At 41.8% G+C, this 576,716-nt stretch overlaps 4 protein-coding genes, 1 long non-coding RNA gene and 1 pseudogene across 7 annotated transcripts; 3 read left to right on the forward strand and 3 right to left on the reverse strand.

The window, feature by feature from the left end:
- Positions 1–15,921: 15,921 nt before the first annotated feature.
- Positions 15,922–64,528, reverse strand: dctn2 (dynactin 2 (p50)). Of its 3 annotated transcripts, XM_034166136.1 has the most exons (16): positions 64,340–64,528; positions 63,981–64,049; positions 55,892–55,900; positions 40,272–40,277; positions 39,522–39,618; positions 39,164–39,225; positions 37,339–37,437; positions 36,256–36,416; positions 29,839–29,989; positions 29,540–29,605; positions 26,364–26,402; positions 26,106–26,183; positions 24,609–24,680; positions 24,144–24,246; positions 17,904–17,995; positions 15,922–16,645 (listed from the first exon to the last, which is right to left on the reverse strand). In XM_034166136.1, exons 1-16 carry the CDS (start codon positions 64,373–64,375, stop codon positions 16,559–16,561), a joined length of 1,227 nt encoding a protein of 408 aa, XP_034022027.1. In that variant the 5' UTR covers positions 64,376–64,528; the 3' UTR covers positions 15,922–16,558. The 3 variants fall into 3 exon arrangements, with proteins under 3 accessions (XP_034022027.1, XP_034022028.1, XP_034022029.1); XM_034166137.1 differs by lacking the exon at positions 55,892–55,900 and having other exon boundaries at positions 64,340–64,527; XM_034166138.1 differs by lacking the exons at positions 40,272–40,277; positions 55,892–55,900.
- A 2,418-nt stretch (positions 64,529–66,946) lies between these two features.
- Positions 66,947–388,210, forward strand: kif5ab (kinesin family member 5A, b). The gene is given in 31 exon segments (XM_034166139.1): positions 66,947–67,346; positions 150,784–150,841; positions 150,844–150,869; position 151,919; positions 176,172–176,245; positions 176,589–176,693; positions 177,059–177,107; positions 194,444–194,499; positions 201,759–201,846; positions 206,174–206,298; positions 219,142–219,246; positions 228,145–228,293; positions 236,441–236,589; positions 247,780–247,988; positions 257,016–257,084; positions 257,773–257,979; positions 290,110–290,256; positions 292,880–293,068; positions 302,717–302,834; positions 314,946–315,010; positions 317,084–317,193; positions 322,625–322,726; positions 325,975–326,035; positions 328,289–328,360; positions 328,533–328,634; positions 345,415–345,631; positions 371,855–372,119; positions 374,199–374,260; positions 384,830–384,857; positions 385,336–385,454; positions 388,108–388,210. Coding segments are annotated over 30 exon segments (3,243 nt in total). The 5' UTR covers positions 66,947–67,217; the 3' UTR covers positions 385,442–385,454; positions 388,108–388,210.
- LOC117506618 lies at positions 239,866–248,231 on the reverse strand. Its single transcript, XR_004559517.1, has 3 exons — positions 248,217–248,231; positions 244,462–244,466; positions 239,866–239,977 (listed from the first exon to the last, which is right to left on the reverse strand). It is a non-coding gene; the product is annotated as an uncharacterized LOC117506618 (long non-coding RNA).
- A 35,830-nt stretch (positions 388,211–424,040) lies between the features above and the next one.
- Positions 424,041–467,493, forward strand: soat2 (sterol O-acyltransferase 2). Its single transcript, XM_034166140.1, has 15 exons — positions 424,041–424,166; positions 425,600–425,658; positions 428,366–428,502; positions 428,639–428,683; positions 428,837–428,944; positions 436,381–436,663; positions 444,868–444,943; positions 445,293–445,377; positions 446,663–446,708; positions 446,806–446,938; positions 447,488–447,585; positions 450,865–450,963; positions 455,601–455,736; positions 456,861–457,006; positions 466,317–467,493. The coding sequence occupies exons 1-15, from the start codon at positions 424,097–424,099 to the stop codon at positions 466,371–466,373; spliced, it is 1,578 nt and encodes a 525-aa protein (XP_034022031.1). The 5' UTR covers positions 424,041–424,096; the 3' UTR covers positions 466,374–467,493.
- A 2,333-nt stretch (positions 467,494–469,826) lies between these two features.
- Positions 469,827–498,333, reverse strand: igsf8 (immunoglobulin superfamily, member 8). The gene is made up of 9 exons (XM_034166142.1): positions 497,926–498,333; positions 491,722–492,102; positions 489,494–489,955; positions 478,871–479,049; positions 477,543–477,795; positions 476,659–477,117; positions 473,928–474,166; positions 472,512–473,882; positions 469,827–471,444 (listed from the first exon to the last, which is right to left on the reverse strand). Exons 1-7 carry the CDS (start codon positions 497,966–497,968, stop codon positions 474,039–474,041), a joined length of 1,905 nt encoding a protein of 634 aa, XP_034022033.1. The 5' UTR covers positions 497,969–498,333; the 3' UTR covers positions 469,827–471,444; positions 472,512–473,882; positions 473,928–474,038.
- A 4,678-nt stretch (positions 498,334–503,011) lies between these two features.
- On the forward strand, positions 503,012–504,384 carry LOC117507747 (annotated as a pseudogene).
- The last annotated feature ends 72,332 nt before the right edge of the window (positions 504,385–576,716 follow it).

A 576,716-nucleotide genomic window follows, 5' to 3' on the forward strand; every position in this document is an offset into this window, starting at 1 on the left:
CTCCCTATGTCAATAAAGCAGCCAGATTCTGCAGAGACTTTCAAGTCCAGATTTAAGACGTACTTATTTTCCCTTTCATATGGCTAGCATATTGACTATTACAGTTGTAAGCAAATGTTTGGCACCCCTGATGATTTTCCTTTATAAATCATTGGTTGTTTGTGGATCAGCAAATGCAGTTAAATATATCATATAGCAGACAAACAGTGATATTTAAGAAGTGAAATGAAGTTTATAGGATTTACAGAATGTGTGCAATAATTCTTTAAACAAAATTAGGCAGGTGCATAAATTTGGGCACCCCAACAGAAAAAATACATCAATGTTTAGTAGATCCTCCTTTTGCAGAAGTAACAGCCTCTAAACGCTTCCTATAGCTTCCAATCATAGTCTGGATTCTGGATGAAGGTATTTTGGACCATTCTTCTTTACAAAACATCTCAGGTTTGTTGCCAAGGGTGCATACTTATGTACATGTGATTTCTTAATTTTTATTTTAATAAATTTGCAAAAAAAAAAAAAAAACTTTTTCATGTTGTTCTTATGGGGTGTTGTGAGTAGAATTTTGAGGGAAAAATTAATTTACTCCATTTTGGAATAAGGCTGTAACATAAGATATTGAAAAAGTGAAGTGCTGCAAATACTTTCTGGATGCACTGTAAGCTCTGTAAATATTAGTAAATTGTTTTTTACTTTCCTTATCAGGGCAAAATCATGCTAATGCCTAAGTAGAGGTGAGATTTAGTGTGGATCCTAGTAGCAGTCCAGATTTTGTGGATCATGTTCCCCAAGAGATTTGTGTATTATGTCTTGAGAAATTCATGAAAATTTAGAAAAATGCCTTATCTCTCAATATCAAAGAAAGCACAGTGGAAGGGCGGGGGTTTCCTGGTTCTGTGCCATTAATTGGATTCACTCCAAACATTAATAGTTGTTTGGTGGCTCATACCAATCCTTCCACTACGTTTCATGAAAATTGGTTCAGTAGTTTTTGTGTACTGTACTGTGCAAATGTTTTAGGCACATTTAATGCACCATAAAAGCAATAAAACTGATGAGAATCTGATAAATATAAATGTGAAAGATATGAAAATTGGACACTATTCACATGGGATTTTTCGGTGTGTAAGTCACACCAGACTATAAGTTGCAGGACCTCAAAAACTATTTTAAGAAAAACATAACTTAAAGTATGACTAATTGTGTTTTGCAATCATTTTAATTATGCACGATCATTTGCAATTGTGTTTGTGTGGTATTCTACTGACTACACTTACAAAAAATTATTATTAGGGAATTTAAAAAATATATATCACTAACATATTCACTTTTGTGGGAACTGATTTTGTGTTGACATGTCAATAATAAAAAAGGGGGTAGAGTGGTGGGGGTATCAAATGCTGTAACTTTGGGGTGCTTAAAACTTTTGCACAGTATTGTAATCCTGCAAAAAGAAAACAAAGACAGTTACCTCCTTGGTGGATGAGTGGAGTTTTGTTTTCAATTATTTCCCGTAGTTTTTCTGTAATTGTTGTATGGCTCTTGCCTTACAATATAAAGCGCCTTGGGGCGACTGTTTGTTGTGACTTGGCGCTATATAAATAAATAAATAAATTTGATTTGATATTCTGTTTGTTAGCTTACAAGCTATAGTTACGTTGCGCTAGATGAATTGTTTTCGGTTTAGATTGAGTCAGATTTATTTTCAGTCAGTTTTAGATTGTTTCAGGTAGGTTTTCCTGGAGCTGCACTCACTTTGGTTTTGACTAGGTTGGCTTTGTGTTTTTGTTGTTGTTTTACAACACAGATATTGTTTATTCAAGTATGGCAGTGGTAGGTCCATGACCTATACGGGATCTAGGCGCTCCCGCCATCACGAGCCTCCCAGCTGACTGGGTTATAGCAGTGGGTAGATGGGACTCATTAGCTCTGTTAAGGCGGTCCACCTAGGGGAAGAAAAACCCTGATGTTAAACCCCCAGCCTGGGTTACTGCCCCCGTGCCTCCGAGGAAGGTTCTTTAGCCAGAGGCTAGGAGAAGGTCACTCTGATGTAAAACCTACAGCCTGGTGGTCGCCACAGCCGTCTTAGCTTGTCTGTGCCAATGTGGAGTGCCACCTTGCCTAAAGAGTGGAATTGGTGTGCTGATCCCCACTTTAAGCAATGAGCGCAGGCGGGAAGGAAAGCCCTGCAGCGATGGGAAGAGGCGAAAACAGCAGGTGCATGATGACACTGGGAGCTGCAGTCTCGATCCTGCATGCAGGCGGCTCAGGAGCTATGGTCATTTGATTGCTGACCCGAGACAACAGCATCATCCGGCAGGGCCCTGGGTGACCAAGCAGCCCTGTTTAGGGATAGCCCTGCTTGCTCCACATGGAGACAGACCTAGAAAAGGTGGTCTAAACATGGCTTGTCTCACTAGACCCGGTTGGCTCACTGCTGCCAACGGGCATCACTACACGTGGTGCGAAAAGAAAAAGAACCTGAAAATTGCGTGCTGGAATGTACACACAATGATGGACTCAGACAATAGCGATCGTCCTCGAAGATGCTCAGCCTTAGTCGCCAAAGAGCTAGCAAGGCTTGACATAGACATTGCTGCACTCAGCGAGGTGCGCTTTGCAGACCAAGGTCACTCACCGAGGAAGGCACAGGCTACACACTGTTCTGGTCAGGGAAGGCTAAAGAAGATCGTCGACTCTCAGGGGTCGGGTTCATGATTAAGAGCGCCATAGCACATAGGTTACACAGTTTGCCAGTTGGACATTCTGACCGACTCATGTCACTCCGGCTCCCCATCAACAACAAGGATTTTGCCACTATTGTTAGTGTGTATGCCCCAACCATGCAGGCCGACATTGGAGTTAAGGAGGCTTTCTATAGCGATCTGCACAACCTTCTACAGCGCGTCGACACCCAGGACAAGCTCCTCATCATGGGAGATTTCAACGCCAGAGTGGGCCGCGACTCTGATGTATGGAAGGACGTGCTAGGGAAACATGGCATAGGCAACTGTAACGACAATGGCCACCTGCTGCTGGAGTTCTGCTCTGCACATGACTTGACGATCACCAACAGCCTGTTCCAACAGAAAGAGAGATTCAAAGCAACCTGGAGACACCCATGCTCCAAACACCAGCACCTTCTGGACTACGTTCTGACGCGACAGTGTATTAGAAGAGATGTACTACATACCAGGGTGATGCCTAGCGCGGATTGCTATACGGATCATCGCTTGGTCCGTTCCAAGATTGCTTTCACTTTCAAGCCCCCTCCTAAGAAGAAAGGCCCACAGTTTAAGAAGCTACAAGTCCACAAGCTGCAAGACATAGACACAAAAATGGAGTTCCAGGCCAAACTAGAGGAGAGACTGGGTGGAGAAGAAGGCCTGCCTGACAACCCTGAACAACAGTGGATGAGATTAAAGACCATCCTTCAGGAGACGGCTGCAGAAGTAGTGGGCTTCTCAGCCAGGAAAAATAAAGACTGGTTTGATGAGTCTGATGCACAGATCCAGGAACTACTAGAAAAGAAACGTGCATGCCACAAGACTCTTTTAGCTAAACCTGATGACAGCTTACAGAAATGCCTGCTCCACACTGCAAAGCAAGCTCCGCATACTGCAGAACGACTGGTGGCTAGCTTTTGCGGAGAAGACACAACAACATGCCGATGCCGGAGACATGCGGTCCTTTTATGAAGCCCTTAAGACCATCCATGGGCCAGCACATCAAGTGCAAGCACCCCTGCGCTCCTCAGACGGCTCCACCCTTCTGACAGACAAGGAAACCATTATGCAGCGTTGGTCATAACACTTTGAAAACCTCTTCAGTGACAAGCGCACTGTGCAACAGTCATCAGTCGAGAAGATTCCCCAGGTGGAGGTGAAATGGGAACTTGATGACCCCCCAACACTTGAAAAGATCCGAAAGGCCACCACGCAGCTGAATCCAGGGACGTCTCCTGGCATAGATGGCATCCCAGCAGAGGTGTACCAAAATGGAGGTGAGGCAGTCCTCGACAAGCTTCAGATTCTCTTCTCCAGTTGCTGGGAAAAGGAAATGGTTCCACATGACCTTCGGGATGCGGTCATTGTCTCCCTGTACAAGAACAAGGGCGACAAGTCTGACTGTTCTAATTACCGGGGCATCACTCTCCTCTCAATAGCAGGTAAGATTTTGGCTTGAGGGCTGCTCAACAGGCTTACCCCTACCATAGCGAATAAAAATACTCCCGAGAGTCAGTGCGGATTTCGGGCCAACAGGGGAACCACCGACATGATCTTCGTCCTGAGACAGATCCAGCAGAAGTGCAGAAAACAGAACATGGCCCTTTTATGCAGCCTTCATAGACCTAACCAAGGCTTTTGACACGGTCAGTCGTGAGGGTTTGTGAAAGATTCTTGCACGCCTTGGCTGCCCTCCAAAGCTCCTCACCATCATCCGCCAGCTGCATGAAGGCCAGGTGGGACAAGTGAAGTATAACGGGACTCTGTCCGGCAGCTTCCCCATCTCAAATGGCGTCAAACAAGGTTGCATCCTCGCGCACACTCTGTTCTCCATCTTCTTCAGCATGATACTTCGTGAGGCCAAAGAAGACTTGACAGACGGCATCTATATCTGCTTCAGAACCGACGGAAGTCTGTTTAACTTGCGGTGCCTTCTGTCCCACACTAAGATCACAGAACAGCTAATCATGGAGCTGCTCTTCGCAGATGACTGCGCCCTCGTCGCCCATATGGAGCAAGCCTTGCAGCACATTGTCAACTGTTTTGCTGAAGCAGCAAGAGCCTTCGGCCTCACCATCACCCTGAGAAAGACAGAAGTGCTATATCAACCGGTCCCCCATACAGCATATACCCCACCCCAAATCAACATCGAGGGTACCAGCCTGAATGCAGTAGAGCACTTCACGTATCTCGGTAGTGTTATCTCAAACGACGCATCTATTGCCAAGGACCTAGACAGTCGCCTTGCCAAGGCTAGCAGTTCTTTTGGTCGACTCTCAAAGAAAGTCTGGCAGAATCATGCACTGCGCCTTACCACAAAAGTGCAGGTCTACAGAGCCATTGTGGTCCTTACCCTCCTGTATGGAGCTGAAACCTGGGTTCTGTATCGCCAGCAGATCAGATTACTGGAACGCTTTCATCAGCGTTGTCTCCGAAACATCTTCGGGATCAAGTGGCAGGACTACGTCTCAAATGAGGACATCCTTACCAGAGCCAAATTGCCCAGCATGGAGTCTATTATACTCAAACAACAGCTTCGTTGGGCAGGTCACCTAGCCAGGATGGATGATACACGCATGCCGAAATTAATTCTCTTTGGCGAGCTCAAGGAAGGGAGACGAAACCAAGGGGCCCCCAAAAAGCGCTATAAGGACCAGCTGAAGAAACAGCTCTCCCTTGCAGGCATTCATCATCAGTCATGGCAGCATCTAGCTACAGATAGACTTAGCTGGCGTTCCAGAATCAAATCCGCCAGCCTGAAGTTTGAGGCAGAAAGAAGTGAGGCCTCACGCCAGAAGCGTCAAAGACAGAAAGAGCGGGCAGCAGCACAAGCCTAGCCTACTCAAGTGTTCATTTGCCCCAAGTGTAACAGGTCTTGTGCATCCCGCATTGGACTTTTCAGCCACCAGAGGGCTTGTAGAAAATAAACTTTAAAAAAAAAAAAAAAAAAAAGAAGGCCTTCCCACTATCCTCGCAAGCGAGGAAACTGCCAACAACAACAATTTCCCGTAGTGGACTTTTGATGTTTTTCCTGTTCGGTCAGTGATGACTGGAGCTTATTGTATGTTGCTAAATTTTTAATTGTGGTTATCTTTTGTATATGTAGTTTATTTTTTTTAAAATCTGTATTCAGGGATGTTTTACTACTTGTACATGCTTTAACATTTCTGAGATGAAATGTTTCTGTGGGGAGTCTTAACAGATGGTACAACCCCCGTCTTGGAGGCCAAAAATAGGAGGACAAATGCAGGATAACATGATACAGTACACTGTATGTGTCTGCTCATCTGGGGCATTCCCTTCTAAGTCAGAGCTCTGGATCTCATTCCCTGGAAGTCACATTGATCCATCCCGTCCAAGTCGGGCTGTCTTAGAGCTGTGGTCTCAGGACCAGTCAGTGAAACTGGAAAGCCACTTTATTTATTTATTTTGCTTTTGATCTAAAACAAAGCTGTGATGCAGAAGTATAAACGGGATGACTGTAGTTTGAATATCAGAGCTAAGAAACGGTCATCAGTCCAGTCTGAAGTTTAAGTTATTGCCAAGTCAACCTTCTGATAGTGCTTAGTCCGCAGTTAAACTCATACAAGGGGTCCGTGCCTGTCGACTTCTCAAAATATCTTCCTGTTCCCAGATGTTCTCACCAACCTGACATCAGGCCACATGGTTGTGCTCCATCTTATTTGGCTGAGTTGGTTCAGCTGTATGTGCTGGTGTTCTGTCAAGATGAGCTGCTCCATTGAGTTGATATTCCCGTAGCGTAAATCGACAGTTACGTGTGCCGAGTTGAGCTCCCCGTCATCTAACGACAATATTTTGCTTTAAAGTGTGTACATGCAAGTCTTGACTTTTTTAAATCGAAAAGACACTTATTACTGTATTGTTACAAAACTTACCTGGGTTTTCTTCGGCAGTGGAGCTCATCTCAACAGGTGACTATGTCTTGTTGAGATGAATGCTACTGCCATGGGTTAAAGCAATAAATTTTCATCTGACTGAAAAAAGAATGCAAAACTTGAACATAAAGGTACATTAAAAGGGTAGTGGGGGTGGGGTGTAGTCTTGATTCTGAGGGGTCTGGGGGTGCTCCCCCAGAACATTTTTTTAAAGACCAAGTCAAATTTTGTGTATTCTGTTGAATTTTAATGGGTATGAAGCCCTCTGAAACAAATAAAACTCACTTCAATCTCTGAAGTAAAAACACGGTATTGATTATGGGGGGTCTGGGGGTACTCCCCCACAAATTTTCTAAAAGAGCAAGTTAAATTTTGTATATTCTGGTGAATTTTAATGGGTACGAAGCCCTCTGAAACAAAGAAAACTCACTTCAAACTATGGGGGTCTGGGGGATCTCCCACAGAATTTTTTTTTTTTTTTTTTTTTTTTTTTAAAGAGCAACTCAAATTTTGTACAGTAGTGTTCAGAATAATAGTCTAGGTTTTGAGTATATTTGTTATATTGGAAACAAGGTACCAGTAGATTCAGTAGAGTCTCACAAATCCAACAAGACCAAGCATTCATGATATGCACACTCTTAAGGCTGTGAAATTGGTCTATTAGTAAAAAAAAAAAAAAAAAAAAAAAAAGTAGAAAAGGGATGTTCACAATAATAGTAGTGTGGCATTCAGTCAGTGAGTTTGTCAATTTTGTGGAACAAACAGGTGTGAATCAGGTGTCCTCTATTTAAGGATGATGCCAGCACCTGTTGAACATGCTTTTCTCTTTTAAAGCCTGAGGAAAATGGGATGTTCAAGACTTTGTTCAGAAGAACACTGTAGTTTGATTAAAAAGTTGATTGGAGAGGGGAAAACCTATATGCAGGTGCAAAATATTATAGGCTGTTCATCTACAATGATCCCCAATGCTTTAAAATGGACAAAAAAAAAAAAAAAAAAAAAACAGACGCGTGGAAGAAACTGGAAAACAACCATCAAAAGGGATAGAAGAATAACCAGAATGGCAAAGGCTCACCCATTGATCAGCTCCAGGATGATCAAAGAATCTGGAGTTACCTGTAAGTGCTGTGACAGAAGACGCCTGTGTGAAGCTAATTTATTTGCAAGAATCCCCCGCAAAGTCCCTCTGTTAAATAAAAGACGTGCAGAAGAGGTTACAATTTGCCAAAGAACACATCAGCTGGCCTAAAGAGAAATGGAGGAATGTTTTGTGGACTGATGAGAGTAAAATTGTTCTTTTTGGGTCCAAGGGCCGCAGAGAGTTTGTGAGACGACCCCCAAACTCTGAATTCAAGCCACAGTTCACAGTGAAGACTGAAGCATGGTGGTACAAGCATCATGATATGGGCATGTTTCTCCTACTATGGTGTTGGGCTTATATATCACATACCAGGTATCATGGATCAGTTTGGATATGTCAAAATACTTGAAGAGGTCATGTTGCCTTATGCTGAAGAGGACATGCCCTTGAAATGGGTGGATGATTCTTTAACTACAGGCACTATTGGCCTTGTAAATGTAATTTCCACCACACCATTGCCTTACAATATAAAGCGCCTTGGGGCAACTGTTTGTTGTGATTTGGCGCTATATACATGTGCTCTGATGTCACTGTTTATCTCCATAGAAACTACCCAATCTTTCATACAAACTGTTTAAAGGGACATTACAGTGTTGTGGTGGAAATTACGGCCAATAGTGTGGGACAACTACATTTTGTTTAAAAAAAATCACAACAGTTGTATGACATTGAATACCCCCAATTATGTTTTGATTATTTTACTGATATTTTATTCAGAGATATTTTAAAACATTAGAAAAAACGTTTTCTCACCAATTCATCTTTATCATGAAGATCAAAAGTCTGGGGTGTGGGACAAGCACAAAACGACAATATTTGCATATAATGATGCTGAAAAAAGGTGAAAAAGTCATCATAGACTACTAGAACAAATTTCTTAAAACACTTTCATTGTAAGGATAACTATAAAAGTGTGAAATTTCCCCTTTTTCTGTTTTTCATACAATATGATCAAAGGACATATACTCAACAAAATATAAACGCAACACTTTTGGTTTTGCTCCCATTTTGTATGAGATGAACTCAAAGATCTAAAACTTTTTCCACATACACAATATCACCATTTCCCTCAAATATTGTTCACAAACCAGTCTAAATCTGTGATAGTGAGCACTTCTCCTTTGCTGAGATAATCCATCCCACCTCACAGGTGTGCCATACCAAGATGCTGATTAGACACCATGATTAGTGCACAGGTGTGCCTTAGACTGCCCACAATAAAAGGCCACTCTTGAAAGGTGCAGTTTTATCACACAGCACAATGCACAGATGTCGCAAGATTTGAGGGAGCGTGCGATTTGACATGCTGACAGCAGGAATGTCAACCAGAGCTGTTGCTCGTGTATTGAATGTTCATTTCTCTACCATAAGCCGTCTCCAAAGGCGTTTTCAGAGAATTTGGCAGTACATCCAACCAGCCTCACAACTGCAGACCACGTGTAACCACACCAGCCCAGGACCTCCACATCCAGCATGTTCACCTCAAGATCGTCTGAGACCAGCCACTCGGACAGCTGCTGAAACAATCGGTTTGCATAACCAAAGAATTTCTGCACAAACTGTCAGAAACCGTCTCAGGGAAGCTCATCTGCATGCTCATCATCCTCATCGGGGTCTCGACCTGACTCCAGTTCGTCGTCGTAACCGACTTTGAGTGGGCAAATGCTCACATTCGCTGGCGTTTGGCACGTTGGAGAGGTGTTCTCTTCACGGATGAATCCTGGTTCACACTGTTCAGGGCAGATGGCAGACAGCGTGTGTGGCGTCGTGTGGGTGAGCGGTTTTCTGATGTCAATATTGTGGATCGAGTGGCCCATGGTGGCGGTGGGGTTATGGTATGGGCAGGTGTCTGTTATGGACGAAGAACACAGGTGCATTTTATTGATGGCATTTTGAATGCACAGAGATACCGTGATGAGATCCTGAGGCCCATTGTTGTGCCAACATCCAAGAACATCACCTCATGTTGCAGCAGCATAATGCACAGCCCCATGTTGCAAGGATCTGTACACAATTCTTGGAAGTTGATAATGTCCCAGTTCTTGCATGGCCGGCATACTCACCGGACATGTCACCCATTGAGCATGTTTGGGATGCTCTGGACCGGCGTATACGACAGCGTGTACCAGTTCCTGCCAATATCCAGCAACTTCGCACAGCCATTGAAGAGGAGTGGACCAACATTCCACAGGCCACAATTGACAACCTGATCAACTCTATGCGAAGGAGATGTGTTGCACTGCATGAGGCAATGGTGGTCACACCAGATACTGACTGGTATCCCCCCCAATAAAACAAAACTGCACCTTTCAGAGTGGCCTTTTATTGTGTGCAGTCTAAGGCACACCTGTGCACTAATCATGGTGTCTAATCAGCATCTTGATATGGCACACCTGTGAGGTGGGATGGATTATCTCAGTAAAGGAGAAGTGCTCACTATCACAGATTTAGACTGGTTTGTGAACAATATTTGAGGGAAATGGTGATATTGTATATGTGGAAAAAGTTTTAGATCTTTGAGTTCATCTCATACAAAATGGGAGCAAAACCAAAAGTGTTGCGTTTATATTTTTGTTGAGTGTAAGTGCCCGTAGTCTAAGAATCACCCAGGTGTTTCAACAAGACAATGACCCCAAGCACACTAGTAAACGAGCAAAATCTTGGTTCCAAACCAACAAAATTAATGCCTCGCAGATGTGAAAAAATCATGAAAAACTGTGGTTATACAATTAAATACTAGTTTAGTGATTCACAGGATTGCTAAAAAAGCAGTTTGAACATAGTAGTTTTGAGTTTGTAGCGTCAACAGCAGATGCTACTATTATTGTGAACACCCCCTTTTCTACTTTTTTTTTTACTAATAGCCCAATTTCAATCAATCAATCAATCAATCAATCAATTTTATTTATATAGCACCAAATCACAACAAAGTTGCCCCAAGACGCTTTATATTGTAAGGCAAGGCCATACAATAATTACGTAAAAACCCCAACGGTCAAAACGACCCCCTGTGAGCAAGCACTTGGCGACAGTGGGAAGGAAAAACTCCCTTTTAACAGGAAGAAACCTCCAGCAGAACCAGGCTCAGGGAGGGGCAGTCTTCTGCTGGGACTGGTTGGGGCTGAGGGAGAGAACCAGGAAAAAGACATGCTGTGGAGGGGAGCAGAGATCAATCACTAATGATTAAATGCAGAGTGGTGCATACAGAGCAAAAAGAGAAACACTCAGTGCATCATGGGAACCCCCCAGCAGTCTAAGTCTATAGCAGCATAACTAAGGGATGGTTCAGGGTCACCTGATCCAGCCCTAACTATAAGCTTTAGCAAAAAGGAAAGTTTTAAGCCTAATCTTAAAAGTAGAGAGGGTGTCTGTCTCCCTGATCCGAATTGGGAGTTGGTTCCACAGGAGAGGAGCCTGAAAGCTGAAGGCTCTGCCTCCCATTCTACTCTTACAAACCCTAGGAACTACAAGTAAGCCTGCAGTCTGAGAGCGAAGCGCTCTATTGGGGTGATATGGTACTATGAGGTCCCTAAGATAAGATGGGACCTGATTATTCAAAACCTTATAAGTAAGAAGAAGAATTTTAAATTCTATTCTAGAATTAACAGGAAGCCAATGAAGAGAGGCCAATATGGGTGAGATATGCTCTCTCCTTCTAGTCCCCGTTAGTACTCTAGCTGCAGCATTTTGAATTAACTGAAGGCTTTTCAGGGAACTTTTAGGACAACCTGATAATAATGAATTACAATAGTCCAGCCTAGAGGAAATAAATGCATGAATTAGTTTTTCAGCATCACTCTGAGACAAGACCTTTCTAATTTTAGAGATATTGCGTAAATGCAAAAAAGCAGTCCTACATATTTGTTTAATATGCGCTTTGAATGACATATCCTGATCAAAAATGACTCCAAGATTTCTCACAGTATTACTAGAGGTCAGGGTAATGCCATCCAGAGTAAGGATCTGGTTAGACACCATGTTTCTAAGATTTGTGGGGCCAAGTACAATAACTTCAGTTTTATCTGAGTTTAAAAGCAGGAAATTAGAGGTCATCCATGTCTTTATGTCTGTAAGACAATCCTGCAGTTTAGCTAAATGGTGTGTGTCGTCTGGCTTCATGGATAGATAAAGCTGGGTATCATCTGCGTAACAATGAAAATTTAAGCAATGCCGTCTAATAATACTGCCTAAGGGAAGCATGTATAAAGTGAATAAAATTGGTCCTAGCACAGAACCTTGTGGAACTCCATAATTAACCTTAGTCTGTGAAGAAGATTCCCCATTTACATGAAGAAATTGTAATCTATTAGATAAATATGATTCAAACCACCGCAGCGCAGTGCCTTTAATACCTATGGCATGCTCTAATCTCTGTAATAAAATTTTATGGTCAACAGTATCAAAAGCAGCACTGAGGTCTAACAGAACAAGCACAGAGATGAGTCCACTGTCTGCGGCCATAAGAAGATCATTTGTAACCTTCATTAATGCTGTTTCTGTACTATGATGAATTCTAAAACCTGACTGAAACTCTTCAAATAGACCATTCCTCTGCAGATGATCAGTTAGCTGATTTACAACTACCCTTTCAAGAATTTTTGAGAGAAAAGGAAGGTTGGAGATTAGCTAAGATAGCTGTGTCAAGTGATGGCTTTTTAAGTAATGGTTTAATTACTGCCACCTTAAAAGCCTGTGGTACATAGCCAACTAATAAAGATAGATTGATCATATTTAAGATCGAAGCATTAAATAATGGTAGGGCTTCCTTGAGCAGCCTGGTAGGAATGGGGTCTAATAGACATGTTGATGGTTTGGATGAAGTAACTAATGAAAATAACTCAGACAGAACAATCTGAGAGAAAGAGTCTAACCAAATACTGGCATCACTGAAAGCAGCCAAAGATAACGATACGTCTTTGGGATGGTTATGAGTAATTTTTTCTTTAATAGTTAAAATTTTATTAGCAAAGAAAGTCATGAAGTCATTACTAGTTAAAGGAATACTCGGCTCAATAGAGCTCTGACTCTTTGTCAGCCTGGCTACAGTGCTGAAAAGAAATCTGGGGTTGTTCTTATTTTCTTCAATTAGTGATGAGTAGTAAGATGTCCTAGCTTTACGTAGGGCTTTTTTATAGAGCAACAGACTCTCTTTCCAGGCTAAGTGAAGATCTTCTAAATTAGTGAGACGCCATTTCCTCTCCAACTTACGGGTTATCTGCTTTAAGCTGCGAGTTTGTGAGTTATACCACGGAGTCAGGCATTTCTGATTTAAAGCTCTCTTTTTCAGAGGAACTACAGCATCCAAAGTTGTCTTCAATGAGGATGTAAAACTACTGATGAGATACTCTATCTCACTTACAGAGTTTAGGTAGCTACTCTGCACTGTTTTGGTATATGGCATTAGAGAACATAAAGAAGGAATCATATCCTTAAACCTAGTTACAGCGCTTTCTGAAAGACTTCTAGTGTAATGAAACTTATTCCCCACTGCTGGGTAGTCCATCAGAGTAAATGTAAATGTTATTAAGAAATGATCAGACAGAAGGGAGTTTTCAGGGAATACTGTTAAGTCTTCAATTTCCATACCATAAGTCAGAACAAGATCTAAGATATGATTAAAGTGGTGGGTGGACTCATTTACATTTTGAGCAAAGCCAATTGAGTCTAATAATAGATTAAATGCAGTGTTGAGGCTGTCATTCTCAGCATCTGTGTGGATGTTAAAATCGCCCACTATAATTATCTTATCTGAGCTAAGCACTAAGTCAGACAAAAGGTCTGAAAATTCACAGAGAAACTCACAGTAATGACCAGGAGGACGATAGATAAATAAAACTGGTTTTTGGGACTTCCAATTTGGATGGACAAGACTAAGAGTCAAGCTTTCAAATGAATTAAAGCTCTGTCTGGGTTTTTGATTAATTAATAAGCTGGAATGGAAGATTGCTGCTAATCCTCCGCCTCTGCCCGTGCTACGAGCATTCTGGCAGTTAGTGCGACTCGGGGGTGTTGACTCATTTAAACTAACATATTCATCCTGCTGTAACCAGGTTTCTGTAAGGCAGAATAAATCAATATGTTGATCAATTATTATATCATTTACTAACAGGGACTTAGACGAGAGAGACCTAACGTTTAATAGACCACATTTAACTGTTTTAGTCTGTGGTGCAGACTAAAACAGTGCTGTATTATTTTTTCTTTTTGAATTTTTATGCTTAAATACATTTTTGCTGGTTATTGGTGGTCTGGGAGCAGGCACCGTCTCTACGGGGATGGGGTAATGAGGGGATGGCAGGGGGAGAGAAGCTGCAGAGAGGTGTGTAAGACTACAACTCTGCCTCCTGGTCCCAACCCTGGATAGTCACGGTTTGGAGGATTTAAGAAAATTGGCCAGATTTCTAGAAATGAGAGCTGCTCCATCCAAAGTGGGATAGATGCCGTCTCTCCTAACAAGACCAGGTTTTCCCCAGAAGCTTTGCCAATTATTTATGAAGCGCACCTCATTTTTTGGACACCACTCAGACAGCCAGCAATTCAAGGAGAACATGCGGCTAAACATGTCACTCCCGGTCCGATTGGGGAGGGGCCCAGAGAAAACTACAGAGTCGGACATTGTTTTTGCAAAGTTACACACCGATTCAATGTTAATTTTAGTGACCTCCGATTGGCGTAACCGGGTGTCATTACTGCCGACGTGAATTACAATCTTACAATTACAATCTTTCATAGCCTTAAGAGTGTGCATATCATGAATGCTTGGTCTTGTTGGATTTGAGAATCTACTGGTACCTTGTTTCCCATGTAACAATAAGAAATATACTCAAAACCTGGATTATTCTTTTTAGTCACATAGCACTACTATTATTCTGAACACTACTGTATATTCTGGTGAATTTTAATGAGTATGAAGCCCACTGAAACAAATAAAGTCACTTGAAGTAAAAACACACTATTGATTTTGGGTGGTTTGGGGTTGCTCCCCCAGAAATGTTTTAAAAGAGCAAGTCAAATTTAGTATATTCTGGTGAATTTTAATGGGTATGAAGTCCTCTGAAACAGACAACTCACTTCAAACTGTCAAGTAAAAATTCTTTGTCTTCTGTAATATTTTGATCTGTTCTAATCTGGTGAATGCACCAAATGGGTGCTGTGTTGCTGGCTGTACAGTCAATAAAATACAAAATTAGGGCCTACTGCACATCTCACTTGTGCTGAGCTCAGCCACCGAAGAAAAGTAGAAAACCAAAGTAGAAAAGTTTTGTCTTTACATAAAAATGCAGTATTTTTTCTTTTCAATGTTAAAAAGTAGAGCCTTGCATGTACACACGCTGTCTTTAAAGCAGAATATTGTCGTTAGATGACATGGAGCTCATTGCTACGGGGAGATATGCAATTGCACAATAGAGGTAGATAAACTCGATGGGGGGAGGTTCAATCAGGTGTAGAGAGCATACGCAGTTGCGTGGTAGATATCCTCTCTACGGCTAGATCATTTCATAGGAACACCAACATGTGCCCTGTGATCATGGAGCGCTGGCCTGCTCTGTATAGACAATGTTGGGGGAGCAGTGTTTTTGATTCATGTGTTAGTTTTACCAGCTGATGTTTTAAATCAAGGTTTGTTTTTTTTAAACTGCAGACATGACTTTTCTCTTCACAGCTACCACCAATCACTGACAGACACTTTTGTACCATTTCCATTTTAATTGCTGTAGTTCATTTGTAGTCTTTCAAATTGCATTTTGTGAAACACTTTGATTAGAAAATGCTGTACATATTAAAGAAACTGATACTTTAAAAAAGAAAGATTTCTACTTTGGCTCAAATTATGTGGTAATCATTTATAATTTTAAAAGGGAATAATTGTTAAAAAGCTGCAGTCATTTCTAATCAGGTTTTTGACTGAATGCTGTGTAAAATGGCTCTTGTGTTCAAGATCATCTTTGGATAGTTAATACTTTGACATGGAACATGTTCAGAACTGCTGTTTAAGGCTTAACATACTCTGCTGCCACCTAGTGTTCATAAATGAGGCAGTTTATACATTTTCTATAAAACAAGTATGAGCTTTATAGGCCATAGGATGTTAAACACACATACAAAAAAAACCTCTTTTGGATCAAGTGGGATCAGATAGACCTGAACTACTTCCAGCACATTTAAACTTTTTGTTGTAGCCACACAGACAAATGTGTAAGAAGGAAGCAGGACCATTTGTTTTTGTTTTATTCATGGGTTTCCATAACCACAGATGAGGTGTACAGTTGTCTTGTTAGCATTGACTTAAGCAGAATAAAAGTCTGTCTGTGGCCTCAGTCGTAATATTTATAGGTACAAGTGACTGAGTGTGAACAAACAATAAGGTACAGACATATTTACAGAGTTCCCCCCTCCCTGAACACAAGACGACAATATTTTTGTACACGGTTGACGACGCCCTGAATGCATCATGAAGCAAACGTTACTGCTCCATGTGTACAGTGAAAATTGAGGAATAGTGTCAGATACCGAAGGGAACAATTTATTTAACAATTATAAAATCCAGTCAAACGGTTTCTTAGAGGACACGATTACACATGTGGACAAATGAGTTGTGTTTTTCTGTGTGATGTGAGAAAAAAGTAAGAAGAAAAGATGGTGGACAAGAACATTTGGTCTCATTTTTGTGATATTTCAGCTTTCCTTATTTCTAACATCCCACTTTATGAAAAAGGCAGAAGTGGAAGACGTGAGCTCCCTGTCCCACTTCTGTCTGTCCATGTTCTGTCGTCGACTGGTCGAGATTCAACAGTTTATTTGGAGAGCTTCTTCATCCTCTGATCCAGTGCAGCAAAGTTTTCTTCTACCGCCACCAGGTTTTCCTTCATCGTCTGCTGCACCTGGAAGACGAGTAACACCCAGAATGTGAGCAAATCTACAGAAAGTCAATCAAAACAGTTTGAGCTGCACACGCTTGCCTTCTTCTTGGTTTTAGGTGTATACACACCCTGTAAAATGCAGTGTGATTAAACAAGTCCAAAGCCTTGAGGTAATTAACGTAACTCACCTAATTAAAAGACATAAAATGAGGGCAAACTCATTAAAATGTGGTAATCTCTGATGGACCACATCCATCCAAAAAACAAACCAATTTGTCTCCATATTGTCTGCCACTTGCTGGATGGGTCATTGATTAGGAGCAGGTGTGTGAGTGAGACTTGCACACAAATGTACATCAGAAATAAACTCATCTGATTTCAGTGATTGTTCTAAAAATCAAATACTGCCATGTCTCAAAAAAAAAAAAAAATACAAACCTGCAGACAGACTTTGTGTGAATATAGTCCACACTCAAGCCTTCTTCCTCTCTGACAAATGCTGTTAGAAAGTAATGAGATGAGTATTAAGAATGAAATTAGCTTGTTGGTTTTTCATTTGTAGGTATGGCAGCCACCAACAAGGTTTTCGGAAAAGTACTTCATATTTATTTAACTCCACAACTTTGTCCATTCAAGTAAAAGCTTTGAAGTGAGATGACAGACTTGATGTTGAGTCTTAAGCAGAACTGAGTGTAAAAATAAAATTGAATAGAGGACACTGCAAATGAGTGAAATGGAGCAATTCTGTATGTACAACTTTCAACTAGTCACATAGTGTTTTCAAATTTCCCCCATTCATTCAGTGGCTGATTTAACAGCAGATACATAAAACAATTGTGCGTTTTATGGTAAAACCATATAATTTAAAACAAATTACAATATCATGCCAAGCCAATTTTATGACAATGATCTTCAGCACTGCAGGAAAAGTTTTATTCTGCAAGGTTTGCAATAATTATGGTCTAAAAAAAAAACTGTTGGAATTACTGGAACTGAGCTGCAGTATGAACAGCTCATGTTGCAACAGGTCACTGACCCCTGCTCCTGGAGATCTGTGCACTTTATTTTGCCAAGTCAGGAGTCCTGAGCCAATCAAGAGCTAGTTAATGTCAGAACTGACTAATCAGCTGTGGTTGCAGCAGCAGCTACATGTCAAACATGCAGGGCAGGTGATGTCCAGAAGCAGGAAGTGACTTATAAGAGTCCAGCTTCGAGTGGATTCACCAGTTAAAGAATGTGCAGTCTGTAGTTGGGGGGGTCTGAGGAGTGAAGCGGCTACCTGTGTGAGCAGGGTGCTGTTGTCCTTCAGAGAGTTGTTGATCATCTGCTGAGTGGTGTCCAGGTGAGTCAACAGCTGGCCAAACTGCATTGCTGCAAGAAGGGGAGAAAAATGACCATTACTCAGACACTTTCAGTGCCTTTGAACCTTTCAGACCGCACGCGCCAGACGTTGGCAGTTAATGCGCATCAGATGCGTTTGGGGGGGGGATTTCTACATCACACTGACTTTTTCCAAAGCCCGAGAAAGCTGAGTGATCGCCATCTTGGATTTGCATCTGTAGAACCACAAAAAAGCTTTAGATATAAAAAAAAAAAACAGCATTAGAGCAAGTTTCCCATCATCCTGCTGGGAAAAGCTTTTTTCAGCTACTTTCCAGAGTGACGCTGAGGACCGATGACTTGGTGGGTTTTGATCAAACCGCAACAGCGTGCAGAGCTGCATGGAGAAGCAGGAGTTCAGGCCTGATTCTGGGGCAGAGGAAGACACAGAGCCATGGTGATGGAGCAGACCCACTAAATCCAAAATTCCTCACTTTTGGATGTATACAGACACCCAGTTTGACAAATGGAGTTTAGTTCTACAGCTTAGTCGGAGGTGAGACTAATTTAAAAATAAAACGTGATGTTACTGCAGTGCTGAAGGTTTAATGCTCGGCTAACGTTAGTGTAGCCTTTTAGCACAGTTAAGCTGAGTGAATGCTTTAATTTGTAAATGGTTCAGTCTATTTTTATTTTTACCAAATAAAGCTACAGCTTTTTTGTTACTGCTGAGACCACAAAAAGCTCAACTTTAAATAACTTATTTTGCGCTTTTTTTTTTCTTTTCTTTTTTTTAAACTGTTTAGTGTTTCTTTATGTTTTAAGAAATATTTTTTATTTATCCCACAGTCAGGAACATTTTCTGGGCAGGCAACCAAAATTCAGACACACTTCAAAAACTTCCAGTGACGAGCTGAACACCATGAAGTCCAGCCAGAAGAAAACATCTCTGCTCTTCAAAATGGGAGAGAAGTGTCAACAACTCCAGCAGAGGTCAAAGCTGCAGAAGACACCATCTGGTTAAATGTTCCGAGAGTCCAGCAAACAGACACCTGCTTCCACACTTCTAAATAAAACAAAGGCTCTTTAAACAGCAATTACAGCCCGTAAAGCAATCACCAAAAAGTGGATGAGCTCCCACGCTCCATCTTTAGAGGACTGGCACAGGATTGTTTACGGACTATTCACAATGGAACGAATTACATTTTCCAGGAGATTACAATCGGACAAATTCGAAGAGGTTTGGAGCAAATGGAGGAGTTACATTTCTGCCAGGCATCCTGAATTTGTATGACACTCTGTATTCTCATTTTTAATTGAATGTTTTGAATGTTTTTTTAAGTACACCCCTGCATGTTCTTTGCTCTATGTTCTAAAAATTTTTTTGTGTGCATCTCTAAAAATATTTTGTTAAACTTAAAAAAAATAAAATAAATAAATAGCAATTACTTTGTTTTTTAAAAAGCAGTTTCATTTTATATTTTAACATTAAATGAATGGATCATGAAAAATGTCCAGAAAGTCAAAGTTCTGTCAAAAGGCATTTGCACAGGTAGAAGAAGCCCCGCCCCATTGTGCACAATCATGACTTTAAAGGGGAACAGAAATACCGACGGATTATTTATAGCATGAATAAACATCAAAAAATGTGTTCTTTTGATAGTTCAAGAAACACTAAAGACCATAAAACATCTACAGAAAACCTTGTTTTAGTCACGGTTAGGCGGGTGACGTCACTTTTTTTTTGGGGGGGGGGGGGGGGATGAGCCTCGTTCTGAGATTCCCTGCCAGAGGCACCAACAAAGAGGATATATATGACTACTAGAGTCCGCACTCCCAATGCTGCCCACTAAACGTGAATATCCCTTCATACACAGCAACATGACGCCTCCTAACAGGCAAAATATTGACAAAGTTGCTGGATGTTAATGCATTTTCAATGGGGATTCGCGACTCGACACACTCAGGAAAAACTTAAAATATGTGTTAAAATGCCATTCTGACCTGGACATCGAGCCAGTAAAATTTATTTACATTCCATTGTCATGTCAGGAAAGTACTAAACTTACTGACAAACATTCCCAAATATTAGTGTTGAAAGTTACACGGATCTGCGCTGTTAAGCTGTGCTGAAGTGAGCTGCTGCTGCTGTTTTCAGCACAGCACAGCTCCTAAAACCATTACGAAACATATATATATATTTTTACCCAATTATCCTTTATTGACCGATTTTCATTCATAAAGTCAGTGGTGTGTGTGCACATCTCTGTGTGTGAGTGGTGTCTGTGTCCTCGGACGACACAGGCATGGACAGGAAACATGCAGCTGTTTATCAACCAAATGTCACGGACAAAGTGACAAGAATAACCAAAACCACTTATTTATGGAAGGAAATATTTTCTCCCTTGTTCCTCCGTTTGGGGCTTTTGCCAACATGCGCAGCTTTCTGGCATATTCCACCTGTTTCTTGACGAGACTAATAGAACTTCAGTGAGCGAGTTCAGTAAACTGCCCGGAACATCCCAACCAGTGACACCAACCGAAGTGCCCTCCACTGACTTCAGCCAATGGCGATTTATGTGTCAATTTAGAGGCAAATTTGATTCAAATAATATCTACACTGCACTCAAACATTCTGCAAGTGTATGAATAACAATTTTTTACCAAGGAATGCACAAATCACAAATTCTGACCTAAGTACAAGTTGTAATGACTCAATTAAAAAAAATGAGGTTTAACGTCACATTAAGAAATCCTACTTTACAGTCACACTGTAGTCATTGTTAAATCATCTGCTGCATTTATAATAAACATGTATTTATTTAAAGTGTGTTTCCATGCTATTTTAAATCTCTAAAAATAAATGTCAAAGTATGTTAAACAAGAAATCATCTCATATGAAACAAGGTAAGTCGGTTTTAATTTACAGACGTAGAAAGGTTTCTAAAGAATCGTATTTTTTACTATTTTAATTACAAGTGTTCTAAGTGTTGTAAGAAACCTTTTTTACAGTAATCAGAATTTAAGTTTGAGGTAAAAAAAAACATCTGCAAGGATTTTCTTCAGAAAACTGCTGTGTATAAATGAGCAGTTTCTGTCACTGATCTGTATATAACTGTTTTATACAGATCAGTGGTTTCTGCACTGACATTTTCCATGTTTTGGTCTCTGTTCTATTGAACAGCGCAAAGCTATGTCACAGCTGCGAAAGTTGGACTGTGCTGAACTTTGACCGCGGCAGCTTGACTACAAGTGGCAAGGTGTGCTCCCGGTGAAGCAGCGCTTTTAGCTCGGCTCACTGAAAATAATGCTTTTTAGTCCGTTCTGCAACACTTCTAACGCCCTTGACACTTCCGGTGTGAAAGGCCCATTACACAACGGTCCAGACAAGGAGTCTGTCCTAACTGGAGAAACAGGCCTTGAAAAACCTTTTCACTTGTCTGTCTTTAGAAGTTGAAGAAAGCTCAGGTGGGGAAAAAAGAAAAATAATTTCACAGGACAAACTATTGAGTGAGGACGACATTAGCTGCAGACTGTGACAGACTGGTGCAAAGAGGAAGCAGGGTGATAAACGACCTCTCAGCTCTCAGATGAATTATCGATATAATCCATTATTGCCAAGGTGCCGCTTTCATGAGCTCCATAATAAAAAGATGATAATGCGATATATCATGCATATCTTTGCCCCCAAGGGGCTGTTTAATAGTACTGCAAGATTGAGTCTAATTCTATTACCACTTTCAATCTCTTGGTCGCCCTTTATTACAATGGAAATGCACGGTTTAGGCAAATTCCTTTATCCTCTTCAATCCTTTTTTTTTTGGCTTCGTTGTCAGCTTCATGCACAGATATTTTGGATGTACATCTTTCAGACTCAACATTACTTAGCATATTGCACAAACGCATGAACCAGGGTCGCGCTCTGGCACGGTCTACATAGTCAATCTTTTAATAAGACTCTCCACCTCCATGGACATACACACATCTTCCCCCTTCCCTTCTTTATCGACTTAAATTCCCTCCCTGTGTAGGATAAGGTCACAGCACATCTCTGTTCTGGTTATTTCAAGGCTTTTCAACTTTCACACCAAAGAGTAGGACATAAATGATCAAAGTTCTCACTTGATGTGTTGGAATTTGTTTCGTAAGAAATTTTACATTTGCAATATTGGCCAATTAACAATGCTCCACTTTGCTATTATCAGGTAAAATCAGACAGTATGAGACAATAAATCTTGGTTTCACTCCTTGTGAATCAGAGCTAGCTCTTTCTCCATGTGGATCTGTTTACAATTACTGAAAATAATTTACCCAGCAACTGCAGAGATTTGCAAAAGCGTTGTCACCAGATGTAATTTCTGTACTCGTCGGGTCCCACATTTCAGAGGTCGTGTCAGCAATCTTCCTCCAAATACTACAAATTTCTTCCATGTCCTGCCTTTCCACGGAACACATTTATAAGTGTTCCTGGATTAAGTGACAACTGTGCACACTGGGACATTTGCATTTAAGCCATGAGACATTGATCCAGCAGTTGTCTCTCAATTACATGTAAATTTTAAACACTGATTACAATCCAAAATGCAGAAGACCAGAACAAAACAGATTTATACTGTGCGATCATATCCAGGTGTTCAATGACTTCCTGGTCATCAGTGGAGTGAAACTATCAAACCTGTTGAGAGAATCACTTTATCTCTGCTAAAGGAGCAGGGTTAGTGTCTCTAGGTACTCGGCTTTTGTGATTGAGACACACCTGGGAAGAGCTAGACAGCAGTGTTTGGTGATGCTGATATCTTGGCAGGACAGTGAAGGTCCAAGTCTTCAGGATCCTGTTGCTTCCAGGTTTAGTGTATGGTGATGAGAATTTGACAGTAACCAGTGACCTAAAGTGAAGGCTAGATGTCTTTGGTACTCTCCGAAGGATACTTTGGTTCTGCTAGAATGACTTTGTGCCAAGCGAGCAGTTACTTAGGGAGATTAAGATGAGAAGTATCACTTGCTGTACAGTAGTGTTCAGATTAATAGTAGTGCTATGTGACTAAAAAGATTAAACCAGGTTTTGAGTATATTTCTTATTGTTACATGGGAAACAAGGTACCAGTAGATTCTCACAAATCCAACAAGACCAAGCATTCATGATATGCACACTCTTAAGGCTATGAAATTGGGCTATTAGTAAAAAAAAGTAGAAAAGGGGGTGTTAATAATAGTAGTATCTGCTGTTGATGCTACAAACTCAAAACTATTATGTTCAAACTGCTTTTTTAGCAATCCTGTGAATCACTAAACTAGCATTTAGTTGTATAACCACAGTTTTTCATGATTTCTTCACATCTGCGAGGCATTAAATTTGGTTGGTTTGGAACCAAGATTTTGCTCATTTACTACAACCCCTGGCAATAATTATGGAATCACCGGCCTCGGAGGATGTTCATTCAGTTGTTTAATTTTGTAGAAAAAAAAAAAAAAGCAGATCACAGACATGACACAAAACTCAAGTCATTTCAAATGGCAACTTTCTGGCTTTAAGAAACACTATAAGAAATTAGGAAAAATAATTGTGGCAGTCAGTAACTGTTACTTTTTAGACCAAGCAGAGGGAAAAATATGGAATCACTCAATTCTGAGGAATAAATTATGGAATCACCCTGTAAATTTTCATCCCCAAAACTAACACCTGCATCAAATCAGATCTGCTCATTAGTCTGCATATAAAAAGGAAATGAGTGAGTCCATATTTTTTTCCCTCTGCTTGGTCTAAAAAGTAACCGTTACTGACTGCCACAATTTTTTTTCTTGATTTCTTATAGTGTTTCTTAAAGCCAGAAAGTTGCCATTTGAAATGACTTTAGTTTTGTGTCATGTCTGTGATTTACTTTTTTTTCTACAAAATTAAACAACTGAATGAACATCCTCCAAGGCCGGTGATTCCATAATTTTTGCCAGGGGTTGTACAATATCACTTTTTGTGAAATTGCTTGTCACCTTCAATTGATAAAAAACAAACAAAAAAAACAGCCATTTTATCCTCATTCTGTGTCAGAAGAGTTCGGTATTTGATGGGAGGTCTAGAGAATAAACACGGAGCGAGTTTCCCAAATCAGTGACTATTTTATTCACTCGTACACACCAGAAGAGAATACTACAAGAAGCAACATGATTTTCAACGCAAGTGAAGAAAGAAGGCTCATCTTACCTTGTTCATGCAAGTCTTTGACGGCGACGAGCCTCTGCACCACTTGAGGTACAGAAGTGGCCATGGCATCCCACTTCTGCACCATGTCGTAAAGCTGTGACACCTGATGGACAAACATACAAGTCCATTTGTGAGAACATCCCCCATCTTCAAACCATTCCAAGGCCCAGGGAAGCCCCCGTCATCTTAATATGATGTTGCACTGATTCGTTCAACACCCAGAAGCCAGACTCTTTCTCTGGAGAATATTTGAATCATCCCTAAATTAACATTCAAGTAAAAATGAGCGTGCAAGACTTACGACAGCTTCTCTGAGACTAACAGATGCAGTTTGCATCACTTCTGACGAACAGTGTTTCAGCTGCTGAGAACAGAACAATCTGGCTTTTGACCCCAGGTGGTGGTTTTCAATCACAATACTTAAAGGCACAGCAACAAGGTGCACAAATTAATTAAATTACTCACCTTGTTTTGTGTATCCGCGTCCTCAATGGCTGCTTTGTGTTTAGCAATCTCATTCATCTTCCCAAGAACACTCTAAATATACAAAAAAAAATAAACCCCCATACATTAACATGTGCTACTATATTAGATGCAACTACATTGAAAAATGCTTAAAAGTAAGTTGCCTTAATATACAATTAATCCAATGTCACCTTTTAATTTTTTCCATATAGAAAAAATGTTGACAATGATAATATAAATCAATGCTTTACTTTATACAACTTAGTGCAGCAGATACCTGAAACAATCCTTCAAATGGTGATGCAAGCACATTATTTGTCTGATCATAAAGATTCCAAAAAGGTACAGTTTGGACTATCTGTGAATGAATGTTATGGAGTAAAAACATTCAACAAACAATCGACACTGTTTGACCTTTATTTTGGAGACCAAGCACTCAACAGTCAAAACTATCCTATTAGCTCAACCAATAATTTGCATCATTTTTTTACCAAAATTGTAGTAACTAACTTTTGACCCCTGTACAAACTGAAATTGACCTTTGTCACCATTCTTGCCGTTTTTACCCCATAACATTTAGTCATAGATAGCTGAAATTATACCTTTTTGGAATCTTTAGCTTCAGACAAATAATGTGGTACAGTTTTCAATATGACTGGAGCATTTTTAAATTTGACCCCTGTGTAATTCTTCAATTGGCCCCTCCCTGGCCGCCTACTGAAAATTGAAGTGGCTACTCTGTTTTTTCAGAAGAGTAACATCTAACATAACGCTAGTAAGTAACTTTTTTTTTTTTGCCTCCTTGCTCTCGGCCGAGACGGTCGCATTTTTCTCTAATCCTAAGGAGTATTTGTGTCGAATTAGGTGCTTGCATCACCGTTTGAAGGATTCCTCTGTAAATATTCTGCTATCTGCTGCACTAACTGTTCCACCATTTAAACAATTTGAAGAAGCCACATCCGAGGCAGGTATGTCTGTTAGTGAGACATCATGGACAAAATATGCAAGTCCGGTAATAAGTAAGAGACATTTCATGAAAATGAACGAGGACTGATCTTACAGAACTGCTTACTGAACTGTTAATAGTTAATTAAAAGAGCTATTCAGCTAAAGGTCGCAAAGGACACCAGGTTAGAACAATTCTGGCACTTTGTTGTTGCGATTCATTTTTTTAATCATCACAGACTAATGTAACTAAAGTTAAACAGCAGAAAAAAGTGCTTGCCTACCGATGCTTTTAAGGTATGAAACTGGTGTTGCAAAACGGCAAGTTAGAAAGCTATGAGATGTGTAACAAGAATTTGTAACTTCAAGTGCCTAAGACATTTGCATAAAACTCTGTGACATACTGCTGTGATAGTGCAACAAGGTTTTCTAGTGCACTGCACATAGAAAGAATCACTGCTGTGACAAGAGCTAATGTGGGTCTGAAGAAATAAAGCGAGTTCTTCATTTTTAATCTGCTTCATTTGCCTCACTGTATCAGGTATCAGTTACCTGTAATCTGGCCTCTACTTGATCCAGAGTTGCGGAATCTAGTGCACTGACCCTCGCCTGCAGGACCTCTATGGTCTCCTGATGCAAGCAAGAACATGCACACATGTATTAGGTAAATGCAAACAACACGTGCACATAAAAACAAACACCGGCAATGAACCTTGCCGTATGACCCACCTCTCAGGCTGCACGCCAAAACAAAGTTTGCAACAGACACAGATGCTAAACTGAGTGGAAAGCATGTAGCTGACTACTTACCATCAAACTAGTTCCATGTAACCCAGCAGTCAGAGGACCCTGCAACACAAAGTGAGAAATTAAAACAAGAGGGTTTTTTTTAAGCAACCAATCCTGAGTGCTCTACTCATCTTTGATGATTGCTTTGTTTGCAAGAAACAATTTTTAAAATAAATAAATCAATGAGATATCTGTACTCCAGATAAAAATCCACCATACACTCAAAGTAGCAATGAAATACAAAATGTCTGGGTATTTGACAATTATCAATGCTGGTACTGATTCTGCTTATAAGCCTGATTCTTTATGGATTCCTGATCCCGTTTCTGCATGGACAACTCGAGGCCTATACAGGTTTCCAGCATCAACTCAGAAGTTTTCCTTGTTGCTATAAGTAGAGTTTGACATCATGATGCATGAGCCTTTGCAATGCAGAATGGTCAGAAAAACAACAGGAAGTAGTAACATCTGAAGAACATAATTCTGATGAATTTCAATATATACTAAAAAGGTTCGTAACTAGAACTGGTTCTCGATCTCCTGCTACTATACCAGTTTATATCAACATTGCACCGGTCTTAGAATAAAATACAGGTCAGTTTCTTTAGCATGGATGGAGTGAGAGGTAAATAATGCTCATATTAATTCAACAACATGAGCAGTGATATACAGTGCATCCAAGAAGTATTCACAGCACTTCACTTTTCTACATTTTATGTTATAGCCTTATTCCAAAATGGATGAAATTCATCCCCCCCAATTTCTACACCACAATGACAATGTGCAAAAAGTTGTATTTATTTTAATGCAAATGTATTATTTATTAAAAATAAAATAAAAAAAACCCTAAGAATTCGCATGTACATAATTACGTATTCACAGTCTCAACACTGAGCTCAGGTGCATCCCGTTTCCACTGATCATCTATGAGATGTTTCTACAGCTTAACTGGAGTCCACCTGGGGTAAAGTCAGTTGACTGGAAATTATTTGGAAAGGCACACACCTGTCTACATATAAGGTCCCACAGTTGACAGTGCATGTCAGAGCACAAACCAAGCATGAAGTCAAAGGAATTGTCTGTAGACTTCAGACAGGATTGTCTCGAGACATAAATCTGGGGAAGGGTACAGAAACATTTCTTCAGTTTTGAAGATCTCAATGAGCTCAGTGGCTTCCATCATCCATAAATGGAAGAAGTTCAGGGGAGAAGGGCCTCAGCCAGGGAGGCAACCAAGAACCTGGTGGTCACTGTCAGCGCTCCAGTATTCCTCTGTTGAGAGAAGAGAACCTTCCAGAAGGACAACCATTCTGCAGCAATCCACCAATCAGGCCTGTATGGTAGAGTGGCAAAAACATCCCCACAGCATGATGCTGCCACCACCATGCTTCACTGTAGGGATGTTTTTCAGCAGTAGGAACTGGGAGACTAGTCAGGATTGAGGGAACGATGAACGCAGCAAAGTAAAGAGACATCCTGGATAAAAACCTGCTCCAGAGCTCTCTTGACCTCAGACTGGGGAGAAGGTTCATCTTTCAGCTGGACAATGACCCTAAGGACACAGCCAAGATATCAAAGAAGTGGCTTCAGGACAACTCTGTGAATGTCCTTGAGTGGTCCAGCCAGAGCCCAGACCTGAATCTGAACATCTCTGGAGAGATCTGAAAATGGCTGTGCATCGACACTCCCCATCCAACCTGATGGAGCTGGAGAAGTGCTGCAAAGAGGAATGCGCAAAACTGCTCAAAGATAGGTGCGTCAAGCTTGTGGCATCATATTCAATAAGCCTTGGGGCTGTAATTGCTGCCAAAGGTGCATCAACAAAGTATTGAGCAAAGGATGTGAATAACTATGTAGAACATATTTCTTTGTTTTTAGTAAATTTGAAAAAATTCCTAAAATCACTTTCATGTTGCGATTAGTGGGTGTTGCGAGTAGATTTTAAGGGACAAAAAAAAAAATTTACTCCATTTTGGAATAAGGCTGTAACAATGTGGAAAAAGTGAAGTGCTGTGAATACTTTCTGAATGCACTGGAAGTTGTTCGTCATTACAAAAAGCATGAATGCGTTAATAACGACAGCATGCATTCTTACACTTCAGCAAGATGTGTTTAAATCTTATTTACAGCTCTCCTGCCGGGGTTTATCGATATGTGTAAGTTTCATTTTATAGCAATTTTTTTCCAAACACAGGATCTCTCTCATATAACACAACTGTCAAAGATGAGACAAACACTCAGAGGCTTAAGTGCCAACAATGTTTTATGAATAAGCTTCGAAAATTGTTTTTTAAAAATTGTAAGCTGTAAGGATGTCTTTCTTATAACTTAGCATCATCTAGAGCAGGGGTTTTCAAAGTGTGGGAGAGTGAGCTCCCCCTCAGAGAACAAATGAATAGCCCCCCCGACTAACATACACACAATTTCAACGTCTTTTTGTTTTTCTAATTATTCTTTTACAGAAACACATTTATGTGTTTTTAAGGAATTGATAATGCATTTACACATTTTACAGCCTTTTACAGCCATTTTAAACATTTTTTAAATAACTTTCTATTGTTTCTCACATTTTACACCATTTTCAAACATTTTAAATATTTTTAAAAACTTTCTATTCTTACCTTTTGCCATAGTTTAAACATTGTTTAACATTTCTGTTTTTAAATGTCTTTGACTAACATTTTAACATAAATAATAATAATTAAACTTTTATACATATTTAAGCTCATCTAGTCTCACCTTTTTAGTGTGAGTAATATTTTAACATAAATAATAAACTTTTATACATATTCAAGCTCATCTAGTCTCACCTTTTTAGTGTGAGTAATGAGTCTGGGTCTTTGACGCATACAGGGGCTGACGTGGGGACGCACTGTGGAGAGTAGCAAACGAAGATCGTCCTCTACTTTATTCTTTTTTGGTTGCCCCAAACTTGTCCTCTCGCTGGTAGATTTACACACTAAAAATGTATCCATTATGCTTTTGGCATGTTAGCTAACAATGTTTCCTTTTTCCTTTCCCCCCCCTTCTTCTGTTATTGGTTAACAGAGGAGGTGTATGTTTACAGTTATCTTTGTGCACTGTTACACTGTAAAGGAAATGATAAATTCTTACCGTAACTTCAAAGAAATACAAAAGAATATGAATTAAAGAGAAACATACGAAAGAGTATACGAGGGTAAAAACAGTGTGTACACCTGCTTGTCTGATGCTGAGCCAAAAGTGCTCTCCAGCTCAGCCAGGCGCTTTTCTAACTCCGCCATCTATGGAGAAAGAACACCACACATGGTTGCCAATGACAACAGTATCCCTTCCAGATTCAAACACCATGCATCTTTCTGGCTTTTCTTCTCTTTTAATAGCAACAAACATTCTGAAACTCCTCATGAGCCAGAACACAAAACGCATCTCGCAGTGTGTGTTGCTGAAACATTTGTTCATTTTGACAGTACATTCCTTCAATGCGTGCCTGCCCCCACCTTCCTTACTGCTTTACCTTGGCAGACTCATTGAATTTTTCCTGCTCTGGTCTGCTGTGCAGCTCGTATAGTACCACTCCATCTGGGCCCTTAGCTGATGCTGCCTGCTTGTCTCCTGCAGCGCTGCTGCGGCTGCCCTTGGCCACCTCCAGCTGAGTGAGCAGACGCCTGAGAGGAGAAAAGAGAGACCAGAATTATAATTTCAACATTGATGTCATCCCCTATGAGCTGCCATGTCTGAACTCCTCCCCTCTCTTTGCTTTTTTAACTTTTTGCTTTGTTTTTAACACTCTGTTGCAAACAAGAAACTCAAGGTGAGCTTGGATCTTTTGTTGTTAGAGGAAATTGTGCAAACTTTTTCTCGCCAGTGTCACTGCCTGTTTTTCTCTCCAGACATCCTAAGCCTTCTTCCAAACTTTTCACTTGTGATTTGACATGTCCCTACAGTAAGCTTCTATTCTCGCCATGGCTTCTCATGTAATCCTCTACCTTATATAATCCTCTTCCGTCTCCAGAGGCCTTGTTCGTGAAATCCATACCAATATTTGCTGACACAAATGCTGCAAATGGTAGGAGAAATAAATACAAGCTATTGATCTAATTACGCACACATCCTTGAATGTACAACTTACATTTGCTGAAATATTTCGAATATCAATAGTCACTCTTTAGTAGGCTCTTTTTATACCAAATGCACTTACGGTAAATTGACTCATGTCCAGCCAAGACTTAACAGGTTATAATTCCTGTATTCATCTAGGCCGTTACGCCTGCATGGGCATCGTATAACAATACTAGGATCGGTGTTCTGTCGAGTTGAGCTCCCCATCATCCAACGAAAATATTCTGCTTTAAAGACAGCGTGTATGTGCAAGTCTTTGCTTTTTTCCAATTGAAAAGATACTTATTACTGTATTTTTATGTAAGACAAAACTTCCTGGGTTTTCTTTGGTGGGGAAGCTCAACTCAACGGGTGAGGTGTCACGTCAGGAGCTCCACCGTGCAACTCTCTAAAGCCCGTTTAACACCGGGCTTCCATACAGTTGCGTTGTGATGCTTATGGAATATGCTGGAAAATTACGCAGCTTTGGCGTAGTTTCTGTATGTGATTGTGTGTTCCTAGTCTTGCTTTCAGTTGCTTACTGCCACGTATGTAACCCTCGCTGTCCACTCCTGCCTTTTTTTTGACAGTGTGGAAGGAAATGCGCTCCATTCTCAAAACGGTACATGAAAGGTAGAGAGAGACCTTGCGCTCAGATGGGAAACGTTTAGCTCCAGACGCTACAGACTAACACAAAGATGGATTTGATACACTGGAAAAAGTCAGAAGACGTTATTTCCAGGAGTTAATGGACTATTAACATGCCACAATCGTGACAGAACTAGAGGAGGAGAAAAGCAAAGCAGAGCTGCTTTTGGCGGCCACGTGCACGTCTGCCGTGAGGACAGTGGACATGTCCTCTCATTGCCGATCGGTCCCTGAGGAGCGGACACTGGACATGTCCTCTGAACGTGGAAGCTTGGCCTCATCTCTTCTTCTATGGTTTTGAAGCTTCACTGCCAGCAAAGTCCAGCGGGATGACTAAACTCTATCAATCCAGGTATGTACTGATAAAAGGACTTTTCGCCCTGGTATGTAGAACTGCAGAGGCTCAGTGTACAGTAATGCAGTGTTGTGTAGATTTACAAACAGTTGTGGAGTGTTGTGTAGACTTGCTTAAAAACTGCGTACGTATTTAATTTTTTGCATCCACCTCACGCAGCCCTCAGCATACTGCTGTGTAAGGAGCAAAAACTCGATGTAGAGCTGCTTAAACTGGGCATAGAGCTGCTCAACTCAGCTTCGTCAGTACGCCGCAATACACTCTTAACCCAGATTTTGTTTTAACTTAAATTTCCGAGTTATCATTAATTATTCTTTCATGTTTTGTAAAAAAACATTCTCATTACTAAACTAAATTAGTTGATTGCACTATTCAACTGAAATTTTCGGTGCAATGATCATGTTAAGCAGAGTTAACTTTTTGTCTCAAGTTTCTGTAAGGGAGGGGAGGGGCCCATTTTAAATTCTACCTAGCAACCATGTCAAGTGTGAAGACTCCACTCATCCTGCTGCTTCTGCTCTGGCTTGCTGTGCTCAATTCAAAACTGTGGATTTTGAGAGCAACACATAACTTTCTGGTCAAAAGACGGTTCATTGAAAATAGCTTAGTGTTTAAGTGCTGCTGCTTCTTTTTTTTCTCTCCGCTGTACGCAGTGTACACTTGGCTGTGGGTTTTGAAAGAAACACTGACTTAAAGAAAGTGGAATGTAGGCTTCAAGTTAGTTATTTGTTGATAAGTTTCTGGAAATTAGTTTCGCCCAAAGAGTGGTCCAGTGAGAACACGTTAGCTAAACTGAAGTTATTTTTTGGCAATATAACTCATCATTTGGTGTGCTATTACTAAATCAAACACATTTCAACTGTTGCTTTTTTTAACATTCACTTAATTTTTTTGTTTAGGTTTAGTTAATGTATTAAATACTTTTTAAACAAAATTGTAGAACTTACAACTGTGGAACCAGCTCCCAATTCAGATCAGGGAGACAGACACCCTCTCTACTTTTAAGATTAGGCTTAAAACTTTCCTTTTTGCTAAAGCTTATAGTTAGGGCTGGATCAGGTGACCCTAAACCATCCCTTAGTTATGCTGCTATAGACGTAGACTGCTGGGGGGTTCCCATGATGCACCGTTTCTTTCTCCTTTTGCTCTGTATGCACCACTCTGCATTTAATCATTAGTGATCGATCTCTGCTCCCCTCCACAGCATGTCTTTTTCCTGGTTCTCTCCCTCAGCCCCAACCAGTCCCAGCAGAAGACTGCCCCTCCCTGAGCCTGGTTCTGCTGGAGGTTTCTTCCTGTTAAAAGGGAGTTTTCCTTCCCACTGTAGCCAAGTGCTTGCTCACAGGGGGTCGTTTTGACTGTTGGGGTTTTACATAATTATTGTATGGCCTTGCCTTACAATATAAAGCGCCTTGGGGCAACTGTTTGTTGTGATTTGGCGCTATATAAAAAAAATTGATTGACTGATTGATTGTTGCCTTTTTTTAGTAAACATTTGTCACATTTTTTACAGTACAGTTTTAATGCATTTTTTCCTGTTTTTACTTGTCTTTTGGTTGACAAGGTGTTCATGAGGTGTTCCTTCGTCATATTTTTTTTAAATAAAAGTCTTTGGAACATTTAAATGTATTGTAGCAATCGCCGGGCCGGTTTCTAAGACTGTGAACTGTTATGCTGCAGTGCATCATTGGAGTACAGGGTTTTGAGAGTTTTAAGTGTTGTTAATGTGTTTCATGTTAGTTTAACAGTGTGGTTAGTGTTACTGATTTATTGTGTTCAGTAGTTCAGTTGAGTTAGTCAAGTTTAGTTAAGTGTCTGTTGCCACCATAAGTGGAAAGTGTATTGCGTTTGATGCTTTCCACCATTTTCTGTGTTGTTGGGGTTGCAAATAAAACGGCACCTCCTTGCGGCAGAGTGCAGAAAAGCTCAGAGCGTCTTGTTCTTCCACACCACTCGCCACAGTATTCTTTAATTCCTTCCCTTCCATACACTTTTGTTGAAACAATGCATTATAATCTCAAAATAAAGATGGAGTAAATTAAATTACAAGAGAAGACATTACTTATATTAAGAAATTGTTTTAACTATTGATTAATAATGTTTATTATGTTATTTGTTATATGTTTACGTATGTTTAACTTAAAATAGTTATTTTATACACCAATGAGAAACCATTTATGTGAAGTAATGATTTTGAGTAGCAACTACTACTGTGATTTGTTAATACAACTTAACCTGATTAGTTTTAGCTTGTGTAAAAACTAAAGCGGTTTAAGGCAACGGGTTTCCACGCAATTTTCTAGTAAACTCAACTAATTCAGGTTAAGAGTGTACGCAAGTCTACATTGGCCCTGGTGTGAAAGGGGCTTTACCATCCTCTACCGCTCGCCACTGCTCAGAATCTGCAGTGGTCTCTCTCAGTTGGGCCTACCATTCATCCTACCATCCCTGGTTCTCTAGACCAGGCACCTAAGTGACTCTACTCTTCTATTTTACTCTTCCTTTTTAGATATACCTTAGTATACTAGCATAGTTCCACCTTAGAAATGGAATATAATATATACCTTACTGAATTTTCATGATTATTTACCCTCTCACTGATGCATGCGTGTGGCTTCATGCCATGTTGGATGTCTTCTTGTTTACATGTGGGAACCTCAAAAGTAGTCCGGCAGCCTTCCCACAAGCTCATCTTGAAGTGATGACCTGGCAGTCAGAAACTGCGGGCAGTGTGGGGACTTTATACGCATCACTATACTTCGATATGCATCATATGTAAAAATAAATAAATTATAACAACTGATAAAAGATTCTACAAGTATCAAAATTTGATATTACAATATCTTGTGATTTTTGTTTGCTTTTGTAACACCAGAACCATGGGGAAGACTTCGGTATATCAGGTATATCAGTATATCAATGCATCCAGCCACAGCATATCATGCAAGGAACTCTTTTAGCTTAGCAACCTCTGAGCACAGCAGCTAGCCGAGGGACTCGGCAGCACGGCTAAGAGTGACCACTGCGGCATTCCGCCTCTATGCATTTCAACCTTTAAACATGCCAGTGAAGACTTGCTCCCAGTGCATCTACTAAGTATTGTTTGAGTTACTGTGGTCTCAAGGTCAATCACTTAATCCTCATTAATGTGCCAATTTATCAACAGAACTCCCCCAAAATCTAATAAGGTCAATATGATCTAAACTCAAGTGACAACTATTCATTGTTGAGTTATTGTGTTCAGAAGAATGTTTCTAAGTCCCCACATACAATGCAAAAATCCTTAAAACTGTGCATTCACTGACTTGTTGGGTTTTACAGTTAGATAGGAGTAAAAGATTTAGTGAGCCTTTATGTAAAAACTACACAATTTGCATCACCAGTTTCAAGCACACTAAAAACAACTGCACTTGCCGTTCTGCATTTCTTTGCAGTTTTGCATATTTATTTTATGGTTAAATGATGTAAAATTCTAAATGGAGGCTTCAGGTTTCATCTCCCTTTCTCAGTCATGTTTCCATCAACTCGTGTGCTTCACAAAACTTTTTACACATAACTACAAGGTTTATGAAAACATTTGACAACAGTTCCATCATTTTGCTCTTCATTTGGGGACAGTAACAGGCACAGTAACATTTATTCCTTTACTTTGATTTCCACTATTTCATACAGATTCAATCCATGTCTTGGTTTTGCCCACTTCCTCCCTTTGGTGACTGTCACAACTTGACAGGCTGTGCCATCGGATTTCAGAGGGCAAAGCAGTAGTTCTCAATCCGGATCCACAGGGAATCCCAGCCCAAACATCAGTCACTGTTCTACTGACACCTGACTGGCCAAGCCCGATGACTGCAAACTCTTGATTCTCTGAATGCACGTGAATGATCCAATTAGTGGAAGGTACGAGGTCTGTTAGAAAAGTATCCAACCTTTTTTTTTTTTTCAAAAACCTGATGGATTTGAATCACGTGTGCTTGCATGAGCCAACCTTGAACCTTCGTGCGCATGCGTGAATTTTTTCACACCTGTCGACTGCGTCATTTGCTTGTAAGCAGCCTTTGTGTGAGGATGGGTGGAGTCTCTCGTCGGATTTTCTTTGCAAGGAAAATGGCGGAACAACTGGAGCAGCGCGACTGCATCAAATTTGGCCAGAAACTGGGCGACAGCCAGGTGGAAACCATTCGGATTATTCAGACGGCTTTCAGTGACAATCCTATGGGCATCACACAGAAAAGGAGCGGTACAACCGGTTTAAAGACGTCCGCACAACGGTGGAGAGCAAGCCGCGCTCTGGGCGGCCATCAACATGCTGAAATGACCAGATCATTTCCAAAGTGAACGCTGTGGTGATGCGGGATCGTCGTGTGACTATCCGAGAAATTGCGGAAGAGGTGGACATCAGCACTTTTTTGGCACATTCCACTGTGACAGAAGATTTGGCCATGAAAAGAGTTGCAGCGAAATTCATGCCGATGGCTTCGGCACAAAGCTGCTGACGGAGCAAACGCGCCTCCGTGTTGAAGTCTCACAGGACATGCTGGACTTCGAAAAATGATGCCCACCTCTTCCACCATTCGGAAGATTCAGACGGCTTTCAGTGGATTTTCAGTCATGTGACTATCCAAGAAATTGTGGAAGAGGTGTGCATGTCACAGCATGTCCTGTGAGACTTCAACACGGTGGCGCTTTTGCTCCATTAGCAGCTGCTGCAACTTTTTTCATGGCCAAATTTTCTGTCCCAGTGGAATGTGCTGAAAATGTGCTGATGTCCACCTCTTCCGCAATTTCTTGGATTTCTTGGAATCTATTGTCCACTGTCTTCTAGCTTACCTGGCCAAAGCCCCGTCTGGGTCTGCCAGGTTGATGTGTGCCTGTGGCCCCAGCAGTGAGTCGAGATGAGATGACACCAGCTGCTGTTTAAGCTGGGCTGCCTGCTGGGCAAGTACCACAGGTGTCAGCCGCTCCTCGGCATTGCTTTCCTTTGTGGCAGCCTGGAGACAGAGAACAAAGAAGCCTTCGAAAAAGTTCTTGAATGTAAAGGCAACAATTTGGCTTTGATAAAGCAACAATGTACACTTTAAAATAAGACCATATGTTATTATGAACAAATTCTGGCTGTAATTTGATTTTTTTTTTTTTCCATGCAAGAAGATAAAACTCATACTGACATTTCTAAATGTGATTTTATGATGTAACTGCACTGTTATCAGTTATAACATTGATTTACTTACACAGTCTGATCTCTATGTGACACGATGGGATAACATGATTAAACTATCCCCTTTTCATTTAATCTCTTTCCTATCTAGGTGGTTGATGTTTTTACCCATCATGCATTACTTTTTTCCCCTCGCTACAATCTGCCTCAAATGAGAACAAGTCACTTGTTGCAGGGCTTTTGCTCCATGGAGGCAGTTCAAAGTTTAAATTTAAACAATTTATCAAAGAATCATGTGGCTCCCTACAGTGTAGCTTGCCAGCATGACCTGCATTAACTCATAACTCACATATGCTGTTAGAAAACCCGCAGATTCACAGGCTGAATCACAAATGACAATGATAATAGCTTTATTTCAAATTTACTGTCAAGATATTTAAAACTGCAGTGTCCACACCACATTAAACTTCAATTAGAATATCACCTCTACAATATAAATGTGTGAAATGAATGTTAACATTTGCAACTGAATTTGTTCCAAAAAGAAGGAAAAGAGTTAAAGTCTCCCTAATACATAAATGGGAGTAACATCAAGCAGTGAAGGAAAACTACCTCAAGAGGAAGAACAAAAACTACTGGCTGAGTGCAGCAGACAGCATAAAGGCTGAACAATTGTATAATTAAAGAGTTCTGTGGTCAGCATGTGTAGAACTGCTGACACCTCAATATGTGCTTTTGTGTTGGTGTTTGTGCACCTGAATGGCGTCCACCTCCTGCGTCAGTTCCTGAATCTCATTCACCAGTCGCTGGTACTTCTGTTGGGGTGTTTCCTTCACACCACAGCCTTCCCCCAACTTCAAATAAAACAAACAAATAAATAAACCCAGCGTGTGAAGGAATCCATCAATGTTACAGCAAAATCTGACAGAACAGGGGTGATTTCATACTTTCACCCAACCTTACACACGAACCCAAACAGCATCACAAAGACATACATACATACATATAAAACCCCCCCAACTGAATCAAGTTCATAAAACCATGAAAACAGACACGATATACAATATAATTTATAAAGCGTGGGTGTACATGAGGGTGGTCCTCTACAGTATGCCAAAAAATGACTTTATGGTGCTTCCCTACAAAATTGTTCATCTTGATGAGAAAATGTTTTGTGCAAAATTTTATTTCGATATGACTATTCTAACCACTGCCACACGCGGGGTGGAAATTGCAGTGGTTGAACATATTAGTGCAAACCGGTGTCCCGTCGAGATGAGGTGTGTCGCGCTACTGTGCATGTGTGCGCATATCGCTCTACCCCAGACTTGAAGACGTCACCCGTCGAGATGAGGTGCCTCGCGCAACTGCACATGTGGAGATGATGTAACTCGCTCGACGTGCAACTGCGCATGCGCATTGTGTTTTTTTTTTTTGTTTTTTCCGTCAAAGTTTTTTTTTTTTTATTAATTGTATTCGGTGTATTTATAGCCTAATAAGTAAAACATTTTCTGTATTTTACGTTAGGAGCATAAATGTATGGATATGTATATTTTAGCTAACTCCAGGTTAAAGATACTTATTGTTTTATAGTGAGTAGATTTTATACATTACTACGTTTGGATGAACAATTTATACATTTACTTGCCCATCAAAATAACCAAACTTCGTCAAGTAATTTTTTTCAGTGCACACATATGCAGTTACGCGAGGAACCTCATCTCGACGATGCACCTCCACTCGACAGAACACCGGCAATAGTAATGTACCTGTTCACAAATTAAATACAAACAACAATCGCTTCTCCTTTAACTGACCATACAGGAGAGATAAAGTATTACATGTCACTGTCCACCTATTTGGTGAAAACAAACAGTCATGGGGAGTGGAGTTTGGTTCAGATTTTCTTCGCCTCCGGGAACTGAGGTCAATGCCACTCAACAACTTGCAGCAGGTTGTTGCTGCTGTTCATCCTTCATTAGGATCTAATTGTGATCCTGGATAAGTAAAACTCCGCACTCAGCAAAATCATTGACAGCAGCAATGCTATCCAGGACCTGCTGTGAAGACTGGAATGACAGGTCGTCCTCCCACTCTGAGGGGTCCTTGATGAAGAAGTCCATGTTGATGGTCAATGCCTCAAAAAATGTGACCTGAGGCAAATGGAACAAAATCGGCCACTTGCACTAATGCATCCAGTCCAAAACTCAAAAAATTTCACTCGCACGTCACAAAAAACAGGGGTTGGGCGGCAGTGGTTATTTTTCAAATCTAATGAAATTTCACCCAATTTATTTTTTCCCCTAAAGGAACCAAAAAATGAAGAAGCACCTTGAAAAAGTTAAGGTTTGTTTTTCGGGACCACCCTAGTGTACACATTATTAAAAGGGCACATCCAGGAACTTGAAAAGAATTAGACTGTGATTTGGGGTGTTTTTTGGGGGGAGGGGGGCAGAGCATCTTTGGGCTTTGGTGGAGGTTTGAAATATATGGTTTTTTCTTCTTCTTAAAATGTAAAGTACTGGATTTTAGTGGGCTAAAAAAAAAAAAAAAAAAAAAAAAAAAAAAAACTGGACTCACAATTTCATATTCTCCTGACTCATATCCCACTCGTCTGCTTTTGCTGATTCTGTCTGAAAAGTCTGAGAAAAACAGGAAGAGATTGTTAGGAAACAAGAAAATTAACGATGTAAACATTTATCAATACAGGGATCAGTCTGACCACAGGGTGATATTAGGGGTGGAATGATTGCCAAAAGATCAATTTTGTTATGTCCATGGGAAACCTTTGCATAAATGACTTTGTAATATTGTATAGTTCTGCTTAACAGTCACAAAATGTGTTTATGTCCTAAATCTTCATTGTTGCTGAAGGCGATTACACCCTCCTGTGTTACCTTGAAAACATAAAGGGATTCATCAGTCTTTATAAACTGACCAAGTCCTTTGGTGCTGACGTGCTTGTCTTTGAACTTGTCATAGGCGGCGTTGGGATTGACCACAATCCTCTCCACGCTGTCACTGCACAGCTCCTCCTGTCATTCAAACACCAAGATGAAATTTGAGATTAAGACAGACAGAAAAAGGCATCCGAGAGTATGAAGGTGCACAGACTTAAAAATGAGACACACTGAGCCAAATGTGAAATATGTTGAGATGTTAAAGGTTTGAGAGGAAAAACTTGTTCACTGATTTGGAAATAAGTATGATTTAAACAGTATATTATGTGGTTGACTCAACAGGTGAATTATTGCATTAAAAAGTCAGACACCTTCAGGTATTAAAACCATTAGATTAATTTTTCATTAATCAGGAAAATTTGCAATAGTCTGACAGACAATATTTGGACCAAATGACCTTGATATCATTTAGAAGATCAGACAAAAGACAGAAAAGCAAAATTAATAATATGATGGCCATGGTTTGAAACAAGCTCGATTATAAATGTGTAATTTGTGTGATAAGAGTCTGCTACGTTAAAAAAAAAGAAAATTATATTATGTGAAAAAAGGAAAAAAGCAGCAGCAGGCCACTATGCAGGTTTTCTAAAGGAGGATTCTTTGATTAGTGATATCTGGAAGCACACAGAACCGTGATCATTTAGCCAAGACTTGGTAATGATCATCCAGACAGACCAACAACAACAACAGTTGTACAGATGGAGGAGGAAAGTTAGTTAGGCTCTTACCAGCTCCTTGAGTTTCCAAAGAGAGTTAAAGAAAGTAACAGAGGAGCAGAGGGAGAGAAAAAAAAAGTGGGGGAGAAGAGAGAGACAATACAGATTAATGTGGTTATCACATGCCATGCACACAAGAACAGGTGACCAGGGTCGGGGAAAGAGTAGAAAGAAAGCAGTGTTCTGAGGGCGGCTGCTGCAGGCGCAGAGGACACTGCTCAGACAGTTTATGATGTCTGCACTCCTTTCTCTCTTCCCCAGTTCAGAGTGCTCCATTAAGTCACTCTCTGCACATTATAACGCTCCTTTGACAGGCAGAGTTGACCTCACAGCACTGTATGGATGAACTGGAGTCAGATTTAATAATAAAAAAAAATAAATAAATAAAAAAAATCTATGAGTCAGACTGGGGTAGGGTGGGGTGGAAGGAGGGATATCAGGATGTTTAAGGTACTGAACTGAAGACAGGAAACAAAAAAGTCCATCCAAGTGTTAAATGTCAGAAGTCATTCAACATGCAATTTGTCATGGATGAAGATACTGTGAGGCCAATGAAACACACCTCAAGTTAAACATAGGGATGTCCTGTTTCAATCCAAAGTATAGCTTCTGGAACCAAATTGCAGTCGAAGTGTGTAGACTTCAAGAACTGCCATATCAAAATCTTCACAGTTCAAGTGTCAAAGAGGTGCTCTGTTAAATTCAGTGGCCAGCAATTCACAACAGCTTTTACTGAATAAAGTAAAATTACAGAGGGTAGCAAAGCGAGAGGCAGAGCTGCTTCAAGCATCAATAACAGCTATTGGGTTTGTAAAAAAAAATCAATAAGATATCTATTAAAATACATGGGGGGAAAAACAGAAAGAAAAACAAAAATAAAACAGTTCTGTTGTCCAAAACACATTTTGCCAATATGACCCAGGTGTTGAACCACTTTATGAAACTGCCATAACATCAGTCCAGAGTATGCAATTGTAGACACACACACACAAAAACAACCCTACAGAATCATCTAGAAGGATATTCACCCAGACAGTGCAGGCATAGACATTAACGCTTGTCCGATTGTCCGGGACAAGTGTAAAATGTGATCGGACAAGCAATATGCTCTAATCGTTGTCCGACCGGACAAGTGGCATTTTTTTGGGGTCAAAACGTTCAAATTCTTTATTTTCATCAATCGGAACCAAAATACCTGACCACTGCCTTTTTGTTTTTTATTTATATCCCGTCTTGTCTTGCACCTCGCGCAAAAGTCTTTGTTTTTTCCCCGCCACTCTCCACGCAGCGGACAATCGGAAAACATGATATCAATGTGTGTGCGAGACCACTGTATGGAGTGTGTGTTCGTAGTAGAGGCTGACATTTTTTCGGGAATCCCACGGGATGGGAGTCAACTTTGCTATTTATCACGTGATTGGGAAGATACAGGATTAAAAATTCACGGGAGCGAGAACCAAGGTTTTAGGCAGCGAACCATCCTGCCGTCATTTGAGCAGTCAATTTTCGAAAAAGACGCCGAAAAAAATAGCGGGCGGCTTTGCTTAGAGCCGTCTAAAATTAGGATTGGGTCTGATCGCTGCAGCCATCTGTGTGTGTGAGTGTGTGTGTGTGTGCGTGCGAGTCGGCTGGCCGCAAGGAGGGAGAGGAGGGGGTGCGCTGAAGTGAAAAACTAAACTGTGGCGCTGCCTTTATTTCTCTCTGGACTGTTCTGACAGTACGTCTTGTTCACACCGTGTGCACGTGTCAGTGACAGTTATACTGAAATTATGATATGAAATAAATTGGTCAAAATTCCTTAAAATGAGAATATATAAATGAACAGAATAAAAATCACACACACACGTGTTTAAAAAAAAACCTGATGTGGAGAAAGTCTGCAGTGATGTTCAGTAGCAGAAATCACAAAGCAGCTGAGAACTCTGAACTTTAACAGGCTGTTATTTTACAAAGATATTTTAGATGGCTTAATGTAGTTGTTTAATGTTCAAGCACAAAAGGTGACTGAGGAGGAGAAAAGAGGAAATTAACTCTAGTCAATAAAAATACAAGCTGCTCAAAATTATCAGGCTGCAGCTTTGCGTTTCATTTATTTCAAAGTAAGTTACTGCTTATTATTTTCAAAAATCACGAGTCAAATCAGTCTGCATTGTTAAGTTTTTCCTGCACATTTGTGTATTTTTTCCTTCTTTGCAAGAGTTTGGTTTTTGTGTTTGTTTTACTAAAAAGTTTTAAAAAAACAATAAAATGTTTACACTTTTCCTCATAGCAGTTCTTTAATTTCAGAAATGGAACAGAAACAACCAAAAAAAAAAAAGTAGGGACTGTATGTAAAATGAAGATTTAAAAATGCTGTTATATTCCCAGTTTGCACTCACACCCACAGAAGCCAAACATTCTTCCAGAGTTCTGTCTTGGTGGCTTCCCTCACTTGTCTTCTTCCAGCATGGACATTTAGTTTTTGACAACTGCCTACCTGACACAGATTTACCATAAAGTACCACACTGTTTGTATTTCTGAATGATTGATATAAATTAAGTCTAAGAAATATTCAGTGAGTTGGAAATGTTCATGTTCCATTAACAATAAACTGCCCTGTCCCAACCTTTTTTCTTGGAAAATGCTGCAGGCCTCAATTGTAGGAATGGATATATATTAACAAAAAATAAATAAATAAAAATAAAGCTGACCTCACAAAACATGAAATATGTTGGTTTCATACAGTCTGCAGTTACAGAAATAGAAGACAAAGTAAATGTCAGGATCATTACATGTCCATCACCACCACCACATTTTGAAAAACTGAGACCACAGGCCATGCATTATTTATATTTTGTGTCTTTTAGCGACTTTTTTTTTTTTTTTGGATTAAGGCAATAAGTGCCTCCCTGTATTACCACAGATGAATTGTTTCTGTTGCTACATCTGAAATAAAACTGCAAGATTTTACCACCTACACAGGAGAGTGACAGTATTAACCTTTTCATGAAGTGATTTGTCACAGCAAAGTAGATGTGATAAATATTTAATCTGAATCTCAGTCCCAGAAAATGTTGAAATGTAATGATTTTTCTATTTCAGCTGCAATTCTTATGTTGGAATATTAAAGGTAAAGTACATACAAACAAAAGAAGTATGACAGGTTTTTATTAAGTGACAAGTCAGAGCAAAGTACATGTGATAAATATTTAATTTGAATCTCACTCACGGGTTGTCCGGACAACCAGCTTTTCCTATAGGACAAGTAAACTGCCAGGGTTACTTGGCCTATGGACAAGTACACTAAAAAGCTTAATGTCAATGCCTGCAGTGACACTGAGTATGACAGCATGATTAAAGGGGAACAGAAATGCTTTGAGAATTTGTGCATTCCTTGGTAAAAATTAAGTGTTATTTATACACTTGCAGAATGTTGGAGTGCAGTGTAGATATTATTTGAATCAAATTTGCCTCTAAATTGACACGTAAATCGCCATTGCCTGAAGTCAGTGGATGGCACTTTGGCTGATGTCACTGGTTGGGATGTTCCGGGCAGTTTACTGAACTCACTCACTGAAGTTCTATTGGTCTCATCAACAAACAGGTGGAATATGCTGGAAAGCTGTGCATGTTGGCAAAAGCCCCAAACGGAGGAACAAGGGAGAAAATATTTCCTTCCATAAGTAAGTGGTTTTGGTTATTCTTGTCACTTTGTCCGTGACATTTGGTTGATAAACAGGTGTATGTTTCCTGCCCGTGCATGTGTCTTCTGAGGACACAGACACCACTCACACACAGATGTGCACACACACACACCACTGACTTCATCAATGAAACTCGGTCAATAAAGGATAATTGTGTGTGTGTATATATATATGTGTGTGTGTGTGTGTGTGTTTCGTAATGGTTTTAGGAGCCAGACTATGCTGAAAACAGCAGCAGCAGCTGGTTCAGCCCAGCAGCGTAGCTTAACAGCGCAGATCCGTGTAACTTTCAACACTACAACCCTTGGCAAAAATTATGGAATCACCGGCCTCGGAGGATGTTCATTCAGTTGTTTAATTTTGTAGAAAAAAAGCAGATCACATACATGACACAAAACTAGTCATTTCAAATGGCAACTTTCTGGCTTTAAGAAACACTATAAGAAATCAGGAAAATAAATTGTGGCAGTCAGTAATGGTTACTTTTTTAGACCAAGCAGAGGGAAAAAAAAAAATGGAATCACTCAATTCTGAAGAAAAAATTATGGAATCATGAAAAACAAAAGAACGCTCCAACACATCACTAGTATTTTGTTGCACCACCTCTGGCTTTTATAACAGCTTGCAGTCTCTGAGGCATGGACTTAATGAGTGACAAACAGTACTCTTCATCAATCTGGCTCCAACTTTCTCTGATTGCTGTTGCCAGATTAGCTTTGCAGGTTGGAGCCTTGTCATGGACCATTTTCTTCAACTTCCACCAAAGATTTTCAGTTGGATTAAGATCCGGACTATTTGCAGGCCATGACATTGACCTTGTGTGTCTTTTTGCAAGGAATGTTTTCACAGTTTTTGCTCTATGGCAAGATGCATTATCATCTTGAAAAATGATATCATCCCCAAACATCCTTTCAATTGATGGGATAAGTGTCCAAAATATCAACATAAACTTGTGCATTTATTGATGATGTAATGACAGCCATCTCCCCAGTGCCTTTACCTGACATGCAGCCCCATATCATCAATGACTGTGGAAATTTACGTTCTCTTCAGGCAGTCATCTTTATAAATCTCATTGGAACGGCACCAAACAAAAGTTCCAGCATCATCACCTTGCCCAATGTAGATTCGAGATTCATCACTGAATGTGACTTTCATCCAGAGTCCACGATCGCTTTTCCTTAGCCCATTGTAACCTTGTTTTTTTTTCTGTTTAGGTGTTAATGATGGCTTTTGTTTAGCTTTTCTGTATGTAAATCCCATTTCCTTTAGGTGGTTTCTTACAGTTCGGTCACAGACGGTGACTCCAGTTTCCTCCCATTCGTTCCTCATTTGTTTTGTTGTGCATTTTTGAGACATATTGCTTTAAGTTTCCTGTCTTGACACTTTGATGTCTTCCTTGGTCTACCAGTATGTTTGCCTTTAACAACCTTCCCATGTTTGTATTTGGTCCAGAGTTTAGACACAGCTGACTGTGAACAACCAACATCTTTTGCAACATTGCGTGATGATTTACCCTCTTTTAAGAGTTTGATAATCCTCTCCTTTGTTTCAATTGACATCTCTCGTGTTGGAGCCATGATTCATGTCAGTCCACTTGGTGCAACAGCTCTCCAAGGTGTGACAACTCCTTTTTAGATGCAGACTAACGAGCAGATCTGATTTGATGCAGGTGTTAGTTTTGGGGATGAAAATTTACAGGGTGATTCCATAATTTATTCCTCAGAATTGAGTGAGTCCATATTTTTTTCCCTCTGCTTGGTCTAAAAAAGTAACCGTTACTGACTGCCACAATTATTTTTCTTGATTTCTTATAGTGTTTCTTAAAGCCAGAAAGTTGCCATTTGAAATGACTTTAGTTTTGTGTCATGTCTGTGATCTGCTTTTTTCTACAAAATTAAACAACTGAATGAACATCCTCCGAGGCTGGTGATTCCATAATTATTGCCAGGGGTTGTAATATTTCGGAATGTGTGGGTGTCAGACTAAGTTTAGCACTTTCCTGACATGATTTAATGTTAATTAACTTTACTGGCTCGATATCCAGGTCAGAACAGTGTTAACCCCAAAACGTGAATCTGAGCTGCAAATCGTGAACTATCCGCAAACTGTTACTTGCAAAACGTGGATACTGAAAAAAAAAAAAATCTCGCAAAACGTCAACGTGGGTCTCGCAAAACATGAACGTGGGTCTCGCAAAACGTGAACATCGTTCATGATATATATATATACACTATGTTTTTTTCAGTTTAGGTAGTTTATGGGTTTCAGTTTATGGATCAATTACTGCAGGAAATCTTGAACACAAACCCTATCACCACAAAAATTGTTATATATTTTTTTTGGCGGGGGTCACTACAGCCAGTGAGGTGATCCGAGCAGCTCTCAATGGTGAGGAGTTTGACTGGGACGGTCCACTTGTCAAACTCACCTCTGGTAAACAGCTCAATAATCTTAAGAGAAGCAGTGTAGGAAAACAAACAAACACTAGTTTCTAACCTCAAGAAGGTAGACAACGAGCCACAACCTTATTTTTATCCATATGAGCCATCATCAGAGCTGGAAAAATAATACTGATCTGAACAAGCAGGCGGCAGAAAAACTGAAGTGTAGGGACCATCTACAAAATGCAAAAATGAAGAGACACCAGAAAAATATACAATAATTTCAGGTGTAGTGTCACTGAATTCAGTGAACACACTGATCTCCTGCCAAATGTACTACAGCACTCAGTTTGGAAAAATGTGCTAAAAGTTGAATTTTAGTGAATTTGTGAATTTTACTGTTCATTTTATGACTTAAACTTAATGATTAAAAAAAAAAAAAAAAAAAATCACTGTTAGGAGGTGTCGTGTCACTGTCCGTGAAGGGACGTTCATGTTTAGTGGGCAGCATTGGGAGTGCGGACTCTAATAGTCACATATCCTCTTTGTTTGTGCATCTGGCAGGGAACCTGAGAACGAGGCTCATCTTCTCCCCAACCAGTGACGTCACCTGCCTGACCTGCATAAATAGCGGCAGCCGCTCGATGTCAAAGCCTCTCAGACCATGACTAAAACAAGGTTTTCTGTAGATGTTTTATGGTCTTTAGTGTTTCTTGAACTATCAAAAGAACACATTTTTTGTGTTTATTCATGCTATAAATAAACCGGCTGCATTTTGGTTCCCCTTTAAAGTGCCGGAGCCACAGGAGTAACTGTCACAGTGTTCAACTCAAAACAGCAGCAAGGACTTCTCAGAACTGAAAGTAGACTCATGACTGAATCTGAGACGCCTCTCTGACTATCTGGTGTTCAATAAGTGCAAGCCAAGCAATGCAATATGTACAATGCTCTATGGATTTACTGTAAGAGATTTAGTTTAATAGATTTTGCAGTGTCCAGAGACGCCAGGCTTTTGCAGAAAATAATTTAAAAAAAAATGGAGTAGCATACTTGAAGTAAAATTAGTAATATTTCACTGCCACACACACACTGCATCCAGTAGTCACAGCGCTTCAACTTTTCCACATTTTGTTATGTTACAGCTTTATTCTGAAATGGACTAAGTTCATTTTCCCCCTGAAAATTCAGAAGTACATCTATGCTCTCCAGGAGAAAAGGAGGAAAGTGTCTCCAAAAAGTCCACCAGGAGGTTAAAGCTGCAGAGGAGACCTTCTAGTTAAATGTTCTGAGAATTCAGCTCAGCTGTCGTCTCTGAAAACTCACCTGCTACTACGCTTCTCAACAAAAGCTCTTTAAAGAGCAACTACTTTATTATTTGAAAAAGCTGTTTCCTTTTATATTTTAACAGTAAATGAATGAATCATTAAACATGTCCATGAAGTCAAAGTTCAGTCAGCTCTGTCACGACCTGAATCAAACACTTGAGAAAGCGCCACTTTAATAATGCAAGCAAAATCAGCCAGGATGAGACGATTTACCCAGACTGACTTCATATATGAGTAAAAAGGAAAAGTGCCACTGACCGTCCTGAAAGCATGTATTCAGAGCAGGAGTGCCATCTAGTATTCAAGGGATGAAACTTCAGCCTCTGAACCAACAGTAAATAAATGTTATTTCATTCTTTCACCAAAACATCAAATCTAAGCTCGCATCTTAGATGTACCTTCGGGCAAATTGTATTTGCAGTTTTGAGATCTGCACATTAAATGTATTCAAAATTACATCATATATGTTTTTGTTTTTTTTTTTTGTTGTTTTTATTTATTTATTTTGATCAATTTACCTTTGCGAAAGGACCTGGCAGGGGTGGTGGACAAGTGGTTAATGCGCTTGGTTTCAGTTCAGAAGGTTCTGGGTTCAAATCCCACCCCTGTCACATTTCTCCATGTAATGTGGAGTTGCGTCAGGAAGGGCATCCGGCGTAAAACCTGTGCCAATTCAACATGCAGATCCACCTTGGATTTCCTGTGGCGACTGCAGGTGCAAACAAGGGAGCAGCCGAAGGGACTTACTTTACCTTTGCGAAAGGACCCATTCAGAAACACATGATTTTTAAACTTAGGTTTATATTGCGATATATACTGTTACCGTGAAGGTATTCAATTTATACCGTGATATGAATTTCAGGCCATATTGCCGACCCCTAGTCACATTCATATTTTAGTAATTACTCTGCCCTAATTACAACATTAAAAGCAATGACATAGTCAATGAGGACATAATTAAATGTTGGAATAACTAAATTTTAAAAAATGATATCATGAGGTGTATGTCACATTTAGAAATCCTATTTAACAGACACACTGCAGTCATTGTGACATCATCTCCTGTTGTGTTTAAAATACAGGGCGAACACAAGAACACTCCTTGGTTTCAAATATTTCTAATATCAAAAGTGACATGAATAATTTTGCAATTTTGTTATCTACAGTTGCAGAAACTCTTTTCTCTTGCAGATTCTTCTGCAAAATTATTCACGTCACTTTTGATATTATATATATATATATATATTATATATATAAAATATTTGAAACCAAGGAGTGTTTGTGTGTTCACCCTGTAAATATTTATGATATATTTTTCCTGGTTGAAATGCAAACATGAATGAATGAATCTACCAGACTTAAAAATGTTGTACACATTATTTTTCATAGTATTTTATTTGTCTAAAAATAAATGTTCAAGGTTCCTTATAATATTAATCAAGAAATAATCTCATCTGAAACAACAGAGTTATGGTTTTAATTTACAGATGAACATTAAATATTTATAAAGAATCTTGTTTTCCCTCAAACTATTTTAATTAAGTGCTCTAATGTAAAACATTCTTTAACTTCAAAATGTACAGCAATCATAAATTAATCTTGAAGTAAAAATAAAAATGGAATTTTTTTTAGAAAACTACTGTGTATAAATAAGCAGTTCTGATGTTCCTCTGACATTTCTACACTCGTCTTCCATGTTTTGGCCTGATGTCTCGTTTCTTTTGGCTTTAAAGTAAAGCTATAACAAAGATACAAACAAACAAAAACAACTCAAAATGTAGGAAATAGTGCTTCAGAGGGTTATAAAATTCAAAAATTTCCAGGTGGGTATGAGACCCACTTAAAGTACTCACGCCTGCAGCACTCACCACGATTGTCCACCCCTTGATTGTGAAAACATCCTGGTGAGAACCCTGATTATTTATTTTATCGTTGTATTTGTATGATGTGTGCTTTTTTTACAGTTCTGTAAAAACAAACAAAAAAAAGAGTCATAAAATAAATTTAAATAAATTTCAGCAACCTGCTGGACCTTTTCAATAACCTTTCACCTAAAGCCATAGGGTTGAAAATCTGAAACAACAGAAATTATATACTCAGCATGTAACATTATTCCTTTGATCAATCTTATTGGAGGGAATTTGATCGTTGTTCCATTGCTTTTCTCACGATTCAATTAGATTCCGATTCTTGGGGTGACGATTCAATTCAGAATCGATTTTTGATTGAAAGAGCTCTGAGAAATAGTTATAGTACTTAAAAAATGTTTATGTTTAAGAAAATGCAGCTTTACAAGGTTAATCAAGGATTCTAAAGATGTAAATTTACTTATCCATTTTGCTCATTCAGAGTTGCCTGGCGGTTTAGTGAAGTGATGCTCAGTGGACATGTGGGTCTGGCACGCTGAATAATCGTGAGATGTCTGCTTTACAAGGAATCACTCCGTGTGGCTGCAAACCAATGAATTTAAGCAAAATTACCAGAGAAAATAGAGTGAACACCCTAAACTTGAAAATTGGCATGATGGTGCTGAGATTATAACAAGATGGTGCCGTGTCATTATTCCATTGCTTAGCGAGAGCCCTGTAGGCTCGAGTCAATTCATACATGGCTGAGATCTATAACTTGCTTTGGCTCGACTGTCCCATCCCACCAAACATTTTAAGTTAAAAGACAAAAAACAGCATTTCTTATTATTTAATAAATACATCAGGACATCCCTAGTTTGAAGTCCTACAGTTTATGTCAGAATACTATCGTTAAATGTAGTGGAGGGCGCGCACATCCAAGACAAAAACATCAGCAGGTGCCAAATAAAAAAAAAACGTACGTGGAAGAGGGAAGGATCTGCACACTGCTTGTAAAAGACTTAATTTATTGGGAGTAGCAACGTTTCGATCATAGATCTTCTTCAGGCATCTTACAAAAGTTAAAAAACAGAATAAGTAGAGAAGGCCTGCACAGCTGATTGGCAGTTAAGTAATCAGCTGATAGTCAGCTGTTCTAATTAGGCCTGACAAGCAATTGTCATGCCACATTCACACCGGGCGCGATCAGCCGCTACAAATTCGCGGGGGTCGTGTGGCGACGGACGTGCCTCCTTCGCCCGATGTGTCGCTCTGCTTGGGTGGACTTTCGCTGCGAAAATTCGCTCCAATGCATCATCAAATAGGAGGTGCTTCCATTCCGCTTGGCGTCAAGTCATCATGGCGGACCTTGATCACACGGAGCGAGCTGTTGTGGAAAGCTCCCAATACAGGGAGTGTCATTATTTGCTGCAGGAGCTGTGTCTGGATGACGGCCGCTGCAGGACCCAGTCTGAGGACCTCCTGTCCCGTTCACGCGCACACATGTAAACAATTAAAAAGAAAAAAAAAAAAACTCCGCTTCTTGCTGCAGTTCGCTCTTCCCCCCAAAAAACTGTCATAATTGTGTTTAGAAACCAGTCACCATTTGTTTTATTATACATCTGTGTAGTTAATAAAATATTCTTCAGAGACGATTCGCTGCGCGCGCATGTAAAAAAAAAAAAAAAAGAAAGAAAAACTCCGCTCCCCCTCCTGCGGGGCTGCTACTCACTCTTTCCCCCAAAAAAACTCTGTCATAATTGTGTTTAGAAACCAGTCACCATTTGCTTTATTATACATCTGTGTAGGTAATAAGTAAAATAATCTCCACGGATGATTCCCGCACGCGCGCACGTAAAATAAAAAAAGAAACAAACTCCTCTCCCACTGCTGTGGTGCTGCTGCTCGCTCCAAAAACATAATTGTGAAATAAAGGACAAAAGAGACATAAGTCCTGCTCACAGGCTGCTACCAGAGACAGGACATGTTCACATCTTCAGTCAAACTCCAGACATCTCCACGTCACTACATATTCAGTCCCTGATTGGTCATTGCAGCGCGAAGAGACGAAAAAGTTAAGATTTTTCAACTTGGGGAGGAGGGCAACGCGACGTGATGCGACGCAATATCACGCAATATCACGCTACAAACATGCTAATCGCTCAAAATCGCTTCACTCGCATCGCTTCACTCGCATCCATCGCGTTGCGCTGCGTGACATGGCGCCAAAACGCGTCGTTCCATAGGGATTACATGGCAACCTGTGGCTGCAATCGCTCGTGTCGCGCCCGGTGTGAACGCAGCAATAGAGATAAACAATCCTGATAAAAAATTAAACACATACAGCAAAGGAAACAAAAACAAAAGCAAAAACAGCAACATTTTTAAACAAGTATAAGCACAATATAATAATCATAGGTAGTCACAAAAAAGGTTTTAAATCAAAATCCAAATTGAGGCCTTTAGGTGACAAGGTATTGAGGTAAAATATATAAAATGCCTCGTTCCTTAGAACAATACTGTTGATATCCCCTCCCCTTCTTGGGACTTTTACATGCTCAATCCCAATGTATCTCAACGAGGAGAGATAGTGTTTCATGGAGTTGAAGTGCACCGCGACAGGGTTTTTTTCATCACAAGTTCTTATACTGCTCCTATGTTCTGAAATCCGACTATTTAGACACCGAGTGGTTTTTCCTATGTATGCCAAACCACAAGGGCATTTAATCATATAAATAACATTTTTACTGTTACAGGAAATAGTGCCTTTGATATCAATCTTTTTTCCTGAATGTGGATGGGTGAAGTAATGACACGTAGAAGTAAAATTACATTGTGCACAGTTGCCACACTTGTAGTTGCCAGATGGAATAACGGATAAAAAGTGTGAAGGTTGCTCAGGTGGCAAATCGGCTCTAACAATTTGATCTCTTATATTTGGAGCGCGTTTGTACACAATGTGTGGAGGATCATTGAAAACCATTTTTAAATTGGGGTCAGATTTCAAAATGTGCCAATGCTGTTGAGCGATGTCTTTAAATGAGTTTCCCAAGGGGGAGAATTGTATTACACAAATTGGCCTATGACTATCAGAATTGACTCTTCTCATTTTAAGGCATTCATTTTGGTTGACAATTTTAAACTGCTCTACAGCATTTTGCACCCAGTCTTCTTGATATTGTCTGTCTCTAAATCTTTTCACCATGTCATCACTATGTTTGGCATAGGATTCTTCTGAACTGCATATACGATGCACCCTGTTGAGTTGGCTAATTGGAAGGCTCTTTTAGGGTGGTTGGATGGAAGCTTTTGCCATGCAGGATGGTATTCCTGTCTGTAGGTTTTCTATACAAGTCTGTCGACAATTTGTCTTGTTCTTGTATAATTAAAATGTCCAAAAAATTGATTTGTAGGTCATCATAATTGACTGTGAATTTGAGGTGGCTACTACTAACATTGAGAAAATTCACAAAATCAAATAGTTCATTTGAAGTACCTGACCACAGCAGAAAAATATCAATATACCTTCGCCAGAGGCCAATATAATGGAAAAAACATTATGTGACCTATTAAATACAAATTCATGTTCAAAGAAACCAACATATAGCGAGGCATAGTTTGGGGCCATGGTGCTACCCATAGCTGTGCCCTTCACCTGTAAATAGTGAGCATCTTTGTACATAAAGGCATTTTTTGCAAGAACCAACTTAGTCAATTCTTTAATGCAGGTGATGCTAGGTTTCATATCCAAATGTAAAGGTCGTAGATAGAAATCAACTGCTTCAATACCTCCCTCATGTGGTATATATGTGTAAAGTGATTCCACATCAAGTGTCACCAGTAACATATTTTTCACAGAGAAATCAATTGATTGTAAAACATTGATCATATCAATTGTGTCTTTTACAAATGATGGTAACATATTGACATGTGGTTTTAAAAAGAAATCAACAAATGTGGAATTTTTTTCAGTTAAAGACCCAATACCAGATATGATGGGTCTGCCTGGTGGTTGTTCAAGGTTTTTATGGATTTTGGGTAATGTATATATCACTGGTCTAATAGGATGGTCAATCTTCATGAAATCAAACTTTTTTTGTGATATCACCACTTTCCAAGAAGTTGGACAAGTGACTGGATAATTTTTTTTTTTTTTTTATTCTTCAGTAGGGTCTGAGTCAAGTTTTTGATAAAACAGCTGGTTGAAAAGCTGTCGGTTGACTTCATGGTCATAATCACACAAATCCATTACAACTATAGATCCACCTTTGTCTGCTGGTTTAACAATGATTCCTGAATCTCTTAAGTTCCAATAAGGCCTCTCTTTCATCCCTTGGTAAATTATTATGAACTTTATATTTTCATTTTTTAGTTAAGAGCTATAAAACATCTCTTTTCACTAAGCGACAATAGGTGTCTAAAGAAGCATTTCTGTTTTTTGGAGGAACCAAAGTTGATTTCAACTTTTATGTTTTAAGGCACAGCTATGGGTAGCACCATGGACCCCAAACTATGCCTCGTTATATGTTGGTTTCTTTGAACATGAATTTGTATTTAACAGGTCACAATGTTTTTTTCCATTATATTGGCCTCTGGCGAAGGTATATTGATGATATTTTTCTGCTGTGGTCAGGTACTTCAAATTAACTATTTGATTTTGTGAATTTTCTCAATGTTAGTAGTAGCCACCTCAAATTCACAGTCAATTATGATGACCTACAAATCAATTTTTTGGACATTTTAATTATACAAGAACAAGAAATTGTCAACAGACTTGTATAGAAAACCTACAGACAGGAATACCATCCTGCATGGCAAAAGCTTCCATCCAACCACATTAAAAAAGAACCTTCCAATTAGCCAACTCAACAGGGTGCGTCGTATATGCAGTTCAGAAGAATCCTATGCTAAACATAGTGATGACATGGTGAAAAGATTTACAGACAGACAATATCAAGAAGACTGGGTGCAAAATGCTGTAGAGCGGTTTAAAAATGTCAACCAAAATGAATGCCTTAAAATGAGAAGAGTCAATTCTGATAGTCATAGGCCAATTTGTGTAATACAATTCTCACCCTTGGGAAACTCATTTAAAGACATCGCTCAACAGCATTGGCACATTTTGAAATCTGACCCCAATTTAAAAATGGTTTTCAATGATCCTCCACACATTGTGTACAAATGCGCTCCAAATATAAGAGATCAAATTGTTAGAGCCGATTTGCCACTTGAGCAACCTTCACACTTTTTATCCGTTATTCCATCTGGCAACTACAAGTGTGGCAACTGTGCACAATGCAATTTTACTTCTACGTGTCATTACTTCACCCATCCACATTCAGGAAAAAAGATTGATATCAAAGACACTATTTCCTGTAACAGTAGAAATGTTATTTATATGATTAAATGGCCTTGTGGTTTGGCATACATAGGAAAAGCCACTCGGTGTCTAAAAACTCGGATTTCAGAACACAGGAGCAGTATAAGAACTTGTGATGAAAAAACCCTGTCGCGGTGCACTTCAATTCCATGAAACACAATCTCTCCTCGTTGAGATACACTGGGATTGAACATGTAAAAGTCCCAAGAAGGGGAGGGGATATCAACAGTATTCTTCTAAGAAGAGAGGCATTTTATATATTTTACCTCAATACCTTGTCACCTAAAGGACTCAATTTGGATTTTGATTTAAAACCTTTTTTGTGACTACCTATGATTATTATATTGTGCTTATACTTGTTTAAAAATGTTGCCGTTTTTGCTTTTGTTTCCTTTGCTGTATGTGTTTAATTTTTTATCAGGATTGTTTATCTCTAACAATTGCGTGTCAGGCCTAATTAGAACAGCTGACTATCAGCTGATTACTTAACTGCCAATCAGCTGTGCAGGCCTTCTCTACTTATTCTGTTTTTTAACTTTTGTAAGATGCCTGAAGATCTATGATCGAAATGTTGCTACTCCCAATAAATTAAGTCTTTTACAAGCAGTGTCCAGAATACTATGGTTAGTCATGAAACAGCTATTAGAACACATTGAGAAGCTATCAAGAGGAAAATGTTTTTTTCCTTGTCAATACCACACAGCCAATTCTTCACCTTTTTGTCAAGATCTGAACCAATGAAAGGGAATGAAAATGTTCTTTAAAACATATGGATTTTGCTACACCTTCAAAAGGTTTAGGCTGCACAAACAGGACAGAAGTCAATCCCTTGCACTTTAAAATGATCAAATAGCTATGAATTAAATGTTGCAAAAAAAAAAAAAAAGGGAAGCCCACTGCATCAGTCCATTCTCATTTCATCCCTATCAACAGCAGGGAGCGTGGAAAATATTAAAAACATGCAAAAAAGCATGACAATAAGCTCAGAGAGCAACAACGGAGCCAGTCTTACTTGTATAAACTAGTTCCGGGAGGGAAGCAGAAGTCAAAATAAGGACAAGGATAAGAGAAGCATGAACGTGGAAACACGGAAGTGAAAAGTTGATTAGGGTTCACTGCGATTGTCAGTAAACAGCTAAGATGGGTTTAATAGTAAATTTACATCAACATCCAAGTTTTTAATGGTCTTAAAAATGCACCAATTTCCATAAAGACACTAAACTGAAGTGATATCAAAATTACAGCCCTCAATAGCAGCAGTTACCCTGCATCCAAGGCTGCTTGAGCTTGGACATGTATCAAGCAACAGCAACAGCCCCCCCATCCCTTCTCCAGCAAGCAAGCAATACTTTTTTTTTTTTCTTTTAGGTCAATGAGTTATTTCACATGGGTCTTTATAACTAAACCTCATTGGTTATTAATTTGAGATATCGGTGACCAAGGAAATCTGAGGTTCTGGAAAATAGTCTCAGTCTACTCAAACCCATCAGGGGTATCAATTTAAATGTCAACATAGCCCAGTAAACAGTACAGGCACTGTCATTAGCTTGAATATATGCTTGTTTTAAGTAAGACATTCTGCATCACAAACACAATAATAGGAATTAGGGTGATGTTCGTCTGATAAACCTAGTATATGATGCAGAATAAAGTCACTCCTGTGTACTCATTCAGGTAACTGACAACAGAAGCACATGAGTAATAGCTGAACTGTCAGCTCAGCAAAAACAAACAAATGATGAATGGGAGCAAGAGCTCAAATTATGTTTAACAAATTGAATCTGATCTGAGTCATACTGCCAAGTAAAAGTACTTTCAGATAACAGCTCAACTTTTTTTTTGTTGTTGGTGTCACGACCCAATTTAATTGAATGAACAGGAAGAGAATTGCATTAATCTTTATTTGTGATTGCACAGTGGTGGAACAAGTGCTGGAAACTTGCGCAGTTCCCACAGATAACTTAGTTGATGAAGAAGAAAAAAAAAAAAAACTTACAGGAAAATCTATACAAACTGGTTTGAAACAGTCTGTAGTAACAAGCATAAATGAAGTGTTCAGTCAAAAAGTGATACTCCTTAGAACCATTGTGTGATAGGATTGAAACTGTCAGGATGCAGATTAGAATGTTTGATTTGAAGACAAATGTATGTATGCAAAAACAAAATGCTACACTAACAACTGCAAAGCCTGTCGTCATAGCGATACTGATTCACTGGGGAAAATATACTCTACTTCATAACAGCAACATGGGCCTGAATTTGTATATGTTCAAGGTCAAATCAGAAGTTGCACATTTTAAGCCCCTGTATAACAGATGTTTATTGTCATTGCATTTCTGCAATGAAATTCTGGTGGCACTTTCCAAACAGCTATTAAAACACACACATATACACACAAAACAACAGCTTTAAAAACAAACAGCTTTACAAGATGACAGACATCCTTAAATACAAAAAGGCAGCTTAATATTCAAGTACTAAGAAAAAGTGTGACAGTGCAAAAACGTAGTGTGCTTAATGCTTAGTGAGGTAGGAAAATTTAGATATATAAAGGATTTCCTATCCATGTCAAATAGTAACCACAGGCATATCTGACACTGTTTAGCCTCTTTAAACAATCAACCTTGATCAACCTTGTGTCCTTCAAGATGACTCAGGGATAAATGTGATGGTATGGTTTCTATTCGTGTTGAAGAGTGACTATAAGTCTTTCGTCTCTAAGTCATGGGTCACTAGCCTCATAACTTTGTCCCATTTGCACTGGGCTAAAATTTTGACCTTGCACTGGGACCTTGACCTTTCACCCTGAAAGGTTGATAGTTCATGATCATCTCTGGGTGGGATTTGAGGTACAAAATTTGAGTAAAATTCCTCAAGTGAGCTATTTTGTTTAAGGGGACACAGACAAACACGGACACAGGGAAAAACAAACCTTCCCGTGATGGCTAGCAGTGGTCAACATAAACTGTACAGCATTGTTATAATTAGGTTGAGAAGAAATGAGTCAATTAACAGAAAATTGTTACCCATTTTGATAAACTGTTTCAGTTATTAGTCAAGAAAAAGTGCTGGGGTTTGAGTTACTGCAGCTTCTGCAAATGTGAGGATTTGCTGTTCAACTATATCTTGTTTTCCATTTAAACAAGATATTTCCTATTTTTCAGTGGCTTTAAAAGGTTCTTAAACCAAGAGTATGGAAAAGCGTCAATTTTCATTTAACTAAATTAGATAGTTAATCCGGCTGAACCTTGATTTGAATCACCAACAATTATGGTTTTTCAGATGCCAAAAAATAATTATCGTACAAAAATTCCAAAACGATCACATGGGAGAGGAGGAGGGCATACTACTGCACATTCAAATATAGGTAGACATCAAAGAATAGAGTAGCAAGAAACAACACTGATGCATTTTAGACAATAGCCACTGGCGGTGCTGTGGAAACGCTGCCGCCATCTTGGACTGCTGATGGTAACATCAGCATTCACGACAGTGTAATTTAATGGCTGGATCATTAATGGGGTTTATTTTCATACTGAAGACACGACGGATAGCCATGGTGAACGCTGGGATGGTTGTTACTAATAAAATGACAGAAAAGACTTTCAGCTCTTAAAATAAGTGATTTAATTCCTGCTTCGTGGCGGCAGAGAAACGCACCCGAAGGAAACATCGAGGAACTTCTTTAAAAACTATGGGGTTATTCACACGCAACTCTAAGATAACAAATTACAGTACATCCAGATGTCTAAAGTCGTTAAGGTTTCATCAAGATGTGATTTTTAACTCAGAAACAATGGCGACAGGTATGATTTAAAAAAAAAAAAAGTTCCTTTACGCTGCGTACTGCTGTCACGTCTGCTTCACATGATGCAAACTTCGCTTTTGTTCATTAAAAAAAAAAATTGCAATACAGGATCTAACAGCAATTCTTCCTGTCTGCTGGCCAGAGATTTGTTTAGAATGGAAATAGAGACATTAACAGTGTCGGTTTTGGACAGAAATATGAACCACAGTTCAGAAAACTTGTACTCCAATGACCAACGTGAAGCAAAGCGAATGCAAACTAAAGCATAATATTCCAAAGTCAGCTCTGATTTCTAAGGAAGTTTCATACTGCTGTCAATACATCAGATCATCATTTTATGGATGTGTACATTTTGCAAAAACAGTTTGGTTTGACTGTGGCGTTGGGGACTCATATGTTATGAATGTGTTAAGGCTACTCAGGTATTAATGTACTTATTTTACTTATTCAAAGTACAAGGAAAAGACAAAAAAAAGTTCACCTCTGCAACAGCTGCGGTGATCTTGGCTTCTTTAGTCAGCCACATCATGTTGTCTGACCACAGACTGTACATGTCTGACAGGTTTAAAACAGCCCAACACGGCAGTGGCAGAACAAAGTCATGGGGGAATCTGTTGCTATGGGGCGTTCCATCAAGTGCCGCCTTTTGGTACTATATTCTCCTTGCAGACGTGCCACAGCTACAAACCCTGGCAAAAATGATGGAATCACCGGCCTCGGAGGATGTTCATTCAGTTGTTTAATTTTGTAGAAAAAAAGCAGATCACAGACATGACACAAAACTAAAGTCATTTCAAATGGCAACTTTCTGGCTTTAAGAAACACTATAAGAAATCAAGAAAAAAAATTGTGGCAGTCAGCAACGGTTACTTTTTTAGACCAAGCAGAGGGAAAAAATATGGACTCACTCAATTCTGAGGAATCAATTATGGAATCACCCTGTAAATTTTCATCCCCAAAACTAACACCTGCATCAAATCAGATCTGCTCGTTAGTCTGCATCTAAAAAGGAGTGATCACACCTTGTTGAGCTGTTGCACCAAGTGGACTGACATGAATCATGGCTCCAACACGAGACATGTCAATTGAAACAAAGGAGAGGATTACAAACTCTTAAAAGAGGGTAAATCACCAAGCAATGTTGCAAAAGATGTTGGTTGTTCACAGTCAGCTGTGTCTACGAGGTCTGTCCATAAAGTATAGGTCCTTTTTATTTTTTTCAAAAACTATATGGATTTCATTCATATGTTTTTATGTCAGACATGCTTGAACCCTTGTGCGCATGCGTGAGTTTTTCCACGCCTGTCGGTGACGTCATTCGCCTGTGAGCACTCCTTGTGGGAGGAGTCGTCCAGCCCCTCGTCGGAATTCCTTTGTCTGAGAAGTTGCTGAGAGACTGGCGCTTTGTTTGATCAAAATTTTTTCTAAACCTGTGAGACACATCGAAGTGGACACGGTTCGAAAAATTAAGCTGGTTTTCAGTGAAAATTTTAACGGCTGATGAGAGATTTTGAGGAAAAACACCTCTGTTGGAAGCCTTAAGGACAAGTTGGAACATGTCCAGCTGTTAAACAATTTCTCATATACTCACTCCACTGAAAGCCATCAAAAGCCGCCTGGATTTTACAAATGGTTATCAACACGGAGGTGTTTTTCCTGTGTCCGCACGTCTTTCATTAAAAAAAATCTCCTTTAACAGTGGAATATCCGGATAAAATGTTGAAACCGACTTCTTCTGAAACTTCTCTGTTCTCTCACGACGTCCTGGATCAATAGAGCCTGAAATGTGGAGGTTTTCAGCTTGAAACAGGCTGACGACAGCGCCTGAGAGCGCTGAGCGACGTCTCGCACTGTGGGAAGTCCTTAAAGCGACAGTATCACCTCAAAATCTCTCATCAGCCGTTAAAATTTTCACTGAAAACCAGCTTAATTTTTCGAGCCATGTCCACTTCGATGTGTCTCACAGGTTTAGAAAAAATTTTGATCAAACAAAGCGCCAGTCTCTCAGCAACTTCTCAGACAAAGGAATTCCGACGAGGGGCTGGACGACTCCTCCCACAAGGAGTGCTCACAGGGGAATGACGTCACCGACAGGCGTGGAAAAACTCACGCATGCGCACGAGGGTTCATGCATGTCTGACGTAAAAACATATGAATGAAATCCATATAGTTTTTGAAAAAAATAAAAAGGACCTATACTTTATGGACAGCCCTCGTAAACTCTGGACCAAATACAAACAACATAGGAAGGTTGTTAAAGGCAAACATACTGGTAGACCAAGGAAGGCATCAAAGCGTCAAGACAGAAAACTTAAAGCAATATGTCTCAAAAATCGAAAATGCACAACAAAACAAATGAGGAACGAATGGGAGGAAACTGGAGTCAACATCTGTGACCAAACTGTAAGAAACTGCCTAAAGGAAATGGGATTTACATACAGAAAAGCTAAACGAAAGCCATCATTAACACCTAAACAGAAAAAACAAGGTCACAATGGGCTAAAGAAAAGCAATCGTGGACTGTGGATGACTGGATGAAAGTCATTCAGTGATGAATCTCGAATCTGCATTGGGCAAGGTGATGATGCTGGAACTTTTGTTTGGTGCCGTTCCAATGAGATTTATAAAGATGACTGCCTGAAGAGAACATGTAAATTTCCACAGTCATTGATGATATGGGGCTGCATGTCAGGCAAAGGCACTGGGGAGATGGCTGTCATTACATCATCAATAAATGCACAAGTTTACGTTGATATTTTGGACACTTTTCTTATCCCATCAATTGAAAGGATGTATGGGGATGATGAAATCATTTTTCAAGATGATAATGCACTGTGAAAACATTCCTTGCAAAAAGACACATAGGGCCAATGTCATGGCCTGCAAACAGTCCGGATCTTAATCCAACTGAAAATCTTTGGTGGAAGTTGAAGAAAATGGTCCATGACAAGGCTCCAACCTGCAAAGCTGATCTGGCAACAACAATCAGAGAAAGTTGGAGCCAGATTGATGAAGAGTACTGTTTGTCACTCATTAAGTCCATGCCTCAGAGACTGCAAGCTGTTATAAAAGCCAGAGGTGGTACAACAAAATACTAGTGATGTGTTGGCGCGTTCTTTTGTTTTTCATGATTCCATAATTTTTTCCTCAGAATTGAGTGATTCCATATTTTTTTCCCTCTCCTTGGTCTAAAAAAGTAACCGTTAGACTGCCACAATTTTTTTTTTCCTGATTTCTTATAGTGTTTCTTAAAGCCAGGAAGTTGTCATTTGAAATGACTTTAGTTTTGTGTCATGTCTGCGATCTGCTTTTTTCTACAAAATTAAACAACTCATTGAACATCTTCTGAGGCCGGTGATTCCATAATTTTTGCCAGGGGTTGTATTCTTGCAAGCAAATGTTGAAGCTTGAATCTGACTTCACATGATGAGCGTGGCTGTCTCACAAGATCTCAGGTGGGATGACTTGATAGAGGGCAATTTTGGGTCAGAGCACCCCTTCCTCTGCCCCAATGTTTAAGTGGGGTTGATGTATGGAAGCAATGTGGCCCACAACTAAGAATTCTTAAAGTTCAGTGTTCTGCACAATGCAACATGCATACTCAGCAGCAAACAGATGGCTCAAATCAAAATCAGCTCTACCCCGGCAACTCTAGCAGCCCACCAAATTGTACATTTGTGGTCAAATTCTAACCAGACTTCATTTGAGATGACCATTTTCCAAGGTCAGGTCTGGGAACATGTGCTGGTGCCGCATCCACCATACAATAGAATGGTCTTGGATGGCAACTAGCCAGGTAGATCATCAAGCCATCCCCACCTCCAGAAAGTAACCATCTATCTGACACAACCTGGTGATAAGTGGGTCAACTCTGCCTTGGTAGATATCGGGGCACCCATCTCCCTTGTACAGCCTTATGTCCTTCCAGGTACCACTGGTCCACTGTCAGCATCTAACAGCAACCAACATACACCCAGTTGATGACTGTGACCAGGGTGGCCTGAAAAGAACGGAAACTGGGGATGGTCTACAAAGTTCTGGCTCACAACATCCAAGACACATACATCATGGGACTGGACTTGTTGATCTGTGTCAATGTGCCACAGGCAACTATTACCCTCTGCACTGAGACCGTGATTCTCCAGTGTAGGCATAGGAGCATGATTGGGCAAAAGGGAAAACACACTTGTTAAGACCAGAGGAGGGGTGCTGACTACCAGCTCAATAATGAAGACAGACTGTCCTCAGCTTAAGGCACCGTCAGCATTAGTGGCCTTGATGCAGAGCGATATCACCAAGAAAGCATCTCCGTGATGATAATATGTACATTTTTGCAGCTAGAGATGAGTATGGTTGGTGGACCAGGCTGGCTGGTCTAACACAGAGACTTTGTTTGACACAGCCCTTCTGGTTGCAGCCTCACTGGCTGGTCTCCTTTTCTGCTGAAATTAGTTTCAAAGACATGTTCTAAGAACTATAAACTATATAGTCCATGGATCAATCAGGTTTTCATTACCACTTAAGGGGACTAAACTACACAATCCATCTTCAGTATAATACAGGTAAGTCCCTTTGGCATCTTCCTTGTTTTTCCCCTCTCTGGTCACCACAGCAAATCCGAGGTGGATGTGTATGTTGATTTGGCACAAGTTTTACACTGGATGCCCTGCCTGATGCACTGCCATAGTGGAGAATGAGCAGGGGGTGGGGCTTGAACCGGGAACCATCCACACTGTAAACAAGTACACTTAACCAATTGGCCACTACCCCAACCTCAGTATAACATGACCTGCATAAAAATACAGGATAGCCTTCCCAAAAGTTAAAGTTGCTCCAAATTTAGTAAAATATGATGCAAATGTGACAGATTTAGAAAAGAATAGTTTGCATTATCAATTCTGCTTAGTCATCACATTCTGGGGTAACAAATCTGTTGACCTTGTTTGACCATTACTTTGCAGTCCATGCATTCAACACAGTCAAAACTATTCTATTTATTATCCCTATTAGCGCAATCTATAATCAGTTTGCATCACTTTGTAGCCAAAATTTGAGCAACTTTGACTTTTCACCCCTCTACGAGCGGAATTTGACATTTGTCACAATTTTTTCTGTTTTTAACCCATAACATTTTATTTGTAAAGGGACAGTCAAAGCAGGCTTGGAACTCACGGATTAATTATTTTTCAAAATGTTAAATGAGTGGTTACACTGTAGGTGTTCGGCTAAATCTAATATAAACACCGTTGGTTGCTGGCTAGCTAGTATTACATTAGCATTACTTCCCACTTACCGACTCAAACTGAGCCTGGTCATCTTCTGGCAGGTCACCGGTCTCATACACGTCTGGCTCGTTAAAAGCCTTAAAGGTAAATAAGATAAGTAACCATATTAACGTTAACAATCGACTGGCCAACGCCCCGGTTCACTTCGCAGCAACTACACACATTTAGCTAGCAGCTGTTCCTACAACATCACAACGTAACAAGGCTTTAGCGAAAGTGTTAGCACACAAAATAAAACTATTCACTGTACAATTCTCACTCGTGTTCCATCTTTAAACTACAAGTGCACGAGAATGTTGCTAAAGTTAGCGTTAGCTGTTACTGCTTAAAGCTAACTGCTAATTTTCTGCTTCTCTGAATAACTTACAATTCCAGGTAAATTTGCGTATTTAGGATCAGCCATTGCCACCAACAGATCTGTGGGAGGGGAAAAAAATTAACAATAATCCGTGAAATGTTTAATTTATGTACAAAGAATGAGAAATCTAACAACAGCTAAGATGAGCCAGCACTCTCACAGCCGGCGGATGGTCGGCTATCTTAATTTGACAGGGTGCGTTAGATTTCTAACACAAAGGAAGGGCGGTAGTGGCCAGCAGCACCGACGTGTCAATGAAACAGAGCTGAGCGGCCTACTAAGATGAACAAATCAAGCGCCCCGACAAAGCAGGGTAATCCACGCATGCGTTCTACGTAATTCGTCTGACTTGTTTCATTAATAATAATAATAACAATAATAATAATAAAAGACCACAGAGCAAAAAAAAAAACAAAAAAAAAAAAAAAAAACACACAATTAAGTTTTACACACAATACTTTTAGTAACTAAACAACAGTTTACCGTTGTTCGATTTTCATGAACAAGATGCTTGAATTGGCAGTAACTGACCACAGAGTGGCGCTAAAGGTCCGAGCAAAACACTCAATAAATAGTCTAGCTCAAGAATGTAAATTGATATGATGAGTCACTCTGTCGCAAAAAAGGCCAACCTTTCTGAAACTGGTTACGTTTCTGAGTTATTATTATTATTATTACTACTATTATTATTCGATTCATTTATTTAATTCATGAATGAATCTCATCATCTTCAACCGCTTTTCCACGACCCAAACCCGGAAAAGCGGTTGAAGATGAGATTCATTCATTCATTCATTTTCTCAGGGGTGGTGGCCAAATAATAAAGGCGCTTGGTTTCAGGGCAGAAGTTTCTCGGTTCCAAACCCACCCCTGCCGGTTTCTCTATGTAATGTGGAGTTGCGTCAGGAAGGGCATCCGGGGTAAAACTTGTGCCAATTCAACATGCAAATCCACATCAGATCTGCTGTGGTGACCCCAAGTGAAAAACAAGGGAGCAGCTGAAGGGACTTACTTTCATTCATTCATTTTCAGCTGCTTATCTGGGTCCGGGTAACTGTGGCAGCAGAGCAAGCAGCTCAGGTCACTCTTCCCTATCCTCAGCCAAGTCCTGTAACTCTTCCCGGGGGATCCCAAGGCTTTCCCAAACCAGCTGGGAAGTATAATTTCTCCAACGTGTCTTGGGTCTTCCATGGTTCACCACCATATTGTAGAGGAGGGGTTTGTGCGCTCCAGTGATCATGGGAGCTGTGTTGTGTGGAGCATTAGCTCCTGGTAGGGCCACCCTTGGCAAATTGGTATAAGGTGAGGAGACAGACAAAGGGTGATCTTTATGACAGACACAAATAGGGATGGAGTCCATATGGAGTCACCTCGCCCAGATCAGGGAAACCAGGGCCTCGTCCTGGTGCCAGGCCTGTTGGGGGAGGGGGGTGGGGTGGCTCACAGGCAAGTTAAGGTGGATCTACCACAGTAGGACTTGGTTGGGCTCAGCCAGACTAAACAACACATTGCCTTCTCCATGTGGGCTCACTGCCTGCAGGGAGACCATAGAGGGTCTGGTGCGCTCTTCTTTTGGCAGTGAACAAGGGGAAATGCCCACACAGCCAGACACTCAGTTATAATAATAATTATTTATTTATTTATTTATTTTACAGAAGGCAAGTATATCCATGGAAGTGATATTTGCATGCTTAAAATGTGACTTGCAATATTCTATCCAATAAATCTAAACATTTTGCAATGATATTCTATTTCCCGAATGTTATTTTGTTATATTAAAAAAGAAGAAAAAAAGGAAAAAAGTGACAATTCAAAGTTTTTTGTTAAACCAAAACTATTTCCACAATATTCCAAAATGTCCCGATGGTCATCTCACATCCACTTTTGTTTATGGTTCAAACCCTTCGTGAGAGTTCCAACCACTGTTTAATAAAGCTGTCAAAAATAGAATCTGCTATATGGGACAGTACATTTGCAGACGAAGCTCATTGTATTTTCTAATTCAAAAAAAGTTTGCATTATTGCATGAAATAGTCTATCATAATTTGACATTTTTCTTAAATTCAAAATGTAAACGATAGCACCACTACCTGGTGTAAAATAATACTGATAATAATAATAATAATAAACATCATTTTATGCACTTATGTGTATGTGTGCATGTTTTGCTTCAGTACTTTACAGACCAAGTGAAGTCACTGAGAGAACCCCTTTTTTTTAAATTCCAAGAGCACAGTGGATATATTCACATTAAAGATAGTGTTAAATCAACTCTATCATAGGGTTACATAAATTCAGTTATTATTAGTTGCCATGGTGAATAGTCTGTCTCAGTGCACACAAAAATGACCTTACTAAAATGGTGCTGTCAGCGTCCCTGCACGTGATTCCACCTAAAAACTGTGATGTAGTTAAACCTGATGGTGCCACAACTTGGTCGGCGGAGTTTGGTAGCCGGGAAACGAGTTGGAGTTGGAGCTCTTCTTGCAGCTTGCGGCGCTCAGTGGTGCTGATGAGAGAGTCGCTCCTTAGCCACGCCCCGCCTCCAGTGAGGGAGCAGTGATGACTGATGCAAAGCATGCTTCTGCACAGCCTGCAGCCTGCCGACTGGACTCCCCCCGTTACAACTCTCACTCTGCTCTCAGCCGTTCAGCTGCATCTCTTTTTCCTCTTTTTTTAATTTTATTTTTACCTTTCTTTGTGTAAAACACGTCCACTCTGCCAGTCTCGTTGTGCATGTGGGCATAGCCTGAGCCTGCAACCAAGTGGTCTACAGGACAACGTGGTTTATCATAATTTTTTTTTAAATTATTATTATTATTTTTAATTATTTACTTGTAGAATTTCTTCCTTTTCTTTTGGAAGCACATCCATTATTTCCTCTACAATGGCTGATGCAAATGCAGAATGCAATATCAAGGTGCTGTGTCGGTTTCGCCCGCTCAACCAGTCCGAAATGATCCGTGGAGATAAGTTCATCCCAGTATTTCAAGGAGAAGACACCGTCATCCTCTCGGTAAGTTATTTTATTTACTGCTGTCATCATCTTTTTTTTTTTTTTTTATCTTGCCGTGCAGCTCATGTGAGCTGTCACGTCTCATCTCACGCATCACATACAGTCTCCTGGCGGGGATCAAAGTTGCTAAGAATAGCTCAGATCAATACGATAGTAAGAGTGACATGCTGCATAATTAGCTTTCCCAAATCTTTCACTCTAGGCTCAACCTTAGAAGAAAAAGGAGGGACTACATTCCTGAACACATCTGGAACAAACACTCTTGTGTATTTTTAGATCAGTTGCTTGCATGATTCCTGAATAAAATTCAGTGTAAGATCAATCAACTCAGAGAGTATGAGTTTTGCCAGCACAGTGGTAAAATAAGAACTTAAAAAGTCATCGGCTTTTGAGATAGCATGTGGTGGCTTAGACCCCACCTTCATAATTCCTACCTCATTAATTGCTGCTTTGCTACTGATGATCTGCTGGATCTTGATGTGTTTCCTGTCTTAATATTATTCAGGATTGATGGTTTTTTTTTTTGTTTTTTTTTTGCTTTTATGCATGGCTACATCACAGGTCATTCATATGCAATGACATTCATCATTATGCATTTCAGCTCGTTGGATTGTGTTTGGCTTTTTGTATAATATCAGCGATGAAAATGTACCAGCTGTGAAAATATAATTGTGATGACTACTTGCCCAGAGCTGAGGTTAACCGTGTGATTTCTGCAGTGACATTTGTATCACAAACCGCTGCAGGTGCATTCTAAATGCAAATATTCCAATCGTGCAGATGCACATAAAAAAATCAAGGCCAAGTTTATCCATTTAGATGCAAAAAATATAGAGATGTGCACAGATCCTTGCATCCAGAGATGGCCACGCAGGCGCCCACAACAGCATGCATGAACCCCCACACACATGCATTATCAGAGAGAGAGAGACAGAGACACACACACACTCACACACACAAAGAGACAGATAGCGAGAGAAAGCGAACATGAGGGGCCCACAAAAATATCCATTTAGCCAGAGGGTGCACTCAACTGAGGTTGAAGACAGCAGAAAATCCCTATGGTCTTTCACTGTTGTAACACAACCACACATGCACATTGAGATGCATGAAGGTGGGCTGTTTATGCTCTGCATGGATGTCTGGCATCTCGTCTTGTACCATCTAGCAGCAGGATGCCTTCCGCAAGCAAACCAAATGCTCATTATAGCATTATTTTGATGCTGTTTGGGGTTAGCAGTTTGGTTTTATAACAGCTTGAGGCCGCTCGTGTGTGGCAATTTAGACGTATCCTGGGTGTATTTATTCAAAAGCACAACCAGAGAATGACAAATTCAAATGTTTCTTCTTGTGGATGGTGAATGTATTTGTGTTTATTGCCTACATTTTGCTCAAAAAGCCAAGAGCCAGTTTTAGAAAACTCAGAAGGTTGGGTCTGATGTCTAAAAGAACCCATTAAATCTCTGGGGAAGACAACAAACCAAATCGTAAGCAGATAATCTTTTAAGTGATAGAAACAAGTCAATGTAATCTCAATCACAAATGTATTTGTTTGGCTCCTTATTCGTGCAGTGTTTCAAACCTGCTTCACTAAATTAGACAAACCAAAGTACAGCTACAGTCAAAAACGAATCTCTGGAGAGCTGCAATGAATAACTTTGCAATGCTGCAACATCTACTCCACATACGGTGCCCATGACATAAATATCAACTTTTCACTGCCAAGCACTGCTGAGATGAAGCCATAACTCTAAAACAGAGCTGCTCTCATAAAACTTGCAAAGACTGCAGGAAATCACCTGCTGCACCATCTACTCCACATGATGTACTATGAGCTATCCATTGGTTAGCTTCCAGGTTTTGGCACAAACCCAAATGTGCACACAGGTGCAACATCTACTCCACATGATGATGACATAGTGATGATGTAAATATGAACTGTACACTGCCCAGCACTGGGGAGATATTGTCATAACTCTAACAAATGCAAATATAATAATGAAACATGCTGTAATATTGTGCTCCACATGAAGTACTATGATGTGAACATGAAATTTGCATGGATGTGATTGAAATACTCTCCCTTCTCCCTCTGACTTTGTCCTTTTCCCCCATTTAGCTCATTCATGTCAATGTTTCTGTGAAGGCTCTCAGTTGTCCAGGTGGTTTCCATAGTAGAGAAGCTTGAATCTTCATCTGGACTGGGTTGCTTGACGCAAGGATGTTTTTCTTCAAATCTCAGAAGCTTCCGCAGCTAAATTTCTTGCTCTGGTAGTCTGACTTCTGTCTTGACTCTTGTAGAGAAGAATAACAGAAGCCACAAAAGCTGGAGTTTTAAACCTAACCAGACCCCTCCTACCGAGAGGCAGACTGCTATAGGCTAGTGACTTAACAATTGCTCTAATTAGCACCTATTGTGCTCTAGTTAGCACTCTCCTAATGACAAGGTAGCTGTCTCACCTAACGATGGGACTGACGCCTCTCCTGACGGCTCCCTGATGACGTGAATGACTGATTACCACTACAGCTTTTGTGGCTTCTGTTATTCTTCTCTACAAGAGTCAAGACAGAAGTCAGACTACCAGAGCAAGAAATTTAGCTGAGGAAGCTTCTACGATTTGAAGCAAAATGTCCTCACGTCAAGCAAGCCAGTCCAGTCGAAATTCAAGCTTCTCTACCATTCATGTCAATGTGCAATGCAGTGTGGATTCTCTGACAACTCTAGATGTGAACTAAGCTGTAATGTTATCTCCAAACTGACAAAACGATACACTAAATATGTGGATTTGTGTGTGTGTGTGTGTGTGTGTGTGTGTGTGTGTGTGTGTGTGTGTGTGTGTGTGTGTGTGGGTGGGTGGGTGGGAGCTCTACCATTTTGCAAATTTTTTGACACATAGCCACTGTGGCAGTGTGACAGTAGATGAAATCAATATTACATTCAAATGGTTCTGTCATCTGGACTAACCAATCCAGCCATAGTGGATAGCACAAGAAACAGCTATAACCCCCAATGAAAAAAGTTGGGATAATATGGGGAAAAAACAAACAAACTGAGTTTTTACATTTACACTGACTTCTGTTTCATTTAAGTTAGTAGTATGAGCCACAGATATTTTGTGTTATGTCTCATCAACTTCATTTCATTTCTTAATATACATCCAATCCTGCATTTAAGGCAAGTGACATATTTGAAAAATGTTGGGACAAGGGCAATTTAGGATGAGTAATGAGGCAATAATAATAATAACAATAATAATGCTATTTCAAAGAAGTTATGTCAACAGGTGATTGTAATCATGATTTAGTACAAAAGCAGTATCCACAAAAGTCTGAGTCTTTGAGGAGCTAAGATGGGCTAAGGATCTCCAGTTTGTCAACACATGCCTGATAAAATTATTGAAGTGCTTAAAAACAACATTTGGGAAGGGATTTGCATATTTTTACACTGCATAATATCATTAAATGATTCAAGAAATCAGGAGGAAGCATCAAGAAGTATCATTCATCAATAGCTGATATAACATATGAGCAAGGGATTACTTTGGGAAACCTTTTCAGGCAGACTCAAGCATGACGAGATAATGTCTGCATACGAAGTCCATAGTCCCTGGACATAAAAGAAAATGGCCATAAAGGCTGTTTTGAACTTTGACAGAAGTATTTTCAGTGAAATTTTCATGTCAGTTCATACAGAGTGACCTTCTTAAACTGATTTGGGATGAAATGATTCATAGAAGTAGAGAGACTGGAATGCTAACTCAAGATCTCGTTCCATTGAGTTCTGTTTGTGAGCTTGTGACCCCAAGATTTCAGCCACTCAGCCACGAGACTTGATCCGTCTCGGCCAGCTTGCACTCGGCCGAGACGGATGCATTTTTCTCTTCTCCCTCCCTCCTTATCTTTCCTGCTTCTGTGGCGTGTTGTCTGTGAGGCTGTAGCTTTGCTCTTCTGGAAAACGACAAAAATGGATCTGTTAAAGTGGTCTCTGAACGCAATTGACACTATTTTTTCTACAAGACATTCGGGGGCGGAGGACCCGACCTGTCCTGCCGGGACGCATGTGATGGGTTACGTGATGGACTCGTGGAGGAGATGGCAGGTCATGTGCCTTTACATGCTTTCTGTGGAGGACGTCGAAGATGTGTACATATTCGGCTTGGTGGTGACCGGCTTTCTGATGTGTGGAGCGGGCACTATGCTGGTTTACCGGAAAATCAAGAAAGTGGAAGCAGCTTTGATTGGTCCTTCCAGGCTGCCCTACATGATTGATTCGATTGGGAAGGCAGTGGCTGCGCAGTCGGCGGGGGTTAACCGCATGTTGGAAAACATCTCGAGCAGGATTGCAGCCCTGGAAACCCACTCTGACCGTCTGTGAAGACCACATTCTACATTCAGATGCATTGAGAGCCACTCTGCTCTCAGAACTGTGGAATCTTTTAGGCGTCTGCTAATCTGGCTATTCATTTGGCTTCCCCAAATACAGCTGCACTTCAAGGTCGCTGTGATAAAGCCTCCTCAGAAGATCAACACTTAAGCCTCGCTCCCTGGTCTTCCCCCCTCCCCTCAGCTTCTCCAGCTCTGACGTTGACTGTGTTAGGACTGTTCAGGACTGCTCAGACTGCGCAGGGCTGCCCCCTCCCCCTCCAGGATTGTCGGACAAGGCCGTTGACGGCGCCAAACAGGCTGCCTCCGGAGTTTTCTGATAAACTGGACCTTTTCAAATCTCGGTTGTCGTCCTGTGTCCTTGTTTTTGTCTGTGTGATTATTGTTTTTCTGTGATGGGGATTTTTTTCCTCATTGCCGCTGTGTAATGCAGCGGCTATGAGGGTTTTTTTTCTCCTTTTCCCTCGTGTTTTGCTTTCATATATATGTTTTATGTACCGGGCCGGCCTATGTGTTGTGTGTTGTGTTTTTGTTGTTTGCTATGGGTCGGTGTTGGTTTGCTCAGCCCTGCTGTTGACCAAGGCAGGGATGTACATCTGGAGCTGGTCCCCGGGCGCCTAATGGTGACTTCTGCTCCTACTGGCAATTAGGATGGGTTAAATGCAGTAGACACATTTCATTGTGCAGGGAACATGTTCTTCTGTGCATATGACAATAAAATTTCTTTGAATCCTTGAATCCTTGAATAATTTTTTCTGGTCGTCTGCCAGCAATACACCAGATGCGCTTTTAAAGCACAGTTTCTGCACGTTTTCTTGCATTTTCTGCCGTGGGTTCAGCAAGTTATCCCCTTGAAGTATGTTCAAATGTAGCTTGAATGAAGTTCTTATTGATTTTAAATCGTATTCAGGACAAAAACATGCTAATATTATTGATAAGAGCATGCAGACTGTCAGGAACTGTGGAGGAAAATCACAGTCAATAATCATTAATTACTCATAAAACATGTATAAAAATACAATAAAAGCACACATCATTCGTCATTTAAAAAGCATCATAGTAAACATTTTAGAAAATACGTTTATCTACTTGTTGATTTTAACCATTTCACGCTCCTGCTATGAGACAGTGATTGTGGCGCAGTGGTAAAGTTTGTGGGTTCAAATTCTGAGTGGCATTTTTTAAACCAGGGTTATTTAACGGTGGGGTTCTGTATTGCGTCTTCTTTTATGTATTATTTATATCAACCCAGTGATCTTCGCTAATTATATAGCTGGTTTTTATTTATTTTCCTCCACATCAGCAGCGTGATGTGATGCAGCTTGTCCCACAGTGTGAGCAGCTGCAGCAGCTGCTGTAATTTGACCAAATTCGCACTATGTGTGAATTCCAATTCCAGTAAAAGTCATCAAACACCATCATAAAATCATCAATCAATAAAAATCAAACACCGTAAAATAATCACAATATTTCTTTAAAGGAATAACACTTGGAGCATTTACCACATGATGAGGGAGGGTGTTCAACAAAGTTACAACTCTTTTTTGAAAAAAAATATTTGTTGAGTCATATCTGCACCTTTGCACCTCAAAAATGCAAGAGTGACCTCTCAAACATGAATAAACTCTATTTTGGAATATATATACGAGGTCTATCAGAAAAGTATCCTACCTTTTTATTTAAAAAAAAAACTAGATGGATTTGAATGACGTGCGATTACACCAATCATGCTTGAACCCTCGTGCGCATGCGTGAGTTTATACACGCGTGTCGGTGACGTCATTTCCCTGTGGGCAGGCCTTGAGTGAGATGTGGTCCCGCCCTCTCGGCTGAATTCCTTTGTTTCACACGCTGCTCGAGACGGCGCGCGTTACTTTATCAACATTTTTTCTGGACCTGTGAGGAATATCCGAGTGGACACTATTCGAGAAATTAAGCTGGTTTTCGGTGAAAAGTTTAACGGCTGATGAGAGATTATGGGGTGTTTCTGTCGCTGTAAGGACTTCCCACGGAGCGGGACGTCGCGCTTCCAGGCGCCGTCGTCGGCCTGTTTCGACCTGAAAACATCCTAATTTAAGGCTTAATTCACCCAGGATGCCGTGAGAGAACAGAGAAGATTCAGAAGAGGCCGGCATGAGGACTTTATGCGGATATTCCACTGTTTAAGGACATTTTTTAATGAAAGACGTGCGCGCAAATTTGCCGAGTCGTTTCCGTGACGACTCGATGAATCTGTGTGCGCCGCAACAGGAAAAACACCTCCGTGTTGAAAACCATTTGTAAAATTCAGGCGGCTTTTGATGGCTTTCAACAAGTGAGTAACTGAGAAATTGTTTAACAGCTTGGGCATGTTCCAACTTGCCCATTAAGGTTTCCAACGGAGGTGTTTTTCCTCTCGCGACCCCCCGTGGTCGGGTCCGGCCCGACACGCGACTCTGCCCGCACGTTCTCTCATTACAAAATGTCCGTTAACAATGGAATGTCCGAATAAACTCCTCATGCCGACTTCTTCTGAAAGTTCTCTGTTCTCTGACGAATTCCAGGGTCAACAGAGCCTGAAATGTGGAAGTTTTCAACTTGAAACGGCGAGACGCTGCCGCCTCGGAGCGCAGATCGCCGTCAGGCACCGTGGGCCGTCCTTACGGCGACACTACCAGACCAAAATCTCTCATCAGCCGTTAAAATTTTTACCGAAAACCAGCTGAATTTATCGAATGGTGTCCACTCAGTTGTGCCTTACAGTTTTGAAAAAAATTTTGATCAAACAAAGCAGCAGTCTCTGAGCCATTCCTAAACAATGAAAAAATCGACGAGAAGGTGGGCCACTCCTCACTCAAAGACTGCCCACAGGCGAATGACGTAACCGACAGGCGTGAAAAAACTCTCGCATGCCCACGAGGGTTCAAGCATGTCTGATGTAATCACACGTGATTCAAATCCATATGGTTTTTGAAAAAAAATAATAAGGTTGGATACTTTTCTAATAGACCTCGTATATATATATATATATATATATATATATATATATATATATATATATATATATATATGTATGTGCGTGTGTGTGTATTCCGGGTATTCCGGGGTTGGGGATTTTAGTCAGTCCAACGACATCTTGCAGAGATGTGTGGGATATCCAGCCCAGTCTCACGTTTTTTTTTTCGTGCTCCCGTGACAAATAAGTCAAAATTTCGTGACTGGGTTTTTTTTTTTAACTCACTATTCCTACCCCTACTCCTACCCCTGACTCTAACCTTAACCATAACCTAATCTTACTCTTCCCCCCCACCCTAACCATAACCACCCCGACTCCCCCGTGTCACTTTTATTTTCGTGCAGCCATCATGGAATGAATTAGAATTAATTCGTGCTGCCATGACGAAAATGAGGTGCTTTTTGTCACAATATCACAAATCAATAGATTAATGTATATTTCGTGCTGCTGAATCACGGCTTGCCGTGACACCAGGTTGGGATATTAGAAGGTTGCAGGCCTCACTGCAGCAATTTCTATTTTTTTTCCCCGCAGGAGAAATATTGGCAGACATCAATCTTGAAGATTGATATTGTTCCAGAAGAACCACCCTCTTTTGCTGAACAACAATACTCATTGTTAAGAACAATTCACATTTTCCTTACCTAGCTGACCTAATTAAACCCTATGTACCGGCCCGGGCTTTGCGTTCTCAGGGTGCAGGACTACTTTGTGTCCCTTGGGTTAATAAATAGTCTACGGGTCACAGAGCTTTCTCTTCTCGTGCCCCTGTTCTGTGGAATGATCTCCCTGCATTAATAAAACAGTCAGATTCTGTAGAGACTTTCAAGTCCAGACTTAAGACACGCTTATTTTCCCTTTCGTATGGCTAGCATACTGGCATAGTATGTTTCTATGCTTTTTACTCTTTTAATTCATTTTATTAGGAAGTGTTTTTGTAATTTGTGTCTGCATTTGTATCGGTAGCATTGCCCAAGCAGAGGGTCACCCTTTGAGTCTGGTCTGCTTGAGGTTTCTTCCTCAAATCATCAGAGGGAGTTTTTCCTTACCACTGTCACCTGTGTGCTTGCTCTTGGGGTTGGTAAGGTTAGACCTTGCTTGTGTTAAGCCCCTTGAGGCAACTTGGTTGTGATTTGGCACTATATAAAATTAAATAAATTGAAATTTTATTTTCAGTCATAAATTATTTCAATATCACTGAGGAATCACACAGTCAATACTCATTTATTTATCATTTATTTCAGTCCACACAAATCAAAGAAAATATGAGAGGCATCATGGAGGACCTGACACCTGCCTTCAGTTTCTATCAAGCTGCCAAAACTGAAAAAATCACCAGCAAGGTTTTATGATTTAAATTGACATAAAAGTTTTGTAGTTTCAGAATTGTGCATACTATCAGAGAAGCATCTGAGTCGTTGCATCATCAAGACGTCCAGGATATCTGGGATCAACTGTGAGGCCTCACAGGCGGCATTCTACCAGACGGCGGCTGACAGGATGACGCAGGTGACCGCCGTCACAGAAGACCACCAGCTGACCACATGGCTGGCACTGCGGGTGTTGGATGCTGTTGGATGCTAAGTCGAGGAGTTCGCAGTCTAGCAATGTGGCCAGCCATGTTGGGCGGATCTCAAGCCACACTTTGTTCCCTCAGATAAATCAGTATTTAGAGTAAAACAGAAATCATCAGTATTTAGAGAACTGATTGAGTTCATTTTGTAAAATCAATATTAACACAGAAAGGTGAATGTATCAATGATACACGGATGGAACAATGAAACATAAAGGCATATTTCCATTGTGGTCCATGTGAGGCTAAAACCTGACAACACTGAGGAGCTCGATTAAACACAGATTGCAAAGACATTATAGTCTCATCAATCAGTGTAAGTAGCAATAGGTGTATAGTTTATATATAATCATTTACACTGTGACACCAATGAAGTACAAATTTAGCAGAGAACAATAAGATCTGAATAAATTCAAATAAATAGCAACTGTATCCCTGTAGAAGTGTAGACGACAAATTTAGTTTCAGACAAGGAAAACAACAATAAATAACACCGAGATTCAGACTATAAAATAATGAACTAGAAGATAAGCTAGTCTTTTGGACCAGAAATCACATTAAAAAAAAATTAAAATGGCTGAATAAAATTAGCTGACTGAATAAAATTGACTTTAACTGTCTTAAAACTTGCCTTGTTTCTAATCGACTGCAAGATCTATATTTTACATAAGATATATTTGATCTGAATGGTTCCTGACATGTGGGATACATGGGTTAGATCTTGATCTTTGTTTCCAAACCGTCCATCCATCCATCCATTTTCTTCTGCTTTATCCGGAGTCGGGTCGCGGGGGCAGCAGCTCAAGCAAAGCCGCCCAGACCTCCCGATCCACACACACCTCCCCCAGCTCCTCCGGGGGAACCCCAAGGCGTTCCCAAGCCAGCCGAGAGATGTAATCCTTCCAGCATGTCCTGGGTCTTCCCCGGGGCCTCCTCCCAATGAGACGTGCCCGGAACACCTCTCCAGCGAGGCGTCCAGGGGGCATCCGGAAAAGATGCCCGAGCCACCTGAACTGACTCCTTTCGACATGGAGGAGCAGCGGCTCGACTCCGAGCATGGCCTCGGATTTGGAGGTGCTGATCTTCATCCCGGACGCCTCACACTCGGCTGCAAACCGCCCCAGTGCACGCTGAAGGTCCTGATTTGACGAAGCCAACAGAACCACATCGTCCGCAAACAGCAGAGACGAGATTCTGTGGTTCCCAAACCAGACCCCCTCTACACCCTGGCTGCGCCTAGAAATTCTGTCCATAAAAATAATGAACAGAACCGGTGACAAAGGGCAGCCCTGGCGGAGGCCAACGTGCACTGGAAACAGGTTTGACTTACTACCGGCAATGCGAACCAAGCTCCTGCTGCGGTCGCACAGGGACCGGATAGCCCTTAGCAAAGGACCCCAGACCCCGTACTCCCGGAGCACTCCCCACAGGGTGCCCCGAGGGACACGGTCGAACGCCTTCTCCAGATCCACAAAACACATGTGGACTGGTTGGGCGAACTCCCATGAACCCTCGAGCACCCGATGGAGCGTGTAGAGCTGGTCCAGTGTGCTGCGACCAGGACCAGGACGAAAACCACACTGCTCCTCCTGAATCCGAGGTTCGACTATTGGTCGAATTCTCCTCTCCAGTACTCTGGAATAGACCTTACTGGGGAGGCTGAGGAGTGTGATCCCCCTATAGTTGGAACACACCCTCCGGTCCCCCTTCTTAAACAGAGGTACCACCACCCCGGTCTGCCAATCCAGAGGCACTGTCCCCAATCGCCATGCGATGTTGCAGAGGCGTGTCAGCCAAGACAGTCCCACAACATCCAGAGACTTAAGGTACTCAGGATGGACTTCATCCACCCCAGGAGCCTTGCCACTGAGGAGCTTTCTAACCACCTCGGTGACTTCTGCCTGGGTAATGGATGAGTCCGCCTCTGGGTCCCCCGTCTCTGCCTCCTCTTCGGAAGACGTGACGATGGGATTGAGGAGATCCTCGAAGTACTCCTTCCACCGCCCAACAACATCCCCAGTCAGGGTCAACAGCTCCCCACCTGCACCGTAAACAGTGCCGGTGGAGAGCTGCTTCCGCCTCCTGAGGCGTTGGACGGTTTGCCAGAATCTCTTCGAGGCCGACCGATAGTCCTCCTCCATAGCCTCCCCGAACTCCTCCCAGATCCAAGTTTTTGCCTCTGCGACCGCATGGGCTGTGGCATGCCTGGCCTGCCGGTACCTGTCAGCTGCCTCTGGGGTCCCACCTACCAACAAAGATAAGTAGGACTCCTTCTTCAGCTTGACGGCATCCCTTACTTCCAGTGTCCACCACTGTGTTCGGGGATTGCCGCAGCGACAGGCACCAGAGACCTTGCGACCACAGCTACGAGCGGCCGCATCAACAATGGAGGTGGAGAACATGGTCCACTCGGACTCCATGTCTCCAACCTCCCCCGGGATCTGGGAGAAGCTCTCCCGGAGGTGGGAGTTGAAGACCTCCCTGACAGAGGGTTCCACCAGTTGTTCCCAGGAGACCCTCACGATACATTTGGGCCTGCCAGGTCTGACCGGCTTCCTCCCCTCCCAGCGGATCCAACTCACCACCAGGTGGTGATCGGTCGACAGCTTTGCCCCCTCAAACTGTGACTAGCACAGAAGTCCAACAACTGAACACCACTCGGGTTCAGATCGGGGAGGCCGTGCTTCCCGATCACCCCCCTCCAGGTCTCACTGTCGCCGCCCACGTGGGCGTTGAAATCCTCCAGGAGAACAATGGAGTCCCCAGTCGGAGCGCTATCTAGTACCCCTCCCAGGGACTCCAGGAAGGTCGGGTACTCTGCACTGCTGCTCGGCCCGTAGGCCGAGACAACGGTGAGAGACCTGTCCCTGACCCGAAGGTGTAGGGACGCGACCCTCTCGTTCACCGGAGTGAACTCCAACACATGCCGATTGAGCTGGGGAGCATTCCACATCCCAACAGCCAGGGGCTGTGAGCATGGACCGGGCCGCCGGGCCACCTGCCCTCGACCGCCACCCAATCCTCTCTGCAGGTGGTGAACCCACAGGAGGGCGGGCCCATGTTGCTCCTTCAGGCTGAGCCCGGCCGGGCCCCATGGGCTAAGGCCCGACCACCAGGCGCTCGCGCGCGAGCCCCAACCCCAGGCCTGGCTCCAGGGTGGGACCCCGGCTCCGCCATATCAGGCGACGTCTCGGTCCTTGATCTTTCACTGGTCATGGAGGTTCTGAGCTGCCCTTAGTCTGACCTGTCACCTAGGACCTGTTTGCCTTGGGAGACCCTACAGGGAGCACAAAGCCCCCGACAACATAGCTCCTAGCATCATCCGGGTATGCAAACTCCCCCACCACGATAAGGTGGCAGCTAGAGGGGGAGAGGTTTGTTTCCAAACCTTCACAGCAATAACAGCACAACACCGGTGAAGCATTTTCATTTTGAGAGCAGAGTGACTTTGTGAGCAATAATTGTGGCAGCTACAAAATGTAAGGCTCTGTAAATTATTCCAAATAATTGATCAAAATATATATTTATCTTTAACTTTATTTTATGATGTTTGATATTGTCAATTCCCAGCTGAATACTGGAGTTTATACTACCTGCGAATGAAGCTCTGGCTGCAGAGCAAAAGACCGGAAGTAAACAACCCAAACTCCTCTCGCGCATGCGCAGCACAACCACAGCCCCCGAGATCAGAAGTTGGCATTCCATCTCTCTATTTCTATGAATAATTGTATCCCTTTCAGGCTACAGTGTTTCCAGTTTGAGTTCCATTTCCAAAGCAGCCTCAGATCAGTTCAAACTTCAAGTGACATCATACAAGCCAATTAAGGAAACTCTCTCTGCGTTTTTGTTCTCAGTGTTTCTGTCATGCAATCAACAAGAAGAGCCTTCAAATCTGACGTGTGGAAATAAGCGCTTTTTTCTGTTCTCATTTTATATTGCTATCAATTTCTCTCTCTTTACTTTCTCTTTATTCAGACAGATTCAATCATAAACGTGTGCAGGCTGCAGCTCTGCAAATGCTTGGGATGATGAGGGAGGCGTAAAGTGTGCAAATGTATTCTGAGTGTGTATTTTCCGTCTGTAGCAGTAGTAGTGGGATTTTCTCACAGGACATTTTATGTATATAAAATATGTCTCCTGAGAGTGGAAGTGTTGCAGTCGTCAAATGCGATCAGGATTAAAATGAACAGGCTGACAGGGAAGCAGCCATGCTGCAGGTCCCCTGTAGCGACAGCTAAACATTCACATTGTGATGGTTGAGTCACATTTGGGCAGCGGCGATGGCCGTGCGTTTGTCTGGCAGTGAGCGGGTCCTTCCAGAACTTGTATGCTGACAGGGATGATGATGATTTGAGCTGTTGAGTGATGGTTTGGTTCCAACTGGGTGACAAGCAGCAAGAGAGATTAAAGAGAGGAGGTCAGCTTGTGCTCTCGCTGTAGTCTTAAGACATCCTCGAGGTGTCGGACTGCCGAGCTCCACTGTATGTTTAAATTCAGAAACTTGTTCTTCTGGAACCCACGTGGACTTGAATAGGCATGCTTGAATATATGTGCATGAACTAATCAAGCACCTGAAATAACTGTCTTTTGCACACACAGTAGATGTTTTTAAAATTTCTCTCACAACAGAACTCTGCATTCTGCTCATCATTCACTGTGTGCATAAAGGTGCACACCATAATGTGTGCACTGTGTTCTGCAGCTCTTCTGCAATATGTTTCTGCATTACGTTCATATGGTGCTGCATTATAGTGATGAGGAAAGAGTGCATCATATCATCATATAGTGAGTAGCCGTCTATACATAGATAGATAGACAGATAGATAGATAGATTTATTTTCATTACAAGTGCAATGAAATTTCTTCCCACACAATCACCTCAGACAAAAATACAATTAATCCACAATTATTACAAGTTGAACGTTATAATGGCACACATCAGAATTAGAATGCCCATACATATACATTTGATTGTTTATGTGCAAATTGAGGCATTGTGGGGGGGGGCATAGCAGTGGCCTGCACAACCGCGAGCTTGGGGGGAGCAGCAGGGTGGAGGCAAGGGGGAGTGGTAGAGGTGGGGGGGGGAGAGATGGGGCGTGCGTCATGTGTGCAGATGAGTTGAGCTTGTATCAGTCAGATGAATTTGTATCAGTTTCTGTCACTGTGTGCATAATTTCTGGAGTTGCCTTGACAACACCAGACTGACTGTTGGGGAAGGCAGAAGATAAAAGGGCAGCCGAATGGTTCACCAAGGCTGTAGAAATTATTCTGGAGGAAAACAGCAGTGCCATGTTTAGGGTTGAAATGCTGCCTTAGCAACAACTTTAACTTAACTTGGCCATGTCTCACCAATTTGTTTTGAATTGGAAGTGGCTATTCGTACATAGCCATATTAATAATTCCAAATTCAAATCGTACATAGCACAGCTGTCATGATGAGATTTAGGGGTTATTGTTATTGTGTGAGTGGCATAAATTTTTTAATTAACCAGGGTTATTTAACCCTCTGGGGTCCGAGGGCATTTTTTGGACAGTTCACTCACCTGGCATAAATGTTTTATTATTGCTGTTAACAAATCTCTCTGCATCCCACAATCAAGTTTTATGTGTCTTTTTCTTCAGGACAACCTGTGCTTTCAGAATATATGTTTTTGTTGTGTTTTATAAGTGTAATAAAGGTTTACAATCAAAAATAGGCAAGGAAAAAATAAAGCGAAAAATCATTTTTCACACACATTTATTCAAAACACACAGCAAACTATAATAAACAACTGTTTTGATACTTTATAAAGGTAATTTGAGGTCTTGTGTGAAAGACTGAACAACAAAAAGGTTCAAACAATAAACACAAATGCACATTTTGAACAATATATACAAAATGGTCTATGCGTTTTGTTGTCCATTGATATGGTAAACAGTGCTTTACGCAGAGAAAGCAACAGAGTTATCCAGTAACATTCACATGCAAACTAGTGGAGCAATCCTGATAGTTACACACTCTTTGTTTGAGCACCTGAGATTGTCATCAGAGGCTCTCCGTCTGCTCCTGCTTTCACTGATCGCTGTGCCTAATGGCACAGGGCGCACTGAGTATGTACTCATTGGAGCACCCAGGGGGCTAATCAAACAGGCCAACTAGTAACACATCACTCCTGAAAACGATCTTTGGCTTTTCATGTGAGGTAAATCTGCCCTACGATTGGATTTTGGAAAACCATGTGACGGTGAACCAATTCCGATTGGACACTCACATTGTGCACGTCATCACACAGCTTCTATGAGGAGTACAAAGATGGCCGATGGCTGGCTCAAAAGTCCGCAGAGTTAACTTTTCAGCAAAAAAAAAAAAAAAAAGTAATTTTCTATCTCATATCATTCAAAAGTTATTTATACTTTAGTAAAGCTTGGTCTTAGCCGTCATATACGACGGCGTCGGCCCCAGAGGGTTAACCGCAGGGTTCTGTATTGCATCCCCTATTATGTATTATTTATATCAACCCAGTGATATTCACTAATTATACAGCTGGCTTTTATTTAATTGCTCTCCACATCAGCGGCGCGATGTGGTGTACCACATCCCAGCTGCTCACACTGTGTTCCTGCTCACACGGCACCGTCGCGTACGCGATGCCATTGCAGCAAGTTTGTTCACACCTGTCCGTCAGCTCGATGCTTTTGTGGTTTGCTCATACGAGCTGTTCCGCCGTGATTCACCCTAATTTGTACTTATTCGTACGATGTGTATGATGGGCCTTTAACGTAATTTAGTTATCTACATATTGTTAATTCTACCTGGTTCCTGTCCCTTAAAAAATACAAAGTCAAACTATTCCTCAAACTGATTTCTTCAAAGTCATGTTGAAAAACAGGCCTGGGTTCCCAGAGATGTAGCCCACACAGGGGCTCCATCTTGAACAAAGCCAACAAGTAAGTAAGTCCCTTCGGCTGCTCCCTTGTTTGCACTCGCGGTCGCACAGCAAATCCAAGGTGGATCTGCATATTGAATTGGCACATGTTTTACGCCGGATGCCCTTCCTGACGCAACTCCACATTACATGGAGAAATGTGGCAGGGGTGGGATTTGAACCTGGAACCTTCTGCACTGAAACCAAGCGCATTAACCACTTGGCCACCACCCCTGCCTGAACAAAGCCAACAAGTAGTTTTAAAAGACAATGTAGGCGGTACAGTGGGTGGGTTTTATTCCCACAACACCTAACCTTATTGGCTCACATAGACAGAGGGGAAACCCCGCCCTAGTCTTCAGCCTACAGTTGTTTGGTACCTGGTGGAACTCAACTCCTTTGTTTGCTGGACAATCTGATCAGATAAAACCAGTTCAGACCAGCTGACATGCATACTCAAACAGATCACTAAAACTCACTAAAAAATATATCCATTTAATAAAGCACAGCAAATACTTGATATATTAAAAGGATCAACATGTAGATGTACATAGCCTCAAGATCACGTGACTTATATTGACCACTGAGAGAGACACTATGCATCAATAGAGTTTCACTATACAACTACAGCTACATACGGAGAGCCACTGCCTTTTGGATGAATTGTGTTGAAGATGCAACAATATGTTGCATATTGTTGCTGTTGCTTTTGATTAATCTTTCAGATGATAACTGACAGCTTAATGACAAACTACAACTCATGGACAGCTAGTCAGCTAACTACAGCTAGTCAGCTAACTACCTGCAGTAGAGACAGCTAGCTGAGATCATTAGCTACCTAACTCATAGATAGATAAATGGTAAATGGACTGAATTTTTCCATCTGCATCAGAGCGCTTTACAATTATTCCTCACATTCACCCTGATGTCAGGGTGCTGTCATACAAGGCGCTCACTACACACTGGGAGCAATAGGGGATTAAAGTGATTTTCCAGTTAGGCGGGGATTTGAACCCATGATCTTCTGGACTCAAGCCCAACACCTTAACCACTAGACTATCACCTCCCGTGATTGATAGATAGATAGATAGATAGATAGATAGATAGATAGATAGATAGATAGATAGATAGATAGATAGATAGATAGATAGATAGATAGATAGATAGATAGATAGATAGATAGATAGATAGATAGATAGATAGATAGATAGATAGATAGATAGATTTATATAATACTGGTTTGTGAAACTAATGAATATTGAAGACTATTAGTAATCATTAGTCTTTTCATGCTTAGTGAAAAGACTAAAACTCAGAGCTTAGTGTCTTAATTAATAAATTGGCTCACAGCAGGAAAAATGTAACTTTTAATTGGTTTTAGCAGGCATTACTTGAGTGCAAGCTGGTTGTTTGGGCAAAGGATCAAGTACAGAGGACTCCATTGAGTCACACATGACCTCAGTCACTTCAGCTTGGATTGGAATTGAACATGAGGGTTGGCGACTCCCCTTCAGTGCTAGTGTTTGTCGGTATACCTCTATGGTGCATCTGCCTGACAGTAGATTGCAGAAACAATGCACAGTAAGCATTTAAAAAAAGTATATGATACTTGTATCAATAGCTCAAGCACAGCTAAATTGCTTCAGTGGCACTGAGCAAAATCACCCATTTAAAGGTGATATTAGAAATAGAGAAAATGTGTTTATACACTTTTCTCAATCAGGCATGAACATTTTCTCACTTTTCTCTCGTGTGTAAACACTCTCAAAGTTCAAACCTTAGTAGGAAAATAATACCAAACTGTTTTCAGGCCCAAACATTTGTTTGAGAAATAAAAAAAGATTTCCTATAAATAATTATGATGGCATTTAGAACTAACAAATTAATTTTAACGATCAACGAACAAGGTTGGACACATAAGAAATTATTAATAGTGACTGACTAGTATGTCACAGATCGCGCCTCTGCGTCCTGATGCTGCGCCTTTTTCCACTCACACCTGGCTGCAGGTGTCTGTTTCCGTGTGACGAACACAGTTAAGAGTAGTTGTTGGTGCTCTTTTTTCTTCTGGGCAACAAGATTCTTATAAACAGATACGCAGAACACAGAACACTGTTAAAAAAAAGGCATGCAAAATTGGACTAAAAACTCCGCAAGACTCTGAGGTCACGACAGGTGAACTGCGTTATAGCGAGGGACCACTTTTTACATGTCAAGAATTCTTGACATGTGGATATTTGCTCGCTCAATTAATAAGACACGCCTAATCTGTCAGATTTCTTTATTTTTTAAATGTATTTCTGTATTTATTTTATTGTGACAACCGAATGGAGACGACAAAACCTGATTGCAGCACGGGCGAATTAAGGGAATGACGAAACTACAGTTGTTATTATCAATTTCATTGTCTAAAACGATCACACCACATGAAGTTGAGCTCAGCGCTGCTCTGGCTCCAGGCTCGACGTCTGGAGAAAAAGGCGAGCAGCGCTGTCTTTGCAGTAACGCTGTGGCCACGGATCGTGCTCCGTAACAATCCCGCAACAGCGGGATTTGTATTGATTATTATGTAGTATAATCAGGAAAGTGTTATTTATGTAACATATGCATTGATTTGTATAATGGCACTGTTTATCATGTTGATCATCTTCATTTTTATGTGGATTCCAGCGCTGGTTCATTTTGGTGTATAATTTACGCCACCTCTTGACCTGGTGTATATTTTCAGCGCAGCGTACGCCAACGACCACATTGATAAATGCCAAGTAGCGCAGCCATTTTGGCGTACACCCCATATACGCTCAAATATCGCCGTACGCAACATTGATACATGAGGCTCAATGTGTGTGAGAACATAAATCGTGTGCTATGAACTTTTACACCGTGCGGTTCTGTGGTACAGTTTGAGCTGTAGCCGAGTACAGTGATTGAAAATATATCAGCCCAGCTTCAGGGCCAATACTGCCATGAACACTACTGGCCAGTAGATGACAGTAGAGACCTTGAAAACTTGCCAAAACAAAATTCCAGATAATCCGTGTCTGATACATTTAAGACGCGTGGAATTTAATAAATGCAGACACAATAACAACATCTATAAACCCAGAGAATATATTCACGAGAGTTTTAGGCACTAGAGTTTAATGCTGTTGTCCATAGAGCCTGATCAGAGTGTTTCAAATGCATTTCTCATGTCGTGAACGTACTGAGATTACCCTATCCTACCCATAATGCACTGCTGGGCACAGCATATATCCACACTAAAACCTTAAAAATTAACACATTACTTTAAAACTAAAACATATATCTGATATTTTCACTTTATAAAACTTTAGACATGACATTAATTTAAATAACTTGTCCAAAATTAGTTTGGTTAAAAAGTTGAACCATAAGTTAAAAATGTATGCCTCTGGATGACTTGGGTGATATTGCCCTCGCATTAGTATGGGGTTAAAAGAAATTCTTTTTTTTTTTTTTTTTTTTTTTTGTGGGACCAGTTTGGCCGAAGGTCAGATGTTACGACTACAAAGTTGATCATCGATCTCCGGCTCAGAGCGTCCTGGTGCCACGTGCACTTATGGACACCCTTGTGCTCGAACATGGTGTTTGTGATGGACAAACTGTGGCTAGCACAGAAGTCCAACAACTGAAAACCACTCGGGTTCAGATCGGGGAGGCCGTGCTTCCTGATCACCCCCCTCCAGGTCTCACGGTCGCCGCCCACGTGGGCGTTGAAGTCCCCCAGGAGAACAATGGAGTCCCCAGCTGGAACACTATCTAGTACCCCTCCCAGGGACTCCAAGAGGGCCGGGTACTCTGCACTGCTGCTCGGCCAGTAGGCCGAGACAACAGTGAGAGACCTGTCCCCGACCTGAAGGCGTAGGGATGCGACCCTCTCGTTCACGGGGTGAACTCTAACACATGGTGACTGAGCTGGGGAGCAATGAGCAATGCTTCCCCCACCCACCGCCTCTCCCCATGGGCAATGCCAGAAAAGTGGAGCACCCAGTCCCTCTCCAGGAGTTGGGTACCAGAGCCAAAGCTGTGCATGGAGGTGAGCCCAACTATCTCTATTTGGTACCTCTCAACCTCCCTCACAAGCTCAGGCTCCTTCCCCCCCAGCGAGGTGACATTCCACGTCCTGACAGCCAGAGGCTGTGAGGGCGGACCGGGCCGCCGGGCCACCTGCCCTCGACTGGCACCCAGTCCTCTCTGCACCCGACCCCCATGGCCCCCTCTGCAGGTGGTGAACCCATAGGAGGGCGGGCCCACGTTGCTCTTTCGGGCTGGGCCCGGCCGGCCTGTGCAAATTTCAGTGTTACAGTATCAGTTTTGACACCCCAAGTGAATTTCCTAGATTCGATAAGAGAATAAATTGGCTAATTTGGTTGAGAGGGGTTTAGATTGACTGCCGATCAGATAATGCTGAGATTGCTCCTAATAGCATTGGAAGTTGTGTTATTCACGCTCTCTGTTTTTGTGCAAAAGTTAGCTGAGACTTGAATTTGTTTTCACAAACATTTCCTTTAAACTTGACCAAGTAATGTTTACGACCACTTGGGTGGTTCCACACAAACCATTGTTCAGGGAAACATGAAGGGTTTCACAACAGCTTGTTAACCTCCGACTTTTCTGATGAGTCATATCCGTGACATTATGGGGTAAATCACTACAAATCCGATCCTGTGGAAAGCTGTCATTCTTTTCCAGGTGAGGTGAGGAATTATGTTGGGGAAACTTTGTCAGGTACGACAACACAGAGTTACATTTACAAATGCAATTTAAATCTTTACTGTAGACATAAGAAGCCCTATGTTAACCTTGTGCTGAAGCGGCATCAACTTCTAAGGGCTCAGAGGCGTCTAGGTTGGACCATCACACAGTGGAAACATGTATTTGTTAGATGAATCAGTATTCAAGATCTTTATTGGAAGAAATGATCGTTGTGTGTGTTCCAGCCCTAACATGAAGAGGAAAACCAGATTGTTTTCAGCAACAAGTCAGAAAGCCAGGATCAGGGTTTGTGTTTGTGCTCTTGGCAAACATAGTTTACGCTTCTATGATGGCAGCATTAATGCAGACATAACAGCATATGTTGTCTTCAACAGTGTTGCCACAGTTACTTTGAAAAAGTAATCCAATTACTGATTACTGATTACTCCTTGAAAAAGTAACTTAGTTACTTTACTGATTACTCAGTTGGAAAAGTAACTAAGTTAGATTACTAGTTACTTTTTTAGTTACTTTCCCCAGCTGCCGACAACAACCCCCTGCCATCTCAACATGACAATAATACTTGTTTTGCCAAAACTCACTTTATAGTCACGCTTTCTTGACTTCAATGAAAATAAATACTTGTTTTATAAAAAGTAAAATAAAGACCTCTTTCTTGACCTCATATTTAACTGTTGACATCACTGTAACAGTAAAACTTGAAATTTCTAACCTACATTGTTTATAAATGTAACTATTAAATTTTTTCTAACATTTAAATTCTCTCTAAACATTTTACTTGTTGAAATTATTATTTTAAGTAGTAGTAGTAGTAGTTGTAGTAAAAAAAAAAACGGCTTCAAAACTGGACCTTTAATCTAGGGGTGTTGTGGGGGGGCACATCCCTGCTCCACGCCCCCATTCCATCTGGATTCGCCCCTGCCTTGGCGTTTGGGCACAAAGAATGGATAACATTTATTTACGCAGGAAACATGACCAGATTTACAGGTAAGAAAGTTTTATTGTGTTTTCACATCATGTGGTCCTCAGAAAGAGAGTTTAGGTGTATTTGAGTGGAAAATAGTGTTAGTTGTTGACGTGCCTGACGCGTGGCGGAGGACCAGCTGTTTTTAGCAGCAGATATGGAGCGGCTCAGAGAAAAAAAAAAAAGCATAAAAATGTCTTTGTAAAGCTCAGTGCATTTGTGCTGTTGTCACTGCTTTAAGAGGTGAGGACAAGTTGTAGCTGTTGCCCGAGAGCTGCTGCAAAAAACCGTGGATGAAAAGCTCACAGCTCACTTAAAGTGGGCAGTTCAGTCTTCCTGCCCACGGACCACGTTTAATGCTGCTATCGACCCACAATGCAAAAACAATAGTAACACACAGTGACTTGGAGAAGTAACTTTAATCTGATTACTGATTTGGAAAGATTAACGCGTTAGATTACTCGTTACTAAAAAAAGTGGTCAGATGAGAGTAACGAGTTAAGTCACTCCCTCATTCCTGCAAGTGTGAAAGTGACGATCTCTATTAAGTAGCAAAGGTGAGTTAGCCTTTCAGTGTCATTGGTTCTAGAGTGGGAAAATACTTACTTACTTGGGTAGAAAATGTCAGTGTGTTATGTCTTGCTGTTTAATTGCTGCACGCATTTATCTCTGACGCGAAAATTTGCTTGTTGTGGATCACTGAAGCAGTAGCCTCGTGTTAGTACTTGTGAGCCATGTGTACGAGGTCTATTAGAAAAGTATCCGACCTTATTATTTTTTTCAAAAACCATATGGATTTGAATCACGTGTGATTACATCAGACATGCTTGAACCCTCGTGGGCATGCAAGAGTTTTTTCACGCCTGTCGGTTACGTCATTCACCTGTGGGCAGGCTTTGAGTGAGGAATGGCCCACCCTCTCGTCGATTTTTTCATTGTTTAGGAATGGCTCAGAGACTGCTGCTTTGTTTGATCAAAACTTTTTCAAAACTGTAAGGCATAACTGAGTGGACACCATTCGATAAATTCAGCTGGTTTTCGGTAAAGATTTTAACGGCTGATGAGAGATTTTGGTCTGTAAGTGTCGCTTTAAGGATGGCCCACGGCGCCTGACGGCAATCTGTGCTCCGAGGCGGCGTCGTCTCGCTGTTTCAAGCTGAAAACTTCCACATTTCAGGCTCTGTTCACCCAGGTCGTCAGAGAACAGAGAAGTTTCAGAAGAAGTCGGCATGAGGAGTTTATGCGGACATTCCACTGTTAAAGGAGATTTTGTAATGAAAGAACGTGCGGGCAGATTCGCATGTCAGGCCGTACCCGACCGCGGGGGGTCGCGACAGGAAAAACACCTCCATTGGAAACCTTAACGGACAAGTTGGAACATGCCCAGCTGTTAAACAATTTCTCAGATACTCACTTGTTGAAAGCCATCAAAAGCCGCCTGAATTTTACAAATGGTTTTCAACACGGAGGTGTTTTTCCTGTCGCGGTGCAGACGGATTTGCGGCGTCATCACGGAACCGACTCGGGGAATTTGCCCGCACGTTCTTTCATTACAAAATCTCCTTTAACAGTGGAATGTCCACATAAACTCCTCATGCCGACTTTTTCTGAAATTTCTCTGTTCTCTGACGACGTCCTGGGTGAACAGAGCCTTAAATTAGGAAGTTTTCAGCTCGAAACAGCCAGACGGACGCCACCTCCGACCGTGCCGCGCCGATCCGCTTTGTGGGCTGTCCTTAAAGCGAAAGAAACTCCACAATCTCTCATCAGCCGTTAAACTTTTCACAGAGAACCAGCTGAATTTCTTGAATAGTGTCCACTCGGATATCCTTCACAGGTCCTGAAAAAATTTTAATAAAGCAACGCGCGCCGTCTCCAACAGCGTCTCAGACAAAGGATTTCAGCCGAGAGGGCTGGACCAGTGCTCACTCAAAGCCTGCCCACAGGCGGATGACGTCACCTACACGCGTGAAAAAACTCACACATGCGCACGAGGGTTCAAGCATGTCTGGTGTAATCACACGTGATTCAAATCCATATAGTTGTTTTTTTTTATAAAACTGCTGGTTAGTTTTCTAATAAACCTCGTACTTTGGGGGGTCATCTCAACATCACGAATGGGCATGAATGTGAGGGCTTTTACTTTTTAACTCGGGACCTCCACACTTCATTTTTTGCTCGTAAAAACATATAACAGTGCCTTTCGAAACTAAGTAAATTCTCATTTAATAAGTAGAATTTATATCATTTTGTGTTCAAAACACATTCTCAGGCACAGTGTATATCATTCTGCATTAGAAGGGCTCCAGCCAGATGCCAGGAATGCCCCCAAAGTGACACAGAGTGTTGTGATCCAGAACCGGCAAAGTGATCCATTTCCGTCAAATATTTGCACCACACATAATGTGGCTTCACACTTTAAGTAGAAGGACTACCCCATCCAGACTTTTTCAGCTAGATAACATCCAAATACCCAATAAAGGACATTCAGTTGCATTATGGCTCCGTATAGTGGGACTTTAAAAAAGGTGATCCGGAACTGGGCAAATGACTGTATGATTTTATATTATAATAGCCAAGTGGTCTCGTGTGAATGTATGCATGTGTGTGTATGGCTTTGATCATGCAGAAACTGGGGAGAGCTGACATTTGACTTTTGGTATGCTTATGGATTTTGGGTCAAGGATGAACGCTGTGAAAACAGAAAGTTGATAGGACAAATATTTTTGGAGAAATTAACAATTTTAGCTAACCAATAAACAATGGATGTTGTGCTACAATGTATTATGGGAGTTTGGGGTTTGGGGGTTTTAAATGTTGTTATTGTGGTTCATGTTAGTTTAACAGTGTTATTAGTGTTATTGATTTATTGTTTTGTTTATTTAGCCTTAAACAAAACACATCAGTTTTTACATCAAATCTGATGACACCTTACTGAATCAGTACAGATTCAGCTACAATTTGGTGTTAGTTGTGCATCTCTAGCTTCATTTGTCATCTCACACTGACACATTTTCTATTTTCCCTATATTTTTGCATATTCTGGATCACCAGATCCGGAATCCGGATCCAATCATCACCAAACTTTGTTGTTTGACAGAACATTTGACTATATTACACCCTATTTTTTTCAAGCCTTTCTGCCTTGTTTTTGTGGAATTAGAAACTAGAATGTCAAAATTCCCCCATCCCACAATGGTAAAGAATCCTTTAAAAAATTCCTGGATCCGGATCGTGATCCGGATCACCACTAAAATTTAATCATTTGTTCCTCTTGTCATTTCCAACCACTCCACAAAATTTCAGCAAAATCCATTCAAAACTTTTTGAGTTATCCTGCTGACAAACAGACAAACAAACAAACAAACGCAACCGAAAACATAACCTCCTTGGCGGAGGTAATAATGCACTACAACACTCACTCATTCACTCTTCTGCTGTCCAAACCCTACACTGTTACCATAGTAAGTCCTTTCGGCTGCTCCCTTGTTTTTCACTTGGGGTTACCACAGCACATCCGATTTGAATCTGCATGTTGATTTGGCAGAAGTTTTATGTCGTGTGTCCTTCCTCATGCAATTCCACATTACACAGAGAAGTGTGGCAGGGGTGCAGTTTGAACCGGCAACCTTCTGCACTGAAACCAAGTGCACTAACCACTTGTCCTCCACCCCTGCACACACTGTGACCATATCAGGGAACAAGAGCAAACAGAGATTTCTGACATCTGCCAATCTGGATCTGGATCACCTCCAAAATGCAGTGGAGTCTTCCATGCCCTCATATCTATGTGTGGTGCAAATTTGGTGAGATTCCGTGAAGTCATTTTGAAGTAATCCTTCAAAGCCTATATAAAGGGAAATCTTGATCCAGAATCTGCATCCAGATCTGGAACACCTCCAAAATTTTGTGGAGTCTTCCATGCCCTCATATCTGTGATGCAAATTTGGTGAGAAACCGTGAAGTCGTTTTGAAGTAATCCTTCAAAGCCTATATAAAGTGAAACGTGATCCAGAATCCAGATCCGGATCCAGATCACCTCCAAAATGCAGTGGAGTCTTCCATGGCCTAATGTCTATCTGTGGTTCAAATTTAGTGAGAATCCATGAAGTCATTTTGAAGTAATCCTTCAAAGCCTATATAAAGTGAAACTTAATCCAGAATCCAGATCCGGATCACCTCCAAAATTTAACGGTGTCTTCCATGGCCTAATATTTATCTGTGGTGAAGATTTCATCAAAATCCGTGCAGTACTTTTTGATGTAATGTTGCTAACAGACAAACAGACAGACAAATAAATAAACGCCCATGATTTTATTACATCCTTGGCGGATGTAAAAATAATAATAAAAAAAAAAGTAAAAAAAAAAAATAAAAAAAAAAATCACACTTTGCTGTGGGTTGTATTGGCTGTATTTTAAAAGCAATTAATTTCACTGCTTTAAATTTGCACTGACCTTCATGTCATCATTATATGGAACCTATTGATTCTTTTCATTGATCATAAGACTCAACATGTTTGCTGTACAATTGGCTCGTCCATTAGTGTCCACATAACATGTTAAGACTGAAGAACTATTGATTGTCTATTTAACACGCACCATTTATTATTCCATAGATTTCTTCTCTCGTGTCCTTATGAGTCTGCTGTGGAATGTGAAAGGCTGCTGTATTCATGGCAGTGAACTCTACCTCAATGACACTTTAAGTAGGAACAGACGATGAGGGCGGCAGTATAAGAGGGAGTTCACGGACACAGCACATTCTGCACCAGAGCTTCCAGTTTGCTCCTTCCTCTATCTCTTTCTGCAGACAGCTCTCATGACATCTATGAAAATGAAGAGCTGCTGTTGCAGAAAATGGTCATGGACTATTAATAAAAATGAGCTGATTATTCATCCATAACCACTTAGATTGCAGGATGTCTGTATGTTTTCTGATGGAAGCTGTCCTCCTGGTGTGAGGGCAAAAACACTTTCCCCTTCTAGGCCCTTCTTGATTATGCAACAAGATGCATATCGTGCAATGCCGTCTACCTGTCTTGTACTTTTTGTTATTTATAGCTCTACTGGAGCTGTTTTTCCTCAAGGATATTTCTCTGTTGTGGTTTTAACTGTGTGTAAACCAAAGGGAATCAGAATGGTGGTTCCAAGGGGCCCCCTCATGCACACTTCGGTCTTCTAATTCTATCACCACAGTGCACAACCCATAGCCAATTAAACAGTGTAATGGGATTGCTGTGTGGGGTCAAGATCTGCCCTCATTTCTCTTCCGTTGGATGCCACCATGAGAGCAGCTACCACTTGGGAGCAGACCTCACTGTATTTTTATTTTTTTCTCCATCTCACCATATTTCAAGGTGTAATGGTTCTGCTGATTTGGCAGCAGCTCCCGAAGATGTGAGCGAAACTCAGCCTCTTCTCCTGACTCATTACAGTAGTTTCAGCTTGGAGCTGATTTTAGTGGTACTGGGTGGAGTGAGGAGTAGAGGGTTCATTAAGGGAACCAAGTCACTTTGGTGATTCAACAGGAAAAAAAAAAAAAAAAAAAAAAATTATAATCAGTGCTGCCCTAGTTTTAAAGGTGACCAGTCTGCTTTTAGGTAGATTAAATATAGGGGTGATTCTTTAACTACGGGCACTACTGGCCTTGTAAATGTAATTTCCACCACACCATTGCCTTACAATATAAAGCGCCTTGGGGCAACTGTGTGTTGTGAAAGTGTCGTGACACGGACCCACAACAGGGGGCGTTAATGAACGGACAATGGATAAGCCAAAAAGTAACAATTTAATGTTGTGAATCACACAACGATGTACAGACAATAACAATACAGTGACTGTCAATCATACACCAGGTGACGTGTGGGCAGGCTCAACGATAAATGACGCCTGGCGAGAGAAAAGCCGGATCCACACAGCTTCCACCGCCAACGGAGCTGAAGAACACCGGAGCCGCCAAGCCCTGCGCCCCAGGTGGCCGCTGTCTTCAGCAGTCAGACCCGGTACTGCTGGCAGAGAACAGAGACAGTCCAGATGAGTGTGAGGTCGCACACTCAGTAATCCCACAGTCTGTATTCAGTAAGGGAGGGAGAACCTCCACCTCCAATCACACACTCGTGCAGCTCCTGTCTAACCACTTATCTGATTGGAGTGTGAAGCGAAGCCGTCGCTGATCACACCAAACGCCAATCCCACAGATAAGGCAAACACCACAGGATAATGGCTGCAAAAGAAGTTCAGATTATTACTCAACGTTTTGAGTCAGCAGAGAAAATTACCTGATAGGTAGTTGATTTCTCGGCGGGGAGGTGGAGTCGCAGTCCGGCCTTTATGGAGATGGTGATGAGTTGACTGAGTGACAGCTGGTGCTGATGAAGAGTGACAGCTGTCACTCCCAGTGGCTCTGGCGCCCTCTCGTGCTTGAAGCCCGCACTCCAAGCAGGGCGCCATCTGGTGGTGGTGGGCCAGCAGTACCTCCTCTTCAGCGGCCCACACAACTCTGTGTTGTGATTTGGCGCTATATACATGTGCTCTGATGTCACTGTTTATCTCCATAGAAACTACCCAAACAATCTTTCATACAAACTGTAAAGGGACATTACAGTGTTGTGGTGGAAATTACGACAATAGTGTGGGACAACTACATTTTGTTTAAAAAAAATCACAACAGTTGTATGACATTGAATACCCCAATTATGTTTTGATTATTTTACTGATATTGTATTCAGAGATATTTTAAAATATTAGAACGTTTCTTTACCATTCATTTTTATCATTGAAGATCAAAAGTCTGGGTGTGGGACAAGCACAAAACGGCAATATTTGCATATAATGATGCTGAAAAAAGGTGAAAAAGTCATCATAGACTACTAGAACAAATTTCTTAACACACTTTCATTGTAACGATAACTATAAAAGTGTGAAATTTCCCCTTTTTTCTGTTTTTCATACAATATGATCAAAGGACATAATAAGTGCCCGTAGTCTAAGAATCACCCATAGATGAAATATACTTCAGACAACTTTACTGATCCCAAAAAAGGGCAATTATGTTTACACTCCAATTACCTCAGACAAGATACAGCAATTAATCCACAATTATTACTTGTTTACCGTAATAATGGCACACATCAAAATTAAAGACAACACATATACATTTGACATTGTTTATGTGCACTAAACTTGAAGCAGTCCGTCATCCGAATGGAGGCAAAGTGGGTGAAGGCCGCTGCAACTATAAGTCGCGCCGCCAGGCAAGCTTGAGAGAGGACGAGGCCTGCCGCAGGGAGGGAGGGGCAGAGAGTGATAAGAGGAGCATGCTTTGGTCCATGTGTAAGTCTGTCAGTTTGTTGTCCTTGTGGGTTGAGATAAGAATGGAGCCAAATAATCTCACCAGAGCCTGGATAAATTCCACTGGAGGAAAAACAGTGGGCAATTGACCTTGATGCTAGATAGCCTGTAGTGTTGCAGCCGAGCAGTGAAAAACACTTTTTATAGTTCCCCACACTCAGCCAAATCCCAATTATAAATTAAGAATATTCCTAACTTTGAATTAAGAATATTCACCGGCCTCCGAAACCTTCAGCTTCAGAAATATAGCATTTGTTCTCCTAGAAAATATGATATCTACCAAGATTTCATTCTGAAACGGATTCCATACTCCTGTGGAGAAGTGGAAAAACACTTCCACTTGTAGTGCAGCAGAGAAATCTTGTAAATGGTGATACAAGCACCAAATTCGTCACAAATACTCCTTAGACATTACTCTTTTGAGGAAACCGATTGACCACTTGAATTTTCAATAGGTAGCCAGGTAGGGACCATTTGAAGAATTACACAGGGATCAAAATTAGAAGATGCTCCAATCATATTGAAAACTATACCACATAATTTGTCTGATCATAAAGATTCCAAAAAAGTATAGTTTGGACTACCTATGACTGAATGCTATTGAGTTATGGGGTAAAAACAGTGAGAAAGGTTTCAGTTTGTACAGGGGTCAAAAGTTAAAGTTGCTCCAGTTTTTGTAAAAAGTGATGCAAATTATTAGTTGAGTTAACAGGGTTTTAAAAAGGAATAGTTTGGACCATGTGTCATGCTTAGTTATCACATTACGGGTAGAATCCAATGGACGTTGGCCTTGTTTGACCTTTACTTCGGAGACCAAGCATTCAGCACAGTCAAAACTATTCCATTTATTAATCGTATTAGCTCAACCAATAACCTGCACCATTTTTCACCAAAATTGGAGCAACTTTAACTTTTGACAACCCTCTACAAACTGAAATTGACTTTTGTCACCATTCTTCAATTTCCGTTTAATTTCAATTTATTTCATTTATATAGTGCCAAAGCACAAGAAAGCTGCCTCAAGGCGCTTCACACGAGTAAGGTAAACCTTACCAAACCCCTAGAGCAAGCACACAAGTGACAGTGGTAAGGGAAACTTCCTGTGATGATTTGAGGAAAAAACCTCAAGCAGACCAGACTCAAAGGGGTGACCCTCTGCTTGGGCCATTCTTGCTGTTTTTACCCCATAACTCCATAACATTCAGTCACTGATAGTCCAAACTATACGTTTTTGGAATGTTTATGATCAGACAAGTAATGTGGTGTAGTTTTCAATTTGACTTTGATTTGCTTTTCAACTACTAGTGTCCTTCTTGGTTGCAAGTTTTCCCGCATGATCAAGATAGTAAGTGATAAATGTACTGCATTTATATTCCTACTTATGACAATTCACAACGTTAGACTCAGTTAAGTGCCTCTTCTGCTACCTCTGTCCCTCACAGGACATCTTGATGGTAGTGTAGATACATTGATCTCGCAGTGTTTATGGCAGCAGGTGTATCTTCATGGTCATATATAATTTATCCAAATCGTTCTTAAAGTTGTTAATACTGATATGACAATGTTGGGTGAGTTGTTCCAGGTGTCTGAGCTTCAAACTGAAAAGGTGTGTTTGCACAGATTGGTCCTTTGCCTGGAATTCACAACTTTCAAATGGCTCTATAGCTCTTTTATGTTCAAAGCACTTTGCAGTGATGGCTCACATTCACCCATATCAATGTCAGGGCGCTGCCATGCGAATCGCTTGGAGATTAAGGACCTTACCAAAGGACCCTGAGTGATAGGAATTTGAATCAAGGATCCTTTGGTTTCAAGCCCATTGCTTTAACCACTTAACCACCACATCCAATCTGTTGTAGCCACAGAGCATCATCAATCCATTACAATATATATTATGAATAATTACCTTTGAGAGGATTCCAAATGCATTCTCCAACGCGCAACGTGGACGAGACAACTTGCAGCTTTAAACAATTTCTGATACTATGAGTGAATGGTTTCATCAGCCAAGTTCTAAATGCGTCATGCGGCACAAAATGTATTTTATTTTATTTCAGTGTTGAAAGTTTCCACGGATCTGATATGTTCCAGCTTCCAAATTCTGCTGACATGAAGGCACAATATGGTACAATCCAAACTGGGCACACAGGCCACATTAACTAATTCCATACGGTCCGCATTAATTAAATCCATTTTTGTATTGCACTGAATATATTCAGTTTTGAATAAAATTCCATTCAGGGTGGTTTCTGAATTTGGTACACAGGCATAATGCTTTACACCAGTTTATTGCCCAAAAGTCATTGAAAAAGTAACAAGAATAACCAAAACTACTGTCACCCTTCTTCTTCCGTTTGTGGCATTGCCAACATTTGCAGCATTCCAGTGCTTTCCACGTGTTTCTTGACGAGATTCTTTGAGCGTCTGAGTGTGCTGCCCACTGAGTTGCCCTGATCCAAAATGGTGACCATGCCTCCTTGCCAGAACACGTCTTAATGCAACTGCGGACTCTAGTTCTCATATACGGCTCTGTGGTTGTAGACAACAAACACATATAGGTTGTGTTTGGTAACACCATGTTGTAGAACCAAAACAGTGTGTAACATTGGTAAATAAGGGATCCTTAACCCCTACGTAAGGATGGTTTCACAGGGAAACATTTGTACTCAGACACAATGAACTGATAGCTGGAGAAAATACGCATAGTGGAAAGTGACTGAAGGTGAGCAGTAACACACATTAACTGCCATTTCTTCTTTATTTTTACTCAGTGGGCACACATGCCAGGGTTAGATAAGTGTCTGCCAGTTCATCAACACTTGTTCCACTCACCTCTGTCATTTTCTGACAGATGTGGGCTAATGTCCTTATTAATCTTGCCATGGATGCTGCCCCGGGCATCTGCGGGTAGTACGTCATACGCCACATGCTCACACATGTGTATGCATAAAACCCCTGAGAATGTGGAGCAGTATTAGCGGGATAACGCAGTAGTATAGAGGGGGGAAGGGTGCCCCTAACCTCTATACGCCTGTGACTCTTTGATTTATTAATCACAGCTTATTGGCGCATGAGCGCTGGAGAACCCTCGTGAATAAACCAAATTTCCTGCATCATTTCAGATGGAGTGTAATTACCCAGACTTTTTTTTTTTTTAAATAAACCCAGCTGAGTTTTATTTATTATTGCATTATTCATTACATAACAGGTGCCTGGAAACTTTGCAAAACATAAATCATGGTCAGATTTTAATCTTTGCATGACTTAGGATCCCAACCCAGACTTTTAAAATGACTTCTGGTCTCTATGATGTATTTTCTTTGTGTGTCCCTGTAGCCTCTTTTACAGTTTCTCTGACCTCCAACAGTTTCTAATTAATTCTGTTTTATGCAAATTTTAATAACATTGCCTTTTTTTTTTCCTGGAGGTCTTTTACAATTGAAATTATCTTGCTGCATGGCTGTCATTAGTTGGAGCTGAATTCCAAAGAAAATCTCATAACCTTTTCGTTCATTTTTGCAGTATGTTAAAACCACTTCTCTGCACCTTTTATTGCTTTGATCCTTTATAGTCTCACTGACTTGGTTCAGAGAAAAGTTTCCTTATGTTGATGTATTTCCCAGGTTTCTAATCTTGCTCCTGTCATGCTTTAGCGTTCATTCACTGCCACATGTGGTCATTAATAGGGTTTATAGTCATGGTGCCATGTAGCTTGTCGGCACAGTTGGCGGATTACTGTGTGCAGCTTCCTCTGGCACTGTGTTTGAGGATTAGCCACAGTGTGAAATGCTGGATCTGGATTTAACTGGAACAATAGTCATGGCCACACAAAATTAATTTAACTTGCTGACACAGAATTACAGATGTCTGTAGTTGTTGCATTATGCATTGTCTCAATGGAACTTTGCTTCTTGCCCAAATCCAATCAATACAGTTGACTCGTGTTTATGCACTAATTGAATTACTGGAATAATGGATCGATGGTGCAGTTAAGAGCAGCTTTCAAATTATACTTTTACTTTCATGCTGCAAGGTGCATTTTTGATGAATGGCTTTTTTCCTCTTACAAGTACTAATAGGTACAGGCATCCCTTATTCTTAGAGTTTAGAAAGAGAGAGAGAGACTTTCTGAGCAGAAATGTTGTAAATCCGAGAAATAAACTGTTATTTTCTTTTTCTTTCTTTTGTTTTTTTTACAGTGGGCAAAATAAGTATTGAACACATCACCATTTTTCTCAGTAAACATATTTCTAAAGGTGTTATTGACATAAAATTTTCACCAAATGTCGGTTAAGAACACAAGTAATCCAAACATATGAAGAAATCAAACCATAGATGTCCATAAATTATGCGTAATAATGTGAAATGACACAGGAAAAAAGTGTTGAACACCTGAAGAAGGTGGTGGTGGAGGTGCAAAAGGCATGGAAAGCCAAGATACCATCTGAAATCTATCAGCAATTAGAAAGCAGTCCTGCCTCTTGTCAGTGCAAATTAATATTGACTATTTCAGTCCCAACTGATGGCCTATAAAAGAGTGACTCTTTACCAAGGTGTCACATAAGAGCAGTGGTGGGCACAGTTCCGATAATCAATAATTATCGAAGATAATGTTGTCATTATCAGATTATCTTTTCAGATATTTTGAAAACCATTATCAGACTAATTATCTTCCGATAAAATATTTGTCCGATAATTTTTAGACCGTTAACGTGGTAAACAAAGCTGAGCAGCTACAAACACTTACAAAATTTAAAATCAGTTGAGCACCTACCTGTTAAATGTTTTGTAGCAGATGTGTAGTTCTGTCCTCTGCAAACAGATGAGAACTGCTTCTAGAAGAAACCGCTCTATCCTCTGCAGACAAAGGAGAACTGGCCACCAAAAAAAAAAAAGCTCATTTCTTTTAACCCCATACTGCTATGTGGGCAATATTCATTTTTAACTTATGGTTCAAATTTTAACCAAACTAATTTTGGACAAGTTATTTAAATTAACGTCACGTCTGAAGTTTTATAAAGTGAAAATATCAGATATATGTTTTAGTAATGCGCTAATTTTTAAGGTTTTAGTGTGGACATGCTGTGTCCCAGGTACATTATGGGTATCTCAGTACGTTCACGACATGAGAAATGCATTTGAGACACTCTGATTAGGCTCCACGGACAACAGCATTAAACTCTAGTGCCTAAAATTCTCATGAATATATTCTCTTGGTTTATAGACGTTGTTATTGTGTTTGCGTTTATTAAATTCCACGCATCTTGAATGTCGCAGACACAGATTATCTGGAATTTTGTTTTGGCATGTTTTCAAGGTCTCTACTGCCATTTACTGGCCAGTAGTGTTCATTTCAGTATTCGCCCTGAAGCTGGGCTGATATTTTCAATCACTGTACTCGGTTCCAGCTCAAACTGTATTTCAGAACCGCACAGTGTAAAAGTTCAGAGTGCCCGATTTATGTTCTCACACACATTGTATTTTCAAAAACCACACGTTGGACTCGTGTTTCCAGAAGAAAAATGTAAACAGAAGCTTTTTTTTCAAACTTAATTTACAAAAACTCTCGATGGGAGACATCAAAGTTAAAAAAAAAAAATACAAGACAGGACTGCGGTGTTTGCACATGCACAGTGCGAGAGGTTGGATGCTTGTAGCGCTTCAGCAGCAGGATACCCTCACGAAAAAACATACTAATGCAAAACATACTAATGGCATTGGTTCCGAAGGATTTCTAAACTTCTTAGTGTTTCAGTGAGCACTGTTGGGGCCATAATCCGGAAGTGGAAAGAACATTATTTTACCATAAACCAGCCACTACAAGGTACTCCTCGCATGATTTCTGACAGAGGTGTGAAAAGAATTATCAGAAGAGTTGTCTAATTGCCAAGGACCACTTGTGGAGAGCTTCAGAAAGACCTAGAATTAACAGGTACAATTGTTTCAAAGAAAACAATAAGTAAATTCTGGGAGAAGATATTTTGGTGATTTTGGATATTCAGGTGAGGCCAAAATCAAATCCTTTGGATGCCATAATACACACCATAAATGGCACTGCACATCACACCAAAAACAGCATACAAAGAGTGAAGTTTGGAGGTGGGAACATCACGGTATCGGGGTGTTTTTCAGCATACGGCACTGGCAAACGTCCAACCCAGTCTCACGGCAAGTCATGATTCAGCAGCACGAAATATACGTTAATGTATTGGTTTGTGATATTGTGACGAAAAGCGCCTCATTTTCGTCACGGCAGCACAAATTTATTCTAATTCATTCCGTGATGGCTGGACGAAATTAAAAATGAAGCGTTGGTCGGGTGGTTATGGTTAGGGTTGGGGGAAGGAGTAGGGTTAGTAAGAGAGTAAACAAAAAAAAAAAAAAAACGTCACGAAAATTTGACTCATTTTGTGACAGGAGCACGAAAAAAAATGTGAGACTGGGCTGCAAACTCATATACTTGAAGAAAGGATGAATGGAAAAACGTACCGAGACATTCTTGATGAAAATCTGCTGCCATCTACCAGGATGTTGAAGATGAAACAAGGGCAGACATTTCAGCAAGACAACGATTCCAAACACACAGCCAAGGAAACTCTCAACTGATTTCAGAGAATGAAAATAAAGCTGCTAGAATGACCCAGCCAATCAAATGACTTGAATCAATTAGAAAATCTAGATAGAATGAATGAATGAATGAATGAATAGAGCCTTTATTGTCACTCACTGTACATATACATACATACAATGAAATCAGATAGATAGACAGATAGAGTTCTTTATTGTCATTATGCATACACATGACAAAATTCCTTTCGGAAGCTCTCGACAATCAAAGGCTTAAAAACTAAAATATGTGGAAAAGTATATATATATATATATATATATATATATATATATATATATATATGTGTGTGTGTGTGTGTAAACAATATGTGCAAATTGAAGATTGAGCGTTGGCAATAGTAGCAGCAGTGTAAAATGCAGTGCAGTACAGAAAGCATCTGCGGGTGGAGGGGTTGAGTGTCTGTAAGGGAGTGATGTGGAGGTATGTGTGTGTGTGCGCAGGCGGAGGTATGGTGCTTAAGTGACTACAGGAGAAGGATGTGTGGAAATGTGTGTGAGTGTGTGCAGCGGGAAGATGGATTTCACAGCACTGGGGAAGAAACTGTCTCTCAGTCTTGTGGGCTGAGTTCTTATGTACCTATACCATTTCCCCGATGGAAGAGGTACAAAGTCTGTTGCCTGGGTGGGTGGGATCCGTTGCAATTCACCCGGCCATCCCCTGGTCCCAGCCATCATATATTGCGTCCACATCGGGGAGAGGACCTCCCACAGTCCCCTGAGCTGTTCTCACCACCTGGGCCAAGTTCTTCCTCTCCTGTGCCATTCAGCTCCCATATCACCCTAGGGCACTCTGAGAAAGGATGCTCTCTATTGTGGCCCTATAAAAGTTTGCGAGCAGCTGAGAGGAAAGTCCAGGCCATGAGGAAGAAAAGTCTTTGCTGGGCAGGATGTGTGCAGAGACCAGGTCAGGTCAGATGTGATGTGAATGCACAAGAACCTGATGTCCACTCACTCTACCGCCTGGACCTCCTGTAATCCACAATGACCTGCTTGGTCTTACAGGTGTTCAGAACCAACTTATTGGCTGAGCAGCCCCGCAGACTTCTTACGCACCCTAGGGACACAAAGTAGTCCTGCACCCTGAGAACGCAAAGCCCGGGCCGGTACATAAGGTTTAATTAGGTCAGCTAGGTAGGGAGGTGCTAGTCCGTGAACAATTTTATAGACTAGTAGCAGAACCTTAAAATATGATCTCACTGGGACAGGAAGCCAGTGAAGGGATACCAAAATGGGTGTAATGTGATCGAACTTTCTGCTTCGTGTCAAAAGTCTGGCAGCAGCATTTTGAACCAATTAGAGACCCCTAATGCTAGACTGCGGTAAACCAGAAAATAAAACATTGCAGTAGTCCAATCTTGAAGAGATAAACGCATGAATCAGGGTCTCAGCATCAGCCATAGACAAGATGGGCCAAATCTTCACTATATTTCGCAAGTGGAAGAAAGCAGTCCTCGTAATATTTCTAATGTAGAGGCCAAAGGACAACGTAGGATCAACAATTATTTCATGTGAACAGCACCTTGAGAAATATAAAAATGCTGACATGTTGAATACTTTACCCGCTGTATGTCTAGCTCTCTCAGCCAGGGCTTCCCAATGTGGGGTCTGTGGGCCAAGTTTGGTCTTCACTCAGTTTGTTTTGGCTCTCCAGGGCAACTGACAGTTCTGCGCAAATTAATAAATTACTGTTAAGAAGATAAAACACTAAGTGTATTTATTATTTTTATGTTTGTTTTAGATTTAGAATGTCAATTTTCTGAAACACATAATGCAATTAATTGTAATTCACACATCAGCATTTACGTTTGGCTCATGGCCTTCCATCCAGATAAACTTTGACCATTCAATGGACAGATCTTGGGCATGCCTGCTCAAATTGCTAAAATTATATGTAGCTTCAAATTAGTTTTTTTTTTTTTTTTGTCACTTTCTTTCTTTTCCATAGCCTAGGTCTGGTGGCCACCAAGGCCACCACTGCTTGTTTGGTAAAAGCTAAAATCCAGGCAATTTATATTTGTGATAATGTGACATGTGTTAAAAAATGTTGATTGGATTACTTCACAAATTCAATGCAATATTCAGAAATAGGTGGTGTGATATTTTTAATGCACACTGCTGCTGATACATAATATTTCTCCTGTATTAAAAGCTAAAACTTTGTTTGGCTTCGTTCCCTGAAATCCAGAAGCAACATGAGCAGGAAACAAATCTGGTATAAATTAACATTGGCTCGATTAAATTATAAGCCATTTGAGCTGAAAGCAGGTGCTTTTGTCTAATGACTTAGAAACTGGAAGATTTTAGTGATGCCCTTTGACAGAATATACTCTCTTTGAGACAGTTGATGGCTAATAGCTGGACTGAACTGTCTCAGGCAGCAGTCAAGTGAAGTTATTTTTTCCTCCAGGAAAAGGTTAATGATGTTAGTTCCTGCTAGAAACACATCTTTCTCAGTGTTCACTTCTGTCTTGTAGTATTAATAAAATAACTGAAACAATTATCTGTCTGTTTGTCATCAACATCATAACCTTTATTTAAATTCTTGGAATAAAATTGAAGGCTGGGCCTCATTTAAAATGTCTTTCATCTTGCTAGGTAGTTAACTGTCTCAGCTAAATTACTACCTCGACTGCACGCTGCTCAGCGTGTCGCTCTCTTTGGAGCGACATCTCTGCTATTTTGGCGTTGTGGGATAGCTCGCCCACAGACTGAGCCCCTCGGACTACTTTCGCCTAACCCAGTATTCGGTTGTTTGCAAATTGGCGCTAAATTTGCTGACATGCGAAGATGCTGCTGAATGAGTGTGAGTATTTTGGCAAATTTCTAAAAATAAAAGTCTAAAAAATTGCATGTACATGAGTATTCACACCATTTACTCAATATGTTGTTGATGCACATTTGGCTGCAATTACAGCTTCACGTCTTCTTGAATATGATGCCTCAAGCTTGTCACACCTATCTTTGAGCAGTTTTGCCCAGGTGGGATGGGGAGCATTGGCGCACAGCCATTTTCAGATCTCTCCAGAGGTGTTCAATCAGATTCAGGTCTGGGCTCTGGCCGGACCACTCAAGGACATTCACAGAGTTGTCCTGAAGCCACTTCTATGATATCTTGGCTGTGTGCTTAGGGTCAGTGTCCTGCTGAAAGATGAACCGCCACCCCAGTCTGAGGTCAAGAGTGCATGTAGCAGGTTTTCATCCAGGATGTCTCTGTACATTGATGCATTCATCTTTTCCTCAATCCTGACTAGTCTCCCAGTTCCTGCCAATGAAAAACATCCCCACGGCATGATGCTGCCACCACCATGCTTCACCGTAGGGATGGTGCCTATGTCTTCCAAACATGACACCTGGCATTCACGCCCAAGAGTTCAATCTTTGTCTCATCAGACCAGAGAATTTTGTTTCTCATTGTCTGAGATCCTTCAGGTGCCTTTTGGCAAACTCCAGGTTGGCTGCCATGTGTCTTTTACTAAGGAGTGGCTTCTGTCTGGTCACTCTACCATACAGGCCTGATTGGTGGATTGCTGCAGAGATGGTTGTCCTTCTAGAAGGTTCTCCTCTCTCCACAGAGGAATGCTGAAGCTCTGAGGGAATGCTGCTTGGGACTCCAGCAAGGGCTGTCGCATCTCCTCCTCTCTCCTCTCTCTTCCTCTCTCTCTGCTCCAACCTTCAAAGTCCCTACGTCACCGGACTGTGACGTAGGGACTGTAACTAGGTTTAAGGATATGATTCCTTCTTTATGTTCTCTAATGTCATATACCAACACAGAGCAGAGTAGCTACCTAAACTCTGTAAGGGAGTTAGAGTATCTTGTCAATAGTTTTACATCCTCATTGAAGACAACTTTGGATGCTGTAGCTCCTCTGAAAAAGAGAGCTTTAAATCAGAAGTGTCTGACTCCGTGGTATAACTCACAAACTCGTAGCTTAAAGCAGATAACCCGTAAGTTGGAGAGGAAATGGCGTCTCACTAATTTAGAAGATCTTCACTTAGCCTGGAAAAAGAGTTTGTTGCTCTATAAGAAAGCCCTTCGTGAAGCTAGGACATCTTTCTACTCATCACTAATTGAAGAAAATAAGAACAACCCCAGGTTTCTTTTCAGCACTGTAGCCAGGCTGACAAAGAGTCAGAGCTCTATTGAGCTGAGTATTCCATTAACTTTAACTAGTAATGACTTCATGACTTTCTTTGCTAACAAAATTTTGACTATTAGAGAAAAAATTACTCATAACCATCCCAAAGATGTATCGTTATCTTTGGCTGCTTTCAGTGATGCCGGTATTTGGTTAGACTCTTTCTCTCCGATTGTTCTGTCTGAGTTATTTTCATTAGTTACTTCATCCAAACCATCAACATGCTTATTAGACCCCATTCCTGCCAGGCTACTCAAGGAAGTCCTACCATTATTTAATGCTTCAATCTTAAATATGATCAATCTATCTTTGTTAGTTGGTTATGTACCACAGGCCTTTAAGGTGGCAGTAATTAAACCATTACTTAAAAAGCCATCACTTGACCCAGCTATCTTAGCTAATTATAGGCCAATCTCCAACCTTCCTTTTCTCTCAAAGATTCTTGAGAGGGTAGTTGTAAAACAGCTAACTGATCACCTGCAGAGGAATGGTCTATTTGAAGAGTTTCAGTCAGGTTTTAGAATTCATCATAGTACAGAAACAGCATTAGTGAAGGTTACAAATGATCTTCTTATGGCTTCGGACAGTGGACTTATCTCTGTGCTTGTTCTGTTGGACCTCAGTGCTGCTTTTGATACTGTTGACCATAAAATTTTATTACAGAGATTAGAGCATGTCATAGGTATTAAAGGCATTGCGCTGCGGTGGTTTGAATCATATTTGTCTAATAGATTACAGTTTGTTCATGTAAATGGGGAATCTTCTTCACAGACTAAAGTTAATTATGGAGTTCCACAAGGTTCTGTGCTAGGACCAATTTTATTCACTTTATACATGCTTCCCTTGGGCAGTATTATTAGACGGTATTGCTTAAATTTTCATTGTTACGCAGATGATACCCAGCTTTATCTATCCATGAAGCCAGAGGATACTCACCAATTAGCTAAACTGCAGGATTGTCTTACAGACATAAAGACATGGATGACCTCTAATTTCCTGCTTTTAAACTCAGATAAAACTGAAGTTATTGTACTTGGCCCCACAAATCTTAGAAGCATGGTGTCTAACCAGATCGTTACTCTGGATGGCATTTCCCTGATCTCTGGTAATACTGTGAGAAATCTTGGAGTTATTTTTGATCAGGATATGTCATTCAAAGCGCATATTAAACAAATATGTAGGACTGCCTTTTTGCATTTACGCAATATCTCTAAAATCAGAAAGGTCTTGTCTCAGAGTGATGCTGAAAAACTAATTCATGCATTTGTTTCCTCTAGGCTGGACTATTGTAATTCATTATTATCAGGTTGTCCTAAAAGTTCCCTAAAAAGCCTTCAGTTGGTTCAGAATGCTGCAGCTAGAGTACTGACGGGGACTAGCAGGAGAGAGCATATCTCACCCGTGTTGGCCTCCCTTCATTGGCTTCCTGTTAATGCTAGAATAGAATTTAAAATTCTTCTTCTTACTTATAAGGTTTTGAATAATCAGGTCCCATCTTATCTTAGGGACCTCATAGTACCATATTACCCCATTAGAGCGCTTCGCTCTCAGACTGCGGGCTTACTTGTAGTTCCTAGGGTTTGTAAGAGTAGAATGGGAGGCAGAGCCTTCAGCTTTCAGGCTCCTCTCCTGTGGAACCAGCTCCCAATTCAGATCAGGGAGACAGATACCCTCTCTACTTTTAAGATTAGGCTTAAAACTTTCCTTTTCGCTAAGGCTTATAGTTAGGGCTGGATCGGGTGACCCTGGACCATCCCTTGGTTATGTTGCTTTAGACGTAGACTGTGTTTCATAATTATTGTATGGCCTTGCCTTGCAATGTGGAGCGCCTTGGGGCAACTGTTTGTTGTGATTTGGCGCTATACAAGAAAAAAGTTGATTGAAGTTGATTGATATATTGGATTAACCATGGAATTGATCAGCTGGTCTCTGAACGCTACTGACACAATTATTTTCAACAAGGAAATTAGGGCTGGGGGACCCTGTGTGCCCAGATGGAACCTACATTGTGGGCTATGTTCTCGACGCCTGGGAGAAATGGCGTGTTGAGTGCTTGGCACCACTCTCTGTGGAGGATGTCGAAGATTTATTTATATTTGGTTTGATCATGGGAGGGCTGGTACTTATTGGTTTATGTGCTGCCCTGACCTACCGGAGAATTGGCAAGACAGCTGCTACCAGAACCATGACCCCTCACCTGCCCATCATGATTAATGAGTTAGGCAAACTGCGTTCACCCTGAAACTCAGACATAAGTTGGATAACATCTCGGAGCAAATGTACGCCTTGCAAAGGAAGACGTTGGAGACCAGGGAATACTCATAAATTGGATTTGGTTGGTTAGAGGAGCTGCAAATGTGCTTTCTCTGCTCAACCCTAAACATGGCAGGCTTATCAGCCTACGAAGGTCAAAACGCCCCGCTGTTGTCCTCCAGAAGAATTTCTACAGCCTTGGTGAACCATTTGGCTGCCCTCTTACCTTCTGCCTTCCCCGACAGTCAGTCTGGTGTTGTCAAGGCAACTCCAGACATTATGCACGCACTGACATAAACTGATACAAGCTCATCTGACTGATACAAGCTCATCTCATCTGCACACATGACGCACGCCCCCCCCACCTCTACCACTCCCCCTTGCCTCCACCCTGCCGCTCCCCCCGAGCTCGCAGCTGTGCAGAACACTGCTATGCCCCCCATTCACATTGCCTCAATTTGGATGATGGACTGTCTTAAAGTTTAGTGCACATAAACAATCAAATGTATATGTATGGTTGTTATCATTCTGATGTGTGCCATTATTATGTTGAACTTGTAATAATTGTGTATTAATTGTATTTTTGTCTGAGGTGACTGAATTTACCCCAGGTGGACTCCAGTTAAGGTGTAGAAACATCTCAAGGATCATCAGTGGAAACAGGATGCACCTGAGCTCATTTTTGATGTTTGTGGAAAGGGCTGTGAGTACTTTAAAGCAGGGGTGGGCAATCATGTGCCATGAAGGGCCGAAGCACTGCAGGTTTTCCTTGCTACCAATCACCTCAGCAGGTGATTTCATTAATGTTCAGGTGTCTCAGCAGGTGATTTCATTGATAACCAGGTGTTTATGTTCAAAGGAGAGGCTCATCAGAAACCCACCTGCTGAGGTGATTGGTTGCAAGGAAAACCTGCAGTGTCTCGGCCCTTGTTGCCCACCCCTGCTTTAAAGCCTTTAAAAAAAAACTTTCTTTCACATTGTCATTATGGGGTTTTGTGTGTAGAATATTGAGGAAAAAAAAAAAGAATTTTATCCATTTTGGAATAAGGCTGTAGCATAAAAAAGTGGAAAAGTGAAGTGCTGTGAATACTTTCTGGATGCACTGTACATGGACATTGTGAATTATTTATTATTTTCATGGAGCCCCATCAGAGGACTTGAAACATCCATGTTAAATACTGTTCATACCAAAGTTAACTTGCTTTGTTTTAATAACGGTCATTGTTAAATCTTAAATGTGGGAGTTGTCCACATTCTGTTCGGCTTTAACAATCTTTAATTAACAGCGCCATGGAGCTCCGACAGGTTTAAAACAGTTAAAAATGTTTGATTCATGATGTTTTTCATCCAGATTTTATTGTTCAATGGACAGATTTAAAAATTAAATGGTCTTAGATCCAATAAGTTAATTATTAAAGGGGTCATATTGTGCCAAAGCATATTTTTCATTCTCACAGTTTTTTCACAAGCTTTGTCCTGATTCTTTATCACCTTCAGCAATCTATTGTAATGCGAGTCCGTTTCTCTGTCGGACTGATTGCAGCACCACAATAATTCACCATGAATGCATTTGAATGCTAAGCGTTTATACCGGCAATTGATGTCGATATAAACAGAAGTAATAGTGGAGTACCGCAAAGATGGCCGACTTTCAGGTTCATGACCTCACGGAAAACACTCTATTGTCTTGAAGACTCAACAATATGTCCCATTTCTTTTGATTAATCTTTCAGTCAATAATCAACAGATTAATCTAAATTTAAAATAATGGTTAGCTTCAGCTCAACGACAGCTAGATAGCTAACTACAGCTGAGGCATACTCTCAAGAGCTCTACTAGCTTAGCTTATGGCAAGCTAAAAGTCTACACTTCAGTTTTCGCTGAACTTCTATACCATTTTTGTATATTCTGTGTTAGTACGCACCCGCGGCCAACGTGCTTGATGAATTCCTGAGCAAAACGTAGTTCCCAGATAATTGTGATATGAGGTCTGTTAGAAAAGTATCGGACCTTTTTATTTTTTCAAAAACCTGATGGATTTGAATCACGTGTGCTTGCATGAGCCAACCTTGAACCTTTGTGCGCATGCGTGATTTTTTTCACGCCTGTCGGTTGCGTCATTTGCTTGTAAGCAGCCTTTGTGTGAGGATGGGTGTAGTCTCTCATCGTTTTTTCTTTGCAAGGAAATGGCGGAATGACTGGAGCAGCGCGACTGCATCAAATTTTGCCACAAACTGGGCGATAGCCAGTTGGAAACCATTCAGACTATTCAGATGGCTTTCGGTGACGATCCTCTAGGCATCACACAGATTAAGGAGCGGTACAACCAGTTTAAAGACGGCCGCACAACAGTGGAGAGCGCGCCACGCTCCGATCGGCATCAACACGCTGAAACGACCGGATCATTTCCAAAGTGAACGCTGTGATGATGTGGGACCGTCGTGTGATTATCCGAGAAATTGCGGAAGAGGTGGACATCAGCACTTTTTCGGCACATTCCACTGTGACAGAAGATTTTGCCATGAAAAGAGTGGCGGCGAAATTCATTGGCACGAAGCTGATGGTGCAGCAATAGCGCCTCCATGTTGAAGTCTCACAAGACATGTTGTAACATGCCCAGCTCGTCAACCATTCGGAAGATTCAGACAACTTTCAGTGGCTTTTCAGTCGTGTGACTATCCGAGAAATTGTGGACAATCTGGACATGTCAGGGCATCTTCAAACCAGTTGTACCGCTCCTTAATCTGTGTGATGCCCAGAGGATCTTCACCGAAAGCCATCTGAATAATCTGAATGGTTTCCACCTGGCTATTGCCCAGTTTGTGGCAAAATTTGATGCATTCACGCTGCTCCAGTCGTTCCGCCATTTCCTTGCAAAGAAAAAACAACGAGAGACTCCACCCATCCTCACACAAAGGCTGCTTACAAGCAAATGACGCAACCGACAAGTGTGAAAAAAATCACGCATGCACACGAAGGTTCAAGGTTGGCTCATGCAAGCACACGTGATTCAAATCCATCAGGTCTTTGAAAAAAATAAAAGGGTCCGATACTTTTGTAACAGACCTCATATTTGGCACAAGAACTCATGTGTTCTCATGTGTTTTTATGCCTAAATGATCGTAATTGTCATTATGGGGTGTTGTGAGTAGAATTCACTCACTGATCTTCAACCACTTACTTCAATTAAGGGTCATGGGGGGGGGGGGGGGGAGCTGGAGCCCATGCCAGCAGTCATAGGGCATGAGGCAAGTTACATCCTGGACAGACTACTGTTTACTCACCAATACTGCCAAGATAGCCAAAACCGCTGGCACAGCCATAATTCTGACATCAGTGAAAACACTGTATTCACAGAGTGGTTGCTTTTCAAAGCAAATTGGCATGATAACGTCAAGTTAGGTTAAAGCTTTTGCCAAGTTAAGCTAAAGTTTTTGCTAAGGCAACGTGCTTAGTTTTACTCTATCTATCTATCTATCTATCTATCTATCTATCTATCTATCTATCTATCTATCATCAAGCACATATCGAGCTAGCTAGCTAACTAGCACTGTAATGTAGTTAGCTATGTAGCTGTCTTTGAGCTGCAATCCTTGTGTTCATTTTTAATGAATCTGTCAATTATTATCTAAAATATGAATTTAAAGCAACATGACTTGTTTAGTCTTCAAGACAATTCACAAGTCCAAGTTCTTTCTTCAGTCTTGAGAAAACTGGTGTGGCAATGCCATGTTAGCTTGACCTTATTGCAAATTAAGCAACTTCTCGGACCCGGCGCCACGAGGGGGCGTTTGGGGGCGATGCCCCCTCACGTCATCAACCTCGCCCCCTCTGATGTTAGAGTTATCAAAAAATAAAAATGAAAAAGAAAGAAAAAGAAATACTTGAAAATATAGCAAAATATTAGTTATTCAATAATATCACGTATCTAATAAATAAACCAAATTAATTAACTAAAGTAATTAATTTTAAAACAAACGGATATGGCATGTGTCTGTGATCAAGCGATTTGATAGGTTGAGGGTTGCGCTTGTCAGTGCGGCACAGAGCTAGCTCGATTTATTCAAGCAGTGTCAAGGGCCTTTCACACTGCAAACTTCAGCCACTGAACTATATACTGACGGTATATAGTATATAGTCAGTATGCGAATAGTTCAGTGGCTTCAGCGTGACGCTTTAATGCTTCGTAACGCCAGGCCGGTGCGTTTCCAATGTGTCATGATGTCAGACGCGTCGCTTCGGAAGCGGCAAGGGGGCACAGATTGCGGCCACGTCACACTCTGGCTGTTTCCACAACCTGAAAAAAGTTCTGTTCTCATAATCAGTCAGTCTGTCTTTTTCTGTCATGGTGCCCTCAAGTGACAGTTCTCTCTCTCTCTCTCTCTCTCTCTCTCTCTCTCTCTGCTGTAATACATATACAGTGCAATGTGATACTCTTTGCAGCATTTCTTTTTTGTTGTTGTCAGCTTTGAAACAAAACCCAGACTTCACTTCCCTTGCTCACACTTCTTCCCTTTTCCCTCACTCTTTCTCTTCATGAATTATGCAGACTATTTCACTGTAATGGCAGACTAATTGCTGTAATTCTGTGTGTCTATCGTCTATAAACATTTTGATCCTGGAAAACAAGTGAAATTATTAAGTAACAGTTAAAGCTGCAGTGTGTATAACTTATTTGTTTATTTTTTTTTAAGTACAAATGATATATTGAACTCATAAACATCTGTCCATTTGTATTTATGTAAGACCTAAATAGATCTGTCATTTGATTGGTGGTTTGTATGTCACGTGATATTGCCGTTTTGTTCCATTTACCGTAGAAGTTTGGTTCTATTTACCATGAAATTTTGGTTTTCTATGTTTTGTACCATTGCATGCTGCGATGGCGCTTAGTTTAAAAACAAATATGGCGGGGTTTGTTTCGGTGACGGACGATGATTTGAATGAGCTGCGCTTCGTTGAATGGAACATGAAATATTCTTACATTACATTCATAAACATTCATTATTTGTATAATAATTACTTGCAACAATAGCTTCATATATTCCCATAAACTTAGAATGAGCCCTTCATATTTATATGGAAGGCCCCCTCACGGAGGCCGCCATGCTGCACTGACATGCTGATGTACAGCAGTGCTTCAGGGGTGTGCATCTTTTGAACTGATCTGATTTATTCTGCAATAACATATTAAGTCCCTTCAGCTGTTGTCTATTTTTTTTTTTCATTCGGGGCTGCCACAGCAGATCCAAAGTTAATCCTCCTGCGTGCAAGGCAGGCTGGAAACTTCCATTGTGCTCCTCAATAAGAAAAACATTAAATACATTTGTCCAGGTCACACGGATGGGAGTCCTGAAGCCCGCTGCAAGTGCATGCATGGCCAGGCCTGCAGCACAGACTTGCTTGGCCATTTCCAGAAGTGCTGTTCCTCTCCGGTCATCTCCATTTTCCCAGGGCAGCTCGTGCATCTCTCCCATGAGAGATACTCATTTTTGTCTCCAGTCACTCACAATGTACAGTAGTTATCAGGTTTGGTTGACAGGTCAGGCAGGATGCAAATGCAGGACGCAGGTACACAGCTGTGTGGCGTAAAATCGTTTACTCGATTTTCAGGCTGAGGTCGGTACACAGAAAAGCAGTCCAAACAGAGCAACAGGACCAATAGCATCAGGCTAAAGGCGTGGTCAAGGTACATAAGCAGGTAGTCAAAAAAGACAAAGAGGCAATCAGAGCAAGGCAAAAATTCATGAACAATGCTGGAAAGAGGCACTAGGCACATCGATCTGGCCAAGGACAAAAGCAAACTGTGAGACTTATAAAGCACCCAGGTGATTAACTGCAAATCAAGAACAGGTGTGTGGAGAAGCTCCCAGAACCGGGGTGTGGCCAGACAGAGAGAAACACCCACCACCAAGAGCCCAGAGAGGAAGGCAAGAAACAACAGGACAGAGAAAACCCAAGCAGAAAGATAGAACAGAGACAGAGCAAGAGACAGACAGAACACAAACACAACCCACAAAACCAGGAATCTGACAGTAGTTTCATCCCTTGTCAACAGTGTTGCTACAGTTACTTTGAAAAGTTACTTTATTAGATACTTTTGTAGTTACTTTATATAGTTATTTCATTAGCAGCTTTCTGCAGTTACTTTATTAGCAGCTGCCAACAACTTGTAACTAATAAGTAATGTAACTAACAACGTAGCTAGTAACCTAACTTGGTTGCTCTTAAGATTGAGCGATCAGCAAAGTAACTATTAGTTGAGCTGATTGCTCAATCTTAAAAATAACCAAGTTAGATTGCTAGTTACTTTATTAGTTACATTACTTATTAGTTACAAGTGTCGGTAGCTGCTAATGAGGTAAATGTATAAAGTAACTGTAAAATGTAACTGTGTGAAGTAACTAATAAAGTAACTTTTCAAAGTAACTGTTGCAACACTGTTTGTCAACCCCTCTCTCACAAAGTTGTCTCACAATTCTCGCATGTTCTGAGTTGCAGAACATGCAGTTGTCGTGACAGTTCTGTGAATATATGGCGAGGGCCTTTGCCACCCCGTCAGCTTTGAAATGTTCAAAATTCAGGTGTGAAGGAGCAACGCCCTGTGATTAAAGTGAGAGGGCAGCAACACCCAGTGAACATTGTGCAAATTCTTGCTAATTCACTCGCAAATGGAATTTACAATTTGTCGCAGCCCAGTGAGACAGAACCCTTTCTTTCTTCACTAACTGATTTACCGGGAACATGTTTGCCTCTGAGGCACTGTGCCAGCAGTCTGTGCATCGTCTTGTCAACAAACAGAATTAGGAAATACAGTAGTGTTCAGTGATACTGTCTGAATGGCACTTTTGGAAAAGTGAAAGTTTCAAGAGCATTTTTGTGAGAAGGACTGTAGTGGTGGTGGTGGTGGTGAGGTGATGCTGAGGCTGATTGAGATGTTCCGACAGACATTCTGCTACCACTGCAGATGAGCCAGGGAACAAAAGTGAACAGCATTCTGTCTGCCTGTCAGTAAAGCAGTGTGGAGGAGGAACGGGAACACATACCTAATCTACGTATCGTTCATCCACAGCTGTATTTAAATATTCAGCTATACATCTTCTCCCAATGACAGTAGGAGAAAAGGTGTGAAAATTCATGGGGTAGCAGCATGTGACATGGTCTATAATCCTGCTTGTATACAAGCTATAATATGTACATCTCTGTTGCAATTGAAAAGGATTATTCTGCCTCAGTAAGGTTTATTTTATTATTTTATTTACCATGTAATCACCATGTGGAAAAGGTGCCATTTTAATGTTAGACTGGGTGTTTTAGATTACAAAGTATGCCTACGTACAACTATTCAGAAGTGGGTGTATTCTACAGCTCCTTCCAGAGATGCTTTATGCCAAAAGCCAGTTTATGTCTACAGTGTCATGATTAGAGGTATGAGGAACTTTTATCTTAAAGCAATAAACTTATAAAATGTATCACTGTCAAGGGCCTTGGACTGCACCAAACCCAGGGCCATTCTTGTACAGGAACACTGGAGGACCATTTAAATGATCTAATTTTGGATTTTTTTAAATAATAAAAATGACTGGAACCTCATGGATTGAATGCTGGCTCATATTTGGATTGCATATAGACCTCCAGCATATAACTGAAATGCAATATCTATTAATAATTTTGGGAACAAATTAGCACTGGTATAGGCACAACACCTACATCCTTTGTCTTGTGTTTTGTGCTGTTTTAGTCTAATTTTCAACACTTATTCCTTTGGTGTTTCAAGTATTTGATAATGTTCTGGATCAAATTAAAAAAGAAATGAATGAAATATTATAATAAACAATAATGAAATTAAATCCCTTGTTTTCTACAATATATCAATCTGCTCACCAGGTTTGATCAGCATGCTCTCACAATGTTTTGAGTTAAATGTTAAGTGGGAGTATGGAGTGAGGGGGTCCCTTCTCAGGGCCCTCCAATCTCTGTACTCGCAAAGCGAGAGCTGTGTTTGGATGCTCGGCAGTAAGTCGGACTCGTTCCCAGTGGAGGTTGGCTTCCGCCAGGGCTGCGCTTTGTCACCAATCCTGTTTGTGATATTCATGGACAGGATATCGAGGCGTAGTTGGGGGGACGAGGGTTTTCGGTTTGGTGGGCTCGCGGTCTCATCACTTTTTTTTGCAGATGATGTGGTCCTGTTGGCTTCATCGGCCGGTGACCTCCAAGACTCACTGAAGCAGTTTGCAGCCGAGTGTGAAGCGGCTGGGGTGAGGATCAGCACCTCTAAATCTGAGGCCATGGTTCTCAGCAGGAAACCGATGGATTGCCTGCTCTGGGTAGGGAATGTAGCCTTACCCCAAGTGAAGGAGGTCAAGTACCTCGGGGTCTTGTTCACGAGTGAGGGGACAATGGAGCGTGAGATTGGCCAGAGAATCATCGCAGCAGGGGCGGTATTGCATTCGCTCTACCGTACTGTTGTGACGAAAAGGGAGCTGACCCAAAAGGCGAAGCTCTCGATCTAGTGGTCAGTCTTTGTTCCTACTCTCACCTATAGTCATGAGTGTTGGGTCATGACCGAAAGAACTAGATTGTGGGTACAAGCAGCCGAAATGGGCTTCCTCAGGTGGGTTGCTGGTGTCTCCCTTAGAGACATAAGTTCGGTCATCCATGGGAGGCTCGGAGTAGAGTCGCTGCTCCTTCGCATTGAAAGGAGCCAGCTGAAATGGTTCGGGCATCTGGTAAGGATGCCTCCTGGGCACCTCCCAAAGAAGGTGTTTCAGGCACATCGATCTGGGAGGAGACCCCGGGGAAGACCCAGGACTAGGTGGAGAGATAATATCTCCACACTGGCCTGGGAACACCTCGGGATCCCACAGTCAGAGAAGGTCAGTGTGGCACAGGAAAGGGAAGTCTGGGGTCCCCTGCCACGACCTGAACCCGGAAAAGCGGTTGAAGATGAGTGATGAGTGTTGTTGTGTGCCAAACATTTTTCTGGATCTGAATTCCAGATACAGAAGAAAGAGTGGAAGCAGCCGGTCTGGTCTGTGTCAGCCTGATCCCGTCAGATCTCAGAAGCTAAGCAGAGCAGGATCTGGTTAGTACTTGGATGGGAGACCTCTTTGGAACACCAGCGGCTGTGTGTGTTTCTCCAGGTAACGCTGGAGTTGCATCAGGAAGGGTATCCGGCATAAAACTTGTGCCAATTACCAATACGGATGTGGTTGTATCTGCTGTGGCGACCCCGAACAAAAAAACGGGAGCAGCCGAATGAACAACAACATGCTGGATAACTTCCAAAACGGAATCACTTATTTGTAAGAACATTATCTATAAACTCACCAAATTTCCATTCATTACTTTTTGAGTGATTCTGCTAACAGACAAATGCCAGTGAAAACATTATCTTCTTTGCAGAGGTAATAAAATGACTATGTAAAGTAGGTAGGATCCAGATAATAAATGTATGAGTCCATATTTGTTCACAAACAAGCATAAACTGCTCAATTTTAAGACAGCATGTTAAGTAGATAAACTAGAAGGGAGCTACATTGTTGAGATGCTTTAACAAGCTAGCTAGCATGGAGAGATAATCCACATCTTTAGTCATATTACTATTAAAAACATAGACAGGCTACAAATACTAGGATAGTACCTCCATAATGACACTGAAAAAAGTGTAAGAAGTTTGTGAGCACTGGCTCATGTTTGGTTGAGAAAGAGTTGCATAAAGATGGCGATGACAACTAGCCAAATGATAAATTAACAGCTCCATGGAAGAAGTGTCTTTGCTGTGTCCAGTTTTGTCTTACACCTGACTGCAAATGATATCAATCCACTATTAGCTTTGATAGGGCAGAATTTTACACAATCACATGATGTGCTATGTCAAGCTAATATGACGGCTATCAGTGCGGCTTAGAACTTAACTAGCTTGTATATAGCACAGCTACAGTGTTGCCATCCACCGATTTACTAAATAGGGCCGAGCTGTACAAAAGGCCTGCCCTGAGTGGAACGCGGCCCCTGCCATCTTGAAAGGTTGAAGCACTGCGGCGGTCTCGCGCTGTTAGTGGAAAATGCATGCTTTGCACTTGTAATCACTGTTGACTTCTCCGCTATTTACAAGATGTGTAAAGTTGTGCTTAGGTCAATTCAGATACATAGATTTGATTTCTGAAATCAGATTTATCATAACTGTTTATCGTTTTTCCCTATAAGGCTGTGAATGGAGCGTAAAGTGGAGCTCCTGTCAATAGAAAACTCATCAGTCATCTCTCTGGCTGATTCCTCTTTTTTTCCTTTCTGTGCTTTGACAGCGAAGGATTAAATGTCTGCAGAAGAAATAATGGCCTCTTGCAGAGGAATAATAAAAGATGTATTAAGTATACAAATAGAAAACAGATAACATCAAGGATTACACTTTATACTACAGAATAATTTCTTTCTTTAACTTCATTCACTACAGAGTAGTTTCTACATAGTAGGAACAGTGATGTAAAAAACGTACTGAATCGCGATAAGTGTATTCATCGATGAATGTGATGGGGTTTCGACACGATTAATCGATTAATCGAATTAGCAGGGAATTTTTAAAAAATGTGCCAAGAAACAATTTTTCTCTCCTTCCATCACTTTATTTAACAACAGAACATTATTTTAAAACTTTAAATATTTGAAAATCAACAAATGGTCAAATGTCTCTTGGCTGTTGAAATATAAAATAATAAAGAATAAAAGTTTATAATAAAGAACAAAAATAATTATTCCAAATGGCATTGCTTTATCAAAGTGCTGAGTTGCCATAAAACAACATTGAAACATATAAGGGTGATTCTTAGACTACGGGCACTTATTATGTCCTTTGATCATATTGTATGAAAAACAGAAAAAAGGGGAAATTTCACACTTTTATAGTTATCTTTACAATGAAAGTGTGTTAAGAAATTTGTTCTAGTAGTCTATGATGACTTTTTCACCTTTTTTCAGCATCATTATATGCAAATATTGCTGTTTTGTGCTTGTCCCACACCCAGACTTTTGATCTTCAATGATAAAAATGAATGGTAAAGAAACATTTTTTGTAATGTTTTAAAATATCTCTGAATAAAATATCAGTAAAATAATCAAAACATAATTGGGGTATTCAATGTCATACAACTGTTGTGATTTTTTTAAACAAAATGTAGTTGTCCCACACTATTGCCGTAATTTCCACCACAACACTGTAATGTCCCTTTAAACAGTTTGTATGAAAGATTGTTTGGGTAGTTTCTATGGAGATAAACAGTGACATCAGAGCACATGTATATAGCGCCAAATCACAACAAACAGTTGCCCCAAGGCGCTTTATATTGTAAGGCAATGGTGTGGTGGAAATTACATTTACAAGGCCAATAGTGCCCGTAGTTAAAGAATCACCCATAAATGTTATAAAAATATATGGTGAAAAAAGAGGTATTTTTGTTGCTGCAAATGAGCAATTAGCATAACCACTTAACCATAAAACCTAAATCAAAAACTGTAGCCTGACTAATTATATGTGCAACATTCTCTGTATAACTTGTAAACTATATGGTCATTTCACAATGACACATGTGACTCATGTCTCTTTCTCTAAAATTGTATTGTAGCATTATTTGTTATTATTACTATTATTATTGTTGCTATTATTATTAATATATACATAAAAATAAATAAAAAATATTATAATTTGTAATACATTTGACTCTTTTATGACAACAAACGCTGAGCCATTAATTATTATACAGAAAACAAATCACAAACATGCTGAAATGCCAGCAGCTTAATGCTAACTTTAACATTGAAAATGCCATAGACATGCTAACGCATTAGCATTGGCGTTAGCATAAAATACATCTATCAACTGTTTCAGAAGACCATAACAGGTCAGTTTAACATATAAAAGGTAAATATTCCTCACAGACATATGCTCTTTAGGGTTTTGGTGGGGAAAAAGTAAGATAAAGCGAAATAAAACAAATGAAACCAACGAAGCAGCAGCTCGAAGAACTCCTTCATTGGTTCAAGATTCAAAGCAAAGCTTGGTTGATTATATGGAAGAAACAAAACATTTGCGGTAAAACAAAGTTATTTAGCAAGTAACTGATGACTAAATTAGTTGACAACTATTTTAATAATTGATTTTAATCGATTAACTCAGTTGTTTCAGCTCTAGTGTATACTGTATTTTGATATTATGAAACTTGTCATGTTTAGCTAATATGACAACCATGACTATTTTGGACACACCTTGCTTGTCAACATGTGACAGTCATCAGAATAAGCTGTAATTTTTAAATGAGCTTCACTTGACTGTTGGGTAAAGGATTGGGCACTCGTGGGTCTTGTGCTGCGCAGTGTGTTCTACAGATCCACTTATGCAGGTTTCAGGTGGATGTAAACCTCAGCGGTGTATGTTAGCGTTGAATCTGCCCGCACCTGTATGGGACCGGCTCAGTGTGACCCATTCTCTGTGGTGAGGACCTGTGCCTGGTGGTGATGCTGTCTAGGGTGAAAGTAAATTGAGAATGAGTTGAGTTCTCAATGCTTGGACAATGTCAAAATTCGAACCGCTCAGTGTCGCTGCATGGTGGGAAAGGGGTGGTGAGGCGGCAGGGGTTTGTGGCCCAAACTTTTTGAACTTCATGTGGTGGGCCCTGGTAACTGTCGTTTTGACAGGCGATTGACAGCACTCAGAGCCACAGCAGCAACAGCAATGTGGAGGATTAATAGAACTAAGCAGAGATGCATATTTCAGTGATGGAACATGGTAAAACGATCAGTATCATAGGTGTTCGTAAGACAGCATGAAAGAAATCAGTTGTCTTCACAAATACAGTAAATGTGTATTTTATTTGGAGGTATATCTAATATAATGTTTCATCCATCCATGTGTTCATAAGACATCCTGAAGGATAATATAGATATTATAGAGAGATATAGTTAATGTAGATGAGGAGGCCATCATGCAGCACTGGATTTATTTGAGACATCCGCTGTCCTTATCAGTGTTATTTGAAAAATGATGGAAAAATGCTACCTTTATTTTTAGGATATTGTCTTAAACACTGCAGCATGTTTTGTCACATTAATCACTCATTGTGTAATCAGCACATTAAACAATGAAAAGCATCAGAGGGATGATGCGTACCCTGTGTGTGTGCCTGCTGATGTGCTGTAAGAGTACAAGGTCTGTCCAAAAAGTAACAGACCTTTTTATTTTTTTTCAAAAACTATATGGATTTGAATCACGTGTGATTACATCAGCCAAGCTTGAACCTTCGTGCGCATGCGTGAGTTTTTTCACGCCTGTCGGTTGCGTCATTCGCCTGTGGGCAGGCTTTGAGTGAGCAGTGGTCCACCCCTCCCGTCGGATTTCTTTTGTCTGAGAACTTGCTGAGAGACTGCTGCTTTGCTCCATGAAATTTTTTTCAGAAACTGTTAGAGACAGGCAGTTGGAAACCATTCGAAAGATTCAGTTCGATTTCGGTGAAGATTCTGTCGGCGTCACACGGATTATGGACTGTTAAAACCTTTTTAAAGACGGCCCACAGCGGCGGAGGGAGCGCGGCGCACCGAGCGGCCATCGACAGGCTGGATCGACCAGATAATTTCTAAACTGAACGCTGTGTTGATCCGGGACATCATGTGACTACCACAGAAATGGCAACAGAGCTGGACATAGCACTTTTGCGGCACATTCCACTGTTACAGGAGATTTTGTAATGAAAGACGTGCGGAGGATTTTGCGTGTCGGCACGGAGCAGCTCAGGACGCGCATATTAGGCATTTCAAGATGTCATAGTGCTTGTACCAAGACCACTAAGCAAGATTACTAAACAGGAACTCTGGTATTTTCCAACACTTGCTGTATTGTTAGATCTTTTGAGGTTCATGTTTTCACTGAGGACAAAAAAATTTTACCTGGTGCAATTGTAATGGTTAGAGGTTTGGGTGGGACCGAACCATTGCAGCCAATGGACCCAAATGCAGAGTGCTGGACACGGAGAAGACTACAAAGGAAAATATATTTATTTATAATAAAGTAAATAATAATAAAGTGTGTCTGCCTGTGTGACTTGAGCAGCAAGCTGAGATACCAAAGTGTCGGAGCGCGAGACCTGAGCTGAAAGAGTCTGGACTTGGGTTCCCATGGCATCCATGGTTTGCTGAATCTTTCCCAGGAATTGTCCTTGATGATTGAGTGCCTGATGGATGGGCTCTCCGTCTGGGTCCATCTTATGGCCAGATACTTCTGTTATGGTTAGAGGTTCACGTAGGACTGAACTGTTGCAGGCAATGGACCCAAATGCAGGGAGCTGGACACGGAGAAGTCTACAAAGGAAAATATATTTATTTATAAAAAATATATTTTATGCATGTACATGCAAAATCAAAATAAGACAGTTTTATAATATTTCATTGATGCTGTGGTTTGTTTTATACTTTCTCCATAAGGTGTTGTACTGTTATAATAACAAAAAATGTCATTCAGTAATAACATACAAAGGGGAAATGAAATCCACACATCACACGACCACGATGTGACAGGTTTAATATAATGTAGTTTATGTTTATATGAAAAACATTTCCGACCAGATAGCAAATGTCATCCAATCATTATTGTTCTTTCCCTCATTAAATAAAATAAATACATCTTACATGTTTGAACAGTTATTATGTCCACCAAGGATATAATAAAATCATTTATTAATTTATTTGCCTGTCTGTCTTTTAGCAAGATTATGTCAAAACTACTGCACGGATTTTGACAAAGATTTTCACCACAGATACATATTAGACCACGTAAGATTCCATGAAATTCTGAATGTGATCCAGATCCATATCTGGATTCTGGATCAAGTTTTATTTTAAATAGGAAAAACTATTTCATGGAGTCTCACCAAATTTTCACCAGGGACACTAGGTCATCGAAGACACCATTAAATTTTGGAGGTGATGTGGATCTGGATCCAGATTCTGGATCAAGTTTTCAGTTTATATAGGCTTTGAAGGGTTACTTTAAAAATACTTCACAGATTCTCACCAAATTTGCACCACAGATAGATATTTGGGCACAGAAGACTCCATTAAATTTTGGAAGGGATCTGGATTGGTGGAGGTCAGAAATCTCTTTTTGCTCTTGTTATCCTTGGTGTGTCATGATCTGGACTTTTTGCTGTGCTTTTCTGTTTTACCATGTTTAGGTACTAGTTTGTTTAAGCTTAGTTTAGGTTTCTGTGTTTCTTTATGTGTGATTTCTCTCGCTGGGTTTTTCTTGCTTGGGCTTTGTCTGTCCTTATCTCTCTTGTCTGGGCCACACCCTGTTCTGGATCTTTCCACACACCTGTTTCTAATCTGCAGCTCCATTTATTCTATTTCCTCTTCTATTTAAGCTCCACTGGTTGCACTAGTTCCCCGCCAGATTGTTGTGCCTTGTGCCTACGCTTCCAGCTCTGATTTCTGTGTTTCCTAGTCCTGGTACCACGTTGTGTTTTGACCACCTGCCTGTTTATACCGACCACACCTTATACCTGATGTTTTGGATTTGTTTGCTTATCTTGGACTGCCTTGCTGTGTACCGGACACCACTGAATATTTCAGTAAACGTTTTTACAAACCAGAGGTGTTTCATTAAGTCCTGCAATTGTGTCCAGACGTCTCTGTCTGTCAAACCTGATCTGCTGTATGGGAAATGCCTATTTGAAAGTCAAAATGCCGGCAGTCTGAGTGCTACTTGTATGCCAGTATACCGGCTTTTATTGTTTGAGGTTTCTGCTCACCACTCTACTTAGTAAGGAGGCTCTTTGGACCCCGGGGACCCACATTAACCAGATTGAGAGGTCTCATATGTCCACAGTGTCTTAAACTGTGTGTACTGGCAGATCTTCATCTAAATTCAGCTTCTGCTGCAGCCTTCAAGCTTTAATCTTTTCTTTTGTCATGTCCACTTTCTATTTTTCTTTCACTCGATTGTTTTGTTGGTCATCCACTTCTTGGTGTTGCCTGTTTCAACCTGCTAGTTTTTCGTGCTCTTCATGATGATTACTGCTTTCAGCCCTATTGGCGTGTAACCTGTCTTGCTTTTGTTTGGCTGAGTTTTCTCTCTCTTTTTTGAAATTCTTTGCCTTCCCTCGAAGGCTTGTACAGCTTCTGTCTGTCTGCCTGCCTGCTGCATGCCTCTTTGTCTCCTTCAGACAGCAGCAGATTGCAAGCTGGACAGGGCGTGTGGGTGTTTGACATCACACACAAAGCACACAGCCACGAACGTTGTCTGCATGCTTCGACGTAATTAGATATATTATGTGCACTCATGCACGCAAACACATAGGCACACTCGTCACGCTCCCACTTCTGGTGCTGCACGTTGCTATGCACAAATTTAACCCCCTACCACCCGCCTCATTTTGGCTTGTCAGTATCTCACAAATAAAAAGTGAAATTTCCCATCGATGGGATATACAGGCTTAGAAGGGGTTTTAATGGAAAGGCCGCTGTTAAACGGTGCAAGTAGACAAGAAACTATACCTGGACAAACTGACATGCAGAAGGATTTGGAGACATATATAGAATGTTTGTACATCACATTTATGCCACACAGCAGTGGATTAGCACTTTAATTGTGGAACCAGTGGAACAAAAGATTGGCAAAGGGCTATTTTTCATCCATCTTATGTAATAGACTTATTTAATTCAGCCCAGTGAAGACCACGTCATGTTTCTTAGCTCCCTATCTCCCTCTTTGTGTTTCAGTGTGTTTTGCATGTGCACACGGCGTAGCATAACAAATGCATCATTGGGAATAGATTCAGCCCTAATCACTTCTAATGAAGCGGCTGTTTGTACCTGCAGTGGTGATTACAGCACTTGAAGGATGAATGCTAAACTGTTCTTATTAGGAAATGCAAGAGAAAGACACATTTGAAGGGGGTCTGTTTGGATATATTTTAGGTCAAGGTACAGCTGTAATGTGGGAGGGTCTCGTCCAACAGTGGTCTTTTCCACTGCAGTTCATGAGATTGGCAGCAATAGAGCTGGTGCATTTTTGCTTTCAGTGAGTTTATACACATAAATGACTAGCGGTGGTAACTAGGTAATTTTGCAAACTCTGGGTGTTGAGAAAATCTTCGAGATTTTCTTGGCATCCTGAAACACAAACTCGAATTGAAATGAATGATGTTCAGTGCTGAGCAAATAAACTGGTAAGTGACTAAATTAGCCTAATGTATAAAAAGTTTAGAGCCATAGTCATCACCTTAAACTACAACCCATGTATTCTTTATTTAGCTTGACACCTTTGGTGACAATGATTTAGTTACTCATTAGTATGTCATTGTTACAGAACCCTGGACTGGCCAAAGAGAGGAAAAAATATATTAATCAAAGCCACATTTTTCTGTGGCACGTGCGCAAGATACACCTCATGTACGTTTTGATTAATTCCTTCCAACATTTTAATTAACTCATACACGAGATACTACAGTTCACATGCTTTAATATGTTTTACCATATTGTGTGTATAAGATACGATTCATTCATGTATTTTGAGAAGTTTGTTCCCACGCTTTAATAAAGTTGTTCCCATGTTTTAATTAACTCATATGCACAGGACACAATTTGTTCCCATGTTAAGGTTACTTTGTTCTCAGTCTTTAGTTAATTTGTTTCCTTGTTTTGACGAGTGTTTGTCTGTCTATACACTCAAAAACTGGTACATTGGATGAACTCAATTCAATTATGTGCAGGATTTCCATTTAATAAATATATGTAGCCCCAACTCAAATAAACACATCCATGCAAGATAATTTTATTTAATTTAGTTGGGATTACATATATTTATTATATGGAAATCCTGCCCATAATTGAATTGAGTTCATCCAATGAGCCATTTGTTTGTGTGATACACTCAAAATACTGACTCATTGGATTGGATTACAGCTAATAAATATATGTCGTCCAAACTCAATAAATGTAATTTTATTGAGTTGGGACTATATATATTTATTAGCTGGAAATGCTGCACATAATTGAATCGAGTTCATCCATACAGCTATTTTTTGAGTGTATGTGGCCCTGTGATAGACTGGACCAGGATGTACCCTGTCATTCCTCCAATGACTGCTGGGATAGGCTCCAGCTCCCACGTTACTCTTAATTGGGGTAGAATATGGATGGATAGAAGGATGGATGGATGGATGGATAGATGTAACATGAATGAAGCGAATGAATGTTTTGAATAATTCCTACCAATTTTTTAATTAACTCATGCAAACAAGATACAATTCATTCCTATGCTTTAATATGCTTTACTATATTGTGTGCATAAGATACAATTTGTTCTTGCATTTTGATAACTTTGTCCCCAATCTTTATACCCCCATCACACGTAGCCAGAATCACGCAGAACGTCAGAAAGATGAATCGGTGCACATCCAAAAAGTGTTGGATTTCAGTTCCAAAACGTTCTAACAGCCATCTGAGAGACTCCACATAGTTGGTCAAAATCGGCCGGCGGCCCCAAGTGGGATGCACATGTTCAAAACCCTATGGGCACCGTCGACATGGGACACCTAACCGATGGTGGTCTGAGCGCCATCTGACCACAATTTACATATTCTGAAGATGGCATAAACAGGACCTGAAATGATTTGAGCGCATATGAGGGAACCTCGAGATGGATCGGGCATGGCAAAGCCTGCCGGCATGACCTGCACATGCCACTTATTCACTTATAATGTCCACCTCCACTATCTGTCCTCCCCAGAGCGTGAAGGAACCATTGATCATTGATATGTATGTGGCACGCAGCCATCCATGTGCAGGGAATGTGAACACAGCGCGAACAAAGCGAAAGCACCATGTTTGCTGCGGGTCAATGTGTCGCATAGCACACGGTGCTGCAGATCTGGACAGGTTGGGCAGCTGCGCCTCTCTGTGGTGAGCAGTAATTGCATGCCTCAGGCTCGGTGCTGCATGGCTCTCACGCTGTAATAAATGATTGCCTTCTAACTCTGTAGGAAATATGACATGGAACTGTTGTGCCAGGCCATTACAGAATTAATAATCATGAACTGCACCTCCAACAGCGGTCCAGGAGTGTTTCACAGTGTGGACGTGGAGCCTGACCGCAGCCTATGGTTAAAATCCTCTCACCCAAAATAAAAAAAATACATCCCATCTGATAATCCAACCATTGTGGTGTCCAGAGTTGAGTTTTGCTCCTGAAGTGACCAAAAAAGAAAAAAGAAATTAAAGTTTGCTGGAAAGGTGCTGTGTCTGACGCATGGGACAGCATGGCACAATGCCACCAAATTTTCAACGAAGCTGTCCAGTGGCACTAAGCATGTTCGCCCTGGCCTGGCTCATGCAGCGTTATGCATACACACACACACACGGCTGAGTGATAATTGCAGGCCCACACGTGTGCGCGGAGCGCAAGTGCACGTGAGGAACTCAGCGCTCCAGTACCATGTTTGCCATCCAGACGTTTGGACATCGCAGTCTTCAGCGCCTTTTATGGCCATCTTACAGCAGTCTGTGTCATCTACCTGTTGTCTACATGTGCTTTGGATGCCATTGTGCAGGTGTGGACGAGGTGATCCGGATGCGTTCTGACACGGCTGACCACGCCTCTGTTCCTGCGTCGGATTATGGCAATATTTGCTGTGTTGGGCATGGTTCCTGCACATTCCTGCTATGTGTTTCCCGCACAAATACCATACCCATCCAGAAATGGGTGTGGTATTTGTGCTGGAGACCCTCCTGTCTTATGCACCAACAGCATTTCCTGTATATTCGTTTTGTGAATTGTTCTGTAATTTGTGTCTGTAACATGGCCCAAGCAGAGGATCACCCCTTTGAGTCTGGTCTGCTTGAGGTTTCTTCCCCCGAGGGAGTTTTTCCTTACCACTCTTGCTCTGGGGGTTAGTAATGTTAGACCTTACTTGTGTGAAGCGCCTTGAGGCAACTCTGTTGTGATTTGGTGCTATATAAATGAAAATAAATTGAAAATTGAAAAAATGTGTGATGGGGGGCTTTAATGATCTGTTCCCATGTTATGGTTAATTTGTTACCACTATTTAAGTAATTAGTTTCCACACTTTATTTTTACTAATTCCTGTGTTTAATTAGCCCTGTGACAGATTGGCGTCCTGTCCTGGGTGTACCCCGCCTCGTGCTCTATGACTGCTGTGAAAGGCTCCAGCCCCCCCCCCCCCCCCCCCCCGCGACCCTTGATTGGACTAAGCGGTTGTTGATAACAAGTGTGTGAGAGTGTGTGTGTGTGTTTAATTAACGTTTGTGCATGAGATACCAGTTGTTCCCACACTTAGTTTCATTTGTTCCTATGTATTGATTGAGTTTTTCCCAGTCATTCATCCACATTAGATCACACAAAAACTGCAGTCAAGTGTCTCATTGATGGCAGCAGGGAAGTCCACATTAAGAAAGCTGCTGACCATATGACTTTAATTTCACAAGACAAAATTAAATGTTGCCAGATTCTCATTTAGGAACCTTTTATGGTTGGAGCCTGAGTTATGTTGAACCCCTATAGTGGACAGCCAGGACACAAAGGGATGAGTTCCAAAAATCCAAGGTGCTTTAATTATCCACAAGGGTGAGCAAAACCAACACAAACAGGTGCAGGGAAGTTACAACAAAAATAACAAGTCCAACACTAACTCAGGGTGGAAGGAGACCAGGTGGTGTGATGGACCAAAAGTAACTAAAAAGAGATGACAATAAGATGTGCAATAACCAAACGGTACTTACAATCACAATGAACAATGGGGGGAGCGAGAGCAAAGAACGCCATCTAACATGAGCGAAACAAAACCTAACATACAGTTAATTGACCCGCAAGGGACAGACCAAATGGAAGTGACTTAAATGCAGTAATACAAATGAGACACAGGTGCAAACTAACAACAGACAGGAAGTGACAAGGACACATGAGAACCACAGGAACTAAACTAACAAACTACAAAACACAATGGCAAAGAAAAGCATCATAATTAATGATAAACTCAGACTAACCAAGAGACAAAACAAAGAACTGTGGAAAGGTGACAAAATCACAGAACCCAGTAAACAGACACTGATTAACCCAACCTCAAAGACAAGAAGAACCAAGGACAGAGGAAATAAAGACACAACAGGAGCAAGAACGTAGAGACGTAAGGACGAGAACCAAAGAGGGTAAGGGTGCACAGACAGCAGACAGAACACAAAGGAGACTGGCCACAGGAGACACGCCCACATACACACACACACTGAAATGGGACACACATGAATGACAGACTCTGAAGAGATCATACACACCAGACCCACACAACAAAGACACACAAACACCAGACAGATAGATGTGACCCAGAGGCGCGCACTCCCATACACGGAACTCCACAAGACTCAAGCACGAAGCAGGAAGACAGACACATGATCACACATACACCGGAGAGACACAGCCCAGGGGTGCACATACAACACATGAACCACGGGTGAACCATACACACAAAAACCACACGGGGCGTGGCAAGAGGCAAAACACATACAGACAAGGACACATCCAAAACACACAAAAAAAAAACCACAAACAGGGACACCAGAGTGCACACACATTATTATTTATTTGTTTGTTTGTTTTTTAAATGATTTGATACGATGTTTGTGCGGTGACTCACCAATTGTAGTCCATTTTACTGGGGCTCAGCCCTATAGCTCCTTGTTGTCTTTTGAGTCATTAGTTGTGATCACTGGATGCTACACGTATGTGGTTGCTTAACTGCAACATTTCTGTCTCTGCATGCTTGACAATTCCTTGTTATGCTTTTGTTTTCATCTCATTGTTTTGTTATTGTTAGTATGGCCAAAGCAGATGGTCACCCCACTGAGTCTGCTCTGTTTGAGCTTTCTTCCTATAATCCAAAAACCGCCTGAGGGAGTTTTGAGGGACTGTTGCCGATGTGCTTGCTCAGAGCGTGGGTGTGGTTTAAACGTAGCTCGTTGTCTGGTGCTTCACGGCAACATATTGTGTTGTGATTTAGAACTGTAAACATTAATTGAGTTGAACAGAAAATTCAGTGAGCTTCTCCTTTGTCACTTGGGGTCGCCACAACAGATCCAATTAAAACCTCACCGCCTGCCTTTCCTCTCTTCCCCAACTCTCCATGGTTTTGTTTTCGACAAAGTCAGTGAACGCAATCCGTTGAGCCATACCAAAAAAGCAGCAATACACAATATCCTTATAACAACAGCAAGTACACCAGGTCTGCATCAGTTTTGCACGCTTCTTTCATCTTTCAGCTCTGGCCATTCCGAGAAAGCCCGATTGAGGTTGACTCGTGAGTAACCCCTTTCTCAGTCACATGGTCTTTTTTCTCATCCTCGCTTGTTTTAATCAAGGAAGAGAAGGTGGAGGTGATGGTCTAGTGGTTAAGGCATTGGGCTTGAGACCAGAAGATCCTCTGGAAAATCCTGACTGGAAAATCACTAAGGGCCCTTGGGCAAGGTCTTAATCCCTGAGTTGCTCCTGTTGTGTAGTGAGCGCCTTGTATGGCAGCACCCTCACATCAGGGTGAATGTGAGGCAGTATTTGTAAAGCGCTTTGAGCGTCTGATGCAGATGGAAAAGCGCTATATAAATGCAGTCCATTTATTTGTTTTAACAACGTTTTTTTGCTTTTGTTCTGCCATGATGATGAACATGTAACAAATGAAGCCTTTGTTTTTGTTACCTCCACCAATTATTGGACCCATTATTCAAGCGCCTGGTAGCTACAAGCACAGGACAGGCTATTTTGGACAGGCTCAGCCCTCTTGCACATTACAATCCCACCTGCTTTGTGCGCCGGACGCTGTATATAAAATAATTATTTTGTAGCGGATTAATCATTTTCTGTCAGAGCTTAACAGTTGAAAACACCTCTGATCGCTTCTGGAATCACAGAGGACTGTTTCATCTGGACCCTTTTTTTCTGCTCTCTGTCTCATGCGCTGAGGTGGAGAACATATTTGGAACAGCTTAAAGGTGAGTATCTGTAATGTTTTTATTGTAATAGCTTGGTAAAACAGTTGCATGTTCAGCCCTTCTTAATAAACAGCTGTAAAAGTATGTTTTGATAATTAAAATTTTGTTAATGGATCAGATGATCTGCTGTGTGTGCGCTCTGAGGCAATGACTCGCACTCAAGACGAGCATTATGCAAACGTGAGCGTGCAAAGACACATTTTGGAGACAATAACGGACGAACACAAAGTTAAAAATTGGATCACCGGTGAGCTGTGGAAAAAATATAGCCAGCAAGAAGAAAGCGCCTTTAATGACTCTGGAACACAGGTGAACTGCAGCCTGGCGCATGGATGCGCACACAGGCTGGACTGTGCAGGAGCATCTTTTTTGGACTGTGTTTAAAAAAATGTGACAACATCTTGAATGGATGCTGTGAATTGAAAACCCAAACTTTAAAGGGACCAAGTGTGAGAGGGCTGGAGGTTTGGACCAAACCCATGCCTAAACGTGCACCGTTGCGTTACATGGTGCTACATGGATCAAATGAATTGTTCTGTGAATTGTTCTGTAATTTATGTCTGTAGCATGGCCCAAGCAGAGGCTCACCCCTTTGAGTCTGGTCTGCTTGAGGTTTCTTCCTGAGAGGGAGTTTTTCCTTACAACTGCTGCTCTGGGTAAGGTTAGACCTTACTTGTGTGAAGCGCCTTGAGGCAACTCTGTTGTGATTTGGTGCTATATAAAGTAAAATAAATTGAAATTGATATGTGGCTTGACGTGGATCATATGCGGCGACACGAGCCATTCGAGGCTGGATGGGGCTCAAGTGACAGGTCTGCCATGGCTCACTAGAGGCTGATACCTGGCACATGTGAGGTACAGAGAAGCACATAGATGCACCTTAGTAGCGGATACGTGATAGCTTAAAACATAGATCATTCTTCAAATAATCGCTGACACACTCATGCGTGGTTCATTATTCATGGCTTATTATTTGGTGGGACCAAGGCTTTACTCTGTATCCTTTATTGACTGACAAAGTTTGATCTGGATCTGATCCAGAGTACAGATTTTGTGGTCATTTAAATTTTACATTCAAAACCCCATTTAATGTATGTTTTACATTGTATCTTAATTAAATATGCCCCAGTTGCTCTCATATTTGAAAGTGACGTGCAGCCCGGCACTCACTATCATCTGACAAAGATTGATCTGGATTGTGGATTTTGTGGACATTTGAATTTAATATTGAAAAGCCTATTTGGTGTACATTTATATCTTTTGGTGTACTTTATGTCTCAGCCCAGTCACGTTTTTTTTTTTTTTTTTTTTGCCCTCCCGTCACGAAATGAGTCAAATGTTTCATGACAGGGTTTTTTTTTTAACTCACTATTCCTAACCCTGCTCCTACCCCCAACCCTAACCTTAACCTAACCATAACCATGTTCTCTGTTATTTGTCATCATAAGGTCAAAGCATCACATTCAAGACTGTACAAGACAAGTTCAAATTAATAAAAAAAAAAAAAACAGGTTATAAAGTTTCTCTGTGGTGTAGTTTGTGGTAAAATCAGCCCAGTCTGACGTTTTTTTTTTTTTTCATGCTCCCGTCACGAAATGAGTCAAATTTTCGTGACAGGGTTTTATTTTAACTCACTATTCCTAACCCTACTCCTACCCCCAACCCTAACCTTAACCATAACCTAATCCTACTCCTTCCCCCTACCCTAAGCATAAACTCCCCCCCCGCTTCACTTTTAATTTTGTGCAGCCATCATGGAATGAATTAGAATGAATTTGTGCTGCTGACGAAAATGAGGCGCTTTTCGTCACAATATCACAAGCCAATAGATTAATGTATATTTTGTGCTGCTGAGTCACGACTTGCTGTGAGACTGTGTTGTATATCTCTATCAAAAGTACCTCAGTCACTCTCATGTGTGACAATGAGGTGAAAACTGGCACTCCTAATGAATAGGGTCAGCACTTTGCAAACTCCACACAGAAACACCACAGGTGGGAATCAAACCCATGACCTTCTTGCTATGAGGCAACAGTGCTAACCACTTACCACCGTGCTGCCAGTCACTCACAAACTGCAAAATTAAAGTAAAAATGTTGCATAGTTCCCCTTGATTTATACCTTTATTTTCTTTCTAGGAAATGAATGTCAGAATTTCTGTATGTAAATCTCCACTGGCCTGAAAAAAGATAATTTAAAAAACATTTTCATTGTCAGATAAAAAAAGAAAAATTAATTCATAAAAATACCAAAATGCAAAAAGTGTTCAGAGCCTTTTTGCTGCCCCAGTTCTTATATTCATAGTCATCTAAAAACTAACTGAGAAATGCAAAGCATTACAATCGAATATGACTTGAAACATAGCACAATAAATACGAAGCAAAACGGAGCATAAAAATGTTTGAGCTGCACAACAAATGTAGGTCGACACCAAAGCCTTGAAATGAAGGTGTTACTGAAATTAATAATTCATTTATAATATAATGCATCTATGTGCACTTGGATTTTATGTCAAACTTCTTGTTTGCTGTTAAAAAAAACAGCAGTCAGATCTCAAGTAGATGATACTTGTGAAGACATACTGGTGCTTTAAATTATCCACAGATGTGGCTTTTTGCTGAGGTCCCAAACCTGTGTATCGAGGAGGGAAAAACATTTTCAACTATTATATATATAAATAAGAAATGGTCACACTGCAGCTGTCCTCGTGGGAGGAGCGTTTCTCAGAAATAAAAATGTGCGACACGGAGCTGTGTCAGTGGCAGCCTGTTGCAGCAGTAGCAGCATTTCTCAGAGGAATGTCCAATTTCTGTCCCTTTTCTTATCGAAACAGTTTTATGCACAAGCACTTTTATTAATTTCTGTTCTCATTCCATAGTACTACTCAGAATAATAACATAAATAATGATGTGATGTCTTTTAAACCCAGCAGGAAAATCTACCCTTGTGTGTGTGTATTTTTTTTTTTTAACAGGGGTGGGAACAGCACACTTGTAGCCTGTATGGATTTAATGCCTTTCTTATGTAAGGTGCCAATCTGATTTCTGCACGCTACGCCACCCTTCAGACCATGAATGCAGAATATGAAACTGCTGGTGCACAATTAGTAATCCCATCTTTTTGACATCAAGATCACAAAGGCAGCAATAAATCCTATTGTCACTCATCAGACAGAGCGCCCTTTTTGACTCTGCAGACATCCTGCAGGTCTGTTCCAGACACGGGTGGCTGAGTCCTGCTCCCTGGATACGGTGGTCGGAATCCAAAATGTATTGCACGCATAGTTCTGCACACATTCACAGTTCAAAGACTTTTAGTCTCGCTGCAACCCCGAGGGCAGAAAAACACAGTTTTGTAATAAAGTGGTGTGTAGATTTGCTTGTGCATTGACTCCACGTGCATAGTCAGGTCCATAATAGTTGGACAGTGGTGTGTTAGATGGAATGTTCCATGTCCCCTGTCCTCAGACTACTTTCCGTGCAACTCTGACACATGCCCAAAAATGTCATCATTTGCGTACAGTCTAAACTGATAAAACTAAGGTCTTTGTATCTCTGTCTGGGACAGCGCCATGAAATGTTCTGTTCTTTGCTTTCATGCTGACACAAACACATACATCACAAAGTTTTGATATAACACATACCACTCAGGTAACATGATCACGACAACCCACTTACAATGTCAAATGCAACACTCTTTAACCAATCACATAGCCCACTGATCCACAAGGCAGGGCAAGGCCTGCCCACCTCGGGGTGGGCCAAGTTCAGGCTTAAAGAACAGGCTAACCTTAATGTTGAGGCTCTTGTCCTCAATGGTGCACATGATGTTCCCAGTGTTGTCTTAGCTGACTCTGTTCTTCAGTGAAGGCATCTTTTCAATACATTTGTTTTTGAAGTTCGTCTCCTGTCACTCTTTTGAGTCTTTGGGTTCGCTCACCGCGTAAAACTACCGGGATCCCCTACAGATGCAATGTTTGTGCTTTTGCCCATGTACATAACCATAACTTTAATTCAAAGGCTTAAACAAAAATATCACACTACCCAATTAGTAATTACAATAATTTATTTACACATTCTCTCTGTTTCCAGAGGCCATAAGTACTTGGACAAACTAAATATAACAATCATTGTTAATACAAATCATTGTTTTTACAGCCAGTTTTGTTTCAACAAGTCGGGGGATGAATACATAAACATCTCTAAGTCACTGAGTATGTTAAAACGCATGGTCCTGTCTGTAAATCTGTCTGGAGTAGACCTTTTTCCAAAACTGAGTGATGATGCAATAACGAATGCTAGTGAGGGAAGCCCCAAGACACTCATGACAACTCAGAAAGATTCTCTTAAAAACAAAATGAGAAATTACACTTTTCCATATGGCAAAGGTTGACTCAAGCTTAGATTTCACCTGTGTTATTGTATGAAATCCTTCTGCATGAATGATTTATTGTCATGATATATAGTACAATGAAGTTTCAACTTCTCTCATTCACTAAAAGCACTTATAAAATAACCTTCAACAAGTAAATAAAAAAGTACTGAAAACCTGATTAAAGAAATTCCATACAAAGCAAAATACATATTTGAAAAGGGTTTTTTTTTTTTTTAACGCAGACAACAGGATTTTCTTAAAAAGAAGACCTGAACATTCAGCTACAGTTTGCCAGAAGGTATATTGAGATGCAAGCCTAGATGTGATGTTTTGGTGAAAGAAAATCCTCCTCTGTACCACTTCATCATGAAGCTGTATAACTGGAGATACAAAATGCAAAACATGCATTGTCACAAGTTCTCCAATCACATCCACAGAAGCCTGTAACTTCTTCTGGGTTGTCTGGGTGTCTTGGTGACTTTCCTCACTCTTCTCCTTCTTGCACAGTCACTCAGTTTTTAAGAACTGTCTACTCCACACAGATTTGCCATATAGTGCTATACTATTTGTATTTCTTCATAATTGATGTAAATAAAGTCCAAGACATATTCGGTGACTTGGAAATGTTCATGTATCCATCCTCTGACTTGGCTGAAGAAAACTGGCAATAAAGCTGATTATTTACAGGTATTATACCAAAGCGTTCCATTACTTACGCAACCCATCATCTTGGCTTTTATTTTTAATTTATTTATATCAGGTTATAGAGATTTGCTTTCAGTTTGAGTTGATTGAAGATCATTTTAGAAGTTTTATATTTTTTCATTTTTGTGTGTTTGAAAATTGCATAAACAAATTATAAAATATGTGAATTACCAAGTTCCAGTACTTTTGGAGGGCACTGTAACTGTCCTGAATTTGTCTGCCTGATGGCAGTAGCTTAAACAAGGAGTTGCCAGGGTGTGGAGAGTCCCTCTATGTACTACTGGCCTTCTTCTTCTTCACACTGCTGGAGTAGAGTTTATCCAGCTCTGGGAGTTCCAACTCCACTCTGCTCTGAGCCGTCCTGATCACTCGCAGCAGATCTTTTTCCTGCTTTGCTGTGCAGCTAGCACACCACACAGTAATACTAAAATAAGTGGTGAGTATGCTCTCGATGGTACACTTGTAGAAGTTCAGCAACAGCTGCTGAGGGAGCTGGGCCTGCCTGAGTTACTGTCCGGCATGTAGTGTTAACTGTCTATTCCACAAAGTGAAGTCAAGTTTAGTAAACTTTTCCTTACCAAAAAAACAACAACAAACAAAAAAACAAACAGTCACTGGATTCTACAACCCTACCCAACACCCAGTCCATACAACCAGGGCAGATCCAGGATTTTGTAACCGGGGGGAATTTGCAAGTGAGTAAGGTGTGACTAAGGGGGTGGGGGGATCTGGGAATGCCTCCCTAAATCTTTGAATTTTTAGGTGACATTTCCTGCAGTTTGGTGCATATTTTACCCAACCTGGTCCTCACGGCAAGTTGTGATTCAGCAGCACGAATATACATTAATCTATTGGTTCGTGATTTGTGATGAAAAGCGCCTCATTTTCTTCACAGCAGCACAAATTCATTCTAATTCATTCCGTGATGTGCTGCACAAAATTAAAAGTGAAGCTGGGTGGTTATGGTTAGGATGGGGGAAGGAGTAGGGTCAGGTTATGATTAAGGTTAGGGTTTGGGGTAGGAGTAGACTTAGTATAGTGAGTTAAAATAAAACCCTGTCTCGAAAATTTGACTCATTTCGTGACGGGAGCATGAAAAAAAAACGTGAGACTGGGCCTGAATTTTACCACAAACTACACCACAGAGAAACTTTATAACCTGTTTTTTTTTTATTAATTTGAACTTGTCTTGTACAATCTTGAATGTGATGCTATGACCTTATGATGACAATACAGAGAACATCTGAAAATGTCCTGTGGCTAAAAAGTGAACACCTTGGCTACACCTTGCTGATCTGTGGTCTGATACAAATGTATTCAGCTGAGTCACTTGTTGTTTTTTGGTCCCCCTGGATCTGCCCGTGCATGCAAGCACTGAACAGTATTGGAGCCACAACTCATCCCTGATGAACGGCAGTTTTCACAGGGAAAAATGTAGAGTCTCTGCCTTTGCTCTGTACACCTGATTGTCCAGTCAAGTGTGAACCACCAAATATTGGTGAGATCACAAAGGTCATTAAACAGCTGAGGGCGGGAAAAGCTACAGGGCTCTGTGGCATTGGAGCTGAGCTCCTCCAGGCTGGTGGAGATGCTGTTCTTCTGGTATTGCAAATAGTCTTTGTTTCAACCTGTGAGATGACTATCATTCCTATAGATTGGAAGGAAGGACTTGTTGCCCCAATCTGGAAAGGGTGATCACATGGATTATACAACGATAGGGGTACTGCACTGCTCTCTGTGCTGGTGAAGGTGCTTGCAAGGATTATCTTATAGATTCAATCCCAGTTTACTTGATGCTCAACAAAACCCAAGAAGTCAACCCTGACCTCAGTGGTGTTTCTTCGCAGACGAGGTTGATTTTTGCAAACCGTTGAATTCAGCTGAACAGACTGCTCTCTGGGACATCCTGAGAATTTGTGGGACCCCCAAGAAGTTACTGGACATCATTGGCACCCTATACACAGATACAGTGGTGTTTGGAGTGGCCTTCTACCATGATCACTAATGTCTGTAAAATGCATGAACAAAAGGAGACTAAATGATTTATTTCTGTAAAATGTTTTCATAGGTGTCACAGTAACTGGGTGACAGTGATGTGATTAACTCAGGTACCGTGTCAGACTAAAGTAAGCAGAGGTCTAATGCACTGCAAGTTCATATTATTACTCCATTAGTGAATCTACCCTTAATGCAAGTGCTATAATTATTACGTCCACCAAGGATGTAATAAATCATCTGCATTTATTTATTTATTTATTTATTTGTCTGTCTGACTGTTAGCACGATTACGTCTAAACTACTGCACAGATTTGTTGAAATTTTGACCACAGATACATATTAGGCCATAGAAGAATCCATGAGATTTTGGAGGTGATCTGGATCCGATCCGGATCAAGTTTCAATTTATATATTGTTTGGATTACTGTTAGCAGGATTACGCCAAAACTACTGCACGGATTTTGACGAACTTTTCAGCACAGATACATATTAGGACATGGAAGATTCTGTTAAATGTTGGAGGTGATCTAGATCAGGATCCGGATTCTGGATCAAGATATCCCTTTATATAGGCTTTGAAGGATTCTGTCAAAATTACTTCTGGTATTCTCAAGACTCCATGAGATTTTGGAGGTGATGTGGATCCAGATTCTGGATAATGTTTCACTTTATATATGGTTTGAAGGATTACTGTTAGCAGGATTACGTCAAAACTACTGCACAGATTTTGACAAAATTTTTAACAGATACATATTAGGACATGGAAGACTCCGTTAAATTTTGGAGGTGGTCTAGATCGGGATCCGGATTCTGGATCAAGATATCCTTTTATATAGGCTTTGAGGATTACATCAAAACTACTTCATGTATCTCACCAAATTTGTACCACAGATAGATTATTAGGGCATGGAAGACTGCACTGAATTTGGGAGGTGATCTGGATTCCGAATTGAATACTCAAAAATCTCTGATTGCTTCTGTATTTATTATTATTATATCAGAAAGTCTTTAAAGTCTTCCTCGAAAGATACTATATAGGATCATGGATCTTTCTGAAGAAGAGAGGAGCTGATGATCAGATGAGGGTCTGTCATCTCTGTTTTCTATTCTTCAAAAATATTTTCACAGCTGCAGTGAAGGAATGCAGATCCGTCTATGGAAACAGTCTTGATAGAACTACTCACGAGGCGTATAATCACTGCACTGCGCTCTACTCTTTCATTTTGCGACCCCCCCAAAAGGTTCAAGACTGCTGCCAAATGCCATGAAAGTTCAAAACCTCAGTCAATCAACTGTGAAAAAAAAAAATGAGAAAAAGCAAAGAGAAATGGTGACAGGCATGAAAGTGAAGCAGTTTCTGGGGATTTCTGCAGAATTTGTGTTTCAAGTGATGCACACATGCACACGCTAATACTGCAGAGTGCCATTAGAGTCAACAGCAGTGATGTGTTTCAGTTAAACCAGATGAGTAATTGGCATTTTAGGACACCATGTTGTACATGCATATCTGTTTACAGTATCTTATGGCCGTCTGATGATTAGCTGTTTGGATTATATGTTGGCTTTTTCACTAACAGCCTGTTAGCGGCAATAATGACTGTTTGGTAGCTGAGTTCCATTTTAACCTTTTATATGTTCGTTGAATGAGAGAGAACTTCAGTTAAAGATGTTTCATTGAGTAACAGACCTCAGATCTGCTTCAACCACAATAATCAGCCTCCTTGATTTGTGTGTGTGTGTGTGTGTTGAGATTGTCTGAAAACACAGGTCATCCACTTCAGTTACCTTTTTGCTCCTCAGCACTATTCTTCCACGCCATCTCTCTTCTTCATCCCTCGCTTCTCTGCTCAAGTCCCAGAACACGGCTTCTAATGTCTTCACCGCAGAGGTCATCTCTCACTCTCTTCTTTTCTTCCTGTCTCTCTGGGTCACAAAGTGTTTTTGAGGAGAACACCACGGTGCACTGCATTTATTTGAGAAATCCACTGCCTTACCAACATTATTTAAGGACACAAAGTGATACACTCAAATGATATTGACATTTTTTGCAAGATATTGGATGTCTATCAATCACCACAGCATGTTTTGTCATATATTAATCAGTCAGTGCATTAAACAATGAAAGGCATTGGAGGGATGATGCATACTCTGGGGTGCACTTACTGCTGAGCTGTAAGAGTATATCGGACATTTCAAGATGTAGGAGGAATGCTTATACCAAGACCGGTTGTTCAGACTGTTAAAAGTAATTTTCAACCTCGGCTCTATCTTTTAGATGTTTTGGGGTTCATCCATCCATTTTGTTCCGCTTCATCCGGGGTCGGGTCGCGGGGGCAGCAGCTCATGCAAAGCCGCCCAGACCTTTGAGATTCATGTTTTCAAAAACAGTATAGTACTGATTGAACACAAACACTGTCATGGGCTAACCAGCTCATAATGTAACTAGCAAACTGAAAAGCACTCACAGTAAAGGGTCCTTGGTCAGTAGACCACATTAAAAATGCATTAGCAATGTCTGGTAGTGTAGACTGGATCCCCACAGAGATAAAGTAGCATGTTACCTGTAAATGTAAAAAAAACAAACAAAAAAAAACAATTTTTTAAACTCAACCGATGATGCAATTAGCTGCTTATCTTAGCCTTGAGGTCATCCACCCAGTCCTTACAAGTCAGTTGTTGATGAGGGCTGAGTCTTGCATAGTGCAGTCAAGCCTTTAATCTTGCCATGCTGGTTGCAGATAGTCCAGGAAATGCTTTGGTGATGGGTGATGGCATCACAAAAATGCAATGACGTTTCATGACAGTATCAACAAAAAAAGTGAGACTTGGTTCCTTTGGATCACATCTGGAGATAGCCAAGCTTGACCTCGACTTTGACCAATCTACTCACAATTCCATTAAGTGGAGACACTCACTTAAGGAATATTTCTGTCACATTTGATGAAATTTGCTTACCCATTCTGAGTTTACAATACCCATAGCTCACACATGTACAGTGAGGAAAATAGTATTTGAACACCCTGCGGTTTGCAAGTTCTCACCACTTAGAAATCATGGAGGGGTCTGAAATTTTCATCTTAGGCGCATGTACACTGTGAGAGACATAATCTAAAAAAAAAAAAGAAAAAAAAATCCGGAAATCACAATATATGATTTCTTAATGATTTATTTGTATGTTACTGCTGCAAATAAGTATTTGAACACCTACCAACCAGCAAGAATTCTGGCTCACACAGACCTGTTAATTTTTCTTTAAGAAGCACTCTTTACCTGTATTAATTGCACCTGATTGAACTTGTTACCTGTATAAAAGACACCTGTTCACACAATCAATCACACTCTAACCGTCCACCATAGTCTAGACCAGTGATCTCAACCGGGGTGCCGCGGCACCCTAAGGTGCCGTGATCGATCGTCAGGGGTTGCCGTGGGCAATTATCAAATATCCCCATTATCGGGTTGTATGTGCGTGTAATAGTGTGGCAGATGGTGTAATGCTCTTTTATTCCAGTAGATGGCAGCAAAGCGCGCAGTAGCGCTGAGCCGTGTGCCGACGAGGCGTGATCGCCATTTAATTCCGTGCAATTAGTGATTTGTGTGCATAGAAGTTCACTTAGTCTCGTTAAGAAACAGGAGGAATATGCCGGAAAGCTGCGCATGTGGCAAAGTCACCACCGGAGGAACAAGGGAGACAATATTTCCTTCCAATAATAAGTGGTTTTGGGTTATTGTTGTCACTTTGTCCGTGATATTTGGATGATAAACAGCTGTAGTCTCCTGCCGTACCGTGTCGCCCGATGACACGGATCATTACTTTCACTTATGTCTAGTTGATATTTTCCACTGCTAGACCAATGTCTAGTTAAAATTATTGTCATTAGTGACTAAAAATTGTTGGACAAGACTGGGGAGTTTTTTTTTTTTTTTGCACCTTAAAATAATGAGATTAATGACCCGCGCTGTGCTGCCACACACACAGAGATGTGCACACGCACACACCACTGACTTCATGAATGAAACTCGGTCAATAAAGGATAATTGTGTAAAAATATATATATATAAAGTATTGTAATGGTTTTAGGAGCCGCGCTGCGTTGAACAGCAGCTGTAGCTCAGCCGAGCAGCGTAGCTTAACAGCACAGATCCGTTGTAACTTTCAACACTAATATTTGAGAATGTGTGTCAGAGTAAGTTTAATACTTTCCTGACATAATTTAATGTAATTTAATTTTACTGGCTCAATATCCAGGACAAATGGCATTTTAACACGTATTTGCGAGCATTTTTCTGAGTGTGTTCAGTCGCGAATCTCCATTGAAAATGCATTAACATCCGGGTACTTCGTCAATATTTTGCCCGGTTAGGAGACATCATGTCGCTGTCCATGAAGGGACGTTTTCGTTTAGTGTGCAGCAATGGGACTGCGCCCTCTAGTTCTTATATACAGCTCCATGACTATAGTATACTGTGTTACGTCATATCTGTACCGCACGTGTTGCTAACGTGCTAAGGCACCGTGTAGAAACAGTCGAGTTAGTGGTGCGTGACACGTGACACATGAGAGTGGTGTGCCGCAGGATTTTGTAAATATAAAAAGGGTGCCGCGGCTCAAAAAAAGGTTGAAAATCACTGGTCTAGACCAAAGAGCTGTCTAAGGACACCAGGGACAAAACTGTAGACCTGCACAAGGCCGGGATGACTACAGGACAAGAGGCAAGCAGCTTGGTAGAAGACAACTGTTATATGATTTATTAGAAAATGGAAGAAACACAAGATGACCTGTCAATCTCCCTCATCTGGGATTCCCATGCAAGATCTCACTTTTGTGGGGTAAGGATGATTTTGAGAAAGCTCAGAACTACACAGGAGGACCTGGTCAATGACCTGAAGAGAGCTGGGACCACAGTCACAAAGATTACATTAGTAACACATGATGCTGTGCTCAAGCCAGCACATGTCCAGGACCGTTTGAAGCTCACCAGTGACCATCTGGATGATCCAGAGGAGGCATGGGAGAAGGTCATGTGGTCGGATGAGACCAGAATAGAGCTTTTTGGAATCAACTCCACTTACCATGTTTAGAGGATGAGAACAACCCCAAGAAAACCATCCCAACCATGAAGCATGGGGGTGGAAACATCATACTCTGGGGGGTGCTCTTCTGCAAAGGGGACAGGACGACTGCACCATATTGAAGGGAGGATGGATGGGGTCATGTATTGCGGGACTTTGGCAAACAATCTCCTTCCCTCAGTAAGAGCATTGAAGATGGCTGGGTCTTCCAGCATGACTGTGACCCCACACACACAGCCAGGGCAACTAAGGAGGGGCTCCGTAAGAAGCATTTCAAGGTCCTGGAGTGGCCTGGCCAGTCTCCAAACCTGAACTCAATACAAAATCTTTGGCGGGAGCTGAAACTCCAAACCTGGCTGATCTAGAGAAGATCTGTATGGAGGAGTGGACCAAAATCCCTGCTGCAGTGTGTGAAAACCTGGTGAAAAACTACAGGAAACCTTTGACCTCTGTAATTGCAGACAAAGGCTACTGTACTAAATATTAACACTGATTTTCACAGGTGTTCAAATACTTATTTGCAGCAGTAACATACAAATAAATTATTTAAAAAAAAAAATCATACATTGTGATTTCCGGATTATTTTTTTTTTTTAGATTATGTCTCTCACAGTGGACATGCACCTAAGATGAAAATTTCAGACCCCTCCATGATTTCTAAGTGGGAGAACTTGCAAAATCGCAGGGTGTTCAAATACTTATTTTTGTCACTGTACATCTGTCAAGCCATTGACATTTCCCACCCTCAGGTGCACATTCTTGTGGTTTCTTCTTCTTTTTCTTTGTCTACATATTTATCACACATTTCTGCATGATCTAAGGTTTCATTGTGACCCAAAGCAGGGAAAAGGAACAAACCCAGTGATGTTTTGGTTAACAGAATCTGGACTACAGACTGAGATCTGCCTCTTGCATCGGTGGTCTCTGACCGCTCATATTACGTTTACATTTATACTGATGCGATGCGTTTAGTGGAGTAACAACCTTGCCTATTACTGTGGTGACGCATTAAACCCTCAACTATGACTTAACTCGTGTCAAGACTGCCTGATATTTTAGCTTCAAGTTTGAAGAATGTTCAATCAGTAGACAGTCTTGCGGATATCTTAAATTCAGTGCTCAAACTACACTTGATAAGACTGCGCCTCCTTTATTAAGGCCATGACTTCCCAAGGCACAGCCGCCTTGGTTCAGTGGTACTTGCGTGACTCAGGAAGAAGACTAGAGGTTTAGAACGGAAATGGTGTAGCTCCAAATTAGAGGTGTTCCACCTTGCATGGCGTGATGCTATCTCAGATTATAAGCATGCACTACTGGCTACAAAGCGGACCTATTATTCTGATTTGATCAATAAAACCAACATAACTCAAAGTTTTTTGTTTGACACAGTAGCAATTCATTCATGGACAACAACCTGTTTAGTCACCTCAGCACAGGACTTCTTGGATTATTTATTTAGTTAATTAATTAAACAGGTTGAGCATATCTCAGCACGCCTTGGCCCAGCCACTACACCCTGCTATTGAGGTAGATGCTACCACTGAGGTGTTAACTAGATTTACAGAACTTGATAGTATCTCACTAGGTGCGCTGATGAAACTCGTAATGCCTACAAAAAGCACAACCTGTTTATTTGATCCCATTCCAACAAAACTGTTTCAGGACCTGTGGCCCACTCTTGGGCCAACTGTGCTGGAAATTATTAATCTCTCACTAACTTCTGGATCTGTTCCTAAATGTTTAAAATCTGCAGTGATTAAACCATTACTAAGAAATCTAAACTTGACCACAGTGTATTGAAAAATTATAGGCCATTATCAAATCTATCATTTTGTTCTAAAATTCTGGAAAAACTGGTTTCACAGCAGCTCATGGACCACCTTACTGAGAATAATCTTTTTGAGCCACTGCAATCTGCTGTTAGAAAATATCATTCCACAGAGATGGCTCTCATTAAAAGTAGTGAATGACCTTCTGCGAACAATGACTCTGACACCACTACGGTTTTGTACTGTTAGATCTTAGTGCTGCGTTTGATGCCGCTGATCATCATATTTTACTCGATAGGTTGGAGAATCATTTGGGATTACTGGAAGTGCCCTTGTGTGGTTGACGTCATACCTCTCCAGTCGTTCTCACTGTGTTTGTATATAACACTACCTCTAACCTTAGTGACATGAAATTTGGGGTTCCACAGAGATCCATGTCAGGCCCCCTGCTTTTCCTCCCTTTATTTAGATCCCTTGGGTATATACTAAGGCACTTTGGGATTGACTTTCATTGTTATGCTGATGATACTCAGTTGTACATACCGATAACTGCTGGTAATCTCATTCACATAAAATCTTTAGAAGATTGCCTTGCAGCAGTGAGAAGCTGGATGTCAGGTAACATTCTACTTTTAAACTGTGATAAGACTGAAATGATGGTTCTTGGTCCAGCGAGACATCGGCATCAATTTGACCAGCTAGCGCTTAGCTTAGGTTTGTGTGTTATACATCATACGGACAAAGTGAGAAAGCTTGGGGTAATTCTTGATCCTACATTGTCCCTTGACCTCCACATTAGAGACATTATGAGGACTGCTTTCTTCCATTTGCAAAAGATAGTGAAGATTTGTCCCATCCTGTCTATGACTGATGGTGAGACTCTGATACATGCATTTACTGTATCCCTTCTAGATTGGACTATTGCGATGCTCTATTTCTGGTTTACCGCAGTCCACCATTAGGGGTCTTCAATTGGTTCAAAATGGTGCTGCCAGACTTTTGAAATGAAGTGGAAGGTTTGACCACATTACACCCCTTCTAGCATCCCTTCATTGGCTTCCTGTCCTCTCTGAGGTCAGATTTTAAGGTGCTATTACTGCGGTGAATAAAAAGTCTGCTGGTCATAGAGCCTTTTCCTTATCATGCCCCGGTTCTGTGGAATAATCTGCCTGCGCAGATACGGCAGTCGGACTGTGGATATGTTTCAGTCTAGATTGAAGACCCATCGTTTTTCCCTGTTTTATTGTTAGTATTTTATGTTATTGTGTATTTTTATTCTTTTTACTTTTTTATGTTTTTATTCGCTTATTGTGCTTTTTAATCTTTTACTTCAGTTTGTTCTGTTTTTTTCAAGTTGTGCTGTGTGAAGCACCTTAAGGCAACCCCGTCGTGAATTGGCGTTATATAAATTAATAAATTTTGTAATTTAGTAATAATGTAATCACCCTCCAAATCCTGCATAATCTTTAAACTTGTCTGATATCACACTGTCCTGTGGATTGAAAACTATTCTGAACACAACAAATTGAATACTGTCCATCACAAGGTATGAATACTAAGTAATCAAGTATATGTCTAGAATCACCAAAACATGCAATTACTTGTATAGAGATTTTTATTGAGATGCTCTTGAACAACATTAAGTTCACCTTATTTTCTCTCAAACATGCCCACATTGCCTGGAATCGAGATGTGATTATTTTTTTTCCTCTAACACCACACCAGACCATGGCCTGGATTGTCTACAAGAAATCCTATGACTCAGCGCACCACATACGAATACTGAATCGCTTTGCCGATGTACAAAGTCAACAAGGCACTGACAGGATTCCTCAGGACTTCAATAACACTAGAGGAACTAGAACCTAAGGCCATCACACATGTGGCCATCAGGCTCAACACATACCAGGTCATGCACTGTCGCCACTGCTGTATCTGCATAGGACTGAACCCCCTGACCAGAGCATCATATGGCTGGATATGGATACAGGTTCAGGAGTGGGGTGACCATCAGCCACTTCCTCTACATATACTCAACAAAATATAAACGCAACACTTTGGTTTTGCTCCCATTTTGTATGAGATGAACTCAAAGATCTAAAACTTTTTCTACATACACAATATCACCATTTCCCTCAAATATTGTTCACAAAACCAGTTGAAATCTGTGATAGTGAGCACTTCTCCTTTGCTGAGATAATCCATCCCACCTCACAGGTGTGCCATACCAAGATGCTGATTAGACACCATGATTAGTGCACAGGTGTGCCTTAGACTGCCCACAATAAAAGGCCACTCTGAAAGGTGCAGTTTTGTTTATTGGGGGGGGATACCAGTCAGTATCTGGTGTGACCACCATTTGCCTCATGCAGTGCAACACATCTCCTTCGCATCATCCGTGAAGAGAACACCTCTCCAACGTGCCAAACGCCAGCGAATGTGAGCATTTGCACACTCAAGTCGGTTACGACGACAAACTGGAGTCAGGTCGAGACCCCGATGAGGACGACGAGCATGCAGATGAGCTTCCCTGAGACGGTTTCTGACAGTTTGTGCAGAAATTCTTTGGTTATGCAAACCGATTGTTTCAGCAGCTGTCCGAGTGGCTGGTCTCAGACGATCTTGGAGGTGAACATGCTGGATGTGGAGGTCCTGGGCTGGTGTGGTTACACGTGGTCTGCGGTTGTGAGGCTGGTTGGATGTACTGCCAAATTCTCTGAAACGACTTTGGAGACGGCTTATGGTAGAGACATGAACATTCAATACACGAGCAACATCTCTGGTTGACATTCCTGCTGTCAGCATGCCAACTGCACGCTCCCTCAAATCTTGCGACATCTGTGGCATTGTGCGTGTGATAAAACTGCACCTTTCAGAGTGGCCTTTTATTGTGGGCAGTCTAAGGCACACCTGTGCACTAATCATGGTGTCTAATCAGCATCTTGGTATGGCACACCTGTGAGGTGGGATGGATTTTCTCAGCAAAGGAGAAGTGCTCACTATCACAGATTTAGACTGGTTTGTGAACAATATTTGAGAGAAATGGTGATATTGTGTATGTGAAAAAAGATTTAGATCTTTGAGTTCATCTCATACAAAATGGGAGCAAAACCAAAAGTGTTGCGTTTATATTTTTGTTGAGTATAGATGACATCAAGCTGTATGCCAAGAGTGAGCGATACCTCAATTTAAATACCTTGGTATCCCACAGTTCAATGGTAGCCATGTGGATGAGCCAGGAGGACGGTCCACGAGCAAGTACCTCCACCGAGCAAGGGAGGTATGAAGAACCAGTTCAATGGTAGAAATTATGTCAAAGCCATCAATATTTATGTCCTACCATCAAATATCCTGGTGGAATAATGAGCTAGAAAAAGGAAGAAACATATGCCACCAATGACAAGACACATAAGTTCCTCACAATGCACTGAAAATTCCACCAGAAGTCCAACACCTTGAGACTGTGTAATCAGTGAAAAGAAGTTGGCTGGGGACTAATAAGTGTCAAAACCAACATCCATGAGTGCGATAAAAAGCTGGCGTCCAGGGACAAATCACTAAGTGAGTATCTCCAACAGCAGTAGACAGAGGGTGGTGAGGAGAGGGAGGAGACATCATGGATGACCAGACCCCTCTAGGAGCCATGTCACCAGCAGACACAGGGGGTGTGCTGATAATCAAGAACCCCTACCAATGGCTAGTAAAGGCTGTGCTGAAGGACAGCACAGAGGCTCATGGCAGCACAAGAACAGACCCTGGGCACTAGGTCCATAGAGACAGGGGTCTACCATAGCAGAGAGTACCCGAGGTGCAGGATGTGCAGTGTTGCCCCAGAGACAGTCCTGCACAAAGTTGTAGGGTGTAAGATGGAAGCTGGGACAGCACTGAGAAGCACAACCAAGTAGCTTGGATGGTGTAGGAGCATCTGTAAGTACAACAGTCCAAATGAGGTTGATAACAGCAGAGCTAAGGTGTAGAACGTCAAGTTCCAGACAGAAAAACACATGTTGGCCGGCCAACCAGCCATAGTGGTGGTTGACAAGGAGCAGAAAAGGGCAGTTGTAATAGATGTGACTATTCAAGTGGAAGCAAAATTGTGGTTTTTGCTTTATATCCTGTTCCATCCCTTAAATCCCACCACAGTTTAACCTGACAGATAAATGAGTGGTGTTGATCTAACATAGTGTTCTCATACTAATTATCAACATTTTGCAAGTAGAAAAGCAACTGATGGCTCTAATAGAAGTTGTTGTTTTGAAGATGGGGTGCCGTTTATTGCTGCAAAATTTGCAACATGTTTATGAATAAAACACAGTGTCCCTAAAGTGTGTTCGCCAAAAGCAAAAAGTGCTGCATAATTTATACATAGTAAGAAATCATGAAGTGTGAAGTCAGGAAGTCCTCTCTGTCTACACTCCATGTGAGCTGCCTCAGTGGCTCCCTGGGTGCGTATTTTTACAGCAATAAGCCACTCGGAAGATGAGTGCTGACAGTATAATAATAATAATAATGTCCTCCTCTAACCTGTGCTGTGTTTGTGTTGGTCTTCATAGGGGAAGTCCTATGTGTTTGACCAGGTGTTCCACGCTAACGCCACCCAGGAACAGATCTACATGCCTGTGCCAAGCAGATTGTTAAGGTCAGTCACACAGTTTGTCTTACAGACATCTAAAATGTAGGACAGACAGAAAGATTAAGGGCCTCATTTACTAAGCGACAGACAGGTATAGTAATTCTAAAATGTTGCACATTGGTTGGTGAACATTTTGTGGGTGATTCACTAAGAAAAAGTGCACAAATGATAGTGGGTTGCAGCATAGACACCACTATGTAAGCACATATTTGCTGTGGGGTGGATTTTTGGAACAGTTTGGAGCTGGAGCTCAAACAGAGCACCAATATGAATAATTAAAAAAAATGTACAAAAAAATCTATCTTAAGTGGTTATAATGTTCACTAATGTATTCAAAATGGTAATAACAAACTGACGTGTACCAGTACTGGGGATTAATTGTGATTATTTTCGTATTACCGTTCGCAGTCTGACAGAAATGTTTTATTTTTAAAATTGACCTGGTATAAACAGGTTAGGGCATTTAAAAGCTAGATAGCTTCAGCCTTGACCTTTTTCACTCAGCTACATGTTTTCTTCAGTATATTCAGTATTTTATGTATTTTCCATTTTTTGTTATTGCATGAGTTTGCTGATTGAAATAAATAAAATAAGTCAAAAACAAATCAAATCATATCTTAATGACCATAAGCGCAAAATGAAATTCAATCAGCCACTGACAGGTGTGCCCAAAATAAGACAAACACTTATTTTAGCTGACAGTGTTATTCATTGGATATTTACCAAATCAAAAATGAATGTACCTTGAAAATGGTTTGTCTGTTATTTCATGGGAGGTGCAAGGTGTATGGCATAAGCCCGGATTCAGCACAATTTCATGAAAAGCATCCCCTATAAATAAATATTATTTTGATTTTATTCAGTGAGCTTATGAGTGAGTGTTGCCCTGCTGTGAACAGACTCTAAACAGACTCCATGTCGTGTCCATTCCTTGTGTGTGTATTAGTGATGGATATCTGCAAACATTGTGGGTAATCCATGGGTTGTTGCATGCCAAGTGATAAAAAATAACATTCTGATTAATTGTGGGTAGGTTGTGGGATGAATGAAAGAAGGGTGCCACAGTAGGCCACTGTGGTGCGGATGTTGGTGGTTGACACAAGTGTATACTGTAGCTGACAGCTCGGTGGACAGCTTGGGGCGGCGGGTTTGGATGATGTCCTGATCTGCAGATCTCTATGAATGTATACTTTCCTTTCATTGTAAAAAGGCCACTATAAATTAATATTTAATGTGATGTTTTCTGTGTTAAAGAAGATTACTGAATGAAAATAAAGAAATGCATACTCAAAATAGTTCATGGGAAATGACTTTGAATCAGTTTATGCATATGTTACCACCCTGCTTTCAAATGTGCAAAATAGAGAGACTGTCACCGGCCTTTTAAATTTCTTTTCGACTTGTGTCTGTGGGCCTGTACTACATTAACTTATTTGCATGTTTTCCTCTCACTATGTTGCATGCTCGGATAGACACACCCCTAATTGCAGATTCATTAAGGCATACATATTGACACAATGTGCTATTTTGCTCATTGGAAAGGCACAATCCACCATGTTTTATTAGGTCAGGTTGTGCATTTGTTTGTGGGTGGTATGGAGTTTGCAGATGTTTTTATAGTACATGCAAACTTTTAGTAAATCAGTCCCTAACAGAAGAAGCCGGTGCAATTAGCTACCATATCACTCAATTATCTTCTGGATTCTCACATGATCTATAAGCTGTCAGTGTCTCAATTCACATGTGTATTTCTACAGTAATGGGAGAGATATCAGATGTATGATGATGAATTTACTTATTAAACATTGCAAATATATAAAGTGTAACCTAAGCTCAGTGCAGTATAACTAATGTTATCTGATTACATTCAGTTACTTTACTATCACCTCAGGCCAAATAAAAAAAGGCAAGCGAATACCAGTATGACATGTGCTGAGATGAATTCTGCATCAGCCATCAATCATCACCAAGCATAGATCAATTTAAAGAAGAAAATAAGAGGCTAAATTGCACTGTGATGGTTGCCTTTTCTGCATTAAAAACAAAATAATGACAAAGCATCCATGCACTGGAAGCATAATACTTTAGGTTTAATGGAGTCGGTCCATGAGTAGGTCCTCAAAATTTCTATGAGCAACTCCATAAAAACTACTGCATCTTTAGCTCAGACGTTTTGGGTTCAGACTGTAAAGATTGGAGCACAAACTGGGACTGAGTCACAGAGAACCCTCACGACCAGACTCTGGGATGTGTAAAAACGCTGGTTAGGTTATTCTTACACGGGTTCGGTACACTGAAATCAGTCCAGGAAGGCAACAGTGTCTACAGGGCAATCCAAAAGGGAGACAAGAGGCAGAAGCAAAAGTTAATACTACCCCCAATCTCAATTCTCTTTTGTACCCCTTCCCCTTCCCCGTGGCCCTACCCCTACCCCTACCCCTTTAAAACAAGGGGTAAGGTGAAGGGGTATGCCTCTAGCCCTATGAATTGAGACACCCCTCCACCTTAGGAGAAAAAAAAATCTGCCTGTGTCAAACTGCCGTCTTCACTGTTTAACATGGCAACCGAAATGCAACTTGTTGCAGTAGCCTGTTGCTCTTTTATTTTCTCGCCTTTCTGCGTAAATGCAAAGAAATAGAAGAAGTCGCAGATTTCTTTGACGCTGTTGGGGAAAGTGTAGTGACACCGACCCACAACAGGGGGCGCAAATGAACGGTCAATAGATGAGCCAAAAGGTAACAATTTAATGTTGTGAATGTGCACAACGATTATACAGACAATCACAGAATCTGATAGCAGTCAATACACAAAGGTGACGTGTGGGCAGGCTCGAGGATAGAAGACGTCTGTCCTGAGAAGAGCCGGAACCACACGATTTCCACCGCCACAGAACCCGGTGAATACTGGAGCCGCGAAGTCCCGAATTCCCAGGTGATCACCGTCCCCGACTGTCGGATCTGGTACTGCTGGCGAGGAGCACAAACAGTGAGATGTGGGTGTGTGCACACCCAGTAACAAACAGTCAGAAGGTGGAAAGTCACCTCCACCCTCTAATCACACACTCGTGCAGCTCCTGTTAAACCACTTATCTGGATTGGGTGTGAAGCGCAGCCGTCGCTGTCACACCAAACGCCAATCCAGCTGATAAGGCACACCACAGGAAAACGGCTGCAAAAGAGTTCAGACTATTATTTAAGTTTAAGTCAGCAGAGAAATTACCTTCACAGGTAAATGATATCTCGGCAGCGAGGTGGAGATGACGTCCGGCTTTTATGGAGTGGATTGATGAAGTGGAGATGGGTGACAGCTGTCATGAGTTGATGAGTGACAGCTGTCAACCCCGGCTGTGTCCATGGCGGCAGCGCCCTCTCGTGCCTGAAGCCCGCACTTCAGGCAGGGCGCCCTCTGGTGGTGGGCCAGCAGTACCACCAATACTGAAACCCCCGGCCCTTACGACGGACGTCCAGGAGCCTGCGCACTGTCCACGCAGGCTCCCCGTCGATGATCCGGGCAGGAGGCGGCGCCGGTCCAGGAGTGCAGAGGGTGGAGGTGTGGTATGGCTTGACACGTGAGACATGAAAGACCGGGTGGATCCGCAGTGAAGCTGAAGCTACCAGCTTCACTGCGGCCGGACTGAGGACTTTGAGGATCTGGAATGGTCCAATGTAACGTTCCTTCAACTTAGGGGAGTCCACTTGTAAAGGGATGTCCTTCGTTGATAGCCATACCTCCTTCCCGGGCTGGTAAGCAGGGGCCGGGGAATGCCGGTGGTCCTGCATGGCCTTAGCCCTCGTCCGGGCCTTCAACAAGGCAGAGCGGGCGGTACCCACACCTGTCGGCATCTTCGCAGGTGGGCCTTGACCGAGGGGCACACCGACCTCTCCCTCCACCACGGGGAACAGTGGGGGCTGATATCCCAGACACACTTTGAACGGGGAGAGGCCGGTGGCAGAGGACACCTGGCTGTCATGGGCGTACTCGATCCAGGCCAGATGGTCACTCTAGGCCGCCGGGTGCGCGGACGTGACGCAGCGGAGAGCCTGTTCAAGTTCTGGTTGGCCCGCTCTGCCTGTCCATTCGTCTGAGGATGATACCTGGACGAGAGGCTCACGCTGGCCCCCAGTTCCCTGCAGAAACTCCTCCACACCTGTGAGGAGAACTGAGGACCACAGTCCGAGACGATGTCCGCTGGTATCCCATGCAGACGCACGACGTGGCGTACCAGGAGGTCTGCTTTCTCCTGGGCCGTTGGGAGCTTTGGGAGGGCCACGAAGTGGGCCGCCTTGGAGAAAAGGTCCACTATCGTGAAGATGGTCGTCATGCCCTGGGACGGTGGGAGACCCGTGACAAAGTCCAGGCCAATGTGGGACCAGGGGCGATGAGGCACCGGTAGAGGCTGCAGAAGTCCTTGTGTTTTCGAGTGGTCTGCCTTGCCCCTGGCACAGGTGGTACAGGCCTGGACATACTCCCGGACGTCGGCCTCCATAGACGCCCACCAGAAGCGCTGCCGGAACAACTGCCACGGGTCCTTCGCACCCCCGATGACAGGAGAGCTTGGAACCGTGACAGAAGTCCAAGACCGCAGCTCTGGCCTCTGGTGGGATGTATAAACAGTTCTTCGGACCGGTTCCTGGGTCCGGGCTCCGTGCCAGGGCCTCCCGGACGGTCTTCTCCACATCCCAGGTGAGGGTGGCCACGATAGTGGACTCAGGTGGATCCGACAGCTCCATCTTGACTTCATCTTCGTGTACCCGGGACAAGGCATTCCGAGCTCTGGTTCTTGGTCCCGGGGCGATAGGTTGATCCGGAAGTCAAAACGCCCGAAGACAGTGACCAGCGGGCTTGCCTGGGGTTCAGCCGCTTGGCGGTCCTGATATACTCCAGGTTCCGATGGTCAGTGAAAACCGTGAACGGCACAGACGCTCCCTCCAACAGGTGTCTCCACTCCTCAAGAGCCTCTTTCACCGCAAGGAGTTCTTGATTGCCAACGTCATAGTTCCGTTCAGCTGGGGTCAACCTGCGAGAAAAGTAGGCACACGGGTGAAGAACCTTATCGGTCTCTCCACTCTGGGATAGCACGGCTCCTATCCCTGAGTCAGAGGCGTCCACTTCAACCACAAACTGGCGGCTAGGGTCGGGCTGCACCAGAACTGGTGCAGACGAGAACCGGCGTTTCAACTCCTTGAACGCGGCTTCGCACCGATCCTACCAGGTGAAGGGGACTTTTGGAGAGGTCAGGGCTGTCAGGGGGCTAACTACCTGACTGTAGCCCTTAATGAACCTCCTGTAGAAATTTGCAAAGCCAAAGAACTGTTGCAGCTTCCTACGGCTTGTTGGTTGGGGCCAATCTCTCACCGCTGCAACCTTGGCCGGAGCAGGGGCGACGGAGTTGGAGGAGATGATGAACCCCAGGAAGGACAAAGAGGTGCGGTGAAACTCACACTTCTCGCCCTTCACAAACAGCCGGTTCTCCAACAACCGCTGCAGGACCTGACGTACATGCTGGACATGAGTCTCAGGGTCCGGGGAAAAGATGAGTATGTCATCCAGATATACGAAGACGAATCGGTGCAGGAAGTCCCGCAAGACGTCGTTTACCGATGCTTGGAACGTCGCAGGGGCGTTGGTGAGTCCGAACGGCATGACCAGGTACTCAAAATGACCTAATGGGGTGTTGAATGCCGTCTTCCATTCGTCTCCCTTCCGGATCCGAACGAGGTGGTACGCATTCCTAAGGTCCAGCTTGGTGAAAATTTGGGCTCCATGCAGGGGCGTGAACACTGAATCCAACAGGGGTAAAGGGTATCGATTACGAACCGTTATGTCGTTCAGCCCCCTGTAATCAATGCATGGACGGAGTCCACCATCTTTCTTGCCCACAAAAAAGAAACCTGCACCCATCGGGGAGGTGGAATTCCGGTTCAGCCCGGCAGCTAATGAGTCCCGGATGTAGGTCTCCATTGATTCGCGCTCAGGACGTGAGAGATTGTACAGCCTGCTGGACGGGAACTCAACGCCCGGGACCAAATCAATGGCACAATCGTACGGACGGTGCGGGGGAAGGGTGAGCGCCAGATCCTTGCTGAAGACGTCAGCAAGATCGTGGTACTCAACCGGCACCGCCGTCAGATTGGGAGGGACTTTAACCTCCTCATTAGTATTTACACCGGGAGGAACCGAGGATCCTAAACAATTCCGGTGGCAGGTTTCGCTCCACTGAGCCACAACCCCAGACGGCCAATCAATCCGGGGATTGTGTTTAATCATCCATGGGAAGCCCAAAATCACGCGGGAGGTAGAAGGAGTTACAAAAAACTCAATCTCCTCCCGGTGATTCCGAGACACTACCAGGGTTACAGGTAGTGTCTTGTGGGTGATAAAAGGGAGAAGAGTGCCATCTAGTGCTCGCACCTTCACTGGCGAAGAAAGCGCCACCAGAGGGAGCCCTACCTCCCTTGCCCATCTGCTATCCAGCAGATTCCCTTCTGACCCCATGTCCACCAGTGCTGGGGCTTGAAGGGTTAAATCCCCGCTCAGGATTGTAACTGGGAGTCGTGTTGAAAGATGTGTATGACCCATGTGAATGTTCTGACCCCCCCTCAGCCCAGTCTCTAAGGGCGGGCGTTTGTGTTTTGACCGTTTGAGGCAGTCTCTCTGCTGATGCTCACTCGAGCCGCAGACAAAGCACTCCCCGCGGACCAGCCTCCTCTGTCTGAATGTGGCCCTGCTCGTGTTCCTAGCATCGTCAGCAGGGGGAGCTGTAGCCACACGGAGCGCTGTGGCTGTGGAGCGTGGGGATGTTGGCTCCCTTTCGGACCCGGGAGGAAGAGGGACGGCTTGTGCCTGACCACGCCCTTCGCCTCGCTCTCGTCTGCGTTCTTCTAACCGATTGTCCAATCATATAACCAAATCGATAAGCTCAGCCAAATCCCGCGGTTCCTCCTTACCCACCAGGTGCTCCTTCAGGACCGACGACAGTCCGTTTATGAAGGCGGCGCGGAGCGCAGTCATATTCCAGCTGGATCTCGCAGCCGTGATGCGGAAGTCGACTGCATATTCGGCTGCGCTCCAGCGCCCCTGTCTCATTGACAGCAGCACGGTAGACGCGGTTTCGCCTCTGTTAGGGTGATCAAAAACAGTTCTGAGCTCCCTCACAAACCCAGTTTAAGAGGCAAGGAGCCATGAACTTTGTTCCCAAAGCACTGTAGCCCAAGCGCGTGCCTCACCTCGAAGCAAATTAATCACGTAAGCCACCTTACTGGCGTCAGACGCGTACATCACGGGACATTGTGCAAAGACGAGCGAACACTGCATAAGAAAGTCCGCGCATGTCTCCACACAACCTCCGTACGGCTCTGGGGGGCTTATGTATGCTTCAGGGGATGGTGGGGGGGTTCGTTGAATGACCAGTGGAATGTCTGTATTCGGTACCGGGTCGGCAGGAGGAGGAGCTGCAGCAGCGCCCTGAGCGCGCGCTTCCACCTGCGCGGTGAGAGCCTCCATCCTGCGATTAAGGATGATGTGTTGCTCGGTCATCAGGTCCATCCGAGCGGTAAAGGCGGTGAGGATGTGCTGCAACTCACCAATCACGCCTCCAGCCGACGCCTGTGCACCCTGCTCTTCCATTGGCTGTCCAACAGATGGTTGGTGTTCAGGGCTCTTGTTTGTTTACAAAATACACACGTGTTACAGACCTTGAAATCCAACAGCAACAATCCTTTATCATGATTTTCTCCATTGTGAGATATAAAAGTGTCTTATCGTAGCATTCGTGTGTATGTGCATTATAACACCTCAGCGCACGAGTGACGTTACGATATTCTTCAGAACGACAATATACACAACATGCAGCCAGCAGCATACATGTTGCTGTCATAGACAACTGCCTGTAAAGTTTTTTGGCAAGTTATAACTTTCTAAACAGCGTAATTTGGAATGAAAGCCGCTTCATTTGTGCGGCTCTATGGCGCCATGTTTGTTTTTTCGGAGACAGCAGTAAGCTCCTCCTACCCCTCCAAACGGAGTGTGCATCCAGATTCACTCCAAACGGAGGGGTTTGTAACCCTCCGCCTACCCCTCCGCCTTGCTACTAAAAGAGAATTGAGACACCCCTCTGTCTCTTGTGCCCGCACAAAACGGAGGGGAAGGGGTAGGGGGAAGGGCCAAGGGGTAGAATTGAGACTCAGCCTTAAATTCAGTACGACATTTACAAGGATTACAAAACACAAAGAGAGCAAAACTGGTCAAAACCAGGAAAACACAAGGAAGTAATGAAGTAATGAAGGAAGGAATGAATGGGAGAAGGCTTGCACAGAGCAAAGACAATCTGGCATGTGTAAACAAGAAACAGGTTTAAATACACAGGGGGACTGAAAGATAAATGCAGGGGTAATTAAAAAAAAGAGTAAGTGTGGGAGAAAACCAGAATGTTTTAAGTGACGAAAAGAAACAAGGATAGAAAATGACCAAAAATAAAAGCGGAAACTAAAAAGAAATCCTCACACTGACTGATAGATACAGGTAAGGACTGGTGAACCTCCCATTTTGGGCCATGTTGGCATCTTTTGATATGTACAATGACCATATAATAAAGCAAAGACAAATTGTTGGGAAAGTGTAATGACACGGACCCACAACAGGGGCGTAAATGAACGGACAATAGATGAGTCAAAAATACAACACTTTACTGTTGTGAAATGTGCACAACGAAATACAGACAAATGCAGAACTTGGTTCACAATCAAAATATACAAAGTGACGTGTGGGTAGGCTCGAGGATAGGAGACGTCCGTCTCGAGTAGAACCGGATCCCACACGATTTCCACTGCCACCGAACCCGAAGGATACTGGAGCCGCCAAGTCGAGTCCCCAGGTGGTCACCGTCTCCGACTGTCGGATCTGGTACTGCTGGCAGGAAGCAGAAGACAGAAGTAATGAGTGTGTGAAAAAACACACCCAGTAAACAGTCAGCAAGTTCTTCTTGTATTAGTCGGGTGGGAAAGACACCTCCACCTCAAGTACACAGTTTATGCACAGTCTGTATTCCTACTTATTGAAGTTCGGAGTGAGGAGTGAAGTGCGTCACTCCTCCACCATCCGCGAACCCAGCCTCCAGCTGAAAGTAGCGATCAAGACACCTGCAAACAGTTCAACACACACGAAAACAAGTAACGTGCGTCAACACAACAATGGCTGAGAATTTGCCGTGAAGGTAGATGATATCTCGGCGACGAGGTGGAGATGTCGTCCGGCTTTTGTGTGTGTGGGTGATGACCAGGTGATTGGTGACAGCTGTCACCCAGGCTGTTCCTGTGAGGCGGCAGCGCCCTCTCGTGCCTGAAGCCCGCACTTCAGGCAGGGCGCCTTTTGGTAGTGGGCCAGCAGTACCTCCTCTTCAGCGGCCCACACAACACAAATAGGCCAATCAAGTTACTTGTGAAGCCCGGTTGCTAATTGCAAGGTCCTTGTTGCCATAAGGTCACTGTTGCTTGTATTGGAAGATGTGAAGCTTTAATCAAAATCTCAATACCATGAATATTTACAGTAGCAACTGTTACACCACACTGTAAAATCTTATTTAATTGAACTCAAACAATTTGAGCAGGTAGCTCAGTCGGATAGATGTTGGGCTACTGATATGTAGATGGGGGTTGGACAACCAGTCACATTACCAATGCGTGTCCTTTGATAAAACACTTCATCTGTGTTGTCTCAGTCCATCCAGCTGTAAATAAGTAATGGCCGGGGATGGTCACAGACTCTCATCTGCTACATACTTTGGAATCTGAAGATAAGCACCAGCACCAATGGGCCTCAGGGTCTATATAGAACTCAAGAGAAACAATTTGAGGAAACACATTACCACAAACCATCCATCCACACATGGAATACATTTTGATAAAAGTAAGCCCTTTGGTCTGCTCCCTTGTTTTCACTCGGGGTCACCACAGCAGATCCACTGTGGGCTTGCATGCTGATTTAACATAAGTTTTATGCCTGATGCCCTTCCTGACGCAACTCCACATTATATGGAGAAATGTGGCAGGGGTGGGGTTTGAACCAAGAATCTTCTGCACTGTATCCAAGAGCACTAACCACTTGGCCGCCACCTCCGCAATGGGATGCATTTTTTGTATGTTTTGTAAATCTGGTACATGTAATCTGTTACTCTGCCTTAGTGATTGTGAACCTGGCATGTCCAGAAGAAATAAGTCCTATGTAGGCCCTGAGGCCCACTGGTGCCTGTGCTTATCTCCGGATTCTCAAGTGAATGAGAGTCTGTGGCTCCTCCTGGATGCAGGGCTTGACAATAAGGCAATTTATGCACTGGCCCACAGGGCCAGTAGAATCTGAAAGTTACTGGCCCGGATGAAAATATCACTGGCCCATACTTTCACGCCTGTGCCGAACCGGGGGGTAACCAATAAGAATTTTTTAAATCAACACTCAGACATTAGAATTGGGTTTCCTTAATGTAAAAACACTTGAAAACAAACAAAATTCTTATACTACATGATAAAAACCTTAAAGTGAGTAAACTTTGAAAAAAATGTGGCAGGTAACTGATAGGAATTTTTTCAACACTCAGACATTAATACAAAAATAAATTTATTTCTTGATCATTTACAAAATTAATATGTTAAATTTCATAAACCAAGTTCCCTTGCTAATGTTGTCACCGTGGGGTTTCCACAAGGGCATACTGATTAGACTTTTAAACTGGCGTATGAAATCATACCACATTGTCTACCAGGACATGGTATATTTATACTTACTTGTTAGCATATTCTGGCATGACCCTACAAGTTCCACAGAAGACAACCTCACTCTCCTCATCACGCTCCAGCCATGGCCGTCTTTTCTTCCAGGACGTTTGCCAAGTTTTCCTCACCCTTTTCTTCTCATATTCAGCATCAGCAGCCTTCCTCTTCTGTGCTTGTTTTGAGGGTGATAGCTGTTCTTTCCTTTGCTTTCCTGGTTTCTGCCCAGGGACAGGAGGTTTCAAGAAATTCATAATATTCACTGCGCTCGATCTTGCTTAAGCGAAAATGACGTGTCGATGTTGAAGCGAAATTTGCGCCACATCAGAAGATGCGCCTGCAGACGAAGTTTGTCTGCACTTCGGCAATGTTCCCAACATTGCGAAGTGGTGCAACATGTCCTGTCTCTGGTAGCAGCCTGTGAGCAGGACGTATGTCTCTTTTGTCCTTTATTTCACAACTATGACAAGAGTTTTTGGAGGAGCAGCAGCCCCACAGCAGCAGGAGCGGAGTTTCTTTTTCTTTTTTTTTTTAATTGTTTACATGTGCGCGCGTGAACGGGACAGTTGGTCCTCAAGTTGGGTCCTGCAGAGGCAGAAGGACCGCTGAAAGCAGCCATCATCCAGACGCAGCTCCTGCAGCAAATAATGATACTGCCTGAATTGGGAACGTCTCATGACGCTTGTCAGCTTTCCACAACAACTCGCTCCATGTGATCAAGGTCCGTCATGTTAACTTGACTGACAACCGGAGCCGGCGAGCTGAATGGAAGCTCCTCCTATTTGATGACGCACCGGGACGAATTTTCACAGCAAAAGCAGAGCGACACACCGGGTGAAGGAGGCGCGTCCGTTGCCACGCGACCCCCGCGAATTTGTAGCATCTGATCGCGACCGGTGTGAACGCGGCATTAGACTAATAAATCTGCCCAAAGCGATTTTAATTCTTACTGGCCCATACGGACCAGTGAAATATGAACTTCACTGGTCCGTGGTGGCCCGGAACATGTAAAAAAGGCCGCCGGGCCATCGGACCAGTGCTATTGTCGAGCCCAGGGATGGGACATCAGTCTGACGCAGGTTACTTCCCCAGCCGAGTGCCAGCACCCATTAATAGCTGGGTGGACTCAGACCATGTAGATTAAATGTCTTGTCCAAGGACACAAACAGATAACAGGAGTGAGAGTCGAACCCAGGACTACATATTCGAAAGCCGGCTCATTATCAATCAATCAATCAATTTTTTTTATATAGCGCCAAATCACAACAAACAGTTGCCCCAAGGCGCTTTATATTGTAAGGCAAGGCCATACAATAATTATGTAAAACCCCAACGGTCAAAACGACCCCCTGTGAGCAAGCACTTGGCTACAGTGGGAAGGAAAAACTCCCTTTTAACAGGAAGAAACCTCCAGCAGAACCAGGCTCAGGGAGGGGCAGTCTTCTGCTGGGACTGGTTGGGGCTGAGGGAGAGAACCAGGAAAAAGACATGCTGTGGAGGGGAGCAGAGATCGATCACTAATGATTAAATGCAGAGTGGTGCATACAGAGCAAAAAGAGAAAGAAACAGTGCATCATGGGAACCCCCCAGCAGTCTACGTCTATAGCAGCATAACTAAGGGATGGTTCAGGGTCACCTGATCCAGCCCTAACTATAAGCTTTAGCAAAAAGGAAAGTTTTAAGCCTAATCTTAAAAGTAGAGAGGGTGTCTGTCTCCCTGATCTGAATTGGGAGCTGGTTCCACAGGAGAGGAGCCTGAAAGCTGAAGGCTCTGCCTCCCATTCTACTCTTACAAACCCTAGGAACTACAAGTAAGCCTGCAGTCTGAGAGCGAAGCGCTCTATTGGGGTGATATGGTACTACGAGGTCCCTAAGATAAGATGGGACCTGATTATTCAAAACCTTATAAGTAAGAAGAAGAATTTTAAATTCTATTCTAGAATTAACAGGAAGCCAATGAAGAGAGGCCAATATAGGTGAGATATGCTCTCTCCTTCTAGTCCCCGTCAGTACTCTAGCTGCAGCATTTTGAATTAACTGAAGGCTTTTTAGGGAACTTTTAGGACAACCTGATAATAATGAATTACAATAGTCCAGCCTAGAGGAAATAAATGCATGAATTAGTTTTTCAGCATCACTCTGAGACAAGACCTTTCTGATTTTAGAGATATTGCGTAAATGCAAAAAAGCAGTCCTACATATTTGTTTAATATGCGCTTTGAATGACATATCCTGATCAAAAATGACTCCAAGATTTCTCACAGTATTACTAGAGGTCAGGGTAATGCCATCCAGAGTAAGGATCTGGTTAGACACCATGTTTCTAAGATTTGTGGGGCCAAGTACAATAACTTCAGTTTTATCTGAGTTTAAAAGCAGGAAATTAGAGGTCATCCATGTCTTTATGTCTGTAAGACAATCCTGCAGTTTAGCTAATTGGTGTGTGTCCTCTGGCTTCATGGATAGATAAAGCTGGGTATCATCTGCGTAACAATGAAAATTTAAGCAATACCGTCTAATAATACTGCCTAAGGGAAGCATATATAAAGTGAATAAAATTGGTCCTAGCACAGAACCTTGTGGAACTCCATAATTAACTTTAGTCTGTGAAGAAGATTCCCCATTTACATGAACAAATTGTAATCTATTAGACAAGTATGATTCAAACCACCGCAGCGCAGTGCCTTTAATACCTATGGCATGCTCTAATCTCTGTAATAAAATTTTATGGTCAACAGTATCAAAAGCAGCACTGAGGTCTAACAGAACAAGCACAGAGATGAGTCCACTGTCCAAGGCCATAAGAAGATCATTTGTAACCTTCACTAATGCTGTTTCTGTACTATGATGAATTCTAAAACCTGACTGAAACTCTTCAAATAGACCATTCCTCTGCAGATGATCAGTTAGCTGTTTTACAACTACCCTTTCAAGAATTTTTGAGAGAAAAGGAAGGTTGGAGATTGGCCTATAATTAGCTAAGATAGCTGGGTCAAGTGATGGCTTTTTAAGTAATGGTTTAATTACTGCCACCTTAAAAGCCTGTGGTACATAGCCAACTAACAAAGATAGATTGATCATATTTAAGATCGAAGCATTAAATAATGGTAGGGCTTCCTTGAGCAGCCTGGTAGGAATGGGGTCTAATAAACATGTTGATGGTTTGGATGAAGTAACTAATGAAAATAACTCAGACAGAACAATCGGAGAGAAAGAGTCTAACCAAATACCGGCATCACTGAAAGCAGCCAAAGATAACGATACGTCTTTGGGATGGTTATGAGTAATTTTTTCTCTAATAGTTAAAATTTTGTTAGCAAAGAAAGTCATGAAGTCATTACTAGTTAAAGTTAATGGAATACTCAGCTCAATAGAGCTCTGACTCTTTGTCAGCCTGGCTACAGTGCTGAAAAGAAACCTGGGGTTGTTCTTATTTTCTTCAATTAGTGATGAGTAGAAAGATGTCCTAGCTTTACGGAGGGCTTTTTTATAGAGCAACAGACTCTTTTTCCAGGCTAAGTGAAGATCTTCTAAATTAGTGAGACGCCATTTCCTCTCCAACTTACGGGTTATCTGCTTTAAGCTACGAGTTTGTGAGTTATACCACGGAGTCAGACACTTCTGATTTAAAGCTCTCTTTTTCAGAGGAGCTACAGCATCCAAAGTTGTCTTCAATGAGGATGTAAAACTATTGACGAGATACTCTATCTCCCTTACAGAGTTTAGGTAGCTACTCTGCACTGTGTTGTTATATGGCATTAGAGAACATAAAGAAGGAATCATATCCTTAAACCTAGTTACAGCGCTTTCTGAAAGACTTCTAGTGTAATGAAACTTATTCCCTACTGCTGGGTAGTCCATCAGAGTAAATGTAAATGTTATTAAGAAATGATCAGACAGAAGGGAGTTTTCAGGGAATACTGTTAAGTCTTCTATTTCCATACCATAAGTCAGAACAAGATCTAAGATATGATTAAAGTGGTGGGTGGACTCATTTACTTTTTGAGCAAAGCCAATAGAGTCTAATAATAGATTAAATGCAGTGTTGAGGCTGTCATTCTCAGCATCTGTGTGGATGTTAAAATCGCCCACTATAATTATCTTATCTGAGCTAAGCACTAAGTCAGACAAAAGGTCTGAAAATTCACAGAGAAACTCACAGTAACGACCAGGTGGACGATAGATAATAACAAATAAAACTGGTTTTTGGGACTTCCAATTTGGATGGACAAGACTAAGAGACAAGCTTTCAAATGAATTAAAGCTCTGTCTGGGTTTTTGATTAATTAATAAGCTGGAATGGAAGATTGCTGCTAATCCTCCGCCCCGGCCCGTGCTACGAGCATTCTGACAGTTAGTGTGACTCGGGGGTGTTGACTCATTTAAACTAACATATTCATCCTGCTGTAACCAGGTTTCTGTTAGGCAGAATAAATCAATATGTTGATCAATTATTATATCATTTACCAACAGGGACTTAGAAGAGAGAGACCTAATGTTTAATAGACCACATTTAACTGTTTTAGTCTGTGGTGCAGTTGAAGGTACTATATTATTTTTTCTTTTTGAATTTTTATGCTTAAATAGATTTTTGCTGGTTATTGGTAGTCTGGGAGCAGGCACCGTCTCTACGGGGATGGGGTAATGAGGGGATGGCAGGGGGAGAGAAGCTGCAGAGAGGTGTGTAAGACTACAACTCTGCTTCCTGGTCCCAACCCTGGATAGTCACGGTTTGGAGGATTTAAGAAAATTGGCCAGATTTCTAGAAATGAGAGCTGCTCCATCCAAAGTGGGATGGATGCCGTCTCTCCTAACAAGACCAGGTTTTCCCCAGAAGCTTTGCCAATTATCTATGAAGCCCACCTCATTTTTTGGACACCACTCAGACAGCCAGCAATTCAAGGAGAACATGCGGCTAAACATGTCACTCCCGGTCCGATTGGGGAGGGGCCCAGAGAAAACTACAGAGTCCGACATTGTTTTTTGCAAAGTTACACACCGATTTAATGTTAATTTTAGTGACCTCCGATTGGCGTAACCGGGTGTCATTACTGCCGACGTGAATTACAATCTTACCAAATTTACGCTTAGCCTTAGCCAGCAGTTTCAAATTTCCTTCAATGTCGCCTGCTCTGGCCCCCGGAAGACAATTGACTATGGTTGCTGGTGTCGCTAACTTCACATTTCTCAAAACAGAGTCGCCAATAACCAGAGTTTGATCCTCGGCGGGTGTGTCGTCGAGTGGGGAAAAACGGTTAGAGATGTGAACGGGTTGGCGGTGTACACGGGGCTTCTGTTTAGGGCTACGCTTCCTCCTCACAGTCACCCAGTCAGCCTGCTTTCCCGGCTGCTCGGGATCTGCCAGGGGGGAACTAACGGCGGCTAAGCTACCTTGGTCCGCACCGACTACAGGGGCCTGGCTAGCTGTAGAATTTTCCACGGTGCGGAGCCGAGTCTCCAATTCGCCCAGCCTGGCCTCCAAAGCTACGAATAAGCTACACTTATTACAAGTACCATTACTGCTAAAGGAGGCCGAGGAATAACTAAACATTTCACACCCAGAGCAGAAAAGTGCGGGAGAGACAGGAGAAGCCGCCATGCTAAATCGGCTAAGAGCTAGTAGCTACGCTAAGCTAGCGGATTCCTAAAAACACGCAAAGTGAATAATGTGTAAATAATTTATAGGTGATTCAGCAGAAGGAGTGCTTTAGTTAAGGCACGTAAAGATTACACTGGGAAACAAATCGTAATCTAGATAACTAGATCAATCTAACTGCGCAGAGTAAACAGCTAACAGATACAGAAAAACACCGCTGTGCTCCGGAACAGGAAGTGATACAATACCGCAGTGAGAGCCAACCACCATTATCCACTTAACTACCTGCTCTACATGTCCAGAAGGCATAGATTAAATTAAACCAATTGCTCTCATTTTTTGCTTTCATCTAAAAGTATTTCTCTATATCTGTCAGCTTCAATTTATGTCACCTTCAAAGAAATTGGAACTCTCTACATAAGTTGCAGACAAAGCATGAAAAAAGACTTGATTTGAAGGCAGACTGTGAGCTTATCATGTAGGCTAAGGAAAGAGAGGATGAAAAGAAAAGACAAACAGCACACGGCTTGAAATTTTCATGGTTGGGGCTCAAGTAAAGTAAAAAAAAAAAGAGAAGCGAGATTTAAAATATGTCAAGGGAAACAGCAAGGCCAGAGAGGTCTACAGCAAAGAGATGGCACTTTTTCTCTGTTTTCTTGCTGTCGGATTCCACCTCCCCTGACTTTTCCTTTCTCACCCTGCTTTTGCTCTGACAATTTTCTTCTGTGGAGCATTCCGCTGACTTTATTTTCTGTTCCAGCTAGACACTTTATTCAGTCGCACTGTTTTGGACTCGCTATCACGAGGACCAACCTGTTCTCTCAGGAGACAGGCGAAAACATGTTGCTGAGCTGACATCTGCTATCACCAGAAGGTGCACGTAGAGGACGCCCGCATGAGTGAAACCCTGTTTTGTTGTTGTCGTTTTTTGTTGTTGTTGCTGAGCACCCTAGTGATTAGTCTGTGGTCGGTTAACCACTGTACTTTTCTTCATTCATGCTTGACTTTTGACTTTTACCACAGCAGGTCAACAATTCAGCTTTTGGTGAAGTACGTGTATTTCATTGGGTCTCCCATCAGATACATGGAGAGAATAGTGTTTATTCACGGTTGATAAAATGCTGCATGTGACTTGTCAGAGCAGATGCTGTTTGTTGGATGCAACTGCAGAAGTCATTCAGCATCAAGCCAAGCTTAAACACACATACTTGTCAGTGCAGACAGGTTTTAAGAGGTAGAGCCTGACATGTTTTCAGTGCAAATGTCAGAGATGTTTATCTCTGTCTGGCCAACTGCCTACCTTTGTGTATTTTTGTTTACAGGTCTGTATGTAGGGGTACTCGAGTTAAACCCTTGAATTGACATTGGACTTGAGTAAAGCAGCTCTCACACTTGGCTGAGTTTGGTGGAGTTTTATGTAGTAATGACATGACTTACAGCTCGGCGCACCTTTTCTGATTTCCCTAGGCAGCTCTTGCCTGACTGCATTGGGCGTGAACTCCTCCCAAGCAGACACATCGATTTGGCAAAAGTTGGGAAAAGTGTTTTTTCAAGCCTTTGGTCAGACTTCTCATGCCTCGGCCTGTCCAAAGCTCAGCTCAGGAGGACCCGGGGCAGACTTATTGCATGTCGGTGTAACTGTGTGAACTTGCTTTACATTCCCCACGAGCTTGTCCTCAACTATTGATATTTTGGGTTAACTTGTTCCATATTTGGCATGAAAATATGAAAATTGGATGCTGAGTTACACCTAGCTGTCAAACACTTGGGAGAATCCTGTGTTACAGCTGGCCAGGTGTAAGAGTTGCAAAACAATGAAAACTTATTTTCAGGTAGATTTTGGGTTTTGCTCTTTGGGCACAATGTCTTCAGATCCCTGATCAAAAGTGCACCAGTCCTGTTGTTACAAGAAAGAACATAGAGCCAGTGCAGTGAAATTCATCAAAGGTTTCTCTAAAAGGCCTTTCACACCAAGCATGCAGTCTTGGCGCGCATTGCTCTAAAATCCATTATTTTCATTGAGAAGCATCGCGCAAGCGCCACATCACAGTGCGATGTGTAAAAACCAAGCTTGCACAACACTCCGCTGGAGTGTGCACCGCTGCTTAACAACAAACCCACCGCATTCAAAGTTCAACTCAATCCAGCTTTCACTGCTGCACGCTGTGGCGTAGCTTTGCACATCCAAAAGAAAGGAGGCATCAGACCAAAAAATGGAAGACGACAAAGTGCAGAAACGTGTACCAGAGGAACATCAGAACTGCTAATTCATACAAAGTCAAAGTCAAAGTGTCTTTATTTGTCTCCCTAAGGAGAAATTTGCCTTGGACAGAGTCTGCTACACAACAACACATCCAGTACATAGCACCCATACATTAAAAACAACAACACAGTAAGTCAAAGGATAAAATATAAATACACATTATTAATGTCTTTGTGCAAATTCCGCAATACATACCCTTAAGCTATCTTCCCTGAACTATCTGCTGATTTATGAGCTTCACTGATAATGGAATGAATGAATATTTATATCGATTATATTTACAAAGAGGAACCCTGTACCTCCTTCCTGAGTTAAGTATATTCAGAGTGCACAACATGAGACTCATCTGTTAAAATATTGTCAGCACATCTGAGAACTGCCTGTTCAAACAACTCTTGGGGAGTTACAGGTACCACCATACCCATGATTTTGCCAGCTATCTTAATCAGATTTAATATTTGAGTTTTTGATTTAACTGTTAAATTACAAAACCAGCTAGTAATACCATACCGTAACACGGACTCAATCGTTGCTCTGTAGAAAATCAGCATAATATTCCTACATACACCAAACAGTCGGAGTTGACGAAGAAAGTGCAAAAGCTGGTGGATTCGGGCACAAACGCTTGACACTTGCATGTGCCAGCTTAAGTTATTATTGATATAAACCCCCAGATATTTACACGAATCCACGTGTTCAATGTTACGTCCATGTATGGTGACCACACTACGGTCTCCAACAGCCCGAGGGTCCACCAACTTCTCCACTGTTTTATTAACATTAATCTGCAATTGATGGACATCACACCAGTTCACAAACCTGTCCACTCCAGATTTGTGACAACTTGAATTAGTACTAGTGTTCAGCAGACTGAGTATTACAGTGTCATCTGAAAATTTAACAACATACTGGTTTGGCTGATAGCTGATGCAGTCATTGGTATACAGTGTAAATAAAAAAGGTGAACTAACACAGCCCTGAGGGGCACCAGTGCTACTTAATGCAATATCAGAGCAGACAGAATTGACCTTCACCTGCTGTGACCTGTTTGTCAAAAAAGAATACCACTGAATTAAAAAAGGGTTCACATTCAACTGAATCATTTTTTGAAGAAGGATATGTGACCGGATACAGTTAAAAGCAGAACTAAAATCAATAAAAACTAATTTGGCATATGCAGAGGAACTCTCAAGATGCTTTAAAACCAAGTTCATTATAGTTAAAATGGCATCACTCGTACTCCGCTTCCTTTTGTACGCAAACTGATACTGATCCAAGTGTGGCTCCACCTCTACAGTAAGCTCCTGAATTAACAGTTTCTCCAATGCTTTCATTACATTAGAGGTTAGGGCCACTGGCTGAAAATCATTATTCACTTGGGGGCATGGTTTCTTGGAAACTAGAATAATAACTGATCTCTTCCAAAGCTCAGGTACTGAGTAAATATCAATAGAGAGCTGGAAGAGTTGATGCCAAGCTGGAGTGAGCTCCTCTGCAAATGTTTTTAAAAGAAAAGCAGACATATTGTCTGGCCCTGTAGCTTTATTAGTGTACATTGATTTAAAAACTTGAGTAACTGATTGTGAGTCAATTAAAATTCTGTCCTCATGCAAATTACACCTAATCTCTTTTAAAATTGGCAGGGATACACAGGAGTTTTCTAAAGAAAATCCTTACAAATGTTCTTAACCTCAAGATTAATTTCTGAATACTGTACATTTTGAAGTTAAAAACATTTCTTACATTAGAAAACTATTAATTATAATAGCTTTATGTAAATAGTAGAGAAGCCTGACTCTTCGACTGGACTGGGTTGCTTGATGAGAGGACGCTTCGCTTCTAATCGCAGATGCTTCCTCAGCTAAAATTCTTGCTCTGGTAGCCTGACTTCTGCCTTGACTGTTGTAGAGAAGAATAACAGAAGCCAGCAATGCTGGAGTTTAAACCTAACCAGACCCCTCCTACCGAGAGGCAGACTGCTATTGGCTAGTGACTAATAATTGCTCTAATTAGCACTTATTGTGCTCTAGTTAACACCCTCTTAATGATACGGCAACTGTCCCTCCTATCAATGGGACTGATGCCTCTCCTGACAACGTGAATGACTCATTACCATGAACAAAAGACTGAAACTGCTTTGACCTGAGTACCCCAATGTAAACAGGGGACAAAGCGTGTCTCAGACCCCCTCCCCGGTTAAGGCTGGGTTTCAACTGTTTCACATACAATGCTTCCTTCACTCTCCTCTCAAACCATTTCTTTTCTCTGGCTAAGATTTTAACTTCCTTGTCCTCAAACGTGTGGTTAGTGTCTTTAAGGTGGAGATGAACTGCAGACTGAGGTCCACCGGTGCCTTCTCTGCGGTCCCGATCACCCCGAGCTTGTGTTCAAGGGGTGATCAGGACTCTTCAACACAGAGACCTACAGGTGTCCACAACTACAGAGGGAAGGGATAAAGAACAACATGTCCAGAAAGCCCTCACAGTATGTGGTTACCCACGATGGTCCCTGTATAAAGTGCAGAAGTCCCAAAGAACAAAGAGACCAGACAGACAGGAGATGGAGCCAAGAAGAAGAGGAGTGTCTCTCCCTTATTTAGCAAAAGTAGGGGAAAAACTACAGAGGATCTTCAGACAACACAAAATCCCAATTTACTTTAAATGTGTTAACACCTTGAGACAGAAATTAGTTCACGCTAAGGGCAGGATTCCTAGTTACAAACAAAGCAATGTAGTGTATTCTATCAGATGTCAGGAAAACTGTAACGAACACTACATAGGTGAGACTAAGCAGCCGTTGCACAAAAGGCTATACCAGCACTGCTGACATGTATATGACAATACACGTCAGCGTATTGTCATATACATAACAGGAACAAACATCGCCCATTACTCATGCAGGGGTCCTGACGGGAAACAGGAACAAACATTGCCCATTACCTATGCAGTGTTCCTGACAGGAAAACACCAAAGGGGCCAAGACACTGTGATATGCGCTTTGTACATCTCAGCATGTTATTATGTGGGAACACACTCTAACCACAAGTTAGAGTGTGTTCCCTTGATATGGTGAATTATGTCCACAATGTCCATTACGTGTTGAATGTCCGCCACATACACCCCCCCCCCCCCCCCCCCCCCCCCCCCCCCCCCCCCCCCCCAGAATTCACTATAAGCAAAAACATTAAATACATCAGGGGCGCAGGCGAATAATCCAGCTGCAATGACGACTCCGTAGCAGAGCATTGGAGGCACTGTGGCATAAGGAAACCACAGGCCTCCCCCATGGGGGCCCGGGCCAAGTAGGAGGGCTCCCCTGTCGTGGAGAACGGGAAAGCTCTATGAGTCTGTCCAGATCCAGGTGGACTGGCTTGAGGCGGCCCAGTGAAATGTGCTCGGCTTTACTGCCTATGTCAGCCACAAAGTTTTTGTTGTCCATCTTCAATACACGAAACGGACCATCATAGGGAGACTGCAGTGGTCCCCTGTGAGCATCATGTCGAATACAGACGTATTCCATTGACTGCAGGTGTGAGGCAGTGTAGGAAATCAGAAGACCATGCTGTGAAGTAGGCACAGGTGTGAAATGCCTAACCTTATCCTGAAGCTCAGTCCGTTGGTGGGCAGCCAACCAGGGCATGGTGGTGTCAGGAATGAAATCTCGAACACGCAGTGATTAGCCATAAACCAACTCTGCCTGTGAGGACTGGAAGTCCTCTTTAGGGGTAGTTTGTAGGCCCAGCATGACCCACAAGACTCTGTCCACCCAACCACCATCTGTTAAGCTGGCCTGCAGAGAGGCCTTTATAGAGCAATGAAAGTGCTCACACAGTCCATTAGCTTGGGGGTGATATGCCATGGTCCCGTGGAGCTTCACACCCAGACTGTCTGCAATTGCATTCCAGACCTCACAAGAGAGGTCAGATGGAGTGCAAATTGGGTGACCCACGTGCCGATGAACACCCCGGCCATCTCAGTCGCTGCTGCAGCCATCAATGGACCAGCCTCCAGCCACTGGGTAGTCCTATCTATCATTGTAAGCAGGTGTATGAAACCCAAAGAAGGGTAGGGGTCCCGCGAGGTCCACATTAATGTGATTGAATCTCCACTCAGGTACAGGGAACTGAGCTAGGGGAGTTTTGGAGTGGTGGTGGATCCTGGAGTGTTGACAGTCATTACAGGAGTCCACCCAGTCTCTAACATCCTTCTTGAGCCTGTGTCAGACAACCTTGGCTGCCACCAATTTTTGTGATGCTTTTCTTCCTGGGTGGGAAAGGCCGTGCACCTCCTCAAAAACATGTCACTTCCATGTGGCGGGGATGGTGGGCCACGGCTGTCCTGTGGAGATGTCACAGAGCAGCCTGGTACCACCCTCACCAAAAGCAATGTCTGTCAGCTGCAGTCCAGTGGCCGTAGACCTGAGTGCCTGCACCTCTGGGTTGGTAGTCTGATCAGCTGCCATGAAGGCGTAGTCCAGCCCAAAGTGGACTGTGGCTCCAAAAGCTCGAGAGAGGCAGTCCGTGATGAATTTCGTGTTGCCCAAAACATACGGTATGTCTGTGGTGAACTCTGCGATATAAGAGAGCTGTTGCTTTTGGCAGGGTTCAGACACTTTAGCCATGGCAAAAGTCAGCGGTTTGTGATCGATGAAAGTTGTAAACTGCCCTGCAGCAGTGTGTGGAAGTGTCGAAGGGTGAGGTAAAGGGCAAGTGGCTTGCAGACAAAAGTGCTATACTTGCGCTCACTCGGCATAACTAAAGAGCGAGGGGTTGCCAGGCACTGTTCACCCACTGATTGTGCACTGCGCCCACAGCATAGTCCAATGCATCTGTGGTGATGGCTATGGGGGCCTCCGGCGATGGATGAGCCAACAATGTCGCGGCAGCTAAGGCAGATCTGCCATCTGTGAATGCTGTGTCTCTCTCAGAGGACCAATCCACCAGGTGCTTGGGTGCTTTCCCCCTCAGGGCCTCATACGGGGGCACATAATTACAGTGGCTTTGGGAGTAAAGCAGTAAAAGTTCACCATTCCTAAAAACTCCTGCAGGGCCTGTGCCATGACTGGCCATAGAAAAGTTAAGACCATGTCCACCTTAGACCAGAGTGGCACAGCCCCGTCCTTGGTGGCTCTGTGTCCCAGGAAGTCAATCGTGGTCAAACCTAACTGGCACTTAGCTGGATTGATGATCAGCCCATGCAGGCTGAGGCATTCAAACTGTATCTGCAGGTGGGACAAGTGTTCCGTTTGGGAGGAACTGGCCACGAGGATGTCGTCCAGGTATACAAACAGGAGGTCACGTAGCACAGAGTCCATGAGGCGCTGGAAGGACTAAATAGAAAATGTTCACTCAGCTCGACTGAGAGATTGATTTTGCAGCTGAAGCTAAGCTAACTTTAGCCAATAAAATTTAAGAGTTCAGAGGTGCACTAATATCACATTTTGTTTTCAGAATACTCACTCACCTCAGACAAATTTGCAGAAGCTCCGTTGCTCAAACTAGGTTTGTGTATATATCCAAAAGTGAAGAATTTCTGATTGAGTGTGTCTGTTCGATCACACCAGCTAATGTCTCTCTCTCTCTCTGACCAGTTCTGTGGGTCTCTGGTTGGGCCAGCCACTTCAGCTCTGTCCAGCTGCTTTAGCTCTGCCCGGCCTCTCTCCGAACAGTCGCTGAAAAAGCTCCTCCCAACAGGATGATGTCCGTCACTCGTTCTTCTGTGTTTTGCTCCTAATCTTGTGGTTATGACTTGCAAACTGAGTTTTTTGCTTTTTCCTGTCGCACATCCATGATAACGATTCTCAGGGTTGTTCACCAGATGCTTTAAGAGCCAGATACTGATGTAGAGACCCATTGTTATAGTATGCAAGGAAATTAAGGACAAGGAAAGCAGTTTAGTTCGATCGGGACAATGGCCTGGGTCACACATTGGTGTGAATGTGAGTTTCAGTTGTTAGATGAGACCATAGTCTCCTGAGATATTAGTCTTTATCTGGCCATTTATCACCATTCCTCTTTTTATTGTGTGTATGTGTATGTCTGACTGATTACAATCCACAGTTGTTGAAAAACTACCATAATGTAAAAGTCCTTTTTTCACATTTTCTCCTTGCACACATTTGCAGAATTAAATACAGCCTGATTTAAAGATCAAAGTAATATATTTTCAATGTCAGCTCTTACAGTTGAGTAAAAAAATCTTCCAATAACAAAGCCTATCTCACTATAACAGTTTATCAAGCAACTGGTTCATTTTATGAAAAGCTTCAATTGCCTCATTTCTGCCATTGCCATCTATGGGTGGAATACACCTACACAGGAAATTTTCCAGTGTTAAATTAACACTACATAGAGTGCATGTGGTCCCATTGAAAATAATATTAACTCTATTAAAATGTTTAATAGTATGATAACAGTTGATTTAGTACAGTGTGAATGGGATCCATGTGCACTCTTACTTCAGTTTTTAATCTAAATTTATTGTGTAGGGAGAATCTTAAACCCAAAATACATTCCACCCAGCTCCACCTATGGTCACAGTGTGCAGTGAAAGTGAAACCTCTCTGGAGACAAAACCACACAACAATGCAAATTTAAATTGAGTGACTCTTTGCTGTTGCCACGGGTGAAGGTGGATATTTTATTGGGTTCTTTGGTTAATTTTTTCTTTTTCTGTTCGTATCCTTTACAGATGTACTTGGTGGATACAACGGGACAATCTTTGCCTATGGACAGACGTCCTCTGGGAAAACGCACACTATGGAGGTATAGTACTAATAAATAATACAAACGTAAAGGCACTTGGTGCAGTGCAAACACTCACACATATATATGTGTAGATGGCATTTATTTTTAATAGCTTTTATCCCCTCCTCTGCTCTCTCTGACTGTACATCTTCCTCCGTCACTGTCACTGCCCTCTATCTCTCCCTCACAGCCTTTTTGTGGAAACAAAGAGCTTTTAGAAATCACCCAGGGAAATGACCCAGCTCCATTTCAAGTCAAAAGCCTCTTCAGTCTTCTCTCTTTACACTTGCCGTTTTTTTTTTCTCCGCTTAATTCACCCCAAGGTCCACCTTCATGCTCTTATCTCTTTTCTTTCATGTAGGGAAACCTTCACGACCGACAGGGAATGGGCATCATTCCTCGGATCGCAGAGGACATTTTTGAACATATATTTGCTATGGATGAGAACTTGGAGTTCCACATAAAGGTGGGTGTGTACCGCCAGAACGTGCATTCATGTGCGCACATGCACCATAATTCATATAGTGAAAATTTTATGTGGGTCTTTAAACAAATTCCCCTCATATGGATTGTCTGAGACGTTAGCCTCCATAAATCACTGATAAACAAACCACAATAATCCTGTAATATTTATTACACCCTCTGCTTTTCTTTTTACACCACGGACCTTTAATAGAGGATGGTACTGGACCCGCAGGAAAATAGATTATGACATCATTTTACAGATTTGTGCAATCAGCAGATGATTTTTCTTTACTTGTCAACCCCACATTCCCACCCACACCTCTGTGAATAAATTGTACATTTTTGTCATTTCTTTCTCTCCTGCAGGTTTCTTATTTTGAGATTTATATGGATAAAATCCGGGACCTGCTGGACGGTATGTTAATGCACATGACAATGTGATGATGCCACATTTTTATTCAAACATTGGGATCTGTCTTGATGATGTCTACGGTATATTGTCTAAAGTGGAAATTCACATAAAAGGTTTCAAAGATCTGACCAGGTAATATTTGCACCTTGTGTGTAATTTATATGATATACTGCATATACGACCATGAAGAAAGTTCTTTACCACTGTCGCTAAAAGCAGCTATATTTGTTTAGCAACATAGAATTTCTCATAGCATTTTGCTACTGGGCTAATAGGTAGCGCTAATCCAGATGAACCCAGATCGCCTATAGAGCTCTTTCTCAACACCAAAGTCAATGTGTGAAGCTTGTGTCCTTTCTGTCCTGCTTTATGGGAGAGAAACGAGAACATCATATGTCAGTCAAGAGAGACATTTAACTCTTCCCATCTCAGATGTCTTCATAAAATCGCCAAAGTCAGCTGGCAGGACAAAATCCCTGATGTAAAAATCCTGGATATGTGAGGTTCATGTAATCTATTGACCACTCTAATGCTGCGTTCACACCGGGCGTGACGCGAGTGACGGCGGCGACAGGTTGCCATGTAATCCCTATGGAAGGACGCACTGTTGCACCACAAAAGTTTAAGCCACGCAATGCGACGCGATGGATGCGAATGAAGCGACGCGAATGAAGCGATTGGTGCGTTTGTGGCGCGATATCGCGTCATGTCGCCCTCCTCCCCAAGTTGAAAAATCTGAACTTTTTCGTCTTGTCGCGCCGCGATTACCAATCAGGGACTGGATATGTAGTGACGTGGAGATGTCTGGAGTTTGACTGAGTTGGATGTGAACATGTCCTGTCTCTGGTCGCCAGCCTGTGAGCAGGACTTATGTCCCTTTTGTCCTTTATTTCACAATTATGACAGTTTTTGGGCAAAGAGCAAGCAGCAGCCCCACAGCAGCGGCAGCGGAGAGTTTTTTTTCCTTTCACTTGTGCGCGCGAGCGACTCATCCGTGACGATTATTTTATTTATTAACTACACAGATGTATAATAAAACAAATGGTGACTGGTTTATAAACACAGTTAAGACAGAGATCGAGCAGCAGCACCGCAGCAGGGGCAGCGGACAGTTTTTAATTATTTACATGTGCGCGTGTGAACAGGACAGGAGGTCCTCAAACTGGGTCCTGCAGAGGCGGAAGGACCACTGAAGAAGCAGCTCCTGCAGCAAATAATGAAACTCCCCGTGAGGATGTTGTGAACCCAGGGACGGCGCCGTTGGTGACGTTTGTCAGCTTTCCACAACAATTAAGAGCACAGCAACTCACTCCGTGTGATCAAGGTCCGCCATGTTAACTTGACTGACAACCGGAGCCGGCGAGCGGAATGGAAGCTCCTCCAATTTGATGACGCACTGGGGCGAATTTTCACAGCGAAAGCAGAGCGACACACCGGGCGATGGTGGCGCGTCCGTTGCCATGCGACTGATGCGAATTTGTGGCGTCACGTCGCGCCTGGTGTGAACGCGGCATAAGAAGACGTTGTCTGTGCTGAATATGCCATGTCTACCGCATGGATGATTCATGTATCCCAAAATCAGTTCTTTTTGGTGAACTGAGTGATGTTAAATGTCCCTTGGGTCGTCCTCTACTGCATTTCAAGAACGTCATGAAGAGAGACATGAAGGACTTTGACATCTCTCTGTCTAGTTTTTGAGGAAATTGCTGCAGACAGACCTGCATGGAGATATGCCATCCATGGTGGCAGTCTCATCTCGTCAGGCAATTTCGCCGAGCTCCGCCACCGTCAGCATATTGCCAGAGTGTCTCGGTGCCAACAGCGACTACAAAACGTATGACAGCTCTTCACTACTAGCATAAATTTGATGTCAAGGCCAAGTCAAGTCAACCCAGATACAGTATTCAAATTAATTTACAATTTTAAACAGAATTTCAAAAAAATCACACAGTCAATCTGAAATTCAAATTTTAATCTAAGACTAGTGGACTAGGAGGAATAACAGGAAGACAGAGGTCGGGAATGAGAGAAACAGTAGTAGCCAGTAAACCAGTATTGATCAGTATGCCTGGTATTTATGTTGTGTATTTGTATTTAAATTTATATTTACAAACTATTTTTCTTTTTTTCACTTTTGATTCTGTGTGCTTCTTACCCTGTGTGCTGCTATACAATGCTGCTAGAACCTCAGTTTCCCTGAGGGAGTCTTCCCAAGGGATAATAAAGTTCTACTGAATCTAATCTAATCTAATCTAATCTAGTGTTGTGTACTGGCACATTCTGATACTGCAGTAACCAGAGTTACCTGCAGAGGTGCTCAGGGCCAGTATATAAGGTTGTGACTGTGAGCAGCCACATGCAGAAGTAGGTGGTGCTGAGCAGTGTGGAGACTTGTTGCTGATTTAAACGGTAATAAAGTTTGTCGTGTTCCTCTGCAAAGTCGTCAGCTTCCTTGGCAACTATTCGAACAACATCTGTGACACAATAACTAGGTCTGTACTACTGTTTTTTTTAACTAAGCTTTCTCTGAGATAACATTATTTTGATTTTTTTCAATCTAAGATAATTATCAGTCACTACAATGTAAGGTTGGACAATCATTAGTTGACTAGCTGGGTATCATTAGTCATCGACTAGTTGACTAGTCGGCGACTAAATTTGACTTTGAACGAATTAAGCCAATTTTGAATCTTCATGGTGAAACTCAAATATGACATTTATTTAAACAAATATAAGCACAAAATCACAAATAAAACAAACAGCATTAGAATGAAGACAATACCTGCATTCATTTACTAGGCATAGACGACCCGTTTGAGCCGACTAACTCACCTGCCAAGGTTCACACAGTTTCTCTTCACTGAGTGAAGGCAGTGGTGGCTGCTCCAGCAGGTCTGTTCTTTTAAGGGTTAAATGAACTAATATTAATGAATTATCAATTAATACATTGCTTTCGACTAGTCAGCCAATAAAAAATAGTCGTCTTAACGACATTTTTCATCACATTCATGCTGCTTGAGATCTGTCCAGTGGACAAACAAATGCAAGGATGACGACCAGTGTGTGTATTTGCGTTGTACCATTCTAACTATAAAAAGAGAATAATTGATCAATCTTTTTCAGGAAGAAGGTTTCTTTGTAAAGTAGGAAGCACAACAGCATAATTAAATCATCAAATGCATACAAGATACACAAAAAGCAAAGTTGGAAGGTTAGAACATGTTAATGACTATGTACTTTATTTTTCAAGCCCAAAATAGATTTTGATGCACTTTGTATTATTCACTGGGCACTGCAGCAAATCTGTTTAGTTTAACGAAATATCAGGGTTTTTTCAGTCATTTGTTGAGCCTCCAGCGAGGTTTGCGAGACTACGTTAATCACACTTTGTTTGCGTGTATATCCGTCTGTGTCTCTCTGTGTCTGTGTGTCTTTTTCTGTGTGTGTGTGTATCCGTCTGTGTGTCTTTCTCTGTGTGTGTGTATCCGTCTGTGTGTCTTTCTCTGTGTGTGTGTATCCGTCTGTGTCTCTTTGTGTCTCTGTGTCTTTCTCTGTGTGTGTGTATCCGTCTGTGTCTCTGTCTCTTTCTCTGTGTGTATGTATCCGTCTGTGTCTCTTTCTCTGTGTGTATGTATCCGTCTGTGTCTCTTTCTCTGTGTGTATGTATCCGTCTGTGTCTCTTTCTCTGTGTGTATGTATCCGTCTGTGTCTCTTTCTCTGTGTGTATGTATCCGTCTGTGTCTCTTTCTCTGTGTGTATGTATCCGTCTGTGTCTCTTTCTCTGTGTGTATGTATCCGTCTGTGTCTCTTTCTCTGTGTGTATGTATCCGTCTGTGTCTCTTTCTCTGTGTGTATGTATCCGTCTGTGTCTCTTTCTCTGTGTGTATGTATCCGTCTGTGTCTCTTTCTCTGTGTGTATGTATCCGTCTGTGTCTCTTTCTCTGTGTGTATGTATCCGTCTGTGTCTCTTTGTGTCTCTGTGTGTCTTTCTCTGTGTGTATGTATCTGTCTGTGTCTCTTTGTGTTGCTGCCTGTGTGTTTCTGTGTATCTCTGTATGTGGTATCTGTGTGTGTGTGTCTCTCTCTCTCTCTCTGTATGTCCCTGTGGGCCTCTCTGTGTCTCTGTCTGTGTGTATGTGTCTCTCTCTCTCTGTCTGTTTCTGTGTTTCAGTCTGTATGTCCCTGTGGACCTTTGTGTGTGTGTGTGTGTGTGTGTATATCTCTGTCTGTTTCTGTCTCTATGTCCCTGTGTGTCTCTGTGCATCTAATATCTCAGGACATGCTTGGCTGATTTAATTTATATTGCACAACCCCAATTCCAGTGAAGTTGGGACATTGTGTAAAATGTAAATAAAAACAGAACACAATGATTTGCAAATCCTATTCAACCTATATTCAACTGAATACACCACAAAGACAAGATATTTAATGTTCAAACTGATAAACTTTGTTTTTGTGCAAATACGAGGTCTGTTAGAAAAGTATCCGACCTTATTATTTTTTTCAAAAACCATATGGATTTGAATCATGTGTGATTACATCAGACATGCTTGAACCCTCGTGGGCATGCAAGAGTTTTTTCACGCCTGTCGGTTATGTCATTCGGCTGTGGGCAGTCTTTGAGTGAGGAGTGGCCCACCCTCTCGTCGATTTTTTCATTGTTTAGGAATGGCTCAGAGACTGCTGCTTTGTTTGATAAAAATTTTTTCAAAAGCTGTAAGGCACAACTGAGTGGACACCATTCGATAAATTCAGCTGGTTTTCGGTAAAAATTTTAACGGCTGATGAGAGATTTTGGTCTGGTAGTGTCGCTTTAAGGATGGCCCACGGCGCCTGACGGCGATCTGCGCTTCGAGGCGGCGTCGTCTCGCCGTTTCAAGTTGAAAACTTCAACATTTCAGGCTCTGTTGACCCAGGAAGTCGTCAGAGAACAGAGAACTTTCAGAAGAAGTCGGCACGAGGAGTTTATTCGGACATTCCATTGTTAACGGACATTTTGTAATGAAAGAACGTGCGGGCAGAGTCGCATGTCGGGCCAGACCCGACCGCGGGAGGTCGCGACAGGAAAAACACCTCCGTTGGAAACCTTAACGGGCAAGTTTTTAAATGCCCAAGCTGTTAAACAATTTCTCAGTTACTCACTTGTTGAAAGCCATCAAAAGCCGCCTGAATTTTACAAATGGTTTTCAACATGGAGGTGTTTTTCCTGTCACGGCGCACACAGATTCGCCGAGTCGTTTGCGCGCACGTCTTTCATTACAAAATGTCCTTAAACAGTGGAATGTCCGCATAAAGTCCTCATGCCGGCCTCTTCTGAATCTTCTCTGTTCTCTCACGACGTCCTGGGTGAATTAAGCCTTAAATTAGGATGTTTTCAGCTCGAAACAGGCTGACGACGGCGCCTGGAAGCGCTGTGCGACGTCCCGCTCCGTGGGAAGTCCTTACAGCGACAGAAACACCCCATAATCTCTCATCAGCCGTTAAACTTTTCACTGAAAACCAGCTAAATTTCTCGAATAGTGTCCACTCGGATATTCCTCACAGGTCCAGAAAAAATTTTGATAAAGCAACGCACGCCGTCTCGAGCAGCATGTGAAACAAAGGAATTCAGCCGAGAGGGCGGGACCACATCTCACTCAAGGCCTGCCCACAGGGAAATGATGTCACGGACACGCGTGAAAAAACTCACGCATGCGCACGAGGGTTCAAGCATGATTGGTGTAATCGAACATCATTCAAATCCATATAGTTAAAAAAAAAATAAAAGTGTCTGTTTCTTATCTAATACACCTCGTATTTGCTCATTTTGAAATGGAATCCTGCAACACGTTTCAAAAAAGCTGGGACAGTGGTATGTTTACCACTGTGTTACATCACCTTTCCTTCTAACAACACTCAATAAGTGTTTGGGAACTGAGGACACTAATTGTTGAAGCTTTGTAGGTGGAATTCTTTCCCATTCTTGCTTGATGTATGACTTCAGTTGTTCAACAGTCCGGGGTCTCCGTTGCCATATTTTGCGCGTCATAATGCACCACACATTTTCAATGGGCGACAGGTCTGGACTGCAGGCAGGCCAGTCTAGTACCCGCACTCTTTTACTACAAAGCCACGTTGTTGTAACATGTGCAGAATGTGGCAATTGTCTCACTGAAATAAGCAGGGACGTCCCTGTAAAAGACGTTGCTTGGATGGCAGCATGTGTTGCTCCAAAACCTGGATGTATCGTTCAGCATTGATGGTGCCATCACAGATGTGTAAGTTGCCCATGCCATGGGCACTAACACACCCCCATACCATCACAGATGCTGGCTTTTGAACTTTGCGCTGGTAACAATCTGGATGGTCTTTTTCCTCTTTTGTCTGGAGGACACGACGTCCATGATTTCCAAAAACAATTTGAAATGTGGACTCATCAGACCACAGCACACTTTTCCACTTTGCGTCTGTCCATTTCAAATGAGCTCGGGCCCAGAGAAGGCGGTGGCGTTTCTGAATGTTGTTGATGTTTGGCTTTCCCTTTGCATGGTAGAGTTTTAACTTGCACTTGTAGATGTAGTGACGAACTTTGTTAACTGACAATGGTTTTCTTAAGTGTTCCTGACTCCACGCGGTAAGATCCTTTACACAATGATGTCAGTTTTTAATGCAGTGCCGTCTGAGGGATCGAAGGTCATGGGCATTTAATGTTGGTTTTCAGCCTTGCTGCTTACGTGTCGAAAGTTCTCCAGATTCTCTGAATCTTCTGATTATATTATGGACTGTAGATGATGGAATCCCTAAATTCCTTGCATTTGAACGTTGAGAAACATTGTTCTTAAACTGCTGGACTATTTTTTCTTGAAGTTGTTCACAAAGTGGTGATCTTAGCTTGTGAACGACTGAGCCTTTTGGGTATACTCTTTTTATACCCAACCATGACACTCACCAATTAACCTGTTCACCTGTGGAATGTTCCAAACAGGTGTTCTTTGAGCATTCATCAACTTTCCCAGTCTTTTGTTGCCCCGTCCCAGCTTTTTTGAAACATGTTGCAGGCATCCATTTCAAAATGAGCAAATATTTGCACCAAAAAAAAAAAAAGCCTATCAGTTTGAACACTAAATATCTTGTCTTTGTGGTGTATTCAACTGAATATAGGTTGAAGAGGATGAGCAAATCATTGTATTCTGTTTTTATTTACATTTCACACAACCTCCCAACTTCATTGGAATTGGGGTTGTACATGTGACTTGCTAGTGATAACATTTCGGCATGACATTAATATGAAGGTCAACGTTCACAGTCAATAAAGGTCAGTTAATAGTCTGGAAGTTACATTTTTTTGCAATAACTTTGAAACTACAAGAAGTACAAAATGATTCAAAGTGTATGTGTGTGTGCATTCGCGTGTGTGTTTTTGTGTGTATGTATGATGCAGGGCCGGCCCAAGACTTTATGGGGCCTTAAGCAGAATTTCATTTGGGAGCCCCCCTACCATCACCTCAGCACCAGATGCCTCATTATTCCATAGACTACACTGTTATGTGTGTAACGTACCCACAATCATTAGCATTATTTGTAATTATCTTACATCATACAGGTGTCATTCTTGTTTTTAACCTTAAAGGGGTAGCAAACTCATAAATATGTTTTAATTAACTTCTACATACAGAGTGATGTATAAGTATGGCTCATTAATTTAACTATTTGAAAGTAATATCAGCAGGCAGGAGACTGCATTTATAGTAAACACGTTAAATAGTTTAATTTCTCTCAGATGTGCAATGGTGTGCAAAATGTTCAATATCCAAATACAAAATAGAATCAAATGAAATTCACCTTATCTTACAGAAAAATAAATCTAAATTGTAATCAAAATTAAATACTTAAATAATAAATACAATACTTAAATAATCTCCAAAATGAACATAGAAATCCACAAAATAACAGCAATGTTTGTGCATAGCAATGCACAAACATTGCACTGGGGGCTATTGCTTTAACTTTGGCCTGCAAACCACTGAGAGCTGAGCTACTTTTCCCCACCTTTTGCACCAAATTAATCTGAGGAGTTGATCTGCCCTGCTGTTTAACTAAGTTTTTCTTCGTAAGGAAGACTATCAAATGGCTTCGCCAAAATCCGGTCCACAACATTCAAATTGTCTGCCTTTATGCAATAAATAAATATGAAAAAAAAAAACAGCCCACATCATTGCAAGAAGTGATAACCTGTTTTGATCACCAGTCTTCGGAGTGAGATTGCATCAGAATTTTGGCTCTCTGTTGGGACTGTTTACACAGAGACTGCTACCTGCTGCTTTGGACTTGAATTAACAGTCTTTTTCAAGACTTTTTTACTTTTTTTTTTTTTACTTTTTTACTGTGCTCCAACGCCTAAGGAAGACCTCTAACGGTCGAAACATCGCGACGGAGCACTTTTATCAGCTAACTTTCATCAGCGTTGGCAAGCTAACTAGCTTGCTAACGCTTTCGTTTTTATTTTTTTAATTTTTTATATTTTATTTTAGCACTGTTGTCGTGCGTTATCTGTGCTGCTCCACAGCGTGTTTAGTCGATTTTATTTTATTTTAGCACCGTTGTCGTGCGTTCGCTGTTGTCGTGCGTTGCCTGTGCTGCTTCATGGCCTGTTTGGTGCCTTGATTGGGGCACTCCTTCTGCTGAATCACCTCTAAATTATTTACACATTATTCACTTTGTGTGTTTTTAGGAATCCGCTAGGTTGCGTAGCTACTAGCTCTTAGCCGATTTAGCATGGCGGCTTCTCCTGTCTCTCCCGTACTTTTCTGCTCTGGGTGTGAAATGTTTAGTTATTCCTCGGCCTCCTTTAGCAGTAACGGTACTTGTAATAAGTGCAGCTTATTCGTAGCTTTGGAGGCCAGGCTGGGCGAATTGGAGACTCGGCTCCGCACCGTGGAAAATTCTACAGCTAGCCAGGCCCCTGTAGTCGGTGCGAACCAAGGTAGCTTAGCCGCCGTTAGTTCCCCCCTGGCAGATCCCGGGCAGTCGGGAAAGCAGGCTGACTGGGTGACTGTGAGGAGGAAGCGTAGCCCTAAACAGAAGCCCCGTGTACACCGTCAACCCGTTCACATCTCTAACCGTTTTTCCCCACTCGACGATACACTCGCCGAGGATCAAACTCTGGTTATTGGCGACTCTGTTTTGAGAAATGTGAAGTTAGCGACACCAGCAACCATTGTCAATTGTCTTCCGGGGGCCAAAGCAGGCGACATCGAAGGACATTTGAAATTGCTGGCTAAGGCTAAGCGTAAATTTGGTAAGATTGTAATTCACGTCGGCAGTAATGACACTCGGTTACGCCAATCGGAGGTCACTAAAATTAACATTAAATCGGTGTGTAACTTTGCAAAAACAATGTCGGACTCTGTTGTTTTCTCTGGGCCCCTCCCCAATCAGACCGGGAGTGACATGTTTAGCCGCATGTTCTCCTTGAATTGCTGGCTGTCTGAGTGGTGTCCAAAAAATGAGGTGGGCTTCATTGATAATTGGCAAAGCTTCTGGGGAAAACCTGGTCTTGTTAGGAGAGACGGCATCCATCCCACTTTAGATGGAGCAGCTCTCATTTCTAGAAATCTGGCCAATTTTCTTGGATCCTCCAAACTGTGACTGTCCAGCGTTGGGACCAGGAGGCAGAGCTGTGGTCTTATACACCTCTCTGCAGCTTCTCTCCCCCTGCCATCCCCTCATTACCCCATCCCCGTAGAGACGGTGCCTGCTCCCAGACCACCAATAACCAGCAAAAATCTATTTAAGCATAAAAATTCAAAAAGAAAAAATAATATAGCACCTTCAATTGCACCACAGACTAAAACAGTTAAATGTGGTCTATTAAACATTAGGTCTCTCTCTTCTAAGTCCCTGTTGGTAAATGATATAATAATTGATCAACGTATTGATTTATTCTGCCTAACAGAAACCTGGTTACAGCAGGATGAATATGTTAGTTTAAATGAGTCAACACCCCCGAGTCACACTAACTGTCAGAATGCTCGTAGCACGGGCCGTGGCGGAGGATTAGCAGCAATCTTCCATTCCAGCTTATTAATTAATCAAAAACCTAGACAGAGCTTTAATTCATTTGAAAGCTTGTCTCTTAGTCTTGTCCATCCAAATTGGAAGTCCCAAAAACCAGTTTTATTTGTTATTATCTATCGTCCACCTGGTCGTTACTGTGAGTTTCTCTGTGAATTTTCAGACCTTTTGTCTGACTTAGTGCTTAGCTCAGATAAGATAATTATAGTGGGCGATTTTAACATCCACACAGATGCTGAGAATGACAGCCTCAACACTGCATTTAATCTATTATTAGACTCTATCGGCTTTGCTCAAAAAGTAAATGAGTCCACCCACCACTTTAATCATATCTTAGATCTTGTTCTGACTTATGGTATGGAAATAGAAGACTTAACAGTATTCCCTGAAAACTCCCTTCTGTCTGATCATTTTTTAATAACATTTACCCTGATGGACTACCCTGCAGTGGGGAATAAGTTTCATTACACTAGAAGTCTTTCAGAAAGCGCTGTAACTAGGTTTAAGGATATGATTCCTTCTTTATGTTCTCTAATGTCATATACCAACACAGAGCAGAGTAGCTACCTAAACTCTGTAAGGGAGTTAGAGTATCTCGTCAATAGTTTTATATTCTCTTTGAAGACAACTTTGGATGCTGTAGCTCCTCTGAAAAAGAGAGCTTTAAATCAGAAGTGTCTGACTCCGTGGTATAACTCACAAACTCGTAGCTTAAAGCAGATAACCCGTAAGTTGGAGAGGAAATGGCGTCTCACTAATTTAGAAGATCTTCACTTAGCCTGGAAAAAGAGTTTGTTGCTCTATAAAAAAGCCCTCCGTAAAGCTAGGACATCTTTCTACTCATCACTAATTGAAGAAAATAAGAATAACCTCAGGTTTCTTTTCAGCACTGTAGCCAGGCTGACAAAGAGTCAGAGCTCTATTGAGCTGAGTATTCCATTAACTTTAACTAGTAATGACTTCATGACTTTCTTTGCTAACAAAATTTTGACTATTATCAATCAATCAATCAATCAACTTTTTTCTTGTATAGCGCCAAATCACAACAAACAGTTACTCATAACCATCCCAAAGATGTATCGTTATCTTTGGCTGCTTTCAGTGATGCCGGTATTTGGTTAGACTCTTTCTCTCCGATTGTTCTGTCTGAGTTATTTTCATTAGTTACTTCATCCAAACCATCAACATGTTTATTAGACCCCATTCCTGCCAGGCTGCTCAAGGAAGTCCTACCATTATTTAATGCTTCAATCTTAAATATGATCAATCTATCTTTGTTAGTTGGTTATGTACCACAGGCCTTTAAGGTGGCAGTAATTAAACCATTACTTAAAAAGCCATCACTTGACCCAGCTATCTTAGCTAATTATAGGCAAATCTCCAACCTTCCTTTTCTCTCAAAGATTCTTGAGAGGGTAGTTGTAAAACAGCTAACTGATCACCTGCAGAGGAATGGTCTATTTGAAGAGTTTCAGTCAGGTTTTAGAATTCATCATAGTACAGAAACAGCATTAGTGAAGGTTACAAATGATCTTCTTATGGCTTCGGACAGTGGACTTATCTCTGTGCTTGTTCTGTTGGACCTCAGTGCTGCTTTTGATACTGTTGACCATAAAATTTTATTACAGAGATTAAAGCATGTCATAGGTATTAAAGGCACTGCGCTGCGGTGGTTTGAATCATATTTGTCTAATAGATTACAGTTTGTTCATGTAAATGGGGAATCTTCTTCACAGACTAAAGTTAATTATGGAGTTCCACAAGGTTCTGTGCTAGGACCAATTTTATTCACTTTATACATGCTTCCCTTAGGCAGTATTATTAGACGGTATTGCTTAAATTTTCATTGTTACGCAGATGATACCCAGCTTTATCTATCCATGAAGCCAGAGGATACACACCAATTAGCTAAACTGCAGGATTGTCTTACAGACATAAAGACATGGATGACCTCTAATTTCCTGCTTTTAAACTCAGATAAAACTGAAGTTATTGTACTTGGCCCCACAAATCTTAGAAGCATGGTGTCTAACCAGATCGTTACTCTGGATGGCATTTCCCTGATCTCTAGTAATACTGTGAGAAATCTTGGAGTCATTTTTGATCAGGATATGTCATTCAAAGCGCATATTAAACAAATATGTAGGACTGCCTTTTTGCATTTACGCAATACCTCTAAAATCAGAAAGGTCTTGTCTCAGAGTGATGCTGAAAAACTAATTCATGCATTTATTTCCTCTAGGCTGGACTATTGTAATTCATTATTATCAGGTTGTCCTAAAAGTTCCCTAAAAAGCCTTCAGTTGGTTCAGAATGCTGCAGCTAGAGTACTGACGGGGACTAGCAGGAGAGAGCATATCTCACCCATGTTGGCCTCTCTTCATTGGCTTCCTGTTAATTCTAGAATAGAATTTAAAATTCTTCTTCTTACTTATAAGGTTTTGAATAATCAGGTCCCATCTTATCTTAGGGACCTCGTAGTACCATATTACCCCATTAGAGCGCTTCGCTCTCAGACTGCGGGCTTACTTGTAGTTCCTAGGGTTTGTAAGAGTAGAATGGGAGGCAGAGCCTTCAGCTTTCAGGCTCCTCTCCTGTGGAACCAGCTCCCAATTCAGATCAGGGAGACAGATACCCTCTCTACTTTTAAGATTAGGCTTAAAACTTTCCTTTTCGCTAAGGCTTATAGTTAGGGCTGGATCGGGTGACCCTGGACCATCCCTTGGTTATGCTGCTTTAGACGTAGATTGTGGGGGGGTTCCCATGATGCACTGTTTCTTTCTCTTTTTGCTCCGTATGCATCACTCTGCATTTAATCATTAGTGATCGATCTCTGCCCCCCTTCACGGCATGTCTTTTTCCTGGTTTTTTCCCTCAGCCCCAACCAGTCTCAGCAGAAGACTGCCCCTCCCTGAGCCTGGTTCTGCTGGAGGTTTCTTCCTGTTAAAAGGGAGTTTTTCCTTCCCACTGTGGCCAAGTGCTTGCTCATAGGGGGTCGTTTTGACCGTTGGGGTTTTTCATAATTATTGTATGGCCTTGCCTTACAATATGGAGCGCCTTGGGGCAACTGTTTGTTGTGATTTGGCGCTATATAAGAAAAAAGTTGATTGATTGATTATGTGCAGCTTGCTACCTAGCTAGCTCGCTAGCTGGGACTGGAGCGAGGCTAGTGTGAAGTTTGTCCGCCTGTGAGTGCTTTGTGACGGTGGAGGAGCTCAGCAGCACCCGCTGCTCGGTAGGGACAGAAACTGCAGCAGAAGTCAGTCTCCAAACACAAGCAACTACAAAAATAAAACAAAAAAAACACCAGAAATAGAAGCTCGATTTGTCACTAGTCGTTTTTAACAAAGAAAATGCCGCTAAAAGGATTATGAAAATCTCTGGTTCAATGCTCCCACGGATGTTTACACCAAAAGATCGCTGATTCGCTCATTTCGCTGTCAATCAAAAAGGGATTCAGCCTCAGCCAGATCATCCAATTATCATGCAGAAGCTGAGCGTCCGGGCCAGCCCACTGCCCCATAGACCCGCAGACACGCCGAGCGTCCGATGGGCGGGATAAAGCCCAGCATTTATCCAGTGACTCGTCTCGTTTCGCTGCATGCTTTGTGTCGTTAAAGCACTGTGAAGCTGCTGGTTTGAGTGAGAGAAAAGCCGCGTCGTTACCAGTGATAAGAAGCTGATTCTGAACAAAAGTTGAGCGCGTTGTAGCGCATATTTAGTCAGTGACATGTACACACAACAGTATATATTTGATTACTTATTTTTTGACATTTTAGGGGAAGCTGAGCTTCCCTTGCAGTCTTAAAGCATTCGCCTCTGACTTTAAGACACCTAAAGCATTTTACACTAAACGAACGGAGCATTTCGCAAATAATGACAACAAAAATTGTAATATTGCAAACCTACCTTTGTCTTCTTGTTTTTTTCTCGTCTTCCAACTTCTTTCTTCTTTTCTCCGCTCCAGAGGGATAATTTCTTTTCTGAGACATGACTTGCACTCACTTCCTTCCTCACGATTAGTCATCGACCACCTGACCCAAGCGGTGCATCTAAATTTGTCCAACGGTGGCAGCAGCCAACAGGAGGCATCAATTAACCTAGTATTGGTATTTTGTCAAAATGAATTAATTTTTTTCGGGTGTAATACAATTTCGTTTAAATTATTAAATATTATTTTAATTTCATGTATATATTTGCTTTTTTATCACAACGTCTCGGTGCTCTCGGGACCCCCTGGTGGCGTGGAGGCCCTAAGCGACCTCGTAGTTGCCGTATGCCTTGGGCCGGCTCTGGTATGATGGAGGCCAGCAGGAGTTGCTGTATAATAGCAGTCAATGGGCCTCACTCCTCTGACAGCCAAAGGACACTCTGGTCACACAGGCCAGAGGCCAGGTTTTTGGCTGACTGGTCAGAGTTTACACCTCCCATAGCTGAGATCATGAGTTTGCCGCCCAAGGGGAGTGAGTGGGAGGAGTAGCAACAGAGACAATGCACACGAGACAGAGGACAGCCGCTACACACGAGTAAACACAACACCACCTGGCAACACGTGACATTAAATTGTTTTTAATCACATTTTCTGCAATAAATTTGGAAACAGAGAGCTACAAAGATTATCTCAAGTGCATATGAATCATATATGATTTCCGCCCACCCCCACCACCTTTTCCCCCAGTAACCCTGCGACTCGAAGAGCTGGAAAAAGTGCATATAAATCAGAAAATAGAATGTCATATTATAACGTACGAGGTCCGACCTTTTTATTTTTTTCAAAAACCATATGGATTTGAATCACGTGTGATTGCATCAGCCAAGCTTGAACCTTCGTGCGCATACGTGAGTTTTTTCACGCTTGTCGGTTGCGTCATTCGCCTGTGAGCAGGCTTTGTGTGAGCAGTGGTCCACCCCTCTCGGCGGATTTTTATTGCAAATAAAATGTCTGAACGATTTGGAGCTTTGCTGCATCAAATTTTTCCAGAAACTGTGAGAGATCTCCAGATGGACACCATTCGGAAAATTCAGATGGCTTTCAGGGACGATTTTATGGGGATTACACAGATTAAGGAGTGTTCCAGCCAGTTTAAAGACTGCCCACAGTGTCTGAGAGCGCGGCGCGCTCCGAGCGCCGATTGACAGGCTGAATCAACCAGATCATTTCCAACGTGAAGGCTTTGTTGATCCGGGACGTCATCTGACTTACACAACAATGGCAGAAGACGTGGACATCAGTACTTTTTTGGCACATTCTACTGTTACAGGAGTTTTTTTCATGAAAAGAGGAGCAGAGGGATGCCCCACCGTGCCGCTCATGGCGCGGCACAAAACCACCTCCGTGTTGGTCTCACAGGACGGCTTTCAGACAGCTTTTCAGTCGTGTGACTATCCGAGAAATTGTGCATGAGCTGGACATGCCCCAACATGTCCTGTGAGGCTTCATCACGGCGTTGCTTTGCGCCATGCAGACCAACACGGAGGTGGTTTTGTGCCGCGCCATGAGCAGCACGGTGGCACATCCCTCCGCTCCTCTTTCCATTAAAAATCTCCTGTAACAGTAGAATGTGCTGAAAAAGTACTGATGTCCACGTCTCCTGCCATTGTTGTGAAAGTCAGACGACGTCCCAGATCAACAAAGCCTTCATGCTGGAAATGATCTGGTTGTTTCAGCCTGTTGATCGGCGCTCGGAGCGCGCCGCGGTTTCAGACGCTGTGGGCGGTCTTTAAACTGGCTGGAGCACTCCTTAATCTGTGTAATCCCCATAAAATCGTCCCTGAAAGCCATCTGAATTTTCAGAATGGTGTCCACCTGGAGGTCTCTCACAGTTTCTGGAAAAATTTGATACAGCAAAGCTCCAAATCGTTCAGACATTTTATTCACAATAAAAATCCGACGAGAGGGGTGGACCACTGCTCACACAAAGCGTGCTCACAGGCGAATGACGCAACCGACAGGCGTAAAAAAACTCACGCATGCGCACAAAGGTTCAAGCTTGGCTGATGCAATCACACGTGATTCAAATCCATATGGTTTTTGAAAAAAATAAAAAGGTCCGATACTTTTCTAACAGACCTCGTATATGTGACATCATGATGATGTCATCATATTGTTATAATATATCACAGAATGCACTTCTGCAGCCTCGTGTCTCAAAATCTTCAGTAGAAAGTTGGAACACTCCCTTGTACACCAACCCCATTAGTAATGCACTGAGTAATATGTTGGCAGAACTTCATCTTTGATTAGTGGCTTATACAGTAAAGTTTGCTGGTTTTGCACGTACAAACAGGACAGCAGTGCAGTGTGCAGCATTATCACTGAGATATAAAGCTGAGGAATTGATGGATAGGCTGAAGGCAGGGTTTTTATTATAAGATCTTTAATGGTACCAGAGACAATGGTGAAAGTCTCTATCTGTATGCAGGCAGAGACGTCCACAGCAGCGGAGGAAGCTTTAGGCTACGAGCATAAAAAAAAGTGCAAACAACAAGGCAAATAAATGGAGGCAGCACAGTGAACAACACTTTGGGGATATCTGCAAAGATGACTATGCAGGGTGACAAAAGAAAACTTTCCCCAAAGAAACTAATGCAATCATGCAGAGTTTAATTATCTTTTGCAATATAAGACATTTAAATGTGAAATGACTAATTCAGGCCCTGGCATATTTAATTAATTTAATTAGCTTATAATGCGCCAAATCACAGCAAAAACCGTCTCAAGGCGCCTTACATAAAACAAGTCAACATAAAATTGAATAAATAATTAAAAATGAATAAAAAAAATTCATATACATAAATAAAAATAGAAGTAAAAGAATAAAACAAATAAAAATAAAAACTATCCATAAGAAAGAGACTAAAAATAGGTTTTGAGTCCTGACCTAAAAATGTCCACGGACTCAGACTGCCTCACGGTTGCAGGAACACTGTTCCACAGGGTGGGTGCACGATACGAAAAGGCTCTTTGACCTGCTGACTTCTTCTTCACCCTGGGAACACAGAGAAGTCCTACATCCTGTGACCGCAAAGCCTGAGCCGGCACTTAGAGTTCCGGCCAGCAAGTGATTTAAGCCAGCAAGTGCCCAAAATCAAGTGTGTATTCACAAAGGTGACTTTCCCCAATAATCATTTCATTAAAAACATTTGGTGCTTGATGTTTTTCAGCCTTTCATTAAGCTGGGACAACAGGAATGGCCTGCACTCTACTCTGGTTATACTCATGTTCACATGCGTGCACATGCAGATTTTTAACATGACACCGATCTTTATTTCTCTTTTCATCCTAGTTACAAAAATCAACCTGTCAGTGCACGAAGACAAATACAGAGTGCCCTATGTGAAGGTAAGTCATCAGTTTGACATGATTTTATGAGGCAGCGTGCTGGTTTCTCTCTTTATTATGCACAGTAGCATCATATTATGTGTGAATGTCACAATAAAACAGATTAAATTTGCTATTTTGATAATTGATTGATTACACTATGTAACAATTTTTGTTCCTGGCTTCTAAGTGTTATATTTCAACTGCTTATGTCTAAAGTCTATGGAAAAATGACTACATTCAGCACAAACTTTGATTTTTTTTTTTTTTTAACGTTCTAGAAAGTTCTAAAAGTTTCTTGAAATTTCTAGATAATTCTGGAAACTTCTAGAAAATTCTGGACAGTTCTAGCAGTTAAAGAATATTCTAGAAGACTACTCAGTAGTAGTGAAGGCGAATCGAGAATATTCTTGTAAACAGACAAATTTCAAAATATCATTGTCCTGATCACAGAAGCAAAGTTTCTGTGGAATAACAGCTAATTTCTATTTATTTAAGGCATAACAGGTTAGGAAAACACACTGTGTACCCAGGAACAAAACAAAAATAAAAATTTGTTACATAGTGTTATTTATATATTTTATTCTCAACAAATACCAAATTTTGGCTTTTTCCAGCTTCCTATACACCATGATTTCTCTAATTGTTTCAAATATAATTGGCAAAGTACTGAAGAGTCACCGCTCATCTGTTGAAAAGGTGCAGGATTTAGTAGAGACTTAAAAGTAAAAAGGAAAAAAGGGGAAAAAAAACTGCACACTTCAGGTCTGTGCAAAATAGCTTTACTGAAGCTGCAAGCTTTCAGTCTGTAAGACCTTCATCAGGCAGAGTGCATGTTACAAACAGTGCTTGGAGTTAATACACTTGGCATAATTTCCTGTCAACATCACCCCCTCTGTTTAGGGTTACTTGTTCTATACCCCGGAATCTAAGGGAAGAAAGAGGGTGTGACAGATCATTAAAATGCCAGGCAACAGGATAGTTTTCATCTTTTCTCCTAATGGAGCTCTTATATTCACTTATTCTTTGTTTTAGAGGGCGGGTGGTTTTACCAATGTAAATTTTGTCACCTGGGCATGTTAACATATAGATAACATTTTTCCTATTGCATGTGATTATTCCCCTGATTCCAAAACCTTTACCGGTTCTAGGGTGCTTAAAGGTATTTGTTTTCACTGAATTATGACAATGAGCACAATTTTCACAGGGATAATTCCCTTCTTTGATAGGAGTTAACAGTGTTTGTTTTGGAGGGGGTAAGATCTTAGCTCTAATCAATTTATTACGGAGGTTTGGCCAACCATTCTTGTTCTTGTTCTCCAACGAGAACTCTTTTGGATATATACATTAGATGCACTACAACCATCAGGTCTAAACGAGGATTTTGACATGTGTGTTTATATAATTCTGAAGTATTGATTTAATTCTGAACTGTTTGTGCTTTGTTTTATGATGGCCGATGCCTGATGTGTACACAGCATGGACTTGTTCCTTTTTTCCCTGTTTGTATGTTTCATGTCTGTCTTTCACTACATTTCCCATGATGCTCTACTGACTCAGAGTGCTTTACCACTGATTACAGGTACCACTAATCAAGTATATTAACTCCAAGCACTGTTTGTAACATGTACTCTGCCTGATGAAGGACTTACAGACTGAAAGCTTGCAGCTTCAGTAAAGCTATTTTGCACAGACCTGAAGTGTGCAGATTTTTTTGCTTTTTCACATATAATTGGCAAAATAATTCACCAATGAAAGACATCAAAGGGCTGATGCAAACCATGCACACTCTGCGCACTGTGATATATATATATATATCGATGTCTGATCATTCATACCAATCTATCACAAATATTTTGTTGATCCAAACAAACTTTAGATCATCTGTCTTGCCCTACTGGTTGTGGAGACATACAGCTGCAACACGCACATTGAAGTTTGTGGTGACATTGTCACACATCTCAAGAGGGAATCTCTGAATTTCTTTTTCATCCCTCTTGAGACGTGTGGCAATGTCATCACAAACTTCAAAGTGCGTGTTGCAGCTGTAATCCAAAGAAGAGGAGCGTGGATTGAACATGTCATCAATTACTGAACTGTGTGGAAAACAAGAGACAAAGTGGGAAAACTTTGGTATCAAATGTTAATTTGATGCTTCTGTTACAAGTCTGTAAATAAAATTTTCGAATAAGTTCTCATTTCAAAAACCTGTGTACGATCAAAAAGTGGTAACATTTTATTGGCCCACCCTGTATGTGGCTAAAAAATTTTTTCGCACTGTTTGTTGACCTTGAACTTGAACATTGTCCAATCCTCTCCTAAATTTAATCATCTCGAGATATTTGTGCAAGCAATATACCCTTCAAGTTTGGCAAAAAAAACATCCAGCTATCTTTTTTAGTTATCTTGTGTACATACACACACACACACACACACACACACACACACACACACACACACACACGCACGCGTGCAGCAGCAGCAGCTCTACTCAGAGTCCCTCTCAGATATTCAAGCTTCTCACCCTGTTCCAGAGTATCTTATTTCTGCCACTTGTATCTGTGACATTGTTCTTTTGGTATTTGCTCAGGATTAGAACATGAATCGACTGGTAAATCAAGAGTTTCACATTCTGACTCAGCTCTTTTTTCACCATGATGTCCAGTGTCCGCAAAACATCACACACAGCCACAATTTGTCTATCGATCTTGTGCTCCAACTTACTTAATTCATGGTTTGAAGCTGTAAATATGTGTTAAAGTAATTTCTTAGTAACTTAAAATAAAGCGACATGTATATTAATATGCATATGTCGCGGACATGAATGAGCGAAGCTCGTCAGCATCTCACCATGTCATTTAGGTCCTTCAGACTTTGAGTAAGGGAGCACTAGCATGGCAAAAACCTTTCAGCTGCTGTGCACCCCCCAGACCCCCTGCCTTTTTAAGCATTTTTCTTTATTTGCCTCTCACATGCCTGGAAAAGCTCCTCGCCATCTAACCATGTCATATAGGTCCTTCAGACTTTTTTCCTACCTACCATCCCTGGTTCTCAAGACCAGGCACCTAAGTGGCACAATTCTCTTTTTTTTTTTCTCTCTTTAAAGATATTTAGGTGTGCCTTAGTAAACACTAGTAGAGTTCCACTTTAGATTTGGAATGTATAATAGAAGATATACCTTACTGAATTTTCATATCAATATGATATACAATATGACTATGATTTGACACAAAGTGCAGCAACAGTGAAAATTAAACATTCTTAAACAAAACAGTAATAATATCACACTCATTTTGCACTCATCATAAGGTTAGGATACTGTGCCCTCCAAAAGTATTGGAACACTTGGAATTTCACACATTTAAATTTGTTTATGCCATTTTAAAAATACTAGAAATACAACCCCCCCCCCCCCCCCCCAAAAAAAAAACAATTAAAAATTCTAAAATTATCTTCCTCAAACTCAAACTGAAAGCAAATCTCTAAAACTTGATAAAACCTGTAAATAATAATCAGGTTTTTTTTTGCCAGTTTTCTTTAGACAAGTCAGGGGATGGAAACATGAACATCAGTTATGAAGAAATACAAAGTTTCTTTCACCAAAACATCAAATCTAGGCTTTCATCTCAAATGTACTTTCTGTCAAATTGTAGCTGAACTTTCAGGTCTTCTTTTAAAGAAAATTCTCCTCTACACCACTTCATCAAGAAGCTGGATTTTATATTTTTAATTAATTTATATCAAGTTGTAGAGATTTGCTTTCAGTTTGAGTTAAGGAAGATAATTTTAGAAAAAAATGTATTTGAAATAGCCAATACCAAGCAAATACTAAGTGTTCCAATACTTCTGAGGGCAACTGAGAAACACTGAGAAGCAGCATCTTACTTTTTATATATAGTGCAGCAGATAAGAGAATATTTAGAGTGGAATCCTGCAAATGGTGATACAAACATCAAGTTTGGCACAAATAATCCATAGACATGAACTCTTTAAAAAAAAAAAACTGATTGGCCACTTGAATTTTCAAGAGGCAGCCAGGTAGGGGTCAATTGAAGAATTACACATGGGTGTAAATCAGGGGTGGGCAACTTGTTCCAGAAAGGGCCACTGATTAAAATCACTTTGAGCAGATGGAATCAGTTAATGAGTGAAATCACCTGGTGGAATCAGTGGCTGCAAAGAAAACCTGCACTCTCTTGGCCCTTTCTGGAACAAGTTACCCACCCCTGGTCTAAATTAAAAGCTGCTCCAATCATATAGAAAACTACACCACATTATTTGCCTGATCATAAAGATTCCAAAAAAGGTATAGTTTGGACAATCTGTAACTGAATGTTCTGGAGTTATGAGGTAAAAACAGCAAGAATGGTAACAAAGGTCAGTTTCAGATTGTACAGGGGTCAAAAGTTAAAGTTGCTCCATTAATTTTGCTCCAGCTGTATTTATGCTGAATTTGATGCTTGTATCACCATTTGAAGGATTGTTTCAGTTATCTGCTGCACTAATAAGCACACATGAACAAGCTGCTGTCTTAGTTTAAAAATGTGTACATAAGTCAACTCAATTAAAGGAGAAATGCTGCTTTTAACAACCTGGACCTCATTTCTGTCTTAAAATATGGCCATTTACTCACCAATATAAGTTTGGTGTGATTAGAAGTCCATAGTTTAAACGACATGTTCAGTTCAAATCTGGAGCAAACATTTTTCTTCTTCTAAGGTGGATTAGAACTTTTTGTGGTACACAGCACAAACTACTGGACAGGAGGAACCCAGCAGTCAATGTGACTCACTGATTTCAAAATGCAGCTCTTTCAACTAGACGTGTGGTGCCGTGACATGTCAATCATCTGTGTCCAATCAGATTTCAGGAAAGTCCAGTGAAACCCCTGCCTTCTCTCTAGCTCCACCCATGCCAGGAAGTGTTCAACATCGGACATTTCCTGTTTCACTGTGACTGATAAATTGGCACTTCCTGTTGAGTGTGCGCTTGCCACTGAGTTCCCGCAAGATTCCATGGGATCTCGTCTGTCAATCCAGGAAGTGTTTGAAATTTGAGCATTTCCTGTTTCACTGTGACTGAGAATTCGGCACTTCCTGTTTGAGTGTGAGCTTGCCACTGAGTTCCCGCGAGATTCCATGGGATCTCGTCTGTCAATCCAGGAAGTGTTTGACATTTGAACATTTCCTGTTTTACTGTGGATTTGAAAATTGGCACTTCCTGTTTAGGATGCCCTGTACCATGAGCGAGCTTCTCGCTTCGCTCATATAAATATGTATGTATGGATATCTGTGTTGACTCCGTGTAGTTTATGCCAATATGACACTACGGTCAGGTCAGGTCAGGTATGGGAGCATGCACTGATGTTATGTGTCACTGCAGCCGCTACACTATGGAACTGCCCAAAGGTTTCTCAATATGATCATGAAAATCAATACAGCCAAGTTAGACCCAGAAACACAAAGCCCTCCCCATCAACAGGGTGAAACAGCTTTGTTTTTGCACCAACTCATTTCACCATCTACTTTGGCACGATGCTCAAGCAGGTTACAGAAGAGCCTGATGTTGCAGAGGATATCTACATCAGGCATCACACTGACTGACTGTACGTTCACAAGACTCCACTCTGGAGTAACTGATGTAGGAACTCCTCTTTGCTGATAATACTGACTTTGTTATTAAATCATTTTAATAAATTGTAAATAATAGTAAATATTTCATTCAAAAGTGATGAGGGCACATGGAGATATCCAACCTCCGCAAGCACAGAATTTGACATTTTGACCGACTTGAGTATCATCTATACACTTGCACCTTCATTATCTTACATTAATGTCAAATGGCACAGTACTGGGCCTGCTAATGGAATCATGTCATGCATAACCTAGGTTGGGATGTTGATGGTGCAGTCCAGAAATGCCTCAAATATAAGTGCTACTTCAGCAAAAAGTAACATTTTGCAGCTTCCCCTATAGGCAGCAACCTCACCAGCCTGCATAAAGTTTGCAAATTTTCAGTACTTCCATCATAGATTGACACCAATCAAGATGAACCACCATATATAATATTAGGATGTTTCTCTCTACTCACAGACCTTCCAGCGCAAAAAAAAACAAAAAAAAAAAAACAAAGAGAGAGAGAGATCTGGCAGATCTAAGATGGTCATGTCCGGTGCCCTCCAAAACCATTGGAACATTGAATATGTATAGAGGAAGATTTTTATTAAAAAGAAGACCTAAAAGTTCAGCTATAATTTGCCAGAAGGTACATCTGAAATACAAGCTGATATTTAATGTTTTGGTGAAAGAAAATCCTCCTCTGTACCACTTCATCATGGAGCTGTATAACTGGGGATACAAATTACAAAACATGCACTATGCACAATTTTTCCAATCACAGCCACATAAGACTTCTTCTTGGTTGTCTGGGTGTCTTGGTGGCTTTCCTCACTTGTCTCCTTGCACAGTCACTCAGTTTTTGAGAACTGTCTACTCCATGCAGATTTACCATAGAGTGCCATACTGTGTGTATTTCTTCATAACTGATGTAAATAAAGTCCAAGACATATCCAGTGACTTGGAAATGTTCATGTATCCATCCCCTGACTTGTCTTAAGAAAACTGACAATAAAACTGATTATTTGCGGGTATTATACCAAAGCATTCCATTAATTATGCAACACATTTTGGCTTTTATATTTTTACTTAATATATATCAAGGTGTAGAGATTTGCTTTCAGTTTGAGTTTAGGGAAGATAATTTTAGAAATTTGTATTTTTTTTTTTATTTCTTGGATTTGAAATGGCATAAATAAATTAAAATGTGTGAAATACCAAGTGTTCCAATACTTTTGGAGGGCACTGTATCACCCACTACTTTTTCTTTAAAAATTTGCCTTTAAATTACCAATGGGGCAGGTGACCTCCAACAGCAGGGTTGATGATCTCCAGGAGCAGGGTTTAGTGAATGCTGGTATAGATCCATTGCACTGTCAACCATCTTGCATGGCTCTGAACTGTGGGCCAACTATTGACTTCTTGAAGACTTCCATACAACATGTCCAACATCCGCTGGAGTGACTCTTTGACCAACACTGAAGTCCTGAAATAGGCAGAGGCCATCTGCCATGTACCTGTGATGGGCAGGGAATGTGCCTATAATAGAGGAACTACATACAGCAGTAAACTATCCACTGGTCACCATAACAGACAGACATGTGCCTTTCTATTTGTTGTAATATTTGTTTTTGCTGCATGATTGAATGCATGTACTTCATGCAGGGATGCACTGAACGTTTTGTCACGAGTCCTGAAGAAGTGATGGATGTGATAGACGAAGGCAAAGCCAACCGCCATGTTGCTGTCACCAGTAAGTCACTTTTGAAATCCCTGCTGCTCTGACACAATGTCATGCTCATTTTTTCTACAGCAAAATGAAAGTTTTGAGGGTTAGTCTTGCACAAGGAGGTATTCGCCCTATTGACGTATCCCATAATCCCTTGTGCACCGCTGCAGAGTGGCTGCAGTCAAACAACATAGAAAATCCACATAATGACAATTGTAAATGAGTAGTAATTTTTTTATGCTTTTCGTCACGTTAGTAAGAGACTGCTGCATGATACCCTGAAAACTTGCTAAAACAATTATAACAAATAATCCGTGTCTGCTACGTTTAATCTGCATGGAATTTAATAAACGCAAACTGAATTTCAGACATATTATATATATTAGTCTGGAACAAAGAGGACTAACAGTGTTGTAAAGAACAATAATCAAGATGTTAAAGAGCAAACTTCACTTTCCTCCAGAACGACATGAACAGGAAGCGAGTGTAGCTCACAGCAGCTCCCATTGAAAATAACGGAGAGACAGCCTGTGATCTCACGTTTACATAAAAGAAACGCAATAACAACGTCTATAAACCCAGATAATATATTCACGAGAGTTTTAGGCACAATATAAAAATAGTTTTATGTTGCGATGTTAATCAGGCCCGGATCCAGACCGGTTTTGACCGATGCAGTTGCATCGGTCAAATTTTTTTATGCATCGTTCGTCATTGGTAAAAAAAAAAAACTTGAATATTCCCGAATAGTGCCGAACGTGTCCCCGCGGTGAACACAGGTGGTTTTCATGTCAACCTATAGTCCGTAAATTATACGTATTTTTCTGAGTTTCAGAGTCATACAGACGTTCAAATAAAGTCGGATATTCAGGGTTTGCTCTGTAATCAACTGTTTCTGCAGCGCGACTCCACTTTGAAGCCGTGAACCACTGAAGCAATGCTTCGATCCACTAGCTCATTGGTTCTTTTATTCACTGCTTTTCCGAAACGGCAAGTCCGCTTCTTAACCCCTCTCAAAGCCATTAAAATACTGTGAGTCACTTTTGTGTGTATTAAAGTCACTAACTGGGACTCTTGTCTTGCAGTCAAGAAACGAGAATCATCCTCCGTTCCGATGTCACAGCTCCAAACGCTGCGCGGCTCTCTGCTGAGACAGAGTCCGGTCGGAATTAATAGCTTCAAAACGAATTGCCGCTTTAAATAAAATGACACCTCTTTCCAAACGTTGTAATACAGACAAGAAACTACAATCGACTAAAACGTTTTTTTCCTCCAAAAATGAGACGTGCTGTATTTCTTTCTAAATTACATCCTGAAGTGAAGCACAACAGCTGTAAGAGCTCAGCTCAGATATATGGAAACACATTTATGACAAAAATGTCTGAAAGGAAATGCTTTTGACAAAAACTACAGATTTTGTTTATTCCTATTTATGTCCAGAGATCAAGGATCCACCATGTAGAGTTTATTATGTCCAAAGTTTAAGGATCCAGTGACAATTTTATATTTATTTACTTTAAGACTCAATAAAATGTTCAATTTCAATTCAATCATCTTATAAAGTGCCAAATCACAACAAAATCTAAATATACTAAAACAAATACATCACAATTGTACACATATCACAATTGTGATATGTGTACAAATGTGATGTATTTGTCATGGACATGATGACTATTGTTACCTGCTGGACTGTTTCTAATTTTGATTGGTATCAATGGAAAATGTCTTCTGTGAACTGTCTGTATCTCAATATATTATTATTAAGAATACGAGGTCTCTTAGATAATAAACCGACCCTTTTTTTTTTAACTATATGGATTTGAATGACATGCGATTACACCAATCATGCTTGAACCCTCGTGCGCATGCGTGAGTTTTTTCACGCGTGTCGGTGACGTCATTTCCCTGTGGGCAGGCCTTGAGTGAGATGTGGTCCCGCCCTCTCGGCTGAATTCCTTTGTTTCACACGCTGCTCGAGACGGCGCGCGTTGCTTTATCAAAATTTTTTCTGGACCTGTGAGGAATATCCGAGTGGACACTATTCGAGAAATTAAGCTGGTTTTCTGTGAAAAGACTCGTATAGCTTTGTGCGTACCTAGCAGTGTAAACATAAATGTCAGCAGGTAGTTACGGCCGCTAATAACGTTTGTGTCGAACACGTGTCCTCACGGAAAACAGCAAACCCTAGCCGGTCATGCTGAGTACAAAATATGCTGTCGTCGGCCTGTTTCGAGCTGAAAACATCCTAATTTAAGGCTTAATTCACCCAGGACGTCGTGAGAGAACAGAGAAGATTCAGAAGAGGCCGGCATGAGGAATTTATGCGGACATTCCACTGTTTAAGGACATTTTTTTAATGAAAGACGTACGCACAAATTCGCCGAGTCGTTTCCGTGACGACTCGGCAAATCTGTGTGCGCCGCGACAGGAAAAACACCTCCGTGTTGAAAACCATTTGTAGAATTCAGGCGGCTTTTAATGGCTTTCAACAAGTGAGTAACTGAGAAATTGTTTAACAGCTTGGGCATGTTCCAACTTGCCCGTTAAGATTTCCAACGGAGGTGTTTTTCCTGCCGCGACCCCCCGCGGTCGGGTCCAGCCCGACATGCGACTCTGCCCGCACGTTCTTTCATTACAAAATGACCGTTAACAATGGAATGTCCGAATAAACTCCTCATGCCGACTTCTTCTGAAAGTTCTCTGTTCTCTGACGACTTACTGCGTCAACAGAGCCTGAAATGTGGAAGTTTTCAACTTGAAACGGCGAGACGCTGCCGCCTCGAAGCGCAGATCGCCGTCAGGCGCCGTGGACCGTCCTTAAAGCGACACTACCAGACCAAAATCTCTCATCAGCCGTTAACATTTTTACCGAAAACCAGCTGAATTTATCGAATGGTGTCCACTCAGTTGTGCCTTACAGTTTTGAAAAAATTTTGATCAAACAAAGCAACAGTCTCTGAGCCATTCCTAAACAATGAAAAAAATCGACGAGCGGGTGGACGACTCCTCACTCAAAGACTGCCCACAGGCGAATGACGTAACCGACAGGCGTGAAAAAACTCGCATGCCCACGAGGGTTCAAGCATGTCTGATGTAATCACACGTGATTCAAATCCATATGGTTTTTGAAAAAAATAATAAGGTCGGATACTTTTCTAATAGACCTCGTATATGCAGTCATATTTTTATTGATTTTATCAATTGAAAAATCATCTATAGATGCAGGTATAATTGATTGATAATTGGTCTATTAGAAAAGTATCCGACCTTATTATTTTTTTCAAAAACCATATGGATTTGAATCACATGTGATTACATCAGACATGCTTGAACCCTCGTGGGCATGCGAGAGTTTTTTCACGCCTGTCGGTTACGTCAGTAAGTCATCAGAGAACAGATAACTTTCAGAAGAAGTCGGCATGAGTAGTTTATTCGGACATTCCATTGTTAACGGACATTTTGTAATGAAAGAACGTGCGGGCAGAGTCGCATGTCGGGCCGGACCCGACCGCAGGGGGTCGCGACAGGAAAAACACCTCCGTTGGAAACCTTAACGGGCAAGTTGGAACATGCCCAAGCTGTTAAACAATTTCTCAGTTACTCACTTGTTGAAAGCCATCAAAAGCCGCCTGAATTTTACAAATGGTTTTCAACACGGAGGTGTTTTTCAAGTCGTGGCACACACAGATTTGCCGAGTCGTCACAGAAACGACTCGGCAAATTTGCGCGCACGTCTTTCATTAAAAAAATGTCCTTAAACAGTGGAATGTCCGCATAAAGTTCTCATGCCGGCCTCTTCTGAATCTTCTCTGTTCTCTCACGATGTCCTGGGTGAATTAAGCCTTGAATTAGGATGTTTTCAGGTTGAAACAGGCCGACGACGGTGCCTGGAAGCGCTGCACGACGTCCTGCTCCGTGGGAAGTCCTTACACCGACAGAAAGCTTAATTTCTCGAATAGTGTCCACTCGGATAGTCCTCACAGGTCCAGAAAAATTTTGATAAAGCAACGCGCGCCGTCTCGAGCAACGAATAAAAGAATGAAGATTATTGAATAACAAGACGCGTGCAATTTTTATTTTATCATTGGGCAAAAATGCATCTGTCAGATTTTCACTCTGGATCCAGACCTGTTAATGGTGTTGTCCGTGTGCAGTGGTTAAAGTGCAGCGTGATCAGAGCATCTCAATGCAGTTCTCAATGTTACTGAGATCTCGCAGCGTGGCGACCTCTCCGAGGTTTTGCGGGATTTGAAACGTCAATAGGGTGAATAAAATATCTGGATATACATTTGTGAGGAAGAAAACTCAGTAATATTTTAAAGTCTCATCTCCCCTCGGCATTCTCCAGATATGAATGAGCACAGCTCCCGCAGTCACAGCATCTTCCTGATAAACATTAAGCAGGAAAATGTGGAGACCGAGCAGAAGCTTTGTGGGAAACTCTACCTGGTCGACTTAGCAGGTAGCGAGAAGGTAGGAGGAATTGTGCGAAAACATTGAAAGATGCACTCTACAATGCTGTCATCATATTACATTGTTTGAATGGAGATTGTATGTTCATTTATGTTTTGCTTCATCAAGGACAGCAGGGGGAATAAATTTCCTTAAGGGGGAACTTCACAAATTGTACATGTGAGATGTTGTTCATTAGCCATGAGGAGCACCATTTAGCCTATAAAACCAGCTGTATGATGTATTTTGTAGCTCCAGAGGGAGGATTGTCAAGTCCAAGAACATACTGCCTTAATGATGTCACCAAGGCTATGTTTGTGCTTGATGATTAAAAATCTACACAAGAAAGGTTTAGGTTTAACTAAGCTATTACACTCCTGAACACAAATTGTAAAATTTCACAATGCAGAAGAACATAAACTGAGTTTTTGGTGAGATTCACATGAAACTGTCTTCTGTGAAAGCTCAGAATATTATATATGTGTACGCTACGTTTGAGCTAGCTTGAGCATTGCCTTTCTGCCAGGTTAATTATGGGATGCTGGTAGCGCAAATCTCACAGTGGAAACACATGCAGTAAAACATAACATTCATTAAATTTAAGAGGTGCGCATATTTTGTACTCAGCATGACCGGCTAGGGTTTGCTGTTTTCCGTGAGGACACGTGTTCGACACAAACGTTATTAGCGGCCGTAACTACCTGCTGACATTTATGTTTACACTGCTAGGTACGCACAAAGCTATACGAGTCTTTATTTTATTCAGAAGTTAGTTAATTTGGTATGCATTAAGCTTTTTCTTTAGTTTGTTTTTCATATTCAGTTAACAATCCAGTTTGTAAATTTTAATGTTTGATGAGGTTAGCTTTATATTCAGTCAACAGTTATGCTAGCATGATATTGTGATTTCTATTCAGTATTTTTTTTCTCAGCTAACTTTATATTCAGATAACTTTGATTAAGTAAATTTCATATTCAGTCAATGATTACGTTATCTTGATATTGTGTTTTAAATTCAGTCAGGGTTTTTTGGTTGTTTAGTAAATTTTATATCAGATAATTTTGGACTGGTTTAGATTTATATTCTGTTCATGCTGGATTATATTTGCTTTATATTCAGTCAACAATTATACTATCCTGATATTGTGATTTCTAGTCAGTATTTTTATTTATTTTTTGCTCAGTTAACTTTATATTCAGATAACATTGATTAAGTTAACTTTATAGTCAATCAACAATTACGTTATCTTGATACTGTGTTTTAAATTCAGCAAGGGTTTTTTTGGTTTAGTAAATTTTATATCAGATCATTTTGGACTGATTTATATTTATATTCTGTTAATGATGGATTATGTTAGCTTTATATTCAGTTAACATTTAAATTAGATTATGGTGTTTTATATTCAGTATAGTATACGTATGTTTACAGAATTTTGGACTAATTTAACTTGATATTCAGTCAGCTTTTTGGTACCTTGATTAGGGTTGAAACGATTAGTCGAGTAACTCGAATAATTCCATTACAAAAAATGTTTGAGGCAAATTATGTGCATCGAAGCGTCATTTAACGTTGTAGTACATATGCCAGGCCTGTGTGCGGCGCTGTAACATCCCCAGAAAAACAAACAAAAAAAGACTAGAGCATGCATAAGCCGCGTAAGCGCTAATCAAATGAGCACAATAGCTACATCTTTGCAACACGACACATAGAGTGAAATAGTCTTTTAGGAGAAAAACGGTCCACGCTGATCATCTGAAATAGCTTACTGCGCATTTAAAGCGAAGCAGTGTGTTTGTCTGTTTTTTTTTTTTTTTAAACACCGTTTCATCTGCTGCCTGCTCTCCGCTCTACGTTGGGAGTGGCGATTCGCGCGGCGGCCGGTGGCTACCTCTCTCTGCCCGGTGTGAGCGGCTCATCACTACCCTCAAAACTCCGTCCCGGCCACACTGACAAACAGTCTCTAGAAGAAGTCCACTCTTCCTTCTGTGTTTTGCTCAGACTCACACTAATTGTTTTGCTTTTTTTTTTTTTTTTTTGCTTTTTTGGGCAACACACAATGCTTCACAAAGACAGTAACTCTAATAATAATAATAAATACTGACTGCGAGGCTTGCTTGTTCAACCTCCAGCTGAAATGCATTGGCTGAATCATAAAGAGGGATAAAAAAAATCACACAGGGACCCAGTTCACCAACTTTAAAAAAGATAAAATAAAAAACTTATATGTTACAAGTTGGGGAAAACAAAAAAGAGCATTTCAGCAAAATGTCAAGACTTTGGCCCAACTTTGGCTGAGCTCGATCCTGACACCAGGAAAGATCCAAAACTTGTAAAGATGTGAAAAATAAATGATTACCCAGGAAAACAGAAAGGGATACATTAAATTTGACAATCTCCATGATGATGCAGCGACATTGTGCCATTGCTTAGGGAGAGCCCTGGACTGTTAATGTTGTTAAAAACACAAAAGTATTAATCACGAGAATAATCGATAGAATACTCGATTACTAAAATAATCGATAGCTGCAGCCCTAACCTTGATATTTTGCTTTATATTCAGTTAGTTTTTGTGCAGTTAATTTTATGTTGCATTAATGTTGCATTAGGTTAGCTTCATGCGCTGTCAACTATTATGTAGGCTTGTGCGTTATTCATTCATTCATTTTCTGCCACTTCAGTGTTGTAGTGGCAGCAGACTAAACAATATTTTGCTTTATATTAATATTTTTTGTTGTTGTTATTAACTCAGATAATTCAAGATTCAGATAATTTTGGATCAACACAGCTTTATATTCATGCAGCTTTTTGTTTACCTTGTTAATCTATTCAATTAACCATTTGTACAGTTAATTTTATATTTAGTCAATAATAGATTAGGTTAGCTTCAAATTCAGTCAGCTCTTACACTCTAAAAAAATGAACTGCTGTCTCAAGGAGGAAAAAGTGATGTAAAAATTTGCATAGATTTTTTTCAACTTAACTAGAGGAGTCTTGTGGCATTAACTCAGTTGAAAGTTGTAATAACTAAGTTCAAATAACTTGCAAAAAAAAAAATCTATGCAAATTGTTACAACAGTTTTTCTCATTGAGACAGCAGGTCCTTTTTTACAGTGGAAGTAGGGTTGCTATTTTGCTTTATATTGATGCACAGATAACCTTATATTGAGTTGGTGTCTAATTTCATTAAGCTGTTTTGTCTTCAAGTATCTTTATATTCCATTAATTTTAAGCTAAATTAATTTTAGATTTTGATATTCTGCTTCATATTCATGGTCAGTTAACTATATATCAAATTTACTTTTGAAATAGTTTATTTTTAGATTTATTCTGCTTTTCAGTGAGCTTGAATTTCTGCTATATTTTAGTTTTTTGCTCACTTACAATTAAGCTTGTCTTATTAAAAATTGATTCTGTTAGCTTTGTGTTCAGTTCAGTTTATTTTCAGTTAGTTCAACTAGTTTGATGTTAAATTAACTTCGAAGTCTGTTAATTTTATAGTAAGTTAGTTTTGAATTAATTAAGTTTTGTGCTCAGCTATTTTTAGTTTCAGGTGATATTTTAGATAGCTTTACATTAATTTCATGGGCAGTGGTGTGGAGCGGTGCATGAGTTCTACCATTGTAACAAACACCCAGTGTTGTGTGGGCTGCTGAAGAGGAGGTACTGCTGGCCCACCACCACCAGAGGGCGCCCTGCCTGGAGTGCGGGCTCCAGGCACCAGAGGGCGCCGCCGCCTCACGTGAGCAGCTACGGTGACAGCTGTCACCCATCACCTGAGACAGCTGACGGCAATCATCTGTGGGGTATATCAGCAGGACGGCACCTCCACCTCATTGCCGAGATATCGTTTCTACCAGAGAGGTAAAGTATCGAAGCTACGGAGTGTATCTTTTTGGATTTGTGCTTAGTTTGTGGATTACTGTTCCAACGAGAGGTGGAGGTAACTTCCCTGCTGTTCGGAGTCCTGGGTGCAAACGCGCCCCCATCTAACTGTCCTTTGTTCCTCGCCAGCAGTACCAGGTCCGACACGCGGAGGCAGTGGCCACCTGGGAGTTCGGGACTTGGCGGCTCCAGTATTCCCGGGGTCCTGTGGCGGAGGAAGCCGTGTGGTTCCGGTCTTACCTTGGAGAGGCGTCTCCTATCTTCGAGCCTGCCCACACGACACTTTTGTGAATTGACTGTTGTCCATTGCTGTGATTGGTTGTATTCGTTGTGCACATTCACAACAGTAAAGCTTTGTTATTTTGACTTACTCCATTGTCCGTTCATTTGCGCCCCCTGTTGTGGGTCCGTGTTCCTACACTTTCCCAACACCCAGAGTGAAACCACATGAGGTGGAGAACAATGTGGTGCTCAGATATCAGGATGCAACACGAAGCATCTGCAAGGATGTGCTCCTCAGTCTGTTTGGTGAGGGCTGAGAAGATATTTGGTTGAATGAAAGAGCCTCCCATTGACAACTAGGACAATTGTGCACATGGACTCTGGATGTATGGAATTTTCTTGAGATGAGGAAGGCTTTCAATGAGCACGCTTCCTAACCCTTTAAGACTCATTGGTATATATATATACAAGGGTGTTTTCTATGCAGGGAGGTATCTAATGAAAAACCCCAAAAGACATAGTATGCATTAAAAGCTAGGATAGCTATCTTTCGATTTGCTGCTTCAATTTTGACCATTTTCTGCCTCTTGCAAGTTCTCCAACTTTATGAAAGTGCAATATCCTGCAGTAAATCACTGAGCAGCTCTTTTATACACCAAACGTCACCTTTAGAATGAAAATCTCTGTAAAGCACTGCACTGACATGCTAATAAATTCTGCATTATAAAGAATCTAACTTAGACACTGAGGATTGATTATAATTTTGAGGGCTTGGTTTTGTCTGTCGCTGATTCAATACGGGTGTTAGGATTTGTTCATTCAGAGACAGCCAATCAGCTAAGATGAGAGAGGAACACAACAACTTTAGAAAAATACGAAACCCTCAAATGATTTCTCAGTTAAAACAAAACAAAAGAAACCTAAATGGAAGCAGAAGAATCCAAAAGGAGGAACAGAGCACTGATTGTTTCCTTGTTTTTACTTATTTATTGTGAAATCTGAGTCAGCTAATCTTACACCACACCTGAACATACTGTGCTATGGTCAAGATCACCTCTAGAATCTGGTTAAAGTTAAGGTCTAGTTTGAAGAAAGACACATAGACAGGGGATGTCACATTGTGGAGAATGTTGCACTTTGTTTCTCTGTCAGAACAATAATTTAAAAAAATAATCTTGAACAGACATACAAATGTCTGAAATCTTCAGCATGGAACTAAGCACCCCATTTTAAGGGTTTAAGACTTCTAATTAACATTAGAAGCAGGAAATACTGGTGCTTTTGGAAGATTTTCGATCATGTATTACATTCATCTCTGCTATGAATACTTGACTGAAATCAGTTTGAACCAGACAGCAAAGTGCTCCTGCACACTTGTTTGAATAATAATTGTTAGTGCAGTAGTTAGATTTACCAAAGACCAGTCACTGACTTCTGCAAAAATGGCAAATCATTTTTAATGCCCTAAAGCTGACTTCGACTGTCATAAAGATCTGCTTGTCGATTGTGGCTGACTGAGCAGTAACCTCTCTTGTAGGTCATACTCAGGAAAGCAGACCGAAATGAATTAACCCCACAAACAAACGTGGTCCTTGGATATGTTGTAATTGCTGATGGTACTAACAGACTAAGTAGATGTAAGTACTAAATTGGACTAAGGTCCATTGGTGCCAGTGCTATCCCTGTTTATTGTAGCAAGAAGCAGTTGTGAGTCTACAACTCCCCCTGGACAAGGTGTCAGTCCATCGCATGTTACTTCCCCAGTCAATAATAATAATAATAATGATAAATTTAATTTATAATGCACTTTACATTTACAATAAATCTCAAAGTGCTACAGCAATTAAAAGGAAAGATAGATAAAAACAGAAACAAAAGTAGGCATATTATTAAAACAATCATTAAAACAATATGGGAAGCAAAAACTCAAAATTTAATTATAACATCGGGTAAAAAGAAAAGTTTTAAGGCCCTTTTTAAAAGATTCCAGGGTCTGTGGTGCCCTCAGATGAGGAGGCAGGGCATTCCACATTTGAGGGGCTGCGTGGAGAAGGCACGGTCTCCTATGATGCGGGATCGAGTCCTAGGAGTGAGAAGAAGGTGTGTGTTGGAGGAGCAAAGAGTACGTGCAGGATGGTGAGGGGAGAGGAGTTCTGTTAGGTATGATGGGGCATTACCATATAAACATTGAAAAGTAAGCAGTGAAATTTTGTATGTGATCCCGGCACAAATGGGAAGCCAGTGAAGTGAACGGAGGATGGGAGTGATGTGCTCGTGCTTACGCACTCTCATCAGGACCCTGGCAGCACTGTTCTGGACATACTGAAGTCTTTGTATATTGTTGCCAGGAACCCCAATGAGAAGTGCGTTGCAGTAGTCCAGTCTGGAGGAGACAAAGGTGTGGATGAGCTTTTCGGAATTGGAAAGGGAGGGTGTGTCCCTACTTTTAGCTATATTACGAAGGTGAAAAAAAAAGAGGTTTTACAAATGTGTTTTATTTGGTATTCAAAGATGAGTTGTGGATCGAAATGACACCAAGGTTGGTGACTGTAGTGGTAAGAGCGATATTTTGACCAGAAGAAGCAATGCTGAGGATTTTGCACTGTTGAATTTGATGGACAGTGCCAATTTGGATTGCTTCGGTTTTTGAACTGTTAAGATGGACAAGATTTTGCTGCATCCAGGCCTTAGGGCCCCTTCACACATAGTATGAATAAGTACAAATCAGGGCGAATCACGGTGGAACAGCGAACCACGAAAACATCGAGCCAAGGGGCAGGCGTGAACGAACCCGCTGGGACAGTGTTGGGCACGCGATGGTGTCGTGCGAGCAGGAAACACAGTGCGAGCAGCTGGGACATGGTGCATCACATCGAGCCGCTGATGTGGAGAACAATAAAATAAAAACCAGCTGTATAATTAGTGAATATCACTGAGTTGATATAAATGATAAATAAAAGGGGATGCAATACAGAACCCTGCAGTTAAATAACCCTGGTTAATTAAAAATAAAATGCCACTCACGGGATTCGAACCTGCAATTTACAAAAGCTCTGATCACCAGATGGCTAAAATCAACAAGCAGATAAATGTATTTCTTTAAAAAAAAGAGAAACAAGCACTGTGATAACTGACCAAACGGCGCTTGCTACGGCGTATTTCTGCTGATACGTGACTGAAAGTGGTGTATTTGTGGCACTGTTGGCTTGTCATATAGTCCTGCGTCGCTCACAGGACACACGTGTCCTGTCAGACAGATGTGACATTCAGATTGCCTGCTGTGTGTCCACATGAACTGACGGTCTGTTTCTCCAGCCTGTCACAATAGCAATATATGTTTTTATATATTTCCACATGAGGACAGCAAGCACACACACGCACGCATGTCCGTCAAAACACAGTACATGTTCTGCAGTGATGTCCAGGCTGGCTCCCAACAACTATTGGGAGCCAGCCACACCCTTGTCCTTTCAGCACATAGACCAAGGTGTTACTCTGTGCTCAGATAAGAGACAAATTTCACCGCCAGCTCAAAAGTGATCATCTGTTGACTGTTTTTGTGCTAATAGCACGAAAGGCCACACATTTTCTAAGTGCCAAGCGAACAATTTAGATGTTTATGTGTCACCTGGAATTTGGCCGACAACTGCCCCAACAGGGATCCAGTGGGCTCTCACAGGGCACACTCTGTCTTTCAGTTGCTGGTGTGTGCAAATAGTAGCAACAGGTGTATGAGAAGTTGGAGGCGGCTACAATTTTACACGTATTGCATATGATTCCTGCTTCATGCGCAATTCATGCGCAATTCGACCACATTTGTACTATGTGTGAAGGGGCCCTTAATCTCCTCCAGACAGGCTGTGAGAGTAGAAAGAGGAGTAGCTAGAGAAGGAGAGTAAACAGAGGGTGATGGAGATGGAGCAAAAGCAGATGGGGTCTCAGACACACTGCCACCCAGCCTCAGATACAACTGAGTATCATCAGCGTAGCAATGGAATGAGACCCCATAACTGCTGATGATGCATGCAGATTAAATAGATGGGGTCCCCGAGGCCCCCCACAAGAGACAGGATGGCTCAAAGTTCTGGCACGCCCAATGGAGACTAATTCCGATCTCTCCAACAGATAGGATCGAAACCAATCCAGGGCAGTGCCAGTGAGCCCTACAAGGTGCTGTAGTCGGTGGAGCAGGATAGCATGATCCACTGTGTCGAAGGCTGCCAACAGGTCAAGCAGAATGAAGACAGAAGAAAACCCATGGTCAGAAGCAACCAGCAGGTCATTTGTGACACGGACCAGTGCTGTCTCTGTCCTATGAGAGCTCTACGGAATCCAGATTGGAATTTTTCCAGAATACTGTTTTCATGTAAATTATCTTGAATATGGACCAAAACATTTTTTTTCAAGAATTTTTGCCAGAAAGGGAAGTTGGGAGATGGATCTGTAACTTGCCAGATCTTGCAGGTCAAGAGTGGGTTTTTAAGAAGGGGTTTGATAATGGCAGATTTCAAGATGGGAGGAACAAAGCTGGATTGGAGAGATTGATTGATTAAAGCAGTGATAAGGGGAATGAGAATGGCAGTGTTTGCCTTAATTAGGGCCCCTTCACACACAGTACGAATAAGTATAAATCAGGGTGAATCATGGTGAAACAGCTCGTGTGAGCGAACCATGAAAACATCGAGCCGACGTCAGGAGGGACACGTGGTCGGGCAGGCATGAATGATCCCGCTGTCACGGTTTCATGCATGCACATAAGTGTGTGAAAAACTGTCACAGCAAGAACACAGTGCAAGCAGCTGCAGCATGTGGAACGACATCGTGCAGCTGCTGTGGCAAAAAATAAAAAAAACATGCCACCCACAGGATTCGAACCTGCAGTTTACAAAAGCTCTGATTAACAGACAGAAACTTTACCACTGCACTACCATCACTGTCCTATAAAAGGTGTGTAAAATGCCTGAAATCAACAAGGAGATAAACGTATTTAAAAAAAATAAAACCACACACCATAAAAAAACCACTGCACTTTATTGAATCCCTCTTATCGAGTGGACAATACAAGTATAAACCACCTGTTCCTCCGTAGATGACCCATGGTCACAGATGTACAATCATGAAATGACATGAATGGAGCAGTGCGCTTTTATCATGTCCACATCTGCTCGCCCCGCGTGTCCAGCCGCGTGTGTCCGGCCTGACACACATGTCCTGTGGATGGTGCACCGCAGGACAACACCGCATCATGTGGAACAGAGCTCATGTGCGCAACATGACATTCAAATCATCCGCTGCATGTTATGATCTGACGGACCATTTCACCTGGGGCAGCCTGTGAATGTGCGGGCCATGCGCTCGCTGCAGCCCCAACAGCGATAGATGTTTTTATGTATGTCCACGTGAGGACAGAAAGCAGACACATGCACGTCACAGTGGACAGTTGTTAGGTCATGTCCTTGAAAACACGGTACGTGTTCCCCAGCTGAGACATCCAGAACCAGAGATCGCAACAGCTGCTGCTGTCGGTGGCCACACCCCCTGTCAGTCCAGCGTACACACCAATGTGTCACTCTGTGTCTGTGTTATGTGATCATTTCTTTTTAGTTATTTGTTATGTAATTGTGTATGCAGGTAGTGTAGTACTTATTAATATACCTGTCCTAGCTGTGGTCTTTGTGTTTTTAATGTGACATGTCTTGTGCACTGAGCCGTCATTCATTCGTAGCTGTCAGTGAGTCTCTGGTCAGCAGCTGGGAGGTAGCTCGCTGTGCTGTGTGCGCCATATCAGCAGTTCATGCAAGTGCGCCCCCCCCCCCCCCCCCCCGGCACACCACATGTGTGGCGGATGGGGTGGAGTGCAACACATGCGCAATTCACATGGCACATGTGTTGCTGACACTCTGGCATGCCACATGTGTGTTGCTGTTTTGCAATGCCACACTCGTGGGGGCACTTAGACAAATTTCACCGAATGGGCTCTCACTTGGCACACTCTGTCTTTCAGCCGCTGGTGTGCACAAATAGTTGTAGTGACAGCTGTACGAGGCATTGGAGGCAGCTACAGTTTTCACGAATTGCATACAGTTCCTGCTTCATGCGTAATTCGGCCACATTTGTGCTGTGTGATGGGGCCCTTAGGGATGTTGGGAAGGGGTCGATAGCACAGTCAAGGCAACGAACCACTTACAGCTGAGTGAAATGGGACAATACAGATAAAGAACACAGAGAGGTAGCATGACCAGGAATCAAACCCAGTAGCAACCCAACTCCTTATCCCACAGAGCTACCTTCTCTGTATGGTACTGATGCAAATAAAAAAATATTGTTCCCATAGCAACAGAGCAATAAGGACGTGTTGTTTGCTAATGCTGCATCGGTCTGTCTTGGTAATCTCTGGTGGTGAAAACAGCTATAGATTCATTCCAACAGCTTTTTAGATTTTGATAGAAAATATTGATTCATCATAAAGCTCGTCCATGTTGTACACTTTGACAGACCAACGTGTTTGCTTCTCTTTCTCACTGTAGATAATTCATCATACAGAGACTGACACACTTGTTTTCCCTTCCCTATAAAATGCCCAAATGTTGAAGCTATTTGCCAGTGTTTCTCATCTGTGTGAAATCATTACATCCCCCAAGGACGGAATTAGCATTCATTTATCTATTTATTCTTCTTTCAGCAGGATTATGTCAAAAGTTCTTCAAGGATTTTGCAGAAATTTTAATCACAGATACATATTAGGCCATGGAAGACTCCTTTAAATTTTGGAGGTGATCCAAATCCAGATCTGAATTCTGGATCAAGATTTCACTTCATGTAGGCTTAGAAGGATTACTTAAAAAAAACCTACTTCACGGATTCTTGTCAAATTTGTACCGCAGATAGTGCATGGAAGACTGCTGAATTTTGGAGGAGAACCGGAAATGGATCCGGATTTTGGCTCAGGATGTGTTGGGAGTGATCTGGATCAATATGTAGGTTCTGCAGCAGAAAGATACGACATCACAATTATTTGCACCACAGACAGATATTAGGGCACGGAAGGGTCTACTGAATTTTGGAGGTGATCTGGAGCCGGATTGGCGGACGTCAGAAATCTCCGATTGCTCTTGTTTTCAGTATTTTGGGGGAATAAAGTACTTTAGGTATATTTAAGGCACAACACTTGTACCCCCGTCACACATAGCCGGAATCACGCAGAGTGGCGTCGGACTTATGAATTGGTGCGCATCCAAAAAGTGTCAGATTTCAGTTCCAAAACGTTCTGACAGCCATCTGCGGAAGTCGAGACAGTTGGTCAAAATCGGCCGGCGGCCCCAAGTGTGACGCACATGTTCAAAACTCTCCGGGTGCTGAGTTTTGAAAAAAGGTATCTGATGATCATCTGACTGCAATTTACATACAGTATTCTGACGGCATCAAAAGAGCATCTGAAACGATCTGATCGCTGTTGATTGAGCTCTGAGATCGATCGGTCACAGCAAAGCTTGCCGACATGCTGTGCCACATTTGTTCACCTCCACTGGACCCCAGCCAGGGAGGGCGAAGGAAATGTTATGTAATAACATGTATGTGGCACTGTGCACACGTCAGAGGCTCGGTGCAGCGCCTAGCAACGCAGCTGAACCGGGATGTCACCGCTGTACACACGTATTATTACACGTTCACTTCCTAAGTCTGTAGCAGGTATGATGTGGAAATGTTTGCCCAGCACATGACATAAATAAACATGTAACTCACCTCCGGTACCTCGCGTTCCTCGTGTGTGCTGGCAATGTCAATCAGATGGCAATACATAATCCATCTCTGGTATGAATAAATCTCATGTGAAGTGCCGTTCCACCATGATAATCCAACTACAGTTGTCCACTGGCTGCAGCCTGAATATTGCACACATGTGGGAAGTTGGCGCACTGCCAGCACAAATCAGCAGCAGTTATGGAGTCCACCAGCATGTGCCCCATGTGCGCATATGGAGAGGCTGGTACAGCGTTTATGAACACCTATACACACAGCTGAGCGAACATTTCGGCCACACACTCGCACACTGCTTTGATCACCTGTTCTACACACACAGACACACGCGGCTCATTCAGGCATTGTGAACACACGCACGGAGCTGAATGGACACACACTCATCACTTGGGTCACCTGTTCTACATACGTACACACGTGCACTCCGTCATGTGAGACACACACTGATGAGAGGTCAGTTTAGCGGTGGGAATATGAGGACATGTGGAGATGTGAGTGAGTGAGTGAGTGAGTGAGTGAGTGAGTGAGTGAGTGACAGCTCCAATGCCAGTGCCATCTGACAGCACTCATCTGACTGTTGTCTGAAATATGTTTGGGCTGCATCCTGCAGGTGTGCACAAGGCAGTCCGGATGCTGACCACACATCTTTTCCTTCCGACTGCGTTGGATTATGGCAATATTTGCTGTGTCGGAATGGTGCCCCCACATTCTTGCTATGTGTGACGGGGACTTTAAAAAGACAATTGTTGGATCAACTTGACAAAGTGTTTCAATTAGTAACGCTCAAATGAATTAGGTTGATCTAAATTAATTTAAGTACTATTTATGTTAACTTTTTAAATTACTTTTTAAACTTTATTCATTTGAGAGTTACCAACCGATGTGATTTCATTAATTTTCTGTTTATTCAATGTACTGTATGACAGTTGTTTGAATGTGAATATTGTGATGGTAATGTACCTATTGAACTAATAGAACCTACCTGTGTGACTCTGTGTCAGGTCAGTAAGACGGGTGCAGAGGGAGCCCTTCTGGATGAGGCTAAGAACATCAACAAATCTCTGTCTGCTTTGGGCAATGTCATCTCCGCCTTGGCTGAAGGAACGGTATGGATGAACATTCTGGCTATCCCGATACTCTACTCACTCACTTATAGGCCTTTTTTCATTTGTTTTTCTCATATTGTTTGCTTCCAACGCTACATTTTCAAAATTCTCTCTCGTAGCTGCACATAATTAGTGGAGAGATGTTGAATAATTTGAATCTCCCCTTAGAGACTCAGCTCAGCAGATAGATTTAATTACTATTATTCCAACTGAAAAACACAAAAATGAACATCTGGAATATTCTGGTGACTTATCTGGTTTGTGCATTGGGGTGGAATGTGAGGAGTCATCTTCATTAAGAAAAGATTGTTACTCATCTGTAGTTAAATGTTCACATTTGGACTGGGTTCCAGTTAGATTATACAAAGCAATTTCAATGTGACAATAAAGAACAAGAATTCACTGAGAGTTATACCCTCATCACACATAGCCAAATCATGCAGAATGGTGTCAGAATTATGACGGCACACATATATGTATTCCGATGGCGGAAAACTGGATCCGAAATGATTTGAGCGGGGAACCTTGAGATGGATCTGGCACCCCTGCCGGTTTGACATGCACGTGCCACATATAATAAGCCCCCCCCCCCCGGAGCACAAAGGAACCGTTAATATGTATGTGGCACACTTCATCATGATAATAATTATGAATTATTATCATGTTCAGTAAATGTGAACAGCAGCTATCAAACTGAAAGCTCCATGCGCTACTGCACGCATGCAGCCACAAATCTGAACAGGCTGTTATATCCACAATAGACCTTACAGTACAGATATTTTTCCATTCCTTCCCATGGGCGACTTAAATAATGTGAACTATTGTCTCCATCATATCACCGGCAGCTGTGCCTCTCTGTGGTGCGCAGTAACGCGTCATTGCATGCTTCAGACTTGGAGCTGGACGGATCTCATGCTGTAATAAATGATCACCTTCTAACTCTGTAGGAGATATGACATGGAACTGTTGTGCCAGGCCGTGGCAGCATTAATAAACATGAATCTCACCTCCAACAACGGTCCAGGAGTGTTTCACACTGCAGACATGGACGTGAAGCCAGGACAGCAGCCTGCGGTTAAAATCCTCTCACCCAAAATAAAAAATTTAATCCCCTGTGATAATCCATCCATCATGGTGTCCAGAGTTGCGTTGTGGTCCTGAAGTGAGCAAACAAGAAAAAAGAAAGTTCCCTGGAAAGGCACTGCGTCTGACAGGAGACAGCATGGCCAACTGCCAGCAAACTTTGAGCGAAGCTGTCCAGTGGCACGTGTGCACATGTGCACCCCGCGCACGCTTAGTGACCCATGCAGCATTATGCATACACACACACACACACACACACGGCTGAGTGATAATAGTACCCACACGCATGTGTGTGGAGCACACACGCTGCGCACTTGTGCGTGAGGAACACAGCGCTCCGGTCCCGTGTTTGCCATCCAGACATTTTGACACTGGACAGTCTGCAGAGCCTTTAAGGCCATCTGACAGCAGTCTGTATCATCCACGTTGTCTACATACGAGGTCTGTCCAAAAAGTATCGGTCCTTTTTAATTTTTGCAAAAACCATATGGATTTGAATCACATGTGATTGCATCAGCCAAGCTTGAACCTTCGTGCGCATGCGTGAGTTTTTTCACGCCTGTCGGTTGCGTCATTCGCCTGTGAGCAGGCTTTGTGTGAGCAGTGGTCCACCCCTCTCTTCTGATTTTATTGCGAATAAATGTCTGAACGATTTGGAGCTTTGCTGCATCAAATTTTTCCAGAAACTGTGAGAGACCCCCAGGTGGACACCATTTGGAAAATTTAGATGGCTTTCAGCGACGATTTTATGGGGATTACACAGATTAAGGAGTGCTCCAGCCGGTTTAAAGACCGGCCACAGCGTCTGAGAGCGCGGTGCGCTCCGAGCGCCAATCGACAAGCTCAAACCCCGCTCAAACAACCAGATCGTTTCCAACGTGAAGGCTTTGTTGATCCGGGACGTCGTCTGACTGATAGGCGTGAAAAAACTCACGCATGCGCACGAAGGTTCAAGCTTGGCTGATGCAATCACATGTGATTCAAATCCATATGGTTTTTGCAAAAAATAAAAAGGTACGATACTTTTTGGACAGACCTCGTACGCTTTGGATGTCATCATGCAGGTGTGCATGAGGTACTCCGGATGTGTTCCGACAGGGTTGGCCACGCCTCTTTTCCTCCTGACTGCATTGGACTATGGGAATATTTGCCATATCGGACATGGTTCCTCCACATTCTTGCTATATGTGACGGGGCTTTATAGACGCTGCATGTGCTGTTTACTCTTGATATGGCTTGCACTGCACTTTTCCATCGTTGCAAGTCACCTTGAAAAAAAAATTGTCTGTGAAATGTAAAAATGCACATATATATAAGGTATATATATTTATCTTGAATGATATAGTGATTTGCTGGAGCTAAAATTGAAGACAGTGTCTCTGCTTTCAATAGTCATAAAGTCACACAACCACAGTTGACTGGTATGTAAATATTGAAAATGAATAGTGAGCTATAAGCTGTAGACATCTACAAAAGATCATTACAGTATTTTAAGGATAATGCTAGTTCCCTGTGCTGGTAACAGCACCGGGCTAGCATAGCCAAAATGGGGATGAGTGGGTGAGTGAGTTTTTCCAACCCAGCCATTCTTTGCAGGTAAGTAACTCAAAAACAATAAATGCTGTCATCTTGTAACTCAAAATACAAGAACATGATGGGGATAAGCAATACTGCGTCTGGCAAACTGGATAAGTTATCAAAAATTCTGAACAGCTGTGGTTGACACTCACCTGTATTTTGTCTGACTTCTGAACACCAGAATTCAATTAAATTTGTTTATATGTCCCCAAAGTGTTACAATTTGTAGATGCATGTCCACTGTGAGAGCGAGAAAAAAAAAAAAAAAAAAAAAAATCCAGAAATCACAATGTATGATTTTTTAAATAATTTATTTGTATGTTACTGCTGCAAATAAGTATTTGAACACCTGTGAAAATCAATGTTAATATCTGGTACAGTAGCCTTTGTTTGCAATTACAGAGGTCAAACATTTCCTGTAGTTTTTCACCAGGTTTGCACACACTGCAACAGGGATTTTGGGCCACTCCTCCATACAGATCTTCTCTAGATTTTCAAGTTTGGAGTTTCAGCTCCCTCCAAAGATTTTCTATTGAGTTCAGGTCTGGAGACTGGCCAGGCCACTCCAGGACCTTGAAATGCTTCTTACGGAGCCTCTCCTTAGTTGCCCTGGCTGTGTGTTTGGGGTCATTGTCATGCTGGAAGACCTGCCATGGCCCATCTTCAATGCTCTTACTGAGGGAAGGAGGTTGTTTGCCAAAATCTCACAATACATGACCCCATCCATCCTCCCTTCAATACAGTGCAGTCGTCCTGTCCCCTTTGCAGAAGAGCACCCCCAGAGTATGATGTTTCCACCCCCATGCTTCACGGTTGGGATGGTTTTCTTGGGGTTGTTATCATCTTCTAAACATGGTAAGTGGAGTAATCTTTGTGACTGTGGTCCCAGCTCTCTTTAGGTCATTGACGAGGTCCTCCTGTGTAGTTCTGAGCTTTCTCAGAATCATCCTTACCCCACAAAGTGAGATCTTGCATAGAATCCCAGACCGAGGGAGACTGACAGTCATCTTGTATTTCTTCCACTTTTTAATAAATAATCATAACAGTTGTTGTCTTCTACCAAGCTGCTTGCCTGTTGTCCTGTAGTCCATCCCGGCCTTGTGCAGGTCTACAGTTTTGTCCCTGGTGTCCTTAGACAGCTCTTTGGTCTTGGCTATGGTGGACAGGTTGGAGTGTGATTGATTGAGTGTGTGAACAGGTGTCTTTTTTTTATAGGTGACAAGTTCAAACAGGTGCAGTTAATACAGGTAAAGAGTGCAGAAGAAGAGGGCTTCTTAAAGAAAAATTAACAGGTCTGTGTGAGCCAGAATTCTTGCTGGTTGGTAGGTGTTCAAATACTTATTTGCAGCAGTAACATACAAATAAATTATTAAAAAATCATACATTGTGATTTCCGTTTTTTTTTTTTTTTTTTTTTTTTTTTTTTTTTTTAGATTATGTCTCTCACAGTGGACATGCACCTACAACCCTTGGCAAAAATTATGCAATCACCGGCCTCGGAGGATGTTCATTCAGTTGTTTAATTTTGTAGAAAAAAAGCAGATCACAGACATGACATAAAACTAAAGTCATTTCAAATGGCAACTTTCTGGCTTTAAGAAACACTATAAGAAATCAAGAAAAAAAATTGTGGCAGTCAGTAACGGTTACTTTTTAGACCAAGCAGAGGGAAAAAAAATATGGAATCACTCAATTCTGAGGAAAAAATTATGGAATCACCCTGTAAATTTGCATCCCCAAAACTAACACCTGCATCAAATCAGATCTGCTCATTAGTCTGCATCTAAAAAGGAGTGATCACACCTTGGAGAGCTGTTGCACCAAGTGGACTGACATGAATCATGGCTCCAACACGAGAGATGTCAATTGAAACAAAGGAGAGGATTATCAAACTCTTAAAAGAGGGTAAATCATCATGCAGTGTTGCAAAAGATGTTGGTTGTTCACATTCAGCTGTGTCTAAACTCTGGACCAAATACAAACTACATGGGAAGATTGTTAAAGGCAGACATACTGGTAGACCAAGGAAGACATCAAAGCGTCAAGACAGAAAACTTAAAGCAATATGTCTCAAAAATCGAAAATGCACAACAAAACAAATGAGGAACGAATGGGAGGAAACTGGAGTCAATGTCTGTGACCGAACTGTAAGAAACCGCCTAAAGGAAATGGGATTTACATACAGAAAAGTTAAACGAAAGCCATCATTAACACCTAAACAGAAAAAAACAAGGTTACAATGGGCTAAGGAAAAGCAATCGTGGACTGTGGATGACTGGATGAAAGTAATATTCAGTGATGAATCTCGAATCTGCATTGGGGAAGGTGATGATGCTGGAACTTTTGCTTGGTGCCGTTCCAATGAGATTTATAAAGATGACTGCCTGAAGAGAACATGTAAATTTCCACAGTCATTGATGATATGGGGCTGCATGTCAGGTAAAGGCACTGGGGAGATGGCTGTCATTACATCATCAATAAATGCACAAGTTTACATTGATATTTTGAACACTTTTCTTATCCCATCAATTGAAAGGATGTTTGGGGATGATGAAATCATTTTTCAAGATGATAATGCATCTTGCCATAGAGCAAAAACTGTGAAAACATTCCTTGCAAAAAGACACACAGGGTCAATGTCATGGCCTGCAAATAGTCCGGATCTTAATCCAATTGAAAATCTTTGATGGAAGTTAAAGAAAATGGTCCATGACAAGGCTCCAACCTGCAAAGCTGATCTGGCAACAGCAATCAGAGAAAGTTGGAGCCAGATTGATGAAGAGTACTGTTTGTCACTCATTAAGTCCATGCCTCAGAGACTGCAAGCTGTTATAAAAGTCAGAGGTGGTGCAACAAAATACTAGTAATGTGTTGGAGCGTTCTTTTGTTTTTCATGATTCCATATTTTTTCCTCAGAATTGAGTGATTCCATATTTTTTTCCCTCTGCTTGGTCTAAAAAAGTAACTTGACTGCCACAGTTTTTTTTTCCTGATTTCTTATAGTGTTTCTTAAAGCCAGAAAGTTGCCATTTCAAATGACTTTAGTTTTGTGTCATGTCTGTGATATGCTTTTTTCTACAAAATGAAACAACTGAATGAACATCCTCTGAGGCCGGTGATTCCATAATTTTTGCCAAGGGTTGTAAGATGAAAATTTCAGACCCCTCCATGATTTCTAAGTGGGAGAACTTGCAAAATCGCAGGGTGTTCAAATACTTATTTTCCTCACTGTATATATATATATATATGTATATATATGTGTGTATATATATATATATATATATATGTGTGTATATATATATATATATATATATGTGTGTATATATATAAGGTCTGTGAGAAAAATAACGTACCTTTTTATTTTTTCAAAAACTATATGGATTTGAATCACGTGCGATTACATCAGCCAACCTTGAACCCTCGTGCGCATGCGTGAGTTTTTTCACGCCTGTCGGTTACGTCATTCGCCTGTGGGCAGGCTTTGAGTGAGGAGTGGTCCACCCCCCTTGTCGGAATTCCTTTGTCTGACTTCTTCCTGAAAGACTGGCGCTTTGCTTGATCAAAATTTTTTCCGAACCTGTGAGGCAGATCGAAGTGGACACTATTCGAGAAATTCAGCTGGTTTTCGGTGAAAATTTTAACGGCTGATGAGAGATTATGGAGTGTTGCTGTCGCTTTAAGGACTTCCCACGGAGCGGGACGTTCCGCTGCACTCTGAGGTGCCGTCGTCAGCCTGTTTCGAGCTGAAAACCTCCAAATTTAAGCCTCTGTTGACCCAGGACGTCGTGAGAGAACAGAGAAGTTTCAGAAGAGCTCGTGATCAGCAGTTTATCCGGACATTCCACTGTTAAAGGAGATTTTGTAATGAAAGAGGTGCGGACGGATTGGCACGTCGGCAGGCAGCCGGCGCGGCGCCGCCACAGGAAATACACCTCTGTGTTGATAACCATTTGTAAAAACCAGGCGGCTTTTGATGGCTTGCAGTCGAGTGAGTATCTGAGAAATTGTTTTACAGCTGGACATGTTCCAACTTGTCCTTAAGGCTTCCAACGGAGGTGTATTTCCTGTGGCGGCACTCCGCGCCGGCTGCCTGCTGCCGTCCGCACGTCTTTCATTACAAAATCTCCTTTGACAGTGGAATGTCCGGATAAACTGCTGATCCCGACCTCTTCTGAAAGTTCTCTGTTCTGTCACGACATCCTGGGTCAACAGAGGCTTAAATTTGGAGGTTTTCAGCTCGAAACAGGCTGACGACGGCGCCTCAGAGTGCAGCGGAACGTCCCGCTCCGTGGGAAGTCCTTAAAGCGACAGCAACACTCCATAATCTCTCATCAGCCGTTAAAATTTTCACCGAAAACCAGCTGAATTTCTCGAATGGTGTTCACTTTGATCTGCCTCACAGGTTCTGAAAAAATTTTGATAAAGCAAAGCACCAGTCTCTCAGGAAGAAGTCAGACAAAGGAATTCCGACGAGAAGGTGGACCACTCCTCACTGAAAGCCTGCCCACAGGCGAATGACGTAACCGATAGGCGTGAAAAAACTCTTGCATGCCAACGAGGGTTCAAGCTTATCTGATGTAATCGCACGTGATTCAAATCCATATAGTTTTTGAAAAAAATAAAAAGGTCCGATACGTTTCTCACAGACCTCGTATATACAAGGTCTGTTAGAAAAGTATCGGACTTTTTTATTTGTTGCAAAAACCTGATGGATTTGAATCACATGTGCTTGCATGAGCCAACCTTGAACCTTTGTGCGCATGCATGAACTTTTTCATGCCTGTCGATTGCGTCATTTTCTGGTAAGCAGCCTTTGTGTGGGACGTGTGTTGTGCACTCGGCGGATTTTCATTTCAAGGAAAAAGACGGAATGACAGGAGCAGCGCCGCATCAAATTTTGCCAGAAAATTTTGGTGGAAACCATTCGGATGATTCAGACGGCTTTCGGTGACGATGCTTTGGGCATCACACAGATTAAGGAGCAGTACAACCGGTTTAAAGACGGCCGCACAACGGTGGAGAGTGAGCCACGCTCCTGTCGGCCATCAACATGCTGAAATGACCAGATCATTTCCAAAGTGAACGCTGTGGTGATGCGGGACCATCGTGTGACTGTCCAAGAAATTGCGGAAGAGGTGGACATCAGCACTTTTTCGGAAGATTCCACTGTGACAGACGATTGAAATTCATGCTGCTGCTGATGGCGGTGCAAAAGCGCCTCCGTGTTGGAAGTCTCACAGGACATGCTGTGACATGCCCACCTCTTCCACAATTTCTCAGATAGTCACACGACTGAAAAGTCACCAAAAGCCATCTGAATCATCAGAATGGTTTCCACCTGGCTGTCGCCCAGTTTCTGGCAAAATTTGATGCGGCGCTGCTCCAGTCGTTCCGTCTTTATCCTTGAAATGAAAATCCGCTGAGCACACTGCACACGTCCCACACAAAGGCTGCTTACCAGAAAATGACGCAATCGACAGGCGTGAAAAAGTTCACGCATGTGCACGAAGGTTCAAGGTTTGCTCATGCAAGCACACGTGATTCAAATCCATCAGGTTTTTGATATATATATATATATATATATATATATATATATCAATCAATCAATCAATCAACTTTTTTCTTATATAGCGCCAAATCACAACAAACAGTTGCCCCAAGGCGCTCCACATTGCAAGGCAAGGCCATACAATAATTATGAAAAACCCCAACGGTCAAAACGACCCCCTATGAGCAAGCACTTGGCCACAGTGGGAAGGAAAAACTCCCTTTTAACAGGAAGAAACCTCCAGCAGAACCAGGCTCAGGGAGGGGCAGTCTTCTGCTGAGACTGGTTGGGGCTGAGGGAAAGAACCAGGAAAAAGAGATAGATCACTAATGATTATTATATATATATATATATATATATATATATATATATATATATATATAGTATACTGCATATTTTTTAAATAAAATATCCACTATCTGTTCATCTGTAAGTCTAAAGGCTTTGAGAACTCCTGGTAAACCAATTGGAAATGCTTGCAGGCTGCAAAGCCTGTTATTTCTTTTTTTTTTATGCTGATGCTCACTACACAGTTTTTTTTAATGAAAGTTGTTAATTTTATGGTGGTGGAGAAAGTCAGAAGGCATTCCACTGAAGTTTAACTTTCCTTTAAAATATACTGTATTTTGCCCTCTCTTTAATTCCCGCTCTTCTGTAACACTTAATCCTTCCGTTATTTGTCTCCGTAGAAATCCCATGTGCCATACCGTGACAGCAAAATGACTCGCATCCTGCAGGATTCTCTGGGAGGAAATTGTCGCACCACCATGTTCATATGTTGCTCACCGTCCAGCTACAACGATACAGAGACTAAATCCACATTAATGTTTGGCCAAAGGTAATTGCATCCGTGCAACTGCTGCACTGCATAAACACATGCTGTGAGAAAAGTGTTGCTATAAAACAATTAATTCATTTAAAAGTGCAGTAAAAAGTGCAGTAAATGTGGAATACTTATTAAGAGCAATTAATAAATGAACAGTGCTGTGTTTCTTATTTGTATTTTCACACTGTATTTTTTTTTATGAATTTTTGAATGTTTTTCTGTCAGCACAGATATGCTGTCCACATTTATTTTCTTCCATATTTGCCTGTGCAGTTTGCTTTAATGACTCAGCTTGTGCAGCCATTTGGTTTCTGCTGTTGTCGGGTGTAAAAAACAGATTGTGTTTTTCCTCATCTTTCGGACGTGCTGCACTTGCAGAAGTTGAAATTTGGTTTGTTTCCCAGCTTTCCACATATGCTCACTATCCACTCAAGAAACACAGATGGAAACTGAGAAAGCCACATGCACACTTATTTTGTGTTTTGAATGAGGACCGTGAATGGTGATGATAACACGGGCCTGCTTACAGAAATAAATGATGTATGATTAAGCAAAGGAAATGATGTTTAAATAATTTAACAGAACAAGTAACAGTGGCCTTCATGGCTGTGAGCGCCCTACGATTAGTAATGAGGACTCACGAGCCACTTTATCGACGGGTCTGTCTTTATTTTGTGTTATGTATCGATCAAAACCCAACATATCAGAGCTGAATATGCAGGAAGAAATTTACTGACTGACTGGTTCCAGTAATCCTACACTTGTTCTGCTAATTGCAGGGAAACTCTTTTTTTTTTTTTTTTTGGCAACCGAGTAGATGTTAAACATTTTCATCAAAAGTTCTAACAATCAAAAAACAACAACAACAAAAGCTATGACAAGAAATGAGTTGCTTTGTATTTTGGAGAACCATAAGTGGCACTAAAATAGTAATAAGCCATTTAATAAAATAACTAAATGCGGTAACACTTTACTTGAAGGTATCGTCATTAATAGTGATGACACTGTCATGGCTGTTACATGACACAGTCATGACTGTGTCATAAACATCGTGTCAATGTCATAAATGTTTGTGACTCCTATTATTAAGTGTCATTCGGTTTTTGTAATGACAAGTTGGCAAGTTGGCATACAACTGAAGACCAAAAAGACCAAAGACAACTTCTGATTATGTCGCTCTGATTAATATCAAGTTGTCATATTCAAGACCACCCAAAAAATATCAACTTATCATTATAAAAACCGAATGACACTTAATGATAGGAGTCAGAAACATTTATGACATTGACATAATGTTTATGACACGTTCATGACTGTGTCATGTAACAATTATGACAGTGTTATGTCACTGTTATGACAATACCTTCAAGTAAAGTGTTACCCTAAATGCTTTATTACTATTTCACACACACATGTATACACACACGCACGCACGCACACACACACACACACACACACACACACACACACACACACACACACACACACACACACAGACATAAAAATATAACAGGGAATTTACAAAAACATTAAACTGTTCATTTGAAAATACATAAATCAATGTGTAAATAAACAATGGATTAAAAATTTTTAAAAATTTAAAAACAATCTCACTCATCTCATCTCATCATCAAGAGAAATAAATAACTGATTTTGCTTATTGAATTAACAATACAGATTTTAATCAGGTTTTTAAAGGGGCAATTTGCTTTTCCATTTACTCGCTGCATTTTCCTTCCCTGTTAGCTACTCAGTTTGCTGAGTGCTTCTCCTTGTAGCCTTTCTGTGAAGAAAAGAAATGTAAATTAATAAAAATCCGATGGATGTGATTGGTTAGTGGGTGCTCCGTCTGCCTTTTCTTTTCACCTTTCCAACAATGTTTAGGCACCAAGAAGTCAGTTTTATTGCTATTTCTGTGAAACTTGTGGTCCTCCATATTATATGGTGCAGGATTCCAAGCAGACTAATATAATTCAGTTAGGTTTGGGTCAAATGTATGTTTTTTTTTGTTTGTGTTTTTTTTTTTTTATGAGCGGCCACACTGTAGAATTGCAGAAGACTGTATACAGAAAATACATCATTTTGCATGAGGGTCCAAATACAGTCTATGACCCTATGCCAAGTTTTATGTGATGCGACAGTTTTTGGCAGGAAATTAAGGCTTGTCTAACTTGTCAGGTAACGTTTTCTCACTGGACTGTGAAATTGTGTTGCTGAAGCTAGTGTTATGAAATTCTCAGCTCAAGCTGTGCGCATTGTGCTTTAGGTGTGACATGACACACTGTTACTTGTTTGTTTCATGGTTAAGAAATAATCTGAAATCACACAGCACACAGTTACATCATGTTATTATGGTGTAAGGTCACAATATATTTATTTATTTTTTCATTTTGTGCATCGTTGTTGTGTATTTGTCTGTCACTGAAAATGGCTTTTTGCATATGTTTGTCATTTTTTTTAATGCCAGCAGAAAGATGGAAAGAGATGTGGAAACACAGGCGTTTCAGTCAAATAAGGCAGAACAAAATGAGTTGTCGGTACTGTGTTGGAAAACTGGATCTTTAGATGCTTTGCTGAAAGCTGTCACAGGCGTAGTAGTTTCTCCCATAGTGCCACTTAGCTGATAAGGTGCTGTCAACAATTTGCAAAACACTTGATATTAATGCAATGTAATTACACACTAATTCTGAAAAATGATTTTTGCCACCAGTGTCAATAATTATACTTTAAAAAGTGTCTAATTTAAATTTTTTAGCTAATAATTCCACTACCAAGACTGGGTGCAAACATTCACAAAACAGTTAAATCTTGAAGAACAGCCTGCCTGACTTCAATTGAATCCTTAGAGACACCGCAACAAGTCTGTGGGCATAGATCACAAACCGGGCACTTCTATAGATCTTGCAGTTTTCCAGGAGTCTCCAGTATCTTTCCACAAGAACATGAACCCCTTAGCTACACAACTATTGGAGCACCATGTCCAACCATGCTGGGAATGCAATTTTAATTTATTTCATTTATATAGCGCCAAATCACAACAAAGCTGCCTCAAGCCGCTTCACACAACTAAGGTCTAACATTACCAACCCCCAGAGCAAGCACACAGGTGACAGTGGTAAGGAAAAACTCCCTCTGATGAGTTGAAGAAGAAACCTCAAGCAGACCAGACTCAAAGGGGTGACCCTCTGCTTGGGCCATGCTACTGACACAATTTACAAAACAATTCACAAAACAAATATACAGGAAATTTTGGGAGTCCATGCTGGGTTGCACCTCAAACAGAGCGAGAGAAAAAACAGAATCAGGCAGCAGAAAGACAACAAATAAGGTATAATTTGTCAGCATTAAGCAAAAAGAAAAACAGAAGAAATACTAAGGTGATCGCCGGCCACTAGCCCTAAGATTCACTAAAAGACAGAATTTAGATAAAGTTGAGACCGCGGCATGCTCCATTTCCTAATAAAATGAATTAAAAGAGTAAAAAGCATAGTAACATACTATGCCAGCATGCTAGCCATATGAAAGGGAAAATAAGTGTGTCTTAAGTCTGGACTTGAACGTCTCTACAGAGTTTGACTGCTTTATTGATGCAAGGAGATCAGAACGGGGCAGAATAAGAGAAAGCTCTCTTCTCTTGGCATTTAAACCAGCATCCAGAAACATGAAGCCCCTTATGTTTCACACAATGAAGGTGCACTGACCGCTATGGCTGCCAAACCCACATGGACCTCTACAGTCCGTGTAACCACCCCTGTCAATGCCTGTGGTTGCATTGAAATCACCCATGACCAAAGAGGTATCACTTTTGGGCCAGTCAGTAATCACAGAGTGAAGCTGTGAGTAAAAACTCTCTCACCAAGATATCATTCCCTGACCAACACAGTGGCTCAGTGGTTAGCAATCTTGCTTCACAGCAAGAAGTTCTGTGGTTCGATTCCACCCAGGCCCAGTCCCTTTCTGTGTGGTGTTTGTCCCGTGTCTGCGTGGGTTTCATCTGGGTACTCCAGTTTCTTCCCACCATCAAAAACATGCACATTAGGGTCTGCTCCTTTCTTTACTCTTGACCATCTACATCAAGAGTTGATATCTGGGCATCAGACTGTGGCTGCCGACTACTCCTGGGGCCTCATGTACAAAGCATGCTTATGCAGAAAAACCTGGCGTACGCCCGTCTCCATGTCCACGTGCAAATGTATCAAAAGTGACTTAAGCGTGGAAATGTGTGGTGCGTTATGCAAAAATCCAGGCTGGCGTACGCACGTTTCTACAGCTATTGTTCCACTGTGGACATGTAAAGGTGATGCTGGGAGCCATTAATAGTGTGAAAACAAGATGTCGTCAGAGTGATGTCCACATCAGAGACACACTGATGAACATTTAACACACCTACGTGTTTACAGTTATATGGATGATATAAAAACATGTGCAAAGTGATGCATAAAAAGGCCCTAACAATGGTGTTGTTAGAGGACCTTGTAAATGGTGCAATCCGATGTGAGCGTGTATTGGGAGAATGCGAGGATTTACTTCCAAATGAGGATAACTGGCTAATAACCTGATTTCGATTACCAAGGCCACTGTGACTGGAGCGGCGCACAGAACTGCAGCTGGCCCAGAGTGCAGTACAGTGTGTGCCCACATAGGTGCTGACCACGCCTGGCGTCCTGGCATCAGGGGTGTTCCAGCGTGAGCTGGCTGATCGGTCAGGCCTGTGCCAGTCAACTTTGCGCCGAGCTGCAATCATCCAAATCTCATCCAGGTACATTCCAACATTACAGCACATTTTGAAGCGAGAGCTGGTTTCCCGAATGTAATTGAAGCTATTAACTGCACACATTCTGCTTCTTCTGGGGGGGCGGCATGTGTAGAAATAGTTTATTTGTGTAATTCTTCCAAATGAAAACCAGAGCGGGCATATTTGGGCGTGTGTACATTCAAATATTTTTTTTATTATTATTATTATTATTAATGTCTTTTTTTGTATTTTTGCTTGATGGTGAGCTGCAGAGCGTCTTAACAGGCTTCCTGTGCTCCGTATTTGTCAGTAAACGCGTGTGTAAATTGTGAATGTCACGCTGTCAGTGGAGGTGCGCCTCACCTTTTTAATGTCAGTGTGTTCGCGCTGTTCTGCAGATGTGTGTGTGTGGCCTCACACACTCACGCTCCGTAGCTCCCACAAACATTTTTCCAGTTTCATGATTAATCCCTTTAACAGCACACTGAATAAACTGTCCCTGTGTATTTCCACGTCATTTCCAGTCATCTATAGTATAATTTCTTTTCCATGTTCATGTTGTCTGACGTGACGTCGTGGGGAATCCCTGCTCCAAGGGTCTATTTACATAAAATTGCTTATTTAAATGGGGCGTGTCCAGGGAGGAGTTTTGTTCCACGTTCTATTCCACGTTCAGTGGGATGTACAAACGGAATGTGCGTGAATTCATGCCTACGCACACTTTCATACATCTGAATATATTTTTGCTTACGCTAGATTCAGGGTTTTGGCATACGCCAACTTTTAGTAGAAAGTCAACGCAAGTCTTTGTACATGAGGCCCCTGGTGATTATCTTTGCTCCACATTACAATGTATTGTACAGAGCTCGCCTAGGGACATGGTGATTAATTTTTTTTGGCCCAGATTATTGCTTTCCCTCGCAATAGTATTTGTGTTCCCTCGCAGTAACCTCATATCATATTAAAGCTCAAGCCTATCAGAGCACACAGTGAGAGGAATCAGGTGGGGGGAGACTGAACACATATGCGCACACACACACACACAGCAGAAAACAACAGGATTCACGTGAGAATGGGATCCCGTGAGATGAGGGAGTAAGTCGCTACAACTTGCACAGCTGTAAGACTCCGTATGAAATATAGTTTATTTATACAACAGTGATAGTAAGTAGCAACACCTGTTAGTGTGCCTTATGAACATTTATGTTTTCTTTTTTACCATCCCCTGGCTGTTTTTCTTTAAAATACGCTTCAGAGTCTTCATGCACATAATCACATTGTATCTCACAGACAAAGGTTCCAGTATATTATTGTATGTGAGCCCCAGGTTACAGTCAAACTTAATCAAGTTCTGTTTATCCATGATGTGCAATCCATCCAAACAATTCAATAATATTGCGAGAGAACGCAAAAGTATTGTGAGGGAACACAATAATCTAGGCCAAAAAAAAAAAAAAAAAAAAGAACCACCATGTCTCTAGGCGGGCTTCGCAGTATTGGAATACGGTCATCCTTGGTGAGAGAAAGGATGTTTCAGGACTTCCTCGCCCCCCCTTTCCAGAATTGAGGTTCCATAAGACTTCTGCTGAATCCCTTTCATAATGTGTTCCGTTCTGCAGTTGAAGGTAGCAGCAGAGTTACTTCCACGAACCGCAGAAACAAGAGATCTGTGTCAAACTTTACAAAGCATTTTACAGTGACGGCTGGAGTGCCCATAGCACAGTGGCCTAGTTGTTAGCACTATTCCCTCACAACAAGAAGGTGCTGTGATCGCTTCCTGCCTGGTCCTTTCTGTGAGGAATTTGCATGTTCTCCCCATGTTTGTGTGTGTTCCCTCCGGGTGCTCCAGCTTTTTCCCACTTCCAAAGACATGCAGGTTAGGGGAACTGGAAAGTTTGAATTGACTGTAGGGAGAGTGTGAATGTGTTTGTCTGTCTATATGCCCTGTGATGGACTGGTGGCCTTTCTGGCTTGTCCACCTCTTCCCCTGTGACCGCTAGGATAAGCTCCAGCTTCCCAGTGACCCTTAATTGGAATAAGTGGATACTGTTGGGAAAGTGTAGTGACACGGACCCACAACAGGGGGCGTAAATGAACGGACAATGGAAGGAGTCAAATTATAACACTTTACTGGTGTGAATGTCACAACCAAACACAGCAGAATCAGAATGTGCAACAGTCAATTAATGAAAGGTGTCGTGTGGGCAGGCTCGACGATAGGAGACGCCCGTCTGGAAACGAACCGGAACCACACGATTTCCACCGCCACCTGAACCCGAGGAATACTGGAGCCGCCAAGTCCCGGAGTCCCCAGGTGGCCACCTTCCCGGCGTGTCGGATCTGGTACTGCTGGCAGAAAGCAAAAGACAGTCAAAGGGTGGGTGTGTGAACACCCAGTAACAACGGTGGGAATGCCACCTCCACCTCTCACTCAGCGCGTTGCAGCGGTCTCAGCTGAAAAGGAGCGCCGTCTTGCACAGCCTCCTCAAAAATGGCCGGTTCTCCTGCAAACACTCACAATAATAGATTTATCGATCTCACAAAAGGGGCTGAGAGTATTACCTCCAGATGAAGATGATATATCGGCAGTTTGGTGGAGGTATCTTCCTGCTTTTATACCAGATGTGTTGATTAGTGACAGCTGTCACGGATGATGGGTGACAGCTGTCACCACGGCTTGTTCCTGAGGCGGCAGCGCCCTCTCGTGCCTGAAGCCCGCACTTCAGGCAGGGCGCCTTCTGGTGGTGGGCCAGCAGTACCTCCTCTTCTGGCAGCCCACACAACAGATACAAGGAATGAATGGAGTTCCAATCCAACCACCAGCCCCTAAAACAAAGAGTTTTCTTTGAGCTGGAAAACCACAAGTTAAATTTATCCAAAATGAGCAAACAAAACACAAGTGCAATTGTCTGTGTGGCCCAGAGATGACAGCGCATGAGTCCAGCGGATTTATGGCAAAGGTCCACAATGACAAAAATTAACCAAAACATAATCTCCAAAAATCAAATGGTACAAAATAAATCAATGCACGGCAGTCTGTGAGAAATACTTAGTTAAATATTTCTGTCATGTTTATCAGAGACATGCTGAGGAAAATGAATATTTCCTTTCAGGGAACCTTTTTGTGAAATACACACAAATCCTAACAACCCATGCTGGTCGTCACCGTGAAAACAGTTTCGGGTTTTTAAATACACTGACAACCACGTTTGGTAGAAAATCAATTTCTACACTAATTAATGCGATGCAAGGCCTGTTCCAAAATCCAGAGGTGAAAAACTGTCTCTGGCAGTTCTTCTCCTCATTTTGTCAGGGGTTTTTTTTTCCCTTCTATATTTATTCCTCACCGTGCTGACTTTACCTCACACTACCTCTCCCTTCCTTTTCCTTTGCCCCCCTTCTCCATCTGTTTCTCTATAATTAGAGCCAAGACCATTAGAAATACTGTATCAGTGAACTTGGAGCTCACAGCTGAGCAGTGGAAGAAGAAATATGAAAAGGAAAAGCAGAAGAACAGGTCAATGAAGGAAACTATCCAGAGACTTGAGGCGGAGCTGAATCGTTGGAAAAATGGTAAGTACCCACACGGAAATCAGCTTACAGATACACCAAATAACTTCATTCTTCCAGGAAAGCACATAGAGAACTGCTCCCCAAGCATTTTGGGATTATTTGTACTTTTTATGAAAATGTTTGTTTTGTAACACAGCAAGCTTAACACCAGTTCTCAGAGTGCATGTAACAAATTTCTGGAGAATCAGTCTGGCAAAGTACATACATGCTGTGCCATTTGAAGCATCAGCTCATATTTAGTGTTAGAAAGAAAAGTTCAAATTATTTATTTTGCAAAATGAAAGAAAAATATAAATGCATGCATTAACATCTGCATCAGGTAATCCCTTAAATTTAGCAGGTAATATTTTAGCAGGTAATAAGTTTAATTAAAAACAGGACAAAAACTGAGAAAGATGCACATACACACTAAAAAGAATGCACTTAATAATTAAGGTAACAATTTGCAAGGATCTTTTACAAGATGTGAGACTTTCCAAAGTCTTTCCAAAGTTTTCCAAAGCATTTAGTTTAGTTGTTTTGTAAGTTGGGCCAACTAAATTAAAATGTTTTGATATTCTTAGACAGCAGCTCTATTTCATTTAAGTTATTCTATCTTCTTTATTTTACTTTCATTTTACTCAGAAATATCTGTGCAAATTTGTACCTACATTTTGTAATTTTTTTAAATTTACTTATTTTAATCATTTCTCCTAAATCATATTAAATTACATGTTGTAATTGCAGTTTTACTGCTGGGCTAAGATCCAACTTGCCTGTGACCATTAACTGCACTGAAAAAAGAGAATAATTGAACCAACTTAAATGAATTGTTCCATTTGGTAACACCTGAATGCATTAAGTTGTTTGAACTTACTTGTTAAAGTTAGTTCTTTTTGCAGTGTGGAATAAGCAGGTATAGAAAATGAAGGAATGAGTGAATTAATTTCAGTTTTATAATCAAGTTATTTAATTTATACCATTGACAATCTATGTCACTGTTTTTTAAACTGTTCGCAGTTTTGTACTATCATCTTGTAAGTTATCGACTTACTAAAATGTTTATGCTGAAAACATTCTTTAAATTATACAAACTAACCCCATGAAGTTTTTTTTTTTTTGTTTTGTTTAGTTTAAGTGTAAGGAGTGAAACTACTGTAATTACAAGTTTAAGAAAATTATCAACCAAACATAGATGGATGTAGAATTCTGATCTAAACCCCTCTGGAAATTTTGCACAGAAATGACAGAAACAATAGTTTTTGATACTTAAATGGACTGCATTTCATTTGGGGGTTTTCCATTATGGACACTCAAAGCATTTGCATGCACACGCACCCACACACAAACATAAACACCAGTATTGATGTGGTGCTCAGCTGCACACCAGGAGCAACTGGGGTGATGAAGGGCACCTTTAGCTAGGTGCCTGTCTGATGAAGAATCAAACCGAGGTTCCTCTGACCACATGCCTGCCTCTCTAACCTCCAGGCCACCACCTCTCAAATAAAATGAACCAGATGCTTTAGAAAATGATATACTCTATTGAAACACTCAGAAACCCTAAAGCGAACAATAAAACAAGTCAGTGTTTCAAAAGACTGTTTCAGACAAAACACTATCATGGTGTCATCTGGTGAAGAGTGAGAATTCCTTCATTCACAAAAACAAAATCACTATTTCAGAACACTCCAAACTGGAATTCAAACAGTTGATTCATCAATAAGATAAATGGTTTTGTAATTCATGAAACACTAAGTGAAACAGTTGCTTCACTTGTGTTACTAAACACAGAATGAAACATTTATGTCATGTTTTGACACATTTGAAATGCTGGAGGAACCAGACGCATCAGAAGACTGCTCACTGACACTTGCTGGCTGGTATTGAGTTTAAAAAAACCCAGCACAAACAAAAACAGTATGAACTGTGGTGTTTGCATAGAAACCTGCTGTGTGTGCAAAATGTGACCAGCCCACGTACATTATTATTCACTCCACATGAGTGCAGGTTTGAACTCATTTAGGAAGTGAGCATCCAAAATGACCTGCTGGAACTCTGTCCAAAACACTTAAGAGAAACTGCCTTGTCTGCTATGTTCTCGTTCAAATTATTCAGACTTTTAAACTTAGCATAATTAAATTCTCTGACATTTTAGTGAATGCAGAAGCGTTGGTTTTTATGTTTCCATTGCAGTAATCCTCACACTGAATGAGGGCTAATGACATCTACAGTAGAGTCACAGCTCACTCTGGTGCTCTCCTAAAGAAACATATTGTACATCTTATCGTAATTACATGCACGTACACACCCAGTCCCACACACACACACACACACACATACATGTTAACGTCTCCTGCTGGGGTTTAATTTAACTTGAAAGTCAGAGCCCTCAGCGGTCATGATCAGTTGACATTCCAGCAATGTAATGAATCCTGCTCAGTGATTTTCTTTCCCTCAAAGATCATTGCCTCAGCACTTCACCTGAATTTAAAAGATTGTAAAGCATCTTTATTAAATGCCTATTAATGAAAATAATTGTTTTTATTGCTTCATTCGCCACATATCTCAGGGTATTAAATACATTTAGACACTTTTGACATTTCATCCCAATTTAGTCATGGACATTACCCTTTGGCATTTGTGTAGAGTTCTGGGCTAAATTGTGCACCTACACAGTTTCCCAATTGTTAATAATAATAATAATAATAATAATAATAATAATAATAACAGCAACAACATGTCCTTAATTCATATAAAAGCTCATCAATAAAAATAAGGCTTAAATAGTGATTATTTCCTCAAACAGGTTATTGCAAAGTTTAGAAGTCCCAGGCCCATATCCACAAATCAGCCTAAGGCTAAAATAGCTCCTACTGACATTATTCTAAGAAAAATCTTTGAATTCCTCAAATTTTTAGACATTTCTTAGAACTTTCCTTTGGTAAGATAAAAGCTGTCCACAAAGCACCTTAGGCCTTAAGAGGGCTCCTAAGGTGCCAAACTGGTAAGAGGAGGGAGGAGGACTTTTAAGAAGCCTGAGAGTGTCTTAAGCAGAGAAAATGTCAGAAAAGACAGAGGAAGCAGAGATATTCTCTTTATGTAGGATGACAGTGAGTCAGTAACACACTACCGGCTTGATCTACTGTATGTAATTATTTTATGTAAAATTATTGTCTTAATGTATTTATAAATTGTTTAGTTTCTTGTTATCATATACACACTATTAATATTATCATTATTGTTATCATCGGTATTATTAATATTGTTATTTTCTTTTATTATTATTTCTATTTTGTGATTTGATTTTCAAATTGGACCACAATGGAAATAAGTGTTTTCACTTTCTTGTGTCATGCATGTATTTTTAACGCATTTACAATGATATTATGTCCTCACAATGAATGTACTAAATAAACTCCCGCACGCACGTGTTTAATATGTAGATATTTGGCATGTGAATGATGTACGTTCAAACATCTTCAAGCTGTGTAACAATTCATTTCATTTTGCTGGGTTTCATCATCATAACAAAGTTATCCTCATATTGCAGTTCAGCTTATATGATCGGTTGATTTTACTGTCCATTCATGAATAGGAGGGTGGAGTGCATTTGTTTTTTATTTCTCCTCCCCTTTCCATGACAACCAATCACAGCTCCTAGAGGACTGTGTCATACCTAGCAACAGAGTCAACCCCGCCTCCTCACAAAGATCGGAGTTTCTGTCCACTCCTTGCTCAGACTTGCTCTCAGACACCTGCTGGCTCACTCTGAGGCTAAGATTCCTTGCCATCAAATTTTAGGCTAAGTTAGGAGCTCTTTGAGAGGACTTTGAATTGCTTCATGGATACAGGCCCTGGTCTTTGGAGGCTCTCTTGAAGACCTTATGGGATTTACATGTCAGTAATGTCTGTGGAGCCATGCCCCAGATGAGCTACAAAAGTTATCAGTAACATCTTAAATTCAGTAATGCATTTGAAGGTTAGGCCAGTGGAGAGAAGCTAAAATTGAAGTATTGTCATGTGTTTGTACCAGTCTATTAAAGTAACTGGGAGAAGGAGGAGCACATGACATAATCTTTTATGTCTCTGGGTCCTCAGCCTTTGAGGCCAGGATACGTATGGCTGGGAAGAGCTTATGGATGTTGTGTGGGCTGCCAGAAGAGGAGGTACTGCTGGCCCACCACCAGAGGGCGCCCTGCCTGAAGTGCGGGCTTCAGGCACGAGAGGGCGCTGCCGCCTCACAGGAACAGCCGAGGTGACAGCTGTCTCTCATCAACTGTGACAGCTGTCACCGATCATCTGCACTTCATCCCGGATAAAAGCAGGATGACACCTCCACCACGTCACCGAGATATCGTTCTTCTAAGGAGGTAATATTCTCTGCCGTATTAAGTAATTGTAACTTACGTGTGATCTGTTAGCAGCCGTTGTCCTGTGGAGCCTTGTCAGCTGATTGGTGGTTTGTGAGAGTGCCGACGTCTTCGCCTCTCACTCTTTCCAGATAAGTGCTTAAACAGGAGCTGCACGTGTGTGTGATTTGAGGTGGAGGTGGAATTCCCACCGTTGTTGTTACTGGGTGTACACACACCCACACTTGACTGTCTTTGCTCTTCGCCAGCAGTACCAGATCCGACACGCGGAGATGGTGGCCACCTGGGGGACTCGGGACCTGGCGGCTCCAGTATCCTTCGGGTTCGGTGGCGGAGGAAATTGTGTGGTTCCGGTTCTTCTCTAGACGGACGTCTCCTATTGTCGAGCCTGCCCACACGACACCTTTATCCATTGACGTTGTATCATTCTATAATCTGCTGTGTATGGTTGTGGCATTCACAACAGTAAAGTGTTCAAAGTTGACTCCTTCTATTGTCTGTTCATTTGCGCCCCCTGTTGTGGGTCCGTGTCACTACACTTTCACAACAATGGAGTCATGAGTTTTGTTTAACTTGTGCAATGGCAATTAAAGATACTTTGATTCTATTCAGTGGTGTCTAGTAATACCAATATCTATACAGGAGAATGAAGGTCCACGTCTTTAGAGCCCTGGTGCTTTGTGTCTTTCTCTGTGGTTGTGAGACATTGATACTAATCACTGACCGAAGGTGGATGTCTGGATGTCTTTGATACTTTTTAGAGGAGTCTCTGAAGAGGCAGAATACCAAAGACAGCTGTTCATCACCTCAGGTCACTGGTTAGCTTACATAGAAACGACAGGTCATGTTTTCGCCCATTTGTTTGTGAACAGCCTGAAGCCCACAATTTTTTATATATCATTACCAACTTTTTACTGAAGATTCATATCCTCATAGGCGAGAACCAATTCAATTTTCAAGGTCACAGGTCAAAAATTAAAGTCAGGAAAAATCTTGGAAAATTGGAAAAATCCCTATCTTTAATATTGAATGAATTTTCAAAAATTCGTAACTGTCAAAAAAGATCACATTTATTTCATATCTGACAGTGCTATGTAGGATGGTATCCTTCATCGACTGACAAAGTTTGATCCATATCTGATCCAGATTACAAATTTTGTGGCCATTTAAATTTAACTTTGAAAACCCCATTTAATGTGTGTGTGTTGCCATTTCTGCTGTGGATACAGCCAGATCTGCATTGGCATTTAGTTTTACGCCGGATGCCCTTCCTGACGTAACTCCAGTTTTACCTGGAGAAACACACACAGCCGCTGGTGTTCCAAAGAGGTCTCCTAATCAAGTACTAACCAGATGCCTCACTGCTTAGCTTCTGAGATCTTACGGGATCAGGAGTACACAGATCAGACCAGCTTGAAAACCCCATTTAATGATTTTTTTTAAAATTATATCTTAAACAACATGCCCCAATCACTCTCATATTTGAATTTTGACGTGCAGACTGGCACTCACTATCATCTGGCAAAGTTTGATCTGGATCTGATCCAGATTGTGGATTTTGTGGACATTTGAATTTAATATTGGAAAGCCCATTTGGTGTACATTTTGCATTATCTCTCAATCAAAAGTGCCCCAGTCACTCTCATTTTTCTGTTATGTATTTTCCTACACCACCAAAATTGGATGGAGGTTCCAGTTTTATGCCTGTTTGTTTCTCTTCCAGTTATCAGTGCCAAAAAGCGATTACAAATTGTGCATAGCAGATAACTAATGTTCTGTGAAAATTATCTGAAAAAGAATTCAGAAACCGAAAAAGTAAAAAAAAAAACTAAAAGTACCACAAAAAACTTTGATTCATGTACATGAACTAAATACATACTCCTGACATTTGATCACATCTAATTTATTTTAGGGCCCCTTCACACATAGTGCGAATTTGGTCAATTTACACATAAAGTGCACATGAAACAGGAATCATGTGCAAAATGTGTAAAATCATAGCTACCTCGTACATCTGTTGCTACATCTGTATGCACACACCAGCGGCTGAAAGACTGTGCGCTGTGAGAGCCCGTCAAACCCTGTCACGGCAGGCCAAATTCCAGCTGACACACACGAACATCTAACACCGCTCATTTGGCACTTAGCAAATGTGTGGCCATTCGCAGTATTAATACAACAGTCAGCAGACAATCATTAACATGCTGGCAGTGAAATTTGTCTAAGTGCCCCACGAGTGTGGCTTTGGTGTGTGCACTGAACTGACAGGAGGTGTGGCCACAGACAGAAGCAGCTGTGAAGATCTGTTGATCTGGACATCCCAACTGGACAACACGTACTGTGTTTGGACAGACATGGACTAACAACTGCCCACTGTGACGTGCATGTGTCTGCTTGCTGTCATCATGTGGACATGAATAAAACATATATTGCTTCTTGACGGGCTACAGTGAGTGAGTGCACACGCTGCAGCCCATTGACAGGCTGCCCCCCAGGTTGAAAGGGACCGTCAGAACATAACACGCAGCGGGTGATCTGACTGTCACGTCACCCAAATGAGCTCTGTTCTACATGACTCGGTGTCATTCTTGCAATGCGCCGGCTGGGCACGTGCCAGCAGATGCGGACATGATCAGAGCAAACTGCTTCTTATTCGTCATTTCATGACTGTACATCAGTGACCATGGGTCATCTACAGAGGAACAGACAGATCATATTTGTATTGCCCGCTTGATAAATGCAGTATTTTTATATGGTGTGTGTGTGTGTGTTTAAATATGTCCTTTCTGATATCAGGTAGTTTCCTGCAGCTTTCACAGGACAGTGATGGTAGCTCAGTGGTAAAGTTTCTGACTGGAAATCAGAAATTACATGGCACCCACAGGTTCAATTCCTGTGGGTGGCATGTAATCTTTATTTTTTTTAATTTTCAACCACATCGCGCAGCTGCTGTGAAATGCTGTTGTGTTCGTGTGTGCACGGACCCGTCACAGCATGTATTTTTTAAAAATTTTAATTTATTTTTTTCTTCACAGCAGCTGCGTGATGTGGTTACAGCTGCTGGCACTGTGTGTCACAGTTTCGGCCAGATCTGTGGGTTTATTCAGGTTTTTTCCCCTTTCTGTTGTTCTTTTCCGCCTTGATTTATTAATATTTATTTTCACCAGGATTTATTCCATTCTGTTGTCATCACCCAGTTCCATTCTAGTTTTGTTCTTTCAGATTATGTTTGCATTATTAATCATTAGTTTATCATTTGTGTATTTTCTCGTTTGTGTTGTCAGTTACATTGTTACATTGGGTTTTGTATCGGTATCATGTAGTCTCTGTTTTCCTTGTTGCTCTGCTTTAGTATTTGTTCCTGTTCTTGCTCAGTTCTGTTATATTTTATTCTGTCTTATGTCTAGCCTGTTCATAGTTCCCTGCTATTCCTCACTCCAATTTAATCATGTTCACATCTCTGCACCTTCCCCGTGTCTGTCTTTCTTTTTGTCTCTGTCTGCTTTGTATTTCTTTTCACTCATGCTCTGTGCACCTGTTCACACATCTTTGTCTTTTCTTCTCTCCTCCTTGTGTTCTCTTCCCTCACTGTCTTACACAACATAGTATCTTTGTTCACTAGCCATGCCCCCTTTCTGGATCCTTCTTCTCACATGCACCTTGTTAACACCACCTGTTCCTAATTAGTCCACATGCATATAAACCCTCACAGCCTCACAGTCCCTTGCCAGATTGTTGTCACTTCTTGCACACTCTCCAGCCTCTTTGTTTCTAGTCCCGATTAGTCTTGCCATGTACCAGTACCTTGTTCTGTGTTTTTCTGATCGCACCTTCTTGCCTCAGCCTTTATGCCAGTCTTTGCTCGTGCCTCTGACCCCTGCCTGGAGATGACTATGTTTTTGCCTCACCCTACTTGTACCTCTGCTCTGCGATCTGATAATCTGTGTACTGAACCTCTGCTCGAAATAAACCTGACAACTGCTTCTACCTCAAAGCCTGGTTTGGGAGTTTGCATCATGGGTCCACCCGCTCCTGGTGTCGGGCAGCCGCCCATCCTGACACTGTGCTCCTGCGTGCATGAACCGTCGCACTGGCATTGAGCATGCCTGCCCGTCGGCACGATGTTTCATGGTGCGCTCATACGAGCTCTACGGCCGTGAGTTGCCTTGGAGTTGTATGTATTTGCACTATGTGTGAAGGGGTCCTTATGAAAATCCACTTCTAACAGGACTTTGACCTTGAAAATTTTTTCCAAGGTAAAAATTTGTGGGTTTGGAAACTAGTGTTGGTGGAGGTTTGTGCTGTACGAGCGTAGTGCTCTAGTTTACAGTGTGATGACAGAGTGACAGACAAGATCGGACAGGAGTTTCTGTGCCTACAATATTGACAGATGACATTGTGATATATATTGAGAGTAAGAGGCTGGATGAGGCAAGGCTGGAGAAGTGGAGTTACACTCTGGAAAGAAAGAGAATGAAAGTCAGTCACAGCAAGATAGAGTGTGTGTGTGTGTGTGTGTGTGTGTGTGTGTGTGTGTGTGTGTGTGTGTGTGTGTGTGTGTGTGTGTGTGTGTGTGTGTGTGTGTGTGGGAATGAAGGGGAGCATACTGTAATGATGAGTTTGCAAAGAATAGAAGACGGTAGGTGAGTTTAAATACTTGGGAGACAAAGTGAGAGGGGTGAGATTGACATGGTGGGTATGTCAGGAGAGTGATGCTGAGGATGACAACTACAGGCAGGAGGAGAATAAAAAGTCCAAAGAGGAGGTTTATGGATGTGCCGAGGCTGTTTGTGTGACAGAAGAAGATGCTGAGTACAGGGTGAGATGGAGATGGATGATCTGCTGTGGAAAGATTAAGAAGATCAGACATAATCAGATAAAATGAAATTGAACTTTACTGATACCCTGAGTGATACTCGCTGAAAAAGGTGCTTTTCACATTAGCTGAGTCACAGCATGAAAGTCACAGCTGTCAGCCTTTTCATTTTTGCTCACTCTGTTGGCTCATAGACACGAAATCTTACGGCTGATTAACAAAATGTTATATTTATAGATAGCCTTCTTTATAAAGCTTCATATTTCACTATGCCACTTCAATTTCAATTTTTCAATTTATTTTCATTTATATAGCGCCAAATCACAACAGAGTTGCCTCAAAGCGCTTCACACAGGTAAACTTCTTCTTGCTGCCTTATGTATGCCTTATGTTTTAAGAGTTTGCTATAACCTGATGTTCAGGTATGTTCTCAGTTACATTTTTTAATCTACTTTTCTCAGCACTTTCCTGCTCAATTCTTGAAAAAAAAAGTATTTTCACCAATTGTAACTGCATATCAGTTTTTGAATAAATCAATATTTATTCGCTGTAAGTGCCTCTGAATGAAATAGAAAAAAATTTCCAGATAAATATCTCAAACCTAAAACTCAGGTGTAGTTGTTACAGGTCATCCGAGTTATCCAAAAAAGTAATGGCCAAATAATGGAAATTTTGCAAAACAGATTGAAATGTTCAGCATAGGTCTATAACCCCAATTCCAATGAAGTTGGGACGTTGTGTAAAATGTAAATAAAAACAGAATACAATGATTTGCAAATCCACTTCAACCTATATATATATATATATATATATATATATATATATAAAATGTTTTTTTATATAACGGCTGAGTGGATCCCTGTCATTTGATTGGTGCTTTGTGTGTCACATGACATGGATTAATTCATCCCATTTGTGTTCCATTACATTTAGAGTGCAGTTTGGTTCCATTTAGAGTGTAAATTTGGTTCCATACGTTTGGTAGCATTGCACTCTGCACACGTGCAGACACACACACACACGCACACACTCACACATGCGTGCGCACACACGTGTGCGCAAACATGTTCATGCGCACACGTGCATGCGTGCGCCTACACGTGCTCGTGCAAGCACATGCACACCCAGAAGTGCAGTTCCTTGTCTGGCCACTTGAGGTGGGCTCAAAAACAGAACAAATTCCCATAGAACCCCATTTTAAAATGTCCAATTTTAGAGCAGAAATAAACATGTTTCCAGCCTAGTACAAAAACACAGTTTTGTTCTCTATAGACAATTTCTTCCTCCATGACAATTGTGGGGGGATTTTTCTCAAACTTCTTAGTTTCAGATGATTTAATTAATAAAATTCTGTATAATTGTGGGTGTGGTTGCTGTGAGTGACAGCAGCTGGGTCCAGTGACTCCGCCTCTTGCAGCGTCTGACCGTAAAGGAGCAGCCACTCACTGTTGTGTGTATGTTTGGAGCAATTTATTACAAACACCTGGAATAATCTATCTCATTGAGCGGTGAAACGTCCAAATGGATCATGTAAGATGTCTCTGTTGCAATAGTCACACTGAGTGAAACTGTCGTCTTATTTAATGTTGTATGCTAACATTAGCACTTCTAGCAGCTGTTACTAGGTCCACTTAAGGTATGATTACTGAGGAAATACATGGCTGATAAATTTTACTGTCCACACCAAAGTAAACCCTTAGGAGAACCACCGCACAGTCCCCCAAAAATATAATTTAATAAACACACAAATCGTGGTTAGCCTGTTAGCTGGTGTAGCTGGGGTGGGGGTGGGGGGGTGTTCAGGCCGTTCATCACACATGGAGCTCCCTAAGCTCCGCCCCTTTATGCATTAATGAATTCATGTGAAGTTGTGGTCATTTTGGATTTTGAAAAAGCCACAAGTGATAATTTTGAGGACTTTTAGTATGTGATTCAATAGATTTTTCTGTGAAGAAGTGACAAAGATAAGAGCAGGAGATTTTATTAAATCAATTTGTTTGCATCACCTCTTCTCGTGTGCAGGTGAGGATTTTGTTGAATTGGAGCAGCTGATCCCAGATTTGGTGGACAGCAGCCTTGTTACCCCAGAAAATGAGGAACCCCTTGCTGACATCTGCAGTCCTTGCACACCTTCCTCCATTGCCTCCTCCATTGTGGTGCACATCTCCGAGGAGGAGCGCCAGAAATATGAGGAGGAGATTCGCAAGCTGTACAAACAACTGGATGATAAGGTGCTGAATGGATGTTGCACGAAGGCTATTTGTGCACGTGAATATGGTTTCTGTTCCAGAATTTTGTAATGGTGTGGACACATGAATACGAAAAGCCTATCACATGTTTTATTCATTGTAATGCATTCATGATCAAACATGTACTTCTGACCTATTTAGGAATGGAAGTCATAAGGGAACAGAAATGATCTACACTGAGATATAATAAAATACTCATTTATTTACAACCACACACACACACACACACACACACACACACACACACACACACACACACACACACACACACACACACACACACACACACACACACACACACATACAGAGTCTTTGAAACACCCCATTGCTTTAATGTTTGATTTGAGCACTTTTAGAAAACATTCCAGCAGAACCAAATAAGAGTCATTCCGGTAATTTTGCTCCCCTGCTGCTTCTTTAATTTGGAATGAGAAAAATAATCAAATTTTGTCAGTATCACATGAACTGGTCTCAAGTTTGGGTGTTCACACCTGCATAAGTTAATGCACAAATTGCTCTTTTCTTCATGTAGGTGGCATAATCACAGTAGTGAACTTGGTGCAACAGATTCTAATCTATGTGATGACTGATTTCACACAAAACTCATATCTACATCGTATCTAAACTGAGGTTATAATTTTTGGCCCCCCCAAATCCATTAACTCCATCTCCAGGAATGTTGGCTCCCTCACTCCATTTGTCAAAACCTATGCAAGAAACGTGGGTGTAATTCTAGACTCCCAACTCAATCTTGACAAACAAATCTCTTCTGTTGTTAAAACTAGCTTTTATCAATTAAGAATTATTGCAAAACTCAAATCTGTTCTGTGTTACAGTGACCTGGAAAAAGTTATCCATGCCTTTATAACTTCACGTCTAGACTACTGTAACTCTCTTTACTTTGGTCTCCCTCAAACACTGGTGTCACGGCTTCAAATGGTCCAAAATGCTGCTGCTAGGTTGCTTACTAACAGGAAAAAACATGAACATAATTTCACCTGTCTTAGCCACATTACACTGGCTTCCTGTCCAGTACAGGATCCAATTTAAATTACTGTTAATGGTTTTTAAAGCTCTTCATGGCCTGGCCCCTAACTACATAGCTACTGCCATTCATCCTGCTGTTGCTCCCAGGTCTCTGAGATCTTCCAGTAAAGGTCTCCTTCATGTCCCCCGAACTCATCTCAAGTTAAAAGGGGACAGAGCTTTTGCAGTCGCTGGTCCCCGACTGTGGAACCATCTGCCTCCTGATATCAGAGATACCCCATCTATTACTGTTTTTAAATCCAAGCTCAAGACATACCTTTTTACACTAGCATTGTTGGGAAAGTGTAAGTACACGGACCCACAACAGGGGGCGCAAATGAACGGACAATGGAATAGGTCAAATAACAACACTTTACTGTTGCGAACGTGCACAACAAACACAACAGATTACACAATAGATCAGAGGTCCATTTACAAGGTGTCGTGTGGGCAGGCTCGAAGATAGGAGACGCCTGTCCAAAGCAGAACCGGAACCACACGATTTCCTCCGCCACCAGACCCCGGGAATACTGGAGCCGCCAAGTCCCGAACTCCCAGGTGGCCACTGCCTCCGCGTGTCGGACCTGGTACTGCTGGCGAGGAACAAAAACACAATTATACGTGGGTGCGTCTGCACCCAGCAATCTGCACGGCAGGGAAGCTACCTCCACCTCTCGTTGGAGAAAAAGTCTGTTATCACTCACAAAAATCACAAAAAGGGCTTTCTATCAAGCAGTCAGGCTGAGGATATTACCTTTCACGTAGAACGATATTTCGGCAAAGAGGTGGAGATGACGTCTTGCTGATATACCGATGCAGATCAGATGAGTGGTGACAGCTGTCACAGGTGATGAATGTCAGCTGTCACCCCGGTTGCTCCTGTGAGGCGGCAGCGCCCTCTGGTGCCTGGAGCCCGCACTCCAGGCAGGGTGCCCTCTGGTGGTGGTGGGCCAGCAGTACCTCCTCTTCAGCGGCCCACACAACAGGACCCCCCCTCAACGGGCGCCTCCTGGCGCCCGACCAGGCTTGTCCGGGTGGCGGCGGTAGAAATCGGCCAGGAGGGCCGGGTCCAGAATGAAGCTCCTCTTCACCCAGGAGCGTTCCTCAGGTCCGTACCCCTCCCAGTCCACCAAATACTGGAAGCCCCGGCCCATCCTACGGACATCCAAAAGCCGGCGCACAGTCCAAGCCGGCTCGCCATCGATGATCCGGGCAGGAGGCGGTGCCGGACCCGGAGTACAGAGGGGTGAGGTGTGATGTGGTTTGATTCGGGACACGTGAAATACAGGATGGATCCGCAGTGAGGCCGGCAGCTGAAGCCTCACTGCGGCTGGACTGATGACCTTCTGGATTTCGAAGGGACCGATGTAACGGTCCTGTAACTTGGGGGAGTCCACTTTGAGGGGGATGTCCTTTGTCGACAACCACACCTCCTGCCCTGGCCGATACGCAGGGGCCGGGGTCCGCCGACGGTCTGCATGGGCCTTTGACCTCATCCGGGCCCTCAGCAAGGCAGAACGGGCGGCACGCCACACCCGACAGCACTTCCGTAGGTGGGCCTGGACCGAGGGCACACCGACCTCTCCCTCAACCACTGGAAACAAAGGCGGTTGGTACCCCAGACATACCTTGAAATGGGAGAGGCCGGTGGCTGACGACATCTGGCTGTTATGGGCATACTCGATCCAGGCCAGATGGGTACTCCAGGCCGCCGGGTGCGCGGCTGTCACGCAACGCAGGGCCTGCTCCATCTCCTGATTGGCCCGTTCTGCTTGCCCGTTGGTCTGGGGATGGTACCCGGATGAGAGACTCACCGTGGCCCCCAGTTCCTGGCAGAAGCTCCTCCAGACGTGCGAGGAGAACTGGGGACCGCGATCTGAGACAATGTCTGTTGGGATCCCATGCAGCCGGACGACGTGGTGAACCAGGAGGTCCGCTGTCTCCTGGGCCGTCGGAAGCTTCGGGAGGGCCACGAAGTGGGCCGCCTTGGAGAATCGGTCCACTATCGTGAAGATGGTGGTGTTGCCCTGGACGGCGGGAGACCCGTGACAAAATCCAGGCCGATGTGGGACTAGGGGCGATGGGGCACGGGCAGCGGCTGGAGCAGACCCGAAGCCCTACGATGGTCAGCCTTGCCCCTGGCGCAGGTGGTGCAGGCCTGGATATAATCCCGGACGTCGGCCTCTAGGGACGCCCACCAGAAGCGCTGCCGGACAACTGCCATGGTTCTAAGCACCCCTGGATGACAGGAGAGCTTAGAGCCGTGACAGAAGTCCAGGACTGCAGCCCTAGCTTCTGGTGGGACGTAAAGTCTGTTCTTCGGCCCAGTTCCGGGGTCCGGGCTTCGTGCCAGGGCCTCCCGGACGGTTCTCTCTACGTCCCAGGTGAGGGTGGCCACGATAGTGGACTCCGGGATGATGGGTTCCGGTGGATCCGACAACTCCGTTTTGACTTCATCTTCATGTACCCGGGACAAGGCATCCGATCTCTGGTTCTTGGTCCCGGGACGGTAGGTGATCCGGAAGTCAAAACGGCCGAAGAACAGTGACCAGCGGGCTTGCCTGGGATTCAGCCGCTTGGCGGTCCTGATATACTCCAGGTTCCGGTGGTCAGTGAAAACCGTGAATGGCACGGACGTTCCCTCCAACAGATGTTTCCACTCTTCAAGAGCCTATTTCACCGCAAGGAGTTCTCGATTGCCGACGTCATAGTTCCGTTCGGCCGGGGTCAACCTGCGGGAAAAATAGGCACACGGGTGAAGGACCTTATCGGTCTTCCCGCTCTGGGAAAGCACAGCTCCTATCCCTGAGTCCGAGGCGTCCACTTCAACCACTAACTGGCGACTAGGATCGGGCTGCACCAGAACGGGTGCAGATGAGAAGCGCCGTTTCAACTCCTTGAACGCGGCATCGCAACGATCCGACCAGGTGAAGGGAACTTTTGGTGAGGTCAGGGCTGTCAGGGGGCTAACTACCTGACTGTAGCCCTTAATGAACCTCCTGTAGAAATTAGCAAAGCCGAGGAACTGTTGCAGCTTCCTACGGCTAGTGGGTTGGGGCCAGTCTCTCACCGCCGCAACCTTGGCCGGATCAGGAGTGACGGAGTTGGGGGAGATGATAAACCGCAGGAAGGACAAAGAGGTGCGGTGGAACTCACACTTCTCGCCCTTCACAAACAGCCGGTTCTCCAACAACCGCTGCAGGACCTGACGTACATGCCGGACATGAGTCTCAGGATCCGGAGAAAAGATGAGTATATCGTCTAGATATACGAAGACGAATCAGTGCAGGAAATCCCGCAAGACATCATTGACTAATGCTTGGAACGTCGCGGGGGCGTTTGTGAGGCCGAACGGCATGACCAGGTACTCAAAGTGACCTAATGGGGTGTTGAATGCCATCTTCCATTCGTCTCCCTTCCGGATCCGAACCAGGTGATACGCATTTCTAAGATCCAGTTTAGTAAAGATTTTGGCTCCATGCAGGGGGGTGAACACGGAATCTAATAATGGCAACGGGTATCGGTTGCGAACCGTAATCTCATTCAGCCCCCTGTAATCAATACATGGACGAAGTCCGCCATCTTTCTTGCCCACAAAAAAGAAACCTGCCCCCATCGGGGAGGTGGAGTTCCGGATCAGCCCGGCAGCTAATGAGTCCCGGATGTAGGTCTCCATTGATTCGCGCTCAGGTCGTGAGAGGTTGTACAGCCTGCTGGACGGGAACTCAGCGCCTGGAACCAAATCAATGGCACAATCGTACGGACGGTGCGGGGGAAGGGTGAGTGCCAGATCCTTGCTGAAGACGTCAGCAAGGTCGTGGTACTCAACTGGCACTGCCGTCAGATTGGGCGGGACTTTGACCTCCTCCTTAGCCTGGGAACCGGGAGGAACCAAGGATCCTAAACACACCCGATGGCAGGTTTCGCTCCACTGAACCACCACCCCAGACGGCCAATCGATCCGGGGATTGTGCTTTAACATCCATGGGATGCCCAAAATCACGCGGGAGGTGGCAGGAGTTACGAAAAACTCAATCTCCTCCCGGTGGTTTCCAGACACCACCAGAGTTACTGGTGGTGTCTTGTGTGTGAGTAAAGGGAGGAGGGTGCCATCTGCTGTCTAGCAGATTCCCTTCTGACCCCGTGTCCACCAGTGCTCGGGCTTGAAGGGTTAAATCCCCGCTCAGGATTGTGACTGGGAGTCGTGTGGCAATTTGTGTGTGTCTCACTTGAATGTCTTGACCCCCCCTTAGCCCAGTCTCTAAGGGCGAGTGTTGACGTTTTGGCCGTTTGGGGCAGTCTCTCTGTGTGTGCTCTGTTGAGCTGCAGAGAAAACACTCTCCACGGATCAGCCTTCCCATTTTGGCCCTGTGCGTCTCCCTAACAACGTCAACAGGGGGAGCTGTTGCCCCACAAAGCGCTGCGGCTGTGGAGTGTGGGGAGGGCGGCCCCTTTTTGAACCCGGAAGGGAGAGGGGCGGCGCGTATCAGGTCACGTCCTTCGCCTCGCTCCCGACGGCGTTCCTCTAACCGATTGTCTAATCGTATAACGAGATCAATAAGCCCGTCTAAATCCCGCGGTTCGTCCTTAGCCACCAGGAGCTCCTTCAGGACCAACGACAGTCCGTTTACGAAGGCGGCACGGAGGGCAGTGTTATTCCAGCCGGACCTCGCAGCCGCGATGCGGAAGTCGACTGCATAAGCAGCTGCGCTCCGGCGCCCCTGTCTCATTGACAGCAGCACGGCTGAAGCGGTCTCTCCTCTATTTGGGTGATGGAACACTGTTCTGAACTCCCTCACAAACCCATCATATGTCAGAAGGAGCCGTGAATTTTGCTCCCAAAGCGCTGTAGCCCAAGCGCGTGCCTTGCCGCGAAGCAGATTAATTACATAAGCTATCTTGCTAGAATCAGTCGCGTACATGACAGGACGTTGTGCAAAGACGAGCGAACACTGCATAAGAAAGTCCGCGCACGTCTCCACACAACCTCCGTACGGCTCTGGAGGGCTTATGTATGCTTCAGGGGAAGGTGGGAGGGGTCGTTGAACGACCAGTGGAACGTCACTGTTATGCACAGGGTCGACAGGAGGGAGAGCCGCAGCAGCGCCCTGAGGGCGCGCCTCCACCTGCGCGGCGAGAGCCTCCACCCTGCGGTTAAGGAGGACGTTCTGCTCGGTCATTAAATCCAACCGAGCCGTGAAAACGGTGAGGATCCGCTGCAACTCACCGATCATTCCTCCTGCGGGCGCCTGTGCACCCTGTTCTTCCATTGGCCGTTCAACAGCCGGTTGACGCCCCTCGGGATCCATGACGTTGGCCGAGATATCCTGTTGGGAAAGTGTAAGTACACGGACCCACAACAGGGGGCGCAAATGAACGGACAATGGAATAGGTCAAATAACAACACTTTACTGTTGCGAACGTGCACAACAAACACAACAGATTACACAATAGATCAGAGGTCCAATTACAAGGTGTCGTGTGGGCAGGCTCGAAGATAGGAGACGCCTGTCCAAAGCAGAACCGGAACCACACGATTTCCTCCGCCACCAGACCCCGGGAATACTGGAGCCGCCAAGTCCCGAACTCCCAGGTGGCCACTGCCTCCGCGTGTCGGACCTGGTACTGCTGGCGAGGAACAAAAACACAATTAAACGTGGGTGCGTCTGCACCCAGCAATCTGCACGGCAGGGAAGCTACCTCCACCTCTCGTTGGAGAAAAAGTCTGTTATCACTCACAAAAATCACAAAAAGGGCTTTCTATCAAGCAGTCAGGCTGAGGATATTACCTTTCAGGTAGAGCGATATCTCGGCAAAGAGGTGGAGATGACGTCTTGCTGATATACCGATGCAGATCAGATGAGTGGTGACAGCTGTCACAGGTGATGAGTGTCAGCTGTCACCCCGGTTGCTCCTGTGAGGCTGCAGCGCCCTCTGGTGCCTGGAGCCCGCACTCCAGGCAGGGTGCCCTCTGGTGGTGGTGGGCCAGCAGTACCTCCTCTTCAGCGGCCCACACAACAAGCATTCCCTACTAATTAACCGTTAACTGGTTATGCCATGTCTTGTCATGTCAATGATTGTTGTGTTTGTATCTTGCTGCTGATGTTGTAATCAGTTGTTTTGTTTCTTTGAATATTTCTTGCTTATTTATTTATTTATTTTTAACTATGTACAGCACTTTGGTCAGTGTAAACTGTGTTTAAATGTGCTTTAGAAATAAATTTTACTTTTTTATTTACTTACATTCGGTGCTCGTACTATTACACGGAATTCCTCCGCACGTCTGTCTCAATGTGCTGAAAAAGCGCTGATGTCCACGTCTTCCACAATTCCTGTGCTAGTCAGACGACGACCCGGATCAACACAGCGTCCAGTTAGGAAATGAACAGCGCATTCCACTGTTACAGGAGTTTTATTCATGGAAAGAGGAGCGGAGGAATTCCGTGCGTCGCAGTGGAGCCGCATGGCGCAAAGCAACGCCGTGATGAAGCGTCACAGGACATGTTGCAGCATGTCCAGCTCATGCAAAATTTCTTGGATAGTCACACGACTGAAAAGCCACCAAAAGCCATCTGAAAGCCATCTGAAAGCTGTCCTGTGAGACCAACACCGAGGTGGTTTTGTGCCGCGCCATGAGCGGCATGGTGGCACAATCCTCCGCTTCTCTTTCCATGAAAAAAACTCCTGTAACAGTGGAATGTGCCGAAAAAGTCTTGATGTCCACGCCTTCTGCCATTTTTGTGTAAGTCAGACGACGTCCCGGATCAACAAAGCCTTCACGTTGGAAATGATCTGGTTGTTTCAGCGGGGTTTGAGCCTGTCGATTGGCACTCGGAGCGCGGCGCGCTCTCAGCAGCTGTGGGCGGTCTTTAAACCAGCTGGAGTACTCCTTAATCTGTGTAATCCCCATAAAATTGTCCCTGAAAGACATCTGAATTTCCAAATGGTGTCCACCTGGAGGTCTCTCACAGTTTCTGGAAAAAATTGATGCAGCAAAGCTCCAAATCGTTCAGACATTTATTCGCAATAAAAATCCGACGAGAGGGGTGGACCAGTGCTCACACGAAGCCTGCTCACAGGCGAATGACGCAACCGACAGGCGTGAAAAAACTCACACATATGCACAAAGATTCAAGCTTGGCTGATGCAATCACACGTGATTCAAATCCATATTGTTTTTGAAAAAAATAAAACGGTCCGATACTTTTCTAACAGACCTCGTATTTTTATCCGATTGAAATGAACTACATTCCTGGCTCAATTAGTTACTTTTTAATTGCATTGAATAAAATCAGCCTTGTTTTTTTTTTTCCAAAATGTACAATTTACTTGTTTTACATGAAAGGGGATATGTACTTATCCAATGCATTATTGTGTGTGTGTGTGTGTGTGTGTATATATATATATTATTCATTCATTTTTTCTGTGGTAGCAGTGGATCACGTAGCTCATTGCACACTTATCTCATTGCAAGGATAGTCGAGCTTCTCACCCTGTGTGTGAGTGTGAGCCCAGATACCAGACGGAGGAATCTCATTTCCGCTGCTTGTATCCATAATCTTATTGTTGCAGTCATTACCCAAAGTTCATGACCATAGGTGAGGATAGGAGGATAAATCGATTGGTCATACTACCAAGACCATTCTAATATCCTTGCGAGGGTAAAGAGCTGCTCCACCACTCCATGATCAGGATGGAACCTGCATTGCTCCTCCTGTATCTGAGGTTTGACTAATGGTCTAAGTGTCCTCCCTGGTATAGGCGTTCCTAGGGAGGCTGAGAAGTGTGATTCTTCTTAGAACACACTCTCTGGTCACCCTTTTTGCACACAGGTACACAAACCTTTGCATGTGACTGTGTGTTTTATTACTGTTGATGAACATTGAGAAACCAGACATATGTTTCTTTAACGTATGCATGTTTCACACAGTCAGTTTGCATACTGTACCCATGTGGAAACTGTGTGTCCATTTATCTTTGAAGGATGATGAGATCAACCACCAGAGCCAGATGGTGGAGAAGCTGAAGAAACAGATGCTCGATCAGGAGGAGGTAAAAGATCTGACTTTTATGTACTTTTTTCTGTTTAGTCAACCAGCCCACATTAAGCTGCAGCTACTACAAATGTGACACAGTTACACATTTAGTGGAACTCAGCAGTGGCACCATTCTACCTTTTAGCATATACAGTAATATATGTTTTTTCAGGTGACAGAAAGCTCTCAGATAAATTACAATCAAATTTATTGGTATTTACCACTGGGTGTGTTAAACAATGAAGAACAAAAATACAAGACCAAAGTGTGTCCTTTCAGACTGATTAAAAGAACATTAAATAGCCCTCAGTGTCTACTTGCAGTGTTTCAGTTTTATGTGTCACCCCCCCCAAAAAATACAGATTTTGTTAAAAAGTATAAACCAACATGAAAACTGTGGAAAGAGAAACATGCCATTTTAAAGCTCAGAAAAGAAGGAAAATCAATCAGAGGCATGGCACAAACACTGGGCAGAGTCAGGACTACAATGTGAGATGTCCTGAAAAGGAAAGAATCCACTGGTGTACCGAACAACATACACTGACATTCTGAGGCATTCTAATTATTTATTTAACAAGCTTCACCCCATTAAGAAAACCCAGCAGCTCTGCATTGTGAATGAGCACTTGCTCTTTATTTTGTGTGTGTGTGTGTGTGTGTGTGTGCTTTTTTTTTTTTTTTCTTTTAATCTCTGCATCCACCAGCTTCTGGCTTCATCCAGGGGAGACAGTGACAAGGTTCAGTCAGAGCTGGGTAGGTTGCAGAAGGAAAATGAATGTGCTAAGGCTGAGGTGAAGGAGGTGCTCCAGGCCCTGGAAGAGCTGGCTGTCAACTATGACCAGAAGAGTCTGGAGGTGGAGGGGAAGAGCATCCAGAACAAACTGCTGGCTGAAGAACTTACAAAAAAAATGGTGAGTAAAGGGCTACAAACTGAAGAAAATCTATCTGTCTATCTGGCACTGTGTATTTAATTTAAAATTTGTAGTCTTTCTTCCATCATTATTGATGACGATCTCGACATCTTAGTTTGCAGATGTCTGACCAAATCTGGGACAGAATGTCCTGTCATGTGTTGGGCAGACATGTAGCAGCTCGGTGGACGGTGCACAGGCAACTTTAGGTTTACACAGCTCATGCTTGAGTTCAGCTTTGGCAATGAGCTTTGCCCCTTCTTTGATGCTTCTACGCCATACAGAGCGATCTTGTGTGAGGATTTCTCAGTAGCAGTGGTGGGCACAGCTAACCAAAAAAATGGCTGTGATAACAGATAATCAGCTAACTCAAAAGTTATCTTTTATAAAGCTAAACCACCCAAAAATTTATCGGAAGCTACAGATAACTTCCAGTATTATCTCAAGTACACTTGCAACAACTAACAAGCTGATTTTGAGTTTTAACACCACAATCGCTTCTGGTAGCATCAAAGGCAACTACAGACCCAAACAATGAGTCAGTACTTCTGTCTTTGTGCACCCTGCCCCACTGCTGGAAGCTATGTAGTAAACAGGAGCTTCCAGCAGAGAAGTAAATCTCACTACTCAATAGCAGTGTCGCCGTGAGACGGAGGTCTTGGAAAATAAAGCAGTCCTGACTTATGGTTTGGTTTATAAATAAAAATAATACTGATAGAATAACTCCATTAATGTCAATTCTGTCATTTGTACAGTTACAATATAACATATGTCTTTTAATTTTAAATGATGCACTAATTCTGAAGTTTTGTAACAAACACAGACAGATGGCAAAGGATTATGGGTAAAATGTGCCTCCGCTAACACTGATTGGTTGACTCATTCATTCTATGTAAACCAACACGTTAATGTGAGGTGTGTCGTGTGTTGGTATTTAGAAATAAATGTGCTTTTAAAATATGCCTTTTTTTTATTTGTAAAAAAAGGCATTTAAAAAAAAAAGCCAAGTTATAATTAGATAACTGTCTGATATAACTGGTGTCAAAATAAATAGAACACTGCCAACTACTGGACAGTCAGTACTAGGGTAAATACTGCCATGAACACTACTGGCCAGTAGATGGCAGTAGAGACTGTGAAACTTGCCAAAACAAAATTCCAGATAATCCTTGTCTGCTATGTTTAAGATGCGTGGAATTTAATAAACGCAAACTGAACTTCAGATATCTTATATATATTACTCTGGAACAAAGACAACAGACAGTGTTTGACATAAACAAGACGTTAAAGAGCAAACAGGAATCGATTGCAATGATTCCTATTGAAAATAATGGATGAGCAACCTCGGCTTCTTCTGGCATTTTTACATAACACAAACACAATAACAACGTCTATAAATCCAGAGAATATATTCACGAGAGTTTTAGGTACAATACGAGGGCTGTCAATAAAGTAACGGTCCTTTTTATTTTTTTCAAGAACTATATGGATTTCATTCATATGTTTTTACGTCAGACATGCTTGAACCCTCATGCGCATGCGTGTTTTTCCACGCCTGTCGGTGACGTCATTCGCCTGTGAGCACTCCTTGTGGGAGGAGTCGTCCAGCCCCTCGTCGGAATTCCTTTGTCTGAGAAGTTGCTGAGAGACTGGCGCTTTGTTTGATCAAAATTTTTTCTAAACCTGTGAGACACATCGAAGTGGACACGGTTCGAAAAATTAAGCTGGTTTTCAGTGAAAATTTTAACGGCTGATGAGAGATTTTGAGGTGATTCTGTCGCTTTAAGGACTTCCCACGGTGCGAGACGTCGCTCAGCGATCTCAGCTGCCGTCGTCAGCCTGTTCAAGCTGAAAACCTCCACATTTCAGGTTCTATTGATCCAGCACGTCGTGAGAGAACAGAGAAGTTTCAGAAGAAGTCGGTTTCAGCATTTTATCCGGATATTCCACTGTTAAACTGTTAAAGGAGATTTTTTTAATGAAAGACGTGCGGACCCGTCCGCACGTCGGGACGCAGCCGCCGCGACGCAGCCGCCGCGACGCTCCGCCACAGGAAAAACACCTCTGTTGAAAGCCTTAAGGACAAGTTGGAACATGTCCTGCCTGTTAAACAATTTCTCATATACTCCACTGAAAGCCATCAAAAGCCGCCTGGATTTTACAAATGGTTATCAACACGGAGGTGTTTTTCCTGAGCCGCCGCACCGCGTCGGCTGCGTCCCGACTCGCGGATCCGTCCGCACGTCTTTCATTAAAAAAATCTCCTTTAACAGTGGAATATCCGGATAAAATGCTGAAACCGACTTCTTCTGAAACTTCTCTGTTCTCTCACGACGTCCTGGATCAATAGAGCCTGAAATGTGGAGGTTTTCAGCTTGAACAGGCTGACGACGGCGGCTGAGAGCGCTGAGCGACGTCTCGCACCGTGGGAAGTCCTTAAAGCGACAGAATCACCTCAAAATCTCTCATCAGCCATTAAAATTTTCACTGAAAACCAGCTTAATTTTTCGAACCGTGTCCACTTCGATGTGTCTCACAGGTTTAGAAGAAATTTTGATCAAACAACGCGCCAGTCTCTCAGCAACTTCTCAGACAAAGGAATTCCGACGAGGGGCTGGACGACTCCTCCCACAAGGAGTGCTCACAGGCGAATGACGTCACCGACAGGCGTGGAAAAACTCACGCATGCGCACGAGGGTTCAAGCATGTCTGACGTAAAAACATATGAATGAAATCCATATAGTTTTTGAAAAAAATAAAAAGGACCGTTACTTTATTGACAGCCCTCGTATACAAAGAATTTAATGCTGTTGTCTGTGTGGCGCCTGATCAGAGTGTCTCAAATGCATTTCTCCTGTCATGACTGTACTGCGATTACCCATAATGCACCAGCAGCATGTCCACACTAAAACCTTCAAAATTAGTGCATTACTTTAAAACTAAAACATATATCTGTTATTTTCACTTTTTAAAACTTCAGACGTGACGTTAATTTAAATAACTTGTCCGAAATTAGTTTGGTTAAAATTTGAACCATAAGTTAAAAATGTTTGCCTCTGGATGACTTGGGTGATATTGCGCTTGTATTAGTATAGGGTTAAAAGACATTTGTTTTCGGGTTTTTTGTGGGACCTATTTTCCTTTGCCTGCAGAGGATAGAGCGGTTTCTTCTGGAAGCAGCTCTTCTCTGTTTTGCAGAGGGTAGAACTACACATCAGCTATGAAACATTTAACAGGTAGGTGCTCAACTGATTTTAAATTTTATAAATGTTTGTAGCCGTTCAGCTTTATTTGCCACGTTATCGGTCTAAAAATGATCAGACAAAGATTTATCACAAGATAATTAGTCCGATAATGGTTTTTAAAGTTATCTAAAAAGATAGTCCGATAATGAAAACATTATCTTCGATAATTATCGGTTATTGGAACTGTGCCCACCACTGGTGTGCGATGACATAATCTTCAACCCCAAATCAGAAAAAGTTAGGATGATATGGAAAAAGCAGATTTTGAAAACAACACCACCAATGCAATAATCCTTACATTTTCTTTGACTTCTATTTCAATGCAGACAATGTGAACCCAAGGTATTTCATGTTTTGGGTGGTCAACGCAATTTCATTTCTTAGTATGCATCCAATTTGGCATTTAATGCCTGCAGCACATTCCAAAAAAAAATGTTGGGATGGGGCAATGTAAGGCTAGTAATGAGGTAAAAAATTTGGTCACAGATTTACAAAATTCATCCATCCATTTTTTCCGAGGTCGGATCACGGGCAGCAGCTCAATTAAAGCCGCCCAGACCTCCTGATCCACACACACCATCCAGAGACATAAGGTACTCTGGACGGATTTCATCCACCCCAGGAGCCTTGGCACCGAGGAGCTTTCTGACCACCTCGGTGACTTCGGCTTGGATGATGGATGAGTCTGCATCTGAGTCCCAGTCTCTGCTTCCTCTTTGGAAGACGTGACGATGGGATTGGGGAGATCCTCAAAGTATTCCTTCCACCGCCCGCCTGTACTGCGATTACCCATAATGCACCAGCAGCATGCCCACACTAAAACCTTCAAAATTAGTGCATTACTTTAAAACTAAAACATATATCTGTTATTTTCACTAAAACTTCAGACGTGACGTTCATTTAAATAACTTGTCCAAAATTAGTTTGGTTAAAATTTGAACCATAAGTTAAAGCTGTATGCCTCTAGATGACTTGGGTGATATTGCCAGCATATCAGTATGGAGTCAAAAGAAAAGAGCCTTTTTTTGTGACCAGTTCTTCTTTGCCTGCAGAAGATATAGCAGTTTCTTCTAGAACCAACTCTCCTTTGTTTATGGAGAATAGGGCTGCGCATCTACTATAAAATGTTTAACAGGTAGGTGCTTAACTGATTTTAGAGCTCATAGATGTTAGTAACTATTCAGCTTTGTTTACCGCTTGTGCAATATGTTAGTGCTCTAAAAATGATCAGACCAAAGCTTATCGGAAGAAAATTAGTTCAGTGATGGTTTTCAAAGTTATCTGAAAAGCTAATCCGATCATGAAAACATTATCGTTGATAATTAGCAGATTAGCGGAACTGTGCCCACCACTGCTCAGTAGGCTACGTCAATGCTGATGGATGTCAGTGAAGCTTTCATGGTATTCTTGAAACATTTCTTTTGTCCACTTCTTGTGTGCTTGCTCTCTGAAAGCTCACCATAAAGCAGTTGCTTTGTGATGCACGTCTGTGTCAATGTGCCGAAAAAGTGCTGATGTCCACGTCTTCCGCAATTCCTGTGCTAGTCAGACGACATACTGGATCAAGACAGCGTCCAGTTTAGAAATGAACGGCACATTCCACTGTTACAGGAGTTTTTGTCATGGAAAGAGGAGTGGAGGAACTCTGCACGTCGCGGCGGAGCCGCATGGCGCAAAGCACCGCCGTGATGAAGCCTCACAGGACATGTTGGGGCATGTCCAGCTCATGCACAATTTCTCGGATACTCACACGACTGAAAAGCAACCGGAAGCCGTCTGAAAGCCACCTGAAAGCTGTCCTGTGAGACCAACACGGAGGTGGTTTTGTCCTGCGCCATGAGCGGCATGGTGGCGCAATCCTCCGCTTCTCTTTCCATGAAAAAAACTCCTGTAACAGTAGAATGTGCCGAAAAAGTGCTGATGTCCACGCCTTCTGCCTTTTTGGTGAAAGTTAGACGACGTCCCGGATCAACAAAGCCTTCACGTTGGAAATGATCTGGTTGTTTCAGCTGGGTTTGAGCCTGTCCATCGGCGCTCGGAGCGCCGCGCTCTCAGACGCTGTGGGTGGTCTTTAAATCTGTGTAATCCCCATAAAATCGTCGCTGAAAGCCATCTAAATTTTCCGAATGGTGTCCAGCTGGAGGTCTCTCACAGTTTCTGGAAAAATTTGATGCAGCAAAGCTCCAAATCGTTCAGACATTTATTCGCAATAAAAATCTGATGAGAGGGGTGGACCACTGCTCACACAAAGCCTGCTCACAGGCGAATGACGCAACCGACAGGCGTGAAAAAAACTCACGCATGCGCACGAAGGTTCAAGCTTGGCTGATGCAATCACACGTGATTCAAATCCATATGGTTTTTGCAAAAAATAAAAAGGTCCGATACTTTTTGGACAGACCTCGTATATGTGTAAATATCCATTTTCAACCACTGCATTTGTCTACTACATGCACACACCGGCAACTTTATTAGGTACACCTTGCTAGTACAGGGTTGGATACCCTTTTGCCTTCAGAACTGCCTTAATTCTTCATGGCATAGATTCAACAAGGTGTTGGAAACATTCTTCAGAGATGTTGGTCCATATTTACATGACAGCATCACATCATGCAGTTGCCCAATCAAGCAGTCTTCCCATTCTCTGACCTCTGACATCAGCAAGGTGTTTTTGTCCACACAACTGCTGCTCACGGGATAGCTTGTCTTTTTTGGACCATTTTCTGTAAACCTTAGAGATGGCTGTGTGTGAAAATCCCAGTAGATCAACAGTTTCTGAAATACTCAGACCAGACCGTCTGGCACCAACAACCATGCCATGTTCAAAGTCACTTAAAACCCCTTTTGTCCCCATTCTGATGCTCAGTTTGAACTTCAGCAAGTCATCTTCACCACATCTAGATGCCGAAATGCATTGAGTTGCTGCCATGTGATTGGCTGATGGCCGGTGAGTGTATATTGATAATTCACATGTACAGTATGCATAAGGTTGAACGAGCAAGATCAATGGTTGTATAAAAATCATAGCAATCACAGTGCTGGCAGGACACAAGTGGGTATGCCATGGGTTCTATGGTAACAGGAGGTGCTTTAGGAACCAGGTCAGTTAGAAGATGTGAGAAATTCAGGCTGAAAATAAAATGGTAAATGTCAGGCGACTGAATTTTTAACCCTCCAAGGTGCATATGCTACTAAAAAGGCAAAACTGGAACCTTGATGGTAAAGATAAATATAACACAATGCTAAAATACCCTCGGCCATATGAGCATTGTCTTCTTTATAATTTGCAGTTGTTTATTTAATTATTAAGATCCTATTGTCTTACGTACAGTTTGTGTTATGTGTCGACGCGGGTTGAGGAGCGGACCTGCGTCAGACAGGACCCAGCGCTAAAAATAACCAGAGAGCGGTTCCAAACAGAAACTATTTATTATTCACCTGTGCTTAAAAGTGTAAAAACATAAAAACAACGTCCCTCTGGTGGAGTGATTCGTGGCTCGCTCTCCAGCGCCCGCAAGGATTAAAGCCGGCGCTCCTGGACTTCCTACCACCGCCAAACACCCCCCAGGTGGACACGACAAACTGATTCTCTGTGAAGCAAAGAGAAGGTGAGGTAAGGCAACAGATACAACTATATCTTCCAATAAACACACGCTATCAGCAACACACTCAGGTCAGTGTCCTTTTTTTTACTTTATGCAAATGAGCAGCTTCTCACAACAAGTGGAGGATCACTTATCCTTCACGCCACAGCAGTGAGAAGCAAACTGCACAACTCTCCTCACAATTCCAGTACACTGTGCAACAAAACACCAAGCCACCATCAACAACTACTCAAACACTCAATTACCTTTCGTGTGTGCTGACAGATGTGTCCCCACCCCTCCCCGCTTCACGGGCTCGATGTGTCAAAACCCAGGCGCGGTCCTCAGCGTCTCACAAACGAACGTCACAAGGTCGAGCTCCCGGCAGCTCTGCCTGAATCACACATGACCCAAATGCAGAATGCCATCCAACCATGCGCTTCAGCTGCAAGTCGTCCAGGTTGCACGTGAGCACCACTCACAGGTGCTTTCCATGATGCTAATGAGGGTGAAGACTCCTCAGCCAGCACCTTCTTCACAGACAAATCAGCCCTCATGCCACCTGGAGAGCAAAGAAAAGAAAAGAACACCAAAACATCCAGCCACGCCCCCCCCAACACACAACAGTACCCCCCCATCAACGGGAAGCCTCCCGGCGACCGAACAGACCAGGCCCGAGAACAGCACCTCCCTCCGGGGTCCACTCAGGAAGCAGACGGCAAGACAGGCACCGCAGCTGGAAGGCCGGCTGGAATCAACAAAAGCCCCAAAACAGTCCCCAGAACAAGTCCACTCACACAAAAAAAACATAAAACCCACCCAAAACCTCCCCAGGGGACCGTCCCATCAAACCCCGGGAGGAAAAGAAAAACTCCCAAACACAAAAACCCAACACAGTCCCACAAACACAGTACAAACGTAAATGCATAAAAGAAAAATAACAAACAACCCCCCCAGAATGACCTGCAGAGCCCAACCCCCCCTCAGAAGGCCTTCATTGCCAGTTCCAGGAGGAACAGCCAAAACCGTAATCCCACAAAGGTCCCCAGGTCTACATGGAGTAAAACGGTGCCCCCCAGGGGACCGTATCATCAACCCCAGGAGGTACCCTCCCCACAACCCCGGAACCCCAGATCCGGTCACACTTGGCCGGTCGGTCCCAAGCCAATTCCCCCCCAGAGGACCGTCCCATCAACCCTGGAGGCGGAACCCGGAAGGAAACAAAATAAAACCAAAAACCAACCCCCGGAGGACAACCAAAAACAACCCCGGGGGGATATAAAACGACCATAAACCCTGTTACCCTCCCCGGCACCCCGAAAGACCCCAGGTCCCTCCCAGAGCCCCTCGGCGGCTCTATTTTGGCGAACGGCTCAAAATATTAAGCCGGAGAAGGGAACAGGTAAAAACTAACCCAGCTCCAACCCCAAGGCGCAGCGGAGAACCGGAAATACGTCCGGTGCCCCAACTCGACCATACCCCAGCCACTCGGGAGGGGTGGAACTACCGAAATGGCAAACGGCAACAGATCGGCCCACCCCTCCGAGTGAGGCATGTCTCCGCTGCACCACACCCCGGCAACACGCATGACAATCGGTACAAAGGCTCACCGAGGCTGGAGTGGAACCGGGCCCTAACCAAACTAAAAAGAACGCCTCTAACACCCCCCCCCCCTAGGTGCAGAGGTCTTCTGAGAATGCCCAGCGTGACCAACCTGCACCACCCCACAACCCACAAGACAAGCGGTCTAAGGGCAAGTGAGGTTGGGGTTAGGAATGTAGAGAAATAAAAGCAACAAAACAAAACGACCCAACAACCCAAACAGAAAATACCTAAAAACACATACAAAATTGACAAGTAAGTGAGCCCAGGCGGGCTTCTAACCGCCTATCACTCCACCAGATACGCCCCTACCTCCCCAAACAAGTATAACCCCTGATTAAAGAAAACAAAACATTTACTTGTGCTAGAATTGTTTTTTTTGTTTTTTTATGTGGGTTCTTTTGCCTGTCCCAGAACACTTGGAGTTACGTCACCGTTATTTCTCTTGACGCTTACGTGTCGGGGCAATACAGGAATCTCGACTCGTCCGAGCTGCATGGGCTCGTCAATAGGAGGAGCCGGAGGTCCCGTCGGAGGAGCCTCAGTGGGGCGAAGAAGAGGCGGCCCAGCTTTGTGTCGGGGAAAGCCCCGAGACAAAAAAAAACGCTCTGATGGGCGTCCTCTCTCGCGTCCACGCTCCTTCATCCGATCATCTAGACGAATCACCAACGATATTAGCTCGTCTAAATCGTTTGGCTCATCACGGACCGCCAGCTCGTCTTTTAATGACTCATTTAACCCGTCTACAAACATGCCCCGTAATGCTGCGGCATTCCAACCTGATTGAGCAGAAAAAATCCAGAAGTCCACGGAATATTCCGCCGCACTCCGCCTCCCCTGCCTGAGATTCAGCAACCGTTGAGCAATGGTATTCGTTTTCACCGGATGGTCAAAAACCAGTCGGAACTCCCGGGAGAAATCCTTAAAGGACCCTAACAATGGCGAGTTGTTACTCCACAATGCTGTGACCCAAGCTAAGGCGTCACCTCGGAGCAAATTTGTCACATACGAAACACGGCTTCCATCAGAAGAGAAGGAAGCCGGTCGCTGAGCAAAAACCAGAGAACATTGCATCAGAAACAAAGCACAAGCTTCGACGTCTCCCGCATAAGGCTCCGGATGACAAATGATCGGTTCAAACACCGAATCTCTGGGTGACGGAGTTATCTGCCCTGGTATCGATGATGCCGCAGCTGGCGCTGCAGGAAGCGGAACGGCTTGAGCTGCAAGCTCCGTAACACGGGCGTCTGTTTGTTTAATTTGATTTGCGAGATGCTGTAAGTGCTCCCATATTTTCTCCAAGTGTTCTTGAATCTTTTCGGCAAAAGGAACCGCCTCTGCCGCTGGGTCCATTATGGAATGGCCAGGAACTACTGTTATGTGTTGACGCGGGTTGAGGAGCGGACCTGCGTCAGACAGGACCCAGCGCTAAAAGTAACCAGAGAGCGGTTCCAAACAGAAACTATTTATTATTCACCTGTGCTTAAAAGTGTAAAAACATAAAAACAACGTCCCTCTGGTGGAGTGATTCGTGGCTCGCTCTCCAGCGCCCGCAAGGATTAAAGCCGGCGCTCCTGGACTTCCTACCACCGCCAAACACCCCCCAGGTGGACACGACAAACTGATTCTCTGTGAAGCAAAGAGAAGGTGAGGTAAGGCAACAGATACAACTATATCTTCCAATAAACACACGCTATCAGCAACACACTCAGGTCAGTGTCCTTTTTTTTACTTTATGCAAATGAGCAGCTTCTCACAACAAGTGGAGGATCACTTATCCTTCACGCCACAGCAGTGAGAAGCAAACTGCACAACTCTCCTCACAATTCCAGTACACTGTGCAACAAAACACCAAGCCACCATCAACAACTACTCAAACACTCAATTACCTTTCGTGTGTGCTGACAGCATGTGTCCCCACCCCTCCCCGCTTCACGGGCTCGATGTGTCAAAACCCAGGCGCGGTCCTCAGCATCTCACAAACGAACGTCACAAGGTCGAGCTCCCGGCAGCTCTGCCTGAATCACACATGACCCAAATGCAGAATGCCATCCAACCATCCGCTTCAGCTGCAAGTCGTCCAGGTTGCACGTGAGCACCACTCACAGGTGCTTTCCATGATGCTAATGAGGGTGAAGACTCCTCAGCCAGCACCTTCTTCACAGACAAATCAGCCCTCATGCCACCTGGAGAGCAAAGAAAAGAAAAGAACACCAAAACATCCAGCCACGCCCCCCCCCAACACACAACAGTTTGTACATGTTTAATAAAGCCCCTCTATCAATCAATCAATCAATCAAAAACAGTCTTTACGTTTTAAGAGTGGAAGTTGTGCAAATCAAGAAATATTTGTAGATCACCTTCTGTGCATTTACAGATATTATTGAAACTAATTTAACTCCATAGTTTAGCTCTGCATTAGCAGACGTTTGCGTGCACGCTAACATCTGAAAAATGTCTTGTAAATGACTCCACATGTGTTATCAGGTTACACAAATAGCATTTTCATTTTTAGAAGTGTTATTTTTCACTAACATTTACATAATATATGACAAAGAGGATATATTTACACAAAAACAAAATAGGTTTTGTGACTAGGTACCAGCTTGTGATGTCACTATGCTAACATCCGTGAAATGTCTTGTAAATAAGTTCAGAGGTGTTATCGGATTCCAAAAACAACGTTTTCAGTTTTTAAAAGTGCTTTTTTTCTCTTTTTTACATAATATATAAGAAACATGTATATAAACACACAAAGTGATTTTGGAGAGACCAGCCACTGACGTCATGGTGCAGCTCTACTCTGATTGGCTGTCACACCCGCCACTCAAAATTAAAACTGAACAGATTGAAACAGAATGTGACATTTTAACCTCTTATAATACCTCTTAAAACAGTTCCAGGTTAGCAATCTTTGAACTTGTTGAAGGTCTGTGTCCATGTGAATCTGAAGACCCTGGCAGTAATAGGACTGGACTTATGCTGAGAACAGACAGACAGACGGACGGACTGACACAAAGCCTTCACAATACCCGATGGCCTCGCGTAAAATACAAAAGAATAAAAAGAATTTTTCCACAGAACTGTACGGGGAAACTATGTGACATAATATACTACACAGTAATCAACACTTTGGCATAAAGGTTAAAATTTTCATAACTTACAGGTCACTGTTGGTTTGTTTTGTTTTTAAAACATAAATATGGTCATCTGGTATTGCGACGACTTTGCATCCGTCTGTCTGTCTGTGCTCAGCATAAGTCCAGTCCTGTTACTTCCAGGGTCTTCTAATTTACAGGAAACATTCTTGGGACACAGATCTTGGAGCAGCTCAAAGATGGGTAACCTTGACCTATTCTAAGGGGTCAAAGGGTCACATTCTTTCTACACACTCTTTTATGGATTACATGCTTATACGGCCGATGGTATTTTAGTATTGTCTTATATTTAATTTGTATCAGTAATGAGCTGTGAATTCACAGAACCTCTTGAAACATATCCAGCTGTCCATGAATGATCATTTTAGCTAATAAGCACAGTTGGATGTTTAAAGAAACATCTGTGGAGTGCAGACGATCATTATTCTGAATTCTTCACTGTTGAAGACTTCAGTCGAGACATTTTATTTTTTGTTCAGGGCAGTAGTGTCAAGGATGAATCTTTTTCGTCAAGTAAATCTCACATGATTTATCCACAACTAGTGAGAAAGGCTTTAGATTTGATCTTCGGCATTTAAGAAGAAAAGCCTTTCATGCACTGCAGTTTTTGAAGCTTTAAAACGTTCATTTTTAATTAGCAGTGGTTCGAGGATGCTGCATTTTCCAGTTCTTTGAACATAAAAATGTGGGTTGAATTAATCCGTGAAGTAAAGCTCAGCTCAGTACAAACACGAGCTGATATTTACTTCACTGAAGTTGCCTTTCTATCGCGTTTTCATGATATAAAGGATTTTTTTGTTTGTTTGGTTTGGTAGTTGCTTTCAGGGCCACTATTAAATGCTTTTGATGACTACGATTATACGATGGCATGAAAGTGAAAGAGAAACGGAAAAGGGGTCATCAGTGGAGGCCGGTCAGCTCCTAATAAAGTTATTGTGACAGATTCAGCGCACCGAATGGACCATTACTCACCATCTTAAAACCTCTTCAGTATTTCATGCACCTTTTTACAATCTGTCAGCATGTCTTCCCCTCTCACTCTATCTTACAATATGAGCGCTCACAGGACAATGCGGTCAGCCCAAAGTGGCTCAGGCAGCCTTTTCTCTTGAATCATTTCACTTATCTCACTTCTTCTAAGAGTCATTCAGTCTGTTATTACTGACCTTTCACCTGACACGGCTCCGTCTGAGGGACGCCTCCTGCTCAGTGACAAAGTACAATAATTTTCAAAAGATACTGCATAGGAAATGGAATAACAAGTTATTTTGCCAATTATGGATGTTTGTGCTTTCAGCCAAAAACATATGGGCAGATTTTCATGAGACCAGGTGAAAGGGTGGAGGTATTTTGTGCAGTTTTGGATTCAGAGGCAGGTCTACAATTTTTGTTTCTTCCCATTAGTATTGCAACATAGAGGTTTTCTGGTTATATTAAAGTGCTGTGGCCCTTCAATCGTATTAACTTTAACTCATCTATCTATAAAGCAAGAAACATCTGTGTGTGGTATGTGACTCGCATATCTCTCTGACTGTTTATTAGATCGAGCTCAGCTTTCGGATATGGCTTGCACATGGCACAATGATGTGCATCGTTTATTATGAAAATTTGTGGATTAATTTTCAAAACCTTTATTTTGAATAGCATTGTAAAATTCATACTTCCAAGATGGTGTGGCTCGCTGATGTTACTAGTAGAAAAGTTAAACAAAATCAGATAGTTCATGTTGCTTGCAGCATTTCATAATAAAACATTTAATGCCAGCATCCCAGCAAATATTTTTAATGTGAAAGGCATGCTGTCAGTGGTCCTTGTGACTATGTTTAACTTCACAACACTGAGGTGAGGGAGGTGATGGTCTAGTGGTTAAATTGTTGGGCTTGAGACCAGAGAATCCTCTGTTCAAATCCCAGCCTGACTGGAAAACCACTAAGTGCCCTTGGCCAAGGTCCTAGTTGCTCCCGGTGTGTAGTGAGCACCTTGTATGCCAGCAGCCTCACATCGGAGTGAATGTGAGGCATTGGTGTGTAAAGCACTTTGAGTGTCTGATGCAGATGGAAAAACGCTATATAAATGTAGACCGTTTACCATTGAGGAGATGCTAGCTAATTTTATTTTTTATTTTTTTGATCAATCAATCAATCAATCAATCAATCAATCAATCAATCAATTTTTTTATATAGCGCCAAATCACAACAAACAGTTGCCCCAAGGCGCTTTATATTGTAAGGCAAGGCCATACAATAATTATGTAAAACCCCAACGGTCAAAACGACCCCCTGTGAGCAAGCACTTGGCTACAGTGGGAAGGAAAAACTCCCTTTTAACAGGAAGAAACCTCCAGCAGAACCAGGCTCAGGGAGGGGCAGTCTTCTGCTGGGACTGGTTGGGGCTGAGGGAGAGAACCAGGAAAAAGACATGCTGTGGAGGGGAGCAGAGATCGATCACTAATGATTAAATGCAGAGTGGTGCATACAGAGCAAAAAGAGAAAGAAACAGTGCATCATGGGAACCCCCCAGCAGTCTACGTCTATAGCAGCATAACTAAGGGATGGTTCAGGGTCACCTGATCCAGCCCTAACTATAAGCTTTAGCAAAAAGGAAAGTTTTAAGCCTAATCTTAAAAGTAGAGAGGGTGTCTGTCTCCCTGATCTGAATTGGGAGCTGGTTCCACAGGAGAGGAGCCTGAAAGCTGAAGGCTCTGCCTCCCATTCTACTCATACAAACCCTAGGAACTACAAGTAAGCCTGCAGTCTGAGAGCGAAGCGCTCTATTGGGGTGATATGGTACTACGAGGTCCCTAAGATAAGATGGGACCTGATTATTCAAAACCTTATAAGTAAGAAGAAGAATTTTAAATTCTATTCTAAATTCTATTTTAAATTCTCCTTGATAACACCAACAAATTTCCCACTGTTTGTACATTTCAGCAAGTACATAAACTGAAAAAAATATTTTGAAGTGAGCAGAGGAGGTGAAGTAATTCTTTTTTTTTTTTTTTTTTTTTGGAGGTGAACTTCACCCTCGCTGCTGAAGTAACCGGCTTCACTTCCTCTAACCTCATTTGCTTGGTCTGTATGGGAATATCAGACCTCTGTGTTTTTCGCACGGACCTTGCTGGCACCCGGTCCTTACTTACACCTTCGTCTGATATTTCCCCTAACAGACCTCGCAGTCGGTTAATAATCCTTTAATATTTTCCCACAATTTGTACAATGTTTCATTTAATACATAGCTTGAATAAAATGTTATATTTGCTGTGAGTTCAAGTTTAAATAAACTGTGTTCAGGAGGTGGGATACTGATTTACTGTTTCAAATATTCTGAATGTTCTGTTTAAGTGTGTCTGACTCTCTTCCAATAACCTGTTTAATCAGAATCCTTTTATTTTCATATAATTGATAAACAGATTTTTTAAAAACAATATGAAATACTATATTCAAATAATACGAGCAAAGCGCCGCGCAGTGGCATGAAGCTTGCTCTGTGGTGGCCGAAGGCACAAACAGGAAATGGCACAAAACAATCCGAAAATGGCACAAAAAAATCTGCCCAGTAAGGAAAAAGCCACAAACTGGACAACATTGCCGTAAAAAGCCACAAACCGGTGGTAGATGAACAAAGACAATATAAAGAGTAGATGCCGCATTGGTTCTTGAGGTGCAAGAAATTCAGCCGCCATCTTGGACCGGTCATTGTAGTAATTCCATCACAAGGCACAGTGAAGGTTTGATTTTCTAATCTTGTTTATTTTTATTTTTTATCCTTCTGTATTAAAGTTGCTTTGTTCTTTGTCATTTTCTCTGTTCTGTAAAGTGTCTTTTAGCACTGTGTAAAGTGATATATAAATATAATGCATTATTATTAGTAGTATTATAATAAGGTGCTGATGCAAATGCTCCCCTGAAGCATTTTGTTGTATGGCTGGGGGGGCCTGGCTGCCTTTTTGTTTCTGTCTTTTGGTTTTCCTTCCAGGTGGCTTGCATTTGGGACTGAGTGGCTGTGTTGCTGAGGTTATCAGGACCTCACCCTGATCACCTGCGGCTCGTCAGGACTCACAGCTGAGGTGCATCTATATGGATTGGAACATGGTGGCATTTAAGACTGGAGTATACAGTGTGTATTTGCCAGAGACTCGACCTTGTGACCAGACGGGTGAGATCGTCGTCTCGGGAGCCATCTCATCATCAGTGGATGCAGAGAACGTCCAGGGTTTGATGCACGGTCTGTGAAAGAGGAGGGGGTGAGGTCTCACGCTCATCAGCACACTTCCTGAGGTACGTTAGATTTTGTGACTAACGTTTATACAGTCAGTAAATGTGGTGTCCCTCACACCTTATTATATTGAGCTGTACGTTAGTCATGTATCGGCTTCCACTGCAGTGGAGTTTTGTGAACTGGATGTTCCATGCCTGCAGGTTGGGAAGCTGATTAGTAATTAAGCCAGGAAGTGTTTGCTGTTTATGTACACCTTTGAGTGGTCTCTCTGTGTGTAGAGTGTGGACTCACATAATGGTTCCTTCTTTCACAGACTCGGTTTGTTGCAGCCACCTGGGGGGTGTCGGCGGGGTCCTTGGGTCCGAACGGCTTCTGGCTCCGGACCGTTAGCGCTGCTGGGAGCGCACCGTATCACCACCACGCCAGACCGCACACTCTTTTGTTGTTTTGTATCACATCACTGTTATGTATTAAATTCAGTTAGCCTTTGTACCGTGCTCTGCTTATTTCATACTGGGTCCTTCAAACGCTGGTCGGTTCTCCAAGCTGCGTCCGACACATAACACATTTACTCAAAAAAAAGTCTGAAGGACCTAAATGACATGGTGAGATGCTGAAGAGCTTTGGTTGTTCATGTCTACAACATATACATATTAATATAATATAAGATAAGTGCACTTCTTTGTACATCCCACCTTCAAACACAGCCTCATACGACCATCCATGAGAAAATCTACTTAAGTTCCCAATTTTCTACAGGAATACAATGTCCTACGGGCACTGCACTAGTAATTCAAATGTCGAAATATGCTTGTCTTAGTCTGTCATTCACATTTCAAATCAGTCATATTCTGTGACATAAAAGCCGATTGATTTATGAGCAAATAGCTTTTCTGTGAAGTGTTAAACAACCGTCCAGCTTCAGGTTTTGCAAAATGGGCTGTTAAATTTGCTCATACCTCCTCTGTAATGACCACATAAACATTGCACATAATGTTTTTTTTGTAGATGTGTACTTATTGTAGCTGTTCTCTGTGCTCCACTACATTATAGAGCAACACTTTGTCCTGGTTGACAACCACTCAGGTTGATCAGTGATCCATCCCGATACCAGTCATCTATCTGCTGTGGTCGGTTGATATATGGGCATCCCCTTGACATTTTTCAGTTGCTAGGATCACTGAGGCACCTGCTCACTGGGTAATGCACAGAATAGCGTATCACAGATATAAATACTATAGCAGGCATATCCTCATAGTGCACATAATTTGAATCACATGAGTCTCCCCAATTAACCACTTGTTATTCTAGTGAAACCCAAAAATCCCCAGTAAGATCCCCAACAGAATGAAGGTCCAAGGCTTCAGGGTTCTGGTGTTTTCTGTCTTACTGTGTCGTTCCTGTGTGGTTATGGGACCTGGTACTATTTCTTGCCAACAAAGGCACCAAAGCTGCTGGACCCTTTAACTCTGCCCAACATCCTGTCTGTTTAAGCACTGAACTGCATAGGAGCCAGAACAAGTCCCTGAAGAACACCTGAATTCACTGGGAAGAAATCAGAAACCCCTGTCCCTCCACTTCTCATAGTACACAGTAAAATCACCAGTGTTAATTTAACACTGGTGATTTTGAGGTATATCTCAACAAACAAGAAGCCAAGATTAATCAAACCTGGTGGGGATACTACTTTCATAGATATCTAGAGATTAGATTTTAGAGTAGTTGGTGCAAAGGTCAGATGTCAAGGGAAAGGATAACATCTTCAGAAAACACATTTATTTTGTATGTCTCAACAACCAATAAGCCTAGCTGTACGATCTAAAGCATATTTATGGGTATGAATGCCTTCAAAATAAAGTCACCCAGAAGTCATATGATGAAGTCATACATAGTCAAAAACTACCATTACAAACATATGTATATTGACTTGTACATTTAGGGTGTGGCAAACGTGTGTCCACACGTTTGACTGATAGTGCATTGTTCACAGAATATGCATCAGCCCTCTGCTGCCTTTCAATTACCCTTTTGACATACACACACACACACGAAACAATAGACACAAGTGACATTCTAACCCCTTTGGTGGAGATTACAGTAGAGCCCTCCTTAAAAAAATCATGCATATGGTTAGTAGGGGCTTGGACTCTGGTGTATGTCACTCTGCTTACAGTGTCTTATGGCTTTTTTTTGTGTGTGTTTTTTTATCCACGCCTTTATGGACTCTTTAATGCTCTGAACCTGAGATGCTTTTCTGCATCCTGGTACTGAGTTATGGTTGTTTAAAAATCCAACATTGGTATTACATGGACCTAGATTAAGTGCATTCATCACTGTCTTTTACCCTGCTGTCTCTGTCTCTGATTCCAGTGGAAACACATCAGGTATTTTCCAGAAGGCCATGCCATTGCTCACTGTCACTGCCATTCTTCTGCTTATTTCATCACCTTTGCTCACTTATCTGTCTATTTCAAGTCCTTTCATCATAACTAATACCCCCGTGGAACATAACCGGAATCACGCAGAGTGGCATCAGACTTATGAATTGCCGCACATCCAAAAGGTGTCGGATTTCAGTTCCAAAACGTTCTGACAGCCATCTGTGGTCCACACAGCTGGTGAAAATCGGCCGGCAGCCCCAAGTGTAACGCGCATGTTCATAAAACCCCTGTCACACATAGCAAAAAGTTGCCTGAGCCATGACTGACACAACAAATATTGCCATAATCCGACGCAGTCAGGAGGAAAAGAGGCGCAGCCAGCTCGTCAGATTGCATCCAAAGCATATGTAGATGACAGAGACTGGTGTCAGATGGTCATAAAAGGCGCTGTAGACTGCCCGATGTCCAAAATGTCTTTATGGCAAATAGACTGTGCTGTGTTCCTCCAGGACCTGTACTGGACATCAAAGAACAACCAACATATGGACCGGGCTCACGCCATGTGTCCATCCCTGCGGTCACCCACTCCAATTCAATCACTCCTTCGCCTGTCCTCTTTTTCCCAGGCTCACTGACCTCACATGCGTGTGTGTGTGTGCGTAGAACTCCTGACATGAGGAAATTACCGCTCAGTGTGTTTGTGTGTGTGTGTGTGTGTTTATAATAAGCCATTATCTGTGCTCAGCTGTTACTCGGCAGTTTTACTGCCAGCTAAACTTCACTGCATGTGCACACACATGCATGTGCGCGCAAACGCAACGAACCTTTGCTGACAGTCAAAGGACACCTTTGCTCAAAAGGTTGCAGTGAGCTTTCCCACTATATTGTAAGACGCAGCCTTTCGAGCAAACTTTAAACCCCCCCCCCCCCCCCCCCCCCCCCCACAATGCAACTCTACATGGTGATTTCTGGTTGGATTATCCCATTGGAATTATTTATGCCGTTGTTGTTGGCTGGCTGGTGCACTGCACTGCTAAATGCTCCTGAAGGTGAGATTCATGTTTCATATGTTGTCATAGCGACACAGTTCCACGTTATATGTCCGACAGAATTAGATGTGATCAAGCAATAATCTGTGTATTACAGCAGTGAGATCTGTTCAGCTCTGACCCTCTGACGTGATGTGTGACAGTGTGCGCAACTGCCCGCCAGGTGCCAACCGCCGTGGTGTTGCAGATCTGATGGGCACAATATTTCACATTATTTATGTCGCCCATGGGGAGGAATATTATCTGTACTGTAAGGTCTATTATGGATATAACAGTCTGTCCAGATCTGCAGTGCCGTGTGCTGTGCCACACACTGGACCACAGTGGACATGGTGCTTTCGGTTTGTATGAGCTGCGTTCACATAGAGGTGGACATTATAAGTGGATAAGTGACATGTCATGCCGGCAGGCTTTGCCATGCCCGATCCATCTCGATGTTCCCTCATACGTGCTCAAATTGTTTTGGATCCTGTTTATGCCACCTTCAGAATATGTAAATTGCGGCTAGATGGTCCTCAGATAGCACATGGACCACCGTCGGATACGTGTCCCATCTCGATGGCGTCCGGAGAGTTATGAACATGTGCGTCACACTCAGGGCCGATTTTGACCAACTGTGTGGATTCCGCAGATGGCTGTCAGAATGTTCTGGAACTGAAATCCAACAGCTTTCGGATGTGCGCCGATTCATAACTCCGATGCCACTCTGCGTGATTCTGGCTATGTGTGACGGGGGTATAACTCTCCGGGCTCCATCGAGATGGGACACCTATCCGATGGTGATCCATGTGTAATCTGAGGACCATCAAACCACAATTTACGTATTCTGATGGCAGCAAAACGGGATCCAGAATGATTTGAGGGAAACTTGAGATGGATCTGGCACCACAAAGCCTGCCGGTATGATCTGCAGTGCCACGTATAATAATGTCCACCCCCCGGAGTGCAAAGGAACTGTTGAAATGTATGTGGCACGCTTTATCATGATAATAATTATGAATCATGATAATAAGGTGAAGAGCGGCTATGAAACCGAAAAGCTCCATGCACTGCTGCGCACACGGTGCCGCAAATTTGAACAGGCTGTTATATCCACAATAGATCTTGCAGTACAGATATTTGTCCACTCCTTCCCATGGGTGATGTAAATAATGTGAACTACTGTCTCCATCATAACACAGGCAGCTGCGTCTCTCTGTGCTGTGCAGTAACATGTCATTGCGTGCGTCAGGCTCGGAGCTGGTTGGATCTCATGTTGTAATAAATGTTTACACACACACACAGACACACACACACGGCTGAGTGATAATTATAGCACACGCGTGTGCGTGGAGTACGTGTGCGCCACACACACGCGCGTGCACGTGGGCGTGAGGAAAACAGTGCTCCGGTCTGCCATTGAAACATTTGGAGATCAAGCAGTCTTCAGCGCCTTTTATGGTTGTCTGACAGCAGTCTGTATCATCCAACTGTTGTCTACATGCGTTTTGGATGCCATCGTGCAGGTGTGGATGAGGTACTCCTGATGTGTTCTGACAGAGCTGACCACACCTCTTTTTCTCCCGACTGCATCGGATTATGGCAATATTTGCTGTGTTGGGCATGCTTTCATTCTTGATATGTGTGACAGGGACTTTAGAGTTGTTTAGCCATCCAGCCACCACTTCCATTTCATAGCACTTCATAAATGTTTCTGCATGTAAACACAACATTTTACATCCATGTCACATCTGGTTTCCTTTTTCTTATTGATTTTATTTAATTAGTTGATGACATTTATATATTTACAGTAATGGTATGACATGGAAGAGCTCAGGAATTGTAAGATAATGGAGGAGATAGAGACGGAGAGGTTGAGACTGGAGCTAATAGGCATTGCCTGTAAATGGTCCCATGTTTGTGCAAACAGTGTGGCAGTACAGTACATAAAGCAGTGTAAAGCAGTTCTACATGGAAGTGATGGAAACTAAAAGACAAAGATCCGAAGAACCGCTTCCAAGAGCAAATTCTGAATGGTCATATGATTTCAAAATGTGGACGAATTGTGGGAGAAGAGAACCAATGCTGGAGTGGGGAGTGGGCAATCATGTGTTGGGTAGGAAGACAGGAACGAGAAGATGCATGAGAGGAATATCAAGGTGCAGGATGGAATAAATCCTGCGCGCAAGGAGTTCCCTATTTTATATTTCCATTTTTTTTTTGCAATTTCATCATGAATCAGTCATACCCATCAGTCACAAATATTACATTTTTGGGGTTATGTTTTGCTTGACCTTGGCCTTTGACCAATCTGTTCCAAAGGTTAATCATCTAGAGACACTAACCCAAGTAATATTCCCAACAAGTTTTAGATTCTTTGATACAGAAATGAACAGGACTTTCTCTTTTTTTTCACAAATATTTTATTGAGTTTTCAATAGAAAATTACAACCCTTTTTTATTTCAATTTTGATTGACTATATTAACAGAAATAAATGCACACAGGGGAGGTGATGGTCTAGTGGTTAAGGTGTTGGGCTTGAGTCCAGAAGATCATGGGTTCAAATCCCCGCCTGACTGGAAAATCACTCAGGGCCCTTGGGCAAGGCCTTTAATCCCCTATTGCTCCCGGTGTGTAGTGAGCACCTTGTATGGCAGCACCCTGACATTGGGGTGAATGTAAGGCATAATTGTAAAGCGCTTTGAGCGTCTGATGCAGATGGAAAAGCGCTATATAAATGTAGCCCATTTACACAGACAAATAGAAAGAAAAGTAAACCAAAAAAAAAAGAACAGCCACAACCATTAAAGTATTATAGCATTTTAAATGTTTAGTTATGTGACAAGTGTATTTTGGTATGTAATCCATTTGTCCCATTTTTCCATAATTTTCTCTTCTTTCAGTCGCAGAGTGAATGTCATTTTCTCCATAGTGAATATTTCCTGTACAATGTCCATCCATTCATGAACGGGACTTTCTAAGTGGAATTTGTAGAGTTAACTGATTATAGCCGAGATGTACGAGAAGTTATGAAACTGAAGTGAGAATCAACTCCTCACATTAAAGTTGTTGACCTTTTATAAACATGTTATATTTTCAAAATATAAAAGCATATGTTATGAACGTGCAGGGCATTTTTTCTTTTAGTGTTTAGGGTTAAATGTGGAAATGCTGAATATTAGTTTTGAACAAGTGTTCATTTACCCATAATGTAAGTGGAATAAACTTCATGGTTGGATTTGAATTGTCTGTTGGTGTGTTTGCACTGGAAACTTTGCATCATTGTGGGAAATTATTTTTTACTGAATGACAACACTGGAGAAAAAGAAATGGCAGGAGAAACATTCTGACAAAGAAGGCATTAAAAATCAAACTAAATGAGATTTAATTCAACATCAACACTGAATAAAGGCTTCTTTGCTTTGATGTTCTTTGTCCTTTTTGATTAAATATTTTGGTGTCAAAGCCAGAAAAAAAAAGTACAGGAACTATATAACAACTGTAACTGGTCTTTGATGTTTCTTTGGCTTTGAGCTCTTTGCTAAAATATACGTCTTGGTCACCCAACTCCTTCAGAAATCTCCCCTCCTGGTCTTCCACCTCTTTTTGAAAAGGATCCACTGTAGCCTGGAGCTTTTTTTTCTTTGTGAAGCTCTTCTTGGTCCAGCAGCTCTTTCTTAAATCAGGCTTCCTGAGCGTCCAGCTTTTTTCTGAATTGATCATCTTTGTCCTTCATCTGCTGACGGTGATTGTGCTCTCTCAGTCACAGACAGTTTTCTTTTCCATTCAGCAATTCACACCTTCCAGCTCCCTTTTTTTAGTTCCCTCACCAGCGCCATGTCTTGATGAAAAGCGTTGATGTCGGCCTTTGCCTGCTCTTCATTCACAGCCTTGAGGTTCCTGAGTTCTTTGTAGCTCTCTTCCAAACACTTGGTCAGAAGGATCATCATTTCTTCTACATCCTCATCTTACTTCCTCTCCTTCTTGAGCATCTCTTCCTATTTTCCTGATGCTCTGGAAAACAAAAACAAAAGACTAATCTTTTAAGACTAAGTGATTATGAAGTGTAGGCACTCTGATTAGTGTCTCCTCTCTGGGCCTGATCCAGGCAGACCAGCAGTCCATCTTCACTTCCTCAAAGTATTGTCTAGGTACGTGATGTTTTTGATAAATATTTGGCAACTTGACAGACAATACAGGTCAGAATAAACATAAACGAAGAACAAATGAGAAAAACTTAAGTTTTTTTTTTGTTTGTTTTTAGTCTTTAAGACTGATGGATTTACTGAAGGATTTGTTGACTGTGTGTCATAATCAAGTTAAATGTTGCTCTGCTTGCTACTATGGAAAGAATAATGCTTCTGATCTGCGCTCAAGCTGATTACGAGGCTGTTTGTCCTTTGGGTTGACTGGCAACAAAGTCGGCTACCATGTCTGAGATGAAACTGTGCACTCTGTGACTCACAAAGAAATGTCTTTTCCATTCATGCATTTCAAAGATCACATTTTGTGATGTCATTTGGCTCAGACAACCTTTTAAAGCTGTAATGAGCCTGAGGTGTTTTTCTCCTCAAATAAAATTATTCAATACAATTTACTTTTTTTAAGCACACTGACATCAGAGGGCTTATTATACCGTTCCTACCCCATCTACAAACAAAAATAATCAAAGGAGTAATTATAATATTATAATAATACAATGACATGCTTTTGGAGGTTTGTATGCATTTTCAGAGGCCCGACGTCCATGCCAGTCACCCAAAATGACTGATATTCGCCAGAGTTAGACCCTAACCCAGCAAACGCGTACATAAAAAGTCATCTGACTTTAATTTTTGTCGTGTTGGCTGGTACCATGCTGCTCTCCAAATTCATCAGGGCGTCCTCATCAAGCTGACTGCTTTGGCTGCTGTTCATTGTCGTACTATCCATGATAAAATTGACTGGAATATCCATATTGGGACCAACACACCCTTCTCGCCTTTTCATGTTATCATCTGCAGACAGTTCTTGGGTTGCACATGCTATGACGTCATCACTTTATGCACAGCGGGTGGGTATTGGGATACCCGCCTGTTACTGCGGGCAGGTATGGACAGGTAGCGTAAATGTGAATCTATGCTACTGGCCCAGCAACACCTCAGTAAGTGATAATAATATATAATATCAAAATAATATTAATATAATATTATATCAATCAATCAATCAATTTTTTTATATAGCGCCAAATCACAACAAACAGTTGCCCCAAGGCGCTTTATATTGTAAGGCAAGGCCATACGATAATTATGTAAAACCCCAACGGTCAAAACGACCCCCTGTGAGCAAGCACTTGGCTACAGTGGGAAGGAAAAACTCCCTTTTAACAGGAAGAAACCTGCAGCAGAACCAGGCTCAGGGAGGGGCAGTCTTCTGCTGGGACTGGTTGGGGCTGAGGGAGAGAACCAGGAAAAAGACATGCTGTGGAGGGGAGCAGAGATCGATCACTAATGATTAAATGCAGAGTGGTGCATACAGAGCAAAAAGAGAAAGAAACAGTGCATCATGGGAACCCCCCAGCAGTCTACGTCTATAGCAGCATAACTAAGGGATGGTTCAGGGTCACCTGATCCAGCCCTATGAGTATTTTTTTCTCTAATAGTTAAAATTTTGTTAGCAAAGAAAGTCATGAAGTCATTACTAGTTAAAGTTAATGGAATACTCAGCTCAATAGAGCTCTGACTCTTTGTCAGCCTGGCTACAGTGCTGAAAAGAAACCTGGGGTTGTTGGTATTTTCTTCAATTAGTGATGAGTAGAAAGATGTCCTAGCTTTACGGAGGGCTTTTTTATAGAGCAACAGACTCTTTTTCCAGGCTAAGTGAAGATCTTCTAAATTAGTGAGACGCCATTTCCTCTCCAACTTACGGGTTATCTGCTTTAAGCTATGAGTTTGAGAGTTATACCACGGAGTCAGGCACTTCTGATTTAAAGCTCTCTTTTTTAGAGGAGCTACAGCATCCAAAGTTGTCTTCAATGAAGATAGGTAGCTACTCTGCACTGTGTTGGTATATGGCATTAGAGAACATAAAGAAGGAATCATATCCTTAAACCTAGTTACAGCGCTTTCTGAAAGACTTCTAGTGTAATGAAACTTATTCCCCACTGCTGGGTAGTCCATCAGAGTAAATGTAAATGTTATTAAGAAATGATCAGACAGAAGGGAGTTTTCAGGGAATACTGTTAAGTCTTCTATTTCCATACCATAAGTCAGAACAAGATCTAAGATATGATTAAAGTGGTGGGTGGACTCATTTACTTTTTGAGCAAAGCCAATAGAGTCTAATAATAGATTAAATGCAGTGTTGAGGCTGTCATTCTCAGCATCTGTGTGGATGTTAAAATCGCCCACTATAATTATCTTATCTGAGCTAAGCACTAAGTCAGACAAAAGGTCTGAAAATTCACAGAGAAACTCACAGTAACGACCAGGTGGACGATAGATAATAACAAATAAAACTGGTTTTTGGGACTTCCAATTTGGATGGACAAGACTAAGAGACAAGCTTTCAAATGAATTAAAGCTCTGTCTGGGTTTTTGATTAATTAATAAGCTGGAATGGAAGATTGCTGCTAATCCTCCGCCCCGGCCCGTGCTACGAGCATTCTGACAGTGTGACTCGGGGGTGTTGACTCATTTAAACTAACATATTCATCCTGCTGTAACCAGGTTTCTGTTAGGCAGAATAAATCAATATGTTGATCAATTATTATATCATTTACCAACAGGGACTTAGAAGAGAGAGACCTAATGTTTAATATACCACATTTAATTGTTTTAGTCTGTGGTGCAGTTGAAGGTGCTATATTATTTTTTCTTTTTGAATTTTTATGCTTAAATAGATTTTTGCTGGTTATTGGTAGTCTGGGAGCAGGCACCGTCTCTACGGGGATGGGGTAATGAGGGGATGGCAGGGGGAGAGAAGCTGCAGAGAGGTGTGTAAGACTACAACTCTGCTTCCTGGTCCCAACCCTGGATAGTCACGGTTATAACACAAAGGAGTTATAATATTCTAATAACAATGCAAATTCTTCAATGTTTCAGCTCAGGAAACTGGTGGAGTTGGTTGCTGTTCCTAGCTGGCATGCTAGGAACAGGTGTTCATGCAAAAGGTGTTCATGCAGATTTGTTCACTCTCCAGAAAACCTCTCACTTGTTTAAGTGACTAAATAAAAAAAAAAAAAACACATTGTGTCTTGCACTGTATTTTGCACTGAGGTTGTGTGCTGTCTTGCTGGGACTGGCTCCAATACCCCCCCTGACACTGATCTGGTGTCACGGTGCGTTGTATTAAGTCGGTTTACAAAATGGATGACTGAATGGATGGATGGATGGCTGAATGGATGGATGGATTTTAGATTATTATAACAAAGTGGGGAAGTCAGTCTTATACAGGCCCAGAGACCCATCAGGCCAGTGCTTATTCCCAGATACCATAGCATGAAGTAGATGAGAGTTTAAGAAGCTCCCTGGATAGGACACCAGTCCATTGCAGGTCACTTCCCCAGCCAAGTCCAGTATCGCCGACTGAATGGGTTGATGTGCTGCTGCGCATGTGTCATTTTGGAACATCAGCAGCGATTTACTGATTATCGCCTTATTTCTGCCTAAAACGGCCTCGTATTGTGCTGAAAACTGACTTTTGAATGATTTAAGAGGTTTTACTTTGTCATCTGATGGTTAATAATCACATTATTCCTTTTGATTGATTTGGGTGTGGAGAGTCAGACTCAGAGACTCGGACTCACGCTCTGCTGTGGCGCTCTGATCGCTCCCCTGTCTTTTATTAGGTAATAATGCTGAATTTATGTGGAAATAAATGTGTAACCCCATTACAAATATGGTGCTAATAATATGTATAAATACATCATTAAAATGTGCACTAAAAACAGTTAAAAACTACATGATACATAAATAAATAGTGACTGCATAAATAATTTATGTTATTATTTTATTTTAAAAAGAAATAGTAAAGGGAGAAACATTAACCCAGAGCATGCCCCTCCCCCACATGCTGAGGCCCAGTGAACCCACAGCCAGCAGAGAGATGCAGAGCAGAGCAGCAGTTTGCTGTCAAAAACACTCAGAAAACTACTAAAGTTTGGTGAAAACGTAAAACCTGGTCTATAGGGAGGAGGAGGAGTGCTCTCTGGTTTTTAAGTAGCCTTCCGGAGCCAATTTGATGAGTTTCATTTAAGGAATACCACTTTTCTCAGAGTTTTCTGTTAAGCAGCTAACATTAATATGTACACTCAACAAAAATATAAACACAACACTTTTGGTTTTGCTCCCATTTTGTATGAGATGAACTCAAAGATCTAAAACTTTTTCCACATACACAATATCACCATTTCCCTTAAATATTGTTAACAAACCAGTCTAAATCTATGATAGTGAGCACTTCTCCTTTGCTGAGATAATCCATCCCACCTCACAGGTGTGCCATACCAAGATGCTGATTAGACACCATGATTAGTGCACAGGTGTGCCTTAGACTGCCCACAATAAAAGGCCACTCTGAAAGGTGCAGTTTTATCATACAGCACAATGCCACAGATGTCGCAAGATTTGAGGGAGCGTGCAATTGGCATGCTGACAGCAGGAATGTCAACCAGAGCTGTTGCTCGTGTATTGAATGTTCATTTCTCTACCATAAGCTGTCTCCAAAGGCGTTTCAGAGAATTTGGCAGTACATCCAACCAGCCTCACAACCGCAGACCACGTGTAACCACACCAGCCCAGGACCTCCACATCCAGCATGTTCACCTCCAAGATCATCTGAGACCAGCCACTCCGACAGCTGCTGAAACAATCGGTTTGCATAACCAAAGAATTTCTGCACAAACTGTCAGAAACCGTCTCAGGGAAGCTCATCTGCATGCTCGTCGTCCTCATCGGGGTCTCGACCTGACTCCAGTTCGTCGTCGTAACCAACTTGAGTGGGCAAATGCTCACATTCGCTGGTGTTTGGCACGTTGGAGACGTGTTCTCTTCACGGATGAATCCCGGTTCACACTGTCCAGGGCAGATGGCAGACAGCGTGTGTGGCGTCGTGTGGGTGAGCGGTTTTCTGATGTCAATGTTGTGGATCGAGTGGCCCATGGTGGCGGTGGGGTTATGGTATGGGCAGGCTTTTGTTATGGACGAAGAACACAGGTGCATTTTATTGATGGCATTTTGAATGCACAGAAATACCGTGACGAGATCCTGAGGCCCATTGTTGTGCCATACATCCAAGAACATCACCTCATGTTGCAGCAGGATAATGCAGGGCCCCATGTTGCAAGGATCTGTACACAATTCTTAGAAGCTGAAAATGTCCCAGTTCTTGCATGGCCGGCATACTCACCGGACATGTCACCCATTGAGCATGTTTGGGATGCTCTGGACCAGCGTATACGACAGCGTGTACCAGTTCCTGCCAATATCCAGCAACTTCGCACAGCCATTGAAGAGGAGTGGACCAACATTCCACAGGCCACAATTGACAACCTGATCAACTCTATGCGAAGGAGATGTGTTGCACTGCATGAGGCAAATGGTGGTCACACCAGATACTGACTGGTATCCCCCCACAATAAAACAAAACTGCACCTTTCAGAGTGGCCTTTTAGTGTGGGCAGTCTAAGGCACACCTCTGCACTAATCATGGTGTCTAATCAGCATCTTGGTATGGCACACCTGTGAGGTGGGATGGATTATCTCAGCAAAGGAGAAGTGCTCACTATCACAGATTTAGACTGGTTTGTGAACAATATTTGAGGGAAATGGTGATATTGTGTATGTGGAAAAAGTTTTAGATCTTTGAGTTCATCTCATACAAAATGGGACCAAAACCAAAAGTGTTGCGTTTATATTTTTGTTGAGTGTATGAAGTGGATATTTTGCCGGATACGGCAAACACGCACCTAGTGCTATTTGACCTGATTTGACCTCCTCACTGATTGGCTAGTTCAAATGATGTCATCAAAGAGTTGATTTCAACATGGCAGCGCCTTCGGCATTGAGTGTTGGTGCTAATTTTTCATCTTTCAATGCCGTTTTGGGTGCCATCAAGTCAGAGGGATTCTATGCTATTTTGGGTGCCATCGCTAAAAGCAGCTCAAAAATGTGGCATAGCCGTGCCCGAAATTATTTCCACCGTGTGGCAAAAATTATTTCCATCGCTGTGCCTGAAGTTATTTCCACCAGCGCTTTTCGCCATGCGGTGGAAATAATTTCGGCCACGGTGGAAATAATTTTTGCAGTCTTGGTAATTTTTTGTGTGGGGTGGATGATGAACAACTTTTTTTTTTAAATTTGGGCTTAAGTGGCTTTATTTTGTGTAGCTAACATGATGAAACATTCAGAATGCCATGGTAAACAGAAATAATCTCGTAGATTTGTGATTTCTAAAACCTGCAAATTCAAGACAGAATAAAAATGAAAATACAGAATTCCACGTCGGCACATGTGTTTATCCTGTGTTTTCTCTGTCAGTCTCATGTCTGCAAAACCTTCGATCAGTCCACCCCCGAAAATAGTGAATGGTAAAATATGCCAATTTTCAATAATGAAAATCACCAATATCAAGCTACTATCATGAATGTGAAATAAGGAGATCTTAAACTCTGATCGCCTTTAAGTTCCCGCCTGACCACGGCTGTTCTGTTCCATCCTTTGTGAATAAATGTAGACGGTTGGCAAAACAGCGCAACTCGCCATTTTGCCGGTGCCACGTACGGCGAAATATCGTCCAGTTCAACTTTGCTGAGGGCGCCGCCATGTTGAAATAAACTCTTTGATGACGTCATTTGAACTAGCCAATCAGCGAGGAGATCCGGTCAAATAGCACTAGGTGCTATTAGGCAAAATATCCACTGCTTAATATGTAACAGCAGTTGTCGCTGCACTGGTTACAAAGAGACACTTACACCTCCGTCTGGGACTGAGGAGAGCAGAGAAATGGTAACAAAACATTATTTGCCCTTTTATTTTCTGCTGTGAAGGTTACTCTGTAAATGTATTTATGTGAAGAGAAACTTTATGTAACTGTAAGCAACTAGTTGCAACCAGACATTTTCCTGTGGTTACCTAGCAACCGTAGCTTGTGAAGCGGAATGGTTTAGGTTTTATCTCAGATTTATTTTATTTTTGTACCAAGAGTTGTTTTTTTGTTTTTTTTCTCTTTTTGGCCTGTTTGACAGGCCAGGTTTTTTACTCCACCCGAGAACCACCCCATTCCCTAGACTTGGACTCGGACTTGAGTTGACTGAGCAAGCCGAGCCACTCAACAGACAAATCCCACGGATCCATCAATGGAACTGCACAAGGCACACAAGCTGCCCGTTGAGCATCAGCCCCTTCCTCATTACAGGACAAAGGTTTGGGTAGAAACAAAAGGATTCTGCATTGGATTACAGAACATTTAAAGATCATTTAGGGAAAACTATTTATTTGATTTTGCTCTGCAATAGCTGTTATCATTTGAATGTTTCTGATTGATTGTTTTGTGTACTTTAAAGGGTACATAAGGTGTCATTACAAACTGACAAATACTGTTTTGAAATTGATACAATCAAATACTATAAACCTAAAACAAAGCTTAAATGTAAATTAAAGCTACATAAAATAGGTTTAAACTGCAAAAACATTAAATAAACTGACCGGTCATACACAAAACCTAAACAGCTTTGATTGAAACAAGGAAAAGAAACAAAATAAAACCTTAACAGAACTTTATTTCAAATAGTGAGGTAAAAAGGGTCTATAAAGGAAAGTTTTTGATTTTGAAGTTTCATTAATGTTAATTGTGTGTCTGTTATTGTTTGTATTAAATTATGTCGGCTTTTCTATTTAAAAATTCGTGTCTTTGGCTCTAACTTTGAATTGCACACCACTCCATTATGAATCTAGAACTGGTCCTAACCCATTGCCCTTGCCTAACAGCATAGGTGTTACAATTGTACAAAAGCTTCAGATATCTGTTGCTGAGATAGATGATGACTGGAGGGCAGTTTTAAGCAGAAACAAAGCGATAATCGGTGACTTGCTGCTGACGCTCCAAAATGACGCAGTGAAGGCTGGGGGAACTGAATTTTGGGGGTGAGGGGGGGGTGTTTGGTCAGCGACAACGGTACACCTTTACAGCTGGGTGGGCTTGGACAATGCAGATGACGTGTCTTGCCCAAGGACACAGACATTTTTCCTGACACACAGATCTGGAATTGAACCCAGGTTTATAAGTTGGTAGTCCATCTCCAAAACCAGCTCTGCTAAAAGTGGAATTGGATACACCCCAAATGCACTTGTGCTATGCTCTGTGGACCGTGTGCCATCGACTCTCAGGATAGACCCCATCATCAAAAGCACCAGAAACATAGACAGAGCAAAATAAAAGAATATGAGTTCAATTTTCCAAAACAAAGGGAAGAAATGGCATTTAATAAAATTTGTAGCATCTTTCTTTGTTGAGTAATGATTGAAGCCGAGTTGTTTTGTTGTGTTCGATACATTTGTAGCTGCACTACTGTTTGAAAGCAGCCTGTGGCTCACAGGGGAGAAGATTAAAGTGAAGCACATCCTTCACTCTCACAGAACCTATCATCCACTGCCTGTACCATCACCCACAACCCTGTAGTTTATCGATTTGCAATTTAGCAGCCATTATGTTGTGCAATTTGGATTTCTTGGATGAGATTAAAGGTCACGCGTTGAAATGATTCAGACCACGCTGACTTATGAAGGCTCTCAGTTCTTTCTCCTTTTTCATTGTTTACATTTATTACTCCTCTTCCTTTCTTCTCTCCCTCTTGTCTTTCATTTTCTCTTCCTATCTTCTCACAAGTCCATCCATGGCTCACCAATCCTAACTGCCACATCTCCCCTCCTCCCAGACCTGCTTAATGGCTTTAGAGGTGGAGCTGACTCGTATCCAGGAAGTCAGCAGTCAGCAGAGGAAGCGCATCGCTGAGATTCTCAGCGGGCTGATGAAGGACCTGAGTGAATTCAGCGCCATCGTTGGAAACAGAGACATCAAGCTGGTGGGTGGAGCTGAAGGTTGAGGATGACAGGACCTTCAATGACCAAACACAGGTTTTTTTTGTTTTGTTTTAAGATACTGAAGAAAAAAGGAAAAAAAAAGAAAAAGTTGAAATGATAAAAGTAAAGAAGGAAAGAATCAAAGGAGTTATTGTTAACTTATACAATTTAGAATGGTCTAAAGCCTGATTTATGCTTCTAGAACTCCGTAACTCTGTGGCCACACAATCACGTTGACGTGGGTGTGATCCTTTTGAAGTTCTCCATCACATTGGTCAGTGTTGCAATGCAATTTACCGCCGGAATATTAGGCGGCGTGACATGAAGTACAAGGCAGGGACTTTCCTCCTGCATCGCCACTGCTGCAGGTATGTCCCTCAATGACCTGCACTTCTTTATACAATCATCGATATCCAGCCCAATGTTATGGGCAATTTCCCTCCACAAATTGCTGGTCACTTGAGCATCTTTATAGTTTTTCGACTCCGTGTTGTAAAGTTGGTCACATTTGCGGACTTCGTCTTCCTCTGTTTGATTCATGAATGAAATGTAATTAGCTTGCTCATTGCAAAACTTTTAATCAGACATTATGTTGTGTGTGGGCCGCCAGAAGAGGAGGTACTGCTGGCCCACCACCAGTGGGCGCCCTGCCTGAAGTGCGGGCTTCAGGCACGAGAGGGCACTGCCGCCACGGACACAGCCGGGGGTGACAGCTGTCACTCATTATCTCTTGACAGCTGTCACCCATCTACTCAACATCATCTCACTCCATAAAGACCAGACGTCATCTCCACCTCGTTGCCGAGATATCGTACTTCATTGGAGGTAATATCATCAGCCATTTGTGTGGTACAATATAATTTGTATATTGTGAGTGTTTGCAGGAGTACCGGTACCTCTGTCGGTGGAAGCTGAGAGAGTGCTGGACGGCACTCTTTTCCCCTGAGGAATCACTGCGGTACTCAGCAAGATATTGAGTGAGAGGTGGAGGTGGCATTCCCACCGTTGTTGTTACTGGGTGTACACACACCCACACTTGACTGTCTTTGTTCTCGCCAGCAGTACTAGATCCGACAGTCGGGGACGGTGATCACCTGGGAATTCGGGACTTGGCGGCTCCAGTATTCACCAGGTTCGGTGGCGGCGGAAATCGTGTGGTTCCGGCTGTTCTCAGGACAGACGTCTTCTATCCTCGAGCCTGCCCACACGTCACCTTTGTGGATTGACTGTAATCATATTCTGAGATTGTCTGTATGTTCGTTGTGCTCCTTCACAACATTAAATTGTTAATTTTTGGCTCATCTATTGACCGTTCATTTGCGCCCCCTGTTGTGGGTCCGTGTCACTACACTTTCACAACACATTAAATATGATGGGAGAGGAAGGAGTGAAACCGGAAAAGTGACCAGTCACAGCCTGAGCGTTCTCTGTCATTTTGACATGTAGTTGTTGGGAGGTGCATGTCAGGCTATGGAGAGGGGCTCGGTGAGAGTTTGCTGAAAAGCAGGGGGCTCTGCGTGGCTATGGAGCTGTGTGCATGGAGTAGCATAAATCAGGCTTAAGACCCTCCTACCTCATATATCTTATTAAACCCTATGAGAACAGGGGATGCCTTGTTCTCTGAATGTAGAAATCCCAGAGATTCAGAAGAGCTCAGCGGGCCTTTTCCTATCATTCCAGCTGGCAGAAGACCCTCTGATACTGTGGAGGCTCTTTATTGTGAATGATTTGATGTTCATGTAGAAGCTTTTCATTGTTTTTGGCACATCTTTTTTTACCTTTTCGAAATTCTTTGCACAAAACTGCACAAGTGGAAATTTACTTGAACTTGATGAGAATTTCTTGCACGTTTCTGTGGCTTGTGTTAAAAACATTAGGTTCCTGTACAGCATATTGAATTATTCCACCCACAGGAATATCCCATCCCTGTGTCATTCAGGTGGAATATCTGATGTGTGATGTCTGTTGTCCACAGAATGTCACACAGTCGGGACACTTACAAATCAGAATTGGGTAACATTAATATTGGATAAAGCAGGAGACGCTTGTCATCTGGCTGCTATCTGACTTGTCAAAATGCATTTTCCAGAAAACTGTCAGCGAGTCTAATCCAGCACAGCACTGTGAGTGGAGAAATGCATCAACCACTGCTTATTGTTCATATGTCCTGACAGCACAGTGTGATTATAGCAGGAAAGTAGCTGTAGACATAAAGTGAATTATGAGGAAATCACAAGAAAAGCTGATAAAGCTTCAAATGTACGTCAATGTAACTTCAAGGGGGAATTGAACAGTCAAATATTTACATTTTGTAAAGCGTCAGAGTGTCTGCTTCTGTTTGTTGTTTCCTAAATATGAATGTTGATCCAGCTACAAAACCCATCTGGCCTGTGGTACAGCTGAGGCTTGAATTCTGATTTCACAACTCATATCCAAACCAAACATGCCGCATCGATTATTTCACACAGATGCCTCTCTCTGAGTCTGTAACATCGTAGCTGTCTTTATTTTGGATCCGCCGTGTCTTATCTTGAGTTCTCTCCTGCTTCTTTGATTATCTGTCTTCCTGTGTGTCTCATTTTTTATCCTGCCAATCTCCTGCTCCCCTGCCTCATGCCTCTCCAGCCCATAGAGCTCACGGGTGCCATCGAAGAGGAGTTCACTGTGGCTCGCCTCTACATCAGTAAAATCAAGTCTGAGGTGAAATCCATGGTGAAGCGCTGTCGTCACCTGGAGAACCTCCAGATGGAGTGTCACCGAAAGATGGAGGAGACGGGCAGAGAACTGTCATCGTGTCAGCTCCTCATTTCACAGGTGAAGATACGGAGAAGTGGATGTGGTTTGTAGTGGGGCTGATAGATACTGGCAAAATCTGAAAGAGTCTGGTACAAGGAAGAACTAGGTTATAATGTCCCTCACACAGAAAAATAATAAGCACAATCACAGCGGATGACTGAGTGACACGTCAAGGGCGCTCCTCATCAGAATAATTAACATCACTCACACTTACGTAAGCATTTGCGTAGTGTTAATTAGGCTGATGGAGAGCAATGCACTCCAAACGTCAATCAGCTGTTCATGACAATAATTTTTTAATTGTTTGCCTTCTTCAGTATCCAGGCTACATTGTCCTGAAACCTGCTCTTGTTCAGTTCAGCACCTATTTTTAATTTTGCAGGGTTTCTGTCTTACATGTTGATGTGAATGATGAATGTGACTGCAGCTATACTTTGCATTATTTATTGAAGCGAATATGGAGTAAATAACTATGATTATTACTGTTTATTATCTTTACCATCACAGTTCAATCTTCAGTTAATTTTAGTTTGATTTGAATTTTTTAAAAATCACAAATTACAGAATGTCTCAGTAGATTTTGTTATTCATCACATACAATACCCTCTGCCCTTGAAATTCTTCAAGGAATGAAGAGAACCTAATTGATGGACAAGCATTATCACCTTTATATAGTGGAGTGGATGACAAATTTTACAGAAAAATCGTACAAATGATACAAACACTAAATTTGGTATGATGCTTCCCAAGGAGCACTTACTAAATCTCATAGTCTCCACATATTTCATGATGGCCACCAAATCTACTGAAAAGTACATTTGCATAGAAATGCTCCTATCACAGTGGACCAGTGAAATCCAAGATGGCATCTAATTTCAAGATGGCCACCAAATTGATCCCAAAATTATTTTTTTTTTTCCTCATAAAAACTATTGTTGCTTATTTTAATTTGTGGGACCTTGGTGTCAAATTGCAGGTTTTCAGGCATGTTAGATTTAATTTGTCATGTTCCACCAACAATATGACACTCTTAGTGGCATAAATTGCCATTTGACCATGTTGACTGTTGATATTAAAAATAATAGCACATATTCAACACGAAACACCATTTAATAGGCCTACATGCAGTAATTTCAAGAGATGAACACTTTCAAAACATGTACTGGGTGTAAACTATTAATACTAAATTTGATAAACTTGACTCTAATGTGGCACATAAGCAAAATAAAACCTAAACACCATAAATAGCACATAAAATGTAACAAAATTAAATTTAATATCAATTAGGCTGTTAGTTCAGTCTTACTTTATGGCTACTCTGACAAGGCCCTATGTTTTTCGGTTTTCTTTTGGAGTGAAACAGTAATTATATCACATTAGCAGAAGCTTCTCAAACATCCTATCAGAGTTTGTCTGTTCCTGAGCTGAACAGCCCAGGTGGATTGGATGGAATTGGAGTTTCATGTACATATTTTGAGGTTTGGGAACTGATTTAGAATCTCAGTCTCATACCCTGACCTGCTTTCTGCAGGCTGGTGCTCAAAATCAAAAAAGTCCATTTCAGCTGGGCTGGCTGGCAGTTGGAGCACATTAGCCTCATCATCAGCAGGAACAGCTTTATGACACTCTGCTGTGAGAAGCTGATTCACATGTTTGAACTTGGGATAAGTGGCTGCTGCAAGAAGACCTTCGCTATCCAGTACAGCATCAAAACGAATCTTGATAACCTGTAAAATACAATATGATATAACTAAGAATATTTTCATATTGTATTATGTAATTGGCTATTTTGTTAATGTTTGTGAGCTTTAATGACCTAAACTATCTCATGTGCTATCAATACTGTTTGAAATTTAATTTTTGTTAATCTTCTGTTGATGTTATGATTAATATTTGAGAACAGTGTCCCTGATATTGAACAGGGGCTGAATAATTGATCTTTGATTATATTATATCATTATGATAATTGTACTCACTGCTTAAAACAAAGTGTAACATCTGCCCACCTTGAATACTATAATAATTTTTACAAATCCACTCCAATCAATTAATCAAATAATTATCTTACCTTTACATTGACATCGGGAAGGCTGGTGTTCTGGAGAGGTCATCTTTCAGGTCAAGTGTCTTTAACATCAGGCTTGTGAGTGTTGGTAGTAAAGCCCCATATGTGCACTCATCCCCTTGGAAAATGTCCAGGGCTACTGTCAGGGGCTTCATCACGATGCAGTACTCTTGCAAAAATGAGTACTGCCTTTCATTAAGGCACTTGATTCCCAGTTTTACACACAGGGGATTCAGCTTGTTCATGGGAATTGCGAGGATTCTGGAAATGGTCTGGTACAGGGAATTTCAACTTGTGGCTGTGGGAACCTTTAGCTTCCTGTGGCTAATTTCCTCCACTTGTTCAGAGGCTAATGTTGATCGACTTGCTTTAACCCAAAGAGTGCATTTTGAAATATTACTCTTATATCCAGCCTTGATGTCTGCACAGGAATTTAGATGTCTGTCAACATCACTTGTTGAAATCAGGTTAGTTGTGTGTGATGCACATCTGTAGTGTGGAAGGAGGCTAAATGGTCCATCTCCAGATGCGGTTGACAGAGCTTCTATCACATCTGTAAAAGTCGCTTCTTCGTCATCATCACCTTCATTTTCAGCTTCAGACTCCAGCTTACAGGACTGACATACTCTGAAAGCTTTGGCAAAACTATAGGCATTACCCGGTTGCTATGACGTCTATATGATGAATGGATTTCCTCAATCTCTGCTCCAATTACATCATAGGTGTTCCTGCCTCTAATTCTCTTGCATGCTACAGCAGCCATGTTGTGCTATAAAGTGGAATCAATCCAGTGAACTGTTACTCCCATAAAATCTTTGTTTTTCACTGTCCAGATGTCAGCAGTGGTGGAAACAAAGTCAACATCTCCAAGTGGAACCTTCAAATTAGTGTCCATTTTGTCATATTCTCTCTTGAGGCGACTGACGTTCTCTGCGGCAGTTTGACGCCGTTTTTGGTCGGTATTTTTTCTACGATGCGTTGAAATGGCTCGAAGTCGGCAGGGGAAATGGGCAGCATGTCCTCGACAATATAACCCAGTTCATTGGAACTAAGTCCTGTCGCTCTTTGGTCTATTTTCACCTGTTTAGCAGGAGAGGGGCTCTCAGAGGTTCACTCGGTGGATTTGGATGTGGTAGCTGCATCAGTCAATTTCATATTCCTGTGCCGGCTTGCTAGGTGCTTGCTAAGATTTGAGGTGTAATTTTTTGCTGTTGATAAAACTTTTCCTCCAATACAGAGTGTGCGGCGGGCGTTAATGTTTTTGTCATCCTTGACCGAATCAAAGGCAAAGGAATGCTGGTATTTCCAAGCATTTAACGCTGCATGGCCCAACTGTCTCCCTCGCTCCATGTTTTCTCTTCTTGATCTTCACGTGTCTGTTGTTTACCACTGATGTCACATCGCTATACGTCAATGTCAGGAGACAAAACAAAATCACTGTTCAGTAACGCAGTCGCTTTGCGGGAAAGTAAGGGTCATCTAATTATTATTTTTGCAATTGTAATCCCTACCTTTACTTGTTACTTGAAAAAAGTAATGACAATGGTCCATTAAGATTATTCGCAAAGTTTGGTTGGAATTGATTGTCGATTATTTATTAGTTGTTTTTAATCTTCAGTGTTGATTTTTATGTTGATTTGCTACCTAAATTTCCTTATATTGTAGTCTGATGTTATGTGTCGGACGCAGTCGGAGCACCGACCCAGTGTTTGAAAGGACCCAGCATAAAATAAGCAGAGCACGGTTCAAAAGGTAACAGAATTTAACATAACAGTGGGTGAAGTGCTAAACAACTAAAAAGTCCGCGGTCTGGTGAGGTGGAAACACGGCGCGCTCTCAACAGCGCAAACGGTCCGGAGCCACAGCAGTTCGGACCCAGGGACCCCGCCGACACCCCCCAGGTGGCCACGACAAACCAAGTCTGTGAAGAAAGAAAACATGGAGGTGAGTCCAACTCCACACAGAGAGACAACTCAAAGGTGCACGCAATCAGCAAACACTTCCTGGCTTAAATCTATACATCAGCTTCTCACCCTGCAGGCACGGAACAACTCAGTTCAAATCTCCACTGCAGCAGAAGCTGATTAGACAATTAGCATAACGTGACAGCTCGATACAACAAGGTGTGAGGGACACCAAATCCACTGTCATTACTTCATAAAAGTCACCAAAACCAAATTACCTCAGGAAGTGTGCTGAAGAGCGTGAGACCTCACCCAATCCTCCTTCACAGACTGTGGCGTCAAACCTGGAGCGGTCTCTGCGTCCGTGATGGTGAGATTGTTCTCCTGACGTCGATCTCACACGTCTGCTCACAAGGTCGAGTCTCTGGCAATCACACACTGTGCATTCAAGGTTTAAATGCAGCAATCTCTGATCAAGACAGAATACACCACAGCTGTGAGTCCTGATGACCTGCACGTGAAAACAAGCCTCAGGTGTTCAGGGTGAGGTCCTAATGCTCAGCCACTCAGTCCTGAATGCATATCACCTGGTGGGAGAAACAGAAAACAAAAACCAAGCCAGCCAAACACCCCAGCCCACAACAGTCTGACACCTCAATATAATAAAGTCTGTCTCATCTGATCTATCTGATCTGAACTATGTGATCTGAAATTGCTCTTTGTGTTTTGAGGATATTGTCGTGGACAGTAGATGATGACCTATGATTTGTCCTTGACCTTGGACCTCTGACCTGGTCACAAACGGTATTGAGAAAGGATAGTACACTGAGTTTATCTGCCAAGTTTGATTGAAATTTATCTTTGTGTTCTGAAGATATCACCCCAGACAGTAAATGATAACCTATGATTTGACCTTGATCTGAGACCGATGACCTTGTCATGAACAGCATTGTGAAAGGGTGGTACACTGACTGAGTTTATCCCCCAAATTTGATTGAAATTGTTGTGAAAGTGTAGTGACACGGACCCACAACAGGGGGCGCAAATGAACGGTCAATAGATGAGCCAAAAAGTAACAATTTAATGTTGTGAAATGTGCACAACGAATATACAGACAATCTCAGAATATGATTACAGTCAAATTACAAAGGTGACGTGTGGGCAGGCTCGAGGATAGAAGACGTCTGTCCTGAGAAGGGCCGGAACCACATGATTTCTGCCACCACTGAACCTGGTGAATACTGGAGCCGCCAAGTCCCGAATTCCCAGGTGATCACCGTCTCCGACTGTCGGATCTGGTACTGCTGGCGAGAACAAAGACAGTCAAGTGTGGGTGTGTGTACACCCAGTAACAACAATGGTGGGAATGCCACCTCCACCTCTCACTCAATATGTGATGAGTACCGCAGTGATTCCTCAGGGGAAAAGAGTGCCGTCCTGCACTCACTCAGCTTCCACAGATAGAGGAACCGGTACTCCTGCAAACACTCACAATATACAGATATATTGTAACACAAAACGGCTGAGGATATTACCTTCAATGAAGTACGATATCTCGGCGATGAGGTGGAGATGACGTCTGGGTTTTATGGAGTGAGGTGATGAAGAATGAGTGACAGCTGTCAGGAAGTAATGAGTAACAGCTGTCACTCCCGGCTGTGTCCGTGGCGGCAGCGCCCTCTCGTGCCTGAAGCCCGCACTTCAGGCAGGGCGCCCTCTGGTGGTGGGCCAGCAGTACCTCCTCTTCTGGCGGCCCATACAACAGGACCCCCCCCCTCAACGGGCGCCTCCTGGCGCCCGACCAGGTTTGTCGGGGTGTCGGGGGTAGAAGTCGGCCAGGAGGGCCGGATCCAGGATGAAGCTCCTCTTCACCCAGAAGCATTCTTCGGGTCCATACCCTTCCCAGTCCACCAGATATTGGAACCCCCGGCCCATTCGACGGACGTCCAGGAGCCGGCGCACTGTCCAAGCCGGCTCCCCGTCAATGATCCGGGCAGGAGGCGGCGCCGGACCGGGAGCACAGAGGGGTGAGGTGTGGTGAGGTTTGATCCTGGAAACATGGAAGACCGGGTGGATCCGCAGTGAAGCTGGGAGCTGGAGCTTCACCGCGGCAGGACTGAGGACTTTGAGGATACGGAAGGGGCCGATGAACCTGTCCATCAATTTTGGAGACTGTACTTGCAGGGGGATGTCCTTCGTTGACAACCACACCTCCTGCCCAGGCTGGTATGCAGGGGCCGGGGACCGCCGGCGGTCTCTCCTCTGTTAGGGTGATCAAACACTGTTCTGAACTCCCCCACAAACCCAGTGTATGCTGATAACAACCGTGAGTTCTGTTCCCAGAGCGCCGTAGCCCAGGCGCGTGCTTTACCCCGAAGCAGAGCAATCACATAAGCTATTTTACTAGCATCTGACGCGTACATGACAGGACGTTGTGCGAAGACGAGCGAACACTGCATAAGAAAGTCCGCGCACGTCTCCACACAACCTCCGTACGGCTCAGGAGGGCTTATGTATGCTTCAGGGGATGGCGGGAGGGGTTGTTGAACCACCACTGGAACGTTCATATCCTGCACAGGGTTGACAGGAGGACGAGCTGCAGCAGCGCCCTGACCACTCGCCGCCATCTGCGCGGAGAGAGCCTCCACCCTGCGGTTCAGGAGGATGTTTTGCTCAGTGATTTGATCCAACCGAGCTGTAAAGGCGGTGAGAATGTGCTGCAGCTCACCAATCACGCCTCCTGCAGACGCCTGCGCTCCCTGCTCTCCCATTGGTCGTTCAACAGCCGGGTGACGCCCCTCGGAGTCCATGACGCAGGCCGAGATATCCTGTTATGAAAGTGTAGTGACACGGACCCACAACAGGGGGCGCAAATGAACGGTCAATAGATGAGCCAAAAAGTAACAATTTAATGTTGTGAAATGTGCACAACGAATATACAGACAATCTCAGAATATGATTACAGTCAAATTACAAAGGTGACGTGAGGGCAGGCTCGAGGATAGAAGACATCTGTCCTGAGAAGGGCCGGAACCACACGATTTCTGCCACCACCGAACCTGGTGAATACTGGAGCCGCCAAGTCCCGAATTCCCAGGTGATCACCGTCTCCGACTGTCGGATCTGGTACTGCTGGCGAGAACAAAGACAGTCAAGTGTGGGTGTGTGTACACCCAGTAACAACAACGGTGGGAATGCCACCTCCACCTCTCACTCAATATGTGATGAGTACCGCAGTGATTCCTCAGGGGAAAAGAGTGCCGTCCTGCACTCACTCAGCTTCCACAGATAGAGGAACCGGTACTCCTGCAAACACTCACAATATACAGATATATTGTAACACAAAACGGCTGAGGATATTACCTTCAATGAAGTACGATATCTCGGCGATGAGGTGGAGATGACGTCTGGGTTTTATGGAGTGAGGTGATGAAGAATGAGTGACAGCTGTCAGGAAGTAATGAGTAACAGCTGTCACTCCCGGCTGTGTCCGTGGCGGCAGCGCCCTCTCGTGCCTGAAGCCCGCACTTCAGGCAGGGCGCCCTCTGGTGGTGGGCCAGCAGTACCTCCTCTTCTGGCGGCCCATACAACAGGACCCCCCCCTCAACGGGCGCCTCCTGGCGCCCGACCAGGTTTGTCGGGGTGTCGGGGGTAGAAGTCGGCCAGGAGGGCCGGATCCAGGATGAAGCTCCTCTTCACCCAGAAGCATTCTTCGGGTCCATACCCTTCCCAGTCCACCAGATATTGGAACCCCCGGCCCATTCGACGGACGTCCAGGAGCCGGCGCACTGTCCAAGCCGGCTCCCCGTCAATGATCCGGGCAGGAGGCGGCGCCGGACCGGGAGCACAGAGGGGTGAGGTGTGGTGAGGTTTGATCCTGGAAACATGGAAGACCGGGTGGATCCGCAGTGAAGCTGGGAGCTGGAGCTTCACCGCGGCAGGACTGAGGACTTTGAGGATACGGAAGGGGCCGATGAACCTGTCCATCAATTTTGGAGACTGTACTTGCAGGGGGATGTCCTTCGTTGACAACCACACCTCCTGCCCAGGCTGGTATGCAGGGGCCGGGGACCGCCGGCGGTCTCTCCTCTGTTAGGGTGATCAAACACTGTTCTGAACTCCCCCACAAACCCAGTGTATGCTGATAACAACCGTGAGTTCTGTTCCCAGAGCGCCGTAGCCCAGGCGCGTGCTTTACCCCGAAGCAGAGCAATCACATAAGCTATTTTACTAGCATCTGACGCGTACATGACAGGACGTTGTGCGAAGACGAGCGAACACTGCATAAGAAAGTCCGCGCACGTCTCCACACAACCTCCGTACGGCTCAGGAGGGCTTATGTATGCTTCAGGGGATGGCGGGAGGGGTTGTTGAACCACCACTGGAACGTTCATATCCTGCACAGGGTTGACAGGAGGACGAGCTGCAGCAGCGCCCTGACCACTCGCCGCCATCTGCGCGGAGAGAGCCTCCACCCTGCGGTTCAGGAGGATGTTTTGCTCAGTGATTTGATCCAACCGAGCTGTAAAGGCGGTGAGAATGTGCTGCAGCTCACCAATCACGCCTCCTGCAGACGCCTGCGCTCCCTGCTCTCCCATTGGTCGTTCAACAGCCGGGTGACGCCCCTCGGAGTCCATGACGCAGGCCGAGATATCCTGTTATGAAAGTGTAGTGACACGGACCCACAACAGGGGGCGCAAATGAACGGTCAATAGATGAGCCAAAAAGTAACAATTTAATGTTGTGAAATGTGCACAACGAATATACAGACAATCTCAGAATATGATTACAGTCAAATTACAAAGGTGACGTGAGGGCAGGCTCGAGGATAGAAGACATCTGTCCTGAGAAGGGCCGGAACCACACGATTTCTGCCACCACCGAACCTGGTGAATACTGGAGCCGCCAAGTCCCGAATTCCCAGGTGATCACCGTCTCCGACTGTCGGATCTGGTACTGCTGGCGAGAACAAAGACAGTCAAGTGTGGGTGTGTGTACACCCAGTAACAACAACGGTGGGAATGCCACCTCCACCTCTCACTCAATATGTGATGAGTACCGCAGTGATTCCTCAGGGGAAAAGAGTGCCGTCCTGCACTCACTCAGCTTCCACAGATAGAGGAACCGGTACTCCTGCAAACACTCACAATATACAGATATATTGTAACACAAAACGGCTGAGGATATTACCTTCAATGAAGTACGATATCTCGGCGATGAGGTGGAGATGACGTCTGGGTTTTATGGAGTGAGGTGATGAAGAATGAGTGACAGCTGTCAGGAAGTAATGAGTAACAGCTGTCACTCCCGGCTGTGTCCGTGGCGGCAGCGCCCTCTCGTGCCTGAAGCCCGCACTTCAGGCAGGGCGCCCTCTGGTGGTGGGCCAGCAGTACCTCCTCTTCTGGCGGCCCACACAACAGAAATTGCTCTTTGGGTTTTGAAGATATTTCCTCAAACAGCCAGACAGGCATGACAATTAAAAAAAAAACTCCTGTTCAAAGTGAGAGTAAAAATTCAATATGTTAAAAAGCTGAAACCAATAACATTCTTTTCATCATACATGTTCAGTAGGGTTTATAGACCACATCTCGTCAGTAATGAACAAAAGGCAAATATATCAGTTGGACGATGTTCTCTTTTAGAGGCCTTTTTGGCACTAAATTATCTATATTTGTGATTTTGTGTTGTGATTTATAGCATGAGGCAAAGATACGCTCTTTGACAGACTACATGCAGACTGTGGAGCTGAAAAAGAGACAACTGGAGGATGGTTATGATGCTTTGAGTGAGGAGCTGGCCAAATTCCAAGTTCAAGGTAAACTGTATACCATACCATACTTGTTTTGGTGTTTGGTTGGGATTTCAATTTTCAGTTTCAATTTATTTTCATTTATATAGCGCCAAATCACAACAGAGTTGCCTCAAAGCGCTTCACACAGGCAAGGTCTAACCTTACCAACCCCCAGAGCAACAGTGGTAAGGAAAAACTCCCTCTGAGGAAGAAACCTCAAGCAGACCAGACTCAAAGGAGTGACCCTCTGCTTGGGCCATGCTACAGACATAAATTACTGAACAATTCACAGACAAATAAATGCAAGAACTGCTACTGGCGCACAGGACAGGAGGATCGCCAACACGAATACAACTCCCATCTCTGGATGGAGCTGCACCTTAAACAGAGAGAAAAAACAGAATCAGGCGTCAGAAAGACAAAAAATACTGTATAATTTGCCAGCATTAAACAACAAGAAAAACAGAGAAATACTAAGGTGATCGCCCGCCACTAGCCCTAAACTTCACTAAAAGACCCAGAATTTAGGTAAAGTTGAGACCGTAGCCCGCTCCAATTACTAATAAATTAATTAAAAGAGTAAAAAGCATAAAACGAAACTGTACCAGTATGCTAGCCATATGAAAGGGAAAATAAGTGCGTCTTAAGTCTGGACTTGAAAGTCTCCACAGAATCTGACTGTTTTATTGATGCAGGGAGATCATTCCACAGAACAGGGGCACGATAAGAGAAAGCTCTGTGACCCGCAGACTTCTTATTCACCTTAGGGACACAAAGTAGTCCTGCACCCTGAGAATGTAAAGCCCGGGCCGGTACGTAAAGTTTAATTAGGTCAGCTGGGAGGTGCCAGTCCATGAATAATTTTATAGGTTAGTAGCAGAACCTTAAAATCTGATCTCACTGGGACAGGAAGCCAGTGAAGGGATGCTAAAATGGGTGTAATGTGGTTGTACTTTCTGCTTTGTGTCAAAAGTCTGACTGCAGCATTTTGAACCAATTGGAGACCCCTAATGCTAGACTGTGGTAAACCAGAAAATAGAACATTGCAGTAGTTCAATCTAGAAGCGATAAATGCATGGATCAGGGTCTCAGCATCAGCCATAGACAGGATGGGACGAATCTTCGCTATATTTTGCAGGTGGAAGAAAGCAGTCCTAGTAATATTTCTAATGTGGAGACCAAAGGACAACGAAGGATCAAAAATTACCCCAAGGTTCCTCACTTTGTCAGTGTGTGATGTATGACACCCAAGCCGAGGCTGAGCGTTAACTGTTCAAATTGATGCCGATGTCTCACTGGACCAAGAACCATCATTTCAGTCTTATCAGTGTTTAAAAGTAGGAAGTTTCTAGACATGTAACTTCTCACTACTGCAAGGCAATCTTCTAAGGGTTTTATGTGAACGAGATTACCAGCAGTTATCGGCATGTATAACTGATTATCATCTGCATAGCAGTGAAAGGTAATCCCAAAATGCCGCAATATGTGCCCAAGGGGTGCTATATAAAGGGAGAAAAGCAGGGGGCCTAAGACAGACCCCTGTGGAACCCCAAATTTCATGTCACTAATGTTAGAGGTAGTGTTACTGTACAAAACACAGTGAGAACGACTGGTCAAGTATGACGTCAGCCATGCAAGGGCACTCCCAGTAATCCCAAAATGATTTTCCAGCCTATCAAGTAGAATATGATGATCCACTGTATCAAATGCAGCACTGAGATCTAACAGCAACAGAACCGTAGTGGACCAAATTTGTAATTCAGCAGAGAAATCTTCGTTTAAAAATGACAAATTTGCAGCTAAAATTTAGCCCTCTGTGAAAACAGTTTGACGTCAGGGACAAGATGATGCGCTCCCGCCTTCAGTCCGATCCCGCATTGAAATTGATTTTATCTGTTAGTAATGTTACTTATACACGTCCTGGTTTCAACATCCAAAAGTAAGCTGCAATGAATGTGAGATACAGATCTGTGTGCTCAGATCAGCAACGACATTGACAGCGGGCGCCGTTCTTCCTCTCCCGCTCTCTGCCTCTGCTACACTCGCTGTTTTAATGCAAAGCGGCCAGTACACCTGTTGCTGCAAGGACAGACTTCTTGCGGCAAAATCCACAGCACCGCACGTCTCGGCAATCGGAGCCCCAGAGCTCCATGGACACAGAGAGGTTTATATATTTTTAATGACTGGGATTCTTTGTGGGTCTCGCCTCCATATCCCGCGATGGTACCGGAGACGAAAGACAGTAGATTTTCATTGCGACACCACTCAATCAAACGGGCGTATGAAAAAGTCCCCCAAAATAATTTTCAAGCACAAATAAAAGAAATGTGTACTCACCAAACGTGCCGCAAGACAATATGAAGTTTTAAAAAAAGTAGATCCTTCCGTATAAGACAAGAAAAAGGTGCAGATGCAAACTGACGTAAATCCACAAATTACAATTGGCGCAATGCATGCTGGGAGAGGGTCTCGTCCATGACGTCTCGGCAGCGTCCATGATGAGAGGGACAATTTGCGGAGGGCTAAATGTTAGCTGTAAATTTGTCATTTTCAAATGAAGATTTCTCCATTGAATGACAGATCTGGGCTTGAAGATTTACTTTACTACATTCAGAAGGATCTCATGTTTAAATGTAAGTCATTTTTTGTTCAAAAAATCTGACTACATTTTTTTCAATGCAGGTCTCCTTTAAATCTAGGTAATACCTCAGTAATGGTGCCCACCTCAATAGCAGGGTGTAGTGGCTGGGTTAAGGCATGTAGGGATATCTTTAACCTGATGTCTTCTATTTTCTTCTCAGAGTAATCCAGGAAATCTTGTGCTGTAAAAGGAGAGCGAACTACAGGTGGTTATCCATGCATAAGTGCCACCGTGTCGAACAAGAACTTTGAGTTATGCTTGTTTTTGTTGATCAAATCAGAGTAGTAGGTCTGCTTTGTAGCCAATAATGCAAGCTTATAGTCTAAGATAACATCACGCCACGCAAGGTGAAATGCTTCTAATTTTGAACAACACCATTTCCGTTCTAGACCTCTTGCTTTATGCTTGAGGTCACGCAGACAATCATTGAACCAAGGTGACTGTGATTTGGGGGAGTGTGGTTTTAACACAGGTGGTGCAATCATGTCGAGTGTAGTTTTGAGCACTGAGTTTAAACTATCCACAAGTCTGTCTACTGACTGGGTATTTGTCAAATGTGAAGCTAAGACATCAGGCAGTCTAGCTTCGAGTTCAGTCTTACTTGAGGAGTTGATGCATTGCCGTAATGATATATAAGGTTGTTGTTCCACTAAACACGGCAGCGAAACTGTAAACTTAATAAGTGAGTGATCAGACACCACTGATGTAAGAGACATGATGTCAGTATTCGTGACAGCAATACCACGTGCGAGAACCAGATCCAGGGTATTTCCACTAATGTGCGTCGAATCCCGAATGCATTGCTGAAATCCTAATGCATCCACAAATTCCATAAATGATTTGCAGAAGGGATCAGAAGGCTTATTTATATGAAAAAGTCACTAATGATCAGAATGTTATCTACAACACTAACCACATCTGGAGTGCCCGTAACATCTAACTCCACTGAGCTAAGAAGCTGCTCTAACTTACGGACACGGCTCTCTAAGAGAGCCACCCTATCTTCCAACATCACGCAGGATTTACGGAGGGTGTAAAGTAGGATTTGTAGTGTACTTTGTGCACTAAGAAATTCAAGAATGTAGCCAAGCAAACACGAGCTAACCAATAATGGATAAGCTAACCACTCCTAAGGCTCACACAGACGCAAATAAATGAATTAAAATTCACAGCCAGTTACACTGAAAAACTAACAGAAGTATTAAACAGGTAAAAAAAAGCAGCAGCTATAAAATACACTAAACAGTTAATTAACTAACAGAAGTATAAAAAAATGAAATGAAAAAATGTTGAAGGGGGTCCAAAATAGCTAACGCAAGCTAACTGCTAGCGTAAATGCTAGCCGCTCCTACGATTTTACACAGGAGTAAAATAATTACTTAAAATTCACAGCAGTTCAACTGAAAAACGAACAGAAGTATTAAATGGGTAAAAAAGAAAACAGCTATAAAAAGTAATGACAGGGGGAGGCCTCTGCTCCCTCTGCTGAAGCTTCTGTGGTACAGTAGCCAACGTCGTTGCTTTTACCGTGGCAATCGCCGCTTCGTTGGCCTTCTCAGATGCATCCTTCACTGTGTCCCTGAGCAGTTGCTGCGGTGCCTCACCCTGCGGGTTTGCCAGCATGTATTCCAGCCCTTTCATGGCTTTCCCTTGATTACTCTTGAAACAAGCCAATCCAAACTCCTGAATTGGTCTGGAGAAGCCGTATATAATCGAGGATATCACCTAGGGATGAATGATTTTCGTCACTCGGTGATGAAAATCATTCGTCACCTAGTCAGCTACCATCAGTCATTGACAAATTGACTAATGGGCAACTAATCTAAGCAGCAACGCTCCAAATTTACTTTAATTAAAAACAACAATAGAACTATAACCTGAATGGTGGCATGGTGCTTACTTGTCAGGGATTGGTTCCTCCTTCTTTCCTTCTGGAAAAGTGACTTTTGATTCATCTTACCTGTGCCACAGCCTCTCAGTCTCTTTTCTGTAAATTGAAATGGACCCTTGTTCTCTGTCATACAACCCCAATTCCAATGAAGTTGGGACATTGTGTAAAATGTAAATAAAAACAGAATACAGTGATTTGCAAATCCTCTTCAACATATATTCAATTGAATACACCACAAAGACGAGATATTTAATGTTCAGACTGATAGACTTTTTTGTTTGTGTAAATATTTGCTGATTTTGAAATGGATGCCTGCAACACATTTTAAAAAGCTGGGACAGGGGCAACAAAAAACTGGGAAAGTTAATGAATGCTGAAAGAACACCTGTTTGGAACATTCCACAGGTGAACAGGTTAATTGGAAACAGGTGAGTGTCATGATTGGGTATAAAAGGAGCATCCCCAAAAGGCTCAGCCTTTCACAAGCAAAGATGGGGTGAGGATCATCACTTTGTAAACAACTGTGTGAAAAAATAGTCCACCAGTTTAAGAACAATGTTTCTCAGTGTTCAATTGCAGTGGTGGGCACAGTTCTGATAATCCGATAACCGATAATTATCGAAGATAATGTTTTCATTATCGGATTATCTTTTTAGATAACTTTAAAAACCATTATCGGACTAATTATCTTCGGATAAATTTTTGTCCGATAATTTTTGGACCGTTAACGTAATAAAATCACTTGAGCACCTACCTGTTAAAAGTTTCATAGCAGATGTGTAGTTCCACCCTCTGCAAACAGAAGAGAGCTGCTTCCAGGAGAAACTGCTCTATTCTCTGCAGGCAAAGGAGAACAAGTTACAAAAAAAACAAAAAAAAAACATTTCTTTTAACCCCATACTGATACGCTGGCAATATCACCCAAGTCATCCAGAGGCATACATTTTTAACTTATGGTTCAAATTTTAACCAAACTAATTTTGGACAAGTTATTTAAAATTACTGTCATATCTGAAGTTTTATAAAGTGAAAATATCAGACATATGTTTTAGTTTTAAAGTAATGCGCTAATTTTTAAGGTTTTAGTGAGCACATGCTGTGTCCAACAGTGTATTATGGGTAGGATAGGGTAATCGCAGTACGTTCATAACAGGACAAATGCATTTCAGACACTCTGTTCAGGCTCCACGGACAACACCATTAAACTCCAGTGCCTAAAACTCTCGTGAATATATTCTCTGGGTTTATAGACGTTGTTATTGTGTTTGCGTTTGTTAAATTCCACGCATCTTAAATGTAGCAGACACGGATTATCTGGAATTTTGTTTTGGCAAGTTTTCACATTCTCTACTGCCATCTACTGGCCAGTAGTATTCATGGCAGTATTCGTCCTGAAGCTGGGCAGACACTGTATGATATTTTTAATCACTGTTCTCGGTTTCAGTTCAGACTGTACCACAGAACTGCACAGTGTAAAAGTTCAGAGCGCACGATTTATGTTCTCACATACATTGTACATTCAAAAACCACACGTCGGACTTGTGTTTCCAGAAGCAAAATGGAAATAGAAGCTTTTTTTCAAACTTAATTTACAAAAACTCTCGATGGGAGACATCAAAGTTTAAAAACAAAACAAAACAACAACACAAAAAAACATTACAAGACAGGTCTGTGGTGTTTGCACAGGCACAGTGCGAGTGGTTGGATGCTTGTAGCTCTTCAGCAGCAGGATACCCTCATGACGGCTGACCAGAATAATATCAAACAGGTGTGATTTTCATTCCAACATACGATCGCCGATTGGGAGGTGGTCGTGAGATGTTAAATGCAGCTCGTTACTCCATGTATACTACACAATGCAGGACGCATGATTAACCTGGTTGATCAACTGATGATTAACCTAACTCGGTGTGATCCAAAAAATTCTCGCACGAATGAAAAATCATCTGAAAAAGGGCCAAAACTCGCACAGTGTAAACCCAGTTTAAGTACTGAACGTCTGGCACCAGTCGATCATGACAGTGTTCTATTATTTATTTTTGACACAGGTTATATCAGACAGTTATCTAAATACAACTTGGCTTTTTTTTAAATGCCTTTTTTTTTTTACAAATAAAAAAAAGCACATTTATCTGTAAACACCAACACACGACACACCTCACATTAATGTGCTGGTTTACATAATGTATGAGTCAAACCAATCAGTGTTAGCCAAGGCACATTTTACCTGTCTGTGTTGTTATAAAACTTCAGAATTAGTGCATTATTCAACATTAAAAGATATATGTTGTATTTTAACTTTGTACAAATGACAGAATTGACAGTTATTCTATCAGTATTCATTTTATCTATACACCAAACCATAACTCAGCATTGCTTTCTTTTCCAAGACCTCCTCCGCCTCACGCCATCATTGTGATTGAGCAGAGAGGTGAGCTTCATAGCTCTCCTCAGCTTGCGCCTGTGCTGCAAGCCATGTAGTAAACAGGAGCTTCCAGCAGGGGGCAGGACGCTCAAAGACAGAAGTGCTGACTCATTGTTTGGGTCTATCGTCCCTTTTAATTTTTCCAAAAGCGATCATGGTGTTAAAACTCAAAATCAGCTTGTTAGTAGTTGCAAGTGTACCAGAGACAATACTGGAATTTATCAGTTATCTGTAACTTCCGATACATTATTGGGTGGTTTATTGGTTTATCTTTATCAAAGATAACTTTTAAGTTATCTGATTATCTGTTATCAAAGTTAATTTTTTGGTTATCTGTGCCCACCACTGTTCAATTGCAAGGAATTTAGGGATTCCATCATCTACAGTCCATAATATAATCAGAAGATTCAGAGAATCTGGAGAACTTTCTACACATAAGCGGCAAGGCCGAAAACCAACATTGAATGGCTGTGACCTTCAGTACCTCAGGCAGCACTGCATTAAAAACCGACATCATTGTGTAAAGGATTTTACCGCGTTGGCTCAGGAACACTTCAGAAAACCATTGTCAGTTAACACAGTTCATCGCTACATCTACAAGGACAAGTTCAAACTCTACCATGCAAAGTGAAAGTTATACATCAACAACATCCAGAAACCTCGACACCTTCTCTGGGCCCGAGCTCATTTGAAATGGACAGACTCAATGTGGAAAAGTGTGCTGTGGTCTGATGAGTCCATATTTCAAATTGTTTTTGGAAATCAAAGCGCAAAGTTTAAAAGCCAGCATCTGTGATGGTATGGGGTGTGTTTGTGGCCATGGCATGGATAACCTACACATCTGTGATGGCACCATCAATGCTGAAAGGTACATCCAGGTTTTCCATGCTGCCATCCAAACAACATCTTTTCAGGGACGTCCCTGCTTATTTCAGCGAGACAATTGCCACATTCTGCACGTTACAACAACGTGACTTTGTAGTAAAAGAGTGCGTGTACTAGACTGGCCTGCTTGCAGTCCAGACCTGTGGCCCATTGAAAATGTGTGGCGCATTATGAAGCACAAAATACAACAACGGAGACCCCGGACTGTTGAACAACTGAAGTCGTACATCAACCAGAATGGGAAAGAATTCCACCTACAAAGCTTCAACAATTAGTGTCCTCAGTTCCCAAACACTTATTGAGTGTTAGAAGGAAAGGTGATGTAACACAGTGGTAAACATACCACTGTCCCAGCTTTTTTGAAATGTGTTGCAGACATCCATTTCAAAATGAGCAAATATTTGCACAAAAACAATAAGGTTTATCAGTTTGAACATTAAATATCTTGTCTTTGTGGTGTATTCAATTGAACATAGGTTGAAGAGGATTTGCAAATCATTGTATTCTGTTTTTATTTACATTTTACACAACAGCCCAACTTCATTGGAATTGGGGTTGTAGATTCTTTGCTGGAAACACAATAAAACAAAAGGAAATGTCTGATTCTTGGAAGTAAACGTTGTTCAAGACAGGAGTAATGTACATCATCCACAGTGGAATACATTAAATTATCTCTGTAAATTGTCAATTGAAGCCATTGCTTTAACAGTTATTTTATTTTATTATTTTATTTTTTTATGGTTTACCCATAAATTGCAAGAAAACCATGCTGTCTGAATTACTCAACTAATTAGGTACTCGTTAGTCATTGTCAACTATTACGACTGTCATCCCTACTCTATTTTGTTGTAGTTTAAACTCTCGGATTACATATAAATATGTCTAATGTGTCACACCCTATTCCACAGGACACCATTCTATTACGATCCCCCACAATCCAGAAAAAGTGCAAAAATAGGATGAAACAACTTACACCTCCTATCAGGGCTTATAAAGTGCAGGCCTGGCAACTGTCTTAAAAATGAAAGTAAAGCTGCGCCGGGCTGCATTCTCAGCCAGAACCGCCACAAATACTGCTTTTGCTTCAAATTTTTACCCCGATGGAGCACAATCAAACAAGTATCAAGCTGTTCTCACCAGGACTACCCTTGTTTAAAGATGTCTGAACATGATTGAAACTGTTAAGACTCCTAACACCAAAAGTGATCACATAATGATGCTTCAAAACGCACCTTGACTTGCTGTTCGGGATGAAACAGGTGCTCTGTACCATAGGGCTATTGATTAGTCATGAAATTAAGCCCCCAGTATTGTCTGTTGTGTTCCTTGCACTGAAACACTTGTCTGACAGTGGAACTGGACATGTGTAAACCCCAGCCAAGTGTATGTGCTCTGTATGCAAGAATCAAACACGAAATGTAAAAGCCTTTTCAATCGTCAATCTCTTTGAGTAGAACAGCCTATTTTTGAGGTGACACTGAGAGAAAGGGCTTAAAATGATAAATGACACAAACGCCGTGGGAGATTCTCAGTCAGCTACAATAATCAAACCGAGCTGCACTGTAAATCTTGCTAAACTGCTGACTTGAGATGCCAAAGTCGAAATAAGGTTAATGTGGTCATGCAGCCAAACAAAATCATCATTGTTTAAAAAAAATAAGTAAAGCTAAAGAAGCCCGCAAATCTAATCTGCCACTGTGTTTCCGCTCCACAGACCTGGAACTGAAAGGACACGTCGTCAAGCTTAAATCTGTATTATTGGCTTCAGTACGGAGTTTGGGTGTCTGTGCCAGATGCCTCTCAGTGCTGTCAAGAAAAAGAAAGAGGATAAATACTGATGAGCAGGCCTGCAAGCACTTGAATAAATTAATGCTGCATCTGAAATGTGTTCAAAGTCCACGGAGTGCGAGGTACAGCAGCAGTTATTTCAGGACTCTGACACAATTCACAAATCAGGCCAAAGGCACCATCAGCTGGAGGAATCCCTCAGCACTACATTAAATAACCAGTGCATTTAAAGGCAGCTAAATCAATTTTGGCACAGTTCCACAACCAAACCATGCAGTCTACAAGTCATTACTGAAGTAGCTGAACACAAAGTACTGATTTGATCGCACAACCTGGTAGACAGATCACAGTGTGTGCTATTGGATGCCACCAACAGCAGCGAGTCAAAAACAGATCAAACTGATCTTCGGATTTATTTAGGCAGCTTTAACTTCTACGTAAATAATTCACATTGCACGAGTTTTGTACTGTCATATATGTTGTGTTATGTTCTATCTGTCTGTCTACTTTGTCCATGTACATGCATACACTTGCACATGTGTGTTTTGGCAGGATTTTGCTGTATGTGTGTTTTTATATGTATAGGGGCTGCAGCTAAAGATTATTTTCAGAACCAATTAATCAACTGTTTATTTTCTCAATTAGGCAGATAGTTATTAGGTCGTGTCTTGTTCTGTTATATGAACTGTACTGTAATACAGAGTGATGAATCTTTCTTTTCTGTTAAGGATGAAGTATGTCTGTTGTGTTTTCAATGTTTTTATAATCAAAATATGAATTATAAAGATGTATTATCAGCAGCCATTTATATTTCAAACATTTTCGCTTCAAACCATGTTTGATGTCTGGACCCTTGATCACCCCCATTTGTATGGTGGTTTTTACAATCAAATTATGTTTAAGACACCTTCAGGGAAAAGAAAAGAACAAAATCAGTGTGACAGAAGAAATGTCACATATAATGAAATACAATTTTAAAGCCAACTGAATGGCCCAGTCACACAGCACTTAAGGAAGGGCAACGAAGCCCTAACGAAACAAGAAATCTGGACTTTCGTTGACTTTCGTTGGCATCGTTTAACCTTCACTCAGCTTCGTTCCTGCAGCGGTTGCTTCATCAGAATTTTTAAACTGTTGAAAAATTTGAACGAAGGGCAACGAAAACCTCAGTTTTTCTGTATTTTGTTTTGCTGTCATTTTTGGTGGGTTTTTTTTAGCATTTGCTTAGTTTTTGTAATGTTAGCGTTTAGTTTGACTTCGTTCAACCAGCTAAATGTTTTCACACAGTGCAGAAGCCATTTCTGAGCACTGCTGCTGCCACTGTGTTTATCTACCATCAGAAATTACAGGGCAAACTGAGTCTGTTTGTTTGGATTTTTTTCTATCTGGGTGGGGGGTCAGCTTCACTGGGCTCAGGCACCTTATATAGGCCAGAATTAATGTTTTGTGTGGATACAATTAATTATTTTGCCACAAGCAACTGCTGAATTTGAAATAACAAAAAAGTTGTGTAATTTCCAATGGCACATGAACGCAGCGGCAGCGGCAGCAGCAGCTGCAGCTCCTGCGTGCGCTTATTATTTTTTATTAAATATAACAATATGAGTGTAAGAATGACAATCCAGACCTTCTGTACATGTGGCAACAGGTAGATGATTCAAATGATTATATAAAAAGCTGTTTTGGGAGGCAGAATTCACGTTGTGGATCAGCTGCAGCTGGTGGAAATAACCGGACATGGGGAGCCAGTGCGAGTTCACACAGACTGATCAATTTACTGCTCTGATATATTCAGTCATCTTCACACTTATATTTGTTCCCCCTTTTGACAGTTTTCTGTTATAAATCAATATATATAGCTTAGTAATGTAATACAGTGATACAGCAGTCACCACGCCACACCAGAGTTTTTTTTTTTTTTTTGAAATTGGAGCAAGAATGGAGCACCCAGCGTGTTGTCAGACAGTGTGGATTCTGATGATGAAGGAGATGATCCCTCTTAGTTAGTTTAGTTGTTTGCAGTTTCTCCAGAACTCAGGCGCTATGAGCTCCGCCCCAGCGCTGAGTCCTGGAACTCAGAGATGGAGACACACACTGCTCCAGCTGTGGCTCCAGGTGGGTTTCGTTTAAAGCGTTGAGATCAACGTTAGCTTCGGGTTTGTTTTTCCTCTTTCATCCCTTTTGCGCTCTTGCTTTGCAGGTTGTTCAGTGATAAAGATCTTTCGTCCACCTTTTCTCAATGAATTGTGACTTTTTTACTTTTTTCCTTCGTTCAGGAATCGTCATATGCCGTGTGACTGAGTCATTATCCTGTCCTTGTGGTCACTATGAAAGCCACAATGTTGTCAGGGTGACCTTATCATCACGTGTTTATCCCTGTCACAGTGTTGACTGACTTTTATCTCTCTGGGCATTTGTTGTTCTCTCTCACTTGTTTGCTGTCCTGCTCCTTCTCTTGCTGTTCTCTTTCTTTTATTTAAATGTGCATCCTTGCGTGTCTTTTAGAGTCCGTTTCACAGGTGGCGATGGGACAGAAGCACTCAGCTGTGCAGCAGTCTTATGATATCAAGGTACCCATAGCAACTTAGTGTAATGACCTTTGTTCATTTTGCTCAGCGCTCTGCTGATCAGACATATCTGTACATTCACTCTTGTACATTGTGTACTCTGTGTGTGTGTGTGTTTCCCTGTGCTTGTTTACTTTTGAGCCATGTAACAAATCAATCATAAGAACATTTCAGTTCAGCACTGATTTATTGAGCAGTAATTCAATGTATCTTTTAAATCCAGATGTTTCCTCTGAGGGGTGGCAACAGATTGCAGGGTGGTGATAAAGTGAGAATGTGAAGCACAGCAACAGTTAATTTAATGTGATTTATGTGTGTGTGTGTGGGGGGGGGGGGGGGGGGGGGGAACAACAATACTGCATTGTGTCGCAAAATCGCCAAGACTCAGGTTTGAAAGATTTATTAATACAGAAAAATAAATGTTTGAAAGGGCAGAAAAGAAAACAATTGATGCTAATGAAGCAAACAATGATAATGTTCTTTTCTTACATGTTTTTTCAGGGTTCTAATAGGTGTGTATATTTTGTAGCTAAGAACGTAACAGTTTGCAATTTCTCACTTGGGTTTTTCATGTTCAAGTGCAACATGTTAAAAAGTGACGTGCACAATGGTTTAATTTTCCAATCTGGTGTCTGATCCAAAGTGCTTTTGAAGCACAAATAGAGTCTTACAATTTCCACACCGTTTGATTCATTCCAGTTCAGTCTAGTTATTTTTATTGACAAAGAAATTACAGATTTACCATTTTATAATTTTGGATACACAATATAAAATGATTTGTTGACTGCTTGACTCAGTCAAGTTGCTTTGACTGAGATATGTCAATTAAAAAGTTGTATTACTGAAAAACCTCACACCTGGATAATCTGACACATGCAATTTTGAGTCCTGACATTCTTCGCTCGAATGATGGTAATATCGTAAGAGGACAAAACCCAGCAGTCAATTCCATCACTCAGCGGAAATGCTTCAATTTGAACTGCCCCTGCTTGCTCCCCCCTGCTCCCCCCGCCACTAAAAGAATAGAGAAATTCAAGTACAAGTAGTACAGATTTCTCTTTGTGTCACCACGTGTCTCCTCAACCTTTTTCAAGGTCAAAGTTTTTCTAAGTATATATATTACTAAATCTTTTGAAAATAACGAATACTACAAACATCTAATATTTATAAATGCAAATATAAATTCTAATCCAATTGCATTTTTCCCGTAAATCTGATTGGTTAATCGTGTGAGATCCCAGACCGTATAATATCGAGGTAACGGTGGCAAAATATTTGACCATTTCACATTTGGATGTATTACTCTGCGCCCAGACCGGTGTTCTGATGAGATGTCATTCGTTTGGAATATCATTCCTGTCCTCCGCGCAACTGTGCATGCACAATATTGTCGGGACGCGGATCTGTCGATTTATGCAAAGAGACACTCAATTCGACAGAACACCGGCCCGCGCACGCGCTGCTAGCTGTTAGCACTGTTAGTTGAGAGTGAGAGAAAGTCCTGTACCGCTGCCGTCGCTGAAATGGGTGAGTTTAAGCCACCATATGAAAGTATCAATGTGGATTCTGATACAGAATTACCGTTTCACATTTGATGGATTTGACGGATTTTCATATTTGATGTATTACTCCGCGCCCTGTCCGCTGTTGGAGCGACGCTACCTTGGCTCAATGGTAAGGCTTGCTGACCGAATTACCTACAGAAAAATTAACTGTGCAAACGATGGAATTGAAATAGAATGGGAATAACCCCCTTGTGTCTGATGATTTGCGGACGTTCATGCTGTTATACGGTCGCAAGGAGCTGTTTTACAGATGTGTGTGTGTGCAAGGGTATGTAGGGTATGTTTTTGTTTTTCCCATTTGTGCAGTGGAGTGACATCCTGTGGTTTCATTAGCCATGTGGATTCGGACAGCCACATGTGCATTGGAGTGTGGAAACATCTCCTTGCTCATTATTTAGTCATTCTGTCTTATATCCCTCCCGTATTTTCCATTATGTGCCTCTCTCTCTCTGCCTCTTGCCGCTCACTATGGTATGCATGTCTCTCGCCCCTGTTGTTGTCCATACCTCAGAAGGCGGTGGAGCAGCAGATGGAGTCTCACCGTGAGTCGCACAGAAAGCAGCTCGGCCGCCTGCGAGACGAGATCAATGAGAAGCAGAAGATCATCGACGACTTAACAGAGTCAGTGCCTCATTGTTGTTCTTTGTCTTCTGTGACCTACAGGCTTTACTGATAGCTTTCAAGTGGCAGCCTTTTGGAGATTTCATAATGAGAGAGAGAGAGATGCAGAAACATTTTCAAACACAGCTGTTTATGAGCCAAGATAATGAAACAACTGGCACAAATAATGGAAAAAAAATTAAAGGGGGTTTTCAAAAGAAGGTGACATTTTGAAGATTTTTTTTAAAAGCAATGAGTTCACTTCTAATCTCATTTTTGTATTTTTTGAGGACTGACATTTATCTGTTAATGCAAGTGAACATCTTATGTAACAGTTATCATATTTCCACAGCAAATATAAATTTATTTGACATCCTTGAAATTCTTTGCCAAATGATACTCCAGCAGCAGTGCTGGACTTTGGTTACAAAATCTGCTCTCTGAATTTAGGAGGTTTGGGAGGTCATACTTTTTTTTGCATTTTAAATCTTTCTGCATGTATTTAAATGGTAAAAGCAAAATGATGTTCTCACAGGAGAGAGTTTGGTGCTTTTCCGTGGAAGTCAGTCCTAGTTTCAGGGGCAGTGAAGCCTGCAGGCATGTGAAATTTAATTCCATACTTACAAAAATGGTACAAAAGCTGAAATTGGGGAGTCCATGGCCTCAGTATGTGAGTCTTCAAACTGTTCAAGCCAAAACAGGAGCTGAAACCAACATGTGGGTGGTTCATGTGGTGAATAAACAGCATTTTGAAAGCTTGGAGAACCTCAGAGACAAGTTGTTGCTGAGCTACAATGAAAGAAGCCACTGAGAGGTTTAGTCGGCAGTGTCAAAAAAAAAAAAAAAAACACCTCCAGAAATATTCTGCTTGTTGCATTTTACAAATGTAACAAGCAGAACTGTCTGAAAAATGGCCGCAGGGTAAACTGACTTGCATTTTCTGCCTGATGTATTAGAAGCTGGAAGAACCCACAGAGCTGCTGCAGGAATGCTCAGAATAAAGAAATATATCAGCTGTTCAGCTTGGGACATGTCTATCTCGGCTTTCAGTGCTTACCAGTCGAGTGAGTATAAAAGAACTTGTGGAGAGCTGGACATGTCCCAGCTTGTCCTCTAACACTCCGAAACGGAGGTGTTCCTTTGTCTCGCTTCATCAGCGAATCGGTCGTGACGTGCGAAGCCTCCGCGCTGGCTTTCCATGACAAAATCTCTTGTTAAAAGTGAAATCTGCCGGAAAATGGCTGATGTCCAGGTCTCTTGTGATAACCAGAGAAAGAGCACACGACGGTCTCGTATCCACAGAGCCATCAGCTTAGAAAAGATCCAGTGGTTTGTGCCGCGTCGTCGCAGCTCGCAGCGCGGCGCACCGACCGTCCTTAAAGGGGTCCTTAAAGCTGTAGTTAAATTTGTAGTTAAAGTGTAGTTAAATTTTCACTGAAAGCCAGATAAATTTTCGAATGGTTTCTAGGTGCCAGTCTCTAACAGCTTCTGAAAAAATTCTGATGGAAAAAAAGTCCTTTTCATTCCGCCATTTCCAGACAATGAAAATCCGACGAGGGGGCGGGACCACTCCTTCCACAAGGCGTGCTCACAGGCGAATGACGTCACAGACAGGCGTGGAAAAACTCACGCATGCGCACGAGGGTTCAAGCATGTCTGACGTAAAAACATATGAATGAAATCCATATAGTTTTTGAAAAAAATAAAAAGGTACGATACTTTACGGGCAGACCTCGTATATACGGGGTCTATTAGAAAAGTATCGGATCTTTTTATTTTTTTCAAAAACCTGATGGATTTGAATCACGTATGCTTGCATGAGCAAACCTTGAACCTTCGTGCGCATGCGTGAATTTTTTCACGCCTGTTGATTGCATCATTTGCATGTAAGCAGCCTTTGTGTGAGGATGGGTGGAGTCTCTTGTCATTTTTTCTTTGCAAGGAAATGGCGGAACGACTGGAGCAGCGCGACTGCATCAAATTTTGCCAGAAACTGGGCGACAGCCAGGTGGAAACCATTCGGATTATTCAGACGGCTTTCGGTGACGATCCTATGGGCATCACACAGATTAAGGAGCGGCACAACGGTTTAAAGACGGCCGCACAGCGGTGGAGAGTGAGCCACGCTCTGGTCGGCCATCAACACGCTGAAACGACCTGATCATTTCCAAAGTGAATGCTGTGGTGATGTGAGACCATCGTGTGACTGTCTGAGAAATTGTGGAAGAGGTGAGCATGTCACAACATGTCCTGTGAGACTTCAACACGGTGGCGCTTTTGTTCCGCCATCAGCTTTGTGCCCAAGCCATCGGCATGAATTTCGCTGCAACTCTTTTCATGGCCAAATCTTCTGTCACAGTGGAATGTGCTGAAAAAGTGCTGATGTCCACCTCTTCCACAATTTCTCGGACAGTCACACGACGGTCCCACATCACCACAGCGTTCACTTTGGAAATGATCCGGTCATTTCAGCATGTTGATGGCCGACCGGAGCGCGGCGCGCTCTCCACCGTTGTGCAGCCGTCTTTAAACCGGTTGTACCACTACTTAATCTGTGTGATGCTCATCGGATCGTCACCGAAAGCCGTCTGAATAATCCGAATGGTTTCCACCTGGCTGTCGCCCAGTTTGTGGCAAAATTTGATGCAGTCGCGCTGCTCCAGTCGTTCCACCATTTCCTTGCACAGAAAATCCGACGAGAGACTCCATCCATCCTCACACAAACGCTGTTTACAAGCAAATGACACAATCGACAGGCGTGAAAAAAATCACGCATGCGCACAAAGGTTCAAGGTTGGCTCATGCAAGCACACGTGATTCAAATCCATCAGGTTTTTGAAAAAAATAAAAAGGTCCGATACTTTTCTAACAGACCCCGTATGTTACAAAGTACCAGGTTAATGGGGATAGTGAACAACAGTTATTGCTCACTTGTATAACATCTCGCCCTGGTGTACATAAAATAGATTTGTAATATTTGCTTATTAATATTTTGTTATACTAATACACCAACAAAAAACAAGAATTTGAGCTAATCAGACCATCTGAGGCCAGATTTGCTCCTCCAACAACTGTATAAGCTTTATGACCACTCAGTTGGATGAAGGTGCCTGCACTGTTGGAAGGGCCTGGTTTCAAGTTTTGTTTTGGCTGGAAAAAAATCCCGCTACATATGGGCCATGCAAAACTTCAATTTGATTCTTGTTGGAATAGGAATTCTTGGACTTATTGGTGGGTTTTCTGTTGACCATTCATTGAAGAAAATAAATTATCAAGCAGTATTTTGTCCCAGCATTAAAAAGGGGGCAAAAACATTTGCACAACAGCAGCATCGCGAATGTGATATACAGTGACTTATGAAATAGATTTTGCAATGATTTTGAGGCATTATTGTCATGACAACAAGGCAAAATGTTGACTAAATGTGCTTTTGAATGAGTGCTGGTCTTCCCATTTGTAAAGCTTTACCTGACATGGACGTCAGGCTAAATCCATTCATTATAACTTCAATCACTACAGAAATAAAATTAGCAAAAGAGGCATTAAAAGTAAATAGACAGCTTAAACTGCTGAGTTCCTTGGAGTTTATGAAAGTATTGCAGCATTAGTCAACCTCCATTTGTTACTGATTTGTCATTTTACAATGTGTTTTTCATACTACGTATGGCGCATCCAGAAAGTATTCACAGCGCTTCACTCTGTCCACATTTTGTTATGTTACAGCCTTATTCCAAAATGGCAATAGTGCTGAAATAATTAGTGCCCTAACTGGTAAGATAATAGCAAGCAATAATCATCAATTTCCTGGACTTTGGCAAAAGAAGCCTGGGCTTCCATCACCTCCAGTTTGTTAATGATACCTTTAAAACCAATACATTCTAGCATTGTGTACCATGCATCCGGAAAATATTCATAGTGCTTCACTTTTTCCACATTTTCTTATGTTACAGCCTTATTCCAAAATGGAGTATATTAATTTTTTCCCTCAAAATTTTACTCACAACACCCCATAATGACAACATGCAAAAAGTTGTTTTGAAATTTTTGTAAATTTATTAAAAATAAAAACTAAGAAATCATATAAGTATTCACACCTTTTGCTCAATACTTTGTTGATGCACCTTTAGCAGCAATTACAGCCTCAAGACTTCTTGAATATGATGCCACAAGCTTGGTGCACCTATCTTTGGGAAGTTTTGTCCATTCCTCTTTGCAGCACCTCTCAAGATCCATCAGGTTGGATGGGGAGCGTCGGTGCACAGCCGTTTTCAAGTCTCTCCAGAGATGTTCAATCGGATTCAGGTCTGGACTCTGGCTGGACCACTCAAGGACATTCACAGAGTTGTCCTGAAGTCACTCCTTTCATGTCTTGGCTGTGTGTTTAGGGTCACTGTCCTGCTGAAAGATGAACCTTCGCCCCAGTCTGAGGTCATGAACACTCTGTTTCTGTACATTTCTGCATTCATCTTTCCCTCAATCCTGACTAGTCTCCCCGTTCCTGCCACTGAAAACATCCCCACAGCTTGATGCTGCCACCACCATGCTTCACTGTAGGGATGGTGCATGGTTTCCTCCAAACATGACGCCTGGTATTCAAACCAAAGAATTCAATCTTTGTCTCATCAAACCAGAGAATTTTGTTTCTCATGGTCTGAGAGTCCTTCAGGTGCCTTTTGGCAAACTCCAGATGGGCTGCCATGTCCCTTTTACTAAGGAGTGGCCTCTGTCTGGCCACTAATATCATACAGGCCTGATTGGTGGATTGCTGCAGAGATGGTTGTCCTTCTGGAAGGGTCTCCTCTCTCCACAGAGGAAGACTGGAGCTCTGATAGAGTTAACATCGGGTTCTTGGTCACCTCCCTGACAAAGGCCCTTCTCTCCCAATCAGTCAATTTAGACAGGCGGCAAGCTCTAGGAAGAGCCCAGATCCGAACTTCTTCCATTTACGGATGATTGGGGCCACTGTGCTTACTGGGACCTTCAAAGCAGCAGAAATGCTTTTTGTACCCTTCCTCAGATTTGTGCCTCGAGACAATCCTGTCTTGGAGCTCTACAGACAGTTCCTTTGACTTCATGCTTGGTTTGTGCTCTGACATGCACTGTCAACTGTGGGACCTTATATGTAGACACAGGTGTGTGTCTTTCCAAATCATGTCCAATCAACTGAATATACCGCAGGTGGACTCCAATTACGCTGTAGAAACATCTCAAGGATAATCAACGGAAACAGGACGCACCTGAGCTCAATTTTGAGCTTCATGGCAAAGTAAGGATGTAACAAAAAAATATGGGAAAAGTGCAGCGCTGTGAATACTTTCTGGATGCACTGTGTAACAATTTGCTTTAAAGCTTGAAAAGTAAACCTACTTGGGGAGATACCCAAAATATTATATTTAGATCTTAATGATGCAAACCGGCGAATCCCTGACTGAGACTGTATTTACATTTTTAGTTGTAACCAGAAGCAGCAGCTGGAGTTGGAGCAATTACACGATGACTTTGAATGCCTCAGGAGCCGAGAACATCACAAGAGCCGCCAGCTGGAGGAACTAATGTGAGTTTGTGCTTTACTGTGCTGCCCGGAATTCAATTTCAAATTCACCATATGGAGGCCTGGAGGCAAGCTGTCGCACTTTCGCCATTCTCTCTCTCTTATGTGAGCTTTTTTTTGTTTGTAGTACATCTACTGCACTACCTTTCATTCTTTTTGCACTGTCTTTTCTATTCACATTTCCAATTAATCTCCATTATTATTACTATTTATAGACTTTAATCATTTTTTTATAATTCTATCAAATCTAAGGCCACAGTAAAGTCTCTCAAAGCCTAAAAATATGTACAATCAACTATTCAAAACTCAAAGATATTGTGTTTAAAGTGTGATGCAAACAGCAAATCCTGTTATTTAACCAGTCAGATAGTTTTTGCATTTTTATATAATACATGATTAAACCATTATCAAACAAGCAGCTGTGGCCTTGGACACTGGACCAAGATTTTGAACGTGAAAGAAGCTGAAGAAGAAGCTAATTTCAAGCTACATGAAACCTCACCTTGAAATAAGTTGATACTAAAAAAGGAGTTCCTGCTCATGCATGTGATGATAAGATTATTGTCTGCAACAAACAAACCCAAACATCCAAGCAGCAGACAGGTATATGGTATATTAAATAACCTAAACAAACTTTTTTCTATTGATCGGATGAATTAAAGTTAACCAGGTTTTCATTCATCCATCCATTTTCTATACCTGTTTGCTACAATTTAGGGTCATGAGGGGCTTGAGCCTATCCCATAGGGGGTGAGGCCAGACACACCCTGGACAGGACGCCAGTCTGTTGCAGGGCCACATGTAGACAGACAAACACATTCACACACCTATGGACAATTTACAGTTTCCAATCCACCTAACTTGCATGTCTCTGGATGTGGGAGAAAGCCGGAGGACCGGACAGAACCCATGCAAACACGGGGAGAAAATGCAAAGTCCACACAGAAAGGCACCGGGTGGGAATTGATCCCATGACCTTCTTGCTGTGAGGCAACATTGCTAACCACTAAGCCACCATGCTGCACCAAATTATCATCAATTTATGCCTTTTAGTTTGGATTCGTACAATATCAAGTCAAATCCAATGCAGAAATCCGGTGAGCTTGTCACTGCATCCACCTACCACATGATGGTATCACCCTGGGGCTTGGATGGCAACCACCCAGACAGACGACTACTCCCTCTTAAAAGTAACCATCCATTAGCTGCAGCCAGGTGAAATGTGGACGCTTCTTTGTTCTTTGCCAGCTGCTGGGGTCCTCAGCGCTCAGGCAGTTGCATGCTGGATCATGACCAGAAAAACATGCCACATTGCCAAAATGTCAAGCTGTCAAGCTGATATTTCTCATCTGAGTCTTTCTAAGTAACCGTGGATCAGACACAAAGCCATTACAGCAGTACCCAAGGATCCTCCGAAGAGATCTAGTACCAAAACACATCCAGTCATCACCTTAAGTCAGTGGATAGCAACTGACATGCATACACAATGCTAGAACTGATTGTTTTTAAAGTTATCAATAACCTGGAGGTGATGGAAGCCCAGGCTTCATTTGCCAAAGTCCAGGAAACTGTTGATTATTGCTTGTTTTATATAATGGATGAGTGGATCCTTTACATTTGATTGGACTTTGTATCCCAGACAGCAAATGGATCCAGGCCCGATGTAGTCCAACAATAGACCAGATCTGAACTGGATCTGCAGATCTGTCCCATATCTGGCACAGATCTGGGACAGATGTGGTCCACATCACAGCACCGTGGCAGGAACATGGGGTTAGCATAACGATAAGCAATTTTATCTGCACTCTGCAGAAACTATCCATTGGGGGGGGGGGGGGGGGGGGTGTTAGTGTGTACTCTGTAATCGTGATTGTCACTGAGGTTTTTAAAATGGTTATGGCAAAGCGGTTTGTTTCTTTACGACAAGCAGGTTTTATAAGTCCACGGACACTGATCTGTGTGTTACAGATACAAATCAGTTTCCTTGGATCCACAGAACTTACCCCAGTAAAACTTGTTCCTGCCACGGTGCTGTGATGTGCACCACATCTGTCCCAGATCCGTGCCAGATATGGGCTGTAAACGGTTGGTCTTTTGCAGATCCGGTTTACATCTGGTCCGGATCTGTTCCAGAACTGTAAAGTAGAGCCATGCTGGATCTGGGCCAGGGTGCAAAAATTGTCTGGACCGGATCCGTTTTCAGTATTGGTACCGGATGTTGCACTACATCCGGCCTGGATCCATTTGCTGTCTGGGATGTCACGTGACATGGGTTATTCCTCCCATTTGTGTTGCGTTCCATTTAGCGTGCAAATTTGGTTCAATACATTTGGTACCTGCACGTTGCAAACCCCACCCACCAGTGCGGGCAGCATTTAGCTAAACATGCGGCGTTTGTCTTCAAACACACACACACACACACAACAAATCCATACCAACAAATTTGTTGGTATGGATCTGCAGGTATGAAGGAAGGAGGAAGTATGAGGTATGAGGAGGAGGTATGTTAGGAGGAAATTAGAAAGAAAAGCTGGACTAATTTCTGACATGATTTTTTTTTTTTTTTTGGCTGCACTGAGGAGGTACAGGTTTTTTGTTTGTTTGTTTGTTTTTTTGGAAGTACAAAAAGTCAGTGCAGTAATGTGCCAAAATGTAAGTCCCTTTTCTGTTGTTTATAAATTAATATAATATAAAATGACAAGGATCAATTTTTGCCATTATATGAAACAAATAAGGAATGTTTTTACATTCTTTCAATGGTACAAATATTTAATTTGCCTCAATGAATGGTATTTTCCAGCTTTCACCTCATGAAATATTCATACCATTGAGCTCATAAACATTCATTATTTGTATACTGTTATTTTGCCAGTTAGGCCACCAATTGTTTCAGCACGGGGAGACTGTATTGACATTTTTAGTTTTCGCTCTCTGTGGAGCAGCAGAGTACAATTATGGAGAAAAATTTGTAAAATCTTTTTAACTATCTCATTCCTTCTTCCGTCTGAATAACTATTTTTTTTTCCTCTCGTGAGGAGTTTTCCCAGCAGCTAGTGGCTAATAAGCCCATTTCTGCATTGACCTTTGCAGCATGTTGCATGTGATGACAGATGGGTAACAACCCGACAGTGGGTCAGCCGCTCTGTGCCGTGTTTGCACTTTACTCATTAATTATTCTGAGTGGCAGACAGCTCCCATTTGTATGAGAAGGAGCAAATAGTGAATGTTTATCTATATATGTGTGTTTATAGATTTCTCTATGAGCGACACGAGCAGTCAAAGGAGGACCTCAAAGGGCTGGAAGAAACCGTTGTAAGTCATTGAATGTCACGATGCTCCACTGGCAGCAGAGAAATACTCTGCACTGTTTCAACATCTCCCACTGCATGATTGTTAGAAATGTTGGATTTACATGATTTCCTGAAATAATTGACATTTGATTTAATACATTAAATATGTAATCAATAAAAGCCAGTGTTTTAGATTTATAGTACAACTCAGTCAGGACTTTCAGGCAGAGTGCCAGTTATATAATGACAAAGTTTGTATCGCAAATGTGCCAACATTTGGAGCCGCCCGCCTTCACTGAATGGGACAGAAAGTGTTTGCAAACTATGTAAACCAATGGAATCCAGTCACTTGACAGTGAAGCAGTACAGAATTTTATCTTAGTGAAAATCATGAAAATAAATTAATAATACTTATGAAAATGCCTTTCAAATTAATCATTTATGAAGAGAATGTCCTTGAACAGTTTTGAGATAGAGCCACTAACCAGTGCTACAGTGCACTCCAAAAGTATTGGAACACTTGGTATTTCATACATTTTAATTTATGCCATTTCAAATAAAAAAGAAACCACAAAAATATAAAAAATAATTTTTTTGAAAATTATGGTCCTTAAAAAACTGAAAGCAACTCTCTACAACTTAATATAAATTAATTAAAAATATAAAAGCCAAGATGACGGGTACTGCTGGCAGAGAACAGAGACAGTCCTGATGAGTGTGAGTTCACACACTCAGTAATCCCACAGTCTGTATACAGTTAGGAGGGAAAACCTCCACCTCCAATCACACACTCGTGCAGCTCCTGAGATAACCACTTATCTGGGTGGGGTGGGAGGCGAAGCCGTCGCAGTCCACACCAAACGCCAACTCCGCAGACAGGGTATCCGTCCCAGGAAAACGGCTGCAAAAAGAGATCAGACTAATACTTGAATTAAGGTTTAGCAGAGAATTAGCTGAATGGTAGCTGATTTCTCGGCGGGGAGGTGGAGTTGCAGTCCGGCCTTTATGGTGGTGGTGATGAGTAGTGGATGAGTGACAGCTGGTACGGATGATGAGTGACAGCTGTCACTCCCGGTCGCGCCGACGCCCTCTCGTGCTTGAAGCCCGCACTTCAAGCAGGGCGCCATCTTGTGGTGGTGGGCCAGCAGTACCTCCTCTTCAGCGGCCCACACAACATTATCGACATTTCTGCACAGAGGAAAGACAGGAAATGTCATGCTGGAAATGATGAGTAATTTTTTGTTCCATTTATTTACATTGATATACAGTTTCCTTCATATAATATGCCACATTTGAGAGCAAAGATTTTGTAAACCCATTGATAGCACCAACACAGTTGGTCCACATGAAGAAATGTGTATTTTCAATAAAAAAAAAAAAATTGAAGCATTTTCCAAAAATGTATTTCATGTGTTTCAGATTTAACAACAAAATATTTCTTTATACAGTGTTCTAGACAAATATGTGACATACATTTTGAAAACTGAGATTGATGTCAACATTTGATATGTGCATTATACTTAAAAAAAAAAAAAAAACTATCACCGGAGTAAAATCTAGAAAACACCCCTGGCCCCAGAAGGTAAAGTTGTGTTTGAAATAATTAGTGAGGAAACAACTCCTGTGAACCCAGAAGCCTGTGAACAGAAATTAAAGCTACTGAAAATACACAAAATCAAATATCAAAATAGGGACACAAGGAATAATAAACAGGAAAAACTTAAATAGAAAGACAAGGAATAATTAATATAGAGGAGGAATACCAGAGAATAAAACAAACACTGGAATGTAATACTTAAGAGAAGAGACTAGAAGGAGAAACCCAGAGGTCAGAAACTAAATACAAGGAACGTGAAACATGACAGTGGTAAACATGTAAAGAAATGGGTTAAGTCAACTTTGTAGAACGTTGTGCTCATTGCGCTGTCTCTCTCCAAGTTGACCCATTCTGTGAAGGTGGTGCTGGCTCCTTGGTGGCACACGATCATGTCATGGTGTTCATCCTCTAGTTCTTCTATCTGTGTCTATGGGCAAAAGTAGGAAATTAGCTTGGGCAGACATTTGACAATCTAATTCAGAACCTCTGAGTGTAAGAAAGTAAAGCATGTTGAACAGGTGTATGGAAAATATATTGTAATAATTACAGTTGCAGGTAAGAAGCATCTATACATGTTTTGACTCCTCCAAACTGTCATTTTGACCTATTTTGGGGTCCAGGTGTTAATTGGGGTGGGTTGTCATACATGGGGCCTTCACTCCCTCTTTATGTTTGTAGGTTCGTGAACTTCACACCCTCCACAACCTTCGCAAGCTTTTTGTTCAAGACCTTACGGCTGGAGTCAAAAAAGTAAGGCCGGCACAGCCAATGTGTGTAAAACATTGTGCAGCATCTCAAAAAAAGAGAGAGAGACTGTTTTAGAGTGTCATCAAATGCTTGTGCAGGTTTGTGTTGTGCTGCATGATAAACTGCTTTGTTCTGCAGTTCTCCAAAGATTTTATACTGCTGTTTCTGACAATAGAGCGCAGAGATGAGTGATGATACTGGAGGGTTTATCACCCAGAAACAGAAGATTTCCTTTCTGGAGAACAACCTGGACCAGCTAACAAAAGTACACAAACAGGTACCTTTTGGCAATATATATATTGTGTGTGTGTGTGTGTGTGTATTATATATATATATATATATATATATATATATATTTCCATTTTTTCAATTCATTTTCATTTATATAGCGCCAAATCACAACAGAGTTGCCTCAAGGTGCTTCACACAAGCAAGGTCTAACCTTACTAATCCCCAGAGCAACAGTGGTAAGGAAAAACTCCCTCTGAGGAAGAAACCTCAAGCAGACCAGACTCCAAGGGGTGACCCTCTGCTTGAGCCATGCTACAGACATAAAATAAAGAACAATTCACAAAACGAATATACAGGAAATACTGCTGGTGCACAGGACAGGAGGGTCACCAGTACAAATACAACTGCCATCTCTGGATGGAGCTGCACCTTAAACAGAGAGAAAAAAAACAGAATCAGGCATCAGAAAGACAAGAAATACTGTAGAATTTGCCAGCATTAAACAACAAGAAAAACAGAGAAATACTAAGGTGATCCCTGGCCACTAGCCCTAAACTTCACTAAAAGACCCAGAATTTAGGTAATGTTGAGGCTGCAGCCCGCTCCAATTACTAATAACATGAATTAAAAGAGTAAAAAGCGTAAAACAAAACTATACCAGTATGCTAGCCATACTAAAGGGAAAATAAGTGCGTCTTAAGTCTGGACTTGAAAGTCTCCACAGACTCTGACTGTTTTATTGATGCAGGGAGATCATTCCACAGAACAAGGGTGTGATAAGAGAAAAGCTCTATGACCCGCAGACTTCTTATTCACCCTATGGACACAAAGTAGTCCTGCATCCTGAGAACGCAAAGCCCAGGCCGGTACACAAGGTTTAATTAGGTCAGCTAGGTAGGGAGGTGCCAGTCCGTGAACAATTTTATAGACTAGTAGCAGAACCTTAAAATCTGATCTCACTGGGACAGGAAGCCAGTGAAGGGATCCCAAAATGGGTGTAATGTGTTCGAACTTTCTGCTTCGTGTCAAAAGTCTGGCTGCAGCATTTTGAACCAGTTGGAGAGCCCTGATGCTAGTGCTCGCCATTATATATATATATATATATATATATATATATATAAAAAAATGGCATTTTCATTGCACAGTATTTGTTTAAAAATGACAAATCGTTTAGTTTACCTGGAACTTTATTGATTTGTGCCATGTAATCTCCCATCACCGAAAAGCCTGCAAGTGCAGAGTGCATAAAAGAATGAAAAAAACGAAAGTAACAAAAGAAAAACAAATCAAACGGTGACCTTGGCGCTGTGATCATTTCTGCAGTGAGTGTTTGCTCTCCACAGCCACCAGCAGCTGCATTGTCTTGACAACAGGTTTGTCTTCACTACAACAACGTGTGCGCGCACATGAAAATTCAGTAAGGTATATCTTATGTATTATATTCCAATTCTAAGGTGGAACTATGCCAGTATACAATGGTATGTAAATATCTAAAAAGGAAGAGTAAAATAGGAAAGTAGAAAAGAGTAGAGTAGAGCCACTTAGGTGCCTGGTCTTGAGAACCAGGGATGGTAGGTTAAAAAGCTTTTTTATCCCATGGGAACTCTCCCTACCCACCCAAGCAGCTCAAGAAAAAGGTATATATAATATAATAAGTAATAAGACATAAGAAGGATAAGACATCACAGGAGAAGATTGTTATCAAACACAAAGGAACCAACTATTTTGTAATGATGAACGTTGCTAATAGTTAAAGTAGTTGATAAAACGTTCTTGCTGCTATTGTTTCTGTATGAAAACGTTGCTTTTTGTGACATACATGGATGAGTCACATTCAGCTCGTCGGATCTTCAGTTATTGATCCGTTCAGATATCATCAATGTTCATGTAAGCCGTCGGACTTGGGAGGTTGGACGAAGTTGGATGACCATCAAACGGAACGGTGACATATGGGAACTACACAAACGATGAGGAACCATCAAGACAGAAAGCAAAACGGAATACGGACGAATTGAAGTTGTCGTCACGATTCGTTCACATTTTTGAACAGTTTGAAAATTCTGACGAAGGGCCAACTACAGGAACGAAGCTGGACAATGGTTAAACAATGTCTCTGAAAGTCAACGCAAGTCCAGATTTCTTGTTTCATTTTGGCATTTGGTGTCCTTCATTAGTGCCATGTGACCTTGGCAAAGCAGCAGAAATGTCAGAGCTGAACAGCACGTCACGTGCCATGATTTGGAAATCTTCTCTCAGCCGTCATTTGCTCGCATTCCTCAGTATACTTTTATATTTCTTGCGTGCAGAACCACTCACACCTGTTTCAAGCACCAAAAAACATAACCATTCTCTGTACGTTGTTTGTAGGATAGTCAGCTGCACACGTTTGTCATTACTGGAAACCCACCCCTGTGTTACTTTTCTTATTTACCCCCGTATACAGCTGTAGTGCATGTGGGGGTATTGCTTTCAGTCCCATGTCTGTGCGTCCATGTGTAGCAAAATTACTGATGGTTTTGATCTGATTTGGACCAAATATGCTGGATTAATTGAGGGTCAACTGAGCACAATGTGATTTAGAAAGAAGAAAAATTGGTCAATATTCATGGTCACAAGCTAAGAACCAAACTTTGGCGCAATTTTTAGGTATACACCGTATGGAGGATATTTAGACGGCCTATTCCAAACAGGTGTTTACAGATATAGTACACCTATGGCTACTGTTAAACACTAATAAGAAATTATTTATCACTGTTTCATTGGTCATATAACTGTTAACGTGGGTGACCTCAAAAGGTGAAACTCAAGATCATAGCTGTTTATCTCAAGCAATTTGGAGCCATGGATTAAACATGGTGACAGGGTTGTGTGTTAGTTCATGATTTTGTTATTGCATCAAAGTAATCACTTGCATGACAAATGTACCATGCAGGTGTTGCAGTCTCATTGCTTTTTAAATTTAATTTAATTTAACCTTTATTTAACCAGGTTCGTCTCATTGAGATCGAGACCTCTTTTGCAAGGGAGACTTAGACAATTATAAAGTTTCCAATTCACCTAACCTGCATGTCTTAATAACTGTGGGAGGAAGCCGAAGCACCCAGAGGAAACCCACACAAACACAGGGAGAACATGCAAACTCCACACAGAAAGGCATCAGGTGGGTTTTGCAGTTGGGTGGACTACAAGAATGCAGATGAAGTATCTTGTCCCAAGGACAGAGAAAGGCAGCATGACCAGGAACAGAATCCAAGGCTATATATTCTTAGTCCAACTCCGATCCCACTGAGCTACCTGCTTAATGAGCCACCTGCATAATGTGACAGTGAAAGGACAAAAACAGCAACCTCAAAGCACTACAGAGATAAGCCTGCGCACATTATTTAGTTTTTTGTTATGTGTCAAAGCAAAACCAGCACCATCAATCATCTTGTGACAACAACTTCACGTGAAAGTCCCTCAGGCAACAGAAGCCACTCAGCATAAAAGACAGACTCAATAAGCACAAATGAATTCCTCCTCGTGGAGCTGCATGCAGCCCCTCCACACACACACACACAGACACGAACACAGGTAGAGAAAGCGTGCACTGGGCTCGTGCATTGTGCACAGTTATTCTATGCTCTAAGCTGACCCGCTGCACTGGATGTAAGGCTTCATCTACTAAATGTTCTGCAGGCTGGCACACAGTCTCACAGATTTGTGAGAGCTGCACTGCAGAGAAAAAAACCAATCCTAAAGTGGCTGCTGGGGCACGCGTCATTCCCACCACCTGCTGATATGGTGCGGATGGAAGTCCAAAGTCGCGGCCATAAATCAACAAACTCCCCAGCGGACAGAGATAAGGCTGACTTATGCAGCACTGGGCAGTGCTGTGGGTTTGTCTGCACATAATGAAGTGTCAACGCGGTTAATTGACTACCTGAGCACGACACTGACAGAAAAATAATTGCCAGCTACTTTATTAATGGTCAGTTATCAAGGAAAAATGCAAACGTCATATTTCCATGCTGATTTGTTACATTCCCTTGAATTTTCACAGCGCAGGTAACTCCCTGGCATCAGGAGTTGGCCCTACCATTAGGTATACCTGGGTTCGATTCCTGGGCACACTATCTGTCTGTGTTATTGGACAAGACATTTCATCTGCATTGACTCTATCTATAAAGCTGAAAACGGGTATCAGCTTTGACTGGGACAGTACCCTGGGTAGGACTGGCACGCTGTAGCCTCTCATCCGATTTAAGCTACATAAGCAGAGGATAAGCAAATACACGTCTTCTTGAATTTACATCACAGGTCTCTTACTAGAGCTGCAACAATTAATCATTGTGGGTTATTAAAAAAACCTGTCCACTGTCCTTCTTAAATGTAAATATTTTGTTAGTTGTCTTTGCTCCTCTCTGGCAGTACACTAAATATCTTTAGGCTGTTGACAAAACAAGACATTTGCACCAAATAAAAACACTGATTGGCACTTTTCACCATTCACTGACATTTTATGGACCTAACAACTAAACAGTTTATCGAGAAAATATTTGATTCATTGATTGATCATGAAGTATATAGATAAATTAATGTAAACATATGAATAATGTGTAGTTTAAAAAATGACTGTAAAAATTTAGGGCAGTGATTGAACACTGGGAGCATATTTAGGACAGTGATTGAACACTCGGAGCACATTTAGGGCAATGATTGAAAACTGGGGGCACATTTACGGGCAATGATTGAACACTGGGAGCACATTTAGGGCAGTGATTGAACACTGGGGGCACATTTAGGGCAGTGATTGAACACTGGGGGCACGTTTAGGGCAGTGATTGAACACTGGGGGCACATTTAGGGCACTGATTGAACACGGGGCACATTTAGGGCAATGATTGAACACTGGGAGCACATTTAGGGCAATGATTGAACACTGGGGGCACATTTACGGGCAATGATTGAACACTGGGAGCACATTTAGGGCAGTGATTGAACACTGGGGGCACATTTAGGGCAGTGATTGAACACTGGGGGCACATTTAGAGCAGTGATTGAACACTGGGGGCACATTTAGGGCAATGATTGAACACTGGGGGCACATTTAGGGCAATGATTGAACACTGGGAGCACATTTAGGGCAGTGATTGAACACTGGGGGCACATTTAGGGCAATGATTGAACACTGGGGGCACATTTAGGGCAGTGATTGAACATTGGGGGCACATTTAGGGCAGTGATTGAACACTGGGAGCAAATTTAGGGCAATGATTGAACACTGGGAGCACATTTAGGGCAGTGATTGTGAAGCACTGTGGACACATTTAGGGCAGTGATTGTGAAGCACTGTGGACACATTTAGGGCAATGATTGTGAAGCACTGTGGACAAATTTAGGGCAGTGATTGTGAAGCACTGTGGACACATTTAGGGCAGTGATTGTGAAGCACTGAGGGCATATTTAGGGCAGTGATTGTGAAGCACTGAGGACACATTTAGGGCAGTGATTGTGAAGCACTGAGGGCACATTTAGGGCAGTGATTGAACACTGGGAGCACATTTAGGGCAGTGATTGTGACGTACTGAGGGCACATTTAGGGCAGTGATTGTGAAGCACTGAGGACACATTTAGGGCAGTGATTGAACACTGGGGGCACATTTAGGGCAATGATTGAACACTGGGAGCACATTTATGGCAGTGATTGAACACTGGGGGCATATTTAGGGCAGTGATTGAACACTGGGAGCACATTTAGGGCAATGATTGAACACTGGGAGCACATTTACGGCAGTGATTGAACACTGGGAGCACATTTAGGGCAATGATTGAACACTGGGAGCACATTTAGGGCAGTGATTGAACACTGGGGGCACATTTAGGGCAGTGATTGAACACTGGGAGCACATTTAGGGCAGTGATTGAACACTGGGGGCACATTTAGGGCAGTGATTGAACACTGGGGGCACATTCAGGGCAGTGATTGAACACTGAGGGCACATTTACAGCAGTGATTGTGAAGCACTGAAGGCACATTTAGGGCAGTGATTGTGGACAGAGGTCATTTTTTACACAGCGTCTGAATCCACTGGACCATGTTACCACTTGTGCTTTGAATTAACGTGTTGATCTAAAAAATGTGTGTTTGGGTAGCGTGCTTTACATAACCAGACTCATGATGCACGTCAACACATTCCCATTTTGAGCTTGTCACATTTTGATGCAAAAGGTTCATTTTTACTGTGAGTCACTGTGTGCACAGTGACGCAAAGCGGCACTGACTAAGTGTCAAAATATTATGCGTTGGGAGTGAGAATGTGTTGTGCACATACATTCTGTGGACACCAAGGTGTAATCCTGCATAACAAGACTATGAAACTGAACTGAACACAAAAATAAATGAAATACCAGTAAACACTATTTAAGGGAAAAACAGCTTTAATAACTTTGGTGTGAACCATCTGCAGCTGGCGCTGTGTGGAGATCGGGTGATTAACTGCTTTCAATTTTCAACGGTGTTCGGGACATTAAATATGATTTGAAATTAAAATGTAGAAGCTGAGATGTCCAGGGTGTACCCCGCATCTCACCCAATGACAGCTGGATTACCCTACAGTCAGATTAGCTACAAGCAGCTGCAAGTGACAGAGGCAAAGCAGTAAACTGACATTCATTTTCAATCAGAGTGAATGTTTCACCGAGACAAAAGGCATGTGGTCACTACGGCGCCAGTTAGGCGGTGCCATAGTCGATGAAAAGTCTGGTTTTATGCAACTGCTGAGTGACGTTGCATGTCAAGTACTGTTTGCATGTTTGTGTTTTGAAATTTTAGTTCAGTGATTAATTTGTATTTTGTATTTGTTATCATGGGTATATGTATATTTTTATATACATATGTGTACATTTTTATTTTTATGGTTAAAGGGGTGGGTGTATATAAGCTTTTGCTTCTGCCTACACCCTTTCATGCACATGGGTACATTGTTAAATTGTTTTCTTTATGACTTTTCTTTGCTATTTTGGGTCTGTGTATAGTAGTGTTCAGAATAATAGTAGTGCTATGTGACTAAAAAGGTTAATCCAAGTTTTGAGTATATTTCTTATTGTTACATGGGAAACAAGGTACCAGTAGAGTCAGTAGATTCTCACAAATCCAACAAGACCAAGCATTCGTGATATGCACACTCTTAAGGCTATGAAATTGGGCTTTTAGTAAAAAAAAAAAAAAAAAGTAGAAAAGGGGGTGTTCACAATAATAGTAGCATCTGCTGTTGATGCTACAAACTCAAAACTATTATGTTCAAACTGCTTTTTTAGCAATCCTGTGAATCACTAAACTAGTATTTAGTTGTATAATCACAGTTTTTCATGATTTCTTCACATCTGCAAGGCATTAATTTTGTTGATTTTGCTCATTTACTAGTGTGCTTGGGGTCATTGTCTTGTTGAAACACCCATTTCAAGGGCATGTCCTCTTCAGTATAAGGCAACATGACCTCTTCAAGTATCTTGACATATCCAAACTGATCCATGATACCTGGTATGCGATATATAGGCCCAACACCATAGTAGGAGAAACATGCCCATATCATGGTGCTTGCACCACCATGCTTCACTGTCTTCACTGTGAACTGTGGCTTGAATTCAGAGTTTGGGGGTTGTCTCACAAACTGTCTGCAGCCCTTGGACCCAAAAAGAACAATTTTACTCTCATCACTCCACAAAATATTCCTCCATTTCTCCTTAGGCCAGTTGATGTGTTCTTTGGCAAATTGTAACCTCTTCTGCACATGTCTTTTATTTAACAGAGGGACTTTGCGGCGGATTCTTGCAAATAAATTAGCTTCACACAGGTGTCTTCTAACTATCACAGCACTTACAGGTAACTCCAGACTGTCTTTGATCATCCTGGAGCTGATCAATGGGTGAGCCTTTGCCATTCTGGTTATTCTTCTATCCATTTTGATGGTTGTTTTCCATTTTCTTCCACGCGTCTCTGTTTTTTTTTGTCCATTTTAAAGCATTGGAGATCATTGTAGATGAACAGCCTATATTTTTTTGCACCTGCGTATAAGTTTTCCCCTCTCCAATCAACTTTTTAATCAAACTATGCTGTTCTTAATTTAATTTAATTTAATTAGCTTATAAATTGAATAAATTGAATAAATAATTAAAAATGAATAAAAAATTCAAATACATAAATAAAAACAGAAGTAAGAATAGAACAAATAAAAATAAAAACTATCCATAAGAAAGAGAATAAAAATAAGTTTTGAGTCTTGACTTAAAAATGTTCACAGACTCAGACTGCCTCACGGTCGCAGGAAGACTGTTCCACAGGGTGGGTGCACGATACGAAAAGGCTCTTTGACCTTCTGACTTCTTCTTCTTCACCCTGGGAACACAGAGAAGTCCCGCATCCTGTGACCGCAAAGCCCGGGCCAGCACGTAGAGTTCCACCAGATCAGCCAGATAAGATGGCGCCAGTCCATGAACAACCTTATAAGTCAATAACAAAACCTTAAAATCTGCTCTCACAGAGACAGGGAGCCAGTGCAAAGATGCCAAAATGGGTGTGATATGTTCAGACCTTCTACTACGTGTCAGAAGTCTGGCGGCAGCATTCTGAACCAGCTGAAGACCCCTAATGCTTGACTGTGGTAACCCTGAAAATAGAACATTACAATAATCTAGTCTAGAAGAAACAAAAGCATGAATCAGGGTCTCAGCATCAGACATGGACAGGATGGGGCGGATCCTCGCTATATTTCTCAGATGGAAAAAAGCAGTCCTAGTAACATCCCTGATGTGGAGGTCAAAAGACAACGTGGGATCAAAAATTACCCCAAGGTTCCTCATTTTGTCCGTATGATGTATGACACAGGAACCCAGGCTGAGCGCCAGCTGGTCAAACTGATGCCGATGTCTCGCTGGACCAAGAACCATCATTCCAGTCTTCTCAAAGTTTAAAGTTCATTCTTCTGAAAAATGTCTTGAACGTCCCATTTTCCTCAGGCTTTCAAAGAGCAAAGCATGTTCAGCAGGTGCTGGCTTCATGCTTACATAGGAGACACCTGATTCACACCTGTTTGTTCCACAAAATTGACAAACTCACTGACTGAATGCCACACTACTATTATTGTGAACACCCCCTTTTCTACTTTTTTTTTTTTTACTAATAGCCCAATTTCATAGCCTTAAGAGTGTGCATATCATGAATGCTTGGTCTTGTTGGATTTGTGAAAAGCTACTGAATCTACTGGTATCTTGTTTCCCATGTAACAATAAGAAATATACTCAAAACCTGGATTAATCTTTTTAGTCACATAGCACTATTATTCTGAACACTACTATATGCCAAATACATTCATTCATTCATTCACGTGACAGCGACTGTCAATCTGAGTGAAAGCAGCTGGTTGCTCACTCGAATAAAATAATCCAAGATGGCCGGAATATACTCCAAAACTGTTGCACTTCAGTATGAATCTAATATTTTGGGTATTTTCTTCTCATATATTTTGTAACGAATTGAAGTAATTTACAAGACATCTTACAGAGAAGTTAAAATGCTAACTAGCAATACAGAAGGATGTTGGACTGGAACCAATCAAGAGAACTTTGGTTCTATTAAGCATGGAGAAAAAACTCAGAGTGACAGTGCCGGATTTTCCTATCCTTTATAATCTATCATCAAACCAGCCCAGTCTCACGTTTTTTTTTTTTCTTCATGCTCCCGTCACGAAATGAGTCAAATTTTTGTGACGGGGATTTTTTTGAAACTCACTATTACTATCCCTACTTCTACCCCAACCCTAACCTTAACCATAACCTAATCCTACGCCTGACCCCCCCCCCCCCCCCCCCCAACTTCATTTTTAATTTCCTTCAGCCATCATGGAATGAATTAGAATGAATTTGTGCTGCTGTGAATTTGTGCTGCTGAATCACGACTTGCCGTGAGACCAGGTTGCATTAAACATTGTGCACATGAATAACAAGTAACCATGAGCTGGCCACACCCCAGGTAACGGCCATCAAGTTACAAATTTTAACAGCTTGTCACCCTCATTTGTAGCGAGTCTGACTGTAGGGTTAGGTGCAAGCCCCCCTGTGACCCTTACTAGGAATAAATGGGTATAGAAAATGAATGAATGAATGTTAGTACATCATTAAGATATGTGATACAAGAACACAAATCACACAAAGAACAGAAGACACGTGCACCGAAGTGCACAGTGTGCAGGATGGTGCACACAAAAGCAAAAGTACAGTTAAAGAGGGACCAAACAGTTAATGCATTTACTTTAATAAGTTGTGCCAGTGATAGGTCAGAGTGTATTCAGGAGTTTGTGCATGTGTGTGTTTCCTCTTTAAGCTTGAAACAGCCACAACTTGGTCAGCAAACAAAATCTTCATACAGTGGACCTCACCAGTGTTAATTCAGTTCAGTTTATTTTATTTGTATAACGCCAAATCACAACAATGCTGCATCAAGGTGCTCCACATGAGTAAGGGGTAACGTTACCAACCCCCCAACCCCCTCCTGAGCAAGCACACAAGTGACAGTGTTAAGGAAAAACTTCCTCTGGTGATAATGAGGAAGAAACCTCAAGCAGACCAGGCTCTGAGGGGTGACCCACTGCTTAGTACATTCTAACAGTTACAAGATTAGGTCACACTTTGCTTGAAGGTATGGTCAAAGTAGTGACATGACACTGTCATAACTGTTACATGACACAGTCATGAATGTGTCATAAACATTATGTCAATGTCATAAACATTTATGACTGCTGTCATTAAATGTCATTCAGTTTTTATAATGACAAGTTGACATTTTTTGAGTTGTCTTGATTATAACAACTCGACTTTAATCAAAGTGGCATGACCAGAAGTTGTCTTTGGCCTGTTTGGTCTTTAGTTATATGCCAATTTGTCAACTTGTCATTACATAAACCAAATGGCACTTAACGACAGCAGTCATAAATGTTTATGACACCTTCATGACTGTGTCATGTAACAGTTATGACAGTGTCATGTCATTATTATGACGATACCTTCAAGCAAAGTGTCACCCAAGGTTTTTACACATTTTGCAAGAATTTCTTAAACAGAAAAAACAGAAGAGCAACATAAACAGTCCTTAATTGAAAAAGGAAAAAAACAGTCTTTCCTGGGCCTTTAATCTCTGTGCATCCAAGTCCAGAACAGGTAGGGATGGGTATTGATAGGATTTTATTGATATCGATGCCATTATCGATTCTGCTTATTGATCCGATTCCTTATCGATTCCCTTATCGATACCTCATGAATTTTGTACTAAAAGTAGGCTTTACAGGTTTTCTATGTATTTCACTGAGTCTTAAAGTAAATAAATATGAAATTGGTAAACTGTACCCTTGATCTCTGGACATAAATAAAAATAAACAAAACTGTGTTTCACTTTGAAGTTATTAATTCCGACTGGACTCTATCATTCTAACTTGACTCGTCAGAGAACCGCCCAACGTTTGGAGCTGTGTGAACAGAACGGAGGACGATTCTCGTTTCTTTCTCGCAACAAGACAGGAGTCCCAGTTAGTGACTTTAATCCACACAAACGTGACTCATGATTGACATAGTCAGGGATGAAAGTGGTGAAAAACAAAAAAGCTGAAACCCAAAATTACTCCCCAACACCACCTGCACGAAAATGTTTCAATTCTAGAAGTTCTGAAATGCAGTCTGGGACTATTCCAGACAATAAACTGGAGTGAGTGCAGCATCCATTTAGGTGAGAAAAAAAAAAAAACAACTTTCCTTATTCAAATTAATTCCAGCAGTATTCTGCTCTTATTAGGATGCAGCAGTTTTCTAGTTTGGCAGATAGTTCTGGAGGAAATCACTGAAGAAATTAATGCATTGAAAATATGGTTTGACCAAAACAAACTGTCATTAAGCACCCGAACGTGATGACAGCTGCAACTGCTTAATGCTAACTTTTAACATTGAAAATGCCATAGACATGCTAACGCGTTAGCATTGCTCCCGTTTTTAAGTTATAAAATACATCTATCAACTGTTTCAGAAGACCATAACAGGTCGGTTTAACATAGAAAAGCTAAATAATACTCACAGACGTATGCTCGTTAGGATTTTAGCTGGGGAAAATTAAGTGAAAGAAAGAAAGAATAAACGAAGCAATAGATCGAAGCATTGCTTCAATCTGCGAACCACTGCTTCGATTGGTTCAAGGTTCAAAGCAAAGCTGCGCTGCAGAAAAGTTGATTATGGACCCACTGCAGTGTCTGTAATCAATGTAGAGAAATTATCATTTTCCTGACAAACACCCCCCAAAACAACGGCCACTCTGAAGGACCGATAACAGAATCGTTAAGCACAAAGCTTATTGATGTCGGTGGATCGAATCATTTCTTAACGATACCCGAAAGGAACCGGTTCTCAATACCCATCCCTAGTCCTGAACAGGTAAGGCTTCCAGTCATTGGTGCAACAGACAGGGTCAGTCCGACACATTGGGCTGCAGGACGGGCATCCATTGAAGGGCTTGTCAGTGCCTCGGACAGAGAGAAAAAGAGCAGAATCAGTTGGCTGTAAATAACTGTACCTATGACATTAATTCACCAGCAGTAAGTCAACAGGGAAACAGAGAGAATACTAAGGTGATTACCAGCAGCTAGCCCTGTGCTTCATGAACAGACCCATGATTTAGATGTAGTGACCTGTTCCTTTGCTAATAATATGAATTTAAAGGAGAAGCATAGTTCCTGTTCATCATCCCAGGAACTATAAAGGCTCATTTACTGTCTTCCTATATGTAAATCTCTGTCTGTGCATTTCAAACAGTGTAGCTGTCACTGCCCACATACATCTATGTGTCCCTTACATTGACACTTAAGAAAAACGTCCACTAGAGGACACTGCAGACAGTCATCAAATTTTCTGAATCCAACAGCTGAAGAACAGCAAACGGCTGAAGAAGTTGCAGTAATGTTTCTACCGCAAAAGAAAGAAAAGCATAGCCGGCAAACATTAAATACTTCACAAGTTTATATATGTTAACCTTTTATCTAAATATTCCACAATTGTTCATGGTCTTCTTTGTGCCCTTTTTTCGAGGATGGTTATTTTATCACACCTTTAGTCAGTGGCTAACCCTAACCCCCTCAACCTCTCTCTAGAATCTAGAAAGAGGTTGAGGGGGTTGGGGTGAATAGCTCACTGTTGTGGCGTTTTCCTGTATTTTGTTAGCATGAACAAAAAATACTGTGGTTGAACTTGCAGGCTGGCTGCTATTTGTTTGTCTTTCTGTGTTCATTCCGCACCGGTGTACGATACGTAGCTCTGATGTTTGGTCTCATAGTGTCGATGGACATTATACACTTTCATCACAGCAACACCTTGATTTCTTTAAAGGAGACCTGCATTGAAAAAAATGCAGTCAGATTTTTTGAACAAAAAATGACTTACATTTAAACATGAGATCCTTCTGAATGTAGTAAAGTAAATCTGGAAGCCCAGATCTGTCATTCAACGGAGAAGTCTTCATTTGAAAATGACAAATTTACAGCTAACATTTAGCCCTCCGCAAATTGTCCCTCTCATCATGGACGCTGCCGAGACGTCACGGATAAGACCCTCTCCCAGCATGCATTGCGCCAATTGTAATTTGTGGATTTACATCAGTTTGCATCTGCACCTTTTTCTTGTCTTATATGGAAGGATCTACTTTTTTTAAAACTTCATATTGTCTTGCGGCACATTTGGTGAGTACACATTTCTTTTATTTGTGCTTGAAAATTATTTTGGGGGACTTTTTCATACGCCCGTTTGATTGAGTGGTGTCGCAATGAAAATCTACTGTCTTTCACCTCTGTTACCATCTCGGGATATGGAGGCGAGACCCGCAAAGAATCCCAGTCATTAAAAATATATAAACCTCTCTCAGCGTCCATGGAGCTCTGGGGCTCCGATTGCCGAGACGTGCGGTGCTGTGGATTTTGCCACAAGAAGTCTGTCCTTGCAGCAACAGGTGTACCGGCCACTTTGCATTAAAACAGCGAACGTAGCGGAGGCAGAGAGCGGGAGAGGAAGAACGGCGCCCGCTCTCGATGTCGTTGCTGATCTGAGCACACAGATCTGTATCTCACATTCATTGCAGCTTACTTTTGGATGTTGAAACCAGGACGTGTATAAGTAACATTACTAACAGATAAAATCAATTTCAATGCGGGATCAGACTGAAGGCGGGAGCGCGTCATCTTGTCGCTGACGTCATGGAAATGATACGGCTGTACAAACTGTTTTCACAGAGGGCTAAATTTTAGCTGCAAATTTGTCATTTTTAAACGAAGATTTCTCCACTGAATTACAAATTTGGTCTTACAGATTTACTTTACTGCATTCACAAGGGTCTTATAAATACATATCAGCTATTTCTTTCTGAAATCTGACCACATTTATTTCAATGCAGGTCTACTTTAAAGAAATATTAATTTTCCCACCATGTCTGAAATCTTCTGCACTCGCTATTTTGCGTTTCTTCGGTTCAGCCATTTCTGCTGACTTTTTCCTTCTTCTTCTTTGTTGTTTAACGGCAGCCGGCATCCTTTTTTGGTGCATTGCTGCCACTTTCTGTAGTAAAGAGAAGCACCGTCTGCAGAGCTGGCTCCTTCTAGTGTTAAAACTGAGAAGTGCAACAGAGTTGAGCTCAAGCTTCATGTGCGGGGCATATGCAATCATATTTTCAGAATGTGCTGAGGGCCACTAAAAACTGGGTCGTGGGGTGCAGTTGGCCTGTGGGCCATAGTTTGTACATCTCTAGATCAACCACTAGATGATTTTATTATTCGACTACAAAACACCCCTGAATAATGTGAGCATTTTAACCAGCTCCTTTGCTCTCGTTTATACTGCGGTTTCTGCTTAAATAGCAATTTGTACACAGGCATGCCCCAAATGGATTTGTGTTCATGTGTACACCTCATTTTAATGCGCATCATTAAAATAAAGCTGCGGGTCTTTCTTTTACAATCTCTGCAGTGTGTTAATAAGTTTGCTTAATAAACTCAAGCTGTTCTCTCTCTTTTGATACTGTTGACCATAAAATTTTATTACAGAGATTAGAGCATGCCATAGGTATTAAAGGCACTGCGCTGCGGTGGTTTGAATCATATTTATCTAATAGATTACAATTTGTTCATGTAAATGGGGAATCTTCTTCACAGACTAAGGTTAATTATGGAGTTCCACAAGGTTCTGTGCTAGGACCAATTTTATTCACTTTATACATGCTTCCCTTAGGCAGTATTATTAGACGGCATTGCTTAAATTTTCATTGCTACGCAGATGATACCCAGCTTTATCTATCCATGAAGCCAGAGGACACACACCAATTAGCTAAACTGCAGGATTGTCTTACAGACATAATGACATGGATGACCTCTAATTTCCTGTTTTTAAACTCAGATAAAACTGAAGTTATTGTACTTGGCCCCACAAATCTTAGAAACATGGTGTCTAACCAGATCCTTACTCTGGATGGCATAACCCTGACCTCTAGTAATACTGTGAGAAATCTTGGAGTCATTTTTGATCAGGATATGTCATTCAAAGTGCATATTAAACAAATATGTAAGACTGCTTTTTTGCATTTACGCAATATCTCTAAAATTAGAAAGGTCTTGTCTCAGAGTGATGCTGAAAAACTAATTCATGCATTTATTTCCTCTAGGCTGGACTATTGTAATTCATTATTATCAGGTTGTCCTAAAAGTTCCCTAAAAAGCCTTCAGTTAATTCAAAATGCTGCAGCTAGAGTACTGACGGGGACTAGAAGGAGAGAGCATATCTCACCCATATTGGCCTCTCTTCATTGGCTTCCTGTTAATTCTAGAATAGAATTTAAAATTCTTCTTCTTACTTATAAGGTTTTGAATAATCAGGTCCCATCTTATCTTAGGGACCTCGTAGTACCATATCACCCCAATAGAGCGCTTCGCTCTCAGACTGCAGGCTTACTTGTAGTTCCTAGGGTTTGTAAGAGTAGAATGGGAGGCAGAGCCTTCAGCTTTCAGGCTCCTCTCCTGTGGAACCAGCTCCCAATTCAGATCAGGGAGACAGACACCCTCTCTACTTTTAAGATTAGGCTTAAAACTTTCCTTTTTGCTAAAGCTTATAGTTAGGGCTGGATCGGGTGACCCTGAACCATCCCTTAGTTATGCTGCTATAGACTTAGACTGCTGGGGGTTCCCATAATGCATTTAGTGTTTCTTTCTCTTTTTGCTCTGTATGCATCACTCTGCATTTAATCATTAGTGATTGATCTCTGCTCCCCTCCACAGCATGTCTTTTTCCCGGTTCTCTCCCTCAGCCCCAACCAGTCCCAGCAGAAGACTGCCCCTCCCAGAGCCTGGTTCTGCTGGAGGTTTCTTCCTGTTAAAAGGGAGTTTTTCCTTCCCACTGTTGCCAAGTGCTTGCTCACAGGGGGTTGTTTTGACCGTTGGGGTTTTTCCGTAATTATTGTATGGCTTTGCCTTACAATATAAAGCGCCTTGGGGCAACTGTTTGTTTTGATTTGGCGCTATATAAATAAAATTGATTTGATTTGATTTGATTTGTTCTCTCCCTGGATTTTCACATTTGTTCTCCCTCTGTGCAGAAGGATGCTGTGTGTAGCAATTTAAAATCAATATGTTTTAAATCATTAAATCACACATTTTATTTTGTTTTGTGAGTATAAACATGCAAAAGAAGAGAGGTAGAATTTATACTCCATTTGTTTATTTATTTAATCTGAGGAAATGAAGGTCAGTCTTATGAATATGTGTGTGCCTTTGCCACAGCTGGTACGTGACAACGCTGATCTTCGCTGTGAGCTTCCGAAGCTGGAGAAACGTCTCCGGTCTACAGCTGAGCGAGTTAAGGCGTTGGAGGAAGCGCTGAAAGAAGCCAAGGAGAGCGCCATGAAGGACCGGCACCATTACCAGCAGGAGGTGGAGCGCATCAAAGACGTGATGAGGGCACGCTACCCTTTCCGCAGGCCCCATGCTGCCCAGATAGGTGACACATACAACACATCATTAGTGATGTAGAAAGACGGACCGCTTCACTGTTGCACGTCATTTCTGCAAAAGCTGTGTAATAGGATAAAATGTCAACAAATTGTTGGCGTTTAATCTCTGATTGGACAGTGATCCATCAAATCTGTTCACGTCAAAATCCAACACTGCAAATGCTATTAGTGTGTTGCAATATTAACACGTTAGTAATTGCGTTATTGCAATTCAGTCCACAGTGTAATCACATTCAGCTAAGCTGTCATTTCCCATTCATTTGCTAAAAGCACTAATGTTAATTTAATCGCTCATGTATATTTTCTGAACCACTGGCTACATTTTGAAGACATTAAATTGCAATCACTGCAGTAATATACAAGAGAGAGTTAAAAAAAAGTCTGTTGGAATATTTTTTTTAAACTGGAAAATGAGCACTCCTAAACATCAAAGTTGAATCAAAGTAATATCTCATGTGACTGCCTATGATCCATATAATTCAATTGTAGTATTTCCTTGTTTTATAAGAACATCATTGTGATCAATTAATTATTCATTGATATTATTTTGTTTATTGTTTCTGTGGTGTGATGCTTTTGACTGTAAACCTACAAACTAATCAAACAATGTGAAAATGCCTATTACTTTCTTTGCTTTGTGATTTGTTGTTTGGTTTTGAACAGTGGTCAGCCATGCACTCTTTTTGATAACAAAGTAAGGCCTTCATCTTACTCATCCTTCGTAAAGTTTCACGAGGTCCACTTCCTCAGATGTTTGGATCTGCAAGACTGTGGCATTTTAATATTAATAGTTACCGTTGGCGATGAAAGGAGTATCACTTTGTGAGGGAGCATCATTTTGGCCATGTGGCCCATTTCTCTGTGCATTATCCAGAGCACAAATGCCTGAGTATTGAGGAAACTGGTGGCTGGAGAAGGCCAAGGGAAGGTCCACGTTTCACCTGGCTGCAGCAGATACTGTAGATGGTTATTTTAGAGATGTGGGAATAGACTGGTTGGATGGTTGGACAGCCTGGATGGTTGCCATCCAGGATTTGGGGTGGTTCAGTGGTGCTGTGGATGTGGCAAAGCGCAGCACCAGCACATGCTCACAGACCTAACTTGTACTTGACCATTGGCAACTATTATTATTACACTAATAACCACCCCTGTCCCGACTGGTGCACAACGCTTTCCTGAATAAAATAGACAAAATTCTCTATAAGATTTGATTTTTTATTTTAACTAGTGCTTGGAAACTTCAGATTGAGTATTTTAATCAGAAGAAAAATGGCTGATCTACTACGACTCTTAAAAAAAAAAACTACTGTTCTAAAAAAATACAGAGGTGACAAATTGAAGGGAAAACTAACATCAAAGGCCATCACAAAGCATCACAACACACCTCGCAAGTGTCATTGCTCATTTCCATCAGACTCAGTTGTCATTTTTGCACCCAGTGTCTGTGTCTTCTAAAGAGCAACACCACTTGCGTTCCTGTGCCGTGTTAATATTTAATGCAAACAGAAAATGTTTGTGTCTGACTGCCAAAAACTTGGTCACAAGTCCAACATTGTCTAGTGCTGTTAAAGAGTCCATCAGTCAGACATGCCTTACATAAGTGGCTTCACAACGCACAAACACTCTGCCTGCACATATCGGCTTCAGTAACCTGCAGCAGTGTAGTATTTATATAATGGTGTTTTATGGCTTTTTATTAAGGAGAACGTTGTGCACTGGTCGTGACAGGTGTGGTCATGTGTGTAATAATTTTAATAGTTGCCAATGATCAAGTAAAGTTAAGTCTGAGAGTATGCGCTGGTGCTCCACTTTGCCACATCCACAGCACCACTGAACCGCCCCAGGTCCTGGCTTTTGTAAATGTGAAAATGCTTATTATGTTCTTTGCTTTGATGTGTTCATTAATAAAATGGACAAAATTCTCTTTAAAAACTCTTTTAAAAACTAGCAACTGGAAACTTCAACCTGAGTCTTAATCAAATAGTAATGAAGAAAAAATGTCAAATCTACTACTTTTCTTTAAAGGTACTGTATGAAAAAACATAATATGTGCATCTATGGAAATATCAGTATGCCTAAGAATTTAGGACAGTGGCATATTTTGAGAGAGAGAGAGAGACTGAAAGAATTTGAATTTAAAACTTCTTTATCAACCATGTCTCACATCCAAGTTGTCACATTTTGATGCAAATGGCTCATTTTGACAGAATGTCAATATCTGACAAGTCGGATACTCCCAGTGCATCACTGTGTGACCCAAGGAAACGCTAACCTAGGCCTAACCATAACTTTTACCAGTGGTGGGCACAGTTCCACTAATCGCTAATTATCAATGTTTTCATTATCTGATTAGCTTTTCAGATAACTTTGAAAACCATCATTGGATCAATTATCTTCCGATAAGTTTTGGTTCGATCATTTTTAGACTGCTAACATTTTTGCAGACGTAGCTTTTTGTAGTAGATGCGCAGTTCTATCCTCTACAAACAGAGAAGAGCCGGTTCTACACTAAACCACTCTATCATCTGCAGGCAAAGGAGAACTGGTCATAGAAAAGAAAAAAATACTAACACACTGGCAATAGCACCCAAGTCATCCAGAGGCATACAGTTTTAACTTATGGTTAAAATTTTAACCAAACTAATTTTGGACAAGTTATTTAAATTAACATCACATCTGAAGTTTTAGAAAGTGAAAATATCAGATATATGTTTTAGTTTTAAAGTATTGGACTAATTGTAAAGGTTTTAGTGTGGGCATGGTGTGTGCACAGTGCATTCTTGGTAAAAGTTCACGACAGGAGAAATACATTTGAGACGCTCTGATCAGGCTCCACACGGAGAACAGCATTAAACTCTTTGTATATTGTGCCTAAAACTCTCGTGAATATATTCTCTGGGTTTATAGACATTGTTATTGTGTTTGTTTTATGTTAAAATGCCAGAAGAAGCCCAGGTTGCTTCTCAGAGCCGAAAATTGATTCAGGCTGTGTGATATAACCAGTGTCAAAATGCATAGAACACTGCCATCTACTGGCGACCGGTTATATCACAGTGTTGTCGACCGCAGGATTTTAAAATCATCTGTAGGTTTCCAAAACCTGAGAGACCACACAGATGGACATTAAAAAAAAAAAAAAAAATCATAGATCTGACAGGTTTAGTTGTACAGTGTGTGGTGTCAGCCACACGGTAAAAACAAAACACACACAAACAGATTTCACACACGAACAAACAGGTCAAACACCTCGTTTTCTGATTGTCTGTGTGTCACATTTAGCTCCTCACGTCCTTCTTAACACATCACACACGGCAGGAATATCTGATAAGATTATATTTATATATATATATTATGTTTCTTTCTCTTTTTGCTCTGTATGCACCACTCTGCATTTAATCATTAGTGATCGATCTCTGCTCCCCTCCACAGCATGTCTTTTTCCTGGTTCTCTCCCTCAGCCCCAACCAGTCCCAGCAGAAGACTGCCCCTCCCTGAGCCTGGTTCTGCTGGAGGTTTCTTCCTGTTAAAAGGGAGTTTTTCCTTCCCACTGTAGCCAAGTGCTTGCTCACAGGGGGTCGTTTTGACCGTTGGGGTTTTACATAATTATTGTATGGCCTTGCCTTACAATATAAAGCGCCTTGGGGCAACTGTTTGTTGTGATTTGGCGCTATATAAAAAAATTGATTGATTGATTGATTGATTGATTATATTCAGCTTCATCACGATTGTAGGGGCGTCCTTAAGATTGTCGGAAGGGGAAGATCAGGTCCGATATTGGCCTAATTATCTTGTTGTGTGAACCAGGATTGATGTTATTATGACTCACGGAGCGACTGATTGATTTGTTATAACACCGTACCAAGCCGCTAACCGATCGGATGTTATGACGCCTCACGGAGCAACTGATTGATGTGTTATGACACAACACCGAACATATTTTCACTATTATTTGATTTCTTTGTGCGACTGACATCGTAATTCAAGCATCAAAAGGCGATTCCTATCACCACACAATTCCAGCCGCACACGAGAAAGTTTTTGACAGTGACTTGTTATTGAAAGAAACCTTGTCTCCCTAACCGGATAGAGTTGTGATGTCATCACGCGTGCGCTTAGGCGCTGTCTAGCGGGAGCTTGAAAATTTCTTTCTTTTTTTTATACAAATGAAAATGAAATGAAAAAAATGACATATTTTACAAAAGCACATTTATTTGTAAACACCAGCATGTTACATTGATTCACTTGTGTTGATTTTTACATACAATGAATGAATCAACCAATCAGTATGAGCGGAAGCTTAGTATACCCATAATCCCTTTGGGCTTCTGTGTGTTAATGTTCAAATCTTCAGAGTTAGTGCATTATTTTGAAAATAAACAGATATGTGTTATATACGTGTATCACTTTGTACATTTTAAGAGTTTACATTAATGTAGTTATTCTATCCGGAATAATTTTATTTATAAAGCAAAACCATAATTCAAACCTGCTTTCCATTTCAAGACCTCTGCCTCATCGCTGGACCACTGTATCCTGTCAGAGTAAATGATGCTTTCCTAGAGCAGGGGGCAGAGCACACAAAGACAAGCGCTAGCTCATTGGCTGTTTGGGTTTGTGATCACCGTTGGTTCTATTAGAAGCTTTGGTGGTGTTTAAACTCAAAATCAGCTTCTTAGTAGCTGAGAGCATATTTCAGGCAAATTTCAAAATTATCGGTTACCTGTAGCTTCCGATACGTTTTTAGGCAGTTTATCGGTTTAGCGTTAAAAAAGATAACTTTTCAGTTAGCTGAAAAGTTATCAAAGCTAACATTTTGGTTATCTGTGCCCACCACTGACTTTAACCATAACTGAACATAGATAAATGTTCTCTGATAATGCACAAGTGAAGTAGATACAACACCTTGCAAAGGTATTCACCCCCTCTGGCTTTGACAAATTTGAATTTATTTATGACTTTATATCTCAAACACAAAAAGTAATTCAGGCTTCTCTATATTAAAATTTCTAAAATTATCCTCCTTAAACTCAAACTGAAAGCAAATCTCTACAAGTTGATATAAATTAAATAAAAATATCAAAGCCAAGATGATGGGCTTGGAGTAACATATATAAATCATCACTTTTACAGGGGATGGTTTCATGTACATTTTCAAATCACTGGATAGGTTTTCCAGGGAGCTGGTTGGCCTGCCTAGAAGTATAAGTAGAGTGGTTGGGACTCTCATAGGTTACAACCTAACAGACATAGAATGGTAATGACACTCCAACAGGTCAGTACATGTACAGCTTGCGGGGAGAAACGTGAGACGTCTCTGCATTTTTTGGGACAGTGTCCAGTATGGGATAGACTGAGGTTTTTTTTGGTTCCTTTATTTTGCAACCTCATCAGATTAGGAAACTAAAGTTAAGAAACCTGGTATCCTTTATCAAGGGTACCAAAAGGTGTAACTAAGAAGGTTTATTTTGTGGGAGAAATGCTCCCATTTGTGGCCTAGTTCAACCCCTCTTTCCTAACCTAAGTCAATGAATATGTCTTGGACTTTATTTACATCAATTATTAAGAAATACAAACAGTATGGTACTCTGTGGTATCTCTGTGGAGTAGGCAGTCCTCAAAACTGAGTGGCTGTGCAAAATGAGACTACTGAGGAAAGCCATCACGACACACACAACAACTCTGAAAGAGTTTCATTCTTCTCTGGCTGCAAATTGAGAATCTGGAAATAGGGCAAGTTCTGTATTTTTGCATCCCCAGTTAAACAACATCATGGTGGAGTGGAGCAGAGAAGGATTTTCTCAAAAAAAGGCTTGAAAGTACACCAAGAGTTTTCCAGGAGGCACAAGCCTAGATCTGAGCTGTACCCTTTTTATGAAAATTCTTCTCAATTCCACTCCACCACAAACCTGTGAGTGGTGATCCAACAGGCCACATTTGTCCTTTATTATATGGTATGGGATTTTGCCAACTTCTGATTGGCCCATTCGCCACTTTCTGAGCTGTACCACATGCAGAGTTGACCAATGGTGGAGCCGAGTAGACCGCGCGTGTGAAACGAGTACACCTCACGTGCAGCGAAGCGCTAGCTAATCGAGCGACGCCTTCTGGCTGTCAGTTTCTTGACAAGATGGCAGAAGACAGGTTTGCGTCTGTTAGCGACGCTGACTTAAAATGAATTTTACACGAAAAAGATGCGAAGAACACCCGCAGAAATACAGTCAGCAGCCAACCTGTTTCGCAAGTACGTCACTGAAAAGGGACATGCACCCAACTTTGAAACTTATGACAGATGGATGCTTGACGGTCCTCGGTCTCGGTACTTGGTACTTGGTCGATTTTACGCAGAAGCTAGACAGGCGAATGGCGAACTTTATAAGAAAACAAGCCTGATGACTCTTCGTCACGGACTTAACAGGCATCTCCAGTCGATCGATGGGATGTCAGTTGGTGCAGTATGACAGTATGGGGTTCACCGTGAACCCCATCCTGACCAGGTCCGCATAATCACGGGTACACCTCATCAAAAGTCTATAATTGTGTAATGTACAACCTTTCCAATCGCATACACAGAAGCCTGTAAGTTTTGCAGAGTTGTCATGTGTGTCTTGATGAGTTCCCTCAGAATTCTCCTTTTTGCACATGTAAGTTTTGCTGAGTTGTCATGTGTGTCTTGATGAGTTCCCTCACAATTCTCCTTTTTGCACAGTCACTCAGATTTTGAGAACCGCCTACTCCACACACATTTACCATACAGCACCATACTGTTTGTATTTTTTAATGACTGATATAAGTGAAATACAATCCATATAAAGTGACTTGGAAATGTTCATGTATCTATCACCTGACTTACCTCGAGAAAACTGGCAATAAAAATGCTGATCCATGTGTGTTAAACCAAAGGGTGCCATTACTTCTGCCACAACTTACCAAGTTGTAGAGATTTGCTTTCACTTTGAGTTTAAAGGGGATACTTTTAGATATTTTAAGATAGAGAAGCCTGAATTACTTTTTGCTTTTGAAACACCATAAACAACTTAAAATGGGTAAAAGCCCAAGAGTGTAAATAAGGTGCTGTAGTTTCATGCGCTGTCAGAGAGAAATTACACAGCTGTCAAAAAATTCGCCTCCTCACCCATCACTAATGGAACGGGGCACTGACCAAGCGTAAAAATGTGATGAGTTTGGAGTGAGACTGGGTTACTTTTATTTATACTAAACAACTATTTGCATTCGACTTTTTTGTTTTTCAGTTTTTGCCATCCCGCTCCCCACACAGACAGAGCTCAAATGAGAGAACACCCAATGAAACATTCATATTTTATCAAGTGGACTTCAGACGTGTATTGCGTTTTCTTTATCTGTAACGTTTCCTTTTATTGAGGAGTTCCAGGCCGACAAGCTTCCTCAAAACTCTTAAGTGACTGGATTAATTTATCGGCATCGGGAAAATAGTCCTCAACCTTTACAGATTTTCAGAATTTTCCACCCAGGAAGCTGTTAATATTCTGCAGTGTGTACAGATGACTGCCCTGAGGAGGAGAACCTGTACTGGATGCAACAGAGTCTGACTCACACGTCATGTAATCATCATCATTCATACTTTGGCTCCCAGACTGCAGTTACCAAGCCGGCTGCCAGCACCATCTCAGCGTCTGTCTGCTGGGCCTTGAGGAGGAAGCAGAAACATCAGCGCTGAGCAGACCGGTCACCGCAGGAGCAATTAAAACCTGTACTGCGACGCTCCCACCTGCCACACACTCTCACACGGCCCACTCCCAGCACCCAACACAGAGGGAGAGAGAGGAGGCTTATCAGGATGGGGTCTGTTCCCGGATTCTGTAGCACAAAGCGAATAAGAGTCTATGAGTCCCTCTGGATGGGACAGCAGTCCGAATGCAGGTTACTCCCCAGGTACTCATTCACAGATGAGTGGACTGGGTGGCTGCAGGTGAACTGTCTTGTCATAGGACACAAACAGGCAGCCTGAAGCAGTCTTCTGGTTGGTCAGTGCCACAGAACCACCTCCCCCGACATAATTTGCAGAACACTATAAACACAATCTAATTACTGTTCTTATACAACTACCAATCTTTAGCATCCATCCATCCATTTTCTGTATCTGGGTCACAGCAAGGTGGATCCTATCCCAGCAGTTACTGGGCATGAGGAAGGGTACAAGATGCCAGTCTGTCACAGTCAATCAATCAATCAATCAATTTTTTTATATAGCGCCAAATCACAACAAACAGTTGCCCCAAGGCGCTTTATATTGTAAGGCAAGGCCATGCAATAATTATGTAAAACCCCAACGGTCAAAACGACCCCCTGTGAGCAAGCACTTGGCTACAGTGGGAAGGAAAAACTCCCTTTTAACAGGAAGAAACCTCCAGCAGAACCAGGCTCAGGGAGGGGCAGTCTTCTGCTGGGACTGGTTGGGGCTGAGGGAGAGAACCAGGAAAAAGACATGCTGTGGAGGGGAGCAGAGATCGATCACTAATGATTAAATGCAGAGTGGTGCATACAGAGCAAAAAGAGAAAGAAACAGTGCATCATGGGAACCCCCCAGCAGTCTACATCTATAGCAGCATAACTAAGGGATGGTTCAGGGTCACCTGATCCAGCCCTAACTATAAGCTTTAGCAAAAAGGAAAGTTTTAAGCCTAATCTTAAAAGTAGAGAGGGTGTCTGTCTCCCTGATCTGAATTGGGAGCTGGTTCCACAGGAGAGGAGCCTGAAAGCTGAAGGCTCTGCCTCCCATTCTACTCTTACAAACCCTAGGAACTACAAGTAAGCCTGCAGTCTGAGAGCGAAGCGCTCTATTGGGGTGATATGGTACTACGAGGTCCCTAAGATAAGATGGGACCTGATTATTCAAAACCTTATAAGTAAGAAGAAGAATTTTAAATTCTATTCTAGAATTAACAGGAAGCCAATGAAGAGAGGCCAATATGGGTGAGATATGCTCTCTCCTTCTAGTCCCCGTCAGTACTCTAGCTGCAGCATTTTGAATTAACTGAAGGCTTTTTAGGGAACTTTTAGGACAACCTGATAATAATGAATTACAATAGTCCAGCCTAGAGGAAATAAATGCATGAATTAGTTTTTCAGCATCACTCTGAGACAAGACCTTTCTGATTTTAGAGATATTGCGTAAATGCAAAAAAGCAGTCCTACATATTTGTTTAATATGCGCTTTGAATGACATATCCTGATCAAAAATGACTCCAAGATTTCTCACAGTATTACTAGAGGTCAGGGTAATGCCATCCAGAGTAAGGATCTGGTTAGACACCATGTTTCTAAGATTTGTGGGGCCAAGTACAATAACTTCAGTTTTATCTGAGTTTAAAAGCAGGAAATTAGAGGTCATCCATGTCTTTATGTCTGTAAGACAATCCTGCAGTTTAGCTAATTGGTGTGTGTCCTCTGGCTTCATGGATAGATAAAGCTGGGTATCATCTGCGTAACAATGAAAATTTAAGCAATACCGTCTAATAATACTGCCTAAGGGAAGCATGTATAAAGTGAATAAAATTGGTCCTAGCACAGAACCTTGTGGAACTCCATAATTAACTTTAGTCTGTGAAGAAGATTCCCTATTTACATGAACAAATTGTAATCTATTAGACAAATATGATTCAAACCACCGCAGCGCAGTGCCTTTAATACCTATGGCATGCTCTAATCTCTGTAATAAAATTTTATGGTCAACAGTATCAAAAGCAGCACTGAGGTCTAACAGGGCCACAAATAGACAAACAAACATATTCACATACCTACGGACAATTTAAGGTTTCCAGCCCACCTAACCTCCATGTCTTTGGATGCGGGAGGAAGACGGAACACCTGGAGGAAACCCATGCCAACACGGGGAGAATATGCAAACTCCACACAGAAAGACCACAGGTGGGAAGCGATCCATGACTTTTTGCTGTGAAGCAACAGTGCTAGCCACTCATCCACCGTGCTGCAATCTTTGGCATGACAGAATAAAATTACATTTACTTTTTCTTTGGTTTAGAGCATTGTTTACTTCATCTCTGTGAAGTTAAGCAACTACTAATTGTGCAGGTTGGAACATCATCCCTCATGCATTATTTTATTTTGACTGCGTGCATTTTGATGTGGAAAGAATCAGCCTAAATTCCACATTTTTGTTGTGTGGAAATGGTACAAGTAATATGAATAAAACTGAGCTTCTGCATGTGCCAGTGTACTTCTGAAGGCACACCAGGTCAATCACTACTGTCAAAGTGGATTTGTAGGGTGCACCTTTCAACTCTTTGGTGGTCAAAATGAAGATTCCTGTCTCTTTTCCCAACAGTCTACTTTAACCTTTATTTAACCAGGTTAGTTCCGTTGAGATCGGGATCTCTTTTACAAGGAAGACTTGGGCAAATATAAAGTTTCCAATTCAACTAAACTGCATGTCTTTAAATGTGGGAGGAAACCAACACAAACACAGGGAGATCAATCAAACCCATGACCTTCTTGCTGTGAGGCAACAGTGCTAACCACTAATCCACCATGCTGCTAGCCGAAGTGCCAGCTGTACACCAAGAAAACCATATATCTAAACTAGAGTACCGCCCTCGTAGAGCACAAACCTCCGCCAACACTAAATTCCAATTCCACAAATTTTTACCTCAGAAAAAAAAAATTCAAGGTGGAAGTCTTGTTAGAAGTGGCTTTTTCATAAACTAAAATATAATACAAAATATAGATCAAAAGGGCTTTTCAATGTTAACCTGTTTATGCCCAGATTTTTTTTTATAAGTGGAAAAAATTGCATTAGTAACTTTGAGATTTTTTATTGTGAGTAGAAAATGACAGTGACACACTTCGGCAACAGTTGCTGCCAGTGGGGCAAAACGGGTTAATATCAGATATCTGCTAAATGCGGATCAAACTTAGTCTATTCATTGAGAGTGCCAGTTTGCCACCTCATTCTTACAAATGAGAGTGATTGAGGCACTTTTGATTGAGATATAATGTAAAATGTGCATTAAATGGATTTTTCAATATTAAATTCAAATGTCCGCAAAATCCACAATAGGGATCAGATGTGGATCAAACGTTGTCAGGCGATAGTGAGTGCCAGTCTGCACCTCACTTTAAAATATGAGAGTGATTGGGGCATATTTGATTAAGATATAATGTAAAATATACATTAAAGGGGGTTTTCAATGTTAAATTTAAATGGCCACAAAATTTGCAATCTGAACCAGTCGATAAAAGACACCATCCTACACATAAGTATGTCAAAAATGAAAGAAATTTGATCTTTGACAGAGTTATGAATTTTTGAAAATTCATTCAATGTTAAAGAGGGATTTTTCCAAGACTTTTCCTGACCTTGACCTTTGGCCTATGACCTTGAAAATTTAATCAGTTCTTGCCTATCAGGATATGAACCTTCAGTAAAAATATCATAACAATGTACAGTTGTATGTAAAATTTTGGGCACCCCTGATGATGTACATGATTTTCCTTTATAAATCACTGGTTGTTTGGATCAGCGATTTCTGTTAAATATATCATATAGAATCAGAATCAGAATCAGAAGAAGTTTATTGCCATTGCCAGTGAACAGGATTCACAGACTAGGAATTTGCTTCGGTACAATGGTGCAACATTAAGAAGAGATAAAATGCTAAGATAAAATATAACATATGTGTCAAAATCCGATTAAAAATAAATAAATAAATAAATAAATATATATATATATATATATTTATAGCAGACAGTGATATGTGATAAGTGAAATGACGTTTCTATGATTTACAGAAAGTGTGCAATAATTATTTAAACAAAATTAGACAGGTGCAAAAATTTGGGCACCACAACAGAAAAAATACATCAATATTTAGCAGTTCCTCCTTTTGCAGAAATAACAGCTTCTAAACCAGGAGTGCCCAACCTTTTTGAACCGAGATCTACTTTTAAAGTTGACAATGTATCGAGATCTACCGAGCCATATGGAACGCCACAGCGTAGCCGCAACATATTGTGCACCAAAATAATAACACAATTTTCTGGCAGGTTTTAACAGTAATAATGCATCATTGAAGTAAATGTGCATAGTGGAAAAGAATAAGCACAAGTAGGCCTAGGACTGGTCTCAAGTTGGAAAAGTTGTTCCCTACCTTAGTGGGACTTCTGGCCCAGAGAGGAGGAAGCTTGTCTCTCATAGTCCGGACAGCAGGAGCTGAGTTCAGCCATAAACATTCACTCAGACACTCTCTGTCTGCATTAGATTCCAGATTTGGACATTCATGTCAGCTGTTGCTCTGGATTTGAGCTCAATGTCATTTTTCAGTGTGAGGATCCAGGTTGAAGAGTGATGCCACGTTGGCTGATATACAGTCCACAGCTATATTTTCCCCCAATGGAAAACAGAGAAAACTGACAACAGGCTCTTTAGAGGCAAAGTCAGTGAAGTGCCTGTCAAATTCTGACAAGATGCTCTGCACATGATCATCATAACATGTACTCTTAGGATCCACGGTCTTTGTCCTGGTGCTTAAGTTCTGTGTCCATGTGTGGAAAGTTCTGCAGGTCACACCTGCTTGATAGCACATGTAATATGCTATTAAACTTGCTTTCAAATCCAAAAGCTGTGCATGTTCAGCATGGTTTGAACGTTTCAGAGGCCTGAAAAAAACAGCTTGTGTGCCGTGGTAGCTGCTGTATCAATTGTATTACATTACTAAGCAAGATATATTGATTTATAACACAAAACTGTCAAAAGGGGTAATAGATATAAGTGTAAAGAAGTCAATGTGAACGTCATGCAGAATGATGCTGCATTCATGTACCGTCGGAAATTACACAACTTTTTGTTGTTTCAGACTCAGCAGTTGCTTGTGGCAGGAGCATGGTTTTTGTTTTTATTTTTTTGTCTCGATACATTGTCAACTTTAAAAGTAGATCTCGGTTCAAAAAAGGTTGGGCATTCCTGGTTTAGAGGCTGTTATTTCTGCAAAAGGAGGAACTACTAAATCTTGTATTTTTTTCTGTTGTGGTGCCCAAATTTATGTACCTGCACAATTTTGTTTAAATAATTATTGCACACTTTCTGTAAATCCTAGAAAGTTCATTTCACTTCTCAAATGTCACTGTGTTTGTCTGCTATATGATATATTTAGCTGAAATTGCTGATCCAGACAACCAATGATTTATAAAGGAAAATCATGGACATCATCAGGGGTGCCCAAACTTTTGCACATAACTGAAGCTGTGGGCTCCAGGCTGTTCACAGACAGACAGACAAACAAACAAACAGGGGTGAAAACTTAACCTCTTCCAACTCCACTGGTGGAGATAACAATTATGTTGGCATGACTAAGCCTACTGGAGTACGAAGAAAAGTGCTTTCTGCTTTTAATTTCATGGAAAATTGATTCTGCATTGCTTTAGCTCATTAACTAGTCAATATATTGTCATGGAGATATTGAAACATTTTTCATACAAACAGTTTGAATAAATGATGTTTGTGTGTAAACAGCATTTCTTCACAGTATGAGGCAAACTGCAAAGTAACAGAAATAAACGAGCTTCTATTTGCAGCATTTTCAAACAAAGACAGCTCCATATGCAATGACATTCACCTAAATTGCTTTATGGAGCTTTTTGTAATAATTACATTTAAAAAACAAACAACCAACAACAACAACACATTCCCTCCACACTAACAAAAAAGGAAACATGACTTAAATATGTACAAGGAATGTGTCCAGATAACAGTTTTCTTAGGGGCCCCTCACACATAGTGCAAATTTGGTTGAATTAGACGAAACAGATCAAATTAGCGCACCACAAAACATTGCGCTGACGGGCAGGCATACACGATCCCAGTGCGACAGTTCGTGCAGGCAACGGTGTCTTTTGAGCAGGAACACAGTGCGTGCTGCTGCAGCTGCTCACACTGTGGGACAAGCTGCACCACCTCACACTGCTGATGTGGAGGAAAATAAAATAAAAACCAGCTGTATAATTTGTGAATATCACTGGGTTGATATAAATAATACATAAAAGGGGATGCAATACAGAACCCCGCGATTAAATAACCCTGGTTAAATAAAAAAAAAATCTCACTTACAGGATTTGAACCCACACACTCTGGTTACCAGACAGAAACTTTACCACTGCACCACAATCACTATCTCATAACAGGAGTGTGAAATGATTAAAATCAACAAGCAGATAAATGTATTTTCTAAAAAAAACAAAAAAAAAACACTGTGATAACTGACCAAATGGCGTTTGATACAGCATATTTCTGCTGATATGTGACTGAAAGTGACGTATTTGTTGTACTGTTGGCCTGTCCTGTGGTCCTGCGGCACACCGCTCACTGTCCTGTCAGACAGACGTGACGTTCAGATCACCTGTTGCATGTCCACATGAACTGGCGGTCCGGTGCAGCTGGACCAGCCTGTCAATGAGCATGCTCTCCAGCCTGTCGCAGAAGCGATATATGTTTTTATGTATTTTGATGTGAGGACAGCAAGCACACACGCGTGCGTGTCCATCAAAACACGGTGTGTGTTCTCCAGCTCTGATGTCCAGGACTAGAGATGTCAACAGCTGCCACGCCCCCGTCCGTTCAGCGCACAGACCAAGGTGTCACTCTGTGATCAGATGAGAGGCGCCTTACTGCCGGGGGGGAGGGCGAACCACACGCATGCACGTGTTTGGGGGGGAGCGCAGGACACACGCACATGTGTTGTGGGGGGAGCCAACACTCTGGCACGTCACATGTGCACTCGGCAACTCCACAGTCTTGGGGCACTTAGACAAATTTCACATCCAGCTCGACAGCGATCATCAATCAATCAATCAATCAATTTTTTTTTATATAGCGCCAAATCACAACAAACAGTTGCCCCAAGGCGCCTTATATTGTAAGGCAAGGCCATACAATAATTATGTAAAACCCCAACAGTCAAAACGACCCCCTGTGAGCAAGCACTTGGCTACAGTGGGAAGGAAAAACTCCCTTTTAACAGGAAGAAACCTCCAGCAGAACCAGGCTCAGGGAGGGGCAGTCTTCTGCTAAGACTGGTTGGGGCTGAGGGAGAGAACCAGGAAAAAGCTCATCTGCAGACTGTTGTTGTAATGATAGTACGAATGGCCACACATTTTTTAAGTGCCAAGCGAGCGGTGTTAGATGTTCGTGTGAGTCAGCTGGCCGACACAATTTGGCCAGCACCTGTCGCGAGAGGGGTCGATGGGCTCGCACAGTGCACACTCTGGCTTCCAGCCACTGGTGTGTGCAAATAGTTGTAGTAACAGGTGTACGAGGTGTTCGAGGTAGCTAAATATTTACACGTTTTGCATACGATTCCTGCTTGATGCACACTTTGCGTACACTTCGACCAAATTCACACTATGTGTGAAGGGGCCCTTACATATCTTATTTAGAAACATAAAAAAATGTTGTTTGGATCATTTATGATCATGTTTAACCAATGTACTGTACATATTTAAATCATGTAAATTTATTCATCTAATGTCTAACATTTTTTCTTGCAATCCACTATTTCAGCAGTTTTTCTGCAGTAACAGTAGCGTTCATTCCTCTGCTGTGCTTTTGTCACAGGCAGCATCCTTTGTGGGCTTTGTCTCACTCTGTCTCTTCTCTGTTGTCTCTGATCACTTATTTTGCTACACCACTGTTTATTCATCCAGTAGTAAGGCCAGACTAAGAAATGTAACATGCATTTGGAATACAGCGCTTTATTGCCATGTCAACATACAGTTGAAAGGAAACTGCCTCAGTGCAACTCTGAAAACAAAAACAACACATTCACCAGTGTGTACAGACAGAGAGAAGCATATCTACTCCAAACAATAAATAAGCATAAAAAACTGTGAGAACATATGCAATCATACAATTTGGAGCTCGGTCACTCGGGAGGAGGCCCCGGGGAAGACCCAGGACACGCTGGAGGGACTATGTCTCTTGGCTGGCTTGGGAACTCCTTGGGGTTCCCCCGGAGGAGCTGGGGGAGGTGTGTGTGGATCGGAAGGTTTGAGCGGCTTTGCTTGAGCTGCTGCCCCCGCGACACGACTCCAGATAAAGCAGAAGAAAATGGATGGATGGATGGATGGATGCAACTAACCCGAGGGAGGGTCAGCAATCGCTCCCTGCACCTGATACTTGCTCATATATGGGGGAGTAAAGAGTGACCCCATATTCTCTTTTTTTTTTTAACTAAGCTTCAGGGGTGTGTTAGTCAAAGTTGCACCTATGCAGGACCACATTCCTTCCCTCATTGCCTTTTACCTTCCCCAACACATAACCACATACCCCTATGGCTGCTGGGTGGGCAGTACCATTCGGTGGTAATCCCAGCCAGGAGTCCAACGAGCAACCGCCCAGCCTGGTCTCGTATTTTTTCCTGTACCCTCATCACGAAAAGCACCCACTTTTTGTGACGTTTTTTTTTTATTTTGCTGTTGAGCATCTTCCTCTTCTAAGTCTAACCATAACCATAGTGTAGTGTGTACCCTGCCCAAACATTAGCCACGAACCCCCTCTTAACCCCACATTTTGTGCCACCATCACGAAATTAATTTGTGCCCCCGTTACGAAAAATGCCCCACTTTCCCCCCACCCCATCATGAACACATAGATTAATGTTCTTTTCGTAACCCAGTCCCACGAACTGCTGTCAGACTGGGTTGCGACCATTTGAATCAAAGGCCAATGCAACTAACTCATCACACCCCTATAGAAAGAGGATCACAGCTAAAAAGTCAGCATTCAACTCTTTCCATATGTCCCCCTCAAAGGCCTACAATATTGTCACAGTGTAACTGAGAACATGAGGACACTTTCCACAGTCTATAAAAGTGTCACTTAACCTCCTTGTTTAACCCAAACTTTTTAATGTGGTGCAGAAAGTGAAGCCTCTGATGTGCTTTGTTAATAATGTGGGCTACTATCTCCCCACTTCAGGCTGTTGCATACTGTGATTTCAAGATGGATAAACATTTTTAAAAATCTTCTGACGACTACTAAGGCCATATAATTCACATCATTTTGATACTCATTCAGAGGGTATTTATTATGTTTCACCACTTATTTATTCAGTTTTCTTGCCTTAATTTGTCACACTAAATTAAGCGTTAAAGAATAGAAAACTCATCACTCCTGAGAAAATGAGCTATTGATGTGTTTTGAATAAAATGTGGCGACAGTCAGCTGAGGTAATGATGAAATCAGTAATTTGTCATGTTAATGTATTGTTCGTCACAGAAGATTGTGATGTATTTGACCTTGAAAGAAAAACAGATTTAAAATTCTTTGCCTTTGAAGGGGATGCAGTAGGTGGAAAAAAAACCATGACAGAAAGAATCACTTATGATTTGGTTGATAAAAGCAATATTCAAGTAATTCTGAAAATTGTGTAATAGTTAATCTCTCATTTGTAGACTTCCCAATGTGTGGATTTGGTCAGTGAGTCTCTTCTGCTGTTCCCTTGTTTTCACCCGAGTTCATCACAGCAGAGCCACAGTCGATCTACATGTTGATTTGGCACACGTTTTATGCCGGATACTTTTCCTGACACAACTCCATATTACATGGAGAATAGGTAAGGGTGGGTTTGAACTGGGAACCTTCCATACTGGAAACAAGCACACTTGGCTGTTTGGCCACCACCCCTGCCCAGTGTGTGGGTTTTGTTAATGTTATTTATTTAAATTTGTCAATTTCAATTTATTTTCATTTATATAACACCAAATCACAACAAAGTTGCCTCCAGGCGCTTCACACAAGTAAGGTCTAACCTTACCAACCCCCAAAGCAAGTACACAGGTGACAGTGGTAAGGAAAAACTCCCTCTGATGATTTGAGGAAGAAACCTCAAGCAGGCCAGACTCAAATGGGTGACCCTCTGCGTGGACCATGCTACCAGCACGATCGACAAAAGAAATTACAAACAAATATACAGGAAATTTTGTCATACGCGTATGATGGTAAATTAAATGTCTGTCAGCTCTTTGATTATTTAAATAACACTAGTGCGTTGTCTGTTGGGATCCATGGGTTCTAGATTGGGTAGTGTTTATAAAATAGGTAGCTGACATTTTGAAAGCGTGGTAATAAATTACACAAAGTTTATATAATGATTGTAAATGAAATTGTAGGAAATTAAAATAAGAAAATGTTGTGAATAATTGTATTTATTATTTGGCACATTTAGTGGATGTCATGTTTTACAACTGGCAAAGACTGAGATATTTCCTTTGTTCAGAGCTTGTCTGGTTACCAGGGACGGATTAATGGCAACACCATAATTTCTCCAAAAAACATTAGCCCTATGAACTTCCCGTTTTTGCAACGTTCATTTTTGACCCAAAATATATAAGCATACCAAATGGCAAATAGTGGGGCTGTCAAGCATAAGAATTGTACAATTGTATAAAATGAAAGAAGCATGAAACTTTCAGGATTCGCTCTTGATGACATAAGCTTTGATTTAAGATGTGGAAGCGTTCACAGTTTGACCCCTGGGGTCAGCTATTGCTCATTGACCTCTAGGATATGAAATGTCTATGTATGAAATTAGAAATTGATGTGTCTTAGGATCTAAATATGATGGAAATGTGAACAAAATGTGTATTTCCATGTTTCTGAGCATGGGAAACTCATTTCTGATGAGTCCAATTGCCACCGACGTCAAAACCTGTCACTCTTAGGGGTCAAAGGTCAAGGTCGCTTGAAAAGATCCCACATTTTGGTCAATCTAAATATATAATGTACAGCTTCTTTCTATTTAAGCAAACAATGCCATGTTATGCATCACCCAAACTTAAAATCTAGTTTAAAATATAGTTTAAAAATCCTACAATGTGATTTCCTGGATTTTGTTTTTTTCATTTTGTCTCTCATAGTTGAAGTGAACCTATGATGAAAATTACAGACCTCTCTCATCTTTCTAAGTAGGAGAACTTGCACAATCAGGGGCTGACCCTGATTTACCCCGCTGTAAGTCATCAAGAGGGTTTGTAAAGTTGCCAGATTTAGTGAGGAAGTCACAAAGTTGGCAACACTGAATGTAAACACATGCAACGCGAACTCACCCGTGAACAGCCCTGTACTGCACCAAACGTCCCGTACCGAAACGGTTCAATACAAATACATATACGGTTACACCCTTAATATCTATGCTATCTGATCTAAATAATAGGCATAGTTTGGAGGCACAGTCAGACTTATTTTCCATATCATCCATCATACCATGCAGAAGAGAACATGCTCTACAAAATTTTCCCACACACATTAGCTTGTCAGAAACCACTGTTGTTTATGTTGAAGCTGTATTAATTGCTACAGCTGTGCATTTGCTCAAGCCAGGCACTGGTAAAACCTTTCAGGACTATGCTGACAGTGTTTTTATACCATACATAGTATCACAGTTGACAGGCACAAGACGCATTGACATTGTTTTGGATGTGTACCAAACAAATAGCCTAAAAGCCACGACAAGACAGAGGAGAGGAAAGGGAACTCTCGAAGGAGAGTGGAATCAGGAAAACAAAGCTGAGCTATTTCAATTTCTCTCGATTCAAGTGGGTAACACACCATTCCATCTTGACAAACAAGTGTATGCCACAAACAATAATACTGTCCTCTGTTCTCCTGGGGGTTGTTACGTGAGTCTCCTGTGTCCATGCACTCATGAGGAAGCTGATACTCCTGTCTTTCTTCATGTGGTGGATGTAGCCAACAAGCGAACCAAGAAAGAGATGGTGCGGACTGTTGATTCTGACGTGGTCATCTTGGCAGTAGATGTCTTCAAGAAAGTCAGCCTGGATGAAATGTGGAGTTGGTAGCAGTTTCTGTTATATAGCCATTCACAAGGTGGTTGCTGCACTGGGTCCTTCCACTAGTTCTGCACTGCTAGCATTTCATTCTTTTACTGGCTGTGATACAACTTCATTCTGTGGTCGTGGTAAAAAACCTGCCTGGGATACATGGCGTGTATATCCAGAGGTTACAGAGGCTTTCCATGAAATGTTGCAGATGCCTCAAGAGTTGAGTGATCTTTCTTTATCTCAGCTTGAACGTTTTGTTGTACTGATTTATGACAGAATGAGTGCATGCTCAGAAGTAGGGATGGGTATCGGAAACCGGTTCTTTTCAGGTATCGTTAAGAAATTATTCGATCCATCAACGTCAATAGCCTTTTTGCTTAACGATTCCCTTATCAGTCCTTCAGAGTGGCTGTTGTTTTTGGGTGTGTTTGTCAGGAAAATGATCATTTCTCTACATTGATTACAGACCCTGCTGTAATCAACCGTTTCTGCTGTGCAGCTTTGCTTTGAACCTTGAATCAATGAAGCAGTGCTTCGATCTGCTGCTTCGTTGGTTCTTTGTTTTATTTTGCTTTATCTTAATTTTTCCCCGCTAAAACCCTAAAGAGCATATGTCTGTGAGTAATATTTACCGTTTTATGTTAAACCGACCTGTTATAGTCTTCTGAAACAATTGATGTATTTTATAACTTAAAAACAGGACCGATGCTAATGCGATAGCATGTCTATGGCGTTTTCAATATGAAAGTTAGCATTAAGCTGTTTGCTTCTCAGCATGTTTGTGTGCATTTGTTTTCTATATAATAATTAATGGCTCAGCTCAGCGTTCATTGTCGTAAAAGAGTCAAATGTATTACAAATTGTAATATTTTTTTATTTAGTTTTATTTATATATTAATAATAATGAGAGCAACAACAATAACAGTGATAATAACTAATAATGCTACAATACAATTTTAGAGAAAGAGACAAAAATAACCTGATAAAACACAACAGAAAATATAAAAACAACTAACAATGAACATAAATATAGAAATAAATAACTGTTTCCTGTGAACACCTAGTGACCCTTACACCTCCAATTCATCCCTGTCTTATTTAAGTTTAATGACAATTTGTTTCGGTCAAACCATATTTTCAATTTGTTAAATTCTTCAGTGATTTCCTCCAGAACTACAGTGAGGAAAATAAGTATTTGAACACGCTGTGATTTTGCAAGTTCTCCCACTTAGAAATCATGGAGGGGTCTGAAATTTCCATCTTAGGTGCATGTCCACTGTGAGAGACATAATCTAAAAAAAAAAAAAAAAAAATCTGGAAATCACAGTGTATGATTTTTTAATAATTTATTTGTATGTTACTGCTGCAAATAAGTATTTGAACACCTGTGAAAATCAATGTTAATATTTGGTACAGTAGCCTTTGTTTGCAATTACAGAGGTCAAATGTTTCCTGTAGTTTTTCACCAGGTTTACACACACTGCAGCAGGGAGTTTGGTCCACTCCTCCATACAGATCTTCTCCAGATCTTTCAGGTTTGGAGTTTCAGCTCCCTCCAAAGATTTTCTATTGAGTTCAGGTCTGGAGACTGGCCAGGCCACTCCAGGACCTTGAAATGCTTCTTACGGAGCCCCTCCTTAGTTGCCCTGGCTGTATGTTTGGGGTCATTGTCATGCTGGAAGACCCAGCCATGACCCATCTTCAATGCTCTTACTGAGGGAAGGAGGTTGTTTGCCAAAATCTCACAATACATGACCCCATCCATCCTCCCTTCAATACGGTGCAGTCGTCCTGTCCCCTTTGCAGACGAGCACCCCAGAGTATGATGTTTCCACCCCCATGCTTCACGGTTGGGATGGTTTTCTTGGGGTTGTTCTCATCCTCTAAACATGGTAAGTGGAGTTGATTCCAAAAAGCTCTATTCTGGTCTCATCTGACCACATGACCTTCTCCCATGCCTCCTCTGGATCATCCAGATGGTCACTGGTGAACTTCAAACGGGCCTAGACATGTGCTGGCTTGAGCAGGGGGACCTTGCTGCCCTGCAGGATTTTAAACCCTGACAGCATCATGTGTTACTAATGTAATCTTTGTGACTGTGGTCCCAGCTCTCTTCAGGTCATTGACCAGGTCCTCCTGTGTAGTTCTGAGCTTTCTCAGAATCATCCTTACCCCACAAAGTGAGATCTTGCATGGAATCCCAGACCGAGGGAGACTGACAGTCATCTTGTGTTTCTTCCACTTTCTAATAAATAATCATAACAGTTGTTGTCTTCTACCAAGCTGCTTGCCTGTTGTCCTGTAGTCCATCCCAGCATTGTGCAGGTCTGCAGTTTTGTCCCTGGTGTCCTTAGACAGCTCTTTGGTCTTGGCTATGGTGGACAGGTTGGAGTGTGATTGATTGAGTGTGTGAACAGGTGTCGTTTATACAGGTAACAAGTTCAAACAGGTGCAATTAATACAGGTAAAGAGTGCAGAATAAGAGGGCTTCTTAAAGAAAAATTAACAGGTCTGTGTGAGCCAGAATTCTTGCTGGCTAGTAAGTGTTCAAATACTTATTTGCAGCAGTAACATACAAATAAATTATAAAAAAAAAAAAAAATCATACATAGTGATTTACGATTTTTTTTTTTTTTTTTTTAGATTATGTCTCTCACAGTGGACATGCACCTAAGATGAAAATTTCAGACCCCTCCGTGATTTCTAAGTGGGAGAACTTGCAAAACCGCAGGGTGTTCAAATACTTATTTTCCTCACTGTATCTGCCAAGCTAGAAAACTGCTGCATCCTAGTAAGAGCAGAAAACTACTGGAATGAATTTGAATGAAGGAAAGTTGGAGTTTTTTCTCATCAAAATGGATGCTCCACTCACTGCAGTTTGTTTGGAATAGACCCAGATTGCATTTCAGAGCTTCTAGAATTCAAAAAATTCCGTCCGGGTGGTGTTGGGGGTAATTTGGGGTTTCAGCTTTTTTGATTTTCATCACTTTCATCCCTGAATATGTCAATCGTGAGTCACTTTTGTGGTGATTAAAGTCACTAACTGCGACTCCTATCTTGTTGCGAGAAAGAAACGAGAATCCTCTTCCATTCTGTTCACACAGCTCCAAATGCTGCACGGCTCTCTGCCGAGTCAAGTTAGAACGATAGAGTCTAGTCGGAATTAATAACTTCAAAGCGAAACGCCGTTTAAATCAAATGACACCTCTTTCCAAACGTTAATACAAACAAACTGCAATCGATTAAAAAGCTTTTTTCCTCCCAAAATGAGACGTCCTGCACTGACGTGCAGCAGCTGGCTGAGCTCAGCTCAGAGGTATGGAGAGAGATTCATGCCAAACTGTCTGAAAGGAAATGCTTTTGACAAAAACTACAGATTTTATTTATTTTTATTCATGTCCAGAGATCAAAGATCCAGTGACCAATTTAAATGTTTACATAGAAAACCTGTAAAACCTACTTTTAGTACACAGAAAATTCACAAGAGGTATCGATAAGGGAATCGATAAGGAATCGGATCGATAAGCCGAATCGATAATGGCATCGATATCGATAAAATCTTATCATTACTCATCCCTACTCAGAAGTCAATGAGGCAAGAAAGCATCTTTTCACCCAGAGGTCAAGATCACTGGAAAACATCCCCCTACACAAGGTGCTTTGAGACAACACATCAAAAGAGCAATGTACCAATCTAACATGTGGAACCTTGCCTTGGTTCCTCAACCACATTTGCCCAGTTCCTCAGACTGGGGATGGATTGACACCGATGTTGGTTGGCAGCCACTTTGGACAACCCTCCCTGAGGCATCACAGGCTTGCTATAAACTTGTGCACCGTGGCTGCAAAAAGGGCTGTGTTGGGTACTGTAAATGAAAAAAGACAGCATTAAAATGCACAGCACTGTGCACATGTTCTGGTGACTGCCGTGACTAAAACATTGTTCACTAGTTTCGCCCTTATGACTATTTGATGTGATGTAAGCGCACGTTTGACTTGGTAGCTGGCCTTGGTCCTGGAATGATTGAAGCTGAGATCATAGAGAACGATGTCCACTTCCACCCCCAATGGATATAAGAGTAGAGCCACTAGTGAAATGGAGGAGGAGGGGGAGGAATATTTTGCGGCGCTAGGGCGCATGATGTGAGAATGAACTGGTGGGTTTATATCTCCTGGAAGATGGGAGACGAGTGATTTGATGGCTGTCAATCATCCTACGGGCTCCTCCCAAACTATGTTTAGAAAACAACATTTATGATGACACATGTTGTGGACACACCAAGTTGTAAACCCTTCTTATGAGTTCATCTTTTGTTTCTGACGTGTTGAGGTTACACCTATATTTTTGTACATTTTTGTTGTATCCATGTTCATAGGTCTGTTCGTTTGCCTGGTTCATATTTACATGTAATTGTTTGGTAAAACACAAAGGAGCTATACATTTTATATTTAGATTGACCAAAATGTGGGATCTTTTCAAACGACCTTGAATTTTGACCCCTGAGAGTGACTGCTATTGACTTCTGGGGGTATTGGACATATCAGAAATGAATTTTTCATGCCCAGAAACATGGAAATATACATATACATTTAGTGTTCATTTCCATCACATTTAGATCCTAAGACACATCAATTTCTAATTTAATACATAGAAATTTCATATCCTACAGGTCAATGACCTCTAGCTGACCCCAGGGGTCAAACTGCGAACGCCTCCACATCTTAAATCAAAGCTTATGTCATCAAGAGCAAACCCTGAAAGTTTCATGCTTCTTTCTTTTTGTGCACAATTCTCATGATAATCAGAGCCCCATTAAAATGTCAGCTCCGCCCATTTTCTCTGTGATCTGTGATCGAAGAGGCCAGAGGCCACTTGGCTTTTAATATACAGTAGTGTTCAGAATAATAGTAGTGCTATGTGACTAAAAAGATTAATCCAGGTTTTCAGTATATTTCTTATTGTTACATGGGAAACAAGGTACCAGTAGATTCAGTAGATTCTCACAAATCCAACGAGACCAAGCATTCATGATATACACACTCTTAAGGCTATGAAATTGGTCTATTAGTAAAAAAAAGTAGAAAAGGGGGTGTTCACAATAATAGTTGCATCTGCTGTTGACGCTACAAACTCAAAACTGTTATGTTCAAACTGCTTTTTTAGCAATCCTGTGAATCACTAAACTAGTATTTAGTTTGTATAACCACAGTTTTCCATGATTTCTTCACATCTGCGAGGCATGGAGTCAACCAACTTGTGGCACCTTTCAGCTGTAATTCCACTCCAAGATTCTTTAACAACATTCCACAATTCATTCACATTTCTTGGTTTTGCTTCAGAAACAGCTTTTTTGATGTCACCCCACAAGTTCTCAACTGGATTTAGGTCTGGGGATTGGGCAGGCCACTCCAAAACATTAATTTTGTTGGTTTGGAACCAAAATTTTGCTTGTTTACTAGTGTGCTTGGGGTCATTGTCTTGTTGAAACACCCATTTCAAGGGCATGTCCTCTTCAGCATAAGGCAACATGACCTCTTCAAGTATTTTGACATATCCAAACTGATCCATGATACCTGGTATGCGATATATAGGCCCAACACCATAGTAGGAGAAACATGCCCATATCATGATGCTTGCACCACCATGCTTCACTGTCTTCACTGTGAACTGTGGCTTGAATTCAGAGTTTGGGGGTTGTCTCACAAATTGTCTGCAGCCCTTGGACCCAAAAAGAACAATTTTACTCTCATCAGTCCACAAAATATTCCTCCATTTCTCTTTAGGCCAGTTGATGTGTTCTTTGGCAAATTGTAACCTCTTCTGCACGTCTTTTATTTAACAGAGGGACTTTGCGGGGGATTCTTGCAAATAAATAGGGGAAATAAATAGGGGACACCTGATTCACACCTGTTTGTTCCACAAAATTGACAAACTCACTGACTGAATGCCACACTACTATTATTGTGAACACCCCCTTTTCTACTTTTTTTTTTTACTAATAGACCAATTTCAGAGCCTTAAGAGTGTGCATATCATGAATGCTTGGTCTTGTTGGATTTGTGAGAATCTACTGAATCTACTGGTACCTTATTTCCCATGTAACAATAAGAAATATACTCAAAACCTGGATTAATCGTTTTAGTCACATAGCACTACTATTATTCTGAACACTACTGTATAGATAAACTATCCATTGACACGTTTGAGGTCTGGGAATTTGTTATGAGCATATTTTCTCTTCTGATCAAAAAGATGAATCTATTCAACAAAACGTCACATCATCACATTAATCTGGAATTATGTATTCTTTATTTCCAGCCTGGATTGAAGCACTTCTTCTTCCTTCCTCCTTCCTTTTTCTCCCTTTTCTCACTAACAGCGAAACCTGTGCGTCCAGGCCACTACCCAGCTTGCTCTCCCACCAACCCATTTTTCATCCGAGGCTACAGCAAACACCCCGTTGCCTTCTGCAATGCCATTTTCAACAACAGCAACAAGACAGCTGCTGCTGCCACCGCCGCTGCTCCTGTGAAAATGCAGAGTGAGACCAGGTTACCCGAGGCCACCTACAACCAAAACAACCCCACCAAGCACCTCGACTTGCAGAACAGTGACATGTATGACAGCGATGGCCAGAACAATGTGTGAGTGAACCCACCAGCATGTAAATACAACACTGCAACTTAACAGTTTACTGTTCATGCCTTTCCTCTCTGGGAACCATCACCTTATTGTGGTTAAGAGGTTTGTGTGCTGCTATGAACCTGAGAGCTGTGTTGTCTGGAGCCTTGTGCTACTGGTAGGGTCTCCCATGGCCAATTGGTCTCAGGCAAGAGGCCAGACTAAGAACAGTTCACAAGACACCATGAAAGAACGAGGCAGAGGAAATGTGACCCGGCCCGCTACCTTGGAGTTTACTCCAGTAGATGAGAGGGTCGCCTCCCTGCGTCTTCGGGTGGCGGGGGGGTGAAAACTCTGACTGTTGTTTGTGTGTATGCACCGAACAACGTTTCGGAGTATTCGGCCTTCTTGGAGTCCCTGAATGAAGTCCTGTATGGGGCTCTGGTGGGGGACTCCATTGTTCTGCTGGGGACTTCAACGCACACGTGGGCAATGACAGCAACACCTGGAGAGGTGTGATTGGGAGGAACGGCCTCCCTGATCTAAACCCGAATGGTCGTTTGTTATTGGACTTCTGTGCTAGTCACAGACTGTCCATAACGAACACCATGTTTGAACATAAGGATGCTCATAAGTGTACATGGTACCAGAGCACCCTAGGCCGAAGATCGATGATCGATTTTGTGATCATATCATCTGATTTGAGGCCACATGTTCTGGACACTCGGGTGAAGAGAGGGGCAGCGCTGTCAACTGATCACCATCTGGTGTTGAGTTGAATCAGAGGGTGGGGGAGGACTTTGGACAGACCTGGTAAGCCCAAACGGATAGTGCAGGTGAACTGGGAACGTCTGGAGGAACCCACTGTTCGACAGATCTTCAACTCACGCCTCTGGCAGAGCTTCTGTAGCATCCCTGTGGAGGTTGGGGACATTGAACCAGAATAGGCAATGTTCAAAGCTTCCATTGCTGAAGCTACAGCAGGGAGCTGTGGCCTGAAGGTCTTAGGTGGCATCACACTACTCAGCCTCCCTGGTAAAGTCTACTCCAGGGTGCTAGAAAGGAGGGCTCGGCCAATAGTTGAACCTCTGATTGAAGAGGAACAATGCGGGTTCCGTCCTGGTCGTGGAACAACCGACCAGCTCTTTACTCTCACAAGGATCCTGGAGGGTGCCTGGGAGTATGCCCACCCAGTCTACATGTGTTTTGTGGACTTGGAGAAGGCGTATGATCAGGTACCCCGGGAGATACTGTGGGAGGTGGGCCTTCTCAGGGCCATCCAATCTCTGTACTCCCTACTAGCTGTGTTCAGCAGTAAGTCGGACTCGTTTCTGGTGGAGGTTGGCCTCTGCCAGTGCTGTGTCTTTGTGATATTCATGGACAGGATATCGAGACATAGTCAGGGTAGTAGGGTTTCCGGCTTGGTGGGCTCAGGGTCTCATCACTGCTTTTTGCAGATGATGTGGTCCTGTTGGCTTCATCGGCCGGTGACCTCCAAGACTCACTGGAGTGGTTCGCAGCCGAGTGTGAAGCGGCTGGGATGAGGTTCAGCACCTCTAAATCTGAGGCCATGGTTCTCAGCAGGAAACCGATGGATCGCCTACTCCAGGTAGGGAATATGGCCTTGCCCAAAGTGAAAGTCGGTCATCCGTGGGAGGCTCAGAGTAGAGTCGCTGCTCCTTCACATTGAAAGGAGCCAGCTGAGATGTTTCGGGCATCTGGTAAGGATGCCTCCAGGGCGCCTCCCAAGGGAGGTGTTCCAGGCACGTCCATCTGGGAGGAGACCCCGGGGAAGACCCAAGACTAGGTGGAGAGATTACATCTCCACACTGGCCTGGGAGCGCCTCAGGATCCCCCAGTCAGAGGTGGTTAATGTGGCACAGGAAAGGGAAGTCTGGGGTCCCCTGCTGGAGCTGTTGCCCCCCGCGACCCAAACCCGGAAAAGCGGTTGAAGATGAGATGAGGTGTTCATGCCTTTTTTATTACCGTATTTACTCCAGAGTCCACATTATTCATCTTATTCAATTTGTAAGAGGCATAAACAGTATTTTACGCATCATTGTGTTTACAAATGTATGTATGTGAACATCTGCTGTTTGCAGGCTGCCAGCTGAAGCAATGAACCAAGCAGACAACACTGCAGAGATGCTGGATTCAGAAAACGGTGAGTGCTCATCACTTTTTTTATTTAATATGAGAAATATCATAGTCATCATGGGTAGTTTCTCTTTGTGTAATTGTTTTTTTTCTTTCATTAATTAGTTGCATCAACCTTTCATATACAAAGTGCTGGCTCTTAATCCACTGTATAGATTACCCTGCTGGTGCAGCAGTAATTCTGCTGGCCATTTGCCTTTCGTCTTGGTGTAATGGACACTTACAGTAGTCGTTCGTTTAATGTGTTGGCATTGCTGCATATGGAGTCGTACTAAGTCTGAAGTGTCACCATAATTTAGGCGGAATCTGAAAAATATGATTTGTTATTTTAATGGTGCAAACTGTGATTCCCGCCCCCCCGCCTTTGTGTGTCTGAGTGTTTACTCCCAGCAACAGCAGAGACAGATAACACTTGCAGTGTCATTACTAAACCAGACAGCTACGTAGCCTAGCCGACAGGCTGAATGTCTGTCTAACCTCAGACCAAATGATGGCAGTTTTCTAACAATGCTGCACCTCTCAGGCTGTCCAGGAATATCAATAAAAGTCAGAGACAGTGTTAGAGCTAATATATCAGTCTGCTGGGACATTGTGTGGTCTTTGATCATGTATATTAAAGCAGGGATGGTCGCTGTGAACAACAATCCTGAATGCTTAAGGCAACAAAATTTGTTTTGTTTTTACTTCTACAGAGTATTTTTGTATGAATATTATACAAATAATGAATGTTTATGAGTTCAATGGTACGAATATTTCACAGAATTAAATATTTGTTCCATTGAAAGAATGCAAAAACATTCATTATTTGTTTTATATAACTGCTAAAATAGATCCTTGTCATTTGATATTTTATTCATGTATAAACAACAGAAAAGGGACTTACATTTTGGTGTTCCACTGCTGCTAAAGTCCAACACAAACTTTCAATAGGAGCTCAAATTGTGTAGTCCGGTGATGATGTGCACTGACTTTGTACTTCCAAAAAAAAAAAAAAAAAAAAAAAAAAGACTTTGTGTAGTTCCTCTGTCCACCAAAAAAATCACATCAGCTTTTCAACTTTTCATCCAAACAGCTCTTCATGCCTCCAGACGGCTTACAGCGGAGTAGATTTTTGTGTGTGTGTTAGAAGAACTAGCACCGTCAATTAGCTCTCTCAAATCACTGTCTGTCAGCAACACAAACTCCGCCATGTTTGTTTTAACGCTAAGCGGTGTCCTGCTTGTGTGAGCGCGCACGTGCACACTCGCGGGACGCTCTGGTGGAAGCGTACTCTTCTTTTTCCATTTGGGATCGCCACCCCAGAAGTGTGCAATTCCAAACTCTACAAACATATGGAACCAAACTGCACTCTAAATGGAACCAAACTGCACTCTAAATGCAACAATGGGACGAATAATCCATGTCATATGACATACAAAGCACCAATCATATGACAAGGATCCACTCAGCCTTTAAGCTGCTATATAAAAATGAACAGTTACTTAGGGTGACTAAAGCCCTGGTCCCACCAAATAATGGAGGATGAGACCAAAAGACCGATTTTGAAGACATAACACAAAGTTAAAAGCTGTATCACAGTGACTTGTAAGCTGCGGAAGAAATAAAGAATTTCTTTTGTTTTTGGAAGTGATCCACATGAGTTGCGGCAGCAGGTGTATATAATTAAAGCGGCCACCTCATTGTGTATGCAGAACTGCAGCGCGTGCAGAAAAGAGCGATTTTGCGATGTGTTTAAAGCCGCAGAAGAAATCAAGCCAGCGAGCTGCAGATGGAAAGGAAGGCAGCGAGGAGCACAGAGGCGGCTGTCCAGGAATGCAGAACGACAGCACGCGCACAGAAGAGCGATTTTGCAGACATAAACAGACGAACACAAAGTTAAAATGGGGATCACCGTGTGAAAATAAATGACTGTGTTTAAAGCCGCAGAAGAAATAAGCCAGGGAGCCGTGAATGGAGCTGGTCTGGTGCATTACAGGTGGACAGCAGCCTAGCGTGTGGCGCACACCCGCAGGACTGTACTGGAGCGTCTATTTTTGGACTGCATTTAAAAAATGTGTCATCTTTAAATGCCACTGTGAATTGAAAACCCACACTTTAAAGGGACCAAGTATGGGAGGGCTGGAGGTTTGGACCAAACCCATGCCTAGGGATGGGTATTGATAAGATTTTATCGATATCGATTCCGCTTATCGATCCGCTTCCTTATCGATTCCCTTATCGATACCTTCTGTGAATTTTCTGTGTGCTACAAGTAGGCTTTACAGGTTTTCTATGTCAACAACATTTTATTGAGTCTTAAAGTAAATAAATATGAAATTGGTCTCTGGATCCTTGATCTCTAGATATACACTCAACAAAAATATAAACGCAACACTTTTGGTTTTGCTCCCATTTTGTATGAGATGAACTCAAAGATCTAAAACTTTTTCCACATACACAATATCACCATTTCCCTCAAATATTGTTCACAAACCAGTCTAAATCTGTGATAGTGAGCACTTCTCCTTTGCTGAGATAATCCATCCCACCTCACAGGTGTGCCATATCAAGATGCGGATTAGACACCATGATTAGTGCACAGGTGTGCCTTAGACTGCCCACAATAAAAGGCCACTCTGAAAGGTGCAGTTTTATCACACAGCACAATGCCACAGATGTCGCAAGATTTGAGGGGGCGTGCAATTGGCATGCTGACAGCAGGAATGTCAACCAGAGCTGTTGCTCGTGTATTGAATGTTCATTTCTCTACCATAAGTCGTCTCCAAAGGCGTTTCAGAGAATTTGGCAGTACATCCAACCAGCCTCACAACCGCAGACCACGTGTAACCACACCAGCCCAGGACCTCCACATCCAGCATGTTCACCTCCAAGATCGTCTGAGACCAGCCACTCGGACAGCTGCTGAAACAATCGGTTTGCATAAACAAAAAATTTCTGCACAAACTGTCAGAAACCGTCTCAGGGAAGCTCATCTGCATGCTCGTCGTCCTCATCGGGGTCTCGACCTGACTCCAGTTCGTCGTTGTAACCGACTTGAGTGGGCAAATGCTTACATTCACTGGCGTTTGGCACATTGGAGAGGTGTTCTCTTCACGGACGAATCCCGGTTCACACTGTTCAGGGCAGATGGCAGACAGCATGTGTGGCATCGTGTGGGTGAGTGGTTTTCTGATGTCAATGTTGTGGATCGAGTGGCCCATGGTGGCGGTGGGGTTATGGTATGGGCAGGCGTCTGTTATGGACGAAGAACACAGATGCATTTTATTGATGGCATTTTGAATGCACAGAGATACCGTGACGAGATCCTGAGGCCCATTGTTGTGCCATACATCCAAGAACATCACCTCATGTTGCAGCAGGATAATGCATGGTCCCATGTTGCAAGGATCTGTACACAATTCTTGGAAGCTGAAAATGTCCCAGTTCTTGCATGGCCGGCATACTCACCGGACATGTCACCCATTGAGCATGTTTGGGATGCTCTGGACCGGCGTATACGACAGCGTGTACCAGTTCCTGCCAATATCCAGCAACTTCGCACAGCCATTGAAGAGGAGTGGACCAACATTCCACAGGCCACAATTGACAACCTGATCAACTCTATGCGAAGGAGATGTGTTGCACTGCATGAGGCAAATGGTGGTCACACCAGATACTGACTGGTATCCCCCCCAATAAAACAAAACTGCACCTTTCAGAGTGGCCTTTTATTGTGGACAGTCTAAGGCACACCTGTGCACTAATCATGGTGTCTAATCATCATCTTGATATGGCACACCTGTGAGGTGGGATGGATTATCTCAGCAAAGGAGAAGTGCTTACTATCACAGATTTAGACTGGTTTGTGAACAATATTTGAGGGAAATGGTGATACTGTGTATGTGGAAAAGGTTTTAGATCTTTGAGTTCATCTCATACAAAATGGGAGCAAAACCAAAAGTGTTGCGTTTATATTTTTGTTGAGTGTAATAAACTCTACATGGTGGATCCTTGATCTCTGGACATAGATAGAAATAAACAAAATCTGTAGTTTTTGTCTAAAGCATTTCCTTACAGACATTATTGTCATGATTGTCTCTTCATACATCTGCGCTGAGCTCAGCTGGCTGCTGGAGTCTGCAGGTCTGCAGCCTTACACTCTTGGGCTGCTGCACATCAGCCAGGATGTCTCATTTTGGGAGGAAAACAAAAACATTTTGATTGATTGCAGTTTATTGTTTGTATTACAACATTTGGAAAGAGGTGTCATTTGATTTAAATGGTGATTCGCTTTGAAGTTATAAATTCTGAGCGGACTCAACTCAGCAGAGAGCGGCGGAGTGTTTGGAGCAATGGAACGGAGGAGGATTCTCGTTTCTTTCTTGTAACAAGACAGGAGTCCCAGTAGGGGTGGGAGAAAAAAATTGATTCACATAAGTATCACAATTTTTTGTTTTACGATTTTTAAATTGATTTTTTAACAAAAATATAGATATTTTTCTTAATATGAATGCTTCATTTTAGACTACGTTTATCAGCCGGGGTTGTAAAAGTTACCGTTTCTCTCCAGTAGAGGGTGAAATGCTTTTCTTCGACTCTACCTGGCAATGGGACGTCACATCCATCCGTGTGGAAACAAAAAAACTTAAATTGAAAGCGGAGAATGGTGGCAACTAGCTACTAGGGCTGCCACGACTAGTCGACTAAGTCACGACTAGTTGACTATTGAAACCATCAACAACTAATTTAGTAGTTGACGAGTCGTTTATTTTATTTTAAGTCTTTCTTTTTCTCTCAATTCATAGTTTTAGGCAGCGAGCCGTCCTGCCATGATTTGGACATTCAAATTTTGAAAAACACGGCCGATTAAAACAGTGGCCGTCTTGTTCAAAGCCGTCTAAAATGCGCAGTTTACCGAAGGAGCTGTCTGTGTGTGTGTGTGTGTGTGTGTGTGTGTGTGTGTGTGTGTGTGTGTGTGTGTGTGTGTGTGTGTGTGTGTGTGTGTGTGTGTGTGTGTGTGTGTGTGCATGCGGAGTCAACTGGCTGCAGGCTGCGAGGGAGGGAGGGGGTGAGGAGGGGAGATTCCAGAGGCACGAGACGTTACATTCTGCTGAGAACCATCAATGCACATGAGACAGCGAGCGGGGAGCAGAGAGAGGATTTTAACCCAAGTGAACATGTTAAAAAAACTAAACCAATCTGTGGAGCTGCCTTTACTTCTCTGCAGTTTCTTTACTGGTGCGGGTCCAACGGCACGACCTGTTCACACCATGTGTGCGCATCGTATACTGAATTCATAAGATCATGAGATGAAATAAACAGTCAAATATCCTTTAAAAAATCCTTAAAAAATAAGAATAAGAATATATAAATGAACTGAGCAAAAATTACGCATACACAAGTTAAAAAAAACCCTGCTGTGGAGAAGCTATGCAGTGATGTTCAGAGGCACAGATAACAAAAAGCAGGTGAAAACTCTGAACTTTACAGTTGTTATTTTCTAAAGGTATGTATTTGTTCAGTCTTGAGCTTAATGTAGTGTTCAAGCATAAAACATGACTGATGAGGGAAAAAAAGGATGACTTCATCACACTAAAATGAACTGGAGTCAGAATAAAAATACAAACTGCTGATTTTTGTTATTTTTCACAGTTATTAAGCTGCAGCTATATGTTTTATTCCTTTCAAAGTGACTTACCTCTTATTTTATTCTGATTTGTTTATACAAAAAATATGGGGAGTCAAATCAGCCTGAATTGTTCTGTTCAGTTTTTATCAAAGTTTTCCTGCACTGTGTATTTTTTCCTTCTTTATAAGAGTTTGGTGTTTGCATTTGTTCTACAAAGTTTTAAAACACAATAAAATGTTCAACTTTCTTTATAGCAGTTCTGTAATTTCAGAAATGCAACAGAAACAACCACAAATCAGAAGAAGTTGGGACTATATGTAAAATGAAGATAAAAATAAAAATGTTCCACTATTCCCAGTTTCTCCACTCACAGAAGCCAAAAGTTCTTCAGGAGTTGTGTCTTGGTGGCTTCCCTCACTTGTCTCCTTCCAGCATGGACATTTAGTTTTTGAGAACTGCCTACCTGACACAGATTTACTATAAAGTGCGACACTGTTTGTATTTCTGAATGATTGATGTAAATGAAGTCTAAGAAATAGTCACTGATTTTGAAATGTTCATTTTCATCCCCTGATGTTTCTCGGAAAATGCTGCAGTCCCTAAATTTAAGAAATTACATATGATCCGACTAGTTGACTAATCACAAAAATAATCATCGACTAGTTGACTATGGAAATAGTTGTTTGTGGCAGCCCTACTCGCTACGTGGCGCGGGGATAAAACCCCCACCATCACATTTTGGATTTTTTGCTTTGAAGGGAAAAGCAGAACTGACATGTTGAAAGCTATTTGTAAAATCTGTAATGCACACATTGTGTACTGCGGAAATACGACAAACCTCACTGTCCACCTAGCAAGGCACCATCCTGAAGTAAATGCAGAGCTTCCAGTCAAACGTGCTGCAGCAGCAAGCCAACAGATACTGAAAGCAGCATTTTCCAATCTACCCAGCAGTTTGACAAAGTGAAACGCTTCACAAAATCAATCACGGACTTTATTTGCAAAGGCCTGCGGCCTTATTGTGTTGTAAAAATATGGGTTTCAGGAACATGCAACACACACTGGAGCTGAGGTACGTGATACCTTCCAGAAAGTATTTCTCTGAAACTAAAGGCTCACATTTGAGTTTTCAGGTGCTCTGTTTATGAAATTTTTTTTTTTACAGTACTGACTGAGCAGAACAGTTAAATAAGCTGCTAAATAAATATTAAAAACAGATTCACATGTGATGTGTGTTTTGGGGGGAAATATGCCTCCTGATATAGACTGTAGACATCATTATGAAACTTTTTCACTGGTATTAAGAAAGCTAAACTAACAATCGCAAAAATCTGCAATTTGTAAAAATCGCAGTTTAAATCGAATCAGCACCTAAAAAAATCGTGAGAGAATTGAATCGGGGGAAAAGCATATCGTCCCATCCCTAAGTCCCAGTTAGTCACTTTAATCTGCACAAAAGTGACTCATGATTGACATATTTTAATGCTTTGAGAGGGGTTAAGAAGCGAAACAATGAACCAACGAAGCAGCAGATCGAAGCACTACTTTATTGGTTCAAGGTTCAAAGCAAAGTTGCGCTGCAGAAACAGTTGATTACAGACCCACTGCAGGGTCTGTAATTTTCCCAACAACCACCCTCAAAACAACAGCTGCTCTGAAGGACTGATAAGGGAATCATTAAGCAAAAAGGCTATAATGTAAAAATGTCTTAACGATACCCAAAAAGAACCGGTTCCCAATACCCATCCCTACCCATGCATAAATGTGTGCCAACAAGGTCAAGGTAATGGCATCTCATGCAGAATGCGATGCAAGAATCTGGCTTCATGGCATGGAAAACCAAGAATCCAGCAAATACTGAGCTTACATCCGAAGTTTAAGTAGCCCGCTCCTGATGAGCCGCTCATAAGCTTCAGGTGTGAGGAGATGAACAGGTGTTCTTTGGCTCTGCAGCGCGCCACCTGGGGGAAAAGCAGACAAACTACATACAAGGTTAAAAAAGGGCAAAGGGCCAGGGCAGACCATGACCGAAACTTTATTCATAGTAGTTGTAATGATGTACTGAATGTGCTCACATGTCCATCTATATTGTGAATTTCAAGTAACAAAATGTGGTTCAAACTTGATGGAAAAGTCTGTGAGATCCCTGCTCCCCGTCTGAGATTTTAATGAGAGCTTTTGGAGATAGTATGTCAAACCCAAATACCCCTAAAAGAGCTGTAATCCACATCCTTAATTCCAGACTTTTCACATATGAACACATTATTTTTTTCTCAGTCAGTTTGACACAACCATGTGGATAAAATTTCTCAACATCAGGTTTTAAATTGAGCACTCCTGTAATCCATTTAAGCATGAGCTCCCTTAGTAATAACCAATTCACCAAATAGAAGCAAAGAGTACGAGGTCTATTAGATAAGAAACCGACATTTTTATTTTTTTTTTAACTATATGGATTTGAATGACGTGCGATTACACCAATCATGCTTGAACCCTCGTGCACATACGTGAGTTTTTTCACGCGTGTCGGTGACGTCATTTCCCTGTGGGCAGGCCTTGAGTGAGATGTGGTCCCACCCTCTCGGCTGAATTCCTTTGTTTCACATGCTGCTCGAGACGGCGCGCGTTGCTTTATCAAAGTTTTTTCTGGACCTGTGAGGAATATCCGAGTGGACACTATTCGAGAAATTAAGCTGGTTTTCGGTGAAAAGTTTAACGGCTGATGAGAGATTATGGGGTGTTTCTGTTGCTGTAAGGACTTCCCACGGAGCGGGACATTGCGCAGCGCTTCCAGGCGCCGTCGTCGGCTTGTTTTGACCTGAAAACATCCTAATTTAAGGCTTAATTCACCCAGGACGTCGTGAGAGAACAGAGAAGATTCAGAAGAGGCCGGCATGAGGACTTTATGCGGACATTCCACTGTTTAAGGACATTTTTTAATGAAAGACGTGCGCGCAAATTCGCCAAGTCGTTTCCGTGACGACTCGACGAATCTGTGTGCGCCGCGACAGGAAAAACACCTCCGTGTTGAAAACCATTTGTAAAATTCAGGCAGCTTTTGATGGCTTTCAACAAGTGAGTAACTGAGAAATTGTTTAACAGCTTGGGCATGTTCCAACTTGCGCGTTAAGGTTTCCAACGGAGGTGTTTTTCCTGTCGCGACCCCCCGCGGTCGGGTCCGGCCCGACATGCGACTCTGCCCGCACGTTCTTTCATTACAAAATGTCCGTTAACAATGGAATGTCCGAATAAACTCCTCATGCCGACTTCTTCTGAAAGTTCTCTGTTCTCTGACGACTTACTGGGTCAACAGAGCCTGAAATGTGGAGGTTTTCAACTTGAAACGGCGAGACGCTGCCACCTCGAAGCGCAGATCGCCGTCAGGCACCGTGGGCTGTCCTTACGGCGACACTACCAGACCAAAATCTCTCATAAGCCGTTAAAATTTTTACCGAAAACCAGCTGAATTTATCGAATGGTGTCCACTCAGTTGTGCCTTACAGTTTTGAAAAAATTTTGATCAAACAAAGCAGCAGTCTCTGAGCCATTCCTAAACAATGAAAAAATCGACGAGAGGGTGGGCCACTCCTCACTCAAAGACTGCCCACAGGCGAATGACGTAACCGACAGGCGTGAAAAAACTCTCGCATGCCCACAAGGGTTCAAGCATGTCTGATGTAATCACACATGATTCAAATCCATATGGTTTTTGAAAAAAATAATAAGGTCGGATACTTTTCTAATAGACCTCGTATACAAAGTAAGTACACTGCCAGCGAGCGCCTCACAGGAATAACAATAAATAAAAGCACCACACACACACACACACACACACACACACACACACACACTCACACACACTAATCATTAGGTGGATTTACTGACACAAGGACACATAATAATATATCTGGTGCGGTCTTCGCTATGTTGAGTCACATAAAAGAACAAATGAAAATTCAGCAACAAATATATGTCAGGGTTATTCAAGGACAGAGCACAGGCCTTGATGGAGTGGTTGCTGTAATAAAAAGAAGAGTTAAAAGTAGCTTAAGTCTCATTTTTCATGTACTTGCTTTTGTGCTACTGAAAGGAGTCTTTTTTTTTTTTTTATAGAAAATGACATTTAAACATTTGTTCAAGCTTTAGCAAATGTAGGTCAGCAGGGGCCTCATGTATATAGGCTGAGAACATACAAAAAACTGGCGTATGTCCTTCTCCACGCTAACATTCAGATGCATCAAACGTGAAATGACCATGGAAATGTGTGGTGCACCACGTCAAATTCATGGCTGGCGCACACACGTTTCTACAACTATTGGTCCACTGCCGACACGTAGACACTGCAAAAACTGTCCCTCTCAAAATAAGACAAATAATCCGAAATCTAGCCAGATTGTCTTGTTTTAAGCAAAGAAAACAAATTTGCCATTGCATTAAGAAAAATTTACTTGGTTAGAATTCTCAAAACTAGCAAAATGTCTAGGCACTGAATAATCAAAATGTGCCTTAAACTAGACACAATTCTTACTGTAAGATTTGCCTCTGTCTTAAAATAAGGAAAACAATCTTGTTCCTTTGCTTGAATGATTTGAAATCCATTGCCTTTCCTTGTTACTGGTTAAATACAGCTTGATATTAGCTGGAAAAACATAATAAGAAAAAGGGAGATAGATACATTTTCCCAATATAAGACATTTTTTTCTTATTTTGGGAGATTATTTTTCTATTTAGAGAAAAAATTAAGTCAGATTTTCTTTAAACAAATCCTTTTTTTACTTTCTTAGATATCAGTTTTTGCAGTGATGGTGATGCTGGGAAACTGTTAGTAGAGTGAAAACAAGAAGTCATCAGAGTGATGTGCATTTCAGAGACACACTTATGAACAATTAACACACCCATGTATTTGCAATTATGTCCTCTCAATTTATATTTGCCTGTCACCTTATGTGCCTCTGTGTGTGTCCACAGGAAACACCACAGATATCAATGACAACAGGTAAGACCCCTGCACCCTCTTTGAACACCATGAAGCACTCGTATGTTGCTGTGTTACTGCAGGTTTTCGTGTTTGGGATTTCAGTAAAACTGGTGTGATCTGGCGCCCATTTTTTTTTTTTTTTTTTGCATTTTGTAATGGCTTACCATCACTTTGGCTTCACTTGAAGTCACTACTTTAATATTAGAGATCATCCAAAGTCACTTCCATGCTTAATGGCAACAGAAGAGCTGGAACATTTCCGAATACCATCACTCATGACTTTCTCACCGATATCTACAGTGTAGCTGACAGGGGCCAGTAAAGGACAAAGCACATTCTGAAATATGGCACTGCTTTCTATCCACCCTGCATGGACACTTAACTGAATTTCCACTCTCACTGCTGTCTCTCTGCTCTGCTGCTGCCCCCTGGTTGCTGGCACTGCTACTGCTGCTGCTGTGGCTGCTGATGTCCTTTGATTCTGGTGCATTGACAGCATGTGTGTGAGTGTGAATGTGAATACTGTGTCCAGAACTTCCATCTGCGACAATCAAGATCCAAACAAACTCTACAACCTGCATCCGAAGGCCTCAGCGAGCTAATAGCCCAGACAAGGTAAGAACATAAAATAAAAAAGTATATATATCTTAAAGATATATATACTTTTTTATTATCTGTCACGATTTTCTGTTTGATTTTGCTGTAAAATAAAGCACACAAAATAAAATTGATTCTTAAAACTCACAATACCACATTTAAGTAATTATCCTAATAAAACTAACCTCTTCTGAGAGCCCTGTTTCTCTAATGAAGTAGGTTGAAAACTACTGAATTAATACAAACTGAGGCAAACACTTTTCTTTAATTTACCATCAAAATATTTTATTTGACAAACTATATCTCGTCATTTTTGAATGGTTTATCTATTAACGTGTAAAAACTGAAGAAAATCAATTGTAAGGCCTGAAAGAAGTTTCCATAGGAAGTATTTTAGCCATGAGGTCAAGTGAGAGGGGGAAGTGTTGGCTGGTTAAATACTTGAAAGACACTGGACTCATCGAGAGGATTTAGTGCTGCTATAATGGACTCGTGCATAAGGTGGCAGCAACACAGCAATAATGATCCCAGCTGCCATTTAACACCACAGGGTCATGTTTTGATAGGAGCACATTTCATGGCAAAATAAAGCTATGATTGCTATATATATATATATATATATATATATATATATATATATATATATATATATATATATATATATATATATATATATATATATATATAAAATCAAGGTCATCATCGAGCAGAGCCAGTGCAGATTGACTTTCGTCCAGCATGTTATGTTGTTATATAAATTTATCCAATTTGCTATTGTAGAGCTTTTCCAAAATCTTACAAAATTGTGACAATAGAGACACAGGCCTGTAATTTGTAAAAATCCCAGATTTAAATAAAGGTATCACTTTTGCCACTTTCATACTGTTTTGAACAATTACAGTTTGAAATGATTTATTAAAATGATATGCTAATGGTTTTGCAATTTCAGTAATGATTTGCTTTACTAAAGACATATGTACATCATTATGATCCCTTGACTTTTTACTTTTACATGTACTAACTACCTTAATAATTTACCTTTCATCTACTGGACCAAGAAACAAGCATTGTGTGTGGATTTCTGTCAATTAATTGCTGATTTTGCCATGGGCTGTGTGGAATTTCAGCTGCCAGAGCTGGCCCAACATTAGCAAAGAATTTATTAAAACTGTCCACTACTTGACTCTTGTCATATTCATCTTTGTTCTTATACGTAAAATATATTGGATAGTTATTTGATTTGGATTTATTTGCTATAATAGTATTCAGTATTTTCCATGTTTCCTTTATGTTGTTTTTATTGTCATTTAGTATTTTTCCAAAGTATGATTTTTTTATAATTCCGCATGATAGTTGTTCATTTATTTTTATAGTCCTTATATTTAATCTCTGCCTCTCTTGATTTAGTTTTAATGAATTCTCTGTATAGCCTTTTTTTTCTTGCAAGCCTTTTGAAGACCTTTAGTTATCCATGGACGAGCTTTATATTTATTCTTATTACTATACTGTATAAATGGACAATTTTTGTTGCATATATTGAGAAATATGTTTTCAAATTCTGAATATGCCAATTTAGCATCCTGTTTTGTGTAAGTGGGATTCCAATTCTGTAAAAGTAAATCATGTTTTAAAGCAGTGATAGCTTATTCAGATTCCAAATGCTTACAATATTGTATTTTCTCAGTACATTTCCTATTTAAATTTAGATCAATTACTGTAAAAATTTGTAAATGGTCACTGATGTCATTGATTAATAAGCCACTTAGTGTTTTGGTATCAGTGTCATTTGTAAATATATTATCAGGGAGAGTAGCTGAATGTGAAATTATTCTTGAAGGCCTTGGGATTTTTGGATATAAATTTAAATAGTACATTTATTACAATTTTGTGGGTTCTGGTTGGTTTTGGTTGTTTTTTTTTTTTGGGGGGGGGGGGGGGTTACCCTGTACATTATAAAAACTGCAAATACATAAAAATATATAATTAAACAAAAATACACCATTTCTTTGAGGTGGTTTCCTTTGTTTCTAAGAAAACTGGGTTGTAATCAGATATTTAACACACACACACGGGTATATTAAAAACACCTAAAAAAAAAATCTATAAATAAAGGGGTATTAACTTCCTGCTATTCATACACTAGATTTATTTCTGCTATTGTTTATCTCACTGGGTTGCTGTCTTCTTTTATTTAAGTTAATCCTATTCACTAATACTTTCCACAGGGACAGCTGACCTAATTTGGTAACTTTGCAGCTGCAAAGCCAAAGTGTAATTAGTCACTCACCAACTTTTTTCCTGTTGGTGGAAAAAAATGTGTCCTTAAATTTGACAGCAGACAACACTGAAAGTATCATGTTTTCATATTTGTTTATTAATGTCAGGATGAAGTTTACTGCACGATAAACATATTTTGCACGTGAAGGTAAATTTTGCCTCCTGTGCAGTCTAAATTTGGAGGCAGTGAGCTTCTTGCATTTGTCAAATGCAGTAACTCTGTGAAAACATCCAAATAAAAAATGAAAGACACAGGACACGCCGCTGCTGGCAATGTTAGTGCGGCTCACTAACTGTGCTGTCTTCCTCTCAGTCATTCTCTCAAATGTGTTTGTCACACTTATTTTCTGTTTGTCTGCATTTCTCTCGTTCTCTGTTTCTTTTTTCTCTCCAGGTAAACGGTTTCTCAGAGGCCTCGTCTGTAATCCTGCATGCAGCCGACCACCGTCCTCACCTCACCACTCCTTCCTCTTTCCTCTTTCCTCCTCATCGCTTTCCTTCTTTCTTCTCCTGCTTGCTCCTCTCCCCCCTTATTTTTTATGTACTGCGTAGATGCTGAGGGAGGAATATGCAGCTATTAGAAAACAACTATTGCACAAGAACTGCATCTTATTTAGGCCATGGTACAAGTAGGTTTTTGGTGCGATCTAAGGTGATGAAAACAACCCTGACAGCCGAGCCTTAATATGCCATGGCCAAAACCAAAATGTGTGATAACCTTCCCAAAGTGGCAGTTATCACCAGGTACAGGTCAAAATATTCAAAAAATATCCAATCATATTGTGTCACACATTATTTGTCTGATTATAACAATTACAAAAAGTTATAGTTTGGACGATCTATGACTGAAAGTTATGGAGTTATGGGGTAAAAACTCCAAAAATGGTGACAAAGGGTGATGTCAAAAGTGAAGTTGCTCCCTTTTTGGTAAAATGTGATGAAAGTTTTTTTTTTTTGAGCTAACAGGATTTTAAACAGGAATAGTTTGCCCCACTTGTTATGCTACAAATTACAAATTAGACAAATGACTGTACTTTGATGAACATTTATTGCAACAGCAGCATATAGTTTGAGCTTCACAGATGAGCTCCAATCACATCACTCCCCTCTGATGCTTGCTTGTGAAATCAGGGGGTGATTATTAGATCCACATTTTCTCCCCGGTGGAGGCGGGGCAGACAAGCAGCAGTGATGTGAGGCAGCATGCAGCTTTGATGAACAGCAGGGGGAACTGGGAAATTGTTGCATCTTAAACTGCCCTCCCAATTTGGAGAGTGTTTTAGAAGATCATGTCAACAATGTGTTTTAGTCAGAGGTATGTGGTAGTTATGTGAATGAGACATGTTAGTGTATAAGTAGGACGCAGCTCAAGGTATCTTTTTAAAGTCTATTAGTTTAACCAATATTTTGCCTTATCTTTTACCAAAATGAGAGCAACTTTACATTTTGAGCCTATGTCACCATTTTTGACATTTTACCCAATGTAAGGGGGCAGCATGGTGGCTTAATGGTTAGCACTGTTGCTTCACAGCGAGAAGATCGTGGGTTCAATTCCCGCCTGTAAAGTATACAAACTGCTGGTATGAATCCAGGAATATATAGGTCAGGGGTTTTGAACGATAGTTACTTGTCATAGGCTATTGCTAAACAATGTAAACAAAGGTTGAAGTCAGAGTATCAGTATGCTCCCATGATCAGATAAGGAAGACTGAGGCTACAGTTGGGTCGAAAGTACACAAATAATAAATGTTTTTCATTTGTGCAATAGTAAGAATATTTGCAGGAATTGAAAGACTGTAGCCTCACAGCAAGAAGGACATGGGTTCGATTCTGACCTGTGGCCTTTCTGTGTGGAGTTTGCATGTTCTCCCCGTGTTTACGTGGGTTTCCTCTGGGTGCTCCGGTTTCCTCCCACATCCAAAGATACGCAGGTTAGGTTGATTGGAAACTTTCAGTTGTCCGTAGGTGTGCGAGTGGGTGTGAATGTGTTTGTTTCTCTATATGTGGCCCTGTGACAGACTGGCGTCCTGTCCTGGGTGTATCCTGCCTCGCGCTCTGTGACTGCTGGGATAGGCTCCAGCCCCCCGTGACCCTTGGTTGGACTAAGCGGTTGAAGATGAGTGTGTGTGTGAGTGTGATCCAATGTAAGGTCAAATTGTTTAAGTTGTGGGAAGCAAACTCAGAAGACTCTAAGAATTGACAGGAGACGGACTTAAAAACCAGATGCTGTATTAAAAAGATGCCCAGACTGAACAAGAGAGTCACCACCATTTACAGCGCTGGGATGTTGAAAACAGACGTCACGTGCACTGCTGCTAACAAGAGCCCCGACCTCTGGGCTTGCATGCATTTTAAACCTGCACTCGCCCAACCTCCAGGTGGGTGGGCCTTCCCTGCTAGGTAGATCAGTAGAGCTATTGGATTGGGTGAAAAAGTGTTTGCGTTTGACCTTATGTGCAGGTGACATGTTCGCGTTGCTCATAGAGCAGAATATTTCATGATGCCTGTCTGCCCCAGACGGAGATATGTAGACCTTCAGTTTTATTAGGCATGTATCATCAAGGTGGTCCGACGACAAGTGTTATGGAATATTCTGCCCAATAACTCAAAAATGTTTAACCATAGATACTGTACTTGAAACTATACCTTTTTGGAGTCACTGTGATCAGACAATTAATTTGTTATACTTTCCCACGTGACAGGAGCATTTTCAAATTTTTACCCCATATAGTCTTTCACAGACCATTACCTGGCCATGGCGAGTGAACTTTATTCATGCGCACAATGAGGCCACATTCAAATGAACCAAAATGCATAAAATACTCTGGGAAGGTTACATTAGTACATTAGTCCATGGTACACTGAGGTTGGAATGCAAGTGTTGTTCAGTGACCTTCACTTGTACCAGTAAGGTCAAAATTGGCTGTGGGGCTCACGGACTAATTTGCCTGACCTGGCCTTTTATCACTGTTACAGCACACCAACCCTTAACCCCACTATTGTTTGCAAAAACCAGGCTTCACAAAAACAAAAATGTAAGGTTGGTGAAAGAAGGTGTTATACTGTATGTTACCACAAGAGTGCGCAATGTCTTGATGAGGAAATCACAGCGAACACATTCAACTCCGTGAACTGGATTTCATCAGAGTTTGATGTTTGAATCTAAATTTGATGCCAAATTATTCCCAACATACAAAACTGTTGTCTGTTGTCTGACTGTCTGTGCTGTGTTGTCACAAGTTAAAATATAGGAATTCTTTACATTTTGAGATTATCTCCTCAGTAGAAAATTTCTCTGACCTGTTACTGAATTACATTTTATCAGGATCAGAGCTCAGATCCGAACATTCCAATCATTTCCAGAAAAAAAGTTTAATCACCTCAATCGAAACTTGGCATCTTTGAGGAGTTCAACCCCAAAAATCTGCTTTCCAGCCTCATTAATTATTGAGATCTGAGTCATGGATGACTTTAGTTGTTTTTTGTTTTTTTTACTCTGGTCAGACTTTGGTTTATGACAGAACATTCCATTAGAACTGACAGAGATGTTGTGTACTGCCCACAGAAACAAACACACACACACACACACACACACACACAAACTGCACTGCAGCCCCCAACCCCAACGTTTGAATTTTGAATTTGTGCTTTAGTATGTTGGGTACGGTACACGGGTCATATTTAAATACTGTGAACCTCAAGCTCATGTAACTTATGTTTTGGACCACGTGTCAATTTTTGGTCTTGTTCGGAAAAAAAAAAAAAACTAATTTGTTGTTAAATTCCATAAACACACATGATATAATAGTACATCTGTTGATCTGTGATCAGAACAAGAGGCATAAAATCACAATGAACCTTTGCCACAAAAAGAGCAGTATAACCGAAGTACTAAAACTGGAGTTAAATTGCAAATCTCTCCTCACAAATTGTTGTTTATTGTTGGTTTGGAACCATTTTGCTGATTCAGTACAAATTGTCAATGTGGTGCCTTTTCATTCTTCACAAAATATAAAAGATGTAAAAACAGTGCCAGTCAAGTGCCAGTCAAGACAAGTATGCTACAGCACACATAATAAAGTACACATGGTACTTCACCATCATTTCTCACATTGGGCTGTTTTTTAAAACTTCACATTAACAGGACAGAGAAAAAAATAAATGTAATACTGCTCAAGACTGTCATCAAAATGTAGTGTTCCTCTTTGAGGATATGTGGCATACAGGTAACTAGGGTACTTCAAAAAGGTCTTGGCCTTACCCAGAAAACATGACAGGGGAAAGATTGTTTTTGCATTACTTCTCAACAGAGTCTCTCTTTATTCCAAAAAACTTTGTCCACCGAATTTCAAGCTTCTCTGTACCTTCATGGAAGAAGGTCACGTCTTGAACCTCCAGATACTTTTGTTTCCAGATGAGGCCAAGAACCATTTGAGGTATCCACAAAATCCAATAATACTGTGTTTTGTTTTTCCCCTAAGAAATAATTTCTACTTTTAAATTCTTAAATAAAATCCTGGCAGTGGGACAATCTCATCAGATGCATCAAAAAAGAGCATTTGAACACATGATTAATTGCAGTTTGTATTTAGACACTTGCAAGAGGCAAACACTCCCCATAATAACTTCCTGTTTGAACAGCTTCAAGGTGTTCCAACATTCTCATGGAAGAGTAAAATTTTAAAAGAAAAAGTGTAGCACCTATTTTTATACTGTTAGTTCTAGTTAAGATAATATATTATCATATATTTATTTTTAAATGGCATTTATCTGTAATTTCTTAATTATAAGCAACCACTGAATGTGAAGCATTTGCAGTTTTTGTGTTTGTAAATATGTTTTTGTGTTTGTAAATATGTTTATGGCAACAGCTTTATTTTTGCTGCGGAATGCTAAGTATTTCCAAATTCCATGACTGAATGAAAATGTGTACTGCTTCCATACCGACATGCTTTTGTTTTGAAGATGAGAGTGGTTGTGACAAGATGTTTCAACAAGTGAAAAGTCTGTTTTGATGTCAGGAAATATATTTCAGATTTCTACAGATGCATATGGTCTGGTCAGGATATCTGAAATTATAATATGAGTAGTAAGAAGGATAAAGATGGGACATACAACCCCAGTTCCAGTGAAGCTGGGATGTTGTGTAAAATGTAAATAAAAACAGAATACAATGATTTACAAATCCTCTTCAACCTATATTCAATTGAATACAGCACAACGACAAGATACTTAATGTTCAAACTGATAAACTTTATTGTTTATGTGCAAATATTTGCTCATTTTGAAATGGATGCCTGCAACATGTTTCAAAAAAGGTGGGACAGTGGTATGACTGTGCTACATCACCGTTCCTTCAAACAACACTCAATAAGCGTTTGGGAACTGAGGACACTAATTGTTGAAGCTTTGTAGGTGGAATTCTTTCCCATTCTTGCTTGATGTACAACTTCAGTTGTTCAACAGTCCAGGGTCTCCGTTGTCGTATTTTGTGCTTCATAATGCACCACACATTTTCAATAGGCGACAGGTCTGGACTGCAGGCAGGCCAGTCTAGTACCCGCACTCTGCCACGCTGTTGTAACATGTGCAGAATGTGGGTTGGCATTGTCTTGCTGAAATAAGCAGGGTCGTCCCTGAAAAAGCCGTTGCTTGGATGGCAGCATGTGTTGCTCCAAAACCTGGATGTACCTTTTAGCATTGATGGTGCCATCACAGATGTGTAAGTTGCCCATGCCATGGGCACTAACACACCCCCATACCATCACAGAACTTTGCCCTGGTAACAGTCTGGATGGCCTTTTTCCTCTTTTGTCCAGAGGACACAAAGTCCATGATTTCCAAAAACAGTTTGAAATGTGGCGTCATCAGACCACAGCAGACTTTTCCACTTTGCGTCTGTCCATTTCAAATGAGCTCGGGCCCAGAGAATGTGGCGGTGTTTCTAGATGTTGTTGATGTTTGGCTTTCGCTTTGCATGGTAGAGTTTTAATTTGCACTTGTCGATGTAGCGACGAACTGTGTTAACTGACAATGGTTTTCTGAAGTGTTTCTGAGCCCACACGGTAACATCCTTTACACAATGATGTCAGTTTTTAATGCAGTGCCGCCTGAGGGATTGAAGGTCACAGGCATTCAGTGTTGGTTTTTGACCTTGCTGCTTATGTGTAGAAAGTTCTCCAGATTCTCTGAAACTTGCTCAAAAACAAAAAAGTCAGTTTGAACATTAAATATCTTGTCTTTGTGGTGTATTCAACTGAATATAGGTTGAAGAGGGTTTGCAGATCATTGTATTCTGTTTTTATTTACATTTCACACAATGTCCCAACTTCATTGGAATTGAGGTTGAAGTTTTAAGTGACAAATTCTTTAATCAAAGGTAAAAATAAATAAATAAATAGATAGATACAAAAATAAGGTCCAACTGTATTGCCCATATCAAAAGTAAATCATCCAAAGAATCATTTATAAAAATGGATTTTGTGTTTGCTCATTTTGTCTTTGTCTGATAGTCAATTTTGTTGTAACATCTGAGACAGTTAAGTCAAATATGCCAAAATATAGGGAGTAAATATGTGGACAAAGTGTGGTCTCCCATTGCCAATGTTATTATTAGTGCCAAAAAAAACAAAAAAAACAACAAACAAAAAAAACTGCATATCCAGTTGCAGCCAGGCAGGTGTTAGCATCGTTAGAAGGAATGTTGTAGAACATTGTGAGTGATCAGGCATTTTTTTAACATGTTTTAGTGCCCCTTCACACATAGTATGAATAAATACAACTCAGAGTGGAACAGCTTGTATGAGTGAACCACGAAAACATCGAGCCAATGGGCAGGCGTGTACAATGCCACTGTGACAGTTTGTGCACGCGAGAACACAGTGCAAGCAGCGGTGCGTGCAGCTGCTCACACTGCCGAAAATTTAAAAAAAAATACATGTCACCCACAGGATTCGAACCTGCACTTTCCAAAAACTCTGATTACCAGTCAGAAACTTTACCACTGAGCTACCATCGCTGCCCTGTAAAAGGTGCAGGAAATGCCCGATATCAAGAAGGACATGGACATATTTAAAAAAATAAATACAACCCCTGGCAATAATTATGGAAGACAGCTCTGAGCTGGAAACAGGACATTTTAGTTTTGTGGGAAAAGTGGGGGAGAAACACAGAAGTAATGTCTAATGGGACTCGTATGTACTCGGGTGCATTCAGCAGTGGTTGGCAATCATTAGTTGCATTCATTTGTAAGTGACATATTATAGTAGGAAATAGGAATATTTCCTATTGTTTTGAACCCAGATGAGCTCAATGTTCTCAATTTAGGAATCTGGATGCAAATTTGGGCCAAAAAATTTTTTTCCAACTGCTATCATTTTTACAGATCATTTACCTCATTATAACTGAATTCTGACCTTTAATTTTTAAAGTTTTAAACATCCAAAAGACATTTAAATATCTCAACCTTCAGCGATTCATGGACTCACTGGTGAGTCCACATCAGTGTCCTTATGTTTCTAGTCCCATAAGGGTAAAACAATTTTCATTTGGTGACACCTTTAATTGAAGTTACTGCAGTTAAGAAATATAGTACTTTCCCTTTCACATGTCATAATTTGACACTGTCAAGTATTAATATTTAAAATTGTGAAAACGGAACTGCCAAAATTTTAATTAATGTAGAATATTCATAAATCACTGAATCATTCTTACAAGTCAAACACTGATTAAATCAAAACCTTGATGTAGACTAAATAGAATTATGATTTTTTTTTTAATTCATATTTAACACAATCAAATATTTTGTGAATCTATGCAGTACTGTGCAAAATCTTAAATTGTGAAGCAGAGATGCTGCAAATACAATCAGAACCATCTGACTACCAAATCATTTATCATAAAAGGCACTAAAGATTAAGGACTAATCAAAGTAGTGTGTTGCCCATGGGGATCCACAGGCTCTAGATTGGGTAGTGTTTATAAAATAAGTAACTGACATTTTTCAAGAGTGGGAATAAAATGTGCAAAGTTTCTATAATGAGTTGGAATGGTGTGTGAGTGCAGAATGTTTTTACAACCTTAGACCTTAGACCTCAATAGTTCTTAGAAGAAGAACTCAACCCTTTTTTCCTGTTAATTACATAATTTTTTAATGTTAATTTACTGTCTTAATGTATTTATAAATTTTTAGGTTTTTGTTATCATATACACACGCCACTATTATTTTCATTATTACGCACGCCCGTGCAACTTCATTACACGCGCACGCGCGCACACACACGTATATTGTGTTTGTAAACCTGCGTGGACCCCAGGAAGAGTAGCTGCAGCAGAGCTGCAGCTAATGGGGATCCAAATAAATAAACAAATAAACACACAAACACACATAGGTTCTTGTCTTTTCTGCACTCTGCCACAAACCGTTGCTTCTATTTTTAGACACAGAGATGGTGGCGGAAGACATCAAACACAATACACATTTCACTCATGATACCAGCAACATAACACTTAACTCAGTCATGGTAGCAGCAACATGACACTTAACTAAACTGACTAAACCAATTGGACTATTAAAAATCCCTAAATCAAAAACAGTAACAACACTGTTCAACTAACATGAACCACAATAACATTTAAAACCCCAAAACCCTGAATTCCCATGTTGCATTGCAGCACAACATCCATTGATTACTGGTTATCTTAAATCGCTAATTTCCCAGAAAAATATTTGTCCTATCAACTTTACATTTTTTCAGCGTTAATCCTTGACCCAAAATACATAAGCATACCAGACCGCAAATAATAGCTCTTCCCAGTTTCTCCATGATCAAAGCCATGCACACAGAGACCACTTGGCTATTATAATCAAAGTAAATGTCCTGTGTGAAAACATCATACCTTTTAAACAGTATTCTTTTGTGTGAGCAATCTCATGGTTTTACAAGAACATCATAATGTTGTTTGCTTTGTGGAACTGGACTTTGGGCTTTAACATTACAGTCATGAGATTTGTTTAAATCTGAAAATGTCTATTAATTTCTTGATTGTGCTGCTTCATAATATGTTTGTTAATCAACATTTGCCTGTTTCAGATTTTCTCTCTTACCAGCAACCTAATGGAGAGAACATTTTAAAACACAAATAGATATAAAACACTGGAGTGCTTAAGACTTTTGCTCAGTACTGTATTAAGTGAATGTTATAAAACTGATTAAACAGTTTGCCACGTGCAGTAAACAAGCTCAGTTGTAAAGGAAGCCCTGCTGGTATAGTGCGTCATTTAAAGACACCCATGCTTCACCTTAAGATGAACATGTGACAGGGATGCAGGGGTTACTGTAGGTCACTTGCAGCAAATACAGGCCCGTCTTCTCGCCTAATCAGAGAGTAAAAATTTAGCCTTTGCATGAAAAAGCATATATATTTGTGCAACTTGTATTTAATTTCAATTACAAATGAATAGATAATTGGAGCGATACACAGATTAATCCATCAATGTCGGACTTTGTACATTTCTGTCCTTGTCCTTAAAAAAATCTATATTGAGGCTGATTAGAAATATGTTTAGCTCACTATCATATTTTCTTAATGTGTCACCCTCTTTATTCTTCTACACAATCCTTCACTTTGAGATTTGGAGATGATCAAAAAATGATCTTCTGAAAAGGTAAAAAAGAGAAAAAGACAGGAAAAGCTGATTAAATTACCAACTTTCATTTACTGTGTAATAATAACATGTGGTCAGGCTTTATGTTCCTCCTGGTGTTGATCGTGACAACTACAATTCTTCTGACATGCATTTTTGATGTATATTGAGTTGTGTGACATTAAATGTTTGGCCAATTGAATGTGGCAATGAGTTTGTCTAATTGGTTTGTCTCGTGACATAAGTGGAAAAAAAAAACATCTGACCATTTTACAATACTGAAGGTGGAGCTGCAACCCTATTATGCAGAAATGATGATTTGATGAGAATGGTTATAAAAGATAAAAAAAGTGTTTGTGTTCGTTTGTTTGTGTCGGTGCGTTTGTGAGATTTAATGCATGCAGTACACTCTTATGTAGTTGCAGAGACGCTCTGTTATCAGAACTTTCAATAAAGGTGATTCTGTGTATTATTCATTAAGGGCGTCTTTATTCCTACAAGTGCACTTACAAACGTAAGTTTACATACACCTTCACTAAAAACCTTTAAACTCTGTTTCTCCAACTGCACATATCTCAAATGATCAAATAATGTATGTTAAGTCAATTATAAAGTCTACTTTGTTTCCATGTAAAGTTATTTTTAAAAGCAATTCCAAGATGAATTTGCTTTTATTCATTGTATCAGATTTTCAGTTGGTCACTGGTTTACATCCACCAAGATCAAAGCCACTTGAAACAAATGAAAGATAGCGGTACATTCCAAAAATTGATAGAATTACTTAGAAAAATGTAACTGCTGGGATGTAGGTTAAATGGTAAAAATGGACTGCATTTATATAGCGCTTTTCCATCTGCATCAGACTCTCAAAGCACTTTACAAATAATGCCTCACATTCACCCTGATGTGAGGGTGCTGCCATACAAGGTGCTCACTACACACCGGGAGCAACTAGGGGATCAAAGACCTTGCCCAAGGGCCCTTAGTGATTTTCCAGTCAGGCTGGGATTTGAACCGAGGAGCTTCTGGTCTCAAACCCAATGCCTTAACCACTAGACCATCACCTCCCCCAGGTTCTTTCGTTTAAGAGTGGGGGAACTCCTGTGGAATTATATAGTACAGAATTATGTTTCCTCTCTTTTTAAATTATATTATTAAAAATGGAACAGGTCTTAGCTCACTATCTAAAAACTCTGGGTCTGTTCATGAAGCATGGGGCTAGCGACCACTTTAATCTCTCTCCTTCCCTGTTCATTTAATTCAACTCGATTTGATTTACACACTGCCAAATAACAACAAAGCTACCTCAAAGTGCCTCACACAAGTACCAACCCCTAGTACACAGGCAACAGTGGTAAGGAAAAACGCCCTCTGATGATGTTGAGGAAGAAACCTGAAGCAGACCAGACTCAGAGGGGTGACCCACTGCTTTGGCCAGTTACAAGGTTTTTACAAAGTATACGTTTACTGCTGGTTAGCTAATGTCTTAGATGCTGTTATATCTGGCTGACTGATTCTGCTTTCTTTCTCTCTCTGGAGGATTTTATTAAAAAGAAGACCTGAAAGTTCAGCTACAATTTTCCAGAAGGCACATCTGAGATGCAAGCCTAGATTTAATGTTTTGGTGAAAGAAGACCCTCCTCTGTACCACCTCATCATGACGCTGTATAATTGGGGATACAAAATGCAAAACTTGCACTGTGCACAATTTCTCCAATCACAGCCACAGAAGCCTGTAACAACTTCTGGGTTGTCTGTGTGTCTTGGTGGCTTTCCTCACTCTTCTCCTTCTTGCACAGTCACTCAGTTTTTGAGAACTGTCTACTCCACACAAATTTACCATAGAGTGCCATACTGTTTATATTTCTTCATAATTTATGTAAATAAAGTTCAAGACATTATTCAGTGACTTGGAAATGTTCATGTATCCATCTCCTGACCTCTCTGAAGAAAAGTGGCAATTAAACTGATTATTTACAGGTAATATACCAAAGGGACTGATTACTTATGCAACCCATCATCTTGGCTTTTATAGTTTTAATTCATTTATATCAAGTTGTAGAGATTTACTTTCAGGTTGAGTCTCAGGAAGATAATTTAGAAATTTTTATATTGAGAAGCCTGATTTACTTTTTGTATTTTAAATGCCACAAACAAATTAAAATATGTGAAATACCAAGGGGTATGAATACTTTTGCCAGCCACTGTACTCTGCACCAAGATGGACCATTTGTTCCTTAATAACTGACTCTTGGATTTCTGTGTGGTTTGTAAAAACCTTGTAACTGTTAGAATGGTCCAAGCAGTGGGTCACCCCTCTCAGTCTCGTGTGCTTGAGGTTTCTTCTTGAAAAATACCAGGAGTTTTTCCTTACCACTGTTGCCTGTGTGCTTGCTCAGGGGAGTTGGTATGGCTAGACCTTACCCATGTGAAGCAACTGGAGGCATAGTAGAGAAGCTTGAATCTTCGACTGGACCCCTCCTACCGAGAGGCAGACTGCTATAGGCTGGTGACTCTCGGTAGGAGGGGTCTGGTTAGGTTTAAAACTCCAGCTTTTGTGACTTCTTGATTATTCTTCTCTACAAGAGTCAAGACAGAAGTCAGACCACCAGAGCAAGAATTTTAGCTGAGGAAGCTTCTGCGATTTGAAGCGAAACGTCCTCGCGTCAAGCAACCCAGTCCAGTCGAAGATTCAAGCTTCTCTACTATGGAAACCACCTGGACAACTGAGAGCCTACACAGAAACAACTGGAGGCAGTGATGTTGTGATTTGGTGCTATATAAATAAACTGAATTGAAAGTGAATTAGATTGAACTCCAAAAAATTAATTCAAGGATTCTGAAACACAAGGTCATGTTACTCCTTCAGAGTCATCTCCAAAGCACAACCGCACACTTTATTACACAAAAATATAGGAAGTTTGGGACCATACAGCTTTTGTACCAAGTCAATCATTAAACATGCACATAAACTTGCACAGTGTCTATGGTAAATGGACTGCATTTATATAGTGCTTTTCCATCTGCATGAGACGCTCAAAGCACTTTACAATAATACCTCACATACACCCCGATGTGAAGGTCCATACAAGGTACTCACTACACACCGGGAGCAACTAGGGGGTTAAGGACCTTGCCCAAGGGCCTTAGTGATTTTCCAGTCTGGCTGGGATTTGAACTGAGGATCCTCTGGTCTCAAGCCCAACACTTTAACCCCTAGACCATCACCTCCCCACCACTATACTGATTTGCAGTTGTATGTAAAGGTTTGGGCACCCCTGATGATTTCCATGATATTCCTTTATAAATCATTGCTTGTTTGGATCAGCAATTTCAGTTAAATATATCATATAGCAGACAAATACAGTGATATTTGAGAAATTAAATGAAGTTTATAGGATTTACAGAAAGTGTGCAATAATTCATTCTTTAAACAAAATTAGGCAGGTGCATAAATTTGGGCACCCCAACAGAAAAAAAAGCAATATTTTGTAGATCTTCCTTTTGCAGAAATAACAGCCTCTAAACGCTTCCTATAGCTTCCAGTGAGAGTTGGGATTCTTGTTGAAGGTATTTTGGACCATTCTTCTTTACAAACATCTCATAGGTTTGTTGGTTTCCAAGCATGGACAGTCCACTTAAAATCACACCACAGATTTTCAATAATATTCAGGTCTGGGGACTGAGATGGCCATTCCACAATGCTGTACTTGTTCCTCTGCATGAATGCCTTAGTAGAGTTTGAGCAGTATTTAGGGTTGTTGTCTTGTTGAAAGATCCAGCCCCCGTGCAACTTCAGCTTTGTCACTGATTCATGAACATTGTTCTCGAGAATCTGCTGATATTGACTGGAATCCATGTGACCCTCAGCTTTAACAAGATTCCCAGTACCTGCACTGGCCACACAGCCCCACAGCATGATGGAACCACCTCCAAATTTTACTGTAGGTAGGAAGTGATTTTCTTGGAATGCTGTGTTCTTTATCAACCATGCGTACCGCTCCTTGTTATGTCCAAATAACTCAATTTTGGTTTCATCAGTCCACAGCAAATTATTCCAAAATGAAGCTGTCTTGTCCAAATGTGCTTTAGCATACCTCAAGCGACTCCGTTTGTGGCGTGTACGCAGAAAAGGCTTCCTCTGCATTACAGCATCATACAGCATCTCTTCGTGCAAAGTGCGCTGTGTAGTTGAACGATGCACAGAGAGAATATCTGCAGCAAGATCATGTTGTAGTTCTTTGGAGCAGGTCTGTGGGTTGACTATGACTGTTCTCACCATCCTTCGCTTCAGCTTATCTGAGATTTTTCTTGGGCTGCCACTTTGGGCCTTAACTAGTACTGTGCCTGTGGTCTTCCATTTCATCAGTATGTTCCTCACAGTGGAAACTGACAGCTCCCATGTTGCCACTCATTAGAAGAGATGCAAAGAGGGACCTCCGTGAAGTTGGCCCCCCACCAAACGCACATCGAAACAAAAACTATGTCAATTGTTTGTGCTCTGTTTGTGCTGTTTTGTGCTGCAAAAAGTTTTGTTTGTGCTGCTTTAGTTTTTGAGATATTAACGATTCTTTTATAGGTCAACCAGGGGTCACCCAGCCCCCTGTGACGCTTAAAATGGCTCCAAAATGGACAAAAACGGTGTCAATCGTTTGTGCTTCATTTGTGCTGTTTTGTGCTGTAAAAAGTTTTGTTTGTGCTGTTACTGTTAATAAGATATTAGCTATTTTATTTTTGCCCGATGACTTCATTCATTCATACGTTCATTCAAGCGCCATAAATGCAAGAAAACCTTTTGTTATTTTTATTAATCTGCAATGTTTTGCCTTAAATAATTTATGTTTAAGATTTCAAATGCCTCTGGTCTCTGAGATAATCAATGTTGTCGAAATAATGTCTTTAGGTATTGTAATTATGTATATATGTGTTTGTAAATATTGTATATACTTCAATAAAAAAAGAAAAACTACATAAAATATATGCATTCCATTTCTCTTACTTTGTGCTGTGACTATTCTGGTATTTGTAGCATATTTATTAAAAGTATTAATTAATTAAAAAAAGCCGTGGGACAACCCAATAAAGTGCAGTGTCACTACAGGTAAATATATCCATCCCCCTGTACAATCAGGACACTTATAAATTCCTGCTAGCTTGAATATATGGCATGTTAAAATCCTCATTGATTAAACATGGGGCTAACTAAAAAAATCTGCATTCGGTGACGTCGTGTCAGCCTAAGGCAATATTGTTAATAAAAAATGGAAAATAAAAATGCAACCGTGTACTGTTGTTCTTTTTAGTAGTAGTCCTTATCAGTCTGATAAAATTGAAGTGAAACTGAAGATGCAAATGTTATAAAGACATCACCAGATGGCGCCAAATACACATTGCGTCATTTCCCCGCTAAATTTAAAGATCGTGTTATGTGTCGGACGCAGCCCGGAGAACCGACCAGCGTTTGAAGGACCCAGTGTGAAATAAGCAGAGCACGGTAAAAAGGATAACTAAATTTAATTACATAACAGTGATGTGGAAAATATAACAAAAGAGTGCGCGGTCTGGCGTGGTGGATTACGGTGCGCTCCCAGCAGCACTAACGGTCTGGAGCCAGAAACTGTTCGGACCCAAGGACCCCGCCGACACCCCCCAGGTGGCCGCGACAAACCGAGTCTGTGAAAGAAGAAATCATCATGTGAGTCCACACTCCACACACAGAGAGACCGCTCAAAGGTGTACATACACAGCAAACACTTCCTGGCTTAATCACTAATCAGCTTCCCTCCCTGCAGGCATGGAACACCCTGTTCACATAACTCAACTGCAGTGGAAGCTGATTAAACGACTAACATAACAGCTCAATATAATAAGGTGTGAGGGACACCACATTTACTGACTGTAATAATGTTAGTCACAAAACCTAACGTACCTCAGGAAGTGTGCTGACGAGCGTGAGACCTCACCCCCTCCTCTTTCACAGACCATGCATCAAACCTGGACGTTCTCTGCATCCACTGATGATGAGATGGCTCTCGAGACGACGATCTCACCCGTCTGGTCACAAGGTCGAGTCTCTGGCAAATACACACTGTGTACTCCAGACTTAAATGCCACCATGTTCCAATCCGTGTAGATGCACCACAGCTGTGAGTCCTGACGAGCCGCACCTGATCAGCCTCAGGTGATCAGGGTGAGGTCCTGGTAACTCAGCCACACAGCCACTCAGTCCCAAATGCGCACCACCTGGAAGGAAAACCAAAAGACAGAAACAAAAGACAAACAAAAGCCAGCCAGGCACGCCAGCCACAACAGATCAAGCTAATCGCGTTGCATATTTTCATGAATATTGTTGATTTCTTTGCATCAGACATTTCCATTTTTTATAATCAATGTTTCTAACTTCAGAACACAGTAAGTACGCCAATTTTATTAATTTACTACTATAGCAACCCAATACTGTATTAATTTTCATTTACGAGGTCTGTTAGAAAAGTATCGTACCTTTTTATTTTTTTCAAAAACCTTCGTGCGCATGCGTGAGTTTTTTCACGCCTGTCGGTTGCGTCATTCGCCTGTGGGCAGGCTTTGAGTGAGCACTGCTCCACCCCTCTCGTCGTTGTTTCATTGCGAGGAAATGGCGGAATGATTTGGGCTTTTTCTCCATCAGAATTTTTTCAGAAACTGTTAGAGACAGGCAGCTGGAAACCATTCCAAAAAATTTAAGGGCTTCACAGAGAATAAGGAGTGTTACTACAGCTTTAAGCACAATGGCGCACGGCACGGCGCTCCGCGCTCCTAGCCGCCATTGAGAGGCAGAAACCACCACATCATTTCTAAACGGATCGCTGTGTGGAGCCGGGACCGTCGTGTGCAATTTCTCTGGTTATCACAAGAGCTGGACATCAGCCATTTTCCGTCAGATTTCACTTTTAACAAGAGATTTTGTCATGGAAAGCCACGCGGAGGTTTTGCGTGTCACGACCGATTCACTGATGAAGCGAGACAAAGGAACACCTCCATTTCGGAGTGCCAGAGGACAAGCCCAGCTCTCCACAATTTCTCTTATACTCACTCAACTGGTAAGCACTGAAAGCCGAGATAGGCATGTCCCAACTTGTCCTTGTCAGATCCCGCTTTTTTAGAGGAGTGGAGCAGCAGGAGTGGAGCAGCTGAAGCCAACTCCTAACTAGACAAAACCAGGAGCTAAACATGGCCAAAAATACCCAAGATCTTCCACCCTTGGTCAGAATGGCCACTGTCAATGGGGTGGTTGCCTTAAGAAGAACAAAAGATGGCCTCTGGGCAGGGAGAGCCCTGAGGAAACTATATCATGCAAAGAAAGGATTTTTATCCAGTGAAAAGGAGATATTACAATGGAAAAAAGTTGAGAATCACTGTGTGGTTTGCCGCGAAGACGTACCACTGACGGTCCAATGGTCGGGACCTGGGGTTAGAAAACCCCCAATTCCAAATGGGGCAAAAAATGAGTTTAAGCAATTACTTCACAAGCCGGTGAAAGTCTTGGATGCACTAGTATGTGGGTTATGCTGACTAACCTACTTGCCAAGAATGGTCTTTTACACCCAGTGGGACATACGTGGAGACAATGTGGATATGCAGGTGTGTTCATGCTATTGGAATGGATATGCGATTGAGTATTGCCTGGTGTGTAAAGCAAGAACTCATATGGGAAGACTACTGCATGTGGCAAGAGCAGAAGGATGGCAAGTGAGAAGGTTTTTGGACTCCCTGAGGACCTTTCACACAGATGAAGCCTGTTGGGCTAATCCTGCAGCAACAGTTGCACTTGATCAAGCTGAAGGGAATCGAGGCAGCGGTGATGTGAGTCCAACGGCACCAAGTGTCTATTTGATGTTGGAAACAACTAGAGCAGGAGGAAGTGACCAAGCTGCAGGAGGTGGTGAGCGAAAGCCATCTTTGTTGCATGAAGCTATACATCAAAGTTGGTCCCATGGTCCAGAGTATGGGCAAACCTATGACCCTCCAATAGACACAGTGCAAATTCCACTGGTGTTCAGAGTGTATAGAGATCCGGAGCGACCCGGATATACAGACATGATGGGAGGACTGACCGATGATCAACAGCAAAAAGCCCAAGAAGAAGGATGGATTGGCCTTTGGGAACTGACAAATTGGGCCAAATTGATAGAAGAAGTTCTAAAAACCCAGAAGTTCTACTGGAAGATGCAGAAGAGGTGCCACAAGAAAAAGGGGGCAGAGAAACCCTCCTGTATTATTTTACCACTGGACTAGACGCCTGGGGAAATAAAGCAGCAAAACCAAAGAAGAAGTCAGCCGATTACCAAGTGACACCTGAAGAATGGGTGAGAAAGAGGAGGATACAATCTATGGGGGGAGTGGCTAGCAGAGCGGACACTCCTAGTAGGCCGGACCAAACGATTAAGGTGCGGCTCACAGTGCTGATGGTGTTGGTCCCCTATGTGGAGGTTTATTCTGTCGGAGCACATGTTGACCTCCTGGAGGAACAGCAGCAGTCGTTACACCAACCGACTCAAGGTGAGGAAAAATCAAGAAAGTCTCGGAGTCGCTGGATGTTTCCCTCCATTTTCCGCGGGACAAGGAAGAAGTAAAAAGAAGCGGCTGTTTGCAAAATGTCGCAAGGACCAAATGTAAATAGAGTACCCATTATTAATAATCGAGGAAGACTTGGACCCTACATACAATGTGGCCTTGGTGCTGAGAAATTATACTTAAATTGGCCAGAAAAAGATTTTGAAGAAGAAGACTGGGAACTAGCATCTAAAGGATATTATGTCTCAAATTATGAATATAAAAGAGATGCCGACTTAACAGAGACAACAGGACAAAAAGTACTTGCTGAACGAGTGATGAGCGAGGAAAGTCTGCAGCATTGGTACATAAAAGGACGCCGAAGAATACCCCAATCGGTTCCAAGATGTCCAGACACCTACCCTTGGATATTAAATGTGGTTTACCTACAACTCAACGGCCTGAGATTCACATTGAGATGGGGGATTAATTACGTTGAGCCACTCCAAGGAGTCTATGTTGAAATATACCTTAACCAGTGCTTGATCTGGACGACAAGCCCCAACATGCGACGTCAATTGAACAGACGACTGCAAGACCCAAGATATCACGTTTTAGATAACCAGACATTAAATTTGAGAGTTATCGATCAACCCCTGGCCTGTATGAGCTGCCTACCCCCAACCATACCAACGATTTTTGTAAATCAAGACTTCTTCTACCTGTACAGAAGAGGAGTCTGGAACTGTTGTCAACCAAGAAAAATTCAGCTTCAAACTGAGCCCAAGGATCAAGAAGAGAAGCCTATAGTTCCCTTTTATCTAGCCTTATCACAGACCAGGTATTCTGGAAAAGAGTTTTGGCAGCATTGGCAAGATCTATGGAACTATGTACCCCCACATCAGGTACAGAGGATCCCTGAGGGACCCCTCCCTAAACCTGACAGAATAATTGTTACAATGTGGAAGTGGGCGTGGAAAGGAATGGATTCAGAACTTAAGCACCCATCTCCCATCTACACTCATCTCTTTAAGAGACAACGACTGTTCCCTATAGTGGTGCATCTTGGCAGAAAGAGAAGGAGACCGATGGCGGAGTGACAACTCACTCTGAATCATGCTGCGGACCTTCACACTGGATGAAAATAATGTAAATAGTCTACGATCCGGGCCTGGAGGACTTACACCATACTTGGAATTACCCTACAAGAAAATATGTTTAAGCTGGCCACAAAAAGATTACAAAGAAAAAGGATGGTTGCTGGGAACAGGAGGATACTTTGTAGATAATGACTCATATAAAAGAACTGCTGACCTTGCAGAGCCTGGAATATACACTCCTCTGGAAGCTATCGTGGACAAAGTTGGACAACACTGGAATTGCCCTGGGGTCGGATGGAAGTTTTACCCAATTCCCCGGTGTCCAGACTTATACCCCTGCATCTTGAACGTAGTGTATGTACAGAGAAGGGGCTACAGATTTAAAATAAGGTGGGGACCTAATTATGTTGATCCATTACAAGGAATGTATGTGGATATTTGGCTTGGATCTTTCCAGATCTGGACCAGTAGTCCCTATATGTTTAAAAGATTTCAACTACAAGAGGCACGTTCAACTTTTTATTTGATTGAGAACCAAACTTTGCCAATATGTACGACAGTACAGCACCTTGACATCGAGAAAGGTGGAAGTCTCCCACCTATTAGAAGTGGATGGCGAACCAGAGTACTAGTGGGGCTTTGGCAACCCCCAAAGGCTATACTGATACGACTTGGCATAAAGTCGGGAAGAGGACTATTCCGGAGATCGACTCCTCTGTACTCTGTGATGGCGCAGTATGTCTACAGTGGAGCGGCATATTGGGACGCCTATGAGGATATCTTGCACCTACGTAGAGAATTGAATCCTGCATCTTCACAGTGTTTCTACACACCCCAGGGACCACCGCCTGAAATGAAGGAGGTGACAGTTGTCACTTGGAAATGGGCATGGCGAGGACTAGATATTAGACTCCCATGGCCATCTCCCTTGTTAGTCACCCTTCTTCAGCAACGAGCATCAAGCGTCTCTGTTGGGAGCACGAGACAAACAACAGCACCTAAGATCATCTATCTCCAAGATGGAAGAACCAAGGGAAGACAGCGTGATCACCACGCAACCTCAAAGAATCAATGAAAGACCAAGAGAAGAGGAGTTTGGCATAGAAATGCCACTGCTGCAACGACCCCAAAAGATGGAGCCGCTGCCACCAGTACCAAGTGAATTCTACTGCGAAAATGTTGGAATAAAGCAGCAGCAACAAAGCCAGCCGTGGAAGAAAAAGTGCCTCCAATGTTGGAGTTGGATGGCCAGAATTACAGCATTATTAGTTGGCATTGCTGTACTTCTAGCTATCCTGTACCACTATGGTAGTACGCCCTGGACCTTAACCCATATCAGGGTCCAGTACGCAACAACTAAAACTTTTCAACAGACATGTTGGGGAGTTGAATCAAGAAACATCTACATGATATGGGACCAAAATTCTACAGAGAAATGGGCAAAGATGAAGAACCTAACCCATCATATGCAAAAGATTAAGTGGCTGCAATATTTGAACGACAGTGGGGAATTTCCAACCGTCACCACCAATCACAACCTGACCACTGGAGCAGACATCCTTCAAAACCTACAAGTGAGGGATCAAGAGATTATCGTGGCAACCATCTTACGGTTGAAACAAAGAGAGCGAAGAGAAGTAGGCTGCACTTGGATAAGACCTGAACCTTGCGAGCCAGCCTGGTATTGCTCATGGGGATGCAGAGTACTTCTGGGCTATCGAGCAGGATATTGGGAAAAAGAAGCTGTTTTTCCAGCATCACCAAGACATGATGTTTGCAGAATGATAATGCCTACCTGGAAACATTGGGGTAATTATAACCTCACCTGTGACAACACCCGCAGCAGAGTGCCGAAAGTGGATACTACATCTACAATAGTCCCTCCGTTGAACAACGCTACCGGCATGGTAGCAGGGATACCATATTCCAAACCAACCGCCATCTTACCAGCAGCATCGGTGGGATCCACAAAGATATCACCAACACAGGGAAAAACTAAACCACTCCCTACATCGCCAACACAAGATACCCAGCAAGTATTAGAACCAAAAGTTAAAAGTATTAATAACGCGGCTAAAAATAAATGGAAGAAGGTTCATGATTATTGTGTAAAAGAAAAAGTAGCAAAATTAGATAGATGTTATTGGAATCGACCTATTGGATGTAAATCTCAAAATTACATGGTGCTTACACCAGTTATCGATTTGATAGACAGGATTACTTGGAAACAAAAACAGGAGGCAAAATATGATGAATGGCTTAACGACACCTTTCCGTGGGTCTGGAGCATTCCACTGATACATTTTGAGGGGAATTTTCCAAAGGGATACACGTGGACTGGGCATAGTTTGCGGGGTCCACATAAAGCAAAATTCTATGTGCAAAACTACCAAAGCCTGATGAGCTAAGGTCAGTACCTCAGGAAGATTTTAGCAAAATTGATCAATGCGTGGCGAATAAAATCTATGGAAGCTTACATGAGACAGAATACCATAATAATTTGGCTGAAGGTTCTGGTAAATCCCCCCGATGTCCCATAGACCAAATTAAGACAGGGAATTGGCTAAGATGGGTATATAACTGTACGCGGTTATTACAGATTCCAACCATTAAGGGGACCCTTCAAGCATGGCAGGAAGGAATTAGACGTAGTAAGGACGTCACCTGGTGGGGAATGGAGAAATATGAAGTTGAAGATTGGGTATTCCCCTGTTTGGATCAAAATAATGATTATTGGGTTAAATATCAATACATCGCCACGGTCTACTCCAGAGACAGAGCTACTTGGTCCAGTGTACTCTGGAGACCAAAAGCTTATGTTACGCCACGGCCCTGGAAAATGATTTGTAATAGACTTAATACCACATGCACGATAAGCCTTGCCCGCCAAAATTGTAGAAATGTTCCTGGCTGGGAAGAATATTGTGACGCTTACTATGACACTTACGGCCATCAAACAGTTTGGGAGAAGAATAGTGTTGGCGAATGGATAAGAGCTTTTCCACCCAACGTTGCATGTGCCAAGGCTGTCCTGGGACATGGAATGTCGAAAAGGAAGCAGGTCCTAGGCCACATAGTGCCATTTGTTGGTGATGCTTTGATAATGCTTGAGGAAGGATATGCCTTCAAGAAAAGTCTGTGTGAAGGACGAGAAATTGTCGATTATGAATGGTTGGGACACAATCGGATTTACAATAATGGCACATGTGAATTGCCTGCAGAACATTGGTTGAGCTGTGGAAAAGGAAGAGGTCGGCATGAATGTTCTTGGTGGGAAAGAACACAAATAATAGCTGGAGGAATCATCACCACTTTCACTGCAGAGACCGGAGAAGTCATTAAAGAAGGTCTCGAAGTAGTGACTGGTTGGATTGGACATTTGTTTGGATATCTTTGGCCCTATCTGTTAATCATAATAGGACTTATTATTGCTGCAGTGATTGGATATGTTTTATTAAAAGGAAGTTTCGCAGCCGCCCTGCGCTTGTGTGGGAGGAGCACACAACGCAGTGATATGGAGCCCCTCCTCCGTTAGGGGAGGAGCGATAAAGCCTACAAAGCCCGACGCCGAGACACGCCCTGTTCATTCTGACTTGGGGGAGTGAAGGAAGAAGAAGCATCTACATAACAGCGTACAAACATAGGGAGATAAGTAAAAAGAATAAGAGAGCACAATGTCCAACAATACTGGCGGCATAAATGACACCATCTTCAAAGTGAGTAGAGTGGAGTTTATTGCACTACTGTTAATATGGCTGCTATACTGCTGTGTCGGCCGTTGGGACTTACGACAACCACTGCGAATAGTAACGCTACTACATGGATGTGTCAGATTGGCAATCATCAATCTGCACTACGGTCAGAGTGACCTAGGGTTGTCTTTATTCATCACTCACGTCCTCGGTCGCTTTACTCTCCAGTTTGACTGTTGGGGAATATGGCAGTACACATCAATTACAGTTTGGATAGTGATAGATATGACAGCAATCTTTTACGCCCCGGCAGTGATAGCTGACATTGTGTGCGAAGCTGTGATGGCCTTGACCCTATTGGCGTACATAGCTACATTAACTGGAGCCATACAACGCAGGAAACCCTGGCTCTACAAACTTGGACTTATTATAAATTTGGCCTTAGGATGGGGAATGTTATCAGCTTTATACTGGCTGTCCATGGTTACTCAACTACTCCTGCTGCTATGGTTTACGACCTATGATGCTTGCTTCCCGCGTATGGCTCCTTCAGCTACAGCGGGAATATCAACAGTCCCACTCTCCTACGGTGATCATGAGGTGTCTCTGGCATACATCTGAATAATCCCGACTTGCTTGCAATATAATAGTTAAAAGACTAATGTTTCCTTGTCAAGCCATCCTGGAACAAGCGCTCTACTTCTGGGAGATAACACCGACTCTGTGGTGCCCGACGTGTTACGGCAACACCTTCCCTGTTCAAGTGGCACGGGGAATAGTGGGACGGAAGGATACTTCTTTTCTGCCCCAGGTACCAACAGAAACATACCTAAAAATTGAGGTCGAGGCAAACATGATTTGGCATTCCCTTTTGGTTGATCAAATACGAGCTGACACTGTAGTGTCTCCAGAGGGATATATGTATTGCCCCGTGTTTACCAAAATGTGGATGTACCCTACGGGAATAAGATTCTCCACAGCTCATCTTGCCGATGGCCGGATCGTGGCCATTGGTCCTTCATTACCACCAGTTCCACGTTCATCTCCACAGCACACTGTGGAGGTTGGGGTGCTTAAAGTCATCTTTCCTGACATCCTCTAACAATTTACAAACGTTTTCAGATATCCTTGGCCTTCAATGAATGGGTGGGGTTCATGCCACAGGAGGTAAAATATGCAGATCAAAGAAGTTACCAAATTTTGAAGCCAGGGACACACATCATTTATAGACATATTTGGAAATCAATCAAAAGTACCTGTACTTTTGTGTTCAAAAGAGCAAAAGTATATCCCACAAACACAACAAAGTACATAGATATAAATGGCTACTGCAAGGACTGCCAGGGCCAGCTTCACATGCAGTGCAAGACAATGCCTGAACTTCAGAGTCCTATGCTTTTTGATTGCAGCCTGAAAAACATCGATACCTCCCTCCACTCTGGCTCTTCAAAGTGCTCCTTGTCTGGGCAGTTGAGGAGAGACGTAGCCAAAGACCTTTGTGACGGTAAATTGGAGCCTCACGTGTGGCAGGCTGTGCAGGCTGCAGAAATGATAGAGTTTGGGGATCCAGAACCAAGCCATCTTCCCAACTTGGCCACACTGCACCCATATTGGCCTCTCTTCATTGGTTTCCTGTTAATTCTAGAATAGAATTTAAAATTCTTCTTCTTACTTATAAGGTTTTGAATAATCAGGTCCCATCTTATCTTAGGGACCTCATAGTACCATATCACCCCAATAGAGCGCTTCGCTCTCAGACTGCAGGCTTACTTGTAGTTCCTAAGGTTTCTAAGAGTAGAATGGGAGGCAGAGCCTTCAGCTTTCAGGCTCCTCTCCTGTGGAACCAGCTTCCAATTCAGATCAGGGAGACAGACACCCTCTCTACTTTTAAGATTAGGCTTAAAACTTTCCTTTTTGCTAAAGCTTATAGTTAGGGCTGGATCAGGTGACCCTGAACCATCCCTTAGTTATGCTGCTATAGACTTAGACTGCTGGGGGGTTCCCATGATGCACTGAGTGTTTCTTTCTCTTTTTGCTCTGTATGCACCACTCTGCATTTAATCATTAGTGACTGATCTCTGCTCCCCTCCACAGCATGTCTTTTTCCTGGTTCTCTCCCTCAGCCCCAACCAGTCCCAGCAGAAGACTGCCCCTCGCTGAGCCTGGTTCTGCTGGAGGTTTCTTCCTGTTAAAAGGGAGTTTTTCTTTCCCACTGTCACCAAGTGCTTGCTCACAGGGGGTCGTTTTGGCTGTTGGGGTTTTTACGTAATTATTGTATGGCCTTGCCTTGCAATGTGGGGCGCCTTGGGGCAACTGTTTGTTGTGATTTGGCGCTATATAAATTGATTGACTATTGATTGACTGCGAAAGGCTAAGGAAGAGAGAAATAAAAAAGAGTTACCACATAATACAATGTTCTCACATCCCTTCAAATTTTGAAATACAGTCCCCCCCACAGTGGAAGCATAAAAGATATTGGACTTGACAAATTCTTCTGCCACTACTAGAGCCAAACACAATTGCATACGTACAAAACCATTTCCAAAAGATCTTGTGCATCTTTGTGCATTGATGCAACAGGCTCAGTTGCAAAAAAAATTCCAAGACCACATGGTAAATCTGGTCATATTTTCCTTTATCAAGGCATGATGGCAGATCCCAATCTTGGCAGCATTCCGGTGGTTCAGATGCTGTCCGAACGACATGACATAAACGCCATTTCACACTGGTTGACGGAGTGGATAAGGGCCGGTGCACCATTGCCAAAAGAGTGATTAGCCACCCGAAAGCCGTCCTGTGAGACCAACACGGAGGTGCTTTTGTCCCGCACCATGAGCGGCACGGTGGCGCATCCCTCCGCTTCTCTTTCCATGAAAAAACCTCCTGTAACAGTGGAATGTGCAGAAAAAGTCTTGATGCCCACGTCTTCTGCCATTTTTGTGGAAGTCAGACGACATCCCGGATCAACAAAGCCTTCACGTTGGAAATGATCTGGTTGTTTCAGCGGGGTGTCAGCCTGTCAATCGGCGCTTGGAGTGCGCCGCGCTCTCAGCCGCTGTGGGCGGTCTTTAAACTGGCTGGAACACTCCTTAATCTGTGTAATCCCCATAAAATCGTCCCTGAAAGCCATCTGAATTTTCCGAATGGTGTCCACCTGGAGGTCTCTCACAGTTTCTGGAAAAATTTGATGCAGCAAAGCTCCAAATCGTTCAGACATTTATTCGCAATAAAAATCCAACGAGAAGGGTGGACCACTGCTCACACAAAGCCTGCTCACAGGCGAATGATGCAACCGACAGGCGTGAAAAAACTCACGCATGCGCACGAAGGTTCAAGCTTGGCTGATGCAATCACACGTGATTCAAATCCATATGGTTTTTGAAAAAAATAAAAAGGTCGGATACTTTTCTAACAGACCTCGTATATACATAATTACAATACCTAAAGACATTATTTCGACAACATTGATTATCTCAGAGACCAGAGGCATTTGAAATCTTAAACATAAATTATTTAAGGCAAGACATTGCAGATGAATAAAAATAACAAAAGGTTTTCTTGCATTTATGGCGCTTGAATGACGTCATCGGCCAAAAAATTAAATAGCTAATATCTTATTAACTTATTAACTTTTACAGCACAAAACAGCACAAATGAAGCACAAACGATTGACAACATTTTTGTCCATTTTGGAGCCATTTTAAGAGTCACGGGGGGCTGGGTGACCCCTGGTTGACATATAAAAGAATCGTTAATATCTCCAAAACTAAAGCAGCACAAACGAAACTTTTTGCAGCACAAAACAGCACAAACGATTGACATAGTTTTTGTTTTGATGTGCGTTTGGTGGGGGGCCAACTTCACGGAGGTCAAAGACCTGAAACATTTGGAAATGGCCACCTTAAATACCCTTTCTCATGGATTCACCTGTGTAAGGAGGTCAAGGGTCAATGAGCTTACCAAACCAATTTTTGTGTTCCAATAATTAGTGCTGAATGTATTCAAATTCATAAAATGACAAGGGTGCCCAAATTTATGCACCTGCACCTAATTTTGTTTAAATAATTATTGCACACTTTCTGTAAATACTAGAAACCTCATTTCACTTCTCAAATATCAGTGTGTTCATCTTCTATATGATATATTTAACTGAAATCTCTGATCCAAACAGCCAATGATTTATAAAGGAAAATCATGAAAATTATCAAGGGTGCCCAAACTTTTACATACAACTGTAGAAGGTAACAGAACATGTGCATCTGAATGTAAGGGATCAGCTGCAGTGGAACTGACATTTACCATAAGTATCTTCATTCCACTTCAGTGCTGATACTACAGTTGTGTCATTTTACTGCATGTATACTTCTTTAATTTGGTAGCTGTATTGTATAATATTATTGTCTCAACTCCCAGAAATTATATAACTAAACTTTTCAAGCATGCTTTTAAAAGAGATGGAAGTCATGGAACTCATCAAGCCAGTTTATTTCTAACTGAAATATTATATATTATCATGTCAATAACCTTTTTGGTTTTTTAATCAAACAAACCTGTGCCAATTCAACATGCAGATCCACCTTGGATTTGCTGTTGCGACCCCGAGTGCAAACAAGGGAGCAGCCGAAGGGACTTACTATTACAGATAGTGAAGAAGCTATAATTACTGCAACTAATGGACATACATCAGAGCATTTTGCAGCAGATAACAAAACCTGGTCTACTGTTCCATGCAAAATGTCCAAAATGGAAAGCAGTAATGTGTAAGCATTTGTTCCAAACACGGGCGTCCTCTGGGAGGCGATCTGTTGGACAGACTCAACTATATTGCTTGTTATGACTTTAGAGGAGGGTGAAGAAATTGGACAGCAGATCACAATTGTTCAGGGCCAATACTAACAGGGCAAAGTTTATGTATGAACTGCGGAAAAGGACACAGATCACAAGCATTGTGATGCAAACAAACTAAAACAGTCCAGTTAACCTCAGCAGCAGCACACGCGATCACCTTCTGGACCGACGCTGGTGTGTGAAGCCTGAAGACTGTGTAAGTAGCAATCTGATAACACAGATGTCACATCTCACAGACAACTGTATTTCTGCAACAGGTAACTTTTCTCATATATATATATCAATTTATGATTATTCTTAAAAATGTTTCATTTTATGATGATTACTTACCTCTGTTTGTTTATTAACAAAATATCTCAAAAAGCCTAGATGGATTTCAGGGAAATTTGGTGGAAATTTGGATCAAAGGAAATTAAATTTTAGTGGCGTTCTGGATATAGGGACAGGATTTGCTTTTGAGCTTTAATCTTCAATTCAGATTTTTGTTCTTTGATCATGATTCCTTTGATCCTAACTAACATGCTCATGATCAGCTGATCAGGATGAAAGCTCTGATTCAAATATGAGGGATCAGGATCAAAAACTGAGTGATCATGATTAAACAGCCCCAGTCATCATCAAGAATCAGCAATCAGGATCAAAAGACATGAACATGATCAAAGTTGTTTGGGGTTCTGGTTAAATCAGACTCTTCAGATGTTTGTAATGCCATGATTTCAATAATTCAACAATATCTACCAGTATATATTAACATATATCTCTATATGCAAAGATATACAGTATATTGATATACTGGTTGAATTATTTGTTGAATTAATTGTTGAAATCCTTTCATCACAAATTTCTTGGGTTACTGTTAAAGAAGACTGGTGGACCTTTGAGGAAGTATACACCCTCTAAGTGCTGTTATGTTTGGTTTTGTTCAGGGATTTGATTTTCAACTAAAATGTGATTTAATTAGTATCCACCTATCCCAACTGAACTGGGATAATATGCCATTGTGCCGTATTCTTGTTTTAACAGTAGTAGGAGTTTCAAGAGGTCCAAAAATACATTTTTTCTGTGACGAACTTTGACATACTTTGATAATCTGTTGCATTTCCACCGGGCACGTATGCTGTGCGTCCAGGTTTCTCGACGCACCAAGGTTGTGATAAATTTCTACAATGTGAAAACTGTTTTTGTTTTTTCAAACTTCACATTGATGGACAACTGGGATCTTCCCACATCGGTTTGTCACAGTTATAGAGACCATTACATTCTGGGATGCATATCCATGAACGTATGAGGCTTCTTCCATACAAATGGGTAAATATAGAAATATAACTATTCTTAAAGCGCCTTGGGGCAACTGTTTGTTGTGATTTGGCGCTATATAAAAAAATTGATTGATTGATTGATTGATTGATTGATTACTGCAATCAATGTTGTTCAATCTTCACCTTCATCTGTTAGTCTCACATATCCCATGACAGACAGCAAGTACAATTTTATCATTTACTCAGATATGTTCCAGTGAAATTGTCCATTTAGACTGGAGTCAAGTACAATCAGTTTTGTTGGACTTCGGCAGAGGTGTCAACGCTGGTGCTCTTTCACTTGTGACGATGTGTTTGATTCACACTTATGAAAGTGTCTAATATGAAAATGCCACACCACGGAAACCGCCTTGGGTCCTGGATGGCAACAACCCACGCAGACAACAGGTCCACTCCCACATCTCAAAAATAACCATCTAGACTAATAATAATAATAATAATAATAAATGCAACTTCAGGTAGTCAATGTGTTATTGCTTACTTGTATATACAAGGGCACAATTTAGAACTAGAAATTGGGGGGGACAAAGCGCAAGGCCCGCTTTAGGCCCCCAGAAGCCAACGGTTTCTAGATAAGCTCAGATGTATTCTGAGCATCCAGAACAGTAATTTTAATGTTTTGAGAAGACCATAAAGTGGACACCATTTGACTTATGCAATTTGAAACTGTGGATATAAGTACTTTATTCTGAGAATAGCCAGCATTGATTTTATTAACATCCTGGTGTAAATAAGGTATCACCACATGTGTAGAACTCAAAAAGAATGATAGGTTGAGTTTTCATAAAAAAAACAAAAAAAAACAAAAAAAAAAAACAACTGCAATGTGGAAAAATGTATTCATAAATATGAAAGAACAGGCTGTTAATAATGATTAACTATTGCATACTGTAATTTTTTTTTTCTCAAGATTTGTTTTTGCATAAGTTTGAAAATACAACAGATCATAAGTTTAGGATAAGTTACTTATCATGAATTTAATTTTTGAAGTGGCACTAATGACAACACTCATACTGAACATAATTTCTCTTGCATAGACTGATTTTGGAGCTAAAGCAATAATTGCAGATGGGCTTTCTGAGGTCCCAGATAGCTTTTCTGATTTCCTTTTCTAACTTTCAGAATTTAGTAAATTAGCATATGGTCCATTGATACTTATGTGTAGAAACTAGTCCCTAGAAGCAACTATTTTTTGTTTTCAAATCAGGGCAAATGCAGTCCCAGAAAATTCCGAATGTGACAAACAAGAAACAGGTGTTGTAAACAAGTCAGTGCTGCTAAAAATACAAACTTGCAGAAACAAAGATACTATTCTGACATGGTTTTGCACATAAGACTGGCATAGCATGTTTCAAGTACACACATATATGTCAGAAGGTGGGGGGGACATACCATATTCTGTCCCCCCTGGTTGAAAAGGTGGGGAGGACATGTCCCCCCCTATATCCCACCAAATTGCTCCCATGTGTATATGTATCCTTTTTGAAAGTTTTTAGCCTATTAAGGTTCACACAAGCACAAAAAGCCCAAAACAAAACAAACGACTTTTGATCACTTCTTCAAAAACCTGTGAGTGAGCTCACATTTTTCTATAATATACCATAATGCCACAGAGAAGAATTACGCTGAATAATACCAAAGGTACGGAAATTTATTGAAAATGTTTTCATCAATTGCTGGACTGACCTCAGTCACTCTTTGTAATGGGGCTCATTATGAGCCCACTATCAATATAAGCTCATGTTTTATTGATCAGTTTATTTACATAAGAGGAAGGACTTTAATCTGTGGAGAATGAGAAACACTAAGTTTAAGCCATGTTATGTATCTGTGTTAAAACACTGAAGACTTCCTCTGCTGAAAAACAAAATCCAATTTTCATCATGTGTGCCTCAGGCATGCATTTGTATGATGATGATATTTCTCATAAAAAGCAATAAAAGCAGCATGAAAACTAGAGCACCACACTCATAGAGAACAAACCTCTACCCAACACTAGTTTCCAATTCCACAAATTTTTACATTGGAAAATATTTTCAAGATGAAAGTCCTGTTAGAAGTGACTTTCGTAAGCTACAATAATAACATACATAATACAAAATATAGATCAAATATATGCTAAATCTGCAATACGGATCAGATGCAGATCAAACTTTATCAGGCGATACTTCATTAAGAGTGCCAGTTTGCACCTCATTGTCACAAATGAGAGTGATTGGGGCACTTTTGATTGAGATGTAATGCAAAATGTACACCAAATGGGCGTTTCAATATTAAATTCACATGTCCATAAAATTGACAACCCGGATCAGATCTGGATCAAACTTTGTCAGGCGATAGTGAGTGCCAGTCTGCACCTAACTTTTAAATATGAGAGTGATTGGGGCATGTTTGATTACGGTATAATGTAAAACATACATTAAATGGAGTTTTCAGTGATAAATGTAAATGCCACAAAATCTGTAATCTGGATCAAATCTTGATCAAACGTCGTCAGTCATTAAAGGATACCATCCTACATAACACTGTCAAATATGAAAGAAATTTCATCTTTTTTGACAGAGTTATGAATTTCTGAACATTTGTTCAATGTTAAAGGCAGGGATTTTTCCAAGATTTTTGACCTTGAAAATTGACTCAGTTCTTGCCGATCAGGATATGAATCTTTTGTAAAAATTCATAATGATATATGAAAAATTGTAGGCTCCAAGCTGTTAACAATAAGACAAACAAACAGTAAAACAAACGGGTGAAAAGATAACCTCCTCCAACTTCATTGGCGGAGCTAACAACAAAATGCCATGTATTATCCACAATTATATAACAGCTGAGTGGATTCTTGTCTGAGTGGATTGTGCTTTGGATTATTTGTCCCATTTGTGTTGCGTTGCATTTAGAGTGCAATTTTGTTCCATTTAGCGTGCAAATTTGGCTCCATACGTTTGGTACCATTGCACTCTGCGCACACACGAGCAAGCGCACACATGCACACACACAAAACATATCCCCTGCACTGTAAGCCGTCTGGAGGCATGAAGAGCTATTAGGAGGAAGTTAGAATGAAAAGCTGGACTAATTTCTGGTGTGATTTTTCGCTGGAGTGAGGAAGTACACAAACTCTTTTTCTTTTTTTTTGGAAGTACACAACGTCAAAATGTAAGTCCATTTTCTGTTGTTTATAAATTTAAAAATATCAAATGACAAGGATCTATTTGCGCCGTTATATAAAACAAATAATGAATGTTTTTACATTCTTTCAGTGGAACCTCCCCTCGATGAATGGTATGTTCCAGCTTTCACCTCATGAAATACTCATACCATTGAACTCATAAACATTCATTATTTGTATATTATATGATACCTATACAGATCCTTGCTATTTTATCAATATGTGGCATTGATAATACAAGGTCTATTAGAAAAGAAACCGACCTTTTTATTTTTTTAAAAAACTATATGGATTTGAATCACGTGCGATTACGTCAGACAAGCTTGAACCCTCGTGCGCATGCGTGAGTTTTTTCACGCCTGTCGGTTGCGTCATTCGCCTGTGGGCAGGCTTTGAGTGAGCACTGGTCCACCCCCCTCGTCAGAATTCCTTTGTCTGACTTCTTCCTCAGAGACTGGCGCTTTGCTTGATCAGAACCTGTGAGACACATCCAAGTGGACACCATTTGAGAAATTCAGACGGTTTTCGGTGAAAATTTTAATGGCTGATGAGAGATTATGGAGTGTTACTGTCGCTTTAAGGACTGCCCACGGAGCTGGATGGCGCGCCGCACCCCGAGCCGCCGTCGTCAGCCTGTTTCAAGCTGAAAACTTCCAAATTTAAGCCTCTGTTGACCCAGGACGTCGTGAGAGAACAGAGAAGTTTCAGAAGAGCTCGGGATCAGCAGTTTATCCGGACATTCCACTGTTAAAGGAGATTTTGTAATGAAAGACGTGCGGACGGATTCGCACGTCAGCACCCAGCCGCTCATGGCGCGGCGCCACAGCAAAACACGTCCGTGTTGATAACCATTCGTAAGATTCAGGCAGTTTTCGATGGCTTTCAGTCGAGTGAATATCCGAGAAATTGTTTAACAGCTGGGCATGTTCAAACTTGTCCTGTAATGCTTCCAACGGAGGTGTTTTGCTGTGGTGCCGCGCGATGAGCGGCTGGGTGCCGACGCGCAAATCCGTCCGCACGTGTTTCATTACAAAATCTCCTTTAACAGTGGAATGTCCGGATAAACTGCTGATCCCGAGCTCTTCTGAGACTTCTCTGTTCTCTCACGACGTCCTGGGTCAACAGAGGCTTAAATTTGGAAGTTTTCAGCTCGAAACAGGCTGACAACGGCGGCTCGGGGCGCGGCGCTCTGTCCGGCTCCGTGGGCAGTCCTTAAAGCAACAGTAACACTCCATAATCTCTCATCAGCCGTTAAAATTTTCACCGAAAACCATCTGAATTTCTCGAATGGTGTCCACTTGGATGTGCCTTACAGTTTCAGAAAAAATTTTGATCAAGCAAAGCGGCAGTCTCTCAGGAAAAAGTCAGACAAAGGAATTCCGACGAGGGGGGTGGACCAGTGCTCACTCAAAGCCTGCCCACAGGCGAATGACGCAACCGACAGGTGTGAAAAAACTCACGCATGCGCATGAGGGTTCAAGCTTGTTTGACACAATCACACGTGATTCAAATCCATATAGTTTTTGAAAAAATAAAAAGGTCGGTTTCTTTTCTAATAGACCTTGTATGTCCCATTGTGTCTTTTCACCCCATTGAACAACTCCACTTCCTTTTCGTAAAAATGCTGCTATGATACAAGAAAGCTAAATGCAGTGTGGCATAAGATGATTTGAAGTTTCTGTATTGTTCTGTAGGACATCTTGAACGATCATAGAAGCGCTGCCAGAAGAAGAACTTGAGAAATTCCTTTTTTGTGCTTCCACAAACTCCCCTTGGTCGTCAGCAGCTCTCATTAAGGTGTTTGGTGACTCATTGTCTGGCAGAGTGAACTGCTGTGTGCCACAGAGCTCACTCTGCCCCGTTGCTTTCTGCTTCCTGTGCCAAGAAGAAACACCTGTCCAGTTTTAATTCAAACTGATTCATTTAATGAATCCATTCAAATTTTAATTGAATTTGAACTGATTATTGAAATGATTAATGAATTGGTGAAAAAGACTAGGATGGTCAAGGGGTTAGTGCACTTGCTTCAAAATCAGAGCATTCTGGGTTCAAAGCCACCCACCTGTGCCCCTTCTCCATGTAATGTGGAGTTGCATCATGAAGGGCAGCTGGTGTAAAACCAACATGCTTAAATGTCAGATCTTCTGTGGTGGCCCCATTTAATAAAGGAAGAAGCCAAAAGAACTTACTATCAAATGACAAGGATCTATTTAGGTGCCATATAAAACAAATTTTTCCATTCAGGTGATGGAAAAAATATTTTCATTCAACAAGGCTTCCTCATTGAATAGAACACTCCATCTTCCAGCTTATGCAAATATTCTCATCATTGCACCATAAACATTCATTATTTGCATAGTATTGACCCAACTGCAGCATCAGTCATCCATATGTTTGTTTTATCTTGTGTGATAGTGCATGTAGTCTGGCTTCATTTGTTCACATCTTTTAGCAGATCAAACAGCAATAAGATAAGATAAAGCAATCCATAGGTAACTATCATTCAAACCCCCGACCTACATGTTCCCGGATTCAGACCAAGAGTTTATACACTTTGGGATTCTCCTTAGAGATTAGGCTCATCCTTAATATTTTCAGGAACAAGGAAACCTATCAACAAAAACCCAATACAAGACATAAGCCTACAAAGACCTCGGCTAAAAACATTCAAAATCAATATTCTCTTACTGAACAAATTCCACTTTATCAAACATTGAGTGTGTTAAGTTCATTTTAATGTCTTTTTTTAATATTGGCTATTTATTTTAGTTTTTATTACCTGTCAGATCTTTAGTGCTAAACAGTTTACATATAAAATGAATGTCAGTTTAAGCAATGGGAGGTTCCAGAAATTGATCAAATTAGTTTTAAAAACCTCTGAAATAGTAATTAGCATAATTAAGAATTAATTGGGGGACATTTAGCTGTGTTTAACTTTAGTGAGCACAGTATGGAGAAAGCAATTGCCATGGGATCCAATGGACCTCTGAAGTCCTGAATAGGGTTAATGGTGTACCTGTAGAACCACTGCCATCTTGTATTTAAGAGTATGGAAAAAAAAAATCTAAAGAATTAAGCCAAGGCTTCTGGAACACAATTTTGGATCCTTACAAAGCAGGTTCCTCCCTAGGATCCATCTCTAAAACTTTCAAGGTACAATGAGTAAGTGTACAGTTGACTAAAAAATATTTAGAAAAAGGAGCCGTACAGACATGAAAAAGGCACAAATTACCCCTGGAATTAACAAACATTTGTTCTAAAGGTCCACCAGAACTTCCAAGACAGGTCCACAACCAAGGAAGTGATGAAGGAGTTGTAGGCATCAGATAGAAATGTGATATTGTTCACTTTTAAGAGTGCACTTCATCACCATAACCTGAAAACCTGTCCACTATAGATGAAGATGCTACTTTGAAATCAACACAAAAAAGCAAGACAAAAGTTTATAGCTGATCACCAGGACAAAGGTGGAGCCCGAGCCCTGTGGTACAGGTACAGTCAACTGAAGTTAATCCTAATGTCATTTCCCATCTTAATGAGTTGAAATAAGCTAACTCACTGACATGCCATAGCTGTAGTCTAGTTTTTGATCCAGTCCTTGGCACTGGACTTCAGCAATATGTAATTGAGCAACTCACGTCGAATCAGCCAGTGGTTGGCTTACCTTCGTTTGTGTGTTACTTTGAGAATGGTTGGCATGTAAATCATTATCACAAAGAGCAGATCTAGCACCACTGCAACATTCTGTGGAAAAACACATGTTAATCACGTTACACTCTTGCAATCCATAGTGAGCCTACAGCAGCAGTACATTTCTGCTCAGTGTGATCTGATATGGCTTTAATTAGGATTCAAACAATGAGCCATATGTGAACCCAGGTTGCGAGGTCAAAGGCCTTCCTTTTACTTTTAGGGTGTTCTATCCTTCTTCAACAAGCTTTATTCATCAGGCATTATTCAGATGCTACAATTTCTTTGATTTATTTATTGTTTTTTTCCATCATTTTTCCCAGGAAAACCACAGCATCAGCCAGTTGAATTCCAGCAGAACTGTTCTGTGCCTGTCCAGAGGACACCATGTCAGACACTGAGCCTAACAGAGTGTGGCACAGAAATGCCAAGACGCCCAATGAGAGCTGCAGTCACAGTATGGCCATTCTAGGCTCCATTCTAGGTCCTATTCTTTTCCTTTTGTACATGCTGCCTGTCGATGGTATCTTTTAAAAAATACCAAATATCTTCCATTGCTTTGCCGATGATGCCCAGATTTACCTGCCACTAAGATCATTGGGCAATGACCCAGTGCAGCCACTACTGGATTGTTTAAGTGAGGTAAAATCTTGGATGAGTGCTGATTTGAGGCCACATGTTCTGGACACTCGGGTGAAGAGAGGGGTAGAGCTGTCAACTGATCACCGTCTGGTGGTGAGTTGGATCAGAGGGTAGGGAGGACTTTGGACAGACCTGGTAAGCCCAAACAGATAGTGCAGGTGAACTGGGAATGTCTGCAGGAGCCCACTGTCCGACAGATCTTCAACTCACACCTCCGGCAGAGCTTCTCTAGCATCCCTGTGGAGGTTGGGGGCATTGAACCAGAATGGGCAATGTTCAAAGCTTCCATTGCTGAAGCTGCAGTGGGGAGCTGTGGCCTGAAGGTTTTAGGTGCCTCAAGGGGCGGCAACCCTCAAACACCATGGTGGACACCGATGGTCAGGGAAGCCGTCCGACTGAAGAACAAGTCCTTCTGGGATATGTTATCTTGGAGGACTCCAGAGGCAGTTGCAAGGTACCGGGTGTGGGAGGAGTTTGGAGCAACCAAGGAGAAGGACCAAGTGTGAAGCGGCTGGGATGAGGATCAGCACCCCTAAATCTGAGTCGCTGCTCCTTCGCGTTGAAAGGAGCCAGCTGAGGTGGTTCGGGCATCTGGTAAGAATGCATCCTGGGCACCTCCCAAGGGAGGTGTTCCAGGCACGTCCACCTGGGAGGAGACCCCAGGGAAGACCCAGGACTAGGTGGAGAGATTATATCTCCACACTGGCCTGGGAACGCCTCAGGATCCCCCAGTCAGAGGTGGTCAATGTGGCATGGGAAAGGGAAGTCTGGAGTCCCCTGCTGGAGCTGTTGCCATCGCGACCCGAACCCGGAAAAGCGGTTGAAGATGAGATGAGATGATTGGGGTTAACTTGATGCCCATTTTTTAATTAAAATTTAATACAGCACTTTGGTCGACTGCTGTCATTTTAAATGTGCTTTAAAAATAAAGGTTGAATTGAGTTGAGTATGGCCACTAAAACATAATGTCTCTAAAACACATTATGGTAAACATTAAAAACCTTTAAAAAGTCACACTTTAGCAAACCACCTGTTTATTTTGAAATGTATGAAGCACATGAATAAAATTCATACATAACAGTATGTACAAGTGATGCGAGAATGTTAAAAATGACTGGGAATGCCATTTTTTCCCCCGTAATTTTTCCATATACTGAATTTGCTATTTCATCTACATTGCATCATACTCTCAATGGTGGGTACAGATTTGTTTTACAATTTTCGCAAATTCTGTGCTTTTGTTTGTAGCTGACAACCGCAGTGGTGCACATGCAGAAGATCTGAAGCAGTGGCTGAACCATGTACAGGTAAATGGTGGGACCAATTTCTGACAGCATGCTTTTATATTAGTACAAAGTGAATATTATACAAATAATGAATGTCACTATAACAATGCCTTGTACGTAAAATGAGAAATTAAACTGGGACTGTGGGATTTTGTTGATAGGTTGCCTGTGGCAAAAAAAAATTCAGGATGTGGAATATATAGGTCAGGGGTTTTGAACGATAGTTACCTATAAATTGCTTTATCCAAACAGGAGAGCCATCATAGGCTATTGCTAAACAATATAAACAAAGGTTGAAGTCAGAGTACCAGTATGCTCACATGATCAGATAAGGAAGACTGAGGCTACAGTTGGGTCAAAAGTACACAAATAATCAATGTTTTTTATTTGTGCAATAGTAAGAATATTTGCAGAAATTGAAAGACTGTAGCCTCACAGTGAGAAGGACATGGGTTCGATTCCCACCTGTGGCCTTTCTGTGTAGAGTTTGCATGTTCTCCCTGCACTGAATAGTTTAACCAACTTAAATGAATTGCTTTAATTGATAACATCTAAATGAAGTTAGTTGGTCTAACTGATTAGCCTAAGTTCAAACAATTAATTTAGATGTTACCAATTGAAACAATGTTTTAAGTTGGTTCTTTTTTCAGTGGGTGTTTATGTGGGTTTCCTTCGGGTGCTCCACCTTCCTCCCCCCAATCAAAAACATGCAGGTTAGGTGAGTAGGAAACTTTAAATTGGCTGTAGGTGTGTGTGCGGGTGAGAATGTTTTTGTCTTTCTATATGTGGCACAGTGATGGAATGATGTCCTGTCCAGGGTGTACCCTGCCTTACACCCTATGACTGCTGGGATAGTCTGCAACCCCCTGTGACCTTTAATGGAGTAAGAGGGTATAGAAAATCTATGGATAATATAATATAATATAATATAATATAGGGCAGGGGTGGTGTCCAAGTGGTTAAGTGTCCATTCTGCACGTACAGTGCCTCCAGAAAGTATTCACAGCACTTCAGTTTTTCCATATTTTCTTATGTTACAGCCTTATTCCAACACAGATAAAATTATTTTTCCCCCAAAATTAAGAAATCACATGTACATAAATACTCTTTGCCTTTGTCATCAAGCTCAAAATTCAGGTCAAATGCATCCTGTTTCCCCTGATCATCCTTGAGATGTTTCTACAGCTTAATTGGAGTCCACCTGGGGTAAAATCAGTTGATTGGACATGATGTGGAAAGACACACACCTGTCTACATATAAGGTCCCACAGTTGACAGTGCATGTCAGAGCACAAACCAAGCATGAAGTCAAACGAAATGTCTCTAGACCTCTGAGACAGGACTGTCTCGAGACACAAATGTTGGTAAGGATACAGAAACATTTCTACTGTTTTGAAAGTCCCAATGAGCACAGTGGCCTCCATCATCCATAAATGGAAGAAGATCAGATCCACCAGGACCCTTCCTAGAGCTGGCCACCCATCTAAACTGAGCGATCGGGGGAGAAGGGCCTTAGTCAAGGAGGTGACCAAGGACCCAATTGTCACTCCGTCAGAGAGGAGAACCTTCCAGAAGAACAACCATCTTTGCAGCAATCCACCAATCAGGACTGTATGGTAGAGTGGCCAAACAGAAGCCACTCATTAATAAAAGGCACATGGCAGCTCACCTGGAGTTTGCCAAATGGCACCTGATGGACTCTCAGACCATGAGAAACAAAATTCTCTGGTCTGATGAGACCATGGTGTGAATGCCACACATCATGTTTGGAGGAAACCAGGCACCATCCCTGCAGTGAAACATGGTGGTGAAAGCATCATGCTGTGGAGATGTTTTTCAGTGGCAGGAACTGGGAGACTAGTCAGGATTGAGAGAAAGAGCGCTCTTGACCTCAGACTGGGGTGACAATTATCTTTCAACAGGGCAATGACCCTAAGCAAACAAACAGAGTGGCTTCAGGACAACTCTGCCAAAGGTACATCAACAAAGTATTGAGCAAATGGTGTGAATACTTATGTACATATGAATTCTTAGTTTTTTATTTTTAATAAATTTGCAAAAATTTCAAAACAACTTTTTTTCATGTTTTAATTATGGAGTGTTGTGAGTAGAATTTTGAGGGAAAAAATTATTTCATCCATTTTGGAATAAGGCTGTAACATAACAAAATGTGGATAAAGTGAAGAGCTGTGAATGCTTTCCGGATGCACCGTAAGTCACAGGATCCCCAGTAAGTTTGTGGACATTAAATTCAGCCTGTGAAAGCTGTGCAAAGGTGCAAAGGGGAGACAGCGTTCTTCATTTCTTCCCAGGGAATTTTGGTATTCATCAGGGGTTTGTTCTGTCTTCTACTCAGTGCTTGCATGGACTGGGTGATGGATAATGTTATGGAGTCAAACAACTTTGATAATCCATCTGCTATGTTCTTTGAAAGACTGCTGCCAAAGATCTGCTTCAGTGTGTACCGAACTTTTGCTTTGAACATTCTTCATCCATGTGCTGTACCCAAAGAAAGACAGAGCGCTTAATATCTCTCATCTCTGTGATTCAATGTGAGGGGTCCACAACTTGGTCCTTGACACTGACCTTTAGATGATTTGAAATACCAAAAAGGGCCAACAATACAAGTATAAAACAACATTTTAAAAGCTTGTAAAGATGACATAACTCAGATGAGAAATAAATAAATACTACAGCACTTGAGAAAATATTTTTCCCCACTGTGTAGAAGGTGAAGGTGAAAACCCTGGGGGAGGCCCAAGATCAACACAGTCAACTTCTAGATAACGCTTTAGCCAAGACCACTCAGCACTTCAGTCAAGTCAAGCCAGTGATAAATGGAGACACACCAAATCACAGACACAGGTGAGAATGAGAAACAGGAAGCAAATTTTTCTGATGCACCCACTTCATTTTGTGCCAGGCTGCTTACAGGCCTACAGTTATCTTCTCAGGCAGTGGAGTAAACTTGATTTCTCCATACTTTATTTTGTGCTCACAGAGTGGGAGGCACCAAAGTGTTTGTCGACAGGCCTTCACTGTTGGAGTAAGTATGAAAAACTGCATAACAGGACACAGATACAAAAATATTCACAGAAATATTCCATACTTGTTGAGTCCTGTGAATTCTCAGTGAACATTTAAGAAACCAACACAGTGTTAGACTCTAATCACATCTGTGTGTTTCCCTTTGTATCAGTGAACTGTTTGAGATCAACCATGCCAGGTCCATCTACCACATGTTTGTAGCTGTGTTCATCATCTTCTACATGACCACACTACTCGTCAACTACATTGAGCAGGGCAGGTTTGTGAAACATGCAATTCAGTTCAGTTTACTTATGAAGGACTAAATGGTAACATAAATCACCCCAAGACACGACACGCAAACTTTACCCAGCCCCTGAGGAAATACACTGTCATAAGTGGTAAGGTAAACATCCCTCGGGTGTTTTTTTTTTATTCCAGGAAGAAACATCAAGCAGACCGGACTCAGTGGGGTGACCATCTGCTTTGACCATACTAACATGAACAAAACAATGAAATAATAAAGCAAAGGCTCAACAAGGAATTGTAAAACATGCTGAGAGAGAAAAGATAGATAGATAGATAGATCGATAGATCGATAGATCGATAGATAGATAGATAGATAGATAGATAGATAGATAGATAGATAGATAGATAGATAGATAGATAGATAGATAGATAGATCGATCGATCGATCACAGTAGCACAGAAGACACCCAAACAGTCAAGAGCGAAATCCCAGTATGCACTACAGCATATATACCTGGACCGCTTTATATATATATATATATATATATATATATATATATATATATATATATATATATATATATATATATATATATATATATATATATATATATATATATATATACGAGGTCTGTTAGAAAAGTATCCAACCTTTTTATTTTTTTTAAAAACCATATGGATTTGAATCACGTGTGATTGCATCAGCCAAGCTTGAACCTTCGTGCACATGCGTGAGTTTTTTCATGCCTTTCGGTTGTGTCATTCGCCTGTGAGCAGGCTTTGTGTGAGCAGTGGTCCACCCCTCTCGTCGTTTTTTATTGCGAATAAATGTCTGAACGATTTGGAGCTTTGCTGCATCAATTTTTTTCCAGAAACTGTGAGAGACCTCCAGGTGGACACCGTTCGGAAAATTAATATGACTTTCAGGGACGATTTTATGGGGATTACACAGATTAAGGAGTGATCCAGACGGTTTAAAGACGCCCACAACTGCTGAGAGCGCGCTGCGCTCCGAGCGCCGATCGACAGGCTGACACCCCGCTGAAACAACCAGATCATTTCCAACGTGAAGGCTTTGTTGATCCGGCACATCGTCTGACTTTCACAAAAAGGCAGAAGATGTGGACATCAGCGCTTTTTCGGCACATTCCACTGTTACAGGAGTTTTTTTCATGGAACGAAAAGCGGAGGGATGCGCCACGGAGCCGTTCATTACACGGCACAAATCCACCTCCGTGTTGGTCTCACAGGACGGCTTTCAGATGGATTTCAGACGGCTGTCGGTTGCTTTTCAGGCGTGTGATTATCCGAGAAATTGAACATGAGCTGGACATGCCCCAATATGTCCTGTGAGGCTTCATTACTGCGTTGCTTTGCGCCATGTGGCTCCACCGCGATGCGCGGAATTCTGCTCCTCTTTCCATGACAAAAACTCCTGTAACAGTGGAATGTGCCGTTCATTTCTAAACTGGACGCTGTCTTGATCCGGTATGTCATTTGACTAGCACAGGAATTGTGAAAAGATGTGGACATCAGCACTTTTTCGGCACATTGAGACAAACGTGCGGAGGAGTTCCGCGCGTCGCGGTGGAGCCGCATGGCGCAAAGCAATGCCATGATGAAGCCTCACAGGACATGTTGTGGCATGTCCAGCTCATACTCAATTTCTCGGATAATCACACGACTGAAAAGCAACCCACAGCCGTCTGAAATCCACCTGAAAGCCGTCCTGTGAGACCAACACGGAGGTGGTTTTGTGCCACGTAATGAACGGCTCCGTGGCGCGTCCCTCCGCTTTTCTTTCCATGAAAAAAAACTCCTTTAACAGTGGAATGTGCCGAAAAAGTGCTGATATCCACACCTTCTGCCTTTTTGTGTAAGTCAGACGACGTCCCGGATCAACAAAGCCTTCACGTTGGAAATGATCTGGTTGTTTCAGCGGGGTTTGAGCCTGTCGATCGGCGCTCGGAGCGCGGCGCACTCTCGGCAGTTGTGGGCGGTCTTTAAACCGTCTGGATCACTCCTTAATCTGTGTAATCCCCATAAAATCATCCCTGAAAGCCATATTAATTTTCCGAACGGTGTCCACCTGGAGGTCTCTCACAGTTTCTGGAAAAAAATTGATGCAGCAAAGCTCCAAATCGTTCAGACATTTATTCGCAATAAAAATCTGACGAGAGGGGTGGACCACTGCTCACACAAAGCCTGCTCACAGGCAAATGACGCAACCGACAGGCGTGAAAAAACTCACGCATGCGCGTGAAGGTTCAAGCTTGGCTGATGCAATCACACGTGATTCAAATCCATATGGTTTTTGAAGAAAAAAAAGAGGTCGGATACTTTTCTAACAGACCTCGTATATATATGTGTGTGTGTAATTTTGAGTCCTCCCCTGGTGCTGCTCTCAGCTGAGACATTACAGATCAACAGAGATGAAAGGCTCATTCTGTATGACACTGCCCTTCATTGGCAGTTTGTTTGTAATCATTCATGCCTAGGCTAAGGTAAGCATCTGACGTTTAATTGAATTTATTTATTTTATATAGCGCCAAATCACAACAGAGTTGCCTCAAGGTGCTTCACACAAAAATAAAATAAAAAGTTTATTTACATTTTGTGAGGTCATCACATGTATGTGTACCTCTGCAGGGATCCTCTGCATGCCACCACACACTTCTAATGACATTTTCATTTCTTCAGTGAGGACAAGAACCAGTTTACTGTGTTTTTAGCTTTTCCTATGCCATTACAGTACTTGTATTCTAATAGTTTTTGCTCTAAGTGAAGAAATGACCTTCACAACGTCTAAAAATATAGGCCAGGTTGTAAAATCCCAGAGTTCCCCTTTAAATCACATATGGTTTAATAAAATAGAATATGTGTAGTTGTGGAAAATTGAGTTTAGAGTATTTTTTGTTAATAAATTTGTATCCACAACTGTAAATCTCAAATCAAGGAAAGTGCAATACCTTTTTACTCAGTTTGGATAAAGTTACCCTTGCTGACAGCTCCATGTCCAACACTTGCTTCCATCTGTGACACTCTGTGATGGACAGCTTAAAAAATACAACCCCAATTCCAATGAAGTTGGGACGTTGTGTAAAATGTAAATAAAAACATAATACAATGATTTGCAAATCCTCTTCAACCTATATTCAACTGAATACACCACAAAGACAAGATATTTAATGTTAAAACTGATAAACGTTTTGCACTTTTTGTGCAAATATTTGCTCATTTTGAAATGGATGCCTGCAACACATTTCAAAAAAGTTGGGACAGTGGTATGTTTACCACTGTGTTACATCACCTTTCCTTCTAACAACACTCAATTAGCCTTTGGGAACTGAGGACACTAACTGTGAGTGTCATGATTGGGTATTAAAGGAGCATCCCCAAAAGGCTCAGTCATTCACAAGCAAAGATGAGGGGAGGATCACCACTTTGTGAACAACTGTGTGAAAAAAATAGTCCAACAGTTTAAGAACAATGTTTCTCAATGTTCAATTGCAAGAAATTTAGGGATTCCATCATCTATAGTCCATAATATAATCAGAAGATTCAGAGAATCTGGAGAACTTTCTACACATACTTGTAAGCGGCAAGGCCGAAAACCAACATTGAATGCCCGTGACCTTTGATCCCTCCGGCGGCACTGCATTAAAAACCGACATCATTGTGTAAAGGATCTGACCGCGTGGGTTCAGGAACACTTCAAAAAACCATTGTCAGTTAACACAGTTCATCGCTACATCTACAAGTGCAAGTTAAAACTCTACCATGCAAAGTGAAAGCCAAACATCAACAACATCCAGAAACGCGGCCACCTTCTCTGGGCCTGAGCTCATTTGAAATGGACAGCTGCAAAGTGGAAAAGTGTGCTGTGGTCTGATGACGCCACATTTCAAATTGTTTTTGGAAATCATGGACATCATGTCCTCCGGACAAAAGAGGAAAAAACCATCCAGAATGTTACCAGCAAAAAGTTCAAAAGCCAGCATCTGTGATGGTATGGGGGTGTGTTAGTGCCCATGGCATGGGCAACTTACACATCTGTGATGGCACCATCAATGCTGAAAGGTACATCCAGGTTTTGGAGCAACACATGCTGCCATCCAAGCAACGTCTTTTACAGGGACGTCCCTGCTTATTTCAGCAAGACAATGCCAAGCCACATTCTGCACGTGTTACAACGGCGTTGCTTCATAGTAAAAGAGTGCGGGTACTAGACTGGCCTGCCTGCAGTCGCCCATTGAAAATGTGTGGCGCATTATGAAGCGCAAACTACAACAACGGAGACACCGGACTGTTGAACAACTGAAGTTGTACATCAAGCAAGAATGGGAAAGAATTCCACCTACAAAGCTTCAACAGTTAGTGTCCTCAGTTCCCAAACGCTTATTGAGTGTTGTTAGAAGGAAAGGTGATGTAACACAGTGGTAAACATACCACTGTCCCAGCTTTTTTGAAACGTGTTGTAGGCATCCATTTCAAAATGAGCAAATATTTGCACAAAAACAATAAAGTTTATCAGTTTGAACATTAAATATCTTGTCTTTGTGCTGTATTCAATTGAATATAGGATGAAGAGGATTTGCAAATCATTGTATTCTGTATTTAATTACATTTTACACAACGTCCCAACTTCATTGGAATTGGGGTTGTACAGTGGGGTAAAAAGTATTTAGTCAGTCCCTGATTGTCCCTGCAGTTCTCCTACTTAGAAAGATGAGAGAGGTCTGTAATTTTCATCATAGGTACACTTCAATTATGAGAGACAAAATGAGAAAACAAATCTAGAAAATCACATTGTAGGATTTTTAAAGAATTTATTTGTAAATTATGGTGGAAAATAAGTATTTGGTCACCCACAAACAAGCAAGATTTCTGACTCTCACAGACCTGTAACTTCTTCTTTAAGAATCTCTTCTGTCCTCCACCTGTTACCTGTATTAATGGCATCTGTTGGAACTCATCTGTATAAAAGACACCTGTCCACAGCCTCAAACACTCAGACTCGAAACTCAACCATGGCCAAGTCCAAAGAGCTGTTGAAGGACACCAGGAAGAAAATTATAGACCTGCACCAGGCTGGGAAGAGTGAATCTACAATAGTCAAGCAGGTTGGTGTGAATAAATCAACTATTGATAATCTCCCTCGATCTGGGGCTCCACGCAAGATGTCATCCCGTGGGGTCAAAATGATCATGAGAACGGTGAACAAAAATCCCAGAACTACACGGAGGGACCTGATGAATGACCTGCAGAGAGCTGGGACTAAAGTAACAAAGGCTACACACTACGCAGAGATGGACTCAAATCCTGCAGTGCCAGGTGTGTCCCCCTGCTTAAGCCAGTATGTGTCCAGGCCCGTCTGAAGTTTGCCAAAGAGCATATGGATGATACAGAAGATGACTGGGAGAATATCATGTGGTCAGATGGAACCAAAATAGAACATTTTGGTTAAAACTCAACTCGTCGTGTTTGGACGAAGAAGAATGCTGAGTTGCATTCCAAGAACACCATACCTACTGTGAAGCATGGGGGTGGAAACATCATGCTTTGGGGCTGTTTTCTGCAAAGGGGACAGGATGACTGGTCCGTGTTAAGGGAAGAATGAATGTGGCCATGTACCGTGAGATTTTAAGCCAAAACCTCCTTCCATCAGTGAGAGCATTGAAGATGCAACGTGGCTGGGTTTTCCAGCATGACAATGATCCCAAACACACCGCTCGGACAACAAAGGAGTGGCTGTGTAAAAAGCATTTCAAGGTCCTGGAGTGGCCTAGCCAGTCTCCAGACCTCAACCCCATAGAAAATTTGTTGAGGAAGCTAAAAGTCCATGTTGCCCAGCGACAGCCCCAAAACATCACTGCTCTAGAGGAGATCTGTATAGAGGAATGGGCCAAAATACCAGCTACAGTGTGTGCAAACCTGGTGAAGACTTACAGGAAACGTTTGACCTCTGTCATTGCCAACAAAGATTATATTACAAAATATTGAGTTGAACTTTTATTATTGACCAAATACTTATTTTCCACCATAATTTACAAATAAATTTTTAAAAAATCCTACAGTGTGACTTCCTGGATTTTTTTTTCTCATCTACCTATGATAAAAATCACAGACCTCTCTCATCTCTAAGTTGGAGAACTTGCACAGTCAGGGACTGACTAAATACTTTTTTGCTGCACTGTATTTATATCATAAAACTCAAGTGTCTGAGTATATACAGACCTACGGATGTGCCACTGACATGATGGATACTCTATAACCCCAAACCAAAAGATTTACAGAAACGCAATTATCTCCATCACCCCCCACCCCATATTTCCTTTCGTCCCTCTCTGCTCATCATGGCAAGAAACAGAGAGTTGGTGTTGTAGCTTCAGGCAGCCGTGTAATGATTTGTAAGATGTTTGCAGATGCAGGGTCGTGTGATTAATTCTCATTTCTCAGGGGAATCTGTGCCAGTGGCACTGCCGCTGTCTGCAAAGTGAAAACTAATCAACACATTCACCCTCAGACATCTTCAAATTTTATTATGGAAAAAGTAAATAAAATTAATACAATTTTATTGTTGTCAGATGGTGGAGTTAAACATTAAACAAACAATCAAAAATTGATCTGATGCAAAGTTGTTTGTGTGTTATCTTTTGCTGACCACAGAGGAATAATGACAGGAGAAGTGATTGGAAAACTGTCTGCACCAGATATTTGATTTTGTTTTGTTTTTTTGTATGTTTTGTACTTTATGCCAGCTGTGTTTTCAGCATATAGTCATCACACTGCAAAAACTGTCCCTCTCAAAATAAGACAAATAATCCAAAATCTAGCCAAACGGTCTTGTATTAAGCAAAAAAAATAAATAAATAAAAATCTGCCAGTCAGGTAAGAAAAATTTACAATGTCTAGGCACTGAATAATAAAAATGTGCCTTAAAACGAGACAGAAATTTTATTTTAACATTAGCCTCTGTCTTAAAATAAGGAAAACAATCTTGTTCCTTGGCTTGGATTGTTTGAAATCCATTGCCTTTCCTTCTTACTGGATAAATACAGCTTGATATTAGCTGGAAAAAGTTAAGAAAAAGTGAAATACATTTTCCCAAAATGAGACATTTTTTTTCTTATGTAAAAAATGCTTGACAAAATTATTTGTCTATTTACACAAACATTAAGTCATATTTTATTTAAACAAGTCTTTTTTTTTTTTACTTTATTAGATATCAGTTTTTGCAGTGCAGTAATCTGGATTATTGCTAGAGTTATACAAATATATTTGAAGAGTATAAATATATAATATATTTGTAAAGTAATGCCTAAAATCAATGTTTTTTCTTTATTTTTCCTGAGTAATTTTTTTTAATTTGCATATTAAAATAACCTTCTTGACAATTTAAAATGAGCATTATGTTTATTTATTTTTGACTATTATTTTTAGTTTTGTTGTGTTGTTGAATTTCAGATTGGTTTTGGAGCTTGACCTGTTGTTCTATGCTTTTGGAAAACTGGGGATGGTCGCCTGTGCCTGGCTGGGGATGTTTGTCTACACTCTGGTTGTTCCCTACTATCTCCTGCGCTTCTGGGGGACGTTCTACCACAGTTTCCAATCTAAGGTGTTGTTGTCTCTGGGTGCGAGCCTCGTCCTGGCTGCCATGCATGCCTGTGTGCTGGGAGTGTTCCCTGTCTTTGTGGTCGTGCACAACCAGATGCCCCCAGCCTCACGCTTTATTGTTATAGTGGAACAGGTGAGTGGTTGTGAACCAAAACTTAGAACCAAAAGCTTGTTTTGTGTTAGATTCTATGTTAGATTCTATGCTCTTGCTCAAAGGCCACATGGTGACGATCTATAGTGCATGATGCAAGTGCACCTGGGGCATGTTCAATTCCACAGGGCACAAAGCAGTCCAATCAACACACTTTATCATTGGTGTGTTTTGGTTTAAGAAATTATACCAATCAGATTGGTACCTATGATTCCCTATAAGAGTTGTGCATGCCTGACCTAGCCTGACCTAACCCTGTCTTGGTACTGCTAGCCTGCAAACCCAAGAAGGAAGAAAACTAAAATAAAATATTATAGAAAGAAGAATTAATATAGTATTGCATTATTTTTAATTCATAAAAAAAAAAAAATGTTTTAATTGTTCTCAGTTCAGTTTCATAGTAGTGTGATGAGTGACGGTCAGTGCTAATGAGCGTCCCTGTGTTTGCAAGCAGAGTGTATGTGCATTGTGAACAACCCCTATGTAATGGCCCCTTCACACATAGTACGATTAAGTACAAATCTGGGCGACTCATGGCGGAATAGCTCGTATGAGCGAATCACGAAAACATCAAGCTGCACGATCCCGGTGCAACGGAGTCATGCACACAATGGTATCGTGCACGTGACGGTGTCGTGCAAGCAGGAACACAGTGCGAGCAGCTGGGATGAGCTGCACCACATTGTGCCGCTGATGTGGAGGAAAACAAAATAAAAACCAGCTGTATAATTAGTGAATATCACTGGGTTGACATAAATAATACATAAAAGGGGACGCAATACAGAACCCCGTGGTTCAATGCCTGAAATCAACAAGGACATGAAGGAGGTGTGCTGTGTGCAAAGGGCGAAAGATGTTTTATATATTTCCACATGAGGACAGCAGGCAGAGACACGTGCCTCATGGAAGAATGTTGTAAGTTCATGACCTTCCAAACACGCAATTTTTATTTTCGTTATTTTTTATGTAACTGCATATGTAGGTATTGCCGTAATTATTTATATAACTGTCCTGGTGGTGGTTTCTGTGATGTAAGGGCCCCTTCACACATAGTGCGAATTTGTTCGAACTGAGCATGAAGTGCGCATGAAGCAGGAATCATATATAATACGTGTAAAATCGTAGCTGCTTCCAACGCTTCGTACACCTGTTGCAACAACTATTTGTGCACACCAGCGCAACTATTTGAGCACTCCACAACTGTGGAGTTGCAAAAAGCCACGCACATGTAGTGCATGTGTCTTGCACATGTGTGCTTGTGTTGCCCCCTGGCATGCCAGATGTGTTGGGGGAGTGGGGGGGCACACTTGCATAAAAAGCCTATATGTATGTACAGATCTGATCACATGGGGCGTGGATAGCCAGGTCTGATCGCACACAGCACGGGGAGGAGCCTGTCAGCTGATCACAGCACATGTGCGAGACACATGCACCACATGTGTGTGGCTTTTTGCAACTCCACACTCGTGGGGCACTTTGACAAATTTCACATCCAGCTCGACAATGATTGTCTGCTGACTGTTTTTGTGATGATAGTGCGAATGGCCACACATTTTCTAAGTGCCAAACGAGCGGTGTTAGATGTTTGTTTTGTGTAAATTTCTATCTATCTATCTATCTATCTATCTATCTATCTATCTATCTATCTATCTATCTAGATAGATAGATAGATAGATATGTGTGTGTGTATTTAAGCCCAGTCACATGTACATAAGTACTCACAGCCTTTGCCATTAAGCTCAAAATTGAACTCAGGTGCATCCTGTTTCCAATGATCATCCTTGAGATGTTTCTACAGCTTAGTTGGAGTCCACCTGGGGTAAATTCAGTTGATTGGACATGATTTGGAAAGACACATACCTGTCTACATATAAGGTCCCACAATTGACAGTGCATGTCAGAGCACAAAGCAAGCATGAAGTCAAAGTAATTGTCTCTAGACCTCTGAGACAGGATTGTCTCGAGACACAAATCTTGGGAAGGGTACAGAGACATTTCTGCTGGTTTGAAGGTCCGAATGAGCACAGTGGCCTCCATCATCCATAAATGGAAGAAGTTCAGATCCACCAGGACTCTTCCTAGAGCTGGCCACTGTCTAAACTGAGCAATCAGGGAAGAAGGGCTTGAGCCTGGGATGTGACCAAGAACCTGATGGTCACTCTGTCAGAGCTGCAGCATTCCTCTATGGAGAGAGGAGAACCTTCCAAAAGGACAACCATCTCTGCAGCAATCCACCAATCAGGCCTATATGGTAGAGTGTCCAGACAGAAGCCACTCCTTATTAAAAGGCACATGGCAGCCCACCTGGAGTTTGCCAAAGGGTACCTGAAGGACTCTCAGAAACAAAATTCTCTGGTCTGATGAGACAAAGCTTGAACACTTTGGTGTGAATGCCAGGCGCCATATTTGGAGGGAACCAGGCACCATCCCTACAGTGAAGCATGATGGTGGCAGCATCATGCTGTGGGATGTTTTTCAGCGGCAGGAACTGGGAGACTAGTCAGGATTGAGGGAAAGATGAATGCAGCAATGTACAGAGACATCCTGGATGAAAACCTGCTCCAGAGCACTCTTGACCTCAGAATAGGGTGACAGTTCATCTTTCAGCAGGACAATGACCCTAAGCACACAGCCAAGATATCAAAGGAGTGGCTTCAGGACAACTCTAAATGTCCTTGAGTGGTCCAGCCAGAGTGCAGACCTGAATCCGACTGAACATCTCTGGAGAGATCTGAGAATGGCTGGGCAGTGACACTCCCCATCCAACCTGATGGAGCTTGAGGGGTGCTGCAAAGAGGAATGGGCAAAACTGCCCAAAGATAGGTGCACCAAGCTTGTGGCATCATATTCAAGAAGAGTTGAGGCTGTAATTGCAACAAAAGTATTGAGGGTGTGAATACTTATGTACATGTGATTTCTTAGTGTTTTATTTTTAATAAATTTGCAAACATTTCAAAAAAACCTTTTTCATGTTGTCATTATGGGGATGTTGTGAATAGAATTTTGAGGGGGAAAATGAATTTACTCCAATTTCGAATCATTCTGTAACATAAATGTGGAAAAAGTGAAGTGCTGTGAATACTTTCCGGATGCACTGCAAACGTTCAGATGGATGGCTGTACGGATGTACACACGCTGTTCTCAGTTACATCACCTGCTTTATTCTTTGTTCGAGCAGGCAGGTGATAATTACTGGAACCTTCAAGACAACCATCAGGCAGTTTGATATAGTCACACCTAAAACATTTATCACTACAGTTTACAGCTTTTAAAATAGAAATATAACTTCTGTTGGCCTAATTAATTCAGCGCACATAGAGCGCTTGCCATTTCAGCAGCTGTTTTTAGGTAGTATGACTGAATGTTTTCTTAATGCAACATGACCTTGCCACAGGAATTAAACAGTCAATATGCTAATCTTATTTTTTTTTTAACCCCATCAAGTACATCTCAAGGACAAAATGCTCAGAAAGCCAGTTTGAAAAGTGTTTCAAGTGTTTTTGATCCCACTGTTTTAAATAACGTACACGCTGTGTTAGCAGTGCAAATAAGAAAAGCAGTCTTTGATTTGACTGTCAGGGTGACTGTGATAACTGTTGCTCAGGTGGAGATGGAGGCCTTCCAACTGGAGAGCTGGAAGGCCTGGAGAGAAAAAGCAGATGTCATGGTTCTACACATCAGTGCACTTTTTATTAAAGGAGACCAATTTTCTGATTTAACATTATTTTGCTGCCATTTTTCAGAAACCCAGTCCTGGTCCTCAGCAGATTCTGCATTTGTGCTTTTGGTGTTTTTGTAAACCTGATGTAGTTAACTTGAGAGGAAATTGATAGAACTTTTTGTGTATTATGGGGAAATTGTTGCAGTTATGAAATTTACAAAATTATGATGTGGTTCTTTTCCTCCTGATTTATCATCAAAGGAGTAAATGTAGAAATAACACATTAATTGGTAGGTTACTGTGAAAAATAAAAAATAAAAATGCAGCACTAGGAAAACTGGAATCATGAAAGATAGCTGCCATTTCTGTCAAGTTTATATGGAAATGATGAAATAATGTTTGAAACAGTGTATTATATAATATAATATCTATAGAACTCTGTTTAATATAGCATATCATAATAGCCTACAATCTCTCTTAGCAATGCAAATAAAGTCAGTTCTTTATTTTATCATGATGTTTTATCAACATGTTCTGTTCATCTGGCTGAGATGGAGGCGTTTCAGCTTCAGAGCTACCAAAGAGAAAACAGATCTCAGCATAAATAATTGAACTGTTTGGATGTAAAACCCTAAAACTGTTTGGATGTAAAAAAGTTCTTTGTTAAATGGAGAAAAATGCAGTTTAAAATGGGAATTTAAAGAAAAATGCACAGCTTTTTACAAATAAACTGAAAATGGCATGTTCAAATTATTTAATATTTTGTGCACCCATGTCAGCCTCAATTAAAAATTTAGTGATTTTGGATTTATAGGGTTTTGCATCTGAACTCTTCAGTTAAACATGATGGTTCAGTACCTTGATAAGGTGCCATAATATGAAACTAGGTTTCCAAAGTTGTCTTGGATCTAAGATTACTTAATTCAGTGGAGTGAAATTTGTTTATTTTTTTATTTTTTATTTTTGGCAAGGAAGTCCTGATCCTCATCAGACCTTGCATACACCCTGTCACACTCTGCCACATTTCCACACATCTGCACAAAACTGGGAGGATGCAATAAAAACCTGTACAATGTATTTGGAATGTGGTAGAAACTGTGAAGGGCATGGTGTGTTCTTCACAGACATGGAGGATATGGTCAAAATTTGGATATGTTCAAAAACAAAAACAAAAGCAATGCAAGGATGTGGTCAAATCAAAACACAGTTTAAAAAATTGCATAATGAAAGTACCGACTGCACTGATGTATTAACCACGTAATTTATCCTAGCAGTAGGGACTTCACTAATGTAGTACAAGTGGGGTGCTGGCAGCCTCTGCCAGCAGCTGTTTGTAGACAGCTTTGTTAATGAAATGTACTGGTCACTGTCCATGGTTCTGAAACACAGCAAAAAACAAAACAAAAACTAACATCCTCCCCCACATCTTTGTATAAATCTACGTTCATTTAAAAGTATGTGCACAAAGGCCTGTCTGCATGTATGTATGGAGCATATCTAAGTATGTGTTTAAATAGAGCTGTTTTCTGACTGTAATTTATTGTTCAGGTGGACACAAGAAAACTTGCAGAATTAATGAAAAAGTGCAGTAAATTAAGCAGCATTGATAAGGACAAGATGGTTGTAGTAACAATGTGGTACGCGCATGTGCTATGTGTTTGCTAGTAGTAAGACCACTGTAAGAAGAAATTGTACGTGGTAGGTTCATGATCAGAACTGGTTCTGTTCATTATTTTTATGGACAGAATTTCTAGGCGCAGCCAGGGTGTAGAGGGGGTCTGGTTTGGGAACCACAGAATCTCATCTCTGCTGTTTGCGGACGATGTGGTTCTGTTGGCTTCGTCAAATCAGGACCTTCAGCGTGCACTGGGGCGGTTTGCAGCCGAGTGTGAAGCGTCCGGGATGAGAATCAGCACCTCCAAATCCGAGGCCATGGTTCTCGACTGGAAAAAGGTGCTTTGCCCTCTTCAGGTCGGTGGAGTGTCCTTGCCTCAAGTGGAGGAGTTTAAGTATCTCGGGGTCTTGTTCACGAGTGAGGGACGGATGGAGCGTGAGATCGATAGACGGATCGGTGCAGCGTCTGCAGTGATGCGGTCGCTGTATCGGACCGTCGTGGTGAAGAGAGAGCTGAGTAGGGGGGCAAAGCTCTCAATTTACCGATCGATCTACGTTCCGATCCTCACCTATGGTCATGAGATTTGGCTCATGACTGAAAGAACGAGATCGCGAGTACAAGCAGCCGAGATGGGTTTCCTCTGCAGGGTGGCTGGGCGCTCCCTTAGAGATAGGGTGAGGAGCTTGGTCACTCGGGAGGAGCTCGGAGTTGAGCTGCTGCTCCTCCACATCGAAAGGAGTCAGTTGAGGTGGCTCGGGCATCTTTTCCGGATGCCCCCTGGACGCCTTGCTGGAGAGGTGTTCCGGGCACGTCCCATTGGGAGGAGGCCCCGGGGAAGACCCAGGACACACTGGAGGGACTACGTCTCTCGACTGGCTTGGGAACGCCTTGGGGTTCACCCGGAGGAGCTGGGGGAGGTGTGTGTGGATCGGGAGGTCTGGGCGGCTTTGCTTGAGCTGCTGCCCCCGCGACCCGACTCCGGATAAAGCGGAAGAAAATGGATGGATGGATGGATGGATGGAGGTTCATGATCATGCATGTAAAAAGAAATTAGTGGGAATGTGTCAGGCACTGTGAGAACAAGATAGGGACATAATCAGGATCATGTATGGACTTGAAAATGGCACATTTTTTCTATTCTGATCACATCCCTGCTGCATTTATCATAATCTTCAGGACACCTGTGTGAGCTTCATGGACTTCATCTGAGTGTAACGGGGCCCATATGTTCTACATGTGGGTATACTGGAAATACCTGTTGCATTCATAAAATTACACAAAGTATGATGTGCTTCCTAAATCTGTGTAAACTGATGATACATACTTAAACCACTAAAATTATTCCAAAAAAAAAAACAGTTCTCCAACAATATATTCGGCTTGCTCTATAATGTATATTTCACCTTCTTGGACTTCCTCCTGGTTTATTCTAAAATAAAAAGAGAAATAATGCATACAGTATAAACAGAAGTAAACCTGCCAAAGTGCAATATCACTTAAATGTCAAGTGATTCCACACTGTGTCACTTTTCAATAACTGCACTATGTCCAAGTTCCCTCTTGTGAACAATAAAAAAACAAATACTTTGTAAAGGTTATATAAAAGATAAAGGCTTCCAAGTAGAAACTCAGTGTAACAAATGTCAGTATGCACACCCTTTAATATTTCTCCAGAAAGGTTAGTGGATGGATACAAAAGCATGTCCAAGTCACTGAATATCTCATGGAGTTAATTTAAATAATTCAGCAATAAATCGAAACAGTGTGGTACTGCATTTTAATTTTGTATGGAGCAGGCTTACTTCAAGAGCAGAGTGACAGTAAATGAAACAGACGAGTGAAGAAAGCTTTCAAGCCTCCAGTAAACTCCAAAGTAGTTACAAGCTTCCTGGCTGTGACTGGAGAAACATCAGGTTATTTATGTCTGTTCTTTGATAAAACGGTACAAAGAAGGACTTGGTTAAAAAAAGAAGACATGAAATTTCAGGTGCAGTTTCCCAGAAGGCACTGGGAGACTGGAACATAAATTTAACCGGGTTTCACTTTTTTTGAAATCCTTATTTCTGCCACTTCACCAGGAAACAACAAACAAAAGTTGGCCTAAGACCATTTTCTCTAATTGTATCCATAAAAACTTGTAACTCTTTTAGAGTTGTTATTGTGCTGTTGTAAGCTTTCCTTACTAGTCTGATTGTGGGTCTACTCTCAACAAAATTACTATACATTATAGTGATTTAATTAAAAGACCTCTGAGAGATATTCACTGACTTTGAAATGTTATTACATCATGTATTTTGCATCTTGTACCCTCAGACATATCTAATAAATAAATAAATAAATGGGAAAAAAGAAAGAAAAAACAAAAAACAGGAAGACAGAGGTCAGGAATGAGAGGAACAGTAGTAGCCAGTAAACCAGTATTGATCAGTATGTGTGGTTTTTATGTTGCAAACTGTTTTTTCTTTTTTACTTTCACTTTCGACTCTGTGTGCTTCTTACCCTGTGTGCTGCTATACAATGCTGCTGGAACCTTAATTTCCCTGAGGGAGTTTTCCAAAGGGTTTAATAAAGTTCTATCTAATCTAATCTGTAATCTAATATGACTAAGGATTACTTAGATGTTTTATATTAAAGGGTATGCATACTTGTCTTATAGTCTTTCAAAAGTAATTGTTTGTGATTGATCATAAGAACAAATTGTCTACTTGCCAACTTCGACATAATACATTTAGAGTGTTGATACTCATTCGAATCATTTGTGTAAAAATGCAACATAAGAAAAGATGGAAGACTGTGTGGAAGGTATTTATATTTTCAGTAAAGTCATTTATTAAAGAGTCACAATGGAACAGCTATTGTAAGCAGTGCAACATGTCTTAGCAAATTATAACTCAAATTAATATCTTTCAGATCCGATTCCTGATGAAGAGTTACTCCTTCATAAGAGAAACTGCTCCTGTTATTATGAAGAGCACACCAAAGCAAGGTACTGAGCTTTAACCGTGCCTGGTGTGTTACTTTTCAGGCTGCATTATTACTCACAGTGACAGTTCCAAACTCTGGGGGGGACTAGAACACAGCAGGTTACTACCACATGATTCATGTTGAGGTTAAACCTAACAATGAGTGCACGCACATCAATACCCTACAGTGACTCGCATGGGGTCAGATGTTGGGAGATCAGTAGGCCTCTAGGTTTAAAATGATTAAAAATACACTTTTATTGGTTAGTTAGTGAAAAAGTTTAAAAATGATGTCAGATTTTAATATGCATAACTGGACCACACAAGTACGGTTGTTGCTGATGTTGAATTGTTGGATGTTTCTCTTCTAAGGAGAACCTCCCAGGTTCCCATCACTGTCCAGCTATCTTTACTTCCTCTTCTGTCCAACTCTCCTCTTCAGGGAATCGTACCCAAGGTAAGACTGTTATTGGGCCCCGACCAATTATTTGTTTCCTTATCTTTCAGTTTTTATGCAACATAATTAGTGAAAATATATGAGGACAAATTCACTGTGAAAAAGTGTCACATTATCGGTGGTGTCTAGTAGCGGCGGGTGGATCGATCCAAATATCGAAAAAATTGATACCAACATTTGTATTGATACTGATCGATACCAGTGTAATGAGATCAATACTTTAGTTTCAATTTCTCTCCTGTATGTACTGCTGCAGTCAGAAAATAAGTGCACTGAAAGGCAGAACTTTTGTTTTATTTTTGTATTGCATTTCTTGCATTCTACTTGAAATTCTACTTGTTTTATAAAATTTGTTGTGGAGTGATGATTTTGTACACTTTATTTAAGAAAAATGTGAAATGAAGGGAGAAATTTTAATAAATTTGTGTATCGTAATTTCTGAAAACTCTACCTGAAAAAAAATTTCATTTTAATTTGTTCTCGAGTGATAATTTTGCACACTTAATTAAGGAAAAAAAAAACTTGTATTTTCTATTTACCTATAAACTTGGCCCAAATTCTGCCCTGGGTTTTAACTAATTAATAATCCAAAGGAAAAAAAAATCACTAAAACACTTAAAGGTCACACTCACTCATCACTCACTCACTCACTCATTTTCAACTGCTTTTCCGGGTTCTGGTCGCGGGGACAACAGCTCCAGCAGGGGACCCCAGACTTCCCTTTCCTGGGCCACATTGACCACTGCTGACTGGGAGATCCCAAGGTGTTCTCAGGCCAGTGTGGAGATATAATCTCTCCACCTAGTCCTGGGTCTTCCTCAGGGTTTCCTCCCAGATGGATGTACCTGGAACACCTCCCTAGGGAGGCGCCCACGAGCCACCTCAGCTGGCTCCTTTCAATGCAAAGGAGCAGCGACTCTACTCCGAGTTCCCCACAGATGACCGAACGTCTCACCCTATCTCTAAGGGAGACACCAGCCACCCTCCTACAGAAGCCCATTTCGGCTGCTTATACCCCCGATCTAGTTCTTTCGGTCATGACCCAACCCTCATGACCATAGGTGAGAGTAGGAATGAAGATTGACCAGTAGATCGAGAGCTTCACCTTTTGGTTCAGCTCCCTTTTCATCACAACAGTACGCTAGTGCGAATGCAATACTGCCCCTGCTGCACCGATTCTCCAGCCAATCTCACGCTCCATTGTCCCCTCACTCGTGAACAAGACCCCGAGGTACTTGAACTCCTTCCTCGGACCACACAGTGACATCATATATCTTCTTTGCAGGAATACTCACATTAGATGGAAATATGTTGCTGATACTACTATCATGGTAAGACAAAGCACAAGTAAGCTGTTTTCAGTTTCCATCTTATTAATTTGTTGAATTTCATGTTGTCATTTTATTGTTTTTCATCTTCACCTTGTAGAGTATTGGCTCCTTGTTGTATACCAACGTCGTCCTAATGCGCCTTTGTGTGCCCGTCTTCAAACACGCCACTTTCAACCTGTTTGTAAACAAACAGACATTTGTTCTTGCCGTGTTCCACTCAGTATTACCAGGTACCAGGTGCCCGTCAAAGCAGCGCGCGCACACACACAAACCTATGTATCATCACTTCTTCTAGGAGACTCATGTCAACTCTGAGTCTGCACTGGCTAATATTTTATGTTATTTACAATAGGACCATGACGTCTAACATTTTAAAGTCCACAATAAGGTTATGAATGTGATCATGTTTTCCAGTCAAGATCATGAAACATTGTAATGTTTTAAAGGCCTAGTTATTATAGGTGAAGCTCAGTGGGATAAGGAGATGGGCTACCAATATGTAGACTTGGCATTGATTCCCACTTGTGGTGTCTGTCTGTGTCCTTGGATAAGACATTTTATCTGCATTGTCTCAATCTACCCAGCTGTAAATAGCCTTGTGTGATTAAGTAATCTGCTTCATGCTCTAGAATCCAGACAAAAGCACAGACACCAAATAACCTCACAGCCTATTTTGGGGCTTACCTGTTCTTCACTGTAGGTGAATGCCATCATGAGTAAGTGCTGATGTGAAAACACGAGTGCCATGTTATAAGACTTTCTCTTTGTCTATTTCTCAGGTATAATGATTCTCCTCTTGTCTTTCTTTGCCTTCCTCCACTGCTGGCTCAACCTCTTTGGGGAATTGTTGCGTTTTGCCGACAGAATGTTCTATAAGGTGTGTCATGTTATTTACTGTTAATGTATGCTTAGCAGGATAGTTGAAAAGAAGTGATCACTTATAAGATAAATACAAGAGGGCTTGATAGTTTGATTAGTGTAGTATTTTCCAACCTTTTTTGAGTTTTCAGTTTATTTATAAAGCGCCAAATCATAATGCATCATCTCCAAGTGCCGTATACAATTAAGATCTAGACTTTCCCCAAGCAATGATGATGTATTTGCTTAAAGTCATAAGGAAAAACTCCCTCAGCATTTTTTGAATATAGGAAGAGAACTTAAGCAGACCAGACTCAGCAGAGTGAACATCTGCTATGACCATACTAAGAAGACAAGACAAAAAGCACAACACCAGCTTGACAAAACATGCAGTGACAAAAATGTTGGAGCTTAACAACCATAGTTTGGTGTTCATAACGACGGGATAGTAAAAAGACAGTAATGAGATGAAGATGTGAGTTTGTGAGTCAGGGATCACATTAATGCCAGCTCAGTCACTGCAGTAGGATATTGCTGGTAGCTCATTCCAACCCAGCTGCATCTCCAACATCCTCCCAAGATGCCACCTCATCAAACAAAGTGAGTCTTCGGGTTCAAAAGTTCCTACATAGACAGCACTCTATACATACAGACACACGGAGTATGCCATCTTGTTGAAAAAATGAAAAAAACAATATACAAATAAGGAATGTTTATGAGTGTAATGGTAAAACTATTTGCACATGTTGAAAATGGAACATACCAACAAGGCACATTGTGCAAATGGAAAACATTATTTGTTTAATATGACATCTAAATAGATCTGTGTGGTTTTATATTTTACTTAATATTAGACAGGTCTTTCTTTTCACTGTGGCCCACGGGGTAGAGCCACTGACACACTTGTGAGCAGAGCTGGAGCCACTTAGGAGTTCAGCAGTGTGTGTGTGTGCGTGTGTGTGTGTGTGTGTTCAATTCCTCTAACAGCTGCTAAAGATGTCTTTACATACACTGTGGCTACTATATTTATGTTCCTCAGTCAGGTTTTCCTGGTTCTCTCCCTCAGCTCCAATCAGTCCCAGCAGAAGACTGCCCCTCCCTGAGCCTGGTTCTGCTGGAGGTTTCTTCGTGTTAAAAGGGAGTTTTCCTTCCCACTGTCGCCAAGTGCTTGCTCGTTTTGACCGTTGGGGTTTTTCTGTAATTACTGTATGGCTTTTGCCTTACAATATAAAGCGCCTTGGGGCGACTGTTTGTTGTGTTTTGGCGCTATACGAGGTCTGTCAATAAAGTATAGATCCTTTTTATTTTTTTCAAAAACTATATGGATTTCATTCATATGTTTTTACGTCAGACATGCTTGAACCCTCGTGCGCATGCGTGAGTTTTTCCACGCCTGTCGGTGACATCATTCGCCTGTGAGCACTCCTTGTGGGAGGAGTCGTCCAGCCCCTCGTCGGAATTCCTTTGTCTGAGAAGTTGCTGACAGACTGGCGCTTTGTTTGATCAAACTTTTTTCTAAACCTGTGAGACACATCGAAGTGGACACGTTTCAAAAAATTAAGCTGGTTTTCGGTGAAAATTTTAACGGCTGATGAGAGATTTTGAGGTGATACTGTTGCTTTAAGGACTTCCCACGGTGCGAGACGTCGCGCAGCGCTCTCAGGTGCCGTCGTCAGCCTGTTTCAAGCTGAAAACCTCCACATTTCAGGCTCTATTGATCCAGGACATCATGAGAGAACAGAGAAGTTTAAGAAGAAGTCGGTTTCAGCTTTTTATCTGGATATTCCACTGTTAAAGGAGATTTTTTTAATGAAAGACGTGCGGACGGGTCCGCGCGTCAGGACGCAGCCGACGCGGTGCGGCGGCACAGGAAAAACACCTCCGTGTTGATAACCATTTGTAAAATCCAGGCGGCTTTTGATGGCTTTCAGTGGAGTGAGTATATGAGAAATTGTTTAACAGCTGGACATGTTCCAACTTGTCCTTAAGGCTTCCAACGGAGGTGTTTTTCCTGCGGCTGCGAGCCGACGCTGCAATCCGCCCGCATGTCTTTCATTAAAAAAATCTCTAACAGTGGAATATCCGGATAAAATGCTGAAACCGACTTCTTCTGAAGCTTCTCTGTTCTCTCACAATGTCCTGGATCAATAGAGCCTGAAATGTGGAGGTTTTCAGCTTGAACAGGCTGATGACGGCGCCTGGGAGCGCTGCACGACGTCTCGCACCGTGGGAAGTCCTTAAAGCGACAGTATCACCTCAAAATCTCTCATCAACCGTTAAAATTTTCACCGAAAACCAGCTTAATTTTTCGAACCGTGTCCACTTCGATGTGCCTCACAGGTTTAGAAAAAATTTTGATCAAACAAAGCGCCAGTCTCTCAGCAACTTCTCAGACAAAAGAATTCCGATGAGGGGCTGGACGACTCCTCCCACAAGGAGTGCTCACAGGCGAATGACGTCACCGACAGGCGTGGAAAAACTCACGCATGCGCACGAGGGTTCAAGCATGTCTGACGTAAAAACATATGAATGAAATCCATATAGTTTTTGAAAAAAATAAAAAGGACCTATACTTTATTGACAGCCCTCGTATAAATAAAATTGATTTGATTTGATTTGATTTGATTCCTCGTATCATGGAAGCAGTTTTACAAAAAGCTGAGGCATTCAGTAGAGCGAAACCTATGGGATGAAATTGCACAGTAAATAGAACCAAAATGCACAGTACATGACGTCACTCATGGGATGGAACAAATAACACAGTACAGTACACACATCAAATGACATGAAATTATTTAGGTGTCATATAATACATTATAGCCTTGAATTCTACAGGTCAAAGATCAAACTGGGAATCTAGCATGCCTGTGAACATCGTCAGGCTGCAGTAAATGCAGGTGCAAAATTTTAGAAGGGCTTTATCAACAGCCACAGAGAAGTAGCCCAGCCAAATATATGGATACTAGAAAGTGTTGTAAAATTATGATTACTATGTCGAGGTCAAAGGTCAAGCTGGGAATGTAATATGCCGAAGTAGGTGTTTGGGCCATGCCACATGTATGTGCAAAATTTATAATGCTCTCCCCAATAGCCACAGAACTAGCCCTGGAAACAGCTGTATTTCTCTGACCCTACTGCTTGGCCACCCATCCATCTGCCACAAAGACCATTACAATACCCCCAAGGCCATTCAAGCTCATGAGCAAAAATTAAAAATGGAAAAAATGAGAATTATATCATTTCAGCTAATAATGTGTAGGTGCCTGCAAAATTCTTTCATTTTTTTTTCCTTCTCCAGGATTGGTGGAACGCTAATTCCTTTGCCAGCTATTACCGTACCTGGAATGTAGTGGTTCATGACTGGCTGTATAACTATGGATACAGAGACTTCCTCTGGGTGAGCTCAGCACAAATAAACATCAATACCCCACTGAAGGAAAAAAAATTAAGCTGTGCATTTCCAAAGCAGCATGTTAACTCTCAAGCCAAGTAAATGACCAAGTGGGGTCATTTATGACCCCAGGCATATATGTTTGTGCACCATTCCTCTGATTCAAATGGGAAAAAGGTTTCCTACCATGAATTTGTCAATCCATGTGTCCTGCATGACTTCATAGAATTTTGCAAGGATCGGCCGATCCGTGTGCCAACTATAATCCAAACTTGTGCGGGGTCACTTATGACCCCAGGGAGATCTATGAGATTTTTGACATTATAGCTTCAGGTGGTATTGTAATTTGCCAACTCTAATGCAAGGAAGCATAGCCAACAGACCTAGAATAGCAAGATTTAAAGCTGCACAAGCACTGAAATGGATTCTTGATGCCCAGAGTGAGGATGAAAATAGCTCCATTGATGGAGAAGAGTCAGCATCAAACAGTGAAGATCGTACCTCTGAGATGTCAGACCACCCTGTTATAGAATCGTTATGGAATATTGTGATGCTATAACTATCCTACTACGTTGTAATACATATTGTACTCAACGAAATTTTGCTTTTTATGATGTATTATTTTCATTTTTGATACAAAGACATAAAATGCAAAGAAATAATGGCAATGTGCATTTTACATGATGTAACAGACGGTAATCATTATGTGTTTGTTGCCTACTTTTTGGTGAAATAAATATCAAATTCCAAACCTTACTACATTACATGATGGACAACTATATTAGTGAGTGTACTAAATACGAAGAACCCAAAAACATTCATTCACATAGACTCATTCCAATTCATAAATGACCCCACTCGGTCATATCAGTCAGTAAGAAAGCTTGGTCGCTTGAGGGTTCAGTAGTAAACACCTGTTGTGTGTGATCATTATTTATTTTAGGAGATGCTAACTTTGGCTTTTATCAAGGGGGTGGGGTCTATTGTTTTTGACAGTTAAATATATAGCTGTGGGAAGTGGGCGTACTGCAGCACCCCCTGCTGGAAAAGCAGGTGTCACAGCTCCCCTGCCACTTGAGGAAAAAATATGGGTGGTGGCCAAGTAGTTAATGCGCTTGGTTTCAGTTCTGAAGGTTCTGGGTTCAAATCCCACCCCTGCCACATTTCTCCATGTAATGTGGAGTTGCGTCAGGAAGGGCATCCAGCGTAAAAACTGTGCCAATTCAATGTGCAGATCCACCTTGGATTTGCTGTGGCAACCCGAGTGCAAACCGAAGGGACTTACTTAATAAACAACCTGAACATTTAAAATGGTTTCCCTGTTGTTATTTACACAAAAATGTAATGTCTGCCGTTTTTACAAATAATAAGCAATTCTGCATAAGTATTCCATAACGCTATATTCTATAACAGAGTCTGGTTGCAACACTTCCTTGTCTTGTTTTCTAGCATATACCGATTTATTAATGCTGACAATGTATGTGTGTACGTGCCTGTGACCTGTCACAGAACAATGGGTTTAAATGAAATGTAGCAAAATTTGTGCCATTAAACTGTATGTATCTTTTGTGGACGTGTTCTTGATAGTTTACCGGTTAGTTAGTTTAGTTTTTGACCTAATCGGTACCACTTAACGGGGAAAAATGACACTTAGAATCCAGCCTCAGTGTATCATGGCCTACACAAAAATGTATGATACCCATCCCAAGGTGGTAGCTGAAGCCAGGTAGGGGTCAATGAAGAATTACACAGAGGTCAAACTTTAAAAATGCCCCAATCATGTTGAAAACTATATCACATTATTTGTCTGATCATAACAATTCCAAAAAGGTATAGTTTGGACTATCTATGACGGAATGTTCTGGAGTTATGGGGTCAAAAACAGCAAAAATGGTGACAAAGGTCAATTTCAGTTTGTACAGGGGTCAAAAGTTAAAGTTGCTCCAATTTCAGCTGAAAATGAATGAATGAATGAATGAATGAATGAATGAATGAAAACTGTTTATTTCGAACATTTGATACAACAACAATTACAAGATAGATCAGTAAAGACAACAACAAAAAAGTTCCTACTGTGTACCCAACATGTCCGAAAAGGGGTAGGGTGAAGCATCAGCTTATTTATCCCTACCCCTTCTTCCCCACAACCAGTAATACCCTTTGCCACATATACACATAAATTCCTACACACCTAAACCGATATCAATATATATATATATACATATATATACACACACATACATATACACATCAACATACACATATATACACATATACATATATACACGTATATATACACAAACATAAATATACACCTACACATACCTACTTACATACAAAATACTATATATTTACAAGCCGAAGCAAACAACAAAAACACCCTAACCCTCATTACCCTTCCTCCTCCCTATACCCAGAAAAAACCATATTTTTGTACCGCTGTTTGAACTGGTTCATGCTTGGACATTGCTTGAGCCCCACTCCCAATCTGTTCCACATCCTCACCCCACAGACAGAAATACAGAAACCTTTTAATGTTGTTCGTGCCCACTGATGCTTTAAATTAAATTTCCCCCTCAGACTGTAATCCCCTGATCTGTTAAAAAACATATTTTTAATATTTGCTGGAAGTAAATTGTTTATTGCTTTATACACAATTTGTACTGTTTGAAAATGAACCAAGTCTGTGAATTTTAAGAATTTGGATTGTAAAAATAGTGGATTTGTATGATCTCTATAGCCAGTATTATGAATAATTCTTATAGCTCTTTTCTGCATTACTGATAGTGATTGTGTTGTACCTTTATAAGTATTACCCCATACCTCTGCAGAGTACTGTAAATATGGTAAAACCAGTGAGCAGTAAAGAATGCGGAGTGAGTTGTGGTCCAGAATATGTTTCGCTTTGTTTAGAACTGAAATGCTTCTTGACAGTTTACTTTGTATATGTTTTATATGAGTCTTCCAGTTTATCTTATCATCTATTATCACCCCCAGAAACTTATTTTCATGTACCCTTTCAATATCTACCCCCTCGACTTGTAACTGAACCTGTATGTCTGTATTACAATAGCCAAATAACATGTATTTTGTTTTACTTAAGTTTAATGATAATTTGTTTCTGTCAAACCATATTTTCAATTTTCCCATTTCTATACTGATCCTCCTCAGTAACTCCTGCAAATCCCCCCCTGAACAAAAAATGCTTGTGTCATCTGCAAATAATACTAATTTTAATATTTTGGAAACATTGACAATATCATTTATATAAATTAGAAACAGTTTTGGACCCAATACTGACCCCTGTGGGACGCCACAAGCATTGTCCAAGCATGATGATGTATATTCCCCCAACTTCACAAACTGTTTTCTGTTACTTAAGTAGCTTCTCACCCAGTGCAACACCAACCCCCTAATCCCATACTGTTCAAGTTTACTGATTAATATGTCATGATTGATTGTATCAAAAGCCTTTTTAAGGTCTATAAATATTCCAACTGAATGTAATTTGTGGTCTATGGCGTTTGTAATCTCCTCAACTGATTCTATTAATGCAAGTGATGTTGAACTATGTGCTCTGAATCCATATTGACTATCAGTAAGTAATTTATGTTTATTTATGAATTTGTCTAATCTATTATTGAATAACTTTTCTAATAATTTGGAAAATTGTGGAAGCAAAGAAACAGGTCTATAATTTGTGAAGTGGTGTCTATCCCCAGTCTTATACAGCGGCACAACCTTAGCTATTTTCATTTGATTGGGAAATTTACCGGTTTGAAATGATAAGTTACAGATGTATGTTAATGGTTCTACAATCCATTCAATGACCTGTTTTACCACCACCATATCAATTTCATTTAAATCGGTAGATGTTTTATATTTACAATTATTCACAATGTCTATATGCAAAATGATGCAACTTATTGGTTGAAATTAAAGGATCAATAAATGGAATAGTTTTGACTATGTTGAATGCTTTGCCTCCAAAGTAAAGGTCAAACAAGGTCAACATCCATCGAATTCTATGACATGTGACATGTTACCCTGTAACATGATAACTAAGCATGACAGATGGTGCAAACTATTCCTTTTTAGAACCCTATTAACCCAAACAATAATTTGCATAATTTTTTACTGAAATTAGAGCAACTTTCATATTTGACCCTGTACAAACTGAAATTGACCCTTGTCACCATTTTTGCTTTTTTGACCCCATAACTCTAGAACATTCCGTCATAGATAGCCCAAACTATACCTTTTTGGTATCGTTATGATCAGACAAGTAATGTGATATAGTTTTCTTCATTGATCCCTACCTGACTACAGCTACCACCCTGCGACGGCTATCATACATTTTTGTGTAGACCATGATACACTGAGGGTGGATTCTAAGTGTCGTTTGTTTTCCCTTAAGTGGTACCAAAAACCTGCTTGGCCATGGACTAAATGCTTTGGATTCTGATGTAGTTATTACGTTTGTTATGTTCATGAAATCTTGTGGCTATTTTAAATGGTTTTATGCATAAATATAGTTAATATTCAGTCATGTTATTTTTTTCACTGCTGCAGGTTTACTCATGAGGGATGATAAAGTGAAATGAACCAGTCTGACCACAATTTTTTTTCTCTGATCCCTGCAGCTGACAAATGGGAAATTCCGTACCACTGCTGCCATCTCCGTGTTTATCGTCTCTGCTATCGCCCACGAGTATGTTTTCGGCTTGAGCTTTGGCTTCTTCTATCCAGTCCTGCTCTTCCTTTTTGGCATCGTTGGCGGTGAGGGACATACTATCAACACTGAACAAGGAAAGATAACGGGCCTTCAAGTTTACTTTGGCTTCACAATCTCAAATTAAATTATGATTCATTAGAAATGTTTAAAGGGACACTGAAAGGTATTTATTTTAGAAAAATGACTGATAAAATTTTAAGATCATGACTTTTGAACTTTGTTGATTCTATTACAATACAAACTATGTCCAAAGCAAAAAACAAAGTTCTACCTCAACATGTCCAAAATCTGTTTAAAATGAAGGACTCCAGTTATAATTTGAGAGGAATATTATTATTTGACAAATTAAAGACGAATTGTAAAAAAAAGAAAAAAAATCACTGTGTTTCTGTAAAAGGGGTGAACATTTGAAATAACTGTCCTGATAACATTAAATTATACAGTACTCTAGCTGGCTTTAAAAGACTTTATAAAAATAATAGTTCTCATTATAGTATGAAGATTTAAGTTTGCTGATTTTGTATTACTACTTTTTGGATTGTATGTTGTGCACTATTGCTTATTTTGTTGTGATCAGAAATTTCAGTTCACTGATCAATCTCAACTGTCTGTCCTTTATTCCTTTGGTATTATATATATATATATATATATATATATATATATATATATATATATATATATATATATATATATATATATATATATATATATATGGTAAAAGGGGTGGGTGTATATAAGCTTTCACTTCTGCCTACACCCTTTCGGCCACAGGTGTTGATTGTAAGATCATTTTTTTCAGCACGTAGTTGTGCTGAATTTGTGTGTGTGTGTGTGTGTGTGTGTGTGTGTGTGTGTGTGTGTGCCCTGAATAAATTCATTCATTCATTCATTCACATGTAGTCTTCAAACTACAGTAAGCAAAAATCTAAATGAATGAACGAATGAGTCTGTCCTCAATTCAAAAACAGTTAAAGCTATGTCTTGTAACTCACCAGTTTAAAAGAACATATATAATGATGACAAACCTTTCACATGTGGTGAACTTTGACATAAGAGATGAATTGAAATTCACGTCCGGTCAAGTCTGAAGATAATTGTTCTGAAAGTCACAAATAGTCACAGGCAATAATTATAATGTGTTTTGGTTCTGCTCTTGTCCTTTTCTTAGTGCTGTTCAACTTTGTGATGAATGACAAACATCAGACCCCCTTGTTCAACATCATCATTTGGATGGCTCTGTTGACTGGTCAGGGCCTCCAGGTGTGTCTGTACTCCCTGGAGTGGTACGCCCAAATACAATGCCCTCGGACAGGGGTACGTACTCTGCTGATGCTACTCACACTAAATTGCCCTGTCCCAATTATTATTATGATTATTATTTTCCCTTTGGTCAAAGACATGCCCACAGTTCACCTGGCTTTGGTAAACACATGGTCTTAGAGCTGTGCGGATGGTATGGTTGTCTGCCTGAGTGGTTGCCATTAAAGACCCAAGGTGGTTACATGGTGTCGTGGATGCGGTGAAGCGCAGCACCAGCACAGGTTCCTAGACATGACTTAACTTAACTTGTTGCTATGGGAATGACAAAGACAACACAAACAAGCATACATAAGTGGAATTTCCTCAGTATGAGGTACATGGCATTCTAGGAGATTGAGTTCTTATTTCTTCCTTTGAGTGATGCCCAACTGGATAGATCTCCCGCCGCTTTGCAAAGACTAGCACATCCTTCAGATGCCTGCAAAAGAGTGTGTGGACTAGCCACAACCAGTGGTGGGCACACTTCCAATAATAGATAATTATCAAAGATAATGTTTTCTTTATCTGATTATCTTTTTAGATAACTTTATAAACCATTATCGGACCAATTATCTTCCGATTAATCTTTGTTCAATAACTTTTAAACCGATAAAATAAACAAAGCTGAACAGCGACAAGCATTTTTAAAATTAGTTTAGCACTCACCTGTTAAAAGTTTTGTAACAGATGCACAACTATAACCTTTGCAAACAGAAGAGAGCCACCTGTATAAAAAGCATTTCAATCCTCTGGACACAAAAGCAAAACAGCCCAAAAGAAAAAAAAAAAAATTCTTTTAACACCATACCGATATGCTGGCGATATCACCTAAGTCATCCAGAGGCATACATTTTTAACTTATGGTTCAAATTTTAACCAAACTAATTTTGGACAATATATTTAAAATTACTGTCATGTCTGAAGTTTTATTAAGTGAAAATACCAGATATATGTTTTAATTTTAAAGTAATGTGCTAATTTTTAAGGTTTTGTGAGCACACCCTGTGACCCGCAATGCATTTTGGATAGGATGATGTAATCTTAGTACATCACGACAGGACAAATGCATTTCAGACACTCTGTTCAGGCTCCACGGACAGCAGCATTAAACTCTAGTGCCTAAAACTCTCTTGAATATATTCTCTGCGTTTATAGATGTTGGTTTTATTTGCGTTTGTTAAATTCCACGCATTTTAAATGTAGCAGACAGGGATTACTGTATCTGGAATTTTGTTTTCAAGGCCTCTACTGCCATCTACTGGGCAGTAGTGTTCACTAAGCATGTGGGAACCAGTAGATAGCAGTGTTCTTTTTATTTTGACCCCGGTTATGTCAGATGATTGTCAAATCAACTTTTTGGCTTTGCAAATGGCTTTTTTGTGTGCAATGAATGTATACATTATACAAGTTTCACTTTTTTAATGGAATTACAACCTTATTTCTTTTTCAAATTCTCCCATTTTTTGCATCCAGCCTTATTTCCTTTAGAAAGTTCCTTAACAAATAATATCAGTCTATTAGGACGTCAGGTTATGTGTTACACATATACATGTGTGTGTATATATTTTGCAACTTATTCCCATTGATGAAACTTTTCATTTTCTGCCTGAAAGCTTATTAGATGAGTGTGTTCAGGGCTCCGTTTGTTTACAAAATACACACACGTTACAGACCTTGAAATCCAACAGCAGGGATTGATATTATCCAAAGATTTATGAACATACAAATTAACGTGCTTACACTTTATCATGATTTTCTCCATTGTGAGATATAAAAGTGTCTTATCGTATCGTTCGTGTGTATATGCATTATAACGCAGTGCACGAGCAACGTTACGATATTCTTCAGAACGACAACATACGCAACATGCATCCAGCAGCATACACGTTGCTGTCATAGACAACTGCCTGTAAAGTTTTTTGGCAAATTATAACTTTCTAAACAGCGTAATTTGTAATGAAAGCCGCTTCATTTGTGCGGCTCTTTCGGCGCCATGTTTGTTTTTTCAGAGACAGCAGTAAGCTCCTCCTACCCCTCCAAACAGAGGGATTTGTAGCCCTTTGCCTTCCCCTCCGCCTCGCTCCAAAACAGAGACTCAGCCAGTGTTTAGCAGAGGCACTTTTACCCAGAATCCTTTGCAATCTGTCTGTTTGTTACAAAACCTCAGAATTAGTGCATTATTCAACATTAAAAGATATATGTTATTTTTTAACTTTATACAAATGACATAATTGACATTAATGGAGTTATTCTATTGGTATTAATGTTATCTAAAATCAAAACCATAAGTCAGCATGACTTTATTTTTCAAGACCTGCGCCTGACCGGAGCTTTGTAATTGATAGAGAGTTGGCTTTATGGCTGCTCTCAGAATGCCTCTGTGCTGGGAGCTTTGTAGTAAACAAGAGCTTCCAGCAGGGGCCAAATGTTGAAAGATAAGTGTGGTCTTATTGTTGAGGTATGTTATTTTTAATATTATTATAAACTATTAAATTTGTTTTGCTAGTAGTTGTAGACTTGTCAGAAGTAATATTGTTATTTATTGGTTATCTGTAACTTCCGATACATTTTTGGGTGGTTCATTGTTTTATCTTTATCGAAGATAACTTTTCAGTTATCTGATTATGTTATCGAAGTTAATTTTTTGGTTATCTGTGCCCACCACTGGCCACAACATAACGCCATCCACAAAAGTTGATGTCGTCTTAAGTATCCTTCTCTATGGAGGAGAGTGCTGGACAACATACCGCCACCATATCCAGCAACTCAAGGCCTTTCAGCACGCTACCTTAGAAAGATTTTGAAGATATCCTAGGAGGACAAAGTGTCAAATCTCAAGGTGTTAAGTAGAGCCAAGTGTCAGTCTGTTGAAAGTGTCATTGTGAAGAAACAACTCCAATGAACAGGTCACCTCGTCCGTATGAATAACCATAGAACTCCCAAGCAATTAGTCTATGGTGAGCGCCTAGCTGGAAGACCCAGGAAGCGCTACATAGACTCTGTAAAGGACTCTCTTAAGAAGTGTGGCTTTGCTGCTTGCGATCGAACTGTTAGCACAAAACCTGCCCACTCTGGAAAGCCACCATCAAGCAGTTAATCTCCACCTTTGAGGAAAAGAGGGCGTACAACATCCATGCCCACCTTAGCAGGAAAGCTCCTGACTCCTTATACAACCCCTGGCAAAAATTATGGAATCACCGGCCTCGGAGGATGTTCATTCAGTTGTTTAATTTTGTATTAAAAAAGCAGATCACAGACATGACACAAAACTAAAGTCATTTCAAATGGCAACTTTCTGGCTTTAAGAAACGCTATAAGAAATCAGGAAAACAAATTGTGGCAGTCAGTAACGGTTACTTTTTTAGACCAAGCAGAGGGAAAAAAAATATGGAATCACTCAATTCTGAGGAAAAAATTATGGAATCATGAAAAACAAAAGAACGCGCCAACACATCACTAGTATTTTGTTGCACCACGTCTGGCTTTTATAACAGCTTGCAGTCTCTGAGGCATGGACTTAATGAGTGACAAACAGTACTCTTCATCAATCTGGCTCCAACTTTCTCTGATTCTCCGGTCCCACACCCAGACTTTTGATCTTGGTGGTGCCTCTACTGGTGGTTGGCTCTCACTGCGGTATTGTATCACTTCCTGTTCCGGAGCACAGCGGTGTTTTGCTGTATCTGTTAGCTGTTTAATCTGCGCAGTTAGATTGATCTAGTTAACTAGATAACGATTTGTTTCACAGTGTAATCTTCATGTGCCTTAACTAAAGCACTCCCTCTGCTGAATCACCTCTAAATTATTTACACATTATTCACTTTGTGTGTTTATAGGAATCCGCTAGCTTAGCGCAGCTACTAGCTCTTAGCCGGTTTAGCATGGCGGCTTCTCCTGTCTTTCCCGCACTTTTCTGATCTGGGTGTGAAATGTTTAGTTATTCCTCGGCCTCCTTTAGCAGTAACGGTACCTGTAATAAGTGTAGCTTATTCGTAGCTTTGGAGGCCAGGCTGGGCGAATTGGAGTCTCGGCTCCGCACCTTGGAAAATCCTACAGCTAGCCAGGCCCCTGTAGTCGGTGCAGACCAAGGTAACTTAGCCGCCATTAGTTCCCCTCCGGCAGATCCCGAGCAGCCGGGGAAGCAGGCCGACTGGGTGACTGTGAGGAGGAAGCGTAGTCCTAAACAGAAGCCCCGTGTACACCACCAACCCGCTCACATTTCTAACCGTTTTTCCCCACTCGGCGACACATCCGCAGAGGATCAAACTCTGGTTATTGGTGACTCTGTTTTGAGAAATGTGAAGTTAGCGACACCAGCAACCATAGTCAATTGTCTTCCGGGGGCCAGAGCAGGCGACATTGAAGGAAATTTGAAACTGCTGTCTAAGGCTAAGCGTAAATTTGGTAAGATTGTAATTCACGTTGGCAGTAATGACACCCGGTTACACCAATCGGAGGTCACTAAAATTAATATTGAATCGCTGTGTAACTTTGCAAAAACAATGTCGGACTCTGTAGTTTTCTCTGGGCCCCTCCACAGTCAGACCGGGAGTGACATGTTTAGCCGCATGTTCTCCCTGAATTGCTGGCTGTCTGAGTGGTGTCCAAAAAATGAGGTGAGCTTCATAGATAATTGGCAAAGCTTCTGGGGAAAACCTGGTCTTGTTAGGAGAGACGGCATCCATCCCACTTTGGATGGAGCAGCTCTCATTTCTAGAAATCTGGCCAATTTTATTAAATCCTCCAAACCGTGACTATCCAGGGTTGGGACCAGGAAGCAGAGTTGTAGTCTTACACACCTCTCTGCAGCTTCTCTCCCCCTGCCATCCCCTCATTACCCCATCCCTGTAGAGACGGTGTCTGCTCCCAGACCACCAACAACCAGTAAAAATCTATTTAAGCATAAAAATTCAAAAAGAAAAAAATAATATAGCACCTTCAACTGCACCACAGACTAAAACAGTTAACTGTGTTCTATTAAACATTAGATCTCTCTCTTCTAAGTCCCTGTTAGTAAATGATATAATAATTGATCAACATATTGATTTATTCTGCCTTACAGAAACCTGGTTACAGCAGGATGAATATGTTAGTTTAAATGAGTCAACACCCCCGAGTCATACTAACTGCCAGAATGCTCGTAGCATGGGCCGAGGCGGAGGATTAGCAGCAATCTTCCATTAATCTTCCATTTATTAATTAATCAAAAACCCAGACAGAGCTTTAATTCATTTGAAAGCTTGTCTCTTAGTTTTGTCCATCCAAATTGGAAGTCCCAAAAACCAGTTTTATTTGTTGTTATCTATCGTCCACCTGGTTGTTTCTCTGTGAATTTTCGGACCTTTTGTCTGACTTAGTGCTTAGCTCAGATAAGATAATTATAGTGGGCGATTTTAACATCCACACAGATGCTGAGAATGACAGCCTCAACACTGCATTTAATCTATTGTTAGACTCGATTGGCTTTGCTCAAAATGTAAATGAGTCCACCCACCACTTTAATCATACCTTAGATCTTGTTCTGACTTATGGTATGGAAATTGAAGACTTAACAGTATTCCCTGAAAACCCCCTTCTGTCTGATCATTTCTTAATAACATTTACATTTACTCTGATGGACTACCCAGCAGTGGGGAATAAGTTTCATTACACTAGAAGTCTTTCAGAAAGCACTGTAACTAGGTTTAAGGATATGATTCCTTCTTTATGTTCTCCAGTGCCATATACCAACACAGTGCAGAGTAGCTACCTAAACTCTGTGAGTGAGATAGATTATCTCTTCAATAGTTTTATATCCTCATTGAGGACAACTTTGGATGCTGTAGCTCCTCTGAAAAAGAGAGCCTTAAATCAGAAGTGCCTGACTCCGTGGTATAACTCACAAACTCGCAGCTTAAAGCAGACAACCCGTAAGTTGGAGAGGAAATGGCGTCTCACTAATTTAGAAGATCTTCACTTAGCCTGGAAAAAGAGTCTGTTGCTCTATAAAAAAGCCCTCCATAAAGCTAGGACATCTTACTACTCATCACTAATTGAAGAAAATAAGAACAACCCTAGGTTTCTTTTCAGCACTGTAGCCAGGCTGACAAAGAGTCAGAGCTCTATTGAGCCGAGTATTCCTTTAACTTTAACTAGTAATGACTTCATGATTTTCTTTGCTAATAAAATTTTAACTATTAGAGAAAAAATTACTCATAACCATCCCAAAGACATATCGTTCTCTTTGGCTGCTTTCAGTGATGCCGGTATTTGGTTAGACTCTTTCTCTCCGATTGTTCTGTCTGAGTTATTTTCATTAGTTACTTCTTCCAAACCATCAATATGTCTATTAGACCCCATTCCTACCAGGCTGCTTAAGGAAGCCCTACCATTAATTAATGCTTCGATCTTAAATATGATCAATCTGTCTTTATTAGTTGGCTATGTACCACAGGCTTTTAAGGTGGCAGTAATTAAACCATTACTTAAAAAGCCATCACTTGTCCCAGCTATCTTAGCTAATTATAGGCCAATCTCCAACCTTCCTTTTCTCTCAAAAAGTCTTGAAAGGGTAGTTGTAAAACAGCTAACTGATCATCTGCAGAGGAATGGTTTATTTGAAGAGTTTCAGTCAGGGTTTAGAATTCATCATAGTACAGAAACAGCATTAGTGAAGGTTACAAATGATCTTCTTATGGCCTAAGACAGTGGACTCATCTCTGTGCTTGTTCTGTTAGACCTCAGTGCTGTTTTTGATACTGCTGACCATAAAATTTAGGCAGTAATATTAGACAGCATTGCTTAAATTTTCATTGTTACGCAGATGATACCCAGCTTTATCTATCCATGAAGCCAGAGGACACACACCAATTAGCTAAACTGCAGGATTGTCTTACAGACATAAAGACATGGATGACCTCTAATTTCTTGCTTTTAAACTCAGATAAAACTGAAGTTATTGTACTTGGCCCCGCAAATCTTAGAAACATGGTGTCTAACCAGATCCTTACTCTGGATGGCATTACTCTGACCTCTAGTAATACTGTGAGAAATCTTTGAGTCATTTTTGATCAGGATATGTCATTCAATGCGCATATTAAACAAATATGTAGGACTGCTTTTTTGCATTTGCCCAATATCTCTAAAATTAGAAAGGTTTTGTCTCAGAGTGATGCTGAAAAACTAATTCATGCATTTATTTCCTCTAGGCTGGACTATTGTAATTCATTATTATCAGGTTGTCCTAAAAGTTCCCTGAAAAGCCTTCAGTTAATTCAAAATGCTGCAGCTAGAGTACTGACGGGGACTAGAAGGAGAGAGCATATCTCACCCATATTGGCCTCTCTTCATTGGCTTCCTGTTAATTCTAGAATAGAATTTACAATTCTTCTTCTTACTTATAAGGTTTTGAATAATCAGGTCCCATCTTATCTTAGGGACCTCATAGTACCATATCACCCCAATAGAGCACTTCGCTCTCAGACTGCAGGCTTACTTGTAGTTCCTAGGGTTTGTAAGAGTAGAATGGGAGGCAGAGCCTTCAGCTTTCAGGCTCCTCTCCTGTGGAACCAGCTCCCAATTCGGATCAGGGAGACAGACACCCTCTCTACTTTTAAGATTAGGCTTAAAACTTTCCTTTTTGCTAAAGCTTATAGTTAGGGCTGGATCGGGTGACCCTGAACCATCCCTTAGTTATGCTGCTATAGACTTAGACTGCTGGGGGGTTCCCATGGTGCACTGAGTGTTTCTTTCTCTTTTTGCTCTGTATGCACCACTCTGCATTTAATCATTAGTGATTGATCTCTGCTCCCCTCCACAGCATGTCTTTTTCCTGGTTCTCTCCCTCAGCCCCAACCAGTCCCAGCAGAAGACTGCCCCTCCCTGAGCCTGGTTCTGCTGGAGGTTTCTTCCTGTTAAAAGGGAGTTTTTCCTTCCCACTGTCGCCAAGTGCTTGCTCACAGGGGGTCGTTTTGACCGTTGGGGTTTTTCCGTAATTATTGTATGGCTTTGCCTTGCAGTGTGGAGCGCCTTGGGGCGGCTGTTTGTTGTGATTTGGCGCTATATAAATAAAATTGATTTGATTTGATTTGATTGCTGTTGCCAGATCAGTGTTGCAGGTTGGAGCCTTGTCATGGACCATTTTCTTCAAATTCCACCAAAGATTTTCAATTGTATTAAGATCCGGACTATTTGCAGGCCATGACTTTGACCCTATGTGTCTTTTTGCAAGGAATGTTTTCACAGTTTTTGCTCTATGGCAATATGCATTATCATCTTGAAAAATGATTTCATCATCCCCAAACATCCTTTCAATTGATGGGATAAGAAAAGTGTCCAAAATATCAACGTAAACTTGTGCATTTATTGATGATGTAATGACAGCCATCTCCCCAGTGCCTTTACCTGTTATGCAGCCCCATATCATCAATGACTGTGGAAATTTACATGTTCTCTTCAGGCAGTCATCTTTATAAATCTCATTGGAACGGCACCAAACAAAAGTTCCAGCATCATTACCTTGCCCAATGCAGATTCGAGATTCATCACTGAATGACTTTCATCCAGTCATCCACAGTCCACAATTGCTTTTCCTTAGCCCATTGTAACCTTGTTTTTTTTCTGTTTAGGTGTTAATGATGGCTTTCGTTTAGCTTTTCTGTATGTAAATCCCATTTCCTTTAGGCGGTTTCTTACAGTTCGGTCACAAACGTTGACTCCAGTTTCCTCCCATTCGTTCCTCATTTGTTTTGTTGTGTATTTTCGATTTTTGAGACATATTGCTTTAAGTTTTCTGTCTTGACGCTTTGATGTCTTCCTTGGTCTACCAGTATGTTTGCCGTTAACAACCTTCCCATGTTGTTTGTATTTGGTCCAGAGTTTAGACACAGCTGACTGTGAACAAGCAACATCTTTTGCAACATTGCGTGATGATTTACCCTCTTTTAAGAGTTTGATAATCCTCTCCTTTGTTTCAATTGACATCTCTCTTGTTGGAGCCATGATTCATGTCAGTCCACTTGGTGCAACAGCTCTCCAAGGTGTGATCACTCCTTTTTAGATGCAGACTAAAGAGCAGATCTGATTTGATGCAGGTGTTAATTCATAAAAATTCAGTAGAACCTGGACCACTTCTCTTCTTTGCACCTCATCATTCACATACATCCACTTATCTACTGTCCAAAAATAAGAGTAACATTAATGAATCAAAATAATTAATGTTGAATTCATATGGAATTATGTGCCCTCTGATAGAGGGTGTCTATGCCTATGACCCAGTGACCACTGAGATAGGCTACAGAGATAAGAGCTGAAGAAATTTATACAGTCTTTCACCTTTTGTTAACAGAACACTTTCTGGGAGTTGGTGACACCTCGATCTTGGATCTGCAACTACCCAAATTGAAATTGCTGCAGCAACAGCTTCCTGTTTCCAGGCCTTAAGGAACAAATGCTGCATAATAAAGGCTGGAAAAATAAGAAGAAATCGAGTGCTGTGATCGACTGAAAAAAACGAGGAAGGACAAACTGAACAATGTGTAAATGCACACCATTTTTAATTTCTTTTTGAATGTGTGTGGACAGGTTAACATAGAAATTATGTGTTTTTGTGAAAATGTTATGGCAGGTTTGAGGACTGGGAGGAAATGATTGATTTTATCTGTGATATTGGGCCATTTCTGATTCTACTGCAGTCTTGATATTTTAACAAAAGGTGGGATGCCACTACGTAGGCACGTTTCCATTACCCCTCAAATTGTGTAATTTGAAATAGTGAAAGGACAAATACAACGTATTTTAAAAGAAAACTCTCAAATGTCACAATACAGTTTTTACTCTTGCATGTTTTATAGGTGATTCCAAAAGTCCTATTTAGCAAAACTGCAATGTAAACACTTTCAGGAATTACAGGTCACATGAATTATGGAAAGAATTACATAGTATGTTTTTTTAAAATACATCACATGGATACCTGTGGATGGAGGGACAGGCTGAAATTTTTTAAAACATCATAACATCACTCAGTGGAAATGCTATTATTTTACCCTTGTGTTTTGTCAATATTCTGAAAATATCACTTACCTTTAGTCCAAATCTGTAATGGAAACATGCCTTCCAGTGCTCCTCTGTAATCAGACAGATCTGATCCCAGATCTAAACTGTAAAATAATAATACCCTACAGTTTTTTGTGTTTTTTTTGCAATTTGACATTTTTGTTGCTACGTTATTCATTTGTGATATATCTATTCCTGGAATTTAAAAATGGGACACAAAGTCAGTGTCTACAAACCTGCATAAATCATAGTAATTTAGTTGTTACATTTTATGAGAGCACTTGAACAGAAGCAAGACTCTTAAATGTGAGTTTTCTTTTCGTATCACCATTTGGGGGAAGGCAAGTTTTAATTTGTACAGAGGAGAGATGATGGTTTAGTGGTTAAAGTGTTGGGTTTGAGACCAGAGGATCCTTGGTTCAAATCCCAGCCTGACTGGAAAATCACTCAGGGCCCTTGGGCAAAGTCCTTAATCCCCTAGTTGCTCCCGGTGTGTAGTGAGCAACTTGTATGGCAGCACCCTCACATCAGGGTGAATGTGAGGCATTATTGTAAAGCGCCTTGAGCGTCTAATGCAGATGGAAAAGCGCAATATAAATGCAGTCCATTTACCATTTAAATGCAGTGTTTATCAACTCTGGCTTTGTAAAACTATTCTTAATTTAATTTTTGTAACTGACTGAATTTCTGTCAGGTGCAAGAAGATTGCTGTAGTTTCTGCAAATTGTTAATCTATACAGACAGTACTGTGCAAGTGATTTAGACACCAAAAAGTTCAATAAAAATATAGTTTTTTTTTTGTGTGTGTGTCAGAGGATTTACAGAAAATATGAAATGCCCAATTTTTTTGTTGTTGTTTTACTAAACAAATTAATCTATTACCAAACTGCAAACCTAATTTTCAGCTTAGTCTAGCTCACAGCATGCTTCTCCCAGCATGCACTGCACGTGTAATGCTTCCGCTCTGAGTAGGACCTACGTTAAACGTTGTTAATGTTAAATTTTATATTAAAACAATGTTACAGTACTTGAAAAAACAGGATGAAAAAGCTAAAGTCGGATGTCAGTGTACTCTATGAATTTACTCAAGTCTGACTTGCAAATTGTACTGCAAAGTTGTTTCATCACAAACTGAACTATTTTGTGTGGATACATGTTTGTTTAGTTTGTATTCCTATAGAAAATTTTAAGATTAAGTAGATTTCTCATGGATGATCATATGAGGCTGTGTTTGAAGGTGGGATGTACAAAGAGGTGCACTTATATTATTATTATTTGAATATAGTATTTCATATTGTTTAAAAAAATAAATGGTTTTGACTGTGTTGAATGCTTGTTCTCCAAAGTAAAGGTCAAACAAGATCAATGTCCATTGGATTTTATGACATGTGACATATGCTACCCTGTAACATGATATCTAAGCATGACACGGTGCAAACTATTCCTTTTAAAACCCTGTTAACAACTAATAATTTGCATCACTTTTTAACAAAATTATAGCAACTTTAAGCTTTGACCCCTGTACAAACTGAAATTGACTTAACCCCATAACATTCAGTCGTAGTCCAAACTATACCTTTTTGGAATCTTTGTGATCAAACAATATGGTATAGTTTTCAATATGAGTGGAGCATTTTAAAATTTTGACCCCTGTGTAATTCTTCATTTGACCCCGACCTGGCTGCCTACTGAAAATTTAGGTGGCTAACATGCTTTTACAAAAGATTTTGGTGCTTCTTCCAGAGATGAAGAATTGTTAGTTATCTGTTCCACTACAGTCAGAGATCATCCGCTGATGTTTTTGGACAACCAGCGCCACATAATCACTTTGGGCGAAATAGTTTTCTCTCGTTGAACATTCTTCCACGAGAACCCATGCATTCATACAAAAAGTAGAAAGCGTTAATTACACTTTTTGAAAGATTGTCAGATGTGTAACTCTTAATAGACAGGTGGCATACTGCTGCATCCTCTGACTGTGGAAACTAACACTTCATAATATGAAAGCATTTATCCATAGAATTAAAGTGTTAATTTAGTGGGTATGTTTGAGTTATGACAGTGACAAGGTTTTTTTTTTTTTTTGACTGTAGCCTACTTTTAACTGGGTGGTAAGGGGTCAGACCTCATGCGTGAACTCCTCCAAGCCTTTTGGTCCAGACAGCATGTATCTTTTGATTGTCACCTGCTTTCAATTTGGTCACAAGTGCTTATGTGAAGCTTTTTCTCCAGAAAACGTGTATCCAATTTAGAGGAGATACCAGGAAGCACTGCAGTTATCACCTCGACAAGGTTTTAACTGTGATTTACTTTTAATTTGGCCATAAGGGTCGCAGTGGTCACAAGGGTGACTCGTGTGTGAACTCATCTAAGATTTTGATCCATAGAACATTTGTCTCTTATATGAAAGCAACATCTGGAAGCGTTATCATGGTGACAAGAGGTGTAATGAACAGACACATAAAACAATTTTAAAGTCCTGCATCCTGAGGTAATGGAACAACAACAACAGAAGAGTCCTGATTGTTGAAATGTTGCTCGCAAGTCAGTGCTGAGAGTTCACATGACCGGATGCATAAACGTCTGCTTGCCTCATCTCATATTACACAGTGCAGCAACCGTAGGAAATGTATTGGTTTTCGCACTATAGATGGAAAATATGCACCACGAGTTCACTGTCAGACAGACTGGAGTTTTTCTTTCACCACAGAATGCCTTGGCCGGCTCCAGCAGCCACAGATATGACCCTTTTTTTCGCAGCTTAGAATGGACTTTAACCGCAGTAAAACTAAAAACACAATGACATTATAAATCCAGAGTGGTTTATTGATTTATCAACTGGCAGGTTTGCCAAAGCACCATTAAAAAAAACAAACAAACCAGAGCATTACCTCCCATTTGAACAATGGCAGTAAATTGCATTTAGAGACAGTGGTATTAAAGAACAAGTAAACAATTGAAACATCTTCAAAAACGGTTTAATACATTGTCAAACTTAACAACTTAACCCTCAAGTGACCAAGCTATTTTATACCGACTAATATGACCGTGCGGGGTTATTTATGACCCCATTGACTTTATATTGGAATACTTCTATATGAATTATTTAGGGTTCTTCATTTTTATTTCACTCTCTAATACATTTGTCCATCATCTTTTTCATCCTCAATCTGGGCATCAAGAATCAGTCTCAATGCTTGTGCAGCTGTAAATCTTGCTATTCTTGGTCTGTTGGCCAGGCTTTCTTGCAAAATAGTAAAATATAATGATTAGAGTTGGCAAATTACAATACCATCTGAACCTATGATGTCAAAAATCTCATAAATCTTCCCGGGGGTCACAAGTTTGGATTATAACTTGCTTGCCACACGGATCGGCCGATCCTTGCAAAATTGGTCGGAAACATTTTTCCAATTAAAATGAGAAAAATAGTGCACAACAATATACGCCGAGGGTGATAAATGACCCCACTCAGTCACTTGAGGGTTAAGAGAGCAGTTTCGTGCCGTGCATGCTCGGTGCAACATTTACAGCTGGCTGCAATTCACAGGGAACAGATTTCAAAAGAAACAAACGGGATCTGCACCGACTCTGAGGTGGGGGGGAAGGGCAGCGGGATGTGCACACGCTGCGACCACAGATTAAGAGACGAATGTGCACAAAAGCAATGCCTTCTGAAACAAAAGCCAGTGTTGTGCTGCTGCTGCGATGCGCGTGCCTGTTTTTCATGCAGCGGAGCATGTCAACAAATCAGCTGCAAGCAAAATGGCTCAGGACACATCCACAACTACGATTTTATTCACCAGTGTTGCGTTATAACCGACATTTAGGGATGATGGACTGGTTGCCAAACCAAAAAGGAGACAGAAACAGAGACAGTGCAGCATGTCTCGCTGCAGACCGAGCTACAAGCCCAAAGTATTTCAATGGATAAGTGATCACAATATGCAGATCTACACAAAGAAACCTTTCAAAATGGGGCGGGGGTCCACGTCACTCATTTAAAGGATGAAGACAGTCCATCTGTCCAACACATTTTTGTAGGATAGCAGCAGGAGCAGCTACAGTCACATATGCACGTGCTGACATTGCAAACAGCATAAACCTACAACACTATGACGATGACAACAGCCAGACTTCACCTAACTAAATTCTCACCTTTGGGAACAAAAACAAGAGGTTTCCTGTTTGTGCAACACTCACAGTACTTTTTTTTCTTTTTCTCAATTTCAGTCACCCATCAAGAGCAAATGAACAATTCAGTACAGCAGAGTGACCTTTCAGTTGGAAGAAAATCAAGTAGAAGAATGACACCAGCGGGCTTTGGTCCCAGTCATTTTATCCAAGTGCTTCACAAAAAAAAAAAAAGAAAGAAAGAAAGAGAAAGAGAGAGAGAGAACTGAACTCTAAACACAGGTGACCTGAGTATGATGGCTGAGATGTGCAAAAACAGTTTTACAAATGGCACACTTTTACAAGAAGTCCTGAAAGTTTCTGACAGAAGGGGAATGTACCAAACGACAGATTCCGACCGAAAGGGAATGTACCAAACGACAGATTCCGACGGAAGGGGAATGTACCATATGACAGATTCCGACAGAAGGGGAATGTACCAAACGACAGATTCCGACAGAAGGGGAATGTACCAAACGACAGATTCCGACAGAAGGGGAATGTACCAAACGACAGATTCTGACGGAAGGGGAATGTACCAAACGACAGATTCTGACGGAAGGCGAATGTCCCAAACGACAGATTCTGAAGGAAGGCGAATGTCCCAAACGACAGATTCTGACGGAAGGGGAATGTACCAAACGACAGATTCTGACGGAAGGGGAATGTACAAAATGACAAATTCTGACAGACAGGGAATGCACCAAATGACAGATTCTGTCAGAAGGGAAATGTATCAAATAACAGATTATGACAGAAGGGGCATTCGGTAGACTCCCCTTCCGTTACATTCGGCATTTGGTACATTTCCTTTTCTGTCAGACTTTGTTATTTGGTACATTCCCCTTCCATCAGGTTCAGCAATTGGTACATTCCCCTTCTGCCAGAATCTATCATTTGGTACATTCCCCTTCTGCCAGAATCTGTTATTTGGTACATTCCCCTTCCATCACGTTCAGCATTTGCTACATTCCCCTTCCATCACGTTCGCCATTTGGTACATTGCCCTTCTGCCAGAATCTATCATTTGCTACATTCCCCTTCCATCACGTTCGGCATTTGGTACATTGCCCTTCTGCCAGAATCTGTTATTTGGTACATTCCCCTTCCGTCACGTTCAGCATTTGCTACATTCCCCTTCCATCACGTTCGCCATTTGGTACATTGCCCTTCTGCCAGAATCTGTTATTTGGTACATTCCCCTTCCGGCATATTTGGCATTTGGTACATTTCCCTTCCGTCAGAATCTGTCATTTGTAAATTTAAAGTGTTCTGCCCTTTGTAAAAGTGTTTTTGCACGTCCTAGCCACCGTACCTGAGCACAGCTTACTTACATTAAGTAAAATAAAACAGCCAAACTCAAAGTATTCACATGCTTCAGCTCAGTGCATCATGGAAAAGCTCTCCATTGCTCATTCTTGCATCAATGCAAGTATGTGTAGGAACGTCAGCAGAGCGGTGGTGCTTCCTTATAAAGTAATGCGCACAGACTGTTTATACATTCGGCTTCATATAAACATTCTGAACGTGAACCCATGCAGCATTCATATTAGTGGCAGTGCTAGAGGTGTAACAAAACAGAAACCTTTACACCTCAGTGTTTTTTCCTGAAAAGAACAAGCAGCTTGTGCCAAAATCTGCTGGAGCGTAACAATTCACATCAATCTGTTGCACAAGACTTTAAATTTAAAAAAACGTGTTCCGTTAATTAAAGGATGATCTTTGTATTCTGTGATACAGAAAGCAAAAACAACCATCTGGCAGTGCTGCTTGAACAGCTGCTACAATTAATTGATTATCAAATTAAACGCCAAATATTTTGGTAATCGATTCATCTTTTTCAGTCATTTTTTTAATGACCACATTTTTTCTTATTTTAGCTTCTTAAATGATAGTATTTTATCGGTGCTTTACTCCTCTCCAACAGTAAATCAATTATATTTGGGTTGTGGTAGAAAAAAAAAACTACTACATTTGAGGACGTCATCTTGAGCTTTAAGAAACACTGACTGATATTTTTCATCATTTTCATATATTTTACAGGTTAAGCAACTAATGGATTAATCCAAAAAAAATAATAATCAACAGGAAGAGGGTTAGTTATTTTTCCCCCCATGACTGCCTTTTTAAGTTTTGGCACTTTATATCCTTTACATCTTGATTTTTATTTTTAGAAAAATTGGAAAATAAATACTTTTTAATGACAAAATATTATTTTTGGAAGAATTTGTGGTTATGATTTATTGGTAAATTAACGAAAGCATAAGCAACTAACCCAAAAATAATCAATAGACTAATATAAAAAAATTGTTAGATTCATCAATTAAAAAAAAAAAAAAAAAAAAATCAACAGATTAATCTATTATAAAAATAATCATTAGATGCAGATGTAGCTGCTTGCTTGCTTGGTTTTCTCATCCAACCAATGCCTCAGTATCAGAAATTAACTTCTTACCCAAAAGATATATTAAATCTTCAACCACATACAGCATTTGGCAGTTAAAAAAAAATGTTAAGCTGAGATGTAATGTGGCAAAGAGAAGTTCTTGAGGACCATAAAGGTCGACGGGGTAACGGAACTCCATCTAGATCTGTTAAATATATGCCTGTTGGTGCATCACACAGCAGTTTTCTGGGAACGTTTCAATTTAAAGTGGGGTTTCTTTTGGCAGTACTTCTCCAACATAAAAGTCAAGGGGAAAGAAAAAAAAAAGTTGAAACAGCTTTTTTTTTTTAACGTTCTGTTGCAGTCATTTCTGAGCCTCTTCTAGCCTGCTGGCTCCCTGTGTGTCTCCTGGATGACCTGTTGGTGCCGTTTTGCTTTCAGACAGGCTGTGACAGTTTATTTCTGAGCACGGCGCTTGGCCAGCCGCTTCATAAAGCAGCAAGTCACCGCAGCGATGATGACAATGCCCACAAACAAGGCAGAGGAGACGCCGACTACCAAAGGGATGAGGAGGAGGTCAGCAGCTGTGAGGAGGAGAAAGAACAATCGAAAACAGAGGAAAGGATGCACTCATGTTAATTTTGTTAATGTCAGTGGTAATGAAGGAAATTATAATCACTCGTGTATATATATATATATATATATATATATATACACACACACACAGTGATGCCGGTAACGCGTTACTCTAATCTAACCACTTTTTTAGTAACGAGTAATCTAACGCGTTAATCTTTCCAAATCAGTAATCAAATTAAAGTTACTTCTCCCATCACTGTGCGTTACTATTATTTTTGCATTGTGGGTCGACAGCAGCATTAAACTTGGTCTGTGGGCAGGAGGTCGGGGTTCGACTGAACTGCCCACTTTAAGCGAGCTGTGAGCTTTTCATTTGCGGTTTTCTGCAGCAGCTACGACTCGTCCTCACCTCTTAAAGCGCGGTGACAACAGCACACCTGCACTGAGCACAAAGACATTTTTATGCTGTTTTTCTCCTTTATTTAGAATTCTGAGCTGAAACGCTCCGTATCTGCTCGTTAAAAACAGCTGATCCTCCGCAATGCGTCAACAACTAACACTATTTTCCACTCAAATGCACCTAAACTCACTGTCTGAGGACCACTTGATGTGAAAACGCAATAAAACTTTCATACCTGTAAATCTGATAATGTTTTCTGCATAAATAAATGTTATCCATTCCTTGTGCTTAAACACCAAAGCAGGGGCGAATCCAGATGGAATGGGGGTATGGGACAGGGATGTGCCCCCCACAACACCCCTAGATTAAAGGTCCAGTTTTGAAGGCTTTTTTTACTACAACTACTAATACTACTTATAATAATAATAATTTTGACAAGTAAAATGTTTAGAGAGAATTTAAATGTTAGAAAAATGTTAGAAAGAATGTAATAGTTACATTTATAAACAATGTAGGTTAGAAATTGCAAGTTTTACTGTTACCTCTTATTTAACTGTGACCTCATATTTAACTGTTCAACAGTTAAATATGAGGTCAAGAAAGAGGTCTTTATTTTACTTTTTATAAAAAAAGTATTTATTTTCATTGAAGTCAAGAAAGGGTGACTATAAATCGAGTTTTGGCAAAACAAGTATTGTCATGTTGAGGTGGCAAAGCGTTGTTGTCAGCAGCTGGGAAAAGTAACTAAAAAAGTAACTAGTAATCTAACTTAGTTACTTTTACAACTGAGTAATCAGTAAAGTAACTAAGTTACTTTTTCAAGGAGTAATCAGTAATTGGATTACTTTTTCAAAGTAACTGTGGGAACACTGTGTGTGTGTGTGTGTGTGTATATATATATATATATTTGTGTGTGTGTGTGCTCAAGATAACTCAGAATCCGGTGAACTGATTTTCCCCAAAATTGGCACGAATATTACTTGGGTGTTTCCACATGATTGTCTTTTGGAGCATTCGTCAAAAATGTTGATTTATGCCCCAGCCTCACCTATGGTCATAAACCTTTGGATAATGACTGAAAGGATAAGACCCGCGCATACAAGCAGCAGAAATTACATTCCTTTGTTGGGTATGTGGGCTTACACTTATGAATAGGGCGATAAGCTCGACTATCTGGGAAGGACTCTGAGTAGAACCGCTGCTTCTTTGCATCAACAGGAGCCAGCTGAGAAGGTCCGGGCATATGGTGAGGATCCCTACCGGTTATGTCCCAAGGGAGATCTTCCAGGCACGTCAACCTAGGAGGACACCCGGTGGAAGCCCCAGGACATGCAAGAGGTAATATATTTCCTAGCTGGGTTAGGAACACCAGGAGATCCCCCCAGGAGGAGGTAAAGGACTTGGCTGAGGATGGGGACGTGTGGAATGATCTACTTCGTCTGACGCTAACGCGACCCGTATAAGCGTCAGAAAATTAATCAACAAGTGAAACGGTATTAATAAGCGCAAACACTGTTTTTACTAATCTAAAGGGTACACTTAATGATAACCACCAGGTTAATGTACTGTGACTCTGGCTAAAATAAGCATTCCTTATTTTAGCTCTCTGGATATTTACATTGTAATATATAGAAGACTTTACTTGCCTAAAAGAATAAAAAGAGATAGATATGCAAATATAGATGAAGACAAACATTTGTGACCTCACCTGTTTGCAGATGCACCTTCAAATTACTGAATTCAATTACTCATTTGTGAAAATGAATTACGTGCCACCAAATTAAATTTAGCACAGATTAGTAGCATAAGTTAAAACCTTCATCCTTACTCCTCCTTGGCAAAAAACTGAATGAAAAATAATCAGAAACACACAGTTCACATATGTGCATCAGTTATTCATTGGCGTGAATGGAATAAGTCAGAATGATGTAAAAGGATGGTACCAAATATGCTTGTTTTTGGTGGTGGGAAGAAACCCGCACAGACATGAGTGCAAACTTGATACAGAACAGAAGTGGGCAATGGTTGCTTGAGGAGATGCGGGGTATCTGTCAGTAATCTGTCACTGATTATTAGCGTTTCAATGCTGGTGCCTACCTCGGGCGTACAGGTACACAGTCACTGTGTTAGACTCTGCTTTGGCCCCTGTGTTGTACCAGGCTCCATTTGGGTCCATCCCCCAGGCTTCGGCTTGACAAGTGTACACTCCCTGGTCATCTAGGTTGGCTGAGTGGACCCTCAGTCTGTAACTGTTAGCCGACAGGCGGTCGATGCTAACCTCACTGCCATTAGAGTAGACCTGCGCCACACCATCATGCATGATGGCGGCGATTAGTCTGGGTTTTTCTTCGACTGGAAGGTTTGGTGAAGAAGTCTCAGATGGTGAGCCCTGTCTCGTCTTGATAACTGGTGCAGGGATTGGCCGCCACAGCCACTTCACCTGTGGCTGGGCGGGGCCCGTGGTTGTCACGTTGGTGTTGCAGATCAAAGTGACGGTGCTGCCTCTTTTTAACAAAGGACCCCGCGGGAGCTGTGCCACAGCTGCAACCAGCACTTCTATGAAAGGCAGAAATAAAGACAGAAGCACAGATAAGACAGGCGAGTGAATCCCACAGTATTTATTCCCACATTTTTTTAATGATTTAATTACATAAAATGGACGAGCTTGGCAACAACTTAGATTGTCTGTGTGCACGTGAGCCACTGTTCTTGTGTTCTTGCTGTCAAGCGAGCGGCGCCCAAATGTGGTTCTCCCTGCCCCATTCACACTCATCTCAAGTCAAAACCTGACCAAAGTAGGTAACTTCAGCTCATAAAACACACGTTTTGCATCGGGCAGTTTCAAAACCCCACTTTTATTTCAAGAAAATAGTTTAACTACGTCAGACACAATGAAGCAGCCCAAATCCAAAGAAAATATAGTGCCATACATACAGTAATTGGTCAACAACCTATTCTGACCTGTGTACAGGACCTCTCACCTTTGGCCTTGCGTGTGACGGTGACCCCCTCAGACCTCTGGGTGAGCGTGGCAGCAGTAGAAGATCCAGGATTTCTCCTCCCGGCGTAGACGCTCACCATGCACTGATACACACCAGCATCAGCGCTGCGGGCTGAGAAGAGTTTCAGCGAGTATTTCCCAAACGCGACTTTCTCCATAGACCCGCCACTAGCTCGGCTGGGGTCGTCACCCCAACTGACTACACTGTCTGGACTCATCCGGACCACCTCCACCTAAACATGATGCAAGTTTGTAAAGTGGAGTTAGTAACCACGCCAGAGACGTAGACTTTGGCAACCACTTTGGTCAATGTGTAACTTTCTATGTTAGTATTTTAAAGAACGCATCAACAGATTTGCAATACATTTGGCAAGTACACTGGTCCGATGGATGGGAAGAAGTGATTTTAGTCTGGTTAGGATTATTCAACGTTCAAGGTCAAATTTTGGTCTCTATGTCTGCATAACAAGCTGATGTTAATAAATATTTATTTAATATTTTAATCACACTCACTCACTCATCTTCAACCTGCTTATTCCAATTACGGGTCATGGAGGGGGAGCCTATCCCAGCAGTCATAGGGAATGAGGCGGGGTACACCCTGGACAGGACGGCAGCCTGTCGCAGGGCCACATATAGACAAACAAACACATTCACACCCGCATGCACACCTACAGACAATTTAAAGTTTCCAATCCACCTAACCTGCATGTCTTTGGATGTGGGAGGAAGCCGGAGCACCAAACACATGGAGAACATGCAAACTCCACACAGAAAAGCCACAAGTGAGAATCGATCCCATGGCCTTCTTGCTGTGAGTCAACAGTGCCAACCATTAATATTTTAATATTAGTATTTATTTGAACTTGATGCTATAAATGCCCAGGTAACATTATACCTACATACTTAATAATGTCGGCATGTCAACCCTGTGCTCTCCGAGTACTTTTGATTATTAAAATGATTTACAACATCGCACACACACACACTTTATATTGGCTACTTATTGAAGTGCCTCGCCATTAAGTGGTAAATGGAATGCATTTACACAGCGTCTGAAACAAAAACTCAAAGTACTTTATAATGATGCCTGCCTCGCATCCACTCATTTACACACACACACACACACACACACACACACACACACACACACACACACACACACACACACACACACACACACACACACACACACACACACACACACACACACACACTCACTCTGATGTCAGCGTGCTGCTATACAAAGGGCTCAAATGCACACCAGTAGCAACTTGGAGATTAAGGGCCATGCAACAGTCAAAGTACCTCAACTCCACCAGTAGCGACTCCATCGCTGCTTACAGAACCTCTCTTCATCCACTGGACCAGAAGGCCCGAGTCCACTTCAGACGGCAACCCCAACACCTCACAGGTCAAGATGAGAGGAGACCCGACCTGCAGGGGAACCTCCCCTCTCGGCGAGGAGGTTACGGTCAGAGACTCGGCTGGAGAGAGGGACAGAAAGAAAAAGCTCCAATAATAAGTACCAGAACTCCTCTGTGATGGTAAAACTGACATATTAAACCATTCACTAAAAGCACGACAATGCATTATTGTAGGGCTGCCACAAATTATTATTTTTCAGTATTTATTAATCTGTATCTGTGTTAAAACATACTGGCTCAGAAAAAAAAGTTGAGATTTGCTTTAAAATGTATCTTTAAAAAGTGACTTGGTTCAATTGTTAAAATATCCATCATCATAACATTCACAATGTCACTTAACCCACAAAAAACTCATGTTCACTACAGAAATGGATTCATCCTCATTACCAATAACACATTCTAGTGCAAAAACAGACCTACACTAACAGTAGCCTTTAATTATTAAATTCATCATTTGAGTTGTAGTCTTACACACCTCTCTGCAGCTTCTCTCCCCCTGCCATCCCCCCAATACCCCATCTCCGTAGAGACGGTGCCTGCTCCCAGACCACCAATAACCAGCAAAAATCTATTTAAGCATAAAAATTCAAAAAGAAAAAATAATATAGCACCTTCAACTGCACCACAGACTAAAACAGCTAAATGTGGTCTATTAAACATTAGATCTCTCTCTTCGAAGTCCCTGTTAGTAAATGATATAATAATTGATCAACATATTGATTTATTCTGCCTTACAGAAACCTGGTTACAGCAGGATGAATATGTTAGTTTAAATGAGTCAACACCCCCGAGTCACACTAACTGCCAGAACGCTCGTAGCACGGGCCGAGGCGGAGGATTAGCAGCAATCTTCCACTCCAGCTTATTAATTAATCAAAAACCCAGACAGAGCTTTAATTCATTTGAAAGCTTGTCTCTTAGTCTTGTCCATCCAAATTGGAAGTCCCAAAAAACAGTTTTATTTGTTGTTATCTATCGTCCACCTGGTCGTTACTGTGAGTTTCTCTGTGAATTTTCGGACCTTTTGTCTGATTTAGTGCTTAGCTCAGATAAGATAATTATACTGGGCGATTTTAACATCCACACAGATGCTGAGAATGACAGCCTCAACACTGCATTTAATCTATTGTTAGACTCAATTGGCTTTGCTCAAAATGTAAATGAGCCCACCCACCACTTTAATCATACCTTAGATCTTGTTCTGACTTATGGTATGGAAATTGAAGACTTAACAGTATTCCCTGAAAACCCCCTCCTGTCTGATCATTTCTTAATAACATTTACATTTACTCTGATGGACTACCCAGCAGTGGGGAATAAGTTTCATTACAGTAGAAGTCTTTCAGAAAGTGCTGTAACTAGGTTTAAGGATATGATTCTTTCTTTATGTTCTCCAATGCCATATATCAACACAGGGCAGAGTAGCTACCTAAACTCTGTGAGTGAGACAGATTATCTCGTCAATAGTTTTATATCCTCATTGAGGACAACTTTGGATGCTATAGCTCCTCTGAAAAAGAGAGCTTTAAATCAGAAGTGCCTGACTCCGTGGTATAACTCACAATCTTGCAGCTTAAAGCAGATAACCCGTAAGTTAGAGAGGAAATGGCGTCTCACTAATTTAGAAGATCTTCACTTAGCCTGGAAAAAGAGTCTGTTGCTCTATAAAAAAGCCCTCCGTAAAGTTAGGACATCTTACTACTCATCACTAATTGACGAAAATAAGAACAACCCCAGGTTTCTTTTCAGCACTGTAGCCAGGCTGACAAAGAGTCAGAGCTCTATTGAGCCGAGTATTCCTTTAACTTTAACTAGTAATGACTTCATGACTTTCTTTGCTAATAAAATTGTAACTATTAGAGAAAAAATTACTCATAACCATCCCAAAGACATATCGTTCTCTTTGGCTGCTTTCAGTGATGCCGGTATTTGGTTAGACTCTTTCTCTCTGATTGTTCTGTCTGAGTTATTTTCATTAGTTACTTCCTCCAAACCATCAACATGTCTATTAGACCCCATTCCTACCAGGCTGCTCAAGGAAGCCCTACCATTAATTAATGCTTCGATCTTAAATATGATCAATCTGTCTTTATTAGTTGGCTATGTACCACAGGCTTTTAAGGTGGCAGTAATTAAACCATTACTTAAAAAGCCATCACTTGACCCAGCTATCTTAGCTAATTATAGGCCAATCTCCAACCTTCCTTTTCTCTCAAAAATTCTTGAAAGGGTAGTTGTAAAACAGCTAACTGGTCATCCGCAGAGGAATGGTCTATTTGAAGAGTTTCAGTCAGGGTTTAGAATTCATCATAGTACAGAAACAGCATTAGTGAAGGTTACAAATGATCTTCTTATGGCCTCAGACAGTGGACTCATCTCTGTGCTTGTTCTGTTAGACCTCAGTGCTGCTTTTGATACTGTTGACCATAAAATTTTATTACAGAGATTAGAGCATGCCATAGGTATTAAAGGCACTGCGGTGGTTTGAATCATATTTATCTAATAGATTACAATTTGTTCACGTAAATGGGGAACCTTCTTCACAGACTAAGGTTAATTATGGAGTTCCACAAGGTTCTGTGCTAGGACCAATTTTATTAACTTTATACATGCTTCCCTTAGGCAGTATTATTAGACAGCATTGCTTAAATTTTCATTGTTACGCAGATGATACCCAGCTTTATCTATCCATGAAGCCAGAGGACACACACCAATTAGCTAAACTGCAGGATTGTCTTACAGACATAAAGACATGGATGACCTCTAATTTCCTGCTTTTAAACTCAGATAAAACTGAAGTTATTGTACTTGGCCCCACAAATCTTAGAAACATGGTGTCTAACCAGATCCTTACTCTGGATGGCATTACCCTGACCTCTAGTAATACTGTGAGAAATCTTGGAGTCATTTTTGATCAGGATATGTCATTCAATGCGCATATTAAACAAATATATAGGACTGCTTTTTTGCATTTGCGCAATATCTCTAAAATTAGAAAGGTCTTGTCTCAGTGATGCTGAAAAACTAATTCATGCATTTATTTCCTCTAGGCTGGACTATTTAATTCATTATTATCAGGTTGTCCTAAAAGTTCCCTGAAAAGCCTTCAGTTAATTCAAAATGCTGCAGCTAGAGTACTGACAGGGACTAGAAGGAGAGAGCATATCTCACCCATATTGGCCTCTCTTCAATGGCTTCCTGTTAATTCTAGAATAGAATTTAAAATTCTTCTTCTTACTTATAAGGTTTTGAATAATCAGGTCCCATCTTATCTTAGGGACCTCATAGTACCATATCACCCCAATAGAGGGCTTCGCGCTCAGACTGCAGGCTTACTTGTAGTTCCTAGGGTTTTAAGAGTAGAATGGGAGGCAGAGCCTTCAGCTTTCAGGCTCCTCTCCTCTGGAACCAGCTCCCAATTCAGATCAGGGAGACAGACACCCTCTCTACTTTTAAGATTTTAAGATTAAGCTTAAAACTTTCCTTTTTGCTAAAACTTATAGTTAGGGCTGGATCAGGTGACCCTAAACCATCCCTTAGTTATGCTGCTATAGACGTAGACTGCTGGGGGGTTCCCATGATGCACTGAGTGTTTCTTTCTCTTTTTGCTCTGTATGCACCACTCTGCATTTAAACATTAGTGATTGATCTCTGCTCCCCTCCACAGCATGTCTTTTTCCTGATTCTCTCCCCTCAGCCCCAACCAGTCCCAGCAGAAGACTGCCCCTCCCTGAGCCTGGTTCTGCTGGAGGTTTCTTCCTGTTAAAAGGGAGTTTTTCCTTCCCACTGTCGCCAAGTGCTTGCTCACAGGGGGTCGTTTTGACCGTTGGGGTTTTTCCGTAATTATTGTATGGTTTTGCCTTACAATATAAAGCGCTTTGGGGCAACTGTTTGTTGTGATTTGGCGCTATATAAATAAAATTGATTTGATTTGATATAGATGCACATTCCGAGGCCATGCAGCAGGAAGGTTTGTAGTATTTTACATAAGTAAAATAATTTAATTTATTTCATTTATATAGCACCAAATCACAACAAAGTTGCCTCAAGGCGCTTCACACAAGTAAGGTCTAACCTTATCAACCCCCAGAGCAAGTACACAGGTGACAGTGGTAAGGAAAAACTCCCTCTGATGATACTGAGGAAGAAACCTCAAGCAGACCAGACTCAAAGGGGTGACCCTCTGCTTGGGCCATGCAACTAACACAATTGTCAAAATCAATCAATCAATCAATCAAATTTTTTATATACCTATGGCAAAACAATTTACAAAACGAATATACAGGAAATTTTGCCGGTGCACAGGACAGGAGGGTTGCAGAAGTACACACCACTCCCATCTCTGGATGGAGCTGCACCTCAAACAGAGAAAAAACAGAATCAGGCATCAGAAAGGCAACAAATACAGTATATTTAGTCAGCATTAAGTAACAAGAAAAACAGAAGAAATACTAAGGTGATTGCTGGCCACTAGTCCTAAGCTTTTTTTTGAATGAATGAATGAGTTTATTCAGCACGCACATAAACAAAACAAAATACCAACATAAACTCTTACTAACATAAATTAAAAAAAAAAAAAAGAAAAATACAACAATAACTCAGTTTCTCAAATTGGGTGCGGCCGAAAGGGCATGGGCTGAAGCAAAAGCTTATAAACGCCCACCCCGTACACCCGTTACTATCCACAGTTAAATACACTCAAATAAGATAGAAATCAGAAAATAACATAACTAAACAGAATAGAACAATTTCATATTTACATTTTATATCTACATTAGAATATAGTTAGGTACTAACAACTGAATCAATGGCATTCCATTATTTTCAATTCATTTAAAGTTTAACACATTTTTACCTTCTAAGCAATTACAAATAGTCTTGCACCCTGATCATTACTGGCATAATGTCATACACCAGATACTGTTTAATGTCTATACAATAGTCTGCACTTCTTACTAACTCTATAAACATTTTTTCTAGTTTGTGTACTGTGCTAACGTAATTTCTTTATATTTCTTTTTGAACTTATAAATGTTTCCACACAATTTAATGTGGTTGTCCAAATGATTCCATAATTTAACTCCACATACCAACACACACCAACTTTTCACAGTAGTTCTTACATAATTTACTATAAAGTTACACAGCTTCACTGAAAGACCCAGAATTTAGATAAAGTTGAGGCTGTGGCCCACTCTGCTTACTAATAAAATGAATTTAAAAGGATAAAATAATATGGAGGTCAAAGGACAATGTAGGATCAAAAATTACCCCAAGGTTCCTCACTTTGTCAGTGTGATGTATGACACACGACCCAGCCTTATCGGAGTTTAAAGTAGGAAATTGCTAGACATCCAGCTTTTCACTGATGCAAGTCAATCTTCTAAGGATTTTATGTGGATTACCAGCAGTTATCGGCATGTATAACCGAGTATCATCAGCATAGCAATGACAGGTAATCCCAAAACATGTGCAATATGTGCCCAAGGGGTGCTATATAAAGGGAGAAAAGCAGGGGGCCTAAGCCGGACCTCTGTGGAACCCCAAATTTCATGTCACTAAGGTTAGAGGTAGTGTTATTGTACAAAACACAGTGAGAATGACTGGTCAGGTATGATGTCAACCACGCAAGGGCATTCTCAGTAATCCCAAAATGATTCTCCAGCCTATCAAGTAGAATATGATGATCCATGGTATCAAAGGCAGCACTAAGATCTAACAGCACCAGAACTGTAGTGGTGTTCGAATCCATTGCAAACAGAAGATCATTCACCACTTTAGTGAGAGCCATCTCTGTGGAATGATATTTTCTAAAAGCAGACTGCAGTGGTTCAAAGAGATTATTCTCAGTAAGGTGGTCCACGAGCTGCCGTGAAACCACTTTTTCCAGAGTTTTAGAGCAAAATGATAGATTTGATATCGCCCTATAGTTTTTCAATACACTAGGGTCAAGATTAGAGTTCTTAAGTATTGGTTTAAACGCTGCAGATTTGATACATTTAGGAACAGATCCAGAAATTTCCAGCACAGTCGGCTTAAGAATGTGCCACAAACATGGTCCTTAAACAGTTTTGTTGGTATGGGATCAAATAAGCAGGTTGTGCTTTTTGCATCCACAATTTCCATAAATGATTTGCAGAGGGGATCAGAAGGCTTATTTATATGAATGTTGAAGTCACCAATAATCAGAATGTTATCTGCACTCACTGACAAGTTACAGATGAACGCACCAAATTCAACTAAGAATTCAGAGTATGGGCCAGGGGGCCTATATACAGTGACAAAGTAATACAGCTGATTTGTATTCTTCTGACATTGGTAATACATAGCACTGTGGACAGAGCGGAGAATCACATGTTCAAATGAGTTATATGTGTGACCCCCAACAGCTAATAAGCTAAATGTAGATTTATATATAAGAGCAACACCCCCGCCTTGCTTCGCATCACGAGGGATGTGACTAAATGTATATGCTGGTGGGCAGGCTTCATTTAAGGGGAGGACAGGTTTAGGCTTAAGCCAGGTTTCACATAACTCAATCATATCTAAGTGAAGAATAGTTAGCAATATGGTCACTGAACGACCTCGGCTTCCATACAAGACCTCGCACCAGGTTAGCAAGTTAGCACAGCTCATTAGCACATTAGCACAAAGCTCTGTGTGTGAGAGGCGCTCAACGAACCAGTCAATTTTTTACAAATGTGATGTTTTATATGAACTGGTCCAAGGTTTTCCAGATGAGGTGTTCTCCAAATAGCAACACTGCCTCTGATGATTTTTATTCTGTACAGAATGAGGTTTTAGATGCCATTCACACAAAATTCAAACAAACTTAAAATTGAGAAAATGTTGAAGGCGGTCTGTTTGACACATCGTGCAACGAGTCAAAACAAAAACACAACGTGCTGCAGAGTAAATTTGTCCAATGCAAATGGCAAGAGCTGTCATTCAATTCAGAAACATTTAATGAAAAAAGTTTACATTTAAACTCTGCCTCATGGTGCTTACGTGCCTGACGCAGCTCTCTGCTGCTCACAGATTAAAGATGCTATATGCACGTTTTTGAACATGGGATCAAACACTGTATCCATCCAATATTAATATGTTTTTAATATTTTAAACATTATTTATGACCCGTGTATAACATGAAATGACATGAAACATAAAAAATAATTAAAATATCAAATTTGTATTGTCTTTAACTTGACCTTAATTTGCTCAAGTTGTGGCTCTTACAATAGAATAAAAAAAACTGACAAAAACTGATCTCAGTGGCATTTCAGTGTTCAAGTATTCTTGTAAATAATTTTGTGGCAAGTGTACTGATGTGCAACAGTGTTCCATTCTTCTGATGTCAAACCAGGCAATGACTGTGTGCGTAAAAGTGGCCTCATTTCTTGCCAGCACTCTGCCCTTTTTGAAAGCTAGCTGGAACACTGTAAATGCTCTCATAAAAAGTAATAGTCAGTCATAATAATATCTAGGGTGTGACCTGCATGTGTAGATAAAGGCCAGGACCAGATTAACCATGCAAAAGCTGTGAAGAGAGTACTTTATTTTTCGGACTATAAGGTGCCGTTTCTGCTACTACCTCCTACCTGCAACTATAAGTTGCAGGTGGGAGGTCCTGCAACTTATACTCTGGTACGACATATACCGAAAAATCACACATTTGTTAATAATAATAAGAACTATTTATGTATGGCTTTCCCAAATAATAAAGGAATACATACCAATAATAAAATGTACAATGCACAAAAATCAACAATGCATAGAAAAGCTGATAATAAAGAAAAAATGTGTGGCATACTCTGGTGTGACTGATATACATTTTTTCTTCTTCAAGAGGCATTTTTGACAGGTGCAATTTATACTCCGGAAAATACAGTATGATAACGTCTCATATGGTAAAGTCGGCAAATGCACATTTCCAAAGCAATAACTCCATCAGTACAACAACAGGGTCATATATTCTGTGTTCAAGAACTACAGTTTTCAACTGAGTGTGACATGCAGGGATGGGTATCATTATGTTTTTGCTTATTGGTCTGGTATTTTCACGGTATATTATTAGTACTTTTTGGAGAAAAAAAAGAATCAAATTAAGAATAGAATTAGCTCTTTATTTTCCATATAACATTTAATGAACAGTCAAGTGCAACCCCACCTTTGAACATTTAATTCAGCCATTGCTGATTCTGTGCATGCACATGCACACAAAAGAGACAGTGCATGAATTACTGATCATTCAGTTTTGTTTTTATTCTTTTAAACAAAAAGAAAACTGACTGATCAGCTAATCTCTCCATTGCTCTCTCTCCCTCTCAAACGCAAAATTAAAGGATTGTGTGTGTGTGTGTGTGTGTGCGTGCGCACATAAGTGGAACTCCAGTCTCTGCAGTGGGCTCCACATTTGGTGACACTAACGCACTCCTAGCAAGACAGACAGCTGAACCGGTCTTTAATAAATTGGCACCATGACACATGACGCATGTTTAATTGGCACAGGTTTTATGCCTGATGCCCTTCCTGACGCAACTCCACATTACATGGAGAAATGTGGCGGGGTGGGATTTGGGATTTGAACCCAAGCGCATTAACCACTTGGCCACCACCCCTGCAGTACCCATCCCTGGTGACGTGATCATAATAAAATCATGTAAAAATATACTGCATTTTAGGGACTATATGTCACAAGAAGCAGCTCTGAATGAGAGAGATTCATTATCTTAGAAAACAAGTCAATTTCATACATCATGCTCTTAAACTGAAAGACCACGTTTTTGAATAAAATGAGGTTCAATAACCTTCATATTCCTTGGCACAATACTTGTTTGACATGTGTGAGACAAGTAGCAGATCAGCTAGTCTACAGTAAGACTATTATCCTTTACAAGTATTTTCCAAAAGCTTGAGTTATTTGTGCTTACTATAAGCACAATTAGCCCATTAGCTTCTGCTCACTAATTCAGTCCTTGCATTATAAATAATGTGCTGAGATTTCAAACATGTAATTATACTGTATGTTTACCTCAACTATGATCGTGTGTTCAGTGGTAACAAGAAACAGCTTACTCAAGATTTATGCCTCGTACAATAACATTAATTAGCCTACTAGTATCTACTTACTGATGCTGCGTTTACATTATAAATAATGCGCAGAGTTTTCAAACGTTTAATTGCAATGCATGTTTACTTCACCTAAGATTACTCAGTTGTGACAAGAAACAGTTTACTTGAGTTTGATGCCTCCTATAATAATGTAAATAAACATGTTAGCTTCTACTCACAGATGTGGTGTTTGTGTTACAAATAATACGCAGGTTTTACAAATGTATAATTACACTGCATGTTTACCTCATCTATGATCGTCTGTTTGGTAGTGACAAGAAGCAGTTTGTTCATTTTGTGGCTCGTACAATAACGCTATTTATCCCGTTAGCTTATGATCGCTGATGCTGATGCTTTTGCTTCTTGTTGCAACAAGTAGTAACATCACATTTCAAAAATAAATGTGACTTACAGAGTGGTGCAACATACATATTGTTTTCCTCTACATGACATATTTTTGGACTTATAGTCTGGAAAGTATGTTACATAATTTTGACTTTACTGAGACCACAAAGAGGAAATGATGAGTCTGAAGCAGCATCAATACAAAAAAAGGGGAAGATTTACATAAAAAGGGGAACAATGTCTGGTTTTCGTGTAACTTGTCAGCTCAACATTTCAACAATAATTAACACAAAAACGGATGTGCTGTTACTAGATCTGCTACACTGCAAAAAAAAAAGGGGTGTTTAAAACGAGATTAAAACACACTGTGTCTGAGGGAAATGATCTTGCTGCATGGACAGATAATTTCACTTCACAAGATGCCTTTAATTAAGATTGTTACATCTAGAAATAAGCATGTTGAATGCTTAAAATAAGAAATTAACCCTTAAAACAAGATAAATTATCTAACATTTCTAAATCTAATGTTTTTTTTTTTAATCTTGGTACACTGCAAATGTTTTGGTTCTTACCAAGTTTAAAAAAAAACATTAGATTTAGAAGTGATAGATAATTTATCTTGTTTTAAGGGTTAATTTCTTATTTTAAGTGCTCGATATGCTTATTTCTAGACATCTTGTCAAGTGAAATTATCTATCCATGCAGCAGGATAATTTCCCTCAGACTCAGAGCTTTTATCTTGTTTTTAGACACCCTTTTTTTGCAGTGTAGATGACTAATAATACCATTATCAATATGCTATCAAGACATGAACCGACATGTAGAAACGTCTTTACTTGTTTCTCACAAGTCACGAACATTTGCATTTGTTTTTTTTGCCGGGGATTTATTGTGCAATATCTTCTTTGTGTCTGACTGCTTGACAAATTAGACATAGTTGTTTTTATTTAACTTCCTGCAGTTTGAACACAGATCACTGCAGAGAATAATCTTGATCTTGGCACTTGGTGCAGGCACACACTTTGACAAATATCAAAGTTGCACTGACCTAGTTGCAGAACAGTCAAGTTGCCGATGTCTAGCATCCTCTGAGCAATTTTCTGCCACGATTTGTCAGGGTCCCGAATCCACTGTGAGGCCTCACAGAAATAAGAGCCGGTATCATCGGGCTGCACTGCTTTCATCTTCATCACATACACGTCATGTCCACCTGGACCATTCCTTTTCTCTAATGTGATCTCGCCGTCATCGTACCGCTTCTTGTATGAATTTCCAGGAATGACTCGCAAAAGGTTATCGATGGAGATAATTTCTTTATGGTAGGTGTGGACTTCACTGCTGGCTCCACTCCTGACTCCCGGACCACCGCGCTTCCCAAACGTGACAGACAGATGGGTGAGCACTTCGGACTGGATACTAGCTGAGCATGTCAGCGTTAATTCTGCCCCCTCTGGCATTGGCTGGCCGGTGAGCGAGCGTAAAAAGCTGATCTGGAGTGTGTCAGGGATCACTGTGAGTGTAGAAGAGGATACAAACAGATAATTACATGACAACAAATTGCTTCAGATGGAACAGAAAATATGCTCAATTACATTTGTGTTGTCTGTTTTCTATGTAAACTGTTCTGTGTTTGTAACACTATCCAATATCATGAAATTGGCTTTCTGGGATTACTCCAAACCCAACCATGCCCTTGGGTATATAGGCATTACCATGCTACAGTGAGAGGCATCAATTATTTTGAGGCCAACAGCTTCAAAGTGTACAACCATAACAACAGTGTCTTTTTTTCAACCAAGCTGTAAACACAGGATATATATATATATATATATATATATATATATATATATATATATATATATATATATATATATATATATATATATATATAATTTCACAATCAATTTATAAATACACCAAAAACCTTCAATAAATGATTCATAAACACAGTTAATTCTTAATTCACTGTTCACTTCCTATGTTTGTGGAAATTCTGCTTGATGCAAAATTTGGACCTAACACAGTAATGGAGTTTAATAATTCGAAAGTATAAATACAGTTTGGTGACATTGATGGTTTACTTTGAATTGTGACCACAGTGAGTAACTGAGGAAAAATGCATTTTGTTTGCTAATTACTCTTGCAATCTGATGCATGAGTGAGTCTAGGGTATTTATTTTACTCATACAGCAGCTCTCTACCCATTTCTCGATTCAGTTCATTCCTGAAGAACACTACCTTTTATTTAACAAAAAGCTGTGGGTCTTTTGATGGTTTTCCTCCTTCTCTTTCGTCACTCTTCAAAAATACGCTTTGCATATTAGGTGACTTTCCTTCTCTAAGGGCCTATTCACACTGTGACGTGAAGTGGCCAACGTAGCAGATTTTCAAAAATCTCTGTGAAATGCTTGAGAAGGCTCACTCCAGGGGTCCAAATTTCCTGTCTTCAACACAGGTTGACATAGCTCAGCAGAGGGCGACACTGTACTGGTGAAGCTCGACATTTGGCGATAGCCCACTGACTTACTACAGGTCGCAGTTTTTTTTTTCCATCAGAAGCCAGGTGCATTAGTAGCACACTCTGCGGAGCAGTAGCATAGCTTGGTGGAGCTGACTGTTTGTGAAGTCAGGTGCTGTAGCCTATATAAACTCGGTGTAACTTTGTGATTGCGTCAATTGCTACTGGTGCATTGTGGAGATGGGTTCTACATATTCCTACATAGTTCTTCATGCCCAAGGGATCCAGAGGAGGTGGTGTGTCTAGTCAAGCCTCCGATGTTTACCAACGGGGCTCAACTCTTGCCGGCATTTTAGCATGAATGTTGAAAATTTTTCCCAGACCATGACGGATATCAGTGTTACCCAACTGACATCCACTTAGCTCGTGCGGAGTCTTGCAGACATTGGTGCTGGTCGACGTTAAACAACTTGTCACTCTCCATTGACAAATGCCAGGCTAATGGTCAAGCTGTGGCCTTTTTTTTTTCCATCCATGACACGCAAGGTTTATCCACACTGAACTCACGGATTGACCTGAATAGGCCTGGCATCATCATGCCCACTTTACAGGAAGTTCAATTCAAACATGTAGTAAATGCACCCACCTCCACAGAAGTAGTTTGAGCTATGCTAAAGAAGGCATCACCACCCTGATACAATTGTGTAGCTTCTTTGCAGCTTTTACTGACTGTGTCTTTTTAATATTAAGATATTTGTTTTTTTTCTTTGTATTTGCCTTTTTGCATCAGACAAGGTGGAGTTTTCTGTTTGTCTTACCTTTGACAACAACTGAATCGCTGTAGGTCCCCAGGTATCTGGCATCTGTGGTGGGTGTATAGCATTCGTACTTCCCCTGGTCTTCAGAGCGGAGCCTCTGTACCACCAGTCTGACCTTGTCCCCTGAGTCCCGCTCCACCCTCACCTCCCCACTCCTCACCCTGGCCTGGTAAATGGCATAGGGGAACTCCTTGTCTAAAGTGGACACAATTCCTATCTGAATCGCAGGAGCAGCATCTCTGTACAGGTACCACTCAAAGCTCTGCATACGGGGACCTTCATATCCTGACACAGAACAGGGCAAAGAGAGGGAGAACCCTGCTACCCGGTACAGGGGTCCAGTGGGAACACTTACTTCACGACACACAGCGTAATGCAGCACTGTAAATGAAAAACAGAGAAACAGTAATTGTGTGACAAGTGTCAAATAACAATTGGAGCAAATAAAGTCACTTTCCGTGGGTCACAGTTGTGCCTTGCAACATGTTTGCTACACAGATGCACAAGTCAATATCAATATGTCAGTGTGTTTTCACTAAACACAACAATACAGCAGAAACTATAAAGGCACCCAAAGAGTGCACACCTCTAAAAGATCTAAGTCTATGTAGCTCTTTGACATTTTCTTTTGTTTTTCATTGTGAGAGTTCTTCATTTGATCTATACTTTAACATTCTTAGATCTTATTGCTAACTTTTGATCCAGCTTGCTCAGATTTGACTCTCATTGCAGACCTGTGATTCTGAACTTTGTTCCCAATCACTCTTCTTTGTACACTACTCTCTGATTCTGATTGTTGACCATTGATGTAGATCACTGAGCTTCAATCCTGATTATTAACCTCTGATCCCATTGTTTGATCAGGAATGGTGACCTTTCATTTTGTTTGCCAATCTTTCATACTGATCCTGGATCCTGATGGATACACTTTGTTCTTACACTTTGATCTTCATTAATTATCTTTGACACTGATCACTAAGCTTTTAACTGACCAAGGAGGTTGTGTTTTTGCTGCTGTTTGTCTGTTTTGTTAGTTAGTTTTTTTTTTGTTTGTTTGTTTGTTTTTGGGAAAGATCAAAGGTAAGCATCACTCCTTGAACTGAATCCTTTGACGAGGAGTCAGGATAATGGCCGATTCTGACCGCAATCTAAATCAGCAACCCTGATTAAAAGGTTAAAGGAAACACAAAAAGACTAGCAATCACAGGCAGAATAAAGGAATCAGGATCAAAGATCGAGGCCAAGAGCCATCCCTTGATGTGGATCTCAACCCTGCCCCCACCACCTCCCAGGAATGTACTATGCTGCTTCACTCAGAGGATCCTGGTGCAGGCTTGACATTCAATTGTCAGGCTGAGCATGGGAAATTGATAATCAGAGATATTAAGAAGAGCTCTTCTGCCTGGACTTATGAGGAGATGTGCTAGGGCTGCACAGGGTGGTCACAAGATGGGTGCAGGCTGTGCCTAGTCTGGCAGACTGAGTGATCTCTGATGCCAATAAAAATGACGCAGCTGCTCTGAATGCACCCAGGTGAGAACTGCACGGGAAACTCAGTCAACTACTTCAGCAGTTTCAGTTTTAGTAAACTACTTATTAAACTGATTAGGAATATTAAATAAGATAAATAGCAATAAATGTATTATTGAATTTATGAGTACACTTTTTAAAAAGTGTGAAAGACATTTTGTACAAAGTACAACATCCCCCCCACCCCAATTTCATCATCTATCACAATGTTTTACTGTAGTAATGTAATACACCTTTGAAGAATTTATTAATGTCCAACCCTAATTAAAAGCTGACAACAGTTACATTTTGTAAACATAGCTTTAAAAAGGTCTATTTAGTTATGTTCAGCTGCCCATCTGTAATGGGCAAACATTAGTTCAGCAACTTCCATGTTAAAAATACCAAACTGTAGTAAATTATCAAGCACTGAACATCTTTAAATCTGCTGTGAGTTTCGAGAATAGGAGAAAAGGGAATTGATTCTGTACATGTTGATGAGATGCAGTCATTTTCACACAGTAGTTAAACATACACCCAAAAGGTGAAACTAAACAAGAGATCAGTGTTGACTATTAACACGCAAGACTGATAACTACTTGAACAACTAGAAATACTAGATGGGTGGGTTTCAGCACACCCTGTCTACATACAACCAGAGCTTTTGCACAGGCTGAGGCACAGCCCGATTAAAACGCCCACAGATAATGACATGAGCGACCAGTGGGAGTCCTAAGCGGATCAAGCCCTAATTAACGCTGGGGACAGACTGATAGGGCTGACAATGTATGTGTAACAACGCTCAGTCAGGACTGTCTGGATAAAACACAATGCGCCAGGGGGCCCCCCGAGCTTTCTCATAAAGAACTCTACACAACAGAGAGTTTGCTCCAAAATGGCCATCTGTTTATGGCTACATGAAATTCATACTGGCGCTGTGAGCAGGTCACAGAGCAACAGCATTTCCCGCTCTCAACAGCAACGACAAAACCCTATCAAGAATTGTATTATACAAATTATGAATGTTTAGGAGTGCAATGATAAGAATAGCTTCTCGCTGAATGGAACATTCCATCTTTCACCTCATGAAATATTCTTTCCATTGCAACCACATGACATACAATCCACCAATCAAATGGAAGGAATAAAAGCTAATACTGCTATCAAGATAAAGCTAATATTTACAAATGTAAAATCAAACTAGAAATAGCAGAGACACAGGCTTGCAAGTACAATATATGACAACATATACTGCTAACTTACAGAGTAGTTTTTAGTCAGCAGATTTATATCATATCCACAGTATATTTGCATGTCCAATTGTTGTAACTGTTGGTACTTCAGTGCTAATAGTAACAGTAGTATTGACAGTTATTGTTATGGCAATAATTTAGTATTTTATTAATAGCATAAATTATTATTACCCCAGTTTTCTCTTTAATGATTTTGCTATGATTTATTAAATGTTAAAATATAGCTACACAGTATTTTTTCCATATTCCATTCCTGTGTTAAAAAAGGAGGACATATACATTTTATATTGACAGGATGGGAGTTAGTTAGCACCCTCCTAATGCTACGAATAACCACAGCAAAGGGTATTGCATTGGTAAGCTCATATTCATTGAATATGTAAATTACCTGTGCAGAATTAGTAAATTCATTTTTTGCAACTACTCTGTTGCTTTTGCCTCTTTCGTTTTGGTTGTTTTAAAGTGATTAATGAATAAAGTTGGTTGGGTGATAAATTAAGCTGCAAAGGGTTAGACAACATAAATATTCACATCATTTCTTCTCATTGATTGTTTTTTTGCCTTTTTCCACACAAATCCACAATTAATACCCATCAATTATTTGTTCCAAAATGGATATTGTTAATAATTCAATGAACACCATGAATGTAAAAAATATCATAATAATCCGGCTGTAGTTACTTACTCCACCTGTAGGCTTAGGGGATCTCTACTTGGGAAAAAATCCCAGTGATTCTTACATTTACTTTGACTTCTGTTTCATTGCAGGCAGCATGAACCAAAGACATTTTGTGTGGTCTTATTCATCAATAGCTGATATAACCAATTTACTGTAACAAACCAAGTAACAGCACAGCTCTTCTGATTATCCCAAACTGGTCTATTCTCAAGGTTGGCGCCACATCACTCTGGCGAACTGGCCAATCCGAAGGTAAGAATATGTATTTCCGCGACTGGTCACTTGGTGAAAATATGCTCAGGCTATATTGAATCAATTAGCCAGCTGACAGCTATCATTGCCTGTAACAGTGAGATTTATACACCAAGCTGACCTGAAATGAACCACTGTACATTAAATTGACTTTACTGATGAGTCAATAACCAATAATAAAAAGTGACCAAATTACATGTTTTCATGACTAAACTAGAAGCACTCAGAGAGTGCAAACCTCCGCCAAGGCCATGGGGTCACTGACGCCATAACATCGACACGCCGTGGAATCATTGAACCTAAAAAAGTCTAACAATGATGTTTGCTCAGTAGTAAAAAAAAGTTTCATCTGCTGTGACTGGATAGCATGTATCCTTAGTGCTTGGCATCACAGTTTATTGCAACTTGCACCTTTCCCAGAAGCTACTGTCATCTGAGCACTGATACTGATATTGCATGTGCTTATAGACAAAAACAAATAAGAGACAAAATTCAATTTATTATTCAACTAAACTGCAAATATATTAATTTTTTAACATTTATGAAACACTTCTCTAAACAAGGCCATAGGGTCACTGACCCTAAAGAGATTCCCTCCTTGGCACAGTGATCTATTTCTTTTTGTCTCTTTCTCTAAAATTGTATAATAATCATCATTAGATTATTAATATATGAACAAAAATAAATTTATTACAATTTGAAAACAAATGCACCCGAACGTGATGACAGCTGCAACTGCTTAATGCTAACTAGTAACATTGAAAATGCCATAGACATGCTAACGCATTAGCATCGGGATCCGGATCGTGACCCGGATCACCACAAAAATTTAATCACTTGTTCCTCTTGTCATTTCCAACCACTCCATAAAATTTCTATAAACAAAAATAAATTTAAGAAATATTACAATTTGAAAACAAATGCACTCGAACGTGATGACAGCTGCAACTGCTTAATGCTAACTTTTAACATTGAAAATGCCATAGACATGCTAATGCGTTAGCATCGGGATCTGGATCGTGATCTGGATCACCACAAAAATTTAATCACTTGTTCCTCTTGTCATTTCGAACCACTCCACAAAATTTCTATAAACAAAAATAAATTTAAGAAATATTACAATTTGAAAACAAATACACCCGAACGTGATGACAGCTGCAACTGCTTAATGCTAACTTTTAACATTGAAAATGCCATAGACATGCTAACGCGTTAGCATCGGGATGCGGATCGTGATCCGGATCACCACTAAAATTTAATCACTTGTTCCTCTTGTCATTTCCAACCACTCCACAAAATTTCATCAAAATCCGTTCAAAACTTTTTGAGTTATCCTGCTGACAAACAGACAGACAAACAAACAAATGCGACAGAAAACATAACCTCCTTGGCGGAGGTAAAAATGGCCCTTAATGGGTAATACTCGTATGCGACCTTGAGAATAACAGCAGTATCCCAGCAGCTGAGTCCTCCTCGCCATTTGGCAAAAGACAGGAAATGTTGTTTTTGAGAGTCTTCATATTAACTCCAGGCAAGCGAACTCTTCTTGATATCTTGGATTCATTTGTGTGTGTGTATCTGTGTGTGTGCTTTGTAACAAAATGGGATAACAAGTTGTCCACTGTTACAAAAACTAGCTGCTCTGTGAGCGCCCCTGTACTGCCCAAAACAAGTACTATAGAGGTGGGCAGATTGATCCTAATATCAATAATATCGATACCAACGCTGGTATTGATAATGAACAATCCTCATGTAAAAAGGTCGATACTCAAGCTTTTTTCTCTCCCGCACACACTGACTGCTGCGCACGCAGATTCATCAAAGTCTACTCTCTGTCTGTAAGAGCAGCGCTGTGCTGTGTCACACAACACAGAGCAGCGCACCCTTGTATTGTGGTTTGTTAGCCCTCTACCTCAGGAGATTTTGTTTTAAGTTGTGTTGAGTGATATTTTTTAAACAAAAATGTTGATTGTGATAATAAAGTATTTTGTTGTCACGTACAGTGTTTGGCAAAATTCTATCCTAGGTCTATTGGATCCTTTGGCTCTATAAAGCTTAAATATGAAAAAGTATCGGTATCGATATCGGCGATACTGGGCCTGTATTTACTTGGTATCGGATCAGTACCAAAATTCCTGGTATCGCCCACCTCAACCAAGTACAGCACGTCAGCTGTTGCACATGCAAATAAGGACTCGCCACCATCTTTCATTTATTGTATTCTGCAGCTGACAAACTACATATGCATCAGTGCTCAATTTGATTGTGGGAAAATCCACTGCACAAACAAATAAATACTTCTGTTCCAGCAGAAACAAAGGAATTGGTGTGTTTAGCATCATGATGGAGGAGGTTGGCAGAAGTGAGTCAAGTCAGTGCTTTTCTACTGTTTTTCTCATGACATACTGCAAAACACTGACGAAGCAATGGTGTCAGTGCATGTCGGTGTGACAGATGGTTCAGCGGGTTTAGTGAGATCCAACAGGTATGAAGAGAAGTGACAGTACTCACCCCACTGCAGAAAAAACAATAATGTTTTCACAGAAGCCATCATCCCGTCCGAGAGGCCCGGATTATGTCGATTCAGATTCCTCTCTGCGATTCTCCGCTCATAGCCGCCAACAGGTCTTTTCTTTGCAGTTGTGATCGAATTTTTGCTTTTTAAATAAATAACCTCATATATTGTTGAACGCAGTGATGACACAGAAAGCTGTGCGCGCAGACATGTGAACGGCAAAATAAATGAATCGCTTTTTTAATGCGCCGTCGCATTTCTGTCAGTAAATAGACGGTTCCATAAGGATCAAAATTAATTTTGTTTTTTTGTTTGTTTGTTTGGATTTTTTTTAGACGGGACCGCCTCGACAGACACGCCGTCCCGCCCGGCGGTGGAGTGGACGTCATCGTCATCACGGAAGGCTGCTGTGACGAGCAGGGTAAGGGGGCGGGGCCTACATGCAACAGACACAAGAAGCCGTCATCGACCATTGGTCAAGACGGCAGGGATGGCGGTTTGGACCAATAACAAGAGTGTCGTTTTATCACACCACGAGGTGGCGCCAAAATAAAAGAATAGACCAAAACATTCAGCAGAATTAAAAAACAAATAAATAAAAAAAATTAACCCACAAGATCTTGAAATGTAGCCACTAGAGGTGGGCAATACCGGGAATTTTGGTATTGATCCAATGTAAGTCCCTTCGGCTGCTCCCTTGTTTGCACTCGGGGTCGCCACAGCAAATCCAAGGTGGATCTGCATGTTGATTTGGCACAGATGCCCTTCCTGACGCAACTCCACATTACATAGAGAAATGTGGCAGGGGTGGGATTTGAACCCAGAACCTTCCAAACTGAAACCAAGCGCATTAACCACTTGGCCACCACCCCCCTTGGTATTGATCCAATACCAAGTAAATACAGGCCCAGTATTGCCGATATCGATACTGATACCAATACTTTATCATATTTAAGCTTCATACACTCAACAAAAATATAAACGCAACACTTTTGGTTTTGCTCCCATTTTGTATGAGATGAACTCAAAGATCTAAAACTTTTTCCACATACACAATATCACCATTTCCCTCAAATATTGTTCACAAACCAGTCTAAATCTGTGATAGTGAGCACTTCTCCTTTGTTGAGATAATCCATATCACCTCACAGGTGTGCCATATCAAGATGCTGATTAGACACCATGATTAGTGCACAGGTGTGCCTTCGACTGTCCACAATAAAAGGCCACTCTGAAAGGTGCAGTTTTGTTTTATTGGGGGGGGATACCAGTCAGTATCTGGTGTGACCACCATTTGCCTCATGCAGTGCAACACATCTCCTTCGCATAGAGTGGATCAGGTTGTCAATTGTGGCCTGTGGAATGTTGGTCCACTCCTCTTCAATGGCTGTGCGAAGTTGCTGGATATTGGCAGGAACTGGTACACGCTGTCGTATACGCCGGTCCAGAGCATCCCAAACATGCTCAATGGGTGACATGTCCGGTGAGTATGCCGGCCATGCAAGAACTGGGACATTTTCAGCTTCCAAGAATTGTGTACAGATCCTTGCAACATGAGGCCGTGCATTATCCTGCTGCAACATGAGGTGATGTTCTTGGATGTATGGCACAACAATGGGCCTCAGGATCTCGTCACGGTATCTCTGTGCATTCAAAATGCCATCAATAAAATGCACCTGTGTTCTTCGTCCATAACAGACACCTGCCCATATCATAACCCCACCGCCACCATGGGCCACTCGATCCACAACATTGACATCAGAAAACCGCTCACCCACACAACGCCACACACCCTGTCTGCCATCTGCCCTGAACAGTGTGAACCGGGATTCATCCGTGAAGAGAACACCTCTCCAACGTGCCAAACGCCAGCGAATGTGAGCATTTGCCCACTCAAGTCGGTTACGACGACGAACTGGAGTCAGGTCGAGACCCCGATGAGGACGACGAGCATGCAGATGAGCTTCCCTGAGACAGTTTCTGACAGTTTGTGCAGAAATTATTTGGTTATGCAAACCGATTGTTTCAGCAGCTGTCCGAGTGGCTGGTCTCAGACGATCTTGGAGGTGAACATGCTGGATGTGGAGGTCCTGGGCTGGTGTGGTTACACGTGGTCTGCGGTTGTGAGGCTGGTTGGATGTACTGCCAAATTCTCTGAAACGCCTTTGGAGACGGCTTATGGTAGAGAAATGAACATTCAATACACCAGCAACAGCTCTGGTTGACATTCCTGCTGTCAGCATGCCAATTGCACGCTCCCTCAAATCTTGCGACATCTGTGGCATTGTGCTGTGTGATAAAACTGCACCTTTCAGAGTGGCTTTTTATTGTGGACAGTCTAAGGCACACCTGTGTACTAATCATGGTGTCTAATCAGCATCTTGATATGGCACACCTGTGAGGTGGGATGGATTATCTCAGCAAAGGAGAAGTGCTCACTATCACAGGTTTAGACTGGTTTGTGAACAATATTTGAGGGAAATGGTGATATTGTGTATGTGGAAAAAGTTTTAGATCTTTGAGTTCATCTCATACAAAATGGGAGCAAAACCAAAAGTGTTGCGTTTATATTTTTGTTGAGTGTAGATCCAAAGGATCCAAAAGACCTAGGATAGAATTTTGCCAAATATTATACGTGACAACAAAATACTTTATTATCACAATCAACATTTTTGTTTTAAAAAAAAATCAAAAATCAAAACAAAATCTCCTGAGGTAGAGGGCTGACAAACCACAATACAAGGGTGTGCTGCTCCGTGTTGTGTGACACAGCGCAGCGCTGCTCTTACAGAGAGTAGACTTTGATGAATCTGCATGTGCAGCAGTCAGTGCGTGCGGGAGAGAAAAAAGCTTGAGTATCGATCTTTTTACACGAGGATTGTTCAATATCAATACCAGCATTGGTATCGATATTATCGATATTAGGATTGATCCGTCCACCTCTAGTAGCCACGAATAGTCCTAGAAGTGTGTATGATGGAAACCCCCCCAGTCTCGTTTGAGGGTGGGCGCTAAAGAGTTAAAATATGACGTAGTTACATGGTAAATTGGTTCCACTCCTCCAGCCAAGGCAAAGGAGTGGCAGGTTATTTGGTCACGTGACTTTTAGTCAGGATTCTGACATTTTGCTGATTGGCTGAGACACGCCACTCTCTAATTGGCTGCAGCCTTTCTTTACAACGTTTCAAAATCAAAATGGCGGCAATCCAAGGAGGATGGTAAGTTGGTTCCACTCCTCAAACCTCCAAATGTTTTCGGCTGCCGTGCGAATTCCAGACACACAAAGCAAATACCTGGTTTTCATTTTGGTTTGACAGGGGTGAGATAAACTCCCACCCCCGACATTTGCGACATTTTGCAACTAGTTTGTCTCACTTTTCAAGTCTTTCAGTTTGTTTTTCACATTTTCAGCGGTTACGCCACAGCCAATCACAGAGCGTGGCGTGATACCCAATAGCGGCCGACATATCAGATGGACCAATCACAGCCATGTTTTAAAAAACACGCTGCCATTCTCTTTGTACAAGAGACTGTGGCACCAGTGCTAATTACATGGCAAAGTGAAAATGCAAAGAAAAAGTAATGATGTGGTGGAAAGTGGACATGTGTTGTGCTTTGTTTATGACCCGGAGCTCAAATGTGTTGAGGTGATTGTGCAGGCGAAAGACCGCAGCTACTCTGGCTAGCTGTACAGGCTAACGCTTACTGACAGAACCTCTCCCGTTTGATTCGTCTTCCCTTCTCCACTGGGAACCAAAAAACTGCACTTTTCGCGACTGCTTTGGTGATTGCAGCCAAAAACAAAACAGTACACCATTTTTCTGTGTGAAGTTATGCTATGTTTGTATTATGCAATGGGAGCGGCTGTCCCCATAAGTGGTCATGTCCCGCGATATCACGCAGGGGTTCAAACGAGACTGCACTGCCCTATAGTAGCGGTGGCCGATACCGGGAATTATGGTATTGATCCGATACCAAGTAAATACAGGCCCAGTATCACCGATATCGATACCGATATGATACTTTTTCGTATTTCAGCTTCATAGATCCAAAGGATCCAAAAGACCTAGGACAGAATTTCGCCAAACATTGTATGTGACAACAAAATACTTTATTATCACAATCAACATTTTTGTTTAAAAATATCACTCAACACAGCTTGAAACAAAATCTCCTGAGGTAGAGGGCTGACAAACCACAATACAACAAAATGAACACACCACAACAAAATTGGCTGGCGCCGCTGAGCCACATGATGGCGCAACAACAAAAGACCAGAGGGGGGAGGGTGCACTGCTCTGTGTTTTGTGACACAGCGCAGCGCTGCTCTTACAGACAGAGAGTAGACTTTGATGAATCTGCGTGCGCAACAGTCAGTGTATGCGGGAGAGAAAAAAAGCTTGAGTATCGATCTTTTTACACAAGGGTCATTCAATATCAATACCAGCGTTGGTATCGATATTATCAATATTGGGATTGATCTGCCCACCTCTACCCTATAGCTCCAGTTAAAGCACCAGTAAATTGATATTTGCTACTCCAAATCCTATGGCCATTTTTAGCCCAAGAAAACATCGCTAAACTCAATACAAATACATGTCATTTGGTCACTTTTTAAAAGGGTCAAACTCCTCAATAAAGTCAATTTGATGTACAATGGTTAATTTCAGCTCAGCTTGGTGTATAAATCTCATTGTTCCAGGCAGTTAGAACTATCAGCTGGCTGATAGAAGCAAGTTAGAGACAAAACCAAACCAGCTGATTTCAATAGACAATCAATAGACAGTCTATTCAGCGCTGTCTACTTGGCTCCACCAGCGGTCAACTCGGCATGTGGTACAGCTCAGAAAGTGGCGAATGGGCCAATCAGAAGTTGGCAAAATCCCATACCATATAATTAATATACAATTATAGACCTATGATTTCGGTGTACCCGTGATTATGCGGACCAGGTCCACATAATCACCAAGGATCCAGTGGCCCCAGTCCTCAAAGAGAGGAGAGTGGAAGCAGTTTGATGAGGATGTGGACCAGATCCTGGAGGTGGCCGCCAAGGGGGATGTAGACCAGGGGATGAAAATGATGACAACCCTCATAGTGAACATCTCAGCAGAGCCATTTGGAACAGAGGCGCCTAAGCCAGCACCATTGGCATATGCTTCAAGCCACAGAGCAAGGAAGATCCAGCGCCTCAGGGAAGAGCTCAAGCTGCTAAAGAAGCAATACAAAATAGCAGGGGAAGTTGAGTGAGCTGGCCTAGCAGACCTGAGAGCAATCCTGAGGAAGCAGCTGTTGACCCTGCGGAGGGCAGAGTTCCACAGGAGGAGGCGGAAAGAGAGAGCCAGGAAGAGGGCAGCTTTCCTGGCTAATCCTTTCAAGTTGACCAAGCAGCTCCTTGGCCAAAAGAGGGCGGGCCGCCTCACTTGCTCGAAGGAGGAGATCAACAACCACCTCAAGGCCACATACAGTGATCCCAGCAGAGAACAGCCGCTAGCCCATGCGATGCACTGATAGAACCGCCAGAGCCTACTTCAGGCTTCAACCTGAAGGAGCCAAGCCTAAGTGAAGTGGAGGAAGTGGTGAGGGGAGCAAGATCAAGCTCAGTACCAGGCCCAAGCGGTGTGCCATATAAGGTCTACAAGAACTGCCCGAAATTGCTACGCCAGCTTTGGAAGGCCCTGAAGGTGATCTGGAGGAGAGGGAAGATTGCCCAGCCGTGGAGGTATGCTGAGGGAGTGTACATACCAAAAGAGGAAAAGTCTGAGAACATCGACCAGTTTCGGGTAATCTCCTTGCTAAGTGTGGAGAGCAAAATCTTCTTCAGCATCGTGGCCAAGAGACTCTCCAACTTCCTGCTGAGCAATAAGTACATCGACACGTCTGTACAGAAGGGAGGGATACCAGGAGTCCCCGGTTGCCTGGAACACACAGGCGTGGTAACCCAGCTCATCAGGGAGGCGAAAGAGGGCAGAGGTGACCTGGCTGTGCTGTGGCTGGATCTCACAAATGCTTATGGTTCCATACCCCATAAGCTGGTGGAGGTCGCACTGGAGAAACATCATATACTCCAGAAGGTGAGAAGCCTCATCCTGGACTACTATAGCAAGTTCAGCTTGAGAGTTTCATCTGGCCAGCTGACATCTGACTGGCACCAGCTGGAAGTGGGCATAATCACTGGTTGCACCATATCAGTGACCCTCTTCGCGCTGGCAATGAATATGCTGGCCAAGGGAACTGAAACAGAATGCAGAGGTCCTCTCAGCAAGTCTGGAGTAAGGCAACCGCTCATCAGAGCCTTCATGGACGACCTCACAGTGATGACATCAACTGTACCAGAAGCCAAATGGATTCAAAGCCATCCAGTTCGTAAAGGAAGGACAGAAGCCAGAGAAAGCACCAAAGAACTGCTCGACTGGGTTGCTCTCCACGGCCCGAGACTGGGTGATGACAGTTGACCTGGAGAGGCAGCTGAAAATACCACCGCACATCACCCAGTCCAAATTGAGACCAGACATCATTCTGGTCTCTGAGGCTACAAGGCAACTGGCCATGCTTGAGTTAACAGTTCCCTGGGAAGATAGGATGGAAGAGGCACAGGAGAGAAAGAGGGAGAAGTACCAGGAGCTGGTGGAGGACTGTTGAAGGAATGGCTGGAGGACCAGATGCATGCCAGTGGAGGTGGGGAGCTGGGGATTTGCCAGCCATTCCCTGAGCAAGGCCTACGGCACACTAGGTATAACAGGTGCAAATCGAAAGAGAGCCATTAACAGCAATGCAGAGGCTGCGGAGAAAGCGTCCAGATGGCTCTGGCTGAAGAGGGGAGAGAGGTGGGGGGAGTAGAATGCCACTTGGACACAGGCCGGGGTTTGATCAGCCCCGGTTGGGTCGCCTGGATGAGGGTGTCTGTTGTGAGACCCGAAACACCCAGTGACTCCAGGAAACAACACTGATGATGTGTCCAAGTTAGTGCATCTGAGGATGTTTGCAAAACTGTCTTTCTGGTGTATTTAATTGAATATAGGTTGAAGAGGATTTGTAAATCATTGTATTCTGTTTTTATTTACATTTTACACAACATCCCAACTTCACTGGAATTGGGGTTGTATATATCCATTTAGATTTTTAAGTTTATGTATTACAAAAAGTTTAAAATGAGGTGTGGCTTCAGAGAACTGCCAGGTTGTGTTCTGTATTGCAAACCTCATTGGTAGAATGGCCTAAGCACTGGGTCATCCCTTAGAGTCTGGTCTGCTTGAGGTTTCTTCCTCAATATCAGAGGGAGTTTTCCTTATCTCTGTCACCTGTGCGCTTGCCCTATTATCTATTTTTTTTTATTGCCCCTGGGACCGCTTATCCCTTCTTGTGTGGGCATTCGGACGTGACATCAGAAAAATGCCAATCCAGTTGTCAGAATTCTGTGAATCTTGGGGAATTATTTCAAAAAGGTGTTGGGAAAGTGTAGTGACACGGACCCACAACAGGGGGCGCAAATGAACGGTCAATAGATGAGCCAAAATATAACAATTTAATGTTGTGAATGTGCACAACGAACATACAGACAATCTCAGAATATCACAACAGTCAATACACAAAGATGACGTGTGGGCAGGCTCGAGGATAGAAGACGTCTGTCCTGAGGAGAGCCGGAACCACACGATTTCCGCTGCCCCAGAACCTGGTGAATACTGGAGCCGCCAAGTCCCGAATTCCCAGGTGATCACCGTCCCCGACTGTCGGATCTGGTACTGCTGGCGAAGAACAAAGACAGTCAAGTGTGGGTGTGTGTACACCCAGTAACAATAACGGTGGGAATGCCACCTCCACCTCACACTCAGCGCGTTGCAGCGGTCTCAGCTGAAAAGGAGCACCGTCTTGCACAGCCTCCTCAAAAACGACCGGTTCTCCTGCAAACACTCACAATAAACAGATTTACAAAAGGCTGAGGATATTACCTCCAATGAAGTATGATATCTTGGCAACGAGGTGGAGATGACGTCTGGTCTTTATGGAGTGAGATGATGTTGAGTAGATGGGTGACAGCTGTCAAGAGGTAATGAGCGACAGCTGTCACCCCCGGCTGTGTCCATGGCGGCAGTGCCCTCTTGTGCCTAAAGCCCGCACTTCAGGCAGAGCGCCCACTGGTGGTGGGCCAGCAGTACCTCCTCTTCTGGCGGCCCACACACAACAGGACCCCTCCCTCAACGGGCGCCTCCTGGCGCCCGACCCGGCTTGTTGGGGTGTCGACGGTAGAAGTCGGCCAGGAGGGCCGGATCCAGGATGAAGCTCCTCTTCACCCAGGAGCGTTCTTCGGGTCCATACCCCTCCCAGTCCACCAAGTACTGGAACCCCCGACCCATCCAACGGACGTCCAGGAGCTGGCGCACCGTCCAAGCCGGCCCCCCGTCGATGATCCGAGCAGGAGGGGGCGCCGGTCCGGGAGCACAGAGGGGTGAGGTGTGATGAGGTTTGATACGTGACACGTGGAAAACCGGATGGATCCGCAGTGAAGCCGGGAGTTGGAGCTTCACTGCGGCAGGACTGAGGACTTTTAGGATCTTGAAGGGGCCAATGTACCTGTCCTGAAGTTTTGGGGAGTCCACCTGAAGGGGGATGTCCTTCGTGGAAAGCCACACCTCCTGCCCGGGCTGGTAAGCAGGGGCCGGGGATCGCCGGCGGTCTGCATGGGTCTTCGCCCTCGTCCGGGCCTTCAACAAGGCAGAGCGGGCGGAGCGCCACACCCGACGGCACTTCCGCAGGTGGGCCTGGACCGAGGGCACACCGACCTCTCCCTCCACCACGGGAAACAACGGGGGCTGATACCCCAAACACACCTCAAATGGGGAGAGGCCGGTGGCCGAAGACACCTGGCTGTTATGCGCATACTCGATCCAGGCCAGATGGTTACTCCAGGCCATTGGGTGCGCGGATGTGATGCAGCGGAGGGTCTGTTCCAGTTCCTGGTTGACCCGCTCTGCCTGTCCGTTCGTCTGTGGATGGTACCCGGACGAGAGGCTCACGGTGGCCCCCAGTTCCCTGCAGAAGCTCCTCCAGACGTGTGAGGAGAACTGGGGACCATGATCTGAGACGATGTCGGAGGGTATCCCATGCAGACGGACAACGTGGTGGACCAGGAGGTCTGCTGTCTCCTGGGCTGTTGGGAGCTTCGGGAGGGCCACGAAGTGGGCCGCCTTGGAGAAACGGTCCACTATCATGAAGATGGTGGTGTTGCCCTGGGACGGCGGGAGGCCCGTGACGAAATCCAGGCCGATGTGGGACCAGGGGCGATGAGGCACCGGCAGCGGCTGGAGGAGTCCTTGGGCCTTCGTGTGTACTGCCTTGCCCCTGGCACAGGTGGTGCAGGCCTGGATATATTCCCGGACGTCTGCCTCCATAGACGCCCACCAGAAGCGCTGCCGGATAACTGCCATGGTCCTTCGCACCCCTGGATGACAGGAGAGCTTGGAACCGTGACAGAAGTCCAAGACTGCAGCTCTGGCCTCTGGTGGGACGTACAGACGGTTCTTCGGACCTGTTCTTGGGTCCGGGCTCCGTGCCAGGGCCTCCCGGACGGTCTTCTCCACGTCCCAGGTGAGGGTGGCCACGATAGTGGACTCAGGCAGGATGGGCTCCGGTGGATCCGACAGTGCAGTTTTGACCTCCTCTTCGTGTACCCGGGACAAGGCATCCGACCTCTGGTTCTTGGTCCGGGGCGATAGGTGATCCGGAAGTCAAAACGCCCAAAGAACAGTGACCAGCGGGCTTGCCTGGGGTTCAGCCGCTTGGCGGTCCTGATATACTCCAGGTTCCGATGGTCAGTGAAAACCGTGAATGGCACAGACGCTCCCTCCAACAGGTGTCTCCACTCCTCAAGAGCCTCTTTCACCGCAAGGAGTTCTCGATTGCCGACGTCATAGTTCCGTTCAGCCGGGGTCAACCTGCGTGAAAAGTAGGCACACGGGTGAAGAACCTTATCGGTCTCTCCGCTCTGGGACAGCACGGCTCCTATCCCTGAGTCAGAGGCGTCCACTTCAACCATGAACTGGCGGCTAGGGTCGGGCTGCACCAAAACTGGCGCAGTAGAGAACCGTTGTTTCAACTCCTTGAACGCGGCTTCGCACCGATCCAACCAGGTGAAGGGGACTTTTGGAGAGGTCAGGACTGTCAGGGGGCTAACTACCTGACTGTAGCCCTTAATGAACCTCCTATAGAAATTAGCGAAACCGAGGAACTGTTGCAGCTTCCTACGGCTTGTTGGTTGGGGCCAATCTCTCACCGCCGCAACCTTGGCCGGATCAGGGGCGACGGAGTTGGAGGAGATTATAAACCCCAGGAAGGACAAAGACGTGCGGTGAAACTCGCACTTCTCGCCCTTCACAAACAGTCAGTTCTCTAATAACCGCTGCAGGACCTGACGTACATGCTGGACATGGGTCTCAGGATCCGGAGAAAAGATGAGAATATCGTCCAGATATACGAAGACGAATCGGTGCAGGAAGTCCCGCAAGACGTCGTTAACCAAGGCTTGGAACGTTGCGGGGGCGTTGGTGAGGCCGAACGGCATGACCAGGTACTCAAAGTGACCTAACGGGGTGTTAAATGCCATCTTCCATTCGTCTCCCTTCCGGATCCGAACCAGGTGATACGCATTTCTAAGATCCAGCTTAGTAAAGATTTTGGCTCCATGCAGGGGGGTGAACACGGAATCTAACAATGGCAACGGGTATCGGTTGCGAACCGTAATCTCATTCAGCCCCCTGTAATCAATGCATGGACGGAGTCCGCCATCTTTCTTGCCCACAAAAAAGAAACCTGCCCCCATCGGGGAGGTGGAGTTCCAGATCAGCCCGGCAGCTAATGAGTCCCGGATGTAGGTCTCCATTGATTCGCGCTCAGGTCGTGAGAGGTTGTACAGCCTGCTGGACGGGAACTCAGCACCTGGAACCAAATCAATGGCACAATCGTACGGACGGTGCGGGGGAAGGGTGAGTGCCAGATTCTTGCTGAAGACGTCAGCAAGATCGTGGTACTCAACCGGCACTGCCGTCAGATTGGGAGGGACTTTGACCTCCTCCTTAGCCTGTGAACCGGGAGGAACCGAGGATCCTAAACACACCCGATGGCAGGTTTCGCTCCACTGAACCACCACCCCAGACGGCCAATCAATCCGGGGATTGTGCTTCAACATCCATGGGATGCCCAAAATCACGCGGGAGGTAGAAGGAGTTACAAAAAACTCAATCTCCTCCCGATGGTTTCCAGACACCACCAGAGTTACTGGTTGTGTCTTGTGTGTGAGTAAAGGGAGGAGGGTGCCATCTAGTGCCCGCACCTGCAATGGCGAAGGAAGCGCCACCAGAGGGAGCCCTACCTCCCTTGCCCATCTGCTGTCTAGCAGATTCCCTTCTGACCCCGTGTCCATCAGTGCTCGAGCTTGAAGGGTTAAATCCCCGCTCAGGATTGTGACTGGGAGTCGTGTGTCTTACTTGAATGTTTTGACCCCCCCTTAGCCTTAAAACTCCCTTTTAACAGGAAGAAACCTCCAGCAGAACCAGGCTCAGGGAGGGGCAGTCTTCTGCTGGGACTGGTTGGGGCTGAGGGAGAGAACCAGGAAAAAGACATGCTGTGGAGGGGAGCAGAGATCAATCACTAATGATTAAATGCAGAGTGGTGCATACAGAGCAAAAAGAGAAAGAAACACTCAGTGCATCATGGGAACCCCCCAGCAGTCTGTCTATAGCAGCATAACTAAGGGATGGTTCAGGGTCACCTGAACCAGCCCTAACTTTAGCAAAAAGGAAAGTTTTAAGCCTAATCTTAAAAGTAGAGAGGGTGTCTGTCTCCCTGATCCAAATTGGGAGCTGGTTCCACAGGAGAGGAGCCTGAAAGCTGAAGGCTCTGCCTCCTATTCTACTCTTAAAAACCATAGGAACTACAAGTAAGCCTGCAGTCTGAGAGCGAAGCACTCTATTGGGGTGATATGGTACTAAGAGGTCCCTAAGATAAGATGGGACCTGATTATTCAAAACCTTATAAGTAAGAAGAAGAATTTTAAATTCTATTCTAGAATTAACAGGAAGCCAATGAAGAGAGGCCAATATGGGTGAAATATGCTCTCTCCTTCTAGTCCCCGTCAGTACTCTAGCTGCAGCATTTTGAATTAACTGAAGGCTTTTCAGGGAACTTTTAGGACAACCTGATAATAATGAATTACAATAGTCCAGCCTAGAGGAAATAAATGCATGAATTAGTTTTTCAGCATCACTCTGAGACAAGACCTTTCTAATTTTAGAGATATTGTGCAAATGTAAAAAAGCAGTCCTGCATATTTGCTTAATATGTGCATTGAAGGACATATCCTGATCAAAAATGACTCCAAGATTTCTCACAGTATTACTAGAGGTCAGGGTAATGCCATCCAGAGTAAGGATCTGGTTAGACACCATGTTTCTAAGATTTGTGGGGCCAAGTACAATAACTTCAGTTTTATCTGAGTTTAAAAGCAGGAAATTAGAGGTCATCTGTTGTGTGGGCCGCCAGAAGAGGAGGTACTGCTGGCCCACCACCACCAGATGGCGCCCTGCCTGGAGTGCGGGCTTCAGGCTCGAGAGGGCGCTGCCGCCACGGACACAGCCGGGGGTGACAGCTGTTACTCATCATCTCATGACAGCTGTCACCCATCTACACTTCATCATTCTCCGCCATAAAAACCGGACTTCATCTCCACCTCGTTGCCGAGATATCATCTACCAGTAGAGGTAACTTTCTCAGCTGTTGTTTTTGTCTTTTCAAACAGTGTTTGCTTCTGTATTGTTTGCAGTCAGTTCTGTGAGTGCTCGCAGCTGGAGGCTGAGTTTGTGATACGTGGAGAGCTGACGTCTTCGCTCCCCCCGCCAAACTGTTGATAAGTACTCATTACTACTGCACGTGCCAGTTTTCTGGATTAGAGGTGGAGGTGGAATTCCCACCATTTGTTATTACTGGGTGTGCACACACCCACCTCGCCAGCAGTACTAGATCCGACGCTCGGAGACGGTGGCCACCTGGGGACTGGGGACTTGGCGGCTCCAGTATTCTCCAGGTTCAGTGGCGGAGGAAATCGTGTGGTTCCGGTTCTTCTCAGGACAGATCTCAGGTCTTCTATCCTCGAGCCTGCCCACACGTCACCTTTGTGATTGACTATTGTCTTACATTCTGTAATCTGTTGTATTGTGGTTGTGCTCATTCACAACAGTAAAAGTGTCCATTTTTTACTCTATCATTGTCCGTTCATTTACGCCCCCTGTTGTGGGTCCGTGTCACGACACTTTCCCAACATCATCCATGTCTTTATGTCTGTAAGACATTCCTGCAGTTTAGCTAATTGGTGTTGTCCTCTGGCTTCATGGATAGATAAAGCTGGGTATCATCTGCATAACAATGAAAATTTAAGCAATGCTTTCTAATAATACTGCCTAAGGGAAGCATGTATAAAGTGAATAAAATTGGTCCTAGCGCAGAACCTTGTGGAACTCCATAATTAACCTTAGTCTGTGAAGAAGACTCCCCATTTACATGAACAAATTGTAATCTATTAGATAAATATGATTCAAACCACTGCAGCACAGTGCCTTTAATACCTATGACATGACAGTATATATACCATAAAATATCTGGGAGCCAGAATGAAAGAAGAATGACACAAAGTGGGCATCTGTTAGGGGACTGTATGTTACTTTTACATTAGAAAAGAAAACTAATTCTAAGGGGCAGGGAATGGGTATTTCAATTAGAAGTAAAAAAAATTGTTGCGGCCGTGACACAAGGCAACGGGGGAAAAAAGGGCCTGAAAACTCATAAACAAATGGGCCGTGTAAAAAAACCACTGTAATGCCAGTGTTAGAGTGTTGTCAACTGCCATTTAGAAATAACAGAATTTTTATCCCCTTGAGTCATCCCTGGTTTTTTTTTTTTTTTCTTTTTCAAATATCCAACAAATAGCTATTTTATTCGATGAATGGATCTATGATTTTTGGGGCGTCCCCCTAGGGGGTGGAAGGGAATTTTCTTCTATTTCACTAACATCCATTCTCAACAAAAACAAAGTTTTAGGTATAAAAATTCCAGTTGAAATTTTGATGGATAGGTTGACATTTATGTGGAATTGCCCCAGTATTGATGGTGATCCGGTGATGAAAAGACACAAATTTCGGACCCCCACTTGTGAAATTATATGTGTGGAGTCAATGTGCATGATGGTATTTACACAAAGTTAATGTCAGCTAATGTTTATATGTAATGTTTGCACCAATGTGCTTGTATGCATGTGCATTCATCATTGCACATTTTCTTGCACCTTTGTATGCATTATGTTATATTTCTGACAGTTTGTGAAATCTGTATGTTTTTCTAAATGCATGCATTTAAATGTCTGTGCAGGATGCACATAAAGCGAAGGGAGTGTTTCCTTCAAACATGTTTTATGCAAGTTGGTGTGAAGGTGCAATTACAAGAACTCAGCTTGACATTTCTTCTACCACAAGATGGCGCCAATCAATTGTTCTATTTGAAGCTCCAAACATCTTCAGCAGGGTTTATCTGTCACCTTATGGATCTCTAATCTCTACATCATGAATTAAAAGAAATAAAAATCTAAAAGCCAAAATGATGGTGTGAATAAGTAAGTGCACCCTTTAGTATAACACATGCAACCAATACTTTTACATCTTGTCTTCTACAGACAATTCAGGGGGTGTGGATACATGAACATTTCCAAGACACTGATTATGTTTTGGAATTCATTCATCGCACTTATTAAGAAATACAAACATTATGGTACTGTATAGTGTCTGGAGGTGGCAGTTTCCAAAAACTGACAAAGGACAAAGGTGACAAGTGAGGAAAGCCATCAAAGATGTGCAAGATGACCCCGAAGATGTTATCGGCTTCTGTGCCTGCGATTTGAGAATTTGTGCATAGTGTAAGTTTTGCATTTTTACTTCACTACTCACAGCTTCATAATGGAGTTGAGCAGAGAATGATTTTCATCCAACAAAGCAGACCAAATCTAGGCTAGCATCTCTCATGTGTCTTCTGAAAACTGTAGAATTTTCAGTTCTTCTTAAAAAAAAAATCTTCTCTATACCATTTCATGATGAAGCTGGATAAGTTGAATAAAAGGTCCCAATGAGCACAGTGGCCTTCATCATCCATAAATAGAAGTTCTGATCCACCAGGACTCTTCTTAGAGCTGTCTGCCTGTCTAAACTGAGCAACCAGAGGAGAAGGGCCTTAGTCAGGAAGGTGACCAAGAACTCGATGGTCACTCTGTCAGAGCTCCAGAATTCTTCTGTGGAGAGAGAAGAACCTTCCAGAAGGACAACCATTTCTGCAGCAATCCACCAGTCAGGCCTGTATGGTAGAGTGACCAGACTGAAGTACAGCCCACCCGGAGTTTGTCAAAAGGCACCTGAAGGACTCTCAGACCACGAGAAACAAAATTCTCTGGTCTGATGAGACAAAGATTGAACTCTTTTGTGTGAATGCCAGGTGTCATGTTTGGAGGAAACCAGGCACCATCCCTGCAGTGAAGCATGCTGGTGACAGCATCAGGCTGTGGGGATGTTTTTCAGTGGCAGGAACTGGGAGACTATTCAGGATTGAGGGAAAGATGAATGCAGAAATGTTCATCCTGGATGAAAACCTGCTCGAGTGCTCTTGACCTCAGACTGGGGCGACGGTTCATCTTTCAGCAGGACAGTGACCCTAAGCAAACAGCCAAGATATCAAAGGAGTGGCTTCAGGACAACTTTGTGAATGTCCTTGAGTTGCCCAGCCAGAACCCAGACCTGAATCCGATTGAACATCTCTGGAGACATCTGAAAATGGCTGTTCTGGGATCTGTTCTGTGCCCCCTGCTTTTTCCCTGTATGTAGCACCCCTTGGGTGTATACTGTGGCATTTTGGGATTGCCATTGGTTCTTGGTCCAGCAAGGCATTGGCATCAATTTAACTGGCTAGTGCTTAGCTTGGGTTTGTCCGTTATACATCATACGGACAAAGTGAGGAATTTTAGGGTAATTTTTGATCCTAAATTGTCTTTTGACCTCCACATTAGGGACATCACAAGGACTGCTTTCTTCCATCTGCGAAATATACCGAAGATTCATCCCATTCTGTTTATGGCTGATGCTGAGACCCTGATTCATGCTTTTGTTTCTTCTAGATTGGATTATTGCAATGTCCTATTTTCAGGGTTACTGCAGTCCAGCATTAGGGGTCTCCAACTGGTTCAGAATGCTGTTGCCAGACTTTTGACATGAAGCAGAAAATTTGACCACATTACACCCATTCTGGCAACTCTTCACTGGCTGCCTGTCCCTGTGAGATCAGATTTTAAGGTTCTCCTACTAGCCTATAAAATTGTTCACGGACATGCACCTTCCTGCCTGGCTGACTTAGTAAAACACTATGTTCCGGTCTGGGCCTTGCGCTCGCAAAATGCAGGATTATTTTTTGTTCTTAGGGTGAATAAAAAGTCTGCGGGGCAAAGAGCTTTCTCCTATTGTGCCCCCTTTCTGTGGAACAGTCTTCCAGCATCAATAAAGCAGTCAGATTCTGTGGACAATTTTAAAGCCAGATTGAAGACGCATCTGTTCTCCCTCTCATTTAGTTAGCATATTTGTCACTATGCTTTTTATTGTTGTTATTACACTTTTTATTTCTTTTAATATTTAATATTTCTTTTACTTTTTTAATTGTGTCTTTTAATTGTTCTTTTTAATCTTTTAATTCATTTTAATTTGTTTTTGGGTTGTTTTGTGTGAAGTGCCTTGGGGCAGCGCTGTCGTGAGTTGGCGCTGTACAAACTGAATAAATTGAAAAAAATCTGAAAATGGATGCACACCAAAGCTCCGCATCCAAAGATGGGTTGCTGCAAAGATGAATCGGCAAAACTGCCCAAAGATAGGTGCACCAAGCTTGTGGCATCATATTCAAAAAGACTTGAGGCTGTAATTGCTGCCAAAGGTGCATCAACAAAGTATTGAGCAAAGGGTGTGAATACTTATGCACATGTGATTTCTTAGTTTTTTATTTTTAATGAATTTGCAAACATTAAAAAAAAATCATGTTGTTATTATGGAGTGGTATAAGTAGAATTCTGAGGGGGAAAATTTTGGAATAAGGTTGTAATATAACAAAATGTGAATACTATCCGGATGTACTGTATATCAGTCCTGAGATCCAGATTCCATAGCATGAAGCATATGAGCTTATGATTCCCCAAGACAGGATGTCCTTCCTACAGAGGTTAGTGTCCCAGTCAAGGCCAGTACCCAATTATTTATTTATTTTGGCCTTTATTGTTTGAGTCACTACAGAGATACTGTTATGGTTTTGCATGCTGATTTGATGCAAAATTCATGCCAGATACCCTTCCTGGTGCAACATTTTGTCAACATGGAACATGCAACAACAGCAGAAATAGGAAAAATTCCATTATTAGGGAAAATAGGCGGAAAAGTTCCATTATTAAGTGAATAAGTTTCTATGTCATACACCATCCTTATACTGCAAACATTCTAAGTATGAACATAATTTGCAAAATCATATTGTAAAATGTTGAGTTTTTCACCCTTAAATCCACCCATACTATATACCATGACATTTCCAAACAGTTCCATCCCTGTCATTTACTTGTGGCAGGTCACTGCTGTTTCTAACTGGTCAAAACTGAAATGCAATTCCATGTTTTTTCAGTATTCTGATTATATATATTTTGATGTGGCACAAAACATTCAAGTTACATTAAAAATAATTCATTCATCCATAAGCTGCATTTTGTCATGTTTTCTATTTAATTATGGCACAATAAATACATGCATTTAAAGGAAAACATATGAAAATATGCATTATGCCTCTGTGCATGTCATTATTTGATTTATTGAATTGGACCCTATAAATCCTGCATATCTGTCCTCCGTACAGCTCTCTTTGGAAACATGGATGACTTCACAGTGCGTCTTGCCAGAGAGGGGAAGTCATTAGGGTATTCTGAGTTAACAAGGTGGCTATAGCGGGATGTGCCGACTTCAGCAGGAGCCGACACCAGTGCTGAGGGATGGCACGCATGCAGAGTAAACTTCCTCAGTTTTACGGCTTCCAAACTATTACAATTTTTTTAACTGCCTTGGACAGTTACAGCATGATGTATTTCTGTTTTGCGTCCAGGGAAATAAACTCCTAAATGTTGCTTTAAACGATACATTTACTTTTTTACAACTCCGGTCATATTAAAACATGCATAATGAAATCTGGGTGTTCTACTTACCTTTGACGGTTGTATCGTATGCAAAAAAAATTCCTATTTTCCATCAATTTGTTCAAGAAAGAATTCATGAGAGTGGAAAAGGCAGCTGTCTTAGACCTCTAAAAGAACTCAAACCATGTTTTTCTGAATTATCAGTTGTATATAGTGTAGTTACCTCCACCAAGGAGATGATGTTTTCACCATTGTTTGTCTGTTTGTTTTCTGTCTGTTAGCAGGATAACTCAAAAAAATAATTAACAGATTTCAAAGAAATTTAGTCAGCAGATAGATAATGTTCCAGGAAATTGGCAGTTCAGTTTTAGAGGAGATTCAGAATATATCTTGGAACTGAGGTCCAGAAGAATATTTGGCATTTAGCAACGTTTAACTCAAACATTTGTGAGAGGATGTTGATATAATTTGGTGAGCAGATGGATAACATCCTAGAAAATAAGAGATTTATTTTGAATTTGATCTGGATCCTGCAGGATGGAGGTACAGAGATGTCTGAGTACCTTCTACCTATGAATGCATTCTTGCATTTTATGATTACACTGGTTGGTCACTTCATTAGGGACATCTTTTCAACTGTTCATTCAAAAGTTACAGTCAAGCCTTTGGGAAAAGCTCAGTGCTTTTGGCGAGGAGGTTCTGCAGATGTTCAAACCAAGCATCAGCACGAGGAAGAAAGGCATATGTCACACAGTAGTTGGTGTCAGACATACTGGTTTGAGTGTTTCAGAAACTGATGATCTACTGGGATTTTCGCACACAACCATCTCCACAGAGAATGGTCATTAAAATGTTCTCTGGGCAAAAGTGCTTTGTTGATGTCAGAGGTCAAAAAAGAATGGCCAGACTGGTTCAAGCCGATAGAACGGCTCCAGTAAGTCAACTAACCACTCATTGTCACATCACAGCTGAGGCTACAGTGGGCACAGGCTTACCAAAATACACAACAAGATTGGAATAGCCTTTCCTGGTCTGATGAGTCATGATATTTGCTTCATCATTTGATGGTGGAGTCAGAACTTGACTTGAGCAACATGGCTCCATCCTGCCTTGTATCAACAGTTCATGCTACTGGTGGTGCAAGGGTGTGCCAGTGGCGTGATGCTATTGTCAAAGTATGGAACAAAATGCAGAATGTGTAAAGCACCTTGGTGAATAAATGCCTTGAAGAATTAAGGCAGTTCTCAAAGTCCAACCCACTATTAGCAAGATGTACGTAAGCAGGTGGTCAGTGGGTGGATCTTGCTGATGATATTATTAATTTGCTGCGCTATGGGCTATCAAGACAGTGTACCCACTGGTGATACTTGTAATAAAAACTCCAAGAACCAGTAGCTCCCACTGCATTGTAGAAGAGGGAACCCCCACACCCCCCCGATTTGACCCATAAAATGCAGGTCAAGATCTATGCCCTCTGAACTCACATGAGAGGGTTGTGAGGTAAATGTGTATGTGCCAAATATCTTGAGACTGTGATGGTGTGTTGCGTAGTAACCACATGGTGAATGCCGTGGACAGATGCATACATATACATACACAGCTGGCTGGAGTCCATTTGTAGAAGCTCCCACACCATGACAGCGGTCATGACATCAGCAGTAAACAAAGTGACTGAAGCTAACTTTTAAGACTTGTGCAGATTTAATATGATCCATCCATCCATCCATCCATCCATCCATCCATCCATCCATCCATCCATCCATCCATCCATCCATCCATCCATCCATCCATCCATCCATTTTCTTCCGCTTTATCCGGAGTCGAGTCGCGGGGTCAGCAGCTCAAGCAAAGCCACCCAGACCTCCTGATCCACACACACCTCTTCATGAAAATACCTTTTCATGAAGGGGTTGACTTCATTACCATCCTACATGCAGTGAGGGAGCAGTGGAGAGGTCTGTCATTTTCTATTTTCTTTATTCAAGAAATGGAGATCTCTGAAAAGCCCAATATTTTATCAATCAGAAGCTTGTTAAAATTCCACAGTGGATGTCTAATAAAAGTGGCCCACAGCCAGAATGCTTCCAAAATAAATGTAGACTAATTCTGGGTCACTGAGAATTGAAATGGTGCTTAAAATTTTTGACTGGTTCTTGATTTCAACATATGCTACTGAATCAGTACACACACACACACACACACACACACACACACACACACACACACACACACACACACACACACACACACACACACACACACACACACACACACACACACACACCATGTGACTTCAAAATGGTGGCTAATGAGCGAGTTATGAAGGGAAGTAGTCCAGTAAACCTATCTAACAGTTGTGCAAATTGTGACACCAACATACCATTTGAATCATGAGTTAAATTACAAACAGATCCAAGTAGTCACTCCCACTCAGCTTTATGACATCCTAAACCCAGACAGCCCCAAGAGGCCATTTGCCCTGATCAGACTTGAGTCCCCTAGAACGTGTTACTTTAAAATTAAATATCTACGTACATCGATTTGCCTGCAGGGTCTCTAGTAAGTCCCTTTGGCTGCTCCTTTGTTAGCACTTGGGGTCGCCACAGCAAATCCGAGGTGAATCTGCATGTTGAATTGGCACAAGTTTTACGCTGGGTGCCCTTCCTGACGCAATGCCACATTATATGGAGAAATGTGGCATGGGTGGGGTTTGAACCGGGAACCTTCCGTACTCAAACAAAGCGCACTAACTACTTGGCCACAGGGTCTCTACACAGTGTAAATTATGTAAACTCTAAAAATTTGGAAACAGTGGCCAATCAGCAGTTTTAATGGTCATCATTGCATTGAATTGAAGGGTCAGTCAGGGTAGATATACGCACATCACCAGGTGCAAGGCTACTGCGGTGAACATACAACAAAAAAATAATTAAAAAGCCTGCACACTTACTCCTTTGTTACTTTCTTTAATGTGACAATGTTTTGTATTGTCACATTAAAGGAAGTAACAAAGGAGTAAGTGTGCAGGCTTTTTTTTTATTTATTATTTTTTCATCATTGAATTTAACACATCAAAATACACAATATCTAGCATTTTATATATTTGAAGTAGACAACTTCTAAAGCTATACATTAGCTGTAAAGGAGTGTGACAAGCAGTTGGTGTTTGTCACTGATCAGTGTTCCCGGGGTGTCACGTCATTGTTACGTGGTATTACTGTGCACATTGTTTAAATAGATTATAAAGGATGGGGAAACCCAACACGGTCACTGCATTTACTTCATGATTAACTGCTTAACAGAACTAAAGATTTATTGATCTGTTTCAGTCTGGTCTTTCGCAGTGATGTTTCTGTATAGAATGCTAACACCTCTGTCAAATTTGTCATAAATCCCTTTGGAGGTATAATCTGGTTACAAAAACGGCATTTATAGACTTAAAAGTTTTTATTTCTCACTAACATTTTCAAAATAAAGGAGAAAAAATGTCAACCATATTAGGATTATACAGAAATATAGCTGGTTACAGAATTCGCGTATTGACGTATCCCATAATCCCTTGCACAGCAGAGAGTCGCTGCAGTCAAACAACAAAGAGAATCCACATGATGACAATTATAAATGAATATTATACTATAAAAATGTAATTTTTGTTATGCTTTTCGTCACGTTAATAAGAGACTGCTGCATGATACCCTGAAAACTTGCTAAAACAATTATAACAAATAATCCGTGTCTGCTACGTTTAATCTGCGTGGAATTTAATAAACGCAAACCGAATTTCAGACATATTATATATATTAGTCTGGAACAAAGAGGACAAACAGTGTTGTAAAGAACAATAATCAAGACGTTAAAGAGCAAACTTCACTTTCCCCCAGAACGACATGATCAGGAAGCGAGTGTAGCTCACAGCAGCTCCCATTGAAAATAACGGAGAGACAGCCTGTGATTCTCACATGTTTACATAAAACAAATGCAATAACAACGTCTATAAACCCAGAGAATATATTCATGAGAGTTTTAGGCACAATGTAAAAATAGTTTTATGTTGCGATGTTCATGGTGTTGTCCGTGTGCAGCAGTTAAAGTGCAGCGTGATCAGAGCGTCTCAATGCAGTTCTCAATGTTACTGAGATCTCACAGCGCGGCGACGTCTCCGAGGTTTTGCGGGATTTGAAACATCAATAGGGCGAATGTGTATTCTGCCATCTTGGATTATTTTGTTCGAGTGAGCAACCAATTTACATCACATTACCTTCACTTGGTTTGGCTGTCGTCATGACACATCACTCAGCATTTGCATAAAATAGATTTCTCACCTAATTAAATATCCACTCTCATTGAAAATGAATGGCAGCTTGTCGTTTTGCATGTTGCTAATGTGACGAAGGGGTAAAAAAAAAAAATGGAAATCATTGTAATTAAACTTTGCAATGTCAACTCTGCACCATAATTTGGCTGAACAAAATTCTCCACCGAGATGACGAGATCTTCTTTCCTGTCTCCTTTCTCATTACACTTCTCACCTTCCTCTTTGTGCGCACACTCCCACTCTGTCTCTTGCAAGGCCACCACAGACTAAACTGTGACCTGCAGGAGACTGTCTCTAATTACTTTGTGCTGCAGTCACTGCAGAAAGGCAAACAAGTCCGCTCATCAGACCGACCCCACCGTGCCTGTGAGGAGAATCCTTCCACTGTGTGTGGCAACATTTTTTTTTTTCAGTTATATTCACAGACAGGCACCTTTGAATGCAGTTTGTTCATCTTGCTCTGAAATTATTTTCATTGCCACAAAAGAGGGACAGTTTCTTCCTTTTGGCCTCACCATTTCTTATTTCATCCACGGTGCCTAGAAATAGAATTTGACTGGTAAAAGCTTCTTTTCATTTCTGTCCTTCACATATACACACGTCCATTGGTCACCAGAGTCCTATACATCATCCTTACACAAACCAAGCACGCACATGTGCACACGGGGTCCATTTCCTGTCGGCAGTTTTATCGCCGTGCGTGTCTCAGTCTGGCTGCTGCAGGGGACACAGTGGAAGGACCACTGCTAGACAAAACAGCGGAAAAGGAGCGACGACTTCCACAGCTAATTTACTGCTGACAGGATATTAATAACTTTCTCTCCGAGGGTTTTGGTTTTGTAGGTTTCCTTTCTTTATTACAGAATGCAACAACAATGTTTAGCTAAGCATTCGACCACATCGTTTGACTGCTTTCGGTCACTGTCTTGGACTGCAAACGACTAAGACTGATCACTCAGTTTTTCTCGGAAACAGAAGACTTTTAGGCTTTCAAGTGTCTCCAGAAAAAGAATCCTATGAGGACATATAAATAGCTTATATGTAGGACTCAGTGAGGATGAAAAACACATAATGTAGCAGTATGTGTTAACAGTTTAATGGTAAAAGCTGACTGGAGAAATATTAAATTCCGATAGAGGTCATTTAAAGAAGCATTACATTTTTGTCTGTACATTACAAAGATTTTTTTATTATATAAATATAGCGCAGTGCTAAAATACCCTTGGCCGTATGAGCATTGTGTTATTTTTGACCTACAATTTGTACATTTTCAATAAAGTCTCACTATCAAAACAATATTTACACTTTAACGGCATCTGCAGGAGGCCTTGCGTGTGCATAAACATGAGCTTTTGACAAGAGCAGAATCAAGAAATATTTGTAGATCACCCTCTATGCATTTGCAAGCATTAATGAGACAAATTTAACTCCATAAGCAGTTTACTTGAGTTAGCGGAAATTAGCATGCACGCTAACACCGCAAAATGTCTTATAAATGACTCCAGAGGTGTTATCAGGTTACAAAAACAGTATTTTCAGTTTTAGAAGTGTTTATTTCTCACTCAAAAACAAAACTGAACAGACTGAAACAGACTTGTTCCCCGTGAATTTGAAGCCTTTGCCAGTAATAGGACTGGACTTATGCTGAGCACAGACAGATGGACGGACAGACAGACAGACAGACGGATGGACGCAAAGCCTTTGCAATACCCGATATCCATATTTGATGGCCTCTGGTAAAAATGGAATGAATATGTAATCGTATGTACCTGTTTCTTTATCCCAGTGAGTTGTTTTGCTTTAAATATATACTGTATATTTACAGAAGTGGAAGAAGTACTCACATCTGGAGTTATACCACCCTGTAGAAATATTCTGTTACAAATATGACAATGTTACTTAAGTACAAAACTATGATCATCAAAAATATGCTTAAAGTACCAAAACTAAAAGTACTCCTCAGGCCCCCTTCAGAAAAAAATATGTTATTAGATTAGAATTATTGATGAAGCTGCTACATATGGAGTTAAATATGATAGATAGATAGATAGATAGATAGATAGATAGATAGATAGATAGATAGATAGATAGATAGATAGATAGATAGATAGATAGATAGATAGATAGATAGATAATTCATCTTACTTTACCTAAAGCAAGTAGTTCCTGAATTACTCCTGCCCCAATTCATTTTCTATACTCACTTATTCCAATTAAGGGTCATGGAGGGTGGGGGGTATCCTAGCAGTCATTGGGTAAGAGGTAGGGTTCACCCTGGACAGGCCACCAGTCCATCACAGGGCAGACGCATATAGACAGACAAACTCATTCAGACTGTCACCCACACCACCAATCAATGTACAGTCACCAGTTCACCTAACCTGCGTAACTTTGAACATACACACTCCACACAGAACGGATGAGGTCAAAAGTGAACCCAGGACCTTCTCATGTGAGGCCACAGTGCTAACCACTAAGCCATTGTGCTGCCCCCTGTTGACCAACAAAATCATACTGATAACAACATAATTTATTTATTAGTAAGTCCCTTCGGCTGTTCCTTGTTTGCACTCAGGGTTGCCACTGCAAATCCAAGGTGGATCTGCATGTTGAATTGGCACAGCTTTTACGCCGGATGCCCTTCCTGACACAACTCCACATTACTTTGAGAAATGTCGCAGGTTTGGGGTTCCAGAATGAAACCAAGTGCACTAACCACTTGGCCACCACCCCTGCCCGCTATAATTTATTTATTGATTGACTGTGTTTGTGAGGGCATGCAGGCTGTAGGTGTAAATAAAAACTCTTTTTGGCTGAGATGGAGATGGATTATCTGATGTGGTAATCCAAAACAAGAGCTGCCCAAACAATAAAAAGACAGATTATATTTAAAATTGTTAATATGAACTACAAAGTTACTAGTAACTGTCAGATGAATCTAGCGGAGTAAAAAGTATAAGTTATTTTCCAAAATTGTACTTTTATGAGCATATGTCTTTCGGATGTGGACCCATTTACGGCCTCTAAAATGTTAGAAGTGATGTCCCATGGTATAATGGGAATTGGACAGAAGATAGTTTTACATCACAGACGGTCAGACCAGCGCGGACAAACATAAAGTCTTTTGGACAATTTGGTGGACACGGTGAGAGAAAGACTTACAAGAAAAGGAGGGCAAGTGAAGGCTGGGAGAGGAGGGAGAAGGTCTACAAGTGGGAATTGGAAACACATGGACTGGACTGCTCATCTCTCCCCTTCACCTCATCTACACAACCACCCAGTACAAAGACAGCACAAGGACCAGAAAATGTGTGAGGATGAGTGCTAACCTGATGATACATGAGCTGCACCTTGGGAAGATTTTTTTTTTAATTTTTCCCTCAATTGAAGGTCTATTGGCCACAATCACAGATTGACACAGTGAGTTTAATATGCGAAACAGTACACAGCTGTTTAGAAAGAATGGACTGTACCAACTTGGGGACATAACTACATCTACAGTGCCGTCAGAAAGTATTGGAACACTTGGTATTTCACACATTTTAAATTGTTTATGCCATTTAAAAAACAATAACAAAAAACAAAAAAAAACTGAAATTATCTTGCTTAAACTCAAATTGAAAGCAAATCTCTACAACTAGACACAAATTAATTAAAAATATAAAAACCAAGATGATGGGTGCAAGCTTTACATTTTGTATCACGTTATACAGCTTCATGATGAAACAGTTAAGAGGGTTTTTTTTTTAAAAGAAGACCTGAAAGTTTAGCTACAAATTGCCAGAAGGTACATATGTAAGCCTGGATTTGATTGGTTTTGGTGAAAGAATATGCTTCTCTGCTCTACTCCACTATGAAGCTAAGACTAGTGATGCAAAATGCAAATTTTGCACTGTGCACAATTTCTCCAATCACAGCCACAGAAGCCTGTAACTTCTTCTGGGTTATCTGAGTGTCTTGGTGGCTTTCCTCACTCTTCTCCTTCTTGCACTCACTTTTTGAGAACTGTCTACTCTATGTAGATTTACCACAAAGTGTCATACTGTTTGTATTTCTTCATAACTGATGTAAATAAAGAACAAGATATATTCAGTGGCAGCTTTACCATCAGAGAGCCTCGTCCACAACTACCACAAAAGACTCCAAGCTGTCATTGATGTTAAAGGGGGCAATACACAGTATTAAGAACAGAGGTATGTAAACTTTTGATCAGGGTCATTTGGGTAGTTTCTGTTGTTATTATGGTTCAAAAAGTGCAGACACAGTTTTTGACACACACACAAAAAAAATTGATTCACCCAATCACTAACCATGAGTGAAAAAGCTTTGGTTTTATGATTCATATGCTCTGAAAAATGGCCAAAAAAAATAAAAAAAAATTCTGCCAGGGTATGTAAACATTTGAGCACAATTGCATGTACAAATAAATGAATTAATTTATTCAGCCCACACGTACTTAAAAAAAAAAGAATTCTGCCAGGGTATGTAAACATTTGAGCACAATTGCATGTACAAATGATTGAATGAATTTATTCAGCCCACACGTACTTAAAAGAAAAGAAAAAAAAAGGCCGAAAGAGCAATACACACACACACACGCACACACACACACACACACACACACACATATACAGTGAGGAAAATAAGTATTTGAACACCCTGCGATCTTGCAAGTTCTCCCACTTAGAAATCATGGAGGGGTCTGAAATTTTCATCTTAGGTGCATGTCCACTGTGAGAGACATAATCTAAAAAAAAAAAAAAATCCGGAAATCACAATGTATGATTTTTTTTACGTTTCCTGTAGTTTTTCACCAGGTTTTCACACACTGCAGCAGGGATTTTGGTCCACTCCTCCATACAGATCTTCTCTAGATCTTTCAGGTTTGGAGTTGAAGCTCCCTCCAAAGATTTTCTATTGAGTTCAGGTCTGGAGACTGGCCAGGCCACTCCAGGACCTTGAAATTCTTCTTACGGAGCCCCTCCTTAGTTGCCCTGGCTGTATGTTTGGGGTCATTGTCATGCTGGAAGACCCAGCCATGACCCATCTACAATGCTCTTACTGAGGGAAGGAGGTTGTTTGCCAAAATCTCGCAATACATGACCCCATGCATCCTCCCTTCAATACGGTGCAGTCGTCCTGTCCCCTTTGCAGAAGAGCACCCCCAGAGTATGATGTTTCCACCCCCATGCTTCACGGTTGGGATGGTTTTCTTGGGATTGTTCTCATCCTCTAAACATGGTAAGTGGAGTTGATTCCAAAAAGCTCTATTCTGGTCTCATATGATCACATAACCGTCTCCCATGCCTCCTATGGATTATCCAGATGGTCACTGGTGAACTTCAAACGGACCTGGACATGTGCTGGCACAGGGGGACCTTGCTGCCCTGCAGCATTTTAAACCATGACAGCATCATGTGTTACTAATGTAATCTTTGTGACTGTGGTCCCAGCTCTCTTCAGGTCATTGACCAGGTCCTCCTGTGTAGTTCTGAGCTTTCTCAGAATCATCCTTACTCCACAAAGTGAGATCTTGCATGGAATCCCAGACCGAAGGAGACTGACAGTCATCTTGTGTTTCTTCACTTTATAATAAATAATCATAACAGTTGTTGTCTTCTACCAAGCTGCTTGCCTGTTGTCCTGTAGTCCATCCCAGCCTTGTGCAGGTCTGCAGTTTTGTCCCTGGTGTCCTTAGACAGCTCTTTGGTCTTGGTTATGGTGGTCAGGTTGAAGTGTGATTGATTGAGTGTGTGAACAGGTGTCTTTTATACAGGTAACAAGTTCAAACAGGTGCAATTAATACAGGTAAAGAGTGCAGAATAAGAGGGCTTCTTAAAGAAAAATTAACAGGTCTGTGTGAGCCAGAATTCTTGCTAGTTGGCAAGTGTTCAAATACTTATTTGCAGCAGTAACATACAAATAAATTATTAAAAAATCATACATTGTGATTTCCGGATTTTTTTTTTTTTTTTAGATTATGTCTCACAGTGGACATGCACCTAAGATGAAAATTTCAGACCCCTCCATGATTTTTAAGTGGGAGAACTTGCAAAACCGCAGGGTGTTCAAATACTTATTTTCCTCACTGTATATATATATATATATATATATATATATATATATATATATAATATATATCCACAATTTCTCGGATAGTCACACGACTGAAAAGCCACCAAAAGCCGTCTGAATCTTCTGAATGGTGCAAGAGCTGGGCATGTCACAACATGTCCTGTGAGGCTTCATCACAGAGGCACTTTTGCTGTGCCATCAGCTTCGTGCCGATGAATTTCGCTGCAACTCTTTTCATGGCAAAATCTTCTGTCACAGTGGAATGTGCCGAAAAAGTGCTGATATCCACCTCTTCCGCAATTTCTCAGTCACACGATGGTCCCACATCATCACAGCGTTCACTTTGGAAATGATCTGGTCATTTCAGCATGTTGATGGCCGCCCGGAGTGCGGGGCGCTCTCCACCGTTGTGCGGCCGTCTTTAAACCGGTTGTACCACTCCTTAATCTGTGTGATGCCCACAGGATCGTCACCGAAAGCCGTCTGAATAATCCGAATGGTTTCCACCTGGCTGTCGCCCATTTTCTGGCAAAATTTGATGCAGTCGCGCTGCTCCAGTCGTTCCGCCATTTCCTTGCAAAGAAAAAACAATGAGAGACTCCACCCATCCTCACACAAAGGCTGCTTACAAGCAAATGACGCAACCGACAAGCGTGAAAAAAATCACGCATGTGCACGAAGGTTCAAGGTTTGCTCATGCAAGCACACATGATTCAAATCCATCAGGTTTTCGAAAAAAAATAAAAAGGTCGGATACTTTTCTAACAGACCTCGTATATATATATATATATATATATATATATATATATATATATAAAACCCCTGGCAAAAATTATGGAATCACCGGCCTCGGATGATGTTCATTCAGTTGTTTAATTTTGTAGAAAAAAAGCAGATCACAGACATGACACAAAACTAAAGTCATTTCAAATGGCAACTTTCTGGCTTTAAGAAACACTATAAGAAATCAAGAAAAAAAGATTGTGGCAGTCAGTAACGGTTACTTTTTTAGACCAAGCAGAGGAAAAAATATGGAATCACTCAATTCTGAGGAAAAAATTATGGAATCACCCTGTAAATTTTCATCCCCCAAATTAACACCTGCATCAAATCAGATCTGCTCATTGACACTGACCCTATGCCATGACATTGACCCTATGTGTCTTTTTGGAAGGAATGTTTTTGCAGTTTTTGCTCTATGGCAAGATGCCTTATCATCTTGAAAAATGATTTCATCATCCCCAAACATCCTTTCAATTGTCCAAAATATCAACATAAACTTGTGCATTTATTGATGATGTAATGACAGCCATCTCCCCAGTGCCTTTACCTGACATGCAGCCCCATATCATCAATGACTGTGGACATTTACATGTTCTCTTCAGGCAGTCATCTTTATAAATCTCATTGGAAAGGCACCAAACAAAAGTTCCAGCATCATCACCTTGCCCAATGCAGATTCAAGATTCATCACTGAATATGACTTTCATCCAGTCATCCACAGTCCACAATTGCTTTTCCTTAGCCCATTGTAACCTTGTTTTTTTTCTGTTTAGGTGTTAACGATGCCTTTCGTTTAGCTTTTCTGTATGTAAATCCCATTTCCTTTAGGCGGTTTCTTACAGTTCGGTCACAGACATTGACTCCAGTTTCCTCCCATTCGTTCCTCATTTGTTTTGTTGTGCATTTTTCGATTTTTGAGACATATTGCTTTAAGTTTTCTGTCTTGATGCTTTGATGTCTTCCTTGGTCTACCAGTATGTTTGCCTTTAACAACCTTCCCATGTTGTTTGTATTTGGTCCAGAGTTTAGACACAGCTGATTGTGAACAACCAACATCTTTTGCAACATTGCGTGATGATTTACTCTCGTTTAAGAGTTTGATAATCCTCTCCTTTGTTTCAATTGACATCTCTCGTGTTGGAGCCATGATTCATGTCAGTCCACTTGGTGCAACAGCTCTCCAAGGTGTGTTCACTCCTTTTAGATGCAGACTAACGAGCAGATCTGATATGATGCAGGTGTTAGTTTTGGGGGATGAAAATTTACAGGGTGATTCCATAATTTTTTCCTCAGAATTGAGTGATTCCATATTTTTTTCCTCTGCTTGGTCTAAAAAAGTAACCGTTACTGACTGCCACAATCTTTTTTCTTGATTTCTTATAGTGTTTCTTAAAGCCAGAAAGTTGCCATTTGAAATGACTTTAGTTTTGTGTCATGTCTGTGATCTGCTTTTTTTCTACAAAATTAAACAACTGAATGAACATCCTCCGAGGCCGGTGATTCTATAATTTTTGCCAGGGGTTGTATATGTGTGTGTGTGTGTGTGTGTGTACAGCCAGAATCGGCATTGCCAAATTGGTCTATGTCGATTTATTTTGCTCCTTATTTGGTCACACATTGCACCTGAACTATCTCGTGCTCGTGACATGCTACTGCATTACGTCAGAGGGGGAACAGCCCATTCTCAAATTTCAAATTTATTAATTTATATAGCGCCAATTCATGACGGGGTTGCCTCAAGGCGTTTCACACAACACAACTTGAAAAACCAGAACAAAATGAATTAAAAGATTAAAAAGCATAATAAAGGAATAAAAACATAAAAAGTAAAAAGGATAAAAGGAAACACACAATAACGTACCAGTGGCTTCCAGGGGATTGTTTGCTGTTGTGACACTCTTCCAAACTTTACACGGCTGTATACGTTTCTTTTATTTCTGTTTAGCACTCTTCTGGTTAAGTGTATCTACTCTGAATCTTTTTTAACTGCAGTCCTGTTGTGAATCGCGAGCGGTTAGCATTCGCTAGCGGTTAAGTTTTGCTAGCTAGGTCGACCCCCCCCCCCAGCGTTACTTTTATAGCTGTTTCTTTTTTATGCGTTTAATACTACTGTTAGTTTTTAAGAGCAACTACTGTGAATTTTAGGTCATTATTTTACTCCTGTGTAAATCTTAGGAATGCTAGCATTTTTGCTAGTGGTTAGCTTGCATTAACTAGATTGACCCCTCTCCCCAGGTTTCTTTAATACTTCTGTTAGATTTTTAGTGTAATTGTTGTGAAGTTTAGCTTAGTACTTTACTCTTGTGTTAATCTTAGGAGCGGTTTACTCGTAGGAGGTTTTTTTTTCTTTTTCTTTTTTTTTACTGTTCCTCAAGTCCAGTGCTTCTGCTACTTTTTCAGTATAACTGCTGTGAATTTTAATTCATTTATTTACATCTGTGTGAATCCTGTGTGAGCCTGAGGAGTGGTTAGCTTATTCATTATTGGTTACCTCGTGCTTGCTTGGCTATACTCTTGATTTTCTTAGTGCACAAAGTACTCTACTTTACACCCTCCATAAATCATGTGTGATGTTGGAAGATAGGGTGGCTCCCTTAGAGAGCCGTGTCCGTAAGTTAGAACAGCTTCTTAGGTCAGTGGAGTTAGATGTTACGGCACTCCAGATGAGGTTAGTGTTGGGCCGGCTACCATGCCCATTAGCATCTGCCTAGAAACGCTGGCTGTGGAGGACGGCTTTCGGACTGTGGCTACGCGGAGGAAGCCCCGTAGGGCTTGGTGCCCGGTTTTGGTAACCCGATCACACTCGCCACTGCGAACTGTGAATCGGTTCTCCCCCTTGGATTTGTCTGATGTAAATTCTCTGAGCACACGACTGATTTCCACTGCTGTCACCAGACTGAAACACCAGACTTTAGTGATAGGGAATTCTATCACCGGCAAAGTCAGGTTACAGACACCGGCTGATGTTAAATGTATTCCTGAGGCCAGAGCTCCCGACATTGCATCCCATCTTAGGGTGCTGACACTGCAGAAGGTAAGACAGACTAAGGCGCATGACATAAGATATAGTCACATAGTTATTCACGTCGCCACCAATGATGTCAGGATGAAGCACTCAGGGGTCACAAAAATGGACATAGAGAGCAAACCCGTGACCTTGCCAGAAAGATGTGTCAGCATCGATTAATAGTCTCTGGTCCCCTCCCCTCCCGGGGTACTGATGAGGCGTTTAGCAGGCTGACATCGTTAAATAGGTGGCTGGCACAATTTTGTAGACAGCAAGGCTTTAGCTTTATTGATATCTGGCCTTCGTTCTGGGGCCGCCGTGGCTTGCTGATGCCGGACGACTCCACCCTACTGGGGAAGGCATCGCGATCTTGTCTGCGAACATAGATGGAGCCCTACAGGGAGGGTAACATTAGGAATTTACAGCAGGCCACGGAGCAGGTGATTAGAGACCCTGCAAGGCTTGTGACAAATGTGGGTGTGGAATCCATTAGCTTACCGGGGAAATTAGTGCAGAAATCCACTATGGTGATAGTGCAGTTTATCTGTCAGGGAGGGAAACTCAACAAGTTGAGACTGTGGCCTGCTTCCATAAACGTGTCCATAAAAATCATAGAGGAATAAGCTTTGCAAACTTAATACCCATTACTACATTGGATGATGTTGAAATTTAAGAAGCCCCAATTGTTGTGTGTGGGCCGCCAGAAGAGGAGATATTGCTGGCCCACCACCAGTGGGCGCCCTGCCTGAAGTGCGGGCTCGAGAGGGCGCTGCCACCATGGACACAGCAGGGGGTGACAGCTGTCACTCATTATCTCTTGACAGCTGTCACCCATCTACTCACATCATCTCACTCCATAAAGACCAGACGTCATCTCCACCTCGTTGCCGGGATATCGTACTTCATTGGAGGTAATATCCTCAGCCGTTTGTGTGGTACAATATAATTTGTATATTGTGAGTGTTTGCAGGAGTACCGGTACCTCTGTCGGTGGAAGCTGAGAGAGTGCTGGACGGCACTCTTTTCCCCTGAGGAATCACTGCGGTACTCTGCAACATATTGAGTGAGAGGTGGAGGTGGCATTCCCACCGTTGTTGTTACGGGGTGTACACACACCCACACTTGACTGTCTTTGTTCTCGCCAGCAGTACCAGATCCGACAGTCGGGGACGGTGATCACCTGGGAATTCGGGACTTGGTGGCTCCAGTATTCACCAGGTTCAGTGGCGGCGGAAATCGTGTGGTTCCGGCTGTTCTCAGGACAGACGTCTTCTATCCTCGAGCCTGCCCACACGTCACCTTTGTGGATTGACTGTAATCATATTCTGAGATTGTCTGTATGTTCGTTGTGCTCCTTCACAACATTAAATTGTTAATTTTTTGGCTCATCTATTGACCGTTCATTTGCGCCCCCTGTTGTGGGTCCGTGTCACTACACTTTCACAACACCAATGGTTGTTCCAGCAATATCAAGATTTCGTGTCTGCTATCTACAATGCGCGTGGAATGTCTCAAACCTAAGCCTACTTCTAGGCATCTTATATATGCTACTCTGGAACCACCCCTAAACCCAAAAAGTTCAACTGTCAACCCCACTGAGGTCCTTAGTCTGGGTCTCATTAACATAATTCAGTTCAATTCAAATGTATTTATGTAGCACATTTAAACACAGTTGCAGCTGACCAAAGTGCTTCACAATAGTAGCAATACAAAACTGTAAAATATTGACAAAAGAAAATAATAAAAATCTAAAAATACAAAGCAACATATGAGAGCAAAGCATATACCACTTAGCCAGTGTTGAAAGCCTGGGAGAAGAGATGGGTTTTCAGTCTGGACTTAAACTGTCCCAACGACTCTGAGGACCTGACAGACAGAGGAAGATTGTTCCAGAGTTGTGGCGCTGCCACAGAAAAGGCTCTGTCACCTCTGGATTAAACCTGGCTCTAGGAACAGCCAGGAGAAGCTGGTCAGCTGACCTCAGAGCCCTATATGGAGTGTACAGCTGCAAGAGCTCACTCGGTACATTGGGCTGTACAGTGCAGACACTTAAAAACAATCAGCAAAATTTTATACTTTAACATGAAAGCCGACGGAGCCAGTGTAAGGTGCAGAGCACAGGGGTGATGTGCTCATGCTTCTTTGTTTTAGTCAAAAGGCGGGCTGCAGCATTTTGGAAGCGCTGGTCCAGCCCAACGTAGAGAGCATTACAATAATCCAGACGTGAAGTTATAAATGCATGGATAGCTCTTTCAAAATCAACTTGAGCAAAATAAGATTTAATTTTAGAAAGAGTCCTCAGCCGAAAAAAGCTGGCCATGATGACAGAGCTGATGTGCTTATCAAATCTGAACATTGGGTCAACTATCACCCCTAGATTTTTTACAAAGGGCGGCAAAAAGTGGACAGAGGACCAATAACACTGTCTTGTCCTTGTAGAGGGTTACTTTGCCCGAACACTAAAATCTCAGTTTTATTTTTATTAAGATTCAGAAAGTTACAACCCCTGGCAAAAATTATGGAATCACCGGCCTCAGAGGATGTTCATTCAGTTGTTTAATTTTGTAGAAAAAAAAAGCAGATCACAGACATGACACAAAACTAAAGTAATTTCAAATGGCAACTTTCTGGCTTTAAGAAAAACTATAAGAAATCAGGAAAAATAATTTTGGCAGTCAGTAACGGTTACTTTTTTAGACCAAGCAGAGGGAAAAAAATATGGACTCACTCAATTCTGAGGAATAAATTATGGAATCACCCTGTAAATTTTCATCCCCAAACTAACACCTGCATCAAATCAGATCTGCTCTTTAGTCTGCATCTAAAAAGGAGTGATCACACCTTGGAGAGCTGTTGCACCAAGTGGACTGACATGAATCATGGCTCCAACACGAGAGATGTCAATTGAAACAAAGGAGAGGATTATCAAACAAAAGAGGGTAATCATCACGCAATGTTGCAAAAGATGTTGGTTGTTCACAATCAGCTGTGTCTAAACTCTGGACCAAATACAAACAACATGGGAAGGTTGTTAAAGGCAAACATACTGGTAGACCAAGGAAGACATCAAAGCATCAAGACAGAAAACTTAAAGCAATATGTCTCAAAAATCGAAAATGCACAACAAAACAAATGAGGAACAAATGGGAGGAAACTGGAGTCAACGTCTGTGACCGAACTGTAAGAAACCGCCTAAAGGAAATGGGATTTACATACAGAAAAGCTAAACGAAAGCCATCATTAACACCTAAACAGAAAAAACAAGGTTACAATGGGCTAAGGAAAAGCATCGTGGACTGTGGATGACTGGATGAAAGTCATATTCAGTGATGAATCTCGAATCTGCATTGGGCAAGGTGATGATGCTGGAACTTTTGTTTGGTGCCGTTCCAATGAGATTTATAAGGACTGCCTGAAGAGAACATGTAAATTTCCACAGTCATTGATGATATGGGGCTGGATGTCAGGTGAAGGCACTGTCATTACATCATCAATAAATGCACAAGTTTACGTTGATATTTTGGACACTTTTCTTATCCCATCAATTGAAAGGATGTTTGGGGATGATGAAATCATTTTCCAAGATGATAATGCATCTTGCCATAGAGCAAAAACTGTGAAAACATTCCTTGCAAAAAGACACATAGGGTCAATGTCATGGCCTGCAAATAGTCCGGATCTTAATTGTATTGAAAATCTTTGGTGGAAGTTGAAGAAAATGGTCCATGACAAGGCTCCAACCTGCAAAGTTGCACAAGTTTACGTTGATATTTTGGACACTTTTCTTATCCCATCAATTGAAAGGATGTTTTGGGGATGATGAAATCATTTTCCAAGATGATAATGCATCTTGCCATAGAGCAAAAACTGTGAAAACATTCCTTGCAAAAAGACACATAGGGTCAATGTCATGGCCTGCAAATAGTCCGGATCTTAATTGTATTGAAAATCTTTGGTGGAAGTGAAGAAAATGGTCCATGACAAGGCTCCAACCTGCAAAGCTGATCCGGCAAACAGCAATCAGAGAAAGTTGGAGCCAGATTGATGAAGAGTACTGTTTGTCACTCATTAAGGTCCATGCTCAGAGACTGCAAGCTGTTATAAAAGCCATAGGTGGTGCAAACAAAATACTAGTGATGTGTTGGAGCGTTCTTTGTTTTCATGATTCCATAATTTTTTCCTCAGAATTGAGTGATTCCATATTTTTCCCTCTGCGTGGTCTAAAAAAATAACCGTTACTGACTGCCACATTTTTTTTTTTCCTGATTTCTTATAGTGTTTCTTAAAGCCATAAAGTTGCCATTTGAAATTACTTTAGTTTTGTGTCATGTCTGTGATCTGCTTTTTTTCTACAAAATTAAACAACTGAATGAACATCCTCCAAGGCCGGTGATTCCGTAATTTTTGCCAGGGGTTGTAATTCTCATCCAGATTTGTACATCATTCAGACAGTCCTGTAGTATTTTCAGACAGTCCTGTAGTATTTTTACAGCAGCCTGGGTATCACAGGAAGTTACAGGAAGGTAAATCTGAATGTCGTCTGCAAAACAATGAAAACAAACTTTGTGCTTTTTAAAAACAGGCCGAAGAGGTATCATGTACGAAGCAAAGAGAAGTGGTGCTAAAATTGAGCCCTGGTGCATGCCATATTTAAGAGGAGACACAGAGGAAGAGTACTGTCCTACATTAACAGAAAAACTTCTGTTGGAAAGATAGGACCAAAACCAATTCCCTGCATCAACAGTTAAAAGAAGGTCATTAAAAACTTTTAAAAGGGCTGTTTCAATACTGTCTTAATTTAAAACCAGATTGAAACTTCTCCCCTATCTCATTAAAATCCAGAACAGCCTGCAACTGGTCATACACAACTTTCTCTAAGACTTTAGACACAAATTATAATTTAGAGATCGGTCTATAGTTGGACAACACATTTGGGTCAAGATTGCTCTTTTTGATGAGCGGCTGGACTACAGCATGTTTTAGAGCTGACGGAAAACTTAATGTGCCACTTGATAAAGAAGCATTTACAAGTTCAGCAATGTATGGACCAATATACTGAAAAACATCTTTAAACAAATGACCTGGAACAATGTCCAAAGTGCAGGAAGAAGACTTAAGCTGATTAACAGTTTTAGTCAGCTCACAAATGGATATACAGTACTGTTCAGAATAATACTAGTGCTATGTGACTAAAAAGATTAATCCAGGTTTTGAGTATATTTCTTATTGTTACGTGGGAAACAAGGTACCAGTAGATTCAGTAGATTCTCACAAATCCAACAAGACCAAGCTTTCATGATATGCACACTCTTAAGGCTATGAAATTGGGCTATTAGTAAAAAAAAACAAAAAGTAGAAAAGGGGGTGTTCACAATAATTAGTAGTGTGCATTAAGTCAGTGAGTTCGTCAATTTTGTGGAACAAACAGGTGTGAATCAGGTTCCCCTATTTAAGGATGAAGCCAGCACCTGTTGAACATGCTTTTCTCTTTGAAAGCCTGAGTAAAATGGGACGTTCAAGACATTGTTCAGAAGAACAGTGTAGTTTGATTAAAAAGTTGATTGGAGAGGGATAACTTATACGCAGGTGCAAAAAATTATAGGCTGTTCATCTACAATGATCTCCAATGCTGTAAAATGGACAAAAACACCAGAGAAGAAAACGGAAAACAACCATCAAAATGGATAGAGGAATAACCAGAATGGCAAAGGCTCACCCACCATTGATCAGTTCCGGGATGATCAAAGACAGTCTGGAGTTACCTGTAAGTGCTGTGACAGATAGAAGATGCCTGTGTGAAGCTAATTTATTTTCTAGAATCCCCCGCAAAGTCCCTCTGTTAAATAAAAGACGTGCAGAAGAGGTTACAGTTTGCCAAAGAACACATCAACTGGCCTAAAGAGAAATGGAGGAATATTTTGTGGACTGATGAGAGTAAAATTGTTCTTTTTGGGTCCAAGGGCCGTAGACAGTTTGTGAGAAGGCCCCCAAACTCTGAATTCAAGCCACAGTTCACAGTGAAGACAGTGAAGCATGGTGGTGCAAGCATCATGATATGGGCATGTTTCTCCTACTATGGTGTTGGGCCTATATATCGCATACCAGGTATCATGGATCAGTATGGATATGTCAAAATACTTGAAGAGGTCATGTTAGCCTTATGCTGAAGAGGACATGCCTTTGAAATGGGTATTTCAACAAGACAATGACCCCAAGCACACTAGTAACCAAGCAAAATCATTGTTCCAAGCCAACAAAATTAATGCCTCGCAAATGTGAAGAAATCATGAAAAACTGTGGTTATACAACTAAATTCTAGTTTAGTGATTCACAGGATTGCTAAAATAAGCAGTTGAACATAATAGTTTTGAGTTTGTAGCGTCAACAGCAGATACTACTATTATTGTGAACACCCACTTTTCTACTTTTTTTTTTTTACTAATAGCCCAATTTCATAGCCTTAAGAGTGTGATATCATGAATGCTTGGTCTTGTTGGATTTGCGACAATCTACTGAATCTACTGGTTCCTTGTTTCCCATTAACAATAAGAAATACTCAAAACCTGAATTAATCTTTTAGTCACATAGCACTACTATTATGCTGAACACTACTGTAGGATTAAAACGGTCAAAACAGCATGACACACAGATGTGTCTGCTGACTCCACCTCAAACAGGAGATAATCTAAGATCAGAGATTTTATCTTTGAAATAAGAGAGAAAATCTTCACAAAAGCTGGCCGAGGGCAGAGCAATTACTCGCATGAGGATTAATGAGTGAATTCAGTGTTAAAAAGCACCTGAGGTTTATGACAGTTTGAGGACACAAGATTTGACATGAATCTACTTTTAGCATCTTTAGCTGCTTGCTGATACTCAGTCAGTCTGTCCCTCAGTATTTGCAAGGAAATGTGAAGATTATCTTTTTTCCATTGTCGCTCAGCGTGCCTACAAGAGCGCCTGAGTTCACTAGTGTGCTCGTTTAACCAAGGCTGTGCCATGGGCTTTAAGTGCTTCAGCCGTAAAGGAACCACAGAGTCCAAAGCCTTTGTGTACGCACCATTAAAATAAGAAAGGAGTTCATCGGGAGTTGTGTTTTCTGAGTCGTTTCTATATGTTTCATGAAAAGCATCAGAAAACAGGGCGGCTGGCTCAGTATTGAATGAGCGCACCCAGCGCGCCATGGTGCATGGACTGACCACGCTGTGAGACAACGTTAAAGAGAATAAAACAGCAAAGTGATCAGAGAAGTGGGTTTCACAAATCTCAATTGCATTAGGATTAAGACCGAAAGAGAGCACAATGTCCAAAATATGCCCCTTCTCGTGCGTACAGCTTGACACAGACTGGGTCAAATTAAAAGATTTAAATTTAAGAAGTCTTTAACCATCGGCTTGGATTCGCAACAGACGTGGATATTAAAATCCCCAACAATCAGAAAGTGATCGTAATTCAATGATAAGCTGGCCACAAAGTCAGTAAAGTACTGAATGAAGTCTTTATTTGGCTTTGGAGGGTGATATAAACATAAACATACTATCCATAACATAAAATCACTATCCTCAAAATCATTGTTGATTAATGATCTAATTATTGATCATCACTTAGATATGATTGGGTTATGTGAAACCTGTCTTAAACCTACAGCAGTCCTCCCCTTAAATGAGGCCTGCCATCAGCATATACATTTAGTCACATCCCTCATGATGCGAAGCAAGGCGGGGGTGTTGCTCGTTGCTCTTATTTATAAATCTAGGTTTAGCTTATTAGCTGTTGGGGGTCACAAATATAACTCGTTTGAGCATCTGATTCTCTGCTCTGCTCAGGATATTACACATTGCCAAGGTCAGAAGAATAAAAATCAACCGTATTACTTACTAAAAGTGCCAGAATTATACTATGCCAGTATGCTAGCCATACGAAAGGGAAAATAAGTGAGTCTTAACTCTGGACTGCAAGTCTTCACAGAAATCTGACTGTTTTATGCGAAGGAGATCATTCCACAGAACGGGGCATGATACGAGAGAGCTGTCTAACCTGCAGACTTCTTATACACCTTAGGGACACAAAGTAGTCCTGCACCCTGAGAACGTAAAGCCCGGGCCAGTACGTAAGGTTAATTAGGTCAGCTAGGTAGGGAGGTTGCCAGTCCATGATAATTATAGGTTATAGCAGAACCCTTAAAATCTGATCTCCCTGGGACAGGAAGCCAGTGAAGGGAGGCCAAAATGGGTGTAATGTGGTTGTACTTTCTGCTTTGTGTCAAAAGTCTGGCTGCAGCATTTTGAACCAATTGGAGACCCCTAATGCTAGACTGCGGTAAACCAGAAAATAGAACATTTCAGTAGTCTAATCTAGAAGAGATAAATGCATGGATCAGGGTCTCAGCATCAGCCATAGACAGGATGGGACGAATCTTCGCTATATTTCGCAGGTGGAAGAAAGCAGTCCTAGTAATATTTCTAATGTGGAGGCCAAAGGACAACGAAGGATCAAAAATTACCCCAAGGTTCCTCACCTTGTCAGTGTGATGTATGACACACGGCATGTATAACTGAGTATCATCTACATAGCAGTGAAAGGTAATCCCAAAACGCCGCAATATGTGCCCAAGGGGTGCTATATAAAGGGAGAAAAGCAGGGGCCTAAGACAGACCCCTGTGGAACCCCAAATTTCATGTCACTAAGGTTAGAGGTAGTGTTAAGCCCCGTTTACACATAGACGGTAAGAGCTCCCGGAAGCGTCCTGGAAGAGTTTTTGGCCGTCTTAAGGATTAGACGCATTGTTAACGCCGGCACTAGGGGGCGTGGCTTAGTTCTGGCTTTACCGGGAATTGTCAAAAAAATTATTCAACATGTTTAATAATTCCGGGGGCGCTCCCGGAGAATTCACGGACACAACGCGAACAATGGCGTTTGATACTTTTTAATCGCCGTTTCATCCTGCCCCTTCCTGTAGTGCCGCAGTTTACACCGCCGTAATTGGCGGCCGGCGTTGTATCCCTAATCAACGGCATGTAAAATGGCGATAGCGCCCACATCAGCGTCCTCGAGGGCGTTTTAACCAGCGACAGAGGGAGACAAAACAGCGGCACTAGCAGACAGTACGCCGTTCTAAGCCACCTCTCAGTTAACGGTGTTCGAAACGGCCGATAGGCGGCGGTCAGTATAAAAACGCTAGCGCGCTGCATGCAGACCTCTCACTCACGGCCAGCTCCAGATATTTTTGCAGAGAAGCTCCAGTAAAAGAAAATTGGCAGCGGCAAGGACTTACCAAGAGGTCTGGTTCAGAAGCACAGGGAGGCCTGTGGTGGAGACGGAGCAACACGTTGAGGAGGGGGAAAAGGAAGGAGAAGAAAAGGCTGAGGATGATCTCCCTCCCCCTGCAGTGACAGAGGCATGTATTCCTGCTGCTTCAGCTATTAAACTCTGGGGGCGTTTGCCTATATGCAAACGTTCCCTGGAGTACGCAGGATATTGCCTGGATAAACCCAGCGGTTCACAGGGCCATTATCGGCGGCAGCAGAACACCGCGTTCTCACGTGTGTCTTAACCTGCGATTGTAAAGGATATAACGGGCTTATCTACCCTCGTTGCCCTCTTTATCGGCGGATGTAGCGGCGTTTTATCGCGTATTTGCAGCTAGTAGGCAGTCAAAACGCCGGCGAAATGCTCCACCCCTTTCCCCCCCGAAAACAGCCGGAACTACCGCGAACTTCGGTCTACGTACTACCCGCCAACAAAACCGTCTATGTGTAAACGGGGCTTACTGTACAAAAAACAGTGAGAACAACTGGGTCAAGTATGTTGTCAGCCATGTAAGCAGAAGATCATCACCACTTTAGTGAGAGCCGTCTCTGTGGAATGATATTTTCTAAAAGCAGACTGCAGTGGCTCAAAGAGATTATTCTCAATAAGATAGTCTACGAGCTGCCGTGACACACCTTTTTCCAGAATTTTAGAGAAAATGATAGATTGATATCGGCCGATAGTTTTCAATACACTAGGGTCAAGATTAGGTTTCTTAAGTAATGGTTTAATCACTACAGATTTGAAACATTTATGAACAGATCCAGAAGTTAAAGAAAGATTAATAATTTCCAGCACAGTTGGCCCAAGAGTGGGCCACAGGTCCTTAAACAGTTTTGTTGGTATAGGATCAAATAAACAGGTTGTGCTTTTTGTTGACATTACGAGTTTTGTCAGCATGCCTAGTGAGATAATATTAATTCTGTAAATCTAGGTCAATACCTCAGTAGTGGCGCCCACCTCAATAGCAGGGTGTAGTGGCTGGGTTGAGGCATGCCGGGATATGTTTAACCTGATGTGTTCTATTTTCTTCCAATCTTGTGCTGTAAAAGGAGAGCGAACTACAGGTGGTTGGTCCATGCATAATGTGTTGCCCACTGTGTCGAACAAGAACTTTGAGTTATGCTTGTTTTGTTGATCAATCAGAGTAGTAGGTCCGCTTTGTAGCCAATAATGCATGCTTATAGTCTAAGATAGCATCACGCCACGCAAGGTGAAAAACTTCTAATTTGAACGACGCAATTTACCGTTCTAGACCTCTTATAAACCTAGATTTATAAATAAGAGCAGCACCCCCACCTTGCTTCGCATCACGAGGGACGTGACTAAATGTATATGCTGGTGGGCCAGGCCTCATTTAAGGGGGGGACGCTGTAGGTTTAAGCCAGGTTTCACATAGCCCAATCATATCTAAGTGATGATCAATAATTAGATCATTGATCAACAATGATTTTGAGGACAGTGATCTTATGTTAATGAGCCCAGTCTAAGGACCTCAGTGGGTTGACAGTGAACTGTTTGGGTTAGGGGTGGTTCAGAGTAGCATATAAAGATGCCTAGAAGTAGGTTTAGGTCTGAGACATCCACCGCGTTGTAGGTAGCAGACACGAAATCTTTGCTATTGCTGGAACAACCCACTGGGCATCCTCAATTCAAATCATCCAATATAGTAATAGGTATAAGTTTGGAAAGCATATTCCTTATGATTTTTATGGACACGACTATGGAAGCAGGCCACAGTCTCAACTTGTTGAAATCCATCCCTGGCAAATAAACTGCACTATCACCATAGTGGATTTTCTGCACTAATTTCCCGCTAAGCTAATGGATTCCACACCACATTTGTCATAAGCCTTGCAAGCTCTCTAACTCACCCGCCCAATGGCCTGCTGTAGATTCCTAATGTTACCATCCTGTAGAGCTTATCTATGTCGCAGACAAGATTGCGAGCCTTCCCCAGTAGGGTGGAGTCTGTCCGGCATCAGCAATGCCACGGCGGGCCCCCAGAATGAAGGCCAGTTATCAATAAAGCTAAAGCCTTGCTGTCTACAAAACTGCGCCAGCCAGCACTATTTAATGTACGTCAGCCTGCTAAACGCCTCATCAGTACCCCGGGAGGAGAGGGGACCAGAGACTAATCGATGTCGACACATCTTTCTGGCAAGGTCACAAGTCCTCTCTATGTCCATCTTTGTGACCTCATCCTGATATCATTGGTGCCAATCTGAATAACTATGTGACTATATCTCATGTCATGTTCCTTCGTCTGTCTTCCCTCCTCGGGAGCTCTGGCCCCAGGAATACATTTAACGTCAGCTGGCGTCTGTAACCTGACTTTGCGGGTGATAGAATCCCCTATCACTAAAGTCCAGTGTTTCGGCCTGGAGACAGGAGTGGAAGTCACTTGTGGGCTCAGAGAATTCACATCAGGCAAATCCAAGGGGGGGGAACTGATTCACAGTTTGCACTGGCAAGTGTGATTGGGGTGCCACAACCGGGCACCAAGCCCTACGGGGCTTCCTCCGCCTCGCCACAGTCCAAAAGCCGTCCTCCACAGCCGGCGTTTCTAAGCTGATGCTAATGGGCTCGCTAGCTGGCCCAACACTAACCTCATCTGGAGTGCCCGTAACATCTAACTCTACTGAGCTAAGAAACTGCTCTAACTTATGTACACGGCTCTCAAAGAGAGCCACCCTATCTTCCAACATCACGCGGGATTTATGGAGGGTGTAAAGTAGGATTTGTAGTGTAATTTGTGCACTAAGAAATTCAAGAATGTAGCCAGCAAACACGAGCTAACCAATAATGGATAAGCTAACCACTCCTAGGCTCATACAGACGCAAATGAATGAATTAAATTCACAGCAGTTACATTGAAAACTAACAGAAGTAGTAAACAGTAAAAACAGCAGCAGCTATAAAAATAACGACGGGGGTAAGGGAGGAGTCAACCTAACTAGCGAGAAAAACACTCCTAAAATAAACACAAGAGTAAGTACTAGCTAAATTCACAAGTTACACAAAACAGTTAATTAACTAACAGACGTATTAAAATCTGAAATGAAAAAATGATGACGGGGGTCCGAAATAGCTACGCAAGCTAATCGCTACTGAAATGCTAGCCGCTTCTAAGATTTACACAGGAGTAAAATAATTACTTAAAAATCACAACAGTTTCGAATGAAAAACGAACAGAAGTATTAAATGGTAAGAAACAGCTATAAAAAGTAACGACGGGGGGAGGGGAGGAGTCTGACCTAGCTAGCGAAAGCTAACCGCTAGCAAATGCTAACTGCTAGTGATTCACAACAGGACTGTTGTTAAATAACGTTCAGAGTAGATACAATTACTAACCGGAGAGGTGCTAAACAGAAATAAAAGAAGTGTATACAACCGTGTGAAGTTCAGAGTAGCCATCACAGCAACAAAGTCCTTTCCACAATGTTATTCCTCGGTCTACAGCATCAGTAACAGTTGCATGCACATACAGATTCTTTATTTTCATTGTAACCAGTACAATGAAAGTTAAAATGCAGTCTTAAAGGCAAATATGAACAAATATAAACCTGAGTACACCACATGCTGGCTTGAAAGGTCTGGAGAAGAGAAGAAAAATAAACATAAAATTAACTGCATAAAAAAGGTATGTCCAGATTGCAAATTAAGAAAAAAAGGAAATTAGGTGATGATGTCATTTGTTGTTCAGCTCTAGGCCTACTTGTGCTTATTCTTTGCACCATATACATTGTACTGCAATAGTATTATATTAGTGTTTAAACCTTGTATATTTGTGCAAAAAAAAAAAACTTTGTGTTATTATATTGGTACTTAATATATTGTGGCAACATTATGGCTTTTGATACGGCTTGGTAGATCTCGAGACACTTTCAGCTTTAAAAGTAGATCTTGGTTCAAAAAAGGTTGGGCAAGCCTGGTGTAGCTGAAAGGACGGAATCTGTTCATTAATGTGCCTCATTCGAATGTACACAGCGTACATAGATGACAACGTCAGTCCATCATGGTAGTTTTTTAGCGCAAATACAACTTGCAAGAGTGAACTAAACTACCCAGACAAAACATGTACAAACATGAACTTCCCTTATGAAACAAAAAAGATATTGCAGTATATTAGAGAATATCATTGCAATACATTTATCAATATATTTCATATATGAGATCTGCATTTATATTTTGAATATATTGCAATATATGCGTAGACCATATATGTGTATATATTGGTAAATATAAAAATATATATTGCAATCAAGACCAAAGAGGCCACTATATTTTTTTACATGTAATAGTCTGACTTTATTTGCATCAATATACGGCAATATATATTGTGCCATATATGGTTATGTGTGTATATACGAGGTCTATTAGAAAAGAAACCGACAGTTTTATTTTTTTAAAAAAACTTATATGGATTTGAATCACGTGTGATACATCAGCCAAGCTTGAACCCTCGTGCGCATGCATGAGTTTTTTTCATGCCTGTCGGTGACCGTCATTCGCCTGTGAGCACGCCTTGTGGGAAGAGTGGTCCAGCCCCTCATTGGATTTCATATTGTCTGAGACAGTTGCTGAGAGACTGGCCTGTGCTTGATCAAAATTTTTTCAAGAACTGTGAGGCACATCCGACTGGAACCATTCGACGAAATTCAGCTGGTTTCGGTGTAATTTTAACGGCTGATGAGAGATTTTGGATTGTTTCTATCGCTGTAAGGACTTCCCACGGAGTGGGACGTTGCGCAGCACTCCGAGGCGACGTCGTCATCCTGTTTCAAGCTGAAAACCTCCAAATGTAAGCCTCTGTTTGACCCAGGACGTCGCTGGGAGAACAGAGAACTTTCAGAAGAGGTTGGAATCAGCAGTTTATCCGGACATTCCACTGTTAAAGGAGATTCTTTTAATGAAAGACGTGCGGACGGATTGGCGCGTCGGCTCGCAGCCGGTGCGGCGCACCCGCCACAGGAAAAACACCTCCGTGTTGATAACCATTTGTAAAATCCAGGCGGCTTTTGGTGGCTTTCAGTTGAGTGAGTATCTGAGAAATGTTTAACAGCAGGGCATGTTCCAACTTGGCCTAAGATTGCCAACGGAGGTGTTTTTCTGTGGCGGGTGCGCCGCGCCGGCTGCGAGCCGATGCACCAATCCGTCCCGCACGTCTTTCATTAAAAAAATCTCCTTTACAGTGGAATGTCCGGATAAACTGACTGATTCCGACCTCTTCTGAAAGTTCTCTCTCACGACGTCCTGAGTCAACAGAGGCTTAAATTTGGAGGTTTTCAGCTTGAAACAGGATGACGACGTCGCCTCGGAGTGCTGCGCAACGTCCCGCTCCGTGGGAAGTCCTTACAGCGATAGAAACAATCCAAAATCTCTCATCAGCCGTTAAAATTTACACCGAAAACCAGCTGAATTTCTCGAATGGTGTCCAGTCGGATGTGCCTCACAGTTCTTGAAAAAAGTTTGATCAAGCACAGCGCCAGTCTCTCAGCAACTTCTCAGACAAGGAATTCCGATGAGGGGGCTGGACCACTCCTTCCACAAGGCGTGCTCACAGGCGAATGATGTCACCGACAGGCATGAAAAAACTCTTGCATGCCCACGACGGTTTCAAGCTTGGCTGATGTAATCACACGTGATTCAAATCCATATGGTTTTTTTAAAAAAATAATAAGGTCAGATACTTTTCTCACAGACCTCATATATATATATATATATATATATATATATATATATATATATATATATATATATATATATATATATTACGAGGGCTGTCAATAAAGTTACGGTCCTTTTATTTTTTTCAAAACTATATGGATTTCATTCATATGTTTTACGTCAGACATGCTTGAACCCTCGTGCGCATGCGTGAGTTTTTCCACGCCTGTCGGTGACGTCATTCGCCTGTGAGCACTCCTTGTGGGAGGAGTCGTCCAGCCCCTCGTCGGAATTCCTTTGTCTGAGAAGTTGCTGAGAGAGACTGGCGCGTTGTTTGATCAAAATTTTTTCTAAACCTGTGAGACACATCGAAGTGGACACGGTTCGAAAAATTAAGCTGGTTTTCAGTGAAAATTTTAACGGCTGATGAGAGATTTTGAGGGTGATTCTGTCGCTTTAAGGACTTTCACGGTGCGAGACGTCGCGCAGCGCTCTCAGGCGGCGTCATCAGCCTGTTCAAGCTGAAAACCTCCACATTTCAGGCTCTATTGATCCAGGACGTCGTGAGAGAACAGAGAAGTTTCAGAAGAAGTCGGTTTCAGCATTTTATCCAGATATTCCACTGTTAAAGGAGATTTTTTTAATGAAAGACGTGCGGACGGGTTCCGCGCGTCGGGACGCAGCCGCAGCGACGCTCCGCCACAGGAAAAACACCTCTGTTGAAAGCCTTAAGGACAAGTTGGAACATGTCCTGCCTGTTAAACAATTTCTCATATACTCACTCCACTGAAAGCCATCAAAAGCCGCCTGGATTTTACAAATGGTTATCAACACGGAGGTGTTTTTCCTGTGCCGCCGCACCGCGTCGGCTGCGTCCCGACGCGCGGATCCGTCCGCACGTCTTTTCTCAGACAAAGGAATTCCGACGAGGGGCTGGACGACTCCTCCCACAAGGAGTGCTCACAGGCGAATGACGTCACCGACAGGCGTGGAAAAACTCACGCATGCGCACGAGGGTTCAAGCATGTCTGACGTAAAAACATATGAATGAAATCCATATAGTTTTTGAAAAAAAATAAAAAGGACCGTTACTTTATTGACAGCCCTCGTATATATATATATATATATATATATATATATATATATATATATATATATATATATATATTTGTTCAATTATATAAAACTGTTGCTGAAGTTTGTTATTTTTATACCAGTATGTGTTGCACGGTGAAAGGTTGTATATATATATTGTTCAATTTCATAAACGTGTTGCTGAACGTTTTAAGTTGCTTTAATTTAAATTTTGAATACCAGCATGTTGCACTGTGGAAGTTTGTTTCAGCTGAGTCTCTGAACATGTTCAAAGTTTGTACTGGTAAAATCTACCTCAACATCCTGAGGATTTGTGCCTCAAAAGAAAATAAAGGTGAATTTGATGGATACCCATGGGTTTGTGTTATCGTATACATGTTTGTATTCATACAAGAAGTGCAGAGTGTTCTCCATATTATTTAACATATATTTAAAATGTATTGTACCATATATTAAACATTATAAATGTACATATATTTCATGTGTTTCCATATAATGTTACATATATTTACAATATATTCCACCATATATTGTGAATATATATTAACATATATTTAATGTATGTTTCCATATAATTTTCCACACATGTATAATACATTTACCATATATTGAACATATATGTGACAATATATTTTTACATAAAATACCAATACATTTTCCCATATAAATTGCAATACATGATGGCTGATATTTATAAACATAAAATTACATATATTTTGGGATATATAAACACATATATTATATATTCATGCTAAATATATTGTAATATATGGAAAGCGGCAATCATTTGTATATTTTACAATATATTGCAATATATTTTGTGAATATATAATATGGTGTGTAATATATGTATCAACAATATATTAATCCATGTATTTACAATATATAATGTATTGGAGGTAATAATGTATTGAAATATATTTCAATATATTAAAGAAAATATATTGGTAAATATATTTTCTTTTCGTAAGGGTTGGTTCAGACCTTGCTCCAGACTTTCAGGTGTGAAAATGTCCTTAGTAAATGATTCACTGTCTCCTAGGGTTCAAAACACTAAATGAAGAAATATTACGTTTCTGAATGAAACGAGACGTCTGTTTCAGAAAACGACACTATTTCTCAGTGCGGAACAACTGCTTCAAAAATAAATTGCAGTCTGAAAGAGCTTCAAGCATCAAAGGAAAGTGTTTCTTCCCAAAACAATTCATTATTTCAAAATGCACAAAATCCTGCGGGATTTCTGGCTCCGCCCCTGGTCTGTCCACTTGCACAAGAGTGCAGCTGGAGCGTGGCTGAACGTGAGCAGTGATTAGTCCCCAGCAAGAGAGTGAGAGAGTCAATGTATCATCAATGTATCATCAGTGTGGTGATGGTGGTGGTGGTGGTAAGAGGAGGGGGAGGGGGGAGGAAGGGGATCCGGGGGCCCGACACACGGAGACAGACGCCAGCCTCGGTTTGGAACTGAGCCTGTGGAGGGACTGTGGCTGAGGAGAACAGGGGGAATGAGGTAGAAGAGGAGCAGAGGAGAGAATTTGGGGCTTGCAGGAATACAGAAAGCCAGGGAGAATGATGGGGGAGAGGAGAATGAGAGATGGAGGAAAGAGAGGTGCGAGGCCGCAGCAAATGATAGAGATGACGATCAGGGTTAGAGAGCGGGGCGTTATATGAGAATGCTGAAATGTGCTGCGGCTGTGGGGGGGGGATGTCCAGGCCAAAGAGCGTCGTGCGATGAACATGCCGCTGGAGGGATGCCGTTGGTGAGGTTGTGGAAGGGAGAGGGGGTGAGGAAGAGCAGGAGGAGTGGGGGGTGGAGGAGGGAGGGTTCAGGAGGCGAAGGGAGCTCATTAACTAGTGCGAGATTGGAGCCTCAGTGGCTTGCTCTCATTCAACCACACTCAGCCTTTGATGAGGGTTTGATCCTCAAGCTCAATCAGTCCCACATGAGTCCAACTGAGAGGGAGCGGGGGGGGGGGGGGGGGGGGTGGAGAGCGGGTACAGGAGGGAAGGAAGGCAGGAAAAGAGTACAGAGACAGGAATGATGCAAAGAACAGGACGAGTGAAGGAGGAGGAGGAGGAGTGACAGCTCTGGGGAAAGAAAAAAAGGCCATAAAGGAAGCAAACGTCAGGATACGGCTAAACGGGCGCTTCACAAAGAGCCACAGAAAACCAGTTTGGGGGATTTCCTTTTCAAAACAAACAACTGTCCGGCATGAAATTGTTTTGATAATATACAAAATACGCGTATATATATATATAAATGTGAGAGGATGCATGAGTCACAGCGAAGAAGGACTTGTAAAAATAAAACAGAGACATGTTTGTGACGGTGCATAAAGTTTACACAGTGTTTGCACCACCCACAAGCCTGCGTGAGTTCTTTCCTCTTGGACATTTGTGAATGCAGCGTGTGGCATTTGTGCACAAATTTAGGTCTGGATTTTTGTGTGTGTAAACTGTTGGCGGGGGGGGTGTAGTAGGCTACCTGATGTGTGTGTGCATGTGCCTGATTGTCTGAATGGCATGTTGCATTTGGCGTCATTGCTTTAGATGAATATGGCAGCGTTTAGTGGTTGTCCTCTCTCTCTCTCTCTCTCTCTCTCTCTCTCTCTCTCTGTCCCAACACCACATCAGCAGCAGAGGGCCACAAGACCATTACGCCGTCTCTGCGCGAGGCACAGTTAAACATACCACCCATCTGCTCCTTTCCTTTTCCTTTCTTTTCTGCAAAACTCTGCAGGAACCTATTAATGGCAGCAGCCATGAGGGTCACAATTAGTAAGTGTTTAACTCACACTGCAATGTTGCTCACTGCGGATGTAAACTGATTTAATTAAAGAAAGCCAAAGTGGCTGAAATGTGCACTTTCCAAAAAAAAAAAATTTAACTTGTTGCACCATGTTGCCCTGACGTCTGTGCCTGTATGCTTTCATGGATGTTCAATTTCAATTTCAATTTTCAATTTATTTTCATTTATATAGCACCAAATCACAACAGAGTTGCCTCAAGGTGCTTCACACAAGTAAGGTCTAACCTTACTAGCCCCCAGAGCAGCAGTTGTAAGGAAAAACTCCCTCTGAAGAAGAAACCTCAAGCAGACCAGGCTCAAAGGGGTGACCCTCTGCTTGGGCCATGCTATAGACATAAATTACAGAACAATTCACAAAACGAATATACACGAAATGCTGTTGCTGCACAGGACAGGAGGGTCTCCAGCACAAATACCACACCCATCTCTGGATGGAGCTGCACCTTGAACAGAGAGAAAAACAGAATCAGGCATCACAAACACAAGAAATGCAGTATAATTTGCCAGCATTAAACAACAAGGATCAAAAATTACCCCAAGGTTCCTCACTTTGTCAGTGTGATGTATGACACACGAGCATAGGCTAAGCGTTAACTGGTCAAATTGATGCCGATGTCTCACTGGACCAAGAACCATCATTTCGGTCTTATTAGAATTTAAAAGTAGGAAGTTTCTAGACATCCAACTTCTCACTGATGTTATACCATATCTTAAGAACCGCTGGTGTTATGGTCTTAATTTTGGCATAAAATAATTTGCAAGATGCACAATTTGACAGGCTCTAATGAAACATTTTGGCTGTTTCTCAGTTCAAGGGCCGCATCCTTCAAAGGTTGCATTCGTTGACATGTGCCAAAGTAGCGTGACTAGGTTGTCTCATTTCAAAGGCTCCTGTGGCCAATAAATGTAGCCACCCCCGAAACAAAGGATCCCAAGAATCAAGACAAAATGGTTGCTAAATTAAAAAAAAAAAAACAGGGGACAATTTCGGTCTTTATATGTACAACTAAATAATTTTTACAAGTAGAAATAAATGTTGAAAAATAATAACTATGGGTTACACCCACTATGCCAGCTTGTCATGTGCAACTGTGAAGGTTGCTAAGCAGCAGAGGGTAGGGCTGGGATAAGCTAATGAGAACAGGTGGTTCAGGTGGGCAGATCTTCGTAGAACGTAGCCTTCACAGATGCAGACCCTCCAATGGGATATAGCCATTGTCAGAAACTGAAGCCATTTTGCCATGATAACCTCCAAAACAACAAATTTCACCCCCCTACTCAGATCTCAGCAGATTTTGGACATAACTAAAGGAGGGTTGCCACCTTCACGATGTTTAAGACTTGGCAAGTCCTGTTACTGTACTGTTGATGTTGAGCACCACACTGGTGTGGTGTGCTGTGGCACCAAGACCCTGGAGGACCCATGACATTATTTAAAATGTTCAAAAATTGGCCATTGTCTTGGCATGGTGTGTCACATCCTGACAATGGACCTATTGGGTTGCTGATTCATGACTGTTCCTGGTGTAACCGCAGGACCTTTGTGGCCGGGACGGTGGTGGGATCGAACCCCAGATGGCTCGCACTAAAGACCATTCCTCTACCAGGTCAGCCAAAGGGGAATTCCCCGTTAGCGAAGATAGCGGGAACGTCTTTTCAATCAGGACCCGGGACCTTCATCCCGCTACATATCTCCCCACCATTTTTGACTTCGTCCTGAAGTCACAGGTTCATTTAAGCATGTTCTGTGACTACCTACATCCCATTCGTGACGCCAGATTGTGACCGCAGGACCTTTGTGGCCGGGACGGCGGTCGGATCGAACCAAGACCATTCCTCTACCAGGTCAGCCAAAGGGGAATTCCCCGTTAGCCAAGCTAGCGGGAACATCTTTTCAATCAGGACCCGGGACCTTCATCCCCCTACACTGGTGACACGTGAGGGGGAAAATATGGCCACAAACTTGCAACAAGCTGTCACACACCTCACCAGACATTGCCCAGAAATCACCAAGATGCAGTCAGGATCATGTGACAGCATAATTTCTAATTGTTGTCCATATTTTTTAATGCTGAAAACATGTAGCGCCACTATATTTAAAAATTTTGGACTGTTTTTTTCCCCACACAAATTCATTTGCCACACAAGCCATGACTGTATTGTAATGATGTTTTTGTCAACATTTCCACATTTCTTCTCATATCGTAATAGCATCACAAACTATTTATGATGTTTGGTATTGATGGAGTGACTGTAGGTGGTGATTCCCAATAATGTTTTGCAGATCTAAAAGAGTTCATGGCAGTGCTTACCGAAACTACTGTTGTGTAGCAATGGCGATTTCATGACAAAATATTGGATAGGCATTTTTTTTTAGCTAAATGGCCTTGAATCAGCTTGAAGTAAAGTTTGTGGTTATCCAGCTTATAGATCTTGACAATTCCTAAAAGTTGAAACCCCACTTTATTGAAGTTTGTATTTGCCGCAATGAAACATTTTTCCTGAAAATTAATGAAAAATCCTTTTAGGACCTTTTATCCCCTTGATCCCAGACTTTTACCCCAAGTTTTTATTTGATGATTCAAATTAGCATTTTTCCTGATAATCACTGGAAATACTGTTTTTGACCTTTGACCCCAATGAAGGCACATTGTTTTTTTCTCAGTAAGGGTTGTATCTCACTGGGCTGCGGCAGAGTGCAATTGGCAACTGCGACTGAAATCGCTTGATTTCCCTCAATGTTCACTGGGTGTGACGTGCACATTATTGCATGCATCATCCTTTGATCTTAAATATTTCAAAGTTGGCAAGGCAGCAAGGGTCCTCACCCTACAGTCCAACACATTGAAACATTTGCATGTTTGCTCGCAAATTCATGTCTCCATCTACTCTACCACAGTCGCAGCCCAGTGAGACAGACAGACAGGACCCTAACCACTGAGACTGAGACTAGGGAGTAAAGTTTGGACTTAAATTACTCAGAGACTCCCAAGTTTTATTTAGCGAGCTATTTTTCCTGAGAATGACCGGAAACACCTTTTTTTGACCTTTGACCCCAATGAAATGTCCCCTCCGTCCTTCATATGGTGAAGAAACAGTGTACTAATCATTCCACATTTCTGACCCGGGAAAGTGTGCAGCAGTATACTGTGAAAACGTATTAGCTTCCAAAAGAATGCTTTCTAAGCATTTTGAAGTAGCAGCTATAACAGACACACTGAGCCCTTATTTAAGAAGGTTAAACTTCATCTTTTTTTAAGTCCCAACAATTATGAAATGACTGACTCTGTATTGTAATGAAAATGGATGTAACTTTTAAATTTTAATTTTAATGTTATGAAGGTTTCAGTAAAATTTATCTATCACAACACCAGGTGACAGTAAAAGACATTTGCAGCAGTAACAGCACCACCTAGTGTATACTGAAGTATGATGAGAATGACAGATTATAATAAATTATGAGAATGCACGAAATTCAAGGCATGACTGGAAAGAAAGTGTAATAAAAACATGATAACATTTGTTTGCAATAATTAAGAAGCAATGCTTTCACAAAACTATACTGTTTTTTTTTTTAGGGGGGGAAGCCTGCCCGAGTGCTATTTTCGGCATCAAAACGGGGCCCCTAGCGCCCGAACCATAATAGCTGGCACAAATTTGATGGCAGATTTGGAATCTGTGGATGTTTTTGCCCTAGAAAACATCAGATAATTTTCAATGACCTACCTTGATGAAATACAGACAAAAAAAAGTAGTGCTCAGTGACAATGCATTGAATGTCATACATAGAAGCTGGATGGATTACACGCTAGGCGAAAACGCCATCTGCTGGAAATTGGTGGTATATCACAAATCGGCGGTTCTAATTAACCGCAAAATGTGGGCAAAGGGGATTTGTGAAAGAGACATGATGTGCGTCTGTAACTATAGAGGATATGGGAAGATCGAGAGAGTAGAGATGATGTGTGAGGTGAGCAGATCCAGACAACATTGAGCATTGAGGATAAAAAATGTGACCTGTATATATATATATATATATATACATATATATATAAACGCAACACTTTTGGTTTTGCTCCCATTTTGTATGAGATGAACTCAAAGATCTAAAACTTTTTCCACATACACAATATCACCATTTCCCTCAAATATTGTTCACAAACCAGTCTAAATCTGTGATAGTGAGCACTTCTCCTTTGCTGAGATAATCCATCCCACCTCACAGGTGTACCATACCAAGATGCTGATTAGACACCATGATTAGTGCACAGGTGTGCCTTAGACTGCCCACAATAAAAGGCCACTCTGAAAGGTGCAGTTTTGTTTTATTGGGGGGGGGATACCAGTCAGTATCTGGTGTGACCACCATTTGCCTCATGCAGTGCAACACATCTCCTTCGCATAGAGTTGATCAGGTTGTCAATTGTGGCCTGTGGAATGTTGGTCCACTCCTCTTCAATGGCTGTGCGAAGTTGCTGGATATTGGCAGGAACTGGTACACGCTGTTGTATACGCCGGTCCAGAGCATCCCAAACATGCTCAATGGGTGACATGTAAGGTGAGTATGCCGGCCATGCAAGAACTGGGACATTTTCAGCTTCCAAGAATTGTGTACAGATCCTTGCAACATGGGGCCGTGCATTATCCTGCTGCAACATGAGGTGATGTTCTTGGATGTATGGCACAACAATGGGCCTCAGGATCTCGTCACGGTATCTCTGTGCATTCAAAATGCCATCAATAAAATGCACCTGTGTTATTCGTCCATAACAGACGCCTGCCCATACCGTAACCCCACCGCCACCATGGGCCACTCGATCCACAACATTGACATCAGAAAACCGCTCACCCACACGATGCCACACACGCTGTCTGCCATCTGCCCTGGACAGTGTGAACCGGGATTCATCCGTGAAGAGAACACCTCTCCAACATGCAAAACACCAGCGAATGTGAGCATTTGCCCACTCAAGTCGGTTACGACGACGAACTGGAGTCAGGTCGAGACCCCGATGAGGATGACGAGCATGCAGATGAGCTTCCCTGAGACGGTTTCTGACAGTTTGTGCAGAAATTCTTTGGTTATGCAAACCGATTGTTTCAGCAGCTGTCCGAGTGGCTGGTCTCAGACGATCTTGGAGGTGAACATGCTGGATGTGGAGGTCCTGGGCTGGTGTGGTTACACGTGGTCTGCGGTTGTGAGGCTGGTTGGATGTACTGCCAAATTCTCTGAAACGCCTTTGGAGACGGCTTATGGTAGAGAAATGAACATTCAATACACGAGCAACAGCTCTGGCTGACCTTCCTGCTGTCAACATGCCAATTGCACGGTCCCTCAAATCTTGCGACATCTGTGGCATTGTTCTGTGTGATAAAACTGCACCTTTCAGAGTGGCCTTTTATTGTGGGCAGTCTAAGGCACACCTCCACATCCAGCTCATCTGCATGCTCGTCATCCTCATCGGGGTCTCGACCTGACTCCAGTTCGTCGTCGTAACCGACTTGAGTGGGCAAATGCTCACATTCGCTGGTGTTTTGCATGTTGGAGAGGTGTTCTCTTCACGGATGAATCCCGGTTCACACTGACCAGGGCAGATGGCAGACAGCGTGTGTGGCATCGTGTGGGTGAGTGGTTTTCTGATGTCAATGTTGTGGATCGAGTGGCCCATGGTGGCGGTGGGGTTACGGTATGGGCAGGCGTCTGTTATGGACGAATAACACAGGTGCATTTTATTGATGGCATTTTGAATGCACAGAGATACCATGACGAGATCCTGAGGCCCATTGTTGTGCCATACATCCAAGAACATCACCTCATGTTGCAGCAGGATAATGCACGGCCCCATGTTGCAAGGATCTGTACACAATTCTTGGAAGCTGAAAATGTCCCAGTTCTTGCATGGCCGGCATACTCACCTTACATGTCACCCATTGAGCATGTTTGGGATGCTCTGGACCGGCGTATACAACAGCGTGTACCAGTTCCTGCCAATATCCAGCAACTTCGCACAGCCATTGAAGAGGAGTGGACCAACATTCCACAGGCCACAATTGACAACCTGATCAACTCTATGCGAAGGAGATGTGTTGCACTGCATGAGGCAAATGGTGGTCACACCAGATACTGACTGGTATCCCCCCCAATAAAATAAAACTGCACCTTTCAGAGTGGTCTTTTATTGTGGGCAGTCTAAGGCACACCTGTGCACTAATCATGGTGTCTAATCAGCATCTTGGTATGGCACACCTGTGAGGTGGGATGGATTATCTCAGCAAAGGAGAAGTGCTCACTATCACAGATTTAGACTGGTTTGTGAACAATATTTGAGGGAAATGGTGATATTGTGTATGTGGAAAAAGTTTTAGATCTTTGAGTTCATCTCATACAAAATGGGAGCAAAACCAAAAGTGTTGCGTTTATATTTTTGTTGAGTGTATATATATATATATATATATATATATATATATATATATATATATATATATATATATATATATATATATACAGGCATACACACACATTTAAGAGATAATCACAATTGAAATCATAGTTGAAAACCTAACTTATAACTCTTATGATGCAGTAGAAGGGGTAATTGTTTCATGTGTTCAACAACACTGTCAAGCCAGTGTGAATATTTTCTCGGGGGGTGGCCTGCAACATCGAGGTTTGTGCACTACAGGGAAAATGGGGTTAGTTTAGTTTGGCTTGTGCAGAAAAACTCAAATATTTAAAATAAGATGACATTTAGAGCCACAAAGGCATTCATATATCAAGTTTCTTACAAAAGAGAGAAAAATCAAACCTGGGTGTTGATGGTGACCTACAGTGGAGATGGAATCATAAGTGTGGTATGAAGCTTGATGATGTTATCTGAATGAATGATAACCTAAAGGCGGGTTGTAACTCTATACGCTCCACTTCAGTACTCCTACCACCTGGCACATGTATAGAACTGAGGTTACTTTATTGGTTTCCCTAATTGGTGCCAGTTTCCATTTTCATTAAAAATAAAATTTACTGCATTGTAGCATTTGTTCCCTCTGGTTTTCTGATTCTGTTCCTTCGATGTGCATCCATCCTGCAAAAAACAAAACAAAACAAAAAAACAGTAAAAGAGCTAGAGCCAGAGGTAGCTGAGAGACACTGTCTGTCGTGCTTTATGTGTAAACTTATACACTAACTCCGTGATGACTGTTTGTGCTTTGTTGTGTTTATGTGTGTATAATGAGTCATCAGTGATTGGCCAAGTTGATGTGGTCAGCAATGGAGGCAGAAAGAACACTTTACAGTAAGTGCATCAATGGAAAAGAACCTCTCTGGGGGAGACGGGGGGCCAGAAGTGCACATCGTTCCTCCAGTTGTAGGAGTAAATTACACAAAAATACACAAAACTCACCACAGCGGAGCACAAAAGCCACCGTGACGGAGGAACAGGAAAAAAAAGAATACTTTAGTTTTGGATAAACACACGTGCAGGGGCTGCAGGAAAAGTAAACAAGGCAAAGAATTCTTCTTCGGGTTTTTTTTGTTTTTTTTTGCCTACGACAAACACATCAGATCAGAAGAAGTTGAGAAGGGGGAAGTTTCAAAATGCATTAAACCATAAAGTGAATAGCGTTTATGTACATTTCCAACCCGGTCTCATGGCAAGTCGTGATTCAACAGCACAAAATATACATTAATCTATTGGTTCATGATATTGTGACGAAAAACACTTCATTGTTGTCACGGCAGCACAAATTCATTCTAATTCATTCCGTGATGGCTGCATGAAAATAAAAGTGAAGCGGGGAGGTCGGGGTGGTTATGGTTAGGGTTAGGGTTGGGGGTAGTAATAGTGAGTTTAAAAAAAAAAAACATCACGAAAATTTGACTCATTTCGTGACGGGAGCTCGAGAAAAAAAAAAAACGTGAGACTGGGCTGACATTTCACATGTGCAGGTGAAGTTAACTTCTTTTGAATTCCTTAATTACTCACCTTAAAATGTGATTTACAACAAAACTGTGCACATATGGACAATAACAACAATACCAGCAACGATCATATTACTAAGATTTACTCAGAAAGAAAAACAATTTTCCCTGAGCTGGTAACAGTGAAATGCTTGTGTAGCAAATATGTAGATGAGTGAGTGAATGAGTGAGTGAGTAAGTGAGTGAGTCAGTCAGTCAGTCAGTCAGTCAGTCAGTCAGTCAGTCAGTCAGTGAGTGAGTGAGTGAGTGAGTGAGTGAGTGAGTGAGTGAGTCAGTGAGTGAGTGAGTGAGTGAGTGAGTGAGTGAGTGAGTGGCTACGTTTACATTCCGTTAATATTCGGGTTAAGGTCAATATGCCGGTTTCTGAATCATTAGGAATAACCCGTTTACATGCTTAAGCAGACAGAGTTACTCCTGTATACGTGGTCATTGGTATCATTTGGAATATCCCCATCTAAACAACGACACACGTCTTCCACCGGTGCTTGATTTGGTCTGGCGTTCGTGCAAATCCTGCTTCACATAACTTTTCGGCCACCTTCTTGTCAATGTCGCTATCTCGGTACTTTCTACCGTCAATAAAAGACATTATATTCATGTCTTTCATGATACTACTGAAGTACTCGGTTTCCTCGTCACTCCAAAAGTGTGGTGCTGTGCTGCCATGTCTGGATTTCCCCATGCTTGTTTACATCTGCTTCTGTGGTGTCCGATGGGTTGCGCGCGCCGCATACAAGTAGTTGCCGTACTCAAAAGACCAAGATTCCTTGCGGATAGGATATGCGCAGAACACAAATAATGTTCCTTTCTATGGGGATATTCCGATGTGCGTTTATATGACCTGATATTCAGGTTAGAAAAGGAGTAACCCAGGGGTCATATTCAGGTTTTTAAAAACGGGAATATGAGCATATTCGGGTTTTTGCGGGTGTTTACATGGCCGTGCACAACCAAGTTATTGCTAATATTCCGGTTATGAAAGGGTTATTGGCTGCATGTAAACGTAGTCAGTGAGTGAGTGAGTGAATGCGTCCATCCCAGTCAGTCATGTAGACAGTAATTTAAAAACAGAAATGAAAAAGAATGCAGAACAACAATGAACTGATTAGTTCATGGTGATCTTTGATGTACCAGATTAGCACCCCCTTCCCACCTCCGCCTTCCCACCCCCCACCCTGCCCCTATAGGAACTATTTTATAGTTACCATGACGATTGATATTAGTAATTAAAGCTTCATTATTCTGGGCTGTTTTTTCTACATATGTATACTTATAAAGTTGATCAGCAATGCCAGTTGGATTTGCATATGTAATACACTACTCTTAGTGGTATTACATAGTGGACCTAGTACGCTTTGTGAGTCCTCTGTTGTTTTGGGACCCCTGGAGGCGTATTTTAAACCCGTTATTCTTAATTTTTGGTTTTAAGATGGATGGTGATCTTAAATTGGACAGTCAAATTGCAACAGTGGTGAAATCTGGTTTTTATCTCTTGCGGCGTTTGACAACATTGAAACCTTGTCTTTCCAGGCAACATTTTGAGATGGCTATTCATGCTTTTGTATCAGTGTAAATCAGTCACTTCTCTCCCAACTGCAGTTGGTCCAGAATGCTTCGGCGCAACTTCTGACAGGGGCGTAGAGGACAGAGCATATGACTCCTGTCCTGGCCGCACTTCACTGGTTGCCAGTTCATTTTAGGGTCCATTTTAAAATCCTTATGTTCGTTTTTAAGTCTCTCCATGGTCTAGCTTCGTCGTATCTCTCTGGGATTCTTCAGCCTTATTAACCTTGTCGGTCTCTCAGGTCGGCTGAACAGCTGTGCTAGTGCCAAGGTTGAAGAGAAAGCTCAGAGGGGACAGGGCTTTCTCTGTAGTTACTCCCAAACTTTGGAACACCTTACCTCTGGGTGTTGGGGCACCCTCATTGGCCATTTTTAAAGTTCATTTAAAAACTTATCTTTTTCCTTGGCTTTTGACACAAACGAGGCTGAAGTTGATAATGTTTTAAGTTGCATTTTAGTGGTTCTTCTTATCTTCATTTTACTGTATTTGAACTTGTCTTGTGTTTTTAGTGTACAGCACTCTGTGTCAGCCCTGGCTGTGTTAGGGTGCTTTCACACTCGGCTTACGTAGAGTTGCATTGTGAATGAACGCAAAAAATTAAGCGTGTGTAATTTTTTTTTTTGGCCATTTTGTGGACCCCTTTGCATCCTTCAGTGTATTGCCACGTAAGGCTACAAAAGCTTGGCATAGTCAGTACGCTGCATTATGCAACTCTGCGTTGGTGTTATGTGTCGGACGCAGCCCGGAGAACCGACCAGCATTTGAAGGACCCAGTATAAAATAAGCAGAGCACGGTACAAAGGATAACAGAGTTTAATAAACATAACAGTGATGTGATAAATATAACAAAGGAGTGCGCGGTCTGGCGTGGTGGATTACGGTGCGCTCCCAGCAGCACTAACGGTCCGGAGCCAGAACCAGTTCGGACCCAAGGACCCCGCCGACACCCCCCAGGTGGCCGCGACAAACCGAGTCTGTGAATGAAGAAATCATCATGTGAGTCCACACTCCACACACAGAGAGACCGCTCAAAGGTGTACAAACAGCAAACACCAGTCACCCCCCCCCGACGACATGTAGGGACCAACACCCCCCAGAGGACATCCTGCCAGCTCCAGGAGTAATAACCACAGCCGAGGTCCCTCTGGGATCCAAGGTCACCCACGGGGACTCCCAGCGCCTCCCAGAGGACCGTTCCATCAACCCCAGGAGACGCCTCCCCTCATGACCAACGGACCCAGCCCCAGCTGTCTATGGCTAGATGGACCCACAGCCCTTTCCCCCCCAGAGGACACCACAGTCACACCCTGAGGGCAGAATCTGGGGGAAAAACAAAAGGAAAGAAAAAAAAAACATACAAACAAAACAACCCCACCCCCTTGGCGCAGTGGAAACTGGAAGCACGTCCAGTGTCACCAACCGTGACTATACCCCAGAAGCCAACCGGGAGGAGTGGAACAGCGGTTATGGCAGACGGCACAAAACGGCGCCACTCCTCTGACTTCCAAACCAGCCACCAGCTGAGGGTATATCCCACTGCCCCAAACCTCAGCCATGCCGATGGCAGACGGCTCAAAGGCGCGCTGAAGCCGGAGGTGGAACAGGGAATCAACAAACAAACAAAAAAAAAAACCAACAACACCCCGAACCCCCCCCCCCCCAGGTGCAGAGGTTACCTGGGAAACGCCCAGCATAACCACACTGCACCACTCCAGCAACGCCGACACATACGACTCACACGGCTGGAGTCAGAGGAGAAGAGAGGGCATAACAAAAGAAGAAAAAAAAAAGAAAAAAGAAAAAACAACCCAATTACCCCCCCATCACCCCCCAGGGGACCGTCCCATCAAACCCTGGGAGGTGAAACTAAAAGAAATAAAAAGAAAGACTAACAGACCAACATAAAGTTGCTTGGGTCCTTTTTTTGCTCCAAACAGACTGCAGGGACACGACCCCAGACACTAATAGTGTTAAAAAAAAATCCCACACAAAAACCAACTCAAAAAACACCCACAAAAAATGAACCAACACTAAACTAATCAGTGACGTATACCGTTAAGCTCAAACAAATGGAACACACCTGTTCCAACTTAAGAGCTTAACGGTAATGTGACTCAGTTACCAACAGAGGGAGCCAAAGTGCTAAAAATGAAAAAAACCCCTTTGGTAACAGAGAACCCAACTCATGCTGCTTTTCTGTGCGCAGCAACGTGTAAACACACAACCAAAATGTGTTTCAACTAAATAACACCGGAGCTGACACAACAGACGCAGTAGTTATCTTCACCCGGGGAAACGGGGCTACAACTGTAACACAGGAAGCTCAGCGACCCGTGCCACAGAGCTCCGCCGTGCGCGTTCACCCATTACAGACACACTCTTGCAGCTCCCGTTTAAACCTCTTATCCGGTCGGAGCGTGACGCGAAGCCGTCGCCAGTCACACTCCACCACGACCCACGGATAAGGCACAACACAGGATCACGGCTGCAAGAGAGCACAAATCAGTATTCAGTAATGGGTTCTCAAACACGCACCATCCGGGCGGAGAGCACCCGCAACTGATCCGGATAACTTCTGAACGTCTGCTGCCGCCTTCCCAGCGCGTTACCGTCTCTGCTACCGCTGGGTCCGTGATGTTTGGCCAGAGACTACTGTTATGTGTCGGACGCAGCCCGGAGAACCGACCAGCGTTTGAAGGACCCAGTATAAAATAAGCAGAGCACGGTACAAAGGATAACAGAGTTTAATAAACATAACAGTGATGTGATAAATATAACAAAAGAGTGCGCGGTCTGGCGTGGTGGATTACGGTGCGCTCCCAGCAGCACTAACGGTCCAGAGCCAGAACCAGTTCGGACCCAAGGACCCCGCCGACACCCCCCAGGTGGCCGCGACAAACCGAGTCTGTGAATGAAGAAATCATCATGTGAGTCCACACTCCACACACAGAGAGACCGCTCAAAGGTGTACAAACAGCAAACACTTCCTGGCTTAATTACTAATCAGCTTCCCACCCTGCAGGCATGGAACACCCTGTTCACAAACTCACTGCAGTGGAAGCTGATTAAAACGACTAACATAACAGCTCAATATAATAAGGTGTGAGGGACACCACATTTACTGACTGTACAAATGTTAGTCACAAAACCTAACGTACCTCAGGAAGTGTGCTGACGAGCGTGAGACCTCACCCTCTCCTCTTTCACAGACCATGCATCAAACCTGGACGTTCTCTGCATCCACTGATGATGAGATGGCTCTCGAGACGACGATCTCACCCGTCTGGTCACAAGGTCGAGTCTCTGGCAAATACACACTGTGTACTCCAGACTTAAATGCCACCATGTTCCAATCCGTGTAGATGCACCACAGCTGTGAGTCCTGACGAAACGCAGGTGATCAGGGTGAGGTCCTGATAACTCAGCCACACAGCCACTCAGTCCCAAATGCGCACCACCTGGAAGGAAAACCAAAAGACAGAAACAACAGTTGGCCCAGTGTGAAAGGGGCGTAAGTAATTTCTTTCTTTCTTTCTTTCTTTCTTTCTTTCTTTCTTTCTTTCTTTCTTTCTTTCTTTCTTTCTTTCTTTCTTTCTTTCTTTCTTTCTTTCTTTCTTTCTTTCTTTCTTTCTTTCTTTCTTTCTTTCTTTTGTATTGCAATATTTGATGCTACTTTTTAGTTGCTTGGAACATATACTGGTCACTGGTGGAGGGGAATTACAACAAAGTTTTCCTATTACTTTTCTACTTAATAATAATAAAATATAATTTAAAAAAAGGTTGTGCTGCCAATGCAAATCCCATGGATGTGTTTGCTCTGCTTTCACACAACAAGCAGGATTAAAGTCCAAATGAAGTGTAACAGTGTGCTTTAAATAATTAAATATGTCATACAAATATCTACTCATTAAATCTACTCATTCTTCAATAAAATCTGTCTACATTATTAGCATTTTATGTTATGGTTAGAGGTTCGGGTGGGACCGAACTGGTGCAAGCAATAGACCCAAATGCAGGGAGCTGGACATGGAGAAGAGTACAAAGGAAAATATATTTATTTATAATAAATAAAGGTGCTATGCTGGGGTGCCTGCAGTGTGGAGAGATGGCCCGCCTCCTGGTGGTGAAATGAGGGAGCTGCAGGATCCTGAGCCAGTCTTGAAGGATAATACCAACTAAGGTTTCAGGGTTCAGGACCAGGTGGAACGCTTGCCTCCGAGACCAGGAACTATGGGGAATAAAGACACACAGGGTGAGTGAATGCACTCGTAACACTGGAGCCTCAAAACAGTCACAGTTCATAGGTTTACACAGGTTGTTTCAGAGGTCAGGAAATAAAGTTCTCTTCTTAAGAAATAAAGTTCAATGTTCAGGAATTGTTCATAGGTTAGAAGTTGTACCCAAAGGTCAGAGGTCAAGTACTGTGTGTTGTAATGCAGTTCCAATTAAGCAGGACTTGATACAACTGGGTTCTCAATTGTGTGATCAGAATTTATGCGGTTCTTATGGCACATTCACACCGGGCGCGACGCGAGCAACAGCAGCGACAGGTTGCCATGTAATCCCTATGGAACGACACGTTTTGGTGCCAAGTCATGCAGCGCGATGTGATGGACGCGAATGAACCGAAGCAATTTTAAGCGATTGGCACATTTGTGGCGCGATATTGCATCACGTCATTTCGCGTTGCCCTCCTCCCCAAGTTGAAAAATCTGAAACTTTTTGTCTCGTCGCGCCGCGATGACGAATCAGGGACTGAATATGTAGTGATGTGGAGTTGTCTGGAGTTTGACTGAACATGTGAACATGTCCTGTATCTGGTAGCAGCCTGTGAACAGGACTTACGTATGTCTCTTTTGTCCTTTATTTCACAATTATGACAGAGTTTTTGGAGGGAGCAGCAGCCCCACAGCAGCGGAGCGGAGTTTCGTTTTCTCTTTATTTTACGTGTGCGCGCGAGCGAATTGTCCATGGAGATTATTTTACTTATTAACTACACAGATGTATAATAAAACAAATGGTGACTGGTTTCTAAACACAATTATGACAGAGTTTTTGGAGCGAGCAGCAGCCCTGCAGCAGGGGGAGCGGAGTTTTTTCCTTTTCTTTTTTTTTTACGTGCGCGCGCGATCGAATCGTCTGTGGAGAATATTTTATTAATTAACTACACAGATGTATAATAAAACAAATGGTGACTGGTTTCTAAACAGTTTTTACAGAGTTTTTTGGGGGGAAGAGCAAGCTGCAGCAAGCAGCAGAGTTTCTTTTTTTTTTTTTAATTGTTTACATGTGCGCGCGTGCACCGGACAGGAGGTCCTCAAACTGGGTCCCGCAGAGGTGGAAGGACCGTTGAAAGCGGCCGTCATCCAGACGCAGCTCCTGCAGCAAATAATGATACTCCCTGTATTGGGAGCTTTCCACAACAACTCGCTCCATGTGATCAAGGTCCGTCATGTTAACTTGACTGACAACCGGAGCTGGCAAGCAGAATGGAAGCTCCTCCTATTTGATGATGCACCGGGGTGAATTTTCGCAGCAAAAGCAGAGCGACATGCCTGGCGAAGGAGGCGCGTGCTTCGCCACGTGACATAATGTCCTGGGGAATGCCATGCAGCCGGATGACGTGGTTAAACAGGAGGTCAGCAGTCTCCTGGGCTGAAGGCAGTTTCTCTAGGGGCACAAAGTGCACAGCTTTAGAAAAGTGGTCCACCACAGTGAGGACCACAGTCTTGCCTAGGGAGGCCAGGAGTCCAGTCACAAAATCAAGTCCAATATGGGACCACGGGCAGCCTAGAATTGGAAGCGATTGAAGCATACCGGGCGGGGGGTGGGGGTGAAGGACTTGCGCCAGGCACAGACTGTACAGGCTTGGACAAATCTTTGTACATCAGATTGACAAGATGGCCACCAACAGCAGCAGTGGATGAGATCAGCAGTCTTGTGGATATCAGCGTGGCATGCCAAGTTGGAGGTCTGACAAAACTGAATAATGGCCAAAGAGCCTCTGGAGGCACAAAGATGCGGCCAGGAGGTCCCCCGATGGAATCAGAATGGCAAGACAGGGCCTCTTGGACACTTTCATCCACTTCCCAGGATAGAGCCCCCACTACAGTGGGCTGTGGAACAATGGAGCCAGGATCTACTGGTGTTGTTGAGGTCGGGGACACGAACATCCGGGACAGAACTTCTGGTTTTCCATTTATTTTGTCTGGACAGAATGTGATAGTGAATTTGAACCGGGTGAAAAACAACACCCCCCTGGCCTGTTGGGGATTTAAGCTCTTAGCTGTTCTGATGTATTCCAAGTTCTTATGGTCAGTCCAAATGATAAACCGGACTACAGCTCCCTCCAGTCAATGTCTCCACATTGTCAGGGCTTCTTTAACAGCTAACAATTCCCAGTTGCCTACATTGTAGTTCCTCTCAGCCGGTGTTAAGCGCAGAGAAAAGAAGGCACAGCAATGCATACAATTGTCCTCCACAGTTCTGTGGGACAACACTGCACCTACCCCTAATTCTGATGCATCAGCTTCAACAAAAAATTGTTTCTCAGTGTCAGGTTGAGTCAGAATTGCTGCTGTGGAGAATCAATGTTTAAGTGTATGGAATGCATCGGCAGCTGCCGGTGTCCAGTGAAACAAGGTTTTTGGGGAAGTTAAAGCGGTGAGTGGAGCTGCGACATGGCTATACCCATGGATGAACCATCTATAGAAGTTGGTAAACCCCAAGAATTGCTGTAGCTGTTTGCGGGTTAACGGCACGACCACTCAGTGACAGCGGTTATTTTGGCCAGGTCTGGTTCAATGTGACTTGGTGAAAAGATAAACCCGAGGAAGGACACGGTCTCCCAAATAAATTCACACTTTTTGGCCTTCACAAAGAGGCGGTTCTCAAGGAGTTGCTGGAGGATTAGGCGCACATGGCGGACGTGTGACTTGGAGTCAGGCAAGAAAATCAGTATGTCATCTAGATAGATGAAAACAAACTGGTTTAGGAAGTCCTAAAGGACATCATAAACGAGGGCCTGGAATGTTGCAAGGGTGTTTGTCAGACTAAATGGCATTACCAGGTATTCAGAATGGCAGATAGGAGTGTTGAATGCTGTTTTCCACTCATCCCGCTCCCGCACGTGGACCAGGTGGGAGGCGTTTCTTAAATCCAATTCAGTGAATTTAGTGGTCCTGTGTAGGGAACTGAACACGAATCAAGGAGGGGAAACAGATAATGATTTCGGACCGAAATGTCGTTCAGTCCCCAGAAATCGATACAGGGGCACAGAGTACCATCTTTTTTCCCCACGAAAAAGAAGCCTGCACCCACGGATGACGACGTAGTCTGGATCAACCCAGCAGCCAGTGAATCCTGGATATAGGTCTTCATAGCCTCTCGTCCCGGGCGTGAGCGATTATACATAAAACTGGAAGGTATCTCAATGCCCGGAAGGAGATTTATGGCTATATCACAGGGGTGGGCAATCATGTGCCATAAAGGGCCGAGACGCTGCAGGTTTTCCGTGCAACCAATCGCCTCAGCAGGTGATTTCATTAAAGATCAGATGTTTCAGCAGGTGATTTCATTGACAACCAGGTGTTTATGTTCAGAGCAGAAGCTCATCAGCAACCCACCTGCTGAGGTGATTGGTTACACGGAAAACCTGCAGTGTCTCGGCCCTCGACGCCCACCCCTGCTATATCATAAGGACGGTGAGGAGGAAGTGAGAGAGCATGATCTTTGCTGAATACTTCAGCTAGATTGTGATACTCAGGTGGAACCAAAGACAGGTCTGGAAGACTATGGACCACCCCACTGGCGGAAATGCTGGGCGGAACCGAGGAACATAGACACCCATGGTAGTATGCTTCGCTACATTGAGTAACTGACCTAGATGGCCAATCAAGCCGGGGATTGTGCTAGACTATCCAAGGGTGTCCCAGAACCACAGGTGAGGTGGAAGGAATTACAAAGAACTGGATCTTTTCTCTATGGTTACCAGATACAATCAGGGTGACCGGTTTGGTCCGATGAGTGATAAACTGAAGCAGGGTTCCGTTGAGAGACGAGACAGACAAAGGTTCAGACAGAGGAACAGTGGGGATACGGGCCTTAGCAATGACTTTATCCAACCCAGTCTTACTGCAAGTTGTGATTCAGCAGCACAAAATATACATTAATCTATTGGTTCATGATATTGTGACGAAAAGCGCCTCATTTTTGTCATGGCAGCACAAATGCCAACGTCCACATTTCACGCTGTAGTTATGTGAATTCATATTCTACAAGCCACGACAGGTGTTCACCAGCTTTGACATGTGAGCACAGATATCTGAACAGCTGCACATCCCAGGGGGACACACCCACCTCTGTCTGTGAACCTCGGCAGCTCACAGAAAAAAAAGGTTCATTCTATGTACCTTCATTCTATGATTCTTATTTTATGTATGTATTATTATTATTTTGTTCTGCGTCTGTCTGATGTCTGTGTTTGTAATGTAACACCTTGCATGCACGGTCACATCTAGCTGATAGTTGGCGGTCAGCTGACAGACGCTGTGTGTCCACAGGAAAGCGTATAAGCAAAGTGATCACAAATGAATGAGTTCATATCTTTACCCTTATTTGTGTTACTTAATCTCCACTCTTTCTGTCTGTCATGAAAGTGAAAGTGACATCAGCCTGCTCAGCCAGCCTCACACTGTGCCGTGTGCTCAGACTCTGGCCGGTCCTCATGTGTTTGTGTTGGTACATAATTATCAGCATGAAATGAGGGCATGAGCGCCCACCCACACATGTGCATTGCAGTTCACCAGCTGTGCTGCAGTACACTGCGGTCAGCTGTTCCAGCAGGGCACTGCGGTGGACAGTGACCGGACTCCAGGACCTTCAGCCACAGCTGACAATGTTGGATCCAAAGTGTGTGTGTGTGTGTGTGTGTGTGTGGGGGGGGGGGGGGGGGTTGGCACAGTCATGCCCATGTGTGTTGCTAGGTTATGCCACACTTGTGGGGCACTTTTCACAGACAGGTCGAATGCGGTCGCTTGCTGTCTGCTCTCATACCAGGAGCGTGAATAACCCCATCTTTTCTAAGTGTCCAGCAAGCAGTGTCACATGTTCATGTGTGACACCTGGAATTTGGCCGACACCTGCTGAGAGAGGAGTCAAATGAGCACGCGCTGTCATCGTTCTCCCAGACCCCTGGTTTTTATTCTATTTTTTAACCGTGTTGTCATGTGTGAGTTTTTCCCACAGATGGTGCCCTTGGGTTAGTTCCACACCTGCTGCACCTCACTGCTCATCTCTGCCACGCACCTGCTGTGAATAAACGACTGATGAGCGGCAGACTATTTAAACTCAGACTTTCGTATCAGTGGTTGTCAGATTCTTGCATGAGATTCCACAGCCAGATTCTTCCCAGAGATCCCAGAGAATCCAGGTGCTTCCAGGTGCTTCCGTGATTCTGTGGACCAAGCCTGATTCCTCTCTGTGACCTTGACCGCGTCTTCCTGCTGCTCCCATGCACCTAAGATGTCAGAGCTTCCCGCAGCTAAACTCAAGGTAACCTGGCCAACTCTCTAATTCCCGTATTAGAGCGAACTGTCTTTCCTGGTGTTCCAGAAGCCTTCCTGAGTGGCTCCCATGCTACCCTGGTTCCTGGCTTCGTGCACAGCAACGTCACTTTGGAACTCTACGGCTCTCAGCTCAGAGGACAGCTCTGCTTCAAGCCAGTTAAGTTCCTTCTCGTCTCAGTGGGATTCCGTTCTCACTTGTTCCTGTCTGTGACTGTGCTATGATAAAGAACTGTTCCAAGAACTCTTCCTAAGAACTGTATGAACTCTGATATTGAACTGTTAAGAGCCCAGTTATCTAAGTCCTGCTTAATTGGAACTGCATCATAAACACGCACCTCTGGAGACAATTTATGAACTGTGAACTCTTTCTGAACAGTAAACCTTATTTTCTAAGAAGAGACCATTATTTCCAGAACTGTGAACAGTTCTATTTTAAGCCTTCTGACAGCTGTGAATAGTTTAAGGCTTCCAGTGTTACGAGTGCAATCACTCACTATCTGTGTCTTCGTTCCCTCAGTTCCTGGTCTCGGGTCCATGCGTCCTACCTGGTCCTGGTCCCTGAACCCCAGTTCTCAGTTCTCCTTTAGGACTGGCTTGGGAAATTGCAGCTCCCTATTTTCACCACCCGGAGCGGGATAACTCTCCATTCTGCAGGCACCTCCAGTGCAGCACTTTTATTGGCCCTTATAAATAAATATCTTATCTTATGCAAACCACTCTGTGTCTTGCTCCCTAGCATTTGGGTCCATTGCCTAAATTGGTCCGGTCCCATCTGGACCTCTAACCTTAACACACGCAGGGCACTCGCTGTCTTTCAGCCGCTGGTGTGCACGAACGGTTGTCGCGACAGCTGTACGAGGTGTTTGGGCCACTCTGATTTTGCATGGGTGCCATTTGACTCCTCCTTCATGTGCCATTCTCCCTTAATCATATTATGTGTGAAGGGGCCCTTAAGTACGACTCTGTGTTGAATAAGAAACACAGGTCATCCGCTCATTTCCTCTTTAAACTGCATATAATGTTTACAGCATGAGGTTAATATAAAAGAAAAATACATAGGTATTCTGCACAGTAATCCAGAGCCAAGTAGAGAATTTTTTTAACAACCCCTGGATTGCTCACAATCTGAATAAATCACATTCCTCTGAAGGGGAAGTTAGATTCTACATTTGAAAATATAAGGCTAATTTAATCTGTGCTGTTGCTTCACACTTTAGCAATGTGATGTTCTTGAGGTTAAAGTGTGGGTTCAAGAACAAAGCATCCTTGGTTCACATCCCTGGCCCATGAGCAAGGTTCTTAATCCCTAAATTACTCCAGACATGCAGTTGGGCACCTTACAGAGCAGCATGCTGATATCAATACAGTGAGTCAGTTATTTGAGTGTATCACGCAAGCAAAGGACTCATTGGATGAACTCAGTTCAATTATGAGCAGCATTTCCATCTAATAAATATATGTAGCCTCAATTCAAATAAAGCGCTACATATATTTATTAGATGGAAATGTTGTTGTTGTCCATTTGGCTGCTTCCCTTATTTGATGGAAATCCTGCTTATAATTGAATTGAGTTCATCCAATTCATGCTTTTTGAGTGCGTGTGTGTGTGTCTGCTTGTGTGCGTGAAAATTAAGGCTGAAACTTCATGATTACTTACTTTCCTCCTGCATTAACATTATTAATATTTCCATCTTTTTGTCTGATTAAATCTTTCTTGAGTCTCGATAGGCTTCAGCTCTTTTGCTCATGTATGTGATTCAGATTCAGTTTTTGTCATGTTGCTGTTGTATTTCCACAGGTTACTGAGGGGAAAATACAAAGTACAACTAAACTCACATGCAACTTATTCATGTGGGCACAATTTAAAAAAAATCATCTGACTATAGGACAAGACTATAGGAAGATTCAAATAAGCAAATATTTACACATTAACAAAATTCCCAAGACATTTAATGTACAAACACACACACACACAGGTGTAAAAATAATCAACTGCTCTATTAGTTTCATAATATTGTTTCAATAAATTAATGATTAATTAAAATGTATTCTTTTATATCATTTTGGACAATTGTGAAAAATTGTCCTGATCAAAAATTCTGTACTGCACAAAACCTGTGAGCTGTTCTTCACCAAAATCTTAGCTTCTTGTCCCAAAGCAGGATGTGAAGTCCCCACAATCTGTCATTAAAAACAGGATTGTGTCCCAATATCATTAATTACCTGTACAAACATTGTGAGAGTGGCAGTAGGAGGACGTGTTGCCCCCGCTGCACCCACTATGACCCATTATTCAGCAGCTTTTCACTCTAAATGTGATAATTATATGCTTGCCCTTTCACAGAAGAGTGCAAATATACAAACCCAACTGCTTCTGTTTATTCTCCCATAATTCCTCTTTTTATTTCCTATAAGGCTTTGCTAATCCATTATAAACCAGCGCTGCAGCTTCCTGTGTGCATGAGTGTTAACATTCATTCTTCTAAAGGCAAGAAAACACATTAACAAAAAAGAAAAGAAAATACAAGAACAAGGATGCAAAAGAAAATGTACACGTTCTCAGTGGTATTTGCATTTGGTTTTGTGTATTCTTCAAATATGCATTGAGGACTCATGTCAGTGTGCACATACATGTGTGTGCATTCGTGTGTGTGCATTTAAGTGTGTCTATACTGGCAGGCCAAAACACCATTGTGCATCGGCGACCACAGGGCCTCCTTTTCCCCCTAACCCGCCACAACAAAGAGCAATTAAACGCCGCTGCCTTGCCAGCTGAGGAGCCAACCGCCAGCCACACTTCCACAAACAGGCAGATCTGTTTAAAACCAAAGGGGAGAAGCAATAAAAGCCAACCTACTGAGAGTAACCCCCTCCAGTTCCCCTTCCGCTGATTCAAACCAGAAGGTGACTGGTTGGCTTCACCCCATCATTCACTATCACTATTCAGTCCACATTACTATCACGTGTGAAGTTATAATACATGCGATTACAGCCTTAACAAAAGCTAGTATGATTAAAAAAAAAAAGAACATGATCGACAGTTTAGGAACGCTGAAAGAAGCGTTCATTCAAACACTCATAGCTCAAACTAACATTCAAAGTCTTACAGGCTTCTAATATTTGAAAATGGATATTTGAAGATGTTGCGTGTTGTTGAGCGTTTGTTGCTGTAAGCTCAATGACAGGCTACTCCTCTCCAGAATGCACACACAGGAACTGTGTTCTGTTTGTTTGACCTGCCAAAGATCCATTTCAGGATTAAAGTCTTCACCACATTAAAACGGTGCAAATGGTAGCACATAGTGTACTAGTTCATTTTATTCTTTCATTTTTTGGCGCCAGTCTCTGCCAGGCACCTAGTAGTGAACGTACATAATGTCTGTGTTTTGCAGAACTGCAGTCCTCAACATGTTTATAGCCAAACGGTGGCATGTTGGTGCACGTGGTTAGTGATGCTGCTTCACAGGAAGAAGCTTCTACAGCTAGTTTGAAATGAACCTAGACTCTTTATGACTGGGCTTTATATGTTCACTCCGTGTCTTTGTAGATGTCTCAAGGTACTCCATGTTATCCTGTACTACTAGTATATGGAGGCTAAAGTTAGACACATCCATAGTTCCAAAGTATTGCACAGTGCCTGTTTGCTTTCCTAAATCAGCATTACATCCCCTACAGTTGGCTTAGTCTCTATTCAGGAAAGCATATTCCTTTGGTGTGAGCCTGGCGTGCCCAACCGGCCGAGTTCCAGTCGACCGCATGAAAAAAAAAATCTGTCCCCTTATCAGTTCGCGTGAACACCGCGCAGATCACTGCTGCATTCATGTACCGTCACAAATTATAGCTTGTTTGCTTGGATTATTTTTTAAGTGGGTGGGGGGGGTCTGCTTCACTCGGCTCAGGCACCTTATATAGGACAGAATTAATCTTTTGTGTGGATACAATGATTTTTTTTTAACCAAAAATAAAACAAAAACCACACTCCTGCCACGCACAGCAGCTGAGTTTGAAACAACTCAGCTGTTGCTTGTGACAACAGTCCTGTAATTTCCGACGGTACCTGAACGCTGCGCGACGTTCACATGGACTGATCAAATTTACTGCTCTAATGATATATTCAATCTTCTTTACACTTAACTCTATTACCCCTTTTGACAGTTTTTTGTTAGAAATCTATTCTGTATATCTTGCTTAATAACGTAATACAATTGATACAGCAGCCGCCACGGCACACAAGCGGGTTTTTCTCAGGCCTCCTGCACACTCCTGTGATTCTCCTGCTCCTGTGCATCCTGCGCCTTACAGTCAAGCCCTTTCTGGAATGGTCTTCTGCCTGAAATTAAATAATTTCTGAAACGTTCAAACCATGCTGAACATGTACAGCTTTTGGATTTGAAAGCAAGTTTAAAAGCAAATTACATGTGCTATCAAGCAGGCTGCAACAGTGTGACATGCAGAACTTTCCTCACATGGACACAGAACGTAAGCACCAGGACAAAGAACGTGGATCCTAAGAGTGCACATTATGAGCATGTGCAGAGCATCTTCTCAGAATTTGACAGGCGCTTCACTGACTTTGCCTCCAAAGAGCCTGTTGTCAGTTTTCTCTGTTTTCCATTTGGAGAAAATATAGATGTGGACTGTATATCGTCCAAAGTGGCATCACTCTTCAACCTGGATCCTCACACTGAAAAATGACATTGAGCTCAAATCCAGAGCTACAGCTGACATGAATGTCCAAATCTGGAATCTAATGTAGACAGAGAGTGCATGAGTGCCTGTTTACGACTGCACTCAGCTTTTAATGTCCGGACTGAGAGACAAGCTTCCTCCTCTCGTGGCCAGAAGTCCAACTAAGGTAGGGAACTGTTGTGTGGGCTGCCCGAAGAGGAGGTACTGCTGGCCCAACACCAGAGGGCGTCCTGCCTGATGTCGGGCTTCAGGCACCAGAGGGCGCAGTCGCCTCGCAGGAGCTCCAGGTGCGCCGACACTGACAGCTGTCAGTCATTATCATCATCACCATCACCACAATAAAAGCCTGGGAGAATCATCAGAACCCTGCCGAGTTATCAGCTTACCACACAGGTAAACCAACTCAGCCATTTTGTGCCGTACACACATTAATTGCTACTGATTTTTGCAGTCGTAACCTTTGGTATATGCACAGCTTGGAGCTGGGTTTGTGGAAGTTGGAGGGAGTTGGCATTTCCACTCCTCACTTCACTTATCTTTAAGTATACTGTTGGTACTGCACGTTCTCAGTGTTCCTGTTTTCTGGGAGTGGTGGATTTTTTCCCCCAGGAAGGAACTGTGATTTTGCTGACTGTTGCTGGGTGTACACACACCCACCGTAACCTGTTTGTTTTTCCTGCCAGCAGTACCAGATCTGACAGCTGGGAGCAGTGGCCACCTGGGGACTCGGGATTTGGCGGCTTCGGTGTGTGCAGGTCTCCGTTGGCGGTGGAACCTTGTGGGTCCCGGCTCTTCTCTGGATAAGGCGTCTCCTATCCTTGGGCCTGCCCACACGTCACCTTCTTGTGGAACTTTTGATAGACAGACTAAACCAGTATTTGACCTGTAGTGCACATTTTGCAATATTAAATTGTATTCATTGGCATCTCTATTGTCCGTTCATTTACACCCCCTGTGTGGGTCCGTGTCTTACACTTTCCCAACAGGATAACTCGGCAGCGTCATGGATTCCGAGGGGCACATACCATCTGTTGAACAATCAATGGAGACGCAAGGTGCACAGGCTCCAGCAGGAGGCAGGTTGGGTGAGTTGCAGCGAATATTAACCACCCTCACTGCTCGGCTGGATTTGGTAACTGAGCAGAACATACTGCTCGATTGTAGGATGGAGGCTCTCACCACTCAGGTGGAAGCGCACGCACAGGGCGCGGCTGCTGCTCCTCCTCCTGCAGACCTGTTGCTGAACAGAGACCCTCCAATGGTCATTCAACGAACCTCCCCCGTCCCCTGAAGCATACATTAGTCCCCCGGAGCCGTACGGAGGTTGTGTTGAGACGAGCGGACTTCTTAATGCAGTGCTCGCTCGTCTTCGCACAACGTCCCATCATGTACGCATCAGACTCCAGCCGGGTGGCTTATGTCGTTAATTTGTTTCGAGGTGAGGCACGCGCCTGGGCTACGGCGCTTTGGGAACAGAGTTCACGGCTTCTAACGACATACACTGGGTTTGTGAGGGAGTTCAGACAGGTGTTTGATCACCCGAATCAAGGCGAAACTGCTTCAAACGTGCTGCTGTCAATTCAACAGGGGCGTCGGAGCGCCGCTGAGTATGCAGTCGACTTCCGTGTCGTGGCAGCGAGAGCCGGCTGGAATACGGTAGCGCTCCGCGCCGCCTTTGTAAATCGACTGTCTCCGGTCCTTAAGGAGTACCTGGTGGCTAAGGACGAGCCGCGGGAATTAGACAAGCTTATCGACCTCGTTATACAGTTAGACAACCGATTAGAGGAACGTCGACGGGAGCGAGACGGGGGGCGTGGCCGGGCACGAGCCATCCCTCTTCCTTCCGGGTCTGAAAAGGTGCTGCCTTCCCCACGCTCCAAAGCCAGAGCACTCCGCGTGACAACAGCTCCCCCTGCTGATGTTGCTATGGAAATGAGCATGGCCAAATAAAATCAGATAATAGACAAAGGAGGCTGGCCCGTGGGGAGTGTTTTCACTGCAGCTCGAAGGAGCACATGCAGAAAAACTGCCCCAAACGGTCAAAACGTCAACACTCACCCATAGAGACTGGGCTAAGGGTAGGCCATAACACACACACGGGGAGTGCACGTAAATCCGCACGAGTCCCAGTCATGATCCTCAGTGGGGATTTAACCCTTCATGCCCCAGCACTTATCGACACGGGGTCAGAAGGGAATCTGCTGGACAGCAGATGGGCTAAGGAAGTAGGGCTCCCTCTAGTGGCCCTTCCTTCACCAGTGAAGGTATGGGCACTAGATGGCACCCTTCTTCCATTAATCACACACCAGACACAGCCCTTAACTGTGGTTGTGTCTGGGAATCACAGGGAGGAGATTGTGTTTTTTGTAACACCTTCTACCTCCAGGATTATTTTGGGTTATCCATGGATGAGTAAGCACAATCCCCGGATTGATTGGCCATCTGGGGTTGTGGCTCAATGGAGCGAAACCTGCCACCGGGAGCGTTTAAGATCCTCGGTCCCACCCGGTGCGACTGCTAAAGAGGAGGTTCGAGTCCCTCCCAATCTTACGGCGGTGCCGGCTGAGTACCACGATCTTGCTGACGTTTTCAGCAAAGATCTGGCACTCACGCTTCCCCCGCATCGACCGTATGATTGTGCCATTGATTTGATCCCGGGCGCTGAGTATCCGTCCAGCAGGCTGTACAACCTCTCACGCCCTGAGCGCAAATCAATGGAGACCTACATCTGGGACTCTTTAGCTGCTGGGTTGATCCGGAACTCTTCCTCCCTGTTAGGTGCTGGTTTCTTTTTTGTGGGCAAGAAAGACGGCGGACTCCGTCCATGCATTGATTATAGAGGGCTGAACGAGATTACGGTTCGCAACCGATACCCGTTGCCTCTCTTAGATTCAGTGTTCACGCCCCTGCATGGAGCCAAAATATTTACAAACCTCGATCTCCGTAATGCTTATCACCTGTTTCAGATCCGGAAGGGTCACTTTGAGTACCTGGTCATGCCGTTCGGCCTCACTAACGCCCCCGCGACGTTCCAAGCATTGGTAAATGACGTCTTGCGGGACTTCCTGCATCGGTTTGTCTTCGTATACCTGGACGATATTCTCATCTTCTCCCCGGATCCTGAGACCCATGTAAAGCATGTACGTCAGGTCCTACAGCGGTTGTTGGAGAACCGGTTGTTTGTGAAGGGCGAGAAGTGCGAGTTCCACCGTACTACTTTGTCCTTCCTGGGGTTCATTATCTCCTCCAACTCCGTCGCCCCTGATCCGGCCAAGGTAGCGGCGGTGAGAGATTGGCCCCAACCGGCAAGCCGTAGGAAGCTGCAAGAGTTCCTCGGCTTCGCAAATTTTTACAGGAGATTCATCAAGGGCTACAGTCAGGTGGTTGGTCCCCTGACAGCCTTGACCTCCCCAAAAGTCCCCTTCACCTGGTCGGATCGGTGCGAAGCCGCGTTGAAACGCCGGTTCTCGACTGCGCCAGTTCTGGTGCAGCCCGATCCTAACCGCCAGTTTGTTGTTGAAGTGGACACCTCTGACTCAGGGATAGGACCCGTGCTGTCCCAGAGTGGGGAGTCCCATAAGGTCCTCCACCCTTGTGCCTATTTTTCCCGCAGGTTAACCCCAGCAGAACGGAACTATGACGTCGGCAATCGGGAGCTCCTGGGGGTGAAAGAGGTCCTGGAGGACTGGAGA

This window comes from Thalassophryne amazonica, chromosome 3 (assembly GCF_902500255.1).
Source record: "Thalassophryne amazonica chromosome 3, fThaAma1.1, whole genome shotgun sequence".
Taxonomy (NCBI): Eukaryota; Metazoa; Chordata; class Actinopteri; order Batrachoidiformes; family Batrachoididae; genus Thalassophryne; species Thalassophryne amazonica.

Coding starts and splice junctions, on each gene's coding strand:
- dctn2 (XM_034166136.1), bottom strand. CDS start 64,375: ATGGCTGATCCTAAATACGCAAATTTACCTGGAATT. Junction 64,050..64,339: donor ACGCAAATTTACCTGGAATT/GTAAGTTATTCA, acceptor TTTACCTTTAAG/GCTTTTAACGAGCCAGACGT. Junction 29,606..29,838: donor AATTCAATGAGTCTGCCAAG/GTAAAGCAGTAA, acceptor CTTTCTCCATAG/ATGGCGGAGTTAGAAAAGCG.
- soat2 (XM_034166140.1), top strand. CDS start 424,097: ATGTCAGACACTGAGCCTAACAGAGTGTGGCACAGAAATGCCAAGACG. Junction 424,167..425,599: donor CAATGAGAGCTGCAGTCACA/GTATGGCCATTC, acceptor TTTTGTTTGTAG/CTGACAACCGCAGTGGTGCA. Junction 445,378..446,662: donor TTCAGGGAATCGTACCCAAG/GTAAGACTGTTA, acceptor TCTTCTTTGCAG/GAATACTCACATTAGATGGA.
- igsf8 (XM_034166142.1), bottom strand. CDS start 497,968: ATGATGGCTTCTGTGAAAACATTATTGTTTTTTCTGCAGTGGG. Junction 477,796..478,870: donor TCGCTACTGGTGGAGTTGAG/GTACTTTGACTG, acceptor CATCATGTTTAG/GTGGAGGTGGTCCGGATGAG. Junction 477,118..477,542: donor CGTCACACGCAAGGCCAAAG/GTGAGAGGTCCT, acceptor TGCCTTTCATAG/AAGTGCTGGTTGCAGCTGTG.